Genomic DNA, 576,716 nt, shown 5'->3' on the forward strand with positions numbered 1-576,716 from the left:
CAAAAGCTTTTTATTTTGATGAAGTCCTAATAGTTGATTTTTGCTTTTATTTTTCTTGCCTCAGGAGACATATCTAGAAAAATGTTGCATTGGCCAATGTCAGAGAAATTACTGCCTTTGCTGTCTTGTAGGATTTTGATGGTTTAGGTCTCACATTTAGATCTTTAATCCATTTTGAGATTATTTTTGTATATGGTGCAAAAAGTAGTTCAATTTAATTCTTTTGCATGTTACTGTCCAGTTTTCCCAATACCATTTGTTGAAGAGACTTTTTCCCATTGTATATTCTTTCCTTCTTTGTTGAAGATTAATTGACAGTATGCTTGTGGTTTTATTCCTTGGTTTTCTATTCTGTTCCATTCATATATGTCTTTTTGTGCCAGTACCATACTGTTTTGATTACTACAGGTTTCTAATATAACCTGAAGTCTGAACTTGTGATATTTTCAGCTTTGTTTTCCTTTTTCATGATTGCTCTGGCTATTTAGGATCTTTTGAGATTCGTACAAAATTTAGGATTATTTGCTCTAGCTCTGTGAAAAATTCTGTTGGCATTTTGTTAAGGAATGCATTAAATCTGTAGAATGCTTTGAGTAGTATAGATATTTTAATAATATTTGTTCTTCCAATCCATGAGTGTGGAATGTCTTTCCATTTCTTTGTGTCATCTTAAATTTCTTTCATTAGTGTTTTATAGTTTTTAGAGTACAGGTCTTTTACCTCTTTGGTTAGGTTTATTCCTAGATATTTTATTATTTTAGGTATAATTGTAAATAGGATTATTTTCTTAATTTCTCTTACTGCTGCTTCATTATTAGTGTATTGGAATGCAACAGGTTTCTGTAGATTGATTTTGTGTCCTGTAACTTTACTGAATTCATTTATCAGTTCTAGTTGTTTCTTTGGTGAGTCTGTGGGGTTTTCTATATGTCATATCATATCATCTACAAATAGTGAAACTTTTAATTCTTCCTTAGCAATTTGGATGACTTTTCTTTCTTTTTGTTTTCAGATTGCTGTGGCTAGGACTTCCAGTACTATGTTGAATAAAAGTGGTGAATGTGGACATCCTTGATCCTGACCATAGGGGAAAAGGTTTAGGTTTTCTCCCCATTGAGTGTGATGTTCACTGTGGATTTTTCACATAAGGCCTTTATTATGTTGAGGTATGCCCTCTAAACCTACTTTGTTGCGAGTTTCTATCATGAATGGATGTTGTACTTTGTCAAATGCTTTTTCTTCATCCATTGAAATAATCATATGGTTTTTTATCCTTCCTTTCTCTTATTGATGTAGTTGATTTGTGAATATTGAACCACCATTGCAGCCTAGGAATAAATCCCACTTGATTGTGGTGAATGATTTTTTTATCGTATTGGCAGACTTGGTGTGCTAGTATTTTGTTGATGATTTTTGCAACTATGTTCATTAGAGATATTGACCAGTAATTCTCTTTCTTTTGTGGTGTATTTATCTGGTTTTCATATCAGGGTAATACTGGCCTAATAGAGTGAATTTGGGACTTTTCCTTCCCCTTCTAATTTTTGGACTATTTTGAGAAGAATGGGTATTAAGTTTCTTTAAATGTTTGGTAGAATTCGCCTATGAAGCCATTTAGTCCTGGACTTTTGTTTGTTGGCAACCTTTTGATTACTGATTCAGTTTCGTTGCTGATAATCAAATCTGTTAAAATTTTCTATTTCTTCCTGCTTCAGTTTTGGTAGGATATATGTTCCTAGGAATTTATCCATTTTTTCTAGGTTGTCCAATTTGTTGACATAAAACTTTTCATAATATTCTTACAATTATTTGTATTTTTGTGGTATTGGTTGTTATTTCTCTCCTTTTTTTTAAAAGATTTTTTATTTATATTTGACAGAGAGATAGAGAGAGAGCACAAGTAGGCAGAGCAGCAGGCAGAGGGAGAGGGAGAAGCGGGCTCTCAGCTGAGCAGGGAGCCTGATGTGGGACTCCATCCCAGGACCCTGAGATTATGACCTGAGCCAAAGGTCGCTGCTTAACCAACTGAGCCACCCAGGCGCCCCTATTTCTCCTCTTTCATTTGTGATTTTTTTTTTTACTTGAGTCCTCTCTCTCTCTCTCTCTCTCCCTCTCCTTCTTGATGAGTTTGGCTAGAGGTTTATGAATTTTGTTTATCTTTTCAAAGAACCAGCTCCTGATTTCTTTGATCTGTTCTATTATTCTTTTAGTTTCTATATCATTTATTTCTTCTCTAATCTTTATTATTTCCTTCCTTCTGCTGGTTTGGGGTTTTGTTTGTTCTTTTTTTCCCTAGCTCTTTTAGGAATAAGGTTAGGTTTTTTACTTGAATTTTTTCTTGCTTTTGAAGTAGGCCTACATTGCTATAAACTTCCTTCTTTGAACTGCTTTTTTTGCATCTCAAAGATTTTGGATCATTGTTTTCATTTTCATTTGTTTCCATGTAATTTTTTCTTCTTCTTTGATTTCTTTTTTTGACCCATTCATTATTTAGTAGCATTTATTTAATGTCCATGTGTTTATTCTCTTTCAAGGTTTTTTCTTGTGGCTAATTTCTAGTTTCATAACATTGTGGTCAGATATGTATTTATTGCCATTTGTTACTTGTTTTGTGGTTGTTTTTGTAGTGATCCTTTCTTCTCTTGCTCTCTTTCATGGTTTTTCTGGCTTTCTTCATTGATATACATGGATTCCTTTATTTTTATTCTTTGCAAATCTATTATTAGTTTTTGATTTGTGGTTATCATTAGGTTTATATATAACATCTTATACATATATAACACTCTGTATTAAGTTGATGTTAACTTAATTTTAAACATAATCTTTACTTCCCCTCCCCCATGTTTTAGGTATAGGATGTCATATTTTACTTCCTTTTATTTTGTGAATCCCTGGACTATTTTGTACAGATATACTTACATTTACTGCTTTTCTGTTTTTTACTTTTAATAGTCTCACTTCTGGTTTTTCCTTTCTACTCAAAGAGGCCCCTTTACTATTTCTTGTAGGGCTGGTTTAGTGGTCATAACCTCCTTTAGTTTTTGTTTGTCCAAGAAACTCTTTATCTCTCCTTCTATTCTGAATGATAGTCTTGCTGGATAGTGTATTCTTGGCTGCAGATTTTTCCTTTTCAGTACTTAGAATGTATCATGCCCTTCCCTTCTGGCCTGCAGCATTTCTGGTGAAAAATCCCCTGATAGCCTTTTGGGGTTTCCCATGTATGTAACTGTCTTCTTTTCTCTTGCTTCTTGTAAGTTTTTTCTTGATCACTACATTTTGCCATTTTAATTACTATGTGTCTTGGTGTCAACCTCCTTAGGTTGATTTTTTAGGGGATCTCTGGCTTCCTGGATCTGGATATTTGTTTCCTCCCTCAGATTAGGGAAGTATTCAGCTATTATTTCTTCAAGTAAATTTTCTGCCTGCTTTTCCCTCTCTTCTTCTAGGATCCCTATAATGCAAATGTTATTATGTTTGATGAAGTCACTGAATTCTCTGACTATTCTCAACTTACTTCATTTCCCCACCTCTCATTTGCTTAGCTTGATTACTTTCCATTACTCTGTCTTCTAGGTCATTGATTCATCCCTTTGCTTTGTCTAGCCTACTACTATTTATTCCATCAAGTGTTTTTTTTTTTTTAAGATTTTATTTATTTATTCATGAGAGACAGAGAGAGAGAGGCAGAGGCAGAGGGAGAAGCAGGGAGCCCAATGCAGGACTTGATCTCAGGACCCTAGGATCATGACCTGAGCCAAAGACAGACACTTAATTGACTGAGCCACCCAGGCGTCCCAGACCCTCATCAGGTGTATTTTTAATTTCACTTATTGTGCTCTTCATCTCTGATTGGTTCTTTTTATCTCTTTGTTAAGGGTCTCACTGATGTCCTTGGCTCTTTTTTCAATGCCAATGAGTATGTTTATTATCATTATTTTAAATTCTCTATTAGGCATATTATTTATATTATTTCACTTAGGTCTCTTGCTGTCTTTTTAAGGGTGGGGATTCAGTCCTCCAACACCCTCCAGTCTCTCCCAGAGCTGAGCCTACCAATACAATATGGAAGAAGAGTACACAACAGTATGAATACTAAGAGGCAAGGATTATTGAGTACCATCTTAGAGGCTTTCTACCACATGGCAGATGTTGACAAATTATCTGCTTTGAGGTTTCAAATATCCTAGGTATGTCACTGGTTCCAAATTGGAATAATTACTAATATTCGTTATTTTTATTCTCCACTTCCCATTCCGTGTTTCATTTGTTCAGTCAGTATCTTAGCCAGTCAGTACGCTTTTGCAGACTAACTCAAATTTTTATTTCTAAAAGATGTCAGCTTTTGGTAGCCTTTTTGGTTTGTGATTGCTATAGTTTCTTATTCTCTGCACATGGCAAAATTAGAAAGTGCCCCAGAGGAAGCGCTAGAATTGGGCAGATTTTTTCTTCTCCCATTATGTATAAGCAAACCTATTACTTCCTGCTAATTAAGATTATACTGTAATTCTCTTTGTTATTTGCCCAGTTAGTACATGAGGAGCAATACATGGCACGTGGGTAGGCAGGCTCCAGTTCCCTGGATCATTATTACAAGCCTGCTGAAAACATTCTTTTCTTGGAGACAGGGACATTAAAAGAGAAAAGTTCAGGGTTGCAGGGAGAGGAAACAAAAAAATATTAGATTATTTTTTGTGAAGTGTGAAATTCCATTTGCATTTATATCCCTTGTAAACTGGTATAGTTAACATTGCTGCCCTTCCACCCATGATACTTTCAAAAGTAGGCTGAAGAGAAAACTTCAGTTTGAGCCAGAGTGGCATAGAGGGTTACTATTGACAACAGCCAAAATCAAAAACAAACAAACAAATATTTTGAACTTTTCAAAGTATAGCCACAAATGCGCTGTATGGCTCAAAGTAAAAATCACTTATTGCATGGGTTATGACTAATTTTCCAATTTAGATACACAGGAAAAAAATGTGTGTCCTATACTAAAATGAATGAATTCCCATGGATCAAAAATAAGTTAAGAATACTGACCCCTTTTTCCATTGTCATTTTTCTTAGGTTACTGAGCTCAAGTAAAAATAATATTAAATATCTCTTTTTTAATTCTTCTGTTTGATTCTCCAATGTAAGATATGCTAGAGACTGATTTTTTTCTTCCCCCATCTCTTTTCCTTCAAAATGTGACAATAATTCTAGAAATATGGTGATAGAGCAAAAAGACATTCTAAAATTAGCAAAACTTCAGAGTTAACTTTGAATAGTTTTTGCTTTATCACTATCTGATTCTTGGCTTTATTATGTCTTTTTGATATCAGTTCAGTAATTATATGTTTAGATGGATTTTATATTTCCTTCTTTCTTCTCTTCAACCAATTTTCTCCTGTCACATGACAGGATTGCTTTCTTAATGAACACATAACATAAACTCTGAGTTAATAATAGTAGGTATAAATTGTTCAGGGGCAAGGTCTTGTAAAATATATCAATAAAATCACAGTTCTATTTGGTTTCCTGTTCTCCTGTAAGAGCTACATTAACTTTAAAGTTTAAACCACTCATTAAATCCAGTTACAAAAGATGAAATCACCAGTTAATTATTTTTATAGAATTTTAGTAAGGAACTTTGACACTATTTGGTAGATCATTACCTCTAACAGTAGATTTGAATCTCCAGAAAACAGAAACAAGCAGAGGTCCGGGAAGTGGTAATTACTCAAAAGTACTGGTTGACTAAATGAATGATTTATTTAATTAAGTCTCCTAGTTAATGATGAAGGAGAGTAGTCTCCCCTTGCCTGGAGATCCAAACATTTAACAAATATCCTGAGATATGATGCTTATCCTACTCATCATCTGCTCCCAGCATTCCTAAAGGAAAATAACCAAGGTCAGGGCTCAGCACAGCCTGAGCAAGAAAACAATCTATAGTACAGGAGGAAATATTTCTAAAATAAAAGAAATTTAGGATCTGGCTAATGAATGCCACAGAATCCTTGGGACTGTATGTAAGATGGCTTTGGACTGGGGTGGATGTAGACTATACGATGGATAAGGGAGAATTTATTGAAATAATTCAGTATTCAACATTATAGCAAGAATACTTGCAATATTGCCTAACACTGCTGGCATGGCTATTTAAAGTTTGGACGTGACAATGGGCTATAGTAAATAAGGTGGAAATTGGATAATTGTTTTAAAAGAGCACTCAGAAGTAGGTCAAAGTTCTCAGAGTGGTGGGATTGTGAGGAAGGATTTATTATATAAGAAGGAGGTATTCCTTGCTTGCTTTTCTATGTTCAATGGGATGGTCCAGTGGATAGTTGGGGAAAAAAAGTTACACTGGTAAAGAGGACATTAGCATCTTTGAGAAAGTTGATAATGGTAGCCTTCTGTAGTTTCCAATAGAACATTCTCTCATGACACTGGGCTCCCTAGAATCATTGGGAAGATCAGATTCCAGAATGGCAGAGCCAAGAGGTAGTACTGAAAGTCAAAAACAATTTCTTAATTTGTTTTTTACCTTTTATTTTGAAATAACCTTACACATACAAGAAAATTACAAAAATAGCACATAGATATTTTTAATAAATGGCATTGGGATAACTGGATAGCCACATGCAAAAGAATGAAATAGAACTCCTACTTCAAAACATATACAAGAATTAACGAAAAATGAATCATTAATCTAAATGTAATAGCTAAAACTAGAAAATGTTTATAAGAAAACATAGAAGTAAATCTACATTACATTGGATTAGGAAATGTTTCTTAGATATGATGACACCAAAACCTCAAGTGAGAAAAAAAGAAAAAAATAGGGATGCCTGGGTGGCTCAGTCAGTTAAGCATCTGCCTTCAGCTCAGGTCATGATCCCAGGGTAATGGGATCGAGTCCTGCATCAGGCTTCTTGCTCAGCAGGGAGCCTGCTTCTCCCTCTGCCTGCTGCTTTCGCTGCTTGTGCTTTCTGTCTCTCTCTCTGTCATCATGACCTGAGCTGAAGACATATGTTTAACCAACTGAGCCACCCAGGCATCCCAAGACTACTTAAGAAGTTTAAAAATAAAAAAGTCTCCTAATAGGGGCCCTCACTGGCCATGTAGTGAAACATTATGCAACAGTATACTATGAATACTTCTTCTGCCGCTTCTCCTTGTACTATGATGGAGTCCATCACAACCATCAGTTAATTAAAACACAGAAAAATGCTTTAAATCCATAATAACATGTGAGAGAAAAATGTAAAGTTCACAAAAAAGAGTGAATAAAAATATAATATTTTACTGGCAAAAAATAAATAAATAAAAATGGAAAAAGGATTTGAATAGCCATTACTTTAAAAAAAGAGATATGCACATGGCCAATGAACACACAAAAAGATGCTCAACATCATTAGTCATTACATAAATACAAGTCAAACCCAAAGTGAGTTATCACTTCACATCCACTAGGATGGCTAAAGGTTAAAAGTCACACAAAAACAAGTGTTTTGGAGGATATGTAGAAATTGGTACCCCCATATTACTGGTGAAAATATAAAATGTTGCAGCCATTTTGGAAGAGTTTGACAGCTTGAAGTGTTAAACATGGAGTTACCACATGATCTTTCAATTCAACTTCTAAGTATATACCCAACATAATAAAAAACGTATCTCCACACAAAAACATTCACATGAGCTAAAGACCACTCTGCTCAAGAATGTTTGGGTCAACCAGGAAATCAAAGAAGAACTTAAACAATTCATGGAAACCAATGAGAATGAAAACAAATCGGTCCAAAACCTATGGGATACTGCAAAGGCAGTCCTAAGGGGAAAATACATAGCCATCCAAGCCTCACTCAAAAAAATAGAAAAATCCCGAATTCACCAACTAACTCTACACCTTAAAGAACTAGAGAAAAAGCAACAAACGACGCCTAAGCCACGCATTAGAAGAGAAATAATTAAGATTAGAGCAGAGATCAATGAATTAGAAACCAGAAACACAGTAGATCAGATCAACAAAACTAGAAGCTGGTTCTTTGAAAAAATTAAGATTGATGAACCACTGGCCAGACTTATCCAAAAGAAAAGAGAAAGGACCCAAATTAATAAAATTATGAGTGAAAGGGGAGAGATCAGGACTAACACCAAGGAAATAGAAACAATTATTAGAAATTATTATCAACAACTATGTCAATAAGATGAGCAACCTGGATAAAATGGATGCCTTCCTGGAAACCTATAAACTGCCAAGACTGACACAGGAAGAAATTGAAAACCTGAATAAGCCAATAACCAGGAACGAGATTGAAGCAGTGATCAAAAACCTCCCAAAAAACAAGAGTCCAGGGCCTGATGGATTCCCTGGGGGAATTCTACCAAACATTCAAAGAAGAAATAATACCTATTCTGTGAAGCTGTTTTAAAAAATAGAAACAGAAGGAAAGCTTCCAGACTTATTCTATGAGGCCAGCATTACCTTAATCCCCAAACCAGGCAAAGACCCCATCAAAAAGGAGAATCTCAGACCGATATCCCTGATGAATATGGATTCCAAAATCCTCAACAAAATCCTAGCTAATAGGATCCAACAATACATTAAAAGGATCATCCACCACGACCAAGTGGGATTTACCCCAGGATGCAAGGGTGGTTCAACATTCGCAAATCAATCAATGTGCTAGAACACATTAATAAGAGGAGAGAGAAGAACCATATGGTCCTCTCAATTGATGCAGAAAAAGCATTGACAAAATACAGCATCCTTCCCTGATTAAAACTCTTCAGAGTATAGGGATAGAGGGAACATTCCTCAAGTTCATAAAATCCATCTATGAAAAACCCACAGAGAATATCATTCTCAATGGGGAAAAGCTGAGAACATTTCCCTTAAGATCAGGAACACGTGAAGGATGCCCACTCTTGCCACTATTGTTCAGTATAGTACTAGAAGTCCTAGCAACAGCAATCAGACAACAAAAAGAGATAAAAGGTATTCAAATTGGCAAAGAAGAAGTCAAACTCTCTCTTTCCGCAGATGACATGATACTTTATGTGGGAAACCCAAAAGACTCCACCCCCAAATTACTAGAACTCATATAGCAATTCAGTAATGTGGCAGGATACAAAATCAATGCACAGAAATCAGTTGCTTTCAGGATGCCTGGGTGGCTCAGTTGGTTAAGCAACTGCCTTTGGCTCAGGTTATGATCCTGGAGTCCTGGGATCGAGTCCCGCATCGGGCTCCCTGCTGAGCAGGGAGTCTGCTTCTCCCTCTGACCTTCCCCTCTCTCATGTGTGCGTGCTCTCTCACTCATTCTCTCTCTCTCAAATAAATAAAATCTTAAAAAAAAAAAAGAAATCAGTTGCTTTTTTTTTTTCTTAAAGATTTTATTTATTTATTTGAGAGAGAGAGAGAGAATGAGAGACAGAGAGCATGAGAGGAAGGAGGGTCAGAGGGAGAAGCAGACTCCCTGCCAAGCAGGGAGCCCAATGCGGGACTTGATCCCGGGACTCCAGGATCATGACCTGAGCTGAAGGCAGTCGCTTAACCAACTGAGCCATCCAGGCGCCCGAAATCAGTTGCTTTCTTATGCACTAACAATGCATCTGTAGAAAGAGAAATTAGAGAAATGATTCCATTTACAATAGCACCAAAAACCATAAGATACCTCGGAATAAACCTAACCAAAGAGGTAAAGGATCTATACTCTCGGAACTACAGAACACTCATGAAAGAAATTGAAGAAGACCCAAAAAGATGGAAAAATGTTCCATGCTCATGGATTGGAAGAATAAACATTGTTAAAATATCTATGCTATCCAGAGCAATCTATACATTCAATGCCATCCCGATCAAAATTCCAATGACATTTTTTAAAGTGCTGGAACAAACAATCCTAAAATTTGTATGGAATCAGAAAAGGCACCGAATTGCCAAGGAAATGTTGAAAAAGAAAAACAAAGCTTGGGGGCATCATGTTGACCGATTTCAAGCTATATTACAATGCAGTGATCACCAAGACAGCATGGTACTGGCACAAAAACAGACATATAGATCAATGGAACAGAATAGAGAGCCCAGATATGGACCCTCAACTCTATGGTCAAATAATCTTTGACAAAACAGGAAAAAATATGCAATGGAAAAAAGACAGTCTCTTCAATAAATGGTGCTGGGAAAATTGGACAGCCACATGCAGAAGAATGAACCTTGACCATTCTCTAACACCATACACAAAGATATACTCAAAATGGATGAAAGACCTCAATGTGAGACAGGAATCCATCAAAATCCTAGACGAGAACATAGGCAGTAACCTCTTTGATATTGGCCACAGCAACTTCTTTCAAGATACATCTCCAAAAGCTAGTGAAACAAAAGCAAAAATGAACTTTTGGGACTTCATCAAGATAAAAAGCTTCTGCACAGCAAAGGATACAGTCAACAAAACAAAGAGGCAACCCACAGAATGGGAGAAGATATTTGCAAATGACACTACAGATAAAGGACTGGTATCCAAGATCTATAAAGAACTTCTCAAACTCAACACCCAAAAAACAAATAATCAAATCAAAAAATGGGCAGAAGACATGAACACACACTTCTCCAAAGAAGACATACAAATGGTAACAGACACATGAAAAAATGTTTATTATCATTAGCCATCAGGGAAATTCAAATCAAAACCACACTGAGATACCACCTTACACCAGTTAGAATGGCAAAAATTGACAAGGCAAGAAACAACAAATGTTGGAGAGGTTGTGGAGAAAGGGGAACCCTCTTACACTGTTGGTGGGAATGCAAGTTGGTACAGCCATTTTGGAAAACAGTGTGGAGGTGCCTTAGAAAATTAAAAATAGAGCTACCCTATGACCCAGCCATTGCACTACCGATTATTTACCCCAAAGACACAGATGTAGTGAAAAGAAGGGCCATATGCACCCCAATGTTCATAGCAGCAATGTCCTCAATAGCCATACAATGGAAAGAGCCTAAATGCCCTTCAACAGATGAATGGATGAAGAAGATGTGGTGATATATACAATGGAATATTACTCAGCCATCAGAAAGGATGAATATCCAACTTTTACATCAACATGGATGGGACTGGAGGAGATTATGCTAAGTGAAATAAGTAAAGCAGAGAAAGTTAATTATCATATAGTTTCACTCATTTGTGGAACATAAAGAATAGCATGGAAGACATTAGGAGAAGGAAGGGAAAAATGAAGGGGGGAAATCGGAGGGAGAGATGAACCATGAGAGACTATGGACTCTGAAAAACAAACTGAGGGTTCCAGAGGGGAAGGGGGTGGGAGGATGGGTTACCCTGGTGATGGGTATTAAAGAGGGCACATTCTGCATGGAGCACTGGGTGTTATACACAAACAATGAATCATGGAACACTACATCAAAAACTAATGATGTAATGTATGGTGCTTAACATAACAATAAAAAATTTTTAAAAAAGGGAGGGCACGTACTGCATGGAGCACTGGGTGTTATACGAAAATGATGAATCGTGGATCACTACATCAAAAACTAATGATGTATTGTATGGTGACTAACATAATAAAATAAAATTAAAACAAGACAAAACAAAACAAAAATTCCCATGAATGTTCATAGTAGCAGTGTTTGTCATAGCCAAAAAATGGAAACAGCCCAATGCCCATGAACTGATGAATAGGTAAATAAATATGATGTATCCATATAACACAGTGTTATTCAATCATAACAATGAATGAAGTATTGGCACATGTTGCAATATTAATGTTTCCTGAAAACATTACAGTAAGTAAAAGAAATGAGTCACAAAAACACATGTATTATATGAATGTCCAAGAACAGGTAAATCCATAGAGACAGAAAGTAAATTAGGTGTTGCCAAGGGATGGGAGCTAGGGAAGAGGATGACTGCTTATGAATATGGTATCTCTTTTCAGTGTCATGAAAATGTTCTGAAATTAGATAGTGGTGATGGTTGCACAATTCTGAACTGTATATTTTAAGAGAGTGAATTTTATGGCATGTGAATTACATCTCAACAAAGCTATTATTTAAAAAAAAAAAACACAAAATCTAAAATCGTGGAGGCCCTATATCTATCAAAGAACTTTCTACAAAGTAGTACAGAAAATTTATGTATACTCTCCACTCAGATTCCTTTCATGTTAACAACTTAGATAACATTAGCCCAATTATCAAGACCAGGAAATCAACATTGGTATAGTACTAGTAACTAAACTACAGAGCTTATTTAAATTTCACCTGTTTTTCCACTAATATTCTTCTTCTGTTCCAGGATCCAATCCAGTCAGGGAAAAGTATGTCTGGAACCAGTGGATACCCAGGGGATGTTTTAAATTTAAAGAAATTTAAATATTTTTAAAAGATGTATTCATTTATTTGAGAAAGAGAGATGGGGGAAAGAGGGAGTGGAGGGGCAGAGGGAGAGAGAGAGAGAGAGAATCTCCAGCAGACTGCACTGAGCACGGAGCCTCATCTGGGGCTCGATCTCAAGACCCTAAGATCATGACCTGCGCCAAAATTGACAGTAGGCAACTCAACCGACTGAGCCATCCAGGTGTCCCTAAATATATATTTTTTTAACTCAGAGATTAAGAATTAAGGCATTCTTTGAGACAGATGGAATGGGGGGAGAGGGGAGGAGGGAGAGAGAATGGGAAGACAAGGAAAGCCCCGAAGACAGAGGAATAGAGTTTAAGTGTAATGAGTCAAACAAGACAAATACTGTATGATCTTTATCTGGCCCCATGCAGTAGGTCCCATTGGCTCATTCCATGTGGCCTCCCACCTCATGTCAACCACTCTGATGTATCTATATCTACCATCCTTAGGGCCTTAAAATTTTAGATGTAGCTGGGGGCTCCTGTGTCTAGGAAGCAGTTCCCTTAGATATGACAGTGAAAACATCTGAAATCTTGGCACTTATCTTGGATTCTTTTAGAGAATGAGAAACAAGCCCCTTCCTCTTGCAGCATCTACAGAGAGAAATCTGCTTAATTTCCAAGGCTATCCTAAAGTCATTTTTATCTCACTGTCTTTGGTGATTTTAGGTTTTAGTCCTGCACAAATGCCCAAGGCAAAACATATGCAAAGGATCTACCTTTTTACCGGGAGAAGGGAAATGAATCAGAGGAAATACAAATCATAGTAATAAATATACAATTTATCCTGTTCCTCAGACAAACAGGGAGTTCAAATAGAGGTAAAATATGATTGGAGAATTATCAAATGTTATAGAAATGTCTTTAACCTGGATTGGAGAGGTCAGGGGAATTTCATGGAAGAAGTAATGTCTCAGCTGAAACCTGAAAGACGAATAGGAGTTAACCAGGGAAGGAGAGGGGACTGGGAAGCTAGTGTGTAGTCTCTGGGGGGGAAAAAAAAAAAAGCATGCTTGAAACATGAGAGTGAATTCAGTAAGACTACAGATCACAAAATGAGATAAAACGTTGAGTGATGAACTGAAGAGTTATATAGGTTAGATTGTTGTAGAAGCTGTAAGCCATGGTAAAAAGTCTGATTTTTACTGTGTGAGCAATAGAAAGTCATTACAGTGTTTCCAATCTGGGAAAGACAAAATCAGAATTTCATTTTGAAAGATCATTTTAGTTTCAAAGTAGACCGTTGGGGATGGTGGGTATCCCTGGTGGCTAGTGAACAATACCAGAAGTGGAAGGACCCATTATAAAACTCTTAACAGTAATCCTCAGGAGAAATGATAATAGTGTGACTTTGAGAAGTGGCAGAGAAAATGGAGAAAAGTGGACATATTTCAACGATATGAGGTACAATCTACTAAATGTGGCAATATTATATTTCATGAAATCTAAAACTCCATTGATTTAAAATACAGCATTTTATATAGCACTAGGAAGGAAAACCTTGCTAGCTAATAACATATGATCTAACACCATTGATGGTTAGAAGCACCACAATTTCAGAGATATGAAATGTGTGGGGAAATGTACATTGTGGAATCAGTGAAAGACAGTAGATTGGAGGTAGGAAGAAAGGAAGGAGTCAAACCTGGGAGGAGGCAACTGAATAGGAAATTAATGGACAACTGAGATAGAAATGTGAAGATTGGGTAGGAGAGGCATGAGAAATAATGAACTCAATTTTGAATATGTTACATTTGAAGTGTCTGTGTGATATCCAAGCGGAAATGTCTGGCACTCAATTTGTTTTGTGTGTTTAGAGTTTAAGTAGAGGTCTGAATCAGATCTAAAAAGATTTACAAAAGAATGAAGGTGGACCACTTCCTTACACTGTATACAAAAATAAACTCAAAATGAGTGAAATAACTAAATGTGTGACCTGAAACCAGAGAAGTCCTAAAAGAGAGCACTACCAATAATTTCTTTGACATCAGCTATAGCAACATTTTTCTAGATGCCTCCTAAGGCAAGGGAAACAAAAGCAAAAATAAAGCCTTGGGACTGTATCCAAATAAAAAGCTTTTGGCTCGCGGGGCGCGGCGCGGGGCTGCGGAGCCCGGCCGCGCGCCCGCGCCCGCTCGCGCTCCCGCTCGCGCTCCCGCTCGCCGCCGGCGCCGCCGCGGGCCCTCCCGCTTCGGTTCGGAGCCGCGGCCCCCAGCCTGCGCGGGACTCGGATTCTGAAAGGGAGCCGCGGCCCTTCCCCTCCCGGCTCCGAGGCTGGGAGCTTTTGTTTAGGAAAGGATGCAAATGGCCTTACCCGTCCCCCCCCCTCCCGGACCGAAAGAAGTGAGAGCGAAGCCTGGGAGGCTCTCAAGTCCTTTTGGGTCTTGCGCTTCGCTCCCTGCTTCCTCCCCATCCCGAAGTTGCGAGCTTTCAACCGGGGAGTCGTGCGGCCGCCATTGTCGCGGCTGCTCGGTGGCTGCCGCCGCTTATGACTGGCGTGCCCCTGATTTATTCTGAGTTATTCTGATCTGAAGACTTTGGTGTTTATTTTTTTATTTATTTTTATTTTTTTTAAAGATTTTATTTATTTATTTGACAGAGAGAGACACAGCGAGAGAAGGAACACAAGCAGGGGGAGTGGGAGAGGGAGAAGCGGCTTTCCGCGGAGCGGGGAGCCCGATGCGGGACTTGATCCCAGGATCCTGGGACCATGACCTGAGCCCAAGGCAGACGCTCAACGACTGAGCCACCCAGGCGCCCCAAGACTTTGGTGTTTAAAGCATTAAGATAATAGCCCGAGTTGTTCATGGAGTTTTTCATCCGTATGTCTGAAACCATTAAATATAATGACGATGATCATAAAACTCTGTTTTATGAAAACCCTAAACGAACAACGCCTGGAAGGAGAATTCTGTGATACTGCCATGTGGTTGAAGATGTGAAATTCGGAGCACACAGGTGTGTTCTTGCCGCCTGTAGCACCTACTTTAAAGATTTCATTTATTTATTTGAGACAGAGAGAATGAGAGACAGAGCATGAGAGGGGGGAGGGTCAGAGGGAGAAGCAGACCCCCTGTAGCACCGACTTTAAAAAGCTTTTCAAGAAGCTTGAGGTTGATAGCTCTTCAGTAATGGAAATAGATTTTCTTCGTTCTGATATATTTGAAGAGGTCCTGAACTACACGTACACAGCAAAGATTTCTGTGAAAAAAGAGGATGTTAACTTAATGATGTCATCAGGTCAGATTCTCGGAATCCGGTTTTTAGATAAACTCTGTTCTCAGAAGCGTGATGTGTCTAGTCCCGACGAAAACAACGGCCAATCGAAAAGTAAGTATTGCCTCAAACTCAATCGCCCCATCGGAGATGCTGCGGACACTCAGAATGATGACGTGGACGAAATTGGAGACCAGGATGACAGTCCCTCTGACGACACGGTAGAGGGCACCCCCCCCCCCCCCAGTCGGGAGGAGGGCAAGTCGCCTACGACGACGCGCAGGGTTCAGGAAGCAATCCTGCAAGAGCTGGGGAGTGAGGAAGTTCGGAGGGTCAATTGCTACGGCCAGGAAGCAGAATCCATGGAGACCCCAGAATGGAAAGATTTGGGGTCCCAGAGCTCAAGCCTTAACATTTAATGATGGAATGAGTGGAGTGAAGGACGAACAGACCCCAGGCTGGGCGACAGCGGCCAGCGACGTGAAGGTCGAGTACTTGCTGTAAGGCCACCGTCGGGAGCGGATCGCCTGCCGGGCGGGCGGGAAGAGCTTCTCCGACGAAGGCAGGTTGAGGAAGCATGAAAAACTCCACACGGCCGAGAGGCCGTTTGCTTGTGAAATGTGTACAAAAGTTTTACCACACAGGCCCACCTGAAAGAACACCTCAAAATCCACACGCGCTATAAGCCGTGCAGTTGTGAGGTGTGTGGAAAATCCTTTATCCGCGCCCCGGACTTGCAGAAGCACGAGAGAGTGCACAGCAATGAGAGACCATTTGCCTGCCACATGTGTGGCACAGCCTTCAAACACAAGTCCCGCCTCAAAGACCACGAACGAAGACACAGAGGGGAAAAGGCTTTTGTCTGCGGCTCCTGCACCAGGGCGTTTGCCAAGGCGTCTGATCTGAAAAGGCACGAGAACAATATGCACAGTGAGAGGAAGCAGGTCACCCCCAGGGCCATCCAGAGCGAGACAGAACAGTTGCAGGCGGCAGCGATGGCCGCCGAAGCGGAGCAGCAGTTGGAGACGATCGCCTGTAGCTAGAGGTGACAGGACAGGACCGCTTTGCCTGAGCCCCGGAGGCGGGACTGCACGGGTCCCAACACACGAGCGCCAGGTCCTGCATTTCTGTGGAAACTTACGGAGCTTTGTACTCACTGGACTTAAGGCAGTGCTTGGTTACGTATTTTGCAGACTTTGCAAGGAAATAGTGTTCCTTGGTTCTGACCAAACAGTCTCACTGTCCCGTCTGGTGTCTGGTAGTGATGTTGCCAGTAAGACCTCCCCCCTCGCCCCCCTCTTTTTTTATGATTTTAATTTGAGAACTCCGGTGTCCAGTTCAGAAGTGAGGGACTTCTCTTCCAGTTTTTGTAATTCCTCTCTACACTTGCTGACACTTCCTCTCTACACTTGCGATAATTGAGTAAATTGATTTCCTAATCATCACGGTTCTATGGGACTTAGGGTCAAAACAGCATTTTTAATAACTCGATAAAAGTACTTCATGCAGGGCGCCTGGGTGGCTCAGTTGGTTGAGCGACTGCCTTCGGCTCGGGTCATGATCCTGGAGTCCCGGGATCCAGTCCCGCATCAGGCTCCCTGCTCTGCAGGGAGTCTGCGTCTCCCTCTGACCCTCCCCCCTCTCATGCTCTATCTCATTCTCTCTCTCTCAAATAAATAAATAAATAAATAAATAAATAAATAAATAAATAATAAAAAAAAAGTACTTCATGCAGATGCAGAAAATACTGGTGGGTGGCTGACCAAGAACACTGCGCAGATAGGAAAACAAGTTCCAGAATTGCAGAACGGTATTGGATTTATATTTGGTTTGTTCATTTTATATCACTGTTTTTCACTGTTGTTGTGGACAAATGATGGTTGCTTTGCTAAAGTGTTTCTTCATTTTGATTGCCCACACCTACCCCCAAAAGTTGGAGTCACAAGTCCTGAACAGAGGCTGAGCAAACCCACAGGGATGATGGTGGTCTGGGGGCTGAGTTCTTTTTGTTCCTCTTTTTTGGGGTGTTGCCCACTCTGCAACAGATGCGGTTTCTGGGGTAGACCAGTTGTTAGAGGGATAGCAAAGGGGGAATAGGATCCTGGCTCTCAGGGATGAGGTTTTCACTTTGCAACAGTTCCAAGATTTTCTAGATCAAAATAATTCTTAATTGATTTTGAAATTGGATTTTTATTTAGGATCAAAATTAGGACAAGAACAGGTATGCTTCTTCAGATACATTTGTGTCGCTTAAGAGAATGTCATCAAGCTTTTGGGCTCTCTGCAGCACGTGATTTATCCACAAAGGAGATGTAATATTGTTGCTTAAATTAATAAATTGAAAATCTTTTTAAGTGTGTAAATAGTGTAGAAGTGTTGGTCTTATGTATTTCAAGTAAAAGTAGACAGCTGCACCTTTTTTTTTGCACATTGGATTAAAATAACTTCCATGAGCAACAAACATCGGTCTGTTTTTTAACCAATATTAAAGATTGTAAGACCAAAAAAAATAAAATAAAATAAATAAAATAAACAAAAAGCTTTTGCACAACAAAGGGAACCATCAACAAAACAAGAAAGGAACCTACTGAATGAATGGGAGAAGACATTTCCAAATGATTTATCTGATAAGGGATTAATATCTAAAATATATAAAGAACTTATACAACTCAACACCAAAATTAATAATAATAATAATTAATAATAAAAACAACAATCTGATTAAAAAATGGACTTGAATAGACATTTTTCCAAAGAAGACATACAGATGGGCAGCATATACATGAAAAGACACTCAACATCACTCCTTATCAGGGAAATACAAATCAAAACTACACTGAGATTCTTGCCTTACACCTATTAGAATGGCTAGAATAAAAAACAAAAGAAATGACAGTGTTGGTGAGGATATAGAGAAAAAGAAACCCTCGCACACTGTTAGTGGAAATGCAAATTGGTGCAGCCACTGTAGAAAATACTATGGAGGTTCCTCCAAAAATTAAAAATAGAAATACCATATGATCTAATAATTCCACTCCTGGGTATTTACCCAAAGAAAACAAAAACATTAATTCAAAAAGATATATGCACCCTTATGCTTATTGCAGCATTATCTACAATAGCCAAGATATGGAAACAGTCCAAGTGTCCATCAGTAGATGAATGGATAAAGAAGATGTAACACATGTATACAATGGAATATCATTCAGCCATAAAGAAGAATGAGATCTTGCCATTTGTGACAACATGGATGGACCTAAAGCGTATTCTACTAAGTGAAATAAGTCAGACTGAGAAAAACAAGTATCATATGGTTTCACTTATATGTAGAATCCAAAAAAAACAAAACAAATGAATTTTTTTTTAAATTTAAAAGTAAAATAAACACAAGTGAATATACAAATGAAAAGGATAATCAGATCTATACATACAGAGAACAAACTGATGGTTTCCAGAAGGGAGGGGCATATGGAGATGGGCAACATGGGTGAAGGAGAGTAAGAGGTATAGGCTTCCAGTTATGGGATGAGTAAGTCACATTAATAAAAGCACAGCATAAGGCATATAGTCAATGATACTGTAATAGTGTTGTATGGTGACAGATGATAGGTACATTTGTGGTGAGCATGGCATAACATATAGAGGTGTTGAATCACTATGTTATATGCCTAAACTAATATAATATTGTTTGTCACCTATACTCAAATAAAAATATATAAGTAAAACCTAGACATTGGGAAAATTTCAAAATATGCATGAAAATAAAACTGATATAAGAAATTTGAGAATGGTCAACAATGTCAGATAGTACTAAATAATTAAATAAGATGGAAACGGGTGCTTGGGTGGCTCAGTCAGCTAAGCATCAGACTCTCGGTTTTGGCTTAGGTCATGATCTCATGTCATGAGATCAAGCCTCGCAATGAGTTCTATGCACTGAGCCGGAGTCTGCTTAAGATTCTTTCTCCCTCTTCCTCTGCCCCTCTCCCTGCTCATGGGCTCTCTAAATAAATAAACAAATAAATAAATAAATAAATAAAATCTTTTAAAATAAATAAATAAGATGGAAACTTATTTGTTTCTACTAGGTGTTTTTTCAAACGGGCAGACCCTGATTGTAGAACCTGGGGACGAGTTAGGTCCTCAGTAAGGAAGACAAGATAGTTGAACCTACAAGAAAATAAGGAATCGACAGAAGAATAAATTTACTGGAGATACCAATGTTGAAAGAAGATGAAACGATGAATAAAGAGAGGAAGACATTAGAAACAAATTTTACATAGTTCACATATTAACCAAGATGGAGCCTAATGAACATGTCCAAAATCCAGGGCACTGATTTTTTTTTCCTCAGTAAGAATTCTGTTGCATTTAATTTTCATTTAATCTTCAATTTTGTAATTTGCTAAAGAAGATTTTTTAGTCATAAGGGAGTGGAAAACCTTATCAATGAAATCTTATTTGCAAGTATGTTATGAACTGAATTATTTTCCCCCCAAATTCAGAAGTTGGAGCCCTAACCCCCAATATGACTGTATTTGGAGATGGCGCCTTTGATGAGGTAATGAAGGTTAAATGAAGTCATAGGGGTTAGCCCTAATACAATAGGGCTATGTCCCTCTAAGAAGAGGAAGAGGAACCAGGGATGCATGTGCATAGAGGACATAGCAAGAAGATGGCTATCTGCAAGCCAAGAAGAAAAGCCTCAGGAGAAAGCAACCCTCTAACACCTTGATCTCAGACTTCCAGTCTCCAGAACTGTATGAAAATAAATCTCTGTTGTTTAAGCCACCCAGCAGGAGAGATGGTGGGAAGGAGGGAGTGTGGGAGGGAGGGAAGGAAGGAGGAAAATTAATGCTGCTAAATTTCCATTCATAGATCACAATAATGGTCAAACTTCACTAGCTCTTTCCCCTTAAGTTAGAATTTAATATTTAATTAAAACTTGATTTTCATATGTTCTGTTATGAGTTTCATTTAAGTAGCTTCTATTAATATATTAAAATCTAGTGCTTAAGCCAAGGAAATTCTAACTAGAATTATTCTAATTAGAATACCCCAAAATATTCAGCTTATTACCTGGAATACTTAGCTTAGATATTGCTGGACATAACTTTTGGCAGAAAACTAGAATTGCTTTCCAAAATATCAAAAAGTAGCAATATATTTTTATAATTTCATCGATACGAACTTTCCTTACCTCGTCAATACTAAAACTATCATGGAACTCACTGGACAACTAACTAGGCATGAATTTTAAGATTTGACTTCTATTGACTCAGCACTTCTAGTTGGTGTAACCTATGAACTCAAAACCAGTTTCTGTCCTCCTTTCCAAGATTCAAGTCAATAAATGCCTACAAGTATGCAGAACAAGTTGAAAAAGTCTACTTGGAACATTAAGAATTTGGTACTACATTTAGAGGCCTTTGTTTTGTATGTGACACACTTATAATGATTATGCTATAAGCGCATCAGTTTTAAATGCATCTATTGCTGACCAGTTCAGTTGCACAGAATTCTCTGTGAAAGGGTATGTCACATAGAGCATAAATATGAGGCATTTACACTTGGATATCATTCAGATCTGAAATGTATGCTATCTTCATTCTAAATTTCCATATTATGCAGTTATGTAATGGAATTCTATTTCTGACTGTTATAAGTATTGAAGCTAGTCCTTGTCTTAAGAATGGGAAGTGGGGCGCCTGGGTGGCTCAGTTGGTTAAGCAACTGCCTTCGGCTCAGGTCATGATCCTGGAGTCCCGGGATCCAGTCCCGCATCGGGCTCCCTGCTCGGCAGGGAGTCTGCTTCTCCCTCTGATCCTCCCCCTCTCATGCTCTCTGTCTCCCATTCTCTCTCGCAGATAAATAAAAAATCTTTAAAAAAAAAAAAAAGAATGGGAAGCATTTTGGAAAGAAATCTGTGAATATAAAATAGTACTTTGCTTGAGTAAAATTAATATTTTTGTGAAACTTTTCAACAGTGCAGTTTAAGGGAGGAAAGACTTTACATTTTTTCAGTAGGTATCTTGGTACCCATGTATTTGGGTGAGCAGGGGGAGGAGCAGAGGGAGAGGGACAAGCAGACTCCCAGCTGAGCGCAGATGTGGGGCTCGATCTCATGACCCTGAGATCATGACCTGAGCCAAAATCAGGGGTTGGGTGCTTAACCAACTGAGCCACCCAGGTGCCCCTGTTTTAATTAACTTTTATTTTAGAACAGTTTTAGATCCACAGAAAAATTGCAAAGATAATGTAGAGAGTTCATATAAACTGCACACCCAGACTCCTTCATTAAAACACCAACAGTAGTATGATACATTCGTCACACTCAATAAACCACTATTAATACATTATAAGTAGCTAATAAGCCCATACTTTATTCAGATTGCATTAGTGTTTTCCTAATCCTTTCTCTGTTCCAGGGTCTCATTCAGGACATCACATCCTAGTTAGTCATCATCTCTTCTTAGGCCCCTCTGGTCTGTGATGGTTTGTCAGAATTTTCATGTTTTTTTTATGACCTTGAGAGCTTTGAGTGGTATTAAAATGGTGTTTTATAAAGTATCCCTCGATTGGGATTTATCTGACGTTTTTTTCTTATAATTAAACTGGGCTTCTGAGTTTGGGGAGGAAGCATACAGGGCCGAGTCCCATTCTCATCACATTATGTCAAGTGTTCATACTATCCACTGACGTATCACTATTGAAGCAGACCTTGTTCTCCAACTAGGCTGAAGGATCAAATTCATTGCTGTTATAAAAGAACGAGAATTAGGACTACCTCTGATTTAAACAATGTCTTAAAACATTTGTGTGAGGCACTTAAGGAATGAGGAGTTATGCTTTTCCTCCTTGAGAGTGGAGTATCTGCATAAATTATTTGTAATTCTTCTATGTGTGATATTTGTCTATTCTCCCTCATTTATTTATTCACATAATCATTCTCTCCTGTTTATTTATTCATCTAATTATTAATTTGTGTCAGCATGGATCATGAATAGTTTATAAAAGGGGTTATCAGCCAATACTACCAATACTACTTTATTGATTTATTATTTCAGTTTTGGCCATTAGGTCCCTTTGAGCTACCCTACTGTGTGTGTTCATTTCCTTACATTCTGGCAATACAAGATACTCCAGACTCATCTTGTATATTTCTTGTTATGGTCCTATAAGCAGCAGTTTCTCTGAGGAGCCCTGGTCCTTTTATTGCAGAATAGTAATAGAGGCCAAGATCATCATGTTAGGTATGCTCATTGTTACTGGAGTCTCATTGCTTCTAGGCTCTCTCAACTGACAGAGCAAGGAAATATATGTGTATACAATAAACTCATGCATATATAAATATCTATTAATATTTATTTACCTAACCATGTATATAGATACAGATGCTAGATTAAGTAATAAAATTTTTAATTAATGAAGCATAACTTATTACATCAAATAATATGAAATTGCTATTTTGTATTTCAAAAATTATCAAATATCAGCAAGTTTATATGGCTCAATCTAATACATACAGAAAATAATATAAAATAAAAATGTACAGTTTATCAAATATCCATATAACTCCTCTCAATAAAAAGGAAAAAAGAGCTTTGCCAACATATACATCCCTTCTATAGACTCCTTCTCCCTGGAGGTATCTACTCTCCTAATGTTTGTAATGATTATTTTTATTCATTTTATCCATAGAGTAAGCTCTAACTCCTAAGTATGCATTTCATATATATGTATATATATACAGTTTTTCCTGTTCTTTTATGTAAATGAAATCATAATACATATAACTTTTTGTGCCTTGTGAGATACATCATGGGTTACATGTAGCTTTAGTTTATTCATTTTCATTGTGTATAACAATTTATGGTATAAATGTATAATAATTTATTTATCCATTTTCCTGTTGATTGATATTTGGTAATATTGTTTTGAGTAGAGAATGAAAGAGCAGCATAATTGCATTTTGACTGATCATCAGGTTTCTTGTTATCATGAGACTGAATTCATGGCCACTTTAAAAGAACCAAAATTAGGACTACCTCTGATTTAAACAATGTCTTAAAACCCATAATCACCCAGAAGCCTTCTGATTATAATTTGGCCTCTCCAGTAATTCTGTCTACAGAGAGAAAATTGTATGATCCATTACAAGTATTCTAGTTTCTGTGACAATTGGACTTCTCATGGTGAATGAAATAAATTGGCAGTATGTTTTTATACATCTGTCTCAGGAGTTTGGTTAATGAGTCCATCTCGAAGAGATGGATATCCTTTTGGTATGTTGATAAAATCAGGTCTTAAATTGCAATGAGACCTCTTGAGAGGCAAGCAGGCAGCCTTCCACACCCTTCAACTGTGAATGTGAGCAAATGAGAGCCTAATATCCTCCTTGAACTTGTCCAGTAGCTAACTCCTATGCTCCCAGCTGTGGGAAAAGTAACTAAGACAATTCAATAACATTCCTACTGGAAATTTATTACTGTTTCTTATTTATAAGTATTTTTATTTTTATTTTATTTATTTTTTATATAAGTATTTTTATAATATTCTGTCTTTCAAGTAATCTCTACTTTCTATAATTTACTCATTTTCTTTTACATGTCCTAATTATATGCTATTGTCTGTGACCGAATTTTTTTAAGAGCACAAAATTCAATGTACAGCATTTCAGGAAAACTGCATTAAAGATTTTAAAGAAAAAAAATAGATAACTGTATTCCTAACAGTGCTGTGTGTGTTCAAAATACCTTCAAGGGGTTGCATTAAATGCAGAGAAAAGTAGGTCAACCTTTCTAAGATCAATTTATAATCAAATAGCTACTCTGTACTCTTATAATATGTATTTTATAGCTCTTTCATTAATGTCATTCCATATTTCTCTACCAAACAAAATTACATGACTTTTATGTTAACCACTGCTAACATTTTTCATTTCTTGTATGGATTTGTGTTGTTAAAACAAAAGCAAAAACAATTTACCTTTAAAATAAATTGTACAGGAGGCTTTAATTTTAGTTCTGCCTAAATGTACTTTGATTATTTTTATAAAAAATTCTGGGAAATAGAAAAGTAGAAATCTATTTCTTTAGTCCCCTTTTCTCACATTAGGCTCTTCAAAAGAATGGATCTTACAGATGTAAAAAAAGTTATATGAACCCAATCAGATAAGTTTAATATACTTCAAATTTTTAGTCTGTTTCTGGGGCAATTGTGTAGTCTTGTTAGAAGGCATTCAAATTGGAAGGAAGGCTGAGAAGTGCGGTAACTTGGCTCCAACATAGCTGTCATTCACCATATATCGCCATCTTCTGGCAAGATTGGGTACTGCAGTGGTGTGCAGGCCCACAGTTTCGTGTAGCTTGAAGGGGAGGAAAAAGCAAGGATTAAGTTTGAGAATATCAAGTTTATTAAATGAATTCCATAATTAGAATAATTTATGCTAAATATTAAATATTATCTTTCAATAATTATATTCAATGGTCATTTAAAAGCAAAAAAAAGTTAATTGTACTTTACATGAAAACCCTACTATGCCTATTTTTCAGTCCCAGAAGGTGATGCCTAGTATAGTTTCCAGTTAATAGTAGGCATTCAAAAAGTAGGTGTTATGTGATTGAATGAATGAATGAATGAATGGTAGCCACTATATCCAAGAAGTCATTTATCAACGTATTTCTTATGGCCCAAATTATTTCTGTAAAATGCAATTTGAAAGAAAAGCACGAACTCCTTGCGAGCACCCTTAATTTCTACTATACTGCTCCATAGACTAATTATATGCATATATATAATTATATGCATATGCATATAAAATGAGTATTACCAAAAATGCAATGGGATTTCATTAAAATTTTAACACTATGAAAGACTTTGGAATGATTACAAGATTTCCATGAAATAAAAATGATGCAAATTTGTGAGATTATGTGAGTGATTCGAGTGTCAAATTGAATTATTTCCATGCCCAAAGACCTTTAGATAAACTCAGAATAATATTAATGACTCACTTACATGTTTATAACTTTGAGCCTATTATAGACTAGGACATAAAGAGAGAATAAGCTATCTGACATATATGAGCTGAGATTTTTTTTTTTATTTGCAATGCTAGTGTTTCCAATAAAAACAAGGTCAATAATTCTTCTCCAAGTGCCACATCTTTGTGACCCAGCTTCTAATATAGGGCCTAGCATAGAGTAGACACTCCAGTATTTATTGAGTTATTTGAATTGAATTTAGGTACTATATGTAAATGTCTAATGCAAGTAATACGTGGACTATTTACCTATCCTTTCCATCAATAAAATATACAAGTTTACTGAAAACAGAAAATATGTATTAATTTGTTTTCTATATCCAACAGACTCCTTAATGCTGGTAAAGAGTAAACAATAAATGCTTATAATTCACAGCCAATGAAGGGAGATTGTAAAACACTTTAGGAAGTAAATACAGATTGTCATTAAGATGGAGCTAAGTGGAATGATGAGCTTACTTTTGGATACAGAATACTGTTATTTTTTCTAGAAATTTAGCATTTCTCATGTTAGCGTGATATAATGGAGACTAAAACTTAGTTTGATTAAGGTCATGCAACCAGGAAGATTTGAGACTCAGGTCCAAGTGTGCCTGATGTCCCTCCCCTCACATTCCACCCCCACACCATACTCCCATCTTCTGTATCCCACTGCACCACAATTCCCTGTTACACAGCTACCCAACTGTTTGACAATGCACCAAATTCCACAAGTTCTATTTCTTGGCCAAATGCCTCTTTTTATCTTTCTAGTTCCTTCCCTTGGCAAGCAAGTGCATGCTAGAAATAGGTAACAAATGTTAGGGTAGGTGTTGTATAGGCAAGTCTTACAGCAATAAGTCACAACAAACTTTCCTCTTACTCTGGACATGAAGAACCAATGTCCTTTTCTGCCAAACATTTGTGGGCTGCTAGAGAAAGAGGCCATGTGTTTCAAAGGCATCATTCATTCACCTTCTCACTTCAGCATGGCTATAGCAACACATCATAACGTACAATGTTACAACATAATATTTAAAACTGCCTAGAAGAGTTAATTGATTTACTGGCCAATTCAAACAATCACTGCTATGCACTGAATTGCGCCGCCACCCCCCCCCCCCCTTAATTTATATGTTGAGTTCTTAACACCTATTATCTCAGACTGTGACTGTTTTTGAAGACAGGGCCTTTAAAGAGGTAATTAAGGCTTAAAGAGTCATAAGATGGGCCCTAATCTGACTGGTGTCTTTATAAGAAGAGACATCAGAGATGTGCTCATTCAAGGGGAAGGTCGTGTGAGAACACAGAGAGAAACCAAATCTGCCAACACCTTGATCTTGGACTTGCAGCCTTCAGGACTGTGAGAAAATAAATTTGTATTGTTTAAGCCTCCTGGCCTGTGGTATGTTGTTATTGCAGCCCTAGCAAACTAATACAACCAGGGAGGTTCTAATTTCACCCAAATCTGTGGCCTTTTGTTACACAGATGATAAAAATATATATGTATGTGTGTAAGAGTGGGGGGATGTTGGTTGGTTTTATTTCTATTGAATCTCTAGAAAGATACTGATAATGATCAGTATTCATTTCCATGATTTGCATGTCCTTTATTTATTACATATCTGAGAATAACTTATATTAATTTCACCATAGCTTGCTGTAAATGAAACCCTTAAAGAAGCAGACCTGTTTTTACAAAACGGTCATCAACTTATGATAGACATAAAATGTGCCTGCTAGTGATTTGTCAGTCCATTTCTTGGCAACTCAATGGCTTTTGGAGTGTCAAATGATTAGGTAGAAGAAAAACAAGGCTTTGTTAAAATACAATGAAAGCTGAACCTATATTATGGGAAATGGGAAATACGCATTTATAATTTTGCAGTTATTTCGAAGATCCAGATCAAATTCTGCGAAACGAGGCCATACTACCAAAATTAATTTCTCCCTTTCCAGCACAGGTTTTGGAATGCTATGATTTAAGTTACATGTTTTGTCAGTAATTTTCCCTACTTCTCCTTTCATGTCAGTGTGCCTGTAGTGAGCTCCGAACCTCCAGACAGAGGTGAGGATTGTCTTCTTCCAGCTCCAAATCAGCTCCCGACCCGTACGTGAGTAATCCTGCACATCCTAAAGACACTCAGTAAATGTTGGAGGAAATATCATGATGCCGGTGTTTTGGAATTGAGCTTCAGTTACCTAGACAAGTACTCTGAATGTAGATAAAACGGGAGCAGCAGGTAATCAGGAATCAAGTTTTCTAGGAAAAGTGGAGTCTTGGAGCTATAATGACCTAAACTGAAGTAAAGGAATATCCCCCTAATTCCAGTGCTTATACAAAGCTTAAAACTATGAAAGTTTACACCAGATTGGTTTTTGTATCCTGGCAGAAATTTGTTCATTCTTGTATTACTAATGGTGTGAAGTGCTGAGTTATACCTATTGTCCCTGGTGGGGAGAAGAATATGATGGATATGACTCAAAAGAGGTGTCATAGCCTTAACCAGCAGGGGCAGGGAATTGTTTTTAGCTTGAATGCCAAAGAAAAACCTGTCTTCTCATTCAAAAGGAGCTAAATAAAATCTCCTCTTTTGAGATAAAAAAAAAAAGATAAAATAAACAATGAGCTATCAGAGTGTAGCTGACACAGGATAGAAACAGGATTGAGTACTCAGCTTAGAAAAAAATGCTGGAGAACCAAACAAAAACAAAGCCCTTTCTAAGGACAAGCAGAGCAGGCAACAAGCATTTTGCTGAGCAGGACTGGAGGAAAACTAGCCAATTAGATCCCCGAACACACTTTGCTAGGAATCTACCAGTGGTGGTTATATCCCCAGGATTAACCACAACGCACACACACACACAAAAGTAAGACAGAAAATAGCATTTAAATAGTGTTACTCCAGCAAAATGTTGTGCAAACTTGAGGCCCATCTCCTGTTGTGACATTATTTTTATCTATTTATCTTTTTAAGTTGGGTATTCTCAGATGAAGGATAGCCTGCACTGACTTCTCTGACTTGTCTGAGAACACTTCCGCACACCCGTTAATAGCTGGCTTTTAATAATATCCCATGGAGATTTCTATGCCACGGTTGCCTTTATACTAAACCACCCCACTAAGAAATAGTTACAAGTTCAGAAATGCCCTTGGTCAGGTTCTACATTGGCATTTCATCATAGGCAGGCTTTTTCTGCCTCCCCCGGGACAGAATCAGATGTCACACATCTGAAGCAGACTTCAGTGCTGTGTTTTGTCCTTTTGAGGCAGTCCTCTCTCTGAGATCTCTCTGATTTATGTCTCTGTAGCCAAAGTCCATTTCCCTTCTGATCCACTACCGTTGGTGAGAGCGGTCGCAGCTCTTTCTTCAGGCTGCCCTTTATTATAGCAGACATCTACAGTGAGTTCATTCGGCTTGGCTGGTGTCAAATCAGCCATTCATTCATTCAACGAGTATTTGAGAGCTTACTACCTGCTGAATACCACACTGAGACAGGCACGATGATTACACAAGACGATACTTCATACAATGGATTCAGAATTTAAAATTTAAAACTCAGAATTCAGAGACCCATCAACATGCGGAAGGCGAAGTGGTTCCTTCCGCCCGAGGGAGCCAGGTAGTGCTTTATGGAGTGCTTAGTCCTTATTCTGGGTCTTAAAGGATGAAAGGAGACATTTTGAAAGCTAATTCTGGCATTTAAATGAATGAGGAGGATAAAGAAAAGTGAGAGGGAAAATGGTGGGAAGGAGAGAAGGAGGCTCACAGTGTAGCAATTTGAATCAGACTGAGCTGGGAGGAACAGGCATCACCAAACAGTAGCTGAAACAACTATGTAGGAGCAAGTGGTCCAGATCACTCAATGTTCAGATTCAATCTGTCAAAGGCCTCAGGGACTTACTCTCTTTCTGTGTGGCTGCTTTGCTTTATGTGGATGCCATTACCAAAACCACATCGAGGTTCAACCAAGATGGATGTTTCAGACCCAACAATATGTTCTCATTCCAGCCAGAACAAGGGGCAAGTTCAATATATGCCTCTCCCTCTCTTGAACTCCCCTTTGGCGATCACTTCTCTCATTCTTCCACAGACAGCTGCTCACATTCTGATGATCAAAGTCAAGATCTTTTGCTGCATCCCCTCATCTCCAGTGCATCCCACTCCCTGGCCTCCACCGGCCCACTTCCCCAGGTGCTTCCTCTAAGGCGTCACTGGCTCTTCCACTTCTCCAGTCTTTACAATTACCCTTCATCCCCTCAAGTCCCCAGTAACCTCCTTGTTCAGCTCAAAACTCACTGTCAAACATAATCATCCCTTGCATGCAGCTCCAACTTGCTTCCTCTCTGTCAATGCCATGCTTCCTTAGCAAAGCCGCCACCCTGGGTAAATTCATCTTTCTGCCTTCTCCTTGCCTGCCCCTACACAGCTAAATATAGTTGGAGAAAGACAACTACCTCAATTCTTCTCACCTTCAATAAATAGCAAACTGTTTGCAAAGCACGTACACTGTACTGCCCTCACCCGTTTGTTCTCCCAAGGTCTCAGGCCCTATTTTATACCTCGTCTTCTGTCCTCAGATCTCCACCCCTTCCTCTGCGTCTTCTCTCTCAGCTGCCGACCTGAATTCCACCACATTCTCCCACCTATCCCACTCTGCATTCCTGACTCTTCCATCTCCTGTCCAAGGATGCTTCTTCCCTTATTGACTAGACCCCAACCACTGTCTTTGTGGTGAGCAACTCTGCCTTCTCTGCCCTGTGTGATCAGTGTTTGCTTCTACACTGGTTCATTCCCAAAGTATTTTCTTGATTCCAGTTTCCCCAAGAGTTACGGAACCAGTCTCTTTGCTTCTCTATAGAAACCTTGCCTCCCTACTTCTCCTTGAATATAGTAGACATGATTGTATAATGGCATTGGCTTTTGTTTTGTCTGGAATTCTCTTCCTCTAGGTATACGTTGAATTTACTAATTAATTGGGATTATGTTTTATTAGCTATCTACCCCAAGTAAAATAAAGATTTGAAAAGGACAGAGATTTTTTTTAAATCCCATGTTCTGGAATAGTGCTTAGAACATGTCTGAAACTCAATATTTGTTAAACACATTGAATTTACTTTCGATTTCCCAAGCCCCAGTGTTCAGATGGAATAATGTGCTTATATCAGATGAGACTCCTGATTTCAAGTGGCAGAGCCTAACTCCAACCAACTGAAGCAACAATGATTCATTTGTTTATTGTTTGTCTCTGTTTTGTTTTGTTTTGGTCTGGTCTGGTTGGGTTGGGTTTGGTTCATGTAAAAAGATGGTCCAGGATTTATAGTTGTTACAGTCTCAACTGAATCCACGGCCTCAAAGAAAGCCAGCAAGGTTCCACCTGTATCATTTTACTGTACTCACCTACCTTTTTGCTTCATTGTCTAGAATGGTCTCTCCCTTAGAGAGGCAATGGGCACAAACAGCATTAGGTTTACATGATCTTTGGATTCCAGGGATCACAGTGGCATCTCAAAAGTTCCAGGTCGGCGGTTACTGTGTCAGAGCCAGTCACACTCTGACGATTATATGTTAGGGCTAGGCCTGGATCACAGGCCCCACCTAAGAGCCTGGGAAGAGGTGAGACTCAATCAGAACAAATATGTCAGGGTTATGTGGATGGCACGAGCTTTCTCTAGAAAGGGGAAAAGAGAGGTGATTTCCCTAAAATACATTGCTGGACAAATTTTAATCTACTGTGGAACTAAAGAAGACTCTTCACAAACATTTATATTTTGTTTCTTTGTTATTTCTTTAACATGAAATTCAGCCCCTGGAAAATCTAACATTAAAAAATAATCATTATTTGAGTAATACCATTTCAAATTGGCAATTTACCCCATCTGAAATGTTTCCAAAAGTTTTAAACCAAAAAATAAATATTTTTAAATTAATTTTTTGTAATTTCAGAAAAAAAGCAAAGCATGGAAATCTAAAGCAAAAGATGTAGCTTTTTTCCTTAGCAAAAAAAAATCACTTTAACAAAATATTTTTCAAAATTTTATTATAAAATGGAATTAAGTTACACATGACTTAGTTTAATATCAAGTCTTATATACTCTAGAGATATTTTTCAGTTACATATGTCTTTTGCCTACATGTTGCACATGAGATTTAGATAATCATATTAATAAATAAGATAAGGTTTTAGAAAGCTCAAAGAATAATAATTAGTTTCAAAATTAAGGAAATGTGTCTGGGATTTCAGCAAGTTTTAGAAAGCAATTATTCTTTGTATTTAACCATTATATAATGAAGGGAATACTATTATAATTTGCTAAAATAGCATATAATCTATTTATTTGCTTATTAGGGATCATTAATATGTATAAAAGAATTGTTTACCATTAGTATCACATAATTAGCATTCTCTGATGCACAAAAATACCATTGCCTTAAAAGACATTAATTTACTTTTAAATATACAAATATTTTATCACTAATTAATCAAAGGATTTATTTTAAAATACTTCTTAAATGAGTTCTTCCCTAAAATATATAACCATTATAATATAGTAAAGATCATAATTTAAACTGTATAGGGTTATCCTGTTAATTAAAATTCTATCTATGGCACAAAATAATTATAACCTTAAAATATTCTAAGTAACATTCTGTGCCCTCAAGGTTAAGTGTAAATTATAATTGGATAGATGTAAAATAATTGTGGGAGAAAATCTAAAATGCTGATGTACCACACTCTATGCAAAAAATACTTTCTTGGAAAGTTGTGTGTAAATTGAACTATATCTGAAAGGATATATAAGGAAAATTTACAACTGATAGCTCTATAACATAATTTTTTAAAGTTTACAATGTCCTTGTAAAATGCAGGAATTTCTGAATTTTCTTAAATAAGACACGCATGGAGTAGTGTTCTCTCTCAAGCCTTGAGCACAAGGACTGATGCTGGACCCACCAAGCTCAAAGAGAAAGGACGTGGGCTAAGCCTGCCTGGGTGTTGGGGTTGGCATTTATAAGAACAAAGTTGTAAAAAACAAATAGCATGTGATATTTCCAGATTATAAAAATATTACCAAGACACCATTTTCATGGGTTCTTCAAGTCACTTGCCTGCCTGTCCTGAACATGTGAAGGCTTAGAGAACTACCCTTAGCATACGAATTTTCTGTAAACAATAAGCTCTAAAGATGAGGCATAAAATGCCAGGTAGTACTCACATAATTTTTACTATAATTAGCTTTCAACAAAATACGTACTTACCCTTTTGTATCATAGAGATAACATTATCTCAGATGCAATGGAAAAACATGAAAATTATTATGTTGAAAATTCTAAAACTTTTTCATTCAGATAAATGAGTTTGATACACCCGACTCAAAGGCTAGATCTAAGTTTGTTTTTTTAAAACTAACTTGTGTGCATGTAACCATATGATTTTTCTTAATACTTCTCCCATTTAAATATAAAGTGCTCTTTAGAAATCTTATTTGGGATTAAACCTGTATGCTTGATATTTGTGAGATTTTAAAATAACAATATAAAATGTAATGGGTTCCCAATTTTTGAAATGTAGTTCCAATATTAATTGTGAAATACAGGGTTTACCATTAACACCCTCTTACTTCAAAGAGCCTATTGTTTATGTGAGCATTTTTTTCTAGCTTTATTGAAATATAATTGACATAAAACTTGGTGTAAGTTTAAGGAGTACAGCATGTTGACTTGATGCACTTCCATATTGCAATATGATTACCACCATAGCATTAGCTACCATAGCCATCACTTCTGTGTAAGCATTTTTTAAAAATTCGTGCTGAGGAACATGAGCACTGTAGAATGTAAATAGCTGTTGCAGAAAATGAGGGTCTTGTGATCCATCAAGTTAGAAAACATGGGATTAGATAAAGACATTTCTTTACTCTAGAATCTGTAACATGGTAATATATAATAGGAAGTTCCAAAAGAGGTATAAAGAGAATTTTCCAACTTTATTTATAAGTTAAGAATTTCTCCTTTTCCCCCTTTTTTTAAAGAAACATTTGTTTGTGGACCTTGTGCTTTTCAGAACAAATTTTGGGACTTGTGGGCAGTCAGTAAAAATGCTTTATGATACCAGGAGGGACATGGTATCTGAGAATACCGTCCCTGCCGTTAGCCACATCTACACTGTTTTCACACGGTGCTCGATTTTGATGCAAGGACTATTTAACGATTCATAATTTGGACCCTGTAGTCCTGATACACTTTGGAAATTGTTTTCTTTATGTTTGTACCTTTAGATAGAATAGCGGCTGGCACATGGAATGTGATGGAGATATTTGCTTAGCAAGTAACCAGGATTTGAGCCTCAACTCAACCACTTTCTATCCATGTGGTTATGGACACGTTGATCTCTATAAACCTCAGATTATGCATTTGTAAAATGGAAATAATAATAGTACTGTGTTAGTCTATCAGGATTGCCATAACAAAATAACACAGACTGAGTGGCTTAAACAACAAAAAAATTATTTTCTCACAATTCTGGAGGCTAGAAATCCAAAATGAATGTGTCCCTGGGGTTCCTTAATTCTGATGCTGCTTTCCTTGGCTTGTGGTTGGCCATCTTCCCCCTTTGTCTTCACATGGTCTTCATCTGTGTCCTACAGAGAGAGAGACACCAGTCATATTGGATTCACACTGTGAATGACCTTATCACTTGATTTTACTTTAATTACCTCTTTCAAAGCCTATCTCCAAACACAGTCATATGATTTGGAGAGGCATATAATTCAACCCATAGCAAGTATCTACCTCACTGGGTTACCATATAGATTAAATAAAATAACATTTATACAAAATTTAGCACAAAGTTTGGAATATGGCAAGAACATATTAAAAGTTATTTTTTTATTTCTATCGGCTCAGACCACCTCCATTTGAAAATGTATGTTCTAAGATTTTCAAATGAAACTCAAGTGTCAACGTCTAGTGCGTTGGGGTCCCTGGGTAAGGGTCTACGAAAGAACCAGGACACAGGGGATGCAGAGCAAAGGCAGCACTTGCAACTGCATACTGCCGTTTATTTCTCACATAGCTATATACTCGCAGTGATCAGATAAACATAACAATGTGTACTTAAAGTATCAAGCCAACATCCGTGAAGTGAAATATACACGAAATGCAATAAGAACAAAATACATCCTGTTTATGCTTGCAGAACAAAGAATTCTCTTAGCCATCCTTCCTTTGGAGACAACATGTTCTTTGTCTTTAGAAAGAACACTTCTGATTAGAGAGATACACTTTAAGCTAGGCAAGAGCCACTTCCTGCTGATCCAGGCATTTAGGACTTGCAACATGAGGTAAGGGGAAGAGAACATTTTCTCCTCCTGGCCTAGGCCTGCCTGGCCGACCTTAACCTCAGTGCAGTCCTCAAATGACCCTGGCCTGCAAGGGGTCTACAAGCCTACACCATCTCAATTCCCTCTTTTTTCTTTTGTTTTAATAAAAGTGCCCTCCAAAGGATGGCCATAGAATTCTGGGAAGGCTTTAGATAGCAAAAATGCAACAGCATAAAGCATAAGATAACAATCAACAATACAAGTCCCATTCCTCCAGCAGTATGCCCCAAACTCTGAATAATACCTTTTGGATCTAGTCCCTCAAGTTGCTTAAGTAAATTGGCCAACGTAGCGGCATCTGATACAGTAAGCAAGGCACACATAGCCAAAAATAAATTTTCAGGCGTACAAGCCTTCCCCGTTCGCTGCAGGATTTTTTGCCCTTCCCCACTAAGCTTTTTAATTTGCCCCCAAGTCGGCAAAGCAGTAGCAAATATCTGCCGACGGCGACGTCGTCCTCCCAAATTCAGATGTGCCATGGCCTGTAACGGAAGTTCATCTTGGTCTGGATTCCCCATCCGTCGCCTGGTGGGATACGGTGCCGTTCGAATTGGCCCTCGACCGGATCCATCGCGCGGGGAGCCAGGAACAGGTCCGTCCATCCTCTGTGGAGACATAAGCATAACCCTTCCCTCTGCAAAGCAATAGCCCCGGTTGCCATTCTGCATCTGTGGTTGGTTTAAGCCATATATGTTCATTTAATGGAGGGGGAGCGACCTCTCCCTCTATGAACTGCTTTTCTGCTTGGGACAGGATATCTCCCTGCGGAAGATTCAAGAAATTTAATGTGAACAGAGCTTGTTGCAAAATGGAACGTGCATTTGATTGAGTGAATGCTAAGATATGATCCTTTTTCCTCCTTTTTAATTTTTTAATTTGTAACTTTAAGGTATTATGTGCACGTTCTACAATAGCTTGCCCTTGAGGATTATACTCAATGCCTGTTTTGTGCATTATACCATATTGTTTACAGAAAGTTTGAAATTTTTTACTGCTATATGCAGGTCCATTATCTGTTTTAATAATAGATGGTAAACCCATCACAGCAAAAGTTTCTAAAAGATGGGAAATAACATGCTGCGTAGTTTCACCACTTTGTGCTGTGGCCCAAATAAATTGAGAATATGTATCTATTACCACATGTACATACATACAAAGTTCAGAAAACCACATCTGCCACTGCAGATATTCAGGCTCCTTTAAAAGAGCCCGACAGAGGACCCTCCAGTCCTCAGGAGAAAAATTGCTATAATGTCGAACTAGACCATTAACTAGCTCCTTAACATAATGTGATTGAGGTCCATATAAAGACACTGCCTTTTTCAAGCGACCAATATCTTCTATACCTATTCCTTCATAATATGGTGCTTGTGCCACCCCCTGGATTGGGGGAGGCCTGAGAACAGGAAAAGCAAAGACAGAATTAGCTGCGCCACCCTCATCATCGCTATCCTCTAGCGCATCAAGCTCAGCTAAAGCAGCAGAAAGGAAAGGATTTTTAGAAGAAAGAGCTGGTACAGACGGCAAAGGCGGAGCAGAGGGCTTCCTAGAGGGTTTCTTAGACTCCTCCGTCATAGCCATAACCTGCTGAAAAACCTTCAAACACAGCTCAATATCATTAGAAGCGACAGTGATACCATAGACAGCAAGTGAATGCTTCAGCATTCGAACATAAGGAGTAGAAGTTTCTTGTCCCATCACCCTGTACTTAATTAAGTTACTCACCCTTCCTGTACGTCCTTCAGGGTCCCTGTTCGGGCGCCAATTGTCAACATCTAGTGCGTTGGGGTCCCTGGGTAAGGGTCTACGAAATCACCAGGACACAGGGGATGCAGAGCAAAGGCAGCACTTGCAACTGCATACTGCCGTTTATTACTCACATAGCTATATATTCGCAGTGATCAGATAAACATAACAATGTGTACTTAAAGTATCAAGCCAACATCCGTGAAGTGAAATATACACGAAATGCAATAAGAACAAAATACATCCTGTTTATGCTTGCAGAACAAAGAATTCTCTTAGCCATCCTTCCTTTGGAGACAACATGTTCTTTGTCTTTAGAAAGAACACTTCTGATTAGAAAGATACACTTTAAGCTAGGCAAGAGCCACTTCCTGCTGATCCAGGCATTTAGGCCTTGCAACATGAGGTAAGGGGAAGAGAACATTTTCTCCTCCTGGCCTAGGCCTGCCTGGCCGACCTTAACCTCAGTGCAGTCCTCAAATGACCCTGGCCTGCAAGGGGTCTACAAGCCTACACCATCTCACTCAAGTATTTTTGAAAATAAAATAACAAATTGTAGGAAAAAATATGATAAATGATACATAGTTTTGACCACAAAGAAGTAGATTTTGAGGAAAAAAATTCATAAGCTTAACAATTGTGACAGTCCTGAACTCATGCTGAAAATCATCTATATTTTAACTGTAGCGTCTTCTTAAAACTTATAAAATGTGCAGTTCCTAAAAGAGTTGAAAGTATAATCTGTGTATACAAGTCATTCTTTTGCATAATCATTTAAAGTTGTATGCTTATTTGGGCCAGATTTGTCCAGTTACCTATCTCCTATAATCAATGGACACATCAAATAACAAAATATGTTCAATTAACTGGAAACCTGAATCTTTGAAAAACAGGTACTGGATTTATTTTCCAAAAGTTATACATGGATTAAATTTGACCTTAAGCAGGAAAGTACAAATACCTGCTAATGAAGAGAAACTTAAGTATTAAAAGAGAGTTAAAGTAGATCCAGTAAACCAAGAGGTGAACAGTAGATGAGCATGAATTGAAGATATCCAACTTTTAGCCAAAAACATATATAATCTGTCATGCTACTTATGAATGAACTATATTGCATTCCAAGTTTTGACAGTTTAAAACATTTTTATATTTTTATGACTAAATTTCCTAATAACTGGTGACTGACTTGATTGACTTCGATATTTAACCCAAGAGGAAGAAATGTTTATTACCAAGTAGAACAGCAAGTCAACCAAGAACAAGGAGCAGGCCAGTTGTCACAAACAGTTTTTATGAATATCAATGATAGCTGCTGACCAGACTAATTATTAAAAAGTGTTTAAAGAACTACCATGCTTATACTCAGATGAATAACAATAAAACCTAAACTTTAGAACTCAAGCAATTACATATTGTGTTAAATAAACTTGTAAACTAGCATCAGGGTCCACTGCCTGACGTATCTTGTACTAATCAGGACTACCATTCAGAGTTTCTAACTAAAGACTATACCTATTTTGTAAAAAGATTTTATTTATTTATTTGAGAGAGAGAGTGTGTGAGCAGGGGGAGGAGCAGAGGGAGAGAGAGAATCTCAAGCATACTCCCTGCTGAGCACTGAGCCCTAGGAGGGGCTTGATCTCAGGACCCTGAGTTCATGACCTTAGCCAAAATCAAAAGTTGGCCACTCAATGGACTGAGCCACCCAGACACCCCTAAAGATTATAATTTCTAACCATTCAAGTCAGAAGTCCATTCTCCTACTACCTAATAGCTTTCTGTTTTCTGACCACAGTGCTTCGGTCCTCTTGGACATTGTCTAGCCCTGAGGTATTTCTAAACTGCCATTTCAGTGTCTTCTCTTTCTTTCTACCTATGGCTGCATAATTTTCTCAGTTAGGATGACATGAATGAACAAGTAGAACCAGTGTTGGGCTAGTGAAAGTTTAATGGCTGACTCTTGGCGGGGGGGAGGGGGGGTTCCTGATTGGTAGAGTTGCTGATTTCTGTGATGTAATCTGGCAGATTTCCAGCTACCATCATGATGTCAACTGGCTTGCTAAATCCCTGGAATTTGAACAATCTCTTCTCACCAGGCAGAGCAAGCTGACTCAGCCATTCTACCAATGAAGGGCAAAATTAGACTTTCCCCCATGTCTCCAGCAGAAATGATTTAGGTGCTGAAGAATTCTAGAAACAAACTTAGAACTAGAAGGGTCTTTGAAGGGTGCCATTCCCCCTCTCTTATTTTACAGGTGAAGCAATTGCCGTCCAAAGAGGTTAATCGTTAATGTTCCTTATACTGTATTTTTATGACCATTGTCTTTATGCAGTGTGGCTTAGCAGACTGGAGAGTGCGCAAATGTTCTTTCTTCATGGTACTGGATTAAAGATCACTCTTTGATTTGCAGCTCCTGTCACTGTTTGCTGAGCTTTTGCTGCTTATCACTCAAAATAATAAAATTATGAAATCTCTATGTTTGCTGTGACTCCAGAGCCTACCTCTTGCACAGGGCAGTCCTTTCTGTACCCCCTCAGGCATATGGTCATCCATCTCTTATTTAAAGTACTCTGCCTTTTTCATTACTGGTCAGCCCAAACTGGGAGAACATTCTTTTGAAATAAGAGACAGGTAGCAATAACCCAAATTTACAAATGAGAAAGCAGAGAAGAATCCAATAAGCCCAAGTTCAAATGAAAGCCAACAATATAACTAAAATTAGAACCCTGAATATAAATCTAAGCCAGTAATCTTTCTCTTATACCGTGTAATATCTCACCTGTTCCAGCATATGATTTGGAGAGGATAAGGCAGAGATTGTGCTACGTAGTTTGATTCTACAAAATAGAGAACTTTTCAAAAGTACAAGGCAGTTTTCTATTCACATATATGTGTCTGGTTAACAAAATATGCCAAAGACTTAGCTAGGTTCCGTACAGCGTGCAAACAAATATAAAAGGGCTCTTCCTTTAAAATAAACAAAAAACAATGATCTAGTTGGAGAAATGACAAATATATGGGAAAAGATAACTGATGGCAGAACACTATAAATAATAAATGTCTATGAATAATACAGATACAAAGTGTTATTAGGGGTCAAAGGAAAAAAAAAAAGATCTTACCTTGAATGGATACAAAATGCCCAGAAGATTTGGAATGAGACTCTACAACCTGATCTCAACCTAATTTTCCAGAATTATTGTTTCTTTCTTTCCTATACAAAGAGCTCAAAGCAAACTTGTGTTGAAGTGCCTACCATTTTCCTTCCTCTGGGTGTGTACTTACTCTGTTTCTGACTCTAGAAATACATTCGCTGCTCTTCTTTATGGTCCCTATCCTAGTAATTTTCAAAGTGCAGATCTACTGGTATCTCCTTATATATGCCATCCTCATTTAACCAGAGGAAGTCATTTCCAAACATCTGAAATGCTGTGAACCTTCTTCATAACTTTTTTAGGATAATTTTCTTTTCAACAAAACATCACATTTGCATATACCAACAAATATTTTTCCACAAAGGAAAGCCTAGGGAATGTCTATGTATTTATTACAACAAGGTTACCATTGCTTAAAACTTTTTTTTTTTTTAATTCTACCTTGGAATTGCCATCACAGTGAATTTTAAAACCAAAAGAAATTATTATTATTTTTTTATAGTCATATCATTATCTTAAGACAATAGTAGACCATAGTCTTCCTGGATTTAACTTTATGGGTTTTTTTTTTCTGTTCTCTACCATCACCCTATATTCATGAATTCCTGTGAAGTGATCCCCTTAAAATGATTCTGAAGATAAAGCCTATTCTTTGTGCTGGTTTAAACAGAGTAGAGATCTTTAGATTAAAAAAAAAAAAGAATGTTGAAACTGATAGTGAATTAAATCAATGACGTGAATGAGTGTACCATATACTTTGTATGGAAACAGATAAAAGAGATCTATGAAACTATTACAGTGAATGCTGCAGCCAGAACAATAAATACACAACAACTGATAGATAAAACTTGGAAGAAAGTTGAATTGGAGAGTTATCTTACTTTGATAGAAGTATTATTTAACAGAAATTTTTGGTATTTGGTATTTAAATCACTTTATATATTCATTAAGGGTACAAAGGAGTAATTTCCTGGATTTTATGAAGGAAATTACATATCTACTTCAGTAGCTCTCAACCCCTCAACTCCTTTGAGGTTAAGAGGACTCATCTGAGAGCACCTGGGTGGCTCAGTCATTAAGCGTCTGCCTTCGGCTCAGATCATGATCCCAGGGTCGTGGGATCGAATCCCACATCAGGCTTCCTGCTCGGTGGGAAGCCTGCTTCTCCCTCTCCCACTTCCCCTGCTTGTGTTCCCTCTCTTGCTGTCTCTCTCTCTGTTGAAAAATAAATAAAATCTTAAAAAAAAAAAAAAAGAGTACTCATCTGAGAAAAATATTTCTGTATTCAAAATTTTATACACAATTTTAGGGATTTTACAGATCCTTGAGGATCACCCATGGACCCAAGATATAATTTATCACTAAGTTATCACTAAATTTCTCACTAAAAGTTTATCACTAAGTTTTACATTTATGTAGGACACAGAATAAATACCTCAAAATACCAAAGGACTTGCTCTACTTTATATTTCCCATCATAATTAGTACATTGCTTTGTTATCATTGTATCCAGGAATATTGTAACAACTTTGTACGGCAACATCTTTTGTGTCTAATCAAGAGATATCTACAAGTAATTTCCAGTAAATTTTGTTCCTTATATTTAGTTAATATACAAAGTATGATCCTTTTAAATTTGATCATGGTCTATATAGTTACAGGTGGGTAACCCGTTATTTTCTTCTCTTTCAAATACTGAGAACTTCCAATATGAATTCATGATTGTAAGATTAAGTGAGACAGAGGCCATAAGACATGATTAACAGCTTGCTTTTTTGTATTAAGTGGTCTTCACCATTTTTTAATCTACTTGACATGCAGTGACAACACATTAAAATTATTAAGATTAATGGCCTAATGATTAACACTAGAGTGCACATTTGTAATCAGTCCGTGAGGAAGATTGTAGTGAAGCATGAGGGAAACATCTGGAACATAAATTCACTACTGGAGCATTTGCACCACTGTACACAAGTTAACGTACAAATGAGATCAGGTGTGTGAAAGTAGTTCACACTGTAATATGAAATCTATAATAAGGAGTTTTTATCATCATTGCTTTCTCACCAGTTTAGCATTTCATACTTACATGCATAAGTAGCAAAATGAAATTTGAAAAAGTTTAAGTAAAATCTTTAAATATGAAATGGTGCAGATTCATTTATTGGCTAATCTCATGAATGTTACTCTAATACACCAAAAGGAGTATGATCTGGTTATAATCCCATGAATATAGACAGTAAATTCTAGGTTTTTGTCAGTCAGTAGCTTTCCTATTGCAGTTGTTGGGGAAAGACGTCATCAGAGGACAGACATGTAGCACTTGCTCAACTGATAGATGTTGTTAGAAAGTTTTTTTGTGGCTTATTCAGAGAGATTCTTCAGATAGAAAACAAATAAGTTTTAAAATCCACAGTAATTTGTTTTAATTGACTGATCAAAGTGCTAGTAATCATGCCCCTTGGTTGTCTGAAACAGCTAAAATTATAGCACCAGGTGCAGTCAGGTCAAAAAGCCCTAATTTGGATTGAAATAAATTGGTAGAAACCACTTTTGCAACATGGAGACCATGAAACCGATTTACATTTTTTTCAGAATAGCTTGGAAAAGAATAATTGGAATTCACTAGAGAAGATTTTATCACTAGCAAACCCAAAGTACAAATGTGTTTTTGCACTGTAAATACTTCACTGACTTGAGAATGGAGTGAGCTTCTTTTTTTGGTTGGGGGGGGAAACAATCCACAAGGCAACAATGAAATAGACTTTCCTATAACTGCTTGTCTTAAGTCCCTTAATCAGTAATGAGATCCTGGTAGCATTCTTTTATCATTTTCAATCTGTATAGGATAGATGTTTTAACTTGACATATGATTTAAAAAAAAAAAGAACTTAGAAGTGGGTAAAATTGTATTTATATTCTTATGTAAGTCTACTCTAAAAGACCTATGCCTTGATAAGACTCTCAACCCTTTTATTTGAAACAGGAAATAATTTGAGGTTTATCCCTGTAGGTTTGAGGATAACTTTTGCCTTGAAGAAATCATCTAAACTCGGATCTTTTTGAAGACAGTTACTCACTTACTGCTGCTGATAGAATACAAAAGAAAAACAAGAACCTTGAGTTCGAGATTTTCTATATAAAAAGAAGAAATGATTCACCTCCCCAGATATTACACATTCTTTTTTTCAATTTCCTATCCCTGTACTTGTTTCCTCTTCACAGCCCCTCTTTAATTTTCCCATGCCTTTCCAAAATTTAATTTTTTAAAAAATTCAATTAATTAACATATATTATTCATTCCAGAGGTAGGGTTCAGTGATTCATCACTCTTATATAATACCCAGTGCTCATTATATCACGTGACCTCCTTAATGTCCATCACCCAGTTATCCCCTCCCCCCTCCCCCCTCCCCTCCAGCAACCCTCAGTTTGTTTCCCGAGATTAAAAGTCTCTTATGGTTTGTCTCGTTCTCTGATTTTGTCTTATTTTATTTTTTCCTCTCTTCCCCTATGATCCTGTTTTGTTTCTTAAATTCCACATGTCAGTGAGATCATTTAATTCTTTCTCTGACTTATTTCGCTTAGCATAACACCTTCTAGTTCCATCCATGTCATTGTAAATAGCAAGATTTCATTTTTTTGATGGCTGAGTAGTATTCCATTTTATATATATACACCACATCTTCCTTATCCATTCATCTGTCAATGGAAATCTAGGCTCATTCCATAATTTGGCTATTGTAGACATTGCTGCTATAAACACTGGGGCACAGGTGCCCCTTTGGATCCCTACATTTGTATCTTTGGGGTAAATACCCAGTAGTGCAATTGCTGGGCCATAAGTTAGCTCTACTTTCAACTTTTTGAGGAGCCTCCATACAGTTTTCCAGAGTGGCTGCACCAGCTTGCATTCCCACCAACAGTGTAGGAGGGTTCCCCATTCTCCACATCCCTAACAACATCTGTCGTTTCCTGAGTGATTAATTTTAGCTATTCTGACTGGTGTGAGGTGGTATCTCCTTGTGGTTTTGACTTGTATTTCCCTGATACCAACTGATGTTGAGCACTTTTTCATGTGTCTGTTGGCCATTTGTATGTTTTCTTTGGAGAAATGTCTGTTCATGTCTTCTGCCCATTTCTTAATTGGATTATTTGTTCCTTGGGTGTTGAGTTTGGTAAGTTCTTTATAGATTTTGGATACTAGCCCTTTATCTGATAAGACATTTGCAAATATCTTCTCCCATTCTGTTGGTTGTTTTTGTTGTCTTTTGGTCTGGTCAGCTGTTTCCTTTGCTGTGCAAAAACTTTTATCTTGATGAAGTCCCAATAGTTCATTTTTGCCCTTGCTTCCCTTGCCTTTGGTGATGTGTCTAGGAACAAATTGCTATGGCTGAGGTCAAAGAGGTTGCTGCCAATGTTCTCCTCTAGGATTTTGATGGATTCCTGTCTCATATTTAGGTATTTCATCCATTTTGAGTCTATTTTTGTGTATAGTATAAGAAACTGGTCCAGTTTCATTCTTCTGCATGTGGCTGTCCAATTTTCCCAACACCATTTGTTGAAGAGACTTTTTTCCAATGGACATTCTTTCCTGCTTTGTCAAAGATTAGTTGGCCATAGAGTTGAGGGTCCATTTCTGGGCTCTCTATTCTGTTCCATTGACCTATGTGTCTGTTTTGTGCCAGTACCATACTGTCTTGATGATGACAGCTTTGTAATAGAGCTTGAAGTCAGGCATTGTGATACCACCAACTTTGGTTTTCTTTTTCAACATTCCTCTGGCTATTTAGGGTCTTTTCTGGTTCCATACAAATTTTAGGATTATTTGTTCCAGCTCTGTTAAAAAAAAGTTGATGGTATTTTGATAGGGATTACATTGAATATATAGATTGCTTTAGGTAATAGACACATTAACAATATTTGTTCTTCCAATCCATGAGAATAGAATGTTTTTCCATTTCTTTATGTCTTCCTCAATTTCTTTCATGAGTGTTCTATAGTTTTCAGAGTGCCTCTTTGGTTAGGTTTATTCCTAGGTGTCTTATGGTTTTTGGTGCAATTGTAAATGGGATCAACTCCTTAATTTCTCTTTTTTCTGTCTCACTGTTAGTGTATAGAAATGCAACTGATTTCTGTGCCTTAATTTCATAATCTGCCACTTTCCTGAATTCCTGTATGAGTTCTAGCAAATTTGGGGTGGAGTCTTTTGGGTTTTCCACGTAGAGTATCATGTCATCTGCGAAGGGTGAGAGTTTGACTTCTTCTTTGCCGATTCAGATGTCTTTTATTTCTTTTTGCTGTCTGACTGCTGAGGCTAGGACTTCTAGTACTGTGTTGAATGAATGGGGAGAGTGGATATCCCTGTTGTGTTCCTGACCTTAGGAGAAAAGCTCTCAGTTTTTCCACATTGAGAATGATATTCACTGTGGGCTTTTCATAGATAGCTTTTATGATGTTGAGCTATGTTCCTTTTATTCCTACACTGTGAAGAGTTTTAGTCGAGAAAGGATGCTGTGCTTTGTCAAATGCTTTTTTTGCATCTATTGAGAGATCATATGTTTCTCGTTCTTTCTTTTATTTATGTAGTCTATCACATTGATTGATTTGTGGATGTTGAATCACTCTTGCAACACAGGAATAAATCCCACTTGGTCATAGTGAATAATCCTTTTAATGTACTGTTAGATCCTATTGGCTAGTATCTTGGTGAGAACTTTTGCATCCATGTTCATCAGGGATATAGGTCTGTAACTCTCCTTTTTGGTGAGGTCTTTGGTTTGGGATCAAGGTAATACTGGCCTCATAGAAAGAGTTTGGAAGTTTTCCTTCCATTTCTATTTTTTGAAATAGCTTCAGAAGAATAGCTGTTAATTTTTCTTGGTAGAATTCCCCTCGGTAGCCATCCAGCCCTGGACTCTTGTTTATTGGGAGATCTTTGATTACTCCTTCAATTTCCTTGGTGGATTTGGGTCTGTTCAGGTTTTCTATTTCTTCCTGGTTCAGTTTTGGTAGTTTATACATCTCTAAGAATGCATCCATTTCTTCCATATTGTCTAATTTGCTGGCATATGGTTGCTCATAATATGTTCTTATAATTGTTTGTATTTCTTCAGTATTGGTTTTGATCTCTCCTCTTTCATCCATGATTTTATTGATTTGGGTCCTTTCTCTTTTTGATAAATCTGGCCAGGGGTTTATCAATCTTATTAATTCTTTCAAAGAACCAGCTCCTAGTTTCATTGATCTGTTCTACTGTTCTTTTGGTTTCTATTTCATTGGTTTCTGCTCTAATCGTTATCATTTCTTACCTCCTGCTGAGTTTAGGCTTTATTTGCTGTTCCTTCTCCAGCTCCTTCAAGTGTAAGGTTAGGTTGTGTATTTGAGAACTTTCTTATTTCTGGAGAAAGGCTTGTATTGCTATATACTTCCTTCTTAGGACTGCCTTTGCTGTATCCCAAAGATTTTGAACAGTTGTGTTTTCATTTTCATTGGTTTCCATAAATTTTTTTAATTCATCTTTAATTTCCTGGTTGACCCATTCATTCTTTAGTAGGATGCTCTTTAGCCTCCATGTATTTGAGTTCTTTCCAACTTTCCTCTTGTAATTGAGTTCCAGTTTCAAAGCACTGTAGGCTGAAAATATGCGGGGAATGATCCCAATCTTTTGGTACTGGTTGAGATCTGATTTGTGACCCAGGATGTGATCTATTCTGGAGAATGTTCCATGTGCACTCGAGAAGAATGTATATTCTGTTGCTTTAGGATGGAATACTCTTAATATATCTGTGAAGTCCATCTGGTCCAGTGTGTCATTCAAAGCCCTTGTTTCCTTGTTTATCTTTTGCCTAGATTATCTGTCCATTTCAGTGAGGGGGGTGTTAAAGTCCCCTACTATTATTGTATTATTATCAATGTGTTATTAATTGGCTTACATAATTGACTGTTCCCATGTTCCCTTTAATTATGATATGGTGTCCTTCCTCATCTCTTACTATAGTTTTTGGCTTAAAATCTAAATTGTCTGATATAAGGATTGCCACCCCAGCTTTCTTTTGATGTCCATTAGCATGATAAATGGTTTTCCACCCCCTCATTTTCAATCTGGAGATGTCTTTGGGTCTAAAATGAGTCTCTTGCAGACAGCATATTGATGGGTCTTACTTTTTTATCCAATCTGATACTCTGTGTCTTTTGATTGAGGAATTTAGCCCATTTATATTCAGAGTAACTATTGAAAGATATGAATTTAGTGCCATTGTATTGCCTGTAAGGTGACTGTTACTGTATATTGTCTCTATTCCTTTCTGGTCTATGTTACTTTTGGGCTCTCCCTTTGCTTAGAGGATCCCTTTCAATATTTCTCATAGGGCTGGTTTAGTGATCCCAAATTCCTTTAGTTTCTGTTTGTCCTGGAAGCTCTTTAACTCTCCTTCCATTCTGAATGACAGTCTTGCTGGATAAAGTATTTTTGGCTGTATGTTTTTCTCATTTAGCACCCTGAATACATCATGCCAGTCCTTCCTGGCCTGCCAGGTCTCTGTGTATAGGACTGCTGCCAGTCTAATGTTTCTGCCCTGGTAAGTTATGGACCTCTTGTCCCTAGCTGCTTTCAGGATTTTCTCTTTGTCTCTGAGATTTGCAAGCTTCACTATTATATGTTGCAGTGTTGACCTATTTTTTACTGATTTTGAAGGGGGTTCTCTGTGCCTCCTGGACTTGAATGCCTGTTTCCTTCCCCAGATTAGGGAAGTTCTCTGCTATAATTTGCTCCAGTATAGCTCTCCCATTTCCTCTTTTTCTGGATCCCAATTTTTCTAATATTGGTTTGCTTTATGGTATCACTTATCTCTCAAATTCACCCTTTGTGATCTAGTAGTTGTTTATCTCTCTTTTTCTCAGCTTCTTTATTCTCCATCATTTTGTCTTCTATATCACTAGTCTCTTTTCTGCCTCATTTATCCTAGTAGTTAGAGCCTCCATTTCTTATTGCATCTCATTAATAGCCTTTTTTTATTTCTACTTGATTAGATTTTAGTTCTTTTATTTCTCTAGAAAGGAATCCTCTAGTGTCTTCTATGCTTTTTTCAAGCCCAGCTACTATCTTAATAATCATTATTCTGAGCTCTAGTTCTGACATCTTATTTACGTCCATACTGATTAGGTCCCTGGCAGTCAGTACTGCCTCCTGTTTTCTTTTTTGGGTTGAGTTTTTCCATCTTGTCATTCAAGAGAAGCATAGATGAACAACAGAACAAGATACTGAAATGGCAACAATGACCCCAGAAAAATATACACTAAAGAAATCAGAAGAGACCTGAAACAAACAAAAAAAATTTAATTTAATTTAAAAAGAGAGAGAGAATAGAATCAGATAGGTGAACAGAACAATACACTGGATCCTGTGTGTATTTTGGTCTGTTTGTCAGAAAACTAGGTCCCAAAATTATAAAGAAAAAAATATATGTACAAAAATAAAATTAAATACAATGAAAGGATAGAATGTAACTGTGAAAATGAAAATTAAAAGACAAAAAAAAAGGAATATAAACAGACTGGTGAACAGAACAGAGCAATACACTGTATCCTGAGTGTATTATGTAACTCTAAAGTTGAACATTTAAAAAAGACTTAACAACAACAACAACAACAACAAAAAGATGAAGAGGAAGAAGAAGAAGGAGGAGGAGGGGGAGGTAAGTGAGAATATGATTAGACAGGTGAGGAGAACAGAGAAATATACTAGATTCTGGGTGTATTTTGGTCTGCTTGTTAGAAGAAACTGCATCCCAAAATTGTAAAGAAAGAAAACTTTTATATACACAAAAATAAAATCAAATATGGTGAAACGATAGAATGTAACTGTAAAGATGAAAATTTTAAAGTTTTTTTAAAAAGTTGGTAAAATCAATTGGTTGAAAAAGGAAAGAGAAAAAAATTAAAATTGAAAGACTGAAGAATTGTGGGGAAAAAAACATGAATTCTTATACTATTTTCCCCTACTGCTGGAGTCTTGCAGTTGTGTGTGATAGTTAAACTTGGTCTTAGCTGGATGCTCTTGCTAATCTTCTGGGGGAGGGGCCTGTTGCACTGGTTCTCAGGTGTCTTTGCCCCAGGCAGAATTGCACTGCCCTTGCCAGGTGGCCAGGCTAAGTAAGTGGCTCTGGATTGCTGTATGTGAATTTTCTTCCCTGAAGGCTTTCCATGCCACTTTAGAGGATGAGAATGAAAATGGCTGCCTCCCAGTCTCCAGCCCTAGTGCCGAAACTTGGGACCCCACTCCTCAGTGCACCCTCAGGGAAAAGCAGTCAATTATTCCTGTTTACCTGTCTCTGACCACACTCCGGCTCACCTGGCCTGTGACTGAGCATTTCCATCTCAGGCACGTGACCCTCTTTTGAGTCTTCAAACCCTGCAGACTCCTGCGACTGCTCCTGTGCCACTCCTCCTGGGGGAGGAAGGAGGATCTCGCTGGTTCTGCCACTCACTGGGCCCCTGCTCAGAGAGCAGTCACCAGCCCATGTTGCGGTTCAAGGTTTATGGCAACCCTGAGCTGAGAGCCCACTCCTGGGCTCACTGATTGCAGCCAGCTTCCCTACTCTGATGCTTGGGAACTTTACCGCACTCAGACACTCCTCATTATTTCTGTGACCTCAGGTATCCTGAGACCACACTGTCCCACCTAGGATTCTGCCCTGCTTTGCCACCTGAGCACCTTTCAGGCAGGGATGACCCTCACTGGAACAGACTTCTGTGAGTTCTGATTTTGCTCTCCACTGCTATATTGCTTTCTGGTGACAGCTTATGGAGGCTCCCTCCCCCCCGGTTTATCTTCCTATATGTCACCTCAGATTCACTTCTCTGCACCTCCTACTTGCAGAAAGTGGTCTCTTTTTTATTTGTAGAATTGCAGCAATTCTCTTCTTAGATGTCTAGTTGAGTTTTCAGGTGTTCAGAATGATTTAATAGCTATCTAGTTGAATTACTAAGACCACACAAAACTAAGGTCTCCTACTCCTCCACCATCTTGGACTATCCTACACACATGTTCTTGATTAATATTCTATGCTATTCTTATTTCAACAACTGGAAGGAGATAAAAATGAAGCAACTTTCCCAATGCTGTAAATAGCAGTGTCCTCTAGTAAACTAACTGGCCACCATACAATAACTGATGGTAATTTTTCTTTCTCATCCTGAGGCAGTATCACTATTATGGGTTGAGGCTGCTCAGTCTACATAAGCCTTTCACCAAATCCAGTTCAGTAGTGTCAAGTGCCTATTGATTCCTCATCCCCTTAAATATCCCACGATCGGGGCGCTTGGGTGGCTCAGTTGGTTGGGCGACTGCCTTCGGCTCAGGTCATGATCCTGGAGTCCCAGATCGAGTCCCACATTGGGCTCCCTGCTCGGCAGGGAGTTTGCTTCTCTCTCTGACCCTCCCCCCTCTCATGCTCTCTCTCTGTCTCATTCTCTCTCTCAAATAAATAAATAAAATCTAAAAATAAAATAAAATAAAATAAATATCCCACAATCATCCCAACATAATTATTTTCAAAAGTAAATTCAGTTGGTCACTCACCCCTTAACTCATTCTCCTTACCAATTACTCTAGTTCATCATCACCTCCAACTTCTTAATATCTGCCCTGAAATGTTAATTTTATCTTTCATCTCCCTAATCAACCGTATCTAACTAGTCACAAAATCCTGTCTTCTTTTGAAATATTTCTAACATTTGACTCCCTTCCTATGGTTTATTACAATGATTATGGTCATTACTTCACTGATAATCCTAATAGCCAACTAACAGTTCTCTCTATGGTCTCTCCTTTTTATAATCCAACAAACAAAATGGCTTCATCTGTCTCATTATTCAAATGGAATTACAGACCATTGTAGCCACACAGACCATACACATATCTAAGTTTTTTTTTTTTAATTTTATTTTATTATGTTATGTTAATCACCAAAAATTACATCATTAGTTTTTGATGTAGTGTTCCATGATTCATTGTTTGTGTATAACACCCAGTGCTCCATTCAATACATGCCCTCTTTAATACCTATCACCAGGCTAAACCATCCCCCCACCCCCTCCCCTCTAGAATGCTCAGTTTGTTTCTCAGAGTCCATAGTCTCTCATGGTTCATCTCCCGCTCTGATTCCCCCCACTTCATTTTTCCCTTCCTACTACCTTCTTTTTTTTTTTTTTTTAACATATAATGTATTATTTGTTTCAGAGGTACAGGTCTGTGATTCATCAGTCTTACACAATTCACAGCCCTCACCATAGCACATACTCTCCCCAATGTCTAAGATTTGAACATCAAATTTCTTTCCTTCAAGCACATACTAATGAAGCCCTATGTGTAACCAGAGATGTTCTCTCCTTCCAGAACTACTCTGTGATTCCAGAACCACTCAGAACTGTGTTTAAACAATTTAGGAGTAATCTTAAACTCTCCTCTCTTCATCCCCTTACCTTAAGTCAATCCCTAGCCCTTTCCCTAATTATCCCTCAAAGTAATCTTTCCTTTCTAAACCCTCTTAACTACTTTAGATCAAACTTTCCTTTTTTCTTTTTGAACAATTGAAATAGAATTCTGTCTTCTCTCCCAACTTTTGCTTCACCTCTAGCCTCCTCAAATCCACTCCCCACATTATATCAGACTTGCTCTTCTAAAATATAAATCTGATTGTATTGTTTTCTTACTGAAGTCCCTTCAATAGTTCATCATTACCTACATCATTTTCTCAAAACATAGCCAAAGATCTGCATCTGAAGAATCTGTGATGCTTATTGAAAATATAGATACCCAGATCCTACTTCAGACTATTGAACCCAAATTTCTGAAGAGTGACTCTGAAAAAATAATTTTAACAAGACCTCTGATGTCCTCTGGGTTAATGTCTAACACACATGGTACCATGATCTTGTTCCTATTTTCTGACTTCATACTCTCCTGTACCTTCAATCTATACCTATATTACAACCTTTAAGAATTGGGGGCGCCTGGGTGGCTCAGTCGGTTAAACGACTGCCTTCGGCTCGGGTCATGCTCCCAGGGTCCTGGGATCGAGCCCCACATCAGGCTCCCTGCTCGGTGGAGAGCCTGCTTCTCCCTCTCCCGCTGTCTGCCGCTCTGCCTACTTATGCTCTCTCTCTATCTCTGTTAAATAAATAAATTTAAAAAAATCTTAAAAAAAAAAAAAAAGAATTGCTCGTGTTCCCTTCAAATCCTATGCTCTTTCATGCATCTGGGATTTCAAGTATAGTGTTTCTTCTGTCTTCTGCCAGCATGTCTGTATAATAAATATCATCTTTCAAGATCCAGTGAAAGCAATATGTGTCCCTATAACACCACTGTGCCATTATCTGCTTACATGTTTTTTCTTTTAGGGGACCATAAACTTCTTAAGAACTGCTAATGTATCTTACTTAAGTTTATATTTTTAGTACTTACCTCAATAAACATTTTTAAATGGATGAATTCAGTAAATAAATGAATGAGGGAGGGAGGAAGTGAAATTAAGAGTAAGTGCATGAGTGACCTAAAAGTATTTAGTAAAAGTGTCTTACCAAAATATCCACTGCACATTGTTTTATGGCATTTAAATTGAACAGTAAATATCCATTTAATTCAGGACTATTAAACTCATAATTATTTTTTGATTCTCTCCCCAATTTCTTTTTTCCCATCTGCCAGTCTGGCATAATTACATTTCCTACCTCAGGGTAGTGAAAATTAATTGGCTTGTAAATAATGATAAATTAGTCAATGTTCATAAAATGCTCTCAAGATGAAAAGCACTCTAACCATCACCTCTAAGAATTTTTATTTATTAGAAAATAAATTGATGCATTATCAATATCTAGACCACACCTATGATTTATGCCCTAAATAACATTAAGCTTTTTATCTATCTAGTTCTAAAATGGTCTTTCTTTCATTTTGTTATGTAGAGTCTTACATCACTGTCATTGTGGTAAGGCATATGATGAAATTAGTTACCATATACAGAATCTGAAACAATTATTTAAATCTTAGAATTTAGAGTAGTCAGCATATTCAGGCACTCATTCTGACTGTGACTTCTGGGTTAAGTTTAATCCCCAATCTTGGAAGGTCTGAGGCTAGTTAGGATAAAGTAGAGTTGTTCAGGGCTAGTTTGGGAAAAACCTCAAACTCAGGATATCTCAGGAGATATAGAAACTCACAGGTCTTGGCAAGGTGAAAACACCATTCTAAGAAGGAGACATGGGGTTTATGAAGATCCTCTCTCTGAAAAGGACCAGAACATGTTCCAAAGAATACCACACCGAAGGGCGTAATATAACTATACATGACTATATAAAGATAGATATATAAACATATGACAGAAAGAGAGCTGTATAAAATTGCCAATTCTATATTCTATGTGTTTGGTGTTAAAACATGATTTCACTCATGAAATTGAGGCAGTAGTAGATGATCTTACTTGGCTAAGCTTTGTTTCTCTCTCTTCTCCCATGTTTTTGTGTTATTTTAGTGACTCACTAAATTAAGGTTTTGGGAAACAACACAACATACCACTTAATGCTCACAGCTATTTTGTCCACTCTACAGATGAGGAAACTGAGCCTCTGAGAGATTTTTTTAACTTATCCAAACATAGGTAGTGAGTCAGTAGAAAAGCAGTTCTCAAACTCACAAATGGTTTAAATCTATGTCCCTCCTCCCTGCTACTACACTATGCTTACTTTATGACAAGATGATAAAAAGCCAAACATATTAATTAGGTCCCATGTCAAGGGCCAACATTGTGTGGAACAGGGATTCTCAGGACAACTTGTAAAAATCCTTCAGAGTCTTCCTACCCCAGTTTTCTTGAACTACTTTTTGAGCTCTAGAACAAGCGGCATGTAATAAAAGATTTAAAAATATAGACTCTACAGTAGTGGGTTAGCATTGTGCAAGCAGCTTTCATCTGCTACTCTGCATGCAGATAATGGGTTCTCTGGAAGACACTAGTCTGCCATCACAGGCAGAGCCAGAAGTGGAGTCAATTTTAATAAACACCAGCATAAGCAGCATTGTCTTTGGAGGGCATCTTTGGTGGTAAGACAAGCAATGCTTCAAAGCTTCCGCTTTGGGCTCCAAGATGAGATAGGAGGAGAGAAGGAAATGTCTGGTGCCGTGGCAAAGCCAAGAGAAGGTTTTTCACAAAACCCATGTGAGCTATTTCTGAAAAGACCCCAAAATTATCTGAGAAGAATTTATTTTGGAGACAGATGTTCTTATAAAAATGAATGATGTCTGAGCTAGAAAAAGCACTGTGACAGTTGTAGCATAGCTGTTTTACTAGAACGATTCCAGTTTTTATTATTTTGAAGGTTCCTTTTAGCTCTAACATTTTATAATTTTTTTTGTTAAAGATTTTATTTATTTATTTGAGAGAGAGAATGAGAGAGAGAGAGCACATGAGAGGGGGGAGGGTCAGAGGGAGAAGCAGACTCCCTGCTGAGCAGGGAGCCCGATGCGGGACTCGATCCCGGGACTCCAGGATCATGACCTGAGCCGAAGGCAGTTGCTTAACCAACTGAGCCACCCAGGCGCCCAACATTTTATAATTTTTAGATATAATATTTTATTTTGTTAGTGCCCTCCCACTCAAATCAATAATATTGTTAGGATCACTAACTCAAAAAAGAAGCAGACATCAGAACAATGTTGGACTGCAAAGCATTCAAAGGATAAATGAACCATCACATTTGAATTTTCTTTAGGTACTAGTGCTAAACAATAAAATGAAAACTTGAGTTACCAGTAGGGTGTGTTTTTCACTCTGAAAGACTAGGGAACTTTAGAATGATCAGTTATTCCCTATGTATAATAAATTGTGCAACAAGTTATGTAATTTCATGTCAATCTTTCTACATGAAGTATTTGATGATCAAGAATAGGTATTAAGACCATTTGCTGACCCAATCAGCCCATGATTTTATCATTTCCTCTCAAGAAGTGTGATGTATGGAACATCTCTGTGTGGCCTCTTAGGGCAAGCCAATCCCCAAAAGAGTATAATGCATGGTTTTCAGAGTGGAGAGCTCTTCACCTCAACACTTACAAAGGAGAGAAAGAAGCAGAATTTGACAGAGGGAAAGACTGAATAGCAATGCTGTTGCAGAGTTCTCAGTAGATTCTCTGGGGACATCTGAAATTAGAATGGCCCGTCAGAGTTGTCCTGAATCAAAGAAAGGGATTTGGGGGCGCCTGGGTGGCTCAGTTGGTTAAGCGACTGCCTTCGGCTCAGGTCATGATCCTGGAGTCCTGGGATCGAGTCCCGCATCAGGCTCCCTGCTCAGCGGGGAGTCTGCTTCTCCCTCTCCCGCTCCCCCCTCTTGTGCTCTTTCTCTCTCTCAGATAAATAAATAAAATCTTAAAAAAATAAAATAAAATAAAAAAATAAACAAAGAAAGGGATTTGGGACTTGGTACCATGCTTGACTAGTCACTAATTGCAGACTATCCCCTGCAAGGGGATGCCCCCATGACTGCTGCAGTATCCTTATCAATAAACAGAATCCAACTTCAATGATTCAAAATATTTTAAATAAAAGAATATTTACAGAGGTATGAACAGTGCTAAAGGAATGGACAAAGAACTTGAGATGCTCAAAGATCACCAAGATCAGAAAGCCATTGCCACCCTTAGGAATAAAGGGTTAAAGAGAGCAAACAGTATTATTGGACCCCAGTAAGTACTGAAGCTGTGGAAATGGGCCACACAATAGATGTGGTAATCAAAAAGAGATGGTAGCCACTTCCAGAGACAAAGCCAAATGTGGGCCAAGATCGGGAAGACATACCCTAATATCTCTCCTCTTCTCCTCTGCTTGTGCATCCTGCTGGTCAAATCCAGCTGGAATCCAGGTAGCAAGAGAGTATGAGTGATGGAGTTTCAGGGTGTCAACATTTTGGGGCAGAAAGAAAAGCAGGGAAAGGTGGAAACTAGATTTTGAGTGTTTGTGTTAAGGGATGGAGGATAGAAAGGAGTTGGGAACAGAGAATAGTCAGTGAGACTTGAAAGAACTAAACAATACTGAAGCAGAGATTGATCTGCTCCCCTCCCCATGCAATCACACAGGAGTATAGTGTTAACATCATGATACATACCCAATGAAGGGAAGAATTAAATCACTTAAGCTTTACACAGTTTTAATATTTAATTTTATATTTTTATTCTCATAATTTAAGCATTTACAGATGTGGGAGAAAAAACTACCATAAAATGCAATTCCATGTATATTCATAATGTGTGACATTTGGAGGAAAAAAGGATTTGGTGAGGATTTAATAGCTAAAAATTACTTCATGCAGGAGTTGGGATTTGACATCTCTCAAATTATGGGAAGAAGGTAATGAAAAGATTGAAAGCCAGAGGGTATTATAAGCAGAAGGGCAATTTGAGACAAAATATGGATACAACACTTATGGTTTTTATTTTCATTAATTCATTCACTCTATTTGTTCATCTATTCCATTAATCCACACATATTTTTATATACCTTCTCCATGCCAGGGGCCTCTGGGATCAGTGAGAGGCCCTGATGCATTGGCAGACCAAAAGACATATACCTCTGTCCCTTAAGGCTCATATTTTAATAGGAGAATTAGGTTGGTCAAATAATCACACCACAAATGTATAATTGTCATTGCTCTGTGTCCTGTAAAAGAAGTTAATGGGTCTGTGGGAGGAGAATTGAGGTAACTAGGCAAAGTGTGAAAGACTAGTCTTCCAGTTTAAGCAATTGGCATGTGCAAAGATCTATGCAGAGAAGGAACAAGGTGGGTACAAGGGACCAGAAGCAGGTCTATGCATCTGGATGGAGGAGGGAGTGGAAAAACATGGGTTTCTATGGAATGCCATCTATTGCCATCTTAGCCAGCTTATTATTAGAAGCACTGGAAATCAATAGATACAGCAGGCCAATAAGAAACAGGAAGGAAACTGCCAGAGCCCCCTTCTGTTTTTGTAAACCAAACAGCCCTTGGTCAGAGTTTCAGCCCCAGGAAATACCATTTCAGACCATAAGCTGAGAGAATAGATGAGTCCTTACCCCAGTGTGCTATAGGGGAATTTTGCTCACTAATGATTCCACAGGGGAGGAAGAAAGAGCAGTATCTGATGTGGAAACGAAGGACCAGCTCTCTGGAGCAGAGCATTTTAATTTCACATGCATAGAGTACAGCATGCTGGAATCCTCTCCTAGCATATCCTATTGGTTTCCAAAATGCATGAATTTATTAAGAATGCAGATGACTTGGTTATAGAAAACAGTTTTAGCATTTGGTATAATTAATGTAAATATTGCATGCAATAGAAAAATAATCTAACACCTTTATTTAAAGCAGGTTTAATTAATGTCAAGTGCTGTAACAAGTGGTAATCTTCCCCGGCCCACCTCTCTCCTCGCCCTGCGCGCAAATGTTCCCTGCTGCCTTGTTTACCTGCAGACTTTAGTGTCTAAACGCATAGGAGGGAGTTTACACTTTATTTCTAAAGGTTTCTCTCTTCTTTCCTTCAGAAATAGCTTCTTTCTTTCAGTAAGAGTAACTATTCCCAAAGCCTCTTGAAAATTATTTTCTCGCAGACAAGTTCTATGTCTTGCACTCCTTGCAACGACCTACACAGACCCACTCCGGGTTTATAGGCCTAACCGCTGGGAGCCGGAATATAGGTCATCTATATTGGCCATTGCCTAACAACTGGACTCCTTTCTCCTTTCATTCTGCCTTCAGACTGACTCCACGGGGATCCTAAACAAGACAAGAACTTGGGTGGGTTGTCAAAAGCAAATGTCAAGAAAACAGAAAGAATTGTATTAGGCTTACACAATAGCCGAGAGGGATTCTTCCAGTGAACTGCCTTCCTTAGGAGTGAAATGGCATGCCAGCTTAACATCAGCAGTTTAACATTAGCAAAGGGGCTGAAGCCACTACGTACTGTGTCTCTCTATTACGCATTTACATCATATTTTATCATTGCTGAAGCAAGGCACATTAATTTTCTTAGTGATCTTCTATACTGTATTTTTAGACTTAGATCCTCATTAAAGAAGTCTTAGGTATAATTGACGTACCATATCCTATTAATCTCAGGTATACATCATAGTGATTTGATATTTTTATACATTACAAAATGATCCCCACGATAACCCTAGTTACCACCTGTCACCATACAGATTTAGTACGATATTCCCTAGGCTGTGTATTGCATCTCCATGATTTATTTATTTTATAACTGGAACTTTGTACCTCATGATTCCTTTTACCTCTTTTGCCCATTTCTGACCCCTCTCTCCTCTCTCTGGTCACCAACAGTTTGTTTCCTGTATCTAAGAGTCCTTTTCTGTTTTATTTGGTTTGCTCATTTGTTTTTTTTTGGATTCCACATATATATGAAATCATACAGAATTTGTCTTTCCCTATCTGACTTACTTCACTTAGCGTAACACCTTCTAGATCCCTCCAGTTTGTCAGAAATGGCAAGATTTCATTATCTTTTATGACTGTTAATATTCCCTTGTAAATGTGCACCACATCTTCTTTACCCATTCATCTATCGATGGACACTTAGGTTGCTTCCATACCTTGGGGGGTGAAAATAATGCTGCAATAAACATAGGGGTGCATATATATCTTCAAGTTGATGTTTTTTGTTATCTTCAGATAAATATCCCAAAGTGGAATTGCTGTATTGTATAGTAGTTCTATTTTTAATTTTTAAAGAAACTTCCGTATGATTTTCCACAGTGGCTGCACCAGTTTGCATTCTCACCAACAGTGCACGAGGGTTTCCTTTTCTCCACATCCTCGCCAACACTTGTTATTTTTTGTCTTTTTGATAATGGCTAATCTGGCTGATATGAGATGATATCTCACTGTGGTTTTTATTTGCAGTTTCCCTTTTTTAAAAAAAAAAAAAATTTTATTTTTTTATTTGACGGAGAGAGAGCAAGCAGCAGAGGAAGAGGGAGAAGCAGACTTCCCACTGAGCAGGGAGCCCAATGCAAGACTTGATCCCAGGACTCCAGGATCATGACCTGAGCTGAAGGCAGATACTTAACTGATTGAGCCCCCCAGGTACCCCACATTTGCAGTTTCCTTATTGCAAGTGATATTGAGCATCTTTTCACATGCCTGCTGGCTATCTGTAAGTCTTCTTTGGAAAAATATCTATTGAAGTCGCCTATCCATTTTTTACTTGGGTTTTTTTTTTTTTTATTAAGTTGTGTAAGTTCTTTACATATTTTGGATATTAACTCCTTATATGATTTCCAAATATCATCTCTCATTCAGTATATTGCCTTTACATTTTGTTGACGGTTTCTTTCACTGTGCAAGTTTTTTAGATTAATATAGTCTCATTTGTTTATTTTAGCCTTTGTTGCCCTTGCCTAGGAAACTGGTCTAAAATAATATTGCTGACTGATGTCAAATAGTTCACTGCCCACTTGAATTTATTTTGGTATACAGTATAATAGTGGTCCAGTTTCATTCTTTTCCATTTATTTGTCCAGTTTTCCCAACACCATTTATTGAAGAGACTATCTTCTTGCATCCTTTGTCATAAATTAATTGACCATATATGTGTGGGTTTATTTCTAGGCTCTCTTGTCTATTCCATTCTGTCTGTTTTTGTGCCATTACCATACTGTCTTGATTACTATAGCTTTGTCATACAGTTTGAAATCCAGGAGCATGATGACTCTAGGTGTGTCCTCTCTCAAAATTGTTTTAGCTATTCAGGGTCTTTCATGGTTCCATACAAATTTTAGGATTATTTGCTCTAGTTTTGTAAAATAAAAAAAAAAATTCTACTGACATTTTCATGGGATTTTGCATTGAATCTATGGGTTGTTTTGGGTAGTAAGGACATTTTAACGATATTAACTCTTCCAATCCACAAGCACAGTAAATCTTTCCATTTATTTGTGTCATGTTTAATTTTTTCATCAGTGTCTTATAGTTGTCAAAGTATATGTCTTTTACCTCCTTGGTTAAATTTGTACTTCTATATATGGTATCATGTCATCTGAAAATTGTGACAGTTTTACTTCTTCCTTTCCAATTTGGATGCTTTCTATTTCTTCTATTTCTATTTCTTACCTAATTGCTGTGCCTAGGAATTCCAATAGTTTATTGAATAAAAGTGGCTAGAGTGGGCATCCTTGTTTTGTTCCTGATCTTAGCAGAAAAACTTACAGTTTGTCATAAATGGCTGTTATTATGTTGAGGTAATGTCTTTCTATACCTACTTTATTAAGAGTTTTTCTCATAAATGAATGCTGATTTTGTCAAATGCTTTATCTGCATCTATTGAGATGATCATATAATTTTTATCCTTCACTTTGTTATTTTGGTATATCATGTTGATTAGCAGATGTTGAAGCATAGTCATATACCTTGAATAAACCTCACTTGATTATGGCCTATGATCCTTTTAATGTATTATTGAATTCTGTTTGCTATTATTTTGTTGAGGATTTTTGCATCTGTGTTCATCAGGGATATTGGCTTGTAATTTTCTTTTCTTTTTTTTTTTTTTTATGCTGTCCTTGTCTGGTTTTGGTATCAGGGTAATGCTGACATCCTAAAGTGAGTTTGGAAGTGCTCTATCTTCTATTTTTTGGAAGAATTTGAAAAGGATAGATACTAACTTCTTTAAATGTTTGAAGGAATTCAGCTGTGAAGCCATCTGGTCCTGGACTTTTGTTTTTTGGGAGTTTTTAAATTACTAGTTCTGTTTCATTACTTGTAATCAGTCTGTTTAGATTTTCTGTTTCTTCACAATTCAGTCTTGGAAGGTTATGTGTGTCTCCCCCTGTCAAATAAATAAATTAAAAAAAAAAGGTTATGTGTTCCTTAAAATGTATCCATTTCTTCAGGTTTTTCAATTTGTTGATATATAATTGTCTAGAGTTATCTCTTATGATCCTTTGTATTTCTGTGGTGTCAGTTGTAACTTCTCTTTCAGTTCTCATTATATTTATTTGGGCCCTCTCTTTTTTTTCCTTGATGAATCTGGCTAGAGGTTTATTGATTTTGTTTACCTTTTCAAATAACCAGCTTTTAGTTTCATTGATTTTTTTCCTATTTTTTAAGTCTCTATTTCATGTATTTCCTCTCTGATCTTTATTATTTCCTCTTTTCACTAACTTTGGGCTTTGTTCTTCTTTTTATAATTCCCTTAAGTGTAAAGATAGATTGTTTATTTGGAATGTTTCTTGTTTCTTGAGATAGGTCTGTGTCACTATGCATGTCCCTCTTAGAACTGCTTTGTCTCTCATCGAGTTTGGAACTTTGTGTTTCATTTTGTGTCCAGGTATTTTTTAAATTTTCTCTTTGATTTTTTTTGCTGTTGTTGCTGACCCATTGGTTGTTTAGTAGCATGTTATTTAGCTTCCATTTGTTTGTGGGATTTTCTTTCAGTTTTCTTATTGTAATTGATTTTTAGTTTTATACTGTGGTGACTGGAAATGATGCCTGATATAATTTCAATCTTCTTGAATTTACTGATGCTTGATTTGTGCCTAACACATAATCTATCTCACAGAATGTTCTATGTGCACTTGAAAAGAATGTGTATTCTTTAAATGTGGATGTCGTTTTTATTTATTTTTTAAAAGATTTTATTTATTTAATTGACAGAGAGAGAGGGAGAGAGACAGCAAGAGAGGGAACACAAGCAGGGGGAGTGGGAAAGGGAGAAGCAGGCTTCCTGTGGAGCAGGGAGCCCTATGTGGGGCTCAATCCCATGACCCTGGGATCATGACCTGAGCTGAAGGCAGACGCTTAACCACCTGAGCCACCCAGGCGCCCCTGGATGTTGTTTTTAAATGAAATGTTCTGTTTATATCTATTAAGTCCATCTGATCTAATGAGTTATTTAAGGCTGAAGTTTCCTTATTGATTTTTTTTTGGTCTGGATGATCTATCTATTGAAGTAAGTAAGGTATTAAAGTCTCCTACTATTATTACATTACTGTCAATTTCTCTCTTTAGGTCTGTTAATATTTGCTTTATACATGTAGGTGCCCCTGTTTTGGGTGCATGAGTATTTACAAATGTTACAGCTTTTCCTAGATTGACCTCTTATCATTAGGTAATGTCTTTTTTTTTTAATCCCTGTCTTTGTTTTTATTTTTTCTGCTGTCAGTAATGTTACCCTAGCTTTCTTTTCATTTCCGTTTGCATGGAATATCTTTTTCCATCCCTTCACTTTCAGTCTGTGTGTGACTTTAGATCTGAAATGAGTCTTTTATAGGCTGCATATAGATGGGTTTTGCCTTTTTTAATGCATTCAGCCACAATATGTCTTTTGATTGGATAATTTAGTCCATTTATATTTAAAGTACTTTTTGATAGGTATATACTTATTGCCATTTTGTTATTGTTTTCTGGTCATTTTTGTAGTTCTTCTCTGTTCCTTTCTCTTTTTGGTCTCTGTACTTGTGGTTTGATGGTTTTCATTAGTGTTATGTTTGGGCTCCTTTCTCTTTATTTCTTTTATGTATCTATTGCAGATTTTTGGTTTGTGTTTACCATGAGGTTCATATATTGACGTATATATTTTAAGCTGATAGTTGCTTAAGTTTGATAACATTCTAAAAGCACTGCATTTTTACTCCCCCCCATTTTATGTTTTTAACATCATAGTTGACATCTTTTTATTTTGTTTATCTCTTAAGTACTTTGTGTAGTTATAGTTGATTTTACTATTTTTGTCTTTTAACCTTTATGCTAACTTTTAAATGGGTGAGCAACTGTCTTTACTATATATTTGCCTTTACCAGTGAGATTTTTTTCTTTCATGTATTTTCTTATTTCTAGTATGATCTTTTCTTTTCTGCTTAAAGAAGACCCTCTAACATTTCTTGTAAGGATGGTTTAGTGGTGATGAACTCCTTTAGTTTTTGCTTCTCTGGGAAATTATTTCTCTCTCCTTCAATTCTGAATAATGACCTTGCTGAATACAATATTCTTAGTTATAATTTTTCTCCTTGCAGCACTTTTTCCCCCTTTTATTTTGTTTTAATTTTACTTTAATTCCAGAGTAGTTAACATACAGCATTATATTAGTTTCAGATATACAATACAATGATGCAAAAATCCCATATTATTACTCAGTGCTCATCCTCCTTTCAGCACTTTAAATATATCCCACCATTCCCTTCTGACCTGCAAATTTCTGCTGAAAAATCAGCTGACAGTCTTATGAGGTTTCCTTTGTATATGACTACTTGTTTTTCTCTTGTTGTCTTTAAGATTGTCTCTTTATTCTTAACTTTTGTCATTTCAATTTTAATATTTAGAAGTTAAAACTTTCTTGTGTAAAAGCTGTTTGTTCAGGCTTTGGTTCTTCTTCAAGAGGCATTCCCTATACATAGGCATAGATTCAGTGTGTCCATGGGAGGAGGTGTTTTCAGGGTCTTCATATGCTGCTATCTTGGACCCTGTTCTCTAAGAGGTTTTAAAGGTAGGTCTTCAAATAAAATTTCTTTTTTCTTTCAGTTGATGGTTGAATACTACCATCGAAGAAATGTTCAGTGTTATTTTTTAGTTTCTTCTAATATCTAGGAAAACAGTTAAGGTGCTTACTAGGTAACAGAACATCAACAGGATAAAATGATTGCCTGTCAAAGAGGCTCTGTTACTTGCCATAGCTATTCCAAGAATTTAGAGTAGTTTTATCTGTCTGACGTTTACAAATTACAGATTATCAATCTTGCTTGAGTATTTCTGTTTCTAACCACAGTTTCCATAAAACAGAGACTTGGGCAAACACTAAAATCCCTTTAAGTCAGAAGCCTTCAATTCCAGAGTCCTTAACCTCATAAGATTATTTCTTAGAATCCACACCTGAAATAACGAGATATTTTCTTTGTTAAGAAGTACTTTGAGGGTTATCTGTTGTTTTAAAGATCTAATTTTCCTTCATATTTAAACACAAAGAAAAACATTGACACCAAAAATACATTTCTTATTGTAAAGTTTCATGTTGGTATAAAAATACTTTGATTTGCTTAAAGTCATTTAATAATTCTAAATCAAAATATATTCATAATGTATAGGGTTGAGTTTTTTTTACTTAAAAATGAAGCTAATCCTGATTTATTCTAAATATGATTTGATGACATTTAGACTTTAAAATGTATGTTTGTGGGGCGCCTGGGTGGCTCAGTCGGTTAAGCGACTGCCTTCGGCTCAGGTCATGACCCCAGGGTCCTGGGATCGAGTCCCACATCAGGCTCCCTGCTCCGCGGGAAGCCTGCTTCTCCCTCTCCCACTCCCCCTGCTTGTGTTCCCTCTCTCACTGTGTCTCTCTCTGTCAAATAAATAAAATCTTTAAAAAAAAAAATAAATAAATAAATAAAAATAAAATGTATATTTGTGTTTGTGAAATTTGCCTGCTATTTTTATAGAGGATTCAAATGTCTGATTTAAAACCAAAATATTGCAAAGGAGTATATCAAAGCTGAAGATGTTTTTAATTGCTTCTGTGAAAAGCTTCCTAGGCTCTTAAAAAACTTAAGATGTATTCACAGTATATTTTCTGTATTCACATGTATATCTTTCATAAATGAAGCAGGAATCTAGATATACATGCTCTCCTGCCAGAACTACCAGGAACAACAATGGAGGAAGAAAATTATCCCCATGATGAACACCCCAATTCTCTCACTATGGATCCACCTTAAGAAATTGGCAAAATTTATTCTCCCACATCTTATTCTATTTATTGACATCTTCCTGCTGATTAACCCCTTTTCTCCCTTGCTGTCTCATAACTACTTCCTATCATTCAAAACAAATTTCTGGAGCAAAGGAAAATATTTTTACCAGACATCTACTTCCCCATGACTGAAACCTCTCTCCCCAATTCCACTCCCACAGGACTCTATGGAACAAGAGTTAATACTTATTCATAGCATGTCTCCTGTTCCAGCTTTTCAATGAGTTAGATCTTCTATTTACCAGTTAGAAGTTAGTATCTCTCAAAAATAATTAGAAGTAACTTTAATGGTAATCATTTCAGGCCCTTTGGTCAATGGCTAGGGTGAGATAGTACTTGGAGCATAGAGACAGCTGCCTCATCAGCCCGGTGTAATGCTTTTCTTCCCTTTTATTCAACTACCCCCCTCCCACCACCACTATCAATAAACCTCCAGAGAATTTTCTCCATTGATTTTTGACAATAACTGTTCTGGCAAAAGGGTCAAGAACCAACAAGCTAAGAGCACCAATATGTTCCTTACAATGTGCTAGGCACCTTGGGAATATAAAAATGTCAAAGCTTATACTGGCTGTAAGACAAGAATCTTAATCCCCAATAATAACTAGAGAACAATATAAACCAACAGGCTCTCCTGGGGGTACTTGTAATAAAGGCTGAAGCAGTTAGAGAAAAGAAGCATTCTACAGAGGGCATAGTGCCTGAAGAAATGTAGGAGGCCATGGGACTTGCTCAAACCCTCAAAAGGTAAAATCATTTGGATGGATAGTTAGCAAGCAGCCCTACCAGAGTAGTCAAAGATTAAATGTTTGATTTTTAAAGCTAGAATAATAACCAAAAATGTCACAGTAAAAATAGGATGGGCCAATCACCCTGAAATCACTGGGATTAGCATTCTCTTAGAGACACAGGTACACAGTGAGTAGCTCCAAAAGTCCTGGGAAAGTGGTCTGAATAAGATAGGAGTTTTGAGAACTTTTGAAAGCTATGCCATACCTAGAGAACTGGTTACAGAGGAGGAAGAGAAAATGTAGTTCTAGTTCTGCAGAGCTTCAGACACTGGTAACATGCCCCAAACAGCTCTCCTGGGGCTACTCATTGCCCAATTCCAAAATCATTTCCACAAACTGGACAGCCCAAAACCACAGAAATGTATTCTCTCAAAATTCTGAAGGCCGGAAATCCAAAATCAGTGTGTCAGCAAGGTTGGTTCCTTCTGAGAGCTCTGAGAATCTGTTTCATGTTTCTCTCCTAGCTTCGGGCAGTTATTGGCAATTCCTGGTAATCCTTGGCTTGTAGAAGCATCACTCCAATCTCTGCCTCTGTTATCTCATGATGATCTTCTCCCTAGGTTTCTCCATGTCTTCATATGGCACTCTCCTTTCTGTGTTTGTCTCCCCTCTTCTTAGAAGGACATCAGTTGGTTAACCCTATTCTGGTATGATCTCACCTTAACTAATTGCATCTGCAATGACCCTATTTCCAAAACAAGACCACATTCTAAAGTACTGAGGATAATATCTTCAACATATGTCTTTGGAAAACACAATTCAACCTACAAGATATAATTCAAAAAATGCCAGTAACTCAGGTCTTCAAGGCATAATGGCCCCTCAACTAAGTGTGACCATGGGAAATTACCCTTCCAAAAAGAACCACATAAAGGTAGCAGCTGGAGCAGAGGAATACCATTATTGCTATAGTGTAGACATGAACTTTGTGGGTAGGTTTGTGGTATAGTTAGCTCCTTCATATTCCTATAGCTTCCATCTTTGGCCAGAAAGACTTACTTGTTACAGGATGCTCAAATGCGATTAGTGATTCTGTGGTTATGTCCAGCAAATCATCATCTTTTTTAACCTGAGTCAATCCAAACTCCCTTACCTCCTGCATTTGAAATGGCAAAGGATTAAAAAAATCTTTAACATAAGCGTTCTGGGCACTTTGGCTTGGAATCTACCTCTCAATGATTAGCTACTCTAGTGTGGCAGATTGATCATATTGCTGCCAAATTTTTCATGTCTTTCTGTATATATGCCCTTTAGTATGTACTCTGACTCTTAGATTGTTCAAGTCACTTGCTTTGGCCAATGGAACATTTAGTAAATTTGGCAAAGATTTGAAAAAAATTCTTGCACATTTCTTCTCTATCTCTCCCCATTTTGCTCCCCTGCCTTTGCCTTGACAACATGCCAACAGGCCCAGACTAGGCTGCTAGAGGTGAGACACATTAAGTAAAGCCCAGTCAGTTGTCTTAGGTGGGAATCTAGACATGTGAGAGAGCCCAGCCAATGTCAGCAAACTCACCTCGCCAACACACAGTTAACCAAAGATACATGAGTAAACTTTGCTAAGCTTTGTTTCAGCAGAAGCTACTTACCTATAAGTTTGAAAGAAATAATAAATGCGGGGTGTCTGGGTAGCTCAGTCATTAAGTGTCTGCCTTCAGCTCAGGTCATGATCCCAGGGTCCTGGAATCGAGCCCAGCATGGGGATCCCTGCTCGGCAGGAAGCCTGCTTCTCCGTCTCCCACTCCCCCTGCTTGTGTTCCTGTTCTCGCTATCTCTCTCTCTGTTGTATAAATAAATAAAATCTTTAAAAAAAAAAAGAAATAATAAATGCTTGTTGATTTAATCTAAGTTTTGTGGGTCTTTGATGTATAGTATTATTATGGCAACAGATAACTGATACATGCAACAATAAATGCTACTCTAACAACCTTGACTTCTGTAGCTATGGAGTAGAGTCAGCATCCATGCCTCAAACAAAACTCATGACATTTCGGTGCAAGTGTTCACATTAAGAAGGCTTTTTTGGGATAGGATAGACTATTTTGTATTTCTTAAAGAGATAAAATATTCTTCCTGTTACCCTAGTGCTTTGCTCAGTCCCTAGAACAAATCAGAATCTCAGTAAATATTTTTGGATTAATTAATAAATGATTTTTCCATGGAGCATATCATAAGGAAATGAAAACTGCAAAAGAACAACTGTGATGTCTTATACATCTTATGTTTCCCAATTTTGTAATTATAGTGATGACTGTGTGGTAAGAACTCAATAAATAGTACTTGCTGATTTGTTAATTGATTGATGAGACTCAGCCATTATCAATTACCCTTGAGGAATGAACCAAGAAACAGAATTAAACTTCATTAAGAAATATTTCATTTGGCCCATAAGAAGACTTCTGTGACTTTCAAGGTTCCTAACCACTAGGAAAGGATACTGTATTTCTTATCTAGAGAATGGATGCCTCTTATATGACTTGCAGAGACTACTTTTCTATATGGGATGTGTAATATAATCTATAGTCATTGAATAGGCTGGTTATTGTTCATCATCTTTTCCGTTTTGTTAATTCCATATTTACATGTCAGCTTCAAGCCATTAAGGCAAAAAGGGCATCCCAAATTATATGCTATTTTATTTAATAAAATATTAAGTGTCCCAGATATGAGAGTAGTAGTTTATAAAATAATACCAAAACAAAAATACTGACAAGAGCCCAAGAGCCTTTTATTTATAATGATTGAGGAGCCTTCATGATATGCAGGTGCTGTACTTGGAAGTGGACAGAGTATAAGCTCTGATTTCCACACTTGAAGAGGGGGAAATAGGCAAATAACTAATTATGACAACATGATGCTATAAAGGGCATGTATATGGTGACAGAAAAGAGGGAGTGACTAATTCTTCATGGAAAATAGAAAATACTTCAGAGTAGTGTCAACATTGGAGCTGAAAAGAAGCAAAAATTCACCAAATAGAAAAGGAGAAGAACATCTAGGCAGAGTCTAGCATAGTCACAGTGAGTAGCTCAGTCTCATGCTACGGTGAACTAAATAAGGTCAAGTGTCAGGAGATGAGGCTAGAACATAAACTTGGGTTCCTACCTGCAAAATCATACATATTCAGCTAAGAAGTCATGTAATGGCAAGCCTCTGCAGGATTTTTATTTAAGTAGGATTTAAAATGCTTACACCAGGGAATAATGTAAAGAATGACTTAGGGATGCCTGGGTGGTTCAGTTGGTTGAGCGTCCAACTCTTGATTTTGGCTCAGGTCGTGATCTCAGGGTCATAAGATTGAGCCCCGTGTGGTCTCCATGCTCGGCTCAGTTAAAGTAAATTTGCACTAGAGAGGAAATATTGCTACACATTCACATGTGAAAATGCTAAGCAACCATCATCTGAAAGGTATGTTCCAAGATCTTAAAAGAGATGGCATGCCCAATTGATGAGATATTCAGTGAGGTACTGTAATATTTTACAGTTAATGTTCCTTATTAGTGTTGGCTTATGGTTAAGTTGTAAGACTGGTCCTTCTCTTCCACTTTCAGTATGGAGCTATGTTAATTAAGTTGAGAAAAGGGAAGAAGATGTAGAAGTCTGCCCATATTAATAAGCTGTGTGAAGGTTCTTAACAACATTACAGAACCAATTATTAAAACTCGAGAAGCCTGGGTAACTGTGACATTTTAAAACACTTGAAAACAAAAGCTTTCCAGGTATCTGTTCCATTAGATCAACAGGTACGAGAATTTCATATTTAATAAAAAAGGGGAGAAAGCAATGTATATTTCATGTTGAAGAAAAAGAGATCAATGATCAGTAACAAATAAGTGCAGTAAGTCAACTAGTCAATAATAATCATTGAGAATCTACTACGAAATTCATCATTAAATGTATTGATTTATTTGGTGATTTGGTCATCTCCTGTGGTAGTCTTTTTTTTTTTTTTTTACTTTTTTTTTTTAATTCTTATGTTAATCCCCATACATTACATCATTAGTTTTAGATGAAGTGTTCCATGATTCATTGTTTGTGCACAACACCCAGTGCTCCATGCAGAATGTGCCCTCCTCAATACCCACCACCAGGCTAACCCATCCTCCCACCCCCTCCCCTCTAGAACCCTCAGTTTGTTTTTCAGAGTCTATCATCTCTCATGTTTCATCTACCCCTCCAATTTCCCCCGCTTCATTCTTCCCCTCCCGCTACCTTCTTCTTCTTCTTCTTCTTTTTTTTTTTCTTAACATATATTGCATTATTTGTTTCAGAGGTACAGATCTGAGATTCAACAGTCTTGCACAATTCACAGCGCTTACCAGAGCACACACCCTCCCCAGTGTCCATCACCCAGTCACCCCATCCCTCCCACCCCACCCCCCACTCCAGCAACCCTCAGTTTGTTTCCTGCGATTAAGAATTCCTCGTATCAGTGAGATCATATGATACATGTCTTTCTCTGTTTGACTTATTTCACTCAACATAATACCCTCCAGTTCCATCCACGTCGTTGCAAATGGCAAGATCTCATTCCTTTTGATGGCTGCATAATATTCCATTGTATATATATACCACAGCTTCTTTATCCATTCATCTGTCAATGGACATCTTGGCTCTTTCCACAGTTTGGCTATTGTGGACATTGCTGCTATAAACATCGGGGTGCACGTAGCCTTTTAGCAACATGCACATAGCTTGTCTCTCCTGTTATAAAGATAGGTAGTATTCATATCTGAACAGACTTAGGAATGTCAGCAAAAAACACTTTTTGAATATACACTGGAAAATGTATATTGAATTATACAGGTTTCCAAACAAAATCACTTTCATCTGCCAAAAGTCCTAAAAGTTTTAGGTCTTTACAAGTATTTACTTCAAGCAGTATTTCTCAAATTACTGCTGCATGTGAAACGTTTATTTTACAAAGCTGTCATTAGTCACACAGGCTGTCAAGAAACACTATTAATAGATAGCAAAGGGGAGAAATTAGTAGTCAGAAGATTTTTATGTCAGAAAATAAAAATTAATAAAATTGGCACCATAAGGTAATGAGAAAGAATGTAAAATAACAGGAAAGAATAGGTATAATGAGAGGGAAGTCAATAAGGTTAAGATGAAGAGCTCAATGTTGTTTTTGTCAATATCTAAGAGTTAAAATTAAAAACTAAATCTTAAAGATGTCTTCAGTTAAATTTCATCTGGGCATCATAAGACAAAAGGATTATACATTTCTCTTTTTCCAAACATTCCCTTTGAAGTCTCTGTGTAAAGAAGTCTATTTTGTCCTATCCCAGTGAACAAAGAGACTGAAGGTAACTGTGAGAAAGGAGAAAAAGTTTTCTGTCCCATGATAAAAGACACAGCATAAAAACACTGAAAATACTTTCAACAATTGTCAAGTGTCACAGTGTTTTAATTATAATTGAGAGAAAATCAGCTGATAGGGAAAATTGAGCTGTTGCGCTATCTTAGCTGTTTGCATAACTTTTTAAAAAAGATTGATTGATTGATGAGACAGAGAGGCACCAAGAGCAAGAGAGTGAGCAGGGGGGAGGAGCAAAGGGAGAGGAACAAGCAGACTCTGCACTGAGCAAGGAGCCTGACCTCATGACACTGAGATCATGACCTGAGCCAAAATCAAGAGTTGGATGCTTAACCAACTGAGCCACCCAGGTGCCCCTGCATAACTTTTGATACACTAAATGCCTAAAAGCACAGTTTGAGTTTTGTATATCTTAAAACTGAAGTCAGTTATCTCCTAATTTTTAGTCTTTGCTTTTATAAGGAGATATCAATCATAATATTTTAGAATGTTTATTCATAAATTTAGGAAATATTTGTTAAACACATATGGTACCAAATTTGGTGTGGTGAATATATGAAAAAGAAATAGCAATACAATTCCTCCTGTCAAAAATTTCCACATAGGGGTATATGTGTATAAAAGAATGCAAAACAATGAATGCAATGAACTGATGTAAACATCAATGCAAAAAGTGTTTGTTCCATACATTTAGAATATTGAGTATTAGGAGGAAGACTGGAATATCTGTACAATCTTATACAATTTGACTTTTGTATATGATAAGCATCAGTTGCCCCACCGGTAAAATGGGGATACCTGTTTAATATCGTATATTTCTCAGCCCATTTTGTGGAAAGTAAAATCAAAGAAAAAGATTATTTAGTACAATGTGTCATACTGAAAACATTGAAATCATTTATATTTTAGAGAATATGTGTACTATTTTTTTTATAAATCCATCTACTTGGATGTCTCAAAGTGTTCCACATACTCGATTAAAATCACCCAGGTAAAGGTCAATATATTTCAAAGGATTCATCCAAAATATACACACTTTAAGTATTCATTTTTTAACAAATAATAAAATATAGCTGTAGATAGCATAGAATCAGTATTTTAATTTGTTAATGCAATGTTACAAAAGATAATGTTTTAACCAAACTTATATGCACTTGATGGAATATTGTGTTGGCCTTTGAAGAGTCCCCTTTGGAAAGTTATATTTTAATGATAAATAGTTGACTTTTATAAAGGTCACTTTAAGTAAAAGTCATGTAGAATCTGCTTCTCTATCAAACAAAACCTCTTGTGACCTCATTTTCCCACCTGCTACCACCCGTTTGCTGCTCCCCTTTCCTACAAACTCCTCAAAAGATTATAACTTCTCTGTTTACTTAATTTCTTTTTGTTCTCTCTCAGATTGTGTCCAATCAAGCTTTTCTTCTACACTTCCAAACAGTGCCTCTGTCAATGTTACCAGTGATCTCATTTATTAGCAGATTTTAGAAATGGAATTCACTTTCTTCACTAATACATTTTCCTCACTTGGGCTTATACTACTCTCCTTTGTTTTGTCTTGCAAGTCACAGGTTCTATCTTTTGTGCAAATGCCCACTCTTTTCCCTGGCACCCTAACTTTGGAGTGGCCTAGGACTCAGTCTTTTATCTTCTCCTCTTCTTTCAAACACAATCTCTTGGTAATTTCATCTAGTCTCTTTGGTATAATACCCTTTACATGCAAATGACTCTAATTTTTTATTAATCTCCTGCCAAAATTTCTTTTTAAGAAGATGTATTTTTTTTAATTTTTTAATTTTTTTAATTTTTTATTTAAGAGAGAGAGTGAGAGATAGAGTACAAGGCAGGGGAGAGGCAGAAGGGAGAGGGAGAAGCAGACTCCCTTTCTGAGCAGGGAGCCTGATGTGGGGCTCCATCCCAGGACCCTGGGATTATGAGTCCTGGGATCATGACTTGAGCCCAAGTCAGATGCTTAGCCGACTGACCCACCCAGACACCCCTCCTGCCAGAATTTCTGTTCTGAACTCTAGACTTGTATATCCAACTGTCTATTCAACATCTCTGCTAGAATGTGGCATATCCATATCCAAATTAATATGTCTAAAACTAAACTACTGGTTCTGGCTCCCTTCCCCGAAGTATTATGTTTATAATCTTCCCTATCATACTTGATGGGAATTCTATCCTTTCAGTTGCTCAAGCTAAAATTCTTAGTCATCTTGATTCTTCATAGATTTACTATCCAAATCAGTCATAAAATATTTATGGCCATCAAAATGTATGTGAATAAATAGCTCATGTCACTATCTCCATTGCTCCCTTTATGGTTGGAGCCACTGTGTGCATTTAGCTGGATTACCCCTGAGTAACCATCAACAGAGTCCATCGTCTCTCATGGTTTGTCTACCCCTCCAATTTCCCCCCTTCATCCTTCCCCTCCCGCTACCTTCTTCTTCTTTTTTTTTTTTCTTAACATATATTGCATTATTTGTTTCAGAGGTACAGATCTGAGATTCAACAGTCTTGCACAATTCACAGCGCTTACCAGAGCACACACCCTCCCCAGTGTCCATCACCCAGTCACCCCATCCCTCCCACCCCACCCCCCACTCCAGCAACCCTCAGTTTGTTTCCTGAGATTAAGAATTCCTCATATCAGTGAGGTCATATGATACATGTCTTTCTCTGATTGACTTATTTCGCTCAGCATAATACCCTCCAGTTCCATCCATGTCGTTGCAAATAGTCTTGCCGCTTTTAACATTGACTCCTCTGTAGCCTATTCTCAACTGCAGCCAGAGTGATCCTTTAATGACACAAGTTAGATATTGTCACTCCTCTACCTCTCCAGTATCCTCCCATCTTACTCAAGTAAAAGCCAAGGTCCTCATGGTGGCTCACAGGACTTACCATGTCTGATGTTTCATTACTTTTCTAATTGAGTTTCTACCATTTTTATTTATTCTACAAAGAGGACATGAGACACTGGCCATCTTAGGGCCATATCCTCTCTGACTGCAACATACTTTCAGATATGCTGTTAACTACTCTACTTTCTTTGCTCCAGGTATTTGCTCAAGTATCCCCTGCTCAAAGAAGTATCCCCAACCATCTTATTTAAAATAGCAATGTGGGGATGCTTGGGTGGCTTAGTCGGTTGAGCATCTGCCTTTCGCTCAGGTCATGATCCCAGGGTCCTGGGACCGACTTATTGCCATCTAACAAACTATAAAATGTATTTATTACATTATTTGTTATTGTCTCTATTTCACAACTAGAATGAAGGGTGCCTGAGTGGCTCAGTTGGTTAAGTTACTGCCTTCAGCTCAAGTCATGATCCTGGAGTCCCAGGATCGAGACCCGCCTCGGGCTCCCTGCTCCGCAGGGAGTCTGCTTCTCCCTCTGCCTAATGCTCCCACTGCTCATACTCTCTCTCTCTCTCAAATAAATAAATAAAAACTTAAAAAAAAAAGAATGAAAGCTCCACACAGAGGGAATTTTTGTTAGTTGTGTGCATTCATGTAACATTACAAAGAACAGAGAATGTACTGAACACCATAGATACCTATTCATTTCATGTATGCATGAATGAAATAGAGCTGAAAGATAGAAAAAGAGAATAAGGTCTGCATATCATCTGAGACCCTGAATCATGGACATATATGGCATTATGATAAGGTGACACATGCTCAGAATTATATCATCCAAAATTTTCTGATTTCGTCTAACTAGTTCGTTTTTATTTTTTCTTATAAAGAAACATAATAATTATTTGTCCAATGCATCTTGAATTTAATTTGTTCTTTTCCTTTTTAAAGATCACGTTACTCTCTTTCCTAGGAACATCTTAATCTACTAACTATACTTATTGCTTATTTTTTGTCCTGTGTTCCAAATGACGTTGTGCTTTAACTATTTCTGGGTTTTTTTCTATTTTCTCTCTCTAAGGCTCCTCTTTCTTTTACTCCTACCCTGTCAAAATACCTGTTTTCTAAATTTTGCTAAGTGAATTGAAACTATAACCAATTAAGTTTTTACAAGTGGTATTTTTTTATGCACTAACTACATTAGTCTCATGTTACTATTATTTTTTTCATATAAACATGATACTGAGTAGTAAATAGACAATGTCCTCAACAAGCCTTTTGGACTATTCTATTCTATTTTGTTCTATTCTGTTATTCTATTTTTTCCCTTTGACTCAACACCACACTCTCTCAGTTTCTATGACTTTATAAAGTCTTCTTACCCAGTAGAGAGATTATTACTTTCTTATTCTTTAAGGGTGTCTTTTCTAACATTGTCCTCTTGTATTTCCCTTTTATTTTAATTTTTTTAAAGATTGTATTTTTCTATTTAGAGAGTATGAATGGGGAAGGGGCAGAGAGAGGGAGCAACTTAAGTGCAGAGCCCAACACAGGGCTTGATATCATGACCTGAGCTGAAATCAAGAGTCAGACCCTCAACCAACTGAGCCATGCAGGCGCCCCTATATTTCCATTGTAAAATCAACCTGTCAATTACACATACACAAATACATATGCATGTATGTACATGGCATCACATGTAATACACATATATTCATTCATATGTGCATATATATACATTTACATTTATAAAAAGATATGTATATAGATACTGTATATAGATATATGTATATATACATAGATTTGCTTTGCTAATATTTTTGCATCTATAATGATGAGAGAGATTGGTCTGTATCCTTTCTTGAAATGTTCTTGCAGAATTTTTTTTAAGGTTATGCTTGCTAAATTGAAGATGAATCGGATTATGTACCCTCCTTTTCTATTTCAAGGTCAGCCTTACTTCTAGGGAAGTAAGGTTTGCCCTTACATGGTGGGTTCCACAAGTCTGTAATAAATTCATCAACCTCTTTGGGAATCAGCAAATGCACCCAAGGGAACAGTACATTTAAATTCTAAATTTGCCTTTCTCAATTTCCATCTTCTGGATTTTTGTCTAATAATTTTGCAATTCCTTGTTAGCTACCAATGTTTGTTAAATTTTACTCAGTTTTTCTAGTTGTTTTCAGCAAGAGAGTAGGTCATAAATAGCTATCCACCATTGTTACAAGTGTAAGTCCTTCCAAGGGTTCACTCTTGACCCTCTTAAAGAAGTAGGGTAGGCTTCCTCCAAGTGGAAAGACAAGTCAGAGATTTACCTTTGCCTTTTTTTTAAGATTTTATATTTATTTATTTGAGAGAGAGAGAATGAGAGACAGAGAGCATGAGAGGGAGGAGGGTCAGAGGGAGAAGCAGACTCCCCGCTGAGCAGGGAGCCCGATGCGGGACTCGATCCTGGGACTCCAGGATCATGACCTGAGCCGAAGGCAGTCGCTTAACCAACTGAGCCACCCAAGCGCCCTGCCCTTTTTTTAAAGAAGTATGCCTGAGGATATTTTTATGAGCTCCATGGCCCTTCTTGCCCTCTCAAGCCCTTGTAACAGAGGAAGGACTAGAAGTCCCAGTTCATAGAGCCCAGTATGATCCCTGTTGGGAGAGGATGAGATTACTCCTGTTGTCTGGGGCTTCTTATTGGCTCCCAGATGGTTCTGGGAATATTTTCATTTTTCTCTTTCTGTCTTCACCCTTTATATAATCAGAGAAGACAGTCACTAGTAGCTCTAGAATTAAATCATCCCAGCTTATCAACTCTAGCACATGGGAAGATTTTTCTCCTTTCCCAGTATTTGTTCATCAAACTCAAAATAGAACATGACAAACCAAATCTTGACTATGTCTAAAAAAGGGGGAGAAAAAAATATGATATTCTACCCACAAAACCGATAGGAAATGAAATAAATGTGGTTTCCCCAATGAAAGTTAATGGACAAACAATAGGGCCATCTGCCCACTATAGCTATCTATGTACCCAGCACTACAGTGTTCAGCCTTAGGGATGCAAGCTGAATAAAAAATCATTGGCACCCTCCTCCATTACAAGCTTTAGGGATTGAGTAGACATGTAAAAAAATTGTCTCAATGATGGTGCTATAACAAAAGTGTTAAAAACATGCTATTTCCTTAGGGATAGAAGTGCTCAATTCAGTTAGGCTTGTGGAGGTCAAAAAGTTATCTTTGAGAAAGAGGTAAAAAATGATATCTTATTAGGAATAAGTAAACTTTGCTAAGGTAGGCAAAAGAATAGCCTGGTTAAAATAAAAGATCATCTCCTGCTAGTGAGGGAATGGGGGATTAAGTGGAGTAGTAAAGTTTTTAATTTGCAATAAAGAATCTAAGAAAAAAGAAAGCAGCAAAAAAACTACAAAGCAGTATTCAGGGCCCAGTTGAGGTTGGGAACTAAATTGGTCATGGTACACAAATTTGTCATTTGTCATGTCACTCAACCTGCATAGTTATGTGATTTTTTTTTTCCTTAAGAATGCTTTAGCAGCCTCTATTTAGGATTGATAGCAACAAACAACAAGGTAAAATTTCCTCACAGAACAGTTGCCATAATCCTAGGCAAAAATTAAGGGAAGCTTTGTGGACTGAAAGAAAAGGAGATTTTGTTAATTGGGTGGGAATTAGAAGATGTGAAAGGCAAGAGAGATGATTATTCAAGTAGAGTCTGCTAGTTGCTTGGAAAACCCATCCCTCGGGCACAGTGGGAAGACCTTGGGAAAAAAGTTTTTCTGGAAGTTCAAAGTAGTGCTGAGTCTGAGCTACCAGAGCATCAATTTCAGGGGTCTGCATGCTGAAGACCCATGGACCAGAACCAAATATTACATTATTCTCTAACTTTTACTTGGACAAATTTCTAATGTCCTTGTTTTTATGGCTAGAAATTTCTGCACTAGTTAACACTGCCTGTAAAAAGACAGGGGTTATGCCAGACTGCCTGCTCACCAATACCCTCCCACAAATATCAGCAATTTATCCTGCATCACAACTCACAATTAAAATATACAAATCTATTCATTTAAATACTTGAATTAAAGTATGCTCTCTTACGTATTCCAACCATATAGGAATTATCAACCTCACCTTCCCAGGATGTTCTCTCCTGTGATAATTCTATCCTCTGAAGGATGTGTATCTCATCCAAGTGGTCAGTTCTGGTTATTATGTGTTCAGAGTGAAAAAACTGGAAATTTTGTTTTGTGGTTCTCCAGGAATTTTCTCTAATAATGACAGAGTAAGGATAAATACAGGTAGCCCAATCACACTGCCATCATCCTTATCATAGCAGTAAACTTCACTGAAACTTTTAGATTAGGAATGGTTTCTTTTCTTAATTAATAATTTTTTTACAGCAGTTTTAGGTTCACAGCAAAATGGAGCAGAAAGTACAGAAAATTCCCATATGCTCCTGGCTCCACCAATAGGCAACCTTCCTACTATCAACATCCTCCATCAGAGTTGCGCATTTGTTATAACTGATAACATACACTGACACATCATTATCACCCAGAGTCCACATAGTTTACATTAGGGTTCACTCTTGGTGATGTACATTCTGAGTTTGGACAGATCTGTAGTGACATGTATAACCATTGTAGTATCATGCAGAATTGTTTTACTGCACTAAAAATCCTTTGCTCTTTGCCTATTCATCCCTTACTCCCTCATAATTCCTTGAAATCACTGATCTTTTTCTGTCTCCATATTTGCCTTTTTTTAAAATGTCATATAGTTGAAATCATACAATCTGTAGCGTTTTCAGATTGGTTTCTTTCACTTAGTAATATGCTATTAAATTTCCTCCATGACTTTTCATAACTTGTTAGCTTATTTCTTTTTAGAGATGACTAATATTCTATTGTCTTTATATACCACAGTTTATTTATTCATTCATCTACTCAAGGACATCTTGGTTGCCTACAAGTTTTGGCAGTTAAGAATAAAGCTTCTATAAACATCCTTGTGCATGTTTTTATGTGGACATAAGTTTTCAAGTCTTTTGGATAAATACCAAAGAACAATCATATGGTAAGAATATGTTTAGTTCTATTTAAAAAAAAAACTGTCAAAATGTCTTGCAAAGTAGCTGTACCATTTTGCATTCCCTCCAACAATGAATTTTGTTGCTCGGCATTCTCACCAGTATTTGGTGTTGACAGGGTTTTTGATTTTGGCCATTCAAAGAGATGTGCGGTGATATTTCATTGTTGTCTTAATTTGCAAATCCCTAGTGACATATGATGTCAAACAAACATCTTTTCATAAACTTACTTGCCATCTGTGTATCCTCTTTGATGAAGGTGTCTGTTCACATCTTTTGCTGATTTTTTAATCAGATTGCTCATTTTCTTACTGTTGGATTTTACAATTACTTTGCATATTTTGGATAACAGTCCTTTATCAGATGTGTCTTTTTCAAATATTTTCTCTCAATCTGTGGCTTATCTTATTCTTTTAACATTATCTTTTGCAGAGGAGAAATTTTTAATTTTAATGTAGTCCAGTTTACCAATTTTTTTCATGGATCATATCTTTGTGGTTCTAATTGTTTTGTTATCTCTTAAGAAGCTTATGATCTACTGGGTGAGATGCCTATTTTATTATGATCTTCCAGACTTTATTCTCATTTTTTTCCCTCTGTATTTTGAGAGAATTTGTGTGGCTTGTCTTTTCTTTTCATTAATTCATTTTCTTCTGGGTCAAATCTTCTATTCATCTGCCTCCTCCTATACAACTGTACCTGGGTTCTCATTGAGAAGTTTCATGGAAAGTAATCTTTTAAGTGATCTTAAAAACAAGGTTAAAGTATTTTTGTTAATATATCTTAAATTGCATATTTAAGAGGGATAAATGCCTTGAATCTCTAGAAGGGAACCCCTTCTACTGATATGAAGGATCTTTTCATACCCATTGTCACTTCTCTTTGTTTATTCATCCTTCTTTAGAAGTCTCAATGCTGTTCCAAGGTTGTATTATAGTCTGGCAAGAATTAAATTACTTAAAACCAAGATAAGCATTGCATTATTCAAAATCTAAATTTTTCCTAAAGGACACATCAGGTCTTAATTTAAGGAAAAAAAGAAAAGCAAAAGTCTGGCAGTACATCATTTAAAAGAGTGGAGAGGAAAATGAAACATTAATCATTGACAGAGCCATAATCATGAGTTACATCTCTATATAAATATAGATAGTCCCCTTAAGGAAGGGTCCATCGTTATGACTGGTCTATCTTCTTTAGAAGTAGTTCACTCTTAATGTACCTGCCACAATGTCCTTGTTCACAGAGGTATGTGGTAGTGAAATGGAAATCTCTGATTAGCTCCTGAACTCCTTGTGGGATTCCATCTCTTAGAAAACACAATTTTTACTTCTCAGACAAAAGAGTTGTCTATGGGTTTCTGCCAGGGTATCTGTCTTCTTCTTTCCAGGGCAGGGAATAAAGGGAGAACATTCTTTTTCTCTCAGGGAGATAATTATATAGTTGTCCTCAATTTTGCTTTCCCACACAGTCTCATCAACAATACATTTAGTAGAAATACTTCAGATTCTTGATAGGCACATGATATTCATTCTCTTTTTAATTTCCAATCTACATTTTACTTAATTACAAATATTTTCTCTGTTTTGTAATACATTTTTTAATTCTTACGCTGGCACCACCATCTTGCCAGCAAATCTAGATTTAAGTATTTTTAATTTGTGTAAAGTTATAAGCTTCTTGGGTGCCTGGGTGGCTCAGTTGGTTAAGCGACTGCCTTCAGCTCAGGTCATGATCCCAGGGTCCTGGGATCGAGTCCTGCATCGGGCTCCCTGCTCTGCAGGGAGCCTGCTTCTCCCTCTCCCACTCCCCCTGCTTGTGTTCCCTCTCTCGCTGTGTCTCTCTCTGTCAAATAAATAAATAAAATCTTTAAAAAAAAAAAAAGAAAAAAATTCTAAAAAAAAAAGTTATAAGCTTCTTCCATGGGAATGAGAGTGAGTTATACTTTTGGATTCTAACTAAGAAAATTGTGGAAAGGTATTTGTGAATAATAAGTCCTAAATGAGAAGCAGATGTGTGGAAAATAAAATAGAGTGTTCTGGAAAAAAGCAGAGAGATAAAAAGAGAAACTGAAAAGAAATATAATTTAAGATGATTGACTACACATATGAGACCTTTAGAGAGTAAAAGACTTCAGAAAGTTTAAAGTCAAAGCCATGGACCACTGCTAATTTGGGCGGAGAAATTTGCTATACCGGTAGCTGTTTCCACTAGAAGCCCAAGAGGTGTGTTCTTAAGATCGAAACAAGAAATAGCTTTTCTCTTTAAGAGCCAATAGTAGTAATTTCCATTGAAACTGGAAGGTGAAAGCAAGATAAATTTAGAGCAAAGAACAGCAACCATAAGACTTAGGGATTAGAAAAGTGTGCTAGCCTAAAACAGAGTTATCCCATGGGTCTGCATTTATAATTTATGGCAATTGATTCTGATCAGGATGGGTTCACTTGAATTTCTTCATATGCTTTCAACTCAAGTTGTTCACTTTGTGAGTCTAAGACACAGAAAGATTATAGTGACAAAAGAGAAGCAATAGAGAAAAGTTTGGACTCACATTTTTTTTTTTTAACTAAAGAACTTTCCTATTTAATACCTTTGGATGATATAAGAATGAATTTCAAATAGAATGTCATCATAACTCACATTAAGTATTCTTGACTACTAGAAAACCTATCAGTGTTGCTTTCTAATCACTCCTCATAGATTTTATTTTGTTACTTTTTCATCAAATTTATAGCTTTTTTCTGAATACTTTCTAAATACTCCAAACTCTTAAATTGTATAGCCAAAAGTGTACACATATCCTGGCTTATCCTTGCTGAATACATTGGGAAGATTACCTCCCAAATGGCAATGAAGTGACTATCAAAATGAAGGTGAAGTCACAGATTTAAATATCAAAAACATAATTTAACTGAAGGAGAAGTGTCCTTTATGAGTGGAAGAGAAGCAATGTTTAATGATCAGTGGCCCTCTCATTGACAAATTAAAAGTGAAACACTGAGAATGGTTACATTCCATCAGAATACAAAGAAATACATTCCCCTAAAGGAGAATAAGAAAAATAAATAATGAATTTAAAAAAAAAACATTTTAGGGGTGCTTGGGTGGCTCAGTCAGTTAAGCATCCAACTCTTGATATCAGCTTAATTCATTATCTCAGCGTTGAGAGATCAAGGCATCAGGCTTCACACTGGGCGTGGAGACTGGTTAGGATTCTCTCTCTCCCTCTCCCTCTCCCCCCACTCCCCGCTCACACACTCTCTCTCTCAAACAAACAAATTAATTAATAATAAATAAACAACTCATTTTAAAGCAAAACAACAACAGTAACAACAAAAACAGGAATTAAATGAAAATTCATAGAACAGTCTTCATCTACTGTTCAGACGAATGCAAAACAGTATTTAAAAATGCCCTGTTTAAGTTAGATAGCTAGTATTTGAGTTGAGAAAAAAATGAAAATCTCTTAGCTCAAATGTTATGGCTAAAAACTGCTTCAAGATTATTAATAGCTTAATTTGGCATATACTATTGAATTTTACTTAAAAAGCTAAGAATGATTTTTTAATTTTATGTAAGCATTTTTCTTATATTGGACATATTTCTTTGATAATAACTTTAGGTTTTTATAATTTTGAAATATTTGTAACTTATATAAGGTTCTAAAGTATACAGTCATATAAATACTTTGATAAGATTCTATGCAACATAAAAAGCTGTTTTCAGTTCCAATGAAATTCCCTAGAGGAAGGTAATTTTTAAGTGACTACTGCTTTTTTGTTTTGATTAAAGCATGCTGACACTATATTATATTAGTTTCAGGTGCACAACATAGTGATTTGATATTTATATACATTATAAAATGATCACCATAAGTCTAGTTTCAATGTGGCACAGTACATGGTTTTACAATCTTATTGACCATATTCTCTAAGTTGTACATTAAATCCCTGTTTCTTATTTATTTTATAACATGAAGTTTGTAAATTAATTCCCTTCACCTATTTCATCAGTCTGCCCACCACTCTTTCCTGTGGCAAACAAGTGTTTGCTCTCTGTATTTATTAGTCTGTTTCTGTTTTGTTTTGATTTTTAGATTGCACTCATAGTAGTCATATAGTATTTCTCTTTCTTTGTCTGACTTATTTCACTTAGCATAATACCCTCTAGATCTATCTATATTGCTGCAAATGACAAGATTTCGTTCCTTTTATGACTAGGTAATGTTCCATTGAATATATATATATGTATATATATATCATGATATACATGTATATACATATATATATATCATATCTTTTTTTTCTAATTATTTACTGATGGACATTTAGGTTGCTTTCATATCTTGATTATTGTGAATAATGTGATGGACAAAGGGGTTCGTATGTCCTTCCAAATTAATATTTTGATTTTCTTCAGAAAAACAAACACCCAAGAGTGAATTGCTGGATCATATGGCAGTTATATTTTCAATTTTTTTTAATGTTTCAAGTTTTGATTTAAATTTTGTTAGCATATAATGTAATACTAGTTTAAGGAATAGAATTCAGTGATTCATCACTTACATATGACACCCAGTGCTCATCACAACAAATGCCCTCCTTAATTCCCATCATCCAGTTAGCCCATCCCCCCGCCACCTCCCCTCCAGCAACACTCAGTTTGTTCTCTATACTTAAGAGTCTCTTTTATGGTTTCCCTTCCTCTCTTTTTTGTTTCTTTCCCCTATATTTATCTGTTTTGTTTCTTAAATTCCACATATGAGTAAAATCATATGGAACTTGTCTTTCTCTGACTGACTTATTTTGCTTAGCACAATATTCTCTAGCTCCATCCATGTGATTGTAAATGGCAAGATTTCCTTCTTTTTTATGGCTGAGTAATATTCCATGATATATATCCTTTCATCAGTCGAAAGACATTTGAGCTGTTTCCATAATTTGGCTATTGTCGATAATGCTACTATAAACATGGGGGTGCAAGTGCCCCTTTGAATCAATATTTTTGTGTCCTTTGGGTAATTACCTAGTAGTACAATTGCTGGGTTGTAGGGTAGTTCAATTTTTAACTCTTTGAGGAAACTCCATTCTGTTTTCCACAGTGGCTACACCAGATTGTATTCCCACCAACAGTGTAAGAGGGTTCCCTTTCACTGCATCCTTGCCAACATCTGTAGTTTCCTGTGTTGTTAATTTCAACCATTCTGACAGGTATCAGGTGGTATCTCATTGTTTTGATTTGTATTTCTCTGATGATGAGTGATGTTGCACATCTTTTCATTGTCTGTTAGCCATCTGTGTGTCTTCCCTGAAAAAATGCCTATTCATGTCTTCTGTCCATTTCTTAACTGGATTATTTTTTTCTTGGATGTTGAGTTTGATAAATTCTTTATAGATTTTGGATACTAGACCTTTAGCTGATATGTCATTTGCAAATATCTTCTCCTATCTCCATCTGTAGGCTGCATTTTAGTTTTGTTGACTGTTTCCTTTGTTGTGCAGAAGTTTTTATCTTGATGAAGTCCCAATAGTTCATGTTTGCTTTTGTTTCCCTTGCCTCTGGAGATGTATCTAGTAAGAAGCTGCTATGGCTGAGGTCAAAGAGATTGCTGCCTATGTTATCCTCTAGGATTCTGATGGTTTCCTATCTCACATTTAGGTCTTTCATCTATTTTGAATTTATTTTTGTGTATGGTGTAAGGAAGTGGTCCAGTTTCATTCTTCTGCATGTTGCTGTCCAATTTTCCCAACACCATTTTTTGAAGAGACTGTCTTTTTTCCATTGGATATTCTTTCTTGCCTTGTCAAACATTAGTTGACCATATAGTTGTGGGTCCATTTCTGGGTTTTCTATTCTGTTCCACTGATCTATTTGTCTGGTTTGTGCAAATCCAATACTGTCTTGATGATTACACCTTTGTAATAGAGCTTGAAGTCCAGAATTGTGATGCCTCCAGCTTTGCTTTGCTTTTCTTTTTCAAGATTGCTGTGTCTCTTCAGGGTCTTTTGTGGTTCCATACAAATTTTAGGATTGTTTGTTTTAGCTCTGTGAAAAATTCTGTTGGTATTTTGATAGGGATTGCATTAAATATGTAAATTGCCTTGGATAGTATAAATATTTCAACAATATTTGTTCTTTGAATCCATGAGCATGGAATGTTTTTCCATTTCTTTGTGTCCTCTTCAATTTCTTTCAAAGTGTTCTATAGTTTTCAGAGACAGATCTTTTACTTCTTTAGTTGGGTTTATTCCTAGGTATCTTATAGTTTTTGGTGCAGTTATAAATGGGTCAATTCTTTGATTTCTCTTTCTCCTGTTTCACTACTGGCGTGTAGAAATGCAACAGATTTCTGTACATTGATTTTGTATCCTGTGACTTTGCTGAATTCATGTATCAATTCCAGCAATTTTGCAGTGGAGTATCATGTCATCTATGGATAGTAAAAATCTGACTTCTTCCTAGCCTTTTATTTCTTTTTGTTCTCTGATTGATTGCTGAGGCTAGGACTTCCAGTACTATGTTAAATAATGGTGAGAGTGAACATCCTTGTCTTGTTCCTGACCTTAAAGGAAAAGCTCTCAGTTTTTCCCTGTTGAGGATGATACTAGCTGTGGGTCTTTCATATATGGCCTTTATGTGTTGAGGTATGTTCCCTCTATCCCTACTTTGTTGAGGGTTTTTACCAAGAATGGATGCTGTATTTTGTCAAATGCTTTTTCTGCATCTGCTGAGAGGACCATATAGTTCTTATCCTTTCCTTTATTAATGTGGTGTATCACACTGATTGATTTGTGAATAATGAACTTTCCTTGCAACTCAGGAATAAGTCCCACTTGATCATGGTGAAGGATTCTTTTAATGTACTGTTAGATTTGATTTGCTAGTATTTTGTTCAGAGATTTTGCATCCATGTTCATTGGGGATATTGGCCTATAATTCTCCATTTTAATGGGGTCTTTGTTTGGAATCAAGGTAATGCTGACCACATAGAATGAGTTTGGAAGTTTTCCTTCCATTTCTGTTTTTTGGAACAGTTTGAGAAGAATAGGTATTAATCCTTCTTTAAATGTTTGGTAGACTTCCCTTGGGAAGCTATCTGGCCCTGGACTTCTGTTTGTTGGGAGATTTTTGATTACTGATTCAATTTCTTCGCTGGTTATGAGTCTCTTCAAATTTTCTATTTCTTCCTATTTCAGTTTTCATAGTTTATATGTTTCTAGGAATTTATCCATTTCTTCCAGATTGTCCAATTTGTTTGCATATAATTTTCATAATATTCTCTTATAATTGTTTGTATTTCTGGGGCACCTGGGTGGCTCAATTTGGTTAAGTGTTCGACTCTTGGTATCAGCTCAGGTCATGATCTCAGAGGTGTGAGATCAAGCCTGGCATGGAGCTCCATGCTGGGTGTGGAGCCTGCTTAAGATTCTTTCTCTCTCTGTCTCCTTCTGCCCCTCCCCCACCTCTCTCTCTCTCTCTCTTTCTCTCTCTAAAAACAAAAATTTTATTTCTGTGATGTTGGTTGTAATCTCTCCTCTCTTGTTTGTGATTTTATTTATATGGATCATTTCTCTTTTCTTTTTGATAAGTCTGGCTAGGGGTTTATCCATTTTATTAATTCTTTTTTTTTTAAAGATTTTATTTATTTGAGAGTGAGAGACCGTGAGAGAGAGAGCACAAGCAGGGAGGAGGGGCAGAGATAGGGAGAAGCAGACTCCCTGCTGAGCAGGGAGTCCAAAATGAGGCTTGATCCTAGGACCCTGAGATCATGACCTGAGCTGAAGCCCGACACTTAATCGACTGAGCCACCCAGGCACCCAATTTTATTAATTCTTTCAGAGAACCAGTTCCTAGCTTCTTTGATCTGTTCTACTGGATTTTTTCTTTATTGTTTCTGTATCATTTATTTCTGCTCTAATCTTTATTATTTCCATTCTTCTGCTGGCTTTAGGCTTTATTTGCTCTTCTTTTTCTAGCTCCTTTAGATGTAAAGTTAGGTTGTGTATTTGAGGTTTTTCTTACTTCTTGAGGTAGGCCTGTATCGCTCTATACTTGCACCTTATGACTGCTTTTGGTCATCCCAAAGGTTTTGGACTGTCGCATTTTCATTTTCATTTGTTTCCATGTAGTTTTTATTTCTTCTTTAATTTCCTGGTTAACCCATTCATTCTTTAGTAGGATGTTCTTTAACCTCCATGTATTTGCAGTCTTTCCAAATTTTTCTTGTGATTGACTTCAAGTTTCATAGCATTGTGGTTGGAAAATATGCATGGTATGATCTCAATATTTTTGTATCTGTTGAGGCCTGATTTGTAACTCAGGATGTGATCTATTCTGGAGAATGTCCCATGTGCACTCAAAAAGAATGTGTATTCTGCTGCTTTAGGTTAAAATGTTCTGAATATATCTGTTAAGTCCATCTGGTCCAGTGTGTCATTCAAAGCCATCATTTCCTTGTTGATTTTTTTGTTTAGATGATCTGTCCATTGCTGTAAGTAGAAAGTCCCCTATTGTTATATTATTATCAATGCATTTCTTTATGTTTATTATTAATTATTTTATATATTTGGGTGCTCCCAGGTTGGGGACATAAATTTTACAATTGTTAGATTTTTTTTTTGTTGGATAGACCCCTTTAATATGCTATAGTGCCCTTCTTCATCTCTTATTATAGTCTTTGGTTTAAAATCTAGGTTGTCTTATATAGGTATGCCTGCTCTGGCTTTATTTTGGCATCCATTAACATGATAAACGGTTCTTCATCCCCTTACTTTAATCTGCAGGTGTCTTTAGGTATAAAATGAGTCTTTTGTAGGCAGCATATAGATGGGTCTTGCTTTTTTGTTTTTATTTTTTATCCATTCTGATACCCTATGTCTTTTTTTATTATTATGTTATGATAATCCCCATACATTACATCATTAGTTTTTGATGTGGTGATCCACGATCCATTGTTTTCGTATAACACCCAGTGCTCCATGCAGAACGTGACCTCTTTAATACCCATCACCAGGCTAACCCATCCTCCTACACCCCTCCCCTCTAGAATCCTCAGTTTGTTTTTCAGAGTCCATCGTCTCTCATGGTTCGTCTCCCCCTCTGAATAATACATTATATGTTACCCTATGTCTTTTGATTGGAGCATTTAGTCCATTTACATCAGAGTGACTATTGATAGATAAGAATTTAGTAGCATTGTATCACCTGTAAAGTCATTGTTTCTGGAGATTGTTCCTGTTCCTTTCTAGTTTTTGTTGCTTTTGGTATTTCTTTCCCACTCAGAGTTCCCTTTAATATTTCTTGCAGGACTGGTTTAGTGGTCACAAACTCCTTTAGTTTTTGTTTGGCTGGGAAACTCTTTATCTCTCCTTCTAATCTGAATGATAGCCTTCCTGGATAAAATATTCTTGGTTGCATATTTTTCCCATTCAGCACATTGAATATATCATGCTACTCTCTTCTGGCCTGCCAAGTTTCTGTGGAGAGATTTGCTGCTAACCTTATTTGCTTTCCCTCATAAGTTAAGAATCGCTTTACCCTTGCTGCTTTTAGGATTTTTTCCTTATCTCTGTATTTTGCAAATTTTACTATGACATATCTTGGTGTTGCCCTGCTTTTGTTGATTTTGATATCTCCTGGATATGGATGTCTGTTTCCTTCTCCAGATTAGGGAAGTTTTCAGCTATAATTTGCTCAAATAATCCTTCTTTTCTGTCTCCTCTTCTTTTGGGACTTCTATGATACAAATATTATTACACTTTATGGAGTGGCTGAGTTCCCTGAGTCTACATTCATGATCCAATATTTTTCTTTCCCTCTTCTTTTCAGATTCATTATTTTCCATAATTTTATCTTCTGTATCACTTATTCATTATTCTGCTTCTTCCATCTTTGTGATCATTACATCCAGTTGGTTTTGCATCTCAGTTATAGCATTTTTTTTTTTTTATTTTGGCCTGATTAGTTTTTAGGTCTTTTATCTCTGCAGGGGACTCCCTGGTGTCTTCTATGCATTTCTCAAGCCAAGCTAACATCCTTATGATTGTTGTTTTAAATTCTGGATCAGGCATATTACTTATATCTGTTTTGATTAGATCCCTGGCTGTGACCTCTTCTTGTTCTTTCTTTTGGGATAAATTCCTCCATCTTGTCATTTTGTGTAGGTCTCTTCTTCTGTGTGTTAGGAAAGCCTCTTATGTTTCCTGCTCCTAAGAGTAATGACAGTATTAAGAAGAAATCACATACTGTTCAGGTCCTGTTGCTTCAGGAAGTGTTTCTGGTATATGCTGTGTGAACTCTGCTGCTGTGTTTTAGCTGCTCTTTTCCTCGACTCAGTCCTCTGCAGAGTTTCTCCTTGCCTACAGTGGACAGTGTTTGGAACTTGTCCACTGTGTGGTGAGTTTTAACTAGGTGTAGGAGGCTTAATCCTATTTCCACCAGAGCTGAAGCTTTGCAGCACTCTGTTATCAGTAGACTTGGTGTGTGCAGGGCATTTTTGCTGGGGGAGGAGCCCACTGATGCTCTGACTCTCAGGCACACTTGTCCTAGTAAAGAAGCACCTGCAGAGTGAAGTGGGGATGGGGCTTGGTGTACGCATCTCAGGTCTCCACTGTTGGTAGTATGCTGCTCGCTGAAGTCAGCCTGTGCTTATTCGTGAGGGAGAAAAATGGCACTAGCCCTCTCCATCCTCCCAGGAGAGAGGAGTTCATACCCACCAACATCTGGGAAAACCTCACAGAAGAGCAAACGATCTCCCCTCGTGTGTCCCACCCATCCTTCAGATCGCTGAATTCACCTATCTGTGTCCAGTCCACCTGCCCATCCACCAGCACAGTGCACCTGAGCTTTATCCCAGGCACATTGTCTGAGTTTCAAAACTCCAAACTTTAGGGACACAGCATGGTGTGGACCTATGCTGGTCCTCTGGGGACCTATGCTGGAACTGGTGCTAGTTTGTTCCAGAAGGGCAGTTGCACTAATGCACAGGAGCTTGAATTTTAGAGTAAAGTGCAGCAAAAACCCTGAGTCCAGATTAGTTGCAGTCAGCAGGTGTCTCTGCCCCTATGCTTAAGTTGGGTGGGAGGGAGCCTAGTGGTGCCCAATGGCTCTTTTGTCCCTGGAGAGGCAATGCCACATCTCCCAGATGCATTCCAAGAAGGGAGAATCATCTTTCCCAGTACATCCCAGGGGAACCTCAGCTCTCACTATTGCTTCCAGGCCCCTGCTCTCTTTCTCCACAGGAGCACTGCAGTGCCTGCCAGGCTCAACACCAGCCACTGGGCAGACCTCTAAAACTCTAGGCATGGAGCTCTGCTGGCTTTTAAATATAACATAAAAATAAATAAACAAACAAACAAGCAAATAAATAAATAAATAAATAAATAAATAAATAAATAAATAAATAAATAAAAATATATTGTGGGGGAGAAAAAAAACCTCATGACAATCAGCTCCTTTCATTTTATCAGTCAATAGCTTTGTGTGTTTTCCTTGTGCAATCCCCTCTGCACTGCTCTCTTCTCTCTCTCTCTCTCTCTCTCTGTCTCCTCTCTCTGAGATCAGCGTTCCCTTCCCTCCACAGCACCCACAATCATTTCTCCCCTAGATCCTGCCTCTGCACCTCTTACCTTTCATGATGTGGCCTCTTCTCTCCCTCTAGTTGTATAGTTTGTTCTGTCAGTCCTCAGATCAATTTCTTGGGTGTTCAGAATGATCTGATATTTATCCAGCTGTGTTCGAGGGACAAGGCAAGTATAGAGTCCTCCTACTACTCCAACATCTTAACTCCTATATTTTTAATTTTTTTAAGGAACCTCTATACTATTTTCTAGAGTGGTTGCACTAATTTACATTCCCACCAACAGTTCACAAGGGTTATCATTTCTCCATTCTTACATTCTCACCAACATTTGAAATTTCTTGCCTTTTTGATACTAGCCATTCTGACAGGTATGAGGTGATATCTCATTGTAGTTTTGATTTGCATTGCCCTCATGATTGGTGATGTTGACATCTTTTCATATGTCTGTTGACCATCTGTATGTCTTCTTTGGAAAAATGTCTATTCAAGTCTTCCATCCATTTTCTAATCAGATTGTTCTTTTTGATATTGACTTGTATGAGTTCTTTATGTATTTTAGGTGATAACCCCTTATCAGGTATATCATTTGCAAATATCTCTTATTCTGTAGGTTGCTTTCATTTTATTCATGACTTCCTACTCTATGAAAAAGCTTTTTAAAAAAGTTTTTATTTAAATTCCAGTTAGTTAACATACAGTGTAATATTACTTTCAGGATGGAGCACCTGAGTGGCTCAGTTGGTTAAGTGTCTGCCTTTGGCTCAGGTCATGATCCCAGGGTCCTGAGATCAAGCCCTGCATTGGGTTCCCTGCTCAGCAGGAGAGTCTGCTTCTCCTTCTCTCTCTGCCCTCCCCACCACTTGTGCTCTCTCTCTCAGATAAATAAATAAAATCTTTAAAAAAGTATTACTTTCAAGTGTACAACACAGTGATTCAGTACTTCCACACAACACCCAGTGTTCATCACAAGTGCACTCCTTAATCCTCTTCACCCATTTAACCCATCTCTCTCCACCCACTTCTATTCTGGAACCATCAGTTTGTTCTCTATAGTTGAGAGTGTTTCCTGGTTTGCTTCTCTCTCTCTTTTTCCCCCTTTGCTCACTTGTTCTGCTTCTTAAATTCCACATATGAGTGAAATCATATGTCAGTTGTCTTTCTCTGACTGACTTATTTCTCTTAGCATAATACTCTCTAGCTCCGTCCATATCATTGCACATGGCAAGATTTCATTTATTTTTAAGGCTCAGTAATATTCCATTGTATGTATATACCACTTCTTCTTTATGCATTTATTAGTTAATGGACACTTGAGCTATTTGCACAATTCGGCTATTGTTTATAATGCTGCTATAAACATCATGGTGCAAGTATCTCTTTGAATTAGTATTTTTGTATTATTTGGGTAAATAACTAGTAGTGCAATTGCTGGATCCTAGGGTAGTTTTATTTTTAATTTTTTGAGAAACTTCCATACTGTTTTCCATAGTGGCTGCACCAGTTTGCATTCACACCAACAGTGTAGGAGGGTTCCCCTTTCTCCACATCCTCACCAACACCTGTTGTTTCTTGCATTGTTGATTTTAGCCATCCTGACAGGTGTGAGGTGATATCTCATTGTAGTTTTGATTTGCATTTCCCTGATGATGAGTGATATTGAGCATGATTTTATGTGTCTGATGGCCATTTGTATGTCTTCTTTGGAAAAATGTCTATTCATGTCTTCTGCTTTTAAGTTTGATATAGTCCCATTTGTTTATTTTTTCTTTGTTGCCCTTACCTGATAAGACAGATTTTTAAAATATATTGCTCAGATTGATGTTACAGAGCTTCTTGCTTCTGTTTTTTTTTTTTTCTTGAAGTTTTATGGATTCAGATGTTACATTTAAGTCTTTAATCCATTTTGAGCTTACTTTTCCATGTAGTATAAGAAAGTGATCCAGGGCACATGTGTGGCTCAGTTGGTTAAGCATCTGCCTTCAGCTCAGGTCATGATCCCAGTTCTGGAATCAAGCCCTGCATCAGGCTCCCTGAATCTGCTTCTCCTTCTCCCTCTGTCTCCTCTCCCCTGCTCATGCTTTATCTCTGTCTCTCTCTCAAATAAATAAATAAAATCTGTAAGAAAAAAAAAAGTGGTCCAGTTTATTCTTTTGCTTTATAGTCTTCCCAGCACCATTTACTGAAGAGACTGTCTTTTTCCCATTGTGTATTATTGTTTCCTTTATTGTAGGTTAACTGACTATATAAGCATGTGTTTATTTTTGCGCTCTCTATTCTCATCCAGTGATCTATGTGTCTGTATCTGTGCCAGCACTATACTGTTTTGACTACTACAGACTTGTAATATATCTTGAAATCTGGAAGTGTGATACCTCCAGCTTTATTCTTTCTCAAGATTGCTTTGGCTATTTGGGGTTCTTTTGTCATTCCATACAAATTTTAAAATTATTTGTTCTCGTTCTGTGAAAAATGTCATTGGCATTTTCATGGGGATGGAATTGATACTATAGATTGGTATGGACATTTTAACATTATTAATTCTCCCAATCCATGAACACAATACATCTTTCCATTTATTTATGTCATCTTCAATTCTTTCATCAATGTCTTAGTTTTCAGATTACAGGTTTTCCATCAACTTGGTTAAATTTATTCCTAGGTATTTTAATCTTTTTGATGCAATTGTAAATGAGATTGTTTTCTCAACTTCTCTTTCTATAGTTCATTTTCAGTGTATAGAAATGCCACGTATTTCTGTATATTAATTGTGTATCCTCAACTTTACTGAACTCATTTATTAGGTTTAATAGTTTTTTGGTGGAGTCCTTAGGGTTTTTGAATATAGTATCATGCTGCAAATAGTGAGAGTTTTACTTCTTTTTTTCTAATTTTGATGCCTTTTTGTGTTTGCTTAACCTAATTGCTGTGGCTAGGATTTACATACTATATTGAATAAAAGTGATCAGAGTGAGCATCAATGTCTTGATCCTGATCTTAGAAGAAAAACTTTCAGTTTTTCACCATTAAGAATGATGTTAGCTTTTTTGTCATTTATGGCCTTTATTGTGTTGAGGTATGTTTCCTCAATATCCACTTTGTTGTGAGTTTTTAATCATGAATGAATGTCGAATTTTGTCTCTTGTGTTAGTGCATTAAGACGATCATATTATTTTTATCCTTTGTTTTGTTAATGTGGTATATCACATTGTTTGATTTGGAATGTTAAGCCATCTTGGCATTCCTAGAATACATCCCACTAGATCATGGTGTAGTTGATCCTTTTAAAGTATTGTTGAATTTAGTTTGCTAGTACTTTTTTGGGATTTTCCCATCTATGTTCACCAGTGATATTGGCTGTAGTTTTCTTTTTTTATTTTGTAGTGTTTTCCTCTAGTTTTAGTATCAGAGTAATGCTGGGCTCATAAAATGAGTTTGGAAGCATTTCAACCTCTTCAATTTTTGGAATAATTTGGGAAAGGTAGGTATTAACTCTTCCTTAAATGTTTAATAGAATTCACCTGTGACAGTGTCGTGTATTGGCCGTGTACTTTTGTTTGTTGGAAGTTTTTATATTATTGATTCAATTTCATTATTAGTGATTGGTGTACTCAGATTTTCTGTGATTTTATCTTGGAAAATCATACGTTTCTATGAATGTATCCATTTCTTTTAGGTTGTCCGATTTGTTGACATATTTTTGTTCAAAGTAGTCCCTTATAATCCTTTATATTTCTGTGGTATCAGTTGTAGCTTTTCTTTGATTTCTGATTTTATTTTATTTGGGCTATCTCTTTTTCTTGATGAATCTGGCTAAAGGTTTATCAATTTTATCTTTTCATAGGATTAGCTTTTATTTGCATTATCTTTTCTGGTTTTTTTAGTCTTTAGTTCATTTATTTCCATTCTGATCTGCTATTTCCTTTCTCCCACTAACTTTGGATTTTGTTTATTGTTCTTTTTCTAGATCCTTTAAGTGTGGTGTGAAGTTAGGTTGTTTATTTGAGATTTTTCTTTTTTCTTGAGGTAAGCCTGTATGACTATGAACTTCCCTCTGAGAATTACTTTTGCTGAGTTCCATAGATTTTGAAACTTTGTGTTTCTATTTTCATTTGTCACAAGATATTTTTCACTTTCCTCTTTGATTTCTTTATTGACTCATTGGTGGTTTAGTAGAATGTTTTTTAGCCTCCATGTGTTTGTGTTTTTTCACTTTTTTCTTGTAGGTGATTTGTAGTTTTATACTGTTATGAGTGGAAAAGATGCCTGATGTTATTTCAATCTTAAATCTTTAGAAGCTTGGTTTTTGGCTTAATTTGTTGTCTATTCTGGAGAATGTTCCATGTGCACTTGAAAAGAATGTGTATTCTGCTGTTTTGGAATGGAATGTTCTGTATGTATCTATTAGTCCATCTGGTATGTTGTGTAAAGGCCAATGGTTTCTTATTGATTTTGTGACTGGATAATCTATCCATTAATGTCAGTGAGTATTAAAAGTTCCCTACTATTGTATTCTCATCAACTTTACCCTTTATTTCTGTTAATAATTGCTTTATATATTTAGGTGCACTTCTATGTTGGCTGCACAGATATTTAGAATTCTTATATCTTCTTGTTGAATTTATACCTTTATCATTATGTTATGCAATTCTTTGTCTCTTGTTCATCTTTGTTTTAAAGTCTATTTTGTCTGTTATAAATGTTGCTACCCTGGCTTTTTTTTTTTTTTTTTTCATTTCCATTTGCATGGATTATCTTTTTCCATCTCTTCATTTTCAGTGTGTGTATACCTTTATGTCTCTTGTCGGCAGCGTATATATGGTTCTTATTTTTTTTATCCCTTCAGCCGTCCTATGTCTTTTGATTAGAGAATTTTAATCTAGTTAAATTTAAAGTAATTATTAATAGTATGTAGTTATTGACATTTTATCCATTTTTCTCTGGTTGTTTTGTAGTTCTCTGTTCCTTTCTTCTTTTCTGCTCTCCTCACCTGTGGTTGATGCCTTCCTGTAGTGTAATATTTGGATTCTTTTCACATTATTTTTATGCATCAATTATAAGTTATATATATAACAATAACATATATTGTGTATATATAGCATATATTTATATATATATATCAGTCTTTTTAGTGTATTATATATATATTTTTAGTGTGTGATATATATATATATATATATATACTTGATATATATATCAAGTATACTTGTATACTTGTAGTTCATTTTACTACGTTTGTCTTTTAACCTTTCTACTAGCTTTATAAGTTTTTGGTCCACTACCTTTATTATATTATTGTATTTTCTTATTTCTAGTTTTGGATGTTTCTACTTAATGAAGTACATTTAACCTTTTCTGGTTTAGTGTTTATGAGCTCTTTTAAATTTTGTTCATCTGAGAAACTCTATCTGTCCTTAATTCTGAATTATAACCTTGCCAGGTAGTATATGAGTTGTGAGTCTTTGCCTTTCAGCACTTTGAGTATATCATGCCATCCTTTCTGGCCTACAAAGTATCTGCGGAAAAATCAGTTCATAACCTCATGGGGGTCTCCTTGTATGTGACTAGCTGTTTTCCTCTTGTTGCTATTATGATTCTCTCTTTATCCTTACCTTTTGCCATTTTTAAAAAAAGATTTTATTTATTTATTTAGAGAAAGCATGAGTGGGGGGAGGGGCAGAGGGAGAGAGACAAAACGGACTCCCTGATGAGCAGGGACCACCCCCCCCCCGATATGGGGCTTGATCCCAGGACCCCAGGATCATGACCTGAGCTGAAAGCAGATGTTTAACCGACTGAGCCATCCAGCCATCCCAAACTTTTGCCATTTTAATTATACTGTGTCTTGGTGTCAATCTCTTTGTAAGTTTTTTTTTTTTTTAAGATATTTATTTATTGTTTGTTTGTTTGTTTGTTTATTTAAGAGAGAGAGAGAGAGCATGAGCAGGGAGGAGGGCCAGAGGGAGAGGGAAAAGCAGACTCCCCACTTAGCAGGAAGCTCAATGTGGGACCCATCCCGGGATGCTGAGATCATGACCTGAGCCAAAGGCAGGCACTTAACTGACTGAGCCACCCAGGTGCCTGGTGTCAATCTCTTTGGGTTCATCTTGTTTGAGACTCTTCTTCCTAGACCTGGATGTCTGTTTCCTTACCTAGGTTAGGCAAGTTTTCAGTCATTATTCCTTCAAATATAGTTTTGTCCCCTTTTCTCCATTTTCTCCTTCTAGAAGCCCTAAATGCAAATGTTAGCTTACTTAATGTTGCTCCAGATGTCCCTTATGTTTTTTATTTCTTTTTTCTTTTTACCATTCTGATTGGGTGATTCCCCAATCAGACCTTATCTTCCAGATCACTAATCCAATATTTTGTATTGCCTAATCTGCTGTTGATCCCCTCTAGTGTATTTTTCATTTCAGTTACTGGTGTTATTTAGCTCTTATTGGTATTGTCTTATATTTTCTGTCTTTGAAGTTTTCACTGTATTCATTCATTATTCTCTAGAGTTTGGTGATTATTTTTGTGCCCACTACCTTAAACTCTTTATCAGGTAGATTACTTACCTCAGTTCCATTAAGGTCTTTTTCTGAAGTTTGTCTTCATTTTTTAGATTGTATTCCTCTCTCTCCTCATTTTGACTCACAGTGTGTGTTTCTATGTATTAGGCAAATCAATTCCCTCTCTCAGTCTTAAAGGAGTGGCTTTGTGTAAGAGATGTCCCACAGGGCCCAGAAGCATATGGCCCCCCACTCCCTTTGTCACCAGATCCAGGTTTTCATTGGGCATTTCCTGTGTGAGCTGTGTGCAACCACATATTGTGGTAGGTCATTGGCTGGAGCCGATGGGTGGGTGGGGCTCCCCCCCAACCTGGCTCCCTGGGGTTATGGCAATCTGGAGGGGTTCTCCCCTGGCCTGGTTGGCGGGTATAGTGTGCTGCCTCTGTGGTCATGCATAGGGTTCTCCCCCTACCCAGCTGGGTGGGGTACTATAGTCATTGCTGCCGCTGGAGTGGTGGACAGAGCTCTCTTCCTGGCCCAGCTTGCTAGTTGCCCTATCTGCAGCAGATGCAGTGCTGTGTGGGTCTATACTTCCAGACCATCTGGCTGAGGCACACAGAAGTAGCTGCCTTGGTGTGGCTGTTGGGCAGGGCTATCAGTGGGACACCCCACCAGTATGTTAAAGTGAGAGTTCCAAGACGACACCCACTAGCATGGGCACTAGCAAGGTAGATTCTGCTGCAGAAATGGCACCTGACAGTTTCTCTGTCCACAGGGAGGGTCTCAGGAGTTTCCTGCCTCTCTGGGAGATAGCCCAGCAATAGTAAGTGGGTCTCCTTCACCTGTGTTCTGGATGCTTTTCCAATTAGTGTATTAGCACTGAGTCTCAGGGCAAGTGAGACTATGTATGAGCCTTTAAGAGTGAGTCCTCCTTTCCCTATAGCTCTATGGTTTTCGTGTTGGTTTTCAAAGCCCAGATTTTTATGGGTTCATTTCTCTTGTGATCTCAGGGTTGGAGTGCCTGCTGTGGTGATCCAACCCCTTGCTCTTCAGGGAGAAGTTCTGTGTTTTTGAAGTCCCTCCACAATTGTGGATTGCTGTACCTGGAGCAGAGTTTTTCTTCATTTGACAAGACCTTGTTTCTACCACTTCTACCCATCTCAATGCTGGTTCTTCATCTTTCATTGTGGAGGCTCTGTTCATTCAATTTTCAGGGATTTTTTTCTGAGAATATTACTCATTTGCAGTTGTGTATTTGTTGTGTTTGTAGAAGAAGGTGAGCTCAGAATCCTCCTATAGTGCCATCTTGAATCCTCCACCCATAAACAATTTCTTTTTGACGTAAACAGTTCTTTAGATGCATTGAAAGTGTTCCAAAGCAATGTATCTGCTACAGTTAGGCTCTGGGAGAAAAGATATTATCTTTAAGAGAAAAGCAACTTCAAAAATACACCTTTCAAACTAATGGTGATTTCATTACTGTTTGTTTCAGTAAAACTAATGTAATAGTATTTGACTATTTATAATGTTAGGTATTGTTCATAGAAAATAAAAGAAGCAAATACTACATTTTATAAACTCAGCATTCCCTGAGTATTCTTCACTGAACTAGGGGCCATTGGATAGATTGTGACAGGAAATGAAAAAAATGCTTGCCAACTTTGAGGGCACCTAGAAAGCAGGGAGAAGAGAAAACTAACCAATTCAACATATAAATTACTAAAACAAATGAACAGGTATTCAGTGAAGAAAAGTAATCATAAAGTGCCTTTATGGTTGATCTTTAATCACAGAATTTTATGTCATTTTAAATATGTCTTGATAAAAAGGTGCTTGCAGATGAAAGTTTTACATAAACTTGACTTCCTTATCTGAAAAATAAGTCTCTTATAATTTGGTATTAGAAATACTATATATAGTTTTATGTAGCATAAATTTGGTTAAGTTTTATTAAATATAAGATGCATTTTAACATTTTAGTATCTCTTAAATCAGTTTGCATTTTGTAATCAATAGTGTCTTTCAGTCATTGTTGGGATAAACTGAGATCATTTTAAATTACAATTTATGAGTTTTTGGACCACATTGTTGGTGTAAATTCAAAACACAAACCTAGTTGTGGTTCAAATTTCCAGAGGAAATACACTTTTTTTTCTTCTACTATCTAGTGCCAAGATTAAGACTTGAAGGTTTCCTTGCTTTCTCCATCTACATGGTGGTTTCATTTATTTTTATCTTTTTTTTTTTAAGATTTTACTTATTTGTCAGAGAAAGAGAGTGAGCACAAGAAGGAGGAGTGGCAGGAAGAGGGAGAAGCAGGCTGCCTGCTGAGCAAGGAGCCCGATGCGGAATTTGATCCCAGGACCCCGGGATCATGACCTGAGCCAAAGGCAGACACTTAACCGACTGAGCCACTTAGGCATCCCTCATTTATTTTTATCTTTACACTAAGAGTGTAGCCCTTTGATATCTCACCTTGGGCATTTCTGCTTTCATAATGCCACACAAGATAACAATGCATCAGACAGTGGAGGATTTCTTACATTCATTATAAAACAAATTTGTCTTAGAAGTTTTTGAGGATTTCTAAAAGATATCAATCATGACCACATTTTGAACTGAAAATAAAGCCATTATATGCCTCATGAAAGTATGATCTCTGAGGTAACAAACTGGATATAAATAAAAAGGGTTATAAACCCATTTGCTTTGCAGACAATAGAAGTTTCAAACTCCATTAAATACTTTGATTTTGATTTGATTAAATATGAAGCTTCCATAGTTTTGATTAAATATGAAGCTTCCATAGTTTCAATTTAAAAAGTAAAATTTATTGATAAACTGAGACAAATTAAACTCAACTGGTTGAAAAACTATATTAATAAATATGCAATAATATACTTAAATATTGAATAACTTTAAGACATATTTTTCCATGCCTCAAATAGAATACTAGAGAGAAAGCATCATGAAAACAAAAGTTTTTCTTTTTCCACTTATTGCTGTTACGTCTAGATTTAGAATATTGTTTGGCATGTAATAAGCATTCAAGAAATATTTACTTAATTAATTAATTAATGGGTCAAATTACATTCAGTGATGCAGTTATTTTTATATGTATCATATAGTCCCTCCTGAATTACTGAGTGGTTGAAACTTGGTCAGAGCTTTTTTCATGCTTAGATCAATTTAATGAGACTTCAACCCAGTATGCAGAACCATCAAGGTGGCTGACATTAGTCACTCCATATCTGCTCTGAGATACTCTCTAGTTCAACAGAATCCAGTTCTTTTCTCAAAAATTCAATAACCTTGGAAATCAGTAAACTATATATAGCCAAATGCTATACTCCAGTTGACTATAATACTTTTGGATTGATTAAATTTTTGAGGCTTGGATGAAGTTTGTTATACTCTCACTAAATGACATCTTATAAGAACTTCAGGAATCTTTTTCACAAGCCCAACAGTTCCTTCATCCATAAGACTGTAGTCAAGAAACACTATTTAAGAAATGCACAAGTCCACTAATTATCAAAAATGTAAGTAGGTCTTGATGGGAAAAAAATAACAGAACTTGGTATGTACAGTTTTGAAAAGATGTGATGTCATAGCAAACTCTGGGGCACTCGGAAATGAGTATAAATCACTTCATTGTAGCAGTGTAATGATCAGGTTCTAGGGAAAATATAAACTGAAATAACCATCTCTGACACCAGAAAGTAAGCCAAGCTCTGTGAGTTTTCCCTTCATTATTCTCCTTAACGCACGTGAACAAAAAAAACTTAAGTTAATGGTGCTTTGCAGCACTAATTATTTGGTAATAATCAAAAGGTTTCATGATCTGAAAAAGTTGTTTCAGTACAGCCCATTAAACAATACGAAGAGCTATTATCCCATCCTACTACCTTTCTGCCTGTCAGGTGCTCATTTGCCAGATGCTTTCTAATTAAGAGCATATAAAGGGAGAATAACATAAATTGCACAATCAGGTAAATTTATCTAGTCCAATTTTGGTGCCAATAATAAGTATTATATTTTATTACAATCTTATCAAGATAATTATTTTCTCAATGTTTATATTGACACTGTTCTAAGCCACCAAAAAAAATCCTCTGAGGCTAGTTAATTATGTGAATCATAGAGATGAATGGCCTCTCTAAATTTAGACCAGCTAAAATAACAGCATATATGTTTATCTTTCAAATATGTATAGTTATTTAAAATTCATACTAAGTAATTTGTAGCAAACCAGTCTCCTGATGAAAATTTTTATTTCATATATTCCATAACTACTCAGTTGTAATACTTGTGTTTATTTCATATATCCCATACTTGTGTTTATTCCATATACTCAGTTGCAATACTTGTGTGTACAGTAGTCTCTTAAACATCTGTAAACCAGAGACAGGGAATGAGGAAAAGAATGGAAAGGAAAGGATGAGGATAGAAAAGAAAGAATGGAAGTAATTACCCAAAGATATTCATCTCATTGTCTCCTTTTACTGTCCCTTTACAACTGAGGAATTGATTTTGGACTTGTTCCACACTTGCTAGAAAAAAAATAAATTCTCTTTTTCTTGGCTTTTTTGATCCAGGGAGTTGGTACCTCAGAATTATTGTTAAGATAACAACATCCCTTCTGCTCATTGTTGGACTGTGGTTTTGAAGCCAGAGTTTTAACAAATTTATACAAGAGCAAAGGTAAATTTCTAGGCAGGAAATAGATATCAGTGCCACCATATGCCAGTAAAATAGATGGAATTTTAAGAATTAAATGCCTCTAAACCATCCCTTTTTGCCATCACTTTATTTATTTATTTATTTTTTATTCTTATGTTAATCCCCATACATTACATCATTAGTTTTAGATGAAGTGTTCCATGATTCATTGTTTGTGCATAACACCCAGTGCTCCATGCAGAATGTGTCCTCCTCAATACCCACCACCAGGCTGACCCATCCTCCCACCCCCCTCCCCTCTAGAACCCTGTTTGTTTTTCAAAGTCCATCGTCTCTCATGGTTCGTCTACCCCTGCGATTTCCCCCGCTTCATTCTTCCCCTCCCGCTACCTTCTTTTTTTTTTTTTCTGAACATATATTGCATTATTTGTTTCAGACGTACAGATCTGAGATTCAACAGTCTTGCACAATTCACAGCGCTTACCAGAGCACATACCCTCCCCAGTGTCTATCACACATTCACCCCATCCCTCCCACCCCACTCCAACAGCACTCAGTTTGTTTCCTGCACTTAAGAATTCCTCATATCAGTGAGATCATATGATACATGTCTTTCTCTGTTTGACTTATTTCGCTCAACATAATACCCTCCAGTTCCATCCACGTCGTTGCAAATGGCAAGATCTCATTCCTTTTGATGGCTGCATAATATTCTATTGATATATATACCACATCTTCTTTATCCAGTCATCTGTCGATGGACATCCTGGCTCTTTCCACAGTTTGGCTATTGTGGACATTGCTGCTATAAACATCGGGGTGCACGTACCCCTTTGGATCCCTACTTTTGTATCTTTGGGGTAAATACCCAGTAATGCAATTGCTGGGTCATATGGTAGCTCTATTTTCAACTTTTTGAGGAACCTCCATACAGTTTTCCAGAGTGGCTGCACCAGCTTGCATTCCCACCAACAGTGTAGGAGGGTTCCCCTTTCTCCGCATCCCCACCAACATCTGTCGTTTCCTGACTTGTTAATTTTAGCCATTCTGACTGGTGTGAGGTGGTATCTCATTGAGGTTTTGATTTGGATTTCCCTGATGCTGAGCAATATTGAGCACTTTTTCATGTGTATGTTGGCCATTTGGATGTCTTCTTTGGAAAAATGTCTGTTCATGTCTTCTGCCCATTTCTTGATTGGATTCTTTGTTCTTTGGGTGTTGAGTTTGATGAGTTCTTTATAGATTTTGGATACTACCCCTTTATCTGATATGTCATTTGCAAATATCTTCTCCCATTCTGTCAGTTGTCTTTTGCTTTTGTTGACTGTTTCCTTTGCTTTGCAAAAGCTTTTTATCTTGATGAAGTCCCAATAGTTTATTTTTGCCCTTGCTTCCCTTGCCTTTGGTGATGTTTCTAGGAAGAAGTTGCTTCGGCTGAGGTCAAAGAGGTTGCTGCCTGTGTTCTCCTTTAGGATTTTGATGGACTCCTGTCTCACATTGAGGTCTTTCAACCATTTGGAGTCTATTTTTGTGTGTGGTGTAAGGAAATGGTCCAGTTTCATTCTTCTGCATGTGGCTATCCAATTTTCCCAACACCATTGGTTGAAGAGACTGTCTTTTTTCCATTGGACATTGCTTCCTGCTTTGTCGAAGATTAGTTGACCATAGAGTTGAGGGTCCATTTCTGGGCTCTCTATTCTGTTCCATTGATCTATGTGTCTGTTTTTGTGCCAGTACCATGCTGTCTTGATGATGACAGCTTTGTAATAGAGCTGGAAGTCCGGAATTGTGATGCCACCAGCTTTGCTTTTCTTTTTCAACATTCCTCTGGCTATTCGGGGTCTTTTCTGGTTCCATACAAATTTTAGGATGATTTGTTCCATTTCTTTGAAAAAAGTGGATGGTATTTTGATGGGGATTGCATTGAATGTGTAGATTGCTCTAGGTAGCATTGACATCTTCACAATATTTGTTCTTCCAATCCATGAGCATGGAATGTTTTTCCATTTCTTTGTGTCTTCCTCAATTTCTTTCATGAGTATTTTATAGTTTTCTGAGTACAGATCCTTTGTCTCTTTGGTTAGATTTATTCCTAGGTATCTTATGGTTTTGGGTGCAATTGTAAATGGGATCAACTCCTTAATTTCTCTTTCTTCTGTCTTGTTGTTGGTGTATAGGAATGCCACTGACTTCTGTGCATTGATTTTATATCCTGCCACTTTACTGAATTCCTGTATGAGTTCTAGCAGTTTTGGGGTGGAGTCTATTGGGTTTTCCACATAAAGTATCATATCATCTGCAAAGAGTGAGAGTTTGACTTCTTCTTTGCCAATTTGGATGCCTTTGATTTCTTTTTGTTGTCTGATTGCTGTGGCTAGGACTTCCAATACTATGCTGAGTAGCAGTGGTGATAGTGGACATCCCTGCCGCGTTCCTGACCTTAGGGGGAAAGCTCTCAGTTTTTCCTGATTGAGAATGATATTCGCTGTAGGTTTTTCATAGATGGCTTTTATGATATTGAGGTATGTACCCTCTATGCCTATACTCTGAAGAGTTTTGATCAAGAAAGGATGCTTTACTTTGTCAAAAGCTTTTTCTGCACCTATTGAGAGGATCATATGATTCTTGTTCTTTCTTTTGTTAATGTATTGTATCACATTGATTGATTTGCGGATGTTGAACCAACCTTGCAGCCCAGGAATAAATCCCACTTGGTCATGGTGTATAATCCTTTTAATGTACTGTTGGATCCTATTGGCTAGTATTTTGGAGAGAATTTTTGCATCCATGTTCATCAGGGATATTGGTCTGTAATTCTCCTTTTTGATGGGGTCTTTGTCTGGTTTGGGGATCAAGGTAATGCTGGCCTCATAAAATGAGTTTGGAAGTTTTCCTTCCGTTTCTATTTTTTGGAACAGTTTCAGAAGAATAGGTATTAATTCTTCTTGAAATGTTTGGTGGAATTCCCCTGGGAAGCCATCTGGCCCTGGGCTTTTGTTTTTTGGAAGATTTTTGATGACTGCTTCAATTTTCTTAGTGGTGATAGGTCTGTTCAAGTTTTCTATTTCATCCTGGTTCAGTTTTGGTAGTTGATACATCTCTAGGAATGCATCCATCTCTTCCAGGTTATCTAATTTGCTGACATAGAGTTGCTCATAATATGTTTTTATAATTGTTTGTATTTCTTTGGTGTTGGTTGTGATCTCTCCTCTTTCATTCATGATTTTGTTGATTTGGGTCATTTCTCTTTTCTTTTTGATAAGTCTGGCCAGGGGTTTATCAATCTTGTGAATTCTTTCAAAGAACCAGCTCCTAGTTTCGTTGATCTGTTCTACTGTTCTTTTAGTTTCTATTTCATTGATTTCTGCTCTGATCTTTATTATTTCTCTTCTCCTGCTGGGTTTAGGCTTTATTTGCTGTTCTTTCTCCAGCTCCTTTAGGTGTAGGGTTAGGTTGTGTACTTGAGACCTTTCTTGTTTCTTGAGAAAGGCTTGTATTGCTATATACTTTCCTCTTAGGACTGCCTTTGCTGCATCCCAAAGATTTTGAACAGTTGTGTTTTGATTTTCTTTCATTTCCATGTATTTTTTTAATTCTTCTTTAATTTCCTGGTTGACCCATTCATTCTTCAGTAGGATGCTCTTTAGCCTCCATGTATTTGAGTTCTTTCCGACTTTCCTCTTGTGATTGAGTTCTAATTTCAAAGCATTGTGGTCTGAAAATAGGCAGGGAATGATCCCAATCTTTTGGTACCGGTTGAGACCTGATTTATGATCTAGGATGTGATCTATTCTGGAGAATGTTCCATGGGCACTAGAGAAGAATGTGTATTCCGTTGCTTTGGGGTGGAATGTTCTGAATATGTCTGTGAAGTCCATTTGGTCCAGTGTGTCATTTAAAGTCTTTATTTCCTTGTTGATCTTTTGCTTAGACGATCTGTCCATTTCAGTGAGGGGGATGTTAAAGTCCCCACTATTATTGTATTGTTGTCGGTGTGTTTCTTTGCTTTTGTTATTAATTGCCTTATATACTTGGCTGCTCCCATGTTAGGGGCATAGATATTTACAATTGTTAGATCTTCTTGATGGATAGATCCTTTAAGTACGATATAGTGTCCTTCCTCATCTCTTATTACAGTCTTTGGTTTAAAACCTAATTTGTCTGATATAAGGATTGCCACCCAAGCTTTTTTTGGTGTCCATCAGCATGGTAAATGGTTTCCACCCCCTCACTTTCAATCTGGGGGTGTCTTTGGTTCTAAAATGAGTCTCTTGCAGACAGCATATCGATGGGTCTTGTTTTTTAATCCAGTCTGATAGCCTGTGTCTTTTGATTGGGGCATTTAGCCCATTTACATTCAGGGTAACTATTGAAAGATAGGAATTTAGTGCCATTGTATTGCCTGGAAGGTGACTGTTACTGTATATTGTCTGTGTTCCTTTCTGGTCTATGTTGCTTTTAGGGTCTCTCTTTGCTTAGAGGACCCCTTTCAAGATTTCCTGTAGGGCTGGTTTTGTGTTGGCAAATTCCTTTAGTTTTTGTTTGTCCTGGAAGCTTTTTATCTCTCCTTCAATTTTCAATGACAGCCTAGCTGGATAGAGTATTCTTGGCTGCATATTTTTCTCATTTAGTGCTCTGAATATATCCTGCCAGTCCTTTCTGGCCTGCCAGGTCTCTGTGGATAGGTCTGTTGCCAATCTAATGTTTCTACCCTTGTAGGTTACATATCTCTTGTCCCGAGCTGCTTTCAGGATTTTCTCTTTGTCTATGAGACTCGTAAGTTTTACTATTAGATGTCGGGGAGTTGACCTATTTTTATTGATTTTGAGAGGGGTTCTCTGTGCTTCCTGGATTTTCATGCCTGTTTCTTTCCCCAAATTAGGGAAGTTCTCTGCTATAATTTGCTCCATTATACCTTCTGCCCCTCTGTCTCTTTCTTCTTCTTCTGGGATCCCAATTATTCTAATGTTGTTTTGTCTTATGGTATTGCTTATCTCTCGAATTCTCCCCTCGTGATCCAGTAGTTGTTTATCTCTCTTTTTCTCAGCTTCTTTATTTTCCGTCATTTAGTCTTCTATATCACTGATTCTCTCTTCTGCCTCATTTATCCTAGCAGTTAGCGCCCCCATTTTTGATTGCACCTCATTAATAGCCTTTTTGATTTCTACTTGGTTAGATTTTAGTTCTTTTACTTCTCCAGAAAGGGTTTCTCTAATAACTTCCATATTTTTTTCAAGCCTAGCTAGTATCTTTAAAGTGATGATTCTGAACTCTAGATCTGACATCGTACTAATGTCCGTATTGAGTAGGTCCCTGGCAGTCGGTAGTGCCTCTTGTTCTTTTTGTTGAGGTGATTTTTTCTTTCTTGTCATTTTGTGCGGAGGAGAATAGATGAATGAGAGAACAAAATGCTAGCAGAGTAACAATGTCCCCAGAAAATATACTCTAAACAAATCAGAAAAGACCTGAAGCAGTGGAAAAAGAAACGGAAAGAGAGAAAAAATTAAAAGAAAAAAAAGAAAAAGATAAAGATAAAAACAAACAAAAACAAACAAAACAAAAGAACACCAACAAAAAAAAAAACAGAATGTAATCAAATATGATCAGGCTGGTATATAGATCAGTGCCACACACTAGATTTGGGGTGTATTTTGGTCTTTTAGAAGAAGGTGCCTCCCAAAATTTTAAAGAAAGAAAAACTTATATATGTACAAAAATAAGGGTTGATATGATGAAGGGATGGAATATGACTGAAAAAATGGAAATTATAAAAAAATTTTATAAAAGGAATTGATAAGAAGTTGTTTGAAAAAAGAAAGAAGAGGATTTAAAAAAAGAAAAAAGAAAAAGAAAAAAAAAGGGAGAGGATGTGATCAGGCAGGGGAATAGAAAACACCATATACTAGAGATTTAGGGTATATCTTAATCTTTTAGAAGAAACTATCTCAAAATTTTAAAGAGAGAACAACTTATATATATAAGCCAAAAATATGGGTAACTACTATGAAGGGATAGAATATGACTCTAAAAATGAAAAATAAAAAAATTTTTTTTAAAAAAAGGGATTGATAAGATGTTGGTTGAAAAAGGGAAAAAGAAAAATTCAAAAAGAAATAAAAAGACAAAAAGACAGTTAAAAAAAATTAACTTTAAAAGACTAAAGAATCATGGTAAAAAAGCTGTGAATTCTATGTGCAGTAGTCCCCTAGCGCTGGAGTTCTGCCGTTCTCATTGATCGGTAAACTTGGTCTTGGCTGGCTGTTCTCGCTGATCTTCTGGGGAGGGGCCTGTTGCCGTGGTTTCCAAATGTCTCTGCCGGAGGCGGAAGTGCCCCGCCCTTGCCCCCTCCCGGCTGAGTAATCTGCTCGGGTTTGCTCTCCGGGGCTTTTTTTCCCTGCGAGCTTTCCGTACAGTTTTGGAGGCGGAGAGTGAAAATGGCGGCCTCGCAATCTCCGCCCGGGAGGAGCCGAGAACTTGGGGCCCCGCTCCTCAGGGAGCCCCCAGAGAAAAGCCGTCAGTCACTCCCGTCTCCCGGGTCTCCGGCCCTACTCCATGCTCCCCCGGCCTGTGACCGTGCGTTTCTACCTCTGGCACCCGACCCCGGGTGGAGTCTCCAAACCCAGCAGATCCCTGCGGTGCCCTCCCGCGCGGCTCCTCCCCGGGGAGGAAAGTGAGTCTCCCCGGATCTGCCACTTGTTGTGTCCCTGCTGGAGGAGCAGGGGCCCGACTGTGCCGCAGATCACGGTCAATGGCAAACCCGAGCTGAGAGCCCACTCCTTGGCTCTGTCTTTGCAGCCACCTTCCCTGCTCCAATACCTGGGAACTCTGCCGCACTCAGGCACCCCCGGTCTTTCTGTGACCCCGAGGGTCCTGAGTCCACACTGTCCCAGAGGGTTCCACCCCCCGCTTAGCCACCAGAGTGACGTCCTTTGGCGGAGCAGACTTTTAAAAGTTCTGATTTTGTGCTCTACAGCTCTATCACTTGCCAGAAGCAACCGACGGAGGCCCCTCCCCCGCCGTCTATCCTCCCGAATATCGCCTCGGATTCACTTCTCCGCACGTCCTACCTTCCAGAAAGTGGTCGCTTTTCTGATGAGAGAGTTGTTGCTCTTCTTTTCTTCGATCTCCTGCTGAGTTTGTAGGTGTTCAGAATGGTTTGATCCCTATCCAGCTGAATTCCTGAGAGGAGACGAAATCCAGGTCTCCTACTCCTCCGCCATCTTGCTCCGCCCCCACCATCCTTTAAAAAAACAACAAAAACAGCAACAAAAATCTTGGTTTAAACATAACATTGACTTGAAGCCAAAGTAATGCAGTTTTTTAAAACAATGATACTTAGATTCTTCTGGAGAAATATCATCCTGAATTCTGAAAATGGATTTAATACCATAAGGAAGATAACTTCAAGATATAATTATTATGTACAAGTTATGATCCAGTTTCAGATTTGGATTCAGATTCAGATTCAAATCCTGACTCTGTCACCATGGACAATCTTTTCAGATACCATCTGCCTCAGTTTCCTTTTCTATAAAATGAAAATAACAGTATATTCTGACAAGAAATGTCTACTCAGATCCTTTGCCCAATTTTCAGGGTTGTCTTTTTACAATTGAGCTGTTAATAGTTATTTATATATTTTAGATACAAGTCACTTACCAGATATATAATTTGCAAAATTTTTCTGCCTCATAGAATTGTTGTATTAAATGGTTTAAGACATGTAAATTTCTTTTAATTTAGCCTGACATAGGTAATGCATTAATTTATTATGAAGCTTGTACCAGGTTCTCTTAGTAACCTAAAAGTTATTAAAATCTTCTCTCCTGAACCCTAAACACTTTTCATCTATTAAAGACCTATTGATATTTCATAGAAACCAGGAATCTTATAATACAACTTGTTCAGAAAGAAGGAAGGAAGGAAGGAAGGAAGGAAAGAAGGAAGGAAGGAAGGAAGGAAGGAAGGAAGGAAGGAAGGAAGGAAGGAAGGAAGGAAGGAAAGAAAAAATGGAAGGGAGGAAGGAAGAGAAAGAAAGAAAAAAAGGAAGGAGGGAAGGGGGAGGGAGGGAGGAAAAAAAGAAAGACGGAAAGAAAATCACAGAACTTCCGTGACTTACAATGAGGTTACATCCTGATATACCCATCATAAGTTGAAAATATCATAAATTGAGAATGTATTTAGTATACCTAACCTACTTGGCATGATATCTTAGCCTAGCTGACCTTAAACATGCTCAGAGTACTTACATTAACGTACAGTTGGACAAAATAATTTAACACAAAAGTGTTGAATATCTTTGTAATTTATTGAACACTGTACTGAAAGTGAAAAACAGAATGGTTGTATGAGTATGGAATGGTTGTTAATGTATTGGCTGTTTACCCTTGTGATGGTGTGACTGACAGGGAGCGGCGGCTCGCTGCTGTTGCCCAGCATCACAAGAAAGTATCATACCTCATATTGCTGGCCCACGAAAAGATCAAAACTCAAAATTCAAAGTATGGCTTCCATAGAATGCATATCACTTTTGCACCATTGTAAAGTCAAAAAAATCAATCATAAGTTAAATCATTGTAAGTCAGGGACCACCTGTTTGATGAAAGATTTGATGCTGTTCCATCACCTGAAGCAATGTCAGCCACATATCAGCCTTCCATTCACTTTTCACTTTCATGAGTTTGCTATAATTTCCAAATAACCATCATATATATTCATAAAGTTTTTCTTTATAATGAACTAAGTAACTTATTTTAAAATGAAATCTTATATAATTTTAATCTTTTAATTTGAGTGTATATACAAATCTTTATTTTTTTTTAATTTTATTATGTTATGTTAGTCACCATACAATACATCATTAGTTTTTCATGTGGTGATCCACGATCCATTGTTTTCGTATAACACCCAGTGCTCCATGCAGTACGTGCCCTCCTTAATACCCATCACCGGGCTAACCAATTCCCCCTCTCCCCTCCCCTCTAAAACCCTGTTTGTTTCTCAGAGTCCATAGTCTCTCATGGTTCATCTCTCCCTCCAATTCCCCCCCTCATTTTTCCCTTCCTTCTCCTAATGTCCTCCATGCTATTCCTTATGTTCCACAAATAAGTGAAACCATAGGATAACTGACTTTCTCTGCTTGACTTAATTCACTTAGCATAATCTCCTCCAGTCCCATCCATGTTGATGTAAAAGTTGGGTATTCATCCTTCCTGATGGCTGAGTAATACTCCATTGTATATATGGACCACATCTTTATCCATTCATCTGTTGAAGGGCATCTCGGCTCTTTCCACAGTTTGGCTATTGTGGACATTGCTGCTATGAACATTGGGGTGCATATGGCCCTTCTTTTCACTACATCTGTGTCTTTGGGGTAAATACCCAGTAGTGCAATTGCTGGGTCATAGGGTAGCTCTATTTTTAAATTTTTGAGGCACCTCCACACTGTTTTCCAAAGTGGCTGTACCAACTTGCATTCCCACCAAAAGTGTAAGAGGGTTCCCCTTTCTCCACAACCTCTCCAACATTTGTTGTTTCTTTCCCTGTCCATTTTGGCCATTCTAACTGGTGTAAGGTGGTATCTCAGTGTGGTTTTGATTTGGATTTCCCTGATGGCTAATGATGATGAATATTTTTTCATGTGTTTGTTAGCCATTTGTATGTCTTCTTCAGAGAAGTGTCTTTTCATATCTTCTGCCCACTTTTTGACTTGATTATTTGTTGTTTGGGTGTTGAGTTTGAGAAGTTCTTTATAGATCTTGGATACCAGCCCTTTATCTGTAGTGTCATTTGCAAATATCTTCTCCTATTCTGTGGGTTGCCTCTTTGTTTTGTTGACTGTATCCTTTGCTGTGCAGAAGCTTTTTATCTTGATGAAGTCCCAAAAGTTCATTTTTGCTTTTGTTTCACTAGCTTTTGGAGATGTATCTTGAAAGAAGTTGCTGTGGCCAATGTCAAAGAGGTTACTGCCTATGTTCTCCTCTAGGATTTTGATGGATTCCTGCCTCACATTGAGGTCTTTCATCAACTTTGAGTTTATCTTTGTGAATGGTGTTAGAGAATGGTCGAGTTTCATTCTTCTGCATGTGGCTGTCCAATTCTCCCAGCACCATTTATTGGAGAGACTGTCTTTTTTCCATTGCATGTTTTTTCCTGCTTTGTCAAAGATTATTTGACCATAGAGTTGAGGGTCCATATCTGGGCTCTCTGTTCTGTTCCATTGGTCTATATGTCTGTTTTTGTGCCAGTACCATGCTGTCTTGTGATCACAGCTTTGTAATACAGCTTGAAATCGGGCAACGTGATGCCCCTAGCTTTGTTTTTCTCTTTCAACATTTCCTTGGCGATTCGGGGTCTTTTCTGATTCCATACAAATTTTAGGATTGTTTGTTCCAACGCTTTGAAAAATGTCATTGGAATTTTGATTGGGATGGCATTGAAGGTATAGATTGCTCTGGGTAGCATAGACATTTTAACAATGCTTATTCTTCCGATCCATGAGCATGGAATATTTTTCCATCTTTTTGTGTCTTCTTCAGTATTTTTCATGAGTGTTTTGTAGTTCCTAGAGTATAGATCCTTTACCTCTTTGGTTAGGTTTATTCCGAGGTATCTTATGGTTTTTGGTGCTATTGTAAATGGAATCGTTTCTCTAATTTCTCTTTCTACAGTTGCGTTGTTAGTGTATAAAAAAGCAACTGATTTCTGTGCATTGATTTTGTATCCTGACACATTACTGAATTGCTGGATGAGTTCTAATAATTTGGGGGTGGAGTCTCTTGGGTTTTCCACATAAAGTATCATGTCGTCTGCAAAAAGATAGAGTTTGACTTCTTGCCAATTTGAATACCTTTTATTTCTTTTTGTTGTCTGATTGCTGTTGCTCAGACGTCTAGTACTATGTTGAACAATAGTGGCGAGAGTGGGCATCCTTGATTTGTTTCTGCTCTTCAGGGAAAGGCTCTCAGCTTTTCCCCATTGAGGATGATATTCGCTGTGGGTTTTTCATAGCTGGATTTTGAGAACTTGAGGAATGTTCCCTCTATCCCTATACTCTGAAGAGTTTTAATCAGGAAAGGATGTTGTATTTTGTCAAATGCTTTTTCTGCATCAATTGAGAGGACCATATGGTTCTTCTCCCTCCTCTTATTAATGTGTTCTATCACATTGATTGATTTGCGAATGTTGAACCACCCTTGCATCCTGGGGATAAATCCCACTTGGTCGTGGTGGATGATCCTTTTAATGTATTGTTGGATCCTATTAGCTAGGATTTTGTTGAGGATTTTGGAATCCATATTCATCAGGGATATCAGTCTGAAATTCTCCTTTTTGATGGGGTCTTTGCCTGGTTTGGGGATTAAGGTAATGCTGGCCTCATAGAATGAGTCTGGAAGCTTTCCTTCTGTTTCTATTTTTTGAAAACAGCTTCAGTAGAATAGGTATTATTTCTTCTTTGAATGTTTGGTAGAATTCCCCAGGAAATCCATCAGGCCCTGGGCTCTTGTTTTTTGGGAGGTTTTTGATCACTGCTTCAATCTCGTTACTGGTTATTGGCCTATTCAGGTTGTCAATTTCTTCCTGTGTCAGTCTTGACAGTTTATAGGTTTCCAGGAAGGCATCCATTTCATTCAGGTTGCTCATCTTATTGGCATATAGTTGTTGATAATAATTTCTAATAATTGTTTCTATTTCCTTGGTGTTAGTTGTGATCTCTCCCCTTTCATTCATAATTTTATTAATTTGGGTCCTTTCTCTTTTCTTTTGGATAAGTCTGGCCAGTGGTTTATCAATCTTATTAATTCGTTCAAAGACCAACTTCTAGTTTCATTGATCTGATCTACTGTGTTTCTGGTTTCTAATTCATTGATTTCTGCTCTAATTTTAATTATTTCTCTTCTAATGCATGGCTTGGGCATTGTTTGATGCTTTTTCTCTAGTTCTTTAAGGTGTAGAGTTAGTTGGTGAATTCAGGATTTTTCTATTTTTTCTGAGTGAGGCTTAGATGGCTATGTATTTCCCCCTTAGGACTGCCTTCACAGTATCCCATAGGTTTTGGACCAATGTGTTTTTGTTCTCATTGATTTCTATGAATTGTTTAAGTTCTTCTTTGATTTCCTGGTTGACCCAAACATTCTTGAGCAGAGTGGTCTTTAGCTTCCAAGTGTTTGAATTTCTGCCAAATTTTTTCTTGGGACTGAGTTCCAGTTTTAAAGCATTGTGGTCTGAGAATATGGAGGGAATAATCTCAATCTTTTGTTATCAGTTGAGACCTGATTTGTGACCCAGTATGGGGTCTATTCTGGAGAAAGTTCCATGTGCGCTCGAGAAGAATGAGTATTCTGTTGTTTTAGGTGGAATGTTCTGTCAATATCTATGAGGTCCATCTGGTCCAATGTATCATTAAAAGCTCTTGTTTCCTTGTTGATTTTCTGCTTAGTGATCTGTCCATTGCTGAGAGTGGAGTATTGAGGTCTCCTACAATTAACATATTGTTATCAATATGACTCTTTATTTTGGTTAAGAGTTGGCTTATGTAGATGGCTGCTCCCATGTTGGGGGCGTAGATATTTACAATTGTTAGATCTTCTTGTTGGATAGACCCTTTAAGAATGATATAGCGTCCTTCTGTGTCTCTAATTACAGACTTTAGTTTAAAATCTAATTTGTCTGATATAAGAATTGCTACCCCAGCTTTCTTTTGTGGTCCGCTGGCATGGTCCATGGCTTCCATGGATCCATGGAAGATGGATCTCCATGCCTTCACTTTCAGTCTGGATGTATCTTTAGGTTCAAAATGAGTCTCTTGTAGACAGCATATGGATGGGTCCTGTCTTTTTATCCAGTCTGCAACCCTGTGCCATTTTATGGGAACGTTTAGGCCATTCACACTGAGAGTGATTATTGAAAGATATGAATTAATTGTCATCATGTTGCCTGTGAAGACATTGTTTTTATAGATTGTCCCTGTAAATTTCTGTTGTATATCACTCTTGGGGTCTTTCTCCTTTTATAGAACCCCCCTTAATATTTCTTGCAGGGCTGGCTTAGTGGTCACATATTCTTTCAGTTTCTGCCAGTTGTGGAAGCTCTGCATCTCTCCATCCATTCTAAATGAAAGCCTTGCCAGATAAAGTATTCTTGGCTGCATGTTCTTCTCATTTAGTACCCTGAATATGTCTTGCCAGGCCTTTCTGGCTTGCCAGGTCTCTGTGGATAGGTCTGACGTTATTCTGATGTTCCTCCCTCTGTACATAAGGAATCTCTTCCCCCTGACCACCCTTAAGATCATTTCCTTGGTTCTAAGATTTGCAAGTTTAACTATTACATGCCGGGGTGCTGGCCTGTTTTCCTTGATCTTGGGAGGGGTCCTCTCTGCCTCTAGGACTTGAATGTTTGTTTCATTCCCCAGATTAGGGAAGTTCTCAGCTACAATTTGCTCAAATACATCTTCTAGTCCTCTCTCTCTCTCCACTCCCTCAGGGATTCCAATTATTCTGACATTGGAACGCTTCATGGTGTCACTTATTTCTCTGATTCTATTTTCATGGATTCTGAGTTGTTTTTCCCTGGCCTCCTCTTTTCCCTTTTTATCTATTATATTGTCTTCCAGGTCACTTATTATCTCTTCTGTCTCAGTTACCCTAGCTGTTAGATTATCTAGATTGGATTGGATCTCGTTGATAGCATTTTTAAGTTCTGCCAAGTCACCTTTTATTTCTGCCCTTAGAGACTCTATGTTGCCATTAATTGATTTCTCCATTCTAGCCATGGTTTTCACAATTGCTAGCCTGAATTCCATCTCTGATATCTTGGTTATATCTGCATCCATTTGTAAATCTGCAGCATAAGTCATAATCTCTGAGTCTCTTCTATTTTGGGGGCTCCTCCTCCTAGTCATTCTGTTGATGGGTGTTTGAGGGAATGTATAGAGTCCAAATTATTGACCAGAACCCAAGCAAGATGCACCTGTTTTCTTGGGACCTTAGGGTTGCTGGCCTCTTGTTTTCCCAGCCTGTCTTCTGCGGGAGGGGCCTGCCACACTGTTACTCAGGCAACCCTGTTTGAGCGGAGTTGCCCTGCGCCCCTGTGGCGGGGGATGGGCTCAGCGGGAATCAGTTTTTGGGGCTTTTTTTCTCTGGCACCTTTCCCTGGCGGCTTTCCACGTCTCTTCTGTGAGTCAGAGCAGAAGAGACCATTTCCAACCCTCTGCCTCAGAGCGGAGAGATTGCAGTCTGTTCTTCAGTGAGCTCTCCAGGCCACACTGTCTCCGTTTCTGTCCGTGCTGCTATAAACTGCAGCGTCCTGGGTTGTGCACCCCTCTGCAGCACTCCCAGGCCTGCCTCCAGGTCGGGGCACTTTGTGCTTCTAAAACCGCCAGCCACTCCCAGTTCGCGTTCGTGGCCCCGCCACTCTGGGTTTCTGCCCTGGGGGCTGCCCTAAAGTCCTTTCCCCACCACTACCGGTCTGCGAGTCTGCGCCCCGTCCACAGCACGCGAGGCTGTCGCTCACCGGCGGTGTAGGATCCCCATAGCCAGGCTCCCTCCCGCTGCCGTTTATCCTCCGAAATCAGCCCTCAGAATCACTGCTCCCCACTTTGTACCTCAAAACCAACCGCCTGCGATATTCTGTTTGTAGAGATCCAGATCTTCTTACATCTCAGGCTGGTTTCATGGGTGCTCAGAGTGGTCTGGTAGATATCCAGCTCAATTCTGGGGACCAGTTGAAATAGGGTCCCCTACTCCTCTGCCATCTTTCCCCCCATACAAATCTATTTTTGCAACATTTAATTTGACATACATACAAATGTCTATATTAATTAATAATTGCTTATTAAGAAAATAGTTTCTTCAACTCCCAATTAAGCAAGAATAGTGACTAGTCATTATTTGAAACAATTTCCATTATCACTTTAGAACTGAAGAACTTTCAGAACTAGAAAGTCAACAGTTATTGGATGCAAATTTATAATTTAGCTAAGACTTTTTTGATACCTTAAGCTAAGTATTATAAATATTGTACTGATGAAACTTTTGCCATGTCAAGGATATTTCCAGAGCTTTTTTTTCAAATCTACAAAACATAAACTGAGTGAAAAGGCTATGGATGTAGATATTCAAGGAAGTATCAGATCCAGAACATTTGCAGAGATCATAAAAGAGCTTAGCTACCTCAACAGGTATTTGATAAAAATAAACATGATCTATTTGGTGAAAAGATTTAGTCAAATTTGTATCAGGAAAGGCAAAAATAAGCCTAGTTTTAGCACTTTCCAAGATTCACTCACAAACAAACTTTTTTAATATCCATGGGCTTATGGAACTACTAGACACAGAACAGTCTTTTAAAAGAAGTAGAAAATTTATGTATTAATACTTTGCTATCTTCAAAGCTAAAGTCTACGGGTTTTAAAAAATCTTACTTTGAAGGAACTGACCTTTTGTCCTAGCAAATATAAACTGATGATTTTTCCCTACTGAAGATTAGTTTTCTGTCCCAAGTGGCTTTATCATTCTGAATTCTATAGAAAACTAGGGTTTTACTCTTCATTTCCCAATGGGAAGGCACTCCTTAGATTATGATTTGCCAGCCCTGGGGTTTTGGAAAAACAAAAGCTAGAGATCAGTTAGTATGCACTTATTTTTCTGAGATCTTCATTTATTGGTGTATTTCTCAAGGCAATGATGGGGATAAGCAAGAGCCGAACTCCAAGAAATGTGTCCTTTACTACTTCTACAACAACCCATTGAGGCTATCTACTGCTCAGGTCAAAGTCATCACTTTCCCCAATGATCTCAATCCACCTATTGCCTAAGGGTTTTCCACAATTTTCTTCATCATTTTTTTTATCTTCAAATACTCTTGGATTCATCTTGGAGGAGGAAGTCAGTAACAGCTGCTAATAGAAATTATACAGAAAAAGTTTATATTTGGTATGAAAATATACACAAGCCAATAGACATGCTTATTTAAATCACTGATTGAATCATATACTGACAAATTTTAGGATGTAGTTTTCCAAATCAACTTTGCCTACTTAGCTGTAAGAATTGGGCTGGCAAGTTCAATACTTCCTCCAAATTATTTGTGGTTATGTAATGCATACACAATAAGGGCTTCATTTGAGTTATAGCAATATTTGATTGAATTTACAGAGTAAAAGGAACCCTAAGAGAAAAAATGAACAGCTAGAAAAGAAAGTTGTGTTCCTGATAAAGAATAGAATTGAAACAAATAGCTAGCTGGAAGCTAGTTGGAACACCAATACCTGACAGAAAACCTGGCAAGACAAAATAGATTCCTTTAGTTAAATATAATCTATACATAACCTAGAGGCTCCACATTGGGAATAAATAGTTACCCTACTCCTGAGAACTAGTCTTCTATGTAATTTTATAAAGTCACAAGTGATTGCTCCAAGTAGAATGTTCTATAAATATATTTAAATTCTGTTTGTCTATGTCTTGCTATTCAGGAAATCCATGAATTTATGCATGTGTTGAAAATGTGGCCATCATAGCTAATGAAACTTTAACTGGATGAAAAAAGAAAGTGATTTGTTAAATGCTTCATAGCATTTGCATCAAGTCAATGTGCACAAGTTGACAAGTCAAAAATCTGATCGAAAATCACTTTTCTTGAAATGCTGGCAGAAATAGTGCCTCTTGCTATTTTAGTGGTGCCATAAAAGTAAACTGTGGTGCCATAAAATATATCATTGGGATTGAAATGGACATTTAATAAATATATATACTTACTCAACTTATTTTTTAATGATTGAGGAATAAGAATCTATTGCTTTCATAGTTTAGGGACATTATTAAATTTGAAATAATTATGATAAGTAATAATCATTACCATACAAATGTAAAGTTGCTTAGACAGATATTCTTCAAAACTATTGTCCCCATGGGCAGTTTTTGAGCAATCACATGTATAAGCCATGTGTTAACCTTTGCAGAAAGCGAAATGGATGGACCTGGTCACTGATGTATACATACAGCAGTCACCAGTCCATCTGTATATTACATTATATCCTAGCCACTGACTCTAGTTACAGTTCATCTGTATACTGTAGTACCTTTAGTTGAAAAGGAGTAGCACTAATATGTTTTGCCTTCTCTTAAAGTTTGGGATAGTTATGGAATTTATGTAGGTATCTACAACTGGTGAACTCTTACTCTGAGGGATGGGAGGGTAATATCCACATACATTTAATTAAGGGAATTAATTGCCCTTTGTAATTAATCAGTTGCCCTTTGCCTTCATTAACGGGTCTTCTGATATTTAATGTGTAATTTACAAATTCATCCAAATTTCTTTTTTGACCTTGAGAAATGCTGTATTTAAACCAAAAAGTCAAAACATTTTTAAACAGGTTTGGAAAGGAGAGGAAGTGGGAAGAAAATCGTAAAGAAAATGTTCCATTGTTGACAAATGTTTTCTTTCCTGGGAAAAAAATCTAACACTTTACATGCATATCACAGTCTTATGTCCAAGTGAAGCTAAAACAAAAACATCCCCAGGTTCAGTAACATAGAGCAGCTACACTGAGGGCAAAATGATAGTTTTCCTCCACTTCATTACTGGCATAGAAAGATATTCTAATAAACCTAGTCAAGAATAAACATGTGTATATATCCCACCACCACCACAACCACAAAAAAGTTATTTTAAGATATATGGGAGGAAGTTTAGCCTCAGAATTCAGAGTGTGAACATTGGAACCAGATTTCCTGGATTAAAATCCTTATATTGCTCATTAGCTCTGTGGTCAATTTTTATAACTTCTCTGTGGCTAAATTTATGAGGATACTAATAATAACAACTTGATATGTTTGTTTATATAAATTAAATGTGATCTTACATTTAAAATATTTTAAAAATGTCTTTTTACACACATGGCAAACCCTCAACGATTTCATTGTTAAATTCAAACAAAATGCTTTTACCATTAATTCATAATTGCCAGGCACATGAAGGAGTTGGAAGGGGGCAGACAATGATGATGGTGCTGAGTATTTTCATATTTTATTCTAAATACTCTTGTGAGACATCATCACTCTTTTGGGGCTGCCCATGATCTAGAAACACCTCACAGTATAAAAGCCGAGAATGCTTGCTCCTTTGAACTCCCTTTGCATATAGCACGCAGCCACATGACCCAACATCATCAAGTGGATTTTCAACCAGCTAGTGATGTCCAGTAAAGGGGTTTGTGGGGCTTCTTGTCTGGCCCCTGCAGTTCTCAGACAGCAGTGGCAATGGTGCTAGTTGTGGTGTCTGGGTCACTGCCCATACGGTCAGCCTAGCAAGCTGCCCATCCAGAACTCAGCAGTATCCTCACAATGGGTGAGTCCAGGCATTTCTTCTGGTTGCAGACGCTCCAAGCCTGCTTCCCTAACCCTCTAGAGGTTCTATGAACTATCCAGTATCCTTCTAATACCTTTCTTTTCTGCTTAAAAAACAGTGAGCATCAATTTCTGTGCAGATATAATTAAGATCTGTGACTGGTAGAATATGTTACTGAAGCCCTCTTCATAATAATGTATAATAATGTATTAACAGTGTGCTTTAAAAAAAAAAAAAGTATTTAAGTGGGAAGAGAATCAACCTCAAGTCCCATTTTTTAACCAGATTGTTGTTGTTGTTATTGTTATTATTATTATTATTATTATTATTTTGGTGCTGAGTTGTATAAGTTCTTTATATTTTTTTCATTATGTTATGTTAGTCACCATACAATACTTCATTAGTTGTGTTTAAATTTTATTTTATTATGTTATGTTAGTCACCATACACTACACCATTAATTTTTGAAGTAGTGTTCCATGATTCATTGTTTGTATATAACACCCAGTGCTCATTGCAATATGTGCCCTCCTTAATACCCCTCACCAAGCTAACCCATCCCCCCAACTCCTCCCCTCTGAAACCCTCAGTTTGTTTCCCAGAGTCCATAGTCTCTCATGGTTCATTATTAGATATATCATTTGCAAATAGGATTGTTTTCTTAATTTCTCCTTGTGCTACTTTGTTATAAGTGTATAGAAATGCAACAGGTTTCTATATGTTAATTATGTACTCTACAACTTTACTGAACTCATTTATTAGTTTTAATAGATTTTTCGCGGAGTCTTTAGGGTTTTCTGTATGTAAGAAATCATATCATCTATAAATAGTAACAGTTTTACTTTTTCTTTACCAATTTGGATGCTTTTATTTGTCCTCCTCCTCCTCCTCTTCCTCCTCCTTCTTCTCCTTCTCCTTTTTCTTTCTTTCTTTCTTTCTTTCTTTCTTTCTTTCTTTCTTTCTTTCTTTCTTTCTTTCTTTCTTTCCTTCCTTCCTTCCTTCCTTCCTTCCTTCCTTCCTTTCTTTCTTTCTTTCTTTCTTTCTTTCTTTCTTTCTTTCTTTCTTTCTTTCTTTCTTTTCTTTCTTTTTCTTCTTCTTCTTGATTTTTTTTATCTGATTGCTGTAACTAAGACTTCCAGTAATACATTGAATAAAAGTGGCAAGAATGGACATCCTTGTCTTGTTCCTAATCTTAGAAAAAAAGCTATGTTTTTCACTATTAATTATGACATCAGCTGTTTTTCATATAGGGCCTCTATTATGCTGAGGTATGTTCCCTCTAAACACACTTTATTGACCAGTTTTTATCATGAGTGGGTGTTGAATTTTGTCAAATGCTTTTTTTGAATCTATCAATTTGATCATGTGGTTTTTTACCCTTCATTTTGTTATTGTGGTGTACTACATTGATTGATTTGTAGATAATGAACCATCCTGGCATCTCTTTAGTAAGTCTCACTTGACTATGGTGGATTATTCTTTTAATGTATTTTTAAATTTGGTTTGCAACTGTTTGTTGAGGATTTTTACATCTATGTTCACCGGGAATATTGCCCTATAGTTGTCCTTTTTTTGTGGTGTCTCTTTGGTTTTGGTATCAGGGTAATGCTGGCCTCAAAGAATGAAATTGAGTTTTCCTTCTTCTAGTTTTTGGAATAGTTTGAGCAGAGTAAGTATTAGCTCTTCCTACATGTTTAGTAGAATTCATCCATGAAGCCATCTGCGTTTGTTTGTTTAGGAGTTTTGGATTACTCATTCAATTTCATTACTAGTAGTAATTGGTCTGTTCAGATTTTCTATTTCTTCCTGATTCAGTTTTGGACAAATGTATGTTTCTAGGAATTTATTCATTTCTTTCTAGATTTTCAAATATAATATAATTTTTCATAGTAGTCTCTCATAATCCTTTGTATTTCTGGGATTTGGTTTTTATTTCTCCTCCTTCATTTCTGATTTTATTTCAGCCCTCTCTCTTTTCATCAGAATGAATCTAGCTAAATATTTATCAATTTTGTTTATTTTTTCAAAGAAACCAGCTCTTGGTTTTATTGATCTTTTCTACTGTAGTTTTCATCTTTATTTCATTTAGTCATGCTCTGATCTTTATTATTTCCTTCTTTCTACTAATTTTGGGATTGGTTGTTCTTCTTTTTCTAGTTTCCTTAGGTGTATGGTTAGATTGTTTATTTGACATTTTTTTTGGTGTAGGCCTGTATCAGTATAAACTTCCCCTCCTTAGAACTGCTTTCACTGCATCTCAAAGATTTTGAACTGTTGCATTTCCATTATTAGTCTCTAGTTATTTTTTATTTCCTCTTTGGCTTATTCATTGACCCATTCATTGTTTAATAGCATGTTGTTTAACCTCTACATGTTTGTGTTTTTTCCAGTTTTCTTCTGGTAACTAATTTCTAGTTTCATACCATTATAGTTAGAAAATATACTTGATATCATTTCAATCTTCTTAACTTTACTGACACTTTTTGTGGCCTAAAGAATGTGTATTCTGCTGTTTTTGAATGGAATGTTCTGTATATATCTGTTAAGTCCACATGATCTAATTGGGACATTCAAAGCCACTGTTTCCTTATTGATTTCTGTCTGGATGATTTATCCATTGATGTAATTAGGATGTTAAAGTCCCTTAATATTATTGTATTACTGTCAATTCCTCTCTTTATATCTGCTACTATTTGCTCTATGTATTTAGGTGCTTCTATGTTGGGTGCATAGATATTTACCATTGTTAATGATCCTTCTTGGGATTGATGCCTTTATCCTTTATCTTTATGTAATACCCTTTTTATCTCTTGTTACAGTCTTTGCTTTAAAGTCTAATATATTATGTGTAGTATACATTTTATATATATATTATATTTTTATATTTTGTCTGATATAAGTATTGCTACCCCAGGTTTTTTGTTTTTTGTTTTTTTAGCTTCCATTAGCATGGAGTATCTTTTTCCATCCCTTCATTTTCAGTCTGCGTGTGCCTTTAGGTCTAAAGTAAGTCTCTTGTAGGCAGCATATAGATGGGTCTTTACACTTTGTCTTGAACTAAATTTGGGAACATCTATTATGCATATGAACACTTGACATTCTCTGTCATCTCATTAGTTTAATTTTATGTTTCTTCATCTGCATTTAGGAAATAGTACTGGAGTTGTTCTCCACCTTACTATTTGATTTTTCTTCAGAAGCATTTTCATTTGTTACTGCCAATATGAATTTCCCTTTGGATATTGTGTTTTTATTTATTTGAAATCCTTATTTTACTTCATTTACCTTCTTTTTTGTGCTATTCTGTTACCTACACTTCCATTTTCTTCACTTTTCATCTCCATTTGTTCTCTCTGTGTGACCCACTGCCCCTTTTCCAAAGAGACCGTATCTCTATTTATTCTGTAGATTATTCCAAACATCTCCCTGGAATTTTTAAATAGATCCTCTAATAAATCATTTTGCAGAGTTTTGCTTTTCCAGAGTCCCAGGAGAGATTTTTTTCTCCTTATTCTACAATGATTTTAATAGCCTACATTTAGATTCTATTCTTACCTATCCCTGAGCCCAGGAAATCTACACAGACATGGGATAATTTCATTTTCCTTCATTCTCTGTTCCTGATCTCTATCCTCTGCAGTTGGAGGGCTGTTGATGTTAATATCTTCATGTCAAATTTCTTGTTTCTAATAAGATTTCTCCTGGTTAATCTGCTTCTTTCCTCTACTGTCCAGTCCTTTGGTACCTAAACTGACATGGTACAGAAAAATATAATTTTCTCAGTTTGTCCTTCTTCTGAGTGTGAAGTTGCCTGAAAGTTCTCTACCAGCAATCCACTCCTACTTCCTTTCCAATAGTTTGCTGGGATTTTTGCGTTTTTCTCAAAATGAAGGAAACTAACAAATAGAGAGCTGAGGGACAGGAGAAATGCTATCTACCTGCCTCACTGGATATCATTTTAAGAATGTAAGGAAACACTTATCTTTCTCTCTACAGGTGGGTATTAAAGAGGGCACGTATTGAATGGAGCACTGGATGTTATATATGGTGATATATATATGTATGGTGATTAACATAACATAATAAAAAAAGACAAAAAAGAAAATAAAATACACATTTCAAAAAATAAATAAATAAATTTCAGATTTCTGAATTAGAGAAGAAATATTTGGAGTATTGACAAAGATTCTCTCCTTGACCAAATGCTGGTGAGGCTCCTCTGAACTCTCTTCTTAAGTAGGACCTGATTGGGGGCTTCCCTGTTTATTTCTGCATTATCTAATTTTAGAGGGAATCCTGCTACATCAGCTTAGCCAGATTTCCCCGCCCTCAATATCTAAGCATGCTCAATATCTGATCAGGTTCCTCATTCTCTTTGATACTCTATGTGATATCTGATCACACTGGCTTGCATACAGCAAAAATCCTGTTAGGTCACTTTAGCCAGAAAATATCCCCTTACCCCTGGTGTTTCCTCTTAGTAATTTTCCATCCACTGGCCACACACACCCTGCTCCTTGACTATAAATTTCCATTTTTCCTTGCTGTCTTTGCAGTTGAGCCCAATCCCCCTCCCTAATGTAAAGCCTCATGCAATAGTCCCTATATCTATTGCAAGAGTCCTTTTTTTTTTTTAATTTTATTTATTTATTTCACAGAGAGAGAGAGAGCACAAGTAGGGGGAGTTGCAGACAGAGGGAGACGCAGGCTCCCCCCGAGCAGGGAGCCCAATGAGGGGCTCCATCCCAGGATCCTGGGATCATGACCTGAGCCGAACGCAGACGCTTAACCCATTGAGCCACTTGCCGGTGGCTACCAGCAAGAGTCCTTCTAAATAAAACCTGTATCACTGTTCTTTAAAAAGTTTCATAATAAATAATTTCTTTAATGACATGGAGATTCTTCTTACTTTTCATGTGGTCTATTTCATGAAGCAAAGATGCAATCTGTCATATGCTTTAGCCTGAATAAGATGTGAGTGTGTGTGTATGTGTGCATGTGTTAATGGCATCAATTATATATCTTTTTTTTATTCTTATGTTAATCCCCATACATTACATCATTAGTTTTAGATGTAGTGTTCCATGATTCATTGTTTGTGCATAACACCCAGTGCTCCATGCAGAATGTGCCCTCAATACCCACCACCAGGCTAACCCATCCTCCCACCCCCTCTCCCCTCTAGAACCCACAGTTTGTTTATCAGAGTCCATCATCTCTCATGGTTCGTCTACCCCTCCGATTTCCCCCGCTTCATTCTTCCCCTCCCACTACCTTCTTCTTCTACTTCTTTTTTTTTTTTCTTAAAATATATTGCATTATTTGTTTCAGAGGTACAGATCTGAGATACAACAGTCTTGCACAATTCACAGCGCTTACCAGAGCACATACCCTCCCCAGTGTCTATCACCCAGTCACCCCATCCCTCCCACCCCACCCCCAACTCCAGCAACCCTCAGTTTGTTTCCTGTAATTAAGAATTCCTCATATCAGTGAGATCATATGGTACATGTCTTTCTCTGTTTGACTTATTTCGCTCAACATAATACCCTCCAGTTCCATCCACGTCGTTGCAAATGGCAAGATCTCATTCCTTTTGATGGAGGCATAATATTCCATGTATATATATACCACTTCTTCTTTATCCATTCATCTGTTGATGGACATCTTGGCTCTTTCCACAGTTTGGCTATTGTGGACATTGCTGCTATAAACATAGGGGTGCACATATCCTTTCGGATCCCTACTTTTGTATCTTTGGGGTAAATATCCAGTAGTGCAATTGCTGGATCGTATGGTAGCTCTATTTTCAACTTTTTGAGGAACCTCCATACTGTTTTCCAGAGTGGCTGCACCAGCTTGCATTCCCACCAACAGTATAGGAGGGTTCCCCTTTCTCCGCATCCCCGCCAACATCTGTCATTTCCTGACTTGTTAATTTTAGCCATTCTGACTGATGTTAGGTGGTATCTCATTGAGGTTTTGATTTGGATTTCCTTGATGCCGAGCGATGTTGAGCACTTTTTCATGTGTCTTTTGGCCATTTGGAGGTCTTCTTTGGAAAAATGTCTGTTCATGTCTTCTGCCCATTTCTTGATTGGATTCTTTGTTCTTTGGGTGTTGAGTTTGATGAGTTCTTTATAGATTTTGGATACTACCCCTTTATCTGATATGTCATTTGCAAATATCTTCTCCCATTCTGTCAGGTGTCTTTTGGTTTTGTGGACTGTTTCCTTTGCTTTGCAAAAGCTTTTTATCTTGATGAAGTCCCAACAGTTCATTTTTGCCCTTGCTTCCCTTGCCTATGGTGATGTTTCTAGGGAGAAGTTGCTGTGGCTGAGGTCGAAGAGGTTTCTGCCTGTGTTCTGCTTTAGGATTTCGATGCTGTCTCACATTGAGGTCTTTCAACAATTTTGAGTCTATTTTTGTGTGTGGTGTAAGGAAATGGTCCAGTTTCATTGTTCTGCATGGGGCTGTCCAATTTTCCTGACACCATTTGTTGAAGAAACTGTCATTTTTTCCATTGGATATTCTTTCCTGCTTTGTCAAAGATTAGTCGACCATAGAGTTGAGGGTCCATTTCTGGGCTCTCTATTCTGTTCCATTGATCTATGTGTCTGTTTTTGTGCCAGTACCATGCTGTCTTGATGATGACAGCTTTGTAATAGAGCTGGAAGTCCAGAATTGTGATGCCGCCAGCTTTGCTTTTCTTTTTCAACATTCCTCTGGCTATTCGGGGTCTTTTCTGGTTCCATACAAATTTTAGGATGATTTGTTCCATTTCTTTGAAAAAAGTGGATGGTATTTTGATGGGGATTGCATTGAATGTGTAGATTGCTCTAGGTAGCATTGACATCTTCACAATATTTGTTCTTCCAATCCATGAGCATGGAACGTTTTTCCATTTCTTTGTGTCTTCCTCAATTTCTTTCATGAGTATTTTATAGTTTTCTGAGTACAGATCCTTTGTCTCTTTGGTTAGATTTATTCCTAGGTATCTTATGGTTTTGGGTGCAATTGTAAATGGGATCGACTCCTTAATTTCTCTTTCTTCTGTCTTGTTGTTGGTGTATAGGAATGCCACTGACTTCTGTGCATTGATTTTATATCCTGCCACTTTACTGAATTCCTGTATGAGTTCTAGCAGTTTTGGGGTGGAGTCTTTGGGGTTTTCCACATAAAGTATCATATCATCTGCAAAGAGTGAGAGTTTGACTTCTTCTTTGCCAATTTGGATGCCTTTGATTTCTTTTTGTTGTCTGATTGCTGTGGCTAGGACTTCTAATACTATGTTGAGTAGCAGTGGTGATAGTGGACATCCCTGCCACGTTACTGACCTTAGGGGGAAAGCTCTCAGTTTTTCCCCATTGAGAATGATATTCGCTGTAGGTTTTTCATAGATGGCTTTTATGATATTGAGGTATGTACCCTCTATCTCTATACTCTGAAGAGTTTTGATCAAGAAAGGATGCTGTATTTGTTAAAAACTTTTTCTGCATCTATTGAGAGGATCATATGATTCTTGTTCTTTCTTTTGTTAATGTATTGTATCACGTTGATTGATTTGCGGATGTTGAACCAACCTTGCAGCCAGGGATAAATCCCACTTGGTCGAGGTGAATAATCCTTTTAATGTACTGTTGGATCCTATTGGCTAGTATTTTGGTGAGAATTTTTGCAACCATGTTCATCAGGGATATTGGTCTATAATTCTCCTTTTTGATGGGCTCTTTCTCTGGTTTTGGGATTAAGGTAATGCTGGCCTCATAAAATGAGCTTGGAAGTTTTCCTTCCATTTCTATTTTTTTGGATCAGTTTCAGAAGAATAGGTATTAATTCTTCCTGAAATGTTTGGTAGAATTCCCCTGGGAAGCCATCTGGCCTTGGGCTTTTGTTTTTTGAGAGATTTTTGATGACTGCTTCAGTTTCCTTAGTGGTTATAGGTCTGTTCAGGTTTTCTATTTCTTCCTGGTTCAATTTTGGTAGTTGATACATCTCTAGGAATGCATCCATTTCTTCCAGGTTATCTAATTTGCTGGCATAGAGTTGCTCATAATATGTTTTTATAATTGTTTGTATTTCTTTGGTGTTGGTTGTGATCTCCCTTCTTTCATTCATGATTTTGTTGATTTGGGTCATTTCTCTTTTCTTTTTGATAAGTCTGGCCAGGGGTTTATAAATCTTATTAATTCTTTCAAAGAACCAGCTCCTAGTTTCGTTGATCTGTTCTACTGTTCTTTTAGTTTCTATTTCATTGATTTCTGCTCTGATCTTTATTATTTCTCTTCTCCTGCTAGGTTTAGGCTTTATTTGCTGCTCTTTTTCCAGCTCCTTTAGGTGGAGGGTTAGGTTGTGTATTTGAGACCTTTCTTGTTTCTTGAGAAAGGCTTGTATTGCTATATACTTTCCTCTTAGGACTGCCTTTGCTGCATCCCAAAGATTTTGAACAGTTGTGTTTTCATTTTCATTGGTTTCCATGTATTTTTTTTAATTCTTCTTTAATTTCCTGGTTGACCCATTCATTCTTCAGTAGGATGCTCTTTAGCCTCCATGTATTTGAGTTCTTTCCGACTTTCCTCTTGGGATTGAGTTCTAGTTTCAAAGCATTGTGGTCTGAAAATATGCGGGGAATGATCCCAATCTTTTGGTACCAGTTGAGACCTGATTTATGACCTAGGATGTGATCTATTCTGGAGAATGTTCCAAGGGGACTAGAGAAGAATGTGTATTCCGTTGCTTTGGGATGGAATGTTCTGAATATGTCTGTGCAGTCCATTTGGTCCAGTGTGTCAATTAAAGTCTTTATTTCCTTGTTGATCTTTTGCTTAGATGATCTGTCCATTTCAGTGAGGGGTGTGTTAAAGTCCCCACTATTATTGTATTGTTGTCGGTGTGTTTCTTTGCTTTTGTTATTAATTGCCTTATATAATTGGCTGCTCCCATGTTAGGGGCATAGATATTTACAATTGTTAGATCTTCTTGATGGATAGACCCTTTAAGTAGGATATAGTGTCCTTCCTCATCTCTTATTACAGTCTTTGGTTTAAAATCTAATTTGTCTGATAGAAGGATTGCCACCCCAGCTTTCTTTTGGTGTCCATTAGCATGGTAAATGGTTTTCCACCCCCTCACTTTCAATCTGGGGGTGTCTTTGGGTCTAAAATGAGTCTCTTGCAGACAGCATATGGATGGGTCTTGTTTTTTAATCCAGTCTGATAGCCTGTGTCTTTTGATTGGGGCATTCAGCCCATTTACATTCTGGGTAACTTTTGAAAGATAGGAATTTAGTGCCATTGTATTGCCTGGAAGGTGACTGTTACCATATATTGTCTGTGTTCCTTTCTGGTCTATGTTGCTTTTAGTGTCTCTCTTTGCTTAGAGGACCCCTTTCAAGATTTCTTGTAGGGCTGGTTTTGTGTTTGCAAATTCCTTTAGTTTTTGTTTGTCCTGGAAGCTTTTTATCTCTCCTTCAATTTTCAATGACAGCCTGGCTGGATAGAGTATTCTTGGCTGCATATTTTTCTCATTTAGTGCTCTGAATATATCCTGCCAGTCCTTTCTGGCCTGCCAGGTCTCTGTGGATAGGTCTGTTGCCAATCTAATGTTTCTACCCTTGTAGGTTACATATCTCTTGTCCCAAGCTGCTTTCAGGATTTTCTCTTTGTCTATGAGACTCGTAAGTTTTACTATTAGATGTCGGGGTGTTGACCTATTTTTATTGATTTTGAGAGGGGTTCTCTGTGCTTCCTGGATTTTCATGCCTGTTTCCTTCCCCAAATTAGGGAAGTTCTCTGCTATAATTTGCTCCATTATACCTTCTGCCCCTCTGTCTCTTTCTTCTTCTTCTGGGATCCCAATTATTCTAATGTTGTTTTGTCTTATGGTATTGCTTATCTCTCGAATTCTGCCCTCGTGATCCAGTAGTTGTTTATCTCTCTTTTTCTCAGCTTCTTTATTTTCCATCATTTGGTCTTCTATATCACTGATTCTCTCTTCTGCCTCATTTATCCTAGCAGTTAGCGCCCCCATTTTTTATTGCACCTCATTAATAGCCTTTTTGATTTCTACTTGGTTAGATTTTAGTTCTTTTACTTCTCCAGAAAGGGTTTCTCTAATAACTTCCATATTTTTTTCAAGCCCAGCTAGTATCTTTAAAGTAATGATTCTGAACTCTAGATCTGACATCGTAATAATGTCCGTATTGAGTAGGTCCCTGGCAGTCGGTAGTGCCTCTTGTTCTTTTTGTTGAGGTGATTTTTTCTGTCTTGTCATTTTGTGCAGAGGAGAATAGATGAATGAGAGAACAAAATGCTAGTGGAGTAACAACGTCCCCAGAAAATATACTCTAAAAAAATCAGAAAAGACCTGAAGCAGTGGAAAAAGAAACGGAAAGAGAGAAAAAAGAAGAAGAAAAAAAAGAAAAAGATAAAGATGAAAACAAACAAAAACAAAACAAAACAACAACAACAAAAAACAAACAGAATCTAATCAAATATGATCAGGCTGGTATATAGATCAGTGCCACACACTAGATTTGGGGTGTATTTTGGTCTTTTAGAAGAAAGTGCCTCCCAAAATTTTAAAGAAAGAAAAATTTATATATGTACAGAAATAAGGGTTGATATGATGAAGGGATGGAATATGACTGTAAAGATGGAAATTATAAAAAATTTTATAAAAGGAATTGATAAGAAGTTGTTTGAAAAAAGAAAGAAGAGGATTTAAAAAAAGAAAAAAGAAAAAAAAAAGGAGAGAATGTGATCAGGCAGGGGAGTAGAAAACACCATATACTAGAGATTTAGGGTATATTTTAATCTGTTAGAAGAAACTATCTCAAAATTTTAAAGAGAGAACAACTTATATATATATGCCAAAAATATGGGTAACTACTATGAAGGGATAGAATATGACTCTAAAAATGAAAAATAAAAATGTTTTTTAAAAAAAGGGATTGATCAGATGTTGGTTGAAAAAGGGAAAAAGAAAAATTAAAAAAAAAAAAGACAGTTAAAAAAAAATTAACTTTGAAAGACTAAAGAATCATGGTAAAAAAGCCATGAATTCTATGTGCAGTATTCCCCTAGCGCTGGAGTTCTGCCGTTCTCATTGATCGGTAAACTTGGTCTTGGCTGGCTGTTCTCGCTGATCTTCTGGGGGAGGGGCCTGTTGCGTGGTTTCCAAATGTCTTTGCCCCGCCCTTGCCCCCTCCCGGCTAAGTAATCTGCTCGGGTTTGCTCTCCGGGGCTTTTGTTCCCTGTAAGCTTTCCATACAGCTTTGGAGGTGGAGAGTGAAAATGGCGGCCTCCCAATCTCCACCCCATAGAAGCCGAGACCTCGGGGTCCCGCTCCTCAGTGTGCCCCCAAAGAAAAGCCGTCAGTCACTCCCGTCTCCCCGGTCTCCGGCCGCACTCCGTGCTCACCCATCCTGTGACTGCGCGTTTCTATCTCTGGCACCCAACCCCGGGTGGAGTCTCCAAACCCAGCAGATCCCTGCAGGGCACCCCCGCGTGGCTCCTCCCAGAGGAGGAAGGTGAGTCTCCCCGGATCTGCCACTTGTTGTGTCCCTGCCGGAGGAGCAGGGGCCCGACTGGGCCACGGATCATGGTTTATGGCAACCCCGAGCTGAGAGCCCGCGACTGGGCTCTGTCTCTGCAGCCGGCTTCCCACTCCGATACCTGGGAGCTCTGCCACACTCAGGCACCCCCAGTCTTTCTTTGACCCTGAGGGTCCTGAGACCACACTGTCCCGGAGGGTTCCACCCCCTGCTTAGCCACCAGAGTGACGTCCCTCAGCGGAGCAGACTTTTAAAAGTTCCAATTTTGTGCTCCGTGGTTCTATCACTTGCCAGAAGCGGCTGACGGAGGCCCCTGCCCCGCCGTCTATCCTCCCGAATATCGCCTCAGATTCACTTCTCCGCACGTCCTACCTTCCAGAAAGTGGTCACTTTTCTGATGAGAGAGTTGTTGTTCTTCTTTTCTTCGATCTCCTGTTGAGTTTGTAGGTGTTCAGAATGGTTTGATCCCTATCCAGCTGAATTCCTGAGAGGAGATGAAATCCAGGTCTCCTACTCCTCTGCCATCTTGCTCCGCCCCCTAATGGCATCAATCAATTGCTAATATAAAACTTGGCATCAGACCCTAGTTAAAAATGGTGAGACAGATTTTATTCAAACTGTTGAAATAGACGAAAGAGACTTCAGTTCAGTTGAATTCAGTTGAGAACTGGGCTCAACTCTGAATACAGAAGGGACAACTAAGGATTTATAGCCTATAAGCAGAATGAAGCGATCAGTAGATGAAAAAATGCTAAGAAGAGACCTCAGGGGTAGGGAGATTCTTCCTTAACTGGTTTAACAGGGTTCCTGCTAAAGGTAGATTAATGGCTTAGATATCAAGGATGGGGGGAAATGAGGATCTTGCTCACATATCAAAGATCAGGGGTACTCATTAAAACTGGGTTCAGCAAGCCATGGGCACAGAAGACCAAGGTGGAGTCCCAGTCATAAAAGTAGTGAGAACTTACATCCTTATCTTGTTCCTGGTTTTAGAGGAAAAGATTTTAGTGTTTCATCATTGAGTATGATGTTAGCTATAGTTTTGCCATTTATGGGCTTTATCTTGTTGAGGTATGTAATCTCTAAACCCATTTGTTTTGAGTTTTTATTATGAGTGGATGTTGAATTTGTCAAATATTTTTTCTGAATCTACTGAGATGATTATGTGGTTTTTATATTTCATTTTGTTATTGTCGTTTCTACATTGATTGATTTGCATATATTGAACCATCTTTGCATCTCCAGAATAAGTCTTGATTGTGGTGAATGAACTTTTAATGTATTTTTGAATTTGGCTTACAAATATTTTGTTTAAGATTTTTGCATGTATATTCATCAGGGATATTGGCCTATAGTTTTCTTTTTTTGTAGTGTCTTTGTCTGGTTTTGGTGTCAGGGTAATGCTGGTCTCAAAGAATGAAAATGAAAGTTTTCTTCCTTCTAGTTTTTGGAATAGTTTAAAAAGAATAAATATTAACACTTCTTAATGTTTGGTAGAATTCACCTGGGAAGCCATCTGGTTCTGTACTTTGTTTGGAGTTTTTTGATTATCAATTCAATTTCATTACTAGTAATTAGTCTATTCAGATTTTCTGTTTCTTCCTGATTCAGTTTTGGAAGATTGTATATTTTAGGAATTTATCTATTTTTTCTAAGTTGTCCAATTTGTTGGCATATAATTTTTTATAGTAGTCTCTTACAATTCTTTGTATTTCTGTGGTATTGGCTGTAACTTCTGCTCTTTCATTTCCTATTTTATTTATTTGAGTCCTCTTTTTATTATCATGAGCCTGGCTAAAGTTTTATCAATTTTGTTTATTTTTTTTTTAAGAACCAGCTCTTGGTTTTACTGACCTTCTCTCTTGCATTTTTAGTCTTTATTACATTTATTTTTGCTCTGATCTTTATTATTTCCTTTTTTCTACTAACTTGGGGCTTTGTTCTTTTCTGTCTTCTTTGGGTAAGTTTAGATTGTTTATTTGAGATTTTTCTTTTTTCTTGAGGCAGACCTGCATTTCTATAAACTTCCCTTTTAGAACTGCTTTTATTGCATACCATAGATTTTGGTTTTTGGTGGCTTTTTAAGTTTGTATTTAAATTCCAATTAGTTATACCAGGTTGAAGATGTTCATTCTCAGATACATCTAAGTCTTCATATAGCCTGACTCGGAGGCTTTCAAGTCTTGAATCCAGATGACCCAGCTCCCCACTCATTGATATAAAACACATGGAGTTTGGCATTTTCAGCACCAAAAAAGAGCCCACCTAGCTCCCATGCTCAGACAGCCCTATGCCCCAGATGGCTATTTCAGAAAGTTTGAGCCCCAGCTATACTCCCTCAACTCCAATAGTGATGATGTGGGCTTCTGGACAGATAAGGAGATCTTGTCCAAGTACTAGTTAGGCATGCTGCCCTTCAGCAACCAGTATGACCTGATGGACAACCACCTGATAGTGAGGGTGATCAAGGCCAGGACCTGTCACCCCCCATCTCCCATGATGATTTCTACCAGGATTTGGCCCACTCAAACCCCTATATCAAGATCTGTCTCCTGTCAGAACAGATTCTAAGCAGATGTGGGTCAAATGCAAGACCCAGAAACCCTTGTTTAAGGAGTGTTACACCTTGGAGAAACCCTTCCTAGAGGCGCTGCTAACAGTGGTGGATTTTGATAAGTTCTCTTGCCACTGTGTCATTGAAAAGGTTTCCCTGCCTTTGTGGGATGTTGAACTGGTGAAGGGTGGGCACTGATAGAAGGTGCGAATTCCAACTTCTCAGAATGAAGTAGAGCTAGGGGAGCTGTGTCTGTCCCTGAACTATCACCCAAGTGCTGGGAGATGAAATGTTGATGTCATTTGAGCCAAACAACTTCTTCAGACAGATGTGAGCAAGATTCATCCCCTTTGTGGAAATCCAGCTGATATATGGACTCAAGCTTGTGAAAACAAAGAAGACTTTCTTCTAAAGAGGCAGGATTGATCCTATCTGCAATAAATCCTTCAGCTTCAAAGTCCCCCAAGAAGAACTTGAAAATGTCATTTTAGTGTTTATAGGATCCAACAACCCTGTGACCACCCTGTGAACAGTGTAGTCACACAGACCTCAAAACTGATATTTCTGTGGCATAAAGAAACAAGTCAATAGCTATGAAAGTAAAACAATTGAAAAAAAATTCCAGTTAGTTATTATACAGTGAAATATTAGGTTCAGGTGTACAATATAGTGATTCAACACTTCCATACAATACCTGGTGCCCTCCTTAAATTAATCCCCAACACCTATTTAATCCATCCCCCCACCCCCCTCCTCTCTGGTAACCATTAGTTTGTTCTGTATAGTTAAGAGTCTATTTCTTGGTTTGCCTCTCTCTCTCTCCCCCCTCTTTTCTTGTTTGTTCTGTTTCTTAAATTCCACATATGAGTTAAATCATATGGTATTTGTCTTTTCTGACTGACTGATTTTGCTTAGCATTATACTCTCTGGCTCCATCCATGTCTTGCAAATGGCACGATTTCATTCTTTTTTATGGTTAATATTCCATCATAGATAGATAAATAGATGATAGATAGATAGATAGATGATAGATAGATAGATAATAGATATAATCAATCTTCTTTATCCATTCATCAGTCAGTGGACATTTGGGGTGTTTCCATAATTTGGCTATTGTAGAGAACACTGCTATAAACATCATGGTGCAAGTATCCTTTTGAATTAATATTTTTGTATTATTTGGGTAAATACCTGGTAGTGCAATTGCTGGATCCTAGGGTAGTTCTATTATTAACTTTTTGAGGAAACTCCATACTGTTTTCCAGAGTGGCTGTACCAGTTTGCATTCCCACTAACAGTGAAAGAGGGTTTCCCTTTCTCCATATCCTCACCAACACCTGTTGTTTCTTGTGTTGTTGATTTTAGTCATTGTGACAGGTGTGAAGTGATATCTCATTGCTGTTTTGATTTGCATTTCCCTAATGATCAGTGATGTTGAGTATCTTTTCATGTGTCTGTTGGCGATCTGTATGTCTTCTTTGGAAAAATGTCTATTCATGTCTTCTGGCCATTTTTAATTGGATTATTCCTTTTTGGGGTGTTGAGTTTTATAAGTTCTTTATATATTTTCGATACTAACCCTTTATCAGATGTGTCATTTGCAAATATTTTCTCCCATCCTGTAGGTTGCCTTGCATCCCACAGATTTTGAATAATTTTATTTCTCTTTTTGTTTGTCTCCATGTATTTTTTAAATTTATTCTTCAATCTCTTCACTGACTGATTGCTTGCTTAGTAGAATGTTATTTACCTTCCACGTCTTTTTTTTTTTTCAAAATTTTTTGTAATTGATTTCTAGTTTCATAGCATTGTGGTTGGAAAAGATGCTTGATATTATTTCAGTCTTCTTAAATTTATTGAGATTTGTTTTGTGGCCTAACATATGTATTTTTTTTTTGTTCTTCTATTTTTTTAATTATTATGTTATGTTAATCACCATACATTACATCATTAGTTTTTGATGTAGTGTTCCCTGATTCTTGTTTTCGTATAACACCCAGTGCTCCATGCAGTATGTGCCCTCTTTAATACCCATCACCAGGCTAACCCATCCTCCCACCCTCCTCCCCTTTAGAACCCTCAGTTGGTTTCCCAGAGTCCATAGTCTCTCATGGTTCATCTGTCCCTCCCATTTCATATATGGTTTAACCCAGAAAATGTTTTATGTGCACTTTAAGAGAACATAATATTGTTTATATATCTGTTAAGTTCATCTGGTTTAATATGTCATTCAGAGTTGCTGTTTCCTTATTATTTTTCTGTCTGAAAAATCTATCCAGTACTGTAAGTGCGATGTTACAGTCCTCTACTATTACTATATTATTGTTAATTTCTCCCTTTATGTCTGTTAATGTTTGCTTTATATACTTAGGTGCTCCTGTGTTGGATGCATAGATATTGACAATTGTTATATCCTTTTTTTTTTTTTTGGTTTGATCCCTTTACCATTGTATGTGTAGAGCCCATATTTTCTCTTGTCACAGTCTTTGATTTAAAGTCTTTTTTGTCTGATAAAAGCATTGCTACTCCACCTTTTTTTCACTTTTATTTGGATGGAATATATTTTTCCTTCTCTTCACTTTCAGTCTCTATGTGTCTTTAGGTCTGAAGTGAGTCTCTTGCAGGCAGCATATAGCTGAATTTTGTTTTCTTTTATCCATTCAGCCACCCTATGTCTTTTGGTTGGAGTATTTAGTCCATTTATATTTAAATTAATCATTGATAAGTATGTACTTATTGCCATATTATTAATTGTTTTCTGGATATTTTTGTAGTTCTTCTCTGTTCTATTCTTTTTCTCTTGCTCACTTTCCTTATGATTTGATGACTTGCTTTAGTGTTATCCTTGGATTTCTTTCTCTTTATATTGTATGAATTTATTATAGGCTTTGGTTTGGGGTTACTATGAGGTACATATACAACATATATAACATCCTCTGTATATAACAGTATATATTAAGTTGGTTACTTGAGTTCAAACACATTCTAAAAGCACTACATTTTTACTCTTTTATTCTACATATTACTTATATATGATATATGTATATATGAAGTATATACATATTTATGATATTTTGCATTTTTTATTTTATGTATCCCTTTACTAATTTTTGTTGATGTAATTGATTTTACTACTTTTTGTCTTTTAAGCTTCATACCAGCTTTACGAGTGATTGCTCTACTACCTTTACAGTATGTTTTCTTCTACCAGTGAAGTTTCTTCCTTCCATAATTTTCTTACTTTTTGTTATGGCCTTTTCATTTCACCTAGAGAACTCCCTTTAAAATTTCTTGTAAGACTGGTTTAGTGGTGATGAATTTTAACTTTGTTGTCTGAGAAACTCTTTATCCTTCAATTCTGAACCTTGCTGGTTCTTGGTTGCAAGATTTTTTCTTTCAGCACTTTGAATATATGCCACTCTCTTCTGGCCTGCAAAGTTTCTGTTGAAAAATTAGCTGATAGCCTAATGGGATTTCCCTTGTACATAACTGTTTGCTTTTCTCTTGCTTCTTTTAATTTTTTATATTTAGTTTATGCCATTTTAATTATCATGTGTCTTGGTGTGGACCTCCTTGAGTTCATCTTATTTGGAACTTTCCATGATTTCTTGGACCTTGATATCTGTTTCCTTCCCCAGCTTAATGAATTTTTCAGCTCTTGTTTCATCAAATAATTTTTCTGTCACTTTCTGTCTCTATTCTCCTTCTAGGGCCCTATGATGTGAACGTTAGTATGCCCAATGTTGTCCTAGAGGTCCCTTAACCTATGCTCATTTTTAAAATTCATTTTTCTTCTTGCTATTCAGCTTTGGTGCTTTCCACTACCCTGTCTTCCAGATCACTAATTTAATCTTCCGCATCCTCTAATCTGCTGTTGATTCCCTGTAGTGTATGTTTTATTTCAGTTATTAGATTATTCTGCTCTGACTTGTTGTTTTTTAAATTTTCTCTTTGTTGTAGTTCTGAATCTATCCACTCTTCTCACAAGTCCAGTAAGTACCTTTATGATCATACTTTGAACTCTTTATCATGTAGATTGCTTATCTCCATATAGTTTAGTTCTTTTTCTGAGGTTTTGCCTTGTCCTTTCATTTGGATAATATTATTCTGTCTCCTTATTTTATTTGACTCTCTGTATTTGTTCATTTGTATTAAGTTATTAGGTAGGTCATTTAGATCTTCTGGTCTTGAAAATAGTGGCCTTATGTAGAAGGTGTCCTGTGGTGCCCTCCTATTGTGGCCTGGCCATAACTGCTATTGGTAAGTGGGGACAGCCTTCAGTTCAGCTGTCTACAAAGATGGGCCCTGATTGCTATGGGTGCATTTGTAGGCAGGTTTGCCCCAGGTGCACTGGTGGGTGCACTGGTGGGTGGGACTCTCATTCCATCCAGCTATCTGCAATGACTCGCAAGAGTTGTTTCCAATATTGTTAAAAGAATCTGCCTTCCAGTTGTCTTTTTGTTAATTCCCAACATAACCTACTATGTATTGTAATTATTCTCCATTCTGTGAGCATAATTTTTTTCCATTCAAAGTTCTAAGCTCCAAGACTATAACTAATATTGGTTAGAGGTAAACAAGTTTTTCAAATTTGGTAAAATATTAATTTTTATAGAAACATAATAACAGATTTCACGTGAATTTTTAATTTAGTTTTATTTACTTATTCATTCATTCATTCATTCATTCATTATTTTACTTTTAGTTGCAAGTGAGAAATCCAACTCAAATTGGCTTCAATACCAATGGGGAATTTATTAGTGCATGTAATTCCAGATGTAGTCCTGCCCCAAGCATCTCTAAATCCATGAATTCAAATCATTAAAAGTTGTTCCATCATCATAACTTCGCATTGCTTTCTTCCTTATTGGATCTCTCCTCAAGCAAGCTCTCCACTTATAGTGGCTGTTGCCAACATCTCCAGCTTAATATTGTTGATATTTATCAATAGTCCCATCAAAAATTGTCTTCTCTTTCCAATAGTGCTGTGAAATCTCCAGAAGTGAGAAGCAAAATCTCTGCTTAGCCAGACCTATTTCACATGGGCACTCAAGAGCTAAGGTGAATTCATCTCCACCCAACTCACCCAGGTTTAGAGGAAGGGAGATTTAGTTTCCTAAAGAAAATCAAGGTGTCTATTCTAGAGAAGACCACACTCATGTACACAAACTAGTAAAGACATGAAGATATGCCCTTTGTAGCATTGTTTAAAATGGGGGGGGGGGAGAATGCAAGCAATCAATAAAAGGAAGGATTAAATAAACTATAGCATTCCATTCTATAAGATACTCTGTCTCAATGTCTTCAACAGCCTCCTAACTGGTCTCTTTGAATCCCCTCTGGTCCTTTTCAACTTTTCCTCCAACTCTGTAACATCACTAATTTTTGTCAAAATGAAAACTTAGTTGTGTCATTCCCTGCTCTAAATCCTTCAATTGCTCTATTGCTCTATCCAACACAGAACCTCAGGGTACTACACAGTCTTCTTTTTAGCCTCCTTTCACCCACCTTCCATCCTCCCTTTCCCTTTCTCTGTGCTGCTCCCCTATAGGCTTTATTTTATTGGATATGCTATGTTCTCTATGGCCACAGACACTTTGCATGGTGTTCCCACCATCTATCAAATTGTCCTCCCTATCCCCTTCTTCAATTCAATAATTCCTGCTCACCTTTCAAGTTTCAGGTGATGCATCACTTTGTCAGGGAAGTTGTCCTTAAAATCCAAGGTCAAAATCATGCAAATATGTCTCTCTTTGAGAACACTTATTTCAGCTTGCAGTTATGCACATATTAGTGCAGTCATTGGATGAATCCTATCTCACAACACCATGAGAGTAGGAACCATGTTTGCTTTTACTAATTTCTGGGCCTGGTAAATAGTAGGCACTCACTATATAGTTATTAAATGAATGAAAAATTGAGTGAATGAACAATGAATGAATAAATAAATGATTGAATTCAACTAGTATCCATTGCATTATTTCTAATGAACAAACTGATATAATGATTAAAAAGAAAGCTCCTTTTCTAAATTTGTTTATTTGAGAAAAAGAGAGAGTGAGAGACAGAGAATGAGAGCACAAACAGGGGGAGCGGCAGAGGGAGAGGGAGAAGCAACTCTCTGCCTAACAGGGAGCCCGATGTGGGGCTCAATCCCAGGACCCCAAGATCATGACCGAGCCAAAGGCAGATGACCAAGCCAAAGGCAGATGCCCAACTGACTGAGCAACCCAAGTGCCCCTAAAAAGAAGGCTTTGTACTAATGAACTGACAGACTGGTTGGATGTATTGGGAATAGATAGGTTTGTGTAGTAATAAGGTAGTACAAGGCAAAAACTAATAAAACTGTTTATAAAAGGACCAAAATAGGAGAGGGATATTTATTGAGATAAAGGGAGATAACATGGTATGGAAAGAAAAGAAAGAAAGAAGGTGGGGGAGAAAGAAACAAAGAAACAAAGAAAGAAGGAAACAGAGAAAAGAAGAAAAGAAAAGAAAAGAAAAGAAAAAAGAGAAAGGAAAGGAAAAGAAAGATCTAGTCTATATTTCAAAACACCTGAGGTCTAGTCCTTATTCCCAAATTTGTACAATCTTAGCCAAAAGCATCTGACCTCCTTTTTTTTTTTTTTAAGATCTTATTTATTTATTTTACAGAGAGAGATAGAGAGAGGGAACACAGGCAGGGGGAGTGGGAGACGGAGAAGTAGGCTCCCCACGGAGCAGGGAGCCCGATGCAGGGCTCAATCCCAGGACGCTGGGATCATGACCTGAGCAAAGGCAGATGCTTAACGACTGAGTCACCCAGGCACTGGAGCATTTGACCTTCTTAAAATGCAGTGTTCTAAATAACTTCCATGTGCCCTTTCAGATTCATTGGTCCTTCACCACTCTGCTCTGTAACTCAGTGAGAACACTATTATGGACTGCATTAGTGGCGTTCTTGACCTCTGGCTTCCAATTGAGTGTGGTTTATGGGAGCAACAGCAATAGATCAAAGGGAGATAGAAGATGATCAGATATTTACCTCCTGACTTCATCCCTACTGAATCCCTATGGGCTGGCTGCATTCCTGAACCAGATCAAAGTCTAGGCGGGCAGCCCTCTTTCTCTGGGTTCAAATAACCCCTTCTCACCACTCTTTGACCCTTCAAGCCAGAAGTGACCAATGGCTTCTGTTGTTACCAGCTCTGAGTTATAGGACTATCTTTTGTGGTTTCCTCATAACTGACCACACAATTTTAAATAGGGTATTTATTAAACTCTTCTTGAATTACTCAAATTGAATGAGCCTTGTATTTTCTGTCAGGACTCTGACTGCCATATTCAATCTTATCAAATTGAAATGGGGATAATAATAATATCTGCAAACCCTATACTAAATTCAAAGACTGTTACTATAAAGAAGATTATGCCTGACCATAGAACGTATTCAACTTGCTGAGGGCTTTACTGATAATAAAGCACCATTATTTAATCAAGGTGGTCTTGTGAATTGTATGAGTACACTGGCAATTAAGTGTTTTTTAAGACCAAAATTGTCCCGCCACTGGCCTACTTCAAATTCCTGATATCTTCAAGAGAAATAATAACCTGCAACTACTAAGTCCCTAAGACCATGCCAGACATTGGGCTGGCACTTTGTGTGCAGTGTTTCCAGTCCACACAACAACCCCATTTCATAGGTGAGAAAACTGATACTCAGAAAAATTGAACATCTTGCTAGTAATGGGTAGAAAGAGTTTAAAGCAAAGATCTAGTTGGTGTAAAGCCATTGTTCTGTCTACTTCTCATACTACCATTTTAGCATTACCTATTCAGATTAGAATTATCATGTTATCCCAGTAGAGTGCATTAGTTTTATGTATCAACAAATGTAAGTTGAATCAATTAGTATTCAAAGGAGGTATTCTCTCCTGAATTCTTAAAGATATGAATGTAGAAGAAAATACAAAACTAGAAATATGGATACTGGTTTCCCTGAAGAAATAAGGTGTCTGGTATTTGGGACTGCCCAAAGAGCATGGCTGGAAAGATGCAGAGACAAGTTTTCCTCTTTCTGTCATCTCAAAGCCAGACCTGCTTTGAGCTATACCTATACTTTTTAAAATCTAGGGAGAGCTTTAGATTTTAATATAAGATGATTGTCCTAATGTATCTCATCTGTAGTACATTTTCTTAATGCTTTCAGAATTCTGAAATAGGGTAAGGAAAAGTTCAAAATCCTTATCATTGTTGCATCCTTCCAACTCAAACTAAGGAGTTGAACTCTAAGCACTTACAGTAGCCACAGACGAAAATCATGAATCTCTTTCAGGATGGCATTAGCCATAAAAAATTAAGAAACATGCCAAATACATTCAGAAAAATAAAAGCTACTTAGAAATGTAGTGAAAACAGAAGCATGTACTGGCTAGAGCAAATGGCCTCAAGCTTTCATCCTCTTTTGCTTATACCTGATGAAATAACTGGTACACGCCAATGGCTCTAAAGTTTTACCCTTTGAACTTTGCACTGACCTACTATTCTTTATTCATATAATATAATTAATACAATTACAGTGGTGCCAATAAATAGAAAAATCTTTTAAACCAAACAGAACTATTTGAGACTCTCTAATTTTAGAGATTATCTTAATATTTTGCCTCAAAACTAATCTAATTTTCTTCACATTTTTAAATAATGGCAAACAAATAATTTCTTGAAATTTGCCGATTTTCTGTATTCTTTGATCATTTTCAAGCAGCAAATTTTTTCACAGTATCAAAATTGCAACATGTTTCAGTGTGCTTAAACACAATTGATATGAATTAACAACAAGGTGGAAAATACCAGTAAGCAAATATACATTGCCTGAAGAATCCAAAGACCTTGGTTATACTTCTGGCTGCCCCTCTTCCTAGACATGAGAATATCACTTAACCTCACTCCGTTTCCCCAACTGTCAGACAATTTACAATTGTGAATGGCATGTGCAGACTGTGAAAGACAACATAAATGATTCATTTTATTATTACAAAATATGTATTTTTCTAAAAGTTTGGGGATTTGCAACTAATTATTGATACTGCTTTCAATCACATAGTAAATAAGTAATGGAACAAGAATTTAAACTCATGTTAACCTAAATCATCATGCTCTATCCTACTACTTCTGTGAAGAACAAAAAAAAAAAAACTAGTTAATTTAGGGACACCTGGGTGGCTCAGTCAGTTAGGCATCTACCTTCAACTCAAGTCCTGATCCCAGAGTCGTGGGATCAAGCCCCACGTCAGGCTCCCTAATCAGTGGGGAACCTGCTTCTCCCTCTCCCTCTGCCTCTCCTCCAGCTGGTGCACCCTCTCTCTCTCCTTCCCCCTCTCGTGCTTGTTCAACCCTCTCTCTCAAATAAATAAAATCTTTTTAAAAAACTAGTTAACTTATATTAACCTCAGTTTTCTCTGCATAAAATGAAGAAAATAATATCTAGCTCACAAGGTTATTTTAAAGTTCAAATTAGCCTAAACAAAAGAGCAAAGCAGAGCCTGGAACATGGTGGATGCTCACTAGTGGTTGAATCTGAAATTCAGAATGGTAGCAGACTGTATTTAACAAAGGCAACTAAACCAATATACATTCCACCCCACAGGCTCTCATTACAATCTGACATTGGCATCATTCCATCTGGCACTGAACTATGTTCCTTCCTTTTTGTAATTGTCTCAACCAATTGTATGCAGCAGAAGTGACTTATGTGACTTCTGAGACTAGGTCATAAGAACCAGGCTTCTACCTGGTTCATTCTCTCTCAGACCACTCACTCTGGGGAAGGCATCCTCCTTGCTGTGAAGACAACCAAGCAGTCTTGGGAGAAGAACAGGGGCCCCCAGTCCATGGCTAATGTCAATTGCCAACCATGTGAGGGAGCTATCTTCAAAGTAGGTACTTCAGCCTCAGTCAAGACTTCAGGTATCTGCAGTCCAAGCCAACATATGCCTGTGACAGCATAAGAGACCCTGGTTGAGAGAGAACTGCCAGTCGAATCCTCCCTAAAATCCTAACCAGCAGAAACCATGTGAAGAATAAATGATTACTATCTTAAGCCACTAAGCTTTGGGGTGACCTGTTAGAATAGATAGCAGATAGATAACAAATACAAAAAACATTGTTTACTTTGTTGATTAACCTCTACATGGAAATTGCGAAGTTATACTTATCCAAATTCCAAGAGCAAATAAGCCAGTTTAAATTTCTTAAATTTCATAATTCTTACTTTAGATGCCCAAACAGGTGAAGTTTTATATCTCTGAGTTAACCCTCTACAAAAAGGGAATCTATATCTATATCTTTCTATCTATCTATCATCTATCACCTATATAAATTCTTATAATGTCTGTTGTATTTTTAGGTACTGGATGGCTCTAAAAAGTTTCAATAACATTGTTTCATGACATGGGAAAGTAGAAAAAGTCCAATATTTCTATATTAATTTCCTATTTCTGTGTGTCTTCTAGCTATGTGTATAAGGAAAAAATCAAGATAGGCTACCCTATTCAATCAAGTTACAAAAATGTGGTAAACACATTTTTAAATACTTAATAATATATGTGAAATGTATAGAATAATTCTTAGCTTTGAGAAAATTTCTTTAGTGTATCTCTAGTGGGAATATTTGGGAGGAATTTTCCAAATCGTAATTAGCCTATTTCAAATACCATATGGAAAAAGCAAAATAAAAATTTCTCTAATTTATGTCTAAAACTTGATTTGCCTTTGCATTGTAAAGTTCCAAAATGTCTGCCTCAAGTGATTTCTGTAATTTAAAGCCTAAGAAATGGTAAAAGATCTTCAGACCAAGGATAATTGGCCACAAAAATGAACATAAAATAGATTTCTAAAACTTTGTCATCCATGAGGTTGAACTAAAGTTTCTATAGCACACTTGCATCAATTTATGCTATTGCTATGAATAAATCATTTTTGCAGAGATTCTTGATAGCCTAAATTTTGTCTCTGGCTAGCCATTCCTTCCATTATGGACAAAAGTATGTTCAAATTAGTCAAAACCTCTTTCACATCTCAATCTCCTTAAGTATTTGCCAAGCTCAAGCTTTCTGTTCAGAGTGGAACATCAAAGTGAATCAAATTTTTTTCTTCTGAAATAAAGCTCACTTCAGTGATGTCCAGGATGGCATAAGGACCTTCACAAGAAAGTAGCTTACCTAAGACTCTCCAGTTGTAAACTGGAAATGATATTAATTTTATTTTTTTACTTCATGTGTTATCAGTTACTGACATTTCTACCTCTAAAGATCAAGGTCAAATTCATTATGCTATAAAAATCTGTTCAAATACTTTTATGCAATGGACTGGTAAATGCATTACAGATATAGGAAGGCAGAATACACATGTTTAGGATGGAATATATTCACCAATCAGACACAAACATTAGTTTATAGTTACATGAAATTATATCTGAAATCATACATGAATTCTGTATCTATTTCTAAAGCAAAATCAAAAGTAATTTATTGCATTTTCACCTAGTTATTTACCTAAATTGCATGACACGGTCACTATTTCATTCCTTCTGCCTATGAATGATAAAGTGGGAGAAACAATACTGACTGCAATCAGGAAATCTGGATTCGAATCTCAGTTGCGACCCTCACCAAGGATGTGAACTTGAATGAATTGCATTATTTGAGGGTCAAGTTATTGTGAGAAATAATGTTTTCATTCTATAAATTCTTCAAATACAGAAATGTGTTTCTATGGACAAAAATATTTTTGAGCTTTCCTGGCCTTGACATCAATAAATGACTTCCCAGACTTACTAAGAACTAATCTTTATAGTTTGCTTTCAGAAATATTTGCCTGAACATGTCTATCAGTCAGGGATGAGAAAAACCAATCCAGTATAGTTTAAACTTGCGAAGGAAGAAACCAAAAAGTTATATTCTCTTAATAAGCAGATTTTTAAAAAGTCTTTTGTAAAGGACAGAACTGTAAACTGAAAATGTACTGACTTCTCAGTGACCTCTAAGAAGGAATAAGATTATTTGAAGTCTTTATTCCTCCTATCTCAATAAAACCTCACTCTCATATACTCTGCTCCTAATATGACATAAATGATACTCAGTGGATTAAAATATTACCCCTGCCAGGAATATTTACATCTCAATAGAACACAAATAGTGGTATTTTAAGTTTGAGCCAATGTATTGGGCCATCTGGGCCCTCCCAGTATATCTGAAATATCACTATAACTGGACTAAAGTTCAGCTGTTGTTAGAGAAAACACCATTATTGAAATTCTACAACACCATTTTTTAAAGGTTTGCATGATGTTTTGTAGCATCTTATATGGATTGAAATAGGAATTTGACTTACTTTTCAATTTTGATATTCAAAAATATCAGATATTTTTGAGATTTCCTGGCCTTGACATCAATAAATGACTTCCCAGACTTACTAAGAACTAATCTTTATAGTTTGTTTTCAGAAATATTTGCCTGAACATGTCTATCAGTCAGGGATGAGAAAAACCAAACCAGTATAGTTTAAACTTGCGAAGGAAGAAACCAAAAAGTTTGACTGATATTTTGAATATCAAACATTTTTCTTTTTTTTTCTTTTACACAGTACCTGTTGTTTTAGGATGGCTTTTTTATCCTAGTGATTTCAAGTGTCCACTCCGCGATATATAAAATTTCTCTACATGTATGCACCTATTTTGAAGAGCTCTATTCTATTATGTTGATCAATATGACCAAGGTCTCATTGCTCCAATGTAGTGTAGCTTTATATTATGCCTTGATATCTCTCAGGGAAATTCCTCTGGCTTTATTCTTCTACAGGAGTATTGTGCCTATCGCACCTTTGCTCTATGTAAACCAAATATCTAGCCTTTACAATCATATTGTAAATTGAAAAATTCTGTTGGGATTTGGAAAGGAATTGTACTGACTCCTTAGATCAATCTAGAGGATAGGTGTTTTCAATCTGTGGTATAATATCATAATTGTTGTTATCTCTGAAGCTAGTCAAATTTTCCTTGCTGGGTAGTAATATATCAGGTGTTATGATGTACAGAGGAGGATCCATAAAACTAGTGGTAGGCCTCCTTAAGTTCTAATAGATTGCTCAACCCATTAGTTAATCAGGAAAATGCAAATTTAGATCATAGTGAAATACCATCTTATCCCTCTTCAATGGCTGACATTTTAAAATTTGATAATATGAAGTTTATTGAGAATATGGTCCAGCAAGAATCTTTAAACAACACTAGTGGCAATGTAAATTATTACAAACATTTTGGAAAATAATTTGGCACTATCTTACAAAGTTGAACATTTGAAACCCCTACAACCTACCAATTCCAATCCTAGCTACAAACCCTAAAGAGACTTTTGCATTTGTGCACCTAGGTGAAATATACAAAGATATTTAGAGCAGCATTGTTTTTAAAAGTCCATCAGTAGGAAAGTAGAGAAATAAAGTGGTAGTATATGTACTGATTGGAATATATTACTGAAAATGAATAAACTGCAGTTATAGGCCACCATATGGATGAAAATTGGAAAAAGTATTGAATTTTTAAAGTGGGTTATAGAAAACTACATGTACTATGAAACCACTTTATAGAATCTAAAAATAAGCAAACACTAAGTAATGTAATATTTAGACATATATAAACAATAAAACTACTTTTTATAAGTAAGAGACAGATATACACAGAAAAATAAACACACAGTTTACTTCTAGAAGGAAACAGAAAGATGGGATAGGGAAGGAAGACACAGATAAAAGCAAGAATATTGATAATATTTGACTTTTCTTCATTTGGGTGATGTATTCATAAATATGTATATTGTTTTGCTTCATAATTTACATCTATACTGCCTATACTCTTGTCTTTAGTAAATATTATAAAATTTTTCAAACTAAAGACAGAATAAGAGTGTGTTGACTCAGGGTACATTTCTGTAGAATGACTTTCTAAAATCAACAAACTCACAACTTTGGAAAAGTAGGTCAGCATTATGATTTTGTTAAATTAACAGTTGTTAAGTAGAGCCTGGGTCCTGAAGAGCCTGGCTGTTCCATAAAAGACCACAAGAGAAACTGAAATAGTAATGTTTATTACTCCCAGGTCCTGGAGGAAATACATGACATAGCTCAAGGGGCCACATGGGGACATCAAGTCAGGGAACAGTCAGAGAGAGGCTGGACTTGGGGCACATGGCTTTACTAGGTCTGTGGGTGAAATGCTTTGGGGTTCACAGGCTAAGGCCAGATTGGTCAATCCAAATAAAAAAGAGTAAGATTTTGGTGAGCTCCACAGGGGTCTTATCTAAGTGGCACACAAGGGGAAGACCCTGGGAGGCAGTGGCGATAGCCTGGAGTAGCTTAGCCAATCTCTTGGCAGTCAGCATTATTTTTAAAAATTTTTATGTCTTAAAAAAATCATGTCTTCATTTTTTAATGTGCATTGAGTAAAATTCATCATTTTGGTACATAGTCATATGAGTTTTGATAATGCATAGCAGTGTGTGACCACCATCCCAAAGAACATACAGACAACTCCCCCCCAAAAAACATTGCCTCCTTGCTATCGCTTTAAAGTCAATCTCCCCAATTCCCAACCCTTGACAACCCTATGTTCTCCATCTCTATAGTTTTCTTTATCCAGAATGACATATAAATGGAATCATAAAGTAAGTCTAGATAGCCTTTTACATCTGATGCCTTTTACATAGCATATGCAGTTGAAATTCATCAATAGTTTGTTCCTTTTTGTGCTGAATAATGTTCCATTGTATGGATGTGCCACCATTTATCCATTCCCAACCGAGCACATTTGGCATTTTTTTCCACTTTCGGCAGTTATGAAGAAAGCTGCTATAAATATTCATACACAGGTTCTTGTTTGAACGGATATTTTAATTTTTCTTGGATACATTCCTAAGAGAGGGATTGTCAGGTCATATGGTAAGAATGTATTTAACTTTATAAGGATCTGCTACACAGAAATTGTTTTCCAAATAGTACCATTCTGCATTCTACCAGTGATGCAATACAGTTCCAATTGTCCCACATCCTTGCCAAAACTTGGTCTTGTCAGGGGGTCTGTTGTTTGTTTGACTGGTTTTGCTATTCTAATAGGTGTGAAGTTATATTTCTTTATGGTTTTCATTTGCATTTCCCTAATGACTAATGATATTAAACGTCTTTGCATGTGTTTGTTTGCCATCTGTATGTATTCTCTGGTAAAGTATCTAACCGATTCCTTTACACTTATTTTTAATTTGGTTGCTAGGTTTCTTATTGAGATTTGAGAGTTCTTTATACGTTTTGAATAGTTACTTTCCCAAATATGTGATTTACAAATATCTTCTCGCAGTCTATGGCTTATCTTTTATTTTCTTGACATTGACTCTCACGTATATATTTTTTTTAATTGTGATGAAGTAAAATTTAGTAATTATATTGGATGGAGAATCCTATAAATGTCAAACAGGTAAAGTTGGTTGATAGAGTTGTTTGGGTTCTCTGTATTCTCAGTGTTACTCTGTTTGCTTGTTCTATTCATTATTGGGGGAAAAAAGTGTTAAATTCATCAAGCATAACTTGTTTTTACTGACTCCTGGCTTCCACTATTTCTAATGTCAAATTTAAAGCCATTCAAGTTATAGTTGCCCTATAAGTAATGTGCCATTTTTCTACTGATGCTTTCAACGTTTTTTCTTTCTTTGGTTTTTAGCAGTTTGGCTGTGATGTGTCTGAGTTTAGGTTTCTTTGAGTTTATCCTGTTGGCATTCATTGAGCTTCTTGAAATGATAAATTTATGTGTTTTACCAAATTTGGGGATTTGTAGCCATTTTTCTCAATAATTTTACCTCATCTCTCCTCTGTAATCCAATGACACTAATTGAAGACATTCTTATATTGCTCAGTTCATTTTTTCATATTTTTCTCTCCATTCTTCAGATTGGATGGGATCTACTGATTTATCTTCCATTAACACTTTCCTTTCTGATCTCCATTCTGCTATTTATCTCATTCAGTGGATTTTTTTTTTAATTTCAAAGACTGGTTTTTGTTGTTATTCTAAATTGTCTATTTGATTCTTGTCACAGTTTCTATTTGTTTGCTGAAAACTTCTATCTTTCTATTCATGTGTCTTTACCTTTATCTCATTGGAACATATATTCTAAAATCATAGTCTGATAAGTCAACATCTGGACCCTCTCAGGGTTAGAACATGTTGATTGTCTTTTCCTTTCAGAAGTGGTCACATTTTCCTGGTTCTATGTTGAGTAATTTTGGACTGTATCCTATGCCTTTTAAATACTATATTGTGATACTCTGGGTTCTACTAAAATCCTCTGTAGAATTCTGGTGTTTCTATTAGCAGGGAATCAAATCAGTTAGGTACAGACCGTAGTTTTGTCTTGCCTTCTGGGGTATGGTTCTACTGTCAGTTCAGTTTTCAAAGCCTTTACAAGAGTTTTGGGTTCTCCTGCTTATGTACCCCTAAGGTGGTAGTCTGAAATTGTATTATATGGTATGTCTCAGTGTGCTTTTGCTGTGTTTCTTCGGGCTTGCCCCATGTATGTGCAGTCTGAGACTCATGCTGGTTTAACCACATCCTTCTCCAACTCCATGATTGTGCCCACCTCCCTGGATCTCAGTAGACTTTTTCCCCAGACCTCTGGCCAGCAAGATGAGGTTTCACTCAGAATTTTAGCTACTCATGCTGCCAACATACAGTTAGTTCAGTATGACTATGGCCACCCTAAGTACAAAACAGCAATTGAAAAGATAAAGAAAAAATACCAGAGAGCCCCGCCCCCCAAACACACACACTTCAGACCACAGGGACCTTTCTTTCTGATTTCTCTGGCCAGAAAGATGGAGTTTCTCTCACTTCTACCTGCCCACACTGTCACTGTATAGTTCTGTTATGGGGGCTACCTTCAGACCGACCATGAGAGAAATAAGAGGAAAAAAATGGGCATTACACTCATAGTCTTCACCGGCAATGGCCCTTTTCCTGGCTCTTTTGCCAGGAAAAAAAAATACAAGGTTTCTGATGGAGTTTTTGCTGTCAGTGCCCACTGCGCAATTCTGCAACTAGGACTGCCATCAGGTCAATACCAGATGAAAAAAAAGTAAAAAACCATATAAATCCACCCTCATACAATGTTTCCTCAAGTTTTGACTGTCTTCCTTGTATGCCCGCTTATATACTTACATACCTTATATACTTCTCAGAATTCTCAGATAGCTGGGTTGGTTTTTTTTTTTAATTATTTTGTTCCGAGTTTTCAGTTGTAACCAGTTGGAGAGAGAGGCTGTACTAGCCTTACTCGACCTTGTCCTAAAGCTCTTCTTCGAGTCAATTCCCCACGGCCCATTTCGCACGGGGCAACACCATGAAGGTCAGGCGTTACCTGTGCAGATGGAAGGGTTACACCACAAGAGAGGAAGCTCCGATTTAAGGCAACTCTAGTCTTGCACAGCCTGATGGTAGATCTGCACATATTCCCCTCCAGAGAGAGAAAGAGATAGAGATGTAGATAGAGAGAGAGGAAGAGAGAGAAATTGAGAGAACTCTCTAACCTGAAATGTAAGCAGAAGTCCCCAGAGAGTGGAAGGAAATTTTACATCCTGGAATATCTCCAGGGATCTCTACCTTTAGGGAGACACAATCTCTAACTCGAAGGCATGCTTGCTGCCCTTTGTTTAGAAGTCCCAGGCTATGCAGAAATATGGAAAATCCATGGAGAATTGTCTCCCAATACAAAGAAGGAAGAAAGGAAAGGAGAGAAGGAAAGTGAGAAGGAGGGAAAGTAGGAGGAGAGAGGGAGGGAGGGAAGGAAGGAAGGGGAAGTGAAGGGAGAGAGGGAAAGAGGAAGGAAAAAAAGCAGTTTAGAAAATGGGCAAGGTCCAGGGGTGTCTGGATGGCTCAGTCAGTTAAGCGTCTGCCTTCAGCTCAGGTCGTGATCCCCAGGATCCTGGGATCCAGCCCGGCATCTGGCTCCCTGCACAGCGGGGAATCTGCTTCTCTTCCCTCTGCTCCCTCCCCCTCCCCTGCTCGTGCTCTCTCTTTCTCTCTCAAATAAATAAATAAAATCTTAAAAAAAAAAAAGAAAAGAAAATGGGTAAGGTCCAGAAGGAATTAGGCACTTACCAGAACAACAGCTAAAGTCATGACACATAAAAACCACACCAGACACTGAAGATGCCACCAATAAATCCTGAGTTTATATCCTTTCTCCTGTTGGTTCTGGACACCAATGCTAGAAAGCTGGAAGTGATGAAACCGCAGAATGTCTTTTTACATATTTCAGAGTATTTACATTATATATATATTTACATATTTCATTTCTTTTTCAAAATGTTAACAAGCTAATACATAATTATCTTTGAGTAAGTCAGTATTTAAATACCTTTTAAAATATTCTTAGTATTTAGGCAGTGAAAAGAAGGGCCACATGCACCCCAATGTTCATAGCAGCAATGTCCACAATAGGCAAACTGTGGAAAGAACAGAGATGCCCTTCAACAGATGAATGGATAAAGAAGATATAGTCCATATATACAATGGAATACTACTCAGCCATCAGAAAGGATGAATACTCAACTTTTGCATCAACATGGATGGCACTGGAGGAGATTATGCTAAGTGAAAGAAGTCAAGCAGAGAAAGTCAATTATCATATCGTTTCACTTATTTGTGGAACATAAGGAATAGCATGGAGGACATTAGGAGAAGGAAGGGAAAAATGAAGGGGGGGAAATCTGAGGGGGAGATGAACCATGAGAGACTATGGACTCCGAGAAACAGACTGAGGGTTTTAGAGGGGAGGGATAGGGGGATGGGTTAGCCCAGTGATGGGTATTAAGGAGGGCATGTACTGAATGGAGCGCTGGGTGTTATACACAAACAATGAATCATGGAACACTACATCAAAAACTAATGATGTACTGTATGGTGACTAACATAACAATAAAAAAATAAAATAATAAAATAAAATATTCTTAATATTTAAATATTCTTAAATAAACAGTTATGAAATCTATTTTTCTGGAGTAAGATTTTGTTTCATTTTTTTTATTTTTTATTTGTTTTTCTTTTGGAGAAAATAAGCAACCAATTATATGAACACTAATAGAAGATATAATACATCATTTTAGAGATGGAAAATGAGAGAAACAATTTTAAAACAGTCATTCAGAAGGGGACTACTGTGCAGGTAAATTGAGGGAGGTGATCTTGATGAAAGTGATAATAAACTACATACTGACTTCAAAAACAAGTCATGAAAGAGCCCCTCATAAGGCGGAGGAGAAAAAAAAAAAAACTACCACTAATAAGTGGCTTTTGTCCATAGGCATCACACATAGAACACTTCATAAAATCATCTCCACATCTCGACATGGAGAGTTGATACCGTGTTGTCATCTTACAGACAGGTAAGGAGAGTTTCAGTGAGGTTAGATCCCCTACCTAATGTTACCTAACCAGTAAATATCAGAAGTAGGAGTCAAGCTCATGACGTCTGGGGACAAGGCCAAACCCAAGGGCTTTGCAGTGTCTGCTGCCTTCATGAATGTGGATGGAAAAAGTCTCAAGTTGGGCCTATGTTTTTCATTCTTCTTACTGTCCCTCATATAAGGTCTGACCTCTGAGTTAACATCCATTTTCAACGTGTGAACTGTTAATATTATATTTGGAAGATGCGGCATTTATGTGTAACTTGTAACTATTTGATCAAGATATCTGATGATGATTATGAGCGGTAAAACCTGGACTGCTTACAACACTGTGACAAAACTAATTTCTGCTCAGTTTGTCTGAAAAGAAATATTCTAGCCCTTACTTCGTCCTTGCTAGTAGAATAAATGTCACTTTCACATGAAAACATTACAGAAAAAAAAACTGGCTTCATCTGACTTTGCTCTTCAAGTTAGAGTCCTATTGGCAGTCAATCAAAGCACTAGTTTGGACTTATGGGTTCACAGAGCAAGTGAAAAACTCTGGTTTTACTCAGCAAAGAGACTTAATTAAATTGACATAATAATTGAATTTCACAAGAGTAACAAATGGAAGAGGTATATAAATGCTGCATGCATCCTGGAATTTAACTTCATTTCTGGGAAAATGGAAGGTAATGCATAATTTCACAGCTTGCAGAGGATGGGGGTGGTATGTTTTAACAAGTAAATATGTGCATTTGTTTTGTCATAGTAGAAAAATTTTAAATTGAGTGTTCAAAGAAATAAGAGAGTACAGTAAAAAAAATTAAGTGGAGTTACTAGGAAATGTTGACAGTTTAGAACTTGGGATTTACCTCATAATCTCATTTCTTATATTCTTCCTTCATACTCATATACACATATCCCAGTTTCATCCCATTCCAACCCTGAGCATCCCTGCCCAGCTTCTCCACAACCATCATTAGTAGAGTGTTTAACTGTATCTTCAAACCGTCTCTCTTTTCTGTGACATATGCTGATGCAGAGACTCACTTTTTTATTTTGCTATTACCTACTTAAATGTTTTGATAATTGTCAACTGCTACAATCCAACAACTGCATTTAAGGAGTCCCTTTTATGTATAAGTTGCTGCTCCATTATAATAATAACTAATTTTACTGAGCAATTATTACATCATTAGGCACTGTGCTAACCCCTGAAGCCTTAAGTTACCCTATTTACTCTTCACAACAACCCTAAGACGTTTGAATGATTACTAGATCCATTTTATGGTTGAGTCTAGAGATGCTGAGAAACTTGCCTGAAGTTGTAGAAATAATAAAGAGTAGAGCTAAGACCAGAATCCAAATCAGTCTCCTCCAAGATAGAGCTACTATTCTACACTGTTCCCCTGTGCCTTTTCTATGGTGCTTACACAGTTAAGGCCACATTTGAGATAATTTTTAGGTAGTATCATCTTTGGATTCAGTTAATTAGTACCAATATTATTCTTCCCATCTGTCAGTTTTCTGTTTATCTCTCAGCCTCTTAGCTAAATCCCAAAAGCGATTTTTAAATTCCCCTAGATAAACTTTGAGATCAGAAACTGTTTAACCCTGTACAGATATTTTCACTTTCATAGAGCTGAAAGAAAAAATATATATATAAATAAACAAACTGGAAAATTGGAGCTTTGGAGTATTTGGGGATAAATACCATTATAATAGCTACTTTTTAAAATAAGCTAATCATTTTAGTTTTATGTGAAGATTATTGGCTTAAGTGTGTTTTTGCCTTAGTTTAGATTGGGCACATTAACGTAAATACACAGAGCAAAGGGAAGTAAGTAATTTGCATTTTATAAATGTAATTAGCATTAATAGGACGTGTGCACTCTGAAAGTCTAGATGATATAGTTGCATTAATTCTCCTCCCCTGATAGATTTAAGTGATTCCAGAATATATTCCGTTCTAATTAGATTGTTCTAACAAAGATAACTCAGTTTGATGAACCTGTAGAGCTCAAAAGAATAGAACTTTTGGAACTTTAACAACATAATGAGATATTTTTTGGCTTTCTGTACATCAAGCTTTCAAAGGTATCTTTAAAATCATTCCTACAATACTTGTTTGCTCCTACTTAGGAATTTCATTCTGAATAAAGTGGATTTTTTTAACATACCAAAGTGCAGCCTGTACCCAAAGAATAATTAAGTAATTGTGTGATTTTTCAAATAGGTTTTATGCTCTTATGTAAGAAAAAAATCTATTTAAAGGGGAAATAACCCAGTTAGTAATATCTAATTCAATATGAACACTGAGCAGAATATAATATAAAAAAATATACAGTAATTCCTAGGAAATACACTTAATCACCCAAAATGTGTATCTTATTTTGGAATATATTATATTCTTTTGTGTTCTCTTTTTTTTTATATATTTCAGAGGTATACAGGGTATTTTTACTTAACACACTATAATCTTTTTATTTATTAGTTAAAGTGATTTCCCCCTGCTAAGGAACACAGTAGCTGTATCACCAAATCTTGTAAATCCTCAGCTATTAAGACTTAAGACATGGCTCACTTACATTTTTAAAATGTTATTTACCAAGGAATTTATTCTACAGTGTGCTCAAAAATTGGCATTTTCCAATTCCATTGACCAGAAAGTAAGTGTTCCTCCATCTAATTGTCCATGAGGCTATATCTACCTTTCCCCCACCATCTTTATTTATTTTTAAGTTTTCTAGGATGGATACTCATGAAACTTTGCCTACAACCTAACATCAAATTTTCATGGTAGAGATAGTGTGATTCTGCAAATAATGACTAGCAACCAGTGAACTAGCTTGGAAAATTGACCCCACTTTTCACACTGGGCAATTTAGAAGAAATAAATACAGTGAGAAATATATTTGTGTATACACACATGGTGTTTTCGTACAGATTGTCAAAGAATTCTAGATCATAAATAAGATGATACTGGCTTAATTATCTTAATTATCTTGCTTTCCTGCTTTTTTTTTTCTTTCTTGTTTTCCTCTTTCTTACATTTTCTCCACCATGTTACACAAACCAGTAAAATTTTCATGGAAACTGTCATGAAAAGATGTTATACTTGTCTTAGTCTTCAAGGGCTGTCCTAACAGATTGAGTGGCTTAAACAACAAATATTCATTCTCTCACAGGTCAGAAGTCAAAGATCAAGATGTTAGCTGCATTGGTTCATTCTGAGTCCTCTCCATGAATTACAGATGAGCATCTTATTGCTCCCCCTTCACACTGTTGTCCCTCTGAGCACTCACACCCCTGATATCTATGAGCGTGTTCTAATCTCTTCTCATGAAGACAGCTGCCAGATTGGATTAGGGCCTGCCGTATTGATCTCATTTAATCTTAGTTACTTCCTTTAAAGGCCCTGTCTCCAAATAGTGTCACATTCTAAGGTCTAGGGTTGGACCTCAACATATGAATTTGCAGGTTGTGTATATGTATGGGAGGGGGTGCAGGAGAGGGTGTGGAGAGGGAGACACAATTCAGTCCATAGCATGACTAATTATTTTTCTGCCAAAGAAACCACTTTCCCTGACTCCTATACACTTGCTGATGGGGAGATTATCATTATACATTCCTGCCTCTTGGTCCTTCATATGGTCAAGGAAATATAAGAAGAACTTTTGAAAGCCGCTTTGTGGCTCACAGGATCTCTCTCTTCCTTAGGCAGTGTCATGGATAAAAGCTACTGTATCAGTTTGGATCCCAGAGGAAAGATGACCTAGAGCCAATTGGCAACTTACCTTCAGTGGACATCTATGGTAAGCAAGAAATATATCTTTGTTGATATAAGCCACTGATATTTGCAGAGATGATTTGTTTCTGCCACACAGAGCTTATTCTGATTAATACATATGTACCTACACATCACTGATGTTCTATTAAGTCTTTTGTGGTTCTTTATACTCTAAGAGTAAAAATAGAGTCCCTCATTTTGTTTACACTGGCTTTGAAAACAGGAAATTAAATTATTTTATTGATTAATGAAATGGGTGTATGAAGTTTTATGAATTAGATGTTTCACTTTAAATCTAGGATTCTTGTGCATTCAGCTTCATTCTCTAAGACCTCATTTTTCAAGACATGCTAAGAAAAGAAGGTACAGATTCTACTGGTGATTTCATGGTTAAAAATGAGTATAATTAAGAAAGAAGATGAATATCAGCATGTCAGTCACTCTTCTTTTAATGATATGTTTGAACCACTACAGAACATTCAAGGCAATTTTTATAATTGCCCTTTCAACTGTGTGATATATACCTAATTTAAATTATGATTATAGATATCAGTGAAATATTATACAATCATTAAAAGGATGATTATATAGAATTTAGAATGACTGGGAAAATTAGTGCTGTGGTAGAGTAAAGCATGATTTACACAAAAAATATTTCTGTACAGAAATTCTTAGGAATAGGAAAATAACTGGGAAAATCCAGGAACACAATTTTAACTGCAGTATCTTTGTATGATAGAATGAGTGACTTTTCTTCTTTTTTAAATTTCTAATGTGTTCTGAAATGTTTACATTGAATAAGTTAAATAAGATAATACCTGTACAGAACACAGAAATTCAAACCATATAAAAATTTCAGGGAAAACAGTTATTTAAAACTACAAACACATTAAAAACCACCTAAAACATTTGCAAAACATATAAAATATTTCTATATTCATATTTTGGGGCAGGAGTAAAAGGAGAGGGAAAATGTGTTAATATCATGTATGCTCTTTTTAAGTTAAATCCTATCAATTTTTTGTTAATTGTATTCATAAAAGAAACTGGAAGAAAACTAAATATATTTCTAAATTTCAGATAAATGGTCTTAAGTGACATACTATAAGTTCCTTAAAAAAATACCTCTGAGATTAAGAATAAAAGAAGCCATTGTGATTTTTAACTACATGTTATTTCCCTACTATAAAAGATGAGGTGATCAGCAATAATATATGTCCTTCCTTTCTTGCCCACCATCGTATCATGTATACTACATTATGTCTACTTCGATGAGATTTTTAATATGTACATTTGGTTATACAACCCAAAATTTTCAAATTATTTAAGTTTACTTTTGATTTAAATGGATTCAGTGTTCACCACCAACCCTTTGCCACACACTCTCTCTTGGTTACCACTGAGTAGTTTTGTTTGTTTGTTTGTTTGTTTTAAGGGAGACTTGTCCATGATCTATTACCTGAGATTTTTCATGTGTGAGGAAATCTCCCTCTTGCACTTACACTTATTCTTGGGTCAGATTTTCTTTTTTTACTTAGTACATTTTGCTTCATTCCCTTCTTGCAGTGAATGTTGCTGTGAAAAAAATCTAAAACCAGTCTGATTTTCCCTGCTTGCAGGTTTCAATTTCCCAGAATCCTGAGGAAGTCTTTCATTATCAGAGACCTTCAATTATGTAATAGGATATTTATCAGTGACAATAATTTTTCTTTGGTATAAATGATGTCCTTTAAAACTATAGAATCAGTTTTTCCTCATTTCAGGAAAATTACTTTTTGTGTTCCAGTTTTTGGAGTCAATATATCAGGTACCCCATCTTCTTTTATGTTTCCTTATTTTCCGCCGCGTCTTACCTGCTTTTTGTCATAAGCTTTTATTTTATTGAATTCCTATTCTTAAAAGACTTTCTACTGCTTGACGCATTGAATGAAATGGCTCTATTTCTTGATCTATCTTTTACAGCCTGGTCTTTTTTTATTCTTTTTTTCTCGTTATTGTGTTATAGCATGTGTACATAGTTACCATGTTATTTTATACCTCTTAATGATGGTTAAATAAGGTAGCTCTGCGTAGACCTGCCTTTTGCTCTAATATATTAGATGTACTGTCTTTGACACTCTTCCCGTTAACTAGAAAATTGTTTCACCACCTGTGAGCTATCATCTGAAGATTAGGGTTACTCCATCCAGTTTTCCATAGTGCAGTTATTTTTCTGGTGCTTCTGCTCATGCTCTCTTAACAATTGTCTTACCCCTTATCTTCAACTCCATTTAATTAAGTGCACCAAGACAGTGCTGCCACCTTCAGATCTTGGGCTAAATACAACTGGAATTTATAAACTGATGTCTTCCTTAAAAGGAAATATATATTTCCTGATGGAGTATAACTGTAAGTCAGGTTCCAAAACACTATTCTCAGAGTTCATGCTATCCTTCAAATTCCTGACTGTGCTCACTTTGGCATATACTAAAACTGAAACAAATTCAGAACTGTTTTTCTAGACTTTTGAATTCAGTATTTGCTTTGTGTAGTTCTTTGTTAACTGGTAAATTCACCCTCTTTTTTCTGATGTATATCTGGTTCTTCCCTTGTTCTGACCTAGATGCTAACCTCCAGAGGGTTACACATTTGGCTACAGATAATCTATGCTCTCTTTCATCCTTGGACTCCCAAATACTTATTCACATGTTCTGGCAAATTCCTTTTCTGTTCTGTGATCTGGGAATACCATGAACATGGGCAAAGACAATAGCCACTGATGATCTTACACTGATGTAATGCATCTCTTTCCTAGGATATAATCCTCTCCACTTTTCCAAATCCTTCTCATAATTCACAACTTAAATCCCCACTCCACCCTAAGCCTAATTCCCCAGGAAGCCTACCATTACCTTAATCTCTTCTTATCAGAAATTAATATAATTCAATACCTAATTGTTCTCTAGTTGCTTCATTTGTGCTCACTTAGATTTATGATTATTTTATAGGGCTACTAAGGGAAATGCTTCTTTTGTTTTCTCCACATTTTCTAGCTCAATAGAGGACACACAGTAAATACTTAGTGACCCCATAAGTGTTGTTTATGTGAGACACATTTTAGTGTTCAGTAAAATAAGATCTAAAATATTTATCCCTTTCCCATTCCTTAGTAGATGAAAAGTAAAGTTAATCTTGAGTACCTTTACTCTTCATAAAATAATTTGGCAATATGTTATAGTATTCTCAGTACATAAAAACCAGTTGCTTAATGTAAGCAGCTCTTGTTTTGCACAGTAATTCAGTCAAAAAAAATAACTGTGCAAGTTGAACCATGCAAAGCAATCTTTTTTTTTTTTAAAGATTTTATTTATTTATTTTGACAGAGAGAGACACAGCGAGAGAGGGAACACAAGCAGGGGGAGCGGGAGAGGGAGAAGCAGGCTTCCCGCAGAGCAGGGAGCCCAACGCGGGGCTCGATCCCAGGACCCTGGGACCATGACCTGAGCTGAAGGCAGACGCTTAATGACTGAGCCACCCAGGCGCCCCCCATGCAAAGCAATCTTAATAATCAAAGGGAAAAGTTATGATTGTTCAATGCCCTTTACCATATTTGTCAAAATATCAAAAGCTCTTACTATTGTTTATAAATATATAGGAAAATAAAAAATAGTAAAGAAATATATACATTGTACATCACTATTTGAAACATTAGAGAATTGAGAAGAAAAGTTGTTTTGTTTTGTTTTGTTGCAAAACAATTTATCAAGAGCAATTTGAACAGTGCTTATTTTCTTCTCACAGAATATAGTTCACATGTGCTATAGTTTATAGCCTCTTTCCTATGCCTTGGAGAATCATGCTGCTCTAAGTCTGGATCCACTAATTTATTTATCTTTTGCACTTTCAATGTCAGAAAATATCTCCAAGAGTTCCTTGCAAGTGAAGTTTTCTGCCAGCATCACTTCCTGTAAGACACTTTTATCCCTGCTGTCACAACCACGTTCTTCCTTTGTGTATAAGTTTACTTTCACGAAGGTCCTCTGGCTCTATACCTAGTTTTTTCAAGCTGCAGCCATGTCAACATTCCCATTACCAGCTATTTCTTCTACGACTCCGCTTCTGTTCGGTATGAATCTCACTTCCAACGTCATCATTTTTTACTTCTTTGCTGCACTTTCATCTTTATTGGCTAATTCCTTCTTTCAATTACCATTTTTGTAAAATGCCACATGGGTTTGTCACTGGGAGACAAAGAAGCGACATAACTACACACTGCTCTGTAGGAACTGACTAACAGATGTAGTGGTCAATTACCTACAGATTTTGGAAGAAGTAATGTGATTGGTCACTGATCATGATGTAAATCTATGATTTATGTAGTGATTTGTGAAATGAAGAGCTAGCAGTTAAGTTTTCCCTCTATGCAATCATTCACAGAATAGAATAGAATTCAAGTTTCAGTAGCTGAAACTTTAAACGAGCAAAACTTGTATTGTCAAAAAACTGGTGTTTCCTAACTAAAATATGGTAACTGAAATTTGTGCATATCTGGACTACACAAAGCAAGACTGCTTATACTTGATTTTAATATTTTTTAGATTTATAATTCTGTAATTTCCAAGAATAATCCTCTCTCTTCTAAAATGTCTTTTTTTTAAGATTTTATTTATTTATTAGAGAGAGAGAGAGAGAGAAAGGGCATAAGCCAGGGGAGGGGCAGAAAAGCAGATTCCCCACTGAGCAGGGAGGCCGATGTGAGACTCCATCCCAGGACCCTGGGATCATGACCTGAGCTGAAGGCAGATGCTTAACGGACTAAGCCACCCACGTGTCCAGCCTCTTCTACAATTTCTGACATAATTAATTTATCACCTTTTTTAAAATTTAAATGTCTACTTTTTCTTGGTAGATTTACTTCTGTTTACTGAGGTGCTAAACATTTTTTTAATATTAATATACAAATAAATACCATCTCTTTTTAGTTTCTCAATCTTTATTTTAGCTCAGCATTTAAATTAGGTGCCATGCCACCTAATCTGTTATTCCAATGTCAGCACAACCTTCTTCATAAGCTAAAGCACCTATTTTCCTAAGTACATTTTACCTCATTGCATTTGCATACAAAACATATCCAAGTTATCCTATTATTTTTTCTCAATTCCATCTCCCATGTTAGATGTTTCCAAAAATCACTTATTTTGGGCAATTGGTGATTGCTGTCCTAAAATTTCAGCACAAACTTCACCTAATTTATTATCTGGTCTTAGGTTGTTGTTCTCATCACTAGACTAGTTAATATGCTGACAAAGATGTTTTCTGTACTAAAATGAAGAGTAGCAGTATGGAATATTGAAAACACACTCATCTGGAATTCAGGTTATCTGAATTGTATCTTGGTCTCTAATCTAAGCAGTGTGGCCTCTAGAAAATCAATTTTTCTGAGCATCAGTTTCATTATCTGTAAAATGATGGGCATCTGGGAAGGAAGATTTAAGGTACATGATTTCTGTTTCTTTGACTCTATGTCCTACCCTGATTGAAGTTTCCTTTTCTTTAGGGAAAATTTCCTAAAATTTTTCTTCAATATCAACTTTGAATACATGCTTTTACCTCTAAAATATTTTTGTCACTATGGTAACCTCTTTCTCTCAACTAAGGATATGAATAAGTATGTTGACTTTGAGACTCCTCCCCACTTCCATAATATCAATTATTCTTTCTAAAGACTCCTCAGTATTCAAAATATAGTGTATCAGCATCTAGCTTATTCCTGAACAAAAAGATTAGATCAGGTAGAAAAGATTAATTCTGATATGACCAGACAATTTATTATAACATTTTTGGGTTCTGTTGGTGCTGGCACAGTCGAGGGAAAAGACTTGTCTTTCTTTTGTATTGTTTTACTAGGATATTGTATCATAGGCTTTAGTCATAAAGAATGAGTCCTCAACAAGAATTTACAACAGCAGGAATTTACTGCAGAGATTTCTTTTTTACATGGATGGTGGAAAGGCTAGAAAGCCAAGCAAGTAATGGTGAGTAGTCTCAGATAGTAAGACATACATGAAGTTACTCACCCCTAGGCAGGAGATGAAGAGAAAAGTGCAGGAGCCATTTATAACCAAACAAGGCTGAGTCATGGCAGGACTGTCCATTTGGAGCTAGTACCACAGAGAAGGCATGATCCCCACAAGAATGCTGCCCAAGGAGGAGGTAGGGGGAAAACACCCTAGTTTTTTCCTCTCCTCTTCACCGCACCACACCCCTCTCCACTGCTCACCCATCATCACCCTGCAATTTCCAGCAGTGCCTCCCATTAGCTGTAATCAGACCTGCTGATACTGAAGCCTGAGAAATGCAGCTTGCAGGAGGAAAAATGAGGAATGGACAGAGGGCTAATAGGGCCAGGATAGCACACGTAAGGATCAGTGTGCTGGTTTCTTCCTCTAATAAAACAGTATATCCTTTGTCTGATTTGTTTCATCTTTGTTCCAGGTAAACTTATCTAAGATAAGACTGGATTTCTAGTGAAGAGTGAGAATTATAGACCTATTCCATAACCACAGAATACTCTCTCAGTTACACACAGTATACTATGCTAAATATGGCTGATTATCCTTGGAAAGTTCTCCCTAATGTCTCTGTGTTGTACTCTCTCCAGCTGATTCACAAGGCAGAGGCTGGAGAAACCAGGGAACCTTACACATTCTGTAGTAGCTACCTCTCAACCAGAGACACTAGCTAAAGAACAGGCCCAATGCACTAGGCTCTATTCTAAGTAGTTTACATATATTAGCTGCTCTAAATTATTTAGTTACTTTGTATATTAACAACTTTAATATTCTTTAGTGTAGTTAATGCCATCTAACTAGTTAGAAAGAAATACCTGTACCCCTAATCTACCTGGCTATATCTTACTTAATTTATTTGTAAAACATGTTGAGTACTTACCACATGGATGTCTCCCTGCCACCATACTGGAATTCATTAGGCTGCAGATGAACAGAAGAGAGGTGTCTTGGTCCTATTTGGGTGGAGTGATGAGATGAAGGGCAATAGGAGTTAGCACCAACTTAAGAAATGCCCACACTTTGGGGCGCCTGGGTGGCTCAGTCAGTTAAGCGGCTGCCTTCAGCTCAGGTCATGATCCCGGAGTCCTGGGATCGAGTCCCGCATCGGGCTCCCTGCTCAGCGGGAAGTCTGCTTCTCCCTCTTCCTCTGCCTCTACCCCTGCTTGTGAACTCTCTCTCTCTTTCTCTGTCAAATAAATAAATAAAAATCTTTAAAAAAAAACAAAACAAAAAAAGAAATGCCCATGCTTTGAAGTCTCTCCTGACTGACCACTCTTATATCAATATTAATATGGTAGTTAACACTAGCTACTCTAATGTTATTATCCAATATTATTTCCATATTTATTATTATAAAGAACTTGTATGCACTAGAGGCTTCTCTATACAGTTCCAGAAGGCAGGAGTAGGATAAGTGGGAGCAAAATCATCAGTGTCCTAATTTGTTTTCACATTAAAGATGAAATATTCTGATGTTAAAAGCTACCCCCAACTGAAGACTGGTAGTGGTAGGAGTCCTGCTTCTGGAAGTGTTCAAACAGGAACTGGGTGGTCCTTAGGATATTATAGAGAAGGTACTGAGTAGGAGATTTAATGTGGTGACTTCACAGATTACTTCAGACACAAATTATGTAAATGTGTAAACATATGACTTAATAATGACATATGAGGTTTTGTCCTTGCATATATGCAAAATATGCAAAAATACAAAAGGAGTGGACTATCTAGTGATAATGCTTCACCGAGTCCTATAATATATTATAAAAAAGACAAAGCTGGTGTATCTGGGTGGCTCAGTGAGTTAAGTTTCTGATTCTTGGTTTCGGCTCAGGTCATGATCTCAGGTTCATGGATGGAGTCCCCCCAAGGGGCTCCACAGTCAGTGGGGAGTCTGCTTGAGGATTCTCTCTCCTCCCTCTGCCCCTTCCCCCACTCATGCTCTCTTTCTTTCTCTCTCTCTAAAATAAATGAATAATCTTTAAAAAAAAAAGACAAAACTAATGACAGTGGCCACCATTTATTGAACTTCTATTGTGTTCCATGCACAGTGCTAGGGGCTTGGTAAATCTAATCTTTAATCCTAATAAAGTTCTGCAAGGTAGGTAGTCTTAGAACAGTAAGAATTAGAATGGTTAAGTAACTTAACCAAAGTCACACAGTGCATCAAAGAGCTAAAAGTTCTACCCTGATCCGACTGCAGATTCTGTACTTCATTGTATGATTCTCAGGTTTAGGCATCAACTTTAAAAAAAAATGAATCCCTAAATATTTACTGAACACTGGGTACTAGAACAGCACTAGAACAGTTATAATGAAATTTTAATATAAATATAAAATGTAATTCTTGACCTCAGGGATTGAACTATCCAGTTAGGAAAAGAAGACACTATCAAGTAAAAAAAAAAAAAAAAAAAAAAAAAAATGAGTGCAATAGATCAACCTGAAATCAATTTTACATCTTTAAAATAAAATATATAATTTTCCTTCATAGCAATCAGCCAGTTATAACCTTTACTTTTTAAAAAAAAAATTTATTGTTATGTTAATCACCATACATTACATCATTAGTTTTAGAGGTAGTGTTCCATGATTCATTTTTTGTGCGTAACACCCAGTGCTCCGAGCAGAACATGCCCTCTTTAATACCCATCACCAGGCTAACCCATCCTCCCACCCCCCTCCCCTCTAGAACCCTCAGTTTGTTTTTCAGAGTCCATCGTCTCTCATGGTTCGTCTATCCCTCCGATTTCCCCCGCTTCATTCTTCCCCTCCCGCTACCTTCTTCTTCTTCTTTTTTTTTCTTAACATATATTGCATTATTTGTTTCAGAGGTACAGATCTGAGATTCAACAGTCTTGCACAATTCACAGCACTTACCAGAGCACATACCCTCCCCAGTGTCTATCACCCAGTCACCCCATCCCTCCCACCCCACCCCCCACTCCAGCAACCCTCAGTTTGTTTCCTGTGATTAAGAATTCCTCATAGGGGCACCTGGGTGGCTCAGTCGTTAAGCGTCTGCCTTCGGCTCAGGTCATGATCCCAGGGTCCTGGGATCGAGCCCCGCATCGGGCTCCCTGCTCGGCGGGAAGCCTGCTTCTCCCTCTCCCACTCCCCCTGTTTGTGTTCCCTCTCTCGCTGTATCTCTCTCTGTCAAATAAATAAAATCTTTAAAAAAAAAAAAAAAAGAATTCCTCATATCAGTGAGATCATATGGTACATGTCTTTCTCTGTTTGACTTATTTCGCTCAGCATAATACCCTACAGTTCCATCCACGTCTTTGCAAATGGCAAGATCTCATTCCTTCTGATGGCTGCATAATATTCCATTGTATATATATACCACTTCTTCTTTATCCATTCATCTGTCGATGGACATCTTGGCTCTTTCCACAGTTTGGCTATTGTGGACATTGCTGCTATAAACATCGGGTACATGTACCCCTTCGGATCACTACATTTGTATCTTTGGGGTAAATACCCAGTAGTGCAATTGCTGGATCGTATGGTAGCTCTATTTTCAACTTTTTGAGGAACCTCCATATTGTTTTCCAGAGTGGCTGCACCAGCTTGCATTCCCACCAACAGTGTAGGAGGGTTCCCCTTTCTCCACATCCCCGCCAACATCTGTCGTTTCCTGACTTGTTAATTTTAGCCATTCTGACTGGTGTGAGGTGGTATCTCATTGAGGTTTTGATTTGGATTTCCCTGATGCTGTGTGATGTTGAGCACTTTTTCATGTGTCTGTTGGCCATTTGGATGTCTTCTTTGGAAAAATGTCTGTTCATGTCTTCTGCCATTTCTTGATTGGATTATTTGTTCTTTGGGGGTTGAGTTTGATAAGTTCTTTATAGATTTTGGATACTAGCCCTTTATCTGATATGTCATTTGCAAATATCTTCTCCCATTCTGTCGGTTGTCTTTTGGTTCTGTTGACTGTTTCTTTTGCTGTGCAAAAGCTTTTTATCTTGATGAAGTCCCAATAGTTCATTTTGCCCTTGCTTCCCTTGCCTTTGGCGATGTTTCTAGGAAGAAGTTGCTGTGGCTGAGGTTGAAGAGGTTGCTGCCTGTGTTCTCCTTTAGGATTTTGATGGACTCCTGTCTCACATTGAGGTCTTTCAGCCATTTTGAGTCTATTTTTGTGTGTGATGTAAGGAAATGGTCTAGTTGCATTCTTCTGCATGTGGCTGTCCAATTTTCCCAACACCATTTGTTGAAGAGACTGTCTTTTTGCCATTGGACATTCTTTCCTGCTTTGTCAAAGATTAGTTGACCATACCTAACCTTTACTTTTTATTGGGTTTGGAAACCAAGATATGAGAATGTCTAAACATCACCCTTTTTTGTGGCTGGACTATACTAATGATTTCCATTGGAAAGGCCCAATAATTGTGCTACAATTTCTTCAGTGATCTGTGCACATAAATTTGCCCTTTGATTTACAAGTCTAGCTGCTATTTAGATAACATGGTATTCTTTGCACTGCCTTCTCTTTAGTAACATGCTTGAAATTTTTGTTCAAAATAACCCCACCTTGGGCTCCATCAGCTGTTCTGCTCTCTGCTATCACTATTGTCCTCAATCTCTACTAGGCTGTGTTGTTTTAAGTGGTCTTTCAGCGTGCCATATAGAGTCAATGAATTTTGAGTCTGAATTCCTTCATTGTATCTGGATGTCATATGGAGGCATTATCTATCTATCTAGTGACATGGAGCAATGTTTTATTTAACAGATAATAAAATTATATACTGTAGATGAAAGATACCTATGTAACTATGAGACCCTCTAGTCAAATTTCCAACCTATGCACACATATCTCTATTGGACTAAAGAATTATTACAAGCAATTCTCAAACTCATATTCTTGACATAGGCAGACTAAGTAATGAATAAGTAATGTATCATGAACATATATGTTATACTATTTTCATATATATGGCTATAATTTATTTAAAAAGTCACTGAATTTATATAGCTTTTATCATTTTCTTTAATCTTGTCTCTGAAAGGTTATAATTATAAACTTGTTTTAATTCAAGTAGAATTAACATCCAGTGTTATATTTGTTTCAGGTGTAAAATATAATAATTCCACAATTCTATACATTACCCAGGGCTCATAATCAGAGTACTTAATTGCCTTCACCTATTTCACCCACCACCCACCTCCCCTCTGGCAACTATCAGTTTGTTTTCTAAATTTGAGTCTGTTTTCTCATTTGTCTCTTTTTTAATTTGTTTGCTTTTTTGTTTCTTAAATTTCACATATGAGTGAAATCATATGGTTTTTGTCTTTCTCTGACTTATTTCATTTTGCATTATACACTCTAGATCCATCCATGTTGTTCCCAAATGGCAAGATTTCATTCTTTTTGTGTCTGAGTAATACTCCATTGTATATATATACAACATCTTCCTTATCCACTCATCTATGGGTGAACACTTGGGTCATTTCCATATCTTGGTTATTGTAAATAGTGCTTTCTCAAATTACTGTTGTTTTCTTTAGGTAACTACCAAGTAGTGGAATTATTGGGTCACATGTTATTTCTATTTTTAATTTTTTTGAAAAATCTTTATACTGTTTTTCACAGTGGTTGCACCAACCACTTGGTTATTATTTTTTTGTCATTTTGATAATATCCAATCTTATAGTTTTGAAGTGACAACTCATTGTAGTTCTGATTTACATTTCCCTGATGATTAGTGATATTGAGCATCTTTTCATGTGTCTGTTGGCTGTCTGTATGTATCTTTGGAATAACATCTATTCAGTTTCTCTGCCCATTTTTATTTTTATTTTTTGGTTCAAGTTTTTATTTAAATTCTAGTTAGTTAACATATAATGTAATATTGATTTCCACTACTCAACTTCCAGAAGTAGAATTTAGTGATCCATCACTTTCATATAACACCCAGTGCTCATCACAAGTGTCCTCCTTAATACCCATCACCCATTTAGCCCATCCCCTGCCCACCTCCCTTCCAGCAATCATCAATTTGTTCTCTCTAGTTAATAGTCTCTTGTGGTTTTCCTCCATCTCTTCTTTTTTCTTTCATCCCATATGTTCATCTGTTTCTTAAATTCCACATATGAGTGAAATCATATGGTATTTGTCTTTCTCTGACTGATTTATTTCACTTAGCATAATACACTCTAACTCCATCCATGTCATTGCAAATGGCAAGATTTCATTCTTTTTGATGGCTGAGTAATGTTCCATTGTATATATACCACTACTTCTTTATCCATTCATCATTTGTTGGACATTTGGGCTCTTTCCATAATTTGCCTGTTGTTGATAATGCTACCATAAACATAGGGATGCATGTGCCCCTTTGAATCAGTATTTTTGTATCCTTTGGGTAAATACGTGATAGTGCAATTGCTGGGTCATAGGGTAGTTGTATTTTTAACTTTTTGAGGAACTTCCATACTGTTTTCCAGAGTGGCTGCACCAGTTTGCATTCACACCAACAGTGTAAGAGGATTCCCCTTTTTTGCATCCTTGCCAACATCTCTTTTTTCCTGTCTTGTTAATTGTAGCCACTGTTACAGGTATGAGGTGATATCTCATTGTAGTTTTGATTTGTATTTCCCTAATGATGAGTGATGTTGAGCATCTTTTCATGTGTCTGTTAGCTATTTGTATGTCTTCCCATTTTTAAATTGGATTGTTTGTTTTTTGGGTATTGAGTCATATAAGTTTTTTATATATTTTGGATATTAACCCCTTATCAGATACACCATTTGCAAATATCTTCTCCCATTCAGTAGGTTGCCTTTTTGTTTTGCTGATGATTTTCCTGACTGTGCAAAAGGTTTTTATTTTGGTATACTCCCAATAGTTTAATTTTGCTTTTCTTTCCCTCTCCAAATGAGACGTATCTAGAAAAATGTTGCAATAGCTGATGTTAAAGAAATTAGTGCCTAGGTTTTCTTCTTGGAATTTCATGGTTTAAGGTCTCACATATAGGTCTTTAATCCACTTTAAGTTTATTTTTGTATATGGTGTAAGAAAGTAGCCGAGTTTCATTCTCTGCAAGTAGCTGTTCAGTTTTCCTAACACCATTTGTTGAAGAGACTGTCTTTTAACATTGCATATTCTTGTCTCCTTTGTTGTAGACTAATCGATCATAAAAGTTTGAGTTTATTTCTTCACTCTCTACTCTGTTCCCTTCATCTATGTGTCTGTTTTTGTGCTGGTACCATACTGTTTTGATTACTACAAATTTGTAATATATCTTGAAATCTGGGTTTGTGTTCTTTCTCAAGACTGCTTTGGCTATTTGGGGTCATTTCTAGTTCCATGGAATTTTAAGCTTATTTGTTCTAGTTCTGCAAAAAATGCTGTTGGTATTTTAATAGGAATTGCATTAAGTCTGTAGATTGCTTTGGCTAGTATGGGCATTTTTTTTTTTTTTTAAAGATTTTATTTACTTATTCATGAGAGAGAGAGAGGCAGAGGGAGAAGCAGACTTCCCGCAGAGTGGGGAGCCCGATGCGGGACTTGATCCCAGGACTCCGGGACCATGACCTGAGCCGAAGGCAGACGCTTAACCATCTGAGCCACCCAGGCGCCCCTAGTATGGGCATTTTAACAAGATTGGTTCCTCCAATCCATGAGAATGGAATATCTTTTCATTTGTTTGTATCATGTTCAGTTTCTTTTGTCAATATTTTATAGTTTTTGGAGTAGAGGTCTTTTACCTCCTTGGTTAGTTTACCTTCAATATTTTATTATTTTTGGTGCAATTGTAAGTGGGATTGTTTTCTTAATTTATCTTTCTGCTACTTCATTATTACTGTATAGAAATGCAACAGATTTCTGTACATTAACTTTGTGTCCTGAACTTGACTGAAATTAGTTCTAGTAGTTTTTCAGTGGAACCTTTAAGGTTTTCTATATATAGGATGCTGTCATCTGCAAATAGTGACAGTTTTAATTTTTTCCTTTTAATTTGGATGGTGTTTCCTTTTTCTTCTCTGTGGCTGTGGCCAGAACTTTCAGTACTATGTTAAATAAAAGTGAGAGTGGACATCCTTGCCTTATTCCTGATCTTAGAGGAAAAACTTTCACTTTTTCTCCATTGAGTATGATGTTAACTGTAGGTTTTTCATATATGGCCTTTATTATGTTGAGATATGTTCCTTCTAAGCCTACTTTGTTAAGACTTTTTATCATGAATGAATGTTGTACTTCGTCCAATGTTTTTTCTGCATCCATTGAAATGATCATATAGTTTCTATCCTTTTGTTATTGTGATGTATCACATTGATTGATTTGTAAATATTCAACTATTCTTGCATCCCTGGAATAAATCACACTTCATCATGGTGAATTATTTTTTTAATGTATTGTTGGATTCAATTTGCTAATATTTTGTTGAGGATTTTTGCATCTATCTTCATCAGATATATTGGCCTATAGTTGTTTGGTTTTATTGTTTTTGTTTTATTTTTTTGAAGTGTCTATATCTGGTTTTCGTATTAGGGTAATGCTGGCCTCATAAAATATATTTGAAATCTCTCCTATTTTTGGAACAATTTTTAAAAATATTTTATTTATTTATTTATTTATTTATTTATTTATTTATTTATTTATTTATTTATTGGGGCAAAGGGAAGAGAGAGAGAGGGAGAGAGAGAATCTCAGGCAGACTCTACACTGAGCACAGAGCCTGACACAGGGCTCAATTCCATGACCCAGAGATCATGAACTGAGCCAAAATCAAGAGTCAGATGCTTAATCAACTGAAACACCCAGGTGCCCCTAGTTTTACAACATTTTCAAAAGAAAGGGTATTAACTTTTCTTTAAATGTTTGGTAGAATTTACCTATGAAGCTATTTGGTTCTGGACTTTTGATTGTTGGGAGTTTTTAAATTACCGATTCAATTTCATTGCTATTAATTGGTCTGTTCAAATTCTCTGTTTCTTCCTGATTTGGTTTTTGAAGGTTTTATGTTTCTAGGAACTTACCCATTTTTTCTAGATGGTTGAATTTGTTGGCATATAATTTTTCATAATATTGTCTTCAAATCCTTTGTATATCTGTGGTGTTGGTTATTTCTCCTCTTTCATTTTTGATTTTGTTTATTTGAGTCATCTTTTTTTTTAATGAATCTAGATAAAGGTTTATCAATTTTGTTGATCTTTTCAAAGAACCAGTTCCTGTTTCATTGGTCTGTTCTATTGGGTTTTTTTAGTCTCTATTTCATTTATTTCTGCTCTAATCTTTATTTATTTTTTTTTTTCTTGTACTGGCTTTGGGCTTTGCTTGTACTTCTTTTTCCAGCTTCTCTAGGTGTAAATGTTGGTCCCTTATTTGAGATTTTTCTTGCTTCTTGAGGTATTGCTATACAATTCCCTAATAGAACAGATTTTGCTGCATCTCAAAGATTTTTGGACCATTGTTTTCATTTTCTTTTGTCTCTGTGTATTTTTTAAATTTCTTCCTTGATTTCTTCATTAATCCATTCATTGTTTAGCAGCATGTTATTTAACCTCCATGTATTTGTGTTTTTTCCAGATTTCTTGTGATTGATTTCTTGTTTTATACTCTTGTGGTTGAAAAAAAATCGTAAGATTTCAATCTTTGAAAATTTGTTGAGACTTGTTTTGTGTGTGATAGACATGTGATCTATTCTGAAGAATGTTGCATGTGTACTTGAAAAGAATCTGTATTCTGTTGTTTTAGGATAGAGTGTTCTGAATATATCTGTTAGATACATCTGGTACAATGTGACATTCAAAGCCACTGTTTTCTTGTTGATTTCCTATCTGGATGATCTATCTTTTGATGTGAATGAGGTATTAAAATCCCCTACTATTGTATTACTATTGATTTCTTCCTTTATGTCTGTTAATAGTTGCTTTATGTATTTGGGTGCTCCCACATTGGGTGCATAAATATTTATAATTGTTATATCTTCTTGTTGGGTTGTTCCCTTTATCATTATGTAGTGCCCATCTTTGTCTCTTGTTACATTCTTTATTTTAATATCTATTTTGTCCAATATAAATATTGCTACCTGAGCTTTTCCTTTGCTTCCATTTGTGTGATTAATGGTTTTTTTTTTCTATCCCTTCACTTTCAATCTGCATGTATTTTTAGGTATGAAGTGAGTCTCTTTTAGGCAGCGTATAGATGAGTCTTGTTTTTTTATCCATTCAGTCACCCTATATCTTTTGATTGGAGCATTCAGTCTACTTACGTTCAAAATAATTATTGATAGGTATGTACTTATTGCCCTTTTGTTACTTGTTTTATGGTTGTTTTTGTAGTTCTCTGTTTTTTCTTCTCTAGCTCTCTTCTCTTGTGATTTGATGACTTTCTTTAACGAAATGTTTGTATTCCTTTCTCTTTATTTTTTGCATACCTATTACCAGTTTTTGATTTGTGGTAAAATGCATTTAGCAGTCTATATTAAGTTGGTGGTCACTTAAGTTTGAACCCATTCTAAAATCACCAAAATATATACTCCTCCCCCTCCACATTTTAGATTTACAGTGTCATACTTTACATCCTTTTATTCTATGAATCCCTTGACTGATTTTTATAGATATATTTATTTTACTGTTTTTGTGCTTAAACTTCCACACTGGTTTTATGTGATTAATCTACTTTTATTATGTTTATATGTACCTGTGAAATTTTTTCCTTTCACAATTTTCTTATTCCTGATTATAACCTTTCCTTTCCACTCAAAGAATCCCTTTTAACATTTCTTGCAAGACTGGTTTACTGGTGATGAATTCCTTTAACTTTTGTTTGTCTGGGAAACTCTTTATTTTTCCTTCTGTTCTGAATGATAGCCTTACTGGAAAGAGTGTTATTTGTGGTGGTTTTTTCCCTTTCATCAATTTGAATATATCATTCCACTTTTTTCTGGCCTACAAAGTTTCTGCTGAAAAATCAGCTGATAGCCTTATGGAGTTTCCTTCTGCATTTAACTGTTTTCTCTTGCTGCTTTTAAAATTCTGTTTTTCACTAGTTTTTGCCATTTTAATTATTATGTGTCTTGGTATGGACCTCCTTGGGTTGATTTTGTTGGGAGTTCTCTGTGCCTCTTGGATCTGGATGTCTGTTCCCTTCCCCAGACCAGGGAAGTCTTCATCAATTATTTCTTCAAATAAATTTCTGCCCCTTTTTCTCTGTTCTTCCTCTGGGATCCCTATAATGGAATGTTATTATGCTTGATGGTGTTGCTGATTTCCCTTTACCTATTTTCATTTATTTTGTTAAATCATTTTTATCATGTTTATCCTTCTTTTATCTTTTTTACCAATATATATTTAAAGATATCCATTGTAGATTAACTTTTCTGAAAAGCAGACTCTGAGATGGAGCTTAGCACACAGGATGTTTATTAAGGGTTGTCTGTGGAAGGGAGAAGAAGCAAGAATGAACGGAGAGAGAAGTTTAACTCTGATGCTGGACAAATGACAGCGTTAGCTGTCCTCATGGGGGACACTGGAGCTAGAAGGTCCCTTCAGAGTATTCACAAGTCAGCCTGAGATCAGCCATTGCATGTAATCTAATCAGGAAGGGTTGGCCAAAGCTTTTTGTCAAGTTGTTGTTTCTTCCCTGGTGGATCCTCACTGGGGGGATTAGCATGTGATAGAAATATTCACACTTTGTGCCTATTCCCTTATGTCCAACCTCATAGTTTTAGCCCAAATCTACTTTCCCAATCTTCTACTCTTTCTCATTCTTGGACTCTGACAAAGGGGACCAGGCTGTATATCTTGTACCTAAACAACCAAGCAATCCACTACTGTCCATGAGTGCTAATATGTTTTACATATGTACCACTTCTCTATTCACACCAAAGTAAACGAAAAGCCACATTAATCATGGTACCATCTTCTAGTGTCCACCCATCAATAGGGCTGTGTTGCAATTACCCTCCATTTTCAACTTGTATCTATTGACCTAACCCATTTGTGAACCAAACTCAGGCTTAGTTCATAGATCCTCCATATGTCTCTAGGTATAAGCTAAAGGAGAGGTACTAGTTCAACAGTGGCAAGTGACATGCGTGTCTTGGGTACTTGTTCCTATGCCCTCTAGTCCTGCTCATACTTCAACCCAAGTATGCAACTTCCACATAACAGTGGATTGATGTTGGGCCTGCCCAGCCGGATGACTTGATAGTTCATGACAGAAACCAACTCATAATGAGTAGTTATGGCTACCAGGTCACTCAGTACCTCTATTCATTTCCTATGCCTGCTGTCACAAATTCTCACAAATGTGAGGCTTAAAGAACACATATGTATTTCTCATACTTTTGGAGACCAGAAGTCCAAAATCAGTAACTTTGGGCCCAAATCAAGGTGTTGGCAAGATTATACTCTCGGGCGCCTGGGTGGCTCAGTCATTAAACGTCTGCCTTCGGCTCAGGTCATGATCCCAGGGTCCTGGGATCGAGTCCCACATCGGGGTCCCTGCTCAGCAGGAAGCCTGCTTCTCCCTCTCCCACTCCCCCTGCTTGTGTTCCTGCTCTCGCTATCTCTCTCTGTCAAATAAATAAAATCTTAAAAAAAAAAAAAAAAAGATTATACTCTCTTAAGAGGCTCTATAGAAGAATGCTTCTGGCAGTGGCCATCATTCCTTGCCTTGTGGCTGCGTAATTCCAATCTTTGCCTTCATGGTTGCATTGCCTCCTCCTCCTCCTCAGTCTATGTCAAATCTTCTGTCTCCCTAATAAAAGTATACATGTCATTGTATTGAGGACCCACTCAGATAATCCAGAATAATCTCTCCACTTCAAAATTCTTAATTTAATTGCATCTGCTAAGAGTTTGCCATGTAAGAACATTCACTGGTTTCGGGAATTTGAATGTAGATATTTTTAAGGGAGCCATTTTTCAGCCTACTGCAGTACTTCACGATCAGGCATTTTGGCTTTACCAGCACCCAGTAGCAGGCCTGGAAGTGGTTTTTCAAAGATATATAATTGTCTGCTAAAGATGCCATGACTTTGTGTAGAAACCTAGCAACCTAAATTGTGAGTTTCTCATTTAGACAGCCTCTTTTCCTACCACTACAATGACTAGTTCCATAGGGTTTTCAGGGGCATATGTCCCAACCTGCAGGGAAGCTTGTAGCATAGACCACACCTGCTGCAGAGCACTTTTCCTGCTCTGAGAGGCTCTCAAATTTGGCAGTATTTAGAATCATCCAGATTATGTGTCAGAACATTATTCTTAGGTATGGAATATCCTGCCTCAAGAGCCAAAGAATTTGACATGGTGTTGTGTTTCCTTTCCCATACTGGAAGTGAGAGATGCAATAATTTGTCCTTTGTCCTTTGCCTTTGATGAGATATTGAAGCATGCCCCTAACCACTGGACCCCTAAAAATTTTACTGATAAAGTAGGCTTCTAAATCTTTATAGAGCTTATCTCTCACATTTTTACCAAGTTTTCCAGCACTCTAGCCAGCTTTTGCACATCCTATCTGATCAGCATGAAGTCATGGATCAATGTGATGCCATGTAGACTGTCCAGACAGAACAGATCTCTTGGGGCAATATTATGGTAAAGGATAAGAGAAATAATGTAGTCCTGCAGCAAAACTGTAAATATATACTGTTGGCCTTTCTGAGTAAATGCAAACTGTTTCTGATCCTCTTCCTTTGCTAAGAATGGAAAATAACTCGTTTGTCAAATCAGTGGCTGCATATCATGTAGCTGAGGTCATATTAATCTCTTCTAGCAAAAATAGAGCATATATGGCTTAGCAGATGCAATTGAGGGTTTCTTTTTTTTTTTAGATTTTATTTATTTATTTATTTATTTATTATTTATTATTTATTTATTTATTTATCAGAGAGAGAGCACAAGCAGGGGCAGCAGCAGGCAGAGGGAGAAGCAAGCTCCCTGCTCAGCAGGGAGCCCGATGTGGGACTCGATCCCAGGCCCCTGGGATCATGACCTGAACCAAAGGCAGCTGCTTAACCAACTGAGCCACCCAGGCATCCCAAGGATTTCTTTTAATTGAATTGGTGGTAGTCATTTTCTAGGATCCTTCTGATTGTTTCATGGGCACCAAATTGGTAAGTTAAGTGGAGGTAGGATAGAAACCACCAGTCCTAAACCCTTTAGATGTTTTAGAATGGCACTAATTGTTACAATCTCTCTGGGGAAAAATATTCATTTTGCTTTTTTTCTTGGCTGTACTGGGGAAGAAAGGAGGGCAGTTTCAAAGACTTCCACCTGGCCTTCCCAACTGTGATAGATTTAACCCCCAAAAGAACCCAACGGTGGTTTTTTGCCAAATACTAATTATTTATATTCTGAATATACAATCAAAAACCATAGAAATGGTCCCAGAACCAATGGACCCACAATGCTTGGATGCTTATCATGACTTCATTTTTTACCTGTCATATATGCCTCATCTCTAGCAGGAGCCTGTGATGATGTTTTCAGTCTCAAGGTATTAGCAACAACCCAGATTTTGTGCCTTGTAGCTCTTGAAATGTATGTGCATTTCTCTTTTCCTACCATATAATTCCACTGAAGAAAATGGCTATAGGTCCCTTTGGGGAAGGATGGAAACCTTTACCACATATACCTGCCATAATCTTTCAGGGTCATTTTTCCAGGGGAAGTGGCCTCTTCTTTAGAGAGTGGGCTCCAGATCCAAAAAGTAGCTCAGGCATAGAAATTGGGAAAGAAATTATAGCCTTATATTGGAGAAATTGCACTCAGATTTATAGTCACCCACGTTTAGTATCCTTTGATGTTACAAAATGAGTGTATCCTTGTTTCCTGCTCACTTATTTTATCTCTAGGGTCATCATGTTCTATTAAATTTGTAGAGCCCTTGCTTTTCCTTCTACTTTACCATTAAACATGAAAATTGCATCTCCCTAACTTCTAACAGTTAATGCTTTCAAATGGCCTCTATTTTTCCAGAATCCTATCATCCCTATTGCTATCCGTGATCCTAATTCTCTAATACCTTCTCTTATTGTCAGCCTTGTCCTACAGAGGAAAATCAGCACCACTGATTTTAGTGATGCTGGTCACCCTTTCAATATTACATTCTTTACAGCCTTAATAAATTGTCTACCTCTGGGTCTTTCCATGGCACATAATCACCTGGTATATCGCTTTGCCTTATATAGCATGCCCACTTCCTTGAGTCTTTAAACAGCTTTTGCTCTCTGCCAAAGTGATATCTGGCACTTCAGCTTAAGTTAGCATAGGCCATTGATTATTCAATGCTTTCAGGAGACATCCTAAAGGTAAATTTATACCATCTCCTAGTGTCATTACCAAGGTGTTAAATCTAGTATGCTGGGAGAGTGATCTCAAATTAATAAACTTTCCCTTATCCAACTTTACACACTGCCCCTTTTGATCAAAAGCCCTCAAAATTAAATACAACACATATTTTCTTGGCTTTGGTTGTCACACTACTGGCAAAGTCTTGAGAGTCCTTTTGGATAGAGCCATTTTCCTCCTTTATCAGATTCAGCCCATTCCCAACTGGACTCTTCTATAATTGAGCCTAGATACAGACCCAGTGACTTAGTAGGGAATAAGAATAGATCCTGAAGAAAGAACATGTTTTGCATGGGAAAGCCTCTATACTATCTCCAAGCAAAAAGAGTTGGTCATTTCAATAGGGAAGGATGAGCCATATTAGCATCCCATAACCTTCAACTGACCATTTCTTCCATATTTATTAGACTCATGATACATCACAACAGCTAATTCAGTCCCTTCACTGGCATGCCATACCAAATCACTACTGATAAAAGTTTTGACAATTAGACAGAGGGACTAGATAGCTGGGGGCTCTCTCTGTTCTATCTTCTACCAGTTATGGGGTCTTTATTGCCGGCAGACAGTGAGTGATGCACCTCCAAACCCCATCTTAGCACCTGCTTTCTCAAAACATTCCTGGTATCAAGTATCACAGGTCAGTTTGGGTTCCTTGTGAAGCAAATTCCTAAAAGGAGTTTAGCAGGCAGGATGTTTATTAAAGAGTACCTTTGGGATCAACACCTGTGGAACAGAGGTTGATGTGTTCAATTTCTGTTGAAAGCAGGAATTTCTATTGTTTTAGATCATGACCATGGGACCAATGCAAATGTTATCAAATGTGTAAGATTTAACCAGAGAAAAATAAAAATACGGGAAAATTTGACAAGTCCTTTTCAATGTTTTATATCTTACATTAAACCTTAAAATTCACTTTGTTTTGAATGAATTTTCAAAACCTTGACTGATGTGCATAGAGAATTTTCATAGCAGAATTAAAAGAAGTTACTAGTAGAGTGACACCTGGGTGGCTTAGCTGGTTAAGTGTCCATCTCGATCTCAGCTCTGGACTTGATCTCAGGGTTGTGAGTTCAAGCCCTGTGTTGGGCTCAACACTGGGTGCGGAGCCTAGTTAAAAAAAAAAACAAACTAGTGGTAGAAATCTAGGAAGGATAAAAAATAAATTCACTTATTCTTTTAACATATAGTTATTGAATAGCTCCTATGTGCCAGATCCTGTTTTAGACACTAGAAATATGTTGGTGAACAAAACAGAAAAAGATCTCTGTCCCCAAGAAGATGAGGGAGGCAGACAATGAGCAATAAACATACTAAATAAGTAAATGATATGGAAAATGTGATAAGTGCTGGGAGGAAATGAGCATAAAGAGTGTGATGATGATAGCTTCTTTTTTTAAAGATTTATTTATTTATATGAGAGAGAGAGCAGTGGGGAGGGGCAGAGGGAGAGGGAAAGAGAGTCTTAAGCAGACTCCATGCTGAGCATGGAGTCCGATGTGGGGCTTAATCTCAGGACACTGAGATCACGACCTGTATGGAAACCAAGAGTCAGACACTTAACCAACTGCACCACCCAGGTGCCCCATGGTGATAGTTTCAAATGAATGGGTATTCACTGTAAGCATCTCTGAATTTAAGTTTGAGCAGAGACTTGAGGGACAAATGAACCATGGTATACAGTGTCAGCATTTGTCCTCAAGCCCCAATTCTCACAGGATGATATAGAGTGCCCAGTGATGAGTACACAGACAGTGGATTGCATTAGAGCAAAAATTCCCTAAGTTTAGGGTATCCCAATCTTTTATACTGAGCAGTAATCCTGCTTGACTTTTATCCCCATGGGGAGACAGTAGTTCTTTCAAGGTTGGTTGCTACACAAACATCCTTAAAACATATTCTAGAACAGAGGGAGTCAGTGTCTCTTCCCACAAAACTTACAGAAATGCTATAGCCCCAAAAGGAATGTTTTTGGGTTTTTTTTTGTGGATGAGACCTTAACAAGAGCAATTCATGGGAGCGATGGGATTTAAAACCTAACTGGACTCTGAGAAACAAACTGAGGGTTCTAGAGGGGATGGGTTAGCCTGGTGATGGGTATTAAAGAGGGCATGTACTGAATGGAGCACTGGGTGTTATATGAAAACAATGAATCATGGAACACTACATCAAAAACTAATGATGTAATGTATGGTGATTAACATAAAATAAAATTTTAAAAAAAGTAGAAAAACAAAACAAACAAAAAAAAACATAATTGGAATTAAATCCTAGAGAGAATGGAAGAAGAGGATTTAGAGACAATAATTACATATAGACAATTATTTTTGAAAAGCTTCACTGTAAAGGAGAAATAGCTGGAAGAGAAATGCGTTCAAGACACGTTTTCTCTTTTTGGTTTTTAAGATGGAAAAGACAAAAGCATTTGTATGCTGATGAAAATGACCTATTAGAAAAGGAAAATTTGATAATTTGGGAAGGGGATGCAAAATTACTGAAATAGTGCCTTTGAGTAGAGAAATGGGATGAGATTTATTTTAAAATGGAGGTTTCAACCTTCAGATTATAGCTTAAGGGGGAAGAGATCATAAGAAAACAGATAGAATAAATGAATAGATGCAGTGATAAGTTTGTGGAAGCTTTCTTTTGATCACTTCAATTTTCTCGGTGAAGTAGGAACTGAAAGCAAAAGTTGAAATTGAAAATCAGAAGTGTTAGAGATTTGAGTAGAGATGAGTAAGTATAAAATAGTATTATGGGAGAGTGGGAGAGCACGTGAACCAGAAAACTATACGGTTGCCAAGGAGTCTACCGAAGGCCCCTAACCATGAATTTGAAGGTAGATCATTCAGCATGTTTTTGTCTTTTCCCAGTCTTGAGTAGTGGATTAAGTGGACGGTGTTTCAGATTTTTCCATCTTCCTGCTCCTTCCCATCAACTGCACTGTCAAGGTGTCAAGACAATTAAAAATATATAGGTTCTGGTTTGTCTTTATGCATTCTAGTTTTGCTTGTTTTCTCCCTTCAAGCTTTTTCTTCCAATTGTTTACCCTGCTGACCTACAGTGACTCTTTGCCACCCCCAGATGCAGAGAGTAGAGCCTTCCATGGACTCCTTCACCAGTTCCTGCAAATGTGTAAAATCTGATCCATACTATAAATTTCTTTGTTTCTTATCACTCACAGTGTTTCTGCTTACTTAATTGAACCTCAGCTGATACTGGCAGCTTTTTATATACTCCTACAGACCTTCTGAAACTGGGTCTGGAGGTCAGCTAGGTGTTTTGTTTGTTTGTCATTATTGGTTATAATTACTCTCCCTATTCTTCCCTAACCTCTGTCCCCCATCTCATTTTCAAATATCATGTCATATTATATCACCCACTACTTTCCTTATTGCTTTCATCTTCATTCTTTCATTCCTGGTTCAGTCACTCCCTCCAATGCCAACCCAGCCCCTTCTTCTCCCTTTCTCCTCATTTTCTCTTTCATATCTAAAGTTCTTTAAACATTTGGGGGTTTTTATATATTTTCATTACTGAGGTATACTCTACACAATAAAATGCAAAGATTAAAGTGTGCACTTAAATTAGTTTTGTCAGATTTTACATCCATGTTACCATCACCAAATCAGATATAGAGCTTTTATATCATTCCAGGAAATTCACCTGTGCCCATTCCCAGAGAGTATCTATCCCCCACCCTGCCACACACACACACAGAGGACAATAGCTTTTGAGGTTTCTCTCGTATTAGATTAGCTTTGCCTGTTCTTTGTAGTTCATATAAATGAAATCATATGTATTCTTTTGCATTTACATTCTATCACTTACCATAATTTACAATCCAATATTAACTCTTGGTAAGGTCAATATCCATATAGATAATAATTCTAATACCCTATATTTTGAATGCCTTTCCTTCAATGATTTCTTTTTTCCTAACCCATCTTATCCATTCATCTCCACTGTTAACCCTTGCCTGGTCGTTACCAACAATAGATTCCTCACACCTTAAAATCTTAATTCCATGCATCCCACTCTCCAGTCACCACCACACAACTCTCCAGCCAATGCATTTTATATCCTCACTACAACAGCCCTTCAATTTTATCAGGGCAAATAATTTATTAATACTATTACCATTTACTTTTCTCATCTCCAGATTGTCCTCTTTCTCTTCCTTGCCCACTTTAAATTATCCCAGCCATCATTATAACCACCTTCTTGCATATACCCTCAATTCCCTTGATACCTTCTCGTTGCCTCCAAGATTGACAAGGCTGGGTGACCTGCAGAATATGAAGACTTTCTCCGTCTTATACCTGGCACAGAACTTGGAGAAACTAAAGGAGGTTATTAGGAAGGTTTTCATGCTGCTCCATGAAAATAAGATGACCCAAGAGAGCAGTGAAACTCTGGCACGGGCACACTTCACTGACCTTCAGAACGTATGGCTACCACTTCACTTTTGTCTTTCAAATACCATGCAAATTTCTCTTATAGCCAACTTTTGCCTAGAGCCTTAAAAGGAAGAGAATTCTGAGAATCATAGCTTCACTTGAGCTGAGTTGACCCAGTACAAAGCAACCAAAGGATCTCTTGAGAGAGCTGTAGGGGAAACAAGGTTCTTAAGAGAAAGCCAACTTTCTTTTAGAGCAAGAGGATAGAAGGAACATTTAGAGAAATTATGACAAAGCATAATTCCAGTAGGAATAGTGGAAGTGTTTCTGTAGTTGGAGAGGCTTTGATGATTAGGACAAAATAGGGAGTGCAACCAGTTAACTGGAAATTAGAATGCTGGTGTGGAGGGTGAGGTGGGATGTTGGTGTTTACTGAAGCCACATACATAAGGATAATGGAGTTAGTAAAATTAGTTCTGTTGGACTACAGGCTGACCATGGTGGAGAGGCTCTGGTGAATGGGGACACACAAACTGGTTGTCTGAGAGAGCTACCTTTCAGATACAAAGAGGCCTGGGCTGGTGGTTTTACTCCAAACTCAAAAAGATCTCACTTGATGGAAGTGAACAGATCAGGGGAACTCAGGCTTTCCCTTATCTCATACTTAATTTCCACAAGAGCCACTATTTTATAACTTATTTGTTCTCCACTTAAGTTTTCACCAAAGGTCCCATAGACTCTTTTCCTTCTATGGTATTCACATTTTGAAACTGTTTTTTAAATCAAATACACTGGGGATTTTTTAGTCAATCAAAGATTTAACTGCCAACCAAAAGTAGATTTTCATGAATCAGTCACTGTTATCACAAAGAAGAGAAAAATCAACATTCTAGTTGGTCTGAGAAAGTTCATAAAGGAAACAAAATTTTTTTAATTTGCTCAGATTCCAAAAATATTGAAAATAGTGTAGGCTTCAGTTGAACCTGATAGACTAAAAAAAGGAAGCTACACTAAATAACATTAAATAGATTTTTAAAGTTATTAATCTACAAAGAAAAATGGGACATGAAACATCAGTAGATAAATTATTTTAAAAAACTCTAGAACCTGAAAAGTTCCATGATTTACTCTCTATTCATGCACATTAAGTCTTCAGCAATAGCCAAAATGGAAGAATCCCAGTTCTCTTTCTTTCAACTGGTCACTAGCCTTGGCTTGGTTAACACTTTTTTCCAAAGCAACAGCAACAAAACTTTAACTTTTAAAATTTAAGTCTTCCAGTATAGCTAAAATGCCATGTATAACAGTTTTTCTATCCATTCTCCCTACGATCCTTGGTCCAACCAAGTTTAAGACTGAGACAGTTTATGAAAACTGAGAACACTTAAAAAAGTTGTCCCCCATTCGTCTACCTTCATCAGTTTCCATGTCTCTACATTCCTTTACCCTGAACTTCAGCCACAATAATTATGAGGTTTTCTCACATTTTGTTTTCTGTTTTGAGGCTTTGCTTCACCCATTTTCTCTTTCTGGACTTCTTCTTTCCATTTTTTTTTTTTTTTTTAAGATTTATTATTTATTTTGAGAGAGAGAGAGCACAAGCGGGGGGGGGGGGAGGAGCAGAGGAAGAGGGAGAAGCAGACTCCTCACTGAGCAGGAAGCCTGACAAGGGGCTAGATCCCAGGACTCTGAGATCATGACCCGAGTTGAAAGCAGATGCTTAACCAACTGAGCCACGCAGGTGCCCCATTTCATTTCTTAATTAAATCTATGAACACACTCTCAAGGCTTAAATATAATACATATCACCTCCTAAATGAATCCTTCTATGAACCCAAAACCTAGACCAATTGTTCTATATTTCATGTACACATAGTACTCTGCTTGCACTTCACTTTGGCAATTAACAAAACTTGACACATGTTTTTCATGACCTGTAGGCCTTACATTACTGGAAAACAGAACAATGTCATATTATTCATCTCTGAATCACTAGTGCCTTGAAAACAGTAGCTGCTTAGTAAATGTATATTGAATTTGGAATGGTGGTAGGTTTGTTTATTCATCTTTCAAGTTGGTCATAGTAGTTTGGAGCAGGAAAGAAGAAGCCAGGTTGATTTATGGGAGAGGTCTTAATCTGAAGGAAGACTTCCATAGGCACCCAAAAGTGCTGATGAGAGTCTATTACTCACTCTCTGATCCTACTCCTGTATTCCCACTCCAGCCAAAGGTAATAGTAAGAATGATATAATACTTATTGAATGCTTACTATATACCTAACCAGATGCTGATTGCTTTACCTATTTGTTTCCAGTGCTCTTTTAAAAAGTTTTTATTTCTATTAAAGTCACACTAGTACAAAGTTAAAAATCAAATTATGTTTGAAAACATAATTTGCAAATAGCAGTCTTTTATTTTACCTATCTCTACCTTCCTCCTGTCTTGATCCCTAGAAGTAACCACTGATATATTTTAATCTATTCCCTCTGATACCCACCTCCGTATTTCCAAACAATATGCTCATGATATTATTTCCCGATTTTTCAATTTTAGTTGCCATCTATTGATTTTCTGTTTTTCTAAGGATTTAATCCCTTTATACTACCATTTCTTTTTTTTTAAAGATTTTATTTTTTTTATTTGAGAGAGAGAGAGGAGAGAGAGAGAGCATGAGCCAGGGAAGAGGCAGAGGGAGAAGGAGAAGCAGAGTCCCTGCCAAGCAGGTAGCCCGACGTGAGCCCAGAATCCTGAGATCATGACCTGAGCCGAAGGCAGATGCTTAACCAATTGAGCCACCCAGGCACCCCTATACTACCGTTTCTTATATTTTGCCACCATCCATCCAGCAGAATATTTTCACAATGTTCCCATCTAAGCCAAATAGTAAACTATGAATGTCTTCCTTTGTATATATTTTTGCTGAATCTATAAATTCCTTAATTCTTCACCTGTGTAATTTTATATATACATTTTAATTTTTTCCCCAAATGTGCCACAATTATATGCCTTAACACAGGTCTTTTAAATTTACTGTGCAAGGCCCTGAAAGTGAGTGTTAAATCTAAGGCCTCATATGCTTTCTTTCCCAAAGGTGACTGGATGCATACAATTTACCAGTTTTGGGTGGTTTTGTAAAAGACCTAAGAAGAATTGTCAAGTACATGATCTTATCACTATAAAATTTCCACAGGTAAAAGCATTTAGGGCAGAAAAAGGAACTAGAATGTATTTTTTGCCCAATTGACTCTCTAGGCACAGGCTGGCCTCTTATTTTCATTTTTATTTGGCACTTGGGCAAACATGCTATTTTACACAGTTTCCATTTTCTAATTTGAGATTTAAAAAAAAAAAAAAAAAAAACTTTGAAGGGCCTAAGCTCTTTTTCTTCAATACTTTCTCATTTTTCTGGGTCTCAGTTTCTCCATTAAGAAAAATTATTCTCCTTCTTCAGTAAATTTCTGTAGGGTAAATAAAATATATACACAAATCTTTGGATATACGAATCCAATTTTGGTAGGCCGAGTAATGGCTCTCAGAGGTGTCTACACCCTAAGCTCCAGAACCTGGAGCGAATGTATTACCTTACATGGCAAAGAGACTCTTCAGATGTGACTGAGTTAAGGATCTCGAGATGGGGAGATTATTCTGAATGATATAGAAGTGCTCATTATAATCATAAGGGTCCTTATAAGAGGGAGACAGGAGGGCTAGAGTGAGAGGAGGGGATATGATGATGGAATCAGGTCAGAGAGGAGAGGAATATGCTATGTTGATGGCTCAGAAAATGGAGGAAAGGATCATGAGCCAAAGAATGCAGGCAGCTGCTAGAAGCTGGAAAAGTAAACATTCTCCCCTAGAGCCTCTGGAAGGAACCAGCCCCACTCACAGCTTGATTTTAGACACAGAACTATCAAATAATATGTTTGCATTATTCCAAGCCACCAAAATTGTATTAACTTGTTACAGCAGCAATAGGAAATAATATATCCGTTTATAGCACATCAGTTTTGGAACTCATATTAATCTGGTTTTGACACATAATTATCATGTAGCATTTATTGGTTGATTTTGTAACAATCTCTTTTTAGGGATATCTACTGAACTTTCACTATATCCTGGGATGCAGGACCCAGAGGTATGGATATAAAAAGATTGTCTTTGGAAAAGAACACACAGTTTATTTCTCCCTGTCCACTGCTCACCGTGGACAAGAGTCCAGTCAGGCACCCAGTGCATCCAGCAAAGAGGTGTCTTTAATACTATAGAGTAACAGTTAATAGCATAGCCTCAGAGACAGACTGCCTGAGTTCAAATGCTGACTCTGCCGCTTGCCAGCTCTCTAACTTTGCAAGCCTCTGTTTCCTGAATTATGGAATAAAGATTAGAACTCCTTCCTTGTAGAGGTTTCGTGAGAATTTAATAAATTAGTCCATATAAACTACTTAGCACAATACCTGGCACAAAGTAGGTGTAAGCACTCAGCAAGGGTAAGTTATTGTTAGTATTAGTTATCGCCATTATTATTATCATCAGTTTATTAAATTACTCAAAAGAAAACACATTCCTCTTACTGCCACAATGTTATTGCTCATTAAGACTGTGTCCCCAGTTCCCCAAAGGAATTCTTCTATTAATGGCAACATTTGAGCTCCATTTTGTAATTTTTTTCTTTCTTTTTTGTAATTCATATATTTTCCATTTCAGAAGAGTTAGAGACTTCCTAAACAATACTATTTCAATAACCATTAAACGTTAAACAAAACAATAGAAATCTTATTGCCAAATGGCAAGAGTCTGGAAATACTGCCTCCCACATTATGAAAATATGACGCATTGCCATCCATCCACCAAGCCTACAAATTCATCAATTGGAATAAATCTTCCCTCTTAGCAACATGAGAACTGGCTTTACATTATGACTGTTTTTTATATGGCTCAGATCCTTTGCTATAGCTACTTTTTTGTGATAAAATATTTTAGGAATACTTCTGCCAAACAAAGCAACTGTCAGTAAGTTAAACTGCACTGTTAATTCTAAAAAAAGAGAGAGAGAGAGAGACAGAGAAGAAAGAAAAAAAGGAAGGAGGAAAAAAAGGAAAAACAAAGAAAAGAAGAAAGAAGAACCAGAATGTTGTTTTGATGGTCAGGATTTTAATCTGTTCCTATGGCATTGTGCCAAGTCTAGTTGTTTTTTGACATTTTTTTAGGTTTGTACTTAATGTACCATGTCTATTTCTTTATCAGTCAATTTGAGTGTTAATTGCTGGTGCATAATCTTAGCAACATTATTATTCGTTTTGCTAAAATCTTCAGCAGTGAACAACGGGACATTTCCCAGATGAGATGATTACCACACTAGTTGTATCTTCCCATTCTCTGGTTTCGGTAATTTATCACAGTATTTCCCAAACTTGCGTGTCCTAAGAATCATCAACTAAAAATAGAAATACTCGAGCTTCTCCCATGGAGAATGTGATTTAGCAGGTCTGGGGGAGGGGTGGGGGGAGGGGCCAGAGAAACTATAATTTTAACTGATGAACCCAGTGATTAGGTAAATTAGAAACATTATATTTGTGAAGTTACAAGTCTAGTTGTTCTGTTTATTTGTTTGTTTGTTTTAAGCCCCTCACAGGCAGTAAGGATTGATAGTAAAAACACGGAAGGATTTTTTTTTTTTAAGATTTTATTTATTTGACAGAGAGCACAAGCAGAGGGAAAGAGAGGGAGAAGTAGGCTCGCTGCTGAGCGAGGAGCCCGATGCGGGACTCGATCCCAGGGCCCTGGGACCATGACCCAGGCCAAAGTCAGCCACTTAACTGACTGAGCCACCCAGGCGTCCCAAAACATGGAAGGATTTGATGAACTTCCCTGGTTGAGTGAGAACATTCCTTTCCTGTACCTGAATACAGATCTCTATAAAATCCTAGGGAATATATTCTTTCCCAGTCTGGCCGCACAAGCAATAGAGTGGAAATTAATAACTTCCATCTCACACTGGAACACATAGCATATTATCCAAACTCTAGAACTCAGGATCCATACTCATTAAGTTGACAGAAAGTTAAGGTGAACTTTAATTTATCGTTTCAAAGCATGATTCTCTTATTGTATGTATTAATTCCTTGGCCTCAGGGTCCTTTATAATTGAGGAGTGTTTGTTGTTTTTTTCATATATTATACATATAATAATAAATAATATACATAATAATATATGTATATAATTCTAATCCCTTTATATATATATTTCATAACTTACTAAGATTTTCTTCATGTAGTTCTGTACAGTTGAACATGGAATTTTGTGAAAATCAGACAGATGGTGATCCGACAAAAAAAAATTGGGAAAACATCCATTTTCTTTGTATCATTTAGATTCCAGCTACTTTTTATACTTAAAGAAAATTAGGAGTCTGTGCCCTTTCTGAGTTTTATCAATTTTTAAAAAAACTTAAATAAAATTCTTTTAAAACTAAAGGAATCTCTAAGGATAAAGACAAGACATAGAAAAAGATGTAAATCAGGGCAATTTCTATAACCTCCCATATTCTAAATTGTTTATTGAGCACTAAGTACTGAGAACTTGGTATTTGCTGGAGATTCAAAGGATATAAGTCTTTGCACTCTTGTAGTTAACAGTCTACTGAGGAAAAAAAAGAGAGAAAGAAAAGGGAAGAATTATAGTTATGTGAGAAATATGCAAAGGGAACAATAGGGAGAAATTGCTGAACCAATAGGTAAAGCTAGACAGAAAGGAGTAGAGGTGAATAAATGTTAATAGAGAGGTAAAACTTGAACCAGAGTAATAAAAGATGAGTCAAAACTTGCTCTGGGCATACTGTGAGTAATAAAAAATTCTTTCTTAATGGGACAGACTTGAGGATATTTTATTAACTAAAACGAAGGACCCTGTGAAGTATAAGAGGGACGGGTGATTGACAAGGTCTGTGAGGGAGGAAGAGCACAGGATCTAACAGGAGATCAGATTAGCTAAAACTAGAGATGAGTCCATTTCCTTAGAGAGTGGACCAAGATGGTTAAATGGAATTAAGTGAGATTATAGATAAACATATAGGTCCAAAGATAAAACATTGAGGTAATTTAATCTAAGGCTTTCTTTCAAAGTGAAATAAGGAAAAACAGATACTAATAAAGACCACAAAAGCCAGTTTATTGACTGTAGTATGCCACTCACTGTGTTAAGAGCTTTAAATTCATTACCTTACTTAATTTCTCCCAACAGAGTTGGTACTGTTACTGTCTCCATTTTACCAAATAGGAATTTAAAAATTTAAGAAATGATGTAACTGCCCCAGGTTATAGAAGTCTTGACTGGTGAAATTATAATTTAAGATAAGAACATCTGCTCCAAATGAGAGGGATAGTTAGGGAAAGCTTTGAATGGTGTGGATAAACTGTCTTGGGAATGGGAGAAGCAGCTAATGGGGATAAAGAATAGCTGAGGAACATTAGGGACCCGAGTAAGGAGAAATTCCTTTGCCTTGGTAAAAGCCAACCTTATTTTAGAGAGAAAAGAATGGATATTGGAGAATAGTAGTAGGAGTTTTTTCTTTTTTTTCTTTTTTAATGTTCTTACTTGTCAATAGTACCTTATGTCAGTTTCCTTTTTTTTAATCTAATGATCTGTGAAATTTGAAATCATGATGTAATAGTGCAAAAACATCAAGAGTAAGTATTATCAGAAAATTAGAGTCTCAACTTTGGCTTTGTAATTTTTAATATCTGTGGACCTCACCTCATCTTTAAAATGCAGATGATTTTGAAGTTCACATTTCATCCCCATAAATTAACTGACCTAATAAATTAAAAGTGAAATGAATGTGAATACATGAAGGGACTATTTTTTTGTGTGTATCAGTTTATCAAAATGTGCACATGTATATATTTTTTATTTTAATAAGTTATTTCTCATTATGTAATGCTGAGTAGGAGATTCTAGAAAGCTTTGACAGTTCAAATGTAGCAAATAGTAATAAAAATTCTCTGTATTATATGTGTGCTTTACATGAACAAGATTTAATTCATCTTCTATCTTCTTAAATATCTCATTTCCACCTTAATTCAACAGTCAGATTTAAATTTAACACTAAGACAAAAGGAAGTCCAATGTTTGAAAGTTACCAAAAAAGGAGGCATGAAGTTCTTTTTAGTAAAGTTTCAATGAAGATGAGCATCTTTGAGAAGCTCGGAGGGTAAATTTCTCCTTGGCTAAAATTTACTAGAACATTATAATTCAGATTCTATCTTGCTTTACCCTGGGAAACAATGAAACTCATTTAGTTTATAAACGAAAATAAGTTTAAAATAGAATGCACATACTTTTTCAAGTGCACATGGAACATTTACCAGACAGATCATATTCTGAACTATCAATAGATTTCAAAGGATTGCAGTCATACCAAATATGTTTTCTGTCAAAATAGAATTGAATTAGAAATTAGAAGTATATCTAGAAAATCCCCACATATTTAGAAACTAAATAACACATAAATCAAAAAAGAAATTACAAGGGAAATTAGAAAGTATCTTGAGCTGAATGAGAATGAAAATACACATATCAAAATTGTGGGATGCTGCTAAAGGAATAGTAGTACTCGAATCAAAGTCTTCAGCTTCAAATTTCAAAAATCTAGAAAGTTAATCAAATTAAATCCAAAGTAAGCAGAAAGAAGGATATATTACAGATCAAAGTGGAAACCAAAGCAATAGAAAACAGAAAAATAGAAAAAAATTAAAGAAACCAAAAGGTGGTTCTTTGTGAAGATAAGTAAAATTAATAAACTTTTAAAAAGACAAATCAGAAAAAGAAAAGGTACAAGTTAACAATACCAGAAATGAGAGAAATGACATCATCACAGAAATTATAGATATTACAGTGATAATGGGGAATAATATGTACAAATGCATACCAATAATCTCAGCACCTCATACAAAATGACAATTTACTTGAAAGATAAGCACTCACTTATGAAGAAGATAGATGGGAAAAAAAAAAGAAGAGGGATGTTAACTAGATGTATCGTGGACACCATTTTATAAAGTATAAAAACACTGAATCACTGTGATGTTCACCCGAAACAAATAGGATATTGTACATCAATGATACATCAATAAAAAAAAATTAAGGTAGATAATTCTGTACCTATTTTTTAAGATGAATTTGTAGTTAAAAACCTTCCTACAGAGAAAACTTCAAACCCAGATGGTTCTACTGGTGAATTTCATCAAAGATTTGAAGAAGTGATGATACCAATTTTACACTAACTCTTCCAGAAAATTGAAGAGGAGGGAATACTTTCCAACTTTTCCCATGAAATCAGCATTTCCCTGATCACAAAACCAAAGATACTATAAAAGAATGAAGCCAGAGACCAATTTCCCTCATCACTATGGATGCAAATATTCTAAATAAAATGTTAGCAAATTTAATTTGATAAAGTATATAAGAGATAATACTTCCTTATGAAACTGAAAGGGGCTTCATTCCTGGAATGCAAATTGGCTTAATATTTGAAAAACCAATCAATACAAATCACCTTATTCACTAAAAAAGAAAACCACTGGGGTCTCTCATCCAAATGGTGACAGGAAGACCTTGAACTCACCCCCTCCATAGAACATGTCAGTTTACACATGTTTATAGAGCTCCTGAAGAAGAACTGAGGGCTGACTAAATAGCTTCTGTACAACAAAAGATGGAACAGCAAAAGAGAACATTAAGAGAGATGGAGACACTGTAACTAAAGAAACCCCCACCCCCAATGCTGTGAACTGCCGTGAGGAGGGATGGTGCTGAGGGACTGGGAGCAGATTTGTCTGTCCTTGAGCACAGAAAAAAGCTGTGGTTTAAGTTAATAAAAGATTTAGCCCTAGAATTCTGCTGAACAGTGGAGAAGCTGCTGGGTCAACTCTCTCTGGGTCAACATGAATCATGGTCCTCCTCCACCTTGAAAGCATAGATCAGTGTATGGTCCAGGTGCCCTAACTGGCCTGCCATCTCAGTGAGCCTTGGGCCCCTAGCCCACACCAGCCCCGGCCATCCCACCAAGGTAGCCACAGGATGGTGCACACCAGGACTGGTTAGCACTCACTGCAGCTCCAGCCTTCATGTCAAGGTGACACAGCACAAAGTACCCAAGAAAACTCCAGGTCTATACCACTTCAGCTTCACACAGCTTGCTAGAGCACCCTGGTGCATGGTGCTCCAGAACCTTCTAGCTGATGTCTGCTTCAGATCCAGCCACCCACCAGGGTGACCCCTGAACAGAGCACCTTGTAACATGCCCACCCATGTCAGCTTCAGCCCCATTCACCCAGCCAGGGCATCCCCCCCGCACTGAGCACCCCGGAACACCCCACTTAGACCCTTAGCTTCAGCCATTTTACCAGTGCACATTTTTGTGCAGAGAGCCCAGGTACTACACCAGTCTGCACTGACTTTAGCTTTGGCTGTCCTGCCAGGGCACCACCTGCATAGAGCACTCTAGCAATCCCCAGCCTCAACCCCACCTTGGCTCCACCTGCCCCTCAGAGCACCTTCTGTGCAGACTTATGAAACAGTCCAGCTTATACCACTTCGGCTCCAGCTATCCTGCCAAGGTGCGCTTTGTGTGTAGTCTTGGGACACCCCAGCTTGTACCCACTTCAGCTTCAGATGTCCTGCTAGGGCACCCACTGTGTGGAGAATCCACGGATCTAACTGACCTGTGCCCACTTCAGCTTTAGCTGTCCTGTCAGGGTGCCCACTGTGTGGAGAGCCCTGGGACCCTCAGCCCACAGCAGCCCCAGCCCCAGGCAGCCAGCAAAAAGTCACCAAGCACGCACAGTCTACATAGGGAATGACCATACACAAGACCATTCCCTCAAATTTAGAAGTAGCTGTCCCGCTTAATCCATAGAAACAAACACAGAAAGTCACAGGGTAATGGAAAGCACTCAAGCTGAAGAGTGAAAGGAATTTTTTTAAATGAGGTGAGGTTAAGGGATCTCTTGGGCAATATCAAATGAACAAACATTTCCACTATAGGGGTCCCAGAAGAAGAAGAGAAAGAAAGAAGCAGAAAACTTATCTGAAGAAATAATACCTGAAAAGTTCCCTAACTTAAGGAAGGAATAGACATCCATGTTCAAGAAGCACAGAGTTCCAAACAACATGAACCCAAAAAGCTCCACACCATTACATAGAACAATTTAAATGTCAAAGGTTAAAAATGAAGAGAAAAATGTAAAAGCAACAGGAAAGTGAAAGGTTATATATAAGGGAAGCTCTGCAGGCCAGAAAGAAGTAGAATGATATATTCAAGATGTTGAAAAGAAAAACCTACAACCAAGAACACTGCCCAGCAAGATTATCATTCAGAATTGAGGGAGAAATTAAGAGTTTTGCAGACAAAATTAAAGGAGTTTATCACCACTAAACCAGCCTTATAGGAAATGTTAAAGAGACTTCTTTAAGTGGAAAAGAAGGACCATAATTAGACATAAAAAATTTTGGATGAAAAGATGTAAAATATGACAGCATACACATAAAATGTGGAGGAAGGAGTTTTAAAAAGTTTTTTTTTTTTTTTAGAATGTGTTTGAATTTAAAAGACCATCAACTTAATATTGACTGTTATATCATTAGGATGTTATATATGAATCTCATAATAGTCTTAATACAAAACATATAAGAGATACACAAAAAATAAAGCCAAACATAACATTACAAAAACTCATCATCACAAAAAACAGAGCAAGAGAAGAAAGGAACAGAGAAGAACTGTAAAAACAACCAGAAAACAACAGAATGGCAATAAGACATACCTATCAAAAATTACTTTAAATATAAGTGGCCTAGATGCTCCAATCAGAAAACACAGAGTGTCAAATCAATTAAAAAAGCAAGACCCATCTATATGCTGCCTGCAAGAGACTTACCTCAGACCTAAAGATACATACAGACTGAAAATAAAGGGATGGAAAAACATTTATTATGCAAATGAAAGTGAAAAAAAAGCCAGGGTAGCAATACTTATATCAGACAAAATACACTTTAAAATGAAGAAGACTGTAACAAGAAGGAGGTCATTACATAATAATGAAGCGATCAATCCAGCAAGAGGTTATAACAATTATAAATATCTATGCAGCCAACATGGGGGCACCTAAATACATAATGCAAATGATAGATATAAAGAGAGAAATTGAGTAATACAATAAGAGTAAGGTAAGAGTAGGGGACATTAACACCCCACTTACATCAGTGGATAGATTATCTAGGCAAAAAAATCAATAGGGAAAACAATGTCTTTGAATGACACATTGGTCCATTTGGACCTAACAGATATATATATATATATATATAGAACATTCTATCCCAAAACAGCAGAATATACATTCTTTTCATGTGTACATGGAGCATTCTCCAGAATAGATCAATAGATCTCCATTCTCCAGAATAGATCATTCTCCAGAATAGATCAATAAATTTAAAAAGATTGACATCATAGATGGATCTTTTCTGATCACAAGGGAGACTAATTTTCATGAGCAGTGGCATTAAGTAGAAGATTATAGCCACTGCCTAACTGCTCCCCATCAAGGAGGGGAAACAGAGGAATAAGTAAGTTTCTCTTCTCTCACCTTCTAATTCTCTGCCAGTGCTTCTGATTTGCTGAACTCAACTGGAAGGCAGAGAGCAGAAGAGGATCTGCTTATATGGATCTTGGAGGCCAGCCTCAGGCCACAGATCAGGGAGAAAGGGATGGAGAGTAGATCTGGGGAATTCAAAAATACTATTCAGCACATCACTTGCTTTCTACCGTACTTTACCTTCCACTTTTCACCTCTTCTTTAGCCTAGACTTCACTAAGATTGCTTATTACTTAGGTTCTATTCTAGGTAACTTCCAGGGAAGATGGCAGAGTAGGAGGATCCTAAGCTCACCTCATCCCATGGATAGACCTAGATAACATCCACATCAGTGTATATAACCCAGAAAATAACCCAAAGCCTGGCAGAGCAGACTCTTCATAGCTAAATGTAGAGAAGAGACCACATTGAAGAGGGAAGGAAGGGCAGAGATGCAATCAAGAGCTAAATGGACCCACGGGACTGTTGTTGGGAGGGAGGGATGTTGCAAGCATGGAGGGGGAAAAAAAAAAAACAGACCCTCACACCAGGGACCCCAGGCACATGGAACCCACACAGGAAAGACAAATCCCCATAACATTTGACTTTGAAAACCAGCGAGGCCAAAATTTGCAAGTTCTTACAATCAGCAGGGCTTACCACCTGGAACTTTAAAAATCAGCAGATTCAGCTCTGGGAGAGCAGGAGGGCAGGAGAAAAAAGCAGCAGGTTGAAAAATGCCTGGGGTATACAGAAGGTAGATTTGTTTACTAATCTCAGAGCATGTGCTGGAGGGACAGGGAATGTTGGGAGACTTCTCCAGGAACCAAGGAGCTGGCGAGCAGGTGCCATTTTCCTCTCCTCAGCCCCCAGCCTAGATACAGGGGACACCTGCAGGAACTAGTGCGGCTCCCACACTTGCTACCTAACTTGCTAACAACGTGCCTTGTGCCCTCATTCTCCTACAGAAACACCCCCTCTAGCCAGGACTTGGTTCCAGGTCTCCTTCCACAGCAAGCTCAAGAAACCTCGCTAAAACCACACACCCCACCCTCAACCCACTTCTGCAGATCCACCCCCTTCAACCTGGCCTGCCTTGGTCCTGGCAGCTGCAGGTCCCCTTCCATACAGATCTGACAGAACTTGCTGGCATGGTGCCCCTTCCCCCATGTTCTCCTGTGGACCTGCCACCTCTAATATGCCCTTGGCTGGAGTCCATCCAAAATGGTGCCAAAAATTGGCAATGTGCAAGGATCCCTGATAGGAGGCGACACCACTCCGAAGTGATTCTTGCCCTGGGGAGAGGGGAAGATAACCACCCACACCAGTGCAACAGGCCCCAGCAAGGTACTGGGGGCAGACATCTAGTCTGACTGCAAGCCCTGCCCACCAATGAAAGCTTCTCAGGGGACAACACAGGAAAAGTGCCTACAGTTTTGAGACATTGCATCTCTGGCAAATGCCTGGTCTGACCCAACTCAAGCCCAAAGAGGCCCCAGACTGGCCAACTAACAACACAAGAACCAAATGCTTCCCACAACGGGCCAAGAGAGTCATCACAAATGACCAAACTAAAGGCAAAAGCGGCTCAACCACAATAGGAGGGCACACACAACACACATAGGAGATACTCCTGAACCACCAGATTCTGGTGAACAGGGGACATTGCACTGCAGGGTACTACAAGACCTCTTCTTCGTAAGGCCACTACTTTTAAGAGCAAGAGATGTAGATGTCTTTCCTAACACATGGAAACAGAGAATTAGACAAAATGAGGAGACAGAAGAATATGTCCCAAATGAAAGAACAGTACAAAATCACAGCAAGAGACCAAGACAAAATGGAGAGAAGTAATATGCCTGATAAAGAATTTAAAGTAAGGGTCAAAATATACTCACTGGCCTTGAGAAAAGAGTGGAAGATCTCAGTGAGGCCCTTAACAAGGAGATGGAAAACATTAAAAAGAACCAATCAGAGATGAAGAACTCAATAACTGAAATTAAAAATACACTATATGGAATAAACAGTAGACTGGAGGAAGCAGAAGAATGGAGCAGTGACCTGGACATCAGAGTAATGGAATGCACTCAGCTGAACAAATGAGAGAAAAAATAATAACAAAAAATGATAATAGACTTAAGGAACTCAGGGACACTATCAAGAGTATTAACATTAACATTATAAGGATCTCAGAAGGAGAAGAGAGAGAAAAGGGAGCAAAAAGTTTTTTTGAAGAAATAATAGCTGTAAACTTCCCTGATCTGGAGAAGAAAATATATATCCAGATCCAGGAAGCACAGAGATCCCCCAACAAAATCAACTCAGGGAGGTCCACACCAAGACACATAGTAATTAAAATGGCAAAAAATAGTGCTAAAGAGAACTTTAAAAGCAGCAAGAGAAAAGGAAACAGTTACAAACAAGGGAAACTCCATAAGGCTATCAGCTGATTATTCAGCAGAAACTTTGCAAGCCAGAGGGAGTGGTATGATATATTCAAAGTGCTGAAAGGAAAAAACCTCTAGTCAAGAATATTCTACCCAGCAAGGCTATCATTCAGAATAGAAGGAGAGTTAAAGTGTTTCTCCTACAAATAAAAAAAGGAATTCATGACCACTTAACCAGCCCTACAAGTAATGTTAAAAAGGATTCTTTGAGTGGAAAGAAAACACCATATGTAGGAGTAAGAAAATTAAGAAGCACAAAAGCAGTAAAATTAAATATATCTATAAAAATCAGTAAAGGGATTCACAAAAATACTTAGATTCTAATCTAATATTAAAAATTTACTTCCAGAAATATTTTCTGGTATAGATACCTTCATTTAGCCTTTATATTACACATTCATGTACAATCAGCTGTTACTTATTTAAATTTAACTAAATACATATTTTTAAAGTTGTTCACTCCACATTATTTTTCTTCCCCACATATTCACATATCTTGAAGCTTGATTTGATTTACTTGTTTGGTTAAAATTCTTTTACAGGTATTTTCCTGAGATGGAGTAAAACACTGGTATGATTTCTAAATCTTTGTATATCTGAAAATATCTTTTCCTTAAAACAGAGGAAAACTTTCTTGACTAGAAACAGGATTTGGGGGTTAGAGTAATTTTCTTCAAAGAAGCCATTGATGTCTTTCATTTTCTTAGCATTCAGTGTTATTACTAAGAATTCCAATGACAGTCTAATTTTTTTTCCTGTATAGATAAATTTTTCTTACTGTCTGGAAACTTATGGTTTTCTCATGGATTTCTGAAATTTCACCAGGATATAGTATATGTGCACTTTTTTTTTAAAGATTTTATTTATTTATTTGGCAGAGAGAGACACAGCAAGAGAGGGAACACAAGCAGGGAGAGTGGGAGAGGGAGAAAAAATAATGACAAAGCAGGGAGCCCGATGCGGGGCTCGATCCCAGGAATCTGGGATCATGACCTGAGCCAAAGGCAGACTCTTAACGACTGAGCCACCCAGGTGCCCCAAGAGACTCTTAACCATAGGAAACAAACTGAGAGTTGCTGGAGGGGAGGGGGCTGGGGGGAGGGGGTAACTGGGTGATGGACATTAAGGAGGGCACGTGATGTAATGAGCACTGGGTGTTATATAAGACTGATGAATCACTGAGCTCTACCTCTGAAACTAATAATGCATTATATGTTAATTAATTGAATTTAAATTAAAAAAATAAAAAAACAGAAAAACAAAAAAACAAAGTTTTCAGAAAGTGCTTTATGAAGCTGTGGGTCAATAATTTTATTGAGAATTTTGGTATTAATTGTCTAGATGCTTTAAACACTTTTAGAAAGTAGGCAAGTTAAAATGAATGTTACAGGGGCACCTGGGTGGCTCAGTCGTTAAGCATCTGTCTTCGGCTCAGGTCATGATCCCAGGGTCCTGTGATAGAGCCCCGCATCGGGCTCCCAGCTCAGCAGAAGCCTGCTTCCCCGTCTCCCACTCTCCCTGCTTGTGATCCCTCTCTCATTGTGTGTCTCTCTGTCAAATAAATAAATAAAATCTTAAAAAAATAAATAAAATGAATGTTACAGTAGTTTGTGGTAGAGTGCATTGTGTCCCTGAGTCTATGCCAGATTTTCCTCCACTTGAAAGCAGCAGGTTGGCTCTGGGGACAAAGAGTAGGAATCACGTATAGATGCTAGGTTCCGACTACACCTATATCTTACCATGATGACTGAGCAGGCTCACCCTTTCTTTCTTTCCCTCCCTCCCTTCCTTCCTCGCTCTCTCTCTCTTTCTTTCTTTCTCTCTCTTTCACTTTCTTTCTTTCTCTCTCTTTTTCTTTCTCTCCTTCTCTCTCTTTCTCTCTTACATTTTAAGTGGGGCTTAACCCAAAGTGGGGCTCGAACTTACAACCCTAAGATCAAGAGTCACCTGCTCTACTGACTGAGCCAGCCAGACATCCCTAGTTATTTCTTTTTTCAATCATACTCTTACTTTTCCCCAATTTTCCCTCTTTTTTTTTTTTTTAAGATTTTATTTATTTATTTGACAGAGAGAGACACAGCGAGAGAAGGAACACAAGCAGGGGGAGTGGGAGAGGGAGAAGCAGGCTTCCCACTGAGCAGGGAGCCCGATGCGGGGCTCGGTCCCAGGAACCTGGGATCATGACCTGAGCCGAAGGCAGACGCTTAATGACTGAGCCACCCAGGTGCCCCCCCCAATTTTCCCTCTTTTTGTCTCATCTACATTACCGCTGCCTGGTGCCTTGGTTTATTTTCTGTCCACTCTTCCTCCTCCTGCTTCTCCTCTGCTCTTGCTTCCTTCCTCCTCTCTTTTATGTATATCTGTGCTTCTGTTAACAACATATAGGAATACGTCATGGTTTTTACCCTAGCAGTGTGGAATTCCCTTTTATGTAACACCACTTCTCAAATATTCATTAACAAAGAAAGTTGCTTTTTGTTGGTGTTTATAATTTCCACCGTAAAATCTAACTGGATTTAATGCACTATCATTTAGATGTTTCACTCTCTGCAGCATTACTTAAGGGAGTGCTGTGCTCTTGTAATTATACAGATACTTAGATCCATTTTGTTCTTGTGTTTTGTAAATGGTGAAAGAGTTATTAGATGTAAGCCGATGAAATAGCTGTTTTCTTTTATAATAACATTTATATTTGTAGTGGTAATTTCTTTTTATGTTTTAGATATTTTTTTCATAGCAGTGTGCCAACAGTGAGTTAAGCAAGAAAATTAATATAACAAGGATACTAAAAAATTGCTCATCGTTACAAAGCATGCAAAATAAAACATCGTCCTTTGGATGCTGTAATACTTTTAAATATTTTAACTATAAAAGACAAAGTAGAAGATTGTGAAATCTGAGGTGCTGATTCACATTATAATCTCTGAAGACAGAACTCCACCCTCTCCACAGGGCAGAACTCCGTGCCTCCCGCACATTCAAGGTACACAATCACTATGTTTTATTTTGACTTCGGGTGTGGAATTGTCTAGTATATTCATTTATTGAACTATTTTTACAATTATGTTTATTTGGTGTTCATAATATTCTTCAATATCCACTTTATCTTATTTATTTTACGAGGATATGTCAAAGCAGTCCCATAGGTGGTATTCATGATTCCTCTGGAAGCAGGCTGCAAATCAGGGGAACCTGAATTCAGAATTATGATTCAGCCACTTACTAGTGGGTTGGCTTAACCTCTCTTTACCTCAAATTCCTTATCTATGTAATGGGTGTAATAAAATAGCTGTGGTTATGAAAGGAAGAAAATAATGTAAATATTCTAGCTCAATGCCTGGCATATAAATGATACTCCATAAATGATATTATTTTACTTAATTTTGGTTGGAAAATAAATGCACTGCAGATGTTGGACTTATTTCTGGAAACTTTTTTTTTTCCTATTGATAATCTATATGTTAATCTATTGGCCAAGACCACACTGTCTTGATTATTGCAGCTTTGTGCAAAGTTTTAGTATCAGAAAATGTGAGTCCACTGACTATTCTTGTTCAAGATTGTTTTGGCTATTTGGGGTCCCTTGCATTTCCATATGAATTTTAGGATTAGCTTGTCAACTTCTACTTTGATGTTTTTTAAAAGACTTTTTAAAAAATCCAGTTCTGTCAGGTGCCAATCCTCAGTGAGATATAAATACTGCCGAAGTCAAACATACATTTTTTTTTCCTAACTTGCTCTGCTGAGGAATGAAGATAAGACCTCTGGATGATGAACTAATTCACGGAAGATTGACTGATAATCTAGTTGTGCATTTCACTCAAATTCTACTGCCTCAGTTCTAGTATGAAAGGTCATTCAGCATCCTCCTGACTCTAGCCAATGTTACATTTTCCTCAGTTCCTTATTCGTGTAGCATTTGAGATCAAATTTGGAGACTGTCCAAACATAAACCTAGAGAAAATGACAATGGAGTTTTTATTAATTGTTTTCAGATACAAAAATTTATACAGTACATTTTTTAAGGTTTTATTTATTTATTTGACAGAGAGAGAGAGGTGAGAGAGAGCACGAGCGGGGGCAGGGGGTGCAGAGGGAGAAATAAACTTCCCACTGAGCAGGGAGCCTGATGCTGGGCTCGATCCCAGGACCCCCGGATTATGATCTGAGCCAAAGGCAGATGCTTAACCAACTGAGCCACCCAGTGCCCCTATACAGTGTATTTTGTACAAGAAATTCATTAATCAAAATTTTTTCCTGTATCCTTAGTACTTTCCCATAATTTTCTATTTTTTTGAAATGATCCTGAAAAGTTTTAGGGGACTTTGGAGGAATGTATAAGGAGGTAAAGCTAGTATAGATTTTTACAGTTACTCATTGTTAATGACTTTCATGGTTGAGTTAACTGAATTGGACTCACCCTCATCTACCATCTCAGAAATGCTTCACTGATCTTAGAATTGACATATATTTCCCACATTATTATGTCCTTGATATATTCAGCATATAGTGGACATTAAAACAATTACAGAGGAATGCATTGCCAACCAATATACAGAATTCATGATCTATTTCAACTTTTTAAAGCAAGTTATTAAAATGTTTCTAATGTTTTCACCTGACCTTAATTACTGACAGTTTAATTTTGCTTACTAGCTTTCTTTGTTGCAGACTGCTTTTCACTTTGATTACCCTAGGGCATCAGTCATTTCCAATACATTACACTTGGATTGTGTGTCTCTTGATACATACATAGCTTCTTGATAGTATGGCAGGTGATTTTTCCCCCCAAAATAGTTTGGGTTTCCATTACTATGAAGATTACTTTTCTTAATTAAAGTGGGTAGGTTTATAAATTGGAGCTGAAAGCATTTGGTTCTTCCATGAAACTCTGTTCTGCCATTCATTACTTGAAGTGTTCTCTCTCACATTCACACTACCATTAACCAGAGGGCAAAAATGCTTCTGATTTAGACAGTCTATACTTAGAGAATTAATTCCGTGAAATATAACAGGTTACTCACTATTCCCTCAATGTTTGTTGAACAATAAAAATGATGAATAATAGACAGACAAAATATAAAAATGGGGGTTATCCATCATGAAGAATGTATTTCCAAGTGAGCCTATGGTTTTCATGATAGTATATAATGTTAAAATGTTTATATTATTTAAGTTTAATTTTAAGGAGTGAACTGATTAATTTTATATTTGTTTATACAATTAGTTGAATTGATGCTAATTGGAAAAAATCAATAAAATGTGATAGAATTTTAGAAAAATGAAGGTTTTTAAAGATCATCTAGTTCATGGTACCAATACCTAGATTCATTTCTTCCCTTATACTCACAATTGAAGTCATTAATCAATACCTGTGCTTTCCTTGGGAACCTGAACTTCCTTCTGAACAAAAACTCTAGAGAGCCTCTATTGGTAGCTCAGAGTTGTCACTTGAAATCACAAGTATTGGCCACAATTTATCTTAATCCAAACCTTTTTTTATGGATGAAGAAACTGAGGAAAAGAAGTAAATTGATTTGTGTAAGTTCATAGACAGTTATTACCAAAGCTAAAACAAGAACTGAAATTGCCTACTTACCATTACAGAATTCTTTGTACCTCAACCACCTGACCTCCACCCCATTCCTTCCTCGGCATTAACTCTATTGCCAATCATACACATGTGCACACACACTCGTGAAGTCAGAGACAAACAAACAGATACACTCATACACATCTGTTAGGGCTAAGGTGAATACCAATGTAAACTTTAAATGATTGTGAGAGTTTCCTAATATTTAGTATGAGGCAAAAAGACACAACATTCACATTTAAGGTTTGTACATGGCTATTGGATGATTGCACTTTCTGGAAAAATTATCAAATTCAACAATGTATTCCTCAAAGGGAGAATTTCTTTGTACTTCAGTTTATACTGCCCCCTACACAATTACTAAACATCACATCAAACAATTGTTAAACATCACCTGTATTATAAATATTTCACCTCCAATTATGTATTTCCAGGTTTTGTGCTTGTTTGATTGTTCTTTTTTCCCCTGAAACGTAATTGGCAGATTTCCACCAATGTTGTATATATATGGTGGATGTGTGTCCTCTTGAAATAAAAGAGTAAATAATACAGTTTTAAATTTCATTTTTATTTTTAGTTTAAGATTAACATACAATAAAATTTACCCATTTAAAATATATAATTTAGTGGCTTTTACTATGTTCATAAAGTTCTGTTACCATTACCACCATCTAATTCTAAAACATTTTTGTGACCCCCAGAAGAAAACTAGTACGCATTAGTTGTCATTCTCCACTCTCCCTTTGCCTCTGCCTCTGCTAACTACTAATCTACTTTCAGTTTTGATATATTTACCTATTCTGTAGGCTATTCTGTAGGTTTCATATATGTTGAATTACCTAGTCTGTGTCCTTTTGTATCTGACTTCTTTCAATTAGCATAATGCTTGTGCTATCATTTACAATTTCCTTTTCTAGTTTTATGATTTGTTTAGTATTTTCATAATTTTTACATTTTATCATTTAAAAGAAAGTATTTTACACAATAATATAGGCTTTTATACTTACAGTTATCTCACATTATAGATGTTATGGTTTTATCTGTATAGTGTGTGATATTAAGGAAAAAATAGAAAACCAAGTACAAAATAGAAAAAGAGAAATAGAAAAAAAAATTTTCAAATCTTTATTTGTTCTCCATAATGATGACAGGTATATATATATATATGTGTGTGTGTGTGTGTGTGTGTGTGTGTGTGTGTATATATATATATACATATATATATATAGTGTGTCAATATGTATAAAAGAATATAGTAATATATAGGTATAATATATATCTAATATATTCAGAACATTACATGTGCATGTATATATACATATGTATTATATAGAAGAATTTTCTTTTAACTAATTGAATTAGATTAGGTTATCAAGTCACTTCTTATCAAAAGATACTCTCAGTTTCTATAATTTTTTTCCATAGAATTGTAAACGGGCATTAAATAAGCTATATATTTGGAGGAACAGTTACTAGTCATGGTAGTAAATTTGAACTTTGAGAGAATAACCTAGGATTAAGGCAGTGTATGTCATTAAAGATTTATTCAGGGATACTTGTAGTACATAAGTAAGGATTTAAAGCTAGCAATGCTAATAAGCCCTCATCTTTTCATAATTAGGTATATACTAAACACAAGTTTTATGCTCAAATTTGCATCTAAACATGAAGAAATAATTTCATTTTAAAAAATAGAATCAATCTAAATTATATTGTTCTCTCTGTTCAAAAATGTTTATTGAACTATGCCCATGACACTACAAGACTATCTTAAAATTGAATCAATAAATGAAATCTTTGTATGCAAATAAGTCACAAAATAGCATTTGCTTATACAACAAAAACATTACAACAGTGCTATGTGTATTTTGGCTCATTGATTTGGCTCCCTGCTCACTCTCATATACACATCTGCTGACATAAGATTTATCACACATCTTTTAATTAAATTGTTGAAGCATGATGGAGAAGTCATGATTGCAAGAATAATGATTGCATTTTATACTCTTATTTGGCTAATTTTAGGATAGTTTTAAAACTTTTTTTGGAGTTTAAATCCTAATTGAAACTTATTAAAGATTGTGAAGACATTAGTATCTTTTGATAATAATCCCCAAAGTATATTTTATATAATCAGTGTTTTTCATAGCTCTTCCCTGTGTTGTAATTATGTAGGCTTTGAACTAATTTACTACTCATAAATTATAGAACCTTGAAGCTATAGTAAAATCAGTAGTCATAGTGTTGTCGAAAGGTCTGTACCTGTCACCAAAAGGAACTGGATACTTGTTTTATTTTAAAATATTTTTATATGTAAAAATTCTCTAATTCTTTGAGGTGAGTAGTCAGTTCAATAGGAAGCAAGAGTCTTGGCATGTGGTTGTAACCACTATAACCTTTAATCTATCTAGATGGAGAAACTGGAGGTACATATGGATGAAACAGTTGGGAGACTCTGCTCACTGGTGGCTCTTAAATTAAAACTGCCACATCCTGGATGTTATTCCCTCAGACCCCTTCCCTACAATATACCTAATTGGAGTCAGATAGATTCCAAAATTGTATCCTTCCAATTTACCTCTTCATCCTGCTTCTCCTTTCATCACCTCATTTTTCTGGAGTTGCATGCTATCTTTTCTGATCACATTTTAGATGAATTCAAATTCAACCAACACTCCCTTTTTGCAAGGCATTATGGAAACACTGAGGGAGAGAGAAAAAAATAAGGCATGGTCTTTGCCAATAAGGATTCTTGATTTTGTAAGTAGATAGACATGTTTAAATATCTTTAACATTATGAAGACTGAGATTAATGCTAAATTGGATTTTGCTTCCAGCCGTACCATTTAACAACATTATGACCTTGAATAAGATATTAAACTTCTGGAAGCCTTCATCTCCTCATTTGTAAAGGAGATAATTTATGCAAACCACTTGGTCCAGTGCCTGTCACAGTTATAAAATTTTTTTTTCCTTCTTTAGATACTTGCTCTTTAAACATCAACCTGCATTTCTACAACATCAAAAGAGTCAAATAGGATGCCACGAAACATCCCCTCCTCTGTATTGTAGGAAACCTCTGCATTATATGATAGCAAACAAAGTTTTTATTGTATATAGAGATAAACAAATGATAGAGGAGATTCATGGTTTTTTTCCCCTCCATAACTTTTCTCATTCTTTAATATTTCTCTTTACCTATCCAATTCCAGCCTGCAACCTGTTATTGCCTCTATCCACAGGAAATTTCTCAAAAATGCTACCATTTATCCATCAAAAATACAGTAAGGTTTTACTATGTGCTAAGCTTAGGAGATGCAGAAATAAGTAAGTCAAAATTCCCATCCACATAGTCTTGTTGGAAGAGGGGGAAAAAAATAGTCAACCACTGCTTACAGTAAAAATGATGAAAGTGATTGCCAAAGCAGAATCTGAAACAAAGGCTATGTGCAGGTAGTTTATTTAGGAACTGATCTCAGAGGAGTAAGGGGCAGTGGGAACGAAACAGGGGAGAAAGAAATCCTTTACAAGGATGTGTTACCTAGTTGGCCCCAAATGTTGGAGACTGGCACATCATCCCCTTGGACCTTCTGAGGCACTTCATGAAACATGTCTCAGAATTGGTGTCCCCTTTTGGCCACTGACTTCTTTTTCTCATTGGTCCCCTTCCCCATTGGTAAAGGCTAATCCAAGCCTTTAATTTCCCTTGCATTTTCAAGCTGTGTGTGTTTCAGTGACTAGCAGGTCTTGCAGGGACCCCACGGGGCTGGAAATATGAGGAGTAGGTTCTAACGTTCCAACCTACCTAGCCTCTGATTCCTTTGTTTAAAGCCACAAGGAGGGTAATTTGTGCTTAAATAATTGTGACGGTATGTGACTTCCCTGTTTCTTTTAATTTTTCTCAAGTAGATAGAGATATCGATCAACCTAATGAAGGACTCATTTTTAGATACCCAAACCTATGGTTTAATCTATGGTAAAAGTCTTTTCACTATTGTTCTCTCATGAGTGTACAGTGGGATTTTCCAGAATTTATATGATGTGTGATATCACAACGGATTAAATGTAGAAACAGTATGAGTATAGAGCTGTCTTCTATTAAGCCAGACATGAAGATTGGCAAAAATGTAAAACATCAGTCTTTTCACTAATGCCTTAAAAAATATAAATGTTATTTATGTTAACAAACAATGGATTTACTATAATTTTTAAATAATTTGTTTAAATTTTTTTCTCAATTTTACTTTATAATATGACAAACATTGATATATATATATGGCCCGCATAAATGAAAACTCTTTGGGTCCTCAATAATTTTCAAGAGTACAAAAGTGTCCTGAGTTCAAAGAGTTTGGGAACTGCTACAATATATCAAGAAACGTCCAATTTGTTAGACAAAGAACTCCGAGAGTTCTTGGTGGACTGGAGGATTCTGTGAGGATTTCTTGGAGAAACACAAATGTGTACTGAGTCTTAAATGATACAGGATGATTTGAGCATTGTAGAATGGAAAGGAGCCAGAGAGTCAGGGAACCAAAAAAAGAACAAAGACACAGATGCCAATCACAGAATAGTCGGGGGTACAGAAATTGGATCAGTCTGGCTGTAATGAGAAAGCAAGTAGCAGCAAAGTACTTAGAAAAGAAAGGTAAGGAAGACAAAGACTGGAACACAGGACTAGGGGAGTTTAATCATATTTGCTTTAGGGAGCCAGTGAAGGCTTTTAAGGAAGAGGGTGATATAAATTTAACTCTGCCTGGGAGAAATTCGTCTTGCTAGTGAATTAGATTCCATAAAGAGGGAAACTAGTAGAAATGTTATCATAGGAGTCCATATATAAAATGATAAAGACCAGTGCTGGAGTTTCAGGGCTTGACGCCTGAGTAATGGGGGGAGAATGGGGAAGCATTAAGGGAAATAGAACACTCAGCAGGAATAAGAAAGAAAGATAAAATATGGATTAAGGTAATAAATTGCCACTTGATGTTCAAGAGGCTTCCAGGTCATAACTACTAGTTCATATTTGGTATAGTTCAAATATTAAGTTTCTTTTTTTGTCATATTAGAATTTTTAATTGTGTGAATGCATAAGCAAAGTGTATGAAAATTTAAAATTTAATTTGAATAACTGATGAATTTTGCATTTTCTTTTTTTATTAAGTTTTTAATTCTAGTGTAGCTAACACACAGTGTAATACTAGTTTTAGGTATACAATATAGTGACCAACAACTCCATACATCATCTGATGCTCATCATGACAAGTATCCTCCTTAATCCCCGTCACCTATTTCACCTATTCCCCCACCCATGAACTCTTCATTTCTAATCATGCCAGGTCACTATAAGTTTACTATAATTTGCACATTGATATACACTATTCGTCTATTTCACTTAATGATAAAGAAAATACAGTCCTTATTGATTCAAAATTGTTGATTTACGGGGTGCCCGGGTGGTGCAGTTGGTTGGGTATGGGACTCTTGGTTTTGGCTCAGGTCATGATCTCAGGGTCCTGAGATCAAGCTCTGTGTTGGGTGGGTTCATGCTGAGCAGGGAGCCTGCTTAAGACGTATTCTCTCCCTCCCTCTGCTCCTCCCCACCCTCCCACCCCCCACCCCGCTCTCTTGCACAATCTCTCTCTCTCAAATAAATAAATAAATCTTTAAAAAAATTGCTGATTCACACATTATTAACCCCTTTCTGTATGAAGTATGAATGCTCCTGAAGCTTGCTTTATTTTCAGTCAGAAAGGTACTATACGCAATTACTAAGCATTGCCACTGAGCAACAGCTTCCGTATCATTGGACAAAATAAATCCCTGACTTGGAATGCTTTTTCTCTCATTCTTTAAATGTTCCATATACATTCCCTTCTTCCTACCCTATATTCTTTGATATACAATTTTAATGAGTAAAATGAGTTTTTTAGCAATGAAATCAATGTAGATTAAACACCATTAACTAATAAATTGGGGTACTAATTTTAGAGCTTCCTGGTTTTAGCTTTGTGAAATATCCTTTGACATATTTCTTAATAGCTAATTTAATCCCTGGAATAAAATGATGAACTCTTGCAGGAAACCAATAGAATTTATTATAATTCTACCAATATAACTTAATTACTGATAATTCCAGCTAAAAATTTATGTTAATATGAAAAAAAGTCATGCTTAGCTCATCATTTGTGATTTTTTTAAAGAAGTCTATTTACTTATTCATTCAGTCGTTCAGTCATTCATTTAGAGAGAGCTGAGCAGGGGGCGGGGCAGAGAGAGAGGGAGAGACAGAATCTCAACAGACTTGCCCTGAGTGGGGAGCCTGACATAGGGTCCAACGCAGGGCTTTATCTCATGACCCTGAGATCATGACCTGACCCAAAATCAAGAGTCGGTCACTTAACCGACTGAGCCACCCAGGTGCCCCAGCATTTGTGATTTTTTGTTTTAAAGATTTTATTTATTTACTTGAGAGGGAGTGAGAGAGTGTACAGAGGGAGAGGGAGAAGCAAACTCCCTGCGGAGCAAGGAGCCTGATGCAGAACTGGATCCTAGGACTCTGGGATCATGACCTGAGCTGAAGGTAGATGCTTAATCAACTGAGCCACCCAGACATCCCAAATTACAGCATTTTAAAACCATGAGAACCACAAATGAAGGTAACACTGTTAAGTATTCTGCAGCAAACTCACATCTGTCCAAGCTTAACAACATTTGGCATAGTAAGGATAGTGAAACTATCTCTTAAGCTCACCTGGCTTCATAATTTCCTTTCCAATATTTTCCTGGCTCCATAGAACATTTTTAAAATTATTTTAGAATCTCAGAGATACTCTCTACACACTCCTGTGACCCTCTTGGATTCTTTTTTTTTTTTTTTTTAGTATTTTTTTTAATTATGTTATGTTAATCACCATACATTACATCATTAGCTTTTGATGTAGAGTTCCATGATTCTTTTCTCTTTATAAAAACTTGCTAAAGATTGCTTCAATTAAATAGCTTCAATCATTTGTCCGTATCCCTACCTTGCTTCTATATCATTTCATTAAGTTGAATTTTCTTTTTTTCTTTTTTTTTTTTTAAAGATTTTATTTATTTATTTATTTGACACAGAGAGAGTGAGAGAGAGAGAGAGAGCATAAGCAGGGGGAGTGGCAGGCAGGCAGAGGGAGAGGCAGGCTCTGTGCTGAGCAAGAAGCCCGATGTGGGACTCGATCCCAGGACTCCGGGATCATGACCTGAGCCGAAGGCAGATGCTTAACGACTGAGTCACCCAGGCGCCCTGATAAGTTGAATTTTCTTAGGGAGTCTAGAAAACTCTGGGAGCATCCTGCCAAAGAGCAGCCAGACTTTGGACTTAGACTTCAGAACATCTGATATACAAGAATTTAAAGAAATAATGTCTTCTCCCTTGCTCCCCACAGTGGGCCCCCAGTTACTAACCAGTGAATAGTCCTTTGAAACGGTATTTCATGATGTTAACATATGCCCCACTGGCCTTTTCAGATACATGTAACATGCTGAACAAATAAATGGAAAGGCTGTTTGAGTTAACCATATGTTCAACATAATGAAATCATATGCTGACGATTGTTTCTGAAAACATCCCAAACATAGGTTCTAAATGTAATTGTGCAGGTGCATGCTTTTTTAGTAGTATAATTCATTTGGTAAATCTTTTACTAGGCTATTCCTTAATTCTGCATTTCAAATATGAATTTATATTGATTCTGATAGGAAGTCTAGGCAGGAAAGATCATATGCAATGAATTTTTATTCTATGAATAAAAGAAAATGTTTTAATGAATGCCATGGGAAGTAGCATTAGGTTGAAGTTTAGCAATATTTACAAAAATAATCTAATTTCTGTTTTTTATGCAGACGTAATACTTCAAGCCTTCAGTTATTTATTAAGATATAGCTTTAAAATAATTGAACATAATTTATCATAATATGCAAAATCACCTTTATTCTGGAATATTTCTAGGAAACATACTCATTATATAAAATTTATTTTAAACAGTGAATTGTTTGAAAAATATTAAAATGATTTAGATGTACCAACAAATGAATATATTTCAAAAACTGAGAAAAGGCAGTTAGGATTAAGTATTAGTGCCTAATATTTCCAACTATTAGTTTTTCAACTGTGTTTCTTGGAGCTCTAAGGGTTTTCCCTTTACACTTTCCTCTGTATATTCCATATGGGCATCCATATAATAGTTAGGTGTTAAAAAAGTTTTTATGCTCCTGTATTACATCATGTATGGTACTAGGATGTGAAATCTAAGCTCACATCCTTGCTCCCTGGTAGTCTGTTTGCAACACAGCAGCTTGAGGGACACCGATATGTCACTGATGGGCTCATCCCTCCAACGGAAACATGCTAAATATCTATATCTGTTTCTTAGAGAAGGACTATGTCCCTCATTTCTTTCTTGCCCTTATTCCCGTATTTACCCTAGTGTCTGGTAGAGGTGAAGAATGCATGTCTGAAGTCAGTTAAATATTTACTCTGTACCTACACCCACAATGGGAGTTAATCTATAGCATTTACAATGTGTCAAGTACTCTTCTAAACATTTTGCATGTATTCACTTCTTTCATCTTCAAGGTGCTGTAATTCTTTTCATTTTACAATGAAGAAACTGAGGAACAGAGCGGTGACGTAATCTGCCTACGGACACATAGTTAAGAGGTGGAGAGTCCAGCTCCAAAGCGCATGCTCCCAAACACCCTGCTTTGTGTAGTGCTGGGGTAGGTAGTACGTATTGGGGTAGGGAATACAAAGATAATTAAAGCTCCCAGTGCTTACTATTCAATGGGAGGGGATTGAACGTATGTTCAATGTGATGGCAAATGATGATAACACTAGCAAATATTAATTAAGAATTTATACATTCTGAACTATGTAATAATTTCCTTATACCTATTAGTTAATTTAATCCTCAGAAGAGTCCTGTGATTTTTTTGATTAGGAAATTAAGATAATTTTGCCCGAGATGTAGAAAGAACAAATGAGCTCCTGGAGCTGATCTGGCTCTAACAGGCCTTGGTATTCTTCTGCTGAATATTAAAAATCCCATAGAAGACCAACATTGGACAAGACCACTCTGTGACCGTGTGACAGAGCAAGACAAAAATGAGTCCCTTCCATAATCTTTTCAGAAACAAGAGCACTGTATAAACCACAAAAATGACCAAACATCTGCCTCTCTCAGCTAATATAAGAGACTGTTCCTTTTGTGGTCGATTTTATATTTAGTTTTACTTTGTTCCTTTCACCTTCTAGACAAAAATTATTAAGATACCCTACCACGGAATTTCTCCTGCTTCTGACAGCTCTGAATCCAGAATAGAACCACACTTCCTTGAAGCGTCCCCAAAAGATTAAATGCTGTAACTCTTCCCTTCTAATACTTCTTACTCAGATTCCTTCAAACTCCTCATGGAATAGGATTGAGCATTTGCAATGAGCCAATAAACCCAACTCAGTTTGACTTCAGTTGTGTTGTTTAGATGGAGGGTAGTAACAGAAACAGAGATTCCACCAAGGGTTAGCTGAGCCCCTCACTGTTGGACCAGAACTTTAGACTCAGTAATAATGTACACATTGGAGGTCCTAGAAATCTCTGTTTAAGTGTTCAAATTGTCACTCTGGCCACAGATGGGAGGTAAGTTTTACTCTGAACTGAGCTCTGATTAATATGTCATTGTGATTCTTCTGCACTGGGTTTGTTTTGTTTTCTCAGGAATAAGTTCTTTTGGGGCTTTTTGGTCATATGATCAGATTTATATTGTATTCTGGGTGAATTGCTTTTCTGCCTTGTGGTATTTACTTCTACGGTCTGCTGGTTTTGTCCATACAAAGAACAGTCTATCAGGAGGGTCTGGACATAGAACTGATAAGTCCATAAGTCCATCCTCGGACCATTGCTGAGGAAGGGGGAGTCCAGAAGGTGTCCTCAGCCTGATGTTCTTTGGGTACATGTTGCTTTAGGCCAGCATTTCAAAACCTTGTAAGGGATCCTCCCCAGTTTTGTGAGAAATGATTTTAGATTCATGTGCCCACCGTCAGTTTTGTCTGGCCCCTGATCCACGCCAAGTTCCATCAGCACCAAACTTACTGATGGCTAGAGTTCTCATGGGGTCTTCTCAGTCTGAAGCTGCACATCTTTCAGGCCAAACCCCTGTTTCCTTTATGTTTTCTAAACATAATGTATACTTATCCTCTGACTGGTAGTATTTTGCAGAGGTAAATTGGAATTGCAGTGACTACTGGGGGCAACGTTTGATTTTAGCAAGATGTTCATTCGGTAGCTCCCTTAGAACAAAAGGAGAAGAAATACGCATGAGAAGATGGTCTGGTGTACAGAGGAAAACAGAGGAGAGATCATTTTCTTTCATGTTGAAGATTCCTAATCTGTTTCATTTCTATACTTCGGGGTTCCAAAATCTCTGGCTCTTTAATCGTATGGCTTGATAAAATTGACCAAGGACTTTCTCTTGTCTGTGTATATATGTCAAAATGGGTTTTCCTGTGTCTAAACTTTGTCATCTCTTTTGTAGATAGGACATAATTAGTTCTTTATAGTGACAATTTAATATTTGTCTGAAATTGACTTTTTTGCACTTCTAATTTTTCTCTTTCTGCCTCTCCCTCCCTTTTTCTGATGCTGGGAAATTTTAGAGTAACAGATTACAGAAATCACTCTGTTGGTATGTGTGCCCTCTGGGAATATCTAGTGGAGACAAACTGAAAAAAAATTTTTTTTAAATAAATAAAGACATTATTGTTACATTTATTTTAAAAATTATGGTGGCTGAAGAGTGCATTGACTTAATAGCCTTCATTAATATAATTATGAGGTTTTAAAAAAAGACCTTAGTTCCCATACGAGATAACTTTTGGCATTATTTAAGGAGTGTAAAATTTAGTTTACCAAAAAAAAGAACATCAGCACAATATTTAGATTTATACAAGACCAGGGTTAAATGTCCCATGGATTAATTTCACTAAACTGATTTCATGATTTAAGTAAATTGTTACTCTTTTCATGACTTCAAAAAATTGAGAGATATAAAAACATATTTAAATAATAAAATGATAATAATGGATGTCTTTTTAAAAGTTTAATTTTATAGGGGCACCTGGGTGGCTCAGGCGGTTAAGCGTCTGACTCTTGGTTTCAGCTCAAGTTATGATCTCAGAGTCGTGAGATCGAGCTCCGCACTGGGGCTCTGGGCCAAGCAGAGAATCTGCTTGAGATTCTCTCTTTCCCTCTCCTTCTCCCTCTGCCCCTCCCCCAGCTCGCACTCACACACTCTCTCTCTTTCTCTAAAATAAATAAATAAATCTTTTTTTTTAAGATTTTATTTATTTATTTGACAGAGAGAGACACAGCGAGAGAGGCAACACAAGCAGGGGGAGTGGGAGAGGGAGAAGCAGGCTTCCCGCTGAGCAGGGAGCCCAATGCGGGGCTCGATCCCAGGACCCTGGGATCATGACCTGAGCCGAAGGCAGATGCTTAATGACTGAGCCACCCAGGCGCCCCTAAATAAATAAATCTTAAAAAAAAGTGATAACAAGCTTAATTTTATAAAATTCTTATAGTGCTTCTAATCATGAAGACTTAACATATTAACTAAGATTATATTCCAGGTTTTAAGAACTTAGACTATTCAGGACAGTAGCAACTACTATAATAGCCACTGTAGCTATTTAAAGTTAAATTAATTAAAGTTAGATAAATTAAATATTCAGTTCCTCAGTTGCATTAACTATGGTTCAAGTGTCCAATAGTCCACATTTGGCCAGTGGTTACCATATTGGACAGCACAGATATAGAAAATTTCCATAATCACAGAGCTCTATTGATAGCACTGCTTTAGACATATGATTAAGCTAACTAATAAATAATCTTTGGGTGCCTGGATAATTTTTAAGTAAGAAACAAACAACAAAAAAGAAACCTCCAAAAATACCAATCACTAAAAGGATTCTGCACCACATACCAGTGTGTGGCAGGGATTTTTCCAGAGCACCAAACAATTTTCAGACACTAGGTAGGTGTCTTATAATTTCAGACATTAAAATCTACCAGGAGATAGTATCAGATCCCATGGGTTAAGGGCTCAGTCCTACAAGACCGCTTCTCTTCCCCCACCACCCCACCAACTCCAGTCACATGGCCAGGTTAACATCACCTGTGCTTCTGACCAACTGGCTCTACATTGGAGGTTTCAATGACCCCCTCCTTAGGTTTGATTAATTTGCTAGAGTGGCTCACAAAAGTCAGAGAGACATTTTACTTACTAGATTGCCAGTTTATTATATAAAAAGACATAACTCAAGAACAGTTGGATGGAAATGATGCATAAGGTATTGTATAAGAAAAGGGGCTTGAAATTTCCATGCCCTTTCCAACTATACCATTTTCCCAGAATCTCCACGTGTTCACCAACCCAGAAGCTCTCTGAACCCAGTCCTTTTGGGTTTCTATGGAAGCTTCATAACACAGGCATGATTGATTCAGCCTCTAGCCCGTTTCCCTTCCCTGGAGAGGAGGGGTTGGACTCAAAGTTCCACCCCTCTAATCACTTGGTTAGCCCCCCGGGAACCAGCCCCACCCTTAGGTGGAGTCCAAGAGTCACCCCACTGACATAATAACAAACATCTTTATCACTCACATCACTTAGGAAATTTCAAGGGTTTTAAGGAGCTCTGAGCCATCCCCTACGATCCTGTTTTGTTTCTTAAATTCCACATATGAGTGAGATCATGATTTCTCTGATTGAGTTATTTCGCTTAGCATAATACCCTCTAGTTCCATCCACGCCGTTGTAAATGTAAAGATTTCATTTTTTGATGGCTGAGTAACATTCCATTGTGTGTATATACCACATTTTCTTTATCCATTCATTTGTCGATGGACATCTGGGCTCTTAGGGGAAGGGAGGGAAAAATAAAACAAGATGAAATCAGAGAGGGAGGCAAACCTTAAAAGACTCTTAATCATAGGAAACAAACTGAGTGTTGCTGGAGGGAGGAGGATGGGGGATGGGGTAACTGGGTGATGGACACTGAGGAGGGCACGTGATGTAATGAGCACTGGGCATTATATGAGACTGATGAATCACTGCTCTACTTCCAAAACTAATGATACACTATATGTTAATTGAATTTAAATAAAAACAATCTGTGCTAAAGATCTAAAATATGAGGCATAAAAAAATAGATGGATATAACTAGTTTATATTTATCATGATTATATATACTGTAGGATTTATTTTGTGTTTTCTATTTACTGGCTTTATTTTTCATCATTTGTTTTTAATTCCCTACTCCCTTTTGTTTTATGCACCTGGGTGGACAGATAATGTACTCTCTATACCTTCCTCATGCTTCTATTGTTTTAGAAGTAATAGAGTATATAACTCTTCTTACAACAGTTGGCTTTAAATATGTAATATGTATCCTTAACTATTTTTTTCTAACACAATGTAAAATTATGCAATAGCATTATCTCTTCAAAAGACAAAAATGTTCGTTGTCTTAACCACTCTCTGAATAATACCTCTCTTGCTGCTAAAAGAAAAAAAAAAGGAGCACTGTGCCAGAAACAGGGATGAAGACCAGATATATATTTCTTATTATAAATCACAATATCACAATCACTAAACATAATTTTAAATTTTGTAGAACAGGTAGAGATGGGCAAAATATACAAATGCATTTGAATTACCCTTGTAAATAGATATAAAAGAAGACATTAGCACTCATAAAGAAAAGATAGCTAAATAGTTCTTGCTTTTCTGTCTTCTGTTTTTCTATTGTGTCTGGAGAAAAAAGTGGTTACTTTGGTTAAATATGGTAATTAATACAAATGTTTGAGTATTCTAGGTACTCTGATTACAAAGATACATAAATATTTATATAAAATAATGCATATAATTTTCTTTTTATTAAGTTATTATAGTTTATCGATATGGTATATTATGATATATACATTGTTTTATTTAATATATTAACAGGTTATATTTTAAAGCTACAGTCAAAAACTTTAATTTACAGATTTATTCAGTTTTTATCTGTGAATGCCTAAAAACACGTATGGTAAGGTGTTTAATAAATCTTTTACTACAATATTGTTTCAAGAATAATGTACAGAAGACCTAAAATTACAATTTTAATCTTTTTTTTTTTTTAAGATTTTATTTATTTATTTGACAGAGAGAGACACAGCGAGAGAGGGAACACAAGCAGGGGGAATGGGAGAGGGAGAAGCAGGCTTCCCGCCGAGCAGGGAGCCCGATGCGGGGCTCGATCCCAGGACTCTGGGATCATGACCCGAGCCGAAGGCAGACGCTTAACGACTGAGCCACCCAGGCGCCCCTACAATTTTAATCTCTTTCTATAAAATCACCATGTTATCTTATGACTAGATTAACACTTCATTTTCGTCACAGAAAGATGCTTTTTATATCCTCTCAAATAATTTTTGAAAAGATTACTTATGTTTGAAAGAAAAGTTAAGTTCTTAGTAATCATTACTATTTATTGCAGTGTTTTGACACAATTACATGTAAATATTTTTTGTCTTTAGATACTTAACGACTTAAATGACTTTCAATAAGCAACTTGCAAACAAATATATATATGGAAGCAAAGAGAAAATATTGGTTACTGCTGGATAGGAATTGGAAATCACAACAGAGATGATATTTAAGTTGTGCACTGAAGAATGAGCAAGATTTTGAAGTACAAGGAGTGTAGACAAGGTCATTCCAGAAAGATGCAACAGTGATAGGGGTAGGAACGTGCAGAATGTGGTCTATCAAATTGTTTTGATAACATCCCTCTAAAAGAATTTAGACTAGATATCCCTTTGTGCATTTTAAGGTAAACATCTAAAGGTTTTCATTATATGCTTAAATACTTGGCGATTACAATTTCCATCAAGTTATAAATATTGACATTAATAAAATAAAACTGTCACAGCATTCTTATTAATATTTCCAAAGGAATGGAAATTGTAACAATCTTTATCCATCAAAAAACAAACTCACAAACAAGAAGGAACTCTTCTTTTTAACAATTGGATATTCTATATTATCTTTTTATCCTCCCGAACTTGTATTTCCATTATGCTATCTCCAAGGGATTTGAAAATTTTACTTTTTAAATAATTATTCTTATTTTTTAAGATTTTATTTTTTTTAAGTAATCTCTATACCCAACATGGAGCTCAAACTCACAACTCCAAGATCAAGAGTCACACATTCTTCTGACTGACCCCACCAGGTGCCCCCCAAATTATACTTTTTTTAATGAAACTTTTTATTAAAAAGTAAATTTTGTATTGAAATATAGCATATATACATAAATCACAAAATTATGGCTCAGTAAATTTGCACAAAGAATATACACTTACATAATAACCAGCAATCAGAACAAGAAATAGATCATAGACTTTTTCTAGTACTCCAGAACCCTCTTGGGTCCTCTTCCACTATCCTGACTTCTCACCTGAGGTATTTAATACACTAACCAACTTAATGGTCAGATCATATATAGAAATAGACTCTAACCTATAACTTGCAATATGTCCAGGAAACCAACCGCTTATCTGTAATAAAGCCCCCAGGAAGCCAGCCTGGACCTGTAGGAGGTCAGACTGCTATCTCTAGTCAATCCAGGAGTCCAAACAATAACTTCTTTAACAATTGGCCCCAAATGGCCAGCACTTAATTAAAAACTGATATCTACCTAATTTTTGTCCCTGTTTCAAACTTAGGACCAACTATAGAAAGCCAAATATGCAGCCCTAACCAATCACAGAGATGCCCTCCTTCTATTTAGCCCACCTACAAGGAGGCGGGGTACCTGAGGCCTTCCCTTTTTTCTATTAAGCTTTCCTACTCCTCTGCCTGCCTTTAAGTCTGTCAAAATGCAAGTGGGGGTGGCTTACTCCCTTGCTATAGCAAGCTCTGAAAAAAGAGCTTCTTCCTGTTCTCATCTGGTTGGTCTTTGTTTATTTGCACAAACCCAAATATATTAGTTTTGTGTCTGGATCCTTATATTGTAAAATTCATTCATATTATGCATAGATGTCATTAGATCATTTTTACTGATACATAGTATGACTGCATCACAAGTTAATTATCTGTTTAACTGTGGATAGATGTTTGGTCTCTTTCCAACTTGGGGCTTTATGAATAAAGCTGCTACACACATTTGTATATGCCATTTGGTGAATATATGTCTATTTGGAACTGCTGGGTCATAGGTAGGTCTATTAACTTCAGAAGATATTGCCACTTTTACAAAGTTGTTGAACTGATTTAACCTCCCACTGGCAGTATAAGCAGATAGAATTTTATCCTAATATATATATATTTTTTATGCTTGAGAGCCTTCTTTGCAAAAAAGAGTTGTATGAATTGAAATTTGATTTAAACAAACTTCTGACCATGAGGCTATATTAAATATTATCTGTTGCACTGAGTTACCATTAGTTATTAGGTATACCCAATTTATCAAAATAACAACATATATTATGAATTTGAGAAAATAGTAGTAAATATGAAAAAATGCAAAACAAAAGTATATTGGGAAAATATTACTTATAGAAATAATTAAGGTTTTAAAAATTCATTTACATGTCTGTGGATAAATATTAATTACTGCTAGAACAAGATAATATTCAGCATCATTTTATTCTTATTTTTAAGTTTTGTTTATAGTAAGTATTAAAGAACTATGATTACAATAAGGAGACAGGAATAGGAGTCTGTTATCACAATATCAGTCAATTGCTTGAACTCCTTTTGAGTAAAGGGCCAAAAATTACATAGTGTTCTATTCCCAAAACAATTTTTAAATGATCTATAGCTGATAACTGGAGCATGTCCTCTTTCAATACTGTTGAAAGCAGAAATGGGGATGGAGGGAGAGATCTCCTTCTTTAGCTAAGATAAAAGGCAAACAAAGCTGGGCAAGAAGAACCACTAAGAGTTAGCCTGCACCTCAGGCACTTCTTCCAAGTCCATCAATTTTAGGAAAGAACACAGGATTGTTGAGATTTTGGAAGTGAATTCTTTTAAAACTATTTTTTTTTCTTTTCTAGTTTTTTTTTTATTCTTATGTTAATCCCCATACATTACATCATTAGTTTTAGATGAAGTATTCCATGATTCATTGTTTGTGCATAACACCCAGTGCTCCATGCACAATGTACCCTCCTCAATACCCACCACCAGGCTAACCCATCCTCCCACCCCCCTCCCCTCTAGAACCCTCAGTTTGTTTTTCAGAGTCCATCGTCTCTCATGGTTCGTCTACCCCTCCGATTTCCCCCGCTTCATTCTTCCCCTCCCACTACCTTCTTCTTCTTAGTCTTTGGTGTAAACTCCAGTTTGAAGCCTGCTTCAAACAAGAGTAAAGAGTTTAACTTGGCTCCAAGCCATTATCCAGAGTTTGAACCTCCTTTGGAACCTAGGGATGAGCTACTGAAAGTCTGTGGACTAAAGACAGTGACATGCTTAGTATTGTACTTTAGGGAATAAACAGAGAATGGCTGGATTCATTCATTCATTCATTCATTCATTCATTCATTCATTCAACAAATGTACTATTCTTTGTAGTGTGGACTCAAAGAAAACAAAGTCTCTGCCTTCATGGAGTTTACATTCCACTGGGGGGAAAGACAGATAAATGAATAGAAATGCATAATGTCAGTTAGTGATAGATACTATAAAAACTGTAAAACAGGGATTATTCTAGACAATGTAGATGAAAGCCCTGTTTTACCGAGCTTACATCCTAATCCTAAATAAATGAATCAATAGCTTAATTTCAGGTAATGATGAATGCTATAAAAAAGTTAAGTGTGTGTGTGTGCGTGTGTGTGTAGGGTAAGGAGTTTAGTTTTTAAAAAGGGTTGTCTGAGAGATGAGATTGATGCAGGCAGGCTGGGTCCCGAGGACCAAGAGGGGGTCCAGCAGGACCAGCCAAGAGGGTCCTTGCTAAGCGCAGCAGGATAGAAATCAAATGTGAGCCAGTAGAAAGTGCAGCAGAGTTTATTGAAGATATGTAGAGAGTGCAGGTACAGACAGTGTCCAGGAGACTTGGAAAACAAAGGAGAGGCAATCTCTCCTTTGTTTGGGGTCTAGGGTTTTTATTGATGATTGTGGTCTGGTGCACGTGTCTTCTCAGGCATCTAGAAGTGGTCTGAACGAGGACAGGGTCCAGATGTCTATCATAAGTCACTGATTCCCTGGAGCCAGGAGGTCTTGGTGTTGAGATGTCTGGTGCCAGTGGTCTAGAAGACACACATGATGGCCTTGCCTGGTCATTCCTACCCAGTCATTCCTGAGATGTTATCTGTTGTGCTGGAAGACTCCAAAGAAATCATTTACTCCTTGTCCTTTACAAGGAGGACATACATTAAGGCAAGTGTGTGTGTGGGGGGGGGGGGGGGGCGGTGCAGATCCTAGCAAAGAACAGAAGGAGGAAAAGGAGATAAAAAGCCAGTTTTTTTACCCCCTATGGGTTCCCTTCAGTTTCTCTATCTCACGAGGACATTTTAGGAACTCTGAGCCTCAATGTAAATAAAGTGACAAAGTTTGCCATGTGACCATCTATCTCTGTGAGAAGGGTGAAGGAACAACAGTGTGAAGGACAGAGACAGAGTATGCTTGACATATTTAAGGAAAAGAAAACAGCCCAGCTGGAGCAGAGTGAGAAAGCAGAAGTAGGGAATGAGGTTGGAAAGGTAACCAGGCTCCAAGTAACAGTAGGGTCCTGAGGGCGTGGAAAAGACTGCTTTTTATGCTGAGGACAGAGAAATTACTTTGCACTGGTTTATGTATTAAAAGGATCACTCTAATTTACCAAGAATAGAATGCAAGAAGGTAGGATTAAAAAGTCTTGGATTAGGCTGGTAGAGGAGGATGGTAAGATTAGAAGCAAGGGGAGATTGGACTAATAATGATGTCCGATGTCTGTCTAATGAATGCTAGAGTTACAAAATAAAAAGAAGAAAACAAATTTTAAGACACTGTGGAGGCAGAGGAAGTTGGAAACCAAATACAATGGCAGTATGGTTGGAGAGAATGGGCAGCTTGGAGGCTCTGAAAATTGGTAATTAGGAGGATGGTGGTGTCACAAACCAGATCGCAAGACCTGACCTTTACTGCTTATACTCACCTCCCTCTGTCCTACATTTTTCCTTAAGCTCTTCTTTCTGCCTAATTCTTAAGCCAGGCAAATGGAAAGCAAAACCACCCCTCAAGCAATAGCAACTGCCTTGACAAGACCTCCAGCCAGCCCAGACTACTCAGACCAGTTTGAACGTAACTCCCTATCATGTATCTGCGCAGGTACCACGGAATGGCCTCTAGAATGACCAATAATTACCTTTGTCTCTTTATAATACTAAACAATGCATGTATAGGCATGTTTCCTTAAGGTGTATTGCGTGACCTTATGTCCACCTCTATATACAATAACAAGGATCCCCTTTTAAAATATTCCTCCTAAACCTAAATAAAAGGAACCCATTCACCCTTGCTCAAAGAGTCACGGCTTTGGAAATTATTTCCTATGATCTCCTTATTTACTGCAAATAAAGTTCCCTTTGTGCAACAACTCAACTGGTGTAGTTTCTATCTGTGACTCAGCAAGGAGTGAACTCATGTTGGTTCGGTTACAGTGGTACCATTAATTGCAATAAAAGAAATTAAGATAAATTTGGGAGATGAAGGGGCAGATGGTGGATTTTGATTATGTTGAGTATATCTCCATATAAACCATAAAGTTACAGATAGATAAAAGTGGATGCCACCTTCACAAGTCTCAAGGAAAAAGCAATGGGCTATTCTCTTGGGAGAAGTTACTATGGGCAAAAATGCGCACACAATAGTGGGAAATCAAAAGCCCGGGAGATAGATTTATTTGTAAATTCCTTTAAAAAAGGTCGCATAGCATAGTATACAATTGTGGCTATTGAGCTTGACTGCCAAAGTTCAAATTCCTGGGACACCTTTTTCTAGTTGTATGACTTTGAGTTAGATCTCCTGGCCTTAGTTTCTTTATGTGGAAATTGTTACAATAGGACTTATCTAATAAGGTTGTTGTGGAGCAGGAGTTCTTAATCTGGAGTCCATGACATTTGAGGGCATCTATGAAACTTGAATTGAAAAAAAATTAACCGTATTTCTATTAACCTCTTATGAGAATCTTGTTTTCTTCAATTATAAAGTAGAAAGCAAAGCATGGTAGTATTAGCAGTACATATGGCTTTGTTCCCTGCAGAAATTACAAATAATTTCATATCACAGTAGTAGTAGATATTTTGAAATACTGTTTGTCATATTACCATATTTATTAGAATTGCTGTTAGATACACTGCTAGATTTCGTATGATTGCAGAATTTATTTTCAGCCCTCATGCTACTTAGTTGGCCAAGTATCCTACAATTCTGTGCCTCTTGGTCAATCATAATCACACTGTGAAGTCTGAGTGTTTATACATTGGTTCTAACATCTACCCTTGCTTTTCAGCTTTCCCCAAATACAAACCACCAGGTGAAAGGAGGTGAATTGTTTTAATTTTGATAATGGTATTTAATTATAACTGATTCCTTTGTAATCTTATGAATTTAATTTTTGCAGTTAGAAATACTGTTTTAAGACTGGGCCAATAGGCTTTATTACACGATCAGAAATGTTCATGATAAAAGAGAAGAAATCTTGAGGTAGAATAAAAGCTACATTAGAACAGTAATGGAGGACAGTTGGAAGAAAGGCAGGCAGGGACAAGCCCTTACCCCCTCCCCCGCAAGAGGAAACCACCCTCAAAAGGATTTTACAACACCCTGAAAGTAGCCTTCCACCCTTTTCCAAGTTGATAGGTAGATGGCAAAAACCTGATTGGATGATGGAGGGTTAATCAGATTAAAACCGCCCTCCAACAAGCCCATAAAAAACCCTTAGATCTAAACCCCAAGTTGGCAACCCTCTCGGATACTCTCCCTCTTGGGAAGCTTGGTACTGTCACTCAATAAACTTTGCTTTGCTGCCCTCCACTTTTCCTCTGGTCTCCCTCGTCATTCTTCCAAGCAGCCTAACCAAAAACCCGGCACCGAAGGAAAAGAAATCCTGTAACAACAGTACTTGACCCATATCAGATAGGTCTGCTGCTATTGTTCTTAAAATGTTCAGAGAGCAGGAATTGAGTCCTTTTCATCTTTGCATTCCCAAGTGTCTAGTCCAGTGCTCTGCACTTTGGCGCTCCAGGGATACTGAATGAATGGGAAAGAGTGGTGGGAAGGTTGGCTCCTCAGGCCCCTCAACTGGGACTGCAAGGAACAGCTGTGAAGTGGCCGGTGGCTAGTACGCATCCGCGGGATTATATTACGTGGATTATGTTAGAGGCTTGAGAGGGCTCAGTTGAGCCACAGATGTGTCTCTAAAAACCTCCCAATGGAAACGGAGATTGCCCCTTGGCCACAGGGGCCACGTGCTTATTAATTGCTTAAATCGCTCCTCCATCATCCTAGAAGGCAATTAGGTCTGTCTGTGGCTCCAGGTACACAGGAGTCTGCTTCTGCTGGACTGAGGAGGCCCCTCGCATATTCCCGGACCCTCGCCTTGGTTTCGGTAGCGTTCAGCCGGCCAGCCAGAGAACCGCGGCCCCGCGCGGCGTGGGTCTCGGCGAGAACTGCGGCCCGGGGCGCAGCGCGCCGTGGTCGAGGCCCGCGTTCCCTCGCCACGCCCACTTCCTGCCCCATCCCGGGCCTTTCCAGGTCCCCTCTCCCGGTGAACCGGATGCTCTGTCAGCTTCCTCCTCCGCGTCCCCGGCGGCCTCCGCTTCCCTGGCGAAGCCGCAGGAACCCACGAGGGCACGGGCAGGGGCTCCCGGCGGTTAGCCTGGCAGGAGTAGGACGCCGGTAGGAGCTGGGCGCGCACGGTTACCGAGCGTGGAGGAGACACTGCCCTGCGGCGATGGGTGCCAGGGGCGCTCCTTCACGCCGGAGGCAGGCGGGGCGGCGGCTGCGATACCTGCCCACCGGGAGCTTCCCCTTTCTCCTCCTCCTGCTACTTCTCTGCATCCAGCTCGGGGGAGGACAGAAGAAAAAAGAGGTACAGCGAACCCCTTGGCCTTCCGGGTGGGCCCAGGCTGGCTAGGGCGGGCGGGGGCGGCGGCGTTGCCGGGCAGCGTGGCCGCGTTGCTAGGCAGCCGGGCAGCTGGGCTTGGGCGCGGGCGGCCTGCGGGCAAGAGCCCAGCGGTTGGGAGGCCTGTGGGCCACGCAGTCGCCGATGTGGGGTCAGCCTGGTGGTCTCTCAAAAGCAGTAAAGCGTCCCCTTTCCCTCTGCGCCTGAGCACCGCACGCCTTTCAGACTCACGGCGCTTTTGACCTTCGGAGGCCGAGCTCTGGGCCCTGGAGTCACTAAAAGGGGTGTGTTGGATGTGAAAGTGCCTTTCAGGAGCATTTGCAAACCTGGGAGAACTATTTGGTCTTTTTGTTCAGTACTCAGCTCCCTTCGTTACTCGTTTACGTTTGTATTCATAATTACACATTTTTAAAGCTGTAGGTTTTTCTTTAGGTTGAACTCCTATAATGGTGAGAATAAACTCACATAATTTTAAGTTCGCTAAATTTGTGAAGGTCACCTGATTTCAATCTTAGTCCTCTAAAAACTTTAAGAGGATTGAAATCACTATATTTAAAATAGTAATTTGTGAATTTCAGTTATCCATTTTTGCCTTGGATACTCTAGCAGGATCGGAAAAAAGTTATTTGGAAATGCGAGTAGTGTTTCTAAGAGTACATTTTTTTTTTTTTAAAGATTTTTTTTTATTATTTATTCATTCATGAGAGACAGAGAGAGAGAGAGGCAGAGGGAGAAGCAGGCTCCCAAGGAGCAGGGAGCCCGATGCGGGACTCGATCACAGGACCCTGGGATCATGACCTGAGCCGAAGGCAGTCGCTTAACCATCTGAGCCACCCGGGTGCCCTAAGAGTACATTGTTTTAGTAAGTATTTGCTTATTCAAGATAGTTTTTCCTGGTGAAGTATTACACACACGTGATTCAAAATCTAATTCGGGTTTAAAGTATTACCACAAGTTTCCTGATAGCTGGGTAGAGAGTGAAAAAATAGCTTCATGTGCAAAAATAATTGATTCTCTTTACTCTTTTCCTGAAACAACTCTGAACTCAATAGTAACTTCTTCCCGTTAGCTTTTTAATTTTATTTATTTTTATTTTTTAAAGATTTTATTCATTCGACAGAGAGCAAGTGAGAGAGGGAACACAAGCAGGGGGAGCGAGAGAGGGAGAAACAGGCTCCCCACTGGCAGGGAGCCCCATGCGGCTTGATCCCAGGACTCTGGGATCATGCCCCTTTGAAGGCAGAGGCTTAAACAACTCTGCCACCTAGGCATCCCTAGCTTTTTAATTTTAACATGAAAGTAGACCACAGGAAATTCTTCGTGGAATTCTGGTACGAGGTTTAGAGGAGAACTGTTAAAATTAAAGCTATACTGGGCGCCTGGGTGGCTCAGTTGGTTAAGCGTCTGCCTTCGGCTCAGGTCATGATCCCAGGGTCCTGGGATCGAGTCCCACATCGGGCTCCCTCCTCAAGGGGAAGCCTGCTTCTCCCTCTCCCACTCCCCCTGCTTGTGTTCCTGCTCTCGCTGTCTCTGTCTCTGTCAAATAAATAAATAAAAAAAAAATCTTAAAAAAAAAAATTAAAGCTATACTTACAAATATAATTTAAAGATATATTTTTTTTTAGCATTTGGTATTTACATACCACATTCCAAGAGTTTTAGATGTCATAGTTTTTCTTGAGGAAGGGAGATTAAAAAGTTTTTTTTGAGGATTACCACAGCAGAGGGCAGTAGAAAACAATGAGAAATTCCATGGAAATTTTGATGTTTTACTTCTTAGATCACTGTGGGGGCACTTGGGTGGCTCAGTCCTTTGAGCATCCCCCTTTTGATTTAGATTTAGGTCAAGATCTCAGGGTCTTGAGATGAGCCCTGCCTTGGCAGTGCTCAGCAGGGAGTCTGCTTGAGATTCTCTCTGGCCCTCTCCCTCGACCCCTCCCCCCCCACCTTCCATCTCACTTTTGCAGTTCTCTCTCTAAAGATAAATAAATCTTAAAAAAAAAAAAAGGGCGGGGGGAAGACCACTGTGATCACAGTAACTTTCAATTGGAAGAAAAACCCCCAAATTTGGAAAGTGTACCTCTTCAAAGCATCTTAGTATCCAGTTGTACACTACTTTAACAGGTGAAAACCCTTGTTAATTTAGCATAATTACAATAAATCAACATCTGTTTCATTAACATTTTTTATAAAAGAAGTTTTAAATGAAAAATTGGAAGAAAATTGTTAAGGATTAGAAAAGGATGTCTTGGGGTGCCTGGGTGGCTCAGATGGTTAAGTGTCTGCCTTTGGCTCAGGTCATGATCCCAGGGTCCTGGGATCGAGCGCCACATTGGGCTCCTGGTTCAGCAGGGAGCCTGCTTTTCCCTCTCCCTCTGCCTCTACCCCTGCTCATGCTCTCTCATCTGTTTCTCAAATGAATAAATAAAATCTAAAAAAAAAAAAAAAGAATGTCTTCCAGAACTGCTTTTATTTCTCTAAGCAGGAGAGTCTAATACTACTGTTTGGTGGTATTGCAGAATACATATGTTTAAGGAAAAGAAGAGCAAAATAACAAATAATTGAAGTTTTAATACTTCACTCAATGAGTACACATATCTGGAATGTAGTATGTGAGAATAAACTCACATTACTTAAATTATACAAATTTATTTGTGAAATTCAGAGCACCTGATTTCAGTCTTAGTAACTTGGAGGGCTGTGGTCTTTCAATGCTAGAAGAAACACATTCTTTATTAGAAATAATGGAAAGTGGTTGGTTATCATTGTGGTACTTTTCTAGGGGTATTCCAGGGTTGTTTTGAACATGTCACTTCATTCTTTGCTGAATTTAGACACCACTGAATCAGCAAGTATAGCAGTTGGAACTTAGTTTATTACAATAAATATTACTGACGTAAGTGCTAGAGGAGTTGACTTGGCGTGAGTAGTATATCCCTTCATACTGGGGAGGCCAAATTGACATCTAAAGTTAAACCTGGAACCAAGAATGGACATTAGTTGCTTTTAAGGAAGTAATAGTTATGATAATAATAGCTACCCTCATAGGTTTTTGAGTCAGACAGATGGTCCAGTTACAACTCAGTCACTATCTAATTGTATGACATCAGGAAAACCACTTAACTTCCCTGAATTTTAACTTCTTTGTTTTAAAACACAGATATAATACCTACATCTCAGGGTTGTCACTGGGATTGAATAAGACTGTATATAAACTACTTAGTGCAGTGCCTTGAACATAACAGGTGACCAATACTGGTAGCTATTATTATGTGTTCTTCATTTAATGAGAGCATTAGGTATGATGAGATCCTAAAATGTGATAAAATATTTTAAAATTTTTTGGCTCAAGAAACTGATTTTATCATTTTTGTAAAATATACAGTTATTAAATTGCCTATTTTATTATGAAACACAGAGTTCCAAACTCTTCTGTTGTTTGAGAACTTCCCAGGAGATATTGCAACATGGAAGAATTGATGGTATTCATGAGTGTGTGTGTGTGTGTGTGTGTGTGTGTGTGTCCACATATAAGTTTTTGTATCTTTTTCTTCATGAAGACATTTAATTCATTAAAAAATAATTTTGTTATATTCTCTAAGAATATAGTGAATAGCAATAGATGAGTGAATAGGCAAAGAAGATTAGAGATTTTTATAGTCACTTTCCTTAATTACACGGAATATAGTCGTTAAACTAATTTTTGAATCCTCATGTAAGGTGATACGAATTTGTGGGAGACTGTAGTTTCTTGGTAGTATATCATTTGCATATGTAGTGCATCATTTTCCTTTTATTTTAATGGCTTCTCTATTTTCTACATTGTCAACACTTAACCAGTTAATCAGCTTCATTTAGAATTGTTTTAATCTATAACACCTGATAATATAAAAGGAGCTCAAATTCTGTAATTATTTTCAGTGGATTTATTGACTTTGACATTATCAAAAGAAGCTATTAAAATAATTTATCCTTTATGTTAGCTAATAGGCTATGACATGTAGGTAACAATGAATATGCATTATGAAAATTTGAGCAGCTCATAAATATTTTTGCGAAGTAATATGATTGCCTAAAGGAAATATCAATTGCTTCTGACAGAACTTCTGTATGTCATTAATGTTTTTAAGCACATTTTACACTGAAATGAATATATCCAGTTATTTTTTTAGTGGCATAACCATTAAATAGAGACTTGACTATCTTAGCAAATGAAGAAAAGGGAGAGGATGGAAGTAAGCAAGGGATTTTATCTTTTTTTTTTTTTTAAGATTTTATTTATTTATTTGACAGAGAGAGACACAGCAAGAGAGGGAACACAAGCAGGGGGAGTGGGAGAGGGAGAAGCAGGCTTCCCACGGAGCAGGGAGCCCGATGTGGGACTCGATCCCAGGATCCTGGGATCATGACCTGAGCTGAAGGCAGATACTTAACGACTGAGCCACCCAGGTGCCCCAAGGGATTTTATCTTTAAGCGAAGAACTTAAGTTGAAAACAAAGTTTGTAAATATATGAGCACAACTTTAAGAAATGCATAGTAATTATGCATTGATGTATATACACATAGACCACAGATTATGCCCATGCAGGTATTTCATCTAGGCTAGATTTTGTGTATAGGAACTCCTTGCTGAGTAATTGGAAGTGACAGGTCTTACTCAGAATGGCCAAAACGGCGTGTCAAGTACTGTGAAGGCTTCGCCCACTGTAGTTTCACAGATGATGGCAGAACGCATGGAATTCCCGGGCCCCAGGTGGACAGGTTATCACTCAGCAGCTGCAGATTTGCCAGAGTATCAGCATTTGTGCTGATGACACAGGCTAAATGACCCCTACAGGTGTAGGAAGTTTTGTGGCAGAAGAACCTTGAGCTTAAGGAGCTCAAATCTTTTATAATGGGCGGGAAGCTTGTTTGACTTTTGACCAGAGGGTGACATTATTTTCATTTTTGAAGGAACACTGTCTTCCAAGGCTTGTGTACTATATACACCCTTGAAAAGGTTTCCAGAGCAAAGTCAGTTAGTACTTTGCTTGCATGTTATGTAGAAATCTATGAAGAACTGCTTCCTTAAGTAAGAGATAGTAACTTTGTCAAAAGAGAATTTTGGAGTATTTTCCTCCGTATACATACACCACCAGTATATTCAGTTCCATACATGTGATCTGTTCTACATGGAAGACAGAAAGGGAAAGAGCAGAAATATATAACCGGAGCCACAGATTTATCAGTTGTTAATCTTTTGCCACATTTACTTGTGCATTTTCTCCATATTCAGTGAATTTGGATGAGTGTGATCCCGATGCCAGTGACTGACATTGGTTACTTTGGGGGTCACCACGGTTTATCTATCTTATGATTGCTTCTTTCCATAAGGCTCCCTCCTGGAGCATCACGCTAATTCCACCAAGATAGAAAATTTACCTTTGGCTGAGTATAGGAGTGGCTGTTGTTCCCCTGCTAGAGAACAGGTAGATCACGAACAAACGTGTATGTGACATAACGTTGAGAGAGCGAGAGCGTGTGTGTGCGCGCGCGCATGCTCGGCATGCAATGAAGGGACCAAATAGTATTTATGTAAGTCTCTATCTACTTTTTATTTTACCTGTTGGGCAAGATATCTGCTGCTTCTCAAATTGAGCATATCTAAAGGGGAACTCTTTTTTTTTTTTCTGAAGATTTTATTTATCTATTTGACAGAGAGTGAAGCGGGGGAGCCACGGGCAGAGGGAGAAGCGGGCTCCCCGCTGAGCAGGGAGCCTGATGGGGGGCTCGATGCGGGACTCGATCCCAGGACCCCGGGATCATGACCTGAGCCAAAGTCAGACGCTTAACCCACTGGGCCACTCAGGCGCCCCTAAAGGGGAACTCCTAATCCTTCTCTTTGCCCACCTGTTTTCTCATTGCTATTAACAGTGCTGTTTCATGGGGAACAAATTTTAACATCCTAGAATCTCATTTTTTAAATAATCACTTGCCAGTATAATATGTCTTTGTCGCTCTTACCCTCTTGTATTTTGCACATTGTATACAGAAAGCCTGGCTCTACGTACTCGCTTGAGGAGTCGTTCACAGATTTGAGGAGAACATCTTGCCAAAATAGGGTTTCTCCCTTGATAGCTATGAAAAACACATAAATAATTAGTTTGAATATTAAAATTTCAAAAAAGTTATTTAAAACAATAGGTAATGTATTTTTTTCATGGTAATTGGTATCTGTCTGCCTTCCCACCTCGTTGTCTGTATTTCTATTTAACGCCAGAAGAAAAAAGATGAACAATGAGCTTATGGAGTCCTTCAAAATCTATGATAAAAGTCTTAACATAGAAGAGTAGAACTCTGAAGCCATTTATGAGCTGAAAAAAGTTAATAAAAGGACGTCTTTACTAGTTTATTGTTACTAAAGTTTTGGTTGATCATATAAAGATACCTAATTAGTTTGACATTTGGAGGTGAAAAAGAAATTTCTTTCCGCTGCATGTTATCATGAGAACTTAAGTACCTTTAATGAAAAGGAGCACTTGAGTATAGGTTGAATAAATTGTGATACTGATTTTACTAAATGGAACTCTTTTGTTATTTGTTTTAAGGAGTGTATTTTTAGAGATGGCTTAACATTGTCAATATGATTTGACTCAACTTTTGGAAATATTTTAATTCAGAGTCTTCTGTGCTTGGAAAACAAAACTATTGGGAGATTAGTTTATATGAGTATTGTGGTAAAACTTGGGGTAGAATTCATTATAAATTGTGGAATCTGCTTACTATTCATATTAAATATTAAATTGAGATACCTTAGGATAGATGACTCATTGAATTTAATAAACTTGGAAGTTGGAAATAAGTCTAAATTATATTAGGAAATGAAAAAAGTTAAAATAGAACAGTTAGGAGATAGAATGCTAGGCATTTCGCTTAGGTTAGATAATGGTCTTTACAGTATCTTTGCTTGGTGGTTTGGCAGACAGCTTTGTTTGCCTTACCTTTATTTTGCTAATAGTACCTTTAGAGAAACTGGGACTATCCCAAGCCCCAAACATTTAAGTCAAAGATTATTATTATCCAATACCTTAGAAATTATTGGTTTAGGAGTGAGCACATAATACAATTATATGGGGACTTGTGACAAGTTCCCTCCTCTTTGATAAAGGACACAAGGAAGGGAAATTCTCTCTTCTTGTCTTTGTTATATGAATATGAGAATGTGATGCTTGAGTTCCTGAACCCATCTTGTAAACATTAAAATACAAGCCTGAGGGCAAAACCAGTAAGTTCATGATGGCAGAGTAGAAAAATGGAAAAAATATGGGTGTTTGACATGACTTAACTAGCCTTGTAATTGCTGTAACTCTGGACTCCTTGTTAGGTGCTAATAAGCTTCATATTGTTTAGGACATTTTGAATTGAATTTTCAGATTTTTTGTATTTGAAAGCATTCTGTTGAGGAAAGTTATCTTGGATTAAGAGTTTTACCCATGATCGTTATTTAGCCAACTTGTAAATTTACAGTCTTCTTTCTTTTTATACTGTGCTTAGTAGCTTAACAGTTACCTAGCTATATGGCCTTCTTTGTGAATTCGATATTAAATATTAAAGGATTATTTATATATATGTAGCTCTCCCTTATCTTTGAATATTAATGATCATTATTAGAAATCTGTGTATGTTTTGGTGTTTTTAGAAGTGAATTTTTCCATGTGTTCCTTTTATTAATATAGCTTTGTTTTTATTGTATGAATTGAAGTTCTCTAAGTATTATATGTCCACAAAATTGTAGGAAAGAAATTGGAAATAAATTTATTATGTGCCTTAAAAGCTCTTAGCCCAAGAAAGGAGAGAAAGAGTAAGTCATGCCTCAGATATATTTGCTCTATGCTGTTTTCTGTGTGAATGCTTTTAAAAAAATACTTATTTCTTTTGCTTTTGTGTGTGTAATAGAGTGGTACGTAGTTTCATTTTAAAGACTACCAAATAAAATAGAGGAAGACACTTTTATTTTGAAAATGATCATATTTTAATATTGTTCTTTTGGTTTACATTTGAGTTAAGATTAAGCAAAAGAAAAGTTGGGACCCTCCCCCCTCTCAGGATGAGAGTATTGTGCAATGTTGATTGTTCCATGTTTTTTTGTTTGTTTTTTTTAGCATTGGAGCTTTCAAAGTGAATAAAGGATTTTTCTCATGCTCAGGAAAGTGAAGTGGTATGCTGTGTCTTGCTATTGTTTCCTGTACTTTTTCCCCTTGGAGACTTTATGGGGAGAAAGAGTGGCTGAGTCAAGGTGTAATACTATCATTTAGCTTCCTATTGACAGGTACATGACTCACATGCTTTGATGTTGGAGCATATTCCAAATCATAAAGAGAGTCGTACCCATAGATTAAAAAAAAAAAATACTGCATTATGGAATGTTAGAGCAGACGTGTCAGGTTTCAGGCTAAATAACAAAGTTGGGACTAGAAGTTAGGTTTCCTGACACCAGAGTTTATATTTCCATATTCCCATGCTCAATTGTGCTGTCAGATTCTCCTCCCTCCCCCCAGCCCTTTCACTACTTTCATTATACTCTATTTTCCTCCGTCTTTTCATAGCTAATGTTCTAACTTTATAACTTCCTCTTTGTGGATATTCGTTTTTTAAAACCTAAAATGATTAAAAGTTTGGCAGATGTAAAACCTATTAATACTGCTTAGACGTGATTCCTTTGAGAACATAGTTTATAAAATTAAGCCATCTATTTCTTTATGAGCCTGTTTAAATAAATGAAGTTGGGCTACGTTAAACCTTAGTCACAAGAGTCAGAACTCTAAAACAGCACAGAACCCAAAGCAGTGCCTCCTATAATCCCTAATACTAAGTAAAGCATGTTCACAAATCTATTTGCCAAAGCCAGAAATCTGAGCACATTTCACTTGGTCTCAAACCTTTACTTACTTGTGACTTTTTTAACACTCCTTCCCTCACCCCAGCTAAAGATATTCTGCAACTTCTCTGACCAGTGCTGTTTTTGAGGAGTACTGTTTACTTACCGTTTAAATGCTACAGGGTGCAATCCAAGGTTCTTTGCGTGCTATTAGTGCTTTTCCTGAGTGAGCCTGTGTCTGACTTTTCCTTTTTGCTCTCTCTGCTCTTTAATGCTTCCCTTCAGTGGCAGGTTAAGTCATTTACCCCCCCTACCCCGTTTTGATGAGGGATTCCTCACACAAATGGATCTTTGTGCTTATTTCTTTATAACACTTAGGTGAATTATTGTCTGTCGTCTGTCATTCCTGTTATTCTACAAGCCCTTTGAAGAGAAGGGTTTTTTTTTTTTTTTTCCTTCATTTCTATACCCACATATTCAAGCATAGTGCCTTGCAGTTGGTGAATGCTTAGTGAAGTTATTTTGGTCAAGTTACTTAATCTCTCTAAGCCTCTTTTCTTTATCTGTAAAATGAAGACAGTGTGTTGTCCCTACTGTAGAGCTGTGAGCCTTACATGAGATAATCCTGTAAAGGATTTAGCAGCATAGTGCACGGAACATAGTAAATGCTTCTTGTTAGCTTTGATGCTGATATTGGTGAATGAATTCGTAGGGTGTATTCTTGGTTGTTTTCCATGAATAGCATACATTGATTTGACATTACAAGAGACAAATTAAAAACTAATGCTTTTGATATGCATAATTTTTTATAAATATTTTGTTTTCCTATTTGACAAGTTAGGGCTCTTGAGAATGTCATTGCTTTCTTCATTGCCAGACATAATGGGTACTTTTACTATTTGACTTTTATATGGTATTTGACGTTGTTGGCTACTAGTTCCTCACCCTCCCCATCCCCAGCTTTATTGACATATAATTGACATACAATATTTTGAATATTTAAGGTGTACAACATGCTGACTTGATACACTTATATATTAGAAAATGATCATCACCATAGCCTTAGCTGACACCTCTGTCACATCACATATTACCATTCCCTTTTTGTGCTGAGACATTTAAGATTTACTCTCATAACTTTCAAGTAAATACTACACAACTGTTAAGTATAATCACAATACTGACCATTAGATTACCAGAACTTACCTTTTAACTGGAAGTTTGTTCCCTTTGACCAGTATCTTCCCATTTTCCCCGCCCCCACCTCCTGTGACTACCACTCTCCTCTGTTTCTATAAAATTTTTTTTCTTTGATTCTGCATACAAGTGAAATCATACAGTATTTGTCTTTCTCTTATTTCACCTACCATAATGCCCTCAGTGTCAATCCACATTGCTGCAAATGGCAGGATTTCTTAGTTTTACTATGGCTGAATGGAATATTTTCCATTGTGTGTGTGTGTGTGTGTATGAATGATATGGTATATATATATATATATATATATGCGTTATACACACATATACACACACATACACCATAGCTTCTTTATATTCATCTGTCAATGGACACTTAGATTGTTTTCATGTCTTGGCTATTGTAAATAATGGTGTTATGAACATGGGGGTGTAGATATCTTTTTGAGTTAGTGTTTTCATTTTGGTTGGATGTATTCCAGATGTGGAATTGTTGGATCACATGGTAGTTCTATTTTTAATTTTTTGAGGATCCTCTATTCTGTTTTCTTCCCCCCCCAATTCTGTTTTCCATAGTAGCTATACCAGTTTACAATCCCACAAGTAGTGCATGAGGGCTCCCTTTTCTCCACATCCTCACCGGCATTTGTTATCACTTGTCTTTTATTCTTTTCTAGTTTCATGGAGAAATAATTGACATACATCTTTATATAAGTTTAAGGTGTATACCATTATTGTTTGATTTGCACATATTATGAAATGATTATCACAATAGTTTTAGCTAACATCCGTCTTCTCATATAGATACACTAAAAAGAAAAGAAAGAAGAAAAGAAAAAAAAATCTCCTTTTGATGAGAATTCTTAGGACTTACTCTGTTAACAATTTTCCTATACGTCATACAGCACTGTTAGCTATAGTCATTATGTTGTATATTACATTTCTAATAATTATATATGGGAATTTGTACCTTCTGACTATATTCTTCCAATTATCCCACCCCAACTCTGCTTCTGGTAATCACAAGTCACAAGTGTGATCTCTTTTTCTATTATTATTATTATTTTTTTTTAGATTACACATATAAGTGAAGTCATATAGTATTTCTCTTTCTCTGACTTATTTCATTTAGCATAATGCCCCTATGTTGTTGCAAATGGTAGTATTTCCTCATTTTTTTATGGCTGAGTAAGATTCCATTGTATATATATGCCACAGCTTCTTTATCTAGTCATTTACTGATGGACATTTAGGTTGTTTCCATGTCTTAGTATTGTAAATAATGCTGTTACGAACATGGGGGTGCAGATATCTTTTTGAGTTAGTGTTTTCATTTTCTCTAGATACATTCCCAGAAGTGGAATTGCTGGGTCATATGATAGTTCTATTTTTATGTTTTTAAGGATCCTCCATTCTGTTTTCCACAGTGGCTATGCCAATTTACAGTCCCACCAGCAGCATACTCACAGGTTCCTTTTTCTATATATACTCACCAGCATTTGTTGTCTTACATCTTTTTGATGATAGGCGTTTTAAACAGATATTACTTTTTTTTTTTTTTTTTTGATGATGGCCATTCTAACAGGCATGAGGTGATATCTCATTGTGGTTTTGATTTGCATTTCTCTAATGACTCATGATGTTGAACATCTTTTCATGTAGCTGTTGACCTTTTGTATACCTTCTTGGGGAAAGAAATGTCTATTCAGGTTTTTTCCCATTTTTTAAATTGGATTGTGTGTGTGTGTGTTTGTTTTGTTTTGGCTATTGGGTTGTATGAGTTCTTTATGTATTTGGGTCTGGCACAAATATTTTTTCTCATTCTGTAGGTCATCTTTTTACTTTGTTGGTGGTTTCTTTTGCTGTAGAAGCTTTTTAGTTTGATGTAGGCCCACTTATTTTTTGTTTCGTTGCTTGTACTTTAGATGTCATAACCAATCATTGCTAAGACCCATGTCAAGGACTTTTGTTACTGTTTTCTTCTAGGGATTTCATGGTTTCAGGTCTTATGTTTAAGTGTTAATCCATTTCAATTTAATTTTTGTGTGGTATAAGATGGGAGTCTAGTTTTATTGTTTTATATGTGAATATCCAATTTTCCCAGCACCATTTATTAAAGAGATTGTGTTTTCTACACTGAATATTCTTGGCTCTCTTGTCAACTATTAGTTGACTGCATATGGTTGGGTTTATTTGTGAGCTCTTGATTCTGTTACATTGATAAATTTTTTTGTTTTTATGCCAGTACCATACTGTTTTGATATTTAGTATTACAGTATTGCTGGAAATTAGGAAGTGTTATGTCTCCTGTTTTGTTCTTTCTCAGGGTTGCTTTGGCTATTTGGGGTCTTTTATGGTTTCATACACATTTTAGGATAGTTTTGTCTACTTCTGTAAAAATGCCATTGGAATCTTGATGGGGATTGCATTGAATTTATACGTAGCTTTTGGTAGTATGAACATTTAACAATATTTTTTTCAGTCCATGAACATGGGATACCCTTCCACTTACTTGCGTCTTCTTCAGTTTCTTTCAGTCTTGTAATTTTCACAGGGGCACCTGGCTGCCTCAGTTGGTAGAGTACATTACTCTTGATCTCAAAATCACGAGTTTGAGCCCCATGTTGTGTGTAGAGATTACTTAAATAAAATCAGTCTTTTTTTTTTTTAAGATTTTATTTATTTGAGAGAGAAGAGTGAGAGAGAGAGCGAGCACAGTTGTGGGGGAGGGAGAAGCAGACTCCCTGCTAAGCAGGGAACCTGATGTGGGCCTCAATCCCAGGACCCCAGGATCATGGTTTGAGCAGAAGGCAAATGCTTAACCAACTGAGCCACCCAGGCACCCCAAATAAAATCAGTCTTGTAGTTTTCAGAGTACAGATCTTTCAACTCCTTGGTTAAGTTTATTTCTAGTATTTTATTGAAGTTATTGTAAGTGGGATTGTTTTCTTTATTTTTTAGGTAATTCATTGTTAATGTGTAGAAATACTTATGATTTTTGCATGTTAATTGTGTATCTTGCAGCTTTACTGAATTTATTGATTAGATATAACAGTTTTTTGGTAGAGTCTATAGAACTTTCTATGTATAAAATTATGTCATCTGCAGATGGAGACAATTTTCTTCCTTTCAAATTTTGATGCCTTTTATTTCTTTTTCTTGCCTTATTTTTCTTGCAAGTACTTTCAGGACCATGTTGAATAAGAGTGATGAGAGTGAACACTTTGTTTTGTCCCTTAGAGGGAAAGCTTTTAACCTTTCATCATTGAGTCTGATAATAGCTTTGGGCTTATTATCTAAGGCCTTTATTATGTTGAAGTATATTTCTTCTATATCTAAGAGTTTTTTTTAATCATGAATTGGATGTTAATTTTTGTCAAATACCTTTTCTATGTCTGTTGAGATAATCATGGTATTTTTCTTTCATTCTATTAATGTGATATATCACAGTGATTGATTTATGTATGTTAAACCATACTTACATCCAAGATACACATTTCTCTTGACCATAATGAATGATCCTTTGAAGGTGCTGGTGAATTCAATTTGCTAGTATTTTATTGAGAATTTTTGCATGGGCATTTATCAGGGATGTTGGTTTTTCATTTTTTGGTACTGTCCTTTTCTGGTTTTGGTATCATGATACTGCTGGTCTTGTAAAATGAACTTCTGAGCATTCTCTCTTTGATTTTTTTGGAAGACTTTTGAGAAGCATGCATTGATTCTTCTTTAAATGTTTGGTAAAATTCATGAGTGAAGCCATCTGGTCCTGGGCTTTTCTTTGTTGGAGATTTTTGATTAAATCTCCTTACTAGTAATTGGTTTATTGAGACTATTTTTTCCTAATCCAGTCTTGGCAGTTTGTATGTTTTTAAGAATTTTTCCATTTCTTCTAGATTGTCCAGTTTGGTGGCATGTAGTTGTTCTTAATAGCCTCTTATGATTCTTTGTATTTCTGTGGTATACCTTATAGTATTTCCTTTTTTATTTATAATTTTCTTGATTAGAGTTCTCTCTCTTTTTCATTGGTTATTATACCTAAAGTTTTGTCAATTTTACTTTTTCAAAGAACCAACTCATAGTTTGGTTAATATTTTCTACTGTTTTCCTGTTCTTGATTTCATTTATTTCTGCTCTGATGTTTACTATTCATTCCTTCTGCTAACTTTGCACTGTTTGTTCTTTTTCTAGTTCTTTAAGATGTAGAATTGCATTGTTTATTTGGTATCTTTCTTGCTTTTTAATATAGTGGTTATTGCTATGAATTTCCCTTTTAGAACTGCTTTTGCTACATCCCATAGGTTGTGGTAGGTTGTGTTTCATTTACATTTGTTTGAAGATACTTTTTTATTTTACTTTTTATTTCTTTTTTGATACATTGGTTGTTCAGCAGAATATTGTTTAATTTCCATATAATTGTGAATTTTTCAGTTTTCCTCTTGTTAATTGATTTCCAGTTTCATACCATCATGGCCAGAGAAGATACTTGATATGATTTCAGTCTTCTTGAATTTGCTAAGACTTTTTTTTTATGGCCTAATATATGATGTATCCTAGTAAATATTCCATGTGTGCTTGAGAAGAATGTGTAGCCTGCTATTGTCAGATAGAATGTTCTGTACATGGTTGTTAGTTAGCTTCATTTGGTCCACAGTGTTTTTCAAATCCACTACTTTCTACTGACTCTCTGGATGGGTGATGTATCCATTGTTGACTATGGGATATTAAAGTCCCCAACTATTATTATATTTGTGTTTATTTTTCCTTTTACCTCTGCTGGTTTTTTCTTTAATTAGGTGCTCCCTTATTGGGCATATAAATATAAGTGCTATATATTTTTGATTTATTGAGCACTTTAGCATTATATAGTGACCTTTATTATTGCATACTCTTTTTAAAGTCCACTTTTTAATACAAGTATAGCTAACCCTGCCTTTTTTCCCCCATTTGCTTATATATCTTTTTTCATCCCTAACTCTTAGTCTCTGTGTGTCTTTAAATCTTAAATGAGTCTCTTATAGGCAGCATGTTGTTGTATCTTGTTTTTTTATTCATTAGCTGTTCTCTGTCTTTTGATTGGAAAATTTAACCTGCTTGCATTTGAAGTAATTATTGATAAGTAAGGGCTTATTATTGCCATTTGTTAATAGTTTTCTGGTTTTGTAGATCCCACCATTCCTTGTTTATTATCATGGTTTCTTTTTATGTGTTTTATTGTTTTTTGGTGTCGGTATGCTTGGAGTTATTTATCATGTTCTTTTGTGTAATTACTATAGATTTTTCCCTTGTGGTTACTTTGATGCTTACATAGAATATCTTAAAATTTTGGCACTCTTATTTTAAACAACCCAATTTCAATAAAATTCTTAAGTTTTACACTTTTACTTCTCCCTCTCACATTTTAGGTTACTGATTTTACAATTTACAGACTTTTTTGTACTATGTAACTGATAACAGATTATCCTAATTATGGTTGTTTTTACTTTTTTTTTTAAATTTTAAACTAAAGTTGTAAGTGAATTATGTACCACCATTACCCTATTATAGAATCCAACTTTGACTAAATGTTTATCATTACCAGTGAGTTTTACGCTGCTTTCTCATATTTTTATGATGTTGATTAGCATCTTTTAATTTCTACTCAAAGAGCTTCCTTTAACATTTTTTGTAAGACACTTCTAGTGGTAATGAATTTCCTAAGCTTTTGTGTTTTGGGAAAGTCTTTATCCCTTCATATTAGAAGGATAGCTTTGCAGTGTAATATGTCTTTGGGTGAGTTTTTTTTTTTTTTTTTTCTTCAATACTTTGAATTTGTTATCCCATTCTCTTCTGGTTTGAAAAGTTTATGTTGAGAAATCCATCTGTAGTCTTATGGGGGTTCTCATGAATGTAACCTCTCTTGCTGCTTTTAAAATTCTTTGTCTTTTGACCATTTAATTAAAATGTGTCTTTGTTTAGCTGTATTTGGGTCTAACCTATTTGGGGTCCTTTCGGCCTCTTACATCTAGATGTCTTCTTCTCGCCCCAAGTTTGGGAAATTTTCAGCCATTGTTGCTTTATTTTTTTAAAGATTTTATTTATTTATTTGAGAGACAGAGCACAAGCTGGGGGAGAGGCAAAAGTAGAGGAAGAGGGACAAGCAGACTCCCCACTGAGCATGGAGCCTGATGTGGGGCTTGGTCCCAGAACCCTGAGATCATGACTTGAGCTGAAGTCAGATGCTTAACGGAGCCACCCAGGTGCCCCCCCCCCCGCAATTGTTGCTTTAAATACACTTTCTGTCCCTTTCTCTTTCTCATATCCTTATGGAATTTTCGTAATGCATATTATTCTTTCCCTTGTGTCTCATAATTTCTGCAGGCTTTCTTTACTTTTAAAATTCTTTTTGCTTCTTTGAGTGGATAGTTTCAATTGTCCTATCTTCCTTCTTGTTTTTCTGTATGGCTGAGTCTGATTTTGAAGCTGTCTATGAAATTGTTCAGTTTTGTGTTCTTGAGCTCTAGGACTTTTTCTTTTTTATTGTTACTCTCTGTTTGTCAAACTTCTTGTTTTGTTTGTGCATTGTTTTGCTAATTTGTTTAGTTGTTCTTGTAGTTCACTAAACTTATTTATTTATTTATTTATTTATTTATTTATTTATTTATTTAAGAGACTAAGGGAGAGAGAGAGAATGAACATGAGTGGGTTAGGGGCAGAGGGAGAAGGAGACTCCCCACTGAGCAGGGAGCCCAATGCGGAGCTTGACCCTGGGACTCTGGGATCATGACCTGAGCTAGTTCACTAAACTTTTTAAAGAGATTTATTTTGAATTCTTTGACTGTTACAGACCTTTTTCTTTTGGATCAGTTATATTATCTGATTTAGAGCTTTATTATTTCCTTTGGTAGTATCATATTTATTTGATTTTTTGTGATCCTTATTTTCCTTACATTGGTATCTGCTTATGTGAATAAGTGATTTCCTTTTCTAGACTTTGCAGGTTTGTTTTGATCAAGACAGTTCTTCACCAGTCAGCTTAGTTTGAGTTTTTGGACCTGTCTACTGGTAATGGCCTTGGACAGGTGGGGCTTCCTATTTGGGCATATTTTTTGGGTGAAGCAACTATTGATTTCTGAGGTCAGGGGTGGATGGGTGTGCCACTGGCTGAGAATAGCTAGATAGGACTACTGGCTTGGTTCCCTGCCCAAGTGAGGCTGTAGGGTCGGCTTCATAGTTTCCTGGATTCTCTGGTCAGGCTTAGTAAGCATTCAGGCATGGATACTAAGCAGTAGGTAAGGCTATGGATTAGCTTCTCTGTCCTACTGGGGCAGCAGGACCAGACTCCAGACCTGCATGGCTTGTTGTTTTGAGTACCTAAATCAAGCAACAGTGTGTACTGAATATCCTGGTCAGGTGAGACCACCAGTTTTGTTCTACAGATGGGAAGCCACGAGTTGTGCTCTCTGTATTGAAGTGCCACTGTAAACAGGGTTGTTGGATGGGCTGGCTACATAGCTTCCTGTGAGCTCTGGTAAGATTTCTTGTTTGGCAGGCTGAAGGCTGTATTCAGCAATAAGTAGGGCTATGAGTTTGATTGCTGGCTTGGGTGCAGCAGAAAAGCTCCAAGGCCACTGATGCTCTTCTTTTTTAGTCTTGACTCAAGCCTACCTGTGCCCCAAGTTCCCTGGTGGAACACACCCACTGGCTTTGCTCTGGGAGTAATCACCTCTCCTCTGCCTCTCCACTCAAGAGTTTCTGGGTTATGCTGCTTCCAGGTGTTCTTACCAGCCCTTCCTCTCAGATGGGATTGGGGGTCCATGCTCTGCTTTGCTCATCCTATGTCTCTGACTCCTCCCTGCCTGAGCAGGAGTGGGAGGGCCCACTTCAGGCAACTCTCAAATTTTCTCAAACAAGCTTTCTGGTCAGGAAAGTCATGATTCACAGTGATTAGGTATGACTAAACTCTTATGCAAATGCCCTGGCTCTAGAGATGGCAGAATTCCTCATTTGGGGACTGAATTAGGAAGAGACTGTACCTTGCCAGTTCCTCAAACTGTGCCACCAAACTTCGTTTGCAAATGAATAAAGCTGCTGGTTGGGCTCTGTAGCTGGGAACTTGGTCCCCTAACACCCTATTCCTGGTCATTGGAAATCTCTGCTCCCTTCTCCATCTCAATCAGACTCCCAGTGGTTGAGTCCCACAGATTCTTCTGTGATCCCTGTGGTGTAAAACCACAGTGGGGGCTCCCACAAATAGACCCACAATGCTGGGGGACTGGATGTCACCCCTGGGCTCTCTCTTTCCATTGGAGGAACTTTAGGCTCAGGAGAGACCTTTCAGCATGGTGTGTGCTGGCCTGGGGGAGGGGCAGTGTGGATAGCATGTAGACGTTCCTTTTACCCTTTAAATGAGTCTGTTTGGTCTTGTAGTGCACCGAGGTACCTAGCCTTACTCCTGAGCACTAGGTTTCTCTCAATGGGGTCCTGTCCATGAATAGTTGTTAGCTTTTCTTGTGAGGGGAAGTGAAGTCAGGAATGACCTATATTGCCATCTTGGTGACATCAGTGCACCTAGTTTTCTTTTAGTGTCCTTATCTGCTTTGGTATCAGGGTAGTTCTGGCCTTATAGAATCCTCCTCCTCCTTTTCCTCCTCCTTTCCTCCTCCTCCTTTTCTCCTCCTCCTTCTCGTCTTCCTCCTTCTCCTCTTCCTTCTCATCCTCTTCCTTCTTCTTTTCCTCCTCCTCTTCCTCCTCCTCCTTTTCCTCCTCCTCCTCCTGCTCTTTCTTCTCCTCCTCCTTCTCCTTCTCCTCCATCTCCTCCTTCTCCTCCTTCTCCTTTTTGGAAGAATTTGAGAAGAATTGGTAACAGTTCTTTAAATGACTGGTAGAATTCAATGAAACTATCCTTCAGTGAACCTATCCGTTCCTGGGCTTTTCTTTTTTGGGATTTTTTTTTTTTTTTTTTTTTTTTTTGATTGCTGAGTCAGTCTTTACCCATTGTTAATATTTTCTGTCTTAATGATTCAGTTTGGTAACTTGTATGTTTCTAGGAATTTATACTTTTTTCTCTAGGTTATCGTTTGTTGGCATGTAAGTATTCAATAGTAGTCTGTAATGACCCTGTGTATTTCTGTGGTATCAATTATAATGTCTCCTCTTTCACTTCTGATTTCATATATTTGAGCTTTTCTTTTTCCTTAGTCTAGGTAAGGGTTTGTCCATTTTATTTATCTTTTTAGAAATCTAGCTTTTAGTTTCATTGATCTTTTTGTTGTTTTAGTGATCTCTGTCATTTATTCAGTTCTGATCTTTATTTCCTTCCTTTTGCTAACTCTGGCCTTGTTTTTTTCTTTTTCCCCCTCGTCTTTTTTCTTTTTCCCCTTGAGGTATAATGTTAGATTGTTAATTTGAGATCTTTACATTTTCTTAATATAGGTTTATCACTATAAACTTCTCTCTTAGAACTTTTTGCAACATCCCCTAGGTTTTGGTATATGTTGTCTTTCTGTTTTCATAGGTTTCAAGACATTTTTTTGTTTTTCATTTTGATTTTTTCTTTGACTCATTGGTGGTTGTTTAATTTCCACATGTGTAAAATTTTCAGCTCCTATTATTTATTTTTAGCTTCATTACATGTGTTTGGAAAAGATATTTGGTATGATTTCAATATTAAATTTGTTCAGCCTTTTTTTTTTTTTTTTTTTTTTGGTGGCCTATCATATGATCTGTCTTGGAGAATTGTTCCATGCATACTTGAGAAAAATATGTATTCTGCTGCTAATAGAATGTTCCACATATATCTGTTAGGCCCAGTTGGTGTAAAGTATAATTCAAGTCCAGTGCTTCCTTGTTGATTTTTTCTGTCTGGATTATCTATCCATTGTTCAAAGTGGGATATTGAAATTCCCTGCTATTGTATATTTCTCTCTTCAGATCTGTTAGTGTTTGCTTCATATATTTAGGTGTTCCCATGTTGGCTCTCTATATATTTATGATTGTTATATTTACTTGATAAATTGATCCCTTTGTGGAGTATATAATAACCTTCTTGCCTCTTGTTTCCGTTTTTGGCTTAGTCTGTTTTGTCTGATATTAGTATAGCTACTTCTCTCTTTGGTTTCCACTTAGATGGAGTATCTTATTCTATCTCTTCCCTTGAACCTATATGTGACCTTAAAGTTGAATTGAATCTCTTATGGGTAGTGAGTGGTTTGAGGGAGGGTTCCTTTAAAAAAAAAAAAAAATCTGTTCTGCAACTCTGTGCCTTTGGAGAATTCAGTCCATTTACATTTTGAGTAATTATTGATAGGTAGAGACTTATTAATGCTATGTTATTGTTTTCTGGCTGTTTTGTAGTTTTCCTTTTTCCCTCTCTTATTCTCTTTGGGAATTATTGATTTTACATGGTGGCATGCTCTGATTCCTTCTCATTATTTCTTGGGAATCTGTTAGTTTATGCTTTGTGGTTGTCATGAATGAGGGTTACATAAAACACATTACAAATATGAGAGTATGTTTTATGCTGATGACAGTTTAACCTCAATTGCATATAAAACAACCCTTTTACTCTCCCCTTTAATGTAGATAATATCATATTGTGTATTCGTTAACAAATTATAGTAGCTATAGTTATTTTCAATACTTTCATCATTTAAACTTCATACTATAGTTAAGTGATTAGCAAACCACCATATTGTAGTATTAGAGTAGTCTGAATTTGACTGTATATTTACCTTTATTTTTGTGTTGTGTATTTTCATATATTTTCACATTATTGTTTTCTTTTCATTTTAGCTTAAAAAACTCTTCTAGCATTTCTTATAGAAGAGGTGTAGTAGTGATGAATTCCCACAGCTTTTGTGTTTCTGGGAAGGTCCTTATTTCTTTATATCTGAAGAATAATCTTGCTGGATAAAGTATTCTTGGTTGAAAGTTTTTTTCTTTCGGCATTTTCAATATATCATCTCCCTTTCTCTTGCCTGTAAGTTTGGATCTGAGAAATCTGTTCATACCCTAATGGGGGTTCTTTCAGGTTACAGTCTTTTCCCTTGTTGATTTTAGGTCTCTCTTTGGTTTTGATTTTTGATAGTTTTATCATAGTTTGGAGATCATTTTAGATTCAAATTATGGTATGGCCTATTAGCTTCATATACTTAGATGTCCAAGTTTCTTCCCAGGTTTGGAAACTTTTCAGTCATTATTTCTTTCAGTAAGCTTTCTGCCCCTTTCCTTTTCTCTTCTTTTTATGGAACTCCAATAATTTGCACATTGGTCCTTTTGATGGTGTTCCACAGATCACATAGGTTTTCTTTACATTCTTTTTATTTTTTATTTTTGTCCTCATATAACTTGGTTCCTGTCTTCTGACACAGATTCTTCTGTTTTGTCTAGTTTGCTGTTAATGCCCCCTATTACATCTTTCATTTCTTTCACTGAATTCCTTAACTCTAAAATTTGGTTCTTTTTTATCATTTATCTTTTTGTTAAATTTCTCATTTTGCTTGTGTATTGTTTTCCTGTTTTTATTGAATTTTTGTTTTTTGTTTTGTTTTGGTAACTCATTGAGTTTCCTTAAAATAGCTGTTTTGAATTCATTATTAGGTAAATTGTAGATGTCCATGTCTTCAGGTTTGGTTACAGGATTATTTTGCTGCTTTGGTTATGTCACGTTTCCTTAATTTTTCATGTTCCTTGGAGTTTTGTGTTACTGTTTTTGTATTTGAAGTGGTCACCTCCTCCGTATTTACTAACTGCCTTCAGGGGAGAAATACATTTTTCACTTCTGCTAGGATTCTGAGGCTTTCTCAGACCTTGTATGGATACTCCTGCTCCATGCTTCTTGTTCCATATTGTTGTAGAATTCTCAAATTTCTATGTCTTTTGATTCTGTAATGTACCAGGCTGGCTGCTGACAGTCTCTGTTTTGTTTTCTTGAAGGTAACCCTACTGCTTAAGTAGGGTCACCTACTTAAGTGTCTGGTTTGCTTTTTGCCCATGCTTCCTAGCTGTCTTTCAAAGCTCACTCTTACCTCTGCTCTCAGGAATATGAACAGGGAGTTGGTTACAGAGTGGGAGTGCATGTAGATAAGGCATATGGGGCAATTGGGGTGCCTGTGGGCCAGTTGGGCAGAATCTGGGTGATGCTTTCCCAGTGGCTTTGGGCAGCTTCCTGATGGAATCTTCAACATGGTCAGCAGGGATTGCTTCCCTTGTATGCCTTACGATAATTTCATCTGCCACTCTCCTGATTCCCTCCCTTCCTCTAGTCATATAGCTTCTGATTAATACTCTGGATGCTGTGAGAGAAAAATAGTTTGGTAGTGGCTTGTACAGCTTACCTGTTCTCTTTCTCTCAGAGAAATCATGGGCTGACTAGGTCCACAGAGTGCTGGAACTTCTATGGAAACTTGGACTTCCACAAAGGCTCTCTCATGTGTGGGTGACTGCCCAAGTCATTGTTCTCCCGGTGCTCCAGGACTGTGGCTGAGAGGGGCTGTACTAGCTCACAGCCAGTACTAAGGTCTTTCTGGCTGTTACCTGATGCACAGGTGGATGAGACTTCTCTCGGGTTCCTTGGTATATGGTGCTGGATCCCATAACTCCCACAGATGTGCTTTTGTTTTGGGTGGATGCTGAATTTTTGTTGTTGAGAGGAGGGGAGGGATCAAAATGTCTTATGTTTCATGTCTTATACCGACATGATGCTGATGGTCCCTCCACTATTTTTTTCTTTTCAAAACTTACCACCTTTGACTTTTGTGATGACTCTTACATGGCTTTATACCAGAATCCATCATAGCATTGATTTTTAAAATACTATCTCCTCTTTTTTTCTTTCTTTCTTTTTTTTTTTTGTGGGCCATTCAATTTGATTACCATTTTTCTTTGACCTCTAATTGAAACTTTTGGTTTGGTCTTTCTTCCTTCCTCTTTTATTTGCTCTCACTCTCTTTTTTTATTTTATTCTTTGGTAGTATTATAAAATGGAATCCAAATGAGAAAAGCAGGTAATATGAATTCTAGCCTTGTTATCTTTGCAAATTATCTATTTAGACCACAATTTCTTTCTTTATAAACTAGGGATAATTCCTTGCGCAGGTTTTTTTGAAGATGGAATGATATAAAATGCTAACTTTACAAAATGTTAAGGGGTTTTAAAAGTTCTAAAAAAATAAAACGTGGGTTTTAGTTCCTTTGATATAAACCCCTTGCTCTTGGGCAAATCACTTAACCTTTTGAAGCATCAGTTCAAATGTAAAGTGAGAACATTGAACAAGATTAGGATTTCTGAATCTGGAGAAAACAGGAAAAGTTTCCCATTGGCCCTCTGAAAGTGTATACATTTTTCCTTTCTGGCATAAATTGATTTTTCTGGCATGAGCATTTGTAATGTTTGTTGGACTTAAAAAAAGGTTAAGGATGCCTGGGTGGCTCAGTCAGTTGAGCTTTTTCTGCCTTCGGCTGAAGACATGAACCTGGAGTCCTAGGATTGAGCCCCACATTGGGCTCCCTGCTCAGTGGGGAGTCTGCTTCTCCCTTTCCCTCTGCCCCTCCCCACTGCTTGTGCTCTGTCTGTCTCTGTGTCTCTCTCAAATAAATAAATAAATAAGTAAATTAAATCTTTAAAAAATTAAAAAAGGTTAAAAACTACTGGATTAAACATTTGCTTAGATCATTTCTAGATGTTAAAATTATATGAAATATAATAGAATGATGTATGGTAGTTTCTTTATATATCAGAGGTAATTTCATGTCTTACAGGTTGAATTTTAGTAGGATCTTAATAGTTTTGCTTTGATTACAACGTTCTTATGAGGAAGCTTAACTAATATTAATTTCCAACAACTGAGTTATATGATCCATAGAGAATAACAAAAACTAATTGTGGCTGAACTATTTGTGTTTTTATTTCACTGTGAAATAGCAATTTGATTTATACTTATTTTTTCCTGTTCCAAATATGTAATCTATAAAGCTAGAAATTAAAACAGTAAGCTCCTTTCAGAGTACCATGTGCATCCAATATCTGTAGTAATGATAGACAAGAATACTTAATTTGAGTGCAGTCATTAGCACTGGTCTTTAGTGTTCAAGGTTCATATACGCAGAATAGAAAGAACATATTTCATAATTTAAAAAGGAATTGGTGGGGGAAATGGGGTATTGTTTTCCTTTCTCCATATCCCCTTTCTTTGTAAAGCTACTTAGGTAAAGTTAAGTTAGCCTGTGTCATTTCTACATAGACTGTAGTCTTTTTGTCTTTGCATTTTTACAGGATCCCATCATGTCATGGTAAGTAGGTGATCCCCAGGGGCCTTTCTATATTGTGTTTTACTTATTTGTTACTAAAATCTAAACCTCTTAGTCTTTTATATCTATGCCATCGTAATCATGGCAGAAGGCCAAACTGATGAGTTTTTTCTGTTTTATGACTGTATGTGTGGCTATTCATTTCTTAAGTATGTTGTACATACTTTTCATATCATGTCCTTTTTGATTATTTTAAATAGAAATAATATTATTGAAGTAAAAAGTAAATATATTTGGGTGTCATCTCCCCCAAATGTGGCACATGTTACTGAACAAAAGCCCTGTTATGAATGTTTCTGGAAAATGTCATCTATCATTTTTTTCAACAAACATTTTTTGATGAATATTACATGTCAGACACAATGCTGTACTTTGGATGTAGGGTGGTGAATAAGGCAGCCACTGTCCCTGATATATCTTTTAGCTCTTAGCCCAGGGGGAGATTCAGATAGTAAAACAGACATTTACAGTGTATTGTGAGAAATGCATAAAGTGGGAACTATTGGGTGCTATGGTGTTAGGTTAACTCATTAGGGTAAGCTGAAAATTGTAGAGATACACATAGGAAATAATTTAATAAATGGGAGAGTGTTGTAGGCCTAGTAAATAACACTAATAAAGGTCCAGAAGTATGAAAAAGCACAACCAATTTAAGGAACTCAAAGGAGTTCGTTATGGCTAGGCTTAGAATGCAGAGATTGGGAGAGTGACAGGGGTTGAGGCTGGAATGGAAGCCAGAGTCAAGTCCTAATGGACCCTGTATGACATGTTAAAGAATCTAGACTTGATCCTGAAATCAGTGGGAAGAATTGAAGGGTTTTATCCTGAGAAGAGGAGATGGAGATTATATTTAGAGATTACTCTGATATGCTGTGGAAAATAGTTTAGGTAGGGATGCAAGATTGGAGGAAGAGCAACAGTTTACACAAGACGCCACGGCAGACATCAGCGTGAGAGGTAATGATGACTTGACATAGTTTGTGGCAGTTGAGAATGAAGAAAAATAATTGGGTTCTTGAACTATTTAGGAGCCGGATGAGACAATTATTGGTAATTCATTCTGTGTAGGATGAAGGGAAAGGAGACAAGAATGATGACTACGTTTTTTGGTAAAAGGGGTGTTCTGTATACTTTAATGGGAATTGGAAGGAAGATAACAGTTCACACAGGCATCTCATACATTCTCAAAAGTGAAGTCTAAACTGAGATGTTTGAGAATGTATGAATATGGACCTCTGATTTGGGCTGAAGATAAAATGGAGAGTCTTTTGGATTTAGCAAGAGCAGTTTAACTGCAGTGTTAGGGGGGAAATGAGAATGTAATAGGTTAATGACTGAGTGGGTCATGAAGAGGTGGAAACAGTCAACACTTCTTATGGAACAGTTGTGCTGTGAATGAGTGGAGAGTTAAGTGGGTGATGCCTGGAGAAACGGTTGGAATGAGGAGAGAAAATAACTTGTATAGAGTTAGGTGGCTGAGAAGGTTGGAGGAAGGAATAGGAATCAGAGAACATCAGGTGGAATTAGTTTTGCACAGAAATGTGATTGTTCTTAGGGTTTCTTCCCTGCATATGATAGGATTGCACTTTCCTACCCTTGGGAACTCAGACATGGCCACATGATTTACTTTGGCCAGTGAAATATGAGCTGATATGTTTTGCTTCAGTTCTAGGCAGAAGCTTGAAGTGTCACTGCCTGCTTGCCATTCTCTTTGCCTTTGGCCTGGTAACGGGGAATGTTTGATGTGGTGGGTGCTGTGACAGCCTAGATCCCTGTTCATTAGGAAAAGCAGAATCTCTCCACCAACCCATAAATGGGGAAATACTCTCCCCCTTTTTTTAAAATACTGAGATTTGGAGCTGTTAGTGTATTGTCATAAGCTATTTGGATTGCTACATGGAGTATTGACCTCTTACATTTTGATAGGAGGAATGGATAAAAGAAGGGGTACAGACAGAGATAAATTTATTCATTTGTTGGCAGAGACCTATATTTTCTCTATGAAATGAGAAATAGGAATAAGTTGGTGGGGACTGGGAGGTTTAGGACAGAGGTACAGTTGTAAAAAGCTAGAAGAGATAAGTGTATTTAGAAAACAAAAAAAAGCATTGTTAAATCATAGGAAGCACCATTTAAATTTGGAAATGATGTGATTTTTCTTGTTTTCCTCTAGCTGAGCTCAGAAGGAGGGCTATAGGGACAAGAAATCTAGGTAGTTGGATTGATTCAGGGTTGGAGGCTTCTAGGTGGGTGAGCCAGAGAGAACGGAGAGGAAGGTTGAAGATCTGCTGTAGAGTGAATAATGTGGAAAGTAAAGACTGTTAGGGGCTGATAGGGGAAAGAAGAAAGGTCGCGGTGGGAGTGGAAGGATAGGTATGTTGTGGGGGCAACAAAAGTGAGAGAACTGGAAGAATACGTTTTTGTCATTACTAGCTTGTATGAACTTACTTGAGAGATGAAGTAGTACCAGATGAGAACCTGCTGTTCTGTGGTCTATGGTTGAAGTGGAGTTGAGTTTTTAGAGTTATTAGAAATGATGAGGATAGGTGCCGAAAGCCAGGGTGTAAGATGTTTATGTGGACTTTTTCATGACTCAGAGTAATGGGAGGAGGAAGGGTGGTGACCTAGAGTTCATTAGGGGACAGTGGCTAAAGAAAGTAGAGAATGTTAAATTTTGAAGGTATGATTTATAAAGGAGCAGGAGATGTGAAGGTACAGAACTAAGAGGATGATAACTCTATCCTTGCCCCCTCTGTGAAAGTTAAGGAGAATGAGTAGATTCCATCTTAGTAGCTCTAGGGGTTCTAGCAAAGGCATTAAGGGCACATTCATCACAGATACAGAAGATGGAAGGAATTAGTTGTGATTGTGACAATTTTATATATGCCTTTTCCTTTGATTAGGTGACAGGATTTCAGTCTTAAAATGAGAAATTGTTAAGCAGTAAAATGGTAACCTTCATTCCTCTTGTATCTCGCTTCCAAGGTCTCAGACCAATTTCCTGAAGTTAGGACGTTTTTATGAATAAGATAAACTTTTTCATGTTTGCAGTATTTCATAGATGCATGGCATATTGCTTCTGTTTAAGTGATCTTAGAGAAATTTGGCAACATTTGATCTTCTGCAACTGGCAGCCTTTTCTTTAACAAGAACAACTTCAGCTAAATTCCTTACAGACCGTCTCAGCTGTGGAACACTGTAGGAGCTGTAAGCCGGTCTGAATTCATAATAATTCATGGTTCTCTGATTAAAAACATATAAATAATGCAAGATTTCTGGATATAAAGGGTCAAAAACATTAACAAGTAGATGTCAGGATCAATTTTTAAGTAAGTTCTCATTCCTAAGAAAAAAATAGAAAAATAGCAATAACAACTAGGCAGGAGACTGTGTGTGGTTTCAGAGACTCTGGAGATTAAAAACTTTGCAGCATTTTCTTATAACCATAACCAGGGGTGTCATAACAGCATTACTGGGTGAAGTACTGCAGTGATACACCACTTGTCTCATGGTTTTCTTTTGTGAAGTTATCATTTGTAGATTGTGTATAAAATGTCCTGTTTTAGAGTAATCATCTCTTAGAAAGTGTGGTGTAGCTAATAATAGAACTGTGTTGTAATTTATCTTTCCATCATTCTTATCTCCTTCTCTTAAAATGAATAATCTACTATGAGCATTAAGAAATACAATATAAATACAGAGGTGTTGTGGGAGTATATTAGTTTTCTATCAGTATATAACAAATTAGTGCAAATTTGGTGACTAAAAATAATACTCTTTTTTTTTTTTAAATCTCATAGTTTCTATAGTTCGAAAATCTGGGCATGGCATAGGTAGGTTATCTGTTCAGGGTGTCACAAGGCTGAAGTTAAGGTGTGACTGGGCTACGTTCTCATCTGGATCTCTAGGCCCTCTTCCCGGATCATTCATTTGTTGCCAGAATTCAGTTCCTGGCAGTTGTAGGACCGAGTTCCTTATTTTCTTGCTGGCTATGTAGCCATGGGCTATGCTAGGCCCATGTCCTAGTCATGTGGGCCCTCCATAGACAGTTCAAGACATGACTGCTTTCTTCCAGGCCAGTAGGATCACCTCTTTGATGCTTCACCTTCTTTTAAAGTGCTTACCTGATGCTGTGAATTGTGTAAGACTGATGAATCACAGACGTGTACCCCTGAAACAAATAATACATTATATGTTAATAAAAAAACATCAAACATACTCTATAATTAACCATTCCATTCCTAAGTATTTACTGAAGATAAATAAAAGCATATGTATATATAAAGAGTTGTACCTGAATGTGTCTGGTGGCTTCATATGTAATAACCAAAAACTAGAAACAATCCAAATGTCTATCAATGATGAATGAGTAAATAAATTGTGGTATGTAATGCTGTGAAATACTATTCAGCAATAAAGAGGAATGAAGAATTATGGAACAACTTAGATTTTTCTCAAAATTAATATGTTGAATGAAGGAGCCAGTCCAAAAAAAGAAATAATATATACTGTGTATTTTTGTTTACATACAGTTCTAGAAATGTAAACTTAACTACAGTGACAGATCAATGATTGTCTGAGTATTGGTAAATGAGCAAGAAGAAAAGATTACAAAGGTGCAAGAGGAAATTTGGGGGAAGATGGGTATGTTCACTGTCTGGATTGTGGTAGTAGTTGCATGAATACATGTACACATAAATAAAAACTTCTCAAATTGTATACTTTAAATAAGTAACATTTATTGTACATCAAATTTTTTTTTAAATTTTACTATGTTATGTTAATCACCATATATTACATCATTAGCTTTTGACGTAGTGTTCCATGATTCATTGGTTGCATATAACACCCAGTGCTCCATTCAATACATGGCCTCTTTAATACCCATCACCGGGCTAACCCATCCCCCACCCCCCTCCCTTCTAGAACCCTCAGTTTGTTTATCAGAGTCCATAGTCTCTCATGGTTCGTCTCCCCCTCTGATTCCCCCCCTTCATTTTTCCCGTCCTACTATCTTCTTTTTTTTTTTTAAGCACGTAATGTATTATTTGTTTCAGAGGTACAGGTCTGTGATTCAACAGTCTTACATAATTCACAGCGCTCACCATAGCCCACACCCTCCCCAATGTCTCACCCAGCCACCCCATCCCTCCCACACCCCAACACTCCAGCAACCCTCAGTTTGTGTCCTGAGGTTAAGAATTCCTCATATCAGTGAGATCATATGATACATGTCTTTCTCTGATTGACTTATTTCGCTCAGCATAATACCCTCTAGTTCCATCCACGTTGTTGCAAGTGGTAATATTTAGTGTTTTTTTTTTTTTTTTTGATGGCAGCATAATATTCCATTGTATATATATACCACATCTTCTTTATCCATTCATCTGTTGATGGACATCTTGGCTCTTTCCATAGTTTGGCTATTGTGGACATTGCTGCTATAAACATTGGGGTGCACCTACCCCTTCGCATCACTACATTTGTATCTTTGGGGTAAATACACAGTAGTGCAATTGCTGGATCGTAGGGTAGCTCTATTTTCAACTTTTTGAGGAACCTCCATACTGTTTTCCAGAGTGGCTGCACCAGCTTGCATTCCCACCAACAGTGTAGGAGGGTTCCCCTTTCTCCGCATCCCCGCCAACATCTGTCATTTCCTGACTTGTTAATTTTAGCCATTCTGACTGGTGTGAGGTGGTATCTCATTGAGGTTTTGATTTGGATTTCCCTGATGCTGAGCGATGTTGAGCACTTTTTCATGTATCTGTTGGCCATTTGGATGTCTTCTTTGGAAAAATGTCTGTTCATGTCTTCTGCCCATTTCTTGATTGGATTCTTTGTTCTTTGGGTGTTGAGTTTGATGAGTTCTTTATAGATTTTGGATACTAGCCCTTTATCTGATATGTCATTTGCAAATATCTTCTCCCATTCTGTTGGTTGTCTTTTGGTTTTGTTGACTATTCCTTTTAGTGTGCAAAAGCTTTTTATCTTGATGAAGTCCCAACAGTTCATTTTTGCCCTTGCTTCCCTTGCCTTTGGCGATGTTTCTAGGAAGAAGTTGCTGCAGCTGAGGTCAAAGAGGTTGCTGCCTGTGTTCTCCTTTAGGATTTTGATGGACTCCTGTCTCACATTTAGGTCTTTCATCCATTTTGAGTCTGTTTTTGTGGGAAATGGTCCAGTTTCATTCTTGTGCATGTGGCTGTCCAATTTTCCCAACACCATTTGTTGAAGAGACTGTCTTTTTCGACTGGACATTCTTTCCTGCTTTGTCGAAGATTAGTTGACCATAGAGTTGAGGGTCCATTTCTGGGCTCTCTGTTCTGTTCCATTAATCCATGTGTCTGTTTTTGTGCCAGTACCATACTGTCTTGATGATTACAGCTTTGTAATAGAGCTTGAAGTCCAGAATTGTGATACCACAGGCTTTGCTTTTCTTGTTCAATATTTCTGTGGCTATTTGGGGTCTTTCCTGGTTCCATAGAAATTTTAGGATTATTTGTTCCATTTCTTTGAAAAAAGTTAATGGTATTTCGATAGGGATTGCATTAACTATGTAGATTGCTCTAGGTAGCTTTGTGTATTCCTCAGTTTCTTTCATGAGTATTTTATAATTCTGAGTAAAGGTTCTTTGCCTCTTTGGTTAGATTTATTCCTAGGTATCTTATGGTTTTGGGTCCAATTGTAACTGGGATCAACTCCTTAATTTCTCTTTCTTCTGTCTTGTTGGTGTATAGAAATGCCACTGATTTCTATGCATTGATTTTATATCCTGCCACTAATTCCTGTATGAGTTCTAGCAGTTTTGAGGTGGAGTCTTTTGGGTTTTCCACATAAAGTATCCTATCATCTGCAAAGAGTGACAGTTTGACTCCTTCTTTGCCGATTCGGATCCCTTTTATTTCTTTTTGTTGTCTCATTTCTGTGGCTAGGACTTCTAGTACTGCGTTGAATAGAAGTGGTGGTAGTGGGCATCCCTGCCGTGTTCCTGACCTTAGGGGGAAAGCTCTCAGTTTTTCCCCATTGAGAATGATATTCGCCGTGGGTTTTTCATAGATGGCTTTTATGATACTGAGGCATGTACCCTCTATCTCTATATGCTGAAGAGTTTTGATCAAGAAAGGATGCGGTACTTTGTCAAATGCTTTATCTGCATCTACTGAGAGGATCATATGGTTCTTGTTCTTTCTTTTATTAATGTATTGTGTCACTTTGATTGATTTGTGGGTGTTGAACCAACTTTGCAGCCCAGGAATAAATCCCACTTGGTCGTGGTGAATAATCCTTTTAATGTACTGTTGGATCCTATTGGCTAGTATTTTGGTGAGAATTTTTGCATCCATGTTCATCAGGGATATTGGTCTGTAATTCTTTTTTGATGGGGTCTTTGGTTTTGGGATCAAGGTAATGGTGGCCTCATAAAATGAGTTTGGAAGTTTTCATTTCTATTTTTTGAACAGTTTTAGAAGAACAGGTATTAATTCTTCTTTAAATGTTTGGTAGAATTCCTCTGGGAAGCCATCTGGCCCTGGCCTTTTGCTTGTTGGGAGATTTTTGATGACGGCTTCAATTTCCTTAGTGGTTATAGGTCTGTTCAGGATTTCTGTTTCTTCCTGGTTCAGTTTTGGTAGTTGATACATCTCTAGGAATGCATCCATCTCTTCCAGATTATCTAATTTGCTGGCATAGAGTTGCTCATAATATGTTCTTATAACTGTTTGTATTTCTTTGGTGTTAGTTGTGATCTCTCCTCTTTCATTCATGATTTTGTTGATTTGGGTCATTATTCTTTTTGATAAGTCTGGCCAGGGGTTTATCAATCTTATTAATTCTTTCAAAGAACCAGTTTCTAGTTTTGTTAATCTGTCTACTGTTCTTTTGGTTTCTATTTCATTGATTTATGCTCTGATCTTTATTTCTCTTCTCCTGCTGGGTTTAGACTTTATTTGCTGTTCTTTCTCCAGCTCCTTTAGGTGTAGGGTTAGGTTGTGTATTTGAGACCTTTCTTGATTCTTGAGAAAGGCTTGTATTGCTATATACTTTCCTCTTAGGACTGCCTTTGCTGCATCCCAAAGATTTTGAACAATTGTATTTTCATTTGTTTCCATGAATTTTTTTAATTCTTCTTTAATTTCCTGGTTGACCCATTCATTCTTTATTAGGATACTCTTTAGCCTCCATGTATTTGAGTTCTTTCTGACTTTCCTCTTGTGGTTTGAGTTCTAGTTTCAAAGCATTGGTGTCCAAAAATATGCAGGGAATGATTGCAGTCTTTTGGTACCAGTTGAGACCTGATTTGTGACCTAGGATGTGATCGATTCTGGAGAATGTTCCATGGGCACTAGAGAAGAATGTGTGTTCTGTTGCTTTGGGATGGAATGTTCTGAATACGTGTGTGAAGTCCATTTGCTCCAGTGTATCATTTAAAGTCTTTATTTCCTTGTTGATCTTTTGCTTAGATGATCTGTCCATTTCAGTGAGGGGGGTGTTAAAGTCCCCCACTATTATTGTATTGTTGTTGATGTGTTTCTTTGCTTTTGTTATTAATTGGCTTATATAATTGGCTGCTCCTATGTTAGGGGCACAGATATTTACAATTGTTAGATCTTCTTGTTGGATAGACCCTTTAGTAGGATATAGTGTCCTTCCTCATCTCTTATTATAGTGTTTGGTATAAAATCTAATTCGTCTGATATAAGGATTGCCACCCCAGCTTTCTTTTGATGTCCATTAGCATGGTAAATGGTTTTCCACCCCCTCACTTTCAATCTGGGCGTGTCTTTGGGTCTAAAATGAGTCTCTTGCAGACAGCATATCGTTGGGTCTTGTTTTTTAACCCGATCTGACACGCTGTGTCTTTTGTTTGGGGCATTTAGCCTATTTACATTCAGGGAGATTATTGAAAGATACGAATTTAGTGCCACTGTATTTCCTGTAAGGTGACTGTTACTGTATATTGTCTGTGTTCCTTTCTGGTCTATATTACTTTTAGGCTCTCTCTTTGCTTAGAGGACCCCTTTCAGTATTTCTCTAGGCCTGGTTTTGTGTTTGAGAATTCCTTTAGCTTTTGTTTGTCCTGGAAACTTTTTATCTCTCCTTCTATTTTCAGTGACAGCCTAGCTGGATATAGTATTCTTGGCTGCATATTTTTCTTATTTAGTGCTCTGAATATATCATGCCAGTCCTTTCTGGCCTGCCAGGTCTCTGTGGATAGGTCTTTTGCCAATCTAATGTTTCTATCATTGTAGATTACAGACCTCTTGTCCTGAGCTTTCAGGATTTTGTCTTTGTCTCTGAGACTCATAAGTTTTACTATTAGATGTCGAGGTGTTCACCTATTTTTATTGATTTTGAGGGGGAACTCTGTGCCTCCTGGATTTTATGCCTGTTTCCTTCCCCAAATTAGGGAAGTTCTCTGCTATAATTTGCTCCAATATACCTTCTGCCCGCTCTCTCTTTCTTCTTTTGGGATCCCAAATATTCTAATATTATTTTATCTTACGGTATCACTTATCTCTTGAATTCTGCCCTTGTGATCCAGTAGTTGTTTATCTCTCTCTTTCTCAACTTCTTTATTTTCCATCATTTCATCTTCTATATCACTGATTCTCTCTTCTGCCTCATTTATCCTAGCAGTTAGAAGCTCCATTTTTTATTGCACCTTATTAATAGCCTTTTTTATTTCGACTTGGTTAGATTTTAGTTCTTTTCTTTCTCCAGAAAGGGTTCTGTAGTATCATCCATGCTTTTTTCAAGCCCAGCTAGTATCTTTATAATAGTCATTCTGAACTCTAGTTCTTACTAACATCCATATTGACTAGGTCACTGGCAATTGGTACTGCCCCTTGTTCTTTTTTTTGAGGTGAGTTTTTCCATCTTGTCATTTTGTCCAGATGAGAATAGATGAATGAGAGAACAAAATGGTAACAGGGTAACATTGACTCCAGAAAAATATACACTAAACAAATCAGAAGAGACCTGAAACCGGGGGAAATGAAAGGGAAAGACGAAAAAAGAAAAAAAAAAGAGAAAAAGATAAAAAAAAAAATATGATCAGATATGATCAGGCTGGTGAATAGATCAGTGCCACACACTAGATTTGGGGTGTATTTTGGTCTGTTAGAAGAAAGTGCCTCCCAAAATTTTAAAGAAAGAAAAACTTATATATGTCCAAAAATAGGGGTAAATATGCTGAAGGGATGGAATATGACTGTGAAGATGAAAATTATAAAAGATTGTATCAAAGGAATTGATAAGAACTTGGTCAAAAAAAAAAAGAAATTAAAAAAAAAATGGAGGGAATGTGATCAGGCAGGAGACTAGAACAAAGCCATACACTAGAGATTTAGGGTATATTTTGGACTGTTAGAAACAACTGTTTCCCAAAATTTTAAAGAGAGCATAACTCTATTTAAATAAGTTCAACTACTATGAAGGGATAAAATATGACTCTAAAAGTGAAAAATAAAAAAGATTTTTGAAAAAGGGATTGATAAGATGTTGGTTGAGAAAAGGAAAAAGAAAAATTAAAAATAATAGTAAAAGAAAATTTAAAAAATTAACTTTGAAAGATTAAAGAATCAGGTGAAAAAAAAGACAAGAATTCTATGAACTATATTCCCCTCCTGCTGGCATTCTGCTGTTCTCATTGATTGGTAAACTTGGTCTTGGCTGGCTGTTCTTGCTGATCTTCTGGGGCAAGGGCCTGTTGCCCTGGTTTCCAAATGTCTTTGCCAGAGGCGGAATAGCCCGCCTTCGCCGGTCCGGGCTAAGTCATCTGCAGGGGTTTCCTCTCGTAGCTTTCTTTCCCTGCAAGGTTTCCTTACAGCTTTGGAGGAGGAGAGTGAAAATGGTGGCCTTCCAATCTCTGCCTGGAGGAGCCGAGTACTCAGGGCCCCACTCCTCAGTGAGCGCCCCCGCAGAAAAGCAGTCAGTCATTCCTATCTTTCCGGTCTTCAGGTGCACTCTGTGCTCACCCGGCCTGTGACCCAGCATTTCTATCTCTGGCACCCAACCTCGTGTGGAGTCTCCAAACCCAGCAGATCCCTGCGGTGTGCTCCCACACCACTCCTCCTGGGGGAGGAAGGGGAGTCTCCCCGGATCTGCCGCTTGTTGGGTCCCTGCTGGAAGAGCAGTGGCCCAACTGTGCCTTGGATCACGTTTTATGGCTGAAAGCCTGCTCCTCGGCTCCGTCTCTGCAGCCGGCTTCTCCACCCTGATACCTGGGAGCTCTGCTGCACTCAGGAACCCCCAGTCTTTCTGTGACCCCGAGGGTCCTGAGAGCAGCAAGCGTTCCACCCCCCCCTTAGCCACTGGAGCTACGTCTCTCAGCGGAGCCCACTTCTAAAAATTCGGATTTTGTGCTCACCGGCTCTGTCACTTGCCAGAAGCGGCCGTCGGAGACCCCCTCCCCCGCCATCTATCCTCCCGAATATCCCCTCGGATTCACTTCCCCGCACGTCCTACCTTCCAGAAAGTGGTCGCTTTTCTGTTCAGAGAGTTGCTGCTATTCTTTTCTTTGATCTCCTGTTGAGTTTGTAGGTGTTCAGAATGGTTTGATGCCTATGTAACTGAATTCCTGGGACCAGACGAAATTTAGGTCTCCTACTCCTCCACCATCTTGCTCCTCCTCCCTGTACATCAAATATTTTTAAATAAAGCTCCCACAAAAATAACAAGAGGAAAAAATAAATAAAATAAATAAATAAATAAATAAATAAATAAATAAATAAATAAATAAAATGTTCACCTGATTAGCTCAGGCCCACCCCATATAATCTCCCTTTTGAGTAACTCCAAGTTAGCTTGATTAGGACTTTACATCTGCAAATCTTTGCCATTTAAGGTAACATAATTATGGGAGTGCTATTGTGTCACATTCAAAGGTCTTATCTGTCCTCAGGGAGGAAGTTATGTAAGGGTGTGGGTCATTAGGGTTTGTTTTAGATTTCTGTCTACTAAACTGGGCAAACTTGCACTTTTAGATTTTTATATACTTTTAAATGGTGGCCTAAAAAATCAACAAAACAAGTATGATAGTGTATAGGATAACACTTAATATAAGACATTTAATGATGGCTATAAAATTAAATTGGTAATGTATATCAGGGTTTAGTCAGAAGATGAATGTATTTGTATATGTGTATGTTTGTATCTGTATTTCTTGAGGAGATTTGACTTTCTGCAATAGTGGGAGCTGATTAAATAGCTTCTGCAAGGATATTGTTTGCATGTTTGATGCTGGAGCTTGTGGTCCAAGGGCAGTTGGGATGAGAATATAGCTATAAGTTGGGGATAAAGAAGAACAAGTCTATGAGGATGGAATGAAACCATTCTCAGTGATTTTAAAACTTGTAGTTTGGAAATTGCACAGTACTGAGTAGTTATTTATAAAAATAAATACTTGGAAATCAGAATTATTTTAAACAGCTCACCTATCTTGCAGTCTCAGGATACCTATTAAATGGAAAAAGAAGTTTGGAAGAATGATAGAGATTTTCTTCTTCACAGGGATGACTAACAATTAAAATTAAAAATTAAAATTAAAAATTTTCAGTCTGTCTAAAACTTGTTAGGTGAAATATATTTTAAAAATATTTCTTTCATAAGAGTTTTATAGAAATTATAGGACAGGGTGCCTGAGTGGCTCAGTTGGTTAAGCGACTGCCTTCGGCTCAGGTCATGATCCTGGAGTCCCTGGATCGAGTCCCGCATCGGGCTCCCTGCTCGGCAGGGAGTTTGCTTCTCCCTCTGACTCTCCTCCCTCTCATGCTCTCTGTCTCTCATTCTCTCTCTCTCAAATAAATTAAAATCTTTAAAAAAAAAAAAAAAGAAATTATAGGACAAACCACTATTCTTCTGTCAGATATTTACTTGCAGTTTCCAAAGAGAAAAAATATTTATTTTGAACATTAAGTTAGTTGTTTTTTCATTTTTATGCTAAATATTTTATCTTTGTAAGCCTCATAGCAGTATGTCCTGCATTTTCAAACTGAATAATATTATAGAGAATACTAGAAAGATACTTAAGTTGGGACGGGCATATTGTTTTTGAGTTAACATTTCTCTATCACTAAAAATAAAAAATTTAAAAAAATGATTACTTGTCTCATTTGAAATATTCGCTTTCTCTTCATTCAGCTGCTAACTGGTATTACGAAATAGTAAATTATCCATTGTCTGCATTTTTATTTCTAAGTCTGAATAGTGTAGAATTTAAAGATAACCTTCATAAAATTGACAATTTATATGGTATTATCCTATACTGTTTCGAAAGACACCTACATCTTTTTATTAGCTACTTTTGTTTGTGCATATACAATGACTGCCTGAACATATTTGTCAACAACTTTTAGAGAGCTATTTCTCATGTTACTGTCTTGCTGTAGCTTTCCTCTTTTTATCCGATTTTATTACATTTTTTTCTAAATTCTTCGATGGTGTGCCAGAGCTGTTTACCACATCATTTTTTCTTCTTCATAGACACAAGCTGGACTACATTTCCCAGCCTCCTCTACATTTATTTTAGGGCTGTGAGACAAAGCTCTGGGCAGTGGAATGGGAATGGAAATGATGCATGTCATCTCAGCCCTGACTCCTGAAGATTTCCCCCAGGCTTGCGCTGATTGCCTGCTACCACCCTGTTCAGAGGACTTCATCTGCGTTGCGTCACCAGCTTCCCTGTGAAGGGTTTGTGTTAGTGTGCCACTGAGATTAGGAAGGTAGAAAAGGAGAGAGCCCACCATTCTTCAGAAATAGTTGAGGCAGATTCATGGGCAGGTACAAGGTTTAAAGCATTATTCAGGGAAGTACAGGATGACCACTGTATTAGTTTCCTGTTGTTGCTGTAACAAATTATCATAAACTTAGTGGCTTAAATAACACAAATGTAATATCTTATAGTTCTGGAGATCAGAAGTTCAAAATCAGTCTCACTGGGCTAAAGTCAAAATGTCTGCAGGGCTGACTCCTTTGGTGAGCTCTGAGGGGAGAATCCATTTCCTTGTCTTTTTCACCTTCTGCTTGAAATCTTCATGATCCTTTACTTGCATCACTCCAACTTCCTTGCATCCTCACATCTGTTGATGATCCTCTTGTCTCCCCTTATAAAACCCTAATGATTTGACCTTATGCAGTAATGGGAGTTTGGCCAGTGTAGGATAAACTTCCCATTTCAAGATCCTTTATTTAATAACACCTGCACAGTTCCTTTTACCATGTAAGGTACCATGGCTCCAAGTTTCTGGGAATTAGGACCTGAACATGGCAGGGGGCACTTTGTTTAGTTTATCACAACTACCGACTTAGCTGGTGCTGACCAAGATACTTGGTGGAAGCCTTTAAAGAAATCTAAGAGTTCCAGGTGAGCTCTTGAGAATCACCAGCATTGATGCTGCACACTGAGATCCTTGGTAGCTGCTTTCCTTAAACCTTCATTTTCCTGTACTTCCAGTGGTGCTCTAAGCTGCTTCTAATCTCCTGTGTTAAATACCTTCATGTTTGGAACACATGGAATGGTTTCTGTTTTCCTGACTGAACCCTGATACGAAGCTCTTCCTGTATGACTGTTGGCAATGTAAAGAGTGGCCGGAAAGCCACGTGCTGCAGATGGCAGAGCAGCTGTCACCCTAGGTGTCCGTGCCTGTGAGGGAGATTCTCCCTATTGTCCTGAATTCTTCTCTGGACTCTTACATGGATGTGTCACTAAAATTTGGGCTATATTTGGTGCTACAATACTATGGCCTCGTTTATTTACTCTTGCTGTTAGAGATGTTTGTTGAAAACTGAATACAAAAGTCTCATCTCTTTCTGTGTATTTTAACTACATCCGAGTTAGAGTAGTACATTTTCCTTGTATTTACATTTGTGAATGTATTGTACAAGGAAAACAGATCATATGTGCCCATCATTTATTAAAAAATCACTGTCTCATCTACTGAACTAACTCATTGGTTTGCATTCTCAATTTCTTCTTTGGACTACATTATCAGATGATGGTACTGTTTGCCTATTTATAACATTGTGCACATACAGCATACTTTTTGCAGTGTCTAGGCTAAAGCAGATAATTCAGTAGCTATTCTTTACTTGTACATCCCTCTCTCATGTGGGATGCAGCAGTTTGATTGCCAGTATATTTTCATTGTGAGATTCAAAATGTTGTTTCTCAGAAGCAAATCTTGGTGGCATTTTGAGGAACACAGCTTTAAAACCATAGCATCATCTCATTTATTCTTCATAGGATGATTTTGAACTGGTGGTATGTTACCATTTTAAGATACAAGACACTAAATTGACAGATTTTTGTCTCATGGAGACAGGGTGGATAGGGGAAAGAGCTGGACCTCAAACACTGATCTTCTGACTCTAAGTTCATTATTTTTTCCATCAGATATGCCTCAGAGTGAGTAGTCATGTATATTTGCTTACCTTGAGTTATAGAAGACACATATTGCTGGAAGTTGTAACATGCATCATATTTTGTTTCGATTTGTATTGTGTTCTCTATTGGTCTTCACTTAGTATTGACTACCAGGAGGGGCTTTTATTGAATGTGCTCTTGGATAAGACAGTGGTGCAGCCAAATGGGAATCCATAACAAAGGTTCTGGTCATAGTTCTTCTAACTCTTCACTCTGTCTTCTTGGTTAAGCCACTCTATTTTTTTTTTTTTTAATTTAAATTCAATTAGCCAACTATAGTAGTACATCCTTAGTTTCAGATGTGGAGTTCAATAATTTATCAGTTGCATATAACACCCAGTGCTCATCACATCACATGCTCTCTTTAATGCCCATCACCCAGTTACCCCATCTCCTTCCCCCACCTCTTCTCCAGCAACCCTCGGTTTGTTTTCTATAGTTAAGAGTCTCTTATGCTTTGTCTCCCTCTCTGATGACTTTCCATTCAGTTTTCCTCCCTTCCCCTATCATCCTCTGTGCTGTTTCTTACATTCCACATATGGGTGAAACTGTATGATAATTGTTTTTCTCTGATTGACTTATTTCGCTCAGCATAATACCCTCCAGTTCTATCCATGTTGATGTAAATGGTAAGTATTCGTCCTTTCTGATGGCTGAGTAATATTCCATTGTGTGTGTGTGTGTGTGTGTGTGTATCACATCTTTTTTATCCATTCTTCTGTCGATGGACATCTCAGCTCTTTCCACAGTTTGGTTACTGCGGATATTGCTGCTATAAACATTGGGGTGCAGGTGCCCCTTCAGATTACTACATTTGTATCTTTGGGGTAAATACTCAGTAGTGCAGTCCCTGGGTCGTAGGGTAGCTCTATTTTTAACTTCTTGAGAAACCTCCAGACTGTTTTCCAGGGAAGCCACTCTGTCTTTTTAAGTCGTGATAACTTCTGTCAGTTAAAAAAAAGAATTAAAATTGAGCTAGGTCAAGGGTTTCAAATTTCACACCTTGTCAATCCTTTTAATGAAAGAATTGGAACATATTTAAGGGCAGTAAGGGAAGCTTTATTTTCAAAAGAGTGCTGAAGTTAATACTTTTTTCAGTTAAAAAATCCCCTAACTTACTTTTTTTTTTTTTTTTTAAGATTTTATTTATTTGGCAGAGAGAGAGTACAAGCAGGGGGAGCAGCAGAGGGAGAGGGAGAAGCAGGCTCCCCACTCCGCAGGAAGCCTAATGTGGATGTGGGGCTTGATTCCAGGGTCCTGGGATCATGACCTGAGCTGAAGGCAGACGCTTAACCAACTGAGCCACCCAGGAGCCCCCTAACTTACTGTTTTGGTACTTAGCCACTGTTGATCACTCTCTAGGGGCTATCATAGCACATTTTAAAATTCTTTTCTCAAATACTAGCATAATATCCTTTATGTTTATCTTCAGATCTCCCATAGAACCTAGTATTTTTCCTAGAATAGACGCTTAAGTATTTAAGACTCAAAGTAGTAGCAAGCATTTCCTAAGTATATGAGATCCCCTTTAACTGAAATAACTGAGAAAGAGATTTATGAATCTAGTTAAAATTAGGAACAGTGTTTCATAGAAGTGAAAAAAAAGGAGCTATCCATATAAAATTAAATCAAAATTACGAAAATTCATTCAGCTGAACATGTGTTTAAAATTTATCTTTTAATTCCAAGTAGTCATGATTTGTTAGAATAACAATGGATGAATAAATGCTGATTTTTTTGGTGTGATTTTTCTCAGTAAAATTGTATGATAGCATGATAGGACATCTTCAGTTAGTGCTTGACTTTGGAGTATGAGTTTGGAGGTTACTTTCACAAAAATATTTTCAGGTTTACCAGTTTTCTCAGGGGCAGCTCTGTTATTTGATACTCATATTCTTTTTGATGTATCTAATGTCATCATCCTTGTTGGTTTTTCTTTTATATGCTAATTATAATTCTGACATGTCCTCATTTGTCAGTGATTTTGCATATAATTTGAGTAGTTCTCATGCATCAGTTTTTAAAAATCAACTTGATGAAATTCTTTGCTATTACTAAGATTGTAGTCAAGTGTGAGAATGACCAAAAAGTAGTATGACATGGTGTGTTGGGATATATGCTGGGGTGAAATGAGGATGGATGTCTGCACAGGGACTACTTTTAGAAGTGGTTGGTTCATTAGTGAATGTAACATAAACAAACATCTATTGCCTCTCTATGCAACTTTGTATTTTTGTGTGTGTGCATGTATCGAATACTTAGATAAGGAGCATCTCTTGTGGCATATGCAGGACTGAAGACTGCTATGAAATTGCTGAGTCCAGTGGCTTGTGTTAGGTTGCCAGTAAGAAAGGACAGCTTAAATAACATGTGGTACCTATTATTTTTGTCCTCTGTAGGCCTCCTCTTTCTTCCCTCCTCTTTGTTTTCATCTTTACACCCTTCTTTATGACCACATAGGTGAGTTTATTACCAGGCTAGGCTAGTCGTACTGCTCATTGCACTTGTCATATTTGGCACAGGGTTGGGCAGGTGACTTAGACTCATTCACAGATTTCTCTATGTGGAACTAGTAGCACAATTACCTTGTTAATTGGTGCATTACATTGGAAGGATGTGATTTTAGGTTGCCTATCATTCCTGGCATGAAAAACTCTAATGTGTGGAGACTAAACAGATATACAAAGACTGAAGAGATTTTTCACTGATTCAGTAAACACTTGAGTATTGACTTTGTGCTGGTCTTTGTTCTAGGTACCATCAATACAGAAATAAACAAAACATATAAAAAATGTTGTCTCCTTTGAGCTTCTGTGGCTAGAGGGAGTAGTGACAACACCAAGTTAGTAGATCAATGATTCAATGCATGTACAGTAGTCAGCAGTGGGAATTTCAGACTCTGGCAGGACTGGGTTGTTATATGGCCCAAACTAGAGTTCTGTTTTTTGATTGAACCAACAGTTGTTAGGTTTCCAATATTGTTTTTCCTTTTCTGGGACCATTGTTGGGCATCTCTAGTCAGTTTTTCTAGATTGTCATTTGAGGGGGCATTCCTTTGGAACATGCAGAAGTTTGGTCATTGGCCCTTTTGAGAACAGCGATCTTGGCAGAAAAATCACCAAGGTAGTCCCCTTTTGCTTCTAGGAAGTTAAGTTTGGAATTTCCAGGACCTTATAATAGCCAAAGTAGCTGGTAGGAGTATGGCATCTAGTAATTTGGACATTACAGCATTTTTAATCTTGTTTCCATTAGAGATAAAACCTTGCTCCTTGCAAAGTCATGGCTCACCTCAAAGTTTATATTATCAGTGTAAATATTAGGGGTTTTGCCCTTAGCTAGAGTGCAAGCCTGGGTAAGAGTATGAGTATGAGCTGAGTATGAGTATAATGGATTTTTCATATATGGCCTTTATTATCTTGAGATGTAGTTCCCTCTAAACCAACTTTGTTGAGAGGTTTTTTTTTTTTTTTTTTTTTTTATCATGAATGGATGTTGTATTTTGTTAAATGCTTTTTCTGCTTCTCTTGAGATGACCATGTGATTTTCCTCCTTTTTCTTGTTAATGTGATCTATCATATTGATTGACTTGGGAATATTGAAGCACTCTTGCATCCGTGGTATGAACCCAGTTGATCATGGTGAATGATTACTGTGTTGTTGGATTTGATTTGCTAATATTTTGTTGATAATTTTTGCATCTATCTTCATCATAGATATTGGCCTGCAGTTTTCTTTATTTGTAGTGTCCTTGCCTTGTTTTGGTACCAGGGTAATTCTGTCTGGTCTTGTAGAATGAATTTGAAAGCTCTTCTTCATCTTCCTCTTCTTCATCTTTTTCTTCTATTTTGGGAATAGTTTGAGAGGAATATGTATTAACTCTTTAAATGTTTGGTAAAATTCACCTGTGAAGTCATCTGGTCCTGGACTTTTGTTTGTTGGGAGTTTTTTGACTATTGCTTCAATTTCACATTGCACTTTACACTTCAGCACTCAACATCAATAGATAGATCATCCAGAGAGAAAATCAACAAGGAAGCAGTGACTTTGAATGACTTTATTAGAGCAGATGGACCTTACAGATACATTCAGAATATACGATTCCGAAAACAGAATGCAAATTCTTTTCAAGTGCATATGGAACATTCTCCAGAATAGGTCATAAGTTGCAATAAATTGAAAAACATTGAAATCACATCATGCAATTCTTTTGACCACAATGGTGTGAAACTAGAAATCAAGCACAAGAAAAAATCTGGAAAGAACACCAATACTTCTAGTTTTAATAACATGCTACTAGACAATGAATAGGTCAACCAAAAAATCAAAGAGGAAATAAAAAAAAAATACATGGAGGCAAATGAAAACGAAATCATAACAATCCAAAATCTTTGGGGTGCAGCAAAAGCTGGTCTAAGAGGGAATTTTATAGCAACATAAGCCTACCTCAAGAAACAAAAAATCTCCAACATCATTACCTTACAATCTAAAGAGGCTAGGAAAAGGAAAAAACAAAGCCCACAGGCAATAGAAGAAAGGAAATAATAAAGATTAGAGTGAAATAAATGAAATAGAGTCTAAAAAAGCAATAGAAAATATCAGTGAGGGGCACCTGGGTGGCTCAGTTGGTTAGGCGACTGCATTCGGCTCAGGTCATGATCCTGGAGTCCCTGGATCGAGTCCCGCATCGGGCTCCCTGCTCAGCGGGGAGCCTGCTTCTCCCTCTGACCCTCCCTCCTCCCATGTACTCTCTCTCTCTCTCTCATTCTCGCTCTCTCAAATAAATAAATAAATCTTAAAAAAAAAAAAGAGGGGCGCCTGGGTGGCTCAGTTTGTTAAGTGACTGCCTTCGGCTCAGGTCATGATCCTGGAGTCCCGGGATCAAGTCCCGCATTGGGCTCCCTCCTCGGCAGGGGGCCTGCTTCTCCCTCTGACCTTCCCCCATCTCGTGCTCTCTCTCTCTCTGTCTCATTCTCTCTCAAATAAATAAATAAAATCTTTAAAAAAAATTAAAGAAAGAGAGAGAGAGAGAGAGAGAAAGAAAAAAAAGAAAGAAAGAAAGAAAAGAAAGAAAGAAAAGAAAAGAAAAGAAAAGAAAAGAAAATATCAGTGAAACCAGGAGCTGGTTCTTTGAAAAGATCAACCAAACTGATATTCCTTCAGCTAAACTCTTCAATAAAGAGAGGGGCACAAATAAATAAAATGGAGGAGAAATAACTGATACCACAGAAATAAAGGTTTATGAGAGAATGTTACAATAAATTAGATGCCAAAAATTGGACAACCTAGAAGAAATGGTTAAATGCCTATAAACATATGACCTACCAAAATTGAATCAGGAAGAAATGCAAAATTTGAACAAACCAGTTACTAGTGTTGAGATTGAATCAGTAATCGAAAAGCTCCCAACATACAGTATTTCTTAATTTTTAAACGCTGCTTTTAAAATTACTTCTACTATTTCTGTTTTTTTCATCAGTTAAGCAACTCATTTTCATTAAAATAGAGGCTTTTTTGCATCCTTATATTTACTAATGAATTACGGTTTATATATACAAAACATTGATGGATAAGTTTTCTCAAAAGAGCCCATAGATATAAAAAAGGTACCCACGTTACTGTTATTCATTTATAATTTGTCTCTAACACTGTAAGTTCTTTGTAACTTTTTCTGCGTAGTGAAACTGATTTTGCACGTTATATTGTCTTCACTGAAATTTATATCATTTCATAAAACACTGTTGCACATGTTTTTGTTTTGGAGTGTTTAAACAGTATTTTATGTACAGACACACATTGAGTGCTGAAACACTTTTGAATGTTAACTGATCTTCCTGATGATGTGTGATGGAAATTGATTAAAAGATTGTATTTGGGGGCGCCTGGGTGGCTCAGATGGTTAAGCGTCTGCCTTCAGCTCAGGTCATGATCCCAGGGTCCTGGGATCGAGCCCCACATCGGGCTCCTGGCTCAGCAGGGAGTCTGCTTCTCCCTTTCCCTCTGCCTCTCCCACTGCTCATGCTCTCTCTCTCTCCGTATCTCTGTGTCTCAAATGAATAAATAAAATCTTTAAAAAAAAAAAAAGATTGTATTTGTTGTTTTGAAATATGTCAGAAGTATATAGCATATGGAAGTACATAAACTCAAATATAGACTTGTGTTTTTTCCCCCTCCTTTGTTAATCTAAGGAAAACTCAAAATTCTCTTGAGTAGCAACCACTAGTAGTTTTGTGCTTGGAAGAAGAATTTGGAAATTATTTAAAAAACATAATTGTTTAGATTTAATTAAAATAGGCACTAAAATTTACATATCATTGGTATGTTCCACTGTAGTTTATAATAAATGACAATAACTAGCATTTATTAAATACCTGCTATGTGCCATGCTTTGAGGGTTTTTATATATGTTATCTCATTTAAGCGCAACTTAGTGTAATTTTATTTTATAGATGAGGTTCACGTAGTTGAACTATTTTGCTCCAAATCATGCAGCTAACAATTGTGCCAGTATTCAAGATATACAGTTGACTTCTAAGTTGTTCATTTTAACGAACTACTAGTTTATCTGTGCTTCTCATGTTAAGGGCAGAAGAGCGAATGCATACCTTGGGGGATCTGGAGGTGTAGCAGGATGCTGCCTGATTGTTCAAAATGTCTGTGGTATTAGATTTTATATTAAACATTCTGCAGCTTTGCCTTCTATTGCATTATGTTAGGGTTTTTAAAAAATTTTTTTAAATGTAATTGTGTATTTTTTGTATTCTCAGTTATTGAATGTAACTATTGCTTCAGGATAGTATACCATGTTTTTCTTGGCATACCAGCAGTATGGATGGTATGGTAAGGGTGCCTAGGATTATTCTCCTTGTGAAACAGGAGAATCAGAGCTATCATGCCTTCCAGTAGAGTATTCATAGTTATTACCAGTTTCAGCCATACAGAGCTTGTGTATGTCAAGCATTTAAACAGTTCCTAAACATCAATGTGGTGGCACCTGCTAGGTTGCCTTGCCACACTTCCATAGAATTTGCTGGTAAGGAGCTCAGAGAACCCAAAGGGATTTAGATAGTTTCATTACTCCAGACACAGAAGGCTAAGTTATGACCTTCAGATTCTTTTTTTTTTTTTTAAGATTTTATTTATTTATTTGAGAGAGAGAGAATGAGAGAGAGCACATGAGGGGGGGGGAGGGTCAGAGGGAGAAGCAGACCCCCTGCTGAGCAAGGAGCCCGATGTGGGACTCGATCCCGGGACTCCAGGATCGTGACCTGAGCCGAAGGCAGTCGCTTAACCAACTGAGCCACCCAGGCGCCCTGACCTTCAGATTCTAAAGGGCTCCTCTATCTCCACTCATGGGGGTGATAGAGAGGTGGGCCCTGGTGGATGCTGTGCACTCAGTGAGTCTGTGTCACAACTGAGGAATCCTGAGTTTAGGAAACCTGTGCTTTAAAGGAGTCCTAACCTTTTTGCAGTCTTTGGCCTGCAGAAGGCATGTTCTTATTATTCTGGTTGGGAAACAAACTGTTCTCTGACCCAGAAGGAAACCCCTGCCCCTAGCTTCTGTGACTTTTTGTTTTGGAAACATTACTGAAAAGATATTCTGGGAGAAAAGCTGTCATAAGACCTGCAGATATTGGAGATTTGTCTCCCAGGCACATACCATCTTGCAACTTCCCTGGCAATTCCAAATATATGGAGAAAACACAATTATCTTCACTGTGCAAGGTAGAGAATGAATTGGCCAATCCCTTTTTTGGGTAATTTTAGCTATTTCCCTAGCCATTTTTGGGTGATATTTTGTTCCTGGAAGTTTTTCCAGTCTTTTTTTTTTTTTTTGAATCCTTTATCTCTGGTAGGTGCACTTAGGGAAATTCAGCATTGTTCTGTTAAAGGAGCCTCAGTGACATTCAAATTGTTAATCTACCTTAGTCACTCCTTAGTTTTTTTATGCACTCACCCGATAGCTCTCTCCTTCTGTGCCTCCCTCTCCTGCTGTTGAGTGCACTTCAACACTACCATTAAGATCTGTAGAGAGGTGTAACCTGCTGCATCCTCTTTGTTGCTACCAGTAGCAGACAACTGTGATTGTAAATATAAATATGATCAGGATGGGAAAATTGCATAGGTCATAAAAATGTCAGAAGGCCTTATTTTTCTAGCACTCAGCTTCTTCTGTGTTTGATGTCATCCTGCTCTTATTTCTTCCTCCGTGTAGTTAGACTTCATCAGATTGTCTCTCTTGCTCAGACTCTTTCTTAAAACCAGAGGTTCTTTTCTTTTTTTGCCAGTTAGATTATGATGGGCCTGGGCAATAGATGTGAGTTAGTAAAACATTCAGCTGCCTCTCAACCCCACGAGCGTAATTTATTTATTGGTAATTGTGGTAACTGCCTCACAGAGCCTACTTCAGGGTTTTTACCACAGGTGTTTCCATAGAGCTAGACTAGCATTGTCTCATTCCTTTTCAGAATTTGGGAGGATTTATACACTGTCTTAGTTGGGGCAGCTATAACAGAATACCATAGACTGGGTAGCTTATAAACAAGAGAAGTTTATTTTTCACTGTTCTGGAGTCTGAAGTTCCATGAGGGTGCCAGTATGGTTGGGTTTTTATGAGAGTTCTGGGTTGCAGATGGCTGACTTATTGTATCCTCACATGGTGGAAAGAGGGCAATAGAGCTCTCTGGAGTCCCTTTTATAAGGCATTAATCCAATACATGAGGGCTCTACCCACATTACCTAATTACCTCCCAGAGGTCCTAACTCCTAATGCCATCACATTGGGAGTTAGGATTTCAACATGTGCATTTTGGGGGGATACAAATACTCAGTCCATTGCATCCATTTTAGAGAAATCACTCAAACATTTTAAGCTAGATGTTACACTTTGTGTGCAAATGGGTTTTCATCCAGAGTTAATTCACTTGGAAAACGTTTAGAGGGATCAGCCAGTTAGGACCTATTAAGTATGTCTAACTTAATACTTCCAGCCTTAAGAAATGCCTCCTGCTGTGGAGCTAACCTCCCAGGGTTATTAGACACACACCTAGTTTGTGCTTCCCTTCTTTGTGCTTCAGATACTGCACTTTTTTTTCTTTTTTTTTACAAATTGGAGGTTTATGGCAACTCTGAGTCCAGGCACCATTTTTTTTCCTTAACCACATTTGCTCACTTGTCTCAGTTACATCACTAATTCTTGCAATATGTTAAACTTTTTTCATTATTATTTGTTATGGTGATCTGTCATCAGTGATTATAACTCACTGAAATCTCAGATGATGGTTAGATTTTTAGCAATAAAGTATTTTTAGATTAATTTAAATAAATTTTAAATTAATGCTTTTTTTTATATATCATGCTATTGCATGCTTAATAGACTACAACATAGTGTAAACATAACTTTTATATGCACTGGGAATCCAAAAAATTGACTTAACTTGCTTTATAGTGATATTAGCTTTATTGTGGTGGTCTGGATATGAACTTGCAATATCTCTTAAGGTATGCCTTGTATTTTTTTTGAAGTTATCTTGAAGGAGAAAAGACAGTTTAACTTTTGGGATTTTGGGGGTTTATTTTTATATAATATTTAATTTTTATTTACATTTTTCTTGAATTTATTGTTTAGAAAAGTTTTATATTTACTGTAAGCTTACTCACTAAAAGCAATTAGCAATTTTTAAGAATACACTACATTGTCACTTAAAATGCATATTTCTTGGGACATAGTTGAATAATATTTGCATATATACATACACATATTTTGTATATGAACATATACTCTATGTTAGAAAATAACAGGAATTTTATAAAGTTCAGTTGTTTTTTTTTTGGTAAAGTTCATTTGTGTGTGCTTGATCCTTAACACTTTGCTTTGTTTTAAAAAGGACTACAGCTTCCTTGTGAAGTAGCCAGTGAAGTATAAAAAAGCTACTGAACTGGAATAATTTGATTTTATTTTGCAATGATTATTCAAATGTGGTTTTCAACTGCAATGGAATCTTTTCATGGCAACTAATTAAAATATTAAGTTAGATGAATCTTATGTATGTATGTACATACCTTGTTTTATTAAGTAAGAGGATAATTTCAGAAATTCCTTTGTGATATACTTCTTTTACAAATATGTAATCTTACTTTTGGTGGAAATGATAGATGTTTTAGACTTCTTAAAGATACTTTTACACCCAAGATTAAAGCGAATTTTAAATCCAGGAAAGGGTTATAAAAGTCAGAAATTTGTGATTTATATATTAAAATATGTATTATTTTCAAGTGGGTATAGTAGCAACTGAATAAGATTACCAATTTCAGATTTTTTTTTTTTTAAAGATTTTATTTATTTGACAGACACAGCAAGAGAGGGAACACAAGCAGGGGGAGTGGGAGAGGGAGAAGCAGGCTTCCCACTGAGCAGGGAGCCTGCTGTGGGGCTCGATCCCAGGACCCTGGGACCATGACCTGAGCCAAAGGCAGACGCTTAACGACTGAGCCACCCAGGCACCCCAACCAATTTCAGATTTTGAACTGATCTTAGTTTTTTATTCCTATTGAAATTTAAAAGATATTATACTTTGGTTCATTTTTGAACCTATGTAGCACAAAAGTTTTCATTTTCATTTTTCGTTTTTCTAAATAAAGGTTTTCTATTAAAGCAACAAATCAGTTTTTAAATGAAGTGTGCAGAATTCTTGCTTTCTTAACTGTTAGAGACTAAACTACAAGTTCATTAGTTGATGGATCGGCTTCCTTTTGCTAGGCAATTAGGAATCTGCTTTTTCTATCAGATGTGAAAATAGAGTCAAATATGTTGTTTCTCTTAAAGAATGAAACTTGAACCAGTTTTTATAAATTATTTTTTATTGTTGTTCCAACATTTTTCTTTATTGTTACTTGTGCATCCAAGTGGATTGAGGGATACATTCATGCTGTAAGAAAAGGCATTTGACTACTTTGATTATACACAACAACATATTAAGTTTCTAAAAATTCATATTAACAATTTTTTTTTAAAGATTTTATTTATTTATTTGACAGAGAGAGGCACAGTGAGAGAGGGAACACAAGCAGGGGGAGTGGGAGAGGGAGAAGCAGGCTTCCCTCGGAGCAGGGAGCCCGACGCGGGGCTCGGTCCCAGGACCCTGAGATCATGCCCTGAGCTGAAGGCAGACGCTTAACGACCGAGCCACCCAGGCACCCCTCATATTAACATTTTAAATGGCAATTAAATAATGAAAGATTAAAGAGAACAAAAGTTAACGATACTGTAAATAACTTGAAAGATACTTAATAGGTTTATAGGTGACCATATAATTGACATCAGAATTGGAACAAATTTGAGAGTAAAAGGGGATGCTCATAATAATTATCCTGTGGTAATAGGAATGATGTAGCATGGCTCAAGCATATCTAATACAAGTGCTCTTAATGATGTTATTTCTTAAGGACAATATAAGTAGTATATTTTGGTATAGAAATTTTTAAAATGTACATTTCCTTTTTACACAGTGCATCCTAGAGTTAAAAATCAAAATAATATGTTTGATGTTAATCATGTCAGGACAGTTTAATCCTACTTAGATTTTTTTGAGGTAGAAAGCATGTTTCAGACTCTTCTGTTTTTTCATTTGGTCGTGCTTTGTAGTTTGTCTCTTTATTTTTAATCTTTATTTGATGAATTATTGTCATCCTTTACTTTTTCCAGTGTGGGTTTTTTTAGTTGTTTGAACATATTTATAATAGCCACTTGGAAGTCTTTGTTAAGTCCAATATCTGGACCCACTCAGGCAGTTATTCTCTCATCTTTTTTTTCCTGTGCAAGGTTTGCACTTTTGTGTTTCTCTGCATGTCTTTTTGTTGTTTCTATGCATGTTTTTTGTTGAAAACTGGATATCTTAAATAAAGATATTTTAGGAACTCTGGATTCTGACTACTCCCTTTTCCCAAGCCTATTCTTGTTCTTTTACTTTTTTATTTGTTTAGTGGCTTGCCTGGATTCTGTGGAGTTTTATTTCCCCTGCAGTTTTCCTCCTCTGACTTTAATGCTTAGTTTTTTGCATCCTTGTTTCTGTTTTTAAGCCTGGCTTCCTAGGAATTGCCAATGATTGGTTAGAGGTTCCTCCAAAAATTAATGATAAAACTACCATATGATCTGGCAATCCGATTTCTGGGTATTTATCCAAAGGAATTGAAATCAGAATCTTGAAAAAATATCTGCACCCCATGTTCATTACAGCACTTTTCACAACAGCTAGATGTAGAAAAACTACCATATGATCCGGCAATCTGATTTCTGGGTATTTATCCAAAGGAATTGAAATCAGAATCTTGAAAAAATATCTGCACCCCCATGTTAATTACAGCACTTTTCACAACAGATGTAGAAAAAACTTAAATACCCATTGACAAATGGATAAAGAAAATGTATATACATTCAGCCTTGAAAAATAAGGAATATGTAACATGGATCAACCTTGAGGACATTATGCTAAATTAAATGCCAGTCACCAAAAGACAAATATTCCACTTATGATGAGACATCTAAACTAGTCAAATTCATAGAATCAAAGAGTGAAATGGTAGTTGCCAGGTGCTGGGGGGAGGGGAAAGATGGGGAATACTAATGAATGGACAAAACATTTCAGTTAAGCAACATGAATAGATTCTAGGGATCTGCTGTACAACATTGTACCTATAGTCAACAGTAATGTATACTTGAAATGTTAAGTGTTCTTATTATAATAAAATAATTTTAAATATTATCCCTGCCCCCCCAGAGACTATACTAAGCACCAATTGGAAACAGTTGTGAATGAGACAAAAATTTGACTGTGTTGCTGTATTAAGATACAGCTTATACTGTGTTTCCTTACATCTCTAAAATGTGTTTTCTTTTTTTTTTTTTTAAAGATTTTATTTATTTATTTGACAGAGAGAGCAACAGCAGGAACACAAGCAGGGGGAGTGGGAGAGGGAGAAGCAGGCTTCCCGCCGAGCAGGGAGCCCGATGCGGGGCTCGATCCCAGGACCGTGGGATCATGACCCGAGCCGAAGGCAGACGCTTAACGACCGAGCCACCCAGGCGCCCCTAAAATGTGTTTTCTGACTTCATAGACAGGAAGCATTCAGTAATGGCAACTGAATAGGTTAACAGCAATGACCATTTCTGGTAGGAGGAGGAGCCATTGCTGAGGTGGTTTCTCTTTTGCTGCTACCTGCCTTACATTCTTTCTGATCTTGAAGTTAAAGAGGAAGTTTTTTATTTTTTGAAGGTGCTTTAGAATTTTTCTATAGCATCTCCTGATTCTGTTGATTTTGTGATCCTAATTTGGGTTATAACTGAAGATTAGGCATAGTACTCTAGTTTTTGGAAGATTTTTAAACTTCATTGTTTAGCAATTTGACATTTAAGAGAATGAAAATGTTTTTAAAAATCCAGTAGTAAAATGAGCAGTGAGTAATGTATAGAATTGTTGAATCGTACACCTGAAACTAACATAACACTGTATGTTAACTGTACTGGAATTAAGATCCAGTAGTAATTAGGCTATTCTTACATTGATTATATACACATATTTCAGATAAAGTTCTTTACCACTACAAAGATGATAAACAGTGGACCCGTTAATTTCAGTTGTCAAACATTTAGACTGCTGTGTGATACTGTGTTTAAGCACTTTACAAATATAAACTTAGTGCTCTGATTTTTCTACTAATTGTAGTCCATTAAACATTTAATATTTAATCACAGCAGTTGTAGGATTTGGTACTATAGGGATTCTTTTCTAAGTTGTGTTGTTTTTTGTTTCAACATTCGTAGTCACTTGGTAATAAAATGAAGAGCAAGTAAAGCACTCTTAAGATTTGAAAACTCTAGCCAGTGCAGAGAAGATTGATGGAGATGGTAAAGAGTGAAAACCACATTACTTGGGGAATATTGGAAATAATTTGGCAAGTTTAACTTAGAAAATGAAAGATAAAGGCTCATTATTGTTCTCATTAAATATTTGACAGTGTGTCTTACATGGTTAAGACTTATTTTTTGTAGCTCCAGAGGGCAAAATTAGGTTCAGTGGATGGTTATTACATGAGTAAATGTATACACTTAATATAAGAAGTAATTTTGAAGTATTATCACCATTTTGAAATTAAATCTGCCTGTTGAGATAGCAAGCTAATTTTTATTAAAAGTATTGACCTTTGGTGATCAATTGTCAGGATATTGTACATGCCATATTGTGTGGGAGGTTTAATTAAATTATATCTACTCCAATGCCAATTATATCCTTTTGTGAAGGGAAATGGTGATGAATTATTTTTTAAAAAAGGAAATTCTTTTGGTTGTTGGACAACTCTTAAAAAGGTACATTATAATAAGCATGAGCCATTTCTATATTCTAAGCCAAAAAAAACCCTTCTTATTTGAGAAAAGACTTCTCTGAAATGATTAGAATACATTTTTAGGAAGGAAAAATCAGGAATGGGAAGAAGAAAGGGGAATATGATCTCAGTGAGCAGATGTGCTTAATCAAGTTTCATGACAAGTGGTATAAGTAGATTGCCCTTTCTGCTAATGGGGTGGTAGTTTGCAAGAAAATGCTCTTAAAAACAGCTACTTACGGCAAGTGTGATCAAATGCATTGGCACTACTGTTTAATATTTCTATGGGAATTAAAAATATTTACATGCTTAGTTGATGTTAAACATTTAATTTAACATATTCTCAATTGTGAACCTCGTAAACATCATTAATTTGAATAGAGGACAAATGTTTTGATATGTCAGTGAGTAACTGTAAAATTGTTAATCAGCAAGTTTAATTAAAAGCAAACTGATCAAGGAGGATAGTGTATTTGTTTTTGTATTGTAAAAGTGAAAAAATATTCTACTTACATGTAAGAATTGTCTTATAATACTTTTATGTGTTTTGATGAATTTATTGCTATTCATTAAATGTATACTAGCACAGTTGGAGGAATTTACAGATTTAGGGGGAAATCTAAAGGCAAAGAAAGTATATCCTATTCGGAGACTGTTTAGTGAGAGAGACCTGTATAAATACTAATGATAATAGATAAGTGCTAGGTAGATTCACTTTATGACCCGATAAGAATAAGTCCATATCTCTGCATGGTAAGAATTAGAAAGGCTTCAGAGTTAGGTATTTGATTGAATTTAGTTTTGACTAATGAGGAGTTTGACATCTTGGTGGAGGCTTTTGTTTGGATCTGAAGTGGGTGGGTGGGTGGGTGGGTGGTGGTGGTGGTGGTGAAGGGAGGAGAATGGAGAATCTCAGCTGGTGAGAACAGCATTCCCCAAAGGTAACAACAATCTGAAAAGTATGAGTTCAGGGGATTTCAAATAATGAGGCCCTTTGCATGTGCAGGGTTCTGTTGGGATTAATGTGAGGTGAAGATGGACAGGCAAGAATGGAACCCAAGACTTTAAGGGTGTGAAATGCTAATACAGAATGTTTGAAATTTACATTGTAGGAGATGTGAAGACATTGAAGGATAATACACAGATTTGTGATACAGTACATATCTGTGTTTAGAAAGATAACTTACAGTAGTAGAGAAGAGATTTGGGGATGGAGGTGTTTTTTTTTGATATAACACTCTTAGAATAAAGACCAGTCAAGGCTATGAAAGTACTAGTTTGGGAGAGATAATGAAGCCTAAGATATTATGATAAAAGGAAAGGAGAGAAGGGGATACAGCCAAATGTTTTAGGAGGTGGAAGGGCTGCTAGGGTATAGAAATGGAGGAGAATGGGGACTGTAGAATGGATTGTATGTTTCTGGCTTATGCAACTGATGTATTCACTGGCATTAGGAATACAAGTGTGGGAATTACATTAGGATGCACATGAATTCAACTTTAGACACGTGGCATTTGAGTCCTTGGCAATTTCATTTGAGGTTCAGGAGAGAGGTATAGACTTTGGAATCCACAATTGGTGTTACAAATGTGTAAGCTGATAAAGCCATAAATGTAGATGAGATCACCCAGGGAATTCATATAGAATGAGGAGACCAGTTGGCCAGAGAAAAACAATTCAGGGGGGAAGAATACAGTGAAGAATGCTGTGAAAAATTAGTGAGGGTGGGATGAGGAAACTAGGAGAGAGGGTGGTATGTAGAAACTAGGAAAAACATCTTAAGGAGGCAGTGATTAATGGTGCCAAATACTATGTTCAAATAAAGTAAAGCCAGAAAAGTATCCATCAGATTTGCCAAGTCAGTTTTAGTTTATCAAGAACAGTTTAAGTGAGTGGTTAAGTACGGAGGATTGAGTGTTGTGGGTTAAGGAGTGAATTCAAGGCAGAAGCAACTGGACAGATTACTTTTTAAAGAGCAGGAGATGGGGAAGAACACAGTTAATTAGAAGTAAATTTGAGTTCAAATGACAAGTGTTTTGTTTTTTATGGGAGAAGCTAGAACTTGTCTACAGGAAGAACATCAATAGAAGCCAGTAATACATGATGAAGGTGGGTTAGTAGAAGGCTAAATGATTAATCAAGGTCCTAGAATGATTTGATTTCTGTGTCCTTTCTGGGACACATACCTTTGGGTCAGGAAGTCCAGAGTAATTAGTGTGGATATAAATAATTTAGGGGTGAGAAGTTGAAGGGTTTATGTAATAAATAACATGGCTTCACTTTTCTCCATGAAGTAGGAGGCAAGTCATCTGTGTAGCAAATATTATACATTGTTCAGAGCCACACACATCTATTGCTGTGGAGCCAGTGCTGACATGGAGAAGTAGCTGTGGAGCAGAGTCAGTAGATCTTTGATAGATACCAACAGCAGTTGAATGTAGTGCTTCTCAGTGTGGTCTTTTGACCGGGAACTTGTTAGAATGAATATTTGGGGGCCATACTGACCTACTGACTTTAAAACTCTTAATTTAAAAAAGTGAGCCCTCGGAGTAATTCTGACTCATGGTAAAGTTTGGGAACTACTGCTGGTTGGGGGAATTACACTTTGAAAAACACTTGTTTTGTTTTTTTTAATACCAAATTGTCCTGACTTTCTTAGTCCTTGTTGCAATTGTAGCAGCTGTTTTTTCATCTTGTGCTGAAACAATTAACAGAAACTTCATGATCAACTGACTGTATATTCAGATTTTACTACTTACGTACTGGGTTACTGATAAATATGGCACAAACTGAAGGTAACGTTTATGGACTTTATTCCTTACGCTGCCCTTTCTACATTTATCCTGATCTCGAGTTTATTTAAAATTTTTTTTTCTAGATATACCTATATTCGCTTGCCAGAAATGTTACTTTTTTCCATGTAATGTGTTGTTATAACATTCAGTTTTATTACTATTTCTTTTATATTACAAAGAAAAGGATCTGCCATTCATATTTAAATGATCTCCCATGGTTTTTTGTTTTTTATTTTATTTTTAGAGCGTGCACGAGCTGTGGAGGCTAAGGGTAGGGGCAGAGTGAGGAAAAAAGAATCTTCAGCAGACTCCACACTCAGCACTGGGCCTGACGCAGGCCTCGATCTCATGACTCTGAGATCATGACCTGAGCCGAAACCAAGAGTCAGATGCTTAACTGTTTAACCGACTGAGCCATCCAGGCACCCCGCCCCCATGGCTTTTGAATAGCCCTTATTGTGTATCTTGTTTCACCCTGCTACCCAGAAACATGCCAAAAGGAAGACTTATTAAAGTAGGGTTTTAAGTTCTTGAATAGAGTAAGTAGAATTGTAGAGCAGTAGAGTGGTTTAAAATAGAATTGACACTTAGATAACCTAGTCTCTCAATTGAACTGCATTACCAAAGATGTTATAAGTTGATAGTATTTGTAGCATAATTATGTGTAAATGCTGTATTTATACCACTATTTAAAAAGTGTTCTAGATTCACTAAGTGTTTGAGTTTCTTTATTAGGATTAGTTGACTTTATTGCTTTCAAATTAACATAGTTTCTAAGTTTTTGCCTCAGAAACAAAGCTTTTTTCCCCAAGTAATTATTCTGAGGTTGCTAGTATTTGACTATTACTATTCAAAGTGTGGTTCATAGATTGACAGCATCAGCTTCACCTGGGAGTTTAACTGGAGCAGTTAAACACTCCAGACATTTTGAGAATCTTCAATTTAACAAGATCCTTAGGTGATCCATATGCACATTAAGGTGAGAAGCATGGCTTTAGAAAATAGAATAGGGTAAGATTAGAATCTGTGTTGATGTTGGTAAGTTGATCAATTAGAAACTGAAAATTAAAAAGGACAAACCTCACTAAAAAAGAGTTGCTAGGCCATAATGGGGAGCGTAGAAGGGGAGTCCTAACATTCAAATGTCAGTTATAGGAAGAATTGTTAAATACAAACTTCAGCAGTCCTGTCAGTTACCTTCCCCAAGGGAAGAATCCTCAACAGGAAAGAATCTGTTACAGGCCTCAACAGAAATTGGCTACCCCTGCAACTCAGTGAGTGAAAAGCCATTGTCAGCCTGAACTCTTGCTTTTCTCCAATGGACTGTCTTTCAGAACAACCTCTCCCAACTTCCTCCTCCTTTTATTCCTCTCCTTTGTTGGACTTGCTTATAGTTTTGCCTTAGCTTGCTTGTCTTTAATTGTAGTTCTCTGCTATTTCCAAATAAACCCATTTTTGCTGGTAAAATAACTGGCAGTTTTATTTTTAAAGGTAACAGAACATAGGGATGAAGTTTGGGAAGGAAAAGTGTAGTATGGAGCAGAGTTAATTTAACATAAGGTCATTAGTAGGTAATTAAAAATTAAATTTTAAATTAACATTAAATTTACTATGAGGTAGAAAATAAGCCCGCTGCCACATTGGAATTCGTAAGTAGTGTGCTGGATCACTAAGCTCATGTTATTACATTCCATAATTGTTAGATCATATTAAAATTCTATGTATAATTCCAAGCTTTGCAGCCTTAGATGACTTGGACAATATGTTTAAGTTTGAATTGAAAGTTTCAAAACTGGGGCGCCTGGATGGCTCAGTCGTTAAGCGTCTGCCTTCGGCTCAGGTCATGATCCAGGGTCCTGGGATCAAGCCCCACATCGGGCTCTCTGCTCAGTAGGAAGCCTGCTTCTCCCTCTCCCACTCCCCCTGCTTGTGTTCCCTTTCTTGCTGTCTCTCTCTCTGCCAAATAAATAAAATCTTTAAAAAAAAAAAAAAGTTTCAAAACTGAATGAAATTGGAAAGGAGCAGTAAAAAAATTTTAGAAACACCTTTATTGCTAAAAAAAAGATGAAAAAAAATACGGACTTAAGTATTTTCTTCCTGGTAGGTCACTTAACCACCATCATCATCACCACCTTACAAACAAGTAAACAGCCTTAGGCAATGTAAGTAATATAGTCAGTGTCCCACCAGAGTTTATGATAGAGATAAGACATGATTTGAATTCTTCTGACTCTTGGAGAAGTTGGGGGAAAAAGATACTTCCATGTAGGAGCAAATGAGTATAAGATCTCACTGTCTCAAGTAAGGATAGAATAGCAAAGAATTAATAAACTTAAGTACTCTTTAAGGTAAACTTACTCATGTGGTGGGATAAATTTCACTTCATCATTAATGTATCTCTAATTCCTGATAACTATTTAAGTTTTGAATTAGACTCAACTCCATTAATTCTCTGTTTAAAGTCTCTGATTTAGATTTAGGCAGCCACATATTATATTGTAATAAAATAGATGGATGACACTTACGAATATTTCAATTTTAAGATGAGTCATCCCAGATTTTCTTTCCAGTTTATCCCAAAATATTTAATTATTTATACCCAAGTTCTTATAAGTTTGTTTTTCTAAATCTTGAGAATTTTGTTATATAATTACTCGTTTAGTACAGTTGACCCTTGAACAATGCCAGGGTTAGGGGCACTGACCCCCTGTGCAGTTGAAAATCTGTGTATAACTTTTGACCTCCTCTAAACTTTACTTGTAGCCTCCTGTTGATCAGAAATCTTACTGATAACATAAACAGTTGATTACTACATATTTTGTATGTCATATGTATTTTTTACTTTATTCTTATAATAAAGTAAGCTCAAGAAAAAAAAATGTTACCAGAAGTACATTTATAGTACTATACTGTATTTATCAAAAAAAATCCACATATGAATGGATCTGTGCAGTTCAAACCCATGTTGTTCAGGAGTCACTTGTATATGCATTTATGTGTACTAGGTGGGTTAGGAAAAGAAGCTACATTTCTACTCTAGTTAGTAGTTTTTGTTTATTTTTGTTAGTTTTCTTAACCCTAATGGTGTAGTTTTGCTTTATTTTTCATGTCTGTTTTCTTTAGGTTTTATTATTATGTTTCTTCAACTGTTGCGATACTCACGTGAGAAACATTCCCATACTCACTGTTCTGTGGACCTCTACTCCTTGACCATATGTAACTGATTTCTGTATGTCTTTTGTCAATAAACTAGGAGTATAAAAAGTTACGTACCTTTACCACTTCCAAAATACTTGTAGTTTATTCTGTTGATTTCTCCTCTGTGAAGATACATCTTAGGAGATAAATCTTAAATTATTGATCCATTCAAATAAAGAAGTTGTGAAATTCCCCTCTCTGTTACTAATGAAATGTTTAATCACGTTAATAACAAATTAAAAAGTAATAAATTTTGCCCTCTTTGAATGATTGCATGTGTATTCTGAGATAACTAGAGCTGCATATTTTTAATAAAATGTGATTTTGTTTAATGAAGAATTTACTTTGTAATGGCAATGATAGGGGCCACACAGAACCTTGAATTTTTATACCAAGCTGAGCTTGCAAAATAGCTTTGCCATTAACTGTGAGTCTTTTCAAAAGTCATTTTTCTTCTCTGAAATTCTCTGGAATTACTCACCTACAAAATTAAGTAGATGGACCAGAAATTTATAGCCTTTTCTTGATACCATTTCATAATGGTATGAACCATTATTTTGGTAGGTGTGGTAAGGAGATAATTATGTTCTTATTTAGTTTTTTAACATTTAAAAGGTAAATAATATTTATAACTAATTTTAGTTTCACCAGAGACTTCTTTGGTGTATGCCTTCGATCTTTGCTGTTTTCCACTCAGATATTCATCACTGTTTTTGTTTTGTTACCTCTCAGTTAATTGATGTATTAGCTTTTGGACTCAACCATTTCTTATACTTTTATTTAGAAAAGTTTTTTTTTTAATTATTTATGTGAGCCTCAGCTTTACTAAAATATTCTAGTCATTTCAACCATGAAGCATAAGAATGGATTTTCTAATACTATTTTTGTCTGTTTCAGTGTATTAAAATTTTTTTTGAGGTATTAGTTTCAGGTGTACAACATGATGATGTAACAATTCTATACATTACTTAGTGCTCAGGTAAGTGTAGTCATCATCTGTCACCATCGGCAGTTTTAAAATCTTCCTGACTGTATTCCCTCTGCCCTACATTTTATCTCTGTGACTTCTTTATTTGTAACTGGAGGTTTGTACCTCTTAATCCCCTTCATCTATTTCAGTCATCCTCTCACCACCTCCCCTCTGGCAACTGCCTATTTGTTCTCTGTATTTAACATTGTTTTTTGTTTGCTTATTTGTCTTTTTTTTCTTTGTTCGTTTTTTTCCCCTTAAATTCCACATATAAATGAAATCATACAGTACTTGTTTTTGTGTATGACTTATTTCACTTAGCATTATACCCTCTAGTTCCGTCCACATTGTTGCAAATTGCAAGATCTCATTCTTTTTTATGGCTAAGTAATATTCATATATTTATAAATCACATGCATACACACACACACACACACACACACACCACATCTTTTATCTATTCATCTACTGTTGGATGTTTTGGTTGTAAATACCGAGTAGTAGAATTACTGGATCATATGGTATTTCTATTTTTAATTTTTGGAGAAACCTCCATACTGTTTTCCATAATGGCTGCACACACAGTTTGCATTCCCACCAACAGTGCATAAGGGTTTCTTTTTTCCCATATCCTTGCCAATGTTTGTTATTGTCTTTTTGATTATAGCCTTTCTGACAGATGTTAGGTGATAGCTCACTGTGGTTTTGATTTGCATTTCCCAGATGATTAGTGATGTTGAACAACTTTTCATTTGTTGGCCACCTGTACATCTTCTTTGGGAAAATGTCTATTCAGGTCTTCTGCCCACTTTTAATCAGAATATTTGTTCAGTTGATGTTATTTGTATAGGTTCTTTATATATTTAGATATATATTTAGATATTTTAGATTTGTTTTGTTTTGTTTTTGATGCTTTCCTTTGATGTGCCAAAGCTTTTTGTTTTGGTGTAGTTTTGGTAGTTAATTTTTGCTTTTGTTTTCCTTACCTTAGGAAACCTATCTAGAAAAATGTTTCTGTGGCTTATGTCAGGAAGATTACTGCTTATGTTTTCTTCTAGTTTTATGGCTTCAGGTCTCATATTTAGATCTTCAGTCCATTTTATGTTTCTTTTTGTGTATGGTGTAAGAAAGTAAGGTCCAATTTCGTTCTTTGGCATGTAGCTGTCCAATTTTCCCAACACCATTTGTTGAAGAGAAATGTCTTTTCCCCAGTGTACATTTTTGTCTGCTTTGTCATAGATTAATTGGCCATAAAAGCGTGGGTTTATTTGTGGGCTCTCTCTTCTGTTTCACTGATCTGTGTGTCTATTTTTTGCTAGTACCATACTGTTTTGATTACTACAGCTTTGTAGTATATCTTAAAATCTGAGACCGTGATACCTCCAGTTTTTTTTTTTTTTTTTTTTTTTTCTCATGATTGCTTTGGCTATTTGGGATCTTTTGTGGTTCCATATAAATTTTAGGATTATTTGTTCTAGTTCTGTGAAAAATGCTTTTGGCATTTTGATTGGGATTGCACTGAATCTGTAGATTGCTTTGGCTAGTGTGGACGTTTTGATGATACTCATTCTTCCAGTCCACGAGCATGGTATATCTTTCCATTTGTGTAGTCTTCAGTTTCTTTCATCAGTGTTTTATAGTTTTCAGAGTACAGGTCTTTCACCTTCTTGGTTTAAGTTTATTCCTAGGTATTTAATCTTTTACATGAAAGTGTAAGTGGGATTCTTAATTTCTCTTTCTACTACTTCATTATTAGTTTATAGAAATGCAGCGTATTTCTGTATATTAACTTTGTATCCCACCACCTTACTGAATTCATTTATCAGTTCTAGTTGTTTTTTGGTGGAATGTTTAGGGTTTTTTTATATATATAAGATCCTGTCATCTACAGTGACTGTTTTTCTTCTTTTCCAATTTAGATGCCTTTTTCTTTTTCTTGTCTGATTGCTGCAGTTAGTACCACCAGTACAGTGTTGAAAAAAAGTGGTGAGAGTGGACATCCTTGTCTTGTTCCTGATCTTAGGGGAAAAGCTCTGTTGTGCACCACTGAATATGATATTAGCTATAGGTTTTTCATATATGGACTTATATATATGGACTTCATTACTTTATAATATAGTTCTCTCTAAATCTCTAAATCAAATCAATTTTGTTGAGAGTTTCTATCGTGAATGGATATTGTATTTTGTTAAATGCTTTTTTGCATCATTTGAAATGATCATGATCATATGTTTTCCATCCTTTCTCTGTAAAGATGATGTATCACATTGATTGATCTGTGGCTATTGAACCACCTTTGCATCCCTGGAATGAACCCCAGTTGATGATGGTGAATGATTTTTTTAATGTATTGTTGGATTTGGTTTGCTAATATTTTGTTGAGGACTTTTGTATCTGTCTTCATCAGAGATACTGATTTGTAGTATCTTTGTCTGGTTTTGGTGTTAAGGTGATGCTGGCCTTGTAAAAAATGAATTTAGATCTTCTCCTTCTATTTTTTGGACTAGTTTGAGAAGAGTAAGTATTAACTTTTTAAAAAATATTTGATAAAATTTACCTGTGAAGCCATCTGATCATGGACTTTTGTTTGTTGGGAGTTGTTTGATTACTGATTCAATTTCATTGCCAGTACACATCTGTTCAAATTTTCTATTTCTGTTTTTTTGCAGTTTAGGAAGATCTTAATGTTTCTAGGAATTTATCCATTTCTTCTAGGTTATCCAGTTTGTTGGCATATACTTTTTCATAGTATCCCCTTTATAATATAATATATATATATAATATATATATTATATATATAATATAATATAATATAATACAATATATTTCTCTCCTGTTAGTTATTTCTCCTCCTTTATTTCTGATTTTGGGTCCTCTCCCATTTTTTCTTAATGAATCAGGCTAAAGGTGTATCACTTCTGTTTATCTATTCAAAGACCAGCTCCTCATTTCACTGGTCTGTTCTATTGCTTTTTTTAGTCTTTATTTCATATATTTCTGCTTTAATCTTTATTATTTCCTTCCTTATACTGGTTCTTTGCTTTATTTGTTCTCCCTTTTCTAGCTCGTTTAAGTGTATGGTTAGGTTGTTTGAGATTTTTCCTGTTTCTTGAAGTAGGTCTGTATTGCTATAAAGTTTGATCCTAGAACTGCTTTAGCTGCACCCCAAAGATTTTGGATTATTGTGTTCTTATTTTCATTTTCATTTCTGTCCATGTGGTGTTTTTAATTATCTCTTTGGATTCTTGGTTGACCCCATTTACTGTTTAGTTGCATGTAATTAAACCTCTCTGTATTTATATATTTTTTTCAGACTTTTTCTTTTTCTTTTTTTTTAAAGATTTATTTATTTATTTGAGAGAGCGAGAATGAGAGAGAGAGAGTACATGAGAGGGGGGAGGGTTAGAAGGAGAAGCAGGCTCCCCGCCGAGCAGGGAGCCCGATGCGGGACTCGATCCAGGGACTCCAGGATCATGACCTGAGCTGAAGGCAGTCGCTTAACCAACTGAGCCACTCAGGCGCCCTCAGACTTTTTCTTTTAATTGATTTCTAATTTCATAATGTTGTCAGAAAAGATGCATGATGTGATTTCAGGCTTCTTGAATTTATTGAGACTGGTTTTGTGGTCTAACATGTGATCTGTTCTGGAGAGTGTTCCATGTGCACTTGAAAAGAATGTTTATTATGCTGCTTTTGGATGGAGTGTTCTGTATATATTTTTTAGGTCCATCTCATCTAATGTGTCATTCAGAGCCACTGTTTCCTTATTGATTTTTTTTTTGTCTGGATGATGTCTCCACTGATGTAAGTGCAGTGTTAAAGTTTTCAACTCTTAATGTATTACTGTCAGTTTTTCCTTTTAGGTCTGTTAATTCCTTTATGTATTTAGATGCTCCCATGTTGGGTGCGTAGATATTTACAATTGTTAATATCCTCTTGTTGGATTTTTCCCTTTATCATATATAGCGTCCTTATTTGTCTTTTGCTACATTTGTGTTTTAAAATATGTTTTGTCTGATACAACCACGGCTATCATAGCTTTCTTTTTGCTTCCATTTGCATGATAAATGTTTTTCCATCCCCTTACTTTCAATCTGCATGTGTTGTTAGGTCTGAAATGAGTCTCTTGGGGGTAGTATATAGATGAGTCTTGCTTTATTTTCCATTCAGTCACTGTATGTGTTCTGATTTGGGAGCATTTAGCCCGTTTACATTTGAAATAATTGGTGATAGGTATGTATTTATTGCCATTTTGTTACTCACTTTTCAATTGTTTGTGAAGTTCTCTGTTCCTTTCTTCTTCTCTTGGCTCTGTTCTCTTGTGGCTTCATGGCTTTCTTTATTGTTATGCTTGGATTCCTTTCTCTTTGTGTGTGTATCTATTATAGGATTTTGATTTGTGTTTACTATTAGGTTCATATATAACATCTTATATGTATAGCAGTCTATATGTAAAGGTGATTGTCGCTTGAATTTGAACTCATTCTAAAAAGCAGTATGTTTTAACGCCCCCTTGTTTTATGTATATGATGCCATATTTTACCTTCTTCTATCTTCTGAATCCTTTGACTGAGTTTCGTAGATATAATTGATTTTACTGCTTTTGTGTGTGTTTTTTTTTTAAGATTTTATTTATTTGATGTGGGGGAGAGAGAGAGAGAGAGAAAGAGGGATTGAGAGAGGGGCAGAGGGAGAAGCAGACTCCCCACTGAGCAAGAAGCCCAATGCAGGACTCGATCCCCGGACCCTGGGATCATGACCCAAGTTGAAGGCAGACGCTTAACTGACTGAACCACCCAGGCACCCCTGCTTTTGTGCTTTCACTTTCAAAATAGTTTATAAGTTAGTCTAGTACGTTTGTTATATGTTTGCATTTACCTATGAAATTTTTTTCTTTCACAATTTTCTTCTAATTATGGCCTTTTCTTTCCATTCAAACAATTCCCTTTAATGTGTCTGGTTTAATGGTGATGAACTTCTTTAACTTTTGTTTGCCTGGGAAACACTTTATCTCTCCTTCTATTCTGAATGATAACCTTGTAGAGTATTCTCAGTTGTAGGCTTTTTCTTTTTAGCACTTTGAATATATCATGCCTCTCTCTTCTGGCCTGCAGTTTCTGCTGAAAAATCAGTTACTAGCCTTATAGGGTTTCCCTTGTATGTAACTGTTTTCTTTTGCTGCTTTTAAAATTCTCTCTTTATCACTGCTTTTTGCCATTTTAATTATTATATATCCTGGTGTGGTCCTCTTTGGGTTAATTTTGTTTGAGGCTCTATGTGATTCCTACATCTGGATGTCTGTTTCTTCCCAAGGTTAGGGAAATTTTCAGCTATTTCTTCAAATAAGTTTTTCTGCCCCCTTCCCTCTCTCTTCTCCTTCTGGGATCGCTATAATGCAAATGTTATTATGCGTGATGATGTCACTGAGTTCTCTTAACACATTCTCAATTTCTATTATTTTTTGTTTTTGCTGTTCAACTTTATTGCTTTTCATTACCTTGTCTTCCAGATTGCAGATCCATTCCTCTGCAACCTCCAATCTGCTACTGATTCCCTCCTGTGTATTTTTATTTTAGTAGTGAGTGCTTCATCTCTGACTGGTTCCTGTTTATATTTTCTGTCTCTTTGCTGAAGATTCACTGAGATCCTCCACTCTTTTTTTTTTTTTTAAATCTAGTGCGTATCTTTATGACCATTACTTTGGATACTTTGTCAGGCCTATTGTTTCTCTTTGTTTTAGCTCCTTTGCTGTAGTTTTGTGCTTTTCTTTCATTTGGGATATATTCCTTTGTCTCCTCATTTTGTCTCTCTTTGTTATGTTTATCACTTACTAAAGTGGTATAAAGTACATTTTCCCATGCCAGTAGCATGGTCAGAGCATTATTACGTAATGATATTTAAATAAGTCATTTATGTATATATATTATCATCTGCTTTATGAGTTTCATTGTTGTTTTAAAATTTTGTTTAAAATGAAAACTGTTAGAGTTAGGATTTGCCACCTGTCATTCCCATAGATTAGCTCAATAATACAGTTACAATTCACATGGCCAGATTTTTGTTACCCCATCTCTGCTATCCTTACTTCTGTAACTTTTTGTAGTCTTTTTTTAGTTTTCACCATCATATTGAAATTACTCTGTTACTTTTTGCTGGTTTTCTCCTTTCTATATCTAAGATTCTTTTAATCCTTCTATTCTTTATGCCCTTTGCATCTTTGTTTATCATTGCTTAGTCCCAACTTTCTTTTTGTTCTTATTGCCTTTTAATTATTGCTATCCCTTATTTTCTTCTCCATCAATCAAAATGTTACCAATTCTGAAGACCTAGTGAAAGCATTAACCTACTTGGTTGTCTCTGATCATTATAGCCAATATTAATATTCTTTTCATTATTCAGTATCACTAAGTTTGGCATGTACTAATAATATTAAGTTATGAGATGTTTTATACATGTATGTCTTTTCTCCCCCACTTTTATTTTAAATTTATGTTCTGAATTCAGTTACCCTTATTTGAGAGAACCCTTTTTAAATTTGAGAAAATCAAAGCATTTGTTTTATTTTGAGTTCTTTCATGCACTGAGGTAAGAGCAAGCCAAGAAATCAAAGCTGTAATCGTTATGTTGGTATCTGAGGTGACACTTGATGTTTTTGTGATATTCTGTTTTTGAATTGTATGAGTGTTAATGTGCTGTATTTGTGCTAATGGTATTTACTTGAGAATCAGAATTGATGTGTGTTTATTGATTCACATATTAAAAATAGGCTTGAGGGCGCCTGGGTGGCTCAGTCCGTTAAGCGGCTGCCTTCGGCTCAGGTCGTGATCCCAGGGTCCTGGGATCGAGTCCCACATCGGGCTCCCGGCTCAGCGGGGAGCCTGCTTCTCCCTCTCCCACTCCCCCTACTTGTGTTCCCTCTCTCGCTGTGTCTCTCTTTGTCAAATAAATAAATAAAATCTTTAAAAAAAAAAAAAATAGGCTTGAGGATGAATGGAAACAAACCTGAATTTTTTTTTTTTTTTTAATGCTGAACTCATTTTAAAACCATAAAATTTCCTGATTTGGAATTTGGAGTATAAAGATTTTGGGATTTAGTATAACATCTGTATGTAAGTTAAATGTATATTCTAGGGTGATTATATGTAATGTATCAGTACTTTAAATATGTCACTGTGCTCTCTCTTCCTGGCATTATATCCAGTTGGAAATCTGCTATAATCCTGTCTTTGTTTTTGTGTATGTAGTGTGCCTTTCTTTTTCTCTTGCTCTTTTTAAGATTTTTTTTTCTAATACTGGTTTTGAGAAATTTGATTATGCTGTGCTTTGGTGTAATTTTCTTCATGTTTCTTATATTTTGGATTTGTTGCATTTCTTAGATCTGTGGGTGCATAATTTTATCAAATTTGGAGAAATTTCAGCCATTTATTTCTTCAAATATTTTTGTATTTTTTCTGTAATTACACATTTATTGGACCACTTAAAGTCCCACAGCTCACTGATTTTCACAACAATTTTTATTGGCATGTCTTTAAGTTCACTTCTCTTTTCTTCTATATGTCTCATCTTCCATTAATCCCAACCATTATGTTTTTCATCTCAGATATTATAGTTTTCATTTCTGGAAGTTCAGTTTGCATCTTTTTATATCTTTCATGCCTAACATTTTGAATATATTGAATGCACTGAAATATACTTTGTTAATTTCACCATCTCTGTCAGCTCTGGGTCAGTTTTGATTAATTTCTCATTATGGAATGTATTTTTCTGCATTTTGGCATGCCTGGTAACATTTGATTGGATTCAAGAATTGAAATTTTACCTTTTTGGTTGCTGTATATTTTTGTATTTCTATCAGTGTCATTGAGCTTTATTCTGGAATGCAAGCATTTTGATCCTTCAGGGCCTTGATTGTAAGATTTATTAGGCAGTACCAGAGCAACATTCTGTTTAGGGATAATTATTAACCCCTATTGAGGCAAAATCCTGTGCTGCACCCAGTGCCTTGTGAATTAAAGTTTTACAGTCTGGCTGGTGGAACAGGCACTATCTTGGTCCTTTTGTGAGTGCTGAATACTGTTTTCATTATCCTTATGGGTAGAGCTTCTTCTAGGCCTCAGCTAATTTTCTTTTGTGCAAGTTTTGATCACCACTCAGCTGACTACTCAAGGGGACCATCTGTAGACCTCTGGGTTTCTCTCCATGCAGTTCTCTATCCTCAACTTCTCTGTCCTGTGATTCTAGCTGCTTTGGTTACTTGACTTTCAGCTCCTTCTCCTTAACTCAGGAAGTTAACTGAGATCTATTTATATTCTTCCTCTCTGTGCCTCAGCCTTAAATCTGTCTCAGGGCAGTAGGTCAGAACAGCCATAGGGCTCGCCTTGTTTGTTTCCTGTCTCTTCGGCATCATTGTCTTTTATTTCCTGATGTTCACTGTCCTAAGAACTGTTTAATATATCTTATTTGCTTTTGTTTGTTTCAGGTAAGTGGGTAAATACAGTCCTTGTTGCTTCTCTTGGCCAGAGATGAAAGTATTCTGTTTGTTGTTGCTTTTTGAAAGGCATTATGAAATTGATGAGAGAAATTTTTAGAGTTAGTCATTTTTAAGCCTAGTGCAACACAATGTAACACCCATATCGGGTTTATATGACTCTGAAGTTGTCTGAAAAATCAATAAGTATTTTCTAGAATGTGTATGGAAATCAAAGTAGACTTGAAAACAATTTTTTTTTTTAACCATACAGGTTGTACTTGAGCTATCTTTGCTGTAAGAATTAAAATGACAATCTTAATAAGTTCAAGGTATGCTATAGGGAGTTAGTGGTTTTAGCAAATGGCTATAATTCAACCAGTTGAATAAAGGTTCCAAGGGTATATTTTCAACATATTTCTCCAGGTCCTTACAATTAAGGTTTTGTGTAAAATAGCTTTAAGATGATAGGCAGTATTCCTCAAACTTAGTTTGACACTTTTCTAATCTCTCACCTAAAGTTTTAAAACATTTATTTGTTCAGAATGCATTTACAGGGAGCACTGAAAAACCTAAGTATTCCTTTTCATTTTATAGTCACATGTTCTTATGGTAGCATATAATCTATAACCATGAGATGAATTTTCTGAAATGGGTTGTTTTTAAAGTTGATTTTATTTGCTCACAGGAAAAAAATATTTTTTCAGTGTTGTAAAAAATTATTTGGAACTTCAGTTAATATGCCTTCTAATAGTAGTAATTGTAGGCTAATTATGGGGTTCATGAGTTATAACCTTAATTTTTATACACTGTTGTTATGCTAATATCCTCTTATGTCAATTATAGTTACATTTTCTCTATAAAAACCCAAATTTCATTGACTTGTGAAGAGACTTTGGAAGTGGGATATATGGTGTGGGCATTGGGATAATTTACATTACTTTAAATGAGTAGATGTGGTTTTTTGGTTGGGATTGAATATAGTTTTATTATTCATAACTCTTTTCTCCCTTCCCTTGACTGTTTCATAAAATATCTCTCTTCTAATGATACTCAACTATTAGAAGATATTCTTTTAAAATTTAACATAGTAAACTGGCCATCACAGATTGTGATGGAGGGTGTGCAGTTGGTGATAGGGTTGATAGTGCAATTTAAAGCTTGGACAGATAGCAACATTTGAAAGTAAGTAATTAGTTGTGGAAGGCTAGGAGAAAATGGATCAGTTCAACAGAGTAAGAATTATTGCCCGAGAATTATCAACAGGGGTAGCTCTGTAGGAAGATGTTAGAAATAGAATAAAAAGTAAAATACGAGGATGAGGTAGCACCTTGCTCAAGGTCAGAAATATGACCGTGCAAGGAGGAACTATGGTAGTAATAGAGATTTGCTGCAGATTTTAATGGTGGTACTTTAATCCTCTCTTGGTCCAACCCAGGAATTGTCTGTACTGATTGAGAAGGCCCAACCCTATGAGCCTGGGTGATCTGAACGAAATATCATTTAGTTTATCTGAGTATAATCTGGGAAACTATTTTTTTTAAGATTTTATTTATTTTTGAGAGAGAGAGTGATTGAGCACAAGCAGGGGGCGGGTGGGTAGAGGGAGAAGCAGACTCCCCACTGAGCAGGGAGCCCAGGACCTGGTATCATGATCTGAGCTGAAGGCAGATGCTTAACCGACTGAGCCACCCAGGTGCCCTGGGAAACTATTGTTTTGAAGGAAATTTTGTATTATTCTTGGGTCAATTAGGTGCTGGGTTCCTGAAATAGTAGTTGTTAATTTCAGTTTATCAGTATGCTTGGTAATTTATTGAGTAAATTCATGTGCTGCTTTTCTTCTTTCTTTTTCTTTAAATTATTCTCTTCAGCTCATTGAAGTTTGAGTTATATAAAACTCTGCAAGTAATTTTTTAAAATGATCAGGCCTATAAAATAGTAATAACCTAACATCTAAAGTATTAGTTTCACAAGCCTAAAACATTGGGTATATAATAGCAAAATATACATTGAAATGAGACTGACACTAGTTAGAAAAACCTTCATGAATGTGTTCCTGGAAAATGATGACCAGATATCTGTCACTGGAATTAAGGACATCTATTGAAAGTATATGCCTAATTGGCTTCTTGCCTTGTAATGACTTTACATTTTATCATTTGTCAGAAATAAGAATCACCTAAAGTTTTAAAGCAATTGGAATTCTAATTAGTGATAAGGGGCAAACCCTTTACTTGATACTATGTGTTGTTTTAGATAATACTAATAATAGTATGTAGTAATGTCCACTGATAAGCATTTATATGTGTATACGTACATACACACACGTGCACTTATTCTGTGGGCCATCATTGATAATTTCGAAGTGCTTTCTGTACAATTTCTTGTTCTTTCTAGATTCAAGATAAATAATTGCTGTGAGCATCTAGCTGTTTCCAAACTTCATGAGTTTCTGTTTGAATAAATCTGGCTCAAGGAGGGATTGGGAGAACATAATATAAATTTAGTTTTTATATGATTACTGTCATTATAATCTAGACCTTCATCCACTCCCCCAACACTACACCCAAATGTTCATTAATTAATACATTAAATTTTTTTCTTTGGTTTTTCTTGTTTATACATACTGTAGTTTCATGATACAATTCCTTTTTACTGAACTTTTGATTGAGTTAGATGACCTTTAAGTTTATTCCAACCTAGAGTTGTGATATTTATAATAAGTTTTCCTCTGTCTTATAGGTAGTCAAAACTAACATGTTATATTTTGTTCCATTGCTGCTGGATCATAAGTAGAAGTACTGAAGTAGATTTCCATTCTCTTTTGTGTACTTTAAAATAGGTTTGTAGTAACTTTTTCAAAGTCAATTAATTTCAAGTAAAATACTCTTCATTTAACCAGTACACAAGTATAATTCAAAATGTTACTATTGATTTGATATTTATGCTGGATAATTTAGGAGATCTTTTTGTGTTGATGAAGTAATCAGTATTTTCCATTTTTATATCATGACTTTCCTCTTAAAGATGTATAATTTTAGTATGGTAAGACAAAATTTCATATAATTAAATAGGTTATGTGTACATTGCACATGCTTTTGTTTTAAAAACTTATTTCATAAGCATTTGAGCTGTAAAATTTGAATTTATTGTCTAAATATATTTTCTATTAGAAAACTGTGGTTAGTCCATGGAAGAACATTTAAGTGGCAGTGTGGGGAATGCTGACATTTGCAATGAAAGTAAAAGAAAATAATATTGCTGTGGTAATAATAATTAAGAAAAATGTTGAAAGGTTAAGTTAGGTAAATATATCAGAAATGCTTGTATTTAACGATAAGCACATTTGATTAGGATTTAGGTAGGCTTAGAGAATGTAATGAGAACATTAATTAACTTTAAGAGAATTAGAGATGAGTGATGATTCTTATATTTTGTGTATAAATTTCTCTCCCTTGATCAAGTTTTACCATTATTATGGTCCTTAAGCTTGTTAGGCATATAGATGACATTGTTTTATCTTTGTTTTGTCTTAATGGGTTACAGAATAAAATGAATTGGTTGGGCAATGGGGGAGAGGGATAAACATACATGAACATTTGAGGAGGTGACTCAGTACTGGCCATGAGATATGTATGTGATGTGAGATACTGTTTTGCCATATAAGTTAAGAACTGAAATCACTTTTTTTAAAAGATTTTGTTTATTTATTTGAGAGAGGTAGAACACATGCACGAGAGAGAGAGAGAGAGCGCGCGTGCGCACCAGCAGGGGGGAGGGACAGAGAGGGAGAAGCAGGCTCCCCACTGAGCAGGAGCTTGAAGCGGGGCTCCATCCCAGGACCCCGAGATTATGACCTGAGCCAAAGACAGACATTTAACTGACTGAACCACCCAGGCACCCCTGAAATCATTTTCTTCTTGAACTCTCTCAATGAATACTTCAGCTACTTGCTATAGATTGTGAATTTTTTTGTGTTTGTTAGCATTGTTGAACTTGCTAATAAAGGAATTTGTCCCTGGTAGATTGGGTAAATAGACTATCAGTGTGAAATTGCTTTATAACAACAGAAATAACTAATCCCAATAACTTAATGATGGTAATTATACATATTAAGAGCTTATGTGTGCGGGTACTGTGTTAAATACTTTATGTATTTAGTGGAAATAACTTTTTCTCATTTCAGTGGGAAAAACACAGGTTCACTCAAATCAAAAAAAGTAAAACAAGTCTATAACACTAAAGAACTTTAAAATATGGGTTAACTTTGTAAAAGGTCATCAGTGGATTTGTTCTCACAGTATCCTTGGGTAGCAAACCTAAGGTGGGTTTATTTAACCAAAAGATTCTTATGAGAATGAGGTCTTAACTAGTTTCAGGGACTATTGTTTTAATAAGCAGCATGGGTATTTATTCATTAATTATAGTGGCTGTCTACTTTTTATTTGGTATTCTATAAAATACATTACCCCTACCCCCACAAAAACCTCTCACACAAATGTTTCTCCAAAGTGTTCTGTGACCAGTAGGCACTCATAATGCGGAGGTCTAAGTGCTTGAAGCAAGAGGCTTGTAGATTGAAGGGATCTGAGAAGAGATGCTAGCCCACTGAACAAGACCATAGTGGTGACACATTTATCTAGTGGCACAGCCTGGTCACCTAAAACAGTAGAACAAAGCTAAGGTCCCTTTTTGTGGGACACAAGTGATCAGAGCTAAAATTTTGGTTACTTCTGTAACAATTTTAGATTTAAATTTGATACTTTCTATTTAAATTAATCCTCCACTTATAAAATCTGTCGTTCTCTGTCAGTGGAGACATTGCTTTAATGTTAGGTTCAAGCAGAGTCTGCAGAGACTTTATGCAGGCAGTTGAGATTTATAGCGGTCTCTTAAAGCCAGTGATGATGGTTCTCATGCAGCCTGGTGGCCTGGGCTCAGCAGGGGCAGCGCTGCGGGGCCTGTGGACTGCGACCGAGGCCTGGAGACGCAGTACAGCTGCCACATGTGTCTGAAGGTCTGTCACCACCCATGACCTTTGACACCTGTGGCCATGCGTGACTGTGCTGGCCTCTGAGAAGTGATGGGGTGGGGTGTCTGTGCAGGGCCTGTTAGGGCCCGAGGCTTGTGGCCTCCCAGTAGAGCCCTGAAGCCTGCTGTACAGAGGACCAGGGCAGGGGCTGGGCGGCACCAGGGGCACAGGTCTCCCTGTGTAGCGCCATTCCTGCCCTCTGGGGGCTTTCCTCCCCTTGTCTGCCAGCCCCAGGCACTTTATCTGACCACCCCTTGCATACAGGGAACCTACAGCCCAACCTGGTCCCAGCACCCTGGGGGCTGCTGGTGGCCTCCGTGGGCCTTTCTGGGTACTCAGAGGGCAGCATTCATGACCTCTGCACCAGTGGTTCTCAACAGTTTGTTGAATGGATTCTATCAATTATATCTTCACATTTTATACTCACTTGTTATAAATATAAATATATATATATATATATATTTTAATTTTTATTTATTGGATAGACAGCGAGAGAGGGAACACAAGCAGGGGGAGTGGGAGAGAGAGAAGCAGACTCCCCGCTGAACAGGGAGTCCGACGTGGGGCTCAATCCCAGGAGCCTGGGATCATGACCTGAGCCGAAGGCAGACGCTTAACGACTGAGCCACCCAGGCACCCCACACTTATTATAAATATTGTTGAATTTATATTTAGAGTCAGTTTCTCATCCTGGAATGAGAAGGTAATTCAGTAGATTGAGATAAACAGCACAGAGTTTGCAGATCTTGTGTAAATTTGTTACCAATAGGCACAAACCCCTCACACACAGTATCTGTTAACATAGTGCCTATGTGTTCAATTTATGTTAGCTGTTGTTATTGGTACAAAAGGCAATAGAAGTGATCTGTAGAAAGTGAAATTAGATGATTACCTCATACCATAAATAAAAGTAACTAAAATAAAAATCTAAATGTTAAATAAAACTTTAATGCTTATATTAGAATATTTTATGATATCAGAGTAAAGAAGGTCTTTTTAAATGAGACAGAAAGAAGTATAGATTATAAAGAAACATACTGAATTTGACCAATTAGAAAACAAAATTCTGTATTACAAAAGATATCATAAATAAAATTATGTGTGGAATCTTAACATGATAGAAGATAGTTGTCACTCATGTAAATGATTAATATTAATTACTAATACATTGCTAATTAATTACCAGTTAAAAACCAGGAATTCATAGGAAAAGACAACTACAAACAAGCAGTTTGTAGAGGATACCCAAGTGGTTAATAAACATATTAAAATGTCTTTAATATCATTGGTCATCAAAGATATGAGAATTATAAGATTGAGTTGCCATTTGTTACTCATCAACCTGGAAAAATATTTACAAGTGTGAAAGTTCTTATGTTGATAAGGGTATGGGAAAATGAAAATTCATACATTGCTAGTGGGAATATAGATTGTTATAATTAGTTTGGATAAGCAGTTTGGTAATATCTTACAATTGGTCACTAACTTTTTGGTGTGTTGTGGGCAAGTTTGACAGTCTGGCGCCTATGTACTTCTTCACAGAATAATTTTTAAATGAATAAATTATATAGAAATGCAAAAGATAACCATACTGAAATATAATTATCAAAATATTAAACAATGTGATACCAGTATATAAACTAAGTTATCTAACAAACTGAATAAAGCAGTAAAATATCTGTGATTTCTATTGATTATCAAGTCAGATATTGTTAATTCTGCTTTTGTCTCCATTTATCATTGAAATGTTAAATTTCAGTTAGACATCTGTGAAAATGAAGACCTGTTTCTTTTCCCCTTTCCAAGTTTATGGTCTCTCTCTGAATTCTTATCACGGAAGCTATGGAGACCCAGTTTAAGAACTCCTGTAGAGAGACTTGCTAAACCATTGGACAAGTGCTCATGATTGTAGCATTGCTTATAAGAATTTAAGAATAAGCAGGAAAAACCAAAATGACTTGTTAAAAAAAATTAGAAAATGTTAGAATGATATATATATGATGGGATGCAAATGAATTACATATATGTTAACATGCATAGGTTACTAAAACAAAATTTTGATTTAAAAGTTCCAGTATGATATTGGAAGTGAACATTATGCAAATTTAAAAAACCCATATAAAACCATATTTTGTGTTGTTTGTGATTTTATGTACCTGTTTGTGTGTGTGTCTGTAGAGATACAAAGATAGATTTGAAAATAAAATACTTTCACCTGGATGGGAGAGAGAGAAAGATGGGATAAAAGAGTTCAGATACACCTGCAGTGTTTTAATTCTTTATGTTAAAAAACCCGTCCAACGTTATTCATTGATAATTGTCATTTATAGATAGTGGATACATAGGTGTTTACTTTGCTAATCTTTGTACTTTTCTTAATACAGTTCTCAAAATTCTTAAAATGATTATGATAAAAATATTATAGTTACTATAAAGAAACATTATAATAAAAAAGTGGTGCAGAGATAGTTTAGTTGAAAAGGGAGTTAACTTCAGTCCTTTGTTCCAGTTATACATAGCTTATTTGAGCACATACTTAAACAGTTGATATTTTGTGATTAATGCAAGATTTGGTTTGCCCTTTGCTTTTCTGTTTAGATGGTGATAGTAAGCCTTTGACTAGTGGTTGATGTTTATGGTAGCACAATGGAAACTCTATGAATAAGGTGGTTAAGACTGTGTTACTGGGCAAGAACTTAATGTCCCTAAATTTGTCCATGTCTGGCATGTTTATTACCAGAAAAGCTCAAACCTTTATCTTACTAGACACAGGCAGATGGTTTTATTTTTTCTTACCTTATGTTGGTTTCTTGTATCTCTTCTTTCTAATGGTTTACTGGATTAGATTTGAAGTGTCTGGAATTGCTTTCTTCAGTTTCTCAGTAAAGAGATACATAAAATCCTGGTTATTGAAGAAGAATTTTTGATACTTGATCCAGGTCATAAAATAAGGTGTTGATCAATAAAGATGAATGTAGTAGTAACTGCAAGTTAGAGTATAGTAGTCCCCGCTTCTCCATGGTTTTGCTTTCCATCCTTTCAGTCAGTCATGGTCTGGAAGCAGATGATCCTCCTGCCAATAGATGGTCAAGTCAATAGTAGCCTCAGAAGGTCAGTAGAGAAATGGAGACAACGCTTTGTCACAATGCCTCTGTCATTCATGTCACTTCATCTCCTCATGTAGGTATTGAATCATCTCACATCGTCACAAGAAAAAAAGGGTGAATACAGTATAAGATTTTTTGAGAAAGAGAGACCACATTCATATAACTTCTATTATAGTATTTTATAATTCTATTTATATTAGTTAATCTACTGTGCCTAATTTATAAATTAAACTTTATCAAGGTATGTATGTGTAGGTAAAAACATACTAAATAGAGATTGGTACTCTCTGCAGTTTTTGGCATTGACTTGGGGTCTTGCAAGTATATCCCCTATGGATAAGGGTGGACTACTGTATAATGAAACACCCTCATTTTCTCAAATACCCGACTGACCAAAAGTAAGGATTAGACGGAAGTGAAGTGAGTGTAGCTTCCAAGAGAGTGGAATCAATCCATAGATGGGAAGATTAGGATAGGAACACAAAGAGGCAAACAGTAATGATGTAACACCTGGCCGTGTTTAGTACTTCTTCCTAGAGGAATCAGAATTTCTTATCTTTTAGTTTCTCTATTTGGGATATCTCTTTCACTGTCTCTTTCCAATTGGCAATAACTATTCTGTGTAAAGTAATGCAGGTAAAAATTTCAAACAACATAGACATTTGTAAAGTGCAAATTAAATATATCTCTCTAATCTCCTCTAGAAATAAACCATTATCATTTTGTTATATATCTTTTCAGATATTTAGCGTATATGTAAAAATAAGTTGAGTGAATAGACATAAACATACATTTTTAGAATATGAAATAGTACTTTACACAGAGTTCTGATAAGAAATCCTGTTGGATTACTTAAAGGTAAGTTGTGAATATCCTTTTAGTTACGTAAGTCTGTCTCATCTTCTTAATGACTACAATAGTGTTCTACTTTATTATCATCCAACCAGTCTCCTTTTTATAGACACAGAAATTATTTCCAAATACTTGTAATTATGAACAGTATTGCAGTGCACAGCCTTTTGTATAAACACATGTGCCTTGTCTATTTTTTAGGATAAATTCCCGGAAATAGTATTGTTGTACTAAAGGATATACACATTAAAATTTTATATGTATTAGTAGTGTGATCTTGAATGATTATAATAATGTATATCCATGTGGTATCCCTTAACTTTTTCAGTGACATTTTCAGTATAACATATTTATATGTGAAATTAAGCAAAATGTTTTTATAATATTTTTGCCAAATGACTATTAGCACTAAACAGGGACCTGTGTCCACACTACTTCCAGGTTTTAATGATGAACTTTTGCTCTGGGCTGCTGTCTCTGGTCATAATTGCAAATGTTTTAAAAAGCATAATTTTCCTTCTACAAGTAGATGGGGAAGGGTGTCTGGACCGAGGACCATGTTAGCCATAAGGGGCTGTGTTAATTCTATTTCTGCATTTCCAGTCAATTACTTCATTAGCTATAAGTATTTATTTAAGAGGCTTGGGCCTGGTCACTCGAGAGACAATGATGAATAAGACACAGTTCTGGGCTTTAAGTTCTGGGTTTTATTTTAATAATTTAGTGGTAGAAACTGATAAATAGCAGATAATAAGCCACGCTTCTTAAAACTAGCATCATAGTTATAAAATGATATATGTTTGTAAATTGATACATTATAACAAAAGGAAAATAGAAATGTTAAAAGATGAGCGCAAAAAAAAACCTCACAAAAAAAATTACAGCATCCAGAAACAACTGTTATTAATGTTAGGTGAATTTCAACATTTTATTGTGCAGATTTTCAAACATACAGAAAAGTTAAAAGAATTTTACACTGAAAAATCAAATATGTACCATCCAGATTCTACAGTTAACATTTTACTTTGCTTGCTTTATCATGTGTCCATCTTATTTATCATCCATCATTCCATCTTTTTTTAATGGATTTTATAGTAAGTTGAAGACATAATTATACTTCCTTTCTTCAACATGCATAAATTTATTTTAAATAACATCATGTTGTAATTAAAGCCTGTATTGATTGACTATATACTGTAGATGTGGAAATTTGTATTCTTACATCCCTCTCAGATTTCTTTCCCCATCTAAATATATAATAACTTTGTCTAATTATGAAACATAATGTGTTATAAATCTTGAATGACCATATGACTTATCCAGGCTGGGATATTTTTGAGAGAGAAAAGGGGTGCTATTGATGAATATGTAGGGACAACAAGTACAGTTTGGGACTTCCTAGGCAAACCAGGGTGGTCTGACTGTAACAATAATTTCTGGAGTTGTTTATTCTTAGTTTTATAGTTAAGTGTATTTGCATTTAATACATTAAACACTGTAGTCAACATTTGGTCTTTTACATAGCTTCTTTATTTCCTGAGTTCTTTATTCTGATTCACCTCTTAGCTGGGTTTTATCCATAGTTTCTCCTTTCATGAGTTATTTTGATTTGTCATTTGGCTGGGTTTTATCCTCAAGTAGTCCCTCCTCTGCCCCAAGAGGGTCTAATTTGTACTGAATTTGTTAATTTCTTTTTGCTTGCTTTGTTATCTTACATTATTTTTGTACTTTTAATAAACAGTAGATTTCCGTGTGTTTTTGTTCTTGATATTGTAGGGATATCTGGAACAATAGTAGAGGTATCTCAGTCTATCCTGGACTGGGGGGGGATGTGAGATTAGAATCTCATCTCCAGTAGTACTCAGTGTTTTCTACATAAAGAAATTTCTTTGGAGATTTTGGTGCCCCAAACTCTTTGGGGCTCTGCCAAGAACATAGATTTCAGTTAGTAGGTAGCTGTGATAGTTTTTATTTATTTATTTATTTTAAAGAAGCATCTCTTTTTTTTTTTAAGATTTTATTTATTTATTTGACAGAGAGAGACACAGCCAGAGAGGGAACACAAGCAGGGGGAGTGGCAGAGGGAGAAGCAGGCTTCCCGTGGAGCAAGGAGCCTGATGTGGGGCTTGATCCCAGGACCCTGGGATCATGACCTGAGCCAAAGGCAGACGCTTAATGACTGAGCCACCCAGGCGCCCTGTGATAGTTTTTAAATAGCATACCTTTTATACAGAATAACCCAAACAAATCTTTTTGTTTTTGTTTTTTTTTTTCTCTCCAAAAAACTTCATTTGCTCCTGCCATTTGGAAGTGATTTGGTGGACCAAATCCAATTTAGGCTAATAAAAAAGGAATTGGAAAACTTCCTAAATACATGGAAAGCTTTGTTCTTGGCTTGTTTTCTTTTGAATTCCATTTAATTTTTCTTGGTTTTAATAATTTAACCATCACAGATTTTACTGGTTAATTTGTGTGACTCAAGAATAAACTTGCTGAAAAAAATCACTTCTCAGTTTTGTAATTTATGAGTAATGTTTTTATTTTTTCATATTCTTACAGTAAAAATTTCTTCAGCTGTATCACTCAGTGTGATGCTATTAATAGTGAAGTTACATACAAGCACTTCTAGAGCAGTGCAGATTATTTTATGATCTAATGTATTTTTATAATAGGGTATCTGCTATACTCATTTACTCTGTCAATGGCTGCATCCATGCTTGCTCTCAAGGGATTAAGGCCAAATGGCTGTGTACAGCTGCAAGTAGATTTTCTCTGCTCTTAATAGCTGCTGCGGATTCTTTGTTATCAGGTACCTGTTTTAAAGTGAGATATTTATTTATACAACAGAAGGTATATGAAGGAGTTCAAGAAAGATGGTGACGGAAACTGATGCAGTGATGGAATGAAAATGAGTTGCTCATTTAACCCATTTGTGATTGTCCCTTCTTTCACTTAGCATAATACCCCCTAGGTTCATTCATATTGTTGCAAATGGCAAGATCTCATCCTTTTTTTATGGCTGAGTAATACTCTGAGCACATGCGCGCGCGTGTGTGTATGTGTATCTCATATATCTTCTTTATCCATTTGTCTGTCAATTGACATGTGGGCTGCTTCCATAGTTTGGCTATTGTAAATGATGCTACAATAAACATAGGGGTTCATATATCCCTTTGATTAGTGTTTGTGTATTTTTTTGGTAAATAGTAGTGGGATTACTGGATTGTAGGATAGTATGATTTTTAATTTTTTGAGGAACCTCCAAATTGTCTTCCAGAGTGGCTGCACCAGTTTACATTCCCACCGGTACTACAAGAGGGTTCCTTTGTCTCTACATCCTCACCAGTACTTGTTGTTTCTTGTGTTTTTGATTTTTGCTATTCTGATAGGTGTGATGTGATATTAATTAATATTTATTCGAATTAAATTTAAAAATAATCCATTTGAATAGGGTTAATAAATGATCAATTCCTAGATTATAGCTTATAATCTTACACATTGTCCATTCATTGAATACATATGCATAGGGGAACATATATAGAGAGAGAGGAGCTTCAAGGCCTATCAGGAATTAGCCGTGTTCAGATACATTTGAGGGATACAAAATAGCAAAAATGTGGATCTTTCCTCAGGGATATTTTCTGAGCAGAGTTCAGGTTGATAAGGCCACTAATTAAGAGTGTTACTGGAAATATTTTTACTGAGTTTCTAGAAAAAGTTTACTTAACTGAATATTGTAGCACCATCAATGGAAGATTTTTCCTTTCTAAAAAGCATGGACATTTGGATAATTTTTTTTCTCAAATGTCTTTATTTCTATATTTCTTATTCAGCTCTGAATTGAATTAGATATTATCTTTGGCATGTTGGGCTTAAAAACGTATGTAAGCCCCCATATAAACTTGTGGATACTGCTGTACATATCTCGACAGCTAGAATCCTTTTTATGTTCTTACACAGACCAGGATCTTCTATGAGGTGGAACTGGTCTGGGGTTTTCTCATAGTCCCTTAATTTTAAAGTGCTTAATGTTAAATACATCAAAAAACTTTCAGTCTGGGGTGCCTGGGTGGCTCAGTCGGTTAAGCGGCTGCCTTAGGCTCAGGTCATGATCTCAGGGTCCTGGGATCGAGTCCCTCATGGGGCTCCCTGCTCTCCCTTTGCCTGCTGCTCCTCATGCTCTCTCTCTCTCTCTCTCAAGTAAATAAAATACTAAAAATAAAAAACCAAAACAAAAAACTTTCAGTATGATTTATTAAATGTATTTTGAATCTCTTACCAAAACCCTTGAAATAATAATAGTTGAGATTTTCCAGTAGTGTAAGATTACATTTCCTGCAGAGATACCATGATTTGCCAAGTCCTTAACTGATTAAACCGACTTCTTGTTTGAATCTTTGTTCTCTTCATGGCATGTGTACTGCAGAGGTTTTATATTTTCGATAAAAATGGTCTATTTATCTTTTTTTTTATTTTTAAAGATTTTTATTTATTTAACAGAGATAGAGGGAGAGCACAAGTAGGCAGAGCGGCAGACAGAGGGAGAAGGAGAAGCAGGCTCTCCGCCGAGCAGGGAGCCCGATGCGGGGCTCGATCCCAGGACCCTGGGATCATGACCTGAGCTGAAGGCAGCCGCTTAACCGACTGAGCCACTCAGGCGCCCCCAAAATGGTCTATTTATCTTATTGTGTAGCTCACTGTGGTCTTCTCAGTGCTCTTAAGCCTATTGGTGATCTTTAGTGAACAATTTGTAATGTATATGGGGTGGTATAGTGATTAATCTCTGATATTTTGGTTTCTGGAAGCATTAATTGCCGTTTATATTTTTTTCAACTCTGAGAGCAATGACATAATATTAAGAAAAATGAATAAAGGTTTTTAGTATCAGATAATTTCAGTCGTTGAAGGAAGATAACTTTCCCCCCAAATGTAGAACAATACACATCTGGCTGCTTCTGTTTGATTTTTCAGTGGGCTTTGGTTGAACATCTTAGATTTTAAAGTCTTGAAAAGTAAAGCTCTTTTTCTCTCAGAGGCTTCTATAAAATACAGGGAGGAACAGAAGAGGTCACGACGTTTCTGTGTGTCACCAAGAGATGTATTTCAATATGTACTTCTTATCTTCCTTCCAAATCTATATCCTGTAAGCGTGATAACAAATAGTACCTGAGTAAATACTATGTAGGTAACTAGTACACAGACATGAATAGCTAGCTATTCCTCTGGCAGATGTATTTTTTTTTTTTTTAATATATGAGACCACATACATATTTTTGTTTTGGGTTATCTGGTTATTATTAAAATGTACCGAAGGATAGGATGGTGGAAACAAAAACACGAGTATAAAAGTATTAGATTAGTGAGGCTTTTTTCCTGTTTCAGCTTTACTTTGGAATGAAGTTTAATTTCATGTTGTATACATACATGTACCATTTTGTTGTATTTTTGTTAAGAGGGTTCTAGAGGGGAGGGGCGTGGGGGGATGGGTTAGCCCGGTGATGGGTATTAAATAGGGCACGTGTTTCATGGAGCACTGGGTGTTATAGGCAAACAATGAATCATGGAACACTACATCAAAAACTAATGATGTAATGTATGGTGATTAACATAACATAATAAAATTTAAAAAAAAGAATTGGGTTGTTTAAAAAAACATGAATTGCGGGCACCTAGGTGCTCAGTTGGTTAAGCAGCTGCCTTCAGCTCAGGTCATGATCCCAGGGTTCTGGGATCAAGTCCTGCATCGGGCTCCCTGCTCAGCAGAGCCTGCTTCTCCCTCTCTGCCTGCCTCTCTGCCTACTTGTGCTCTCTCTATCTCTGTCAAATAAATAAATAAAATCTTAAAAAAAACAACAAAAAAAACATGAATTGTGAAGAAATAGAGTAATGTCACATATTGGGGACTGGCACATAGATTATGCCAGTTTGTTTATTGTATATATTGCCTTAAAATTCAGTTTTCATAAAAGCATTAAGATAAAAATATAATTCAGAAAGCTGGGCCCCTGTAGTTAAAATGACTGCCTATATTCATTAATATGTAGGATCTGTTAGTCCTTTCCTTTTACAAAATAACAGGTAAGAACAGGGTTTCCCCTTGAAGAATCTAAATTTTAGATTTCTTTTTCTTTTACTGATATTGTCAATTTATGGTACTTATGTCCCTGTTTCCCAGCCTTATGTCAGAGCAGACAAAACCCATCTACTCACACAGTCTTCACTGATAGTACCAGTCTGGGTTTCAGAATTTCCCTCTGTACTGAATTTAAATTAGCCACGATCCATCAGGTAGTGTTCACAGAAGTAAGATCTTATATGCCATCCTTTCCTGAGTTGGCACTAAGCCATTGACTTAAAGCCACAACCACTACACATCAGTACAAATAATTTAGCTTATTTGCTATAAGGCCTTGACAGTGAGATTTGTTGTACGCATTTTTCATTTTCCATAAATTTAAAACAATGCTTGTCATGTAATTAGTAGTCCACAATGCTTGTTTATAAATTTAGCACAGTGCTTGTTATGTGATAAGTACTCACAAAGTATTTGGTAACTCTGAAATAGAAGGTATTAATGAGATTTTTAAAATTTCCGCTGTTCCTTTAGCAGCCTAGTCCTTGTTGTTGATAGAAACTGACCCAAGTCAAGGAGCAAACTTTGTGTACCTATCCTTTGCAAGATGATGTCCTAGGAGTTTTCCATATATTAACTTATTTAATCTTACCAACATCTTTATGAGGTATTATTTCAATGATATTGATGAAGAAACTGAGATTTACAGAAGGAATTTGGGCCAGTCACATTGCATGTAAATACAGAATCATCATTTGAACTTGAGCCGTCAAATCCTTTTCTATATTTAAAATGGTCATATGGCACTTTCTCAGCTTCAAAAAGTTGTATTATATTTCATCTTACGGACATTTCTGTGTTCCCTTAACTACACAAAGTTCCCTTAGGCATGAGTATTTGTTAATTCTCCAGTGGGAATAGGGAGTTCAGATTCATGGGCATCACTATCTTTAAGAGACCAAAGGGAACACCCAAACACCTAAGGAGGGGAAGTCTTGCAAGTAGTCAGTGAAACTGTAGCAGGACGAAAAATCTCCCAGTAAGAAGAAGTACAAATGGCCCTGGAAAGGGAAATACTTGGGACAAATGTACTCAACCTTGTCCATAAACAAGGCCATATTCCTGTCACAGAGAAATGCAGCAGTGGAATAATCTCTATTTACGGACATAGCTCAACATGTGAGTTTTTCTTAAATTTTAAAAGCTTAAATTCAAATTAATCAAATTTTTTCTCCTTACTGAATATTTCTCTGATGCTGTCTTGTAACATTTTTTTCTTTTTTGAGAATTAGTTCAACCTTTATAACAAATGCTCTTGAAAGTTTGAGTTAACCATGATGCCCTAAAAAACTCCCTTCCTAGAGCTTTTTAAAAATTTCTGTACAAAACTGACTAGTTCAAGGTGCTGTGCAGTTTTCTCTTCTGTAGTTGTGTTTTCACTTCTTCAATATGTAGACTCCCTTGCTTAACATTTTATTTCAAATGCAACATGTGTATTTTAGTATTAGGATATTGATTGCAAGAAATTTTTTTAAAGATTTTATTTATTTGACACAGAGAGAGTACAAGCAGGGGGATTGCAAGAATTTTTTTTTTTTTTCAGGTTTACTCTTTGTTTTACTTTCTGTGGGGTTTGAATTTTTAAATAATCTCTGAAACCAGTAAGATTCTGCAGTATAGTATAGAGGTTTAGTGTATATACTTTGGAATAAGACTGTCTGGGAATCATGACTCTACTATTTGCTAGCTGTGTAATCTTGGACAGGTTTCTCAACCTCTCAGTGCCTCAGTTTCCTTTCCTCTAAACTTGAGATATCAATGATCACCCCTCTCATAGGATTGTTACGAGGACTGAAGAATTCACTGATGTAAGAAAAGTGTTATGTAGAGTGCCTAGCATATAGTAAGCATTCAGTATCAGTGTTAGTACTACTACAGTTCTCCAAGGTTCATGTTTATAACACCTTTTGTTTTTCATACATTTGTTTAGACTTATTAATTTGTTAGTATAGTTCAGTATCTTCAGAAATTGTTGCTGTTTTGTGTATGTATTTTTCACATGGACAGACATATTTTATTTACCAAGTATATATATATTGTCTTTTCTATGTATAGAAATTCCTGACTTTTAAAAAATTGGAACGTTTCTTTTAAAAAATATATAATAAAACTAATCCTCTACCTCTTAGGCTGAAGTATTTTATCTCAGACGATAGGTCAGCAGTATCTTTTATACCATAGTAATAGGGTGTTCACAGCTTGTCAAATAAGTAAAAGTGAAAGAACTCACTAGAGGTGTCAGTTGTTGGATGAAGATAACTCTGTTGTACTTTTTAGAGTCTGTTCCAAGTATACTCTTCAGTGCAGGGCAATGGTGAGACCTGAACTTCTTTAGACTTTTGTTCCTCATCTGTAAAGAAGTATATTATCTGCCTGCTGCTGTGATTGTTATGTCAGTTCACTACGACACAATGTGTGATGTCCACTGCAGAGTCTTTAGTGTATAAAAAGCACTTAAGATTTTGTGTAGTAGCTAGACAAAGATAGACTTTTATTTGGGAGATGTCTCATTATTTTTTTGTCTTCTAGTATTTAACCTGAATATAAAGATCTTCTCAAGTTCTCTGGTAACAGCCAGAATTAAAACTATCGTTCTCACTGAAGTGTTGTGTTTTTGTTTGTTTGTTTAAAGATTTTGTTTATTTATTTGAGAGAGAGAGAGAGGGAGAGCACAGAGGGAGAGTGAGAGGGAGAAGCGGACTCCCCGCTGAGCAGAGAGCCCAGCGTAGGGCTCAGTCCTGGGACCCTGAGATCATGACCTGAGCTGAAGGCAGACACTTAGCTGACTGAGCCACCCAGGCACCCCTGAAGTGTTGTTTTAGTGTATTGTCAGAATATGTGGGAAATTTGACAGGAAAGGAATTATAGAATTACAGTGGTAAGATCATCCTTTGTTATTTTAAAACAATAAAAACAATACTACCAATAATGCTGCCTTATATTTGTATAGTACTTTATAATTTATAAGAATTTTTATCATCCATTGTGTGTTTATCAATAAATCTTTATGTGGGCAGGTCAGATGTTAGTACATGAGTCCATAGGTTCTAAGAGGTGAAATGATTTCTCCAAGCTTTCGTGTTTAGTGACCAGAACTTAGCCCCCCACGCCCCCCCCCCTTTTTTTACAGTATTTGTAGACTTTGCTTGGTGCAACTATGTGTATCAAGTTTCATCAATTAAGTTCTGCTTGAGTGTTGAAGCTAGAAGTCTGCAAATAGAAATTTAGTAAATTATGTATTCCTTATATTTTTTAGGCATTATTTTTCTTGAATTTTATAAGTTAGGTATAGAATTTTAATTCAAAACATAAAGGCTTTCTTTCATCCTGACGTACTTTTTCCATAACTTTATTTTTATCATTTAGGAAAATGTAATGGTCAGTGCTTATAGGGTATGTGACGTGCCTAACAGTACTTACATGGGGTACTTTTTAAAATCAGAAAAATACATAAGTTATAACTATATAGTTTGATTTTTTTTTTTTGAAACTGACATTACCAGAATCCCAGAAGCTAGCCATTCAGTTATTACCCATCCCCATTCCCAAAGTTAATGATAGTCTTGACTTTTATTTTTATAGATTACCTTTGTTTTTGAATAGTGGGGGCTATACTTTTCTACTCATCATTATATTTGTGAAATTCATCCAAGTTCTTCAAGTAGTTGTAGTTTAGTCATTCTTATTGCTGTATAGTATGTGTTATATGAACATACCACAATTTATTAATCCATTCTGTTGATGAGCTTTGAGTTGTATCCAAATTGGAACTTTTAAGAATAATGCTGCTATGAATATGCATATATTTGCCTTTTTTTTTTAAGATTTTATTTATTTATTTGACAGAGAGAGACACAGCGAGAGAGGGAACACAAGCAGGGGGAGTGGGAGAGGGAGAAGCAGGCTTCCCACTGAGCAGGGAGCCCGATGTGGGGCTCGATCCCAGGACCCTGAGATCATGACCTGAGCCGAAGGCAGACGCTTAACGGCTGAGCCACCCAGGCGCCCCTATATTGCCTTTTCAAGAGCATTCCTATATGCATTTCTATTAGATATTGATCTAGGAATGGAATTATTGGTTCATAATACATCCTGTCAAATAATTTTCAAATCTGTTGTACCATTTTACACTCCATTTAACTATGTAGGACATTCAGGGATTGTCTGTTTTTCCCTTGTAGCCTTTCTGGTGGGTACATAGTATTATCACGTTATGGTTTTAGTTTGCATTTACTTGATGAATGATCATATCGAGCACCTTTTCTAATGTTTGCAGATATTTTTTCTTGGGAGATGCCTGTTTGTCAACGTCTAGTGCGTTGGGGTCCCTGGGTAAGGGTCTACGAAATCACCAGGACACGGGATGCAGAGCAAAGGCAGCACTTGCAACTGCATACTGCCGTTTATTTCTCACATAGCTATATACTCGCAGAGATCAGATAAACATAACAATGTATCAAGCCAACATCTGTGAAGTGAAATATACACGAAATGCAATAAGAACAAAATACATCCTGCTTATGCTTGCAGAATAAAGAATTCTCTTAGCCATCCTTCCTTTGGAGACAACATGTTCTTTGTCTTTAGAAAGAACACTTCTGTTTAGAAAGACACACTTTAAGCGAGGCAAGAGCCACTTCCTGCTGATCCAGGCATTTAGGACTTGCAACATGAGGTAAGGGGAAGAGAACATTTTCTCCTCCTGGCCTAGGCCTGCCTGGCCGACCTTAACCTCAGTGCAGTCCTCAAATGACCCTGGCCTGCAAGGGGCCTACAAGCCTACACCATCTCACCTGTTCAAATCTTTTTGTGCTTTTTAAAAAATCAGCTAGTCTGCCTTTTTCTTACTGAATTGTAAGGAGTTCTTTATACAGTCTTCTTACAAAGTCTTTGTCATATATGTGTATTGCCAATATCTTCTCCCGTCTGTGACTCGCCTTTTCCCTCTTTATGATATCTTCCAGAAGTTAATAAAGTTCAGCTTATCAATGTTTTTCTTTTATGGTTAACGCTTTTTTTCTTTCTTTTTAAGTCTTTGTATATCCCCAAACCACAAAGATTCTAACTTACATTTAGTTCTAAAGATTTTGTTTTGCCTTTCATATTTGTGTCTGAAATCCTATCTGGAATTAAATTTTATATATGCTTTGAGGTGTGGATCTGGATTCAAACTCAAATTTGAATAACCTGCAAGTATTATACATTTTCCTTTCTCTGAGTGGCATTTATGTAATTGTACTGGTTTAAGATTGTTTATCTGACCTAGTTCTTGCCATATATCATGCATGCTTAGAAAGAATTACTTTCTAGGCTTAGGGAATTAAATTAGAAGAACTTTTACAATAAACTGTCTCACTGGGTAGAAAGGTCTAATTTTGTTTAAATAGTTCCAATTTAAAAAATATATTGCATATGTGTATGCGTATAATATAAAATACATATATATAATATACATACATATGTGTATCTGTATAACATACGTACACACACATCTCATTACATAGAGAAAACAGCACAGGCATTAATGATAGAGAAGCCAAGTTTGAATCCCTTTTAACTACTTATTAATTTGATCTCAAGTAAGTAATTTAGATTCTCTGAACCTGAATTTTTTCTCTATAGAGTGGGGTTGTTGGTATGGCACCTGACACATTGTAAAATGGGGCATGCCTAGTATGGTGCCTGATACATTGGAAGTACTTACTAAATATTTGTTCTTTTCCATTGATTTGGAGCCTTATATATTATGGTACAGATGATGATGGTACATTTTAAAAATAAATTAATTGTTTTCTGTAATGAATGTGGTTAAATGTCATTGTCTATGTCTTTATCAGTGATGATATATTGACATTAGTGAGGTGGGAAGTAAAAAATCTTAATTTAGCTCATGTAGGTTTTATTTTTTCCTTCGTTTATAAACGTCATTTATATAGTTAACATAGTTACTTGTATGCCTTTAGTGTTTCCTTGTGTGCACAGATGAGACCATTCAGAAATAAATGAAAGGTATATATTTTATTTTTTTTAAGATTTATTTATTTGAGAGAGAGAGAGAGGAGTGGGAGAGAGAGAGCGTGTGTGTGGGGGGCGGGGGGCGAGGGAGAGGGAGAGAGAATTTCAAGCACACTTGGTACTGAGCTTAGAGCCTGACACGGGACTCGATTTCATGACACTGAGATCATGACCTGAGTCTGAACTAAGAGTCGGATGCTTAATTGACTGTACCACCCAGGCGCCCCACGGAAGTATATATTTTAATTTCAAGTGTCTCTGACTTTTGGATTGTTGGCTTTAAAACAGAGAAAAGATGTTTTAGGTAGGAGATATAAAAACTGATCTCTTTGCTTCTTATGGGTAGAAAATGGAATAAAAGTAAATAACCTAGTGTATAGAAATGTTTAGAAATACTCAAAACAAAAAAAAGAAAAAGTAGAGGTCTTATTCTTTACTGCCTTTTAATAGTGACTAATTTCTATCTTAGAAGCTTATAATTAATGGTATGTATTTGCATATAAAATTTAAACTAGGGTAATAGGGGAGGCAGCATACAGGTAGAGTATGACGATGCGTGTGGTAGGTGGTCTGCTAGTTTCTACAAAGGGGAGGGACTGAGGTCTCTCAGGAGCTTTATGAAAGAATCCTTGAATGTGGTTTTATTTGAGTTGTCCCTTTAGGACAAGGATAAATTCACCAGGGACTGGCAGTGGAAAAGGGTGAAGTACATATTCTGTGCTAGTCTGGTGATGTAAAAATAAGTGCCATGTTTCTAAGATTGATTAAAGCAGTGGCTTCTCAACTTAGTCTTCATGTTAGAACTGTGCGAAAAATTTATTAAGGAAAATACTGGTTCTTAGATACTCCCAATGCAGTTATAAGATATATGAGGTGGTATAGGTAGAGAATGAGGTAACAGTAGGAGGTGAAACTAGTGAAATAGAGATTAGGGCCAATAGTGATCTTGGTTCTGTGCGCCATGTAGATTTTCTTCTGTCCACTGGGTAGGCGCTGAAGGCCCCCCCCCCCCCCCAATTCTCTCTACTTTTTGTGTCTTTCAGGGAAGTTGGAACATGAAAGTCAACATACTTTTATTAGCATGCTATAATTTTGTTGATTTATTCTGCAAATATTTATTGATGCATGCTATGTGCTAGGTGCTCTTTTAGGTGTCTAGAATTCAGGAGTGAACACACAGACCACACACAGTCCCTGACCTTAAATAGAGGGTCATCAACATCCAAAACTGAACTCAGTTTCTTACAAACTTGCTCTTCTATTTGTGCTTTCCTGTCTTAGTGAATGAGGAAATTGTTTACCTCCATGCTCAAAAAAGAAACTTTAGTATCATTCTTTTTTTTTTTTTAAAGATTTTGTTTATTTATTTGACAGAGAGAGACACAGCGAGAGAGGGAACGCAAGCAGGGGGAGTGGGAGAGGGAGAAGCAGGCTTCCCGCAGAGCAGGGAGCCCGATGCGGGGCTCGATCCCAGGACCCCGGGATCAGGACCTGAGCCGAAGGCAGACGCTTAACGACTGAGCCACCCAGGCGCCCCACTTTAGTATCATTCTTGACTTCACCCTCCACCCTCTTCACTTTTTTCCCCTCATGATCACCGAGTCCTGTTGATTCGATTGCCTACATTTCTCTCATCTCTTACTTCTCCCTGTGTACTGCTTCTGCTCTGCTCTGTGTGCTTATCATTTTAAGCTGACTTCTGCTGCCTCTCAGCTGACTCTTCCCTCTTCTGTTCGGTTCTCAGCCTTGCAGCTTGAGGAATCTTTCCAAAACAAAAATCCTTAGCTTTTAACTTTTTAACTTAAATATTTTTGACAAAAATTACTTATATTTAAGGTGTACAACATGATGTTTTGATACATACACTGTGAAATGATTACCACAAACTAATTAACATATCTGTCATCTCCCGTAGTTACCGTTTCTTTTATTGTGGTGAGGATACACTTGACCCTTGAACAACTCTGGGGTTAGGGGCTCCCACTCCTATGCAGTCGAAAATTTGCTATAACTTTTGACTCCCCCAAACTTAACTACTAATAATCTAGTGTTGACCAGAAGCCTTACTGATAACATAAAAAGAAAATTAACCCTTATTTTGTATGTCATATGTATTATATACTGTATTCTTACAATAAAGTAAGCCAGAGAAAAGAAAATTATTAAGAAGGTCGTAAGGAAGAGAAAATAATTTATAGCACTGTATCTAGTGGCAGTGTTTCCCTAGTCTGCTGGCCTCAGCTCAAAGGCATCAGCTGCTGGGTGGGCCTGAGGGCAGTAACAGCCTGGAGGCACAATACAGCTGCCCATCTGCCTGGAGGTTCACCACCACCCGGTGGCCGTCGGCACGTGTGGCCGCCGGCACGTGTGGCCGCATGAGAGCGCGCTGGCCCACAGAGGCTGTCAGGCTGTGGTGCCTCGGCAGCCAGGTGTCTTGCCCTGTCCGGGAAAGGCGGGCCCTAAGGCTAGGGGGCTGCCCCTGAAGGGGAGGACTTGGGGGACAGGGCTCTTGGTGGGGCGTGGAGCCATACTTGCCCCCTTCTTCAGCCCAGCCTGCTTCCCACAGGCCTGGGGCACCCCCCCCCCCCCGACCACTCCTTCTACTGTGACCTTAGCCCTGCCTGGTCCTGCCCTTCCGGCTATGAAAGGTCTCTGCAGGCCTCCCAGGTACTCAGAAGGCATTAGGTGCCACCTTTGCACCAGCTGCCTTTGATTTGGTCCTGTGGTGACTGGGGTAGGAGGTTATAAATAAATAACTTGTGGCTTTTGCTATTAACTCTTAAAATAAGCAAAAAAAATTAAAACCCACATATAAGTGGACCCACCCAGTTCAAACCCTTGTTCTAATGTTAATTGTATTTGAGATCGCTCTCTTAGCAAATTTCAAGTATATAATACATTATTATTATTATTATTATTAGTCACCATGCTGTTTATTTAGTTTCCGGAACTTATAACTGAAAGTTTGTACCCTGTGATCAATACCTACCCTCACCCCCCACCCCCCAGCTTCTTGGTAACCACCATTCTACTTTATGTTACTGTATGACTTTTTTCCTTCTAATTTTTTTTTTTTTTTTTTTTAGATTCCACATGTAAGTGACATTATGTGATACTTGTCTTTCTGTATCTGGCTTACTTCATTCTGCTTAATGTCCTTCAGGTTCATTCACGTTGTTGAAAATGGCTAGATTTCCTTCTTTTTTAGGGCTGAATGATCTACATTTTGTGTGTGGGGGTATTTCACATTTTCTTTATCCATTCATCTGTCAAGGGACACTTAGTTTGTTTCCACGTCTTGGCTTAGCCTTTAATCATTTAAGGTTTTTATGATTTTGCCTCTGTTTTCTTTTATAGCACAATTATCTCACCAAATAGCAAAAAAAAAAAAAAAAAATCAGTACACAACCAGTATAAAGAACATATACCTTCATTAACAGTGCTGTCAAGTGTCATTTTAGGCTTCACTAAACATCATCATTTGCCATATTGATGTTTGATTTTATTAATAAGTTTTGACATTACCTTTGTATATAGTTTTAAATTTGTTTTATTTTAGTTAAATAAAAGTTGTGCATCTGCATCCTCGCCAACACTTGTTTCTTGTGTTTTTAAGTCATTCTGACAGGTGGGAGATGATATCTCATTGTAGTTTTGATTTGCGTTTCCCTGATGATGAGTGTTGTTGAACATCTTTTTCATGTGTCTGTTGGCTATCTGTATGCCTTCTTTGGAGAAATATCTGCTCCTGTCTTCTGCCCATTTTAAAATTCAATTATTTGGTTTTTTGGGTTTTGAGTTGTATCAGTTCTTTGTATGTTTTAGATACTAACGCTTTATCCATTATGTCACTTGCAGATATCTTCTTCCAGGAGTGCCTGAGTGGCTCAGTCCTTAAGCAAATATCTTCTTCCATTCAGTAGGTTGCCTTTTAGTTTTGTTGATTGTTTCCTTTGCTTTGCAGAAGTATTGGCAAAGATTTGGAGAAAAAAGAACCATCATGCACTGTTGGTGGGAATGCAAACTGGTGCAGTTGCTGTGGGAAACAGTATGGAGGTTCTTCAGAAAGTTAAAAATAGAACTACCCTATGATCCAGTAATTGCAGTACTGGGTATTTACCCCCAAAATACAAAAACACTAATTCGAAGAGATACATGCATTCCTATGTTTATTGCAGCATTATTTATAATAGCCAAATTATGGAAGCAACCCAAGTGCCCATTGATTGATTAATGGATAAAGAAGAAGTGGTATATCTATGCAATGGAATATCATTCAGCCATAAAACGAATGAAATCTTGCCATTTGCAAAACATAGAGGTATTTAGAGAGTATAATGCTAGGCTAAGTAAGCCCGTCAGGGAAAGACAGATACCATATGATTTCACTCATGTGCGGACTTTAAAAAACAAAACGAATGAGCAAAGGAAAAAAGAGACAAACCAAGAAACAGACTCTTAACTGTGGAGAACAAAGTGATGGTTACCGGCGGGGGAGGTGGTAGGAAGGATGAGTGAAACAGGTGACGGAGATTAAAGAGTACACTTGATGAGCACTGTGTAATGTATGTATGGAATGGTTGAATCACTATATTGTACACCTGAAACTAATATAACACTGTTAACGATACTGTAATTAAAATAAAAAACTTAAAAAGTTCATGTCTGTATCAAAAAAAGTTACACATCTAAATATAGAAGCCAAAGTTTATACCTATTTTATGTCTTCATATTGGAATAATATAGTAAAAATAATTAAGACACCTGGGATCAGGTGCTGCAAGAATTTCTTTTCTTTAAAAAGGGATCAGCACACTATTAAAATTTAAGAAACATCACTCTATAAAGTCAGTGACATCAGGGACTTTATCATATTTTACTCTTACATTCTCAGGTCCTAATTCTGTGCCTGGCACATAGCAGATACTCAGTAAATATTTTTTTGAATTAGAGAATGACTCACCTGTATAAATACGCGCACTTTTGGGGCTGTGCTTCAGTTTTTCAGTGTGTGCTTCACGTATCATCTTGAGGTTTTCCCAGCGAAGTCTATCAAAATCTGTTGATCTGAGAGTTTTGCCTGATTGTTTTCTTTTCTTCACACCTTCATGATCCTGATCATAATATTTCCAAAAATTTAAATAATTATTCATTTTGAAAATGGGCTAGGGTAAAGCAACACTAGCCTGTAATTTTCTCTCTCTGAACTTGGAGAGCAGAGGTTTTCATTCCAACATAGACTGAGCAAGAGGTGAAACCAGTGTGCATTAAAAAATTTAGGGATATAATGTATTTTTATATCTTGTATTTATGCTTTTCCTTTTTTATTTTGAAATATAGTTTACCTTTGAACAACATGAGTTTGAACTGTGCAGGTCCAGTTATATGCGGATTTTTTACAGTACTGTAAATATATTTCCTCCTTTTTATGATTTTCTTAACATTCTTTCTCTAGCTACTTGGTTATAAGGATACAGTGTATAATATATATAACATACAGAATATTTATTAATAGACTGTTTATGGTATCAATAAGGCTTCCGGTCAGCATAGTCTATTAGTAGTAGTAGTAGTAGTAGTCGACTACTAATAGTATTCTATTTGGGGAGTTAGAAGTTACTGGTGGATTTTGGCTGTGTGGGGGGTCAGGGCCACTAAGCCCAGGGTCTTTCAAGGGTCAGTGGTAATTTTAAACTTACAGAAAAGTTTCAGAAGTTGTGTGGTGGTCCCATATGCCTTTCACTCAGTGTCTCCCAGGGTTAACAATATTTTCAGTTTCAAAAATAAGATGTTAACATTGGCTCAGTATTATTAACCAACCTATAGACATTTAAATGTCACTAGTTGTTTGACTAATGTCACTTTCTTGTTCTAGGATCCATTCCAGAGTTCCACATCCTCTTTAGTTGTCATGTCTGTTTAGTCTTTTCCAGTCTATGACAGTTCTCTGTCTTTCCTTATCTTTCATGAACTTGATACCTTTGAAGAGTACTAGTCAGTTATTTTGTAGAATGTTACTAATGTGGGCTTCTGTGATGTTTTTTCATGATTAGATTGAGGTTACGTGTTTTTGGCAAGAATACCACAGAAGTGATACGTTTTTGTCAGTAGATTGTATCAAGGAATACATGATGTTGATAAGCCTTATTACTGATACTGTTAACACTGATTACTTGGATGAGGTGTCCGCTAGGTTTCTCTATTATCACAGTACTATTTTTCTATTGATAATTACTAAACATCTTTGGGCAGGTACTTCGAGACTATGCAAATATTATGTTTCTCCTCAAAATTTTACCTATTAAGCTTAGAACCCATTAGTGTATATTACTAATTGTGGTATTTCTATTACCCCTGCTACCTCTCCTTTATTATTTGGAATTCTTCTCTGAGGAAGAGCAATCCCTTTCTCCTGTTTGTTTATTCATTAAGTTATTTATATATGTAAGTATGGACTCATGGACTTTTTTTTATTATGTGATTTAGAATTCAATACTATTGTCATTTTTCTTGTTGCTTACATTTTTCAGCTTTGGTTATTGGGAGCTTTTTCCAGTTGGTTCCTGTGCCCTTTGACATGCCTTTCTTGAGCACTTCTTTACTCTCTGGTACTATGAGATAATCTGGTCTCATGTTGTTTTTCTCTGTCTCAGACTTTTAATCAGCTGCTACTCTAGGAAAGTCTGGGTCTCTTTATCGGAGAATGATCTTTTTTTTTTTTTTTTTTAAAGATTTTATTTATTTATTTGAGAGAGAATGAGAGAGAGCACATGAGAGGGGGGAGGGTCAGAGGGAGAAGCAGACTCCCTGCCGAGCAGGGAGCCCGATGCGGGACTCGATCCCGGCACTCCAGGATCATGACCTGAGCCCAAGGCAGTCGCCCAACCAACTGAGCCACCCAGGCGCCCCGGAGAATGATCTTTAGAAACAAAGATCTTGGTGCCATGTGTGCTCATTGTATTGGGATGTCATTGCTCCCCAACCTTCTCATTGGATAGAGCTGGAAATATATGTATACTAATCCATGCATTCATACAGGTTCATAGTTTTATCTGTATCTACCTATAAATATATATGTATCTCTATTTTTATGTCTATATGTGTGTATATATGTGTATATGTGTGTGTGTATACATCCAATCAAATACTCTTTTCCAAAGTTATGTGTATATTCTTGATTTATAATACAGTTATCTTAATTTTTTAAGGTTTATATTTCATTTTGCAATCTCCTCCCCTCCGGTTGAATTTTTAAAAATAATTACTTAAAATTCATTTTTATGTCATATATTTCTTTGGGTTTTGACAAATGCATAGTTGTGGTTCTATCATCACAGTCATGAGAGAGAATACTTCAGTCATCCCTCATGCTTAACATTTTGGAAGAATATATTAAAAGTGGTTTGGTACTTAGAGTGCATAGGAAAATTTTACCAGTGGATTTTACTGCTGTTTGGTTTGAATAATCACATTAAGAGAGAAACTTGTTTGATTAATAAAGCAGTTAGGATATTAGAACAGGAGGGAGACTTCTTAATGGCACCATCATTTGTTATTCATTGTGGCTCCAGAATATGGATTTGTTTTTTCAGATTTTAAAGAATTGAGATTTTTCATATAATAAATCGAGACTTTTTAAACAAAAGTAATCCACAAGATATAATCAAATAGATATTTTTAAAACATTACTTTTCTTATTGTCTCTGTTTACCCTGTAAGCAAAAAGAAGATAATTTAGAAGTGATAAAATCTAATTCTAGTGCTATTTTAATTTGTTATTATAGAAAGGGTTTTATTACATATATCTAAACCTCTTCTATCTAATAAGTTACATTTGTGAGTAGATGAAAGATAAAGGACATGAGATAACTAGCAAAAGATGTAGAACTGATATGTAGAATTGGGGAAAATTGTTCCATTTTGCCAGAAAATAACAGTGCAGATTAAAACAATGAGAAACCATTTTAGTTATTGAGAGAGGTTATGAGTGAGAACGAACACCCTAATCTGGTGAAGGTGTAGTGAAACTCACCCAAATACATGAGTACATAGCAGGTAGCATTAGCATTTCACACCAATACCATGCTTTTAAGCACAGTAAGAACAAAAATACTGATACGGTTGAGCCCTGAACAACACAAGAGTTAGGGGTGCCGACCCCCACACAGCTGAAAATCCAAGTACAACTTTTGAATCTAACTACTGTATAGAATACAAACAGCATACAAAGTATGTGTTAATTTTGACTACTGATGTCATAGGTAAGGCTTCCAGTCAACAAAGGTCAAGTAACACTTATTTTGTGTGTTGTTTGTATTCTATACTGTATTTTCACAATAATACATAACTTTTTTCTTAATTTTTTTTCAGTATTTCTAAGCCACTCATTTTGCAAGTTTTCCAAATTGTCTCATATCTCCAAAAAATTTCCCATATATTTATTGAAAAAAATCCTATTTATAAGTGGACATATGCAGTTTAAAGCCTGTACTGTTCAAGGGTCAACTGTAGTCTGTCAGGCTGATGCACACTGGTGGGACTGGTGGGTATTTTCTTTTTTAAAAAATATTTTCACTCATATGTGGAACATAAGGAATAGCACGGAGGACATTAGGAGAAGGAAGGGAAGAATGAAGGGGGAGAAATTGGAGGAGGAGACGAGCCATGAGAGACTATGGACTCCGGGAAACAGACTGAGGGTTTCAGAGAGGAGAGGGGTAGGGGGATGGATTGGCCCAGTGATGGGTATTAAGGAGGGCACGTACTGCATGGAGCACTGTGTGTTATATGCAAACAATGAATCATGGAACACTCCATCAAAAACTAGTAAGTACTATATGGTGACTAACATAATAAAAAAAAAAATTCCAGATAATTTGCAGTGGGAAAACTACATATAATTGGAATTTTACCTTATTCAAGGCATGATTGTGTAAAAGTTATATTTTGACATTGATATTAAGCGTGACTATGTAGCTAAAACCTGTAGCACAGTGGTTGTCTAGTTGTAGAGTCTCAAAGTCAGTGCTAGATGTGGCGTGTCAAGTCTGGAAGCCTTGAAATTTTTTTTTAAACTGTATGATCCTGATAGAAGATATTTTAGGATATATGGATTAGTTTTTCTTAGTTAATTGTGGTGTTGTGACAGAATCCAATTGTGAGATCAGGTCAGCCACCCATATCCACCATTCAGAGGATAGTTATTCTTGACAAGTTGAAGTTTATTTCCATACTCTCTTTTAGGCATGTGTAGCAGAACTAGGTTTTTAACTCCTAAAAGGTCAGCAGACAACTTTGTTAAGTGTTTGACTTGGTCCTTTTTTTTTTTTTTTTTTTTTCAAATTATGTTTTCAAATTATGTGATTTAAAGAATGTATTGAGGGCGCCTGGGTGGCTCAGTTGGTTAAGTGACTGCCTTCGGCTCAGGTCATGATCCTGGAGTCCCGGGATCGAGTCCCACATCGGGCTCCCTGCTCAGGAGGGGGTCTGCTTCTCCCTCTGCCCTCTTCCCTCTCGTGCTCTCTGTCTCTCATTCTCTCTCTCTCAAATAAATAAAATCTTAAAAAAAAAAAAAATTAAAGAATGTATTGATTGATATTTTTGGGTGACAGATCTCCGTGGATCTTTCATGTTTGTGTATGTCTGAACACGGGCATTATCTGGACTATTTTTTTCAAGGATATTGTACGAACAGCCTTGAAAGATAGTGAATTTAGACTTTAATTTAGATTTCCTTCTAAGTCTCGGGACAGATTTATTTCCTGTTGAGGATAATAAAGATAAGTTTTCCCTCTAGAGCAGAAGTTGGACAAGTTTGCTAGCAGTACCTTTAAAAGGTTGGATTTTTATAACCTTTGAGTTCTTCAGCTGTGGCATAAACTGCTTGCTTGAGGACCATCTATCTGGGCAATTCCACTCCAGCCCCTTGGGACTTGGGTGACAACATGGAGCTCATAGTGCCTGTTGTACCATAAGAATGGATTAAGAAAATGTGATGTGTGTCACCCAGCCACCCCATCCCTCCCACCCACCTGGGGTGGCTGGATGATAGACATTGGGGAGGGTATGTGCTATGGTGAGCGCTGTGAATTGTGTAAGACTGTTGAATCACAGACCTGTACCTCTGAAACAAAACATTATATGTTTAAAAAAAAAAAAGAAGAAGATAGCAGGAGGGCAAGAATGAAGGGGGGGAATCAGGGGGAGACGAACCATGAGAGACTATGGACTCTGAAAAACAGAGGGTTCTAGAGGGGAGGGGGTGGGGGGATGGGTTAGCCTGGTGATGGATATTAAAGAGGACACGTTCTGCATGGAGCACTGGGTGTTATACGCAAACAATGAATCATGGAACACTATATCAAAAACTAATGATGTATGGTGATTAACATACAATAATAAAAAATGTGATGTGTGTATGTATAAAATGGAATCATTTATATGTTGAATTTAAAAAAGAATTCTAAATAATAGAATCAAATAGTAGAAAAGTGGTTGCCGGGGGCTGGGGCACATACAAGGGTTGGGGGGGACAAGGAAAGGTTGGTAAGAGGGTACAGACTTTCAGACGTAAGATGAATAAGGTCTGAGGATCTAATGTATAACATGGTGACTATAGTTAATAACACTGTATTGTGTAGTTGAAATTTTCTGAGAGTACAATTTAAGTGTTCTCAAATACACAACACACACACAAAAGAAAGACAAAAAGGTATTTGATGTGAGATGATGGATGTGATAATTAACTAGATGGAGGGAACCCTTTCACAATGTTTATGTATATCCAGTCATCATGTTATAAAATTTAAATATCTTACAGTTGGGTCAGTTATACTTGGTTACTTATACTTGATTGATTAATTATACAATAATATAAGTAAAGCTAAAAAAAAAAAAATAAACCTTGTTAGAGATAAAAAGTCTTATTTCTGACTCAGGATTCTTGTTTTTGCCAGCATCCATGAAACTGGCTTGCTTCCTTGATAACTCAAAAAGTAGAAGTAGAGCAAAATCCTCTGGCTTTCACAGTTACTTAATGCCTTGAAAGATACATATTGACGTAATGATGTGACTTTTTTAAAAACAAGAACAAATAGAGTAAGATTACTTTAGAAATACAGAGTTTAAAAGGAAAGCGTGTGTTTGTATTTATTGAGAAAAGTATATGAAAATACCCTAGGAACTTGCAGATAAGTAGCTGTTTTTTAGACCAATTCCCTTCTGCCCTCAAGAGTGTTTATTATCTTGCTCAATTTCCAGTCTGGAGGTTCTGTCTCTACATAGAGGGTCACAGTCCTTCTTATAAATAAAATATTTTATTTATGTAGTATATATTTTATTAATTTAAAATTATTTCAGAAGAATTTATAGATACTGAATTAACTCACTGAGTGTTAGGGTAAGCAATTGAAGATTTTAAAATAGTAAGACAAACACTAGTAAATTATGCTTAACATGGAAAATACTCTCACTTTATTTCTCAGAATTCAAACCAAGAAAAGTTAGTAAAAGTCTTTCTGCTTAGGTTTTAGCTATTTTGTGTGTATTGATGAAGCAGAGCAGTATCTTCTAAAATAAGTTTTAATTTTCAGTTTAACAAGAGTATTGTTTTGTATGGAAATATATTCATATTATATTTGCTGTCAGAATTAAAGGCCCAAAGTCAAATATAATCAAATCGAAGTAATTTGTTTTGAGATTAGAATGAATTTCAATGAATACCTTTTTGTTAATGTAAAATTTTGTGGTTTTTTTAGTAACAATTATCCCAGTAATTAGCTATAATACTTTTTTATACTGTCAGTCTGCCGTTGTGCACTTACCTGAATGTTCCGTCCCACTACTAATTAAGCATGTTGCTCTTTGACCAAGCTACTGCCCCTTCCTCCCTCTTCTCTTTCATTTCTTTTGATTTATCTTTTCTCTTCCTCAAGTAGGTGCAGAGCAATTCACCAAGTTTTACCCTAACTCAGGGTAAGAGGCCTGTCTCTCCTTCTCACTCCTTCTCCTCCTCCTTTTTTTTTTTTTTTAAGCTGTGGGTTATAATTGATATATAAAACATTGAACATATTTGATATATGTATCAGTGAGTTTGACATATGTACACATCTGTGATTCTATTACCACAAAGTACTAAACACCTACATCACCTTTAAAAATTTCCTTGTTTTCTTTGCATGTGTGTATAAGTTGTGGTACAAACACTTAACATGAAATTTGTCCTTTTTAACATATTTTAAAGGTCACAATACTCTACTCTTAACTATAGATACTGTGTTATAGGGGATCTCTAGAACTTACTTATCCTGCATAACTGAAACTTTATATCCATTGAGCCACAATTATCCATTTCCCCCTCCCCTAACCCCTGGCAACAAACATTCTTATCTCTGCTTCTAATGAGTTTGACTATTTTTGATACCTCATACAAGTGGAATCATGCCATATTTGTCCTTAGGTCACTGGCTTATTTCACTTAGCATAATATCCTCTGTGTTTATCTGTGTTGTTGCAAGTAGGGTTTCCTTCCTTTTTTTTTTTTTTTTTTTTTAACACTGGACATCCTTTCTCAGAGCCTCCTTCTGTTTGTTTTTTTATATAATGGCCAGAGTTTTTTGTTGTATTTAGTGGGAGAATTAGGAAAAAGCATGTCTATTTCATCTTTATGGAAGTGGTAGACTGCTTTGCTTTTGTTATCTGTTTTATAAACCTTTGTGATCATTAGGAAAAATAAAATGAAATATTGTATGCATGTATAGTCAATTAATAATGAATACACTTACCAAAAGAACTTTTAGCAGAAATTAGTTTTGGTTAAGACACAATCTCATGTAATTCAGTTTATATGAAATACAAAGTGAAGAACATTAACTCTGTGTAAATTTAAATTCCTATGTTTAATTGCAGAATCTTTTAGCTGAAAAAGTAGAACAACTGATGGAATGGAGTTCCAGGCGCTCAATCTTCCGAATGAATGGCGATAAATTCCGAAAATTTATAAAGGCACCACCTCGAAACTATTCTATGATTGTTATGTTCACTGCTCTTCAGCCTCAGCGGCAGTGTTCTGTGTGCAGGTAATTTATGTATTCTAAAAAAATTTTAAATTATTATCATATGCTTGTATATTTATTACATATATATAAATCTGTATAATAGAATTCAACAGCTGTTCAAGGTTATAGTCAGCTATAAATGTGGATTTAAAAGTAAACTCAAAATCAGGGGTGTGTGCATGGCTCAGTTGGTTAAGTGTCTGACCCGGTTTTGGCTCAGGTTGTGATCTCATGGGTCCTGAGGTTGAGCCCCAGGTCAGGCTCTGCTCTCAGTGCAGGGTCCGCTTGAGATTCTCTCTCTCCTTCTGCCCCTCACCCCGCTAGTGAGCGTGCACACTCTGTCTCTCACATAAATAAATCTTTAAAAAATATAAGCAAGCTCAAAATCAGTGTATTTTAGAAAATAATTTGATAGACTAATATTCTTTTATTGTGTAAAATACTTATTGATCAATCCATTTGTAATAAAACAAATTTGCTTCTTTATGTCCTGTATGAAGGTAAGTATGTGATAGAATTTGGTTCGAACATTGCCTTGTAGGTCATCTAATTATGTTTTATGGGCAATGAAGTCATCTCCTTAAACATATTCTATTTTAATAGTTTAATAGAGAGGACACACTTTTACCTACAAAAGTCCATTTACTTTTCATTACCTCAATGATTAGGAATTTCTCCCTATGATACAGAAGTAAATCATTTAAAATGAATGAAATATTTTTTTAGTGGGAATGTACTAAAGAAAATTTTGGACAAGTACAAATACATATGCAGCCATGCTTTAAAAAATTCCTGTTTTTGAAATAATTGTAGATTTACATGCAATTGTAAGAAATGATACAGAGAGATCCTACATACCTTTTACTCAGTGACCCCCAGTGGTAACATCTTGCAAAACTATAGTATAACATCACAAGCAGGGTATTGGTATTGATATCGTGAAGATACAAAACAGTTCCATCACCATAAGAATCTCTCCTCTTGCCCTTTATAGCCACACCCACCCACCCACCCATTCCCATTCCACTCCATTCTGAATTTGTACTCCATTGTGTTGTTCCAGTAATGTGATGTGAATGGAATCCTACCCTTAAAGATCTTTTGGGTTTTGCTTTTAATAACTTAACATAATTCCCTCAAAATCCATCCAAGTTACTGCATTTGTCAACAGTCATTCTTTTTATTACTGTGTAAAATTTCATGGTATGAATGTACTGCCGTTTGTTCAGCCATCTGTTACAGAATTCTGGGTTGTTTCTAATTATTGACTATTACAAATACAACTGTTGTAAACATTCTGGTACGGGTTTTTCTATGAACTTAAGGTTTTATTTCTCCATGATGGCTAGGTTGTTTGGTAGTTGCATGTTTAGCTTTGTAAGAAACTGCCTAAATGTTTTTCAGAGTAGCTGTATTATTTTACATTTCCTGTAGCAGTGTATGAGTGGTCTAGGTTATCCATATCCTCATCAGCATTTGTCACTATTTTACTTTACTCAATTTGCTAAGTATGTAGTGATAACTCATTATGGTTTTATTTTGCATTTTCCTAATGGCAGTGGTGTTGAAAATATTTTCATGTGTTTGTTATCTGTATATCACATCTTTGAGGAACTATCTGTTCATGTCTTTTGCCCGTTTCTAATCAGATTTTTTACTAAGTTTTGAGAGTTCTTTATGTATTGTAGATACTAGTCCTTTGTCAGACATGTAGTTTTCAAATATTTTCTCGTAGTCTATGGCATATCTTTTCATGTTCATGACTGATCTTTTGCAGATTTTAATTTATGAGTCCAGTTTACCAGTTTCCTATTTTGTAGCTTACTTTTGTTATCCAGTTGAACTCTTTGCCTAGCCCTGTATCCCAAAGTTTTTCTGATTTTTTTTTTTTCTGAAAGTTTTATAGTTTTTTGTTTTACATTTTAATCTGATCTTTGGAAGAAAGTATTTAATCATTAATGATGGTACTAGCTGTAAGATTTTTGAAGATGTTCTTTATCAAGTTAAGGAAGTTCTCTACTAGTTTGATGAGAGTTTTGATCATGAATGGGTGTTGGATTTTGTCAGATTTTTTTGGTGTGAATTGATATGATTTTTCACCTTTAGGTGCTTGATATAGTGCTTTATAGTAATTGATTTTTGTATATTGAACCAGCCTTGCATTTTGGAATATATCCTACTTGATTATGGTGTATTACTTCTTTTATGTATTGCTGGATTCTGTTTACTAATAAAAATCTATTCAAAATTTGCATCTAAGTTCATGATAGCTCTTTATCTGTACTTTTCATTTTTTATACTGTTTTTGTCTAGTTTGGTATTAGGCTAATACTGGCCTCATAAAATGAGTTGAGAAATATTCCCTCCTCATTTACTTTCTAGAAGAGATTGTGTAAGATTAAACAATTTTATAAGATTGTGTTAATTCTTTAAGTATTTGATGGAATTCTTCAGTGAAACCATCCGGGCCTCGTGATTTTAAATTACATATTTCATTTCCTCAATGGCTAAGGACAATTCAGGGTGTCTCTTTTTGGCTGAACACTTTTTCAAGAACACTTTTTATGTGGTGGTTCCACTTAGTGACTCTCCACATTGTATAGTCATTTGTAGACTTTTAGAATTTAAATCAATGTGAATTCTAGTGGAAACTGAAGTTATTAGTAACATGGGTCAATGAAAAAAATAGTTTCACTCAGACTAGTTTGCAGAAAGGGAATTTCAGTGTCTCAACATTTTCTAGAAGGATCTTATCATGATCTAATAATGACTGTATGTTGGGGGCATGTCTAAAAGTGGGTAGAGAAGATGGTGAGCAAAAGTATTTTAAGGGGCTCCTGGGTGGCTCAGTCAGTTAAGTGTCTGCCTTTGGCTCAGGTCATGATCCCAGGACCCTGGGATCAAGCCCCGCAGTGGGTTCCCTGCTCAGCAGGGAGTCTTCTTCTCCCTCTGCCCCTCCGCCTACTCGTGCTTTCTCTCTCTTGCTGTCTCTCAAATAAATACAAATAAAATCTTTTAAAAAAAAGTGTATTTGAAAAATAGCATTGCAGATGATTCTGGATTCTCCTTCTATCTTATACAAGGGCCAGTATGCAAGTTGGCATTAAAAGTGTTGTCAGAATTGGGCTAGCACATTTGGATGAGTCTATGTACTCAGACTGTCCTACTCAGACAAAAACACCACCTCAATTGGCATTTTGGTGTAACAGTTAAGTTTCCACTAAAAATACGTGTCTTCTGGCATCCTATAATACCATATATATTTTAGGAAAATCATTTGCTCTTAAAAATTGAATATATTGATTTCTTATATTTGCCACTATTAGGAAGTGTATTTAATTGATCATTATATTTTTGTAGCTGTAAACTAGAAAGACTTTATTACCCAAGTATTTACTTCACAGTTATATAAAATGTATTGTGATGACATAAACTATAACATACTGTTAAATGTTGTATCCTTTAGGTATTATTTTACTTAATGCATTATATCATTAAATGAATTGCTGAACATGGAGCCTTAATTTTTTTAATGACACATTGGTCAAAATAACCTGTTTTTTGCAGCCTATTTTGTAATAAACTTGAAAATTTTAGAAAAGTTTTGGATTTATAAGAGAAAAAGTTTGAAGTTATTAGAAAGTTAAAATAATAACTTTAGAGAAGAAAAAATAGATTAAAGTTTAGAAGCAAATAAAAAGTAAAGAGCAGACATGGTTCCCATACCCAGAATTCTTCTCCCTCCCCCGCACTGGAATTCTGACTTAATTGTTTTGGGGTAGGGCCAAGACATTGACATTTAAAAAAATATGATCTCTAGGTAGTTCTAGTGTGCACCCAGTATAGAGAAAGGGAAGGTAATAAAAGCAGGTACATGATTCATAGCTTTTATTTATTTACTTTCATTGAGGAGCAGTGGGAACGGGAAGGTTGAACTAATTGAATGACCTATAGCATTGAGAATCCTTTTGAAACTATAATACCTAAATTCTTAGTGAAGAATCTGTAGAATTTAATGATTTTATTCCCCAATACTCAGCAGGGGAGGAGAAAGAACACTCTGCTTAGAGGTTAATATGTTTGGTTTATGGTGTGAAGTGGATTAGGTAAATGATTTTAGGTTCTAGTGAGAGTATATTTGAAAGATATAACGGTGGGTCCAGAGTTGGTTGGGGGGTTAGAGGAAGCCGGGGATAGCTGATAAACTAGATGTGATATAATAAAGCTAAATTTTTTATAAGAGTGAAAAACAGGTTTTGTGTAAAAGTAGGGTGGGATTGAAAATTAGGAAGTAGTTATAAAAGGTTTTTTTAAATAAGTAAATTGCTGAAGTATAATGTAGATGATTGTTGATCTTGTAGAGACATTTGAGGAACTGTAAGGCTGTGGTGATGTCTGGGTTATAAACATGTATTTGAAATTACTCAGGATGATAAGGGAACTGGAGAGGAAAAAAATTAAGTGAGCTGATAGAGGGATGCCTTGGACTTTATTCGATGAGGATGATAAATTTATACTATAGGATAAGTAAATCTCAAAGGAAGATCTGTTAAATAATTATGGTGGAGCAGTGGTCTGTTATTGAGCCAAGAGAGTACTAAGTGTATTTCATATGATAGTGGGCAGTGTGGATCAAACAGATCCCAAGGTGACAACTATGATGAAATATAGAGAGGAGTTTCAAGAAAAATTTTCAAGAAAAATTATTCAAATTTTATTTCTCTATTATAAATTAAGCCTCAAGGGGAGATGCAGATTCACTGAGAAAGCCAACCAACCCATAATCAGTAGCCTTCTTTTTTTTTTTTTTTTTAAACATGAATTAAATTTTCCTGGATCCTTCCGTGTCATTGGAATTTTGGACCATTTTTATAGTACTGCTATAATTTTTTATAATTCTACAGAATCACTGAAAAGTTCATAGCTATAATTTTTTTCATAGCTATAATTTAAAAATCTTAGTGCTTTCCTCTGTGAGATGTTTTTTGCTTTTCTTCTTCTTTTTTTTTTTAAGGAAAAGTGAAATTTTCTTTTAGAGTTGACTCATACTTAGATTTTCCAGTTGCTTTTCTTTGCTGAAAGGCTAGTGAATGAGCTATTGGCTTCCCATAAGCCCTCTCACTAAATCATTCTGCTTTTCCTTTTTACATAGTTAGTTTATTCACAAATTTCAGAATTCAATTCTCACCTTCCTCAATGCTAATATCAAACTCCTTGGCAAAATAAAGTTGTTAATTAAGACTACTCAGTACAATTCTCACCTCCCCTAAGTGTTAACTCCAAACTTCCTTTATCAAATTGTACTATAGAGAATATTTCCCATAATTGCTAAAACTATTAGGTGTATTCTACCACAAAGTTACTCATTTCTTCCAGAATTCACTAAAAATTCTAAGAACGAAATTATTACTATGGATCAATAGATGCAGGAAAAAAAATTTAGGTGAAGGAAAATTAAAAAGTACATGTAGAATCAAGCAGAGTGCGTGAATAATCAAAGATTTGGTGACATGTTGGAGATTAGTATCTTATTGGACTTCAATAAGTGAAAAAAATTAGCAATTACATATTTTAAAAAGCGTGAATAAATTATGATATTGACACATGAATGTTCCTTCCTCCTAAATATAATTATTATGTATGAACTATTGGGGTTGCATTATTAAGTCATTATACACACACACACACACACACACATAATCTTATGTCATTCTCACTAGTCAAGAAGGTAGGCCTGAAAAAATACCCATTTTATAGATGAGAACATCAAAGCTGACAGGTTATATAATTTATCCAAAGTCACACAGCTGTCATGGTTGAGTTTTGGAACTCCAGAGCTAGTAGGGTTTAATGCTTCCCTTAAGTGTACATGTTCATCATTGCTTTTACCCTGTGAACTGTAATTTGCATTTTGATTTTGCATTCCCATCTAAGATTATTAATCATAGGGCAGGGATCCATCTGCCAGCATTTCTTAAACTCATTAGATCATGAAAAGCTTTCAGAGTAGCCATCTCATAACAGGGACTGGCAATTTAAATGGCTGGCCAAAACTATGTGAAAAAGAGCTCATCAGCTCATCAGCCTTTTGTTTTACTACAGTGAAGTTACATCTCTTAGGAGATTAGATTCTAAAGTGAACACAAAAGGTGAAAATTATGTATAAATAAAGTTACCCTTGTACATAACTTGATGCACTTGTAAGTTCTTTATAAATGGTTTTGGGACTATAACTTTTATCATTTCCTTTTTTCCTTAGATAATATTTCTCCATGGACTTAATTCTTAAGTTTTCCTCATATGCGTGGCTACCTGAACAGAGTATTTCACTTCTTTGACAAAGACTGGCAAACTCTCTTGACATTCACACATTCTTTGCCTGGCTTGGGTAATGAGAACTGTATCAGGCTTGATTGAATCCATGACTAGTGTAATATAAATGAAGATCTCAGTTTATTGCTGAGCTCCATCTAGTTTAATTTTTTTTTTAAGTGAAAGTATATATATAACTTTATAAATTTCTTGCTAGGTGTCTCTTCTTGAGATTGGATAATCTCAACTCTTTTAGTATTTTCAATGAACTCTTACTATCTATGTAACATTGTAGCATTTTCGGAGCTCTTTGTATTTTCCATATTCCAAATTCCATTTCCATGTTTATAAGCCCAGCTTTAGTCCCCCATCTTTTAAATTTCAAACCTACCAAAGTTGAAACAGTAGTACAAGGATACCAGTCTACCCTTTACCAACATTCGCTAATTATTACCATTTTGCCACATTTTGCTTTAATCCTTTTTAAAGTACAGGTCAAAAATGCGTCCCATATCACCAAATGTATCTATAATTTTTAGATATTTTGAAATATCACCACTGAATACTATAGTATGCAACTCTTCAGAAAGGGACTATCTTACATAATCAGAATACTATTATCACTTTTAAGAGAATTGACATTAATTCAATGATATATTCTTCTTATACTGCCCATATTTAAATTTTGCGTTTGTCTTCAAAATGTCTTTTGTTTCTAATTTTTTGTTTCAGTTTTTTAAAAATTTGAAATGGAAGTATGGTGACATGTAATAAATTAGTTTCAGGTGTATAACATAATGATTCAACATTTATATACATTACAAAATGCTTACCATGAGAAGTGTAGTTACCATCTGCCACCACACAAAGTTACTGCAATATTATTGACTGTATTCCCTATGCTGTACTTTAAAAAAATTTTTTTTTTGAAACTTAATCTTTTATTTATTTTTAAAGGTTTTTTTTTTTACTTGAGAGAGAGAGAGAGAGAAAGGGAGAGGGAGAAAGAGAAGCTTAAGCAGACACTGCTCTGAGTGAGGAGCCTGACGTGGGGCTCAGTCTCAAGACCTTGAGATCAGGACCTGAGCCAAAACCAAGAGTTGAATGCTTAACCAACTGTGCCACCCAGGCGCCCCTGATGGTGTACTTTTCATTCTCATGACCTATTTGTTATAACTGGGAGTTTGTACCTCTTAATCCCCTTCGCCTATTTCATCCATCTCTCCAACCCTCTCTCCTCTGGCAACCACCAAGTTTGTTCTGTATTTATGAGTCTTTGCTGCTGTTTGTTTGTTGGTTTGTTTTGGTTTTTAGATTCCACATATAAGTAAAATCTTATGGTAATTGTCCCTGTCTGTTTCACTTAGCATAATACCCTCTAGTCAATCCATGTTGTTGTGAATGGCAAGAGTTTGTTATTTTTGAAGACTGAATAATATGCCATTGTATATATACCACATCTTCTTTATCCAGTCATCTGTCAGCGGATACTAATGTTGCTTTCATACCATGGCTATTGGAAATACAGCTTCAGTGAACATAGGGGTGCATATCCTTTTGAATTAGTGTTTTCTGTTTCTTTGGATAAATACTCAGAAGTGGAATTACTAGATCATATAGTACTGTAATTTTTTAATTTTTTGAGGAACCTCCATACTGTTTTCTGCAGTGGTTTGCATGAATTTACATTCCCACCAACAGTGCACGAGTTTCCTTTTCTCTACATTCTCACCAACACTTGTTATTTCTTGTCTTTTTGGTACTAGCCATTCTGACTGTGTAAGGTGATACCTCATGTGATTTGGATTTGCATTTCCCTAATGATGAGTGATACTGAGCATCTTTTCCTGTGTCTCTTGGCCATGTGTATGTCTTCTTTGGAGAAATGTCTATTCACGTCCTCTGTCCATTTTTTAATTAGATTGTTTTTGTTTTCTTGATGTTAAGTTGTATGAGTTTTCTTATATATTTTGGATATTAACCCCTTATCAGATATGTCATTTGTAAATATCTTCTGTTCAGTTTGTTACATTGTTTTGTTGATGATTACCTTCACTGTGTAAAAGCTTTTTATTTTGATGTAATCCAAATTGTTTCTTTTGCTTTTGTTTCCCCTGCCTGAGGAGACAGATGCAAAACAAAAAACAAAAACAAAAACAAAAACAAACATTGCTAAGACCCATATGCAAGAATTTACTGCCTATGTAATCTTCAAGGAATTTTATGGTTGCAGGTCTTACATTTAGATCTTTAAACCATTTTGAGCTTATTTTTATATGTGGTTTAAGAAAGTGGTCCAGTTTTGTTCTTTTGTATGTAGAGATGGTTTTAACCCCATTGTATATTCTTGCCTCCTTTGTTGTAGATAAATTGACCATATACATGTGAGTTTATTTCTGGGTTCTCTGTTCTTTTTCATTGACCTGTGTGTCTGTTTTTGTGGCATTACCCATACTTTTTTGATTACTGTAGCTTTGTAGTAGATCTTGAAATCTAGGTTATGATACCTTTAGCTTTGTTCTTCCCTCTCAAGATTGCATTGGTGCTTTGGGGTCTTTTGTGGTTCCATACAAATCTTTAGGATTATGTGTTTTAGTTCTATGAAAAATGCTATTGCTTTTTGATTGGGATTTCATTGAATCTGTAGAATGCTTTGGGTCGTATGGATGTTTTAACAATATTTATTCTTCCAGTCCATGAGCATGGAATGTCTTGCCATTTGTTTGTGTTGCCTTTAGTTTCTTTCATCAGTGTTTTATAGTTTTCAGAGTACAGATCTTTCACCATCTTAGTTTATTCCTAAATGTTTTATTCTTTTTGGTGCAATTGTAAATGTAATTTTTTAGTAATTTCTCTCCCTACTACTTCATTATTAGTGTATAGAAATGGAACTGATTTCTGTGTGCTAATTTTGTATCTTGGAACATTACTGAATTCATTTATTCTAACAGTTTTTTGGTGGAGTCTTTAGGGTTTTCTATGAATAGCATCATGTCATCTGCAAATAGTGACAGCTCTACTTTTTCCTTACTAATTTGGATGCCTTTTCTTTTTCTTGTCTGATTGTTGTAGCTGAAGCTATATGCTTTTTTAAACATTAAATACTAGGTGGTCTGTTATGACCGACCCATCCTTAGGTACAGTTTACCATGGTACTGAGGGATGTCAAGATAGTATTAGACTTTCACATGAGAAGCACAGCCCTAAGGAGTGTATAATGTGCTCCTATGAAGTGTTGCTTACAATTATTGATGTTCCCCAAATGGGACCTACCTCATTTAAGGCGTACTGCTTGACAGTGCTTCCAATGTAGTCTTTTGACTGGTTGGTAGATTTTGGGTCCCCAGCTCAGTTTGCATGATTAAATTGTGTTCCTGATTTCAGACAACCCACTTGAAGATAGTCTAACTTGCCTATTTGCCCATGCCACTAACATGATATCCCTTGTATACTCCCAGGAAACAATAGCCAAGGGAATAGGTGAGAGAAACATCTAGAAAGGTCGATTGGTATTTTGTATGGAAGCCCAGTAGCCATTAATGTTTCCCATAAATTCCTCAAGCTTAAGAAGAATGGCAATCAAAGTTAGTCAGAGCCCGCTGGTAGAAGATGGCAGGTCCAGCACTTGGTTAATTTAAAGATGCTTGAATTGCTTTGGAGAGCTGCAATTGGGTGTATTTTTTATTGTGAGAAAGTCTCCAGGAGTGGTTCTGAAAGGCAAAAGATCATGGCTCTCCTTTTCCTGTACCTCCCAGGGTCTGAGGTGTTCTCTTTTCACATACCGAGATTGCTCCTTGCCTTTTACCACCATAAAATTGATGTTTCCCATCCTCTCCTATCTTTTTACTCCAACTTTTATATCATGCCTTTTCACTTTCATTTTTTTGTTCTCTTACCTGTTTTAAATTCTTTTCAGTAGTGTCCTTTATTACATTTTCAGTCAACTCTGGTTTTTGAGCATTGAATAATGCAGTGTTCATTTCTGCAAGGATTCCATTTTTAGTTTTTTCCTTGTATTGCTTTTTAGTCAGCTCTCACGTAACATGTTTGTTTTTATTCACTTCTATTTTGAGTTTTTGAATTTCTGATTTGAGATTTTTTTATGTCCTCAAATACTTATTTAATGATGCCTAATACAAGTTGGAATACTGTGTTTTATTTTTCTCTTCATGGTTGTTTTTTCAGGTACATTTTTTATCAGCGGAAGGATTATGCTGCTTTTGTTTTCTTTTTATAGTAGTGTTGCGTGGATACCACTGGCTATGTGCTGCTTCTAAAATATTTTTTTTTTCTTTTCTAGACCAGAAATAACAATTTATATGTGGAGGTGATGGTGATACTTCTGAGTAGCCTACTAATTTTTTTTAAGTTTTATTTTTAAGTAATCTCTACACCCAACTTGGGGCTCAAACCTACAACCCCGAGGTCAGAAGTCATATGCTCTACTGACTGAGCCAGCCAGCCACCCCTAGAATACTAGTTTTTGAATTTGTTAATTCAGGTACCCTTTTCTCTTTATAAAACAGAATAGGGTGAACACAGCAGTTTTCTTCTTTACCTTTTTCTCCTTTTTCCTTTTTTTTTTTTTTTGCAGTAGCATCTTCTGATTCTAAGATAATTTCATGTTTCCATAGGTCCTGTACTTTTCATAACTTGCTTCTCCCTTTCACTGTATCACCAAACCTCTAAGGACTGTCTAACTCTTCTTTGTTGCCTCTCATTCTGCACAAAATGGTACATCCTTAAGGCTGCTGTGTTTGTTCCTGTGTACTTGTAAGCCTCTTCTTTTACATTGGCTAGCAGCCACTTTCTTATCTATCAAGTCTTAGTCCTGTTCTCAATATTGCCTAATTCAGGTGAGATCTTTTCTTTCTCAGTGTGATTTTTTTTTTTTTTTTGCATTCCACATCTGCTAGGATTTCTGTTCCCCCCTGTTCTATGGTCCCTGTCCTTCCTGTTCTTGCATGGGTGTCTGAGGTTGCGGATGTTAATTTCCCCACCTTTCTATAGCTTTACATTCTCTAGTTTTGTTTTTATTCTAGTTATTCTATAGGGATGAATAGTTTTGTTTTCTCTTCTGGTAGATCTGCAGTTTTTAGAAGCTGTTAGTTGGTTGTTATTATCTGACAGGAAGAGTGAACACTAGGCAGAGTTAATCTTAGTAGGAAAATTTGGAGTCTGCACACAAGTGAGAAAGTTCCCTGAAGGAAAAACTATTATACAAATACGATGATGATGGTGACATGCCAATGCTAGATCACATGCAGTTAAGGGCTTTGAATTTTCTATGTACTAAGTAGGATTTTATTGAATGAAACTAATGATTAATACTACATACTGGAAAAAAAAACACATTGAAAAGTTTCTTGTTATGTAGTTATGAAAGTAAATAGGCTATAAAACAGCATTTTATTCCTTTAGAAAGCTTTATTTATGAAGATTATAACTGAAATGATACAATTATAGTCTTGATAGCTACTCTCAAGCATTCAAAATAAAGTACATTTTATCTCTAAAGCTAGAAATATTATTCATATATATAAATTCATGTTCACAAATGATAGCATTCATGTTGTTTTTAAGCATTTGTTCTTGAGTTCCATGATTTTATGATGTTAGCCATTAACATATTAAATGTAGTTTACTATTGATTGTGTTCCCCATCTTAGTCCCTAAATAATTTCTCTTAGATGCATAGGCGGCTTGGTCCCATGGGAATAAATTTGTACAGTCCAGTGCTTTGTCAATTAGAACAGTTTCAGATTTATTCTTTGTAGTAGATCATTGTCTTTGTGAGTAAAATCCAATGAAGAACATGACTTGTTCCTTATTTTTTTGCATAGGTGATGAACCTAATATAGAAGACCTGAGATTACTGTCCTTAGAAAGGTCTTTCTCAAAAGTTCAGTTCTTCATTGGTGTATGGAACTTGGATTTTAAGAATGTTCCCACAATTCCATAATTGATAAGAGTCTCACTGTGCCTAAACTCTTTATACAAACAATGTGGTTTATGCTGAACACCTGCTTTTGTTCTGAGAGTTTGGAATTTTGGTCTGAGCTAGGCAGAGGGTATCTACATGACCAGCAGCTCTCAGTATACATCCTGGACACTAAATCTTTAATATTTTTTTTTAGTAGACAGCACTCCGCATGCACTGTCACAACTCACTGTTGAAGGAATTAAGTGAATCTTGTGTGACTCCATTGGGAGTCACTCTTAGAAGCTTGCATCTAGTTTCCTTCAAAGTTTTTCCAGGTGCCTTTTCCCTTTGCTGATTTTGCTTTGTATTCTTCCACTGTAATAAATCTTAAACTTTCACTGTAATGAATATTGACTGTAGATTAATTCCCATGAGTCTTTTTTTGTGAGTATCTGAACCTGGGGTTGGCATTGAGGGCCCCCAGCATGCAACCTTTTAATAATTATGAAGTGTTTCTTAACACTATTGACGACAAAGTTATGTACTTAATATTCATTTTAGTTTTTTAACTTAAATTCTCATGTTTCAGGTCTGCAGAATAGTGTTTGTTGTTTTGTTTTTCCCTTAAGAATCTTAAATAGAACTGGCAATAAAAAGAATCTTTATAAAGTTATGGCTTTTTGCCATGGAATTGGATACTACTGTGATGATACAATATTATATTGATTCTGACATTTAATTTATATTTTGAACCAATATTTATTGAACAGTCACTATGTATAGATACTGAGCTGGATACTAAGGAGATAATGTGAACAAACTGACCCAATTGCCCCTGTCATTGATCTCAATTTAGTTGAAGTGCTGAACAGTCTCACGTTACACAATTAACCTTATAATTACCTATTGCCTAAATACCATGAAGAAAAAGCACAGAGATCTATGAGAAGACCCTGGTCTTACCTGTTAATATTGATGTCTAAATTAAAAGGCTTATTGGGGAGGCTGGGTGGCTCAGTCAGTTAAGTGTTTGCCTTTAGCTCTTGTCATGATCCCAGGGTCCTGGGATCAAGCCCCATGTGGTCCGTCTCCCTGATTAGCGGGGAGTCTGCTTCTCCCACTCCCTCTGCCCCTCCCCCCACTTGTGCTCTTTCTCTTGCTTTCTCTCTTTCTCAAATAAATAAATAAGATCTTTAAAAAAAGGCTTATTTTGCAAAGTAATAACTGAGGTAATAAGATCTGCAGGATGAGTAGGAATTCACAAGGCATGTATATCTGCTCCCATGCCCTGGACATGTCTGTGCTCTTTGTCTATAAAAGGTAGGGTATAAGAGAAGGAAGGAAGGAAGGGCACCTAAAAAAAAATTCAACTTCAAGAGTAAGCCTTGTTTATTGAGGGAAATAAAAGAGAACTTTTAGGCCTGGTATAGGGTAAGAGGGGAAATAGCTAAAGATGAGATTTGAAAATTCAGTCAATGGATTTCAAGTGAGATGCTGGACACACTGAGATTTGCATAACCCTTTGCCATTTACTAAAGATGTTGTAATATCTCATGCTTTTAATTTCATGACAATCAGGAATTATTGTCATGCTACAAAGGGAAAAATAAACAAAGTATATGTGACTTCTCCAAGTTTGTATATTATGAACTACATTGCTAATATACAAGTCCAGATTTCAAGAATTCAAACGCTATGTATATATTTACTACTTGGCAAAAGGATAATAATAAGAGTAGTATTAATATCATGTGGAAGTCATGTTAAGAATGTTATGGTAGTTTTATATTTGTTTTATTTTACAGCATATTATACTTTTACACAGTGTTTTTCTTTCTGAACATAGATTAAAATGTTTAACTTATGAGGGGAAACTAGTATAGGATCAGATGAAAATACTTCATCTCCGAAACCTTTCCATTGTTTTTTAGTGTTCATTTATACCAGCTATTCCCATACTTCTCTGTGCATAAAATATACCTGGAAAGCTGGTTAAAATATATATATTTCTGGAAGACATTTTTAAAAAAATTTTTATTGTTATGTTAATCACCATACATTACATCATTAGTTTTCGATGTAATGTTCCATGATTCATTGTTTGTCTATAACACCCAGTGCTCCATGCTGAACGTGCCCTCATTAATACCCATCACCAGGCTAACGCATCCTCCCATCCCCCTCCCCTCCAGAAGCCTCAGTTTGTTTTTCAGAGTCCATCGTTTCTCATGGTTCGTCTCCCCCTCCGATTTCCCACCCTCATTCATTCCCTCCTGTTATCTTCTTCTTCTTTTTTTTTTAACATATATTGTATTATTTGTTTCAGAGGTACAGATCTGTGATTCAAGAGTCTTGCACAATTCACAGCGCTTACCAGAGCACATACCCTCCCCAAAGTCTAACACCCAGCCACCCCATCCCTTCCACCCACCACCACTCCACAATCCTCAGTTTGTTTCCTGAGATTAAGAATTCCTCATATCAGGGGCGCCTGGGTGGCTCAGATGGTTAAGTGTCTGCCTTCGGCTCAGGTCATGATCCCAGGGTCTTGGGATCGAGCCCTGCATCAGGCTCCCTGCTCGGTGGGCCTGCTTCTCCCTAACCCTGCTACCATTCCCCAAGCTTCTGCTCTCTTCCTCTCTCTGTCAAATAAATAAATAAAATCTTAAAGAAAAAAAAAATAATTCCTAATATCAATGAGGTCATGTGATACATGTCTTTCTCTGATTAACTTATTTTGCTCAGCATAACACCCTCCAGTTCCATCCACGTCGTTGCAAATGGCAAGATCTCATTCCTTTTGATGACTACATAATATCCCATTGTATATATATACCACCTCTTCTTTATCCATTCCTCTGTTGATGGACATCTTGGCTCTTTCCACAGTTTGGCTATTGTGGACATTGCTGCTATAAACATTGGGGTGCACATACCCCTTCGGATCCCTACATTTGTATCTTTGGGGTAAATACCCAGTAGCGCAATTGCTGGATCGTATGGTAGCTCTATTTTCAACTTTTTGAGGAACCTCCATACTGTTTTCCAGAGTGGTTGCACCAGCTTGCATTCCCACCAACAGTGTAAGAGGATTCCCCTTTCTCCACATCCTCGCCAACATCTGTCGTTTCCTGACTTGTTAGTTTTAGCCATTCTGACTGGTGTGAGGTGGTATCTCATTGAGGTTTTGATTTGGATTTCCCTGATGCCGAGCAATATTGAGCACTTTTTCATGTGTCTGTTGGCCATTTGGATGTCTTCTTTGGAAAAATGTCTGTTCATGTCTTCTGCCCATTTCTTGATTGGATCATTTGTTCTTTCGGTGTTGCGTTTAAGAAGTTCTTTATAGATTTTGGATACTAGCCCTTTATCTGATATGTCATTTGCAAATATCTTCTCCCATTCTGCCAGTTGTCTTTTGGTTCTGTTGACTGTTTCCTTTGCTGTGCAAAATATTTTATCTTGATGAAGTCCCAAAAGTTTATTTTTCCCTTGTTTCCGTTGGCTTTGGCGATGTTTCTAGGAAGAAGTTTCTGCAGCTGAGGTCGAAGAGGTTGCTGCCTGTGTTCTCCTTTAGGATTTTGATGGACTCCTATCTCACACTGAGGTCTTTCAACCATTTTGAGTCTGTTTTTCTGTGTCGTGTAAGGAAATGTTTCAGTTTCATTCTTCTGCATGTAGCTGTCCAATTTTCCCAACACCATTTGTTGAAGAGACTGTCTTTTTTCCATTGGACATTCTTTCCTGCTTTGTCAAAGATTAGTTGACCATAGAGTTGAGGGTCCATTTCTGGGCTCTCTATTCTGTTCCATTGATCCATGTGTCTGTTTTTGTGCCAGTACCATACTGTCTTGATGATGACAGCTTTGTAATAGAGCTGGAAGTCCGGAATTGTGATGCCGCCAGCTTTGCCTTCTTTTTCAACATTCCTCTGGCTATGCGGGGTCTTTCCTGATTCCATACAAATTTTAGGATTATTTGTTCCATTTCTTTGAAAAAAGTGGATGGTATTTTGATGGAGATTGCATTGAATGTGTAGATTATTCTAGGTAGTATTGACATCTTCACAATATTTGTTCTTCCAATCCATGAGCATGGAACATTTTTCCATTTCTTTGTGTCTTCCTCAATTTCTTTCATGAGGATTTTATTGTTTTCTGAGTACAGATCCTTTGCCTCTTTGGTTAGATTTATTCCTAGGTATCTTATGGTTTTGGGTGCATTTGTAAATGGGATCAACTCCTTAATTTCTCTTTCTTCTGTCTTGTTGTTGGTGTATAAGAATGCCACTGATTTCTGTGCCTTGATTTTATATCCTGCCACTTTACTGAATTCCTGTATGAGTTTTAGCAGTTTTGGGGTGGAGTCTTTTGGGTTGTCCGCATAAAGTATCATATCATCTGCAAAGAGTGAGAGTTTGACTTCTTCTTTGCCAATTTGGATGCCTTTTATTTCTTTTTGTTGTCTGATTGCTGTGGCTAGGACTTCCAATACTATGTTGAATAGCAGTGGTGATAGTGGACATCCCTGCCGTGGTCCTCACCTTAGGGGGAAAGCTCTCAGTTTTTCCCCATTGAGAATGATATTCACTGTAGGTTTTTCATAGATGGCTTTTATGATATTGAGGTATGTACCCTCTATCCCTATACTCTGAAGAGTTTTGATCAAGAAAGGATGCTGTACTTTGTCAAATGCTTTTTCTGCATCTATTGAGAGGATCATATGATTCTTGTTCTTTCTTTTGTTAATGTATTGTATCACATTGATTGATTTGCGGATGTCGAACCAACCTTGCAGCCCAGGGATAAATCCCACTTGGTCGAGGTGAATAATTCTTTTAATGTACTGTTGGATTCTCTTGGCTAGTATTTTGGTGAGAATTTTTGCATCTGTGTTCATCAAGGATATTGGTCTGTAATTCTTTTTGATGGGGTCTTTGTCTGGTTTGGGTCTCAAGGTAATGGTGGCCTCAGAAAATGAGTTTGGAAGTTTTCCTTCCGTTTCTGTTTCAGAAGAATAGGTATTAATTCTTCTTTAAATGTTTGTTAGAATTCCCCTGGGAAGCCATCTGGCCCTGGGGTTTTGTTTGTTGGGAGATTTTTGATGACTGCTTCCATTTCCTTAGTGTTTATAGGTCTGTTCAGGTTTTCTATTTCTTCCTGGTGCAGTTTTGATAGTTGATACGTCTCTAGGAATGCATCCATTTCTTCAAGGTTATCTAATTTGCTGGCATACAGTTGCTCATAATATGTTCTTATAATTGTTTGTATTTCCTTGGTGTTGGTTGTGATCTCTCCTCTTTCATTCATGATTTTATTGACTTCGGTCATTTCTCTTTTCTTTTTGATAAGTCTGACCAGGGGTTTATCAGTTTTGTTAATTCTTTCAAAGAACCAGCTCCTAGTTTCGTTAATCTGTTCTACTGTTCTTTTGGTTTCTATTTCATTGATTTCTGCTCTGATCTTTATTATTTCTCTTCTCCTGCTGGGTTTAGGCTTTATTTGCTGTTCTGTCTCCAGCTCCTTTAGGTGTAGGGTTAGGTTGTGTACTTGAGACCTTTCGTGCTTCTTGAGAAAGGCTTGTATTGCTATATACTTTCCTCTTAGGACTGCCTTTGCTGCATCCCAAAGATTTTGAATAGTTGAACTTACCTAATTTGGTGGATGAAACAAACATTCATGTCCTAGAGGCAGAGAGGAAAACCATTTTAAGGGCAGTTAGGGGGAAGAGATTCCTTACGTCCAGAGGGAGGAACATCAGAATAATGTCAAGACTTATCCACAGAAACCTGGCGAGCCAGAAAGTCCTGGCAAGACCCATTCAGGGTACTAAACGAGAAGAACGTGTAGCCAAGAATACTTTATCCAGCAAGGCTCTCATTTAGAATGGATGGAGAGATGCAGAGCTTCCAAGACCGGCAGAAACTGAAAGAATATGTGACCACTAACTTGGCCCTGCAAGAAATATTAAGGGGGGTTCTATAAAAGGAGAAAGACCCCAAGTGTGATACAGAAAAGAAATTTACAGGGACAGTCTATAAAAACAAGGTCTTCACAGGCAACATGATGATAATTCATATCTTTCAATAATCACTCTCAACATGTATGGCCTGAATGCTCCCATAAAACGGCACAGGGTTGCAGATTGGATAAAAAGACAGGACCCATCCATATGCTGTCTACAAGAGACTCATTTTGAACCTAAAAATAGATCCAGACTGAAAGCGAAGGGATGGAGATCCATCTTCCATGCCAGTGGACCGCAAAAGAAAGCTGGGTAGCAATTCTTATATCAGACAAATTAGATTTTAAACTAAAGTCTGTAAAAAGAGACACAGAAAGACACTATATCATTCTTAAAGGGTCTATCCAACAAGAAGATCTAACAGTTGTAAATATCTATGCCCCCAACATGGGAGCAGCCATCTACATAAGCCAACTGTTAACCGAAATAAACAGTCATATTGATAACAATACGTTAATTGTAGGAGACCTCAATACTCCACTCTCAGCAATGGACAGATCATCTAAGCAGGAAATGAACAAAAAACCAGCTTTGAATGACACACTGGACCAGATGGACCTCATAGATATATACAGAACATTCCACCCTAAAACAACAGAATACTCATTCTTCTCGAGCGCACATGGAACTTTCTCCAGAATAGACCATATACTGGGTCACAAATCAGGTCTCAACCGATACCAAAAGATTGAGATTATTCCCTGCATATTCTCAGACCACAATGCTCTAAAACTGGAACTCAATCACAAGAAAAAATTTGGCAGAAATTCAAACACTTGGAAGCTAAAGACCACTCTGCTCTAGAATGTTTGGGTCAACCAGGAAATTAAAGAAGAACTTAAACAATTCGTGGAAACCAATGAGAACAAAAACACATAGGTCCAAAACCCATGTGATACTGCAAAGGTGGTCCTAAGGGGGAAATACATAGCCATCCAAGCCTCAATCAAAAAAATAGAAAAATCCCGAATTCACCAACTAACTCTACACCTTAAAGAACTAGAGAAAAAGCAACAAACGAAGACTAAGCCACGCATTAGAAGAGAAATAAGATTAGAGCAGAGATCAATGAATTAGAAACCAGAAACACGGTCAGATCAACAAAACTAGAAGCTGGTTCTTTGAAAGAATTAATAAGATCAATAAACCACTGGCCAGACTTATCCAAAGGAAAAGAGAAAGGACCCAAATTAATAAAATTATGAATGAAAGGGGAGAGATCACAACTCATACCAAGGAAATAGAAACAGTTATTAGAAAGTTTTATCAACAACTATATGCCAATAAACTGAGCAACCTAGAAGAAATCGATGCCTTCCTGGAAACCTATAAACGGCCAAGACTGACACAGGAAGAAATTGACAACCTGAATAGGCCAATAACCAGTAACGAGATTGAAGCAGTGATCAAAAACCTCCCAAAAAACAAGAGTCCAGGGCCTGATGGATTCCCTGGGGAATTCTACCAAACATTCAAAGAAGAAATAATACCTATTCTACTGAAGCTGTTTCAAAAAATAGAAACAGAAGGAAAACTTCCAGACTCATTCTATGAGGGCAGCATTACCTTAATCCCCAAACCAGGCAAAGACCCCATCAAAAAGGAGAATTTCAGACCGATATCCCTGAAGAATATGGATTCCAAAATCCCCAACAAAATCCTAGCTAATAGGATCCAACAATACATTAAAAGGATCATCCATCACGACCAAGTGGGATTTATCCCCGGGATGCAAGGGTGGTTCAACATTCGCAAATCAATCAATGTGATAGAACACATTAATAAGAGGAGAGAGAAGAACCATATGGTCCTCTTAATTGATGCAGAAAAAGCATTTGAGAAAATATAGCATCCTTTCCTGAATAAAACTCTTCACAGTACAGCGACAGAGGGAACATTCTTCAAGCTCATAAAATCCCATCTATGGAAAACCCACAGTGAATATCATCCTCAATGGGGAAAAGCTGAGAGCCTTTCCCTTAAGATCAGTAACACGACAAGGATGCCCACTTTGACCACTATTGTTCAACATAGTACTCGAAGTCCTAGCAATAGCAATCGTATAACAAAAATAAATAAAAGGTATTCAAATTAACAAAGAAGTCAAAGTCTCTCTCTTCGCAGATGACATGATACTTTATATTGAAAATCCAAAAGACTCCACCCACAAATTATTAGAACTCATACAACAATTCAGTAATGTGTGACAGGTTACAATATCAATGCAAAGAAATCAGTTGCTTTCTTATACATTAATAATGCAAGTGTAGAAAGAGAAATTAGAGAAACGATTCCATTTACAATAGTACCAAAAACCATAAGATACCTCGGAATAAACCTAACCAAAGAGGTAAAGGATCTATACTCTAGGAACTACAAAACACTCATGAAAGAAATTGAAGACACAAGAAGATGGAAAGACATTCCATGCTCATGGATCAGAAGAATAAACATTGTTAAAATGTCTATGCTTCCCAGAGCAATCTATACCTTCAATGCCATCCCAATCAAAATTCCAATGACATTTTTCAAAGTGCTGGAACAAACAATCCTAAAATTTGTATAGAATCAGAAAAGACCCCAAATCGCCAAGGAATTTTTGAAAAAGAAAAAGCTGAGGGCATCACATTGCCTGATTTCAAGCTATATTACAAAGCAGTGACCACCAAGACAGCATGGTACTGGCACAAAATCATACATATAGACCAATGGAACAGAATAGAGAGCCCATATATGGACCCTCAACTCTGTGGTCAATAATCTTCGACAAAGCAGGAAAAAAATATGAAATGGAAAAAAAACAGTCTTTTCAAGAAATGGTCCTAGGAAAATTGGACAGCCACATGCAGAAGAATGGACCTCGACCATTCTCTAACAGCATATACAAAGATAAACTCAAAATGGATGAAAGACAGGAATCCATCAAAATCATACAGGAGAACATAGGCGGTAACCTCTTTGACACTGGCTACAGCAACTTCTTTCAAGATACATCTCCAAAGGCTGGTGAAACAAAAGCAAAAATGAACTTTTGTGACTTCATCAAGATAAAAAGCTTCTGCACAGCAAAGGAAACCGTCAACAAAACAAAGAGTCAACCCACAATATGGGTTTGCAAATGACACTACAGATAAAGGACTGGTATCCAAGATCTATAAAGAACTTCTCAAACTCAAGACCCAAAAAACAAATAAGTCAAAAAATGGGCAGAAGACATGAACAGACACTTCTCCAAAGATGACATACAAATGGCTAACAGACACATGAAAAAATGTTCATCATCATTAGCCTTCAGGGAAATTCAAATCAAAACCACACTGAGATACCACCTTACACCAGTTAGAATGGCAAATATTGACAAGGCAAGAAAGAACAAATGTTGGAGAAGTTGTGGAGAAAGGGGAAACCTCTTACACTGTTCATGGGAATGCAAGTTGGTACAGACACTTTGGAAAACAGTGTGGAGGTGCCTCAAAAAATTAAAAATAGAACTACCCTATGACCCGGCAATTGTACTACTGGGTATTTACCCCAAAGTATTTATCCTTCTTTTTATTATTCACTTCATACATCTGTATGTAGTGAAAAGAAAGGCCATATGCACCCCAATGTTCATAGCAGCAATGTCCGCAATAGCCAGACTGTGGAAAGAGCTGAGATGCCCTTCAGTAGATGAATGGATAAAGAAGATGTGGTCCATATATACAATGGAATATTATTCAGCCATTAGAAAGGAAGAATACCCAACTTTTACATCAACATGGATGGGACTGGAGGAGATTATGCTAAGTGAAATAAGTCACATAGAGAAAGTCAGTTATCATATGGTTTCACTTATTTGTGGAACATAAGGAATAGCATGGAGGACATTAGGAGAAAGAAGGGAAAAATGAGGGGGGGGGAATCAGAGAGAGAGATGAACCATGAGAGACTATGGACTCTGAGAAACAAACTGAGGGTTTTAAGAGGGGAGAGGCTGGGGAGATGGGTATTAAGGAGGGCACGTACTGCATGGAGCACTGGGTGTTACATGAAAACAATGAATCACAGATCACTATATCAAAAACATTGATGTATTGTATGGTGACTAACATAACATAATAAAATAAAGTTAAAAAAAAAAAATGTCCCGTAGTACTGTGTTCTTATTAAAGCCTGTTCTTAGGGGAAGTTTGTTGACCAGACTCTAACCTGCTGGAGTATTTCAGAGAATAACCGACCTGGGGAAGGAGAATACCCAACTGCAGTTAACTCCAGTGTTTCTTGTGAATGGATGGAAATACAAACTCCATCCCACTGTAGCCATGCTGTCCCGTCGAAGGGAGAATAAAGGAAAAAAAAAAAAAAACCACCTGAAAAGCAATTATGAAGTTCACAGTGCAGAGGCATAGGCTCACCAAAAGATTGAGACCTAATCATAAGCCTTTGGAACACTTCCCCTATTGTCACATCTCATCACTACATTATTAAAGGCCTGTTTGTAGCAGTGTTTTTTTCCCCGGCACATCATATCTGGCTATCAAATAAAATTTACAAGACACATCAAAAGGCAAAAAACAATTTGAAGAGACAAAGAAGCATCAGAACCAGAAATGGTAGAGATGTTGGAATTATCAGAGCAAGAATTTAAAACAACTCTAAGTAATATGCTAAGAACTATAATGAATAAGGTAGCATGCAAGAATAGATGGGCAATGTAAGCAAAGAGATGGAAACCCTAAGAGAATAAAAAAGAAATGCTAGAACTAAAAGACACTAACAGAAGTGAAGACTGTGTTTTATGGACTTAGTAGTAGACTGAATATGGCTGAGGGAAGAATCTCTGAGCTGGAGGATATATCAGTAGAATCTTTGTAAACTAAAAGGCGGAGAGAACAAAGTTTGGAAAAAAAATCCAGAATATCCATGGACTGTGGGACAACTACAAAAATTTCAATACTACTTTATAATGGGAATAATCAGAAGAAGAAGGAAAGGAACATAAGAAAAATTTGCAACAATAATGACTGAGATTTCTCCAAATTAACACCAGATCTCAAAGTACAGATTGAGAAAGCTCAGGGAACACCAAGCAGGATAAATGCCAAATAAACGATACCTTGGCATATCATCTTCAAACTACAGAAATTGAAAAACAAACAAAAATTCCTGAAAGAAACCAGAGTTGTTGGGGAAAAAAACCTATAGAGGAACATGAACAAGAATTACATTTGACTTCTCAGAAACCATGTGAACAAGAAGACAGTAGAATGAAATATTTGAATGTTGAGAGAGAGTAGAAAAAAAAGCCAGCCTAGCACTTGCACCCTATAAAATTGTTTCACAAATGATGGATAAATACTTTGTCAGACAAACAAAAATTGAGATTTGTTGCCAGTTGACCTGCCTTGTAAGAAATGTTTTAAAAGAAGTTCTTTAGAGAGAAGGAAAATATATAGGTCAAAAACTTTTGGGTCTATATAAAGAAAGGAAGAACATCAAAGAAGGAATAAATAAAGGTCAGATAAAAACTTAGGAAAGGAAATAAAATATGTACAGATTTGGAAGGAAGACATAAAACTTTCTTTGTTTACAGACAACATGATTATCTATGTAGAGAACACGAAAGAATCAAAAAAAAATTTGGAACTAATGATTAATTATTGCAAGTTTGCCTGATACAAGGCAAATATGCAAAAGCCAATTGCTTTCCTGTATACCAACAACAACACATGAAATTTGTAATTAAAAACTCAATACTATCTACATTAGCACCCGCCAAAATGAAATAAATACTAAGGTATAACTCTAACAAAATACATAAAAGATGTATATGAGAAAAATTACAAAAATAATGAAATCAAAGAATAAATAAGTGGAGAGATATTTTATGTTCATGGATAGGAAGATTCAATATTGCCAGTTCTTCCCAATTTGATCTATAGATTAAATGCAGTCCCAATAAAAAAATTCCAGCAAGTCATTTTGTGGATGTTGATAAACTGATTCTAAAGTTTATATGGAGAGGCAAAATACCCAGAATAGCCAACACCATGTTGATGGAGAAGAACAGAGTTGGGAACTGACATTACCTGATTTTAAGACTTACTCTAAAGCTACAGTAATCAAGACATTGTGGTATTGATGAAAGCGTAGATGAATACATCAGTGGAACAGAATAGAGAACCTAGAACTGCACCTCCATAAATAGCTGATCATTGACAAAGGGTCAAAAGCAACACAGTTAAGCAACAATAATCTCGAATAGTTAGACATCCACATGCAAAAAATGAATCTAGGTACAGACCATTATAACTGTCACAAAAATTAACTCAAAAGGTACAGACCTAAATGTTAAATGCAAAACTATAAAATTAGAAGATAGTATAGGAGAAAACCTGGATGACCTTGGGCATGGTGATGCCTTCTTAGAACACCAAAGACATGATTGATGAAAGACATAATAAATGATAAACTGGACTTCATTAAAATGAAAAAAATCTGCTCTGTGAAAGGACAATATCAAGAGAATTAGTAGGCCACAGACTGGGAGAAAAATATTTACGGAAGACTCATAAAGGACTCATATTATCTGAAATACAAAAAGTACTCTTAAAAGAATAAACATACACACACACACGCAAATGGGCCAAAGACCCTAACAAGACACCTCACCAAAGAAGGTATATAGATGGCAGATCAGAATATGAAAAGATGCTCCACATTGTATGTCATCAGGGAAATGACAATTATGATCACAATGAGATCCCACTACACACCTGTTAGAATGCCAGAATTCAAAAAACTGAGAACACCAAATGCTGACAAGGATGTGAAGTAACAGGAACTCTCATACATTGCTGGTGGGAAAGAAAAATTGTATAGCTACTTTGGAAGAACGTTTTTGTACAGAACTAAACATACTCTTGTCATATGATAGCAGTCACTCATGTTGGTATTTATCCAAAGAAGTTGAAAACAATGTCCACATGAAAATGTGCACACAGATGTTAATAGCAGCTTTACTCATAATGTCAAAAACTTGGAAGCAACCAAGATGTTTTTCAGTAAGTAAACGGATAAACTGGTACATCCAAGCAATGGAATTTTATTCAGCACTAAAAAGAATTCAGCTATAAAGCCATGAAAAGACATGGAAGAACCCTAAATGCATATTACTAAGTGAAAGAAGCCAATTTGAGAAGGCTACATACTGTGTAATCCCAATTATATGACATTCTGGAAAAGGCAGAAGTATGGAGACAATAAAGATCAGTGGTTGCCAGGAGTGAGTGGTGAGAGATGAATAGGCAGAGTACAGAGGATTTGAGTGAAAGTACTCTTGAAGATATTATAATGATAGGTGTATATTTATACTTTTATTCAAGCCCATTGAATGTACAATACTAAGAGTGAACCCCAAGGTAAAGTATGGAATTTGGGTGATATGATGTGTCAATATATGTTCATTCATGGTAAAAAAAAAAAAAAAATGTACCATGCTGGTCAGTGATGTTGATAATGGGGGAGTCTGCATGTGTCGGGGCAAGGAATATTTGGGAAATCTCTGTTCCTCCGATTTTGTCATAAACCTAAAACTGCTCAAAAGAAAAAAATAAAGTCTGAGAAAAAAATCCCAAATGATTTTTGATGCAAGTGGTTGGGAAACAATAATACTCTTGAGAATTGAGTTTGTATCTTTCTTTTTATATATAGCTATAGGTGTAGTTATAACCTGTCTCTTATTACCTGAGTTCAAATTCTGCTGGCTCTAATAATTACTGGCCATAGAACAGAGCCAAGTTGATTAAATTCTGTTCTTCAATTTCCTCAAATGAAACAGAGATAAAGCTAGTACCTGTGTTAAAAGGCTTTGTGGAGACTAAATGAGAGAAGTGTAAATACCTAAAAGCACACTTGCACACTGTAAACCTCAAATGTTACTGATGATGGTGATGCTTTTAGTTAAGTAGAAAACACCTAATCTCCATCTCATGGAACACAGTTTTTTTAATCTTGTGTCTGCCTTTTTGATTCATTGCAGCGAAGTTCTCTAAAGTCTGCGTATATTAGGCTCTTTACCACATGTTCAGGCATCCTGTAGGATTCATGTTACGAGTTAATGCTTTCCTATTTTCAACTTGTTAGGTTTTGTGATAAATGTATTCTTTATTCAAATATTTTTGGATAATATAATTCCTGAGCAAGTTATTATAAACAAGATTTACATTGTTTTGAACTTGTTCATTTGTTGTTCTGTATTCATTATTTAACATTATATACATTTCCCTAATAGATGGACATACCATATGGCAAGGGCCTCTGTCTTTCTGCTCACTTTTACACCTTCCACACCCTGTATTACTTCATCCATTTATTCATCCATCTGTTAATTCTTTATTGTTTCACAAATACTGATCAGTATATACTACAGTTTTTATATCTATAGTGTGTGTGTATAAACTTGTTAAGTGAACAATGGATGAATCTGTTTCTTTACTGCATTGTGTGTCAGTCTTCTTCAAACACAACCTCTAAGAATTTATATGTTATTGTTACCATTTTTTTAAAGAAAACAAAAATTCTACTGACTTATAACTGAGTGGTAACTGTGTGTGTGTGTGTGTGTGTGTATATATACACACACATACATAAAATTCAGTATCTCTTATGTTCATACACAATTCTGATTTGAGATACATGTTTGAATCACATATTTCATGTTAACAGTTGTTTTCCAAGGAAAGGTAATCTACTTAGGTCTGATAAAGGGAAAAAATAGATGCATAGAAACATGGAACATGATTGACACAACCTCTTTAATTTTTCTTACCAAGTAGTCAATTACAATATAGTATTGAACTGTTGATACTTCAACTCTTCAGAGGCATGGGGTTTATTGAATATATTTCAATATATTTATTAAAGGTCCTGGGAATGTATAGCATAACCAGATGAAAATCACTGTTAAAATGTTTATATGTTGTGCTGTTTACCAGTTTGTTTTCAGGGTACCAGAACCGTAAGTAATAGGCATTCTACTCACATCAGATCTCTCTTTACATATCGTTATCTATAAAAATTGATTAATTAGGGGTTTTATGAAGAAATACTTTGGAATAACTTCATAATGTGTATTTATATACATATATAAGTCATCATAAATATATGACTCCAAAAGACATACATTGAGATTTTGATAAGAATCTGTTACCTTATAGGAAGTTTGATTAATATTAAAAAGAAAAACCATATTTCTTTTAAAAAAATCCCTTCAAGGACATTAAAGATAAAAATTACATTCCTCATGGGAAATATATTAAATATCTACAGCTACAGATGAGTCAATAATCCCTTTTAGTTTTACATAACCTTTTAAAAAGGGTTATGATATTAAAAAGTTACAGCGTTTGGATTAGGTGATGTTTTTTCTTGTTCCCATAATAAAAAAATTTAGAAGATTTAATATAACAGATTTAACAGAAGCATGCCCTGAAGTTATTGCCTAAGCCCTTCTGGATGCTTTGATGCAACTTGACTGCCCTCTTCAGGCTGCATAAAAATATATTAGAACAATTTACAATGTCCTTTAACCTTATAAAAGTAGGCCTCTAATAGTCCTCTGAACTACTGAAACAAAAAATATTTTTTTAGGTAATGGTTAAGTGCTTATAGAATTTGTGGTTTTCAACTTTCAATGTTCAGGTGGCCAGTGAGGTCTGAATTGTGCTAATAAATACTGGTGATGTCTTACTTGCTTGTTAGTCTAAGCCGACATAGATATATGCAAGAATCCAGTGACTTTCTTTGTCATTAGTTAGGATTCCTCTATTTACCTATTAAGCATTGAGAAGTTGGAATATGGGGGGTAAGGGATAATGGAGTTAGTTAGGTTTAGAGAACTGGGTTTCCATTATCAGGGCACATTCCTTCTCAGGAGTCCTTTTTACTTTGAATAGGTATCATTAACTTTGAAATACGTATTTCCCAGTCTCATTGAATTATTTAATGACAAACAGATCTGTTCACTGATGCTATTGCTACTGAATTGCACCCAACAGAAAAAAAGGCCCCCATTTACGTTGTCAGTATTATATTTTCTCTAAGTATTATATTTGTGTTAAGAAAGTGTAATTTGCTTGGCTCCACTGGAATTCTCTATTCCAGCTAGAAATATTCTTTTTTTTTTTTTTAGATTTTTTATTTATTCATTTGAGAGAGCGAGAGAGAGAGTAGGGGGGAGGGCCAGAGGGAGAGGGAGAAGCAGACTCACCGCTGGAGCTCGATCCCAGGATCCTGGGATCATGACCTGAGCCTAAGGCAGAGGCTTGACTAACTGAGCCACCCACACACCCCCTAGCTAGATATATTCTTAAGTAGAAGCAACCTGTCTAGAAGAGTTTTTGGTTGCTTTGTGCTCTAGATTCCAAAGGAAAATATGTGAGAAATAGGTCGTAACTTCATTTATATACTAGTTTAATAACCTCATATATTTTCCCAACTAGACTAGTATAGTAACATTCTTAGTGTTTCTCAAACATTTATTTTCTCCACCTCCAATATACAGTACACACTGTTGCCAGATACCACTTTTTAAATTAGTATTTTGTACAATCCACTTTTTTCAGAACATTTATAGTTGTTCACTGTTTGTAGAATAAAGTCAAGGTCCTATTTATATTTCTACTGGAAGAGAGCTTCCAGTCTCTTGCCTTATTTTCTAACATGAAGCTTATATTCTATTATTTGAAATACATAATACACATTTCAGACTGGGTAGTCTTTGTTTATACTGCTTCTGCTACCTTAATATTCTCTTTCAGTCCTTTCTTATTATAATTTTAGTCCTTCCATTGTTTTCTGAATATTTTCACATTCACGCTTTGTCCAACTACTCCAGTCCACTATGATCTCATTCTTTTCTATATGCTATATATATCGCACTTAGAATCTGCATTCTTTTTTTTAAATATACAGTTGATCTTTGAACAACACAGGGGTTGGGGCACTGATCCCTGTATACATTCGAAAATCTGTGCATAACTTTTTTTTTTTTAAAGATTTTATTTATTTATTTGACAGAGAAAGACACTGCGAGGGAATGCAAGCAGGGGGAGTGGGAGAGAGAGAAGCAGGCTTCCCACTGAGCAGGGAGCCTGATGCGGGGCTTGGTCCCAGGACCCTGGGATCATGATCTGAGCCGAAGGCAGATGCTTAACGACTGAGCCACCCAGGTGCCCCTGTGCATAACTTTTGACTCCCCCAAAACTTACTAATAGCCTACTGTTGACAGGAAGCTTTACATATAACATAAATAATTGATTAGCAAATATTTTATATATAATATGTATTATATACTGTAGTCTGATAATAAAGCTAGAGAAAAGAAAATGTTATTAAAATTATAAGGATGAGAAAATACATTTACAGTATTGTATCAAAAATTTTCATATAAGTGGACCTTTGCAGTTCAGTCCCATGTTCAGGGGTCAACTGTGTAGGTATCTTACTTATGCATTAGTGCGTTTCTATTCATTTTTCTTAAAGGTGGAAATTGTGAGTTCTACTTTATTATTGTAGCACATATTAAAATGCTGAAAAAACATCATTAAAATCTGGGTTCCATATTTGCATATGAAATTGACATTATGAATTATGTTAGATGATGCTTTAGATGATGTTAGATGTTAGATTGATGATTTAGTCATTATAACCTTTCAAGTCATGCCTACTATTCCTTTGGCAAATAGCATATATTTGTGATGGTAAATAGATTTAAAATATTTCTTTTTTTTCTTCCCAAGACCACCATCCTCTTTGACTCCTCAGTGCTCTTTGTCACATTTTCTTGTTTTTCTTCAGAGTACGTATGATTATCTGAAATGTTGTATATACTTGTATGGGGCCTCTCTTTCTCACTGGACTGTATTCTCCTTAAGATCAGAGCCCTTGCTCCTTTTTAATTTTTGGCAACACTAATGTATATTTGTGGAGTGAATGAATGCATGAATATGTATTTAATAGATTCTAGTAGGTCTGGGCTAGGTTACAGCATTATGAGGGAAAGAAATTCAACATTATTCCTATGCTACATTGTTCTCTAACATACTATGCATAGATGTTGAATACTAAAATTTGATTGTTTTCTTCTTGCATATTTTTCAGAATGAAGCATTTTCATTTCTTAGAATATCATTGTCACAAGAATGCCAGTTTTTGCTGATATGCTATTTCCCTTAGTTTCAGTTTTTCGAAGTTAAAATGTTCTTTTGTGGAGAAATATACTGGTTTTTTTAATTGTGATGTTAATCTTTTTAATGATTTTTTCTAAAGGTAGCATTGTTCTCTTGAGGTTTATTAGCATGCAGAAATGTTCAGACCTACTTAATTGGTGCCAGTTCACTGTGTGAAGTGCTTCTTTAAAAATCAGTGATGAATACTTACCAGTAATATTATATTCCATATGACAAAAATCAAATCAGATTTTAGGACTTACGCTGGTTTTTACTGTTTTTATTGTAGCAGTGAGGCACTGTTTTAAATAGATGAGGGAGGGCATAAGCTCTGTATTCTCTGTGTATTCCTCTAATAAACAGAGAGCATGTTCTCATTTATGTCACAGCTTCATTTTACCAGCATCTTAAGTTCTTTCCCTCCTTAGGCCTTTCTGCTTGCTTTTCCTGCTACCTGAAATGTTTATTCTCTAGCTTCTTTCAGTGTTGTGTTTTTCTCATCCTTGGGATTTGAGCTTTAGAGTCATTTTATCTGAGAAACCTTTCTTGACATTCCATCTACAAAGATCCTCCATTATTTTCTGTAATACCATTCTCTCTATTATTTTCTCAGTGTGTATTGTGGATTTTAATTACTTATTTGGTTGTTTATTATATGTCTGTCCACTAAAATATCAACTTCATGAGAGCAGAGACCTTAAGAGATTAGCTCACTTAGCTATTAAGTGCTCAATAAATAGTTTTTCAGTGAATTATAGTAAATTAAATCTTATTCAACCACCAAAGCTTTAAAAGATTGTGATCATTTTCATTGAACATGTTCTGCCTACTGAGCACAGTGCAATCTTAGGCTGATCCTTACAATGATCTGTTTTTGTACTATGGTCCAATAAGATGATGCCGTTAAGGTCTTTATGCTAAGTGACCTCAGATTATAGCCCTGTTTGTATTTAACCCTTTTAAATATATATATATTTTAATCACAGCAATATTATGTGCTCCTTGTTAATTAAAAAAGCCTAAAATGAACAACTATACTCCCTAGCCTCTATACTCATCTATGTGTATACTTGGCCATAGGCAATCACTATTATTCCTTTTTATTTTCTTCCTCTAGTGATTTTTTTTCTTGATATTTCTAAATATTATTTTTATAACAGTATTTCATAAAGCAGACTTGATCTTGATGTTTCTTGCTACGGTAGATAAGGATTTAATTCACCTCTCCTTATTTTTGTAGCTGCTAGTTCTTCTATTATTGTAACAGTAAATAGCATCCTTCTATTTCTTGTCCATTAACTATAGATGACCTCTCTTGATTCCCTAATTGGTCACATGAAGATTAGTAAGCACAACCCTTCTTCTCACCTCTCCCCTTTCCATTTTACCTACCAAATCCTGTTAATTGTACTTTTACATCGTCAAGGGTTGATAGCATTTACATTCCATACTGTTCAAAATAATGAAACTTTCTCATTTCCGATTAAAAATATGATACATTTTAATTTGCATCTTATATATTTTCTTGTAGTTTTTCCTGGACCAAATATGCCTTACATACTGTGGTCTTAATATCTTCCAACGTCTACTGATTCTAATGATTGCTTAGAATCTTTTTATCTTAAAGTCCAATTAAATTTCTGTTCTAATTTGTACTTTATAGCTTCTTAGGTGGATCACAGTTTTCTTAAACATCTTCTACCCTGCCTACCTAGTTGCTCTTTTCCCTTTCTTACAGCGTTTCTATCATACTCTCAAGTTTTCTCATTTTTTCATTCATATTACCTTTCTTTCAGTTATATCCTAAGGTAATTTCACATTCCTTAAATTTCTGAGAATATGTTTATTTCAAACTTAATTGTTTGGCTTGATACAGAATTCTACATTGAAAATAACATGCTCTCAAAACTCTGAAGGAATTGTTCAATTATCTGCCAATATCTAGTGTTGATAATTATTAGTCCAATCCCAATCTCATCATTTGTCATTGTGACATATTTTTTTCTCTGACCTTTTTGTCTGTAATCTGGAATATCACAGTATGTCTGGTGTTGGTCTTTTCTAGTTTTTCTTACTTAGAACCTGGGAAATAATTTTAATTTGAAGACTTAGTCTCCTTTAATTCTGTCTCCAGAAATATTTCCTCCCTTCTCTCTCTCTTGTATTTCTGGGTCTCCTCTGAAAGTTGGAATTTTGGGATTATATCTCTAGGTCCCTTTCTCCCTCTTTTTTTCCAGTATAGTCCACCTGTGTCTTTTTTATTCTGTGATTTTTATTTAACACTATCTTCTAATACTGGTATTTAACTTGAACAATCATATTTTAAATTTTAAGTGCTCTCTTTTACTTTCTTTGTTCCTTTTTTCTATGATATTGGGGTGTGTGTGTGTGTGAATACTATTGGAAGAAGCAGGCTGTCATGGGCCCTGAGCATCTCTGCATGTTCTGACTGGTTATGCCAAGAAGGCAGAGGCCCGATTGCTCTTTACCTGGGCAGTTTCTCAGGGGTGTGTGTGCAGTGAGAAGCCTTAAGGAATGAAATAATGTCTCCCACGGAACAAAGCACAGGCTTCTTCTCACTTATTATAAAAACAGTAAGTGCCTCAACCTCGGTGTTCTCCTTTAACACAGTTAACTGTGTGTGCTGGCATTCACGAAGGATCCTTTGTGTCACCCGTGAGACTTGGGGGCAGGGGGAACTGATGTGAATGAACATGAAGTAATAAAGTCCGCTGTCTCTGACCCAGCAGTCTCATCTTTTCTGCCAGCCTCCATGAAACAGTAACAGGGTAGCTTGTTAGCTTGTATAGAAGATAAAATCTCATACCCTGCACAGTTCTTGACAAATTCCTCTGACTTTTTCTGAGTATATTAAAGTTTCTTTTTAATGTTTTTGTACTTCTTTGAATTATGTTTCTTCTGGAGTCTGTTTTGTTTGGGATTTTTTTTTTTTTTTTTAATCATGTTGGGTTTTTCTCGGTCACATAAGGTGATTTTTTTTTTTTTTTAATAGTCCAGTCACTTAGGTATAGAAAGACTCACATAGGAACTGGTTGGGAGTGGGGCAGGAGTTTGGGTCTTCTATCCCATATAAAGAAATTTAATTATGATCTCTGAGTTCCATTTCTTATCTCCAGACTCCGCTGCTTCTTAATCCAGCATTTTTCCTAACTCTTTCCTGCAGTGCAATCTCCTTTTGTGATTGTACCTTCCTCCATCAAAACTTTTCCACTAGCTTTCTGTTTTCGAGGTATTTCTTGAAATCTCTTATCTGCTGCTGACTGCTCCAAGTCTTTGTGTTATTATGAGATTATACATTTTTATCTCTTCCATTTTGGGAGAGGGAGGAGATAGACTCCTTTCTCAATTATGTGGAGGTAACACACTTTATAAAAACATGTTTTAATGATCACTTGTTGCTTCTTGTTTCTATGACTGTACTTATATCCTTCTAGCAATGCCATGTCTCTGTTTCTACTCCAACCCTACACTTAAATAAAGCTTTATTATTTGGAAAATCAACAAAATGTCCAGTAGAAATTAATTCAAAATAGGAGTGGGTAATGTTCATAGAAGAGGGCTTATTTGTGGCATTTGGTTTAACTACCAGGGGAATTTTTACTTACTTTTACTAATTAGTAATTTTGAATGTAAATGCACTTTTAGATAAATGGAATATATAAAGATGCAGTATAACTGCGTTTACAATGTAAAAAAATGCCTATGATTTTTGTTCTCTGTTAAACTGAATTGCCCATATTTTAAAAATTGCTTTATGTCCTTTACTAAAAATCATCTGAAGGGGGGGGATGCCACAAACCCTAGAATAAGAATTGCCGATTATTATTATTATTTTTAAAGATTTTATTTATTTATTTGTGAGAGAGAGAATGAGAGAGAGAGCACATGAGAGGGGGGAGGGTCAGAGGGAGAAGCAGACTCCCTGCCGAGCAGGGAGCCCGATGCGGGACTCGATCCAGGGACTCCGGGATCATGACCTGAGCCGAAGGCAGTCGCTTAACCAACTGAGCCACCCAGGCGCCCAAGAATTGCCGATTATTTAAAGTGCCATGCCACACACTGTATGGCCCACACGCTTTCCGTTACAGCTGTTCAGCTCTGCCCGTATATAGTGCAATAGCAGTCATAGCAACGCAAATGAATCCGTGTGGCTGAGGTGCTGTACAGCTGTATGAACAACAAAATATGAATCTTAAATAATTTTCACATGTGATGGAATATTTTTCCTATTTTGTTACAGTCATGTAAAAATATAAAATCAGTGCTTGCAGTCTGTGCAGAAATTAGCCAACCCTGGTGTTAGAAACCTGTTTTATTAACAGCTTTGTTAATGCCTGAGTACTGATATGTTTTTACTCTGCCCCATTCTCCTTATCAGGCAAGCTAATGAAGAATATCAAATACTGGCTAACTCCTGGCGCTACTCATCTGCCTTTTGCAACAAACTCTTCTTCAGTATGGTGGACTATGATGAGGGGACAGATGTTTTTCAACAGGTATTATTTTGCTAATGTACTTAATAGAGTTGATTATGGTGGATACGGTTTTGTTGGTCAAATAAAAATACAATTCATTGAATAAGTTAATAAAGACAATAAGTAGCTATAATAAATTCTGTGATGTGATTAAAATAATTTTAGCCAATGTTATCTTTATCATTGCACAGTTTTTGCTATTAGTATGCTAAACACATTTTAACTTTTCCATTATAGAGGAAACATAAATTTTTTAAAGATTTTATTTATTTATTTGACAGAGAGAGAGATAGCGAGAGCAGGAACACAAGCAGGGGGAGTGGGAGAGGGAGAAGCAGGCTTCCCGCTGAGCAGGGAGCCTGATGCGGGGCTCGATCCCAGGACCCTGGGATCATGACCTGAGCCGAAGGCAGACGCTTAATGACTGAGCCACCCAGGTGCCCTGAGGAAATACATTTTTTCAAGGGTGTAGTGGTAATTTACATGCATTATCCTTATTTTGACATTTAACTGTATTGGGTTTAGGTGATATTTTATACAAATTTATGAAATTTTATATAAATTCAATGTAATTTTTACTTAACCCTCACTTTTTCCAATGTAACAGATAGAATTTTACATGTAAAGTAATAAATATTTATTTAAAAGTATTCTCTCTATGGACTGAATTGTGTGCCTCCCAAACTCATATGTTGAAGCCATAACCTAGAAGTAACTGTATTTGGAGCAAGGGCCTATAAGGAGATAATTAAGGTTAAATGAGATTGTAGAATGGGACCCTAATCCAATAGAGTGGTGTCCTTATAAGAAGCAGCAGAAACCGGGAGAGTATGTGCACAGAGAAAAGGCCACGTAAGGACACTGCAAGAAGACGACCGTCTGCAAATCAGCAAACCAGGTCTCATCAGAGACCAGTTCTACTGGTATCTTGATCTTGGACTTCCAGCTTCCAGAACTGTGAGACAACAAATTTCTATTTTTTTTTATTATGTTATGTTAATCACCATACATTACATCATTAGTTTTTGATGTAGTGTTCCATGATTCATTGTTTGCGTATAACACCCAGTGTTCCATGCAGTACGTGCCCTCCTTAATACCCATCTCCCCACCCTCTCCCCTCTTAAAACCCTCAGTTTGTTTCTCAGAGTCCATAGTCTCTCATGGTTCGTCTCCCTCTCCAATTTCCCCCCCCTTCATTTTTCCCTTCCTACTATCTTCTTTTTTTTTTTTTTTTTAACATATAATGTATCATTTGTTTCAGAGGTACATGTCTGTAATTCATCAGTCTTACACAATTCACAGCGCTCACCATAGCACATACCCTCTCCAATGTCTATCACCCAGCCACCCCATCCCTCCCACCCCCCACCACTCCAGCAACCCTCAGTTTGTTTCCTGAGATAAAGAATTCCTCATATCAGTGAGAACAAATTTCTGTTTTTTAAGCCACCCAGTCCATGGTATTCTGTTACAGTAACCTGAGCAGACTAACACATTCTCATTTACACAGTCTTCTCTGTAGAGCAAGATAATGAATTGCAGCATAAGGATGCTAGTTGTCATCAGTTTTGTCATGGCTGTGTCATCATCATTGCTAACATTAAGTGCTCATGGTCCAAGTACTCTTCGAAGTGCTTAATGTATATTCTTTTATTTAGTTTCACAATGATCCAATGAAGAAAATAATGTGATCTTTATTTTACATATAAGTAAATTAAAGTATGGAGAGGTTGCTTTTCTAAGTTTACAAAGTTAGTGTAATATAGGGCTAGAGTTTGAGCTCGCTAGTCTGTTCCCAGAGCTCTAGTTCTTAGTCATGCTGTTACCTTGCAGCTACTAATATTTTTTGTATTTGTCACTACGTGATCAGTGCCTTTCAAATGTAAAATTTATTGTAGTACATGGCATTGATTAGTTTGGTCTATTTTATTTTTCTCACATGTGACATTCTTTGGCATTATACTTTATGAAGTCATGGAAAAGCATTTAGTTCTGTAAAGAATCTAGCTCACTAATTATAAATGGGCCATTAGTAAGTATTTTTTCTTATTTGCTTCCCGATTGATTATTTGAATGCCAGTTTCTAGCTGAATAAGAAATTTCCTTTTTTGCCTTCAGTACCCTTTATTCTTGGTCTTTCCTGTTAGTATTCCTCACTTACTTATTCCCCTATAAATTTATTTTGCCTTTTGGGATGTTTCTTTCTGTTCACCTATTTAGCAAATCTTATTGACTGTCTACTCTGTAGGAGCAATGGATTGGTGAGAAACACATACATAGCTCTTCCCCATAAAGAGCTTACAGATCAGGGAGCTGATAGTAATAATATCATAATAATAACACACACACGTGTGTGTGTGTGTGTGTGTATGTACAGATCTTCCTTGACTTACATTGGGGTTATGTCCTGATAAAGCCATTGTAAGTCAAAAATATTGTAAGTCAAAAATGCATTTAATACACGTAACTATTGGATATCAGTTTAGCCTACCCTACCTTCAGTGTCCTCAGAACACTTAAATTAGTCTACAGTTGGACAGAATCATCTAACGCAAAGCCTGTTTCATATTAAAGTATTGAATATCATTGTGATTCATTGACTATGGTAGTGAAAGTGAAAAACAGAATGGTTCAGTGTATCAGTTGTTCACCCTCATGATCGCATGGTTGACCGAGAGCTGTGGCTCGCTGCGCTCGGTCAGCATCATGAGAGAGTACTGTATTGCGTATCACTACCCCACAAAAAGATCCAAATTCAAACTGTGAAGTACAGTTTCTACTGAATGTGTGTCACTTTGGCACCATTGTAAGGTTAAAAAATTACAAGTTGAACCATCTTAAGTCAGGGACCATCTGTAATTTCACATAACCTTACAAAGGGAAATTATAGTACTATAAGAACCAAATATTATTTCATGTAATTTATAGGCCTCCATGGACTCTCAGGAGAATTGACCTTAGAGATCATCAGGTGAAGTGCTATTCATTATACACTTGAATCCTCTCTGCCATATTAGGAAATAGTTGTCCAGGTCCAATCTGACTGCTAGAGCAGAGGCTTCAAGCCCGAATACCTATCCTGGCCAGGTTTGTAAACTAAATGAAGAAAGCAGATTGGATTAGTTTAGTTGCATTATGGTATCTTTATTTATGTACATTCTTAATATATTAAACACATTAGTTCTTTACTTGCATAATTACATATGTTCTCTCCTATTTTAATAAAACAAAGTCTTTCTGGGTCTTTTTATATAAAATAAATCTTTAGTGGAAATACTATTTCATTTTTCTCCTAACTACTGTAAGAAATAAAATCAGCAAAACAGTATGGAGCTGACTGTTGATCTCGTTGTTGAGGAAACAGTGTGGTGTGGATGAGGACTACAGCAAACTGGAGCAGACTAACTTGACCTCAGAGGGATACAGCTTGTTCTAGCTGTGTTTAGCAGATGCAGGCCACATGTAGCTAGAGCTGTTTTTTTCAAGGAGAAACCCAAATATGAATTTTTATATGAAATTTTCCTATCTTTAAAATGTGAGCAACTAACTCAAACTGTATGCTGAGTACTGACTATACAGGCTGCCAGGATATAACCATATAGATATATTGTTGGATAGAATCATTGAATTCTTTTGTATGCTTTAGCCATAATTTGTTTTTTTTTTTTAAAGTTTGACATAGATATGAAAGTTGACATCAAGATTGTTTTTAGTTGAAAAATTTCCTCAGGTTAATTTTGATTCAGCAGAATTCTGAATATAGAACTGCTTTGTCTTTTCTAAAACCTAGCCCCTGGCTTAGCAATAAGAGTTATTTTAAAATGCATAAAAGTAGCAGTTAGTGGCTTTTATGTGGAATTATAATGTACAAAAACAGGGAAGTACATATTTTGCATTATTGAGAACTAAAAGATTTTTAATGCTAGGTTTCTTTTCTCACTATTGAACCACATTTTGTTGAAGTGCTCTTTCTAAACTGCCATTTTAAAACATTGTGCTTTCTGAAGATAATAGTAATATGAATGCTAAAACTTGGTAATTCCTGACTTACTTGGGACTTGTTGGGAAAGTAACTTCAATTATATATGATTCCCATGTAATGGTTGAGGCTAAGTGAATGATGACAGACCAACCAGTTAATGATTGTGGTGTGTTAGAAGCAGGTCTGGACTAGCAATAAGATCTGTGTTGTACCCTGCTTTGTGTAGCCTTGGGGAATTTGTACATTTTAATGACGATGAAAGCTTTGAATTGTATGATTTTTTTTAAACTCTAAGATTTTTAGATCTTAAACCTTAGTAGGAATTTTTTGATTGTTCCAACGCAGAGAGTTTTTACTTGTAGTATGTTATTTACGTGTTGGCGCTAATTATCTCTCATGCATCCACCATGGAAACACACACGAACAAAGTCTAGCATGGGAAAAAGCACCGAGAAGAAAGCAACTAGTGGCTGTGTGTTTTGTTCTCTTTAACCAGCCTTACTAATGCCCATAACACGCAAGCCCACTGTTGGCACTGCTGCATCTCTACTTTGATGTCAGCTGCAATGACAGTTTTTGCTTTGATTTTGCTTTTCATTCTCAGTATCGGGAAATGCTGAACTATTTTGCAAGTCAAGGCCAAAAACCTATTGGCCTTTATTTGAGACATTTTTCATATTCCTGAGCAGTGAGAATTTATATAATTTTTGTAGTTTGCTACTCAATGCAAATTAACCTAACATTTATTTTAGGTATTATATTCTTAATAAGCACCATTTATATTAAAAGTAGTCTTCTATTCAATGCACTTTTCAAATGGAATTGCCTATAGAAAATAACTGTGACATATAATCATTTTAAGACACTTGAATTAATAGAGAAATTGAACAGAAAAAGATTATCATTGTGGATTTCTCCTGTAGTCTGGTAAATTCAGGTTATTTAGAACAAAAATGTTGGTTTCTGATATAATCATCATTTTTAAAAAGTCTTCAAATTTTTAATAGAGAATTTAATAATTTGACATTAATGCTTTTATGCATTTTTTTCAACAAGTGCCAGTACTTTTTCTTTAATAACTGCTTAAGTGAAATTGTAATGTTATATGTGAAGGTTCTGAGAACCTATCCAAATTCACAAGTTCTTTTTCAGTCAATAGCATATTACAATGAATAAGCACAATAATTAAGCTCTGGAAAGCCACTTGGATTTTCATAATGTATGCTATCTTTTTAAAATTCATGCAGGAAAAACCATAAAATATTAGATTAATGGAAATATAAAGATTGGTGGGATACTGTATTTAGTATTTTTTATCTTATGTTTTACAGCTCAACATGAATTCTGCTCCTACGTTCATGCATTTTCCTCCAAAAGGCAGACCCAAAAGAGCTGATACTTTTGACCTTCAAAGAATTGGATTTGCAGCTGAACAACTCGCAAAGTGGATTGCTGACAGAACGGATGTTCATGTATGTTTTTATTCCTCACAGTTTTAATAATAGACTAATTAGTTTGGTTTGTTATTAACACTGTAGTAAGGCCACAGGATTCTTAAAATTAACTCTGTAGAACATTTTTCCTTGCTTAGAGAAAACCGTGTGATAGCCGTAAGCTGAATTTTGACTGAGTTAGGTGAATTTAAATGGTTTTTAGAATAATGGTACACTGATATTTTAAGAACCATTAAAAAGTACACGAGTTGGGCACAAAGTAATTTCAGAGGCTAAAATATATATGGAATATTGTTCAAAGGTATTAGTAAAGAAATTCTAGGGTATGTGCTATGGTGAGCACTGTGAATTGTGTAAGACTGTTGAATCACAGACCTGTACCTCTGAAACAAATAATACATTATGTGTTAAAAAAAAAAGGAAGATAGTTGGAAGGGAAAAATGAAGGGGGGGAAATCAGAGGGGGAGACGAACCATGAGAGACTATGGACTCTGAGAAACAAATGGAGGGTTCTAGAGGGGAAGGGGAGGGGGGAATGGGTTAGCCTGGTGGTGGGTATTAAGGAGGGCACGTACTGCATGGAGCACTGGGTGTTATACGCAAACAATGAATCATGGAACACTACATCAAAAACTAAGGATGTAATGTATGGTGATTAACATAACAATAAAAAAGATGTGTAATTTTTATTTAGCTTTTGGACAAATACAAATGATATAATACTTTTCATGAACCACGTGAGAAAATATGTATACTGTTCTTTGGACTGTGGAATAACTAATTCTGTGTGTGTGTGTAATGTCTTTATTTTATGTAATTGAACTTTAACAATTCTACTTCTGGAAGTTTAACCTAAGGATATATTAGGGATGATTCAAATACTTAGCCATAGAAATATTTTTTAAGTAACATTCATTATAATGGAAAACAATTGGAAATAATTGAAATGTCTAAAAATAGGAGACTACTTACATGTACTGTAGCATGGACAACAATGGTCTACAAGTATATTTGACATAGAAAGAAGCTCAAGGTATAGGTTAGAAAAGTAGTATTTATAGTATGATCTAGAATTTTGTTTTAAAGCATAAATATGAGTGTAGATATGTAGACAGTTTATTGAGGAAATAAACCGAAATCTTGATGGTGGTTAATGTCTATGTGGAGGGCTTAAGGCTGCTTTAACTTCATCTACCAGAGTTTTCTATAGTGAACAATTATAACCAGTAATTTTAAAGTACATTTATTCTAGAATATGTAATTTTACCATAAGGTGTAAACACATTCTTAGTCAAGATGGGTGTCTCTCATCATTGTTAACTCTTGTCATCTTTTTTTTTTTTTTTTAATCTTTTGGCAAATATTCAGTTCTGCAACAGTATCATTCAGTTCATACAAGATACTAAGGGTAATATTGAAAAAGTACTATTAATTCTTTATAAGGGTTACTGAATTTTCATCAGAAATGATTCTAATCTATTGATCATACCTACACTTTAAGTTACTTGATAACCCTGTGAATAGAAAAACCATTGAATTGTACACCAGGTGAATTGTATGGTGTATTATATGTCAATAAAGATGTTAAAAAACGTTAAAGATGTTAAAATGTCCCAGTTTGGAATAATAAATATATTACACCCCTATTTCCTCCCCCTGTACTAGATGATCCCACGTTTCATAGGTGAAACACAGCAGTTCTGGGTTAAATATAAGTAATGTGTATGTATAGTAACTGTTCACCTAAAGCAGGTCTTTTTACAAAGCCATGATGTTGGAAGCCATTTGTTTCTGATTTGTAAAGGGTAAGAGGAGTGTTAGTTCCACAAATGAAAAGTAGGGTGGTACCTTTTTAAAGTTTTGGAGTTGAAAATTGGAAGGACTGTAATATGGTCAAGAGAAAAACACTTTTACTTTATTCAACTCTTAAAATTTTCACTGCCTGTTTGCAGATTCGAGTCTTCAGACCACCCAACTATTCTGGCACCATCGCTTTGGCCCTGTTAGTGTCACTTGTTGGCGGTTTGCTCTATTTAAGAAGGAACAACTTGGAATTTATCTATAACAAGACTGGTTGGGCCATGGTATCTCTGGTATGTTATTACACTATACTTTTTCTCCTTATTTCTTTGTAAATAGTATAAGTTGTATGGTTGTTGACTTTCACCAAGTGTCAGAGTATTCAGTGAGAAAAGAACAGTCTTCAACAAATTGTGCTGGAACAGTCAAATATCCTCATGTAAATAATGAACCACAACCCTTAACTCACACCACATATAAAAATTACTCAAAATGGATTATGGTTCCATATGTAAAACTAAAATTATAAATCTCCCAGAAGAATACCAGATCTTTATAACACAAAAAGCATAAACCATGGGAGAAAAAATAATAAATTGGACTTAATCAAGATTAAAATATTTGCTCTTCAAAAGAATCCATAGACTCAGAGAAAATATTTGGAAAATATATGTGTATGGGGCATAGATCTAGAATATGTGAAGAATTATTGCTACCCACAAGATAGAAATCATGGTTTTAAATAACAGTCAATCTGTTTATAGGTAAGATGGCATATATACATACTAGCCTCTCTCTCCTGCTAACAGAACTATAAACCTGGAGTGAATGCAAAGCTCCTCAGGTATTTGGTGTTCCTAAAAAGTAAAGATCAGGTGGATCAGGTAAGAATACCGGCATTCAAGATGACATTTAATTAGTAGATAAAAAATTACCAACCTTCTATATCTCTATATCCTTGATTTGAGTTTGGGCAATTTGGAGCAGACAGGTATCTAGGAGATACCTCTAGTTCTGGCTCAAGGAGAGTAGAAGAGATTCTTGTGTTTTTTTCTATTTTCTTGTACCCCAATTCCTCAGGCAATCCTGTGGCAGAACAGTAGAGACAATGAAAGCAGTTGGTAGTGGAAACTATAGGAGCCAAACTCTTAAAGGGGAACCTTCCTCATCATGTCAAAATTTATAGAACTGTACACCAAAAGAATAAAAAGTCAATTTTACTGTGTACTAATTCAGAAAATAGGCAAAAGATTTGAAGTGATGCTTGACTAAAGAGCAGAGACAAAGGGCAAAAAAACACATGCAAATTCCATGGTAGTGAACCCACATCTTTTGGCTTGGATGTTCTTGTGGTCCAATAAATGTTTCTATTCTGTATACTGACGTATATCCTGTGAGTCACCCAAGGCAAAGTGACAGCACCCTGTTAAAATATTGAACTTAGAAGCCTCCATTTTATGGTTGGTAATTGATTGGTTTTGATTGTGGTACTTGTAGGCAAAAATCCATGTTCTGCACCCTGGGGATAAATAGAGAAAGAAGTTATAGTCTTCCACTGCTGGCTGTTGAAAAGCCATTCTGATCTCTCCTCAGTTTGAGACATTGCATAGAGCTTAAGAGCTTAAAGGATATGATAGGCCCTTGTGGGGGTCTTCTATGGAGACCAGGATATCAATGTTGTAAAATAAGGGTGTACAATTGAAAGAAAGGGGAGGGTGGCCTGGTTAATCCTGTAGAACAAATAAGAAATACCCTTTTGGAGAATTGCTGCATTGAGACCCCACACTGCTGAGTAAAACAATGTATAAATCTAGAAACAGTAGGCTTTTTGTTTGTTTCTTTGCTATCTGTAAGGAAAGGACTCCCCGCCCCCCACCCCAGCTTTACTGAGGAATAATTGACATATAACATTGTGTGAAAGTTAAGAGTATACAATGTAATGATTTGATACCTGTATATATTGCAAAATGATTACCATAATAAAGTTAGTTAATACATTTATCACCTCATATAAATTACCTCTGTGTGTGTGTGTTGCATGGTGAGAATATTTAAGATTAACTCTATAACTGGAAATTTGTACCCTTTGACCAACATCTCCGTTTTCCCCACCTTACAGCCCCTTGAAATCACCATTCTATTCTCCCTTTTTTTAGATTCTACATATAAGGGAAATCATAAAGTATTAGCCTTTCTCTAACTTATTTTACTTGGCATTATGCTATCCAGGTCCATCCATGTTGTTGCAAATGCATGATTTTGTTTTTTATGGCTGAAATGTGATATATATATCCATATTCATCTGTCAGTGAGCACTTAAGTGGTTTCTATATCTTCACTATTGTGAATAATAATGCAGTGAATATGGGGGTTCAGATCTCTCTTTAAGGTAGAATATGATTGCTTTCAGATACATACCCAGAAGTGGGATTGCTGGATCATATGGTAGTTGTATTTTTAATTTTTTAAGGAACCTCCATACTGTTTTCTGTAGTGGCTGTACCTTTTACCTTCCCACCAACAGTGCATAAGTATTCCTTTTTCTACATCCTTGCCAACACTTGTTACCTCTTATCTTTTTGATAGTAACCATTCTAATAGGTATTAGGTGTTACTTCATTGTGATTTTGATTTCCATTTCCTTGATGATTGGTGATTTTTGAGCATCTTTTCATGTACCTGTTGGCCATTTTTAGGTCTTCTTTGGAAAAATGCCCATACAGATTTTGTGCCTACTTTTTAATTGGATATTTTTTCTTGAGTTGTGTGAGTTTCTTATACATTTGGACTCCTTCTCCAACATATGAGTTGCATATTATTTTCTCCTATTCTCTAAGTTGCCTTTTCATTTTGTTGATGATTACCACTGCTTTGCAAAAGCTTTATAGTGTGATATAGTCCCCTTTTTACTTTTGCTTTTGGTGTCATATTCAAAATATTGTCAAGACCAATGTCAATGAGCTTTTTTCATATGTTTACTTCTAAGAGTTTTATAGTTTTGGGTCTTAGGTTTAATCCTTTAATCCATTTCGAATTAATTTTTGTGATTGGCATAAGATAGGTGTCCATTTTCATTCTCTGGCATGTGAAGATCCACTTTTCTCAGGACTTTTTATTGAAGAGACTATGCTTTCCTCATAGAGTGTTCTTTACTCCCTTGTCAAATATTTGTTTTGTTTTTCTGCCATTTTGGTATGTATGTATGTATTTATTTATTTTATGTTCAGTTAGCCAGCATATAGTAGTACATCATTAGTTTTTGATGTAGTGTTCAGCCATTCATTAGTTGTATATAACACCTAGTGCTCATCACCATACGTGCCTTCCTTAATACCCATCACCAGTTCCCGCATCTCCACATCCCCTCCCTTCTGTAACCCTCAGTTTTTTTTTCCAGAGTCTAGAGTCTCTCATGGTTTGTGTCCCTCTCTGATTTCTTCCCATTCAGTTTTCCCTCCCTTCCCCTGTGGTCCTCCACACTGTTCCTTATGTTCCACATATGAGTGAAACCATATGATAATTGTCTTTTTCCATTTGACTTATTTCACTTAGCATAATCCCCTCCAGCTCCACCCATGTCGATGCAGTTGCTGGGTATTCATCCTTTCTGATGGCTAATACTCTATCACATCTTCTTTATCCATTTGTCTGTTGAAGGGCATCTTGGCTCCTTCCACAGTTTGGCTATTGTGGACATTGCTACTATGAACATTGGGGTGCATGTGGCCCTTCTTTTCACTACATCTGTATCTTTGGGGTACTTGTATTTACCCCAAAGATACAGATGTGGTGTCAAATATTTGATGGTGGTACTTGTGTGAGTTTATTTCTGGGCTTGCAATTCTATTCCATTGGTCTATTTCTGACAGTACCATTCTGTTTTGATTACTTTGTAACATACTTTGAATTCAGGGAATTTCGTGTTTCCAGGTTTGTTCTTTCTAGGTACTGTGTTGGCTATTTGGCATCTTTTTATGGCTCCATACAAATTTTAGGATTTTTTTTTCTATGTGAAAAATGTCATTGGAATTTTGATAGTGATTGCATTGAATTTAGGTAGTATGGACTTATTAACAATATAAATTCTTCTGCTCTGTGAACACAGGATATTTTTCCATTTGTTTCCTTTCTTTCTTGAATATCTTTTACCTCCCTGGTTAAATTTATTCCTAAGAATTTTATTGTTTTTGATGCTATTGTAAATGGGACTTTAAAAAAAATTTTTCTTTCGGGCGCCTGGGTGGCTCAGTCGTTGGGCGTCTGCCTTCGGCTCAGGTCATGATCCCAGGATCCTGGGATCGAGTCCCACATCGGGCTCCCAGCTCGGCGGGAAGCCTGCTTCTCCCTCCCCCACTCCCCCTGCTTATGTTCCCTCTTTCGCTGTGTCTCTCTGTCAAATAAATAAATAAAATCTTTAAAAAAAAAAAATTTTTCTTTCAGATGTTTTGTTGTTAGACTCTAGCAACATGACTGATTTCTATATACTGAAACTTTATTGCAATTGGTTATTCTAATAGGTTTTTGGTGGAGTCTAGGAATTTCTGTATATAAGATCATATCATCTACAATTTTACTTTTCCCTTTCTGATTTGGATAATAATAATAATTTCTTTTTCTTGCCCATTTGGTCTGGCTAGGACTTGCACTATGATGCTGAACAGGAATGATGATAGTGGGCACCCTTGTCTTGTTTCTGATCTTAGAGACCTTCCAGCCTATCATTATTTAGAATGATGTTAGCTGTGGGATCATCAAATAGGGCTTTTATTATGTTGAGCTATATTTCTTCTATATCCAATTTATTGAGAGTTTTTCTCATGGAAGGATGTTGAATTTTGTGAAATACTTTTTATATCTATAGAGATGATCATATGGTTGATTTTCATCTTTCATCCTATTAATGTAGTATATCCCATGCCTTATCTTTATTGAACCCTCCTTGCATACACGGAATAAATCCCTCTTAATCATGGTGTATAATCTTTTAATGTACTGTTGAATTTTGTTGAGAATTTTTGCATTTGTATTCATCAAGGATGTTTATTTGTAGTTTTCTTCTAGTGTCTTTATCAGGCTGTTGTTGAAATTGGGGTATTGGAGTCCCTGATTACTGTACTGCTGTTTTTTTTCTACCTTCAGATATGTTAGTGTTGGCTTAATATGTTTAGGTTCTGTGATATGGTCATATATATTTACAACTATTATATTTTTCATTTTTCATTATATAATGACCCTATTTATCTCTTGTGACCATTTTTTACTTCAACTCTATTTTTTTCTGATGAGTGTATAGCTACCCTGTTCTCTTGGTTTCCATTTCTGTGGAATATCTTTTTCCATATCTTCCCTTTGAAAGTATTTTTCTGCTTGAAGCTGAAAGGAGTGTCTCGGGGGCACCATATAGTTGGGTCTTCTTTTTTTTATCCATTTATCTACTCTATATCTTTTGAATGGATAATTTAATCCATTTACATTTAAAGTAATTATTGATAGGTAAGGACTTCTTAATGCCTTCTTAATTGTTTTCTGCTGCCAGAGGGCTTAGGGTTTTATTTTTTTGGCAGGTGGGGCTGGGGGTGGTCATTTTGTCACTTTGCCTCAGTTGAGCATCTAGGAAGTATTAAAACTGTGAAGTCTTCTCAGTGCACTTTGAACCTGGAAAACAATCCAAACAGGCCCATGGGACTATGAGTCTGGGAGGTTGGACATGTCCCCTCATCCAGGAATTGTGATGTCTAAGGAACAAAACCCAGACTCAGAACAATAAAATAAATTCCATACTCCCAACCCAGGGGAAAAAAAAAAAGAATCGGTCCATATGTAAGAGGCTACTGCCAGCTGTTTCTAGCTGGTTTTTGTTCCCTCCTTTATGAGGTGATGATTGTTTACAGTGGTATGCTTTGACTCCCTTCTCTTTTTCTTTTGTGTATTTTGTGTAGTTTTGCTTTGTGATTACCATGAGGCTTACATAAAACATCTTATGATAGGAATATCCTTATGATACTCCTCATAAGGATCCTTTGTTATTGAGAGGAGCAGAAAGTGCTAAGGGGTGCAGTGTTAGTGGCAGGTATCAAAAATTGGCAAGAAATATTTCTTTCCAGACAATGAGGACCCTGTCCTGAGAAGGAATACTTGTGGTTGGGACCTTACTTAGATACAGAAGGATTACATGGGGAGGTGGTAAAGACAGCTCAGGCAATGAGTGCTAAGGAACCAAAGATGGCAGAATTCAAAGTACAAGCAAAGATCAACCCAGGAAAATGAGTGGTTTACCTTTGAAGTACTGACCATGTTTCTTAGTGGCAGTGGCTCATGAAGAAATCAAGGGGAGTGAAGATTTAGGGGAAGAAGTCTGCCTGGAATCGGTTAAGTTCTGAGAGACAAAGGAGGTATGGCCACACAGAGGCATCATATTTTAAGGAAATGGCCAGTTTTCATAACAACAACAACAAATTGAACCACTGAGTTATGTGGTCTCTTGCTTGTAGCCATTTCACCAGTTCAAGAAAAATGGATGCTATTCAAATATGAGCAATATCAGAGCAATATCAACAAAGGATTTAACACAATATCTGTGCATATCGTTACAAGGAAATAATTTACAAATGAGAGCAGCTTTTCCTACAGATACAGAAAACTTACCAGAAAACTTTTGCTAGAAAGTTAAGTGATATTATAAAAAAAATCACTCTAGTATGGATAATGAAGTACTTGCAAGAAAGAATGTAAAACTAAGTATGAGAATTTAGAGATGGTTAGAAAATAGGAAGTAGTAATGTGGCATATGACAAATCTTGCTTATGAACATGGAATCAAAAGGTTTTTCTTTAACAGTACTACCAACCAAATTTAGCTGTATATAAAATAACAAAAGTCAGGTTGTAGGAATGGTTGGTTAAGCCATAGGGGAAGTATAAATTAATTGAAAACCATCACAGTAATGGCTTAAAGTAGAAGTAGTGTTACTAATACCATAGAAATTACTTAATATTCATCACTTAGAATTTTAAAAAATTAGCCAACTATAAATACAAGCGAACTTTCTTAGGTAAAGGATATCTTAAAATGTCTAGCAAATATCTTTAGTAGTGATAATTTAAAATAAAGCTTATAATTACATACTATTCATCATTTTATTAGTGGTCTTAGTCAAAGCTTAAGAACAGAAAAAGAAATGCAGGGAGTAAATAAATGTAAATGAGTAGGCATGTCATATTTACTTATGATTGTCCACATGGAAAAGTCATCACCATTTATGGAGAACCAACAATAAAAATTATTACTAGAGTTGAACAGGTTTTCTGAATTCAAAGTCACTATCCAATAATCATTAGGATTTTTATACAGTAAACAATTTAAATATATAATTGGACATACAATTTTTAACAATAGGAAGAAAAAATATACTTAAATCTAACAAAAGGGGCACCTGGGTAGCTCCGTCGTTAAGCATCTGCCTTTGGCTCAGGTCATGATCCCAGAGTGCTGGGATCGAGCCCCGCATCGGGCTCCCTGCTCTGCAGGAAGCCTGCTTCTCCCTCTCCCACTCCGCCCTGCTTGTGTTCCCTCTCTCGCTGTGTCTCTCTCAAATAAATAAATAAAATCTTAAAAAAAAAAAAAAAACTAACAAAAGGTGTAAAAAAAGTTTACAAATAGTATACCAAAATTCAGACTATGTATATCTGTATATATTTATAGCTAATTGTTGGTTTGTGTAGCAGTCCTTTATCCTTCAAATATAAATTTGAAGTTTGAGCTTTTTTCTTTAAGTTCAATATTTGCTTACTTTTGATAATTGAGTTATAATGGATTAATTATACTCCAATATAATTGGATACTAGAGGTGATCTCAAGCACCTTAGTAAGTTTAAAAGTGTTTTGGGTTTTGCTCAGGCTAGTTTTCAAATTGCTTCATTCAGTAAAGCTACCCAGGTTTTGTTTTGTTTTTTTAAGATTTTATTTATTTATTTGACAGAGGGAGAAAGAGCGAGAGAGGGAACACAAGCAGGAGGAGTGGGACAGGGAGAAGCAGGCTTCCCACCGAGCAGGGAGCCTGATGCGCGGGGTTCGATCCCAGGACCCTGGGATCATGACCTGAGCCTAAGGCAGACGCTCAATGACTAAGCCACCCAGGTGCCCCTACCCAGGTTTTTTGATGAAAATATAGTACTTGTTTCAGTGTTTTTGTAAAGTTAAAACTTATCTAGTATTTAGTGTCATGCCAGATCTTGTCACTGTTTCAGTCTAGTGAAACACTGATAATATCTCTCTGAATTAGACTCAATTGAAAATAGCATGCCTTCATTATCCTCCTCCCCAGAATTATTGTTGTAAGCTAGTAATAATCATCATTACTATTTATTGTGTTTCTTCCTCCTTTGGGGTATGTTTTATGTACTTATTCCTTACAATAATGATGAAAAGGTTATTTGTATTATCCTCCTTTTATAAACAAGGAAACTAAGATTCAGTAAACTCAACTTGTGGCTCACACAGCTAGAAAATGATTAACTAGGAATTGTTTCCACGTGTCTGACTTCAAGTTCTATATTCTTTTCACGATGCTGGGCTTCTCTAAATCTGGACACATATCTCATATGTTGGATGTTTAAACCAGTGGATGTAGTGGGCCATTATGACTACAAATAAATGCCTAAGAATATTTATATGGTACATAAATGTTAAATACTTGAACAGATCAATTTTTTTCCATCCAGGTTTTGTATTTCTGCTTTGAATCCTTGGAAGCCATTTACCTTGGCATAGCAGAAAATATTCTAACATTCACAAACACATACTTGAGAAGGAAATCTTGGCAAGTGTGCATGCTCCCCAATGGCAGACTTTTAGAAGTCAATAACAGGCTGCAGAGTACAGACATGTTTTCAAACAATATGTTTTAAAACTCTGATGACAAAATGTTGAATTAAAAACTCCTCTTGAAACTTTTCTCCCTCTGCTTTTCATTAATATAGAAATATACAAACTGTTATCTTTTCCTTAGCTGTTGATAGCTTATGGAAACTAATTTGAATCTTCTTTACATTCTGCCTGATAGCCACCACTACCACCACCAAACCTGACTCTATTTATTTTTTAAAAAGGCTAGGTTTAAGTGAAAAAATGGATTTGTTCATTTCTAGTCTTATCCAATTCTTAAGATATCCTTACAGAGTTAAGAGGCTACCCAAAATGCTAACCCATTTATTCAGATTCTCAAACATTTGTCTGTGTGAAATAACCAATATTCCATTTTCCTTTGGGAAAGAGAATGTTTTTTAGTAATTTTTGGCAAACTATTATCTGATTTGTGGAAACTCTGATGAAAGCCTTGGATTGCACAGAAAAGGAAAACTTCTAAAATGAAAATAATGAATTAGAGCGGACCACTTCTGTAATCTCAAACATTGTATGCAAAATGAGAATAATGAGAAAAAGTTTGTAAAAGAAGCTCTATCCACATACCCATTTCTTGGTAAAGAACAAGTCTGTATACAATTAGCAATTGTATATTGAACCTATGCAAAAGTATCTCCCAGGGGATTACTGAGTGTTACACATCCTTAGTTCTATAGACTGTATTCTATTACTGGGTGGTTTTTTTTTTTTTTTTTTTTGTCTTTTTCATTATTCATATTATTGTATATGACTCACAGGTAGGCTGAGAATGCAGTATTTCCTGGCAAGAGGAAGCTGTTCATAGTGCTTTAGGGTGTAGGATAGAGAGAAAGTTTGCAATTTCCTTATATAGAGAAAGATATGCAAATATTTAAAAAGGTAATATTAGAGCTTCCTGATTCTGAGTTTTAAAAAAATTAGGTAAAGGAATATTCATAGGTTCCTCCTGGTCTTGAAAAAAAATATTATGAACTCCTGTTTATAAGTGATGATAATTGTTTATAGAGCTGAATAAGCATTGATTCTGGTTTTACTCCATTTTCCCTTCCTCCCTGAAGAAGAAGGATGATAAACAATAAACTTACACGTTACCTGTTTTATGATGAGTTTAAAGTAGAATGGTTGGGTAAAATATTGAACTACACTGGTACATAACTTCAAGGGGTATAATATGAATATATAGTTTATGGTTTTCAGAAATAAACGTTGACTTGGAATATCAAAATGAGTTAAAATGTTATGTTCCATAGCCCTTAGCACAGATCTTCATGGCAACCTAAAGCTCCTCATAGATGGCTATCATTTCAAAGCAGAAATATAAGTGTGATAAATAGTTATATTCATTTCACACGCAAAGAAAAACATCCTAAGAATTTGCAATTAAAAACATGAAAGATAAACATCACTTTAAAAATCTAATAACCCAAACTTTATTATCACAGTAAATCTTAGTAGGACAGAAGCTGTTTTCTGCCTTTTAACATTGATGGTCTATATTGTAAGATGATTCACATATCTTAATGTGTCTTCTGTCTGAAAGAAATTGTATCAGTTTAATTGGGTAAGTTTTGTGACAAACCTAAGCTTGAAATTAATACAAACGATTACACAATTTGCACATTCCTGAAGGATTCTTTGGTGTCTACGTATTGTGTTGTATCAGTCAAAATGTATTTCTTGTGACCACACAAAACTGCAAGGCGGCTCTGACTTCAGAATGAGCACCTTTACAAATTTATTTGAACTAAATTATGTAATTTATGCAGGTACTATCTCTGTGGTTTTTTATTTTGTTCTCTTTACAAGTGAGAAGCTTAGGTAAGTGCTGCTAATATTTTTTTCAGTAAAGCAACTGTTGTTTTTAAGTTTGAGTCATTTGAAGATGGGTAGGTCTGTTTGCAAATTGGTAGTTTATATATATAGCCTCATGTATATTTTTGTGTTAGGATTATGGCAAGAATATAATGAAAAATTTAATTATTTTTAGGGTATACTTTTCTTAATAAATTTAGTTCCTAATTTTGTGTAATGAGAACAGACAGTAGCCCAATAATTCAAAGAATATTCAAAGATGACTGTAGAGAGGATTATATAAAACAGGATATTTAGTCTTTCCTATAAACTGAGTACAGTTGACCCTTGAACAAATCAGGTTTGAATTGTGTGGGTCCGTATATCAGATTATTTTCAGTAAATACGGTACAGTACTGGTAAGGTATTTTTCTCTTCTTCATGAAGTTCATACTATTTTCTTTAGCTTATTTTAAGAGTAAGTATATAATAGGGGGCACCTGGGTGTCTCAGTTGGGTATCCATCTGACTCTTGGTTTCAGCTCAGGTCATGATCTTGGGGTTGTGAGCTCGAGACTGCTTAAGATTCTCTCCCTCTTCCTCTGCCCATCACCTCTCCCCCCTTAAAAAGATTTTATTATTTTTTTTATTTATTTGAGAGAGAGAGAGCTAACAGGGAGGGGCCGAGGGAGAAGGAGGGAGAGAAAGAGAGAATCTCAAGCAGACTGCGTTGATTGCAGAGCCCAACACGGGAGAGAGAGTGATCTCACAACCCTGAGATCATGACCTGAGCTGAAATCAAGAGTCAGATGCTTAACCAACTGAGCCACCTGGGTGCAGCCACCCTCTTTTTTAGTATAGTCTTATCTGGTTTTGGTATCAGGGTAATGCTGGCCTCATAGAATGACTTGGGAAGTTTTCCTTTCTTTTCTATTTTTTGGAGTAGTTTGAGAAGAATGGGTATTAACTCTCCTTGAAACGTTAGATAGAATTCACTTGTGAAGCCATGTGGTCCTGGACTTTTGTTTGTTGGGAGTTTTTGGATTCCTAATTTAGTTTCTTTGCAGATTATTCGTCTGTTCAAGTTTTCTATTTCTTCCTATTTCAGTTTTGGTAGTTTATTTTTCTAGGAATGCATCCGTTTCTTCCAAATTGCGTAATTTGTTGGCATATAATTACTCATAATATTCTCTTGTAATTGTATGTATTTCGGTGGTGTTGGTTATTATTTCTCCTCTTTCATTTGTGATTTTATTTATTTGGGTCCTTTTTCTTTTTGGTAAGCTTGGCTGGAGGTTTATCAATTTTATTGATTTTTTTTTTTTTTTTTCCAAAGAACCAGCTCCTAGTTTCATTGATCTGTTTTCTTGGGTTTGGATTTTTTTAGTTTCTATATCATTTATTTCTGCTCTAATCTTTATTATTTCCTTCCTTCTGCTGGCTTTAGGCTTCTTTTGTTGTTCTTTTTCTAGCCCTAAAGGGTGTAAGTTTAGGTTGAGATTTTTCTTATTTCTTGAGGTAGGCCCGTGTTGCTATATACTTTCTCTGAGGATGGCTTTTGTTGCATCCCAAAGATTTTGGACTCTTGTGTTTTCATTTTTTCCATGTATTTTTTTAAATTTCTTCTTTGATTTCCTGATTGACCCATTCATTGTTTAGTAGCCTCCATCTATTTGTGGTCTTTCCAAATTTATTCTTGCGGTTGACTTCTAGTTTCATAGCATTTGGTCAGAAAGGGTGCATGGTATGATCTCAGTCTTTTTGTATTTGTGGAGACCTGATGTGTGACCTATTATGTGATCTACTCTGGAGAATGTCCCACGGGCACTTGATAAGAATGTATAGTCTGCTGTTTTGGGATGGAATGTTCTGAATATATCTGTTAAGTCCATCTGGTCCAGTATATCATTCAAAGCCATTGTTTGCTTATGTATTTTTTGCTTAGATGATCTGTCAATTGATGTAAGTGGAATGTTAAAGTCCCTTATTATTCTATTATCAATTAGTTCTTTTATGTTTGTTATTTTTTTTATATATTTGGTTGCTACCAGGTTGGGGACATAAATACTTACAATTACTATATCTTCTTGTTGGATTGTCCCCTTTATTATGATATAGTGCCTTTCTTAGTCTTCCTGTAAGAGTCATTGTTGTAAAGTATATAGTTTGTCTGAGATAAGTATTGCTACTCTAACTTTAACATCCATTTGTATGGTAAATGTTTCTCCATCCCCTTACTTTCAGTCTGCAGGTGTCTAGGTCTAAAATGGGTCTCTTGTATGCAGCATATAGATAGATGGGTCTTGGATTTTTAGTCCATTTACATTCAAATTAAGGATAGATATATATTTAGTACTATGTTAATTTTTTTTGGTCATTTCTGGAGATTTCTCTGATCCTTTGTCTTTGTCACTTTTGGTCTTTCCAGTCAAAGAATCCCCATTTGTATTACTTGCAGGGCTGATTTAATGGTCATGAACTCTTTTAGTTTTTGTTTGGGAAATGCCTTATCTCTCCTTCTATTCTGAATGATAGTCTTGCTGGATAGAGTATTCTTGGCTGTGGATTTTTCCCATTCAGCACGTTGAATATATGATGCCACTCTCTTCTGGCCTGTAAAGTTTCTGTTGCGAAATCTCCAGCTAGCCTTTTTGGTCTTCCCTTATCAGTTAAGGACTTCTTTTATCTTGCTGCTTTTAAGATTTGTTCTTTATCAGTATATGTCTTGGTGTTGCCCTGCATTTGTTGATTTTGATTGGGAGTCCTCTCTGCCTTCTGGATCTGGATCTGTTTCCTTCTCCAGATAAGGGAAGTATTCTATTATTTTTTAAAATAAATATTCTACTCTCTTTTCTCTCTCTGTCCTTCTTCTGGGACTCCTATAATATGAATGTTACTGAGTTCCCTGAGTCTATTCTCATGTTCCATAATTCTTTCTCTCTTTTGTTCAGCTTCATCATTTTCTGTTATCTTCTGGGTCACTAATTTGTGTTCCTCTGCTGCTTCTAGCCTGCTGTTCATTGTATTCTTCATCTCTGATGGATTCTTTTTTAACTCTTTAATCTCTGTGGTAAGGGTCTCCCTGATGTCTTCTATTCTTTTCTCAAGCCCAGTGAGTATCCTTATGATTATTGCTTTAAATTTTCCATCAGGCCTATTATATCTGTTTCACTTATATCTCTGGCTATGGCTTTATCTTGTTCTTTCATTTGGGATGAATTCCCAAAGTCCCATAGTTAGTTAGTGAAAATTATTCTAATGGGTGAAGTGATACATGATTTTTTAAATTTAATTATGTGACCATTATTTTTTAAAAAATGCAGTATTGATATTCCTTGATATACATATTATAACATTACACCCTGTTTTTCAGTGTATAGTCTTTGCTATGACTTCTGGCCAGATGTGGAATCATATCCGTGGACCTCCATATGCTCATAAGAACCCACACAATGGACAAGTGGTAAGTGCATGTTCTAAGCACCCATATTTTAAACTTTAATCCTGTTTATTTTTTTTATTTTTATTTTTTTTAAAGATTTTATTTATTTGACAGAGAGAGACACAGCGAGAGAGGGAACACAAGCATGGGGAGGGGGAGAGGGAGAAGCAGGCTTCCCGCCGAGCAGAGAGCCCTGTGCGGGGCTCGATCCCAGGACCCTGGGATCATGACCTGAGCCGAAGGCAGCTGCTTAACGACTGAGCCACCCAGGTGCCCCAATCCTGTTTATTTTTAAATAATATTCACACACAATGTGGGGTCCGAACTAAGGACTCTGAGAAGGAGAGTCACATGCTTTTCTGACTAGGCCAGTCAGGTACCCCTTTCATCCTGTTTATATAGGAATCAGAAATCATGTGCAGTATTTAGTGAGAAAGGATTTTGTCTGTAAATCTAAAGTTTTGTTCTTTCTCTTCTGATACAACCTCTACTATATGCATATACACATGCATATATATGTATATATATATATTTTAAGGTGAGGACTGCTTTACTGTTTAAGAAAATTTGTGTACCTACCACATCAAATAGACATTCATAACCTAGTTTTTCACCTTTACATATTGCTATGGCAATAATATGTAATGCCAAAAGAGGAAATAGGAACAGTTTGTAGGTGGTGTCCCATAAATGGTAAATTTAGTTAAGAAGAGATTAATTAAAACATCATTAAGAACCCTGGCAGTCATATTAGAATGCTAAGAAGTGTTTGTTACAAAATTGAAAGGGAAATTGACATGCAGTTAAATCAGTAGCAAAGTTCACATTAGTAACTGCTACTGAATTTATTTATTTTGTTGCTTTACTTTTTTAGGTTTTTTGTTTTTGGTGAATGGGATATTATTGTAATAGATCAACTGTCTTTGAGGCTTAATATTTATTAGGTTGGTAAAGATTAACTGTTTAAAAATGTGACTTTTTTCTGTAACTTTTTCATTTGGAATACATACAGATTTTGAGAGAATAATGTAATGACACCCCTCATGTACCTGTTACCAAACAATTACTAGCTCATAACTAATACTTGTTCCATCTCTTCCTCCATTCAGTTCTCTTTACCTTCCGTCAGATTCTTCTGAAATAAGTGCTCAATATCATTTCATTTCATACAGAAATACTTTAGTAGATATCCCTAAAAGATAAGGTCTTACCACAGTCACCTAGAATATTAAATTCTTAATTTGTTTTTTTGTAAATAAATTCTCGATTCTTGAAATTGTAATTCCGAATGAAATTTTCATATGGCAAAATGTTATAAATTCTTTGGAACTCTATAAATATAGATTACAACATAAGTTTGAGATTTATTCTTCATTGCTTATGGTGCTTCAAATACCTTTAATATTAAAGCCAACAAGTTATTATTTCTTCTTCCTACATTGTGAATTTCTTTGAACTTCTTCGTGGAACTCTGTACATTGGGAAATATCTCACTTTATTCATTGCCCGTTCTCTGACTGCCCAATCAGGTTTTAAGACTAGGTTTTTTAGACTATTAGACTACTTGGCTAATTGCCAGAGTTAGATAATGATCGGTTTGGTCTCAGATTTCTCCTGAAGATGGCAATGATACGGAGTCAGAGTTAGACTGTTTGGATGATTAGCTGCCATAGTCATTTAGACATGGGTTTTGCCACGAATGTATATTTTTGAAGTCTTTCACTACTTAGAGGGGTTATTGAATGTTTAAATATTCAAATTGAATTATTTTAAAGAAAAGTAACTGGAAATAATTATCAAGCAAGTCTTTCCAACAGCCCGGCTAGAAAGTGGTGTCCTTTCCTCTCCTCCTCCCCAATACCCACACTCTGTCCCTTTCCTGTTTTATTTTGCCTTCGTAGCACTTAATCATCTTCTAACATGCTTTCAAATCTACTTATTTTGTATTTTTATTTGTCTGCCTTTTATCATGACATCAGTAAGACATAAAAAGCCCTGCTGTCAGGTCTTATCAGTTTTTGTCACTGATATGTTCCTATTACATAGAGAAAGTCCTAATGAAAGATTGGATCACTATTACGTTCCTGCTACTTCAAAGTGTAAATTTAGGAAATCTTATAAATTTTTCATTACTGTCTTTTAATATTCTTTTAAGAGAATATTCCTTAAGTTGAAAAGCATTAAGCATTGCTTCTTATTGTTTGGTTTGTTAAAGTATATGGAAAATTAACCAACATTCTTATGAAATGTGTTAACTTGTATAGGGGAAGAAAAAACAGTTTTTCTCTACTCTTCTGAGTTTTTGGCTAGGACCCCTATAACAAAATACAGAAGTATAAGAGAAAAACTTACTAACATGTATACTTCCTGTATACATGGGAGATACTCAGGGAAAAATCAGTAACACTCAGAGGTGACTTAGAGTTCAAGCTCAAATACCATCTTCAGCTAAAGATAGAAAAAAATGTGTGCAAGGGAGGCCACTTACATGGAGGTGACCAGGAAAAGCAAGGTAATTAAAAGTAAGATTTATTATGCAAAATTAAGTCACAGTTGCCCCCCTCCACACATTTTTTGATAAGGGTCTAAAGTTGTTTGTAGGAATTTACCTTTGTCATTCCTGGTAAAGGGTGAGGAGGGACACCTTCCAAAACATGTGCTGCCTTTAGGCAGATTGGGGAGGCCAGAGAGCTTTTCTTGTATCTTCTTTTCAACTGCCTTCAGCCCAAAATAATCCTTACACGAAAGTGACATATTTTTCTTACTGTAATCTCTATTATCTATTGCTTTTCTAAACCATCTAATCTCCTTACATGTAGTTTACTGGAGTAATAAGCTCCTAAAGTTTGTGCCAGTAACAGTAACTGAGAATGGATGTGACCTATTGTTTACTGACTACATGTGAGGCAGTAGACTTCATAGCTGAATATTTTAGGCTACCGGGTGAATATTCCTAAAACGTAACTTACTATAATATGTATGGACCTGAGTTACAGTTTACAATCCCAAGTACCTCTCCCATTTCCTGACCATTGTGATTTTACTTTTCAACCTGTTAACTCTAGTACTTTGCAGAGAAAGTGTTAGCCTATTTGTACTGTTGTGTGTTTCCTAAACTTTTTTTTGCTGCTTCCATTCCTGGAATGTCCTCTGTATCTATCAAATTGTACCTATCCTTCATATCTCACCTGATTTTGCCATCCTGCTGAGATGTGTTACTTCTTAATTACATTGGAAGTGCCCCCTACTTCCTTTTACATATTTATTAACATGTGGTTAGTCCATTTAGGTATCTATGCATTTTTTAGTATAATGATTCTTTAATGTTACATATATCCCATTTTAGTCAAGTCCTTAGACATGTGGGAGTTTCTTTGAAGCTATTTTCATCTCTACAACTTGCATTGAGCTGGTCCTCAGTAAATGTTTTATTAAATGATTATAAGGACTCCTACTAGAAGATTTTTGTTTCTAAAATTGGATTATCTTTTAATTTTCTCACTAGTCAGAAGAATAATAGGATTAACATGTCACTATTAATTGAGCATAAACCAGTTACTCACCTTAAAGTTCAGATTAGAGAGAGATTTTATTTATTTAGAAAATTATTTATCTTTTTCCATATTTTTATATTACTATTTTTCAGGTAGTGATTGGCAGGGCCCTTAGGAAAAGGTACTCTGAGGCCCAGAGGAACACATTAGGAGAATTTTCTGTATTTTTAAATGGAAAAGCATTTCCTTCATACATACATCTTTTAATGTATTTATCTTAAATTTCAGCAACTTAATCAAAAGTTAGATAATGAAATTTATGCCAAGGTATTTAAAAAGATGAATTTTGTTCCAAGCTCTACCCTCTTGTATTTTATAAAAATATAAAGGTTTTAGAAATTCAGGAGCCTCTTTTACAGCAACAATTGCATGAGTGTGCTCTTGGCCCCAGAGATGTGGATACAGTTTTAAGTTGATGTGAGATATTAACTGCTTAGCAGTATAGACAAAGCCTTTAATCTGCCTATTAAAGCACAGTGAAAAGGGCAGCAGAATGTTGCCTGTTAGTATATAGCTTTTTTCTTGTTTTGCATTTTAACATATTCCAACAAAATTTCTCTTCCTGCCTTTTTATATGCATAATGTCATCATACACTGAAACGGGAAATTATGGTTTAAGTTTTGTTTTAATGAATTGCTTTACATAATAATGTGTTTTCATATTACTGAAACAAAATAGAAGATTAACTTTGCTTTACAAAATGAAATGGTTACAGGTACAGAACTTTAAATAATGATTGATTGTTCATTAGAATGATAATAGTAAATATTTTTCTTTATAATAGATGTGTTCAAATTTCAAAATATAACTTGAAAATTAGTACTATCCTTCTTTGGTAATTTCTTCATATTTTAACCTGTATTTCTAAAGAGAAATTACCAAATCTCTAAAGAGAATTTGTGTTTTTGAGAATAATTATCATGAGGCTATTCACCTCTTTCAGTGGTATGGAGTATCTTATGAATATATAAAGGAATTTTATAACTTGGCATTAATTCTTGATGATCAGTGTACAGCAAGTGCATTAGGGTAGAACTAAGATATATAAGAGAGTACTTCTTACTGGTTTTCACATTTGTAACAATTTCCATTTACTCTTATTTGTAGGTAACTATTATACACAAAGATCAGCTAATTGAGTTGTAATTTTTGTTGAGTTTTGCTAAATTAATTACATAAATGTTTTACTTCAACTCTATGGTAGATGTTTTGAGGAATTTATTCATGAAGAATTATTTATATCAGTGTTATGTTAACGTGAACTAACTTTGTAAATACTTGAGGATTTCATTATGGAAGTCTGTGATTTACAGATTTATTTTTTTTCTTTTCTCTGAAGTTGTGATTTCTGTATAGAATTCTGGGTGATTATTAGTTCTTTTGTCCCAAATACCACATAACTAGATTGCCATTTTTCTGTATAAGTTTAGAAAGAATTTAAGATCCAGTTTTATATTTTTTAAGCATAAAAACCACATAAAAAGGCTTACTTTTATTTTTTTCTTCAGCCTGACCAATTTTCATTTCAGGCATTGATTTATTAGTATTATCACTTGATATTTTAAATTATACTTTAGGAAATTCAAATGTTTAAGAATAGTAAGACAATCTTCAAAGAGAAGTACAAAGCTAAATGACTTTAGGTTACCAGATTTCAAAACTTATATTAATTATGAAAGCTCATTCTGTTAAATTGGTGTATTTGTCCTTCAAACATATGCACACATTTATGGCAATAGTAATACCAAAATGCAGTGTGGAACCAAGGCCTTTTTAATAAATGGTGCTAGAATAATTTAAAAATGTAGAATCTTAACAGTTGTCATATACCATAAATATAAATCCCATATGGATTATGGAGGTAAATATGAATGGAAAACATGCTACATTGAAATACATTATAATTAGGAACTTTCATCATCAAAATGTTCCTATCAGGAATGTGAAAAGGTAAGTTAGAGAGTGGAGAAATCTTCCAAGGACTTGGATCCAATATATATAAAAAAGAAACAATTCAGTGGCAAAAATTTGGGGAAGACTTGATCGCACTTTCTCAAAAGAAGCTATTGGAATGGCCACTAAACATATAAAAAGGATTTCAACCTTATTATTACTTAAGTAAATTGAAGTTAAAACACAGTAAAGTGCTATGATACATTCACCATATTGATTAAAATAAAAAAAAAATCAGTAACACTGATACCATGCAGTTTCAGTACCTAGAAAATGAATTCATTCAAGCAGTTTAAAAGCTGACAACATGTATTAAAACAATCATACTCATACCCATGATCCTGAAATTTTTCATAAATATATATTCAAGAGAAATGCATACATATGAGTGCCAAATGCAGTGTACAAAAATGTTAATAGCATTATTCTTAATAGCCCCAGAGTGGCAACAACATTTAGGCTGTAATGTTGAATTATATCAGTAGAATGATTAAATAAATTATAAATAGTGGAATATATGTAACTACTTAAAACAAAAAGAACAAATCTCAAAGATATAAAGTAAAAGAAGTCTGGCACAAAACCAAGCAGAACGTAACTGTGGGTTAAATGTCAGAGAAGATACCTTTGAGCTATGTGGGTTGTAACTGGAATGGGACAGGAGACAGCTTCTAGATACTCTATTTCTTCATTTAGGTGATAGGTACACAGGTGCAATCAGTTTGTGAAATTCATCTAATTGTAAACTTGTGAAATATGAACTTTCCTGGGTGTATGCTATACTTCTATAAACATTTTTCTATACTCTGAGAACTTTAAGACATTGATAAAAGAAATTGACAATAAACACAAATAAATGGAAAGATATACCATGCTCATAAGTCAGAAGAATTAATGTTAAGGTGTGCAGTGCATACTACCCAATGCAATCTGTAGCTTCAGTGCAATCCCTATCAAAATACCGATGGCATTTTTCACAGAACTAGAACAAAGAAATCTAAAATTTGTATGGAACCACAAAAGATACGGAATATCTTGAAAATTAGAAAAGAAAAACAAAGCTGGTGGTATCAAGAGCCCTGATTGCAAACTATACTACTAAGCTATGGTAATCAAAACGGTATAGTACTGCACAAAAGCACATAGTCCAACAATAATTGACCATATAAACATGGGTCTAATCTTTGACAAAGGAGGCATGAATATACAGTGGTCTCTTCAATACATGGTGTTGGGAAAACTGGGCAGCTAAATGCAAAAGGATGAAACTGGACCACTTTCTTACAACATACATAAAAATAAACTCAAAAGGGATTTAAGACTTCAATATAAGTTCGGAAAAATTCTTAAAAGGTAACATAGTATTGTATATTTGCCTAAGCAATATTTTTTTTGGATCTGTTTCTTTAGGCAAGAGCAAAACAGGCAAAAATCAACAAATGGGACTACATCAAGCAAAAAGCTTTTACATAGGGAAGGAAATCATTAACAAAATGAAAAGGCAACCTACTGAATGGGAGAAGATATTTACAAATGATATATTTGATAAGTGGTTAATATCTAAAATACACAGAAAACTCCCACAACTCAGTATCAAAAAAAAACAATACAATTAAAAAATGGGCAGAGGGGGACGCCTGGGTGGCTCAGTCGGTTAAGTGTCTGCCTTCGGCTCAGGTCGTGATCCCAGGGTCCTGGGATCGAGTCCCGCAACGGGCTCCCCCCTCCGCAGGGAGCCTGCTTCTCCCTCTGCCTCTGTCTCTCTCTCTGTCTCTCATGAATAAATAAATAAAATCTTAAAAAAAAAAAAAAATGGGCAGAGGACCTGAACAGATAGTTCTCCAAATATATACATACAGATGACCAACAGGTACAGGAAGAGATGCTTAAAATCACTAATCATCAGTGAATGCAAATCAAAACCACAATGAGAGACCGCCTAATGTGTCAGAATGGATAGTATCAAAAAGAAAATAGCAAGGGTTAGCAGGAGGAAAGGGAACCCTCATACATGGATGATGGGAAAGCAAAATGATGACACCACTGTGAAAAACAGTATGGATGTTTCTCAGAAACTTAAAAATAGAACTATGTGATCCAGCAATTGCACTTCTGGCTTTTTATCCAGAGAAAATGAGAACACTAATTTGAAAAGACATATGCACCCCTCTGCTTATTGCAGCATTATTTACAACTGCCAAGATATAGATGCAATGTCAGTGTTCATTATTAGATGAATAGATGATGTTTGGGATGAATTTGTCCCCCACCCTTAGGGAACATTTGGTAGTTTCTATGCAATTTTGATTGTTAACAACTGTGGGGGCATCTGCCTACTAATGGCAATTAGTGACAGAGGCCAGAGATGCTGGTAAACATCTTACAATGCAGAGGACAGTTGCCCACAATAATGAATCATCTGGTCCCATGTGTCAGAATGTTAAACGAAGCAGCCCTGTTTTAGAGCTACAGAGAACCTTAAATATAATTTTGTCTTCTCAGATGTTTTGCAGCCAAGGAAACATTCCACTTAGCATTTATACTCAAAGGTTGACTTTCTTAAGAAAATATGTAAATAAGTTGAAGTAACCAGTGCTTAGGATCACACTGACCTATAGTTCGATGTTTAGGATTGTTGTGAATATTGAAAGCCATCAGTAAATATATTGATATAGAAATGTTTTTGATATAATCATTTTCCTTAATATACCTTAGTAAACATGATTTTTTTTTTTTTTTTTTTAAGATTTTATTTATTTGCGAGAGAGAGAATGAGAGACAGAGAGCATGAGAGGGAGGAGGGTCAGAGGGAGAAGCAGACTCCCTGCCGAGCAGGGAGCCCGATGTGGGACTCGATCCCGGGACTCCAGGATCATGACCTGAGCCGAAGGCAGTCGCTTAACCAACTGAGCCACCCAGGCGCCCCTTAGTAAACATGATTTAATCTTAGACATTTAATATGCTTAAAAAGAGATGTTTACATAAGAGAAAGTGAAGAAGACTCTTAATCCCAAAGAGTCCTTTTTATGCCTTTGTTCTCAAGTGTGTAAGAAAAACAGGGCTGAATTTTTCCCAAGCTCTTCTCTTACTGGTTATGTCATTAGGGGATATTACTTAGTCTTTCTGTTCTTCTGTAAAATAAGTCTAATCTTGCTTTTCTTACCTTGTATAATTCTTTATGAAATAAAATATGATAGATGTATAAGCAGTTTTAAAAATGGAAGACACTCGGCCTTAGTTTGGATTCCTCCCAAAAGTCTCAAAGGCAATAATTCAGTAAGAGTATATACATATTTAAGAATATCTATTGTATCTTTATTATAATTTTTAGCAATTATATAGATTGACAGATCATTTATTCCTTTATAGAAGATTTGTTATTGATGCTCTATCAACAGGGTCTGTGTTTTGAATTGTATTTTCCAATAGTAGTATGCATTGCAGTCCTCTTAGCTCTGCATCCCTACTGCTTTTTCACCTTAAAATCGACAGTATACACTTAGGGAAACACGGGTGAGAATGGCACATAGTTTGTGGCCCTCAAGAGAATCTACGTATAATGGGTGCCTTTGTCAGCTCCAAACTTCTCATTCTAGTTTTAATAGTCTAATATTTTAACTGGACTGAGCTACTTGGATCAGACAGCTTAATAAAAGACTATGGGGGGATGTCGTTGGGTCTTCATTTAACTATTAGTTTACAAAATTCAACATCTGTAATATTGATGACTGTTCATATTTTCATATATCGTGGAATAAAACATGTCTACAAGATCTAAAAATGCTATTATAATTTCACTGCATTGAAAATGTAAGTGTAAATAGAGTGTAAAGAAAATTAATAGCGTACGCAGTATGATGCTGTGCTGATTTGCAAGTTTGTTTGTCACCATTAAGATGCTTTGTAATGGCACAAGCCAAGTACTAATGGTCCACTTAACAGCATGGAAGTCATCACAAAAGCAGTTATTACTGTGTAGCTAAAGGGAAACTATACAACTAACTGTATCGTTACATGGGACATAAAGATATTTTCTGTTAAAAAAAAGACACCATCCTGAATGAAATGCATTCAGTGAAATAAAGCTTATATTTAGATAATAACTCCCAACATATATAAGTGTAGTGTTCTTTTTGTTTTGTTTCAATTTCCCAAGATTTGGCTTTTCGCTGCTGCCTGAGGATTGCTATGGGTTTACCATATAAAATCCAAAATATTTCACTGCATTAAAGCTAGTTCAGTTGTGAATGAAACTAAGAGCTGTGTTCTCTGTGCACATGCAAAAATATTGTATTGCAAAAATGGCATGCTGCTTAATACAGAATTTATCAAAATGAAGCACTTTTTCTGTGTCTCAGGCAGCCATATTAGTCTTACGCTCTCTCAATTCCTTTATACTTTTATGCCTCAGGGATTTTGCATATGCTATCTTTTTTTTTTTTTTTTTGACAGAGACACAGCGAGAGAGGGAATACAAGCAGGGGGAATGGGAGAGGGAGAAGCAGGCTTCCTGCGGAGCAGGGAGCCTGATGCGGGGCTTGATCCCAGGACCCTGGGATCATGACCTGAGCCAAAGGCAGACACTTAATGACTGAGCCACCCAGGTGCCGCACCCGAATATGCTATCTTTTTGAGGGATATATTTTAGCCCTAAGTTGGAAACTGTATGGACTTATTTAAACTAAGCAAAATTATTTTGAATAGAAATATTTACAGGGGATTCAGTAGTTTCACTGTAATCTTCATACCTCCAGCAGAGACAATGTCAGCATGCAATTAAAATTTTCAAATATTTGCAAATGACACTACAAAGGGCTGATATCCAAGATCTATAAAGAACTTCTCAAACTCAACACCCAAAAAACAAATAATCAAGTCAAAAAATGGGCAGAAGACATGAACACACACTTCTCCAAAGAAGACATACAAATGGCTAACAGACACATGAAAAAATGTTCATTGTCATTAGCCATTGGGGAAATTCAAATCAAAACCACATTGAGATACCACCTTACACCAGTTAGAATGGCAAAAATTGACAAGGCAAGAAACAACAAATGTTGGAGAGGTTGTGGAGAAAGGGGAACCCTCTTACACTGTTGGTGGAAATGCAGGTTGGTACAGCCACTTTGGAAAACAGTGTGGATGTTCCTCAAAAAGTTAAAAAGAGAGCTACCCTATGACCCAGCAATTGCACTCCTGGGTATTTAGCCCAAAGACACAGATGTAGTAAAAAGAAGGGCCATATGCACCCCAATGTTCATAGCAGCAATGTCTGCAATAGCCAAACTGTGGAAAGAGCCGAGATGCCCTTCAACAGATGAATGGATAAAGAAGATGTGGTCCATATATACAATGGAATATTACTCAGCCATCAGGAAGGATGAATACCCAACTTTTACATCAACAGGGATGGGACTGGAGGAGATTATGCTAAGTGAAATAAGTCAAGCAGAGAAAGTCAGTTATCATATGGTTTCACTTATTTGTGGAACATAAGGAATAGCATGGAGGACATTAGGAGAAGGAAGGGAAAAATGAAGGGCGGGAATTGGAAGGGGAGACGAATCATGAGAGACTATGGACTCTGAGAAACAAACTGAGGGTTTTAGAGGGGTGGGGGTGGGGGGATGGGTTAGCCTGGTGATGGGTATTAAGGAGGGCACGTATTGTGTGGAACACTGGGTGTTAAACGAAAAGTGAAAACTAATGATGTACTGTATGGGGACTAACATACATAATAAAATTAAATTAAAAACATTTTTAAATAAAAATTTAGATAATCATAATCGATATACATTGAAGATATGCAGAAACCTTACAGTGGATTTTGGAATTGGGATTCTGCCCTTTCATTTATTCATGCTTTTATTTTTCCATCTAGTAGACATTTCCTGAGAGCCCATTAAATGCTAGATCCTATATTTGCCTTAGTCCTGCCAATATATCATGGAGCTCATAGACTAGTGGAGAGATGTAACATCATACGGGTTTGCCTAAAAGCTCAGTTAGTAAAGCTTCACCGATAAGTGCATTGCGTGGCATTAGAAACTGGAATTGTTTTCTCATTTTGCCTCAGTACCATGGTCACTTTGTTGCTGTGACCCTGAATCTTATTTTTTTTAAAGTTTGGCCTTACATCTTCTTATTCCTTTTGATTTTTAATTTTTTGTGTCTAGTTGGACTCTGGTAAAACTCCTTGCCTTTAGCATCTGCTGCTGCTGTTCTGTGCCTTCATCATCGCAGTACAGTTTCAGCTGTTGCTACTTGTGATCAGGCAATTAAGAAGGACCTTGTGACTTGTATCCTTACCTCTAATCAGAGCATTTCACATGATAGATACTAAATAGTTGACTAGATGAATAGATCTTTTTTTGCAAAAAATAGCTCAGTGTATATTTTCAGCCTCTCAAAAATGTTTTAAAAAAATGGTTTTCCCTAAGTTTTGTTTCTGTTTTGTAATTAAGACCTTGAAAGCATATACACAGAGAATTATAGAACTACAAAATGAGAATGTGTTTTCTTTTGTCAAACTTAATCTAACACAGTTATATATTCTGGGACTCCAGAATAAATGCAGTATCAGAGGAGAAAATAGACAAATAGCCATCCTTTCCTCACCTACTTCCTCATTTTAGCTAAAAAAATCAAATAGCCTAAAGGATGGAAGAACGAATCAGATATATTTTTTTCTGATAATTCTGGTTTAAAATAAACACATAAAATATTTTATTGTAACTCTTATAAATTCTGGAATGATGGTCTTCCTTTCTCCATACTTCTAAACCCTTTCTCTCCTAGTTCAGCTCACTTTTTTGGTAAAGTTTCTTCTTTATGTTCTTGGATGCATATAAAATTTTCCTATTCAGGATGGTCATGATAGTTATTTGTCTTACCTTTCAGTTTTATATTTTTGCATGATCATGTCCCCTAATTAATTTTTTAGAGTATCTTGAGCACAGAATCAAAATATTACTTGTCTTTATAATCCTCTATGAGACTGTATACACTTATTGAATAAATGAGCAAGCCAAAAATATACACACAAAATGACCAAACCTAAGGGATTTATATAGATTTTTTTTCTATATTTAGGCTACTAATGCTGCCTATGTTTCTCTAGCTTTTTATAAAATGGCAAAGTTTTTATTTTTTATTTTTTGCTTGTTTTATGTTAACCTTAAAAAGTGCTTTATTTTTTTTTCTATTAACTAGGAGACCTTTGACTAATATAGTATAGAAATGATTATTTATGAAATTATTTCTTGCTCTATAACTATTTATTCTACTTAATATTTTTCTAATACAGGTTGTAATTGTTTATTCCTTATGTGCACTAAAGTTTAATCTATTTGAAAGATTTTGGACTGGTTCCAAGTATGTGTATTTAATTCGGACTTACCCCAAATTGTGTATTGAAATACAGAGTTAATATATACCATAAAATGTTTTAAAACAATTTAAAAATATTACTTGCCTCTACTATAATGTATAATCTCTTATTTTATCCATGAGTGTAACTTTTTAAAAGTTTTAAGATTCATTCCTGCATTTTATAATAGATGTACTACTAACAGAGGAACTGCTGTGTTAATAATGCAAAAATGCTTTAATTCTCTCCCAAGGAAGCAATTACTGTGAATAGCAACATTTATATCTGCCAAGAAATGAAATTATTGTGTCCTACATCACATCTCACAAGAATCTGTCAAAAGCTCTGAAAGTTAGGTAACATTACAGTCTCCTTTCGCTAAAGAAATGAAAAGGTTTTTTTTTTTTTTTTTTTCCCCCCACAACAGAAGGGAACATTATGAAATAAGTCATCACTATTTATTGTATCTGAAATTTGATTTGCAATTTATTTATTTATTAAATCTTCAAGTTTCAGGCTCAAAATGTAAACTGCGAATCCTTGGGAATGATTTTCCAGTTATAGGAGATTGCGTCATACCGCTGTGCTCTTTCTTTGAAGCACATATCTGTTTAGGTTCAGTTTAAGTGGATATGCAAACTAATATGTACAGTTTATTATCATATACTCAAACCCATGAGGCACCAAAAATGGTATATGCTTTTCAAAAAATTTAATAGTATAAATAATATGTAAATTTGCACACATAGTGAATACGCTACCACTTTGTTGTTCTTCAGGAGTCCTAGGACTGTTCAATTCGTACAGACTACCTCAAGCCTCATATATGAAGGAGAAATGTTTGTGTTATTATTATGATAATCTCTATGGCATCTAAATTGTTTGGAACTATTACATCTCAAAATAATATTTGCTATTAGGTAATTATAGTTTCTGATGTATATTTTGATACTGTACCATTCCTACACTTTACGTGAAAATGAAGTGTTTTTTGACACCTTTGTGATACGCCCTCATGATATTCTGATGCTGTTTATATTTTAAGTTTTGATAAATAGAAATAATTTTTTTTCTCCATTTTGCTTATTGGTTAATATATTGAGTTTTGAAAGCATGGATTATCTTCAACCATATATTAAACAACTCACAGCTTTATTAAAATACACTAAATATAACTAGCAATCACTAAGTGTAATAACTCTTCAGTGAGTTGTTATTTACACTTCATTACTGATTAAGCCATTACTAAAGGCATTTTTATTTTAGAGTGTTTTCATTTTCTCATTTTTCCCCTTACACTCCTCCCATTCACCATGGTTTTAGAAACTTTCAAACCTTTATTCTGCTCTCTTATTCCCTCTCTGTGTTTACTATTCCATTAATGCTAGTAAAATTCTGGACAACCTGGATTTTTTTTTAAGTATCCAGCTGTCAGCAGTCAAAATCTATGGTAAAATCTAACATTAAAAGGGATGGTATGATCTGAGATAATTAATGTGGCTTTTAAAAGTGTTAATTGCAAAAAATAACAATGTATGAGAACCTAGCTTCCTTGTCTACCTACAAAGATCAATGGTTAGACAGCTATCCACAAATAAAAATGACACTGCAAGAGGCTATAAAGTCCACTGTTAACAGCACAGTGAACAAAAAAAAAAAAGCTGAGAATAGTAGCACAACAAAAGAAAGAAGACTGCTTCATTTTGCATGCATCATCCCATGCTGGCATTATTCAGCACAAAGAAAGAACTTTCTCAGAGCCTAAGAGGGAAGAGCGGATGGGCAAAAAGCCTTTTGGTGTTCTGTGCCATGGTCTACTTCAATTTTACCCACCCAGACCAACAAAGCTGAGACATCTAGTACCAGCTAGGATCAAGCAAAGACAAGAAGAGGCTGCTATTAGCTGAAACCCAGCAGGAGAGATTTCCATAGAGATTTGCTCTGAGCACAAACTCGGTAAATAAAGCTCCTGGTGAAACCAATGGCCAGGGTAGCCACCAAGGACCCCCTGCAAATTTTGCCATTTTTCACCCCACAGGTATTTTCTTTTTTTTAAGTTTTATTAATTTAAATAATCTCTACACCCAGCATGGGGCTCTGACTCCCAGCCCCAAGATCAAGAGTTGCAAGCTCTTCCAACTGGGCCAGCCAGATACCCCCCCCCCCCCCCCACACACACAGGTATTGCTATTCACTGACCCCAGCTGCTGAGTTCAACCCTGCCCCACTGGAGCCTGGGAGTCCTGTTGGAAGCCAGTTCAGGACTCTGCCATGCAAGATGAAAGCCTAGAAGCCCTGCTCATCACTACCGTGGCAGACTGAGCTAAAGAATAAAGAAAGAGCACACCCCCCAACCTGGTGCCAATACATGTTCCTCACTCGGTTCCCTGGACCACTAGACACAGGGTGATATCACCCTCCACTGTGCCCCCACCCACAGAAAGGTTTTTTCTTATCAAAGTCAGTCCATAAGGTCTGGAAGATGCAACTGCTTCTTACAATGCTTAGATACCAAAGCAAGTCTACAGGGATTGCAAAGAATCAGAACTAAGACTCCACCAAAGGAGAGTAAATCTTTAATAACTGTCCGCAAAGAAATGGAGATCCAGGAATTGCCCAATAAAGAATTCAAAATAATTGCCATAAAGATGATCAGAGATAAACAATACCAGGAAAACAATACAAGAGCAAAGTGAGAAATTCACCAATGAGCTATAACAGTAAGATTAAAAAGACTCAAATACCCACAAGCAAGCTGATGATGGCTGCAGCCAAGGCTTAATGCTAACAGTGGGGGGAAGAAACTGCCAATCAGGGCGCCCACAGCAACTGATTGCAGGCAGCAGGGCTGAGTGCTAACCTACCCCTACCCATCAGTAAGCCTGAAGGGGCTGCAGCCAGGCCTCTCTGCTAACAGTGTGGGGAGCAAACCTAGAGTGTGGTTCATTGCAGACAGTCCTTTCAGCCAACAGCACAGGGAGCAAACCATGCCCAACAGTATACCCACAGCAATCGTGGCTCAGCCATAACAGGAGGGCATATACAGCTCACACAGGGAACATACATCAACCACCTGGTTCTGGTGATAAGGGGAATTGCACTACAGGGAACCTCAGGAACCCTTTTACATAAGGCCACAACTTTTAAGATGAGGAGACATAGCTGACCTGAGTGATAGGTAGAAATAGAGTGTTTGACAAAATGAGAAGGCAGAGGAATGTGAGGAAGCCAAATGAAAGAACAAAACAAAATTATGAAAAAAGAACTAAGCCTAACAGAGAAAAGCACCATGACCAATGAAGAGCTCTAAGTAACGGTCATAAAGATAGTCCTCAGACTTGACAGAAGACCATGAGCACAGTGAGAACATCAGCAAGAGATAGAAAATATAAAAACCAATCAGAGCTGAAGAATACCATAACTGAAATGAAAAATAAACTAGGTGAATCACCAGTGGATTAGAGGATACAGATAAATGGATCAGCAATTCTGAAGACAAGGTATTGGAAAGCAAACTAAATAGCAAAAAAGAAAAAGGATAACAAAAAATGAGGTAGGTTAAGGGTACCTCTGCAACATCATTAAACAAAATATTTGCATTATATATAGGGATCCCATAAGGAGAGTAGAGATGAGGAGGCAGAAAACCTCTTTGAAGAAATAATAGCTAAAAGCCTTCCTAACATGGGGAAGAGACAGATACTCCTGTACAAGAAGCAAAGAGAGTTCAAAACAAGATGAGCCTAAGGAGGTTCACACCAAGATACATGGTAATTTAAATGACAAAAAATAAAGATAAATGGAGAATCTTAAAAGCAGCAAAAGAAGAGCAAATGGTTACATACAAGGGAAATCCCATAAGGCTATAATTGCTGATTTTTCAGCAGAAACTTTGAATATATCATGCCATTCCCTCTGGCCTGCAAAGTACAAAAAGGAAAAAATTTACAACCAAGCATACCCTACCTGGCAAGGTTATCATGCATAATTGCAGGAGAGTTTTCCAGACAAAATTAAAAGGAGTTCACTACCAATAAACCAGCCAGCTTCACAGGTGAACTCTACTAAATATTTAAAGAAGAGTTAATACCTACTCCCAAAGTATCCTATAAATAGGGAGAGGAAAGCTTCCAAATACATTTTATGAGGCCGGCATTACCTTGAAACCAAAATCAAACGCACTAAAGAACAAACAAAAACTACACACCAGTATCCCTGATGAACACAGATGCAAAAGCCCTCAACAAAATATTACCAACTATATTCAATAATACATTGAAAGAATCATGATCACATGGGATTTATTCTGGGGATGCAAGGATGGTTCAATATTTGCAAATCCATCAGTATCATATACCACATTAACAAAACAGAATAAAAACCATGTGGTTATCTCAATAGACAAAGACAGAGAAAAAGCATTTGACAAAATTCATCATCTGTTCATGACAAAAATTGAACAAAGCACGTTTAGAGGGATAATCCCTTAACATAATAAAGGCCATATAGGAAAAACCCATAGCTTAAATCATAATCAATGATGAAATACTGAGATCTTTTCCTTTAGATCAGGAACAAGATAAGGATTCCACTGTCACCCACTATTATTTAACATAGTACTGGAAGTCCTAGCCACAGTGATCAGTTAACAAAAGAAATAAAGGGCATCCCAATTGGCAAAGAGGTAAAATTGTGACTCTTTGCAGATGACATGATACTGTAATAGAAAACCCTAGAGGCTCCATCATACAACTATTAGAATAATTGGATTCAGTACAGTTGCAGGATACAGAAATCTGTTGTGACAACACACTAATAACAAAGCAGCAGAAAGAGAAATCAAGAATATTTCCATTTATAATTACACCAAAAGAATAAAACACTTAGGAATAAACTTAGCCAAGTTGCTTAAAGATGTGTATTCAGAATACTATAAAACACTGATGAAAGAAACTGAAGATGACAAACAAATGGAAAGATACTCCATGCTCATGGATTGGAAGAATTAATACTGTTAAAATGTCTCTACTACCCAAAGCAATCTATAGATTTGATGCAATCCCGATCAAAACAACAGCACTTTTCACAAAACTAGCATAATCCTAACATTTGTCTGGAACCACAAAAATCCTTGAATGGCCAAAACAGTCCTGAGAAAGAACAAAGGTAGAGGTATTATCCGACCAGATTTTAAGATGTACCACAAAACTATAATTAAAATATGGTACTGGCCCAAAAATGGACACCCAGATCAATGGCACAGAATAGAGAGCCTAGAAATAAATCCATAGTTATATAGTCAATTACTGTATGGCAGAGGAGGCAAAAATACTCAGCGGGGAAAGGACCGTGCTTCAGTAAATGGTACTGGGGAAGGGACAGTTATTATACAAAAGAATGAAACTGGACCACTTTCTTAACCATACATGAAAATAAACTCAAAAGGGATTAAACTCCTAAATGTGAAACTTGAAACCATAAAACAAGAAAACATAGATAGTAATCTCTTTGGCATTGGCCTTAGCAAAATTTTTTAGATATGTCTGCTCAGGCAAGGAAAACAAAAGCAAAATAAACTATTGAGATTGCATCAAACTAAAAAACTTTTGCACAACAAAGTAAACCATCAACAGAAAGACAAGGCAATCTACTGAATGAGAGAAGTTACTTGCAAGTGATATAGCCAATAAGGGGTTAATATCCAAAATATATAAAGCACTTAAACAACTCAATACCGAAGAAACAATCTGATTTAAAAATGGTCAGAGGACCTGAAGAGACATTCCAAAGATACACAGATGTCTATAAGATACATGAAAAGATGCTCAACATCACTAATCATCAGGAAAATGCAAATCAAAATCACAGTGAGATAACATCTTACACTTGTCAGCATGACTAATGTCAAAACAAGAAATAACTAGTGTTGGTGAGGATATGGTGAAAAAGAACCCTCATGCACTGTTGATGGGAATGTAAATTGGTGCAGCCACTGTGGAAAATAGTATGTAGGTTCCTCAAAAAATTAAAAATAGAAATACCATATATACTAGTGGGCATTTTCCCAAAGAAAACGACAACACTAATTTGAAAAGATATGCACCCCTATGTTTATTGCGGCATTATTTACAATAACCAAGATACGGAAACAATCTTAAGTGTCCATTGATCGATGAATGGGTAAAGATTTGGTATATATACATACAATGGAATATCACTTAGCCATAAAAAAGAATGAGATCTTGCCATGTGTGACAAAATGGGTGGACCTAAAGTGTATTATGCTAAGTGAAATAAGTCATGCAGAGAAACACAAATACATATGATTTCCCTTATATGTGGAATCTGAAAAACAAAGCAAACAAACAGAAAACAGAAACAGACCCATAAATACAGGGAACAAACTGGTAGGTTACCAGAGTAGAAGTGGGGTGGAAGGATTGCCAGAATGTGTGGAGAGGAGTGAAGATACGGGCTTCCAGTTATGGGATGCATAAGTCACAGGCTGAAAGGTACAGTATAGGGAATATAGTGAATGGTATTGTAATAGTGTTGTATTGGGACAGATGGTAGCTACACTTGTGAGGATAATGTAAAAGACAGTATGTTGTATACCTAAAACTAATATAACATTGCCAACTATATTTCAATTAAAAATTGAATCTTCCTATCAAAAGGCACAGAGTGGCTGGATGGATAAAATAAATGTACCCACTTATGGTGCCTACAAGAAATTTACTTCAGCTTTAAGGACACACATAGGCTCAAAATGAAGAGAAGGAAAAGATATTCTACGCTAGTATAAACAGAAAGAGTGCATGGGCAGCTCTACTTATGTCTGACAAAACAGACTTTAATCCAAAAATGAGAAGGCAACTTCAAGAGATAAGAGAAAACAAAAGATAAGAACTTCATTATATAATGAATAAGGAGTCATTATTAGTAAACAGATCTGAAGAAAGAAGTAGGCAACAATACAATAATAGTAGGGACTTAAGTAGAAATAAAATATAAATCAAAAAATGTCAATGAAATTAAAAACTTGTTTTATAGAAAACAAGTGATTTTTTTATTAGGAAAAAATGCCCTATCTTAATACAAGATCACTATTTATGAGAATGCATGCTATAGAATGCAACAAATTGGTCTTAAAAAGAAACATTACAATAAGAGAAAACTTGATATACTGCGTCTTCAAGGAGTCTGCAACCAGGCCAACTGGAAATAAACACACAACTCCAGTCACCCCTACACACAAGTATGTACAGGTTACATCAGCAAACATTTAGAAAACGCACTGGAAGATAAGGATGAACACACCCACATGTGTACATCCACATATGTATATGTTTACATGAATTTCCTTTATTTTGCTCAACTAAAAGAAATTCTTGATCTAAAATTATTTCATGGCTAACACTCTCTCTCTCTTAAATATATATATTTAAATATATATGAGTGTACACACACACACACACACACACACACACATATATATTTAATATCATAAAGCAAAGTCTACATTCTCCTGGGAGCTGTTCACTGGAAGTATAGGTTGTATTTTGAATTCTCTTAGGGTAAAATTTACATACAGATAGAAGTTGTTACATAGTGTTTGCCATTTAAGTGTAACATTACTAAAAAGCTTTATACAGCACCATTTACACTATGGAAGAAGAGTATCAATGACGAATTGGTGATCAGTGCTTCAAACTTTTAAACAAAAGTGACAAGTTTTTAGCTTAACTCAGAAAACATAGAGAAGACAAAATTGGAGAGAAAAGACATTAAAACTGATAACAAATATGAAGGATAATGAGACTACTATGAAAAAAAACTGTGCCAATAAACTGTAGACCTAGAAGAAATGGATAAATTCTTAGAAACATACAACTTACTAAGACTGAATTATGAAGACATAGAAAATTTGAAGAGACTAACAACGAGTAGTAGATTAAATCAGTCATCAAAAGTTTCTTGATACAGAAAAGCCATGGATCATATGGTTTCACTGGTGAATTCTACCAAGAAATAAATAACATCAGTTCTTCTCAAGCTCTTCCAAACAACTGAAGAGGAAATACTCCCAAACTTATTTTTACAAAGCCAGCATTACTTGGATACCAAAGCCTTATATAGACATTACAAAAGAAGAAAATTAGCAGCATTTCTGATGAATACAGATACAAAAATTTTTGACACAGTAATAGCAAACCAAATTTAACAGCACATAAAAAGGATCATATACCACAGTCAAGTGGGATTTATCCCTGAGATGGCAAAAGTGGTTCATCATAGGCAAATTAATAACTATGATTTACCACAGTAAGAGAATGAAAGATAAAAACCTTATGATCATCCCCACAGATACAAAAAAAAAAAAATCATTCAACATTTTACCACATCTTTTCATGATAAAAGCACTTAACAAATTGGGTATGGAAGGAACGTACTTGCACACAATAAATGCCATGTATGACAAGTCCACAGCCAACATCATACTCAATAGCAAAAGATTGAAAGCTTTGCTTCTAAGATCAGAAAGAGTACTCACTCTTATCACTTCTATTCAACAGTACTGTAAATTTTAGCCAGAGCACCACCCAAAGCCATCTATTGATGAAGTGCAATCCCTATCAGACTCCAATGACATTTTTCACAGAAATAGAGGAAAAAATCCTGAAATTTGTATGGAGCTGAAAAAGTAAATAAATAATAGCCCAAGCAATTCTGAGAAAGAACAAAGCTGGATGCATAACACTTCTTGATTTCAAACTATACCACAGTACAATATTAATCAAAACAGTATGGTACTGGCATAAAAATAGAAACGTAGACCAGTGGAATAGAATCGAGAGTCCAGAAATAAACTCTCTCACAAATGGTCAACTAATATTTAACAAGGGAGCTAAGAATAATCAGTGAGGAAAGGATTGTCTTCAATAAATGAGGTTGAGGAAACTAGGTAACCACATCCAGAAGTATGAAAGTGGACCCCTACCTGTTACACCACTCAGAAAATTGAGTTTGAAATGGATTGAAGACTTAAATGTAAGACTTGAAACCATAAAACTCCTAGAAGAAACATTGGGAAAAATTCTTTTGACGTTGGTCTTTGCAATGATTTTCTGGATATGATACCAAAAGCACAAGTAACAAAAACAAGAATAAAATGGGCCTACATCAAACTAAAGAGCTTCTGCACTGCAAAAGAAACTATCATCAAAATGTAAAGACAATCTACAAAATGGGAAAAATATTTGCAAGTCATATATGTCATAAGGAGTTAACATCCAAAATGTATTAAGAACTCATACAACTCAATAGCAAAAATTACAAAGAACTTGATTAAAAAAGGAGCAGAGGACCTGATAATATTTATCCAAGGAAGACCTACAAATCGCCTACAGGTATATGAAAGGATGCTCAGTATCACAAATCATCAGGGGAATGCAAATTAAAACCACTATGAGATACTACTTCACACTTGTCAGAGGGCTGTTATCAAAAAATGTAAGAAATAATCTGACTTATTTATAACTAGAAGTTTTTATTAATGCCCTTTATCTTGATGTACAGCATCAGGAATATAGTCAATAATATTTTAATAATGCTGTATGGTAACACATGGTGGCTGTAGTTACTGTGGTGAGCATGCAGTAATGTACAGAAATGTCAAATCACTATGTTGTACACCTGAAGCTAATATAACATTGTATGTCAACTATACTTCAATAAAATAAAAATACATATATGTGAGATAAATTGTTACTGAGGATGTAGAGAAAAAGGAATCCTTGTGCCCTGTTGGAGATATAAATTGGTACAGCCACTATGGAAAACAATGTGGAGATTCCTCAAATAATTAAAAATAGAACTACCATATGATCAGTAGTCTTCTGGGTGTATATTCAAAAAGTGAAAACAAGATCTTGAAGATCTTGAAGAGATATCTGCATCCTTGTGTTCACTGCACCATTATTCACAATAGCCTAGAGATGGAAACAACCCACATGTTTGTCATTGGAGGAAGGGATAAATAAAATGTAGTATGTATGTGTGTATGTGTGTGTGTATATATATATTATTCAGCCATGAGAAAGAAATCTTGCCATTTTCAACAACTAGAATGAACCTTGAGAGCATTACACTTAGTGAAATAAAGACAAACATGACAGGACATAATTTAATAGTATAACATATGTATGGAACCTTCAAAAGCTGCACTTAGAGATTCAGCAGAGTGGTGGTTACCAGCATTTGGGGATGGGAAATGGGGAAATACAACTCAAAGGTACAGACTTCCAGTTTAAAGATGTATAAGATTCTGGGGATATCATTTGCAGCAGGATGAATACAGTTAACAGTACTGTATTATATACTTCGAAGTTGCTAAGAGTAGATTTTAAATATTCTCACCACAAAAAAAGGAATGGTAATTATGTGACAGGTTGGAAGTGTTAGCTAGTGCTATGGTGTTAATCATTTTGCAATATATAAGCATATCAAATTAATGGGTTGCATACCTTAAACTTATACAGTGTTATAAATCTTTATCTCAGTTAAGCTAAAAAAAAAATACTGCACGAAAACACTTTAAAAAAAAAGGCTACTTGCTCTAGAAAGAAGTTTAAATGCAGGATGAAACCTACTTCATTATTAATTATAGTTGGATTTTCAAATGAATTTTATATTCTGATAGCACAGGACTTTTTTTTTCCCCTCATAAGAGTTTAGATAAGAAGGACAAGCCATTGGAATGCTTTGTAGCTTTTTAGACTTTGTGTAGTTACAAAGAGCACAGATTTTCTATTAGGCCATAACTAAAGGCACTGGAAAAATCTAATTCAATGTTATACAGTACACTTAAAGGTAAAATAGAACTTTTAAAAGTATTTTTTTTTTGACCAAGTGGTTGTCCTTGCTACAACTGCCACTGAAAAATTACATAAACAACAAAAACCCATATAAAAAATCTTGCTAGCTCATAAGCAGGATTTGGGTCCACATAAACGGTAATCTCATGCTGCAGTCTACTTGTAGAAAACATTTGAATAGAATCCATTATTAGTTGTAGAGACTGAATACCTTGTCTTTTGCACTTTCCTTGGATGAAAAAAAGAATAAGATTACAGGGACTGCAGTAAACCTAGGTGATGATATAATAAATATCCAAGTCCGCTCAACTCCAAATAATCTCAGAGTCTAGGAAACGATGGCAGTGACTCAGAAAAAATGAAGTTCACCATGCTGTACCACTGGAAATATTTTCATTTGAACCCATTCCAGTTTAATTCAATGAATAACTGCTGTGTCTTTACTGTGTTGCTCTGATGTTGTAACAATATTCTGGGCTTCATTCTTACATTCATGAATTTCACAGTTTAGTCAAGGATGTAGGTAAGTATACAGTTTGGTTCTGATACAGTGTGACCAAGAGTTATAATCATGATACAAGCAAAATGATACATGAGCACAGAGTAAGGAGTAATGAAAGACCTTTTCCCTCAGGCTGAGTATTGTAGGAAAAGTAAAATTTCATCAAAGGACAAGCAGAAAGTATATTCAAAGGACAGAATGAGCAAAGGCCACATGCCTTGTCCAGAGAACAGAAAGTAATTTTATGTGATTAGTGCCTTCAAGTGTTGAGAAATAAGGCTATAATGATAACTTTGTACTAGATTATGAAGCACCTTGAAAACCTTGTGGTAATTTGCTCGTTATCATGTGAACAGTAAGAAATCATGGAATGATCTGAAGCAAGAATGGGGTGGAGTGACCTGAGAGAATGTTTGTATAAAAGTTTTTCATTATTGCTAGGCTGCACCTGTCTTGGTCCTTTGGCTAAAAACAGGCTTTTATTGGAGCTTTTTTTTGGGGGGGGGGGTGCGCAGTGGAAGCTGTCTGGGCCCATTGGCGTTTCCTGGCTTGCCAGCTTCCTCAGTATCATCCAGTCCCAAATATATCAAGTGCAAAGAAAACCCAGTGAACTCACTATTGTGTTGAACCTGGGTTCCTGAGGTCCCAGGACTATATGTTTTCTTCTATTTTTCTGAGTCTTTTTATGTTTGTTTTATGTATGACATCCAGGGTTTAGGACAGTATTTACTGGAGAAACAGGGAGAAAATGCACTTTCTCCATCTTGTCCAGAACCAGTAGTCTTAATTTGACTTTTAATTTTTTTATAGAAATAAAGTATACAACAGTATAATAGATCTTAAATACACAACTTGACAAGCTTTGATAAATACATGTCTTTTAACAGTCAAGATATAGACCATTTGTATCCCACCACCACAGGTTGTTTTTAGGTCCTCCATTTATACCCTCCCCCTCCTAGGAAGCCACTGTTCTGATTTTGATCCCCATAGCTTAATTTGCCTGCACTAGAATTTTTTTTTTAATTACATTGTATTTGTCTGGATATTTTTGTTTTACACAGTGTTCTTGAGATTGAAATGATTTGTAAAATGTCTTGTGAGTGTGTGTACATAGATTTTACTATTAAAATTTTTAAACCATAGAACAATATATTAAAAGTAATGTTTTAGGAAGGAATTTTGTAGTAAGTATATTAGGTATTTGGGGAGTGAGGGGGTGGTTGGTGGGTCATTGTCCAAGTAGGTATACCTGGAGATTTTTAACTCCCCACAGTGTCATTATTAGCTGTTAAAGCAGAGGTAAACATATTAGAACTTTACTACAGTAAGAAAGTCTTTGCCATGTCTTATAAGAAATAGAATAATTATAAGATCTTGGGATCTGGACTCAGATGGTTTACAGTGGGTTTAAAAGGCAGGAACTGATTTGGATTAGGCAAAATTTTTTACAGCGCAGTTTAGGTTTGCTGAGCACTGTGAAGCAAAAATCATAATCGGTTTGGCCAGGTGTTCAGACTATTGCCTCTGACAAATTGATAAGAATTTCCTGAAGCAAACAGTGAGTTGTTTTGTGTGTGAGTGTGCGTGCGTGTGTGTGTATAGTCTTATCTTTGCTAGGCAAAGATTTCTTTGGGCAAACTACTAAGTCATGTCGACACAGATAGTCTCAGTTCTCAGAGATAAGTTAAGAGGTTGTTGATGAATTTCAGGTTACTAAGGCTGTAAACCAGGTAATAACAATGTGATGAGAATGTAAGAACCATTATATAAGGAACCAGCTGGGTGTGCGTGGAGTAAAACTAAAGGGATTCTGTTTTCAGGGCCTGATAGGGTTTATTTTTATAGACTTTTTGTTTTGTCATTTATTCAAAGACTTTTCATAGATTTTAATGGATGGAAGGGAATCTAGAAGTTATCAAAGCCAGAATCCTCTATTTGGCTGAGCAACTCCTTTTCAACATCCATATCAAATAATAGTGTTTGAGCCCCTTTAGCAATTTATATGGTAGGGAACTCACTTTCTCATGAGATAGCCAGTTTTAGCTTTATTCATTGGGAAGATGCTTTGCATATTAAGTTGGAAACTGTTTCTTTGTAATGCCTAATAGAGTACTAGTACTTTCCTCCCCACGCCCTGGAATCTCAAATCTGGACTCTTTCCTAGGCAACTTATTTTCAGGTCCTTGATGGTGTAACTCCTCACCACCTGGTTACTGCTCTCTGTTTGCTTTCTGGTTGTCATGCCACTCTTGGTAACTGCAGTGTTCACATTTGAATACTGGTCTCCAGATGTGTTCTGAACAGGGAGAAGTATCACTATTATTTCTGGGTACCAAACTTATATTACTTTAAAAAAATTCACAACACAACAATAACAAAAACAAATCTAGCTTTTCTCTTGGCTTTTCTAATTGCTACATCAGACTGTTCAGCTCATGGTTCACTTGGTTTCAGCTTTACTAGGCACAGGTGAAAATGCCAGGTAGTGGAGTTACTGCTCCACTGCTTGTTTATGTGCACAATACCTGGAAGGGTATTGGAGGGAAAATGGAACTGCTTGTTTATGTGCACAATACCTGGAAGCGTACTGTCCCTGTTCACTGATTTAGTAAAGACTCTTCTGCTCTTTGCTTCATATCTCTATGAACCTCATTTGCTTCTAAAAGTGAACGGTGGAAGAAAGTATTTATAATGAGGTTGTGTGAGTCAAAACCACACTTCTGCAAGTTAAGCAAGAAAATGTTGCTGTATTTCTGACGTAATCCCTCCTCAAAGAGTTAATGGTTTCAAAAAGGAGAGTAGAAAATATTGTCAGCAGAAGTCCAAAAGAATAGACAGCTTTTGGATTTCTCATATATTTAAATAAGCCTCTGTCCTTTGGTAATTAACTCTTAGGTAGGGAGAGATACAACACATTTGAGTCTATGAGTTCTTTCTTGAGCCTGAAAACACTTGTGCAAAGGAGGCAGCATTGAAGCTATCTTGTTATTGTTTAATTTAGATCCTAGAACAGGAAGAACTGCTGAGATGCTTGCTGTTGATTGCCCATATGATGACAGAATCTCGTTCTAGTTGCATGGCTTGCTATTATTAGGGAAAGAAGTGTCTTTCTAATCTCTCTTTGAATTCAAGGACTTTGTAAAAGAATTAGCAGGGGACACTAGTGTGGCTGTAAACTTTAAAGAGAGGTGCCTGGATCCAGCCTAATTAATTACAGAATATAATATCATGGAAATAGAGGTAAAACAAATTAATACATTCCAACTACTATTAATTTCTTTTTCTGAACCATTTTAAATGGGAATTTCTTCTTCAAAGTTAGCATACTTTGGGTTGCAAATGAGTTGGAGAATTTGACGTTTCAGTCTTGTTTTTAACATATATGTATATTTATTAGTGATGCTGAAAATGACAATTTTTGGCAGCCTTGTATTCATGTCTTCACTCAGGAGAAGTCTAAAGAGTGTCTACTGTGTGCCAGATATTGTCTTAACCTGGCTGCTAAGCAATCTTGGTTAGGCCCTGCAAATTAAGTGGGGAACAAAACAGATAAATCTCCTAAACTCTAAAAGCTTTCATCTTAGTTAGGGGAAACAATGAAAAAGCAAGTATGTCAGGTGGTACTAAGTACTTTGAGAAAAAAATAAAGCAGAGTGGAGGCTGGGAGTTGGGGGAGAATGCTTTTTTATATAGTGTTTTGAGTAGTTCTATCCCCAAAGAGGTCATGTGAGCCTAGACCTGAAGGAAATGAGAGAATAGAGAATGATTTGTACTAATACCTGGAAGGAGGACCAGGAGCAGCAGTGGCAGCAAATGCAAAGAACCTGAGATGGAAACATGTTTAACTTTTTGTAGGAACAGGAAGGAAGCAGTGTGGTTGTAGCAGTGAGTGCTGATAGAGGAGATCAGCGAGCATGACAGCAGGTTCTAGGGGCATGGGCCGGCGGAGTGGGAGTGTGGGTTAGCATGCATATGTTGTATGGCCCTGGAAGCTATGGTAAGGACTTTGGATTTTAATCTAAGTGGGGTGGTATCCTAATGGGAGGATATTAACCAGAGTGGTGAGATGAAACTGACATGTTTAAAGAATCACTTTTTCAAAAAGACAGTCACAAAGCTTAGTTTTCATTCAATTTATGGCGACTAATAAAGTAGCTTCTAACACTGGTTCTCCAGAGGACACATACTGCTCCTCTCTCCCCTACACAGAAATGCATTTTGGAAGTGCAGGGAAATATTTTTGCTTTTATAGTGACTGACATTTAGAGACCGAGGATCAGAGAAGCAAAATGTTCTGCAGTATGTGGGATACTCACAATAAAAATTGTCCCACACCAAATGTTGTTCCCCAGTCCAGAAACAATGCCCAGGAGCAGCACCAAGATAAACGTGCATGCCAGTTAGAGGAACTTTTCTTTCTTCCCCCTTCCTCTTCCTTCCTTCTTCCCCATCTCTGTGCCCCTCTCCTTCCCTCTTTTCCTTTTTCTTTTGCAGCAGATTTACAATGCTTGGAAATAGAAAAAATGAACAGTTTGTTCCTATGTGACTAAACTTTATCAGCATAGATTTTATAATGGGAAGGATCTTTATTCAATCATTTAAATTTTTAAGTGAAGGAACCAGGAATCCAAATAGGTTAAATGATTTGCCCAAAGTCACATAGCAAACTTGGCATCTCATATTTTATGGCTTTATTTCATTCATATATTATTTACATTCTTGTATTTTTATGATCTATTTGTTCAAAGATAATTTAAAATGCCCTGGAAGCATGATTTTTTTTTCCCCCTGATCTTTTTAAAGACAGGAATTAGAGCCACAGTCACCAGAATAATTATTCCAAAGAAGAAGGGCAGGAACAGTATTTTGGTGATGAAAAGCAGTATTGCTAGAATATTTTCTTAGCTTTTTATTGTGAGTGGGACTTTATGGTGGTGTAGATTTTTTTAAATATATATTTTGAAAAAAACTAAATTTTAAAATATTCTAAACATAAATATTTAAGCAGTAATACTTGTTTTAGAAATCTAATGCAGAATCTATTCATTTTTAGAAACCAGGATGAATATAATAATTGTTAATAATTGTTAGTAGGATGTGATTACAATATCATATATATTAACTTACACATAAATTTAGAATAAAGTAATAAAGTTTTTAGGTACCAATTTTTTGGTAATACAATAGAGCTACCAAACTGCCTTTAAAATGACTCTTATCTAAATGTTGATAGCTTGCTCTGATAGAACTTTCTCAGAAGACTGCGTTCTAACCTCCTTAAGCATTATTCTATGATAGATTAGAAAAAGTAAGGTCTTCATGCATCTCCTTTTTGTAGTACTGCTTCACTCCTGTGGTAATGGCAGGTAGGTCTTATTCAATCACTCACATCTCTTAGGTATTTTAGAAATAGCCTCTCTTTCTGCTGTCATTCCCCCCTTTATGCTCTGAGTCTTATTTAAAATCAGGTGAAACTCCGTGTTTCCTTTTTGCTCATAAAACTTGAATCCCTGTAATGTGACTCAACAGAGATCAAATTCAAGGCATCCATTTCCTACTACGTGTTTTCTTATATATTGTAAATTTGGGGTTTGGATGCCAATTACATACTCTCTTTTAAGATGTTCATATTGTACATGGTTGAATCTCTCTTTCAATAGTGAGCCTAACAGAAATAGTTATCTTTTGTAACTAATTCAACTAGACTGTGATCTAGAGACAACAGCATTACCTCCTATTGTCTCAGTACTCCTAATATAGCCCAGTATTTTGCATAATGCTCCTCTGAATATTTAGTAAATAATGAATGACTATTAAGGCATACATTCATGGTATCTTTTGATGTATATTTGTATATCTGCTGCTAACTTTAATTTTAGAGACTAGGAGTATTATTCTTTGTATTTATTTTATCAGTAGATCAGTTAAGGAAGCAAAGGGAAAGAAGAAAATGTTATTTCTCATGAACAGCATTTATTTTGAGGTGTTTTCCCCAGGTAATGGAGCAAAGATTTTTCATAATATATAATCTAACAAAGACATTCAATTAGGTATTAAAATACTAATTCTTAAGTAAGCTAATCAAGAAGGTAACTTCCATCAGGACTTCGTACTTACCAAACATGTCACAATCAAAATGTGAATACTTAAAAAGGGTTTGAGATATCAGTAGAAGCTTCCATTCTGAAATTATATCTGCAGGAGTGGAGAAAAGATAATACTATGATCAATTTTTTATATATAGTATAGCCTATTTCATGTTGCTTATATTAAAATGTAGTCTATAATAAAAGAAAGATATTAATACAGTGATAAGTATTTTGTAACTTGAAAGTAAAATCACAGGCCTGTGTAAGGATGAAACATGAACCATACTGAACTCTTGATTATGCAAAGATGTGATCACAAACATATTCTGAACATCCTTCATTCTACAACAATTTCAACATTTAAGGAAACTAAAGTACTTCTAGAGAAGCATATATTAAGCTGTCAGATGTATCCTGCTCTTTATTCTACTATTTTGTGCTTTTGAATTTGAAGTTGTAAAAGAACTCATGAAATTAATTCAGGCATCCAGAACAACATTAAAACAATAATAACTAGAAGAATGCTAGTTTTGATCATTCAGTCATAGGAATTATAAATCATCATTTGCTAACTATAAAAAGTATATTTCATGAGTTTTAGACTTCATTTTTTTCTGAATACTCATCTTGTTTTCTTTTTACAATATTAAGTCTCTCCAAGTTTTACACCTATTTACTATTATATTAAAAGTCTGTAGAGATACAGAACCAGGTGGTTGTAGAAGGGAGAAGGGTGGTGGGGTCGGCCAGATAGGTGAAGGGGATTAAGAGGTACAAACTTCCAGTTATAAAATAAACAAGTCACAGGCATAAAAGGTACAGCATAGGGAAGAGAGTCAAAAATACTATAAAAACTTTGTATGGTAACTACACTTACTGTGGTGAGCATTTGGTAATGTATGTAACTGTTGAATCACTGTTATACACCTGAAAATAATATATTAAATGTCAACTATACTTAAATTTTTTAAAAAGTCTTCCAGACTAACCTAATTTTATATAAGGTGGTATTATTCACTTTGAGATTCAGCTACTTCTTTCATAGTGCCTACATAGAGTAACTGAACTAGATAATAGGTTAATGAAAATGCATATACAACTGGAAAATGCTTTTGCCAAGTTAATCTCAAAAGCTTTAAATTTACTTTTTAAAAAAATCTGAAATTAGGTTAAAGTTGTTGAGCTTTTGTTTCCTATTCTTCTGTGACAAGCACTGTAACAATAGTGTTGAATATAATACAAAAATTTGTAAGTTGAATGGTTTATGTTTTTTTCTAAAACCTGTACATTTTATTTTTTTCTACAAGTAATTCTCGACCATCTGTTATGTCAGTACCACTAAACACTGTAAATCAAAGGAAAATAAGTTTGTTTTCTCTCTTGATAGGCTCTCAGACCCACAGGGAAAATAACAACCACCATGAAACTCAGTGATAGATATAAGGTTGGATATATTTCCATGGGAGCGAAGAGGTAGCAACAGTTTACTGCCTGGATGCATCTTCAGGAGATGAGGAAAGAGAAGTGGAAGAACCCAGACCTTTACAATTAAGTAGGATTTTCACAGGCAGATAATTGGGTGTCTTAGTTTTCTAGAGCTGCCATAACAAAGTGTACCACAAACTGGGTAGTTTAAAATAACAGAAATTTGTTCTCTCACAGGTAGGCATTAGCAGGGTTGGTTTCTTTTGGAGGTTCTGAGAGAAACCATGCCATACACCTCTCCCAGCTTCTGATGATTCCTGGCAGTTCTTGGCATTCCATGACTTATACGTGTTTCACTCCAATCTCTGCCTCCACCTTCATATCAGCTTCTTCTCTGTGTTTCTGTCTCCCAGTGATTAACTGTCATTGGATTTAGGACCCACCCTAATTCAGTGTGATTTCAATCCTAACTAATTACATGTGCAAAGACTCTATTTTCAAATGAGGTCACACTGAATTTCTGGGTGGGCATGAATTTCAGGAGTCACTATTCAACAGCGCCCCCCCCCCCCCCCCCGCACTACACTGGGCAAAGTAACATAAAGTAAAGAAAATGCCTAAAGGCATAGAGGCATGAAAAGTTATTGGAAGGTTCAGGGTAATAAATTTAGAGGAAATAGAGAACTGTTGAGGTGACACTGAGAAAGTCGATTGGGCACAGACTTGGAAAAGCTTCGTAGGCTACATTAAGATATTCACACTGTCTTCTGTAGGCATTTGGCTCTCAGAAGCCTATCAGCCTTTGAGCTGCATGGGCAGATTTGTATTTTAGGAAAGTGATGTATAAAAGTCTAGTTTGGAGATTGAAGCAACAGATGAATAAACGTGTGGTAGTGACTACAGACAGATAATTACAGAACTTCATAGGTGGTAAAATGAGCGGAGTTAAAAAGAGAGAGAGGATTGAGATGATTTTCAGATTGGCTTGGGAGACAAGTTGATAATGCATGCCATAACAGATTTTTGGTGGGAAAGGAAAGAACATTGATATTTTAGATACAGCATTTGATTGAATAATCAATCAGCAGTTATTTAAGAACACTTTCTGTTTAGCATTATCCTATGTACTTTGGAGATTCATATGCATAATCTTGATCCTATTTCAAGAATTTTACAAACCTTTGGAGTCATGAGACTAATAATAAAGTGAAGCAGAAAACAATTCAAATCCGTATATAGACAAGTATAAACTTAGTGGTTCTGATTTATAAACACTTCAGAGTTTCAGATTCAAAAAATATGTGTGGAGGTGAGTGCTATGAAAAGCTTGATTGCGAAAGTGGTACTTAATTTAGATTTGATAAGTCATATTTAAGTTGGTTCAAAAGAGGACAGGAAACACTCAAAATGACAGGTGATCATACATTAAGATGGGAAGGCAGCAATGAAAGTGGTGTGTGTTATACAGGAAAGATAGCCTGCGGGCAGCCAAATGTTACACAGTATTAAGTTTGGAAAGGTACATTGCCACCAACATAATTTATCTTGGAAGGTCAGGTAGGCAGATTGGTTACCTGCTTAGCTGATTGGTTAGTTACCTTTGAAGAGAGAGTTTTCTTTTAATAATATTAATGTGACAGCAATGTACAGTTGTGTTATTTTACTAGACGGACGAGAGCCAATCTGGGAGCTTTTGCCCAAATCCAAGTATGAGATGATGAGAACAAGCACTATTAGAGGGGGTGGATTTTGTGTATTTTGGCTCTTCCATATATTTTCCAGTTCTCCTTTGGCATATTGAATTCGACTTAATCTATCATCTTGTGTATTTTATCTCTTAATTTTCTTTTTCCTTCTCCCTTACCCTTTAATTCCCCCATCAGAATTTAGTTCAGGCAAAACTCACATGAGCCATCTAAATACACTGAATCTAAGAGCACAGGAAAAGCAACAAGCCATTGAAAAAGTGGGTGATGATGACAGTGATGATGAATTACCCCTAATGTGTTAGGAGCTTTCTGTGTTACCTCCTCCAGTCTGTACGGTGCTCTTATATGAAGAAGTCACTATTATCCCCCAATTACAAGTGAGGAAACTGTGACTCAGAAAGGCTAAGCAGCTTGATCAAAGTAGAGTCACAGTGGAACCTAGATCTGTCCAACTGTGTAGCCTAGATTCACAGTCACTGATAACAGCATAGTGACTCACCTTCATCTTGCTCTTGTTGCAGTCCATTAAGTTGATGGCTTCTAGATTCAGCTTCCTAAAGTCACATCTCTTTTCTGTTCAAAGTCTTCTGTGACTTCTTATGCCTGTAAAATTAAAATAAGGTATAGTTATTTCTGCCTTTTATCCAAGGCCCCTCCAAATGTAGTGACAACCTACATTCCTAGCCTGTACTTTCTTCCTGGTAGCCCTTTATACAGACTATATCGTTGCTTACCTTAGTTCTCCCCCACCTGCCCTTTCTGGAAATGTTTCATTCTTTTTTCTAATGTTGAAATTTACTTTAGGTTTTATCTAGCTTTTATGGTATCCTCTAAGAAACCTTGTTTTTCCATTCTTCCTCTTTTATAGTGATTTGCTACCACTTATGCTACATAGTTTTTGTGGGTTTTTTTTGTATTTTATGTAATATATCCTAAAAGTGGATTTTAAACTTCTTGAATGCAAAAACTCAGTTTATTTTTGTGTTATCTAATATAGGGCCTGGTGCTTTTTAAAACCGAGATATAATAAAAGATTAAGAATGGAAATGATTTCTGACCTAAAGTGAGCCCTTATACTATAGTCAGTGATCAGTCAGCTTTCTGGACAACTGGAGTAGCAGGGCTTAAAATCAGTAGATTCATTGAATGACCTAGAAATGCCTATGGAGGGAAAAAGCATTGCTGAGCTGATAAAGAAATTACTTCTGAAACTCTCAACTGTTGTTTTTCCAGTTATGTTCTGGAGATTGGCTGCATAGACCCGCCCCGCAGGGGTACTTGATAAAATGCAGATTCCAGAAAATGGGATGCAGAAATATACCTTTATAACATGATTCCTAGATTATTTACTTGTTTATTTATCTGAGTGGAATTTCTAGAGAAACATTACATCTATTTGGAAAAATGCACAAATCCTGTGTGCAGCTTAGTTAATGTTCATGAAAAGAAGACACCCATATAACGAACACCAGATCAAGAACTGGAACATAACCTCCATTCCAGAAGCCGTTCCATGCTCCTCTGTAGTCACTAACTAATCCACCACCTCAACCCGCCCACCTGCGCAAGGGTTTCCTGATCTTATGTACATTAAATTTTTGTACATTAAATTTAAGAACTTCTTATCTACATTAAATTTAAGAACTTCTGCCCTAAAATGCAGGCTTGTTTCCAGTAAAGCAGACGTAACAAACGTTATTCCCAAAACCTACTACCTCCTTTTTCTTCTTCCTCCTCTTATTTTCTTGTTATCTCCCCTCCCTACTAGCTGTCCTCCTTCGTAATAAAAAATCATGAAAAATTTCTTCTGAGGAATTCCATCTAAGTTTCTCCTCTGTGTTGAACTCCTTAAGCTCTAAGGTTACATTTCTCTCCCTTCTCTTGTAGTATTCCATAATTCATCCATTAGGCATAGAACATTCTACCTTTTTTCTCAGACGTTTGGAAGATTGAGAGGATAAGCATAATTTCAGAGTATCTGTGCCACTGATAATCTATTTTACTTTTTCTAAACCAAAAACTTAGGTTACTATAGAGGTTACTAGGTTCTAGACCAAAAAAAAAAAAAAGGTACAAAAGATAGATTTTTAAGTTGCTTTAAGCATTAATCAAGGACTCTTAATTTTGGAATTTGTGATAGCTTAACATTATCTTAGGTAAGTTTATCATTGTACTGTGCAATCCTGTTTTACTAAGCAAATTAAGACTGCAAACACTTTTATCTGAGTTTTGTTTAATTTGCTCAAGCAAATATCTTTTAGTGAACAATAGTACCTTGACTGTTTATATCTATAGGGATGATCTAATTGCCAGTATATTATTGAAATAAGTTTTCCACTTGGAAAATTTTATTTGACAATTAGAGTTATTCTATTATTTAAGAATCTGTTTTAAAATTTATATCTTCCTCCTTCCCCCAATTTGATATAGTCAGGTTTTCACTATTTTTAGGGACTGAAAGGAAATCATAAACAAGAAATTAACTTTATGAATTCATAGTTATGATTTGTTAAGCAAAAACATTGCAGTAGCTACCATATGATATTCCAATTAAGATAAATCATAATTGTTCAGCCCTTTATTTTTTATATTTTCAAGGGAAAAAACCTCAATAAGTTGATTTGCAGTTTCTGTAAATGATGTTAAATTTTTTTTATTCCTTAGAATTGACTATTCTTTGTATCACTTATACTCTTTTTTGAAAGTGTCACCTTTTTGGGGCGCCTGGGTGGCTCAGTTGGTTGAGCGACTGCCTTCGGCTCAGGTCATGATCCTGGAGTCCCTGGATCGAGTCCCGCATCGGGCTCCCTGCTCAGCAGGGAGCCTGCCTCTGCCTCTGACCCCCCCCCCTCTCATGTGCTCTCTCTCATTCTCTCTGTCTCAAATAAATAAATAAAATCTTAAAAAAAAAAAAGTGTCACCTTTTTAAATTTATTTATTTTTACTTAAATTCAATTAACATAATGTATTACTGGTTTCAGAGGTGTAGAGGTCAGTAATTCATCAGTCTTATATAATACCCAGTGTCAGCTATTTTTTTTTTACAATATTGAAGACAATCACGTAGCAACTTCTTTGAAAAGTAAGATTAGAAGTTCTTAAAGGACTTTTAAAGGTTATCTAATTCATTCTTCTGTCTTCAGATATGATAAAAAAAAAAAAAAGTTTTTTTTAAGTCCCTTTGTTGAGAACACCCGTGCTGTCAATTCTTTTAGCACACTGACTTCATATTATCATTTTTCTCTTTAAATTCTATAACCTACCTTTCCATTCCAATTAAACTGCTCATTTGGGAACTAGCACTTGACATCTCATCAAAACTTGTGACAATTCCAAAACTGAGATCTCAAACTTGAAATTAATCATTGAATTCAATTTCTTCCACTCTCTTATTTTTGCTTATTCTTTTTAAGATTATTTATTTATTTATTTGACAGAGACACAGTGAGAGAGGGAACACAAGCAGGGGGAGTGGGAGAGGGAGAAGCAGGCTTCCCGCCGAGCAGGGAGCCCGATGCGGGGCTCAATCCCAGGACCCTGGGATCATGACCTGAGCCGAAGGCAGACGCTTAACGACTGAGCCACCCAGGCGCCCCTATTTTTGCTTATTCTGATCTTTATTCCTTATCTGTTTTGTTGGATCCCTCCTATATTTTCCTATTTTGTCAGCCTCTTTTAAGGGACTTAGCTGGTCTCCCAAGGACACTAAAATCAATTTTTCTTTAGAATCTCCAGCCTATTTTTTTCCCAACCATATCCTTCTTGCCAATCCTCATTCTTGTTAAGCTCTACTCCTCATTTGGCTGCTACTTGTAGAATAGTGTGGAAAATAAGTAAGTTTTGTTTTGATAATGTATTCCACAATGTTTATTCCTAAAGTTTCTCACCACTACACATCTATCCCAGTCTTCACACTCATTAGATGACCTTATTTCCCGTGTGAGATATCAGAAGAGTTGTCTGTATCCGTAAAGTTACTTAATTTCCTATTCACTTTTCTGTGCACTTCGGTCTGGCTCCTGTACCCGCTGAAAATCACACTCACTTAGCTCATCAGGTATTTCCATGTTGTTAAATTAGATGGACATCAATTTTGAAATTTGATTTGTCCTACACCATTTGCAGGCAATGCTTATTTTTCTAGAATGTTATAAACTACTAGATGGCAAGAGTACTTTTGCCTTTCTTTAAAAGAACATGTTGATCCCCACAAAATACTCAAATACTTTTTGTAACATTGTAAAAGACTCAAATAATATGTAACTATATTTAAAACATATAGGCCTCCTTTTCATTACTCTCCTGTCAGTTTGTAAAATTTGTTCCACAAGTAACAATGGTTTACAGTTTTGTGGAGATCTTACCAATTGCTTTTCCACACATGTCCATTTGTAAAATATATATGCATGTGTAATATATATAATTTATGTTTATAAACATTTGAAGTTCATAAATGGGCAAAGATACTTGCAAATAATATATCTGATGAGTTGATTTCCAAAATTTATTAATAAATCCTATAATTCAATAACAAAAATGATTAGAAAAAAGGAAGAGGCCCTGAAGATTCTTCAAAAAAGATGTACAGATAGCCAACAGACACATGAAAAGATGCTCAACATCACTCATTAGGGAAATGCAAATCAAAACCACAATGACATACCACCTCACACATGTCAGAAAGGCTATTATCAAAAAGACAAGAAATAACGTGTTGGCGAGGATGTGGAGAAAAAGGAACCCACCATACACTGTTTAGTAGGAATATAAATTGGTACAGCCATTGTGGAAAACAGAGTGGGGGTTCTTTAAAAAAAATAGGGGACACCCTTGTGGCTCAGTCGGTAATCGTCTGCCTTTGGCTCATGTCATGATCCCAGGATCCTGGGATTGAGTCCTGCATCAGGCTCTTTGCTCAGTGGGGAGCCTGCTTCTCCCTCTGCCTGATGCTCCCCCTGCTTATGCTCTCTCTCTCTCTGTTTCTCTGACAAATAAATAAAATCTAAAACAAACAAACAAACAAACAAATAAATAAAAATAGAACTGCCATAGGATCCAGCAGTTCTTCTCATGTATATTTATCCAAAGGAAACAAAAACACGAATTCAAAAAGATAAATGCACCCCTGTGTTCACTGCTGCATTATTTATAATAGCCAAGATATGGATACAACCTAAGTGTTCATCAGTACTTGAGTAGATAAAGATGTAGTATATATACACAATGGAATATTTCTCAGCCATAAAAAGAATGAAATCTTGCCTTTGTAACATCCATGGACCTAGAGGGATTATACTAAGTGAAACAAGTCAGAGAAAGACAAATACCATATAATTTCACTTATGTGTGGAATCTAAAAAACAAAAAACAAAGCCAGAAACAGTCTCACAGATAAAAAAAAAAAAACAAACTAGTGGTTGCTGAAAGGGAAAGGAGTGGGGTGAAATAGATGGAAGAGGTTTAAGAAGTACAAACTTCCAATATAAAATAAGTCTCACAGAGATACTAAAGTACAGTGTGCGGAATATAGTCAATAATATTATAGTAACTTTATATGATGACAGATGATAACTAGACTTATTGTGATCTCATAATGTATAAAAAACATCAAGGGGCTCCTGGCTGGCTTAGTCAGTTGGGCGCCCAAGTCTTGATTTCGACTCAGGGCATGATCTCAGGATCTCAGGCTCCATGCTCAGTGCAGTCTGTTGGTCCCTCTCCCTCCCCCTTACCCCTCTGTGCACACACTCTCTCAAATAAATATATCTTTTTAAAAAATCAAATCACTACGTTGTATACCTTATATTAATAATGTATGTCAATTATAATTCAATAAAAAATAAACCATCTACAGAATAAAATCACTCATGCCCTAAACAATAAAGAAATATTATTACATTATTAAGAGTAAAATCCAAATGTGATGTTGCTATTATTGTTCTAAAACTGGCAATGAGAATTTCAACCATCAATCTCAATAATTAAAATATTTTAAGAAAACTAGCAATAATTTTTTAAGTTGGAACATGTATTATTTTGCCAGGACTTCCATAACAAAATACCATAGATTGGATAGCTTAAACAACAAAAACTTATTTTCTCACAGTTCTGGAGACTACAAGTCTGAGACCAAGGTGTCAACAGGGATGATTTTTAGAGGTCTCTGTCCTTAACTTGTAGATGGCTTTCTTTTCTTCCCTTCCCTTTGTCTTTTTTTTAAATTTTATTTTATTATGTTATGTTAATCACCATACATTACATCATTAGTTTTTGACGTAGTGTTCCATGATTGTTTGCATATAACAGCCAGTGCTCCATTCAATATGTGCCCTCCTTAATACCCATCACCAGGCTAACCCATCCCCTCACCCCCTCCCCTCTAGAACCCTCAGTTTGTTTCTCAGAGTCCATAGTCTCTCATGGTTCATCTCCTCCTCCGATTCCCCCCCTTCATTTTTCCCTTCCTACTTTTTTTTTTTTTTTAACATATAATGTATTATTTGTTGGAGAGGTACAGGTCTGTGATTCATCAGTCTTACACAATTCACCACGCTCACCATAGCATATACCCTCCCCAATGTCTATCACCCAGCCACCCCATCCCTCCCACCCCCCCCACTCCAGCAACCCTCAGTTTGTTTCCTGCGATTAAGAATTCCTCATATCAGTGAGATCATATGATACATGTGTTTCTCTGATTGACTTATTTCACTTAGCATAATACCCTCCAGTTCCATCCACGCCATTGCAAATGGCAAGATTTCGTGTTTTGTTTTTGTTTGTTTTTGATGGCTGCATAATATTCCATTGTATATTACACCACATCTTCTTTATCCATTCATCTGTTGATGGACATCTTGGCCCTTTCCATAGTTTGGCTATTGTGGACATTGCTGCTATAAACATTGAGATGCATTGGGATGCATGTACCCCTTCGGATCCTACATTTGTATCTTCGGGGTAAATACCCAGTAGTGCAATTGCTGGGTCGTATGGTAACTCTATTTTCAACTTTTTGAGGAACCTCCATACTGTTTTCCAGAGTGGCTGCACCAACTTGCATTCAACCACCAACAGTATAGGAGGGTTCCCCTTTCTCCACATCCTTGCCAACATCTGTCGTTTCCTGACTTATTAATTTTAGCCATTCTGTCTGGTGTGAGGTGGTATCTCATTGAGGTTTTGATTTGGATTTCCCTGATGCTGAGCGATGTTGACCACTTTTTCATGCGTCTGTTGGCCATTTGGATGTCTTCTTTGGAAAAAATTTCTGTTCATGTCTTCTGCCCATTTCTTGATTGGATTATTTGTTCTTTGGGGTGTTGAGTTTGATAAGTTCTTTATAGATTTTGGATATTAGCCCTTTATCTGATATGTCATTTGCAAATATCTTCTCCCATTCTGTTGGTTGTCTTTTGGTTTTGTTGACTGTTCCTTTTGCTGTGCAAAAGCTTTTTATCTTGATGAAGTCCCAATAATTCATTTTTGCCCTTGCTTCCCTTGCCTTTGGCGATGATTCTAGGAAGAAGTTGCTGCAGCTGAGGTCGAAGAGGTTGCTGCCTGTGTTCTCCAGTAGGATTTTGATGGACTCCACACCAGAATGTGACTATATTTGGAGACAAGGTCTTTAAAGAGGTAATTAAATTAACATGAGGTCATTAGGGTGGGCCTTAATCCATACTGACTGTCTCTCAAAAAAAGACCTTCCCTTTGTCTTTATGTGGTCTCTTGTGCTTGTCTCTGTCCTTATCTCCTCCTATTAAAAGGGCGCCAGTCAGTATGGATTAAGGCCCACCCTAATGACCTCATGTTAATTTACCTCTTTAAAGACCTTGTCTCCAAATACAGTCACATTCTGAGGTTCTTGGGTTTGGTACTTCAACATAGGTATTTGGGGTATAGTGACACAACTCATCCCATAAGAGAGCATTACTATTCATTAGAAACATTTGTTAAAAATATTTCTCATAAAAACTATTGGTCACTTATTCATGCTCTTGACCTCATTTGAAAAGTGTTTAATGGAGTACAAATTTCATGTTAATGTCCTACAGATTAAATGCACTTTGAGTGAAAGTGCATCTTGAAGGAAACTGCCTATTTATTGAAGCTTTAGCAGTTCACAATTGAGTAACTTTCAGTAACTTCTGCATCGCTTGCTGAGAATGGGATAGATATCTTTACTGGTGATATAAGGCATTTTGGGATAGTGTGCATAAAGTACACTGTACATTTTAAAGTATTCACATTCTGGATGTTACCGTTACTAAAAGTGTTCCGTTGTTAGGAGTATAACAGTAGAATTGTTTTTGTAGCTCTACCTCAAACACATTTATAAAGGATTTGGATAATTAATCTATAAATTTATGTAAGGAAAAAGTATTGCAAATACAGATTTCATTTTGAAACCCAAGTTTATTGAAGTTATTATGCAGTCATCTAAAGATCGAGGAATGAAACAGATAGCCTTCTTAGCTTCTTTCCAACCATAAAATATTTTAATTACCTCAAATTTATACATTATAAACAGATACTATATTTTTAGTTACATTTGATAAACTGTAATTGCTGGAATTGCTTATCAGGGAGGCTTTAAAGTTGATAGCATCATGGTTCTAAAATAATTATACTAATAATAAAGTTGTGAGTTACCTTAAAGCATCTGGTAGTAATCTAAAACAGATTATTTCAGTACTGAATAAATAAATACCTAGGTTGTATTTCTCTTGAATGGTAAATACATAGTTTCTTGTTCTCTACCTACTGACTTTTCTTTCAATATATTCATAGTTTTATTAAGAACAGTTGAAAATCCTTTCAAATTTCTTCATCGTTCTCTGTTTTAGAAAAAAGTGCTTCCTGATTATAAATGAAAAACTTATGGAAGTAGTTTACTATTGGTATGATGGAAGGACTCATTTTTTTCCTATTTTTTCCAAATAATATTTCTTTGAAAATAATACCTCTCTTTTGTGTTGATGCATGATTTGTATACAGAAAAATGCAAAGAACATGGCGAGGGGGAGAAGAAAACCAAGAAACAGAACTCATGGTTACCAAAGGGGGGCGGGGGATGGGTAAAATAGGTGATGGGTATTAAGGAGGTACTTGTTGTGATGAGCATCCGGTGTTTTATGTAAGTATTGAATCACTAAATTCTACATCTGAAACTAATATTACATACACTGTACATTAACTGGAATTTCAATAAAAACTTGTAAGAAAAAAATGCAAAGATTAGAAATCTGTAATTGCAGATGAGTTTTGACCATGCTTTCCCAATGGAGAATTTGTGAATGCCCTTTTCCCCCTAATATGTATTTCTGATTAAGGATAAATCTGAGGGATTTCTTATGAATTAGCCAGCTAAAAAAATAAATAAAGCTTACAGATAAAAGAGAAGTGCTCTTCGTGTTTAAGGTAGGTGTACTTAATGGTATCATACTTAATAAGTGAAAGTAAATTTTCATTTTGATATTTGGAAGCTAATGTAAGTTTTGAAATCTATAAAGAAGAAGTTAGCTAATGTTTTAAAAACAGAAGCATATACAACAAAACCAGTTTATGTGTAAAAATTGGTTATGTGCATACAAGTATCCCCTTGTAATACACTGATACACAAATATATTTGTAATGCATTCATTACTAATGATGGAATACACTTGAAATCTCCTAAGAAATACATTTATCTTTTTTAATTATATCCTTGTAGTACACACTAATAACCACCAAAGGTTACTATCTGTGTTAAAAATTTTATTGGCTTTTGGGGCACCTGGGTGACTCAGTCGGTTAAGCGTCTGCCTTCAGCTCAGATCATGATCTCAGGGTCCTGAGATCAAGCCCCACATCGGGCTCCATGCCTGGCATCAGGCTCCCTGATCAGTGGAGAGCCTGCTTCTCCCTCTCCCTCTGCTTGCAGCTCCCCCTGCTTGTGCTCAAGCTTTCTCTCTCTCTCTCTCAAATAAATAAATCTTTAAAAAAATTTTTTATTGGCTTTTAAAAAAACTGTTTACTTTAGAATCATTATTTAATGAGCTCACTATAAATCTAAAACCAGTAAACTGATTTTATTAATTTTAAATAATATTCACTATAGTTGTTTAAATCATCACTCTTTTTCTCTAAGATTTATATAGATTAAAAACAACTGAGTTTAACTGTTCATTCCAGTTTGAGGAATTTTACTTCAGTTTTAGCTTCATTTGAGAAGTTAAAAAAAGGGAATTGTTAATAGATGTTCTGGGTTTTTATTTTAAATTCCTGAATTACTCTAAATATGTAGATTCTTAAAATTGTTTTACATTTTACTTTAGGGTTTTAATGTAGTTTATATTTAAATTGTTTTAAAATACACTGAAGTATTTAAAGACTGTTCTCTTTTTTAAAGTAATGTTTTGTGGGGCACCTGGGTGGCTCAGTAGATTAAGCATCCAGCTCTTGGTTTCAGATCAGGTCATGATCTCATAGGTCATGAGAATGAACCTCCCATGGGCTCTGCTGCTCAGTGGGGAGTCTGCTTGAGATTCTCTCCCTCTGCTGCTACCTCTAGTCAAGCCCTCACCCAGATTTGTTTGCTCTCTTAAATATTTTTTTAAAAATAATGTTTTCTGTTTGTATTCTATAATATATCCCTTTTCCTGAAACAGATAGGATTCTAGACTTAAAACTCAAATGAATAACACTAAAATTATAAATGACCAAGATGCAGATTAAATGTGATAGACAGTAAATATTATAATAGTTTAAGAGCCATAAATATTACCGCAAGACAAAATTCTCAGGAAAAGTTTTATTAAAAGATGGGGAATTTAAGTTTGCCTTAAAATCAAGGCAAATTTTGGTTAACCAGTAAGAATAAAGCTCATTCCTTGGTATGTATCAGGAAAAAGAGAAATGAAACAGCCTTAAGAACCCGAAGAAGTGGAAATGAGTAGAGAATATTTGGGGGCTGTGAACAGAATTTTTGCTGAAACATAATTATATATATATATATATAAGAAAAATTGTGCTTGATTTGGCTACCTCCAAACTCCTTCCCAGTAAGATCACATAAACAGTTTTGCTTCCCATTCTGTGTTAGTCTCATTGTCACATTCTACCTGTTTGAAATTCTCTCATGTCCCTAGCTTCTCTTAACATAAAATACATTGAAATACCCTGTTGGAGAAGAAAGGGAAAAATGAAGGGTGGGGGGAATCGGAGGGGGAGAGGAACCATGAGAGACTATGGACTCTGAGAAACAAACTGAGGGTTCTAGAGGGGAGGGGGTGGGGGGATGGGTTGGCCTGGTGATGGGTATTAAAGAGGGCATGTACTGAATGGAGCACTGGGTGTTATATGCAAACAATGAATCATGGAACACTACATCAAAAACTAATGAAGTACTATATGGTGACTAACATAACAAAACAAAACAAAACAAAAACCCTGTTTGCAGTTAACCCGTCTTTGGAGTCTTTTTTCTTCCATTTCAGCATTCAGTAATTTTGCCTTTTATATTTCTCTAAAAGTCATTGTACACATAAGTAAATTGATAACCAAAAGATAAGAGTCCTTACCAAATGCCATGCAACTTAAAAGCTACTTTTACTAATTTACGATGTCTAATCCTATAGTATTTCTCAATAAGAAAGATACTGTTATTATCCCCATTTACAAAGGCAACTCAAGCACAGATTCGAATCTTGGTCTACTAAATGTACAGTGTTAAGCACAGTGCTCTCACTCTCTTTTGCCTTTATGCTTAGATATTTATGCACATATGGTATATTTCCTTTTGAGAAAAAACACCATGTTTTCTATTTACTTGTTTTTCTCATTTTATGAAGTGCAGTATCTCTTACTCCTAAGTACTGAATAGGTATTTGTTGTATTGATTGATTGACACAAAAGTATCTAGCTTATATTGGCAAGGCCTCTCAGCAACTTTAAATTTTCTAAAGTTTGTGAGGAGTAGACTGATCAAAGTGATTTGGGATGATTTAGCTAGAAGTGAGAGATTAGAGAGTAAAGATTAGGAAACCATAATCCAAGCATGATATGATAAGCATTCACACAGAATCAGTTGTGTCAAACTAATAGAAAAATGGCAAGTATAGAATAGAAAGTGTTCACTGGCTTTGTGATTAATGTAGGCACAGATGTCAAAGTTGAAAATGAGATCAGAAGAATGCCTGTATTATTGAGAGAAGCATGAAATTCTGGCAGAGAAATTAATTTGTTTGGAGAATACTGACTTTGAGAATATTTTAAAGTGTTAAGGATATTCAAGTGGGATATTCAAATAAATATACACAACTAATAGTATGATTTGAAAATACAGACCTGGCTGAGAAGGGGTCTTTCATACAGCAGAACTGTTTGATTGAAAAGTATGCAGCATTCAAGAGAGAAAACAGAATAGAGAATAGAACTTCATGGGCAAATGTTAACATTTCTCTTTTTTTTTTAATATTTTATTTTTTATTTCATTTTTTTAATCTTATTTATTTATTTGAGAGAGAGAGAGTGAGAGAGAGAGCCCAAGAGGGGGTAGGGTCAGAGGGAGTAGCAGACTCCCCACAGAGCAGGGAGCCAGACATGGGGCTTGATCCCGGGACTTGGGCGCCTGGGTGGCTCAGTTGGTTAAGCGACTGCCTTTGGCTCAGGTCATGATCCCGGAGTCCTGGGATCGAGTCCCACGTCAGGCTCCCTGCTCGGCAGGGAGTCTGCTGCTTCCTCTGACCCTACCCCCTCTTGGGCTCTCTCTCTCACTCTCTCTCAAATAAATAAGATAAAAAAAATAAAATAAAAATAAAATATTAAATATGGGTCTAATATCTGAATCCTTATCAGTCTCATTTTCATTTCTTAAACAGGTTTCATTTATCATACTTTTGTACTATATTTCATATCAGATGTCAAGATAGAGTCTCTGATGTCAAAGATTTAGAGGCAGTGATTTCCTAGTTTCATTCATCAAAGTGCAGTGGTCCTAGATGTATGGAGAAAATGGATGACACTGGACTTTTAAAGCAATTGGCAAACTTCAGAGAACGTGTCATTATTAAGACAATATAAGTTTCAAGGATATAACTAAAGCTTTCTGAAGAACTAGGCTAGAAAAACTGCCATAGCAGATAGTTCAGCATGATGTAATGGGACTCGACTCAGCAATATTTTGCTCATATTGCAATCAGTGAGGCAGCAACATGAATAAATACAAAGTACAAATAATGTTCAGAGGATGATTTAACAGATATGCTAAAAGATTCATTATTAAGGAATAATTGCCTGGCCACCCAGGGCATTTGTCATCTACATGAATATGCTTATGTGTATAGAATTACCAAAGAATTATCTATCACGTGAGTACTAAGAGTAGAGAGGTAGACCTCCATTTTCATAGACACATGAAAAAAAGAAGAGAAATGTAAGAATCTGTGCTTCAAAAGAGTGATTCTGGTTTATTTTTTGTTTAAATGCCTTTTATAGACTTTGCTTGATAATATCTTTTTTATCACCTTATAGCTTCATAGGTAACAAAAAATGATCTGTACCAGGAAAGTGAATTACAGAGGTATTAAAAGGCATTCCTAGGGGGAAATCATTCAGTTTGTTGGCAAAACTGGACTAGGGTACAGAGAAGCTCTGTTCCTAACGCGTGTCTTAGACCAGTCACAGGTGTAAAATATTTGGTGATATAAAATAACTGATTTTATTTTTAAACACAGACTGATGTAAAATTTAAGCTACATTAGTTGTTCTGTTGTTGTTATTGTTCTTGCATTTTGGATTACTTTTATAATAACAACTTGGGAGTATTAAACTACCTTAATGGCTGCTTATTTTTGAGGATAAAGAAAAAAAACATACATTTTTATTATACTTTTCATATATACCTGATATGACAGAACTACCAAAGCTTTCACATTGTAGATTTACATATTCAGTATATCTCACATTAAAAGCTATTCAGTTGGATTTTAAAATGCTGAACATAACTTCTTTTGAACATTTTACTTAGTTACAAAAGAAAATTCTATGAGAGTAATTACACTATGCCTTTCAAGTTTTCTTTTGTTACTCAATGAAATGAAAACTGTAATACGGCTAGAAAATGTGTTAACAAAATATTACTAAAATTACTTAGAAGGTGAGTCATAGGGCCTTTTAAATTTTTGCCGTACGCTTGGAAAAAACAGTCTCATTATGTTATAGTTTTATTCTCTCAACATTTTGAAAGTACAAATGAGATCTTTATCTCATTGGTCATATTACCAGTTCTGTTCAGAAAGTTAAAGACACCTCTCCAAACATAGTTTATCCCCAGTTTCTCTCACTAGTGTCTGAGGCTTAGGGTTGTACTTCTAACCCTAAGTTTTCCAGCCCTGCACTCTATGTTCTCATTGGTTGACCTTCTAGGAAGGGGCAATTATAATGAACTGTTTCACAGAATATTCTGTTTAGGATTTCCTTAGTAATGGATTGATTGAAAAAATTTTTTTGTTCTGTTTTGTTGTTACCAGCCCTGCCCCCTTGCAATACAGGAATTACCAGTCAATAAGACTGGTAAATTCAGGTAAATTTAGCTCATGAGAGAGATTTCTCTACTTTACTATCAGGGCTCATAACTTTTTGTGGAGAAGGGTTTGAATTGGACCAACCACACCCTTTCTAGCCTGGGGTCACAGTTATTCTAAAACTGTTAGTTCCTCTTAGGTCCCCAGTTAGGAGCTGCTAGCCCACCATTTGGTTCTGCCATTTCCAATATGCTCAGTTTCCGCTTCTTGGTAACTTACCCTGTGTTTTGTAGTGTTCTAGAAAATATCTCATAATACTGGACAGGATGACTGAAATTTGAATTTTCAGACTTGTGATAATATCTGTCACTCACTGTTTGACAAACATCATGTAGTTTTTCTGTTGCTTGGGGCTGATTTGCAGCCAGCACTCTTTTTATAGGCTTGCATCCATAGAGCTAAATGCCTACATTTGAAATAACAATTATTTATTATTTATAAAAACAAAAACTCCTCCTACTAATAAGGTGTTTTCTCTAGATATGTAGCAGTTCTTTTATTATAAAAAAAAAAAGACAACCAAAAAACCCAACTTCTTACAATAAGATGTTTTCTCTCAATATGTAGCAATTCTTTTATTACTTAAAGAAAACCAAACTTACTAGTAAGACTTTTTTTCTCAGCAAGTAGCCTTTCTGACAACTTTCAAAGGATTACACATTCCCTTCTTCCTATACAGCCTCTTACAAAATATAGATGTGTAGAAATGGCTTTCAGCTCATGAACGGTGCAAATTTCTGGTACAACCACAGACCTATTGCATTATAATCTCCACATATGATGTCTGAGAATCTGTTTTATTAAACAAATATCCCAGGTGAATGTCATGCACACACATTTTGAGAATCACTGACCTAGGTTAACTGGTCAACCTTTTTGATCTTCAACTATAATAAGAAAAACTGAAGAAATCCTTTTTGGAATATGGCTGGGGCAGGTAAGGGTTTCATACTCCACAACTGGTCATGCATTAAGTTCAACTGGAATAGGGCTTAAAGACGCCCTAAAATTTCAGTTAAAGGGAGAGTGGTAGCTTATTGCTAACAGCTGACCAGTGAAATACTTGGAGAGGCAGACAGATTTATTAGTCTTCATGAAGAACTGTTTTAGGTCTATTGTAATTATTTAGTAAGCCAAATATTTAATGAAGTACTTAGGAATCTCAAGCCTGAGTTACGTGCACCCTCTGGAGAAATCAAACACAGTGGCATTCTTTGCACCTAGATGTAAGATAATACCTATTTATAGCTCTTCTTTCAGTCAAATCCAGGAGGACCCAGCCTAGCTTTTTATGATCGATATCACATCTGCCATTTAGTGTAGCAGCCTAGCAAAAACTGGTGCTACCTTAGGAAAATTGATGTAGGATGATGAATAAAAAGACAGCCCCTGAGGAAGAGGCTAGAAATGTGTAACTATCAAAAAATAGAGAAATCTTTTATAAGAATGTCAGAGTGATAAGTACCTTGGGATTTCAACTTGTTTTGTGCAGTAACAGTGGTGACCCAGCATACTTCCTTTTGCCATTAGCTAAACAGAAGCTTGTCTGCCTTCCTACCCTCTTCTTTCTCTCACACTTTGTTTTTACTAGAGACCCAATTAATTGGTTCCATGTTAAGCAGGCATCATGCAGGGGAAGACCATAGGATGCCTTTAAGTATTTCTATTAATTTTAACACTAAATAAGATAGTGTATTTTAACATTTTAAAAGACTCCTTTCCTGGACATTAGAATTCCGAGGAAGAAACTGAAAAGGAAATACTAAAGATTATTCCATTTTAGTATCCTGTGTACTTTAGCACACAAAGGAGACTCAGGACGAGGATGTCATTACTGCAGTCCTACTACCATATGTATTTTGAAATACCATCTTATTCCCTTAGAATTACATACTAAAACAATGATCGAGGGGCACCTGGGTGGCTCAGTCGTTAAGTGTCTGCCTTCGGCTCAGGTCATGGTCCCAGGGTCCTGGGATCGAGCCCTGCATTGGGCTCCCTGCTCAGCAGGAAGCCTGCTTCTCCCTCTCCCACTCCCCCTGCTTGTGTTCCCTCTCTCACTGTCTCTGTCAAATAAATAAATAAAATCTTTAAAAAAATAAAAATAAATTAAAAAATGATCGATTCTGTCATATACAAAAAATGGATCCCTCATTCTACATAGGCTTCGATCAGGAAAGCAGCGGTTCTTCTAGTGGCAACTCTTAAATAGCCAAGATTAATTTCAAAGACAAAAATTTTAAAGTAGTGAGGCAATTCTTTTGACTTCTTGGAAGTGCTGTCAAAGAAAATACAGTATTTTCATTCCACTTATTTTATGTTGATAATAAACTGTGTTTCCTTTTCTTACTAATGCAGTATTTCTTTTGCAAAGAGTAAGAATCATACACTAGACAATTGAGAGTCTATCACTTAAAAGATTATCTTAAATTTTATGTGTCTGTTGTCCTTGTACTAGGAGTAAGGGACTGAAAAAGTCTAAAAGGATTCACATAAGTAATTTTTTGCAATATGTACAAAAAGGGGGAAAGGAAGTGGACAGAAAGGAAATTTACATGTCATTTGAGTCAAAATACATGAAAAAATTAGAAAAAATTCACGTAGTTGCTAAAAGATAATCCCAGCAGTGTTTCTTCTAGCAGTTGACAAGTTCTCGGTTCATTATGCAATCATGTATTTTAAAATGAAAGATGGGACCAAAAGCACTTTTGTGGATTTGACCTTGAACTGAGACAGATTGCCATTTGGGTTAACACCCAACAATATCCAATCTTCACTTCATGCATTTGCCATTTTCTTGGTGTTATTAACGTTCTTTTAAAATAAATTACATTTTTAAAAATGATCAAAATTCAAAACCACTTCTATCTCTCTGGAATTGGTTTAAGTACACTTTTGTTTTTTTCCCCAACAAGACACTTATGCCAAAACAGATAGATACGAATATATATCTTATCAATGAATAAGGGAGAAACAACTAATTTGAATCCTATGCATTAGTGTCTTCAAAAAAGTTATTTCTTGGCTTATATAGGTGAGTGAACAACTTTTTATATTCTGCTTATGTTAATATTTCGTTTTGCTCCAAAGCCCATTTAACTACAAAGTCTGTGTTCAGGTTCATCAAAGAAGTTGGTTGTTTAGATCTTGCTTTTGCTCCAAGACAGGTAATTTTAATATCAGCTTGGAAGTTTAAAAAATAATTATTCACTGACAGGGAGAATTTAACCCAGACATATTCTACTGTTAATTGACTACCAATAGACATAAAATCAATAGCCATTATGTTCATCTGTGAGTCACATGCCTAAGTAAAATGTTGAAATTCACTTGAATTTTAGGCAACTAATGGTAATAATAATGATAACTTATCAACGGCATACTGGGTTTTAGGCCTGATACTAAGTATTTCACATGTATTAGCTAATTCACTTCTCACATTTTGTTTTTTTCAACTGGAAACACATTTTGTTTTGAACAATTTGAGGCTTAGAATAATTTTGCTCAAGGTCACACTTGTGGCAGGTCCAGGATAGGAATTCCAACTCAGGCATTTGGATTGAAATGTATTTTATAAACTACCATACTATCCTGTTTTCTTGATATAATCAATTTCAGTTTCTTTCTTTTTCAGATTAGGAAACTGAGACCCAAATGATGGAATTGACTGAGCTTAACAACTAGTTTCTTAAATTGAATGGAGTTTATCAGCACTAGAAACCAAGACTCCTGACTCTAAGTTCACTTTTCATTACAATTACTTCCTTCTCAGACAACAAACTGTTGGTCCACACGAGCCAGTTATTTTCAGAATATTTAAGTGTATAAAAGGACCCCTTACTGATTACTCAGTACCAACACAATTTTAAAACAATATTGAAAAAGCAGAGCAGAATGACAGATACCATTTTCCCAAGAATTTAGGATTAAGTTAAATGGAATGAGGTTCCTTTTTTCTACTGACCTATACTATATTTAGCTTAATTTCTATTTCCTTTTCTGATACTCTTCTAAAAGAGGTATTAGAACCATTATATTAAACAAAACATAACTATTTTTTATTTTCAAGGATGTTACTTGAAATTAAAAGTGTTATTCATATATATTATTTATATTATGCTATGCAAAATTCAAATCCTCTAATTTTTCTTCTTAATAAAATTGGCCTTTAGGTGGTATCATGATAAGGAACTTTCTGATAAAATTTTTATGAGCCAGTCTTTCATTTGATTTTGATTTATATGCTCTATAAATAAGTGTTCAATGGACTGGTCAAGAGAAGAATATTTTTATGGTTTGTTAAAACATTTTATCTCCATGGAAAAAAAATAGATATGTATCAAGTATGTGAGACCATGCAGATTTCCTTCTTGCCCATTCATCATTCTGTAAATGTGTTGTGTGTATATACTTAGGATGAAATTACCATTAGTTACTAATACTTATCAGAATTGGTAAAAATAAGAAAGGGAAAAGATGTTAATCATGCTAAAGCTACAAAGGAATTTATTAGTTGTTATTTCTTTCAAAGGATTTTGAAAGTTGTGCATTAAATACAATATTTTAAGACCAACTTAAAAATCAAGCATTAGTTCATTTTAATTGGATTAAGTCATTGCTTTGGGTGGCCCCATAAATTAAAGATAACTATTTCTAAGGTCAACGCCCAAGCCTTTGGCATGTTTGTGCTTATATATTTCTTTATTATTTGTGTTTGTATTCTTGTGTTTGCTCTTACGGCTTTTATTGTGTGCCAATAATCTTTCTGTTTACTTTGGTAGACAAATAGTGTTCTCACAGTTTGAATGTGTGAGTCATGAAAACATAGTTTTGCGGGGGGGCTTGGTTGTTTTCTGTTTCGTTATGCTGGCTCCCCATTGCCTAAATTAATACCTGGTAATAAAAATTGCTCAGTAAAAATTTATCAGATGAATTCTACTTTATTAAATCCTGAAATCTTTCAGGGTATGTGGTCTTAAAGTGATTTCAATGACTAAAGAGATGGATAAAAGTCAAATTTTTTTTTGATAAGTTCCTATCATCTTTTTAAAATATCAGTTCAACAAACTAAATTCACCTGTGTAAATAAAATAATTTCTGAATGGTATTTAAGCATGTGTGTCTAATGTTTGAAAGATACAAATAGTTTAGAATAGAGACTAAGATGATTTGTCCTTGATTATTTTTGACTATGTACTACAAAGAAAGCCAGATGCTGTGCTAATTACTTACCATGACATTATTTTACTTAATTTTCAGGGCAGTATTTTGAGGAATATCTTCCTAGTCCATTGAAAGATATGAGGTTAAGTAATTTGTTCAGGGAAACACAGCAAGTAGCAGATTAAGGACTTTCTCCAAGCCTTTACTCTTAAAAAGATAAAAATCTTTTTTAAGATTTTATTTATTTATTTGCAAGAGAGACAATGAGAGACAGAGAGCATGAGAGGGAGGAGGGTCAGAGAGAGAAGCAGACTCCCCGCCGAGCAGGGAGCCCGATGCGGGACTCGATCCTGGGACTCCTGGATCATGACCTGAGCCGAAGGCAGTTGTTTAACCAACTGAGCCACCCAGGTGCCCCAGCCCACAAGTATTCTAGATCGGGTATAGTGAAGTAAGTCTCTAAGAACCAACTTTAGATTTTTTTTTAGTCTTAACTATTTTTTAATTGGAGATATGTAGATTCTTTGGAATTGTGATTAGAAGCAGATAACAGATTATATCATATAATATTTTTCTCACACATTCAAGAATTGAAGGATTCTGAGTTAGGCTAATGATAGTTTCTCATTAGTTTTAGCAGGATTAATTTGGCTGGCAAATAGACTTTAGGGCAGAGGCAGGGAGAAGAAAGGAGGATATTGCAATAATCTAGGCAAGAGATGGTGACTGCTTAGACCAGACAGTAAGTCTGACCTTGATCCTTGAGCACTTGGGATTTTTTTGTTTGTTTTTTTGTTTTTTTTTAAGATTTATTTTAGAGTGTGAGCCAGGGGAAGGGCAGAGGGAGAGAGAGAGAAAGAAACAGACTCCCCGCTGAGCATTGAGCCTGGGGCTCAATCACACAACCCTGAGATCATGACCTGAGCTGAAATCAAGAGTTGGACAATTAACTGAGTCACCCAGGCACCCCCCGTGGGCACTTTTGCCAGTGCTTCCTGGAAATAGTTACAACTGGTTGAATTTGGAATGGATTTTTAAAGTAGAGTCAGTGGTATTTTCTGAATGATTAGAGATAGAAGAAGAGAGGAGGGAGGAGAGAAGAATAGACTAAGATGATTCCAAGGTTTTGGTTTAAACACCTGGAAAAATTATGTTGCCAATTCTGGGATAGAATCAAAACTTTGGTTTGGACCACTTTAAGTTTTAGACTTTCAAGTGGAGTATGTTAGTGAAAATTATTAGACTACCAAGTCTCTTTTAGTCAGTTTGCTTGAAGCTGGGCTTAAAGAACATACCTAAACATATCTTTGGATAAGGCAGCAGCCCTATGAATTACTGATATTAGAGATAGAAACAAAGACCGTTTAGGTCAGAGTAGAAAAAACAGCCTTTAAATGAAAATACCAAGACACAATTTATGAAAAAACATAGAAGACTTTATATACTTCAAAAAGATACAGAAATCATCTAATTCAGTTCCCGATTTTATAGATGAACAGATATTGAGTTTCTGAGAAATTTGGTGACATGTCCAGTATTAAGGCCAAGAAGGAATAATTTTCTGATTCCTAGTTACCCTTTGTAAGAGCATACTTCAGGTATGCTTTCATCTGTATTTATTGTCAAAAATAAAAACAACCTCTCAAATGATAACTATGCTTCAAATGTGGTAAAAAATTTGAGGACATTGATTTATATCATAGATGTTATTTTTTTCTCCAAACTTTTTTTTTTGATAATCAGATAACCTAGAAAAGGATTTGTATTTAAAGCACCTGCATAGCAGTTAATTTTTGTAAGAAGTTAACAGCAGAAATAATGGAAGTCAGTTTTTTAAGCAGTAAAATATCCTAGATTGAGATTTGTGTCATATTTTCTGTAATTGATTGGCATCGGCTATTAATAGATCTTACTAGGTATGGAAAACTGTACATTTCTTATGTGGTAAAACAATTTTTTTTTAAAAAAAGGCCAATTTAAATGCTCTAATGGAATGAATAAATTTATAAAGGTATCTTATTTTAAAACTCTGATAATGTGGAAAAGAGCAATTTAATATTTGATAGGTCATTTTTTTCCTTAAAGATAAACTTAGTTGCTCTAATTTGTATCTTACATCTTATAGTAACTGTGAAATAATCATTACATTGTATGCTTGTGTTTGTGGTAAACCTTTTAACAAGTTATATTAAATTTTCTTTTGATATTAAGTTGCTTTCTACAAATTACAGTAATACCAACCAACATATTCATTTGTTATTTCTAGTTAATTATTCAAAAGAATTATAAATAGTTCAGATTTTTTCTATTATTTCCCTTCATGGTATAAAATTAAAAATACCAAAAAAAAAAAAAAACCCAACTTACTTTTTGATCTGTTTTTCTCTAGATTGTGATTTTTGCTTCTTTGTCTTGTTTTATAGAGCTACATTCACGGAAGCAGCCAAGCTCAGTTCGTGGCAGAGTCACACATTATTCTGGTACTAAGTATCCTTAAAAATACTGATGGATTGAAAATGACAGAAGTTGCATGCTATCAAATTGACTTTTTTTATGACAATAATTATCAAGATTTTAAAAAGATATTAAATTTTAAACTTTACTATGTTACTTTCTAGTTCCTTTGCTAATTATTTCGTATTTAATTTTGTTTTTATTCTGAGTCATTAACAGCCTATAATTTTCTCTTTTTTTACTGACTGTTGAATTGCGAAGTATAGCTTTTGCTCTGCATTGGGTTATCTTTGGCTAACGTCTTTTCGTGGAGTTTTGTGTGGTTTTACCCTATTGGATCCTAACAGGGAGAAAAAAGTGTCCTAAAATGTAAAAAGCAGAATTTTAAAATACTAGCTTACTACTAGTTCCCTTAAACAGTACTATAAGTCAGAAGAGGGAGATTTAAGATGGTTAGACATGTCTTTTTGGAACATACCAGACTAAATGTTATGAATCAGATAATTGAGTACAATTTATGTTTGGTGGTAGAAGGGCAAAGAAGACAGGATAAAATAGGAGAGAGGTAAGGTTAAAGTGCCTAATTAAAACCAATCTCTGAATACTCTTAGAATGAAATAAAGTTAGTCTTTGGGTAAACAACTGTATCTTGGGGGGGCACTAAGGTTTGTGTGTCTTGAGAAATATTTGAAGGTTAAATTTATAATGTTGAACATATTGAGTCATCATCAGAATTTAAAGTGTGCCTATAGAATTGTTTAGAAAATTTGATTACTTTCCTGGTTACTAAGATTCATATTCAACTGAAGTAATCTAGCCCAAATTTTCAGTATTTTATATAATCAGAGCTATTTAAATCTTTAAGGAATCTTAGAACTCATCTAGGTCCAAAACTCATTTTATAGGTGGGAAAACTAAAACCCACAAAATTTAATTGACTTGCTTTAAGTTGAAGGAAGAACTAGGATTAGAATTCACTTTTTTTTTTCATGGTCTATTGGTTAAGTTTTATATATGTTATTATGGTCTGTGGTACAGGATTTCATGAATAAATGTCAGTCATGCCATCTTGAAGTTTTTACTTTTAATCTGGAAGGAAACAACTCTCTTTAATATCATTTTTTTTTTTAATTTATTTGAGAGAGAGAGAATGAGAGACAGAGAGCATGAGAGGGAGGAGGGTCAGAGGAAGAAGCAGAGTCCCTGCCGAGGAGGGAGCCCGATGCGGGACTTGATCCCGGGACTCCAGGATCATGACCTGAGCTGAAGGCAGTCGCTTAACCAACTGAGCAACCCAGGCGCCCCTCTTTAATATCATTAAGGTTTTTGTATTTCTCTACCTTATAACAGTGCATTTTTTAATTCACTACCAAGTATGTATTTTCTACCTTCAGCTTTTTAAGTAATCCATTTTATTTGCATAATATGTTCTGGACAGTGTGTCAGGTGTTGGTATATACTGAATCTTCTATTAATTGTAGTGGACGAAAGGGGTAGGAGTGCTTAAAGCACTTTGAATTCTCAAGAAGCTCACAGACTTCCTCATTTATAAAATCAGGATTAGCCAAGTAACCACATGGCATTTCCGTGTGAAGTAAATGAGATAGCACACAAAAAGCATCGAGTACTCACTACAGGCTGTTTTTTTTTTTTTTTTCCCTTTTATTTTCTCATCAGTTCTACATTTGTATTTCTTCTACCCTTTACACATACTTGTGTGCATATGGGGAATTGTGCATATCTTCAGCCCATTTCTGGCTTGCAGTTACCTGTGTGCTTTATTAAGAAGCTACTAGTATGAGTATGTTTTTGCTGTAGTGTGTCTCATAGATTAAAATCGGAAATATCAGTATTTGAATTAACAATCTCAAGTTTTGTGATCTTGATCAGTATGTGCCAGCTTTCTCTTTTCTAACTTTAATACGGTAAGAGATTCATACTTTATGCACATCAGAGGTGCCTTGGGTGAGAAAATGAAATATTTCCAAATCTGTGTATTGGATCATCTCCTTCTCATTGGAAAATAAAGGAAGACCATCTCTACTCTTTACTTATCTCTCTATTATATAAATGTACTTATGAGGCAAAATACATTTGTGTTGAAGCATATTGTTAGGAAACAAACTATTTATTACAGGTAACATTAGCTCTTATTTATATATTGTAGGCTTTTGTTTTCTTTTCTATCCTATTTCAATCTATGATATGGCATTTTAGCAGTATACTTTATTCAAAGCAGCTAGTCTGTGAAACACATCAGGAGTACCTAGCAAAAAGCTATGTTGAGACCATCATTGTATGGCAGGAATTCTCCAGGGTTTCATTTCATGGCTCATTGACATCAGGCTGAGATTTAGGATGCAAAGAAATTTCACAGGCAATATGAAGTCTTCCATGTAGATTTTTAACAGTAATAAATAACAGATTTAATAGTACTTATTCTCTTTATGCTACCAATAGTTACTTGTTGCTTTATTCTCCTGGTTTGTTTGTTGTACAGATAACTGAAAAAGAGAAAATGTCTTTTAAAATGGTGGACTCTTTAAAATTGGTGAAAGTTAAAAAGTAGCCAAAGTAATAATTTCTGATTTTACTTTCACTTGGCAGACTCTACTGATACTTTTTAAACTTACCATGTATTTTTTTTTTTGTAATTTGCATGTGTATTTTTTCCTTTATACAAAAAAAAAAAAAGTAAATTCCAGATGGTCACTTTTTGTTTATCTAGAGAGAATATGCCTGCTTTTTGCTTTTCTCCTTCTGATTTAGTAAGCCAAATCATTAGGTGCAATTGCTGTATGCAAAATTTTGTTGAAAAAAACCTAAGAACAGATGGAGTCATTTGATGTCATAGGTTATAGATTCATATTTACTAAAAATAAGATTTTTCTCCCTGTTAGTAGTGTTTTATTTTCTCAGTACCTTGTTTGGGGGGTGGGGGGGAAGGAAAAACAGTCCTAATTAGTTCACTAGAGAAAACTATATAAAAAAGGAGTAAGAAATATCACAACATTTTAATATGGAATATGTGAACTAAGAATAACTTATATAGTCCTTTTATTTTTCCCAGTAAAAATTTGTTGTTACTTATTTTTCATTCAGTTATGTTTCAATACCTGATGCAAATGTAAGATATTTGCTGTTTACAAGAAGGTGGACTGATAGAAAAATAATTATAATTTAGTGTGACAAATGTTATAATGAGTGCTTGGAAGCACAAAAGAAGGAGCAACTCACTGCCTAGAGAACTTGTACTGACTTTTCAGCTGGTTTTGATACAGTGGAAAAAGGAGTTTCCCAGACAGAGAATGAATGGTAATATTCTAGTAGAAAGTCCGGCAGATACAAAAACATAAAATGAGAGAGAATATTCACAAATGCTTAAGAGAAAATTGATGAAAGGTTACTTTGGATGGATAATGAAAATCTTCCCATACCTTGCTAAGAAATTTGAACCTTATCTGAATTCACCAAGATGTGGTCTGTATGTGCTAGTTGATACAGGATACATGAGTTCTAGGACTGGCTTTTACTTTTTTAAAACTCTGATCTGTCCCTTAGATCTCCACATCCTTCAAGTTCTAGGGTCTCAAGATGATGACATGAGATAAACATCTTTTGGAAGTAGAAGTGCTAATATAAAAGACAAAGGGTACACTAGCAATAATTTTAAAATATTTATATATATATATATACTTATATATATATACACTTATAAAAACCACATTTGCTTTTTCTCTGAGAAATACATTTGTTTTCCACTTATTATAAATGAATATTATTTTACTTTGCATTTGTTTTCAATCTGTGATAGAGAGCAAATGTTTTAGTATGTTATATCCAAGGAAAAACATACTACATATAAATTAATGATGGATGCAAACTGAAGATAATTTTAAATTTAGATCTCTAAGTCTTCTATAATATGTCAACATTTTTTTGACATCTGTTCTCATTTATCTTTAAATTGACATTCCTCATTCTCTTCCTAGAAGTAACAGTAAACATCATGTACAACTGAGAATAGATCATAATATAGTGCAAATGTATTTGTTACTCGTTCAGTAGGATGCTCAGTGCCTCTGGGTGCTATATATAATTTATACAAATAGCAGCTTCTGTTTTATGTGGGATTATGTCAATATTTTGGCTTTTTAATTGGTAAAAGGTGATTGACAGATTCAGCAGAGAAACTCAGGTGTGCACAGTAGTAAGTGTATATTGCTGTGACATTATTCAATACAAATGTGAAAGTAATACATGAAGTAGACTGGAGTGTGCGTGTGTGTGTGTGTATACATAGGAATTAGCAAACTCAGAACAATAGAAAAAGTCTCAGAAACATAGTTCATCCACTATATAGTTCCATCTCTTATCCTAACGTTGGGACTCTTCAATAAGACACAGCCAAAATGGCCACACTCACAGTTTAATGGCAGAAAATTAGCAGTTACTCCAGAGTTAAACATGGAAACTCGAAACTCTCAGATTTGTGCTGAGTCATTCAACCCTCTACTCAGTGAAGGAAGCCCTACACATCAAGTCTGAGAGATCATCATCTAGCTTTTACCTCTTTCTAAAAATTAATACTTTACCTAAAAATTATATTACAGATGTGGGGTTTTTTCCCAAATGATAAGTCTTATGTAGGCCCTTTTTTAACCAAAACTTTTTTTCATTGATATGTTGGAACTTAAGTTAAATAAGTTAAATAATAATTCTCAATACTCAAAGGCCTTAATTTAAAAAGTTATCTTTAAATAAAAGAGAGGGAAAATTGGCTAGTTTAAAGCCATTTTACTGTAATTCATACATCTTAATTACAACTATCAAGTTTCAAGTAGGTTCACACTTATTTTTTGGTAAAGCCTAGAAAACTCAAGTTTGCAGGAAATATTCTGAAGACAAGATCACACTTGTTTCTTGACCCTACTGCTTTAGAATAGAGTATTTTACCTTGGAGTTATACACAACCATATAACTAGTCATTCCTTTGTTTTTAAATCCTACTTTGGGATTGTATGCACTGTATTTACTAAGTTCTTGCATTTATTTTCAAGTAAATAAAACTAACTTCCTCTCAGATATAACAGTTTATATGCCTTTGGCACTGCCTTGGATCCTCTGTAACAACAGTTGACAAACTAGGACCAATAAGTGCCAAATCCAGTCTGTCTACTCTTTTGGTAAATAAAGTTCTGTTGGAACATAGACACACCTATTCATTTCTGAATTGGCTATGATTACTTTGCACTACAACAGCAGAGTTGAGTAGTAGCCATACATCATACAGCTTGCACAGACGTAAGTATTTATAGTTGAACCTTGAACAGTGTGAGTGTTAGGGGTGCCGACCCCTCCCCCACACACATTTAGAAATCCACATAATACTTTTTACTCCTCAAAAATTTATTAATAGCCTACTGTTAACTGGAAGTCTTACTGATAACAATCAATACATATTTTGTAATATGATATGTATTATATACTGTATGCTTACAAATAAAGCTAAAGAAAATATTAAAATCATAGAGAAACTACATTTATAATACTGTACTACAGTAACAAAAACATTTGCATACAGGTGGATCCCAACAGTTCAAACCTGTGATTTTCAAGGTCAGCTGTACTTTCTAGGCCTTTAAAGAAAAACTTAGCAAATTACTGCTCTGTAGGGTGTGGTAAGTAAAGCAAAAATCCACAACCTTACTACCTCAAGATACTTGCTGTTAACTTTATTATCTATCCTTGCATTTTCAGCTAATTTGTTCCTTTGCCTCTCTCTGTCATTTTCATCTAACCTTACAATATCATCCTACCTCATTTCTTTTATGTTTTTTTTTTTTTTTGATTGGCAACTGTCACTTACTAGTTTTGTGGCTTTTCATAAATTATTCAGACCTCTCTGCTTCATTTTCCTTATTTGGAAACTGAAGAAGAGGAAATCTGTGTCAAAGAGTTGTATGGCAATGAATGAGATGATGAACAAAAATTTCCTTTTTGGGGGCTAACATTCTAGTGGCAGGAGAAAGACAGTAACTTAAAAAAAAAATTGAATGTGAAATTTCTTTCAAAAACAATGTTGCAGAGAAAAAACAGGAAAAAGTAGAGAGGTTGGAGGAGGCTTTTCTGATAAGATGTCATTTGAGCAGAAACTAAAAGGGAAGTGAGTTATGTGGATATTTGGGAGAAGAGCGTTAAGCAGGGGAATATCAAGTACAAAGATGCCAAGGTAGAGAGTCCAGTTTTGTTGGAAAAACAGTTAGTAGGACAAGATACGAGCAAACAAGAGCAGACAAGTATAGGCTGTGGATCAGGGTGCAAATCATGTATGGTCTAGAGGCCATTTTGAAGTCTTGTTTATTCAGAGTGACATGGAAAGCTTTTAAATTGTTCTGAACAGAAGAATGACATTACCTGACTTAAAGATACTAAGAAAGAGAATGTTTTTAAGATTTAGGGGTAGGAATTTCATAAGCAAGAAACCACAAAATTCAAAGGGAAAGATATATAATTTGTCACATTAAAATGATAACTCTGCATAACAATTTGTCACATTAAAATGATTTGTCACATTAAAATGATAACTCTGCATAACAAAGCAATTTAAAAAAAGAATGAGGTCAACATCATCACAATATGAGTTGTTCCTTTTGCTTTTTGATTTACAAGTAATTGGACATCTGTAACCAAACAAAAGTACCTCTGCTCAGTACACCAGGACACCCCTCTGTATCCCCTATAGTCAGTGAATAGGATGTCAGAGAGGGCTGGATCCAAAGGAGTTTGTGAGCCTTACCCCATACCCACCTGTTGCCATCAGAAAAGGTAATGTGGAGAGTGAAAAACTGCTACACTAACTGGAGATGGAGTATTTTGGGGATCCCACCAGCCTGATGGAAGAAACTGGCAGAGTCAGAACAGAACAGAGACAAGTTTGGGGGCAGAGAAAAAAAGAGGAAAACATACCAAGCTGCCCTTCTGCCCCAGGGCAACACTGCCACCTGCTAGGCTTGGAGGGTGGCAAGCAATAACAACTACATCTCTGGCAGAAGAGGTGGAAAAGCAAAGTGGTGAGGGACAGATGGCCTGGCAGTGCAGGCTGCAGGGACCAACAACACCCAGCTCTCTGAGGGGGAACCTTATGACTGAGGGGAGGAAGAGTAAAGGGAAAAAGGCAGACAAGAACATCAAAGGGTCTTAAAAGTGTTTCCTGCAATAGGCTCCAGGATTTCAGCAGAAGGTCAGCCCATGGACCTCTGGGATTTTACCCCTGGAGGATTCTCTTACTGGCTCAAGGGTACTCCTAAAGCTCCAGGTGCTAAGCCCATACCTACTCAGACTCTGCCACCAGTTTTTTGTTTGTTTGTTTGTTTGTTTTTTAAACACAGTTCTTTTTACAGGCCTGCTCCTGAGGGTAGCAGTGAAAGCCATCACTCATAAGAAAGCCCAAAAACTTGTGCTGTAGCACCACCTTCTGGAAAACAAGATAAAGTTTTCTAATTGCCAGGCTGTTGAACTGCATGTAACAAAGTAAACAAGAAAGTGGGTGGTACTTCAAATGGAACAGCAGAGGCACATTTCATTAGAGACTGTGAAAAATCATACTAATATGGTATCACAAAAAGGATAATTCAACAACCAAACTTCAAGCCATGGAATATTATAATCTAACTGATAATTCAAAATTTTTTCATAAGAATGAAGAAATTTAATTAGCTACAAGAAAACTCTGGCAATTCAGTGAACTTGGGAATAAAATTAATGAACAGGAGTTCTTTGCAAAGAGATTTAAATTAAAAAAAAACAAACGAAACAAATTCTGGAACTGAGAAACTTAATAAATGAGATAAAGAATACATTAGAAAGCATAGAAAATAGGGCACATCAGATGGAAGAAAGAATAAGCAAGTTGGGGGATAGGAATTTAGAAATGACTCAGTTGGAAGAAGAGGGAACTAACATTTTTAAAAAGTTAAGAAATCCTAAAGAGTTATTACTCTATCAGACAAGCAGATATCAGCATAATTGGTATACCAGAAGGAGAAGAGAAGGAGGAGGTAGAGTTTATTTAAAGTAGTAATAGCTGAGAACTTCCTAAACCTGGGAAAGAAACTAGACATATAAGTCTACTAAGTTAAGGGAACATCTTATTATCTCAATGCAAAAAGAGCTCCAAGAAACTGTTGAAAATCAATTATAAAGAAATCATCTTAAAGGCAGCCAGGGAAAAAGGAAAATAACCTAGAAAGGATTAAGCTATCCCCCATTAAGTTATCAATGGATTTCTCAGCAGAAACTCTATAGGCCAGGAGAGAGTAGAATAACCTATTCAAAGTATTGAAAGATTAAAATTACCAGTCAAGAATACTTTATCTCATAAAATTGTCCTTCAAATATGAATGAGAAATAAAGGCTGAAGAAGCTCAACACCACCAGATCTGTCTTATAAATAATGCTGAAAGGAGTTTTTCAAGTTGAAATAAAAAGATGTTAATTAGAGACACAGAAAAATATGGAAGTCCACAAAACTCTGATAAAGGTGATAGAAAACTGTAACTTTATAATAGAATAGTATGTTAACCACTTAATATAAAGATTAAAGGAAAGAATATTAAAAATAATCATAGCTACTGCAATTTTTTAATGAATTCACAGCATAAAAAGAGATTTTGTGACATCAAAAATAAAAAGGTGAGGACTAAGGGGTAGAACTTTTATGGGTGAATCAAGAAAAGGGTTTTTTTTTGTTTTTTTTTTTTTCCACTGATAGCAACTAATCTGAGATGTTTTATCTAAGCCACATGATAACCACAAGTTAAAAATCTACAGACAGGAAACAAAAAAATGGAGGAGGACTTAGGGGGGAGACAACAAATTACTATGGAAAACCACAAATTTACAAAGAAGTGGGGAAAAAGAAACATTGGAGATACAAACATCCAGAAGACAAAAGATAAGATGGCAGTAGTAAGTCCTTATATATCACTAATCATGCTAAATGTAAGTGGATTGAAATCACCAATCAGAAGGCACAGACTAGCTGAACAGATTTTTTTAAAAAGCAAGACCCAAATATATGCTGCCTGTAGGAGACATTTCAGCTCTAACCCGTGGGCTCAATATAAAGAAATGGAAGAGGATATTCTAAGCAAGTGTACACAAAAGAAAGTGGGACTAGCCATACTTAGATTGGGCAAAATGGACTCCAAGCCAAAAATGTTAGCAAGAGACAAAGTAAATCATTATATAATGATAAAGTGGTCAATACATCAAGAAGACATAACAAATGTAAATATATATGCACCCAATATATCAGAGCAGCAAAATATATTCAGCAAATACTAGCAGATTTGAATAGAGAAATAGAACACAATGCAGTAAGAGTAGGGAATTTCAGTAACCCAGTGTCAGCAATATATAGACCTATCCAGATAGATCATCAACAAGAAAATGTTAGAATTGGACCATACTTTAGAACAAATGGACATAGGACATTCCATCCAACAGCATAAAACACATTCTCTTGTCACGTGCACATGGAACATTCCCCAGGATAAATGATTTCATAAGACCCACAGCACATATTAGCAAATTTAAGAAGATTGTAATTATACCAACTATCCTTTCTGACCACAATGGTATGAAACTTTAAATCAATAAGAGGAAATCTAGGAAATCTACAAATATGTGGAAACTAAACAACATATCTCTAAACAACCAGTAGGTCAAAAAGAAATCAAAAGGGAAATTTAAAAATATTTTCAAAAAAATGAAAATGGAAATACAACATACCAAACTAATGGGATACAGCAAAAACAGTTCTGGGAAGTAAGTTTATAGCAACAAATGCATATATTGAGAAATTATAATCTCAAGTAAACAACCTAACTTTATACCTCAAAAAACTAAAGAACAACAAATTAAGTCCAAAGGTAACAGAAGAAAGGAAGTACAAAGTAGAAATAAATGAAATAAAGACCAGAAAATCAATAGAATGGACCAATGAAACTAAGAGCGGATTCTTCGTAAAGATACAAAATTGACAAACCTTTAGCTAACCCAAGAAAAAAAGACTCAAAATCAGAAATGAAAGTGGAAATATTAGAACTGATACTTCAGAAATATGTAGGATCATAACAGACTTCTATGAATAAATATATGCCAAAAAATTACATAATGTAGAAGAAATGGATACATTTCTAGAAACATAATTTGACAACACTGAATCAGGAAGAAATAGAAAATACAAACAGATCAAATATGAGTAAAAATATTGTATCTGTAATGAAAAACCTCCCAACACAGAAAACCCAGAACCAAGTGGCTTCACTGGAGAACTGTACCTAACACTTAAATAAGAATTAATACCAATCCTTCTCAATTCTGACAAAAAATTGAGGAATAGGGAACATTTTCATGAGGCCAGCATTACACTGATCCTAAAACCAAATAAGGACACTACAACAAAAGAAAACTATAGACTAATATCCCTGATGACTACAAATACAAAAATTTGTCAACAAACTATCAGTAAACCAGATTCAAGAACACTTAAAAAGAATTATACACCATAACCGAGTGGGACTTATCCCTAGAATTCAAGGATGGTTCAACACGCAAATCAATAAATGTAATACATAACATTAATAAAATGAAAGATAAAAATCATGTGTTCATCTCAATAGATGCAGAAAAAGATTTGACAAAATACAACATCCTTTCATGATAAAAATCCTTAATGGATTGGATATGTCAGAACATCAGAACTTACCTCAGCATAATGAAAGCCATATACAAGTAACCCATAGCTAACATTGTATTTTTTTAAAAGATTTTATTTATTCAAGAGAGAGAGGAAGCAAAAGTAGGGGGAGGGAGAGGCAGAGGGAGAAGCAGACTCCTGCTGAGCAGGGAGCCCTATATGGGGCTCGATCTCAGGACCTTGAGATCATGACCTGAGCTGAAGGCAGACACAACCGATTGAGCCACCCAGGCGCCCCGCTAACATTGTATTCAATGGAAAATATTGAGAGCTTTTCCTCTAAGATCAGGAACAAGACAAGGATGCCCACTCTCACCACTCTCATTCAATACTATACTGGACGTCCTAGCTAGAACAATCAAGACAAAGAAATAGAAGGCATCTAAATTGGAAAAGATGAAGTAATATTGTTGCTACTTGCAGATGATATGAACTTATATATATCTATATCAGTATCATAGAGAGAATCCCAAACTCTGAACCAAAAAACTGTTGCAACTAATCAACAATTTAAGTAAAGTTGCAGGATACAGAATCAACTTGCAGAAATGAGTTGCATTTCTTTACACTACTGATGAAACATCTGAAAAGAAATAAAACCATCCCATTTACAATAACATCAAAATCAAAAAAACCTTAATAAATTTAAACAAGGAAATTAAAAATCTGTACAACAAAACCACAAGACTTTGCTGAAAGAAATCAGAACACAAACAAATGGAAGTACATTCTACATTCATGGATCCAAACAATATTGTTAAAATGTCTGTACTTCCCAGAGCCATCTATAGATTCAATGCAATCCTCATCAAAATGTAAAGGCATTCTGGGGCGCCTGGGTGGCTCAGTCGTTAAGCGTCTGCCTTCGGCTCAGGTCATGATCCCAGGGTCCTGGGATCGAGCCCCGCATCGGGCTCCCTGCTTGGCGGGAAGCCTGCTGCTCCCTCTCCCACTCCCCCTGCTTGTGTTCCCTCTCTCGCTGTCTCTCTCTGTCAAATAAATAAGTAAAATCTTAAAAAAAAAAAATGTAAAGGTATTCTTTACAGAAATAGAAGAAACAATCCTGAGGTAAAAGAACAAAGCCAGAGGTATCACACTTCTAGATTTCAAACAATTCTTCAAATCTATAGTAATTAAAGCAGTATTGTACTGGCACAAAAAACAGACCCAGAGACCAAGGGAATAGAACAGAGAGCCCAAAATTAAACTCCTGCATATAAAATCTAATATTTGACAAGGTATCCAAAAACACTCAGTGGGGAAAATACAGTCTCTTCAACAAATAGTGTTAAGAAAATGGATAAGCACATGCAGAAGAATGAAACTGGACCCCTATCTTGTGCCACTCAGAAAAGTGAACCCAAATGACTTAAACATAAGATCTGGTACTATAAAACTCAGGAGAAAACATAGGGAAGAAGCTCATTGACACTGGTCTTGATGGCAATGATTTTTTGGATATGTCACCAAAAACATGACAACAATGGAAAAAAATGGGACTACACCAGATTTAAAGGCTCTGCAAAGCCAAAGAAACAACAATATGAAAAAGCAACCTACAGAATGCAAGCAAATTTTTGCAAACCCCATATATCAGATAAGGGGTTAATATCCAAAATATATTAAGAACTCATGCAACTCAATTACAAAAACACAACCTGATTTAAAAATGGGCAGAGGAACTAAATAGCCATTTTTCCAAAGAAGACATGCAAATGCCAACAGATACATTAAAAGACGCTCAACATCACTAATCATCAGGGAAATGCAAATCAACACCACCATGAGATATCACCTCACTCTGTTATAATTTAAGCCTGTTCTCAAAAAGATAAGAAATAAATGTTGGTGAGGCTGTAGAGAAAAGAGAATCCTTGTGCTCTGTAGATGGGAATGTAAATTGGTGCAGCCACTATGGAAAAACAGATTGGAGTTTCCTCAAAAATTAAAAATAAAACTACCATATAATCCAGCAATTGCACTTCTGGGTATGTGTCCAAAACCACTAGTTTAGATACATCCATGCACCTCTGTGTTTACTGCAGCATTATTTAGAATAGCCAGATATGGATACAACCTAAGTGTCTGTTGATAAATGAAGGGTTAAAAAAAAACTGATGCACAAATATTGCTCAGCTATGAAAAAGGATGTCTTGCTGTTTGCAACAATATGGATGGAATTTGAGCACATTATGCTAAGTGAGATCAGTCAAAGAAAGACAACTACTGTATGGTATCACTTATATGCAGAATTTTAAAAAGCCAAACTTGTCAAAACAGTAAAATGGTGGTTACCACAGGATGGTAGGAAGGGTGATAAGACAGCTAAGGGTATAAAGTTAACAATGGGTAGCAAATAAACCATAGAGAATTAATGCACAGTGAAATGAATATAGACAACAATATTGTACTATAATCAAATTTGTTAAGAGTCTAGAACTTAATTATTTCAACTTTTAAAAAAGGATAATTATGTAATGATAGAGGTGATAATTATCACTACAATGGCAATCAAATTACAATATATATCAAATTAATATGTTGTACCCCTTAAATTTATACAATGTCTTATGTCAAACATACTAAGGTTTTAATATATAAAAAGAAAAAAGGAGAGGAGACTTCTCTTGCGTTGTAGTTAAGAGCAGATGGGCAGTGGCTCAGATAGCCCTGGTTTGAATTCTGGCTCCAGCACTACTGAACACCTTGTGCCAGTTATTGATCTCTAATTTTCATTATCCCAATTTATAAGTCAGACTAAAACAGTACCCACCTCACAGCACTGTTAGAAGGCTTACTGAGAGAAATCCATGCACAGAGCTTAGCTCAGTTGCCTGCACACAGTTGGGGTAAATAAATGTTGGCTATTAGTATTAAACACATACATACATATATATAAGACAACACATAAAGGAAGAACCAAATACAACACTTGAATCAATTTGCATCCAGAAAAAGGAAGCACCGTACAAATTAAATAAATACAAATATTTTAAAAAAATATTTTAAAAAATACAAAAAAGACTTACGGGGAAATGAGCAAAAAAAAAAAAAAGAGCAATATACAAAAGGTTAAACAAAAAGAGGAATGAACTTACCAAAGTTCATTATCTTAATACAGATTGTCACTCATCAGTTTGATAAAATCAATAGTTCGGCAAAACTATTGGTGAAATATAGGAAAAATACAATATGACTGTACCTTAGTAAATTTGATAGTACACATATGCCCTCTCTAAAAAACTCTGCTTCTAAGTGTAGATCTTACAGAAAATATTGCACATGTACATGTAAACAGATAACCTTGTAAGAATATTTATAATAGCAAACATTTGGAAACAATTGTGCATCAGTAAGATAAAGCAATAAAATGTGATTATGCTTATGAAAATCCTATGATTCTGTCACAAAGTGAATCTGCGTGAAATTCAAAAACATTTCCAACAAGAAGCATGTTATTCACATAGTTTTCACATTGTAACTTAACTATTTGCAGAGGAAAAGTAGTCAAAAATGGTATGAGGATCTTTTAATAAAGATATGTTATACTTGTGTAACCATAGTTAATATCCAATATTCTTCTGCCTAATAAAGCATACTTTTTCTTGAGATTGTATCTGTGAATAGGTGTGTTTATAACACACACATATATATGTGCACACGGGTGTTTATATATAAAATTTTATCCTGAAAATATTTTTACATATGGCTTTACTTTTATTAAAATTGTTAAGCATTTAATTTTGTAAAACTTATTCCCCAGGAATAGAAAGTTCCATTTTCCCCATGATTTTATTAGTGGAATTTCAGAAGCATTTGGAGTGATATTTATTTTACTTATAATATCTACATAAAATCATCTTAAATGTCATTTATATTGTGAATATTTGCAAAACGTATTTTGTTAGAGTTAATCTGGAATCCTGTGTCAGTTTTCAGATCAAATGTGTATATTTAAATGTGTAGATTCAAATTTGTACCTGAATATAATAAAGGGTGTTAAGGTGACTTACAAAATAGAAACCAGACTTAAGAATTCCCTTAGCAGACAAAATCATTTAAGCCACATGAACAAAACTAAATCTAGCCCTTTTCATGAATATAAGTGAAACTTAACTTGGGATATTTCTTTTAAATGTCTCTGATAATCATAAAAGAAACTGAAGTCATCTTCCTAAAAATGGCATGAGAGATCTATCACTTGTAACCAGTCCCCTGTGTGGAAACCCCCACTGTAATAACCAATCACTGTAAAGGTCAACAACTTCTTCATTTTTACTTTATAAGCCATTCTGGGGGCGCCTGGGTGGCTCAGTTGTTAAGCGTCTGCCTTCGGCTCAGGTCATGATCCCAGGGTCCTGGGATCGAGCCCCGGATTGGGCTCCCTGCTCCACGGGAAGCCTGCTGCTCCCTCTCCCACACCTCCTGCTTGTGTTCCCCCTCTCACTGTCTCTCTCTCTGTCAAATAAATAAATAAAATCTTTAAAAAAAAATAAGCCATTCTGTAACTTCATGTCCCTGAGTTTTATATTAGTCCTTGAATTTGGGGACCCCTAGTTTAAAAACTGTTATTACACTCCCAATAAACTTTTATTAGGTACTATTTATTGATGTGATGGTTTTAACTTTGTTACTTCTGGATTTTGGACAGATGTAACCAGAGAAAGATGAAAGGGAAACCTAAGTTAACTCCTTATTAATGATCTAAACAGTCACAGTAGCTTAGCTCCACTAAGCAATAGAAATTCCCTACATATGAGCAGTTTGAGTGATAGGAACTTTTAATTTTTTTTCCATCACTTTATTATTAGCATAGTCCTATGACTCTAGGCTCAAAGGAATTTTTATCAGTGGATTGTCCAAAACATTTTAAGAATGAATCCTTTAAGTCCACAGACTACCATACTGGTAAAATGAAATATTTGTTCTCTTACATTACTCTTTTCAGGCCATCAAGACATGACTGAAACTCAAGGAACTCAAGAATTACCCAAATTCCAATGGTTCTCAAACTATGTATCATGGTTCCCTAAAAGTTCATTGGTAGTGTATGGTATATATGGATGTTAGGCTTGGTGTGAGAACGGGGAGTGGGAGGGTCTGGTATTGCATAATGCTGATGGAGGCTTTTCTCTTGTATGCAGCAGGTTTCCCATCAAGGTTGACTGGTTGGTTTTCTCCAATAAGGGTTCCATAAAGGATTGCTAAATAGAATAGACTGAAAGCCATTCATATAGAGAGAGATTATTGTAAGCATAAATGCCTAACTGGAGAAGTCAGGTATTTATTGTTTTCCCGAAGTTGGATAATATGGTCATGAAAGACTCAATTACTTTATAATTATTAATCAATATTTTGATACATAATGGTTATGAAAGTAGAGTGGAAATATTTACTCTGCAGAATTTTCCCTGACCTCCTCCACTTAATTGTACAGACATAGTCAAATAATATTCTTGTAGCTTTCACTGTTTGGAGTAGAAGACACTTAGATATATCCTGTACAGCAGACTTACTGAATGCTGGTTGTACATATATAGCAGTAGAAATGAATACAAGGAGACCATAATAAATTTGACCAAATTGAGGAATTTCTGGGCTAAAATTATTTTAGTTTTCATTTTTCAATCTGTTAGTCATTTGGGCAGAATTCATAATATATTTCCAGAATTGATGAGTTCTTAAATCTTAACAATAGTCCTTGTCAAACCTGTTTTAATAACATAGCAAAGAATGTTCTAATAAAAGTGAAAAGCTCCTATCATTTTCTTAATCTCTGGCATCTTTCAGTACGGTATGAATATATTCATCCTGCTGCAAGCAGACATATTAAGTACAGAATTTTGTGTTCATTCTTAAAATGTCAATTTAACTAAATTAAGATCCTGCTAAATTTGTGAGAGCGTTTTATTATAACGTGCTTATTGCTTTTGTAAGACTTGTAATTGGTAACAAAAATTTCCAAGTGACACAATACCGGACCTTAATAAATATTTCTTTAAACAAGGTAATCTGTGAAACAACACATGAAATAGAAGCCAAGAAAAAGAAAGCTATGCACACAAGCCCTGGAGTAAATATATTGTGATTTTCTATGATTGCTGATGAAATTTGTCCCTGTGACTATAACTAGTATATATCTACATCTATAATGTGAAATGGTATATAATTGATTATGGGAATCCATATAATTCCTATGTGCTAAGAAAATGAAAGTCGTGGAACTTAATTAACATTTAGAGTTAGACCTTCAAAATCTCACAGTTTCATGTTATTTTTAAAATTAAGGCATATGCAACACACGAAGAATGGTAATTTTTTGTTAGATGGAGAGAGTTAAATCATAGCTAGCTCTGTGTGCAGTTGTAACCTACCCATTCTGGAACAGAACACATGGTGTTCAGGTCCAGAAAAATTAATAGATTTTATTCGCATGTATTTCTACTGTTTCCTTGACAACTACTATAGATGCTGCTATCACCATGGGGATGGTTCTTCTAAATGAAGCAGCAACATCCAAGGGAGATGTTGGAAAAAGACGGAGTAAGTCTGTGTTGCTATTTTTGTAGTTTTGTTTTAAGATTTAAGTAAAATGGGAAATATATAAAAATCCTTAATAAACATAAATTTCTAAAGAAATGTTCTGTTATGAGAAAGGTTGCAGTTTGTTTTTGTTTTACTTTTTTCTATTTCTTGGATGTTAGTGTACAAATACTTAAAAATATATTTCTTCCAAAATGGGATTGGGTGATTTTCTGTGGAATTGCATATAAAGGCAAGCTGTCAGCCCTTGCCAGGGGTGCTCTGACCCATGTCTACTGAAGCTGTAGTCTCCATAATAATGTCCACACTACAGGGAGACACACAATTCTGTGGCCAGAGTCTTCGGAGATTTTATTGGCAGATGCTGTGTTCCTTATGCCACAAGAATCACGTATACATTCAAGGACTCACGGTTTTCAGATAGGTTTTGTACACTGAAATATAATACCTTCCGAATACCTCCAGACTTCTTTTGATCAACATTTGAAAAGGAGTTATCTGTTGATAGTGTCTTTTCCAGGCTCTTTGCCTTTTCCAGTGGTATTCCAAGATTTACAACTCCACGGATTTCCAGCATTATGGTTCTAAGCAAGTTAACTATGTCTTATCCTTTGATGGAACTGTTCCCTTTTTTGGGGGGGAGGGGGGATTGTAGGAAAAAAAATCATTTTTATGAAGTAATAGGTTTTGACAAGACAAGGGAAGAACACAGGAGAAAAATCTGTCCTTAGGAGCATAGGTTAGGAACGAAGAGAGGGCCTTAAAATTTCGTGCCACAAACCTTTTTATTATTATTATCAAGTTCCTCTGTAATTTAATGATTAAACCTATAATTAAAATTTTTCCTACTATGCTTTGCATTTCTGGAACCTTTTTAAACTCAGAATTTATGTGTGAGCAGCGTAGATGTCTGAGAAAGACGATTTATTAAGTTTAAAATAAAAATCCAGACTGATTTTCTTCTTGGAAGTATTAGCTATGGTGACATGTATATAAATAAATCATAGTGATTTCTAAATAGTTGTCTTAAGTGTTAAAGTATTTTGGATATAATACACAGTTTAGTCTGTCCTTTGTTTTCCCGTGATGGTGTCTTTACACCATTGTAAAGAAACCACAGAAGAATCTAATGCATTACTTTCAGTTAAGCATTGTGCAGAATATCATTTTATGATACATCTTTTGAACAATGTAATGCTCTTGCAATTGACAGTGTTTATGAAGATAAATTCTTAATGTGATTACTATATATCCTGTCTTATTAAACTAAGTAATAGTAATAATACATAATTTTTTTTTTTATCTTATAACATCTGTGATACTGAGTTTACAAAATCACTACTCCCAGCTTCCCTCTTGGTAGATGTTTCTCTACATATCACTCCAACGCTCAGCACTGTCAGATTATTTATTCATGTGTAGTGTGAGAGAAAGAAAGAGACATGGGAAATATGTTTTACAGTTACCCCTTTCTGATATATAGTACAACTACTGTGATTATTATTGCTCAGATCAGAATGATCCTGTGTCATCACAGCACTTTCTTACAGGTATGTTACCTTGTCTGGGCTGCAACGGTCCATTCATACTTAACTCCTTCCTGCTGCTCACTGGGTTCTGCTGCTCCCTTCCCTATATACAGGGACTGAGCAGCACTGTTTTGTTCCACTGCACAGAATCAAGTAAATATATTGTTTTACTTGATCATGTACTTTGAGCTTCAGTTCCCATTGAGCACAACCAAAGTGGCAAAGGCAGTAAAAGTGTTTTATTTAGCTTCTGAAAATTTAAAACAAGAAAGGAAAGGATGAAGTGTTTGATAAAAATACCAAATGTGGTAAGGTGTAAAATAAAGCATTAGGTAATTAATTCTAGGTTTAATGTTGTTGTAAGAAGGGATGCTATCATTGTTGTATCCAGTGCCTGGTATCTGGCATACTTGGATAGTCTACATATTTTTAAAAAGGTGTTTTTCATTTTGGGATATTCAGCAACCTACTTTTTACTTTATCTTCTGCCAATATTCATTTGAAGTTCAACTGCATGAACTTTGTCTGAAATGGAATGTCACAGAGGCTACAGTTGAATGTTGTTAAGCACTTATGACTTCCAGCAATTTATACTCAAAACTGAAAGAATGATATTCCTACAGAGCTGAAAGAAAACTGACAGATTCCTAGACCATTTTTTGACAGCGTCAGAACTTATCCACTCCTTGATTTCCAGGATTGTAATTAAACCTGGTCTCAGACCTGCTAGAAGGATTTTTTTTTTAATGTATTTCATCATTATGGAAGTATATTGAGCTAACTTTTCCTTGTGTTCCTGTGCCTTCATTTCTGTTCTCTTCTTTCTAATTATTTCAGATATTTTCAGTATTTTTATAAGAATTCTCTGAAACTAATGAAAGGATACATGTATTGTACAAGTATACAAGGTTTTTCTTAAGAATTAACTCTATTTTCTCCTTACTTATGGCATAGATTTAAGTTCATTTCAATTCTTTAAATACATTTATTTTTTTAGTCCAAACATATCAACATTTAATTGGCTCAGATTCTTAAGCATTTTAATTTTATAAGCATATATTTTACTAATAAATCTTGTTTATATACTCTATATATTTGCATACGTATTTCCATCGTATGTATTATATTTATTACTCTTTGACTTTAGAATAAAATCTTCCTAACCAGGGTGCCTGAGTGGCTCAGTTGGTTAAGCAACTGCCTTCGGCTCAGGTCATGATCCTGGAGTCCCTGGATCGAGTCCCGCATCGGGCTCCCTGCTCGGCAGAGAGTCTGCTTCTCCCTCTGACCCTCCCGACCCTCCCCCCTCTCATGCTCTCTCTCTGTCTCTCTCTCAAATAAATAAATAAAATCTTAAAAAAAAAAAAATCTTCCTAACCATAACAAAAAGGAAAAGAAAACAAAAAAAGTATTTTCCTTCTTGTTAACTTGGCTGGGATAAAGGGATACTGAAAACCTAGACCACAGCTCATTCTACTCTATTAGCCTTTGGTTCATTTGTTAAAAGAAATAACAGCCCTTTGACACAATTATCTACTCTGGGGGGTGGATTTCCCTCTTTGGCTCTCCAGAATCCATATTATTTCACTCCCAAAGGTTTTATTCCTAGCTTTTTGTACACTAGGATGACTATTTCTAAGTAACAGACTTTTACCGAAGCAATAGTCTAACCAATAATCTAAAATGACATTTCTTTGTAAATATTGCATGGCATCTGAAAAGAATAAAAGTCTGTTTATTAGTATTCTAAGAATGCAAATGTCTATGCTAATATAGCCAACGCTTTCTAAGGCAGGGGCTGGTAATCTTGTTTGTGGTTTATCACATATTTTGTTTTGTTTTGATCCCTCTGAGGCATTTTAGTACTTGTAGGAAGGAACTCTGTAAGAGAAGAAAAGCACCAGAAGACTTAGATCGGTCACTTTTGTTGTTTTCATACCCCAAATAGTACATTTTCATTGAGAAGAATGTGGAAAATAATGAATACATTGTATTTTGGATTATCTGGTTTGTTGTGCCTGTATGTGCCATGAACTATTAAAATGTAAGTATACTGTTACTAATTGAATGCATTTATAAAACATACGCATTTGGGTTCCATGTGTCTAGACACTAATGGCATTTTCTGTCTCTTTCTAGTAATTTGCCTAGTGGGATTAGGCCTGGTGGTCTTCTTCTTCAGTTTTCTACTTTCAATATTTCGTTCCAAATACCACGGCTATCCTTATAGGTAATATCATTATACTAATGTGAATGTTTTTAACTAATAAACAATTTCATTGGTTAATGTATATTTAAAGGCTAATATAAAGTAGCTAACTCATTTGCCAAGTGATTTTAAACTCAGTTAAGCAAGTCTTTGAGCACCTGCCATTCTTTCGGCTCAGACTTTGCAAGGAGCTATAAGGCATGGGGCCTTACAGGAAGAGTAGAGTTTCATTTTAGAATGAAATAGTTTTCATTCTATACATATATACAGTGGGTTTTAGCTTTATGGAATTCATCAAATTTCTTTTTCTCTTGTTTCGTCTGTCCATCCGATCATTCACATTCAAATTCTTTGGCTTCCTCAGGTTTACATAGGATATATGTTTCCTCCCATGACATGTAAATAAATGCATGTCTCAGAACTAACAATATAGTAAAGGGAATCAGTATGCACCCCCAAAATACCAATTTTACATTTGAAGAGTTTTCTGTCTTGATTAATCTAGCACATGGATTTATGCTAAAGTTACCTTAGTTGTGGTAGATCCTGCTTGGTTTTTTTTTTTGTTTTTTTTTAATTGCACTGCATCATTTTCCTTTTGAATTATCTTTTATTTTTTTCTCAGAAATTTTAATCAGTTGTCTTGTGAATGTGGTAATAAATAGATGATAAACATCAAAAGCAAGTGTGGCTAAAAGGTCTGCAGAGATTACATGCCAGAGATTTGGATAAATCCTGAGCTAAATCCTAAAAACCTGACAGCACGGGGGGGAAAGTATACATCTATACAGCTAGTTCACTTAGATCAGTCACTGAGCAAAAGTAAAGATGATAGCACAAGCAAGAGTGAGAGAGCTAATAAATAAAAGAGTGGGAGAGAGAAATAATTCTGAGAAGTGGAAATGTGAGATGTTGCTAAAAAAGAAAAAGATCTCTCTTCCCACGGAATTATTCTGCTTGAGAAGCTTGGTCAATTATGAACGTAACGTAGCACCACATTCTCAGTTTGCATTCCCAGAAGTGTGTTTCTGTGGCATGAGCATTGGAGTACTTGATTAAAAAAGAAGGAAAAAAAAAATGAGCTTTGCTCATCTCAGATAAAGGCAGTTTATAAGGAATAAGAGCATGATATAGAGGACACCATCTTTATAGGAAAGGAAAACATGCAAACATTCCAGAAGGCATGTGCTGGCCTGAGTACTTCTGAAAAGACATTTGTGGGTATCTGTCTGCACAGAGAGGCCCTACTATTAACCCTGGGGACCAAGAGCTAAGTTAATGCAATCATTTGCAGCAGACATACACTGAAGTAGGCTTGCAAAAGAAAGGAGGAATAGTTTTGTCCTAGACCATATCCTTGACTTTGAGATGAACTACAAAGACAAACACACTTTTTCCTTTAAAAAGATTGAAAAACTTCCCACTTCTGCCCGCTTTAGCTAATACCTGTACTTTGGATAAAAGTGTTGAGCTATCCTGTAGTGAAAATGCACATTTGAACATAATACCATATACTAATTTAAAAATCACCTGTAGCCAGGGACTCCAGCTCCAGTGCCAAAGTACTTTCTTGGGTGTAATGCCTTAGCGTTTTGTGGCCTTCGATTTCTTCCTTTTAAATTTCTATGAGTTACAACTTTTGTATCAAGAAATACTACTGATAGTTTAAACGTTATAGTTCTGGACATAGTTCTAATTTTTTATTCCTCATAATTTTGAATTCTGTTTAATCTACAACCTTTAATTTCTTCTGTGTGGTGATCTTTATGTGTTTTATTTTTGTTTTTCTTTTAATCTTAAGCCTCACAAAACCTTAAAATTTATGTTCTTCATTATATTTTCTTAGTACTTCACACTGTTATTTTTGTTGATCTTTGTAACTATTTAAAGGGATAAGTGTCTGCTTGAAATATTTATCCTGTTTCCTTAAATCTCTCCCACATTTTAGGCTTAAGGGTGCTTTTCCTACAGTAACAATAGGTTTCACGCCATCACTGAATTCTCCCAGATTCTGTTAGGTTTCAATAAGCAAACTTGCTGGATTTAAATTCCTGAAAACAAAAACAAAAACAAAAACACCTCGTGATCTGTTACTGTGTGATCTTGGACAAATTACTTAATTCTTCTAAATACTGATTTTCTCATTTGTAAATGGAAAAAAAAAAATTACATACTTCATTTGACTGTTGTAAGGATTACATGAGAGAATGCATGTAAGTTACTTAACACATTGCCAAGTATTAGTAAATAACACATAGTATTACTCAATAAATGTTAGCTGCTTATTATCATTAATTCAGATAAATGTAAATATTTCAAACTCATTTATATTTAATTTATTTTTCTAAGTAGGATTTTCTTTACACTGAAGATTAAGTAACTTTTCTATTTGCATGGTTCAGTTGAGTGAAGAACAGATTGTCCCTGTACCTTTTGATGAACTTAATTGGGCTCCTCAGTCCCTTGAAACTACCAGTGAAATATCAACATTATTAAGAATTTGGTCTAGGGGCGCCTGGGTGGCTCAGTCATTAAGTGTCTGCCTTCGGCTCAGGTCATGATCTCAGGGTCCTGGGATCGAGCCCCGCATCGGGCTCCCTGCTTAGCGGGAAGCCTGCTTCTCCCTCTCCCTCTCCCCCTGCTTGTGTTCCCTCTCTCGCTGTGTCTCTCTCTGTCGTAAATAAATAAAATCTTAAAAAAAAAAAAAAAAAAGAATTTGGTCTAATTACCATCTGAGCCATAGTTCAAAAAAAAAAAATTTATTCCAGTGGTAGCACTGCATTCATTTTGTGTATTAAATAAAGATTAACTTTAGGTGCATCCCATTTTCAAAGAAAAGCAAAGAGTTAGTAGCAATACATGATAGTCTTTACTTAGGGGTAATTTCCCATTTTTTTTTTCCACTGATGCACTTTGACCTACAAAAATTCAAAAAATTTCTATAAAAGTACTTCTGACCCATGTCTCTACTTTAGTAAAAAAAAAAAAGAAAAGAAAACATTCTCTATTCTATCATTTTGCATCCTATTTATAAAACTCTTTAGTTGTCTTAGCAAGATAGAGTAGCAGAATGGAAAAATAATATTTACAATCAGAAGAGCTGAGTTCAAGTTCAATATATAATTTTGTAATTAAGAGCTCTACCTCTACACTCACACAAATCTTTGTTTGAATTTTAGATCCTCTCCACTAACTTTGGGACTTGGAGTTAGTTACTAAGTTCTGGGTCTCATTTTTCTTCATTTGGAAAATCATGCTTTAGTTTTTTTACGGGGTTGGAGACAGGCTCAGTTGTTAGGTTTGTCTCATATTATTTCTCTATCTTTTGCCAAAATATTTAACTTTATTGAGCTTCTTTCTTCATTTGTAAACTTGGTATAAGACCTCACTCAGAATTCTGTGGGGATAAGTTACATGATCACTTTGTAATGCCTGAAATGTAGTGGGGATCTTCACTTCCTTCTTAACCTGTACAAGCCCTTCAACTTCAGCATCTTCATTACATTTTTGTTCAGCACTTTACTTCATTACATTGTTCATTAAGTATTCATACATAACCGTTTTATATATTAAAGTCATGTTCATTCTGTAATATCGTGATATATTTTAGAGAAGAGTCTTTGAAAATGCCTTTTTGTATCTGCAAAGTGCTGTGCGCATAGTAGGTGCTCATCATATTAATTTACTATTTAACTCAAAAACATTTTTTCTTTATTATCTAAATGCAACAGGAACCATTAAGATAGAAACAGTGAAAAGAAGAGTACTGGTTTACCACATTGTACAACTCCACCTCGTGTGGTGGTCAGGTTATTCCACACACCTAAAGGGATGTGTGGTGTGTGGAAAGATAATTATTCCAGAAACTGGAGCTACAAAGATACTTACTGCAAACTCAGATTGAGTCTTAGCTGGCTGGCATCAAATAATAAAAATATATTTTAATTAAGCTTATAATGGACATAGAAACTATCTTCTATTGTCTTTAAAAAAAATACTTTTAATTCCTGATGTCCTTGGCTATTTTGAGAGAGAATGAATAACAAAAAAAAAAAAAAAAAAAAAAGGAATGACATTCACTAATGGAAAGTACAGAATAACAGCTAGAAATGAGAGATATTCATATGAATTTTGAGGAAAGTATGATAGTGAACAAGCATAGCAAGGCATAAAAAATCCCAGGGTATACAATATAGCAATCTCACATTCATTTCTATATCTTACATGTATATCTTTCATCTGTAGAGAAAATATTAAATATAATCTTGAACTGTAGAAATAGAAAAATAATATTGAAATGATGTGGTGAGCAACCCACAATACCTATCACTGATAAGAATTTCACTGGGATTGTCTTTCTCCTGCTGAGTTCCAGCTTTGAAGAATGACATAAAGGACCGAAGATTTAGAGAGGATTCGGAGAAGAGCTGGAATGCTCTAAAGGCACCATTGTCTGGCCCCTATCTTATCTAGATAAGGAATACAGTGCTAAATCTTGTAATAATATTTTGCAAATGGAAATTGAATCTTAAGGACTATTTTTTCCATATTGTTGTATTTCACTGTGGTGTATTGGAAAGTGATCTGGACTTTGAGTGAGAAGATGTGATTTGGACCATGGCACTTTAAAACTATAACCTCAGGCAAGTCTTTTAATCTTCTCTGAGCCTCAGTTTTCCTCATCTTTCAAATAAAGACCATAATATTTCTCTCATATGTAAGACAAGTTGTAGCAAACTATTGTTTTACAGATGTAAGATAACTTTTAACTGTGAGACCCTACATTCCAGTCTTAGGTTGTTGTACTTCGCTGTAGAGATAAGCCCTCAGGTACAGGTGTCTGCAATAGACTTTGACCCGTGGAATTAACCATTTGACAAACAGTAGGTTTTTAAAATACTCCCATATATGCATAGGCGCTCCACTCCAAACATAATTTCATTTAGTTACTTCTCTCTTATAACTTTAGGGAGGAAAGCAGAACTAAAACAAATGACAAAAATACATTTCATTCTGCCTAGGACAAATGTAGTCACGTCTCTCTTTCCACTAACAAACAGTATAAATTTTAATTTCCAAGATAGTAAGACAAAATACAAATCTTTTAAGTATGTCCTAAGATTTTTAATCAGCACTTGGTAATTTCAGAACTAGGTAGTAGGAACCTCTATATGAAAGTAAATAATTTCTGTAGAAAATTGTTTTTTGTTTTTCTTTTACGTTTTGTACTGCTTGTTCCAACCCCTCCAGCCTCACAACACACGGTCTGAACAGACATGCACAAAATAGCTCCTAGAGGGTGAGTTCCATCTTGAAAATGCAACTTTTGTACTTTGACAGAAGCTCCACCATTCAGCAACCGATTGAAAACAGTAAAAACATAGGCAGCTCCTGTGGTCTAAAAGACATTTTTCTTCTTCACCTATCCCCCAACCTTATTCCACACACTAGCTTTATTATTCTTTTTCCCCCAGACATAGTATCCACCTTCCTGATCATGCCTAATTATTAATAACCATGCTATGAAAGCTGTTACTAAGTCTCTCCGTTTAGGCTGCGTGGAGAAGTGGCCTTAGCAGTAGTGAGACTTAACTGTTGTTGCCCTGTGTAACCATAGATCTAGAAAGGTTTCCATCCCAAAGATCGTGTTCTGTTCTCCTCATGAAGCCTTCAATTTCTCTAGGCCTTTTTTTGGATTGCTGACTTCAGACTTGAAAATTTTTCTGGGTTCAGTAATCTTCTATTATGAAGCAGAGAAGCAGGCTAAGGAGGACTGGCTAACAGCCATAATGTACTTCTCTCTTGCATCCCCTTAGAACATTTATGAATATAAAATAAAGGTTAAGAAAACCCTAACAACAGTGAATCATTGAGTTCCACTAACTGCAAGGCCAATTGAACAGTTCAACCAGTGGACGATCCATGCTCTGAGTAAAGAAGCGAGGCTTTTCCTCCCTTCCACACTTTCTTTTCAATACCAGAATGAAATCTGAGTAACTGCCCCTTAATCATATGAATGATTTCTGTAAGACAGAGTGTCATGTCACCATTAGGTCTCCCTGGCTCTTCCCCAGTCAGAGAATAGGAAGTTCAGTACACAAGAAAATTCTGTCCATCTGAAGAGCTCAGAGAATTTAACCAGCTCCCAGTTGGACAGAATTCATTTAAGAGCACTGTGGACACACTGGTTTTTTTTTAAACACCAACAACAGATAATTAGTTTAAGGTAAGTAAAAACAAAATGCAAGCCATTATTTCATGCCTACTTAGGTTTTTCACAGGAAGAAAAAAGGAATAAACATGCTTTACATATAATATGGGTCTCCAGTGACCACCCAGTGACCAAATCCAGAGGTTTTTACTCATTCTACAACAGCTTAGTTGAGTGGTTTCAACGGAGACTTACAGCCCACAGTGTGTATTCACTTCCTGGCCTTTTACAGAAAGTGTATGGACTCCTCATACTGAATATACTCCCCATACTGAACCTAACACACTGTTATTTTCATTCTTTGGCACCTTTCTTCATTCCTGTAGCCTAGGCTACTATCTTTTCATTTAACTTGTTTTCAAAGTCAGAGTTTTGCTTTGTTTTTCAATTCCTGGAACACTTGGACTTGCCATCATATCAAGTATGTCTGTGTTATACTTAATTGTGTCCAGGTCTTACTCTCCTTTAGGTAAGAAACCTAATGGCCATGACTTTTAGTCATTACATGTCTTACAATACCCTTCTATACACAATATTCTTATACACAATAAATGGGCAATAAATCTTTGCTGAATACTGATTGAGACAGACATTTTTTGCCTCAACTTTGAGAAAATAATTACCATTTTAAATAATGTTTCTCTAGAAACACTTACTTGGAATTTCAAATAATAACCTTGCTACAAACTTTTGGAACATCACTTTTCTGCAAGTCAAGGACCACATTTTTATGTAAATCCTGAATGTTAGTATGAGGGAGTAATTAGGAAAGAACCAAACTTGCAAGTTTTTGGAGATCTTCATCCCATTCCTTCTTTGTATACACAATGCCTGTCTGCATCCCTGATGTACTTTCAAGCGGTAATCAAATTACACAGACCAGAAGGGAATAGTTGCATCCCTTCAAGCTAGAAAAAGAGGGAGTTTCTGGGGCATATTCATGCTGGTTCTAGTCTGCTCTCTCATCTTTCTGTGTACAAGTCTCTAGACTTGCCATGTAGCCTCCCCTCTTCTGTTGCTGCTTGAGTCAGTTGACCAGTCACTTCAAATTAAGCTAGCTACAGTAGTCAGTGTTAACACATGTACACACTACCATGACCCGTGAAGAGAATCATTCATGACAGAGGGTAGAGGGGAGTCCAGACAGAAGTTGATGGTGGTACCCAGGGCAGCTGCTCCCGCTCTGAAGAACCCAACCACAACACTGAAAAATACATTCCAAGTAAGAGGAGTATATTTGGTTTTTGGTATTCAACAGTTTCCATGTTATAAAAGTATTTTTAAACATTTTTACAATAAGTATTACTAGGAAAGATACTATCCAAGCACTATTAGAAACATAAATATAGGAGAACTGTTACATTATACATCAAAATTACTAGACAGGTAAATGTGAAAAGAAAAAATCATGTCAGAAACTGACAAATAGGAATGAGGGACTAATCTCGAGTGATGAAATCCATATAAAACACTCATACTGGAATATACCTTGGATGTTTAATATTAATACTGAATGATTACCTAGAGAATAATAGTTTATGCTTTTCTAAGAAAGATTTTAACAAACATTTTTGACACACTTCGATCTTTCCAATGTCTTGAACAAACACTTGTAAGTTTTTAACTTTTTATGAAAAAGATTTTAAATATAAAAGAACAGGTAGTCTGTTAAACTTATCCTTTATTGTAAGACAATAGGATCGCGTTCAAGATAAAATACATATTTGTCATTGCATAATAAAATGTAAACAAAAGATTGTCTTAACAGCTTTTTTTAGAAAAAATAAGTATTTTAGTTTGGGAAAAATCCCTAGTGTGAACCAATAGTGTGGTAACTAAGGATTCTTCGTTTATTTTAATAATAAGATACAGAGATCCTTTTATTTTGTGAATTTAACAACATCTAAAAATCAGAATCTTTTGGACTTTTCTAGGGCTCTAAAGTTAGGAAGTATAAAATAATCATAAGGGTCACATTACTGTTTTTGCTTTTATGGTATAGTATTTTTAGCAGTGATAAAAGGTGATCTTTAATGCATACAGCTGGAAATGTTTAGACCAGTTAAAAAATAAACCCTACAAATTCTCAGTTTTCTTAAGTCATAATGTTTTCAACTTTAAGTATTTTATGATCAAGTTTTCTTTTCATCATTAACCCTCATTCTTCACTTAGCCTTTAATCTTTAGGGGAACTTAAAGGCAGGAAATGCCAGAGTTCATCTACAAAGGACACATCTCTGCGCACTGCCATCAGTGTTAGGGATTATTTGGATTGACTAGCAGCCACTGCTTACCACTCTGAGCAACTTTCCCTGCTGACACTCTTCTTCATGAAGATGGTTACCCTTACAGGATCGCAGTCATAACTAGTTATTTTGAAAAATAGAAGCAAGGTCTTATTGCATCGAGGGATCAGTACGTGGTTTCTAGCCTTTAATAATTCCTCAGAAATGGAGTACTTATTTTAGTTTGTATAGCCTTTTTATTTTATAATTTTGTATTATATTTATTTTTATTTTATATTATATAACATTTTAAGTATTATTAAATATGTGTTTGAGCACATAGTGTCACTAGGGTCACTAGGTTGATAAAATACGAGCACTGTAAAGAACTTTGGAGATCAACCAAACAAACATTCTTTTCACTAATGAGGAAACCGAGGTTCAGAAAGACAAAGAAATATATTCCTAGGGTATTAGGATTTAAACATCCAGATGTTAAACTTAAGAAACTAAACAGTTTTCCAACTGCATGGCTTTCCCACTATAGCAACAATTAATTTCATTTTTGTTTTAATATTTGGTTAAAACATGGTTTGTCTCTGGTTGTCCTGCAAAGTTGTATTGTCAAGACAAAAAACAAAAAACTTTGCCACGTGTTAGAAAAAAGGTAAAAATATCAAGCAGAAACTTAGTAAATGTTATTTAAATTGACTTACCATCTTACAACTTATATTTCTGTTCATAGATTAAAACTTTGCTTAGGGAAGTTAAAAAAAATAGCTCCCCTTTACTTATTTCTATCTGTACAAGCATCTATGTACAGATATTTATGTACTCAGAATCTAATGACACTCAATTCATAAATACATTCTTTTTGGTTGTACAATATATTTCAGCTATAAATTTCATTAAAAAACATCAAGCGTTTAGTTATTTTATGTAAATGAATGAATTATAGATTGAAGATTCTTTTTAAGACATTGAAATGACCCACTTCAAATCTTTGTTTTAACCTACACTCTTTGTTCCTCTTACTTACATTACCAGTTTAAATGCTGGTTTAACTACTGCTCTAAGCAACAATGAAAGTGGCTCACAGAAAGAAATAGGGTATTTTACCCAAACTTAAACACTGCTAGTTCAAGTTCTTATCAGCATCCTCTCCCAGCCCTGGCCTATTCTCACAAGTGTTGACCCCATTCCAAGAACTAGTTCAGAGAAATTGCCCTGATAAAAAATTAGAATGGGATGAATATAATTATGACATTTTTATATGCTATTTACATGTACTATTTTAGAGTGAATAAAAAGTATATTGTGTTTTCCTTATTTTCAGCATACAATTTTCTTTCTTTTTCAGCTTTTTAATTAAATGAAGCCAAGTGGGATTTGCATAAAGTGAATGTTTACCATGAAGATAAAGTGCTCCTGAAATATAGTTTGAATTCTTGAGTTCATTTCCATGTTGTGATAATTCTAGCTTATTCTTGTATAATTTTTGAAATGTGTTTTCCTAGTGAATTTAATTTATAGAAGTGGATGGTTAAATTTCATATTAGCACTGGAAAGAACAAAGGAAATACTGAAGTGTTTTCAAGCATATTATATTCAGTATATGCTATAGGACTGAAATAAATGACAATGTAATTACGAATTCATGTGTTAGAACTGTTCACTCATTAGTAAAGAAAACCACAATGTTAGTAAGGGAAAACTATGAAATATATGTTAAAGAATCCTTAAGGTTGTACAGAGATAAGGTATATGCATGATATGTCACGTACTGAAAAATTATACTCATTGTCATTTCAGTATAAAGGATGTGTGTATGGTTACAGATGTTTTGTTCTTATTAATCACAATTAGATAAAGAGACAGGGAGCTGGATGAATAGTGCCTGCAACTTGGAAGCCTAACCTGGGAAATGGAGGTTTTCCCAGAACATAAATTTTAAAGCAAACAGGACTAAATCAATAAGCTTGAAAGCATCAGGTGATAGAAGCAACACACCAAAACTAGAAATTAATTCCTCTCTAACTTTAGAAGAGTAACCCAGGAATCCAGACTTGTAACTGCAAAACTAACCCACGATGGCCATTTCCCCCGTGTGTTATATGGAAAAAGTTTGCCATCAAAACTTCATTCCCTGAATCCAGATGAAAATTATCCTATACATGAATGAATCAGTGAAGCTTTCTCGAAAACCAAGTATAGGAGTCTAATCATTATTATGTTTGCATATCCTCTTTTAGTTTATAAAGCACTTTTGCAAATGTTATCTTTTTTCTTTACAACAACCCTGTAAATTAGACGGGAAATATAAATTTTGTCTGATTTACAGAAGTATTAGATGCTGAAAGCCAAAAAGAATAGAAAAATAGAGCTTCTAACTGGGCTTTCAAACTCTGAAACCTGAATTTTTATTTTGTGTGGTGCTGAAGAATAATTTAAAAATGCAGTCAGTTCAATAAAGTTTTTTCCTTTTTCTTAAGGTTTTGTTATCTAATTTTCATTAAAATCTAAATAATAGAACATGGAGAACTTTGTTAGTTAGGAGTTTCAGGTATACAGTCTCAACAGGAACCAAGAGCACATCTACTGAATTACTTATTTCATACCTTTATGAAATTCAGTAAAGAAAGAATGGGAAATATAAATCCTGCAGGGGTATATGAAGCTAAGTTCCAGGGCAATATGTGTGCTAGCAATAAGTTATCTTGTCAAAACAGGATATTCAGTGAAAATTGCATAATAACTCAGAACTATGTTCACCTTACCACATATTCCCAAATCTATTATTAAAAAGCACATTAAGTCCCCCCTAGTTCCTGTTCAAAGTGTGATAAATTTAGTACTGGAATGACATTTATGGAAAAGCATTAAGTGATCATGATCATTTGTTTAATGCCTATCCCTAGGGAGCACTTGACCTGTAAATGTAAATCCATTGAGTATTTTTACATTTTCTAAGGTTCATTCAGAACAGGTATTACAATTGGAGTCTGAGACCAAATTTTACATGTAAACATATCTTTATTATAATTATTTTTGTTTGTCCCCCTTAAGGCTCAAAGTTGTTATTAAACAACATACATTTAGTTTGTCTATAAAGCTTTAATATAGTGTTCAGTCACAACCAAAGTCAGACAATGACCAAGGTAAGGAGAACGTCCCTATTCCAGATTAGTAAAAGTTTTATAGCCTATATTATATAATTTCCTCTCAGTAATTATATGCCTACAACAAAAACAGTCTTTTAGCATTTTATAGCTAGAGAGCTGTCACTTTTCTATAGACTTGTTGCATTAGGGAAGTGATTCTAGAGGGAAATAAACTGCCTCAAGACAAGTTGTTCTGGAAAGTGCTATAGGCAAAACTACAAAGAGTGGTTCAAATGTAGTTTCCTTTCAGAATTTAGCATATGGAAAATCACATATGTAATATAGGCTATCTTTACCTTTGCCAAACAAATTAAATTGAAAAATTCTTACCTGGTATGCTGTATCCTCCAATGTCACTTTTCAATCAGATTCACTGTGTTGAAGGCTCCCTTAAATACTGATTATATGTTGAATGGTCTTCAGTTAGAATAAAAAGAATTGCTTTCCTACTTAGAGGAGAAAATCTTAACATAAAATTCCATCTAAAGGAGTTTAATTTCTAACAACATCTGATGAATAAAATGTTGCATTTTGCTCAGCATACTGTTCCTTGCATCAGATATCCACATGAGTAAGCCCAATAGTGTTGTGTGTTTACTATAATTTTCTTTTGTGTATAAAGTAATATCCCTTGTCAATTAACAATTCAGCAAGCATGGTGATTTGGGGAGATTAGATCTTGTAACCACAGAACCTCCCTAAGGGTACATGAAGGGAGTAGTTATTTCTAAATAAGGCATGACATATTATTTTGAGATCAAAGACAGTAAACATGGTGTTTTAAGAAGTACTGGTAATAAAGGCAAACATTAACTAGAGCATCTAGCAACAAAATATTTGAATGGACTTTTGGAGACAGTGTTCCTAAGAGCTCATTAACATTCCATTTAAAATATTAAAACAAGAGGATTTTCATACTCTAGCAAGAACCTGTATTGGGTCAAACTAATTATTGTTCTGATAGTATTTTTTCTAATAGTGGGAAAAGGGTGAGCATAGTAGTCACACTACAAGGGTACAAGTGTGTTCATGCTAGCCCCTCAATTCCCTTATACGATTCATGAGTATGTGTCATTTATGAATTTTTCTATACTCCTTTTTTTTAACTTACTTATCTCTGAAATATATATGCAATGTTTTTATCATATAACTAACAGTGTAAGTATTCACTAAGTTTTAATAAAGCATCACACATTCAGACTATAATAGGAAAAATTAGGTCACATTCAGCCAAATGTTGGTGTGTCTGTTTCCACTAAAAATTATGCATGCTTATAGGCAATGAAAATGGCAGAATGAGGAACTCTAAGGACCCATCCATTCCACAGAAACACTAGAAAGACTGGCAGAAACTGTCACTCAATATTGTTCAAAGTCTGGAAGATAATGTAATATAAATCAAATGAAAGCTTAAACAAAAAATGACTGAAACTCAGATGGATTGCTTAATAGCATTTATATTAGTCTTTCTTCATCCTCCTCCCCGGTCAGTAGTGGAGGAGGATGAAAAATTGCAGCCTGTAACTGGTATAGGGACCTGGTTCTACAGGAGGCAGAATGCTCCTGTTCCCAAGGAATAGTGTTTATTTTGACCTGGGGGCTACTGGGAGAATTCAAGCAAGGGGTTCACCTTTGTTTCACCTAACTCAGAAGTTTCTCAGGGTGTTGCTACAAGAGGGTGTTTCTCCAAAATACTGAAAAGGAAATGAACTTGTCCTGCCTAAGGCAAGAGTTAAGAGTTGTGACAGACAATAGACACATGGCTGAGGCCTGAATGAAAGGAAGAGCTGGAGAGTGCAGTACTTTGGGGAATAAAGGCTTTGAAAAGCTGCCACATGCCAAAACCCAGATCAGTATACATCCTCAGAAAAGATCTGAGAAGACCCTAGGCTTTTACTTCTTAATGATGTTTACACCCAGCCCAAGTAAGACTTGTGAAGGCTAGAGCATAGTTCTAAATCCCTGGATAAGTACTGATGGCGTGACCCAACAGAGTCAATCTGCAAAGCCCAGGGAACTAGTTTCTTTTATTTCTTTTTCTTTCTTTTGTCTGCAGGCACTTAAGGACAGCTCTGTCAAACCGCTAGCTGACCACTAATGAAATACAAACTTCAGAGACCACACATGACAAGGAACACTATTTTTATAAAAATAGCTTTGAAAATTCACTAAATAACTACAACTTAGATCAAGCAACAAAACATTCTAGAGAGGGAGCAGAATCCAATTTCCAGAGTTGCTACATTAGAATATTTAGAATGACCAGTTTGAAAAAAAGCATACAAAGAAACTAGAAAGCATACAAAGAAAGAGGAAAGAGGTTAACACTGTCCTTAAAGCAGAAATTCGCTTGCTAAAAACTTTAACAATCTTTAATGTATTCAAAGAACTAAAGAAAACCATAGACAAAGGAACTGAAGGAAACAAATGAACAATGCATCACCAAATAGAAAATATCAACGAAGAAATAGAAATTATAAAAGGAGTCAAATACCAATTCTAAAACTGAAAAACCATAATTGAAAAATTTGCTAGAGGGACTCAACAGAACACACAAATCAGACACAGTGCATGAAATGTAATTTGACAATAATCTCATAAAAAACAAATGGCTAGAATTGTAGAGGAGCAGTTCTTGTATATTGTTGAATGTAAGCTGCTATTCCAACTAGACTGTTATAAATTTAATATAAACCACAGAGTAGTAATGGAAGAATTGAGTAAATATATATCACATATAGAAAACAAGTTGTAGAATGACAGAAGTCCCTATCAGTAATTTCTTTATAAATGCACTAAACATTCCAACTAAAAGCAGAGATCTGTGAAGGATCTTTAAAGTATGATATAACTATATAAAATTATATACCAAAATAATTTTCAAATCAATACCCTAACTTTATGCCTTAAGGACCTGGAAAAAGAAAGGCAATCTAAACCCAAAGGCAGCAGAATGAAGGCAATAATAAGGATTAGAGGAGAAATAAATATGATAAAGAATAGAGAAGAGAAAAAGTCAATCAAAGCAAAAGTTGGGTCTTTGGAAAAAGCAACAAAATTGAGAAACCTTCAGCTACACTAATAAAAACAAAATAGTTCTCAAACTTCTAAAGTTAGAATGGAAAGTAGGAATGAAAATTAACACCTATCCTACAGAAATAAAAAGGGTTATCAAAAAGTTCTATAAAGATATTTCAGGAAAATGGTATGGGGGAGGATCCTGAGCTCACCTCTTCTTACAGACAAATCAAGGCATGACCTACATATAATGCAACTCTCTGAAAGTGACATAGTGAAAATGACAGAAAACAGAGACACAGTGGGAACCCACAAGCAGGAGGGATAGTATAGGTATGAAGGTCATCCATGAGGAACAAAGGGATCAAGTCCCATATGGGACACCCCCAGCCCTGGGGACCTGCACCAGGAAGGTGAGCCTCCTAACAACTAGCAGGGCTTAACTCTGGGACCTCTGCAACTCAGTGGGGCTTAACTCCACCTAAATGCAGTCAGGACTGGCATTTTCCCAAAAGCAACTACCGCCCCACTACACCTGGCAGGCAGCCCCAGCCAGGACCAGCACTCCTTGAGAGCAACTCTTGCCCTGGCGAAGGGGAAGCCAACCCCATTCACCAACACTTCCACAGCATTGTGACCCAGTCACAGTAGGAAGGGCCCTACAGGATGCCTTCTACATAAGGCCACTACTTCAAGACCAGAAAACATAGCTCACTTCCTTAAAGCACAGAAACAGAGACAGACAAAATAAGATTATGCTCCAAACAAAAGAACAAGGCAAAAAACCAAAAAATACTAAATGAAACAGAAATAAACAATCTATCTGATAAAGAGTTCAAAGTAATGGTCATAAAGATACTCACTAGACTGGAGAGAAGAATGAATTAACTCTGTGAGAACAACAAAAAGAACATACAAAAACCATTCAGAGCTGAAGAATACAATAACAAATGAAAAATATGCTAGAGGGAATCAAGAGCAGATTAGAGGATGCAGAAAAACATATAGTGATGTGGAACACAGGATAATGGAAAGAACACAACCTGAACAGCAAGAAAAAAGAAGTTTAAAAATGAGGATATGTTAAGCGATCTTGGCAACAACATCAGGTGTACTAATATTTGCATTAAGAGATCCAAAAAGAGAGAAAAAGAAAGTGGCAAAAAATTTATTTGAAGAAAATTTCCCTAACAGGAGGGATCAGGCATCCAGCTCCAGGAACCACAGAGCTTCAAACAATATGAACATAAAGCAGTCCATACCAAGACACATAATAAAGTCAAAAATTAATAAAGAGTATCTTAAAAGCTAAAAGAGAAAAGCAAATAGTTACAGACAGTGGAAACCCTATAAGGCTATCAACTCATTTTTCAGCAGAAACCTTGAAGTCCAGAAAGGAGTGGCATGATATATTCAAAGTGCTGAAAGAAAAAAGCATACAACCAAAAATATTCTACCCAGCAAGATTATCATTCAGAGTTGGAGGAGAGAAAGAATTTCCAAGACAAAAGTTAAAGGTGTTCATCACCACTAAACTGGCTTTACAAGAAATGTTAAAGGGACTTCTTTCGGGGGGGGGGGGCATAACCAGAAGAAAATTGTGAAAGAAAAAAATGTCATTGGTAAAAGTAAACATACAGTAAAGGTAGTATATCAAATACTTACAAAACTAGTATAAAGGTTAAAAGACAAAAGTAGTAAAACCAATTATCTCTACAAAAATTAGTAAAGAGATACACAAAATAGATGTAAAATATGTTATATACATAAAACATGGCAGGGGGCAGGGAGTAAAAATATAGCCTTTTAGAGTATGTTCAAAGCCAACTGATCAACTTAATATAGGAAGTTATTTACTAACCTCATGTTAAGCACAAACTAAAAATCTATAATAGACACACAGAAATATAAAGAAAAAGGAATTAAGAATAACACTAAAGGCATCAAATCACAAGAGAAGAGAGCTAGAGAAGAAAGAACAGTTGACAATAAAAACAACCAGAAACAATTATCAAAATGGCAATAGGTACATAGCTACCTATAATTACTTTGAAGCATTAAGTCCATTTACATTTAATGACATAGGGTGCATGAAAGGATAAAAAAAAAAATCTATATGCTGTTAAAAAAGACTCACTAGTACTAAACATACAGACTGAAAGTGAAGGAATGGAAAAATTAGTCCATGCAAATGGAAGCAAAAAATAAAAAATGAGATAGCAGTACTTATATCAGACAAAATAGACTTTAAACAGACTGTAACAAGAGAAAAAGAGGGCCATTACATAATGCTGAAGGGACCAACTCAGCTAGAGGATATAACAATTGTAAATATCTATGCATCCAACATAGAAGCGTCTAAATTTATAAAGCAAACTTAACAGATGTAAAGAGAGAGTCACAGTAATATAATAAGAGTACTCTAACACCCCACTTAGACCAATGGATAGATCACCCAGACAGAAAATCAATATGGAAACCAGTGGCATTTACAGATAAGTACAAAACATTTTATTCAAAAAGCAGAATACACATTCTTTTTAAGTGTGCATGGAACATTCTCCAGCATAGACACGTTAGGCTACAAAACAAGTTTCAATAAATTCAAGAGACTGAAATCATATTAAGTATCTTTTCTGACCACAACACTATGAAACTAGAATTCCAAAAAAATGGGGGAAAAACACGTAGAGGCTAAACATTCTACTAAACAACCAATGAGTCAAAGAAAGCAAAGAGGCAAATAAAAATTACCTGAATGCAAATGAAAATGGAAACAATAGTTCAAAATCTTTGGGATGCAACAAAAGCAGTTCTCAGAGGGGAATTTGTAATGATACAGGCCTACCTCAAGAAACAAGAAAAATCTTAACAGTCTAGCCTTGCACCTAAAGGAACTAGAAAAAGATCAAAGCCCAAAGTTAGTAGAAGGAAGAAAAGATTAGAGTGGAAATAATAAAAATTAGAGTGGAAATAAATGAATAGAGACTGCTAAAGAAAACAGAATCAATGAAACTAAAAGCTAGTTCTTTGAAAAGATAAATAAACCTTAGAGTCATCAAAAAAAGGGGCGGATGGAGGAGAACTCAAAATCAGAAATAAAAGAGAAATTATAACCCACACTACAGAAATACAAAGGATTATAAGTAACTCTTATGACAAATTGTATGCCAACACATTGGAAAACCTAGAAGAAATGGGTCAATTCCTAGAAACAAAATCTTCTAGGACTGAATTGGAAAGAAATAGAAAATCTGAAAAGACTGATTACTACTAATGAAATTCAATAAAAAAAACTCTCAACAAATGTTCAGAATCCTGTGGCTTCACAGATAAATTCTATAAAATATTTAAAGAAAAATATGTATCCTTGTCAAACTATTCCTACATGTATATATATAGAGAAGCAATGCTTCTACCTTAATTTTATGAGGCTAGCATTGTCCTCATACCAAAACCAGACAAGGACACTACCAGACAAACAAACAAAAAAGTTACAGACCAATATCCCTGATGAACATAGATGCTAAAATTCAATAAAATATTAGCAAAACAAATTTAACAATATATGAAAAGGATTATTCACCATAATCAGTAGGGTTTATTCTAGGGATACAAGCATAATTCAACCTCCCAAATCAATCAACATGATACAACACATTAGTGAAATGAAAGATTAAAAAAAAAAAAATCGTGATCATTTCAATAGATGCAGAAAAGGCATTTAATAAAATTCAACATCCATTCAAATTTAAAAAAAGGAAGAAAAAAAACCCTCTCAACCAGATATGAAGAGAGGGAACATAACAGAATAAGGGTCATTCATATATGAAAACACATAGCTAAAAACATACTCGATGACTCAATGGTAAAAAGCTGAAAGCTTTTGCTCTGAGATCAGGAATAAGATAAGGACGTGTTCCTTAGAAACATATAATCTTTCAAGATTGAATCAGGAATAGAAAATCTGAACAAATTTTCATTTTCTAGGAACAAGATAAGTCCACTATCCCCAATTTATCCAACAAAGAATTGGAAATCTTAACTACAGAAATTAGAAAGTCATCCAAATTGGTAAGGAAGAAGTAAAACTGTCACTATTTGCAGATGACAGGACCCTATTCATAAAAAGCCCTAAAGAGGCCACCAAAAACTATAGAATAAATGAACACAGTAAAGTTGAAGGACAGAAAATTAATACACAGAAATCTGTTGCATTCCTATACATTAATAATGAACTAGCAGAAAGAGAAAATTTAAAAACAACCCCATTTACAATTGCATGAAAAAGAATAAAATACCCAGAGATAAGTTTAACCAAAGAGGTGAAAGACCTATCCTCTGAAAACTATGAGACAATGATGAAGAAATTTGAAGACCACACACACACACACACACACACACACACACACACACACACACACAAATGGAAAAAGATACTATGCTTATGGAGTGGAAGAACACTGTTAAAATGTCCATAAAAGCCAAAGCAATATAGAAATTCAATACAATCCCTATCAAAATACCAACAGTATTTTTCAACAAAATTCAAACAAGTAATTGTAAAATTTATATGGAACCGCAGAAGACCAAAAATAGCCAAAGCATTCTTGAGAAGAAAAAAAAGTAAAAACAAAACAAGCAGAAGGTATCATAAACCCAGAACTTACACTACAAAGCTACAGCTATCAGACGAATTTGTTACTGGCACAATAGACACATAGATCAATGAAACAGAAACAAACCTACACCTATATGGGAATTAACCAACAAAGGAGAAAAGAACTTAAAGTGGAGGAAAGATAGTCTCTTCAATAAAAGGTGTTGAGAAAACTGGACAGCTACATGCAAAAGAATGAAAGCAGACCCCTTTCTTATTACTATACACAAAAATAGAATTCAAATGGATTAAAGACCTAAATATGAGACGTGAAACCATAAACCTTCTAAAAGAACACATAGGAAGTAAATTCCTGGTCATCAACCTCAGCAGTATTTTTCTGGATCTATCTCCCCAGACAAGGAAAACAAAAAACAAAAAATCATAACTAGGCTTATATCTAACTAAAAAGCCTTTGCAAGGTGAAGAAAATCATCAACAAAACTAAAAGGCAACTTACTGAATGGGGGTCAGATATTTGCAAGTGATATATCTAATAAGGGGTTAATATATGAAGAACTTACACAATTCAACACCACAAAAATTCTGATTAAAAATGAGCAGAGCACTTGAATAGACATTTTACCAAAGATACACAGATGACCAACACATAAAAAGATGCTCAACACATCAGGGGAATGAAAATTAAAACCACAATGAGCTATCACCTTACACCTGTCAGAATGGCTATTACCAAAAATTCAGGAAATAACAAGTGTTGGTGAGGATGTGGAGAAAAGAGAGTCCTTTTGCACTGTTAATGGGAATGTAAATTGATACAGTCATTATGGAAAAACACTATGGAACTTGGTCAAATAATTAAAATTAGACCATACAGTTAGTAATGTAATTTCTGGGTGTTTACCCAAAGAAAATGAAATGCTAATTTGAAAAGATATATGCATAGAGGTCTGTTTATTGCAGCATTATTTATCCAAGATATGGAAGCAACCCAAGTATTTATCAATAGATGGATGGATAAAGAAGAGGTGGTATATATATATATATATATATATATATATATATATATATATATACACTCAATGCAATATTTGTATCTAAAGACAAATGAAATCAGATCTGGGGAAAATGGTGGAGTAAAGGGATCCTAAGCTCACCTTGTCCCATGAATACATCTTTACAACATCCACATTAACATAAATAATCCAGAAAACAACCTGAAGACTGATAGAACAGACTCACCACAGCTTATCTAGAGAAGAGACCACATTGACAAAAAGTAGCAAGGGCAGAGACATTGTCAGGAATCAAAGTGAGCCACAAGACTGACCTTGGGAGAAAAGGACACTACAAGCACAGAGAAGAGAAAGGAGCAGATCCCGTACAGGCACCCCAGGCGTGGGGAACACACACTAGAAGACAAATCCCATGACATCTGGCTTTGAAAACCAGAGGAACTTAACTTTGTCAATTTTTACTATCAGTGGGACCTAACACCAAGAACTTTAAAAATCAGTGAGCAGAGCTCTGCGAGAGCTGGACAGCAAGAGGAAACAGTATCTGCCCTCAAAGAGATGGCACAAAACAAATCAATGCCACTAAGATACAGCACAGAAACAGGAATTTGAAAAATGCCAGGGATATACAGGCAGGAGATTTATTTACTAATCCCAGAACAAACACAACAGGGTCAGGGATCTTTAGGAGACTTCAAAAACAAAAGAGCTGTAAGCCACCATTTCTCTCCCATGCTCCCCCCATCTCATCAAGATAAATGGACATCTGCAAGAACCAGCATAACCACTCCACTTAGCTTCCAAACCACACAGCCTAACCCCAAAATTGCCTTCTGATCCGCCCCATCGAATCCACCTCACTTGGCAGGAGTCCATCTGAAGTGGCACCATAATAGTGGCATTGTGCAAGCAGTCTGGAAAGGGGCCACCACCACTCCAAAGTGACTCCTGCCCTGGGGAAAAGGTAACCATACACACCAGTTTGACTGCAGCCCCAGCAGGGGCCTGACATCTGGTCTGACTGCAGGCCCAGTCCACCAACAAAAGTGTCACAGGGACAACATCATGCACTTTGTTGTGACTGGATCTTCAGCAAACATCTGATCTGACCCAACTTAAGCCCAAGGCAGCTGCAAACTGGAGCCTTAACAACACAGAGACCAAACCCTGCCCACAACAGGCAAGAGAGCCACTGCAGATGACTGAACTGAAAGCAAAAGTGTCACAGCTACAATAGGGGACATGCAACAGACATAGGAGACACCCCTGAAGCACCAGGATCTGGTGAACAGGGAAAATTGCATGGGAGGGCACTACAGGATCTCTTCTTCACAAGGTCACTGCTTTTAAGAGCAGGAGACCTAGCTGACTTTCTTAACACCTAGAAATTGACAAAGAGTTAGACATGATGAGGTGACAGAGGAATAGGTCCTAAATGAATGAATAGGACAAAGTTATAGCAACAGAGCTAAATGAAATGGAGATAAGCAATGTGCTTGATAAAGTAATGGTCACAGGGTCATGAAATTGAGCCCTGCATCCAGCGCCATGCTCAGTGGAGAGTCAGCTTAGGATTCTCTCTCCCTCTCCTTCTGCCCCTCCCCACTCTCTCTCACACTCTCTCTCATATAAATAAAATCTTTAAATTTTTTTTTTAAAAAGTAGTGGTCATCATGCTCCCTTCAGTAGCACATATAGTAAAAGTAATGGTCATAAAGATACTCACTGGACTTGAAGAAAGAATGGTGAATCTCAGTAAGACCCTCAACAAAGAGATAGAAAAAAAAAATTAAAAACAAAAACAGAGGTGAAGAACTCAATAACTGAAATTAAAGATACAATGGAGGGGAAACAATAGTAGACTAGAGGAAGCAGAAGGATGAATCAGCAACCTGGGGGCAGAATAATGGAGAGCAATCAAACTGGACAGGAAAAAGAAAAAAAGAATTATAAGAAATGAGAATGGGTGAAGAGAACTCAGCAACACCACCAAGTGTAATAACATTCACATTATAGTGACCTCAGAAGGAGAAGAGAAAAGGGGGCAGAGAATTTATTTGAAGAAATAATAGCTAAAAACTTCCTGAATCTGGGGAAGGAAATAGAAATCCAGATCCAGGAGGCAGAGAGCCCCCAACAAAAATCAATCCAAGGAGGTCCAACCCAAGGTGCATAATATTTAAAATGGCAAAAAGTAGTGACAAAGAGAGCATTTTAAAAGCAGTAAAAGGAAACAGTAACATACAAGGTAAACCTCATAAGGCTATCAGCTCATTCTTTGGCAGAAACTTTATAGGCCCAGGAGGGAGTGGCACAATATGTTCAAAGTGCTGAAAGCAAAAAACTACAATAAGAAATACTCTATCCAGCAAGGCTATCATTCAGAAAAAAAGTAGAGATAGTTTCCCAAACAAAAGTTAAAGAAATTCATCACCACTAAACCAGCCTTTCAAGAAATGTTTAAGAGGATTCTCTGAGTAGAAATAAATGACCATAAGCCGGAGTAAGAAAAGTAGGAAAGGAAAAAATTTCACAGGTACATACAAACATAATAAAAGCATTATTCACTTACAAAACCGGTGTGGAGGCTAAAGCACAAAAGCAGTAAAATCAGGTATATCTATAAAAATCAGTCAAGTCGGGGCGCCTGGGTGGCTCAGTCATTAAGCATCTGCCTTCGGCTCAGGTCATGATCCCAGGGTCCTGGGATCGAGTCCTGCATCGGGCTCCCTGCTCAGCAGGAAACCTGCTTCTCCCTCTCCCACTCCCCCACTTGTGTTCCCTCTCTCACTGTGTCTCTCTCTGTCAAATAAACAAAATCTTTAAAAAAAAAATCAGTCAAGTGATTCACAAAATAAAAGGATGTAAAGTATGATACCATATGCCTAAACTGTGTGGATGTGTTGGGCAGGGGAGGGAGGAATAAAAACTTAGTGCTTTTTAGAATGGGTTCAAACTTAAGCAACCATCAATGTAATATAGACTGCTATATGCATAAGATATTAAAAATAAATCTAATGGTAACCACAAATCAAAAACCTATAATAGATATGCAAAAAATAAGGACAAAGGAATCCAAGTATATCACAAAAGAAAGCCAGCAAAACACAAGAAAGGAACAGAACTACAAAAACAACCATAAAACAAATAACAAAATGGCAGTAAGTACATATCTTTAAATTACTTTGAATGTAAATAGACTGTTCCAATCAAAAGACATAGGGTGACTGAATGCATTTAAAAAAAAAAAAAAAAACATTTATATGCTGCCTACAAGAGACTCATTTCAGACCTAAAGACACATGCAGATTGAAAGTGAAGGAATGGGAAAGCAGTTATCATGCAAATGGAAGTGAAAAGAAAACCAAGATATCAATACTTGTTATTAGACAAAATGGACTTTAAAACAAAGACTGTAACAAGAAACAAAGAAGGACACTATATAATCATAAGAGGAACAATCCAACAAGAAGATATAACAACTGTAAATATTTATGCACCTAACATGGGAACACCCAAATACATAAAGCAGCTAATAACAAACATGAAGTAATTGATATTAATAAAATAATAGTTAAGGACCTTAACACCCCACTTAGATCAATGGATAGGTCACCCAAACAAACAAATATTTAAAAGGAAATGATGGCTTTGATTGACTTATTGGACCAGATGGATCTAAGATATAATCAGAGCATTCCATCCCCAAACCGTAGAATACCCATTCAAGTGCATATGGAACATTTTCCAGAAAGATCCATGTTAGGCCACAAAACAATGCTCAGCAAATTCAAAAAGATTGCCATCATATCATGCATCTTTTCTGAACACAATGCTATGAAACTAGAAATCAACCACAAGAAAAAATCTGGAAAGACCACAAATACATGGAGGTTAAATAACATGCTACTAAACCATTAATGGGTCAACTAAACTAAAGAAGATTTGAAAAATTATATGGAAACAAATGAAAATGAAAACACAACAGTCCAAAATCTTTGCAAATGCAGTAAAAGCTAAGAGGGAAGCTTAGAGCAATACAGGCCTACATCAAGATGAAAAAATCTCAAACAATCTAACCTTATACCTAAAGGAGCTAGAAAAAGAACAAACAAACCCTCAAACCAGCAGAAGGAAGAATATAAGATTAGAGCAGAAATAAATGATATAGAAACTAAAAACAACTACAACAACAACAACAACAAAACTACAAAAATTACAATAGAACAAATCAATGAAACCAGGAGCTGGTTCTTTGCGGGGGGTGGGGGGAGGGGAATCAACAAAATTGATAAAGCGCTAGCCAGACTCAAAGAGAAAGGACTCAAACAAAATCACAAATGAAAGAGGAGAAATAACCAACACCACAGAAGTACAATTGTAAGAGAGTACTGTAAAAAATTACATGCCAACAAATTAGACAACCAAGAAGAAATGGATAAATTCCTAGAAACATATAACCTACAAAAACTGAAGCAGGAAGAAATAGAAAATTTGACCAGACCAATTACTAGCAAGGATATTGAATCAGTAATCAAAAAGCTCCCAACAAACAGAAGTCCAGGGTCAGACAGCTTCACAGATGAATTCTGCCAATATTTAAAGGAAGGTTAATACCTGTTCTCATACTATTCCAAAACATACAAGAGGAAGGAAAATTTCCATATTCATTCTGAGGCCAGCATTACACTGATACCAAAACCAGATAAAGATGCCACAAAAAGAAGTGAACTACAGACCATTATCTCTGTTGAACACAGAAGCAAAAATCCTCAACAAAATACTGGCAAACTGAATCCAGCAATACATTAAAAAAATCATCGCAATCAAGTGGATTTCCTCCTGGGATACAATGGTCGTTCAATGTTTACAAATCAATGAACATGATACATCACATCAATAAGAGAAAGAATAAAAACCATATTATCATTTCAATAGATGCAGAATAAGCATTTGACGAAGTACAATATTCATTTATGATAAAAAAAAAAACCCTTAGCAAAGTAGATTTAGAAGGAACATACCTCAACATAATAAAGGCCATATATGAAAAAAGGTACAGCTAATATCATACTCAGTGGTGAACAACAGCCTTTCCCCTAAGGTCAGGAATAAGACAAGAATGTCCACTCTTACCACTCTTACTCCACACGGTACTGGAAGTCCTAGCCGCAGCAGTAAGACAACAAAAAGAAATAAAAGCCATCCAAATTGGTAAGGAAGAAGTAAAACCATCACTATTTGTAGATGACATGGCACTATATATAGAAAACCCTGGAGACTCCACCAAAAAACTACTGGAACTGATAAATGAATTCAGTAAGGTTGCAGGATACAAAATCAATATACAAACCCTGTTGCATTTTTACATACTAATAATGAAGCATCAGAAAGAGAAATTAACAATCCTATTTATAATTGCAGGAGAAATGATAAAATATCTAGGAATAAACTTAACCAAGGAGTCAAAAGAACTGTACTTTGAAAATTATAAAACACCAATGAAAGAAATTGAAGATGACATAAACAAATGGAAAGATATACCATGCTCATGGATTAGAAGAAAAAAACATTGTTAAAATGTCCATACTATCCAAGGCATTTTACAAATTTAATGCAACCCCTATCAAAATGCCAACAGCATTTTTCACAGAAGTAAAACAAATAGTCCTAAAATTTGTATGGAACCATCAAAGCAAATAACCAAAGCAAGCTTGAAATCAAGAACACTGGAAGCATCACAGTCCCAGATTTGAATACACAGTACAAACCATAGTAATCAAAACAGTATGGTAGTGATGCAAAAATAGACCTATAGATGAATGAACAGAATAAAGAGCCTAGAAATAAGCCCATGATTATATGGTCAATTAATCTAAGATAAAGGAAGCTAGAATATCCAACAAGAAAAAGACAGTCTCTTTAACAAATGGTGTTGAGAAAACTGGACAGTTACAGGCAAAAGAATGAAACTGGACTACTTCTTTACACCATACACAAAAATAAACTCAAAATATAGAAGAAAGGCAGTAATTTCTGACATTGGCCATAGCAACATTCTTCTAGATATGTCTCCTAAGGCAAGGAAAACAAAAGCAAAAATAAACTACCAAAACTACACCAAAACAAAAAGCTTTTGCACAGCAAAGGAAATAATCAACAAAACAAAAAGGCAACCTACTGAGTGGGAGAAGATATTTGCAAATGATACATCTAATAAGGGGTTAATAACCAAAATATATACAGAACTTATACAAGTCAATGCCAAACAAAAACAAAAACCTGCATCCAATTAAAAAATGAGCATGAACAGACATTTTTCCAAAGATATACAGATGGCCAACAGACACATGAAGATGCTCAACATCATTTATCAGGGAAATGCAAATCAAAACCACAGTGAAATACCACTACACACATGTGAAACCTAGCTAAAATCAACAACACAAGAAACAAGTGTTGGTGAGGATGTGGAGAGAAAGGAACCCTCCTGCACTGTTGGTGGGAACACAAGCTGGTGCAGCCACTGTGGAGAACAGTATGGAGGTTTCTCAAAAAATTAAATACAGAACTACCATATGATTCAGTAATTCTACTACTGGGTATTTACCCAAAGAACACAAAAACACTAATTTGAAAAGATATGTGCATCTCTGTTTACTGCAGCATTATTTACAATAGCCAAGATTATGGAAGCAACCCAAGTGTCCAATGATAAATGAATGGATAAAGATGATGTTATATATATGTGTGTGTGTGTGTCACACACATGGAATATTACTCAGCCACAAAAAAGAATGAAATCTTGCCATTTGCAACAACATGGATGGACTTAGAAGGTATAATGCTAAGTGAAATAAGTCAGAGAAAGACACATATAATTTCACACATACTTGGAATTTAAGAAACAAAACAAATGAAGAAAAAGACAAAAAAACAGACTGCTAAATATAGACAACAAACTGGTGGTTGCCAAGAGGAGGTGAGTGGAGGGATGGGTGAAATAGGTGAAGATGATTGACAGTACACTTAGCGTATGAACACTGCATAATGTATGGAAATGTTGAAGCACTATATTGTACACCAGAAACTAATATAACACTGCATGTTAATTATACTGGAATTAAAAAATAAATAAACGAAAATTAATAAGAATGCAATCTTACCCATTTGCAACAACATGGGTGGACCTAGAGGGTATTATGCTAAGTGAAATAAGTCAGTCAAAGGAAGACAAACACAATATGATTTCACTTATATGTAGAATCTGAAAAAAAATGAATAACAACAACAAAAAATAAAGTTGAACAGAGAAAAAGCTGATGGTTGCCAAAGGGGTGGGGGTTGGTGGACAGGAAAAATGGGTGAAGAGGATTCAGAGGTACAATTGTGCAGTTATAAAATAACATATGCTATGGGGGTAAAAACTCTAACATATGAAATGCAGTCAATGATATGATTTTATATGGTGACTACAGTTATTATGGTGAGCATTTTGTAACGTATAATTGTCAAATCACTATGTTGTACACATAAAATATATTTCATGTCAACCTCAATTAAAAATAGAAATTTGGGACACCTAAGTGGCTCAGTCAGTTAAGCATCTGCCTTTGGCTCAGGTCATGATCCGAGGGTCCTGGGATCAAGCCCTGCATTGGGCTCCCTGCTCAGTGGAGAATCTGCTTCTCCCTCTCCCTCTGCCCTTCTACCCCGCTTGTGCTGTCTCTCAAATAAATAGATAAATATTTTTAAAAAATAAAAATTCAACCCAAAAGAGTACTATAAACAATTCTACAGCAACAAATTAGATCACCTGGATGATATAGACAAATTCTAAGAACATAGACTACCAAAACTGAACCCAGAATAGAAAGTCTGTACAGACCTATATAACACAAAATGAGATCAGTTTTCAAAAACCTCTCAATAAATAAAAAACCCAATATGTGATGACTTGTTGGTAAATTCTACCACATTTCCAAAGATTGGTCACCAATCTTAAATTTTTCCAAAAAAACCCACAAACAGAAGAGAAGTAAGCACTTCCTAACTAGTTCTATATACTCAGCATTACCCTGATACCAATACCAAAGACAATATAAGAAAATAGAAATACAGAGCAATAACTCTTATGACTATATATACATACTCAAAAAATACTGCCAAATGTAATCCAGCTGAATATTAAAAGTTTTGTACAGCATAACCATGTGGGATTTATTCCAGGAATGTAAGGGTGATTAAACATATAAAAAAATCAGTGTAACACACCCTATTGATAGAATGAAGAGGGAAGAACTACATTATGTTATGTGTTCATGCAGAAAAAGCATTCATCAAAATCCAGTACCCATTTATATTTAAAAAGATTAGACAAACTAGAAAGAAGACAACTTCAACTTGATATAGGACATTTTTGAGAAATGCCAGCTATCATACTCAGTGTTGAAAGATTTAAATCTTCCCCCCTAAGGAATATGAAAAGGTATCCCTTTCCCCCATTTCTAGTCAACATTGTAGATGTTCTAAGCCATAATATTCATCAAAAAAAAAAAAAAATCAATGCACAGAAATCAGTGGCATTCCTATACACCAACAACAAGACAGAAGAAAGAGAAATTAGGGAGTCGATCCCATTTACAGCTGCACCCAAAACCATAAGATACCTAGGAATAAATCTAACCAAAGAGGCAAAGGATCTGTACTCAGAAAACTATAAAATACTCATGAAAGAAATTGAGGAAGACACAAAGAAATGGAAAAACGTTCCATGCTCATGGATTGGAAGAACAAATATTGTGAAGATGTCAATGCTACCTAGAGCAATCTACACATTCAATGCAATTCCCATCAAAATACCATCCACTTTTTTCAAAGAAATGGAACAAATCATCCTAAAATTTGTATGGAACCAGAAAAGACCCCGAACAGCCAGAGGAATGTTGAAAAAGAAAAGCAAAGCTGGTGGCATCACAATTCCGGACTTCCAGCTCTATTACAAAGCTGTCATCATCAAGACAGTATGGTACTGGCACAAAAACAGACACGTAGATCGATGGAACAGAATAGAGAGCCCAGAAATGGACCCTCAACTCTATGGTCAACTAATCTTTGACAAAGCAGGAAAGAATGTCCAATGGAAAAAAGACAGTCTCTTCAACAAATGGTGTTGGGAAAATTGGACAGCCACATGCAGAAGAATGAATGAAACTGGACCATTTCCTTACACCACACACAAAAATAGATTCCAAATGGTTGAAAGACCTCAATGTGAGACAGGAGTCCATCAAAATCCTAAAGCAGAACACAGGCAGCAACCTCTTTGACCTCAGCTGCAGCAACTTCTTCCTAGAAACATCGCCAAAGGCAAGGGAAGCAAGGGCAAAAATGAACTATTGGGACTTCATCAAGATAAAAAGCTTTTGCATAGCAAAAGGAACAGTCAACAAAACCAAAAGACAACCGACAGAATGGGAGAAGATATTTGCAAATGACATATCAGATAAAGGGCTAGTATCCAAAATCTATAAAGAACTTCTCAAACTCAACACCCAAAGAACAAAGAATCCAATCAAGAAATGGGCAGAAGACATGAATAGACATTTTTCCAAAGAAGACATCCAAATGGCCAACAGACACATGAAAAAGTGCTCAACATCGCTCGGCATCAGGGAAATCCAAATCAAAACCTCAATGAGATACCACCTCACACCAGTCAGAATAGCTAAAATTAACAAGTCAGGAAATGACAGATGTTGGCGGGGATGCAGAGAAAGGGGAACCCTCCTACACTGTTGGTGGGAATGCAAGCGGGTGCAGCCACTCTGGAAAACAGTGTGGAGGTTCCTCAAAAAGTTGAAAATAGAGCTACCATATGATCTAGCAATTGCACTACTGGGTATTTACCCCAAAGATACAAATGTAGGGATCCGAAGGGGTACGTGCACCCTGATGTTTATAGCAGCAATGTCCACAATAGCCAGACTGTGAAAAGAGCCAAGATGTCCATCAACAGATGAATGGATAAAGAAGATGTGGTATATGTGTGTGTGTGTGTGTATATATATATATATATATATATATATATATATATATATATATAATGGAATATTATGCAGCCATCAAAAGGATGAGATCATGCCATTTGCAACGACGTGGATGGAACTGGAGGGTATTATGCTGAGCGAAAAAAGTCAATCAGAGAAAGACATGTATCATATGACCTCACTGATATGAGAAATTCTTAATCTCAGGAAACAAACTGAGTGTTGTTGGAGTGGGGGGTGGGGTGGGAGGGATGGGGTGACTGGGTGATAGACACTGGGAAGGGTATGTGCTCTGGTAAGTGCTGTGAATTGTGAAAGACTGTTGAATCTCAGATCTGTACCTCTGAAACAAATAATGCAATATATGTTAAGAAAAAAAAAAGAAGAAGATAGCAGGAGGGGAAGAACGAAGGGGGGGAAATCAGAGGGGTAGACGAACCATGAGAGACGATGGACTCTGAAAAACAAACTGAGGGTTCTAGAGGGGAGGGGGGTTGGAGGATGGGTTAGCCTGGTGATGGGTATTAAGGAGGGCACGTTCTGCATGGAGCACTGGGTGTTATGCACAATGAATCATGGAACACTACATCAAAAACTAATGATGTAATGTATGGGGATTAACATAACAATAAAAAATTAAAAATGAAAAATAAATAACAAAATTTGAAATGAAGACATAATACTAACCACTGTTAAAAAATCCTAAAGAATTTTTTAAAAAGTATTAGAATAAATGAGTTCACCACAGTTGCAAGATACATGGTCAACTTGTTGGATTTTTTACTCACTAACAATGAACAATCTGTAAGGAAATAAAACAATTCTACTTATAACAGGACTAAAAAGAAGATGATACTTTGGAATAAATGTTACTAAAAAACTAAAATAGAAAACATTGCTGAAAGGAAATGAAGATCTAAATAAATGGGAAAGCACCTTGTGTTTGTATATTGGAACACTCAGTATTTTTAAGATGGTAATACTTCCCAAAGCAATCTGCAGATTCAATGCAATTCCTATTAAAATCCAATGTCCTTTTTGCAAAAATGAGCAAGCCGATTGTAAATCTCAAATGGAATTGCAAGAGGCCCTAAAGAGCCCAAACAATACTGAAAAAGAGGAGCAAAGGTGGAAAATTCACATGTCCCAGTTTTTAAACTTTATACAATGCTACAACAATGGAAACACTGGCACTGACAATTACAGGTTACCAAACATTAGGCACTGGCATAAGGAGAAACATATAGATTAATGCAACATAACTGAGAGATCAAAAGTATACCTGTAGTCTCTGTTCTTTTAATTTTTTGACAAGTTGCCAACACTGTTCAGTAAGAATGGTCTCTTCAACAAATGATATTGAGAAACTGGGTTTCCACATGCAAAAGGCTAAAGGTGGACACTTACCTCACACCATATGCAGAAAATTAACTCAAAAGGGACCAAAGCTAAATATAAGAGCCAAAAACAAACAAGCTACAACTTAAAACTTTTACAAGCAAAACTTAAATCTTTTATAAGTAAACATAGGTGTAAATCTTCATGACTTTGGATTTGGCAATGGTTTCTTAGGTACAAAACCAAAAACACAAGAAAAAAAAAAATTGGACTTCATCAAAATTAAAAACTTTTGTGCAAACATTATTAAGAGAATGAGAAGACCATCCACAGAAACAGAGAAAATATTTGTGAATCAAATCTGAACAAGATCTAATATCTAGTATAAATAACTTTCACAAATCAAAACCATAAAGACAGTCCGAAGTAAAAAATATATGTTATAGATTAAACTGTGTTCCTCCCAAAAAAGATATGTTGAAATCCTAACACCAGTACCTCAGAATGTCTTAACTGGAAATAGAGTGGTTGTAGATGTAATTAGTTAAAATGAACTCATATTGGAACAGGGTAGGCCTCCAATCCAATATGACCGGTGTCCTTATACAAAGACCACCATATGAAGACAAAGGGAGATGCTCATATGGAGATGGAGGATTGGAATGATGCATCTTTATACTAAGAAAGCCAAAGATCGCTAGCAAATGACCAGAACCTAGGAAGGGATAAGGCAAGATTTCCCTGATGATTTCAGAGGGAACATGACCCTGCCTGTATCTTGATTTTGGACTTCTAACCCTTCAGAACATTGAGACCATGAATTTTTGTTTTACCTTAACTAGTTCATGGTACCTTATTTCAGGAGCCCTAGAAAACTAATTTGATGGGCAAAAGCCCTGAGTATACATTAGGGCAAAGATACACAAATGGCCAATGAACACAAGAAAAGATGCTTATTGTCTGTATTTATTAGGAAATACCATTCAAAAATCACAGTGAAACACCACTTCACATCCACCAGAATGGCCATCATTTAAAAAGAAAAATAAATGTCTGCAAGGATGTGGAAAAATGGGAGCTCTTATACATTGCTGGTGGGAATGTCAAATGAATAAACTCCTTTGGAAAGAGTTTAATGGCTTCTCAATGAATTAAACGTGACTATCATATGACCCAGCAATTTCACTCATAGGTATATACCCCCCAAAATTGAAAACAGATGTTCAAACAAAAATGTGTACACAAATGTATATAGCACTATTTGTAATTGTCAACAGATGGAAAACTCAAATAGCCATCAGCTGATAAATGTATAAACAAATGGGTATATCCATACAATGAAACATTGTCCAGCCATAAAAAGAATGAATTATTGATACATGTTATAATATGTATGAACCTTGAAACATTATGCTAAGTGACAGAATCCAGACACAAAAAGCTGCATATTATTAAGATTACATTTATATGAAACGCCTGGAATAGCAAAATCCAGAGACAGAAAGCAGATTAGTGGTTGCCAGAGGCCGGGGGAGGAGGAAGATGGGTAGTGACTATGTCATGAGTTCAGAGTTTTCTGAGGTGACAAAAGTTCTATATAAATGTCTATACATGCACACAGGCACACAAACACACACACACACACACAAATAAAATATCCATAATGGTGAAAGGCAACATTTAATCTTGTTAGAGAAGGGAATCACTACTCCTGAATGTGTCTCTTTTTCCCATTGTAATGTGTCTTTGTATAGGAGAAAAGAGATTGATTAGTATGGAAAGCAAGAGAAAATGAGTGAAAAACAAGATAAACCAATGAAGGAAGGAAGGAAGGAAGGAAGGAAGGAAGGAAGGAAGGAAGGAAGGAAGGAAGGAAGGAAAGAAAAAGAAAGAAAAAAGAAGAGAAAAAGAGAAAAGAAAGAAAAGAAGAGGGGGAAAGAAAAAGAAAGAAAGAAAGAAAGAAAGAAAGAAAGAAAGAAAGAAAGAAAGAAAGAAAGAAAGAAAGAAAGAAAGAGAAAGAAAGAAAGAAAGAAAGAAAGAAAGAAAGAAAGAAAGAAAGAAAGAAAGAAAGAAAGAAAGAAAGATCCAATTAATTGACCAGGGAGGAAGTTAATCAATGGTTTTTCAATTCTTAAGTTTTACTGTATGAGTTTTAGATACAGAAAAAATATGCTTATCTAATTCACTGCTTTTCAAATGCATAGCAGTTTCTATATGGTAAAGCACTTTTAGCTTATCACTGTGCAAAGGACAGTAGCCCTGAATATCTTAACTGGTGATTGCTTTTATATCAGCAGGTTTTCAACCTTCCATTATGAAACAAGAGTCACCCTATTTAAATTTTTTTTTTCTTTTTCTGGTGTCTCATTTTCACCTAGGATCACTTTTTTTCTGTGACCCTCAAGAAAGAAGACATTTCTATTTTATTTATTTTTTATTTTTTTGTATTTTATTTGTTTTTATTGAAGACATTTCTATTTTAGCCTATATTTTCAGATTTCTTTATTAAAGGATAGATATCCTTAAAATGTGAACACATAGCCTATCATTCCTCTGGGAGAGAAGGCTGTAGCATGATACCTAGGGAATACTATTTGTTGAAACATTTTTGCAATACTTAACATGTCAATATGCTGTTTTCCAAGTCTAGTCTTATCATAGCTCAAAATGCAGGTCTTAGATTTATTTGCCTTGTATAATTATTTGTAAGTTTCAATATAGTTAGCTTTTAAAACTTCTCTGTATTACCATGCTTTAGTGTTTAAGAAATATTATTCAAGTCAATTTTTAACATTTGGAGATTTTTAGTAATATTTTCCCCTTATTCTTGCTGTCTACAATTGGCAATGAGTTATATTATTTTTTAAATATTATTTCACAAATGGTTTTATATTCTATCATTACAAAATAATTATGATTAAAGATTTTATTTTTTATTTATCTGACAGAGAGAGACACAGCGGAAGAGGGAACACAAGCAGGGGGAGTGGGAGAGGGAGAAGCAGGCTTCCCGCCCAGCAGGGAGCCCGATGCGGGGCTCGATCCCAGGACCCTGGGATCATGACCTGAGCCGAAGGTCGATGCTTAAGGACTGAGCCACCCAGGCGCCCCATAAAATACTTACGATTTTAAAGCCTTTTTTGGGTATTGTATAGTAGACCCTTGAAATACAGGAGGGTTGTGGTCTGACCCTACACAGCTGAAAATGTGCATATAACTTTTGACTCTCCCAAAAGTTAACTAATAGCCTACTGTTGACCTGAAGCCTTACTGATATCAATTAACATATTTTGAATGTTCATGTATCAGGTACTATGTTCTTATAATAAAGCTAGAGGAAAAAATAATAAGAGGAAAATACATTTGCAGGACTGTATTTATTGAAAAAAATCTGCACGTCAGTGGACCCCTGTAAACCCATATTGTTCAAGGGTCAATTGTAATCATTTTAACTGATATATTCCAAAAAGATTCTATACATGTCTGTAAGATAAAACTTGTCACTATTACATGAAAAAGGCAGAGTAACAGGATGAAAACAACTTGAGACTGAAGTGCAACATGGTTATATTTTTATGTTCATTAAAAAATCATTTAACTTCTGGGCATTGCTATATCAGCCTTTAAAATAAAGTAATGACACTGTACCTAACTGCAGACAGGTTGTGGAATCCAGGAAACATGTTTTACACATTTCTTTGTTTAGGTCTCAACATTTTTCTAGCTAGAGACTTTGAAGAGTAGAAGGCACAAAAGGAGAACTTTTCCAGCCCTTTCTTAGAAATTGGAATTAGGTAAGTCAGCTGCTATTTAACATTTCCAACTTCAAGTTATATAAAAAATAACAGTTCAGAAAGTATACCAGCACCTCAGAAAATTCAAAGTATCTTGATTACCTTCACCCCCTTTTTAGGGGTGAGTGGTGCTATCAAACTGTTCCCAAAGGTGAAAAAAAAAAGGTTTCCTCTAGTTTATATTTCCTTTACCTCAGTCATAACCACCCATAAAGGGAGATTTTATTTTATCGGATCATGGTGCCAGTGCACAAAAGTTAATGGGTAGAAGATAGACATCTTTGTGTATTCTGCTTTAAATATAAACTTGAAAATAATAATTCAGTTTTGCACTGTTTCATGTTAGGGGGTCAAAGAAGAAAGACTCCGTCCCAAAGCTCAAGCAAATAGTATATAAATAGTACGTTTTTACACGGCATCTTTACTTATTGAAATTTTTGCACATTAATTATCTCATTTGATCCTTACACTTCATATAGTTAAGAAGGCAGGTGTAACTACTTATTTTATAGATGTCTAAGGTACAGAGAAAAAATGCTCAAAAATTGATGGACTGTGATGCCTATTCACTAACTGTTCCTGATTCATCCTTTTTTCCTCTTTGAAATTCCCTTTTAAAATACCACATACATATACATAAACACATGAAAAGTATAAATCCATAGGCGTTCTTAACAATTAAGGTTATTCATATACAGTCTTGTCAGTTTCTTGGAGAAATTAGCATAAATTGAGGGTAGATGGATCAGATTCAAAATTATCAAAGACTCACTCAATGCCTAGATCTTTGAAATGAAAAGAGCATTGAAGAAGATCTTCATTTCCCTCTTCTTGTCTCCACCAATCCCAATGTGCCCCTTATATCAGAGATTCTGAGCCCATATTATCAGGCAGAAAAACTGGCTACCACCACCCTTGTTTTCAACTAATGAGGAGCTGCTTCTCAGGTACCAAAGCTGCTTCTCCCACCTGACTTTCCTAAGGACCAGATTTACTACATTCATTCTGGAAACTATAATCAGCACTAAGGTAACAACATAAAATGAGAAAGAGAAAGTGTTAAAAGTAACAGATACCATTTTTCCAATAATGATGTCCTTGTAAGGTCCTGGAAAGAGCAGACAAGAAGACAGGCAAACATTTTTGCGTTTTAGTATTAGGTGTTTTCAACCAATCAGCATCCACTATGCCAGGGGACTAAAATTCAAGCTTGACTCAAAAAAAGGCAACTATTAAAGATTTTATAAATGTAAGCATCTTTCTTCTTTTATTCTGCTGCCAACATTTATCATCACCTGCTGAGCACAATACAAAAGGGGTCTGTGCCACTCATTTAAAATCATTTTTTACCTAGATTTTATACAAAATAGGGGAAGGGTATATTTCCAAATGTACTTCTCCCAAAATGGATTTTTTCCCCATAGAAAAGAAAATAATTGGCCACAAAAAAAGGTGGTTTTCACATAATGGGATTTCGCATAATGGAAGTGAAAGTTCCAGCAATAAACACTTTATGCAAGGCATTTTGCCTTGAGTCATTAAATATACAACAATGAATACAGAATAAGGCATTTAAAAGTTTTCAGTCTGTCTGAATTTGCAGTCATTCTATTTGAATATTAAACCCCAGATGTTTTTTAGTTCACTTTATTATCATTTCTATATAAGTTTAAGAATACTTCATTAGAGCTGGACATTCTGTTTCAGTTATGTTCATCCCATCCTGGAAAAGTACTAGGATACTAGTACTACTAATACCCTTAGCATTATCTTTTTTCATGTTACTTACATGGTTTTAGATTATCTGGAAAGAAATACTATTATGAGTGGGATCAAGGGAAAAGCCCATGTATCTCTAATACGAGGAACCAGGACCTTGCATAAAGGCTTTGTGGTTGCACTGTTTAAGAGGATGGAGAAAAACTGGAAAGCGATCCTAGAGAAACCTTGGAATTAGAAAATGTATTGCCAATAAATACCCCTGATTTCTATTACTTAATGAGTAATAATATTTACTAATAAAGAGAAGAAATATTATGGAGCCTATGAATAGCTTGTGTTACAGAAAAAAATATCATACCAAATTTATAAAGAAAAAACCATATTAAATAGTATATTTATTTTTTAAAAAGTAAAAAATGAACAGAACCTTGAGAGTAGTTTGCCTAGGGTGTCATTATTGACCTTTAGATAGGCCATGCCAAACACATACAATTATCATCTATTTTTAAAGATATTCAGAGAGTCACTTGTATCTTTAAAAGATGTAGCAAAAAAAATTAAAGATGTAACAAAAGCCACATATCAAAAAGCATGCTGTAGTATGTAAGCAAAATATTCCATTCTCTAAGCAAATTTGTTTATTTGTTTGTTTTTTTAGGATTTTATTTATTTGAGAGAGAGAGAGAAAGGGCACTTGCAAGGGAGGGGGGACAAGGAGAGAAGGAGAAGCAGGCCCCCTGCTGAGCAGGGAACCTGGCCAATTTCTTTTAACTTTGTTCTCAGAAGCAAAAAAGAATACGTCATTTCTTTCTAATTATTAACTTCTTGCCCAGTCTTTTCTTTTTTTTATCCACATGAAATATTTTCTGTTTTCCTTAATAAAGTTTGCTTTTCAGCTTTTAAAAATAATTAGAATGCTCTTTCTTCTATCTACTATCCCTATTTATATCTGATCTGAATACAAGTGTTTCATGAGGACCAACTTTGCTTTGAAATTCATTATCTGTATAGTCCAAGAATTTATTTGAGGTCTCGAGAGGGTACGTTTCTGGATAAGTTTGAAAAGATAAAAGTACCTTTAGTTTCCATGTATTTCCATCAGTCTTGGACTTCTGTCACTCTTCCTACATCAGCACATATAAGGCACTCAGCCTGGAGTCTCAGCATCCACCTAGAAAGATTTTGAGACAGAAAGATCAGAGGTATAAAGAACAGAAGTGGTGATGCAGATTGTTTAACAGGGAAGCTATTCTTTCAGGGACATGTTGGTGGATCTTCTGAAATATAAGAGTAGTAATAAAAGTCCTCACAATGTTTTTGCAGATTATTCTATGACAGTAGTGAAACCCTTGACATACTCAAGAAATTTTTCCACATACGTGAACAAATGCCCCAAATTTCAATTGATTGGTCATTGATTTATTCACTGAATTGTGATGCTACACTGTCCAATAGGCTCACTAGTTAAGTGAAAAGTAAAAAAGAGAAAATTATATCTGCTTTGTGTTTTCAATAAAATGTAGACAACAAAACAAACCATGCCTGGAGCAGTGTAAACTAAGATGAAAGGGGGCATAATTAAGATAGGAAATAAGATTAAAAAGAGATGGCGGTGCTGAGACAGCAAAGAAAAAAATGCAAAATGGAATTATAAACTGAATTGATGAGATTAACAAATAGAAGCAAATCTGCAGGAAATCAAATCAGTGTGGTAGAGAAAACTTGAGACTAAGAAGTCCCAGCAGAGATTAAGACAATTAGAATACTGAGAAAAGACAGAAAATATGCAAATATTTAGTCAAAAAATTATGGACATTCTTCAAGGGAAACAAAAAATAAACTATTGGGACTACATCAAAATAAAAAACTTCTGCACAGTGAAGGAAACAATCAACAAAAATAAAAGACAACCTATGGAATGGGAGAAGATATTTGCAAATGACATTATCTAATAACGGGTTAGTATCCAAAATATATAAAGAACTTTTAAAACCCCCAAAACAAATTATCCAACTAAAAAATGGGCAGAAGACATGAACATTTTTCCAAAGATGACATACAGAGGGCCAACAGACACATGAAAAGATGCCCAACATCACTCATTAACAGGCAAATGCAAATCAAAGCTACAATGAGCTATTACCTCACACCTGTCAGAATGGCTAAAATCAACAATAAAAGAAACAACAGGTGTTGGTGAGGATGTGGAGAAAAAGGAACCCTCTTGCACTGTTGGTGGGAGTGCAAACTGGTGCAGCCACTCTGGAAAACAGTATGGAGATTCCTCACAAAGTTAAATATAGAACTACCCTAGGATCCAGCAATAGCACTAGTAGGTATTTGCCCAAGGAATACAAAAATACAAAGAGATACATGCACCCTGATGTTTATAGCATTATCAACAATAATCAAATTATGGAAAAAGCCCAAAGGTCTATTGACTGATGAATGGATAAAGATGTGGTGTATATATACCATGTAATATTATTCATCCATAAAAAAGAAAGAACTCTTTGCCATTTGCAACAATGTAGATGGAGCTAGAGAGTATTAAGTGAAATCAGTCAGATAAAGACAAATACCATTTGATTTCACTTATATGTGGAATTTAACAAAACAAATGAGCAAAGGGGGGAAAAAAGAGAGAGAAGCAAACCAAGAAACAGACTCTTAACTAAAGAGAACAAACTGATGGCTACCAGAGCAGAGGGGGGTAGAGAGATGGGTTAAATAGGTGATGGGGATTAAGGAGGGCACTTGTGATAAGCACTGGGTGCTGTATGAAAGTGTTGAATCATTAAATTGTACACCTAAAACTAATATTACACAGTATGTTAACTAAATGGAATTTAAATAAAAACTTAAAAAAAGGATATTAAAAAAATAATGAACATCCTTAAGGAAGACTGTAAAAATGGACATTGAAGGAATAACCAAATATATCCTAGGAGAAAGCTTCCTTGTGCTAAAGAAATAATCTGGATATATAGGCAAAAATGGCTCAACAGGTTACAGAATAAGCTAATAAACTAATCCCACGATATATTATAAAGAAGTAATTAAATTTCAAGACTAAAGGGGGAAATTCTATAGCCTAGAAAAAGTAATAAAAAAATGAATAGAAATCAGGTTTCTCTTTAAAGTCTCTCCAGCTAACATCAAATAAAAGACAACGCTGAAATAGTGTCATTCTATAGTTTCAAAATGTAGTGACGCAAAAAATTATAGTGACCCTAAATTTTTTTTAAATTTTTTTATTCTTATGTTAATCCCCATACATTACATCATTAGTTTTAGATGTAGTGTTCCATGATTCATTGTTTGTGCATAACACCCAGTGCTCCATGCAGAACATGCCCTCCTTAATACCCATCACCAGGCTAACCCATCCTCCAACCCCCCTCCCCTCTAGAACCCTCAGTTTGTTTTTCAGAGTCCATCATCTCTCATGGTTCGTCTACCCCTCCAATTTCCCCCCTTTCATTCTTTCCCTCCTGCTACCTTCTTCTTCTTCTTCTTTTTTTTTTTCTTAACATATATTGCATTATTTGTTTCAGAGATACAGATCTGAGATTCAACAGTCTTGCACAATTCACAGCGCTTACCCAGAGCACATACCCTCCCCAGTGTCTATCACCCAGTCACCCCATCCCTCCCACCCCACCCCCCACTCCAGCAACCCTCAGTTTGTTTCCTGCGATTAAGAATTCCTCATATTAGTGATGTAGTATATATATACAATGGAATATTATGCAGCCATCAAAAGGAATGAGATCTTGCCATTTGCAACGACATGGATGGAACTGGAGGGTATTATGTTGAGCGAAATAAGTCAAACAGAGAAAGACCCTAAATTTTATATCTATCTAATGTGTGACAGCTTTACTTTCTCTATGAGTTCAAATGTATTATCCATTTACTTTTCATGGAAAACAAAAAGTTACTCAAAATATTCTTCATTCAACCATGTGATTAATTTAATCTAAGAACTCAAGAAACAAAAAGTTAGGCCCAAGAAGGGATCAATGGGTGTTGATACCATGGCAGTATGGAAATTGTCTAAAACATTGTTGTGAATAAGGTCAAGTAATTGATTTAAAAAAAAATTTGTTTAAATACATTTAAAATTTAAATACTTTAAAAATTTCAGTAATCACAATCTTTATATATTCCTACAACTTACACTGGTAATGACTAAAAAAGGGAAGAAGAGTAAAAAATGTAAAATCCCAGGGTAAGATACATGGTATAAAAATGAACACCTCATTTTTTAATTCAATTTTTTTAAAAAAGGTAATTCAACTATTTTTGAAAAAACATCTAGGTCATCAATTTGTTTTAACATCCATAAATTCAAAAAGTCACTGGAGAAAAATCACATCCATTTCTGATTAAAAACTGTCCAACTAGGCAGAAGAGAACTTCAAGCTGATAAACAGCATCTACGGAAACCCTATACATTATGTTATACTTAATGGTGGAAGCTATCTTTCCCACTATTTATAGTCAATGTACTAGAGCGAGGTCTTACCCAGTACAGTTAAGCAAGAAAAATAAATAAAAGTCACCCAGATCAGAAAAGATTAAGTATAACTATCTCAGTTTGAAGATGACATGATCGTCTATGTAGAAAATTTGATTGAAACTGCCAAAAATAAAGTTATTAGAACTAAAGAATTTAGCAAGGCTATAGGATACAAGACAAATATACCAAAATTAATACACCAAAATCAAATATACTTCTAGATATAAGCACTGGAAAAAATTAGAAATTGAGGCAAAAAGTCCATTTACAATACTTTCAAAACATCTGAAAGACTTAGGAATAAATCTGATGAAAGAAATATGAGATTTGTACATTGAAGTCTATAAAACATTGTGGAAATAAATTCAAGAAAATCTAAATGCCAAGAGATACATTGTATTAATGGATCAAAGAGTCATTTTCATTAAGAATTTACTTCTCCCCAGATAGATCTATAGATTCATGAAATCTAAATCAAAATCCCAGGAGACCAGGTGGTTTTTTTTGGTTTTGTTTTGTTGTTTCTTGTGGTATATAAACTGACAAGCTGATTGTAAAGTTGATGTAGAAATGCAAAGGACCTAAAATAGCCAAAACATCTTTAATAAAAAGGGAGAAATTACATTAATTCCAAAACAATATAAAACCATAGTAATCAAACACATTTGCATAATAATGAACATATACATCAACAGAACAAAATAGAGTCCACAATTAGGGCCAAAGATATGGGCAACTGATTTTTGACAGAAATCAAAAGCAGCAAAAGTGCAAAGGCAATGCAACAGAGAAAGGACAATTTCAGCAAGTGTTGCTGGAACAATTGGATATCCTTATACATAAAAATTTTTATATATGAAGGAGTTAAGGTTAAAAGTTAAGTCAAAATGGATTACAGGCCTAAATTTAAAATCTAAAATACAGGGAGAAATGTTTGTAATCCTAAGTTAAACAACTTTATGGATATTACATTAGACATATGATTTGTAAAAACCCTAAATGATAAATTAGAATTCATTTAAGATAAAAAGTGTCTGTTCTTCAAAGGATACCGTTAAGAGAATGAAAAGACAAGCAATACACCAGCAGAAAATCTTTACAAAACATGTATCTGGTAAAGGACCTGTATTTAGAATACATGAAGAACTCACAATAACAACCTAATTTTAAAAATATTGAAGATTTGAAGATGACATATTATTAACAAATAAGTACATGAGAAGGTGCTTGGCATCATTAGTCATTAGGAAATGCAAGTTCAATCACAGTGAGATAGGACTACACATCCTTTATAATGGTTAAAATTAATAAGACTGAGTACTCAACACACTGGTAAAGGTGAAAAATACATAGTTTCAAAAACTCCAATGCTTTAAGAGGATAGTGTGTTAACTACTTAATTATATAAAAGTTAAGGGAAGAGAATATTAAAAGTAACTATAGCTACTATAATTTAACCAATACATAGATAAGTAAATTGTGACATCAAAAATATAAAAGGGAGGTATAAAATAATGGAGGTAAGTTATAGGCGAAAGAAGGTAAGCTGCTATTAGCTTAAAATTGACTGTTTAACTATGAGATGTTTTCTGTAAGCCTCAAGCAGAAGTATAGAGTAGATTCATGAAACATAGAAGGAGAAACAGAGCATACCACTATGGAAAACTACCAATTTACAGAAGGTATGCAGAAACAAAAGAAAAAACAATAGAAATACAAAACCAGAAAGCAATCAGTAAGACTGCAGAAGTCCTTACATATCAATACTTATTCTAAATGTAAATGGATTTAAATCACCAATCAAAAAGCAAAGCGTTGCTTGATGGGTTAAAAAAGGCAAGTCCCAAGTATATGCCACCCATAAGAGATTCATTTCAGCTCTACAGACACACAGGATCAAAGTGAAATGATGTAACATACAAGTGGAAACCAAAACAAAGTTGAAGTAGCCATACTTAGCTCAAAAAAATAGCCAAAAATTATAACAAAGGACAAAGGTCACTATATAATGGTAAAGATATCAAGAAGATAAATATATATACACACCCAATATTGGAGCATCTAAATATATTAACCAAATACTAATAAATCTGAAGAAATAGACAACTATACAGTAATAGGGGACTTCAATAACCTACTTTGAATAATCAATAGACAGAAAATCACCAAGGAAATATTGGACTTGAACCATACTTTACACCAAATGAACATAACAGACACATATAGAACATTGAATCTAAAGCAAAGGATTACACATTCTTCAGTACACATGGAACATTCTCTAAGATAGATCATATAGTAAAATGCAAGAAGTCTTAGCAAATTTAAGAAGATTGAAATCATACCATCTTTCCTGGGCACAATGATGTGAAACTAGAAAACAAGAGGAAAGCTGGAAAAATCTACAAATATGTGGAAACTCAACAACATACCTCTAAATAACCAATGGGTCAAAGAAAAAATCAAAAGGGAAATTAAAAAAAAAAATCACAAAACAGATGAGAATGGAAATACAACATACTAAGTCCTATGGGATACTGCAAAAACAGTTCTGAGAGGAAAGTTTATAGTGATAAATGAATATATTAAGAAATTAGAAAGATCTCAAACAACCTAACTTTGCACCTCAAGGTGCAAGAACAAGTTAAGCTGGGGGGGCGCCTGGGTGGCTCAGTCGTTAAGCATCTGCCTTCGGCTCAGGTCATGATCCAGGGTCCTGGGATCAAGCCCCGCATCGGGCTCCCTGCTCAGCGGGAAGCCTGCTTCTCCCTCTCCCACTCGCCCTGCTTGTGTTCCCTCTCTCGCTGTGTCTCTCTCTGTCAGATAAATAAATAAAATTAAAAAAAAAAAAAAGAACAAGTTAAGCTGGAATTTAGCAGAAGGAAAATAATAAAGAGCAGAGTAGAAGTAAATGAAACAGAGACCAGAAAAATAATAGAAAGGATCGATGGAACTAAAAGCTCCTTTTTAAAAAATATAAAATTGACAAACCTTTAGCCAGACTAACCAAGAGAAGATTCAAATAAAATTAAAAATGAAACAGACATTATAGCAGATACCATAGCGATACATGGGATCATAAAGACTTCTTTGAACATTTATGTATCAACAAATTAGATAACTTGAAAGACATGGATAAATTCCTAGACACACAAAAGCTACCAAGACTGAATAAGGAAGAAAAAGAAAAGTTGAAAAGACCAAAACAACCAAAGAGATGGGATCAATTATCAAAAAAATCCCAACACAGAAAATCCTAGTACCATAGGGTTTCACTGGTGATTTCTACCTAACATTTAAAGCAGAATCAATGCCAATTCTTTTCAAACATATCCAGCAACAACAACAACAACAACAACAACAACAACAACAAGAAAGAAAACCAGGAAAATGAGGGAACACTGCCAAACTTACTCTACCAGGCCAGCATTACCCTAATCCCAAAGCCAGATAAGGACTCCAAAAGCAACCTATAGACCAATATCGCTAATGAATATAGATGCAAGTATACTCAAAATATTAGCAAGCCCAATTCAAGAACACATTAAAAGGATTATATAGCATGGCCAGTGGGATTTATCCCTCAGATGCAAGGATGGTTCACTGTATGAAAATCAATAGATGTGATACACCACATTAACAGAGTGAAAGATAAAAGTCACAGGATCACCCCAATAAATGCAGAAAAACCATGACAAAATACAACGTTCTTTCATAATAAATACTTTCTACAGATTGGGTATAGAAAGAACATACTTCAGCAAATAAAGGACATTTACAACAAACCCATAGCAAACATTATAGTTAGTGTTGAAAAATGGAAAACTTTTCCTCTAAAATCAGGAACAAGCCAAGAATGCACATTCTCACCATTCTTATTCAACATAGTACTGGAAGTCCTAGATAGAGCAATCAAGGAAAAAAAAAAAGGGCATCCACATCAGAAAAGAAGAATTGTCAGGGCACCTGGGTGGCTCAGTTGTTAAGCGTCTACCTTTGGCTCAGGTCATGATCCCAGGGTCCTGGGATCGAAACCTGCATTGGGCTCCCTGCTCCGCGGGAAGCCTGCTTCTCCCTCTCCCACTCCCCCTGCTTGTGTTCCCTCTCTTGCTGTATCTCTCTCTGTCAAATAAGTAAATAAAATCTTAAAAAAAAAAAAAAAAGAATTATCCTTGTTTGTGGATGATATGATCTTGTATATAGAAAATCCCAAAGACTCAACTAAAAAAAAGCATTGTAACTAATCAACAATTCTGTCAAGTTGCAGAATATAAAAAATAACATAAAAATCGTTGCATTTCTATATACTAATGATAAAATATTTGAAAATAAAAAAACCTATCCCATTCACAATAGTATCAAAATAATAAAATACCTAGGAATAAGTTTAAGATCTGTACAACAGAAACTACAAAACTTTGTCAGAAGAAATCAAAGAAGACATTAACAAATGGAAAGGCATCATGTGTTCATAAATTGGAAAATACTGTTAGAATGTTCATCCTACCCAAAGCCACTTTATGGATATGATGCAATCCCTATCCAAATTCCAATGTCATTCTTCATAGAAATAGAGAACAATTCTAAAATTTGTATGTACCCACAAAAGACTACAAATAACCAAAGCAATTGTGAGAAAGAATAAAGCTGGAGACATCACACATCTTGATTTCAAATTATATGATGAAACTATAGTAATTAAAACAGTATGGTATCAGAATAAAAACATACACACAGACCAGAACTGGCAAGCCAGAATTCAATCCTCATATATACATCAAATAGTATTTGAGAAGGGAACCAAGAATATTCAGTAGGGAAAAAATAGTTGCTTCAACAAACAATGTTGAGAAAATTGGACAAACATATGCAGAAAAATAAAATCAGACCCTTATCTTACACTGCTCACAAATTTATGTCAAAATAGAACAAAGACTTAAACATAAGACCAAATCTCCTTGAAGAAAACACAGGGAAAAAGTTCCTCAACATCAGTTTTCCAATTATTTTTGGGGTAAGACACCAAAAACACATATGAAAGCAAAAATTAATGAAGTAGACTACTTCAAAGTTAAAAGATTTTGCACAAAAGAAACAACCAGCAAAATGAAAAAGCAAACTGAAGAATGGGAGAAAATATCTGCAAACCATATATTGGGTAAAGGGTTAAGATTCAAAATATATGAAGAACTCCTACAACCCAACAACAAAAATAAAACATACAATCTGATTAAAAAATGGACAGAGGAACTAAGTGGACACTTTTCCAAAGACAACATCCAATTGTCAACAGGTACATGGAAAGACACTCAACATCACCAATTATCAGGGAAACCCAATTCAAAGCATTATAAGATATCATCTCACACCTGTTAGAATGGCTATCATCAAGAACACAAGAGACAAATGCTGGCAAGGAAATGGAGAAAAGAGAATCTTTGTATACTTTTGGTAGAAATTAAATTGATTTCACCTTTAAGGAACACAATATGGATATTCTTCAAAAAATGAAAAATAAAACTATCATATGATACAACAATTCCACTTCTGGGTATATACACAAAGGAAACCAAATCAAGATCTTCAAGAGATATATTCATTCCTATGTTCATCGCAACTTTATTCACAAGAGCTAAATTATGGAAACAACCTAAGTGTCCACATACAGATAAATTAATAAAGATGTGGTATATATGCACAGTGAAATATTATTCAGCCATAAAAATGAAGTCCCACACATTCACTACAACATGGATGGATCCTGAGGACATTATGCTAAGTCAGACAGAGAAAGACAAACACTGCATAGTATCACTTACATGTGGAATTTAAAAATGCCAAACTCCTAAAAAGAGAGTAAAATGGTGGTTACCAGGGGCTGGGTGTGGCTGAATATGAAAACTGTTTTTCAAGGGTACAAATCTGCATCTAGTGGGCAAATAAGTCCTAGAGATCTAATGCAAAATATAGTACATATAGACAACACTGAATTACAATTATCAAACTTGCTAAGAAACTAGCTCTCTATTCCCACCATAAAAAAGAATAAATAATTATGCGACATGATAGAGGTTCTATCCATTGCTACAATGGCAGTCATATTACAATATATAAATGTAATCAAATCAACATGTTGGATACCTTACAGTATTGTATGTCAAATATATTACAACTTAAAAATGTCAAGTTATAAAAGATAAATTACAATTACAGATCTGTTTTAGAATTCTAAAGTCTTTATAATTCCTTACATAAAAGTTTTAGAATCCAAAATTATTATAATCAGTGAAAACATACTCCTTAAGCATGTTAACTTTTAAAGCATTATGAAATCAATCGATTCAATTGAAGAAATTGCAATAAGAGATGAATAAAGAAAACAGGAATAAAACCATAAATTAGAGACCTATAATAACTGAAAAAATAAAGATAATCTTTTGGTGATAAAACAGGAACAGCAAAAAAAGCAGCTAGTACTGACAAAATCAGTTTGCAGGGAAAGGTTATCAAAACTACACATAGTAATACAGATATTTTAATAGATATGAATGCAAATTTTGAAATGTTCAAGTACAGAATAATAAATAAAATTTATCTCAAATTCAGGGTGACTTATTAGTAGTGCATCCTGAGAAGAATTTTGTTATTAGAAAAAAGGGCAGCACCCATTCTGGATTTTTATAAATTGCTTTCATAATTATTAACTTCCTCCTGAAAATTCATACCATTGATAATTATTTGAAAGCATGAATGTGTGCAGAGGATACATGAAAAGATTAAACATCCTAGAATCAATTGAAAACTTTCCAATAACTTGGGTTCAGCTGTACTACATTTGCAGAAGTTTTTGTATTAATATAAAAAACTCTTTTGACAACAACCACAGTGAAGACGAAAGATGAGAGAGCTCATTTACAAAAACAAAGAACACTTAGAATTGATCTTAGGTAGAATTCTGTGGGTTTTTTTGTAATAAATTATAGAAAGAATAAATGGAGATCCCTCACTTCTGAACAGGAAGATTGGGCAATTTAGAGAAGCCAGTTATTCCTAATTCCAACAAGATTATAATCGTACTATTTTTAAATGTCTACCACACAGTATGCATTCATTTCTATGAACAGTTAAAAATTTTATTAAAATAATTTAGCCCAAGGGTTGTACATACACTTACATACAAATGGAAGAGACCAGAAGAAAGTGAATGAAAATGTTAAATGATAGGCAGTAGTAGAATTAGGGTGATTTTTGTTTTTTCTCATGTTAATTTTTTTTTAGTTTTTTTTTGTTAAGATGCTCCAGGTCACAATGATATTTAATGATAAAGAAGATTACCTTAATTGTACCACAAAATAGCAATTTTTATAGAGCTGCTTTTTGGGCCACAGTTTCCCCCAGATCAGCATTTGAATAATTTTGGCTCAGATGTACTTGGGCCTGAAAGAGCAAAGCGTCAAAGGCAGTAACATACGGGGTGCCTGGGTGGCTTAGTTGGTTAAGCGTTGGACTCGATTTTAGTTCAGGTCATGATCTTAGGATTGTGGGACAGAGCCTGGCATCGGGCTCCACTCTCACCAGGGAGTCTGCTTGGGATTCTCTCTTCCTCTCCCCCTGACCTTCCCACTACCACCCCCACCCCCCAACCAAAAAAAAAAAAAAAAGCAATAGATGTATAGAGCCGAAGGAAGCTACTCCACGCCTGCTGGAAAACCCATGACCCTGAAGTGTGCTGAAAGCCCTGTGGTCTCCTGCTCGCAGTCCACACAGATCCTAGCTGTGACCTGAGCGAAATGCTGTATACCCAAGAGCGTTTTCACAATACCTCACAGAGGCAAATAAAATAAATGAAGGAATGCAGTCATGGAAGAGACGGTGTATTTACAAAGAAACAAAGCCATGACTGAAGAATAAGAAAGAAAAAGACAATGACCTTTAGGATCCCAGGCTTGTTGTTGCAACTGAATAAAACATTTATATTACAGAAACTCTTTGAATGTAGTTCTCTTATAATTTATTGATCTACAGACTACTAATTCTTCCGTTTTAAGGTACTTCAATAGACTTATTAGATACTGTTTCAAGGAGGTACCTAAATATAGACTTCAAAATTAGTATATGGCAAGTATTTAATGTACAGCCAAATATCTCCTTGGATTAACAGGAAAATAAATGTTCTGACACTTTAGAATGATACTCTTCTAAATAAAAGGATACATGTTAATATATTGTTTATATTTATTTATGCATTTATTATCTATATACATTAAAATACTTTAAAAAACACATTTCAGTCTGTGAACCTTTGTGATTGTATTGCTCTAAATATCCCATTTTACCTGGTGGATAAGCAGATGGGTCAGCCACATTTGGCTGGTCACCCGGTTTCTGACAAATGGCTTTCTAAACTATTTGTCACTGTCCATTCCTTCTAATCTCTCTGTAAAAATGTTTTTACTTATCACGATAGCATATACCTGTAGATTTCACTCTGCCTGGCATATAGTATGACTAAATTACTTAGAACTATTAGAGCTCAGGTTGCTCAATTTCATTGTCTACATCTTTTTTTGGCATTCTCATATTACATTAAAAAACAACAGGTGGGGGTGCCTGGGTGGCTCAGTCGTTAAGCGTCTGCCTTCAGCTCAGGTCATGATCCCAGGGTCCTGGGATCGAGTCCCACATGGGGCTCCCTGCTCGGCGGGAAGCCTGCTTCTCCCTCTCCCACTCCCCCTGCTTGTGTTCCTGCTCTCGCTGTCTCTCTCTGTCAAATAAATAAAATCTTTAAAAAAAAAACAAAAAACAACAACAGGTGAAAAGTTGCTACTAAAATATGATCATCTAAATTTCTGTAAGGAGTGTCTTTTTAATTCAAATACAAAATTTTGCATATGATTTACCTAGTAATTTCGATTGCCATTTTTAATGTAAACTAACTTCTACCTTCTAAGGAGAGAATATGGAACACCTAGGAAACATTTTTAGAGGATAAATATGTATATTCTTATAAAAACAAAACAGAAACAACCTTAAACATTCCTTGAATTTTCTTTATCTTCTGATCTCACAAATTAGCAATATTTTATACCAATCTAAAAAAAGATGTGTTAATCTAGTAAATTATGAATTTCCAACATTAGTTAAAATATTTAAATATATATTTAAATATAAATTGCAGTTTAGCTTCAACAATTGAAGAGGAGTTTAAAAATCTCAACGTGCAAAGAATTAATATGATGTATTGTTTCTGTAGGTACATTGGCCACTAGTGCTGATAACGTTTGTGTACAATAAAATGATTAAATTAAAATATATTGTATTTAACATGGTACATAAGCACATGTGTTTTCTATACCTCTTAAGATACCACTGAAACTTCATTACAGGCAAAAAAAAAAAAAACCCAATTGGAAAAAGGCTTGATAACCACCAGTATGCAATTGACAGCAGCAAAAATTTTTTTAATTGATTTCAATAGACACAAAGTTCTTGGGATCTTATTAAATTAACAAGAGCAGAGACAGCTGGGAGGAGAGGGCGGTTGTGTTACCTGTGGGAGAGTCTGCACTGTGTGAATGGAGGTCCCGGTTCTTGGATTCCCCATGAAAGATTTACATGAGAATCCATGCTCCAATGAAGACAGCCAGAAGGAAAGTAGCAAACACAAAAGAGTTTATTAAGGACAGTACACTCTCCAGAAGGGAGTGGGCAGGCCCAGCGATGGCAACTGCCCTAGGGCTACAGAGGTCTTTTATGAGAGTGGGGTCTTGGGTCATGGACAGGGTGGTCTCTAATGGCGGCTGCTTCTAATCATTTGGGGGACCCCTCCCACTTGTTGGGAGGGAGAATTTTTGACGTTAGAAGGTTTGTACCAGAACCAGCATGGCAGGCTTCCCCAACTGGGCAGGGCTGAGGCGGGGGCGGGGGTGGTGGTGGTAGGGTAGGGTAGGGGATTGGTGGCTAAACCTGCAAAGCAAATGCATTATAATGAGCCTAAGAGTGACCCCAGGGCAGAAGTGGAAGGGGAGAGCATGTGTTCTACACCCGTGGCTCTTCACCTGTTAGGCCTGGGGTCTTGGAAGCCACAAGGTCAAGATGTTGTGCCCCTAGGCTCCTGCTGTGTAACCTATTTATCACCATCTTTGCTTCCAGCTCCTGTCTGTCTACTCTAACAATTATTCTGTTGATACTACCTCGAGCTGACCAATCAAGACACAGAAAATAAACTCCTTTAGAAACATGGTATTTAGAGAAATAATTAAAAAAACAATAAATAAAGTATTTGCCTATGGGACAGACCCTTGAGACACAGGGTGGATGTTTACAGGGGAAGGAGAGTAAGAGAGAATTCCATTTTTATACCATCATTGTTTTAGTAGGTTTTTGCTAAGTTCTATTACTCTAAAGTAATAACTGAAATATTATACCTAAATGTATTTTTCAAAGGTCTGGGAAGGTGTAGGCACACATGTAGTTGATAATGGTTGTGTCCATTTTTGAGTTGACTAAAATTAATACAAGGAAAAGAATTTCTATTTTTCTAGGTAGTCTTCTATTTGCAACAGTATTACATTCTTTCTGATGTAGAGTCCAGTCAACTCAGAAGAACTCTGAGTGGAAAGTGTAAATCCTCTCTCACTTATACCTCCTCTGCACTAGGCAGAGTTGATAGTTGGGTGGGTATCCTATTGGATTTTCTTCAATGCAAATTCATCTTACTTTTTTTTTTTTTAAGATTTTATTTATCTACTTGACACAGAGAGAGAGAGATAGCGAGAGCGGGAACACAAGCAGGGGGAGTGGGGAAGGGAGAAGCAGGCTTCCCGTGGACCAGGGAGCCCGATGTGGGACTCGATCCCAGGACTCTGGGATCATGACCCGAGTCGAAGGCAGACACTTAACGACTGAGCCACCCAGGCGCCCTCATCTTACTTTTATAAATTCTGTAAAGACATTTTATTAAAAAGAAAACATCATAATGATATAAAGATGTGAAATATGCTCATCACAGTCTGCTAGGTGAAAAAGGACTAAAATGAAAATTTATATGTGATTATTACAACCAAGTAAACAGTAACAAAATGTCTATGCAAAGAAAACCTGTAATAGTCCAAAATGCTGTATCTTTTATTTGACAAATAACTTTAAAATAATAACAAGACAACAACCATCACCAGTTCAGCTCTAGATTAGAAATTTTGAAACTTTCATCATATTTGTGCCATAGACACACATCACCTTGTGGAAAAAAATACAGCGATTTGTGAAGCCATTGTGCTAAAATGTAAAATCAAAGATTTCATCAAATGATAGCTAAGGTCCTTTTAGCTCAGAAGTGGCTCTTTCCTATGATTCCAAATAAAACTGGCAAGAAATTCTAATGCATTAGTAAATGGAATGAGAAGACCATGTATAGTCTATGTTGGACTTCTGAAACTGTTTTGGAAAAGTGATATTTTTTAAACTTCTCACTGGTATTTCCAGTGCAGTTATCTAGTAATTTCCAAGTTATTTTCACAATATTTCTAACATCTCATTTATATCCTGAATTGAAAAATAACTGCATCTTCATACCCTGAGTTATTTTTTTCATGCATACCATATATTTTTGAGCCCAGTTTTAACAAGGTCCAAGGTAGGCCAGGATAAAAGTTAACTATGTTTGGAAACAAAATTTATCAGACCTTATGACACTATTTTACTGAAGTAGTTACTAAATGTTACCTTTAAAAATGTTAAGAATTGGGCGCCTGGGTGGTTAAGCGACTGCCTTTGGTTCAGGTCATGATCCTGGAGTCCCGGGATTGAGTCCTGCATCAGGCTCCCCACTCAACGGGGAGTCTGCTTCTCCCTCTGACCCTTCCCCCTCTCATGCTCTCTCTCTCTCTCATTCTCTCTCTCTCAAATAAATAAATAAAATCTTAAAAAAAAAAAGATGTTAAAAAAAATGTTAAGAATTGAAAACATTTGTCTTAAAGGAGCAATATGTCCCAGTACAGACCACTTTTAGGGTAAAATATTTTACTGTATTTTAAAATGAAAGATGAAAGAATTGGAAGTAAAGTACTCAAAAGGACAGAAAGCAAGCTGGTGGTCTTGTTCCAGGACATGAATTTGCAACAGTAAGTTTCCTCGCTTTTGAAAGACCTGGAACTAATTAGGGAAGTCCAACAGAGAGGAGGAAACAACAGGATACATTTCTAATTCCCTTCTCTTCACGAACACACTTGCACATACGCAAATGCAGACGCCCTCAGAACATACTAGAAACCAGTTAGAAATGACAGAATGAGATAATACTGGGTAAAAGGAAGGTAGAAATGGAGTTGCAAAGCTTCATGGCTTTTGATCTATATTGTTACTTACTATATTTTGTTTTCTTCCTTGTCTTCTTATTCATTTATCCCATCACACTGCACCTCAAAATTTAGAACTGCAACATTCTCCAGATATTTCAGATATGTGTATTATTACAGTTTTCTTCTGTCCCAGAATTTATAATTTTGCTGTGGTTAAAATTAGGCTATCAGTTACATCTTTTTCAGAAAAATAAATTACCTTAGAAATTAATTATTTTGGGGGCACCTGGGTGGCTCAGTCATTAAGCATCTGCCTTCAGCTCAGGTCATGATCCCAGGGTCCTGGGATCGAGCCCTGCATCGGGCTCCCTGCTCGTCAGGAAGCCTGCTTCTCCCTCTCCCACTCCACCTGCTTGTGTTCCCTCTCTCGCTGTGTCTCTCTCTGTTGAATAAATAAATTAAAAAATCTAAAAAAAAAAAAAGAAATTAATTATTTTTGTATACAGATAGTGTTAAATTCAAAGATATTCTTCAACATGATTTCAAAAGTAAAGTAAGCAAGTTTCTTTTGCCATCAGGATCAAACACACTACAGAGTGAAAACATCAATGGTTAGTAGTGGATTAGAACCAGTCTTTGATAAGGAAAGTAGGCAAGAAATATGAAAGGCAATGGACAAAGTAGACGATGATTTGGTCTGTGTGAAATACTGCCAACAGATTATGTGTTTATCATTGATTATATTTCTTGGAGTGTTTGGGTCAAAGTCTTGTACAACTTCCAAGAAAATTATATTTGAATGGATTTTATATTGCCAGTGAAAACCTTTCTTAGAATATGAGACCAATATTACTGACCACTATTTTCTCACCACACCCGGTCACTTCTTTCTCCTGAGATAGGTTTTCCACAAAATTAAAATCTGATGCTCTCACCTCCTAAGAGCCCTTTCCTGCACTTAATCAGCATACACAACAAAACCAAATGGAACAATTTCTGTTGTTAGACTGCTTATTCCCCTTTATCCTAGACTGAAAGTCTTTGAAGATAGAACCCACTTCCCAGGGTTAATACTAAAAACACAGTTCATATAATTCCTTCTCATTCTTTAAAGTATTTATGCTTGCAAGGTTGATTTTAGTTACAAGTTCTAGGGTTTGCTAAGGAAAGTCACCATTTTCATTTGGAGTGGTGAGTGGACTTAGGTAGTCACAACACATCAATTATTATTTCTTGAGTATTCCTTTCCTAGAACTCAGGAGGGGTATGTAACTTTCAGGGAATTGCTTCCAAACTCCCCTGAAGTGCCTAGCCTGACCCCCTCTGCCCTCAGGAGTCAGCCCTCACCTTCACAGAGGGATCTGGATTTTAACAGACAGTGGCTGAAGGACCTTTGGAAAACAGCCAGGAATATTTGGGGGGAAATTCTTATTTGAAAGAACTTGGTCTAAAAATAACTAAATCTAAATAAGATAGACATTAACAAAACTAAGTCATGGTAACATTTACATTAGAATACAGGCATCCTTCCATCCTTGTGGGGGAGGCAAGTATTTATCTAGGAGTTAAACTTTAAAGCTGGTTTTTTTTTTTTTTTTTTTTTTTAAGATTTTATTTATTTGACAGAGAGAGACACAGCGAGAGAGGGAACACAAGCAGGGGGGAGTGGGAGAGGGAGAAGCAGGCTTCCCGCTGAGCCGGGAGCCCGATGTGGGGCTCGATGTGGGGCTCGATGTGGGGCTCGATCCCAGGACCCTGGGATCATGACCTGAGCCGAAGGCAGTCGCTTAACCAACTGAGCCACCCAGGCGCCCAAACTTTAAAGCTGGTTAAAAGAAAACCAGGCCGTCATCCAGGCAGCCTATCTGGAAACTGACGGAAACATTAACGATGAATACGATGAGGTGAAAGGTTAAGTTCTCTCCAATGCCTCTTATTTAATCAGTTTCTTGCCTCAGAGCACGCCAAGAATGCTGTAGGCACTCAGGAAACCAGACTTAATGCTGACAATGGCACTGCCTGGAGATACCAGCATCCTTTTCGTTTCAGAGCAAAAGGGCTAAGTTGGAAAGCCACTCTCCTACTAACGAAAGCGAGGGCCTTGAAAGAAGTTATTGTTGATGTCTCCACAATGCTCAGCCATTTGGGGATACAAGAGGAGTCTCACTGGCAGGTGTTCGATTATTAGGAAAATTAAGCAGATGGCATTGGCAAACCATGGCTCCCCTTTTCCTCAGCTGCCAGGAATTCCTACCCTCAGGCTTAGCTTCACATATGTTTGTTTAATAAAGTTCCTGCCATTTCAAGGAAAGAGAATCGGTGTCAGCATTCAAGCATGCCCAGAACTGTGAACTAATAGCATCATCCACATTTTCCCAGACTGGTAGGCAAAAAAAAAAAAAAAAACCTCTTGGTGTTTTCTGTGTTACTCATACCTGCCACAGTGGAGTCCACTGAGGCGGCCCCTGTCACTGGCTCAGAGGAGGGAAGTGTGTGTGTGTGTCTCAATGGTTGTTTGCAATGTTCGGCAGACTGTAAAATGGATCTGATGCCCTATGTTAACACATGCACAAGAGCCGCCCAGCCTCAAGTCTCTGCACAAGAAGTAACAGAAAATACCATTTCCAAGAAGAGTATTTCCTATTGTCTAAACCCAGGCCACTTTGGTAACGTTATGTTTAGCTGTTAACAGTGGACTCGTTTGATTTATCAGCCAGTCTTTTTTCTTTCTTTCTTTCTTTTTTTTTTTGAAAGAGAGAGAGCACAAGCAGGGGGAGGAGATGGAGAAGCAGACTCCCTGCTGAGCGGGGAGCCCGACACGGGGCTCGATCCTGGGACTCCAGGATCAGGACCCGAGCCAAAGGCAGATGCTCAACCGACTGAGCCACCCAGCTGCCCCTCAGCCAATCTTAAGGGACAGCTCGCAAGTTTACTGACAGAGGATTTCCTGCAGATGCCTCATTAAGGCCATTAACATAATGAAGCCATGAAATTTTATGAATTAAAAACATTCTGAAAATTCAAATCACCCTAATAAAAATAAAATAAACATCAGTTGTGATTGTACATATCAATTTTAATATGCAGGCATAGGAATAAAATATAATCAGTTCTAAATATATTATAATGAACAAAAACTTATTCATTCAACAAAGACTGCACATTTACCATCAGCCTAGCCCTAGGACATACACTGGGGCTACAATAAGGAACAAGACAAGTACATTTCCTGCTCTCGATGAGCTTATGAATGACAAGGAAAAAGAAAAGCGGATGGCAAGGAAACAAAATGATAGGCCAGTGTGAGCACATAGGAAGGATACCCACCTCCAGAAGGGCAGGGGTAACAGAGAAATGCCTTGTGATACCCGGAGGAGGTCAGGCAAAACACACAAATGAGAGCTCCTGGCAGAAATTGGAACTTGAGGAGAATCAAGGAATATCTGAGGACATGAGATTAGTTCAACATGGTGGAGAGGTCAGGAGTGAAGGAGGGGGGAGGGGCAGAAATGTGCCTAGAGGCATCTGCAGCGCTCCCATCATGGAGTTGATGCTGAGTCTGTCAGCAAGCCACTGGCAATTTTTAAGCAGGGGAGAGGTACAGATTTGCTTTTTTGGAAACAGCACTATCACTACCATGTGGAGAATGGATTGGATTGGGGCAGGCATGGAGGAAGTTGGAATACTCAAGACAAAAAAATTGATGAACTTCAACCTGGATGATGGAGGTAGGGATAGAAGAAAAAACAAACAAACAGAGATTTTATCTTAGGGAAGAAAAAAAATTAACAACCTTACCCCAACCAAATATTTTATGAGAATCACCAGGCAGAATTACCTTACTGAATCAGTCTTGTCTTTAATTTGTTCATTTGGACAGGATAGATGCTAATATAATAATTAAAAGAAAAAAAAAAAAGGCTAACTGGATAACCAGCCCCTTCTTAGTCCATGGTGTTGGTTATACAAATGCAGTAAGGCTCTCTCTCTCGCGCGCGCGCACACACACACACACACACACACTCATCCTGTATTTGCCTTTAAATAGAATATGTGTCATGGTAAATAGTGGCAATCTTATCTTTCAGGTACAAAAACAGAACATACCCTTTGAGTTGTTCTTATATTTATATTTATATGCACAGATCAGCCAACCTGAATGCATGGCACAGATTTAATTGTAAACCTGGACTAGAGACCACCTAATCTGGTTCCTGCTCGGGTAACAAGACTGGGGAGTCCACTCTTGAGAAATACTGTCCCACTATTGGCCAGCTTTGTTAGAATTTTTTCCATTTACATTATACCTAACCTTCTCCCAACAAATTTCACAGCATTGCTAATGCTGAAATACAAAAAAATTCCCATTCTTACACACACACACACACACACATACACAATAAAAGGTCAGAGAGCTCTGTCACTCACAGTTTTAGAAATTTACTAATTTAACCTCTTGATAAAACTATGGGCCTTCTGTTAGCCATGTTTTTATCATCTTCATGATATGTACATGCTATTCCACTCTAGTTTATAAACTGCTTTAAGTAACAAATCTCATTCTATGACATCATCTACATGGCCAACTTTAACCCTTCCTCTTTTTTTCCAGTATGCAAACTCACCTATTGAGGGAAAAAGTGAAATACTGAACTGTCTCCACGACTTTCCATTCTTGAATATAAGAAGGCTATAGATGTTTCCATTTGGGTTATCAATCCTATTGGATGAGGAGAGTGTTGTGGTTTATGGGTTATCTGTCTGCCTTCCAGTCTGGATTTAGGATTTAGAAAGCAAATGAATCTGCTATTAACCCACCTCCAACACACACATGCATGCACACACGTGGGAGTGACCATTCATTCGTCACTGATTGCACAACTAATATATACCAAGCAAGGTTTCAAACTTCGCAGGGAATGAAGTAGAATATACATCTGCTTTCACATTTCCATATGAGAAATGGGTAGCACCCAGACAACTAAATAAACAAGAAAACAGTGCCACATGCTATGCAGGGAATTAAAATAGGTGGATGTCATTTTGGGGCCGGGGGGGGGGCACGGTGGAGGAAGGGAGAGAGAGGTCTCTGAAGAGGTAACAGTTAAGCTGAGATATGGACAAAAACTAGATTATTTCATGTCTGTACCTAGAGCTGGCTTTAGCCTGGAGACAAACACATGAGCATGCTGAGGGAGTCTCATTTGAAATTCATGATCACAGATTTCTACAGGACCCTTGACACTGCTGGTGATGAGATCACATTTTTCTAGTCCATTACGTACCCACTATTTTCCAAACCTCCAATATCTCCTTTCCTCACGCTCTGCTGAGGCCCCAGCCTCTTATTTCACTGAGAAAGGAGAAACAGTCACAGACCGCTTGAAGAACGAGAGATTCTCGCTGCCATGTCTGCCCACCCATGCTGCCTTTCTCCTGTTGTTCTGGATGGGTCTTCTGGGCTACTACCCAAGGCATTTCCTTTCACTTCTGCCCCAGGTAATTTGCCTTGTGGCTTTCCCTAGGGTGGCTTCAGATCCACTCCCCACTTTCTCCTACATCTTCCTATTTCTTTCACTCCCTGATTAATCCAATCATCGGTCCAGCCTGTCTGAAGATGGAAACTGCTTCTCCTCACACACAATAGCAGCCCACGTCCTTGCAATGACCACAAAGATCACCAAGATCTGGCTTTGGTACTTGAGGACTTTAGCTCCTCCTATACCATCCCTCTCTCACCTTGCTCTAGCCACACCAGCCTCTTGACTATTCTTTGAACATGGCACAGAACACTTCCATCTCAGGGCCTTTGTGCGTCGGATTATTTTTTTTCTGCCTTGACCTGCCTTCCTCCAGATTTCTATGTGACTCAACCCCTCCTCCTGTGTTCTTTGTTCAAATGTTACTTGTGAGATAGTCCCTACACTCCACTTAAACCCGTCACAATTACCCTGCCATTTACTATCTTCCTCAGCAGCTTTATTTTTCTCATTTCAAATTGATCATTAATTGAAACAGGTTTTATTTATATAGTGTGTAGTCTACCCTCACACATTCCACTAGAATATGAGTTCTACGAGGGCAGGATTTTCTTAAATCATTTTGTTTAGTTATTGCTCTATCCTCACAGTATAGAAAAAATGTGACATGCATAGGGTCTCACTAAATGTTTGTTGAATGAATTAAATGTATGCAAGAAGCAGCTAGTTTTCCAAGGATCATGGAAAGGAATATTCCAGGCAGAAGGAGTAGCTCAAACAAAGGCTCCTGTGAAGAGAAAAAGCTTGGTGTGTTTGAGAAAACCAGAATAGGTCAACAGGACGAGAGCAGGTCAACAGGACTAGAGCAGAGGAGGAGAGGGGCACTGTGGTCCAAGATACTTCCTCCTGAAAAAGTAAGGGTCAAAAAACTGACACTGGTCTTTCCTAGACCCTGATCATTGCCTGCCACTCCTGATACTTTTCTCCCTCCACTAGGTAGGGCTTCCAGTTGTTAAGTATTGAATGAACTGTACATTTCAATTATGGCACTTTTGGAACACCATACATTCTACTACATAATGGACCTTACAGGATCGACTGTAGGACTACGACGCTATCTCGGCCCTTGAAAATCACTGTCTGCTGGTCTCTGCCTTTCTCTCCTTGCCTGTCACATTTTTCTGAAAACCTAGCCATTTTTGAGACTGAACTTCTTCCAGTGACACAGCCAGTATAAAAACTCTTATTTTTCTAATAAACTATTCTAGGCAGGTGATCACTGGGTCTTCCATCTTTCCCTCTAACTAGAAAATAAGATTACATTTTTATTATATAAAATTGATGATGCCCCAAATAGAGGAATAGTTCTAGCATATTTGAATTCACTGAAATTTATCACCAAGAACTGTAAAGAATTGGAAATTTTTATCCTACTTGCAAGCTAACAAGTTAGCCTGACATATTTTCATGGGGGTAGGCAGAAGGCATCAGATCCCTCATCATCAAAGACAGTTTATTACTCAAAGCAGTGACTGCAGCCAGATCAACTGTATCTTTTCTGCTAGTTTTCCCAGCTCCAATTCCAAGAGAGCAACAGAAAGAGGGCTGGGGGATTCCTGTATGTGCAATGGATTGAATGACAGGAGAGGAACCCTAAGCTTTGGAACCCCAAATGTTTATAATAAGCAGTGATCATGTTCCCCCCTTGCTCCAGAGGGAAACATTACCTTTATTCTACTGGTGGATATGTGAATATGCCTGCCCTTTGCTTTAGGAAAACACACGGTCTCTGTTTTCCATTGCTGTTGTCTGTACAAACATATTTCAGAAGCCAATCTGGAACAAAGGGAAATCAGCGCCTCATTTCTATCCCATCCTGGCTTCTGGTAAACCTTCCAGATGCCACTCAGACAGCCACTCTGCCACCTGATAGAGGCTGGGACAAATCTTTCATCTTATGTAGCATTTTATTGAGACTATTAGCAACAGGAGTCCAAGCAGCAGGAATCCCAGACGCAATCACTTTAACAAATCCGTAGGCCATCAGGGTTAACCATGGAAGGCCAGGCAGCTTTTGAAGTTTCTGTACTGACCTTTCTATCTAGCTGAAAACATTGATCCATGCACAGCAGGATGTGTTAGCAAATGTGCAAAGCATTTGCACATACTCTGCCTTGCCCGCAAGTAGAAGGCATAGGGCAGTTCTGCCCTCGTAATAACCCTGGCCAAGGAGCAGAAACTGTTATGATGGTCTTCCAGGGCCAAGTTGACATCACTGATCCCTTCAGCTAAAGTCAGGGACAAATTTTATCATTTCTAATTGGAGGATTCCCTATGTATGGATTACTGCTTACAGGTTGCATATGAATAATGTGTCATTTACTCTGTTCATTAACCAAGGGTGGCTTCATATTGGAGAGATCTGAGGTCATCTGAGAGCTCTCAGATCTACCTGTAAGGTATGAGTTGCCATGTTTTCAGGAGGGAGGTAAGAAATGCTTGTCTTTATACAAGAAGCATGGACGTGGGAATTACACAGTGCCTCTGGAAAGAAAGTGCTGTTTACATTAGTCAGAGTGCCCCAAGTAATAACTATACCAGTCTTTGTGCAAAGGTCACAGGGCCTTTAACGTGGCCTCCCAACCAACTGGTGAATGCTAGGGTTTCCGGTTCAGTTTGAAAAATGGAATCAATTCTTCTTTGGGACGGAGTGCTTGAGGTCAGTGGTTCCAACCTGTCCTTTGGGTCTATACCACCAGCTGAGTGCCCTTTGTCTACCCCAAAGAATGCCCCAAGGTCAGATGAACAGACTGGAACAGCAACAACGCAAACTGAAAATGCATCAACAGTGCTGAAGCACCGTCAGTAGGCCTGAGAGGAGGTCGAAGTTCAATGTAGCCAATCTTCCAGGAGGAGAGTGGACCAACACTCCAAACAACGTGACCTCCCTTACCTGAAGACAAACTTTCAGCATGAGTCGCAAGTCTGACTTGTATTAGTTGCCTCTGCATCAGACCACAGAGACCCTTCCTTGGTACCCAGGGTATATTGATGGATGTGATATCATACCTGGTATCATGATAGGTCCAGAAAGCAAAGGTGACAATCTGGTGCTTAATTCAGTTTAGTCTCATTAAAGAAAAGGCTATTACTGTGTGCCTATGTGATTGACTCAGACCGTCTGATTAGCACCTACGAATAATTCCCCAGTTTTGGACCTCAAAAAGGGGTATTTTTAATCTGCCATTCTGCAGCTTTCCAAGTGTCACACCAAACAGCCACGCCATTGGCTAAGACTCCGTAAAAATAAGACCGAGTTCACAAAGGATTGTAGCAGCCAGAGCTATACGAAGGACTTGGAGTTATATCCCCTGATTGAAGTGAATCACCTACTTTTTCTGCATAGCTACTATGGAGATTAAAGAGCCCTAGCAGCTGAGTTATATTCATGGGTTTCAGCTCAGCCAAGGCGTCAGTGAACCAGGCCCAGCCATTTAAGAAACAAGACATACAAAGAGCTATCGATCTGTGTAATGGATTCAACTACTCTTACAATGTCTGCATCTGCTGAGGCTGTGGAAGGAACAACAGAATTCTACTGCTGATAATCTGCTGCCAACCTCTAGCTCCTGTGAGCTTTTCCTGCTGATTGTGCAAAACTCTTGTATTCCCCTCGTGCATCTCTTATTTTACTTCCTTACTTTTAAGTCCTTCATCGAGCCTGCAATTTTCCTTCCCCGTTCTCAGATGCTGTCCTCTTTCTGTAAGACCAGCCAGGGGAAGATGGGGATGCAAAGTGGGGAGCAATTTCCACATTCCACTAGTGTTTTTCTGCATGTGGCTCTTTCCAATCAAGAGAAGTGCCTCTCTCACATATCAATTTCCACTATACATACAGATGTGGAGACATCAACAAGAGAACATAGGCTAGGCCCACACGGCCACACTAGTTCCCTTTCCCTGCTATGAAGTCTTTGCAAACCCGGCCAACTGCATCTAGGCACATTTTCCTCCCATTAGTCTGTTTATGATTAAGCCTGAGGCAACTATATCCAAAAGCCATGAAAGTTTAAGTTCTTCCCCATTCAAAATCCCTGACCCTACTCAGGTGGGTAGATTCAGTCTGAGTCCCCCTTGGGGAGGGAGACCTCAACTATACCTCTGGTTGTCCTCCTCTAAGTAGCTGAGGTCAGCAGGGAGGGAGATTGGCCTGGGGGGGCGGGGGGGCGGGAGCACAGAGAGCAAGGCTCTGTGCCATCCACCAAGGCTTCACACTGACCGGTAGTTCTGGGCGGTGTAGCAGCAGCTCTGATTCCACCAAATGGACTTCAAAGGTTTTCACCCCACTCAGTACTCTATGAGAGGGGAAGGGGCTGGTGAGATCCTCTCGCTTGTCATGGGAAGCCCCTCCACTCAGCAGCCCCATTGATGTGATTGGCAGTGGAGCTGAGAGCAAATTCTTGAGAGGTTTTTGGTGCAAAAAGGTGTTTTTATTAGAACCCCATTGGAATTGTGAGAAGTAACTGATTATATACTTTTAAGTTTTTGGGGGCTGGTGGGTGGGGGAGATAGAGATAACCTAGGCCTCTAAAGGGACTTCGGCATGTGTTTTTTTTTTTTTTTTTTTTTTTAAGATTTTATTTATTTATTTGTCAGAGAGAGAGAGAGAGAATAGCAGGCAGAGGAAGAAGCAGGCTCCCTGTTGAGCAAGGAGCCTGACGTCGTACTCGATTCTAGGACCCCGGGATCATGACTCCGAGCCTAAGGCAGACACTTAACTGACTTCACTTAAGTTTCACTGGGTCAGTTTTTCATCCTCCAGTGGGTCTTCTACAAAGTCAGCATTGTAAATCCAATCCAGGCCAGCAAGATCCAGAATACTAGTCAATGTCTCTTCTATGGCTGGCCCAGGACTTTAATTGTCTCAGAGAGACCTGCCTAAAAGGGTTAACACTTTCTTATCAAAGCCAGGATCCATGGCAAACAAGAAAAAAACAAAAACACCCCACCCCAACGAACAAGCCAACCTTGGAGGCCTATGCTTTTGTCCTCTAGAGTTGGCATCATGGACTGCAGGGGGATGGCGCTGTAAGATGGCCCAGCTGCTGCCACTCTTCCTAGATGAGCTCCTTGCTCTCACATCCCAAGGGAACCAGCCAAGGTTCTAAGAATTAGCTTAGTTTCTCTTCCGAGTAGTCCCACATTTCTCTCTTCTACACTCAGTGTAGACACACAACTCTGTAAATGTTGCCTAAAAAGGGTAGGAAACTTCTGCCTGCCTGGGGTGAATCTTAGCCCTAGTTGTTACAATCCAGTGGACTTGGGCTGATGCTTAGGCTCTCAAGGAAGGGTCCTCTGCCTCAAGGAAAGTCAACCACAATGACATACCACTTAGGAAGTTGTTTTTGGTCTGCTTCCTGCTTTTCTCAGCCTATGATCACTTTCCCAGTTTCCCCTCATTAATGGTCAATGGTGAAGGACCATTTATTGTCCAACTGATCACACAATTTGATCAACATGTTCAATTCCCATAGACTCCCCTCATGTGTTGTTAATCAGCCCATGAAGTCCTCGTTCCTTATCTTCTAGCAAGGCAAGTCTTTGTGAGCATCCCACCCTCATTGCTGACACCGTCAAGGACCACGAATGGTCTGAAATATTACCCTACTTTTGACTCACAAGTTAGCTGCCTCAGGTTCATAGGTATTGGTAGATGACATGAAACTTCAGGTCAGAGATGAAAGATAAATTATCACTCAAAGCAACAGCAGTAGCCCGAGTGTTTGCATTTTTGTGCCAGTTTCCTGAGCTCTGGTTCCCACAGGGCCACACAAAGAAGACCAGATGACACCAGCCAATGTGGTGGGTTGTACTACAGAAGAGGACCCACGAAACCAAATTTTTTATAACGTGAAGTAGGCATGTTTGACTTTTGTTCCAGGGAGACACACTACTGTATCTTCCAAGACTATAAGCAAATTTGTTGTTTGCTATAGATAGACACTACTATCTCTAAGGTTATTCCCTGAATAGACAGTTCACAACAGAGGGCAGTCAGTGCCTTGCTTTCAAGACTTACAGAAACCCAGCAGAGTCAAAATGAGCTCTTTGTACCTCGTCCGTTACAACACGATGTGGAAACTGCATAGATAATGCTTTCTTCTGAGATGAACCTTCTTTATAGCAATGCTGCTTATATGACTACTTATCCTTAGCCTCTACCAGCTACTAACTTGCCAACCTGCTCCACAGAATGTAACTTATTCATTCCATAACTTCGAGACGGTACCTCCTACTCCCCTTTACTTATTTTGCCCATCCCCTCTAGCAACTATCAGTTTCTTCTCTGTATTTATGGGTCTGTTTCTGCTTTTTTGTTTGTTCATTTGTTTAGTTTTTTAGATTCCACATATGAGTGAAATCATATGGAATTTGTCTTTTTCTAACTAATTTCACTTAGCATAATACCTTCTAGGTCCATCCATGTTGTCGCTAATGACACGATTTCATTCTTTTTTATAACTCAGTAACATTTCATTGTATGTATATACATACAATGAAATATTTTATATATATATATATATATATATATATACACCCCACATCTTCTTTATCCATTCATCTATCAATGAACATTTGGGTTGCTTTCATATCTTGGCTATTGTAAATAATGCTACAATAAACATAGGGGTGCATATTTCTTTTCAAATCAGTGTTTTGGTTTTCTTTGGGTAAATACCCAGTAGCAAAACCACTCTTTTTTAACACAAGAAACATGCACAATCTTATTCTTAATTTGATATATTTTTCCTTGGCTTCTACTGGTCTCCCCCCACACCCTAAGATCTTCACATGCTTAGACTAAAAACTCCAAACAATGCAGTTAGGGACTACTCCAGTCATTTAGTCACCCATACAATATTGATTGAGCTCCTACTACGTGGCTAGTACTGTTCTATTCACTGAGGATAAAACTATAGAAACCAGCAGGATTCTTACTCTTGTGAGTGTACATTCTATGGGAGTAAATATCAAAATAAACAAATATAGGGCCAGTGTAATGGAGAAAAATAAAACAACATAAGGAAAATAGGTGGCACTGAATTAGAATGATAGGAACTATCTTACAAGATGGTCAAGGAAGTCGTTTATGGTAAGGTCATATTTGAGTTCAAAGCTAAGGTAACCCTAAGTAACCCAGGTCACCCACTATCTCAGGCAAAGGAAGCAGCAAGTAAAAGGCCTTGGGACCTGGGCTTGCTTCGTGTTTTTGAGCCACAACAGACTAGTGTGGCTGGAACAGAATGAGGACTGGAACAAGCAGTAGGACATGCAGTCCAGGAGGTAGCAGGAAGAGGGAGAGAGGGGGTGCTTGTAAGCCATTTTCATGGCCTTTGGATTTTACTGAGTGAAAAGTCAACAGAGAGTTTTGAGCATGACATGATCAGACATACTTTAAAAGGATTACTGGCTACTATAAGGAGATAGACTAAGGGGGTGAAGGGAGAAATAAGAGGGAAAATGTGAAGGCAGAGAATCCAGTAAGGAGGATTTTCATTAAATTAGGTGAGAGGTGATGGAGACTGGAATGGGAGGAGGAAAGTGGAGATGGTAAGAGTACCCTGTATATAAAGCTAGAGGGTTTGCTGATGGCTTGCAAAGAGTTTTCATATACCAATGTGGGGACAATTGCCAGAATTGGGATGGGCAGGTAGGGTGAGTGAGGAATCAGGAGTCTGGTTTTAGGTATGCTAATATTGAGACACCCCATCCGGTAAGCAGTGAGTAGGTAAATCCAAAGATCAGAGAAGTTGTAGGGGTGGAAAAATTTTCCTCCTTCCCTCCTTTGTTCTTTGACCAGTCTAATAATTAAATTGACATAAGACAGATTAACAGGAAAAAAAAATTACTTTTAGAAGTATATGAAACTCAAAGTGACCAAAGCAGGCAGCTTTTAAAACTTTCAGAGACAGAAACAATAACTTTGTGAGGAATTGGCAAGACAAAGGGGTTTGGGCTTAGAGTAGTAAATTGGTGAAGAAGTAACAAGATTTGCTTATACAGTCTCCTTGGTCCTAATTTCCCTCTCTCTGGTGATAAAGATGCATTATACCCTCCTGTACAGGAAGGTACCTGTCACATGGGAGATCTACCTCCTGCTTTCAGGGAGGCAAAGGTGAGTTAGACTGTCCTTGTACCAGCTGTTACTCAAGTACTTTTTATTCAAAATAATCAATACACCAAAGTGGTGTATTCTGCTCTCCTTCAAGGTCCAGGCAGGAGGTATACATTTGGGAGCTGTTGGTGTACATATGTATTGAAAGCCATGGGAGTGGAAGAGATCACCTAGTAAAGTTGTGTTTACAGAGATAATTACAGAGTCCCAAAGGCACTGAACCCTGAGCCCTCAAGAGATGAGGAGCTATCAGCTATGCAGATTGAGGATGGGGATGGGTAGTAAAGCAGAACCATACAGCCACACCCAGCCGACTCCAAGCCTAGAGTGAGTGACGGTCTAGTGAGGCCAAAGAAAAGACCTGGAGACCGCGACTGAGACATAGGTTTGTTGGGGGAACTTACGTACAGGGAGTCTAGGAGCTACTGACTGGACTGAGCATCCGCTGCTGGGATCTATGTGCAGCAAGTTTTTACATCATAGCAGCTTACTCTAGCAACTACCAGTGACCCTTCCTCTCCTTGCATGGCCAGCATTTCTAAGGAGATCAAGGGGTGCCACTTAAAAACTCTTTGTTACAAGAGAGACGCTCCTGGTTGGCCACCCCCAGAACCCCTGACCTTGAACACCAAACAACACGTTCTGCTGCACATTCTGCTTGTAGAGAATATAGAGGGAGGACAGGATTTCTACATTCTCAAGACAGTGATTAACAAGGACATTCAAGGTATGCTCACACAAACTAGCTATCCAGCATGTACCATCCAAGAACCAAAAAGATGGTGTTCTGGAAGGCAAGTAAAAGAAAAGTTTTGAAAAAGAGGAGTCATAAGCTGAATCAAATGCTGCTGATAGGTCAAGAAGGTGAAGACTAAATGCTGCCCCTTGGGTTTGCCAATGTGAGGCTCTTGGCCACCTTGACAAAATCAAGTTAAGCAAAGTGACTTGCGCAAAACTAAAGTTAGTTCGAGGGACAATGCCAGAGTATTTGGAAGCAGTGAAATTAGACAACTGTTCTGAATTTTTTTTCTGTTAAAAGATATAAAGAAATACGTAGTACCTGTAGGGCAACGTGCTCTGGTGGAGGTGGGCAGCACAGGGTAGGGAAGGGCTGGGAGGGCAAGAATTCACCTGAGGCAGAACAAAGGAGATAGAAGTTTATTGAATACACTACAAAGGAGCAACCAGCAGGACAGCAAAGGAGAGACTGTCTGCCAGGAGGTGGGGGGCGGGGGGGGACACGACACTGTAGTTAAGGGGGAAGGAGGAGGTATTGTTTCAGGATTTCTTTCCCTTTAGTGCCTGCGGTTCTTGGTCACGCTGCTTCGAAGAATGAAGAGGCAGACCAGACTGAAGGAAGAGTGGTGGGCAGCAAAGCAAAGTTCATTGAGTGATAGTACAAAGCTAGTGAAGAAGGAGGGGACCCGAGAGGGTTGCCAATTTGGTGTTTAAATTTAGGGGTTTTTATGGGCTCTTTGGTGTGGGCTTTTTTAATCTGATTAACCCTCCTTGCACCTATCACCCTATTGAACTTGTTGTCTTGTTTATTCTTAACAATTTCCCATTCTTCCAAAACACTAATGTTAACACCAAGTTAGATTTAGGGCATGGCTTATTTTTAGGAGCATCTAACACAAGTCGTTCTTCTAATACACAACTAGTTTGATTTCAATACAACTTCACAGTCAGGTTGTTCTGATAATAAAGATGGGGTTGCATTTACATGTCACAGAAAAGATGTAGTTTGATTCTACCTTGCTGGGAAACACCTTTTCCCACCACCAAATGTACTTCCATTTCCACATGAGGCTTGGGTGTCTTTTAAAAACCCCAGTGCTTGAGAGATGCTTCAGACCGAGACATATCATCCACATGTTCAGAATGTAACCTGGAGGGCCTCAGAACGCAGGAGGAGAACTCACAGGTGAGAAAGAACAAAACAAGGGCACTGAAGACACATTTGCCAAATCTGTAAGTTTGAAAAGCACAGTTTTACGAGGGTTTGATTCAAGTAAGAGTATCCCTGCCTTTCTAAATCTCACTCACTGTGTGAGGGGAATAAAAATTTTTAAATACATTTTAGTTTTTAAAAATGTAAATATTTACATTGAAGAGTATGACTAAAAGAGGTCCGTTAAGCCTAGCTTGTAAGATCTTGAAAGCATGGAAGGAGTATCAAGAATTTCCTGTAAATAATGCCTAGCGACCGGTGTGTGCTCGTTAAGGGATGATGGCAAGGGTGTGCTCTGAGCTTATTTTCTGAATTAAGATGCAGAAACCTCCACAGCAAAGTTGCCTGAAAATCAAGATGAGAGGAAATATAACTATACCCCCAGCTACTAATAAAATTGTAACTACAATTATTCCTGATGGTTTACAAAACAGTCACAGACTCCCATGTTGCTGCAAAGAGAAGCATTTAGTGAGGATATCAAATCAATCTCTCTGTCCATTAAACCCTTCAGTGAGTCTGATGCCTGTTGTGTTTTTAAACTTTTCAGTGATAAATTTTTACTATGTGGCTTCATGCTCTAAATCCTGAGAACATTCCAGGAGCCTGGTGGTGTGTTCAGGGGGAGAAGGACAGTTCAAAGAATTCAACAGTTCATGCAATTGCTAGAGCAGGATTGCTGAAGAAATCACATTTGTGTGCTGAAACAGCCTCATAGATTTTACTGTGGGAATAACTGGGCTCTGCTATTATTTCTTGTTAAATCCTTTTAACTAGCATTCATGAGGAGATAAAACAAAATGACCTGTCCATTTCTGTATCTTGTGGTTTTTAGCAAACCTCACAACTGTTCTCCTTAGAGAAGAATCTTGGATAATGCCTACAGGAGAGAGGGTATTAGAACCTAAAAACTGCAGGGCTGTTCAATGCAACTCTTGGCTGTGCACAATTTTTTTCTGAAGACACACCACCCAGGAGTAGAATGAGGAATGCCTGAGTCCTCAGTTAAAGTACAACATTCACTACACATATTTTAATCCACAATAGAGAGTGGGAGAGTGGGTGCGGAGACACTGAGTGAAATCCCATATTGCAGTCATGAAGAGCCCCAGAAATCACCAGGTAATTAACACTTATCTTCATTCTTGTCAAAACACATGGCATTAATAAGCTGTGTTGTTGGTTCATGGTTGTCAAGTAAATTCCACTAAGATTCAAGTGCCCCTTCTCAAATATTAATTATTCATATTGTAATATGGGAAGAAATAGGAATAACTGTGGAAATTCCTATAAAAGAATTTTTTTTTTGCCTAGAAATTTCATTTGCTTATTTAAAGATATAATATCTCTGTTAGATTACAGAGAGGAACCGATCCTTCAAACTTCAAATGAAGTTAAAAAAATCCTTGGGCGCCTGGGTGGCTCAGTTGGTTAAGCGACTGCTTTCGGCTCAGGTCATGATCCTGGAGTCCCTGGATCGAGTCCCGCATCGGCTCCCTGCTCAGCAGGGAGCCTGCTTCTCCCTCTGACCCTCCCCGCTCTCATGTGCTCTCTCTCTCTCATTCTCCCGGTCTCAAATAAATAAATAAAATCTTAAAAAAAAAAAATCCTTGAGATTGGACATCTTCACTGAACTTCAAATTTATGAAGAGAATTTTAAATGGATGGGGTCTCAGTCAGCTTGGGCTGCTGTAACAAAATACCCCGAACTGGGGATTCAAACAACAGACAATTCTTTCTGCTCAGTTCTGGAGGCTGAAAGTCCAAGACCAAAGCTCCAGCCTGGCCAGGTTCTGGTAAAAGCTCTCTCCCTCACTTGCAGATGGTACCTTCTCACTGTGTCCTCACACGACCTTTTTGTGGTGTTGCTTGGAGTGTTTGATATAGAGCAGAAGCCTTAAGCTGGTGAACAGGACATCTAGAGATGCTGACAAGGTGGAAAAAAGATAATTGTGATGTGACAGGAAACCCACTGGTTTTCCTGCAGTCACAGAGCCTGACGTCTGTGTGGTGCCCTGGATGAGAAGAGAGATAGGATATCTCTGTAACTGGTGTCTTCTTTGTGTGTAGACTTACTTGGAAAGCCATATTTTTCCTCACCTGTGGCATGGCTATAAATTGCATCTACTGAATAAACACAGGGTTAATCACTTTTTTTTATGATCCAGAAATATCTCTCTGTCCTATAACCCAAAGTGTGGTCAGTCTGAGAACCATTAATCAGATAGCAGACAGAATTCTTAGGTAACACAAATGAAGCATATCTTCTCAAAAGAAAAGCTATTTGTGTAGCCACAGGCCCAGAATTTGGCTAAATGTAGCAGAAAATTGCTAATTATAGTCATGCTCTGTGGTCATTCCAGCATTAAAATTTTAAAGATTCATAAGCATAAGCAATTATTATGTATGTACTGTCACCGGCAAATAACTGCTGGATAAAAACAGTATTCACTTTAGGTAAATGTGTGATCCTTACAAAAAACACTCGGCAATAATGGCTGGGAGGAGACAGAAAAAAATTAAAGAACACGGTCGATATTGATGTTCACTCCTTTCTTCTGAAAGTTTACTCTCCTTATAGCACCATAATCATGGCAGCAAATAAACAATGAGGGCAAGTCATTTTCAAATTGTTTAAAAAGCACTTCATTTTTTAAAATAGGCTTTCTCTTGTAGGCAATGTACTTTCATGGCTCTATTCGATGATTCTTTTCCAAGGAAGAGAGGTAAAGCCTAATAAGAAATATTACATTGAACTGCTTACATGTTCTTAGTAAAGTTAGTATTGTCATCCTAATTTGACACATAGAAGGCAGTTTAAACCACTATGAAATCTGTTATTGTTATTAGGCTATAAAATAACTTTATAAGCCTATACATGATTGTAAAAATCTGACTTCTTTCAACATTGTAATTTCTGAAATCAAATAAAGCCTTTCTAATTAAAGATAAGAACGGTCACATTCAGCAAATGAGAACTGGGGAATTTACTACAACAAAATATATGCTCTTATACCAGGTTGAAATAAATATTCGCAGGAAATTTCAGTAGCATAAAAGGCTAAATAGATATGTTTAAAAATGTTTACATTAGTATCATTTTTTAAACTGATGTATAGTTGACGCCCAATGTTACATTAGTTTCATGTGTGTAACAGAGTGATTGGAGAGCTCTCTACCTTCTGCTGTGCTCACCACCAGCGTAGCTCCCATGTGTCACCATACAACACCGTAACAGTGCTATTGACTCGATGCCTTATGCTGTATCTTTCATCCCTGTGACTTATTCATTCGGTAACTGGAAGCCCATACCTCCCACTCCCCTTCACCCATTTTGCCCATCACCCTCCTCTGCCCTGGAAATCATTAGTTTGTTCCCTATATTTAAGAGTCTATTTCTGCTTTTTGTTTGTTTGTTTTGTTTTTTACATTTCACATATAGGTGAAATCATACAGTATTTGTCTTTCTCTAACTTAATGCCCTCTAGGTCCATCCATGTCATCACAAATGGCAAGATCTTATTCTTTTTATGGCTGAGTAATATTCCGGTGTGTGTGTGTGTGTGTGTGTGTACCAAATCTTCTTATCCATTCATCTATCCATGGACACTTGGGTTATTTCCATATTTTAGCTATTGTACGTAATGCTACAACAAACACAGGGGTGCATATATCTTTTCGAATTAGTGTTTTTCTCTTCTTTGGGTAAATAACCTAGTTACACTAGTATCTTTTTAAAGCCTCCTACATATACTAGCTTATCAACATATTATGAACATATTACCCCATATCATTTTATTGTAGAGATTCAGAATGCTTTATGTTCTGACCTGTGTTAGAAAAGATTTGATTGCATAAAAATTACCCATCATCTTCAGTGTACACACTTCCTTTACCTGGTAACAATTGTCCCCTAAGAAACACTAGCATTGCATAGAATTTTTGTCGCAAATTTTATCCCATTATCATTTTAATACTGAGTTTTATTTTAAAATATTAAACATAAAATGAACATAATCATTTTGAAAAAATGCTATATCGTGAGCAGTGGGGGAATAAAATGAATACATTTACTTCAATATGTAAGCCTTTCTTGAAATTCCTTTGCATTTTATTACTACACATGAAAGTTTTGATGTTAGACAAAGAAAAGTTGAGATAGGAAATGTCTTTGTATATAGACCTTCCACTGGCCATTTCTGCCTCCAGCCTGAGTTCCGATTGTTCAGATCACTCTGTAACTGATCAACTTCAGACCTGCCATTGTTACTTCTTCCATGAAACTAAGAATATGGAAAACAGATGTAGTTCAAGTAAGAGTCTTTTATACTTCCCAAGACTTAGAATGCTGGAGATAGTAGATGGAAATTTGTCTGATGGCTTCTCGTTTTAAATGATCTCTAGGCTCAAATGTGTGTTGATGTTCACCTGGGCCTGCTACTGCCCCTGGAAACCTGGCTTTGTTTCTGATTTGCCTGCCACCTGGGTTGCTGGTTATGTGTTCATTGAACCTGAAGCTCCTCAACCTACAAAAAATTGTGTTTTTAAAGGATGTTTCTGTAGACTACAAACACATATATAATTAAATGTAATTTAAAGCTTCTCACCATTTGGCTATCTTTACACCTGGTAATGCTGGCTTTCGCCCAGCCTTAGGGAAAACATTTGACCCTATATTCCTCCTGTTCTTCAGAACTTTAATGTTTTGCAAACTCCAATATGCATACAAATCATCTGGAGAATGCACCTTGTTAAATCATCTAGTTAAAATGCAAATTCTAATTAAGTAGAACTGGGGAAAAGGCTGAGCTTCTGAATTTCTGAGTTGCTCCCAGGTGATGCCTATCCTGCTGGCCCACGGATCACACTTTTAGTAGCAAACTTAGAACAGTGTTCTCAGCGTGTGGTCCTTGGATCACCACCTGCAGCAGCAATGGCGGCAGCACCCAAGAACTCCTTTGAACTCCAAGTTGTCAAATTACATGAGATTTACTGAATCAGAAATTGTGGGCGTGGGGCCCAGCAACATGTATTTTAATAAGTCTTCCAGGTGATTCTGATGCACTCTGTAGTTTGAGAATTTCTGGCTTAGAGAAATATATATTAAAATATTTCTTCTACACCAAGTCATTAGATACAAGATGTTGAATATCACAGCAAAACTCACTTTGCACAGTTGAAACTAAAATATGCCTTGTATTCAAATAGTAGACTACAATGGGGAACAGATAAAAATAATCTGTAATCTTCATTTTCTTTTTTTTTAAGATTTTATTTATTTGTTTTAGAGATAGGGAGAGATGAGAGAAAGAGAGAGAGAGTGTGTGGGGGGAGGAACAGAGGGAGAAGGACAAGCAGACTCTGTGCTGAGCACAGAGCCCAACATGGGGTTCGATCCCATGACCCTGAGATCATGACCTGAACTGAAATCAAGTCAGATGTTTAACTGACTAAGCCACCCAGGCGCCCCTTCATTTTCTTTTTTAAAATTTTAAAATTTTCTTTTACAGTTGCCATGCTATACATTACATCCCCATGACTATGTTGGATATATTTCTGTATGACTGCCTTAAATGTCTCTTTCTGGTGTGGGTACAGGATTATTTTGTAACCGGAAACTTGTTCCATTTGACTACTTTTGATTGTCACTTTCTTTATGGAGAGTTGATATGTGAAAGTTAACTTTGTTCCCATGTTATGAAAACAGACTAAGGTGTTCAAGAATCACTCCACACAAACAGGTTATAAGGCACCTAAGTGAGAAATAACAGAATACACCACCCCCAAATATGACATTTTGGCATGTGAATTTTTTTGATTTGAAGACAATCAAGGCCTAACAGAACTGTTTACCTTCCCCTAACTGCCTAAAAGAATTTAGATAGAGGGCCTTTACCAGTAGAAAGCTAATACCAAAGATAACTTTTTATCAGAAAGACTTATCTGTATAACATGGCAAACATATTTTTACCAAACATTTGCTCTATTCATCTTCCTACTCCTACCCACTTCTCCTTAGCTCAGCATGGCCTATAAGCCTCCACTGCTGATGATTTTTGAGTCCCATGTCTTTGGGGCTCCCATATACATAAAATTTGTTTTTCTCCTGTTAATCTGTCTTATTTCAATCTAATTATTAAACAAGCCTAAGAATCTAGAAGGGATAAATGGAAAAGTCTTCCATCCCAACATATGTAATGGAATGTCTACTGTTTCAATCACTAGGGTATGATGGCAACCAAAACAGACAAAAATATGTTCTTGTGCTCATCATATTGTGCAGACAGAATAAATAAATATTTGATAATATATATTCTGTTGTGTATATGTATAATGGCACATATAAATTAATATATAAAGATAATATGTTATGAATACAATTATATTAGAAGACAGTAATGATAGGAAAAATCAAGACAGGACAAAGTAGAACAAAGAATAATACTTTAAATGTAAGAGTAAGGGAGGGGGTAGTTAGGGAAGACCTCACTGAGAAAGACCTCACTTTGAACAAAGACTTGAGGAAAGTAATGAGGGAACCATGTAGCTATGACGGGTGCAGGGAAAATCATTCAAAGCTGAAATAATGGCCAGTGGAAAGGCCCTCAGGCAGGAGCATGCCATGTGTGTTCAAGGAACAGCATGGTCACCAGTGTGGCTGGTGAGGATGCAACAAAAGCAGAGACACTGGGGATGAGGTCAAGGTGGTAATCCAACACTTGATCAATGGGAGTCTGGAAGGCCATAGAAATTTGGGGTCTTAGTCTTATGAAAATAAACAAAGACCACCCTAAGGAGAACAAGCAGAGGTGATCTATTCAGAGCTGGCTATAACAAGGGAATCAGTCACCATCACTTGCATTTAGCAGAGACTCAAAGATAGTGGGGGGGGGGGGGTAGGAAAACTTTACAGTAGAAAAAAAAAAAAGAGAGAGAAATCTTCAGATAGCAATCCGATCAGAGGATGTTGGCTGGAGGTGGGCTAACTAGGAGTGGGACACCTTATGTAATTGGTTTGGAGATTTTGTTTGGCTTTTCCTCATTGGCCCTGAGTTGGAATCAGAAGTAGGGGGGAGTGGTAAAAAAAATAGAGAAATTTTCAGTGCTTGACCAAGTCCTGATCATTCTGAACCAATTGCTGCAGAGGTTGTGGTATGGCTTCCTGGATTGGTTACTGCAGAATTTGTGGGTTGTCCTCCCCGCCTAGTTGCTGCAGAGGTTGTAGGTCAAAGTTCTATTTTCATATACAGTCTGGCCATTGTCCTTTTATATATTCAATCTCTCACTTTGAGAGAATGGAGAGATGTTGTGGGGTTATGAACAAAGGGAGTGGCAATTTGATTTATTCACTAAAATGATCATTCTGGCTCTTATTTGGAGAATAGATTGTAGGGAGGCAAGGATGGAAGCAGAGAAACCTGCTCGGAGGCCTGTATAATAACCCAGGTAAGATGTGATTCTTATTGGCATCCCAAAGTATTATTGTTGGAGGTGTGAGAAGCAGTCCACTTCAGAGCATCGATAGGATTTGCTGACACATGAGGTCTGAGAAAAAGGGAGGAGTCAAGGGTGACTACAAAGAATTTGGCTTGAACAAGTGGAAAAGATGAAAGTGCCATGAACTGAGGGAGAAGACTGTGGAAGAGGTTAGTGGTGGGGAAGATAGGAAGTTCAGTGTTAGACACATTAGGTTTAAAATGTTTACAAAGCATTCAAGTAAACATGTTAAGTAGGGAGTTGTATAAAAAGAGTTCAGGGTAGAAGTCTGGATGGCGTGTAAACTTGGGAAGTGTCAATATAGCAATCGTAATTATTTGTTTTTTTATTTTTTTTTAAAGATTGATTTATTTTAGAGAGAGTAGAGGGGAGGAGCATGGGGGGAGGGAGAGAGAATCTTAAGCAGACTCTGTGCTGAGCAGAGCAGCCTGATGCCGGGCTTGATCTCATTACCCTGCGATCACCACCTGAGCTGAAATCAAGAGTGAGATGCTTAACTGACTGCACCACCTAGGCACCCCAAGAGATTCTATTTGAAGCTATGACTGGATTGGACTTCCAAGGGAATGAATGTAGATATAGAAGAGGACTGAGGACTGAACCCCTGAGTGACCCACAATAAAAGATCAGGGTGATGAAGTAGAAGTAGCAAGGAAGACAGTGAAGTAGGGAGAAAACCATGAGACTGAAGTGTCCTGGAAACCAATAGGAAGAGCCAGCCAACTACATTACATGCTGCTCCTTTTCCAGGTAATGTGAACGACTTGACCACAAGTTAGTAATGGGGGGATCAGAGGGAAGACCAACTTCAGCGGAGCAAAGGGGGAAAATGTTGACAGGAGCAATTTTGAGAAAATCTGCAGGAAATAAAAATAAAAATCATAAATATAAGTGTCTATTTTTAGGAATTTTTCTGATAGTTTGAGTATAACTGGAACTTAAAAAAAATCCAATCTGATACTCTTTGACTTTTAACTGGAAATTAGTCAATCATATTTACTATAATTCTTGATCTCTTAGACCTGTTTCTGTCACATTAAATTTGTGTGTTTTTTTTTTAAAGATTTTATTTATCTAAGAAAGAGAGGGAGAGAGAAATAGAACATGAGTAGGGGGAGCAGCAGAGGGAGAGGGAGAAGAAGATTCCCCACTGAGCAGGGAGCCCGATGCGGGGCTCGATCCCAGGACTCTGGGATCATGACCTGAGTCAAAGGCAGACGCTTAACTGACTCAGCCACCAGCCGCCCCCATCTGTGTTTTATATTATTGAGAGAAACAATAGCATGTTGGTTGGTTGATAGAATAACTTAATAGAGAGAAATTGATTTTGCAAGAGATGGAAGACTCAGTGGAGCAAGGTGCTTGAGCAGTTGAGGGGCATGGGGGCCAGTGCACACTGGAGGGTCATCTTAGACATGAGCTCTGGGTGAACACTGGGTGAGAGGAGTGTTGAACCAGGGTTGAGGAAAGAGGAAAAAGTGTGAAAGAATCAATTAGGAGAATAGACCTGTGAACAGGCTTGGGAAATTCAGCATGTTTGTCTTGAGGTATTAGGACTCATTGTTTATGGTAATTGTATTAACACAAGGGTAAGCAGATGACTCTCACAAACAACTCCCAAGCCTCAGAGGCTAAATAAAAGCTTTTTATTTCCCTCTACCTTGTTACATTCCAGAGAGGTTTAAGGGGAGAAAGAGGTGCTCTGTTCTGCATAGTCTTTTCATTGAGCATTTCCACTCCCTCCCAACCCACTCTCTAAATTCAAAGTCCTCCACTAAAATTTCTTCATGGATCTGATGAAAGAAAAGAAAGAAAGAAGAAAGAAGAAAGAAAGAAAGAAAGAAAGAAAGAAAGAAAGAAAGAAAGAAAGAAAGAAAGAAAGAAAGAAAGAAAGAAAAGACAAAGAAAGGAGGGAGGGAGGAAGAAAGGAAGGGAGAGAGAGAGGGAGAGAGAGAAAGAGAGAGGAAGGAAGGAAGGAAGAAAGGAAGGAAGGAAGAAAGGAAGGAAGGAAGGAAGAAACAACTTCCCAGGTTTTTAGGAGTCATACATTACTTCTGCCCACAATCCACTGGTGAGACCTAACTTCCAGGGCTCCTGTCAGCTGCAGAGGAGATTGATGTGGTCAAGCTATGTGCCCAGAAGGAAGAGGAAACTGAATCTGGTGAAGACACTGAAGTGTAGGCTATAGACATGACTTTAGAGTGAAACCAGACAGTATGGTTGTGTTTTTTCCCAGACACATTCAGCTGCATGGATGATATGAAACATATATGTAGAGTTGGATTTGACCAGGATGTGGGGTTTGCAGGGCAAGTGCAAAGAAGCAAGTGAGAAGCAAGGAAGGAGAGGGTGTGAAAAGCCAGATGACTCTTATCTTTGACCTTTGAATTTAATTTGAAAAAGAAGGCACATGAGAAGGGAGACTGGAGGAAGTAAACAGGTGGCAGGGTCAATGGACTTCTTAAAAAAATATATAGTTTTTTGATGATGTAGTAAAGGTTAGAAGAGTTATCTGGTGTTAATTATGTTTTCAAGTTTCATTGAGGCCAGTCACATTTATCTGAATAGCAAAAGTCTGCATAAAATGGCAGAGCTATTCTCCAGTTACTGATTTCAGCAAGATTAAAAATAGAAAAGAAAAAAAAAAAAACAGTAATAGGTATTTGAAGAACAGAGGGTTTTATGTTCTCTTTGATGATGATCCATTAAAATATTTTGCCCATGGTTTCTTATTGACTTAATTTGCATTCCTTTTATTCTCCAAAGAAATAGGACACAGAATGCAAGACTACTTTTACTGGTTTTCTTGTCAAGGTTTTGGGGACATCCAACTTAGATGCGAACTTTTAATTGTATTGTTAGCAGGCATTAAAGTGCATCTTAAGTTGAAATGTATTTGCTGCCATGTATATAAAACTTATAAACAAATAAGTACTCAATGTAAAATTATCTGAGTTTTTTCATCCAGCGGATTGTAGACTAAAAGTTTCAAAAGAATCACAAACAATAACTATTTAGAGGGTGTTGTGGAAAAATTCTGAAGACCTTTTTGTATTTATTGACTGTGTCTATAGGAATCAAAATCTGAAGGAAATGATAGTGTACACATTGATATAACTACTAGTAGCACAATTTTGAAAAATTGTGCTTGATTCTAATATGTCCATTTGCTTCTTAAAGAAATGGTCTCAGAGATAACAATAGGTAGATTTGTGACTGCTATAAAAATATGGCCAGGTTATCGGTAGGTCATAGGCTTCATCTATCTCAATTAGGTTCCTACTGTGAGAAAATACATGTACTCCTGGCCATCCACACCTCAGTAGTGGCCACTAGTCCCAAGAAGGGCAACTTACTGGGCAAGGGAGAACTGTGGGTGCTCAGATCACTCCCAGTGGCAGAAAATCAACAGATAACTGTTGCTAGAAGTATATGAATGGTGATACTTAAAATATGTTTTGTCTTATTCCATTGATTCCAATATCCCATGAAAAGTAAGATGGACTGTGAATTTCAGTAATGCTAAGAAAAAAAAAATGCTACCATTAATGCAGGACACAATTCTTTCAGTCACAGAATTTATGTTTTACACTTGCTGGAAGAGTTTGCTTAGATTTAGACACTGTACTCTAACCAAAAGAAAACATAATGGAACAAGATTGGTTAAAATGTTCCTGAAAGTTCTTGCAATTTGGATTCTGAGTCATCTGAAATAGCTTTCAACTTAAGGTAGCTGAGTCCTCTGCACCATCAAGAGTATCGGTGATGCAGCATTTATTTATTAAAAACAAAACAAAACTGAAACAACAAAATGTATCATTCCTATCTGGGGTTTTCCTCTGAGCCTCTGATGCCATCCTACAAATTTTCATGCTTTCTTTCCTGAGCTTACCAGAATACATCAAGGTAAGAGCAACCACCTCACAACTATTTTCTTGGTGGCAGCAATTGAAAAATTGAATTGAAAAATATGCTGTAAATTTTAAGGCATATTTTAATGTTTACATTAAAAATGATGTCAAACATAAAAATGTAAATGATTGAAATGTAAAAATTATATGTTTCCTAGAATCTATGAAATATGATATGTGGGAAAATGGAATGCTCTTCACTTGACAATTTTATATTGAGTACCTGCTATCTATATATTCCTGGACTAGATCAAGATAGCTTATTCCATGATATAAGAGACATTACCTTTTAGACTTTCAATATTTTTCTTTGGTCATTCAACATTAACGTCATCAAAGCAGTATGTTAAGGCAGTATAATGAAGTGTGAAGAGTACAATCTCTCTGCAGCTAGAGTACCTGGGTCTAAAATCTGGCCCTGCCATTATTCGCTTTGTGACTTTGAGCAAGTTACTTAACCTCTCTGTGTCTCAGTTCCCTCACAATAATAGTATCTATCTGGGCGCCTGGGTGGCTCAGTTGGTTAAGCGACTGCCTTCGGCTCAGGTCATGATCCTGGAGTCCCGGGGTCGAGTCCCGCATCGGGCTCCCTGCTCGGCAGGGAGTCTGCCTCTCTCTCTGACCCTCCCCCCTCTCATGCTTTCTATCTCATTCTCTCTCTCAAATAAATAAATAAAATCTTAAAAAAAAAAAATAGTATCTATCTCATTGGGTTCTTGTGAGGACTACATGAGATAGTAACCATAAAGTAATTAGAACAGTGCCTGGACATAGAAGGCTTTTGTATTATTTTAGTCCTATGTTAGAAAACTATGTATATATTGTTTGGAAATTTGGAACTTTTTAAAAGAATTTACTTATCATTGCTATTTAGTCTAATGGAGCATCAGCAGGTGTCTCCTGCCACAGTTAAGGGATTAAGAAATCAATTTAATTTTTGACAGACTTATGTTTAGTCTTTCTCTGACAGAGTACATGTGTGGTATTCCTACCAAGTTCCATGATTAAAAAAAAAACAACAAAACTTTCCTTTAGAGATGCAGAGACATCCTTTGCAAGAACAAATTCACGTTTAAGTATGAGTAGTAAATTGAGGAAGTGAAAAAGATGTAGTTTTCAATCTACTAAAATGTAAATATAGATGCCTCATTTTTAACTACCTCCATGCAATTTATTTCTAGGAAATATACTTTCTGATTCAACAGTTGGTTGATTTTTAGGGCATTTTGGTTACTGATAGGCTTTAAGTGATTTGAATTTGTTCAAGTCCATAAATATCCACTTGCCCAGAAGTTGAATGAAAAATTTGCATTTATGTTAACATGCAAATACATAATATGTCCTTATTGTTTGCTCATTTCAATTATTTAAAGAGTTGCCTTAAGCAAAATCTTTCCCTTGAGCAAACCAAAGATTTCAGATCGCCTCTGGACTTAGAGATTCACCAGTGTTAAGTATTAATGAATAATTGTACAAAAATATTCATGAATACCTAGAGATGTGCTGAAAGCCCAGTGGCCCAGAATTCAAGTATACAGAGGATGCAGACTATGTACTTAATACTAACAGTGAAGTTAGCTCTGTGCAGTGTTACTAAGTATGAAAAAAAGTAAGATATATTGGTTTCTAAGTATGAGAAAATATATGTTGATTATCCACAGATTGCTTATCATTTAGTTGCTAAAAAAATACATCAAGAAACAAATAAGATGCACACAAACACACAAATTAAATGCTGTAATAATTAAAGCACAATTAATATAGATGATGAGACAATGATGTGGTATAAAAAGGTATTAATTGAATAATAAACTAATAATAAACTAATAATAAATGATTTGCACATAAAAACCTTGGGAGGAAAGTGACTGTGAACCTTCAAGGGAGGTATCATGCAGGAGGTGGATCAGGAAGATGGATAGAATATTAGTAAATAGAGAGATGATGAAAGGGAATTCTAATAGGGGGAAGAACAGGAGGAAATCCACGGACATAATCATGAAAGGTCTTGGGGGCTGGGTAGGGAGAGATAGTAAGGAAGTCAGTATCCTGAATCAGATGGAGTTTCTGGAGGAAATAATAATAAATAATATTTAGTACAGTTGATCCTTGAACAACATGGGTTTGAACTGTGTAGGTCCACTTATACATGGATTTTTATTTTTTATTTATTTATTTTTAAGATTTTATTTATTTATTTGGCAGAGAGAGACACAGCGAGAGAGGGAACACAAGCAGGGGGGAGTGGGAGAGGGAGAAGCAGGCTTCCCGTGGAGCAGGGAGCTCAATGTGGGGCTCAATCCCAGGACCCTGGGATCATGATCTGAGCTGAAGACAGACACTTAACGACTGAGCCACCCAGGCGCCCATACATGGCTTTTAAAATAGTATAGTACTGTAAGTGTATTCTCGTCCTTATGATTTTCTTTTTCTTTTTAACCCATCCCCCCCCACCTCCCCTCTGACAATCACAAGTTTGTTGTCTATAGTTAAGTCTGTCTTTTTTTCATCATTTGTTTTGTTTCTTAAATTCCACATGAATGAAATTATATGGTATTTGTCTTTCTCTGACTGACTCATTGCACTTAGCATTATATTCTCTACTCCATCCATGTTGTTGCAAATGGCAAGTTTTCATTCCTTTTTTTTTAAGATTTTATTTTTAAGTAATCTCTACCCCCAAGGTGGGGCCTGAACTTATAACCCTGAGATCAAGAGTTAGATGCTCTACTGACTGAGCCAGCCAGGCGCCCCATGTTATCATTCTTTTTTACAGCTAAGTCAACCTTACGATTTTTTAAAAATAATTTTTATTTATTTATTTGACAGAGAGAGACAGTGAGAGAGGGAACACAAGCAGGGGGAGTGGGAGAGGGAGAAGCAGGCTTCCCGCTGAGCAGGGACCCTGATGCGGGGCTTGTTCCCAGGACCCCGGGATCATGACCTGAGCCGAAGGCAGATGCCCAACAACTGAGCCACCCAGGCACCCCAACCTTAGGATTTTCTTAATAACATCATCCTTTCTCTAGCTTTACCTTATTGTGAGAATATGTACCAAATACAAAATATGTGTAAATCAACTGTTTATGGTTATTGGTAAGGCTTCTGGTCAACAGTAAGCTATTAGTAGTTCTTTTTTTAGGGAGTCAAAAGTTAAATGTGGATTTTAGACTACACAGGGTTGGCCTTAACCACTGTGTTGTTCAAGGGTAAACTGTATTAAAGATTGAGTCAAAATTCAGAGATCCTTAAAAGAGGTAAATGTGTTTTCACTAAGTACAGTAGACTATTAGGAACTTACAATTTTTGAATGGGGCAGCCACATGAAAAAGTGAAAAGTTGGCTTGAAGCTCAACCCAACAGCAATGTATAGGAGAAATTCCAGCAAGGAAAGGAGAGGTACAGGAAGAGCAACTAGAACTGGGAACAGAAGAATCTGTCAGCAGTCTCTGCAAGATAATCTATACCTATTCCAGGGCAAATGCTAGACAGAGTCATGCCTTTCTAAGATTCAGCAAACTCCACTTCTTTTGGCATCTTGCCTCTCTATTTCTCATCCTTTGAGCAATGAGTTCAAATCTCTTGACTCGGGTAAATTACATCTCAGCCCCTTATTAACGAACTTGTAGATAGCATCACTAAATGTTTCCTAAAAATGAGTGCTACAAATTATAAAATAGCAAACTTAGCCTTGTTTCTGGGGAAAATTCCAGAATAAATTGCCTTAATAAATAAATTGTCTTAATAAATAAATTGTCTTAATGTGGAAGGAGGGCTAACACAGGCCCATAATTAGCAAGTCATGAGGCAACCTCATTGCCTCTTCTGGTAACATTTCCAGAAGAAAGAGGAAGAGGTGCTAGATACATTGAATCTAAATTTCAGTGAGGCGGCTTACCCAGTGTATCTGGTGAACTTTCAACATGAACGGCCCCTACAATGAGGGACTGCTTTTCCCCAGTTAGCAGCCATCTTTGGACAAATATAACCTGGAGGGAGGTCTTTAGGGCTCCTACAAGGTTCAGTCTTTGGCTGTGCCCTAGTTTAGGAGTCAGATTCCTAAATTATCTTAACGATTTAGATAATGGAGAGAATTGAAGATCAGTTTTAAGAGAGATAACAGAAGGTCTCATTCTTTGAGTTGGGCCACCCATTACATAAGTGTATGCTGGGAATACTTGAATAGTGAGGATATAATGGACAGAATAGCAATACATGCATTTTAGCTATTCTCCTGAGAACAAATGCCCAGTTTAGGTCATTGGATACAGTAATAATGCTCATAGTGAAAATTCAGGTAATAAAATGCGAAGGGAGATATTACGGGACAAGATAGATCTTTGAAGCACCCTGGCATAGACAGCTCTCAGCAATGAGTCCTGGAAGGGTGGCCTCTTCTCTCCTAAAGGACTATGCAGTTTTCTGGTGCCACCTATTGGGAAACTTAATTCAAACGGTAATTTCCCCCAAATGACAGTTCATTCAATACAACACTTAGGTCAAGGCTTTTATCCACATTTTAACCCCTAGTGCCTGGAACATAACATACTTATTCACAAACTCACAATTCAGAGCTTTCCCAATAACTAGAAGCCCTCACGGAGTAGCTGCCTGTAATTCAGTGCCATTCAAATGATATATAAGTGAGTTACATAGTTTAGACTGAGTTTGTGTTTACAGCAAAATTGGAGATTTACAGTGCCTAATGACACTAGCTCTCTAAAGTTACCCATGAAAGGGAAAAAGTAAATTTTTTATTTCTGTTTTTGTTACTCCAAAATATTTTTTCTTTTATTTCATTACAGAATGAAATCTAAGATGTGAAGGCCAGAAACTGAAATTCCCAGTTAGTATTTTAGAACTTGCTGTTACAAGAAACATAATAAATTCAGCAGTAATTCCCATATAATGTAATCATTAGCTGTAAGGGACCGCCACTCACTGCTGACTACTACTATTAATGAAGGCACCTACAGAGTTTCTCTCTTTTAAAAACTCTGTCAGGTTTTTTTCTATTTGCTCTTTGGAAGCATGAGGTAGTGGAATAAGTGCAACTGTGAAAACATTCATCAGGATTTGGGTTGTTCATGGTAAGGGTAACCGTCCCACCTATTCTTTCCACCAAGTTAGCACTTTGGTTTCTGTACAACCAGAGAATAAAGAAATCAAGTCTTGAAATGTACATGCTCAAAGGACAGCAATATAAGATTTAGCAAACACATAAAATGAGTTGAAAGAAAATAGAAGCAGAATATATACTCATTTTATGTTCCAAATGGCTTGTAGGTAATTGGTCAACATTCACTGAGCCCTATCACACGGAAAGCATTGTATTAGCCATGACTAAATACAAATGCATACAAAACACAAATATGAGGGCGCCTGGGTGGCTCAGTTGGTTAAGCGACTGCCTTCGGCTCAGGTCACTATCCTGGAGTCCCGGGATCGAGTCCCGCATCGGGCTCCCTGCTCGGCAGGGAGTCTGCTTCTCCCTCTGACCCTCCCCCCTCTCATGCTCTCTCTATCTCATTCTCTCTCTCAAATAAATAAATAAAATCTTAAAAAAAAAAAAGAAACAAAACACAAATATGAACTAAAACATGAAAAGCAAACATCACAAACTACTGTGTCTGTTTATTCTATCACGTGATGTCCTTTATTTTTTTTAGTTTGTTGACATATGTTAATATATTGAGGTAAATAATTCTCATCTATTTCACTTGAATGTGGCATTGTATTTTTTTAAAGCCTGGTAAGATGAGTTATTTCATTCACTGACTCACTAAACATTTACCGAGCACCTTGCACAAGTACTATTTATTAATAGTAAGAATAATAATAGCAATTATTTCTCAGATACATTTTATATGCCAGACACTGGCTAAGGACATTACCACATCTATTCCTTACAAGACTGTCTATGAAGGAAATATTGTTATCTGAATTTTATTGATGAAGAAATGGAAGCTGAGAGCGGTGAAGTAACTTGCCTGCCATTTCATAGCCAGTGAACTGCAGTGCTGGACTTTAGGTTCAGATCTGTCAAAGACCAAAGTCCTGGCTCCTATCCCATACACTCCGCTTTCTTCTATCGATTGCACTAATATGTTTATGTATATACTATACATATATATATGCATGTAAATATATATATTATATTATATCCCCAAGGAAAATTATTGCTGTTTTAAATTATGAACAGATGCCAAATAAATAATACTTGTTTTCTTTTATGTATTTTATATATCAAATGCATAAAGTTGAAAAATTATTTTAACCAAAATCACACTTATTTTAAAGCTAAGTGTTATAATAAGAAAACATTCATTCATTTATTTGAAAATGTTCATTACAAAAAATGTATAAAATCAGTCCCTTTCATCAAAGCACACAACATAGATGTGAACAAGAGTAGCAAACTTTTAACCGGTTGTGGGCAGATAGGCTGCAAAGAGAGGATCCTAAAGTTAATAGATGTAGACTTTTAATACGGGAGAGCAATGTTCTTTCTTGAAATGTGTTCTACTTCTAGCATTTTAGTTTCAGCATTTTCCCCAAATTTCTTTATGATATCCTTCAATGATAAAGAATTTGGCTCTATATCTGGATTTCTCATTTCTTAGATCACTGGTTCTTAAGTGTGGTTCCAAGAGTAACAGTTGCAGTATCATCTGTGAACTTGTCAAACTTGTGAATTCTCAGCCACCATCCCCAACCCCCTGAATCAGAAACTCTCAGGTGTGCCCAGCAATCTGTGCTTTATCAAGCCTTCCAAGTGATTCTAAATGCATGCTAATGTTTAAGAACCACTGCCCTATATGAATAGCAAAGGCTAGAATATAAGGAACCTATCAAACAGGAAATTTTAAAGATTTTTATTTATTTATTTGTCAGAGAGAGAGAGTACAAGCAGGGGGAGCAGCAGAGGAAGAGGGAGAAGCAGGCTCCTCACTGAGCAAGGAGCCCGATGTGGGACTGGATCCCAGGGCCCTGGGATCATGACCTGAGCTGAAGGCAGACGCTTAACGACTGAGCCACCCAGGCATCCCTCAAACAGGAAATTTTAAACTATGCTAATCCACAGCAGCACAAAACAAAGATTTTATATCATGTTCATACCTATAAATTTATCATCAGAGAATGAATAAAGTTTATTCCTTCATATCATGATTAAAAGCACAGGATAAATAGTGTCATATAACTAATTGTACAAAAATACTCATAAATATCTTGGGATGTACTAAAAGCCCGATGGCTTATGGTTCAAGTATTTGACTGCCTATTGCGTAGTCAATGCTAATGATAAAATTATGTCGGCACTAAGTACTTCTTTTTTTTTTTTAAAGATTTTATTTATTTATTTATTTGAGAGAAAGAGAGACAGAGAAACAGCATGAGAGGGGAGAGGGTCAGAGGGAGAAGCAGGCTTCCCGCCGAGCCGGGAGCCCGATGTGGGACTCAATCCCAGGATTCCGGGACCATGACCTGAGCCGAAGGCAGCTGCACAACCAGCTGAGCCACCCAGGCGCCCGGCACTAAGTACTTCTTAGCATAAGAGAAATATGAGAAATATTGGCTACCCATAAAATGCTTAGAAGCTAGCTGATGGTAAGATGAATATATGAAAAAAAAAACAAGATCATACCATATATATATATATACACACACACACACAACTACATAAAATGCTGCTATAAATAGAAGACTACTGATGTAGACCATTTGATAATAATACGATATATAAAGAGATGTTAATCATATGACAAATGTCTGTAAATGTTTAATACAAAAAAAAAAAATGCTCACCAGAAAGGAGATTATGTAAGCTGAGCCAACAGGGAAAGTATTACACAGGAGGAAGAACGGATTATGTCTTTGGGCCTGGAAGGAAACTGAAAAATGGATAGAAAGTGGAAGGGAATTCTAACAGAGTAAGAGCAGAATGAATTCTTGGACAAGATCATAGAGGATTTATGGGGGTGGGTTGGGGAGAGAGTATAAAAAAATAAAGCAGCTGAATTAGATGGATTTTATGGAGGAAAATCACAAAAAAATCCAATATTGAATGGGTAAAACAAAGCCAGATTTTAGACTCCTTTAAAATAGTTGAAATATTTTTACTAGATGCAAGAAGCTAATAGGATCTATGGTGAACTCTTGAGTAGGGCACTATCATGGTGAATATTCTGTTTTTGAAGTTCAAACCAATGGCAATTTGTAGGAGAGATTCAAGTTGGGAAAAAGTTCACATAAAACAACAAGGAGGCAACTTGTAGGGTCCTTGGGCTACAGTCAGGTCTATCCTGATTTGTATGCTGCTAGACAGGACAAATTTTGAAGGACAGAACCAAGAAGCCAGAGAAATTCTTGGTGTTAAACATAATTAGATATAAAGAGCTATTGGTCAGGATACGGGCCAGCAAGAATGTGAGTCTAGTCATAATGATCTAAGACTGAGAAACCAATCTAAGTCATTCCAATGAAATACGGCAGTCAGGATGTAATAATGGGGCACTGAGAGGGAAGCAGAATCTGGAATCCAGGATGACAAATCCATTCTTGTAGAGTAGTTGACCAATACAACTCTAAGAATGTAGGCAATTGGTTGCTATCAAATAGATGAGTTTAAAAAGACAAGTTTGGATAAAAATGCATAAAGATCACAATATTCATAAACAAGAAGTTCACTAGAGATAGACTTTACAGAGTGATGAATCTAGAAACATATTTATGAGCATCATTTTGCAGTCTAGAAAAATACCTGATATTTTAAATAGTATATGGCAACTGATAACCTGATTTAAACTATTCCTACCAGCTTATCGATCAGGTCAAGACAGGAGGAACAGGAAAGTGGTACAGAAAGAAAAGAAACAAAAAAAATTATATAGATACACAAAAGATAGAGAGAGGGTATCAAAGCATATCACTAGAAAATCATCAGTTTATAAAGGAAGAAAGCAAAAAAGAAAAGAGCAAGGGAACTATAAAATAGCCAGAAAACATGAGATGGCATTAGTAACTTCTTACCAACCAGGAATTACTGTAAAGGTAAATGCATTAGATTATCCAATTAAATGACCTAGAGTGGCTGAATGAAAGAAAAAAAAAAAAAAAAAAAAAAAGACCAAACTATATGGTGCCTACCAGAAAGTCACTTTAGCTTTAAGAAACATATAGGCTCAAAGCGAAAGGATGGAAAAAGATATTTCATGCAAGTAGAAAACAAAAGCGAGAAAGGGTAGCTATACTTAGACAAAATAGACTTTAAGCCAAAGACTGTAACAAGAGAAAAATAAGGTCATTACATAATGATAAAGGGGTCAACTCATCAAAAGTATATAATTGTAAATGTGAATGCAGCCAATATTGGAAACCTAAATATATTAAGCTGATACCAGCCAATCTGAAAGGGGGAGACAACAACACAAAAATAGTAGAGGACTTCAGTAGCACACTTTTGACATGATCATTAGGAAACATTGCACTTGAACTACATTTTAGACCAAATAGATGGAACAGACATATGCAAAACATCCCATCCAACAGCAGCAGAACGTATAGATTTTTCTTAAGCACACATGAAACATTACCCAGGACACATCATATGTTAGGTCACATAATAAGTCTTAGCCCATTTAAGAAGATTGAAGTCATACCAAATATTTTTTTCTGACCACAATGGTATGAAACCAGAAATCAACACAGGAGGAAAACTGGAAAATTCACAAATATATGGAAATTAAAGAACACACTCCTGAACAACCAAATGGTCAAAGAAGAAATCGAAGGGAAAATGAGAAATAACTTGAAACAAATGAAAATGGAAACACAACATAACAAAACTTATGGGATGCAGTAAAAGCAGTTCTAAGAAGGAAGTTTATGCAGATAAACGCCTACATTAAGAAAAAAAGATCTCAAATAAACAACCTAACTTCATATCTCAAGGAACTAGGAGAAGAGCAAAGTAAGTCCAGAGTTAGCAGAAGGAAGAAAGGAATGAAGCTCAGAATAGAAATAAATGAAAGAGCAACCAGAAAAACAATAGAAAAGATCAGTGAAAATAAGAGCTGCTTTTTAGAATAGGTAAAACTGACAAACCTTTAGGTAGACTAAGAAAAAATGAAAGAAGACTGAAAGAAAATCAGAAGTAAAAGAGGAAGTATTACAACTGATACCACAGAAATACAAAGGATAAGACACTACTATGAGTAATTATATGTCAACAAGCTGGATAATTAGGAGAAATGGATATATTCCATTCCTACAAATATAAAACCTGCCAAGAATGAATTCATGAAGAAATAAAAATTCTGAACATAGTAGTTACTAGTAAGGAAATTGAATCAGTAATCAAAAATGTCCAACAAAGAGAAGCCCAGGACCACATGGTTTCATTAGTGAATTTTATCAAACATTTAAAGAAGAATTAACACCAATCCTTTTTGAACTTTTCCAAAAAATTGAAGAGAAAGGAACAAATTCACTTTTCCAGAATTATTCTGAAACCAAAGTGAGATAAGGACTCTACAAGAAAAGACAACTATAGAAAAATATCTTTTATGAATACAGACATACACATTCTCAACAGAATATTTCAAACCAAATTCAGCAGTCCATTATAAAGATGTGCATCCTGATCAAAGGGGATATATCCCTGAGATGCAAGGATGGTAGAACATATACAAATCAATAAATGTGATGTACCATATTAATAGAATGAAAGATAAAAATCAATTATAGATTGATTAATAGATGCAAAGCATTTCACAAAATTCAACTTCTTTTCATGAGAAAAACTCTCAACAAATTAGGTATAGAAGGAACATACCTCAACATAATAAAGGCTTTATAGGACAAACCCACAGCTAATATCATATTCAATGACAAAATTTGAAAGCTATTCCTCTAAGATCAGGAACAAGACAAGGGTGCCCACTATCACCACTCCTATTCAACATAGTACTGGAAATCCCACTCAGAGCAATTAGGCAAGAAGAAGAAATAAAAGGCATCTGAATTGGGAAGAAAGAAGTATAATTGTCTCTGTTTGCAGGTAATATGATTTCATATATAGAAAATCCTAAAGAGTACTCCAAAAAACCTGTTAGAACTAATAAAAAAAATTGCGTATTATTGCAGGATAAAAAATCAACAAACAAAAATCATTTGTGTTTCTTATATACTAACCACCAAATATATGAAAAGGGATTAAAGAAAACAATCCCATTTACAATAGCATTGACAAAATAAAATACTTAGTAATAAATTTATCCAAGGAAGTGAAAGACCTATATACTAAAAACTATAAGATTTTGGTGAAAGAAATTAAAGACACAAATAAATGGAAAGATATCCTGTGTTCATGGATCAGAAGAATTAATATTCGTAACATGTCTATATTATTGAAAGCCATCCATAGCCTCAATGCAATCACCAACAAGATTCCATTGGCATTTTTCACAGAACTAGAACAAATAATTGTAAAACCGTATAGAACCACAAAAGACCCCAAATAGCCAAAGCAATCTTGAGAAAGTGGAACAAAGCTGTAGGCATCATACTTTCTGATTTCAAACTAAACTACAAAACTATAGTAATTATAGTATAGTACTAGCATAAAAAGACACATAGATAAATGGAACAGAATTGAGAGCCTAGAAATAAACCCTCACATATACAATCAATAAATATTTGACAAGAGAGCCAAATATACTCAATGAGGAAGGGAGAGTTTCTTTAATAAATGGTGTTTGGAAAACTGGTTAATCACATGCATAAGAATGAAATTGAACACCTATCTTATACTATTCCAAAAATTAACTTGAAATGAAATAAAGATTTAAACCTAAAACCTAAAACCATAGAATTCCCAAAAGAAAACATAGAGAAAAACTCCTTGACATTGGTCTTGCAAATGATTTTTTGGATATGACACCAAAAGCACAAGCAACCAAAGCAAAAGTATGTTAAGTGGGACTATACCAAATTGAAAAGCTTCTGTACAGCAAAAGAAAATCAACAAATGAAAATGCATCCTACAAAATAAAAAAAATATTTTAAACCAAATATGTGATAAGGAGTTAATATTCAAATATATGAAGAACTCATACAACTTAAAAGCAAAAACCAATCTAATTAAAAATGGGCGGCAGACCTGAATAGACACTTTTCCAAAGAAGACATACAAATGGTCAACAGGCATATGAAAAGATGCTAATACCACTAACCAGCAGGGAAATGCAATTCAAAACCACAATGATATATCTCGTCTTAGCTGTTAGAATGGCTATCTCGAAAAGACAAGCGATAACAAGTGTTGGTGAGAATGTGGAAAAAAGGGAACCCTTGTGTGCACTATTGGTGGGAATGTAAATTGGTACAGCCACTGTAGGAAAAAGTAGAAGTACTTATGATCCAGCAATCCCACTTTTGGGTGTATATCCAAAGATTCCCTTTGGATCTTGAAGAGGTATCTTTACTCCCATGTTCATTTCAGCGGTATTCCCAATAGCCAAGATCTGGAAACAAGCTAATTGTCCATGAATACATGAATGGATAAAGAAGATGTGGTAGATATATATACAATAGAATATTAGTCATCCATGAGAAAGAAGGAAATCCTGACATTTGAGACAACATAGATGAACCTTGAGGGCATTATGTTAAGTGAAATAAGTCAGAGAAAGATAAATACTGTATAATCTCACTTATATGTGGAAATAATAATAATAAAAAAGAACTCCTAGCAGCAGCAAGTAGAATCGTGGTTGTCAGTGAAGCATGGGAAATGTGGGGATGTTTGTCAAAGGGTACAAACTTTTAGTTATAAGATGAATAAGTTCTGGGGATCTGATACACAGCAGGGTGACTATAGTCAATAATACCATATTATACGACTGGACATTGCTGAGAATAAATCTTAAATGTTCTCACCACACACACACCCAAAAGACAATTAATTATGTGAGCTGACTGAGGTGTTAGGTAACTCTATTGTAATCATTTTATGATGTCTAAGTGTATCAATCATTATGTTGTACACCTTACATTTATGCAATGTTTCGTATTGATTATAGCTCAAAGGTTGAAAAAAAAAAGATAATGGAGAAGAATTAACTGATGTTATAGCGTTAGAGGAGAACGAGGAAAATGCAGTATCATAAGAAGGGTGAGATTATAATATCTCGAGGAAGAGAAGCTAGTGTCCAATATTTAATGTGTTGAGATGGCCAAGGAGGATATGGGCATTGATTTAAGTCCTTTTATATGTCAGCACTATTCAAAGAAATCTGCATTCCTGGGGCACCTGGGTGCTTAGTCAGGCTGAAATCAAGAGTCAGCCTAGGTCATGATCTCAAGGTCCTGGGATCGAGCCCCATGTGGACTCTGTGCTTAGCAGGGAGTCTGCTTAAGGATTCTCTCTCCCTATCCAAGTCCCTCAACATCCCCCCCCACCACTCATGCATGAGCATGCTCTCTCTCTAAAATAAATAAATATTTATTTTTCAGAGAGAGAGAGAGAGAGCACAAGCAGGGGGAGTGGCAGACAGAGGGAGAAGCAGACTTCCCGCTGAGCAGGGAGCCCGATGTGGGACTCAATCCCAGGACCCTGAAATCATGACCCGAGCCAAAGGCAGATGCTCAAACTACTGAGCCACCTAGGCATCCCAATAAATCTTCTATAAAAAAAGAAATCTGCGGGGGGCGGAGCAAGATGGCGGAGGAGTAGGAGACCTGGATTTCGTCTCCTCTCAGGAATTCAGCTGGATAGGGATCAAACCATTCTGAACACCTACAAACTCAACAGGAGATTGAAGAAAAGAAGAGCAAAAACTCTCTCATCAGAAAAGCGACCACTTTCTGGAAGGTAGGACGGGCGGAGAAGTGAATCCGAGGCAATATTCAGGAGGATAGACGGCGGGGGAGGGGCCTCCATCAGCCGCTTCTGGCAAGTGATAGAGCCGCGGAGCACAAAATTGGAACTTTTCAAAGTCTGCTCCGCTGAGGGACGTCACTCTCGTGGCTAAGCAGGGGGTGGAACCCTCCGGGACAGTGGGGTCTAAGGACCCTCGGGGTCACAGAAAGACCGGGGGTGCTTGAGTGCGGCAGAGCTCCCAGGGATCGGAGCAGGGAAGCCGGCTGCAGAGGCGGAGCCCAGGCGCGGGCTCTCAGCTCGGGGTGGCCATAAACCGTGATCCGCGGCACAGCCGGGCCACGGCTCCTCCAGCAGGGACCCCACAAGCGGCAGATCCGGGGAGACTCACCTTCCTCCCCCGGGAGGAGGCGCACGGGAGTGCACCGCAGGGATCTGCTGGGTTTGGAGACTCCACCCGGGGTCGGGTGCCAGAGACAGAGGCGCGCGGTCACAGGCTGGGCGAGCACGGAGTGCGGCCGGAGACCGGGGAGACGGGAATGACTGACGGCCTTTCTCTGGGGGCTCACTGAGGAGCGGGGCCCCGAGTTCTCGGCTCCTCCGGGGCGGAGATTGGGAGGCCGCCATTTTCACTCTCCGCCTCCAAAGCTGTAGGGAAAGCTCGCAGGGAACAAAAGCCCCGGAGAGCAAACCCGAGCAGATTACTTAGCCGGGAGGGGGCAAGGGCGGGGCAATTCCGCCTCCGGCAGAGACATTTGGAAACCACGGCAACAGGCCCCTCCCCAGAAGATCAGCAAGAACAGCCGGCCAAGACCAAGTTTACCGATCAATGAGAACGGCAGAACTCCAGCGCTAGGGGACTACTGCACATAGAATTCACGGCGTTTTTACCATGATTCTTTAGTCTTTTAAAGTTAATTTTTTTTTTAACTGTCTTTTTGTCTTTTTATTTCTTTTTGAATTTTTCTTTTTCCCTTTTTCAACCAATATCTTATCAATCCCTTTTTTAAAAAAAAACATTTTTATTTTTCATTTTTAGAGTCATATTCTATCCCTTCATAGTAGTTACCCATATTTTTGGCTTATATATATAAGTTGTTCTCTCTTTAAAATTTTGAGATAGTTTCTTCTAACAGATTAAAATATACCCTAAATCTCTAGTATATGGTGTTTTCTATTCCCCTGCCTGATCACATCCTCTCCCTTTTTTTTTTCTCTTTTTCTTTTTTCTTTTTTTAAATCCTCTTCTTTCTTTTTTCAAACAACTTCTTATCAATTCCTTTTATAAAATTTTTTATAATTTCCATTTTTACAGTCATATTCCATCCCTTCATCATATCAACCCTTATTTTTGTACAAATATAAGTTTTTCTTTCTTTAAAATTTTGGGAGGCACTTTCTTCTAAAAGACCAAAATACACCCCAAATCTAGTGTGTGGCACTGATCTATATACCATATAGATCATATTTGATCACATTCTGGTTTTTCTTTTGTTGTTGTTGTTTTGTTTTGTTTGTTTTTGTTTTTATCTTTATCTTTTTCTTTTTTCTCTCTTTCCCTTTCTTTTACCACTGCTTCAGGTCTTTTCTGATTTGTTTAAAGTATATTTTCTGGGGACGTGGTTACTCTGCTAGCATTTTGTTCTCTCATTAACCTATTCTCCTCTGCACAAAATGACGAGACGGAAAAAATCACCTCAACAAAAAGAACAAGAGGTAGTACCGACTGCCAGGGACCTACTCAATACAGACATTAGTACGATGTCAGATCTAGAGTTCAGAATCATCACTTTAAAGATACTAGCTGGGCTTGAAAAAAATATGGAAGTTATTAGAGAAACCCTTTCTGGAGAAGTAAAACAGCTAAAATCCAACCAAGTAGAAATCAAAAAGGCTATTAATGAGGTGCAATCAAAAATGGGGGCGCTAACTGCTAGAATAAATGAGGCAGAAGAGAGAATCAGTAATATAGAAGATGAAATGATGGAAAATAAAGAAGCTGAGAAAAAGAGAGATAAACAACTACTGGATCACGAGGGCAGAATTCGAGAGATAAGCGATACCATAAGACGAAACAACATTAGAATAATTGGGATCCCAGAAGAAGAAGAAAGAGAGAGAGGGCCAGAAGGTATAATGGAGCAAATTATAGCAGAGAACTTCCCTAATTTGGGGAAAGAAACAGGCATGAAAATCCAGGAAGCACAGAGAACCCCTCTCAAAATCAATAAAAATAAGTCAACTCCCCGACATCTAATAGTAAAACTTACGAGTCTCATAGACAAAGAGAAAATCCTGAAAGCAGCTCGGGAAAAGAAATATGTAACCTACAAGGGTAGAAACATTAGATTGGCAACAGACCTATCCACAGAGACCTGGCAGGCCAGAAAGGACTGCATGATATATTCAGAGCACTAAATGAGAAAAATATGCAGCCAAGAATACTCTATCCAGCTAGGCTGTCATTGAAAATTGAAGGAGAGATAAAAAGCTTCCAGGACAAACAAAAACTAAAGGAATTTGCAAACACAAAACCAGCCCTACAGGAAATCTTGAAAGGGGTCCTCTAAGCAAAGAGAGACCCTAAAAGCAACATAGACCAGAAAGGAACACATAAAATATACAGTAACAGTCACCTTACAGGCAATACAATGGCACTAAATTCCTATCTTTCAATAGTTACCCTGAATGTAAATGGGCTAAATGCCCCAATCAAAAGACACAGGCTAACAGACTGGATTAAAAAACAAGACCCATCGATATGCTGTCTGCAAGAGACTCATTTTAGAACCAAAGACACCCCCAGATTGAAAGTGAGGGGGTGGAAAACCATTTACCATGCTAATGGACACCAAAAGAAAGCTGGGGTGGCAATCCTTATATCAGACAAATTAGATTTTAAACCAAAGACTGTAATAAGAGATGAGGAAGGACACTATATCATACTTAAAGGATCTATCCAACAACAAGATTTAACAATTGTAAATATCTATGCCCCTAACATGGGAGCAGCCAGTTATATAAGGCAATTAATAACAAAAGCAAAGAAACACATTGACAACAATACAATAATAGTGGGGGACTTTAACACCCCCCTCACTGAAATGGACAGATCGTCTAAGCAAAAGATCAACAAGGAAATAAAGTCTTTAAATGACACACTGGACCAAATGGACTTCACAGACATATTCAGAACATTCCACCCCAAAGCAACGGAATACACATTCTTCTCTAGTGCCCATGGAACATTCTCCAGAATAGATCACATCCTAGGTCATAAATCAGGTCTCAACCGGTACCAAAAGATTGGGATCATTCCCTGCCTATTTTCAGACCACAATGCTTTGAAACTAGAACTCAATCACAAGAGGAAAGTCAGAAAGAACTCAAATACATGAAGGCTAAAGAGCATCCTACTGAAGAATGAATGGGTCAACCAGGAAATTAAAGAAGAATTAAAAAAATACATGGAAACCAATGAAAATGAAAACACAACTATTCAAAATCTTTGGGATGCAGCAAAGGCAGTCTTAAGAGGAAAGTATATAGCAATACAAGCCTTTCTCAAGAAACAAGAAAGGTCTCAAGTACACAACCTAAACCTACACCTAAAGGAGCTGGAGAAAGAACAGCAAATAAAGCCTAAACCCAGCAGGAGAAGAGAAATAATCAAGATCAGAGCAGAAATCAATGAAATAGAAACTAAAAGAACAGTAGAACAGATCAACAAAACTAGGAGCTAGTTCTTTGAAAGAATTCACAAGATTGATAAACCCCTGGCCAGACTTATCAAAAAGAGAAGAGAAATCACCCTAATCAACAAAATCATGAATGAAAGAGGAGAGATCACAACCAACACCAAAGAAATACAAACAATTATAAGAACATATTATGAGCAACTCTATGCCAGCAAATTAGATAACCTGGAAGCGATGGATGCATTCCTAGAGATGTATCAACTACCAAAACTGAACCAGGATGAAATAGAAAACCTGAACAGACCTATAACCACTAAGGAAATTGAAGCAATCATCAAAAATCTCCCAACAAACAAAAGCCCAGGGCCAGATGGCTTCCCAGGGGAATTCCACCAAACATTTCAAGAAGAATTAATACCTATTCTTCTGAAACTGTTCCAAAAAATAGAAACGGAAGGAAAACTTCCAAACTCATTTTATGAGGCCAGCATTACCTTGATCCCAAAACCAGACAAAGACCCCATCAAAAAGGAGAATTACAGACCAATATCCCTGATGAACATGGATGCAAATATTCTCACCAAAATACTAGCCAATAGGATCCAACAGTACATTAAAAGGATTATTCACTATGACCAAGTGTGATTTATCCCTGGGCTGCAAGGTTGGTTCAACATCCGCAAATCAATCAATGTGATACAATACATTAACAAAAGAAAGAACAAGAATCATATGATCCTCTCAATAGATGCAGAAAAAGCTTTTGACAAAGTACAGCATCCTTTCTTGATCAAAACTCTTCAGAGTATAGGGATAGAGGGTACATACCTCAATATCATAAAAGCCATCTATGAAAAACCTACAGCAAATATCATTCTCAATGGGGAAAAACTGAGAGCTTTCCCCCTAAGGTCAGGAACGCGGCAGGGATGTCCACTATCACCACTGCTATTCAACATAGTATTGGAAGTCCTAGCCACAGCAATCAGACAACAAAAAGAAATCAAAGGCATCCAAATTGGCAAAGAAGAAGTCAAACTCTCACTCTTTGCAGATGATATAATACTTTATGTGGAAAACCCAAAAGACTCCACCCCAAAACTGCTAGAACTCATAAGGAATTCAGTCAAGTGGCAGGATATAAAATCAATGCACAGAAGTCAGTGGCATTCCTATACACCAACAAGAAGACAGAAGAAAGAGAAATTAAGGAGTCGATCCCATTTACAATTGCACCCAAAACCATAAGATACCTAGGAATAAATCTAACCAAAGAGACAAAGGATCTGTACTCAGAAAACTATAAAATACTCATGAAAGAAATTGAGGAAGACACAAAGAAATGGAAAAACGTTCCATGCTCATGGATTGGAAGAACAAATATTGTGAAGATGTCAATGCTACCTAGAGCAATCTACACATTCAATGCAATCCCCATCAAAATACCATCCACTTTTTTCAAAGAAATAGAACAAATCATCCTAAAATTTGTATGGAACCAGAAAACACCCCTCATAGCCAGAGGAATATTGAAAAAGAAAAGCAAAGCCGGCGGCATCACAATTCCGGACTTCAAGCTCTATTACAAAGCTGTCAACATCAAGACAGCATGGTACTGGCACAAAAACAGACACATAGACCAATGGAACAGAATAGAGAGCCCAGAAATGGACCCTCAACTCTATGGTCAACTAATCTTCGACAAAGCAGGAAAGAATGTCCAATGGAACAAAGACAGTCTCTTCAACAAATGGTGTTGGGAAAATTGGATAGCCACATGCAGAAGAATGAAACTGGACCATTTCCTTACACCACACACAAAAATAGACTTCAAATGGTTGAAAGACCTCAATGTGAGACAGGAGTCCATCAAAATCCTAAAGGAGAACACAGGCAGCAACCTCTTTGACCTCAGCCGAAGCAACTTCTTCCTAGAAACATCACCAAAGGCAAGGGAAGCAAGGGCAAAAATGAACTATTGGGACTTCATCAAGATAAAAAGCTTTTGCAAAGCAAAGGAAACAGTCAACAAAACCAAAAGACAACCGACAGAATGGGAGAAGATATTTGCAAATGACATATCAGATAAAGGGCTGGTATCCAAAATCTATAAAGAACTCATCAAACTCAACACCCAAAGAACAAAGAATCCAATCAAGAAATGGGCAGAAGACATGAACAGATATTTTTCCAAAGAAGACATCCAAATGGCCAACAGACACATGAAAAAGTGCTCAATATCGCTCAGCATCAGGGAAATCCAAATCAAAACCTCAATGAGATACCACCTCACACCAGTCAGAATGGCTAAGATTAACAAGTCAGGAAACGACAGATGTTGGTGGGGATGCGGAGAAAGGGGAATCCTCCTACACTGTTGGTGGGAATGCAAGCGGGTGCAGCCACTCTGGAAAACTGTATGGAGGTTCCTCAAAAAGTTGAAAATAGAGCTACCATATGATCCAGCAATTGCACTACTGGGTATTTACCCCAAAGATACAAAAGTAGGGATCCGAAGGGGTACGTGCACCCCAATGTTTATAGCAGCAATGCCCACAATAGCCAAACTGTGGAAAGAGCCAAGATGTCCATCGACAGATGAATGGATAAAGAAGAAGTGGTATATATATACAATGGAATATTGTGCAGCCATCAAAAGGAATGAGATCTTGCCATTTGCAACAACGTGGATGGAACTGGAGGGTATTATGTTGAGTGAAATAAGTCAAACAGAGAAAGACATGTATCATATGATCTCACTGATATGAGGAATTCTTAATCGCAGGAAACAAACTGAGTGTTGTTGGAGTGGGGGGTGGGGAGGGAGGGATGGGGTGACTGGGTGATGGACACTGGGGAGGGTGTGTGCTCTGGTAAGTGCTGTGAATTGTGCAAGACTGTTGAATCTCAGATCTGTACCTCTGAAACAAATAATGCAATATATGTTAAGAAAAAAAAAAGAAGAAGAAGGTAGCGGAGGGGAAGAATGAAGCGGGGGAAATCGGAGGGGTAGACGAACCATGAGAGACGATAGACTCTGAAAAACAAACTGAGGGTTCTAGAGGGGAGGGGGGTGGGAGGATGGGTTAGCCTGGTGGTGGGTATTGAGGAGGGCACATTCTGCATGGAGCACTGGGTGTTGTGCACAAACAATGAATCATGGAACACTTCATCTAAAACTAATGATGTAATGTATGGGGATTAACATAAGAATAAAAAAAAAAAAGAAATCTGCAATCCTGGCCTCATTGAATCCACATAACAATTCAAATAAGTGTGTATAATCATTTTTTGACATGTGAATAGGATGCTTGAGCAATTAAATAATTCACCCAGAGTAAATCACCTAGTAACTGGGGATTCAAATTCTTGTTTTTTTGCCTCCCAAATCCATAAATGACTACATTTTTTAAATATATTTTTTAGGAAATGAACATGGCTAATGTGTCAGGCATGAATGTTGCCCAGCTGTAGAAACTATAGTGTTCAGACAAACTGTCAGGTTTTTCAAGGTCTGGTCAGCACAAAGAGCTGCCTCCCTGAGGTCATGTCTTTTCACTGATCTAGATGGAGTGAGGTGTGTGGATTGTGGAATATAAGCCCAATGTGGAAACTCTCAAACCCAACATTCTGGAAATCTCCGTGTTGTTGGGACAAACTTTGTGGGGCATCTCTCATCATTTGTCTCCTTCCTCTCCACTCTGCCTTCCTCCAACTTTCTTTCCCAGGTGTTGATCCCTAATAAAGATCTTGCCCCAAACTCCATCTCAGGGTCTTCTTCCAGAGGTTTTGACCTGTGGAAGCAAACTGAGGAAAGATAAGGGTCAGAGAAACTCAGCAGGCTGCCACTAGGGCTAGACTCAAGTCAGAAGCCCTGACTCATCTGGAGATCCTAGGAATGAAAGGAAGAGGCAGTTGAAGAGAGTGTTATGAAGGTGGAGAAAAGGAACAGGGATGGAAGTCACGGTGAACATAAAATTTCAGCTTTAAATTCTAGAACCTTGGAGAAGAGCAGAGATGAGATTAGGTAGATTCAGTAGCAGAAGAACTTGGATTATCAGGAGATCCTGTCACAGGATGATGTCAAGACAAACTTTTAAAAAGTTTTTCTTTCCTCAGTTGATATGCTAAGAAAAAATTGACATGCTGTTCATTATTCTTCTCAATGATTGAGAGAACATGTATTCAGAGCAAACATCAAGTAACGATTGCATGTATCATTGTACAACTTCAATAGAAATCTTTTCAAACAGCTTTTCGGGACTTTCTTTAGAGCTGTCTTCCTGTTTAAATTATGATTGTACTTTCATTTGCCTCTTTAAAACACCTTCAAATGTACTCTATTTTTAATTTTCATAAAATTGGTAAAATTGAATGTTCTCAGATCGTCGATCGTGCACCTTGAATCTAATCATTTTCTTCATTCTTACCCCACAGCCTTTGCATTTGACAGGTCATTAAAAATGAGCTTTTAAAGAGCATAGAAATCTTTAATTTCCCAAATCTTCTCTGATTGACACTAAAGATCGGAAGAGGAAATTTAAGCAGAATGGTACAAATGAGACTATTTTATCTTTTAGGTATATAGATATGAAGGGCAAGCACAATTGTGTCTTACAACTGAAACATATGTTTTAAACTGCCTATTCTTTTAAGAACTAAATATCAAAACGAAATTGTTGCTGCTCCAATTCAGTACAATTATCTATTTGTCGTTCTTGTATCATTGCTAACTTAATGGTGAAAGCTTTATTAAAATATGTAGCATCCTCACCTTGTCTTTCTTAAGACAAGTCAATATGGACAAAATAATTTCTTTTATCTGGTGAAAAGTCAGAGCATTCTTGATTATAGAGTTTATTTCATCCTCCATCATGAAAATTCACTGATGGCTCTTCTGGAAGATTATGTTATTTATTTATTTATTTATTTATTTATTTATTTATTTATTTATTTATTTATTAAAAGATTTTTAATTTATTTATTTGACAGAGACAGACACAGCGAGAGAGGGAACACAAGCAGGGGGAGTGGCAGAGGGAGAAGCAGGCTTCCCGCAGAGCAGGGCGCCTGGCATGGGACTCAATCCCAGGACCCTGGGACCATGACTGGAGCCAAAGGCAGACGCTTAACGACTGAGCCACCCAGGTGCCCTTGGAAGATTATGTTTAAATTAGCATTCTTCCAGATGTAATGTCAGCAGACTGAACATCAATCATTATCTTTAATTCAGTGCCAACCCCATCTCCATTCTGTACCATTTGACATATTTTTTAGTTTTTTTCTTATGCTTTAATTTCATAAAATTAAAATACTACTGTTCACTATTCCACTCTGCCTCCTCTTCTAATTTGCTTGGTTTTGTTGACTTCTCTCTAGAACTAATTTATCTCCATCATCCTTGATATAACTAATTTATCTCAACCTTCTCAACATTACCTCTAGGCAGGCCATTCCTCATTTATATTTACATCTTAAAAGTTTTCTGAGTGCTAGTCTTTATTTTTAACTCTCACAGGCATATCTACTTGACTGTTTCATCAGCTTCTCATGATAATGACACTCCATCAATTCCTTTCTTCCCATACTAGCTGATAGTCTCTTTGAGGATGGTAATTAGGTGTTTTTCATATTTGTATGTCTTTGAATACTTTGTACAGTTGGTGTATAGAGCTGAAAGCTAATAAAATTCATCTGAATTTAGTAACGTTGCCTTTAGCAATACTCAAAATGAATATCTATTCTATGCAGATGATGCCAAATGGTTAAGTAGCTATTAGAATGTTCTAATTCAAAAGTTACAATGTGGGCATTTAAGAATGGTTGAAATTTTCTAGAATCTGGGCTTATCTATGGTAACGGGGAGAATGGGATGTGCCCTTCCTGTCCTATTATCTTCATTTACTCCCTTTTCCAAACATTCTTGTTAGTGAACTGGTCTGATCTCTGATTGAAGACAGTGGTCAGAATTTCCTTTATTTACCTCAAGCTTACTTTAGGTCCCTGAAATGAATATTAACGACCTTTATATTTTCTCTGCTTCCTTCTAGTAGGATTAGATACTTAAGGGAAGAAAGGGATCATCACTGCAGAGCATTTCAGCTTTACATCTGACTTGTTCCATTACTTCATGTGCATCAGTTTTTCTCAAGGTGCTCATTAATAAACTGAGTGTGACTCTGCTTTTATCACACTTGAGTCCTAGGATGGGAATTAATCAAGTCTTTTACCAAAAGTGGTTAAGTAGTCATCTGAAAAATGTCACAAGCCTACTGTAATTTGCTGGATCAATTATAATTTTTTCAACTGAAACATATGGGAAAGGAGATGGGAGATATTCTTAGGATCCATAAGACCCATTGGCTCAGTTATCAGCTAGCTGTGTGACCTTGGGGACTTTATGTACCCTCTCTGGGCCTTTAGTCCTATAGAAAGATACAGTAATAACCTTCAATACACCTTCTCTTCCTCCCCTTCTTTATTTCTTAAAAGAAATGATTACTTTTTGAAATTTAAATGGGAAAAAATAACATTTAATCGATATGACTATATACACGTAGAAATCAAATAGGGTCAGTAATTAATGAGGAATACGGGCCTGAGGTCATAGCTCAGGCATAATTACTATCTGTCTGACAATGCACAAATTATTTAGCCTCCTAATCCCTCAGTTTTCTCATCTGTGGTGTGATAAGAAGACCAACACTTACCTTAGAGGGTTGCCCAGCATTAAGAGAAAATTCATATAAAACATTTTGATGTTTCACATCAAGTAAGCCTGTAATAAGTGTTACCTGTCATCATCAATGATACTACTACCTTCATCACATCAAATCCAATCAAGAAGACTAAGATGCTCTCTAAAGAAATCATAACTAGAGTAAGATTATTACCAAGAAAGATAGAATCTGACCAACTATGTTGCACAAAACAGTTTGATGGAGAAGTAGCGTCCAGAAATGAGGCACCAAAAAAGCAATAAATTGTCAGTTTGTTGCTACCAGGTTCAGGATACATGATTCCTTGGGTATTTCTTTTTTTTTTTAAGATTTTTTTTTTTATTTATTTGAGAGAGAGAATGTGTGCAAGAACAGGAGGCGGGGCAGAGGAAGAGGGAGAAGCAGACTCCCTGCTGAGCAGGCAGCCCAGGGTGGGGCTAGATCCCGTCACCCTGAGATCAGGAACTGAGCAGAAGGCAGATGCTTAACGGACTGAGCCACCCAGGTGCCCCTCCTTGGGTATTTCTTAATAGGAACTTACTCATTCAACAGATATTAGTTATCATTTTCTATATGCCAAATGCTGGTTCTGGAGATAAAAGAACGAATAAAAGAGAAAAATATCCTTGTACTCATGAAGTTTATATTCTAGTAAGGTTAGACAGATAATGCACATAATAAATGTTACAAGGTGATAATTTCTGGGTAAAAATAAATAGGATGGGTGTAGTGGATAGAGACTGCAGGGAAGAAGAGAAGATTGAACCTTTATATAAGGTGGCCATGTTGGGTTTTGCTGAGAAAACTTAAAAGATTTAAATCTTTGTGTGGACATATTTTTTGTTTCCTACGCATGGAAAGGCTGGGGGCACATGGAAGTTGTACGTTAAACTTTTCAAGAAACTGCCAAAAAGTTTTTCAAAATGGCCTTATTATTTAAAATCCCCACTAGCATCGTAGGAGAAATACTAGTTTCTTCATGTCTTTACAGATGATATGTCTGGTCATCTTTGTAATTTTAGCTTTTTTGATGGAAGTGTAATCATACTGCATTGTGGTTTTAAATTGCATTTCTCTTATGACTAATGATGTAGAGCATCTTATGTGTGATTGGTCATTTGTGTATCTTTTATGCAGAATCTGTTCAAATCAGTTGCCCACTTTAGAGTTTATTGTTTTATTATATATCTGTAAGAGACATTTATAGGATATATATATTTTGTGAATGTTTTCTCCCAGACTGTGGCTTGCCTTTTCATTTCTTAATGTTACCTACTATAGATAAAAAGCTTATAATTTTAATGGAGAACAGTTTATCATTTTTGTATGAGTGCACGTGTGTGTATTGCTGTTCTAAGACAATTTTGCCTATCCAAGTTTGGAAAAAATTTTCCCATGTTTCTGTTTAAACATTCTTATAGTTTCATGTTTTACATTTAGGTCTGTGATCTTTTTTGACTGCTTTTTGTGTATGGGGTGAGATAAAGGTTGTTGTTTTTTTTTTAATGTAAATATTCAGTTGATGTAGCATTTGCTGGAAGGACTTCCCTTTCCTGACTGAATCACCTTTTGGCATTTATTGAAAATTAACTGACCGTGTCTGTGTGTCTATTTCTGGATATTCTATTCTATTCTATTCTATTCTATTCTATTCTATTCTATTCTATTCTATTCTTCTATTCTACGTGTTTATCTTTAAGCAATACCAAATTTTTAAATACTGTTTCTTTATAATAAGTCTCAAAATCAGGTAAGGTAGTTCTTCAAATTTATTCTGTATCTTAATAATTGATTTTGGGTCTTTAATGTCCTTTGCATCTCTATATGTATTTTGGAATCAGTGAGCCAATTTTTTAAAAAATCTTGGAAATGAATCTATTGATCAATTTGAGCTTTGCCTTTCTAATGATATCTTCCCATAGTGAGTATTCTACTATAAAAGATCAAAATTGATACTTTAAAAATAACTTTACGTTCTGTGAACATGCTTAGTTTATTAGATCTAGCTATCTTGTCAATTCCCTGGGACTTTCTACTTACTCAAATCATCTACAAAAGGGAACGGTTTTCTTCTTTTTTTTTTTAATCTTCATGCCTTTTATATTTTCCCAGCTCCCCTTCCCCTGACCCCTTACTCAGTAGTTAAGACCTCCAGTACAATGTTGGATAGAAGTGGAATCATTGACTTGTTCCCAATCTCAGGTGGAAACAATTCAAACTTTCACCACGTATGATGTTGGCTGTCAGTTTTTCTCACATGGACTTTATCGATTTGAGGAGGTTCCTGGCTATCCCTAGTTTGCTTTTGTATTTGTTATGAATTGCTGGTAAATTTTGTCAAATGCTCTTTCTGCATTTACTGAAAGATCGTATGGTGTTTCTCCTTTGTTTTTTAATATGTTGAATTACACTGATTAATTTTTAATGATAAACCAATCTTGCATTCCCTGGATAAACACTAGTTCATGATGTCTTATGCTTTCTATATATTGTTGGATTTAATTTGCTGATATTTCCTTAAGAATTCTACATGTATGTTCATAAAGAATATTGGTCTGCAATTCTATTGTTATATCTTTGTCTGATTTTGGTATTTGGGTTATGCTGGACTTTCAAAATTAGTTGGGTAGTAATCGCTCTTCTAGTTTCTTAAAAATTTTCTGTAACATTGGCATTATTTCTTCCTTGAATATTACAACCATTTGACCTGGAATTTTCTTTGGGGAAGGTTTTAGATTAAAAGTTAAATTTTTAAATTATAGATCTAACTGATTTTCTGTTTCTTCTTGTATCAATTTTGCAAGTGGTGTTTTTTCAAAAATTTGTCTATTTCAACAAAATTAGTGAATTTGTTAGCTTACAGTTTTTAATGGCTTACTCTTATTTTCCCTTTAGTGTTTATGGTAACTGTACTCATAATGCTTTTCTCATTCATGATATTAATGACTTTTCTTCTCCTCTTTTTCTTATCTAAAAAGGATTTATTAATTTTATCTTTTCATAGAACCAAGTTTTAGCTTTGTTGATTTTTTCTAGTATTTTTTCTATTTTAATGTTTTTTCAATTACTTTAATAGTATTTATTTATTTATTTAATCTACACAGCTCTTTGGCAGAGAGGCTCTCTTTCAGTGTTGTATTGTGCTGGCATGGGGAGGGGTAATGCAGAGAAAGTGAAACTGTTCTTATGCTTTTCAATGCATCATATTTCTCATTTCTGTGTTATAATACCAAGGTATTATAACTTCTGACCTGAATTCCAGAGCTCTCATGAGGGTGCTTTATTCTGTGGATTGCTGTGAAATAAGCATTTCTGGTGTGGGGGGGTAGAGTCCGGAACCTCCTATTCCACTATTCTGCTGATGTCACTCTCTATTTTATTGATTTTTGGTTTTATTTTTATCATTTCCTTTTTTTTTTTCCTATGGATTTTTTCCTTCTACTTACTTTGAGTTTACTTTGTTCTCCCTTTTCTAGGTTTGTAATGTGTAATTCCAGGTCAATTTCTAATGTCATCACTTAAAATGCTAGATTTACCTCCAAGCACTTCTTTAGCAGTATTCCACAAATGTTACATGATGTATTTTCATTGTTATTCGTTTCAAAATATTTCCTCATTTCCCTCATGATTTCTCCTTTGACCCATGAGTTGTTTAAAAATATAGTTGACTTGTGAACAGCATCAGTTTGAACTGCATGGGTTCACTTATATGCAGATTTTTAAAAATACAGTACAGTAAATATGTTTTCGCTTATGTTTTCTTAAAACACTGTTTTTCTCTAGCTTACTTCATTGTAAGAATACAATATATAATACATATAATATACAAAATATGTGTTAATCAATTTTATGTTATTGGTAAAGCTTCCAGTAACAGGCTATTAGTAAAGTTTTCTGGGAGTCAAAGTTCTATGTGGATTTCTGACTATGTGGGGGGTTGGCAGCCCAAACCCTGTATTGGTCAAGGGTCAGCTGTATGTTGTTTAACTTCCAGATCTAGTTGGGTGGTTTCTGAGATATCATAGCAGCAGGAGTGATTTATAATTTGATTTTGTTGTGGTCAAAGAATATAATTTATATGATTTCAATTGACTCTTTTATGGCCTTGTGTGTGGTCCATCTTGGTGAGTACACCATGTGTACTTGGAAAACATTTGTGTGGGATGCCTGGGTGGCTCAGTCGTTAAGCATCTGCCTTCAGCTCAGGTCATGATCCCAGGATTCTGGGATGGAGCCCCGCATCGGGCTCCCTGCTTGGCTGGAAGCCTGCTTCTTCCTCTCCCGCTCCCTCTGGTTGTGTTCCGTCTCTCTCTGTCAAATAAATAAATAAATAAAATCTTTAAAAAAAGAAAAGGAAAACATTTGTGTTCTACAGTTGTTGGGTGTAGTGTTCTATAAATATCAATTTTTTTAAATTTGCAGATAATGTTTTTGGGTATTTTATATATGTACTAATTTTTTGTCTTATTCTGTAAAGTGCTGAAAAGGGGTCTAAAAATTTTCTGCTATAATTGCAAAGTTGTTCATCTCTCCCTTTTATTCGATCAATCTCTGTTTTGTATTTTGAGACACACATGAATTTAAAATTGTTATGTTGGTGGATAAGTTGTCCCTTTTATCATTATGAAATATTCCTCATAATCTCTAGTAATATTCTGTTTATTTTATCTAATATTAAATAGATACTCTAGCTTTTTTATTACAGTTTCCATGGCATATGTTTTGATCCATTTACTTTTTCTCTCTCTTTTTCCTTTTTTAGTTTTGAATTTTTTTCTGCTTTGAGATATTACCAACATATAACATGCATAAGGTTAAGGTGTATAACATGTTGATTTAATATACTTATATATTACAAAATTATTACCACTAGAGCTTCAGCTAACACCTCCAAAAAATCACATAAAAAACATTCCTTTTTGGTGGTGAGAAGATTTAAGGTTTACTCTCAGCAACTTTCAAGGATAAAATACAGTATTATTAACAATAATCACCATACTGTACATTACATCCCCAGAACTTATTTGTTTTATAACTGAAAGTTTCTACACTTTGACAAACATTTCCCATTTTTCCCATGCCCTTGCCCCTGGAAACCACATTTATACTGTTTTACATGAGTTTGGCTTTCATAAATTTTACATAAAAGTATTTGTCATTCTCTGTCTGACTTATTTCACTTAGCATAATGTCCTCAAGGTCCATCTACACTTTTTTTGGCTGCATTCCATTGTGTGTGTGTGTGTGTGTGTGTGTGTAATATGTATAACATCTTCTTTATCCATTCATCTGTTTAAGAACACTTAGGTTATTTCTACATGCTGGCTAATGTGAATATTGCTGCAATGAATATGGAATATAGGAATTCGGATCTCTCTTTTATACACATATAATATATATAACACATAATATGACTATATATAATATAGTATAGTATAATATATAATTATATATTAATTTTTAAAGGAAACTCCACACTGTTTTTCATAGTGGTTGTACCAATTTACATTCACACCAATAGTGCAGAAAGATCCCCCTTTTTCCTCATCCTCACCAACACTTGTTATTTCTTGTCATTTTCAGTAATAATTCTAGCAGCTGAGAGGTAATATTTCATAGTGGTTTTGATTTGCATTTCGGTAATGATTAATGATTGTTGAGCCTCTTTTTATGTACCTCTTGGCCATTTGCAAATATTTGGATAAAGGTCTATTCAGTTCCTCTGCCCATTTTTAATATCAGAATTTTTTCTATTGTATGAGTTCTTTATATATTTTGGATATTACCCTTTTATTAGATATATGATTTGCAAATATCTTCCCTTATTCTGTAAGTTGACTTTTCATTTTGTTGACTGTTTCTTTTGCTGTGCAGAGCTTTTTAGTTTGAAGTAGTACCACTTACTCATTTTAGCTTTTGTTGCCTGTGCTTTCAGTATCATAGCTACAAAATATAGATGTCAAGAGCAATGTCAAGAGCTTTCCCCCCCTATTTTCTTCTGGGAATTTTACGGTTGCAGATCTTATGTTTAAGTCTTTATTTCACTCCAAGTAAAGTTTTTGTGTGTGAGTAGTGTAAGGTAGGGGTCTACTTTTATTCTTCTGCATGTGATTATCTAGTTTTCCAAATACCATTTTGAAGAGACTATCATTTCCCTGATGGGTATTCTAGCTTCCCTTGTCAAATATTAGTTGATGAATATGCTAGCGTTTCTTTCTGGGCTCTTGATTCTGGTCCATTTATTTATGTGCCTGTTTTTATGCCAATACTATACTATCTTGATTACTATGGGTTTGTACTATAGTTTGAAATCAGCAAGTGTGATGCTTCCACCTTTGTTCTTCTTTCTCAGGATTGCTTCGGCTACACAGGTTCTTTTCTAGTTTCATACAGATTTTAGGATTGCTTGCTCTATTTCTGTGAAAAATGCTATTGGAATCTTGATAGGGATTTCACTGAATCTATAGATGGCTTTGGGTAGTATGGACCTTTTAACAATATTAAATCTTCTGATCCATGAACATGGAATATGTTTCCATTTATGTATATTTTCTTTAATTTCTTTAATCAAAGTCTAGTAGTTTTTGATGTTCAAATCTTTCACCTCCTTGGTTAATTTAATTCTAATTTTTTTTGATGCCTTTGTAAATGGAATTGTTTTCTTTTTCACATGTTTTCTTTTTAGTGTGTAGAAATGCAACTAATTTTTGTAATTTTATTTTGTATCCTGCAATTATACTGAATTTGTTTATTAGTTCTAGCAGTGTTTTGGTGGAGTACTTAGGATTTTCTCTATATAAGATTATCATCTTCAAACATAAACGATTTTACTTCTTATTTTCCAGTTTGGATGTCTTTTACTGCTTGACTGCTCTGGCTAGGACTTCCAATACTATGTTGCATTGGAGTGGTGAGAGTAGGCACCCAAGACTTTTTATTGATCTTAGAGGAAAAGCTTTTAATGTTTCACTGCTGAGTATTAGTTGTTAGCTTGTCATATATGGCCTTTATTATATTGAAGGGCTTTCTTTCTATACCAAGAGTTTTTATCATGAAAAGATGTTGAATTTTATGAAATGTTTATTCTGCATCTTTTGAGATGGTCAGATGATTTTATCTTCTATCCTATTAATGTGATGTAGTACTATTATCCTGTTACCTGTGTTGAACTATCTTCGCATTGTAGACATAAATCCTACTGATCATGTTGTCCTATTGTATGATTTTTAAAAGTGCTGTTGAATTCAATTTGTTAATATTTTGTTGAGAATTTTTGTGTTTATATTCTTCAGGGATGTTAGTCTGTAATTTTCTTTTCTTGTAGTGTTCCTATCTAGATTTTGTATGAGGTTATGCTGACCTTGTGGAATGGGTTTGGGAGTGTTCTTGCCACTTCAATTTTTCAAAAAAGTTTGAGAAGGATTGGCTTTATTTTTCCTTTAAACATTTGGTGGAATTCACCAGTGAAACCATCTGGTCCTGGGCTTTTCTTTGTTGAGACTTTTTTGATTATGGATTTAATCTCCTTACTAGTAATTATTATGCTCAGATTTTCTATTTCTTCATGATTCATACTTGGTAGGTTGTATTTTTAGGAATTTACTCATTTCTTTTAGGTTATCTGGTTTGTTAGCATATTCATGATAGTCTCTATGATCTTTTGTATTTCTGTGGTATCAGTTGTACTGTCTCCTCTTTTATTTCTGATTTGAGTCTTTTTTTCCCTTAGTCTAGCTAAAATTTTGTCAATATTGTTTATCTTTTCAAAAAATAGTTTTATTGAACTTTTCCATTGTTTTTTTATCTCTATTTTTGCTCTCATCTTTGTTATTTCCTTCTTCCTGCTAATTTTGGGGCTTATTTTGTTTTTCTTTTTCTAGTTCTTTGAGGTGTACAATCAGGTTGTTTATTTGAGATCTTTCTTTTTTCATAATGTAGGCATTTGTTGCTATAAAATTCTCTCTTAGAACTGCTTACAGCATCCTATATATTTTTTTAAAGATTCATTTATTTTAGAGAGAGAGCATGAGCAGGAGGCGCAGAGGGAGAGGGAGGGAGAATCTCAAGCAGACTCTGCACTGACCATGGAACCTGACATGGGGCTTGATCTCATGACCCTGAGATCACAACCTGAGCTGAAACCAAGAGTCAGATGCTTAACTGACTGTGCGATCCAGGCACCTCTCTCTGTTTTTTTTTTTTATGTTTTGTTTCCATTTTCAGTTGTTTCAAGATAACTTTTATTTCACTTTTATTTACTTCTTTGACACATTAGATGTTCAGGAGTATGTTTAATTTTCACATATTTGTGAATTTTACAGCTTTTCTCTTATTGATTTTAGGGTCATACCATTGTGTTCAGAAAAGATACCTGGTATTATTTCAATATTTTTAAATTTGCTAAATACTTGTTATGTGACCTATCATAGATCTATCCCAAAGAGTGTTATGTATGCATTTGAGAAGAATGTGTATTCTGCTGCTGTTGGGTGGAAAGTTTTGTATATGTCTTTTAAGTCCATTTGGTCTAAATTATGGTTCAAGTTCAAAGTTTCTTGTTGATTTTCTGACTGGATGATCTATGACTATTCAAAGTGGGGTAATGGAGTCCCTACTATTATTTTTTCTATGTCTCCCTTCCTATATGTTAGTGTTTGCTTTAGATATTGATGTTGGCTGCATATATGCTTATAATTGTTTTACCTCTTTGGTGTTTTTATCCCTTTAGCATTATATAATGAT

The 576,716-nt window shown here is 36.3% G+C and overlaps 1 protein-coding gene and 2 pseudogenes across 8 annotated transcripts; all 3 read left to right on the top strand.

Annotated features, from left to right (window-relative positions):
* The first annotated feature begins 14,850 nt into the window (after positions 1-14,850).
* On the top strand, positions 14,851-17,256 carry LOC123847385 (zinc finger and BTB domain-containing protein 14-like; annotated as a pseudogene).
* Positions 17,257-55,552: 38,296 nt separating this feature from the next.
* On the top strand, positions 55,553-134,538 carry LOC123847754 (synaptotagmin-17-like; annotated as a pseudogene).
* A 90,975-nt stretch (positions 134,539-225,513) lies between these two features.
* On the top strand, positions 225,514-473,611 carry TUSC3 (tumor suppressor candidate 3). 8 transcript variants are annotated; one of them, XR_010409712.1, is made up of 11 exons: positions 225,514-225,836; positions 329,483-329,652; positions 364,502-364,619; positions 369,915-370,055; positions 371,991-372,131; positions 385,904-385,993; positions 441,608-441,671; positions 458,872-458,946; positions 462,330-462,519; positions 462,615-462,705; positions 472,481-473,611. XR_010409712.1 is itself a non-coding variant. In XM_045879741.3 (11 exons), the coding sequence occupies exons 1-10, from the start codon at positions 225,699-225,701 to the stop codon at positions 467,281-467,283; spliced, it is 1,047 nt and encodes a 348-aa protein (XP_045735697.1). In that variant the 5' UTR covers positions 225,514-225,698; the 3' UTR covers positions 467,284-467,327; positions 472,481-473,611. The 8 variants fall into 8 exon arrangements, 5 of the variants coding, with proteins under 5 accessions (XP_045735697.1, XP_045735698.1, XP_045735702.1 ...); XM_045879741.3 differs by lacking the exon at positions 462,330-462,519 and adding an exon at positions 467,265-467,327; XR_010409713.1 differs by having other exon boundaries at positions 225,515-225,836; positions 462,424-462,519.
* The last annotated feature ends 103,105 nt before the right edge of the window (positions 473,612-576,716 follow it).

Source organism: Mirounga angustirostris, unplaced genomic scaffold, assembly GCF_029215605.1.
Source record: "Mirounga angustirostris isolate CCGP_5_RB_7025 unplaced genomic scaffold, mMirAng1.0.hap1 SCAF_2, whole genome shotgun sequence".
Taxonomy (NCBI): Eukaryota; Metazoa; Chordata; class Mammalia; order Carnivora; family Phocidae; genus Mirounga; species Mirounga angustirostris.

What these genes read in the sequence shown, in the direction of transcription:
- TUSC3 (XM_045879741.3), top strand. Translation starts at nt 225,699, where the DNA reads ATGGGTGCCAGGGGCGCTCCTTCACGCCGGAGGCAGGCGGGGCGGCGG. An exon ending in CGGCAGTGTTCTGTGTGCAG is followed by an intron (nt 329,653 to 364,501) that starts GTAATTTATGTA and finishes TCTCCTTATCAG; the next exon opens with GCAAGCTAATGAAGAATATC. An exon ending in ACACATTATTCTGGTACTAA is followed by an intron (nt 441,672 to 458,871) that starts GTATCCTTAAAA and finishes CAACTACTATAG; the next exon opens with ATGCTGCTATCACCATGGGG.